This window comes from Corythoichthys intestinalis, chromosome 11 (genome assembly GCF_030265065.1).
Source record: "Corythoichthys intestinalis isolate RoL2023-P3 chromosome 11, ASM3026506v1, whole genome shotgun sequence".
Classification (NCBI taxonomy): Eukaryota; Metazoa; Chordata; class Actinopteri; order Syngnathiformes; family Syngnathidae; genus Corythoichthys; species Corythoichthys intestinalis.
The window spans coordinates 33,486,452-34,063,167 of NC_080405.1; the positions used below are offsets into that span (position 1 = coordinate 33,486,452).

The 576,716-nt window shown below is 39.1% G+C and overlaps 2 protein-coding genes across 24 annotated transcripts; one reads left to right on the top strand and one right to left on the bottom strand.

Moving 5' to 3' along the window:
* The first annotated feature begins 1,490 nt into the window (after positions 1-1,490).
* zgc:165573 (cysteine-rich and transmembrane domain-containing protein 1) lies at positions 1,491-12,522 on the top strand. 2 transcript variants are annotated; one of them, XM_057849569.1, is made up of 3 exons: positions 1,491-1,658; positions 5,653-5,961; positions 12,434-12,522. In XM_057849569.1, the coding sequence occupies exons 2-3, from the start codon at positions 5,667-5,669 to the stop codon at positions 12,505-12,507; spliced, it is 369 nt and encodes a 122-aa protein (XP_057705552.1). In that variant the 5' UTR covers positions 1,491-1,658; positions 5,653-5,666; the 3' UTR covers positions 12,508-12,522. The 2 variants fall into 2 exon arrangements, with proteins under 2 accessions (XP_057705552.1, XP_057705551.1); XM_057849568.1 differs by lacking the exon at positions 12,434-12,522 and adding an exon at positions 9,262-10,663.
* On the bottom strand, positions 11,350-354,281 carry tenm2a (teneurin transmembrane protein 2a). Of its 22 annotated transcripts, none has more exons than XM_057849549.1 (42): positions 353,882-354,281; positions 335,140-335,219; positions 269,473-269,769; positions 240,542-240,583; positions 240,385-240,417; positions 238,919-239,206; positions 218,635-218,685; positions 118,030-118,236; positions 107,723-107,954; positions 89,731-89,969; positions 61,399-61,521; positions 58,874-59,079; positions 58,528-58,723; positions 55,692-55,793; positions 55,094-55,288; positions 53,074-53,274; positions 47,590-47,775; positions 46,742-46,768; positions 41,658-41,804; positions 41,243-41,453; positions 36,965-37,084; positions 35,422-35,683; positions 34,881-35,148; positions 31,749-31,892; positions 29,070-29,319; positions 28,940-28,960; positions 28,617-28,846; positions 26,230-26,384; positions 25,828-25,929; positions 24,956-25,129; positions 24,219-24,862; positions 23,713-23,888; positions 18,239-18,474; positions 17,863-18,159; positions 17,225-17,782; positions 16,844-17,113; positions 16,303-16,713; positions 16,105-16,215; positions 14,164-14,431; positions 13,845-13,975; positions 13,016-13,749; positions 11,350-12,664 (listed from the first exon to the last, which is right to left on the bottom strand). In XM_057849549.1, exons 3-42 carry the CDS (start codon positions 269,687-269,689, stop codon positions 12,658-12,660), a joined length of 8,472 nt encoding a protein of 2,823 aa, XP_057705532.1. In that variant the 5' UTR covers positions 269,690-269,769; positions 335,140-335,219; positions 353,882-354,281; the 3' UTR covers positions 11,350-12,657. The 22 variants fall into 22 exon arrangements, with proteins under 22 accessions (XP_057705532.1, XP_057705529.1, XP_057705528.1 ...); XM_057849546.1 differs by having other exon boundaries at positions 335,135-335,219; XM_057849545.1 differs by having other exon boundaries at positions 335,140-335,233.
* Between the last annotated feature and the right edge of the window lie 222,435 nt (positions 354,282-576,716).

Sequence of the window (576,716 nt, forward strand, 5' to 3'; positions counted from 1 at the left end):
CCGGAATGAGCGAGAAAAATTGCTGAAGATGGAGATCCTGACTTCGTGTTCAAGGTGAGAGATGAACAGCCCGACACCAGGCAGCAGGATATACACAGCATCCGGGAACGAGGCCTGATGGTGGACATGGGAGCGACATCTCATATCATCACTGACGAGACCAAATGCAAAAGCTTCCAGGAGACGTTCAAACCAGAGAACCACAGCGTCAAGTTGGCAGATGGTACCCGGTGCAGTGGAGTCGCACTCAAAAGAGGAGATGCGGAGTGCTACCTGATTGACAACGGATGACATGGTGGCTAATATCATGACAAAACCTGTAACAAAGTTAAAATTGAAGAAGTGTGACAGTGTTATTTTTGGAATTTGAAATGTAAAATTTCATTTGGTTGTTAAAAAGGCATCAACATGAGAACAAGTGGGGGTGTTAAGAGAAATGGTGGAGGAAATGTTTTGTATTCATAAATGTGTCCTCATTTGATGTGGAAATAATGTTCCTATTGCTTGTTATTATTGACATATTAACTTTTCGCCACAAGATGGCAGGATGGGACTTAATTGTCTAAAGTGCTACTTTTATTACTTCTTCTTGTTTGACTTTGATTACTTTGATTTGTGGGCTTGCCTGTGAAGACAGCAATGAGAGAGGATGTATCCGCATGTCAATGGAAATTAAATCCGCCGAGTTTTGGCTAAAAGACAACGTATTCTCTGTCAATTCTTCTACGAATGCAACGTTGAGCGGCAACCACTGCAACCACCTCAACATATGGCGTATTTTATAGATGGTTTGAATTGCGATTAAGTACGATTAATTAATTTTTAAGTTGTAATTAACTCGATTAAAAAATTTAACTTGGTTAAAATATGTAAACGTTTGACAGCCCTACATTAAATATTTAGTTCTGGATTTAAATATTCAGGTACAAAACTTATTTAAACATGAATATTTAAGTTGCTAAGTAATGTTGTAAATGTGCAAAAAAAAAAAAAGTGACTCAAAAAATTTACACCTCGTTTTGAACACTGTGTAGCGCTAAATGTGAGAAAATGTTGTCGTAATTTTCAGAATGTGCTGCTTTACAAACGGCACCCCATAGTCAGAAAACTCTGAAGACGTGCCAACGTGTTACGCCTGTCTCATGCCTGATTAACTTTCACAGTTAAGACTAAACAGCTACAAAGAAGTCAGTCCTGTTTTTCCCAGTGATTGTTGCAGTTGTAAGACTCGTCTCATGACGTGTACTGTATTTGTAACGGTAAAAGGCCAAGAAAACTGGGAACAATTTGCCAAAAGGTATGACTTTTAATCAGTTTATTTTAATATTTAAAAAAAAGTTAATTCATTTGGTTACACTTAGTTTAATATTCAGCCGTTTATTGCCAGATCCGACACATCCAATATGGCGGTTGTGCAGAAGCATCGCAGCAGCGTGCCAAGTCGCTCAAAGAAGGGTCTATGTGTACAGGACGTTCGCAATCACGTGTTTTATTTCACACAAATAGACACCCACCCAATATATTGATGACGTCACGTCCCGCTAGACGCACTCGACTCTCTGGGAAAAGAACGCCCGTTCGGTGCAGTGGAAAAACAAACTTCAAGGACGGGATTTCTTCCAAATCACAAATAAAATTCAGCTTCTATTTTTCGTAAGGTAAGGCCTGGTAAATGTTCAAAGCTGACGGTTTCTTGTGTTTTTAAGCCGAGTCATCATGAAGTTCCGTGTGTTTACTGAGCGGGTTGGGCTTTGGCCTACAGGTGCACTTCAATTGTTTCCTCGACGTTTTTACAATGTCGGATAGCGACAAAATTACGGTTGTTATTGGTAACATGATTAAAATAGCTACGTGTTTAATTGATTAAAAAGAAGAGAAAATGGTAACTAACGTATTAGGGGTTGTTATACGACAAATATTAGGTTGCAGTTTTATGTTCTAACGATAATTCGTCCTCATTATAGTGCTTTGTAATGCGACGTGTTTCCATTTACATTCAGTCTTACCCGTTGGTGGATGAGTCCGGATAGAGAAACAAGAAAATAAAGGCTGACAAACTTCAGGACCTTTTAAATTGCCAACCAGAAAGTGTCATGGTTATTTTGTGAGACGATCAGATGACACGTCAAGTGTTATCAGTTGACGTCATTATTAGAACAGTATATACTTTAAATAATGAGCATACATTTTGTCAACATTTAGGTCTGACGGTTGTATTAATATTTTTTGGGATGGAAATCCCAAAATAAACTTGTTTATTCTCTGTAACGTCAAGTTTTTTAACTATATGATCTCAGTGAAAAAATAATGTAATCTACAGTTGAATATGAAAGAAACTGATATGAATATTGGTAGAAATGATATATCTATTACAATTGTGCGCATGTACTAATAACATAGTATGTAGGTATGCTGTGGATTAAAAAAAAAAAAAAACGACACACTTGACTAGAACAAAAATGACTGCAATGTTGAAATTAATTTTCCAATTTAAGTATTGATTAGCATAACAATCTTATTTCCCCCCCAGATCACGATATTGTTTTTTGTTGTCGTCATCGCTTTATATACGGAAACATTGGTCTCATGCAGGTAGTTCAGGTTTACAACAGGGCAAAACGCATGGACTTGCAGTTGCACAAGGAAATGATTAAACAGTCTTACCAAAACCTTACAGCTGTGCCGTCATTAAATCAAATGATACTGCACTAAAATAAAATATACAATCAAGAACTAAGACAACCTTACAATAATACTTGTTGTAAGATAAAATATGATGGATAGCTATTTAATCAAAATGGATATACAGAGCTTTCTTCAAATTAAACAAAGCAAATCAGTAGGCTTTTGGTCTCCTGTTGCCAGAACACTGTTACCACAGTTACAAGGTCTCACCATCTGCCACTAGCACAGAAAAGATTTGGAAGAAAAGGGTCTGTCTTTAATTTTTTAATTAATTAATTTTTTAAATGTACAAAACCACACTATCAGGAAATACAGTTGAGGAAGTGACAAAATATACCGTTATTCAACTATACATTGGCCTTAAAATAGGGTTTCGGTTTTCCATTGCAAATCATTATCTGAGAAAGACACTAATCTGCTTGCATGACATGATGTGAACCTTGGACAAATACTCAACCTGTTTTGTATTTATTTATCTATTTTTTGGTAGCTGAAAGAGTGAATATAGTTACAGAGGCAGACCTGAGGCAGTCATTGGTGTTAGCTGTTTATAGTGTACATATAGTGAGTGACAGAGGAGTCTTTCATTTTCCGTTGCTAAAAGTGTTCTGCATGAGCAATTCAAGCTGAGGATCAAGTAAAAGCAGTGCTGTTCCAGGAGCTATCAACATTTTTGGGGTGGTGGGCAGATAGGTAAATGTTTCATTGTTCCATTTGGAAATTCTGGAAATGCAGCTTTTGTGAGAGAAACATCCGACTCACAAGGTCCAGAGTGGAGCAAATAACCTTGGGACATTGCTTGGGACATGTGAAAGCGATTATTCAAATCTAACTCTACACACATAAAGCTAGGTGTCTTGTAAAGACTCAAACTGCGTGTGACCCTTTGCTAAAAATCAGTCCGTGTCTGTTTTGCATTTCTCTTTTCCATGCTGAATGTCATTAGCCTCTTGCAGCACACTGTGACACATGCTTCTCCATTTGTGAAGTATGTGTGAATAGCAAGTTGGTGGTGCTAATCTGCTGAGCTGGGATAGATAATTTGATCACAAGACATCCCTGCACTGTAAAATCTTATTTCTCTCGCGTGTAGAATATGTTGCACACATCATATAAGACTACAACAGGCATGAAACAGGATTATGGATCCGTGAAAACTGCTAATGTGGTGTTGTGGGGAAAGAGTTGCATCAGTTTAGTGGAGAGGAGCCCCGAGGAATTCATTACCTCGTGTGTCTAGAGGGAAAATTACTGCTTGAAGTCCAATGACATCCACAGCATAAAGAACACCATGCTCAGTTTGTTTTGGACATTTATCCATTTTGTTGACGACAAACTTGACCCAGATGCACTGCTGAATTTTAAGTTTTATCTCACTAGAAGCGACAGCAATTTTCACACCTGACTGTACATACTTTTTAGACTGCCATATCGGTGCCCTTTTGGTTTTACAATTTGTTGGTATGAGGTGCAAAATTTAAAATTTTACTTTCAAAATGTGATGTGTAGGCCTGAACGATATTGGAAAAAACTATTGTTGCGATTTTTGGGGGGTTTGCGATATATTGCGATATTATATTGCGATATTAATTTTTTTTTTTTTTTTTTTTTTAAAGAGATTTTCACTAGATGACTTGAATAGCTGTTTGGAAAGACTTTGGATGACTCACCATCACCACAGTGTACAGTGATCCATCGTTTTTTGCGGTTAATGCGGACCAGAACCCGCCCGATAAGTGAAAAACCGCAAAATGGGTCCCCCCATCAATTTTTTTTTTTTTTTTTTTTTTGGTATGTGTTTTTCGTGCTCAATGTATTTATTCAGATTTAGCATTGGAAAGAGATACATATAAGACATGTTTTTTTCTCACTTTTTCCCCCAAAGTGATTAAAAAAAATGTATATAAATAAATGGTTTTTAAACACTTCAAAAGTCATAATTATGATCAGTTTTAAACATAACTGTCCAACCAAATCATTTTTGAACAAGAATAAAGTACTGTAGTAGATAAATGCTTGGCTTTATTAAATGCTTCTGTTTATCTCCCTTAGCTGTGAGTGTTGGAGTGAAATGTAGAAATTTCAAACTCCTCATGATCACTTCTGGCATTTATATGTCTCCAACGTCTCTTCACGCACACACATGCATTCCAGCGCGGCTCCCTTGCAGAAACTGTTTAACAAGTTAAACGATGATTGACAGATGCCCGTGTGAAGTCTTTGGCCAGATCAAAGCCATCGTTAACTTTAATAAGCGAGTGCCAGCAGTGACTGAGAGGAACAAAGGGCTGGGAGAGGGAGTGTGTGAGGCTGTGCAGAGCAGAAAGCAAGGCGTATGTGGATTAAAAAAAAAAAAAAAAAACTATCGCACGTGCTTGCGATGGGACTATCGCGCACCGGACATCGCGATGGCGATGTTTAAACGATATATCGTTCAGGCTTAATGTGTATCCAATTATTTTGAGCCTTGTATTGGAATACGTAATGTGTGCATCAGTCATATTGCTTGTACTGCAAAATAGGAGGCAAATTTAACAAATCAACTCAATTAACTCATCAAAATTCAAGTGTGTCTTCACATCAAAACATTATCTTGTCTTCAAAGATGGCACGTTTTTCCTCCCAAGAGTAGTTGCGAGCATGCATTTACTGAACACTTAACAAGTCTCTGCATAAGAGGCAAACATTCTTACTTGAAGTGTTTGTTGCTCCCAGCTGTACTTGACTTACGAAAAACAACAAAAAAAACCCTAAAATAATGTTCGGTTTTATGAAACACAAATGTTGAAGTTTCTCATTGTACCTATGCGTGCATCAATGTTTTCTACATTTAAAAACAAAGTGCTAACATTTTGAGCGCTAACCTCATTTTACACTATTTGTGCTCTTTAGAGTGTCCAAATCATTATATATGCAAGTCGCTACTTGACCCCGTTTCATATCACATATTTTGTGTTTTCCTTTCAGGCGATTGCTGAGATATGAATCCAGACCAGCCCCCACCATACCCAGGCCCATCGGCTCCAGTCTATCCAGCCCAGGGTCAACCCCCTCAGGGCTACCCACAGCAGGGTTATCCTCCACAGGGATACCCTGTTAACATGCAACAGCCTAATCCAAATTACCCTAACTACCCCCCTGGGCCAATGGGTCCTGGAGGCCCCTATCCAGGGCCTGGACAACCACCTTATCAAGGGTATGGTGGACAACCCCAGTACGGCTGGCAGGGTGGGCCCCAACCTGGTCCCATGTATGGAGAACCTCCTAAAAACACAGGTGGGTCACAGTTCAGACAGTTAAGATTGTTTATAAGCAGCTAAAATGCTATGTTCATATACTGGTAATTGAAACCGTCCATCCATTTTCCATACAGCCTGTCATCATTGCAGGAACTTACTCGTTACGTAACATAATGAAACAACTTTTTACAGTAAATTGTAACGTAAAGACCCTATAGTAATTGTACAAGATTCACCCAAATTCTTTGTGTTAAGTGATCCAAGTGAAAAGCCTCCCCCTGCAGCGCTGTAGCACCTGAGTCTGTCATTTTACAGACATTTCTGCTGCTCCAGCGCCATCTCTGGTGTTCTCTGCTGACAGCTTTGTGCTCACATAGTAGCCTAGGACTCCACATGGCTTTTCTCACTCAGACATGAACACAGTACGTCTCAAAAGAGGTTATTGATTGGCTAACATAGCGCAGGAGGTCAGGGTAAGCCAATCAGAGACAGTCTGACAGAATAGGGCAGGTCTAACTAGTGTGGCTGTACTAAACACAGAGCCACAAACCCAGTTCACGCACATGAACAAAACTCCGACTGAACAAACACAAGCACACGCTGAAATGGCAAGTGCGCATGACACTGAGTGTAGAGGCTTTTCAAGGTGGTAATACAAAAATATTTTAGATGTTTTTTTTTATATTACATACAGTCCCCGGTAGAGGTGTGCAGAATGTCCGATTCTTAAGATTATTCGGGATTCGGCCGTGGAAGATTCGAGAACGATTCACAAACATCCAAATTCCATTTATTGCAATATGTCAAGTAAAGCGGAACTAAAACAGCGTGGTCTTCGGGACGCAGTGAGGAACGGAACGGACAGAAAGTAAACATCAAACTTGTCATTACCCGTTACCCGGGTAATGAAAATGCTCAACTCACGGCTCTGGCTCAACTCATGCCGCAAGATAAAAAAACAATAATACCTGACTGCTGCCGACAGCCGCTACAAACTACGTCCACATAATGCTACGGTAGATATCTTATGTATTTAGAACTAGATGCGAAATGACGGACTCGGCAGCGTTAGAACATGTAAACAGAACTAGATTCGAAATGACAGACTTGCTAGTGTTAGTAAACAGCCGCCATCTTAAAGCAGTAGATATCTCTGAAAGGCTGTAGCGACCCTTCCGAGCGAACCTAATTAACTTTTTATCTAAAACACTCTTAAATCGGCAAAATCTTGACTTGAATCTATCTTTAAAACAGTTTTAAAACTTCCACATGTCGAAAGTAGACAGAAGGGAAATTATGGAATAACGGGAGCAATTTTAACAATTTTAACGGTTGATTCACAACATTCAATTAATTGAATGTAGTTTAAAGCTGCTGATACAGAATGGGGACTTGAGTATTTTATTTACTGTTTTGAACTGTTAACTTGATACTGAAATAGTCGTTTAGTTAAGCTTGAGAGGATTTTTGTAGAATTTTTGTAACTAATGTATGAAACATTAAAAGTGGCTAATAGCGTGGGAGGGGGGGTGCATCAATAATCGATTTATAATCCAATTGTTGCCTCTGAATCGTAATCTAATCGTTAGGTGGCCAAAGATTCCCACCTCTTGTCCCTGGGTTATGACGAACCCGATGTACGTGATTTCGACTTAACGCCAAAGTTTCCAGTCATCTTTTTTTTTTTTTGTAAATAATGTTGACTTTTGTGATGCATTCTTTTATTTTGGTGCAGGAAGCATAGACGGGTAGTACTTCCGCACGCGACTAAGAGCGCATATATACTCACGAAGAAGTACGTATTTGCGCACACGAAGAAGAGCGAATGTACACACGAAGACTGTATTTGCGCACAAGAAGAGAACACAACAGGAAGAGCCATTTGCTCCCACAAAGAAGTCGCGCAGCCGAGTGAGAAAGGGAAAAGAGCTGCAAGCCTGCGCGGATATTTTTGCTAGTGAAGCTTCCACAGAGGCAACACCTGTATATAACACCTTTTGTAATGTTTATTGTGCGTTTTCAATTGTGGTTGAATACTTGGTGTGAGTTGATGTGATTGTTTTTGATGATGTGCGGACGCTAAATGATACATGCTAATCGTTTGTGTGGATTCTTATTGCTGTATCAGCAGCTAGTTATAAACACAAGTTTGAATTGCTGTTATTGAAGATGAAACTGATTTAATTTCATTTTTATTTTAGTTTTATTCTGCAAGTGTTGATGTCATGAGCAGCTGTATAAAGTCAGCAAACCACACTGACGTCTGACATAGTCATTTCGGAGCTTAGCTCGCTGTCTAGCTAGGACGTACTGTATCTCCAACATCTTGGCAAGGACAGTACAAGGACTTAGAATACATGTTTTTAGATAGTTATTTTGAGTTTTAGGGGGTAGTTTGGGGTACTTAAAAGGTTAATTCCGATTTATGCGGAAATTCGGGTTACGTCACCAGCGTAGGAACAGAACTCGTTTGTAACCCGGGGACTACCTGTATTATTGTTTATTAAAGTCAAGTAACTTAAGGAAGTTACTTTCGTCATTGAATAACTAGTAAAGTAAGTGGTTACTTTTTTCAGTGTAGTAATTGTAACAGTACTTTTCAAAGTAGCTTTTGCTTTTAGCAATCAGTCTATTTCAGACGAGAGTTAGGTTACATCCTGGGCAGACAAATAGGCAAATCATTAGCAATCAGAGCCACACCAAAGGAACATTTTGACCTCATAGACCTAACATGCATGTTTTTGAAATGTGGGAATCAACTAGCGAAATCCAGGCAAGCACAGGGAAAGAAAGCAAATTGTCAGAAAATCAAATGTGCTTGATTTTTCCTGTGATTGAGAGGAAAACTCAAACTGTGTCCAAGATGATCTAATGTATCTAAAGATACGTTTAGGGCCCATGGCTGATTAGAACTATTACATAACCAGTAAAGCACTCAAAGAAACGGATCATATCAGTGGTCAAATTTTGTCAAAATGAACTACATACTCGCCAGAAGCTGTTTGTTCTCCCTCCACATGAATGATTTATGCAAAAACACGAGTGAAGAGGCATCTTGTTTGTATTCCACATTGTTGGTAAGATCTGGTGGTAACCTAAACAAACACTCACAAAAGATATAACTCGTGATTGCCCAGAGCAGTGCTGGTGTCACTTGTGAAATGTTTGCCTTTACCATGGAGATATCCCTCCTTTAAATAGCTTAATTAGAGGGAAGTCATAATAGATTAATGCCTAGTTAACTCACAGCTAGAGACTTGATGTTTAATTTCTTCAAATTCTCTCTGATTTAATCAACCTTTCATTGAATAATAACTTTTCACTCTTGTTCACACAGTATATATGGTGGAGAACAGAAGGGACAACTCTTCAGACACGTGCCTGACAGCCTGCTGGACAGCCCTATGTTGCTGCTGTCTCTGGGACATGCTCACATAATATTCCTCAACATCTTGATGACACACCTGGCTCTCCTATTTCTGTGTGCCTCTAAACATTAGCATCTCTTCCCCCTTGTTGGCCTTAAATCTTGTTCCCCTCTTAGTGTTGCCTTCATTTCTTTCAACACTGTGCCTATAATACACACTTTGTTCCTGAATGGCTGCTCTCCCACTTAACGTCAATGTGAAGTCCTCAGCACTGACTGACTGAGCGACCTGCCGCCATAAGGGGCAACTTTGTTGCAGCTTGAAAATCAGATTGATGAGCTACCCCGAGCATACTTCTACAGGGGGGAAAAAATGCTTTAAGTAGTTTGTTGAATGGTTTGCGTGAAAACGACATGTCTGAGGAATCTGCCTAACTCAGACCTTTGGAAACACTACATACAGTACAACATGCATGCCACACTAGTAGTGATGCCACTTTTTGTACAAAAGTTAAAAGAAAATCACAAAGTGGCAGCAGTAGCTTTCCTTCGTCTTAACCAAAACCTCACTAATACATGTACTTTTAGTTGCATTAGAAGCACAGATCATTACAGAAGTACTCTGATCTACCTGTTTGAGTTTTAGTTATGGCATACAGATTGAATATAGCCATGGATGCACATTGTTTTATACAGACAACTTTTTAAGTTAATTTTAAAGGTTTCTGCTAGAAGGCTTTTAAAAGTAAAAGCACTGTCTTAACTGGTAGGATCGTTTCAGTGTCAAAAAACCTTCATCGCTGGGTTTTGCCGTCACCACATGGATAGGATCGTTATATTGTCAATTTCCCCTCATCGCTGGGTTTTGCCGTCACCACACAACAAAACTGAAGAAATTCACAAAGACTATAATACAGAGTGGCACAGTAATACATATATTGCGCTCAGGCTCGTCTTGAGGGTCTCAAGCACTTTGTGATAATTACCTCTGTATGTTCCCTCTCCCCAGCTGCTCGTCTAGCAAACTGTGAGCCACCTTTTTGCTTCTCAATATTGCTTTATCTCATGATCTTTTAATTTGCATCAGTTGCCCCTGACAACTGAGCTTTAAGATAGTCTACCAATGAGCAGAAGGGTGTTCTATAAGCAGCTGACAGTTGTTTTTCTTTTGAATTGCACATTTCTCATGTGAAATCAAATACTTTTTGAGAATGATATTGATTTGTTACATTACTTTTACCAGATACTAAATGGTTCTTTTCAAAATGTGATCAATGTACTTTTGTTGTTGTTGAATATGCTACATTTAAAATAAGAAACCATTCTGTGATCAATAAAACAAACGACCCATTAAATGCCTGTTTGCTTAAAATCTTAGATTAAAATTTATTTCCATCAAGTTAAAACATTTGGTTTTATTGAGTGAGTGGTCTTTTGGGTATTCAAAAGTGTGCATGTAGTGGAAATTTGCCAGACACATTCCACCTACCTTACTGAACAGAAGCACAACTGTTCATGCACGATAGTATCTGGAGGGGCCAGTCGTGAGTCTGTGGTTGAAGAGGGTCACAGTCCTTCCTACTCAAGTCATTTTAGGTTTTCGCTAGGACATCGATTTCAATCAACACACAAAACCAGAATTTCTTGCAACTCATCACAAATGAAATTGATTAAACATGATAAAAAGGAAAATATGCAGGTTTTTCAACAATGAAATTAGTACTTATAGTTAGATGAAAGACAAAGTTCTGTTGAACTTTATTACATTTAGTTATGTTTTTATTGTGTTTCAATATTGTATATAGTTGATGGCAAATTGTCCAAATAACCATTAAAATATTACGACGGCAGCGTTTCTTTGTTAGCCAGTCTATGGGCGATTTGCACCTAAGGCAGATTACCTAATAGGACCCCAGGAAGAATAGTCTCTACTGTGGTAGAGACTAATGGGATCCTGAAATAAAGAAATAAATAGGCAAAAATTTCCTTCCAAAACCTTAATGGAACAAAAATATGGGCATAAATTGATTTCCAACAAACAAAACAAAGCACACTTATCAATTGAAGTGTAAGGTACCATTTTTTCTTTATAATGAAACTTGCTTTTGGAAAGTAAGTCAACTCAGCTGAAATTAACAAGAAAGCGGGACAGCATGAATATTTACTGTGTACTGGAAAAAAAATAGATGAAAGTGAATTAGACATTGTTGGGTTGAAATAAACAATCATGTTTTATTCATAATTTCCCAGAAGAGTCTCGTTTTAGTGAACGTGTTATCCTTTGATAATACTGATTTGGTACAATTTGACATCCATCACGAGTCTCTTCACAGTGAGGAGGATCCATGACTGCTACTGCTGTTGGGATCTAGGTCAGAAATCTGACTGTTTCAAATAACAAAGAAAAAAATAACATCAAAACTGCAGACTTATGCTGTAGATATGCAATATTAGAGTGCCACAAAAGTCTAGAGTAGTAATACCAGCCAAAGATTTTGCACATTACAAGCCACTTCCTGTTAGAAATATAAAACTCGATATTCTCAACAATATTCTACTGTGCTGCATAAAGGTAGGTCTATACACTGTACATCGAAATATAGCTTGAAAAATCATTTTCACAGTTTTAAAGACTTTTATTTAGAGTATAAACCATTTTAAACACTTTATTACATAAATTATTCTTTTAGAGAGTGACTATTATTTGCTCTGGTAGCAATCTAAAATAATACAAAACGATGAACATTTAATACATAATTTACAAAAGAAAATGAACTCATACATTGAAATTCATTTTGAATTAAGCTGACTGACTCATTCATGATTGTCATATAGTACTAAGAATAAATAAATTAAAAAATGTGTAAAATAAAATAAATACAAACTTAGCATTTTTTCTGACTCTGCGAGTGGTGGGTTCTGTACAGAAGTGCCTCGGTGAACGTCTCACAATCCTACTGCGACTGAAACGTACAAAACTACAGCATCTACGGAATACGCAACATCCTGAAATTTAGTGTAGTTGGACACATATGTAGTAACATGTTTCTTCTCCTGATTTATGATCAACAATGCCGCGTACTGCCACTGTCCACAAATGTAACCATTTTTACTCAGTTTACTTTTTATATTGTACTTTCAGGTCCATTCAAAGCAGTTTATGGAGGCCTTCTGCTTATGTGTTGCTTGCTCGGATGTGCACTGCATCAGCAGTGATGGACAATGGGAGGCCTGAGACAAGGTGACGACTTGTACTTAGTGCTAGACAAACTTGAAACATTGCCTTGTATGTCTCTGGTGTCCTCCTTTGATGTGTTGTTGTCGTGGCAACACATCGGAGAGCTCTTCACTCTCGTCCTTTTGCTTTCAGCGTCTATTAGAGACAGAGAGGAGCTTCACTGAATGTTCCTGGGCGCTTTCAGTGTGACCCAAAAAATATGGGTGAAAATACCAATCAGCTTTTTTAAAAAGGGGAATCTTCTTATTAATTAAGTAGTGCCTTCTCGCTTAGTGTTTTTTTCCTTGAAAGAAACATTAATCATTATTATTTTTTGCCTATGGCAGTAAAATTGATAATAGTTGTCTGTCACTCTTTTCAAAAGTCCCTGCAGCGTTCCATGAGTAACCCCGTTTGATGATGAAATCTCCAGAGAAAAGGGTTGAGGAGGCTGGGAAGGGAAAAAGGGGTTAGGGCGAGTAGGACAGATGCATTATGGGCTGTTACCTCTTGCCCATCTCATTCTGTCTAAGGAACTGGATATTGTAGCTGCTGTCAGCCAGTTCTGGATACTGCTCCACAGGTAGTACATAGTAGCCATCATAGCCTTGTACTCTGCCTGCTGTTAGAAGTTGCTGTCGCTCTCCCTCAGTCCAGAGACGACTGCCTCCTTTTCCATCTCTGGCCCTCTGCTGTTCCTTGGACCAGGCCCCAGCTAATGCCCTCTGCCGAGCCAACTCCAACAGTCTTACTTTCTCTTCGTCCACCACGTCGGCAGAGAGCCCGTAGCGGATACTCAGCACGAAGGACGGCACTGCAAACTCGACCGTTACCCCTCTCCTGGAGCGACCGCTGACTGTCACGTTGATGCCGCTCTCCAGTGACTTGCGACCATTTGTAAGCCCCAAGGCCAACAGGTCGCTGTCAGCCGAGCCAATTTTCACAAAGTAGTGGCAGTCCTTCCCGTCCTGTGTGTAGTGGGTGCCTTCAAGGTACTGGGCGCCATTCAACACAAGAGCCACTTTGCGGCTGTCGTCGCTGGCCAAAGATGACACGCCAGCTACAACTCTACCCTCTTTGAGGGCCAGCATCACTCCACGGCCTATGATGGGTGTACTGGTGCCAAACCAGTGGCCCGGTTTGTCTTTACGTCTGCGCCGTTCCTTGTTGAGAAGACGGCCCTCTAAAGCCATAAACGCCTGGTTGTGACGCTCTGCTGCCTGCTGCACGCCAGTGATGAGCTACACAATATGACACAAAAATTGACAAGGATTGTGATGTTGAATTGATGAAAAGCAACATCTTGATCATAGCCCAGACGGATAAAATTCAGTACCTGTCCATTTTCACAGTGCTGGGTAGCCTGCAGCTCGTAAGGTGGCTCCACAAAGTAGAGCGAGTGTCGAGGGAATCCCGGGATTATGTTACTAAGCTGGAAACCAAACATCACCAGCCAGCTCTTTACATCTACAACAATGGATAAAATATACATTACATCTCAGAAGAGCAAATTTACACAGGATAGCCAATGATGTGATTTGTTTGGAATAGAATTTAAATACTGTAGATGATGTTTTATTTTGTAAGTTAAGCTTGTACAGGATGCCAATTTTGCTGCATAATGTTCCAAACAGGGAATTTTGATTGTTTCTTACCTGTGACATAATTTTTCACATCTAGCATGTCACTGAGGGGATTGTTGTTCTTAAACATGTACAGATTAAATGGCGAGGGATCTTTTCCAATCTTTGGCCAGATGCTGTAGTCGGGTGAGGTCCAACGCCCAGCCAAGACATCATAGTCACGCTGGGTGAAGTGGACTAGTTTGGTCAGGGCATCATAGAGACCGCCATGAAATCCGACCACAAGTTGAAATTCCGGGTTAGAGTCCAGATAAACCTCTCCATAAGCTGTGTACTGCACCTGAGTGAAGACGGCAAACGGTTTATTTGGCATAAGGACAATATACAAATAGTTTATAATTAGGGTTGTTCCGATCATGTTTTTTTGCTCTCGATCCGATCCCGATCGTTTTAGTTTGAGTATCTGCCGATCCCGATATTTCCCGATCCGATTGCTTTTTTTTTTTGCTCCCGATTCAATTCCAATCATTCCCGATAAATTTTCCCGATCATATACATTTTGGCAATGCATTAAGAAAAAAATGAATAAAACTCGAACGAATATATACATTCAACATACAGTACATAAGTACTGTATTTGTTTATTGTGACACTAAATCCTCAAGATGGCATTTACATTATTAACATTCTTTCTGTGAGAGGGATCCACGGATAGAAAGACTTGTAATTCTTAAAGGATAAATGTGACTTTGTATATTGTGACTAAATATTGCCATCTAGTGTATTTGTTGAGCTTTCAGTAAATGATACTGTAGCCATTTAACTGTTCTGCCCAAATGCATGATGGGAAGTGCAACCATGACTGTGCGTAGTGGCACCATTTTATGTATCTTCTCTGCGTTGGGAAATAACATAGGGTGTTAAGAAAAAGATCAACTATTGCCTTTCTTCCCCCCATTGCTTCCCACGATATTTCTAATTGTTGAGGCATTGTAGAGCTTTAGCCAATTAAAAATAGGCTCCAAAGGCTGCCAAAATTCTCTCTATTCATTTTATGTTGCCATTTAGCTCTATATATAGGTAAAACGGCACCAAAATAGATTGAACGCGACAATGCGTGAGTGGGTCGTGCAGCGCATGCGTTAATTGCGTTAAATATTTTAACATTATTACCGCGGTTAATGCGATAAATTTGATAGCCCTACTTGAAGCCAAAACTAAAGACTCTGGATGAGTGTAAGACATTTTGTCGTTTAACGTCTGTAACGTTAAATACAATTAGAAAACGATTTAATTAAAAAAAAAATATATATATATATATTTTAAAAAAGCATGTTGGATATTTTTTTGCCGATTCCGATACTTTGAAAATGACGTGATCGGATGCCGATCGATCGGGACATCTTTAGTTATAATAGTGGTTCTCCAACATTTTACCACAGGTATCGCCTCAAAAAACACTTGGATCTCTTGAGTACCACCATGAGGGCCAACATTAACTCATTGGTTGCCACTGACAGTGCTAGGCGTCCAATCCGTTTTGACTGGGAGAGACTGGCAGTGAATGGTCGCCGCTACTCCTCCCAGTCAAAATTCATTGCCATTACACTCAGTTAAAATGAATTCGATGTCTATCGCCACAAATGGCTTTGGTAGGCCATCATTGTTAGAAGAAAATGCAAAGGTTTTAGTTATTATAATGTCCCCGTTTGAAAATTAACACAGCAACAAGATTTTAGGAAAAAAGTAACATACTTAAGGATTTAGTTACACCTAGATGTTATAGATAAATATTTGGTAAAAAAAAAAAATCAAAAACAAAATGTGACTCTCTTGTAGTTTAAGTTGAATACAAATGAATTATAATTGCACTGTAGTGGATTAAAAAAAGGTTGAACAATTAATTTTCTTACCACTAGAGAGAGCCCTTGTACCATAGGAGGTAATTGTACCAGAATGTAAGAACCACTGGGCCAGAAAATACTACTTTTATAAACCTTGTATTGGCATTACCTGTTTGATCATCTGTCCATTGCTGCTAAAAACAGCCAGTGGCGTGCCAGTATTATCAGATGCAATATAATATTCCTCCCCACTGCTTACCTCCATGGCAAATACATGGCCCTGAACAAACACACAGCATCAGTAAAAGTTCAACAACTGTATAATCAGAATATTGCTAAAGAAACTTTTGTACACATGCACAGTTACCTGGAGGTCATAGTAGAGTGAGGAGATTTCTGAACTCGAATGGTTGAAAATGTGTGTCACCCTTGTTGGGTGGTTAAGGTCTGCATAGAAGAACTGCAGGTGCTGTCCAATGCTATTCCTAGTTGAGACTCTGCGACCCAAGCCATCGTAGTGATAAACAACACTCCAGCCACCAGGGCCACGATTGTAGGCCCTTAGCAGCTGACCCTTAGAATTGTAGTCGAACATGTCAGAACCCCGCTGGCTGAGGTAACCGTCCTCATCTAGGCGATATTGGACATCTCCTAGCCGTGTGATTCGATCACGGAGGTCATAGCGCAGCGGCATGATCCGAGCGCTGTTCCCGGGGTTCAGCAGATGAAGATTACCATTCAGGTCATAGCTGTAACGCCATGTTGACCAGTCGTTCACCTGAATAAAAAAAAGATAACACACGATGAAAAGGTTAGAGTCTAATGTCAGTGACTGCTGGTCAGATAACAGTGCCTGACAATAAAAGACCATAAATCTACATATCAACTTTTCCACATGGATTATTCACCTTGACGCCAGTGAGCTGTCCATCTCCATCGTAATCATAGCGATACTGAGTGGTGTTGGCGTAGGGCCCGATTTTCAGTTCCCTTTTGACCACCCTTCCCATGCTGTCATACTGCACCGTCATCCAGTACATAAGGGAACGGAAGATCTCATACTGGACCTCCTTGATGCGCCCGTGGGTGTCAAAATGCTTACTCAGCGTCATAACAGCTGTGGTGATAATCTGATTAATGTCGTAGTAAATGACCCCAAATTTTCCAAAGTGCTCCACCTAGGACAGAAAGGTCCATAGAGTATATAAGCTTTGTTCAAGCCAAGGAACATGTTTGGAATTAAAATGTAATCATAAATTGCTCATAGTAATACTGAAAGACAAGAGTACCTTGCCAGAGATTTCATCATATCTGTAGAGGTCCACAGGTAGAGGTGTTTCACTGATGACTGGCTTCATGCTTGCAATTCGGAAGCTGTTGTCATGGTAGGTATAGTCGAATCTTGCATTGACCATCCCTTCCTCACTGAAGCGATAAATTTGCTTATCGATGAGCGGGCCCATTTTCCGATAGCGGATGGTACATGAGAAGCCGCCGCTTTGTAAATTGACCATCTTCAGCACGCCCGCGGTTTCATCGTAGCCGAACGTGACGGCGGTGCTGTCATATATAATCTCGGACAACTTGGCCAGTTTGCCGTATTTGTAGAGGACGCGGCGCCCGGTGCCCAGGTAATGCGTTGCCTGAGGCCTGCCGTCTTCACTGAAGTCGTGAATGATGGAGGCGTTGCTCTCTGGTGGGTTGTAAGTGTTGCGGATGTATCCGATGGAGACATGCGTGAACATTGTGTGGCGGGCGACGCTCGGCATGGTGACAGCCGTGACCCGATTTGAAGTATCAAACTCGAAGATGTATTGCTTTTGGCTCTGCAGCAATAGAACCATGGACTGGACAAAGAAAAGTTACAAATTTTGAATCTGTGAATCAGTCTGTTCCCATTAGTAATAAATGTGATGACTGCACTTACTTTATCAAGGTAACTGTAACTCCAAATCTTTCCATCCACAAAAGAGCGCGATAGGATGCGTCCATGGGGATCAAACTCAGTCCTCTCGCTCATGCTTCCCCTCTGCAGGCCAACAAGCTGACCAGTTGCGGAATAAGAAACATTGACAACTGCCAGGCTGCTGCTAGGCAACCACATAGCTGGCCGGCCCTGAGCATCATACATGATGCGTAGCGTGAACTTGCGGTGATCATCATAAATCTTCTCTGTACGCGTGTTACGGTCAAAGTCAATGGAGAGGAGATTGCGACCATGTGCCTTGAGAGAAATATACATTTACAAAAATTACTACGATATTTGCATTTATCACTGATAAACGTAGACATGATAAACTCACCCTTAGCTTCCTGCCAAACACGGTAATTTTTCCTTTTGTCTGTTCCTTACGCAGACGCCATTCAATGGAGTTTAGACCATTGTCTGTAGGAAGCGTTATATTCCTGCGACCAATAGTAGGGCTGACATACCCTGCCAGGATGTGGGGCTCCGTGTGAAAACTTATGCCCATTCCGTTGGCATACATCACTCTCAGGGTTCCGTTGTTACACATTTGGTAGTTGTTTCTTACCTGGTCTTTAGAGGGATAATAAGGTACAAATGTCAAGACTGAGTGCAAGATAATATAACAATTAAATCAAATGAACATGACACAGCAAGAAATGTAGCACTGAATATTCACTATAAGAAACAGCTAAACAATAATAAATTTCAATGTGTTTGACGATGTCATGATTTTGTAACAACAGACACGGATTTAAAGGGAACCTGGGACTTAAAGACTTGTAGGCTCCAATAAGCCACAATTGTTATCTGTTGCTAAAATATGTTATTAGAAACACATAAAATATTGCCATTGATTTAAAAATCTATAATATTTAGTACGTTATGACCTACGGAGGGCGCCATATTTTATGGACGCTTGTGGTGATGACGTAGCTTGTCACTGTCACTCGACGTTTACTGCAATTCTTTTTATGTGGTGAGACGTCCAACACATGCGCTCATCGGTTTAAAGCAGTGAGTGCTTACTAAACGTTTTTATTGAGTCTTTTATTACCTGTTCTTTGCCTCAAAATACTTTTTACATGCTTTTCCCTCTCATATTTTTCTTGTCGTAGCTTTAAAGTAGATTGTTGAACTGTTGACCACATTAGTCACGTAGCATACTTAAACTACCCTTATTTGATATTGCTATGTTTAAGTATTTTCTTAAGGCATCTTTAGTATGGTCTGTCTGTATGCATCTATACAAAACAAGCTGAAAGTGCACGGTAGTACTTTGGGTGTCAAATTTGCCTCTTGTAGGCGATTTGCCGGTGTAGCACATTTTGGCAGAACACCGTTTTTTTTTCCTACTCTCGTCACGTCTCACCCCGTCTTTCCTGTTCATTTTGCTTTTGCTGTTCTTGTTTTGTGAAATATCAACAGTGCTGACATGCTCATTAATGTTCCTCTCGGGTTCAAATTGAAAGAGTTGAACAGATGACATGTTTATGTGGCAAGAGTCATACTCCGGAAGCCTGGCAGCGTAACCATGTGACGTCACTGCCCTGCGACGTCAACAACAATTGTGACCTATTACTTAAAATAATTTTACAAATTGTATAAAAACAATAACACCAAGAGGGGTTTCAATATCACATTATTTTAACTCATAATAACGTTTATTTTTTTTAAGAACTACACGTTTTTCTATCCGTGGATCCCTTTAATACAATGGATATACTAAGTTAATTAATGTTATGTATTTGTTTGTTTTTCGTGTAAATGCCAAAAGCTATGTCCAAATCCTTGCCTGTTAATTTTCTGCTTTTACTGGGTGACATTATTCATTGCTTAAGCAGAATCTAGTTAATAAAACAAACTGAAGTCTTAATGATCAATTGACCCACTACTACTGTATGCACATAGACATTAAATATCTTTCTTTAGTCACATCCTCCATCCACAAGCTCATACATCCCACTTTTGTTTGATAACATCTGCTACATATTTATACAGTAGCTAACCTGACTGAATCCTCTTTCGACAAGCTCTACAGTATTCCGAATAAAAACTGACATCTCTGTACATCCCTCTATAGTCCTTATCTCCACAGTGTAATGAATCACTGGCAAACACAAGAATGGAATCAGATAAGCCCAGGTCTAATGTTGAGCTTAAATTTTCTCTCCCTGGACTGACAAAACACATCTTAATCACGGTGAAGTGACTGAAGGGGAGATAAAATTGTTTTGGGCTAAGAAATATCCAGCGGATACAAAAGGGGAAGCATGGTTCTTTTTTCATTTATAAAAGGTGAGAGGGATCAGCTGGTGCCTCCCTTTGAAACCCCACCATAAATGACAGTAATCCATAAGACCAATTTGTAATAAAGCTCCAGGCACATTTTAACAATGCCTCAAACAGACAAGTGAATGTTTTTTTTCCCACTGACTTGGCAGCAACAGCCCTTAGATAAATCTTTTCTGCACCGTCTGCCTGAACAAGCTCGTAATAAAACAGAAGCAACCGAGATGGAGGAGGGGTGAAAGAGAGAAATGAGACCTTGAGGGCTAAGGAGAATTCGCTGCGCACGAGTTAATGAAGAGAACGAGAAAGAGCAGAAGAATGGGAGATGGTTAAGTGAGTACGTCACCAGAGAGCTGCACTGAAAAGCCACACAGGGTAGTGGAAACCTTAAATTACTTACACCTCTCTGAACATCTCTACGCGCTTCCTCCCACAACACAGGTGAATCACAGCACAGTGTATATCACAATCATATTCTGCCTAAGGCACACAGCCTTATGGCACACCGTTTGCTGGCACAACATTCGCACTGGTCAGAGGGGGAAGTGACAATTCCACTTCATGTTCTTTAGCCCTAACCAGACTAAATAAGCTCAGGGACAATGGGAACTGACTGCGAGCTTTATTTGTACCTTTTTGTGCGTGTCTGCTGACAAAGCTTGGCTTGGGGGATGAAGACAATCAACTGAATTCAAGTTAATGAATTTGGCGCCGTGATACCAGAATATACAGGATGATCCCAGCTGAATATTTAAAACAATTTATTCAATATTTTAAAATTTAAACTCATGAGTTCCAAGTATGAGCCGTCTTCCGGTTTCAAGGTATACCGTTTATGAAAACGTCAAGGTTTCAAAACTGCAAAAAATTTCCGTCACATTGTCCCTAAGGCAGTGCTTCTCAATTATTTTCTGTTACGCCCCCCCATAGGAAGACGCCGCCACTGTAAATATACCATAGTATCATTTGTCTACAAAATTCTTATTATTATAATATAAGAACACTTCTGGATAACATTGTGTCCTTTTTAAAGAAAAAAAAATAAAGTGTTAAAAAAAAGAACACATCCATATTGTAAAAATAGACTCAAGATACATTTTTTGACCGTTTGATACTGAAAAAAAAAAAAAAAAAAAAATATCATAAAGTCAAATCGATTAGCAACATTAACTCAAGAGGACAATATGCCAAACCATTAGACTGAAAAAACAAAAACTAATAGAACAAAAATGACAGGGTCATTGGACAGAGTTTTTATTTTTGCTGGAGGCAGTATCAGCTCCTTTGCTGTGTTGTTGTGTTATTTTGCATTATGTGATGCTGACAGTGCTTGCTGGTTTTCTGATGTAACACTGACAAAGCGGGACGATTGTTGGCAATATTCGGCACCTTTTAGCTGAAAAAAAAATTCCTGCTGTCCGCTGCGAACATTTTTAGACAAAGTAAACAGACTAGTCTTTCCTTGTCTCCCACTGCACTAAAAGTCAAAAGCCAAATGCTACATACGCTTCGTCATATTTCTTTGTCTAAGCTTTTCATATCTCCAGTGCTCTTTGCTGTGTGCTCTTGTTTGGTTCAAAATACTGCGCACATGCTGAAAATGAGGGCGCCACTGCCACCCACTCAGCAGATGTGCAATTACACTTTATTCTAGTTCGGCAAAAAAGTATGTTCCCCCGGGTCACATGCGCCACCCCCAGCATCACTCTGTGCCCCCCTGGGGGGACCCGCCCCACTATTTGAGAAGTACTGCCCTAAGGTATTAGCTATTTTTCATGTCCCAAAAATGCATGGACAAATCCCTCGCTCAACCCTCCCGCCCCGGTTCTTGCTCAGCGTCAGTGAGTCAGCTGTGCTACACATTGGCTGGAGGAGGTGAAACTCCTGAACTTTTTCCTGAAGAAAACGAAATTGCTGTTATGGGAATATTTCTGCTACGGAAAAGTTCCAGACGGCCGCAGCTTAGAGGAGGAGGAAAAACCGACATATAAAACATGTTTGCGGAGGCTGGCTGCTGAGGCGGCAATACGATATGCTTTTGCATTTCTACAGAATTAAAGGTTAGTAAATACTGTCATGAACATTTCCCACCAGCTACTAAAGTTAACTCCAGCGTGTTTAGTGTGTCTCGTGGTGGTAAAACGTGTTTTTTTTCTCTCTGGCAACTGTCTGTATTGAGATAGCGTGTGTGTATAATGTAAACATGGTAAGAGTCGTACACACGTGCTTTTTATGGAAGATAATTCTCGTTATTTATTTTTTTTGTAGTGATGGCAGGGGTCGCATTAACCGAATATTTTCCGTCGTTGACCGATTTTTAAAAAACGGTGACGGAAAAAACAAGTCCATCTGTCATTTTTACAGGTTGCAATTCACACCCCAGACCACAGGGTGGCGACTGAGCATATTAATTAGCTATTGTCTCTCTTGATGCATGACGTCGTTGGCCTTACTCTGAAAAATGTCAAGGCAACTGAGTGTCCGAAGTTTCTTCAAAAAGCCCCAAAACGACGATGGTGTTGATAAAAGAGGTGAAAAAACAGGGACTGCACAAGCGGGCACGCAATTCAAGTCCATGCGCACCAGGAGGAAAGTGTAAGACTCCGTTCAGGCCACAGCAGGTGAACCGTTAATTTCATTGTTCCTTAATATAGCCTACCTACTGGGGCCACAGTCAGCTGTTTTTGTCACTGCGGAGAAAAAGTTACATATTCATCTGCTTGATGTGTGATGGCACGATGTGGATTCTCTGTTAAGCTTGTTCGGACAGAATATTAATTTAAAATGAATGAAAACTAAATACTATTGAATATGTTGAAGCGGTATGCAATGTTAAGAGTCTTGTTAGCTCGAATTGCTGTGTCCAGCCGCTGTAGCTCTGCTGCTCTCTGTGAACTCTCTATTCAAGCCGGAATGCGCGCGGCTCTTAAGTGTCTCTGTCACGTGACTGTGTCGTAGCCGGTAACGCGCTCGGCCTCTCGGCCAAATGGACACACAAGTACAGAAGGTGAATTATGCCAAACAAAGGGTCATTACAATGTCATTATCATCATTTAAAAAATTTAAGTGACGGGTAAAAATAGATGATGACCGGATTTTTATGACCCTGTCAATCAAAATGACAGACAACGAAAAAGTCTAGCGCAACCTCTGAGTGATGGTAATAATGTTGAGCTGTGGCTGTGGATTTAGGCTCACCTAAAGGACTGCATTTATTCTGATTTTGTTAGGAATATCTTTTTATTTTTCTATTTTATTTTAACTTAACATTATTCTTATGTTCCAATTTGCTAAAATGTTTTGAAAAGTAAAAATCTTGTTCAATGGAAAAAAGTTCTGTTTTTTTTTAAAACCAGATATCGCGAAGTAACACATTTTAGAGCTGTAATTGCAATACAGTGAAACCATGATATTTTGGCTTAAGGTTATCATACCGTCAGAATATCATAGCGGCACATGCCTAGTTCCAAGTCACTGCTGATATGACATTATTTCACTTGTGTGTCTACATTGTCTTACCTTGAACTACAGTATATGAAGCTTCGACAGAGGACAGGTTAGTGATAACAGTCACATCGTCATCTCTGCTGGAGCTCTCGATATCGATGGTGATAGAACGTTCAATCTCACGATGGAGACTTGTGACCATACCGGTAGGATATGTCACATTGGTCAAGCGACCCTCGCTGTCATACCTGAGAGGAAAGAGGTTTAATGGTGGTCAGTACATGTGGTGAAACACACATGGCTGCATTACTACAGCAAGTTTAAAAAAAAAAAAAAAAAAAAAAAAAAAATATATATATATATATATATATATATATAGATATAGAATCTTTGTCAAACCATGCGATAATGTTTTATTGACCTTTCAATTTTTGACTGCAATTTAAAACCTGCCACTAGGGAGCAGTATAGTACTATCTAAGCAGCGACAGAATTTCATGAGGTTTTTTTCTATTGCAAGGAAAAAAATAAAGCAAAAATACATACATCAAAACAACACCTGGCCCACACACACTCACTGGTAAAATGTAGTCCATCCAGTCTCGTCAGCTTTCGTGGCGAGCAGACCCGTGTTACCGCTGTAGCCCATTAGAGCCAATTCTTGGCCCACGGCTGACACACTCCGCAGGCCTCCGCTTGGGTCCATTCCCAAGGTCACCACTTGATTCTCTGGCAGGAGGACCAGTCGAAGCAGGCCTGCACCTCCACCCTGGCCCAAGCCTTCTCTCCTTATTTTGACTGTATTGTTGCAGTTGTCTACCAGACTCACCAGTTCGCCATCAGGACCGTAGGTGAAGTTATAGAGTGGTTCTCCGGTGACAAGACTAATAGTTTGGATATGTTGTCCCTCTCTATTGAAGATGTACTGCTCCTGTTCTCTGGGTGATGCCACCTCGTACCGCGCCCCACCAGATCCCCCGTACACCGGGCTTGACAAGGCAGGGCCGGGCCGATTGGCTCGCACCGCTCTGATTCGTATGTTGTTGAGGTCTGCAATGAAGAGAGTCCCATCGGGGGACACTGCCAAGGAGGTAGGAGAGTTCAAGCCGGCATCCGGGGCATAGCCGTCATCGCCGTAGAAGCAGTTGCAGTTGACGTCATTCTTGCAGTCACAGTCGGAGGCGGCACCCGCCAGAAGGGAGATTTCTCCATTAGTGCTTACCTAAAAGAAATGCATGGAAGACGATATACTGTAGTTTCATAAGGAAACAAATGTTACGTTTGAGAGTAGACTACAAGGATAATCGTGAAGTACCTGTCGAACGCGGTTAATCTTTTTCTCGTCTGTCTCAGCGATGTACAGGATGCCAGTGTGGGAAAGGGCAATTGCTGTGGCGCTTTCAAGTGCAGCGTGGATAGCTAGTTTGCTGAGGCTGTAGTCAATACCAGGCACCTGACAGTGCATAGGGCGACCTGCTATGATGCTCACCTGTAATGACAGTAAAAACATGTTTGTCACCAGAAAAGAATTAATTGCAGAGAGGCATCAAATTATTTCTAACAAATGTGCAAGCGCAACTGAAACTCATTACATTTTCGTTGTTTTGTTTTGCAACACATTTTATTGTAAAGGAAATAATGAGCAGATTAAGTGTAAAATGAGATGTTTTTCATTCATGTGTTCTAATTTAGTGATGGCAGATTTATATTTAAAGTACTATGAAAGTTGAGAAGAGGAAATTACATTTTTCCCACAAAATCTTTCCACCAAATCTATTCTGATTACATACATGAAATGTGTTCGTGAAGTAAAAATGAAAACAGATTAATTCATCAATTTTCAGGACCTGTCATGTCAATATCCCCCATTGCTATTGTCCAAATTAAAGTCACAACTTGCTTCTAGTGTTGTGTCAACTTTTGGTGTGACGTCACCCAAGAACAGATTATTTCCATTAATCCTGTAGGAATGTTTAATTTAGTCAGTGAATTAAAAAATATTTCCAGATTGTGTTTGACGTTCTAGTTTTTGATGCAGTAGAAAAAAAAAAATCTCAATTTAAACAATTGTAACGACCACAGTGAATTGCATAGCAAAATTAAAATTGTGATTAAGAAAATTAGGAAGAAAAAATTATATTCCTATCAAAACATTTATGTGGCGTGCGTATAGGTTGTGGTACAAACCTGATGATTCTCAGTAATGCGCAGAATGACATTGTTCTCTAGGACATAAAGAGAATTGTCCATGGGGTTCACTGCTAAGTCTGTGGGCCACTCCAGGCGTACCTAGCATGCAGATACAGAAGTTAAACATCAGATAATCTACAGTACAGTATATGCTAATGGTGACAATTTGAAAAGAAGCCAAGGTGTCCACTCCATTTTTTAAAGTAAGTGCAGTCCTCACTCTCTTTTGATCCATTCATTTATCCATGGACTTTTTAAAAGGTGCCTAAATCAGGACGTCCCTCAACTACTGGCTGCGATCCACACAATTGTCATAGCTCAGCACTCACAAAGCTGTTAGATCATCATCCATCATGCCATCACTTCCACATCTTTCCCACTTCTGAGTAACTCTTTTACCTGGCTCACGTCCATGCTAGTGTCACAGCTCAGTGGTCGCACGGCAGTCAAATCGTTGGCCCCCAATAAAGTGGAGATGATGCCATTTTGGTCCACCTTACGGATCATTGTTGCGTCCACAAAGTACATGAGCCCATTTTTATCCACGGCAATACCTGCAAATGCCAGAGGAGCGCTGTGAATGATGACCCATAACTCCTACTTCACAACATTGACATCTCAAGTCAATTAAAGCTCAGTCTTTTCACCTGCAAAAAAATGAAGAGCAACCTAGACTGCTGATTCACACATTTTCCCATTGGATAAGGAACAAAGTGATGTAGTGATGGCGAGGCTGCTGAACTTTTCAATCAGTGTTAGTTTTGGGATGAGTCATCAACTGAAAAAGTGAGCTGATGCCATTTCCAGTGGAAAATTCTAGACGGCAGGAGGGTTTTTTTAAGTTACTGATTTTTTTGTACACATTATATTACATTTTCTTGTAGGCACCATCTAACTGTTTGCATTACTCTAACACACTTGATATAATTAATCCGGGAATAGTATTGTTTCTCGTATTTACTGTTTGTAATACTCTAACACACCCAATATAAAATAACTATTACTTATACCATAGTTTAAGGAAAACAAGCAGAATATAGGGCATAAAAGATACATGATGCTTTGTTATCACAGAAGCCCAACCACCAACTCTCGCAATCAGTTCTCCCGGAAAGTGGCGGGACGCTCTGTCCCAACACAAGGAGCACTGGAGAACGCCCAATATCCAACTGATAACACAACTGACAAGACTCCAAGAGCCCCTTTAATGCTGAGGTGGCAAAATCCACAACCCGGACAACAGTAACTCCCTAATTCTCCTGTCCAATCCACAAACAGATAATAATCTCAAACACACCCTACTTCTTGCCCACAGCCCGCCCCACGAGAGCCTTCAAAAGATTTAATGTTTAATTAATCGTTGTCATTTTTCTCGGGAACCTTTTGTTGACTTCTGATATGGTGACCTTGGAAAGAGTTTGCCTCCTTGCCTGAGTCTGTGTCTGTTTCGCCTTTCTGTTTGATCACTGTCGATCCGAATAAATTGTCAACTTGTTCCTCGGTGAGCCCTCTTTGAACCCTTCAAAATGGAGTCAGTACAAAGGGTTAGGACTAAGGTGAACGCGTGGAGTTTGCCCTTCTGGACGGATTGCTGGGGTCCCGCCGGCCCGGCTCGTTGGATCTGTGCCAGCGCGTGTCCGGCGGTTCGGCTGGTGTGATTCCGGCGGTCTGGCTAGAATGGCGGATTCCTTCACCAGTACACACTTATTCGCCCTGATTCCCAGGTTTTTTTCCCCCTCCATTTCTTACATTTTCTCATAACCAAAAGCTGCTGTGTCAGCCTTTCGGATCGGAGAGCAAGCATTCAGACAGGTGGGTTTTCTTTGTAGCAAGCTGACTTCAAAAATATCTTCTAGGCACACTGATATAGTATGTAAGAGCAGATGGGGGCACAGCAAAGGGCACACAGCAAATGAGAAACAGACAGTGGGAGAATGAGAACAAATATAATAGGCAGAGGGAGTATATACAGCCTGTAGTGACAGGTAACAGTGACTCCTTATCATTTTAGGGGGTCTAGCTATACTGTATCAGTGTCACTGTATTGAATCTTGATGGTGCGACACCCTTGACAGTTTTGTGTCACTGTTCCTAAATCCAATAATCTTCTAAAATAATTCAATTACCATATTACAATTTTCATTAACCTGATTTATGGCCTACTTTTGTCTTTGTCCTCCTTAGTTAAGGGCAAATTGTATGTCAAAAAAAAAAAAACAATACAAAAAAACAAGACTCGATCTCGAGAGCATCAGAGATCGTCCTCCATGCTTAAAACATTAGTTTTTTTTATTGAAACTGAAGACTAAATGACTACTAAAAGGGATTTTACTGTTTTAAATTAAATGTGGCAAAACCTACCATATTTTACATATTTTCTGATCCCATCCTTCTTGTGAGCATGAAAATGTTAAATGGTAAATCTACATTCTAGGAAAAATACCGATCCATCTTAAGAAAACATGTTAAATCAAACGCAAAAGGATAAACGGAAACCAAATCAAAAATGTCTTTCATAGCTTCGGTAAGAAAAAACTGCAATCATCGGCATGCATTGTGTAGTAAAATGATCGACGTCACAGCTTACATGAATAAGCGCCTTTGCTAAAGTGAAAATAATGAAAACCATTATCTGCAGTTATCCTCATTCATCATTTGATTACATACAAATCTGAAGAATGAGATCAATCAGAATAAATGAATGTAATAGCGGCTCTGTAATCATGACTAAATATACAGTTTGCCCGCGCCACATGGGCTCATTGCGCTTCCTCTGAGCCGCTCACCTTTTGGACTCATAAGTGTAGCTTCAGTAGCTTTGCCGCCATCGCCGCAGCGTTCATCAAAGGGCAAGCACTGCTCTCCAGTCCCAGCTACGACCTCAGCATTGTCAGACAGCAGGCGGCCACCCGTTAATGAGCGGACACGGAAAATTCGTCGGGTGTTGGTGTCTGAGATAAACAACGCTCCAGATAATGGATCAACTGCCAGGAAGTACTTATTGGTTGGATTATTGCTGTCCGGACAAAAAAAAAAAAACAATGAACATGTTTCAGTCATGCCTTAAAGTATGTTCATTATTGTATACATGTTAAATAAAATGTCTGACCTGTGTCTAAAATCTTTGTTCCTGCATGAAAAAGAGTGAGAAAAAAACACAACAAACAAAAAAATTAATGATAAACTATAAAACAGCTGAAGTTATCAGTCTCTAACATTTTAGATAATTTTTTAAAAACCTTAATTCAAGGATTCCAGTGGTGTTCATGGAAGGGAAAACCCTGCGTACGAAATTAAGGTCCCCTACGTAGAGGCTACCATCAATGCCCATTGCCAAGGCAACTGGTGCGAGCAGCTTGTTGCCGTCTGCGAGGCCATTACAACTCGGACAGGAGATGCTTCTTCTGCGGCCGTTGCCCATAACGCTACTTATGACTGGAGGCTGCTCTGTCACAAAGATGTTTTCTCCACTACCCTTGTGAAGAATGCCTGCACATAAATAATAAAAATACTAAGATATACAGTACAAGTACATACAGAACATGTTAATAAATATATATGCAGTATAGTCAGTACTGTATACAGTGGGGCAAATAAGTATTTAGTCAACCACTAACTGTGCAAGTTCTCCCACTTGAAAATATTAGAGACCTGTAATTGTCAACATGGGTAAACCTCAACCATGATAGACAGAATGTGGAAAAAATAAACAACAGAAAACGACATTGTTTGATTTTTAAAGAATTTTTTTGCAAATCATGGTGGAAAATAAGTATTTGGTCAATACCAAAAGTTAATCTCAATACTTTGTTATGTACCCTTTGTTGGCAATAACGGAGGCCAAACGTTTTCTGTAACTCTTCACAAGCTTTTCACACACTGTTGCTGGTATTTTGGCCCATTACTTCATGCAGATCTCCTCTAGAGCAGTGATGTTTTGGGGCTGTCGTTGGGCAACACGGACTTTCAACTCCCTCCACCGATTTTCTATGGGGTTGAGATCTGGAGACTGGCTAGGCCACTCCAGGACCTTGAAATGCTTCTTATGAAGCCACTCCTTTTTTGCCCTGGCTGTGTGTTTGAGATTATTGTCATGCTGAAAGACCCAGCCACGTCTCATCTTCAATGCCCTTGCTGATGGAAGGAGATTTTCACTCAAAATCTCTCGATACATGGCCCCATTCATTCTTTCCTTCACACAGATCAGTCGTCCTGGTCCCTTTGCAGAAAAACAGCCCCAAAGCATGATGTTTCCAACCCCATGCTTCACAGTGGGTATGGTGTTCTTTGGATGCAATCCAGTATTCTTTCTCCTCCAAACACGAGAACCTGTGTTTCTACCAAAAAGTTCTATTTTGGTTTCATCTGACCATGAAACATTCTCCCAGTCCTCTTCTGGATCATCCAAATGCTCTCTAGCGAACCGCAGACAGGCCTGGACGTGTACTTTCTTCAGCAGGGGGACACGTCTGGAAGTGCAGGATTTGAGTCCCTGGCGGCGCATCGTGTTACTGATTACTATGTTACTGCCTTTGTTACTGTGGTCCCAGCTCATTGTAGGTCGTTCACTAGGTCCCCCCGTGGGGTTCTGGGATTTTTGCTCACCATTCTTGTTATCATTTTGACGCCACGGGGTGAGATCTTGCATGGAGCCCCAGATCGAGGGAGATTATCAGTGGTCTTGTATGTCTTCCATTTTCTAATAATTGCTCCCACAATTGATTTCTTTACACCAAGCCTTTTACCTATTGCAGATTCAGTCTTCCCAGCCTGGTGCAGGTTTACAATTTTGTCTCTGGTGTCCTTCGACAGCTCTTTGGTCTTGGCCATAGTGGAGTTTGGAGTGTGACTGACTGAGGTTGTGAACAGGTGTCTTTTATACTAATAATGAGTTAAAACAGGTGTCGTTAATACAGGTAACGAGTGGAGCCTCATTAGACCTCGTTAGAAGAAGTTAGACCTCTTTGACAGCCAGAAATCTTGCTTGTTTGTAGGTGACCAAATACTTATTTTCCACTCTAATTTGGAAATATATTCTTTAAAAATCAAACAATGTGATCTTCTTTTTTTTTTTTTTTCACATTCTGTCTCATGGTTGAGGTTTACCCATGTTGACAATTACAGGCCTCTAATCTTTTCAAGTAGGAGAACTTGCACAATTGGTGGTTGACTAAGTACTTATTAAAGACAGACAGATATGGTATATACAGATATATATACATTATAAGTCTCATTAGATAAATTAAGTATGAAATGTATCATGATTAATGCACGAGTCAGGAATAATTGTATGATTTTTTTTTCTTCTCCAGGGCTTCGCCTGCAGCCATATGAATATAAAGATGAAGGTTGGTGAAGTAGAAATACCTTATTAGCTACCAAAGACATACTTGAGAGCTAAAGAGGCAAAGTTAATTAGAGATATAGAGTGAACACTAACAAAACCCAATGTGTTTCAATGTTTTTTACATTTGACAAGTTATTTGAAATTTGTGTGACAAGAAAGACAATGAAAATATCTGCAATTAAATACTAATTTTTCATCTTTTTAGATTCAGGGTAAGTTTTTTTCAGGCTGTGCATCCTATTACTGATTATGTCCTTATTGCACACCAGTGTGCCAGCAAAATGACTGTAGCTAATACATTAAAGGATAAATATAGCACATTTAATTAAAAATAAATGAGTCTGCCTGCCTACTTTGATGTCATATAGCATGGGTGGATTTGGAACCAAACACTAAAAAGAATTACCCGACAGATAGAAAGAGGTGCCTGAAATTCACTTTTTTTTTCCCTAGACAGAGTAGGTTCAAAGCCTGTCTGACTGCCACGTCTTAGAAAATAAAGCTAAAGGTTTCACACAAACTAAAAGCAATCTGAAGACAATCTTTTAAATTAGTATGCTTGCCAACTCACTGCTTCGTGTGTTAAGTATATGGTGCTTGTCCAATGACCAGCCACCCAGATTGGTTGGATCCAGTTCATAGCCTTGCAGGGTGGCGGTCCTTTTCTCCCACAGAATAAGACTGGCACATGACTCGTACTCATAACCCACAGACACTGCATGTTGAAAGTGAAAGAAACAAACAGAAGAAATTAAATGAGACAAAGGTGCAGGATCCCCCACTTCCTTTTCTTATTTATCTTGTGAATCTACAATACAATTCAAAGCTAGTTAGCACCTCAACTTAACTCTGCATTAACACCTTACTCGCATGCCAAAAAGCTGCTAAATCAATCAGAAATTGTGTTAATTGGACCAGTTACCCGGAACACCTTCAGTACTTCAATATAGGCCACATGAAGTGTATAAAAAATATTGATGATAATTAATGAAGGATAACTACCTGTAGTACAATGGAGAAATAGTACACTGGGCAGTTGAAACGATGTAGTTATGGCAAGATTAGCCTACTGCATAAGTGGGAGCATACATGATTAAAGTTGTTAAACGGAAACGTGTTCACAGGCCAACTCCCATTTGAGACTCTGTGAGTGTTGTTTCCATCACCTTTGCAAATACTGCTAACAACAAGGGTTGGGGATTAGTGATGACAATTTTAAGGGCTTGGTTATCAGGGGGCCACGAAATCGGTATTGGCGACAAATAAGTGCTAAAACCCCGTCTAACAACATACTGTTACTATTGCTCCTCAAATTTACTCAACTACAAAGATACTTGATTGGAATTTGGCATTCGTGGAAAATTAAGCATCCTGAGGTGGCGCAACACATGAAGACTGATATTATGCTACAACTCAGAGGCATATCGTTGCCCCGATGGAAGCTCAGTGGTCTGAGCGCCCTGGTGCCATTGGTGAAATCAAACGAATTAAATTCCCGCTTGTGGGTTTCGTCAGGATGGGCATCTGACGTAAAGACCTGTGTGCCATCTATCAAGTGATATAACTGTTTCACTGTGGCGACCCCTGTGGGGAATGGAATTGATGGATAGACAAAGACAAATTGGCGCCTTCTTAAAATAATCAGTATGGAACTTATTTAAATTTTTTCTTTGCTTTCTGGAAACAAAAAAAAAAAAACCCTCAACCATTTGTTAATTTTTAAAGAAACACTACGTAACGTTTCACCCTTTATAAAATATTTACTAGGGCTGTCAAATGATTAACATTTTTAATCGAGGTAATTACATCTTAAAAATTAATGAATCGTAATTAATCACAATTCAAACCATCTATAAAATATGCCATAGTTTTCTGTAAATTATTGTTGGAATGGAAAGATAAGACACAAGATGGATATATACATTCAACATACGGTACATAAGTACTGTATTTGTTAATTATAACAATAAATCAACAAGATGGCATTAACATTATTAACATTCTGTTAAAGCGATTCATGGATAGAAAGACTTGTAGTTCTTAAAAGATAAATGTAAGTACAAGTTATAGAAATTTTATATTAAAACCGCTCTTAATGTTTTCGTTTTAATAAAATTTGTAAAATTTTCAATCAAAAAATAAACTAGTAGCCCGCCATTGTTGATGTCAATAATTACACAATACTCATGGGTGCAGAAGCCCATAAAATCAGTCACACCCAAGCGCCAGCACAGGACGACAAAACTCCAAAAAACACAAGTAACAAGTGGACATTGCACTGTGCTGTCATTTTCAAGCGCCAGCACAGGGTGCCAAAACTCCAAAAAACATAAGTAACAAGTGGACATTGCACCGTGCTGTCATTTTTATCTGTTTGAGCGGGGCATGTGTGTTAATTGCGTCAAATATTCTAACGTGATTAATTAGGAAAATTAATTACCGCCCGTTAATGCAATAATTTTGACAGCCCTAATATTTACATAACATTTGCGATGATATGTCGACTGACAACTAGTTGAATGACACATCTTTTATATCTTGAGTGGGTCTGTATCCCTTTCACCTGCACTAATTAACTTTGAGGAGGGTGGCAGGAACGCTGTCAAAAAACATAAAAAACTACAAATGTGCTGACAGCTTTATGGCATACGTCACTTCATTATAAAGATGGAAGTCGATGCGAACGCTTTCACGTGAATTCTGCAAAGATGGCAGAGCAACAAAAGGGCCAAAAAGTTTTGTCCGAGGCGGAAAAAAAGGAGGCTACCAGGGATAAAAGGATACTCAGCAATAAACATTGGCCCAGGTTTCACTAGCTGGTGTGATGCCACATTAAGCCACATGGTTGCTAACCGTCATATGCTATTGTTTAGCCACAACTGGATTCATTAACCACATTACTATTCATTCTTCACACAGCTGCTGGAAACAGAAATGTTGTTTAATCCATCTGCATGCGACTGGAAGATCAAGATTTTATGACACTGTGCGGGTGTGCGCTGGTCCTCCTGGGAAACACAGTCTTCCTTAAGATAAAACACTTTTGTCCACAGGCGTTGCTAAAAAACTGAACCAAAATCGACCAAAACTGATGTTACCTCGTGTTGCTTTAAATATTTACTAACAATTTAATTATGTTTGCAAAATAATATCTTAAAAAGGTGAAGATTTTTCTTCTATGCAGAACCTATCCAATTTTAATTTCTTGACATTTTATTTTTTCAAACTGGTAGCCTTCCCAATTCAATTGGTTGGACGCCTATTGCTGTAAATGGCAGCGAATGAGTTGCTAATTACAGTGCACGGTGATGCTTTATGTACTTTCTTGGTCTGACAAGCGATTGTGACAGCAGAAAGTAATATCACCGAGGGCTACTTCAATAGTTAACTGCTAACTCACCCTGATGGCTAATAACCCTTCTCTAAAGTTCCGGTTGACTGGCTGAACCAAATGCGGTCTCAGTGAAAAATAGACATATGAAAAATACCCATTTAACTGCTGCTATACTGCAGAGTGGATTGCGGCTGAGTTACTGTTGTATAATCTCTCCTTCAGGCTCCCTAATTAGAACTCGCTCACCCTGTCATACTCGGAACGTTATAACTGGCAAAGTTTCTAATCTTCTCAGTAAGTGCAAGGTTTGAAAGAATAAAAAACCTTAGTCTCGTTGCAACTAAAATTCCTTTTGTCTCCCATACTCACCAACAGCCTCAGAAAGCCCGTAGACCCTCTGTCCATATGCATCAGTCTTATCCCAGATGTAAGTATAGGCTAAATTTGGTGAGGCATGGAACCACTTCTGAAAGAGGTGGCCTTCCACTGCCACCATCAGATGAACTTTCAGCAGACCCATGGACACCACGGCTGGGGTCATGGTCACCTTGAGCAGGGAGCGGTAGCCCTGCGTCCTAGAACTTAGGTAGCAGAGCTTCAGACTTGTGCCGGGCACCTCGATCTGCTCGTGCAGCACCTGGAAGACAGAGAAACGAGATGACAAAAGAAAAGGATTAGGGGGGGATTAGAGAGAAAGGGGAATAATGAAGGTCACGGTTCCACTGACGGCTGAAGGACAGAAGCAGGGAAAATATAAGGAAATAGAGAAGGAGGGAACGAGGGAAAGAGGGAATCTATTGAAGCGAAAGCAGGAAGAGAGCCATAAAAGACGGGCATAAAGAGGAGCGGGAAGAGAGCGATGGAACCAGAAGGAGGATTAGCCGGCTGCCAGGGGTCAGTGGTACTGCACCTGTGTCTCCGGTATGATGGGTTTCTCCCCTGGTTTGGAGCTGAAGAAGGAGGAGAGAGGGGATGCAATCACAAGAGGATCAGGCCTGATGAAGCCACTCAGGTCACAGCCGGGGATTGTGTTCTCTTCTGTCTTAAGCACCACAGTGTCCATAGCATAAAACTGGCTCCAGGGCAGCCACACGGTGCGCTCCTGGCTCAGGAAGGGGGCACGTTCGAATCGCAGAGTCATTGATGCCCCACCATTAGCTATCAGGTCAAACCTGGAGAGGTTTGCAAGGAGAGGACGGGAATGAGGTACAGATGGGGAGTGCTGCAGAGGATGAAATGTTACACGGACTCATACACCACAGTCATTCTCTTCTTCCGACACAATAATTACACTGCAGCTTTAAGAATACTTCAACAAAAAACCTGAAATAAAGGTGTGTTCATAAATCATTGAGTCAAGTCTAAAATATCTGAAGGCAATATGAAAGAATCTTGTTTTTTTGTGTTTTTTTCTTAAATACTGTATATCTTATTGTTGTATATGTATATCATATATCACATTTTGTCAAATTTTCTTGCTTTGGGTTCATAATAAATGTTGTGTTCAAAAATAGAGGTTCCTATTCATATAATAAACAGTGGGAGGTGTGTGTCTGGAAGTGTTGTGAACAGGGGTGACTCCTCTTGAGCTCCAGCAACTGTAAGAAAATGGCATTATTTCTATGACACAATTGATGAAGTCTCCTATGAAACCGCCCCTGAAAGCCAATGTCAACTTTGATGTTAGCTAACAGATATTCGGAGGTTCCAGCATTGGTTTGATCAAACTGAAAAAGAAAAGCACTGGTAAAAACTGCAGAGAGAAGCAACAGTTCTTAACGGACCTAAGATGAAAAAGAGGAATTATCACAATTAATGAGTGGAGATGAATTTGAAGAACCATTGGATCTGAATTTGATTCAACTGCCCAACAGACTTAAATCCAATTTGTAGAAAATTGGACAACCAATGTGATCCTGAAACCAAGCTGGAAAATGTAATTCTGGAAAAGAAAGGTTATAGTTTTGCTAGGGGTTAGTTAATAAATGAATTACAATTTCAACAGATACAAAATAAGCCGAAGCCTAAACTATTAAAGTTATACTGGAGAACTGTGGATAAAGCAGAGCTTAGATGGAACCGTTTTAGGGGAACTATTATATAAATATTGATAGGCTTCAGTCCTAATTGAAAATCTCATAAATTCAGAATTTTGTCAATTTCTTTTTATGTTACAATTGAACCACAACATGTGGTTTCTCAATTTTGTGCAAAATAAGGATGCTTCATTTTGTCGTTTTTGTTAATGCTGATTGAAATGTTCAATCAATAGGCATTCTTATATTAAAATAAATTTTGCATTTGCATTTTGCAAATCAAAATCTGTCAGATTTGGCGATTGAAAATACTGTATGATCTGAAGCAATTTAACTTCGCTTAATCCAATCCTATCTAATAAATTGAGGTAGTTTCGGATGTTCAACAATGATTTCTAGTTAACTATATTTACATACATTCCATCCTGTCTTGTCAGCGTGTATCCATAGTGGGGGTAGTTGACAAAAGACACGTTCACCCCCACCAGAGGCGTTCCATCTGTCGTCAACACCTGACCCCGGATGAGGGATGCCAAACTGAAAAAAGACAAAAGAGAAAAAATAGTGAGGGAGGTCGTTAATCTATTAGGAAAACCATCTATCATTGGGCTTGATTAATTGCTCCAGCTTTCAATTATTTCATTTGCCCTTTCGTTTATTCCACTTGTTTCCGACCATTTGTAAATTAGTCAAAATCAACAGCCCCTGCCATCTAGATTATTTCCTGTCAATCTCGTAAACACACCATGACAATGATGATGAATATGCATGCATTGATATCAACTTTGTTACCAGCTTTATGTTATTATGGTCTACATATTCGCATAATATTTGCATATGGTTCTGTGTGGGTGTACTGTATATTTTAGGGATGTCCCGATCCCATATTTGTGCATATTTTGGAGTTCAACTCCAAGTCACCTGATTTTGAGGATCTGCCAATCCGATACCTCGGCAATGTAAAATACAATAAAACATTTCCATATTAGGCAAATTATCACTCTTGCACGATGCTAGCTTGCCCTTAGCTTCCCACAACAGCTAGCGTAACATTCTCCTACAGGCGGTGTTAACTTCCAATTCTGCTGTGTTGTGATGTTGTGTAGTACAAAACACACACATTCTATATATACGTATATTTGTTTCTGTTGACAATATATTTGTACATCTAAATTATTGTGTTGTTTTGTAGCCCTTAAAAATAGAAAAAAGTAAAATCCTGATCACTTTCACCTGCTTTCAAGTTCAGGAATGCATAACATGGAAATACTAAAACACCTGGTGTAGACTATATCTATTAACCTTCTGTGCTTATTCGGAAAATAAATTAAAATCTAAGCAAGTCAAAGTTAACCACCTTCCTGAATCACCTGAAATGATCACAAATGAAATCCAGTGATCCACTGTATGTGGCCATTTAGTATAGAAGATGACTGTGATCAAGCTCCTTGTGAAGGTGACTGCACCTGGTCAAATAATGTTGAAATCTAGAAAGATCTGTGAGTTGCACCTCAGCCACTTGGCAACAAGAGGAAACATTTGCAGTTGTACTGGCTGCTGATTAGAATCCCAAGGTAAAAAAAAATACATAGCTTAACTGGCTCGGGAGATCCCCAAGGAGAATGTATTGTTACTGAACCGATTTATCTTATCCCGTCTGCTGTCACTGTGACCAGAGTCCAGATAATTGTGGATGGATTTCTTATACTGTGACACTAAAGTGCTTCAGTAACACTAGCTCTAGGTTTGACTACCGCATTTTTCGGGCTATAAGTCGCAGTTTTTTTCATTGTTTGGCTGAGAGTGCGACTTATACTCAGACTTATGTGTGAAATTATTAACACATTATGATATAATTGCACAAGTTATTTTGGTGTTTTGGAGTGACACTGATAGTTTGGTAAACTTGTTAGCATGTTCTTTATGCTATAGTTATCTGAATAACTCTTAATAGCTATGGCCAAGTTCGCGTTTGGCAATGTGTGTTCAATTGTATCATTGACCTTTCTTGTGGCGCTTTCATGCCCACGTGGAGGCGCACTCGCACTTGTTTAGAAGAACACGCCAGAAGAAGAAGGACAGCTACGCAGCGTCTCTGTCTGAGCGAGTGGGCGAGAGAGAGAGAGACACGGCTGCAAACCTACGTTTATTGTTTATGCTTGTAAAATATCTCTAGAGGCAATGCCTGTGTGGATAATCGTTTCTGTTGTTGTTGTGTGTTTTCCACCCGCGATCGGACACTTAGAGCCAGTTGTGTGGTTGTTTGAACGATGTGCTAATGCTAGCGAACGCATGCTAACCGTTTGTGTCATTGCTGTAATAGCACCTAATCATCATTTATTTACGTTGATGCGAACCTGTTTGGTATCGTGGACGAAATTGATTCAGCAAATTATACGGACATCCAGCATCGTCATTTGGGAGTTTAGCTCGCTGTATAGCCGGGACCGAGCCGTAGCGTCCTGGTGAGAACAGTATGTTCGCATTTCGTTGTACATGCACTGTACACTTATTCAGCATATTGTTCTCTATTGTATTTTTATATTAAATTCCCTTTCGAGATGACATATCTGTTCTATGTGTTGGATATTATCAAGTAAATTTCCCCCAAAAATGCGACTTATACTCTGGTGCGACTTGTAGTCTGAAAAATACAGTAGTTTTTTTTTTCTTAACGCAAAAGCTCATTTCGTTTCAATGAAATACATCTTTAGCTAGCCAGCACTGACGTCACTGAGATAACATCACCAAGCACAACTCAAACAATGACCAGCATGCAGTAATGCGGTATTATCATGAATGAATTTATCGAAAACTATTTTTTTAAACATTCTCAAAGTGTTTGGTTTTAGTGAGTCGTTGAAAACTTCATCAATAATATATAAAAGAAAAGCTAGTGGTTCGAATATAATCTATTAATCTCAAGATTGGTTTTTATCAGTGTTATTTTTGCCAGCCCTTTCAATTTTTGTCTTAGGATTTTGGACGATAATACTTAGTCTTAGTCCTATTTTAGTCATTTCAAAATGTGTTTGTCTTCGTCTAGTTTTTGTTGACGAAAACTCAAGACTAATTTCGTTTAGTTTTAGTCCATGTTTACGCAATATTTTTGTCTGATAAATCTGAAAGTTTCACTTCAAAAATAAATAAATAAAAAGGTTTCCAATGATTTGGAATGAACATTGACAGTCGAGCACATATTGTAGCATCTACACATCTATCACGTGATGATACACACTCAGCAGCAAAACAGTACATTATTTTCAATTACCATATTTTTCGGACTATAAATCACCGTTTTTTTCATAGTTTGGCTGGGAGTGCGAATGTAAAGTTACGCTAATGTGTATGGATACAAAATCCAACATGGCGCAATTCTTGTAGATAAAAGCGTGCACGTCTATATATATATATATATATATATATATATATATATATATATATATATATATATATATATATATATATATATATATATATATATATATATATATATATATATATATGAATGTAAAACAGTCTAGATTCTTGGTTAAAAAACCCCAAAAACAAACGGGCAGTTATCATTCATTTTTCGTAAATATTTCAAGCAAGTTACTCAAATTTTTTTCCATCCATTTAATTTTTTTCCACAACGTTTCAAAGTGCATGCATGGTACAATTTTATATACCGTATTGTTTGGACTATAAGTCGCAGTTTTTTTCATAGACTTATACTCTGGAGGGACTTTTGTGTGAAATTATTAACACAATATTGTATCATTTCACATGTTATTTTGGTGTTTTGGAGTGACACTGATGGTTTGGTAAACTTGTTAGCATGTTCTTTATGATATAATTATCTGAATAACTCTTAATAGCTATGTTAACATACCGGCCTCGTTCGCATTCGTTGTTCATGCATCATGTAACATCATACTGTACACTTATTTAGCATGTTGTACTCTATTTATTTTTGTTTTAAATTGCCTTTCAAGATGACATATCTGTTCTATGTGTTGGATTTTTACCAAGTAAATTTCCCCCAAAAATGTGACTTATACTCCGGTGCAACTTATGTTTTTTTCCTCTTCGTTGGGCATTTTATGGCTGGTGCGACTTATACTGAGGTGCGACTTATTGTCCGAAAAATACGGTAGTTATATGTATGTAAAAAAAAAGTTGTCCATGAGTTTAAGAGGATGCTGGCCGTTAGCAATCGCCTAATTCTAACGCAAACGTGAATGCTATGCTAACGCTAAAAGTTACATTGAATGTGTGATGATCACTCAGCACAGACCTGTAAAGGCTACATCAACATTGCATATACTCTCTTTCCATGAAAAGAAGACAAATCATACCATGTGTGTTTCAACACAAATAATGGAGAGACTGGAGAGGACACTAGTCGGTAAGTTGGGGGTGTCGCAGCACGTCACATGAGTGACACAACCTGCCACTGCTACGATGCAGGTTAACTAGTAACTACACATACAGTGACATACAGTCACAAGTGACGATAACTATGGCGCATTTTTGTCTCGTCAGACGAAAACTGGCGTTTGTCTCTTTATGTTTTAGTCTCCCAAGACACATTTTTAACTCGTTATCATCTCGTCATCGTCGTGAAAAAAATGTTCGGCGACGAAATATTTTCGTTATAGTCATCGTTGACGAAAACAACACTGGTGTTTATACTCATCAATTCTTCCTTACCTGGAGTTGAATGGGTTTTCTCCAGGAATGACATGAGTGCCGTCCCGTGACACAAGCATCTTGACGCGGTCATAAAATGAGTGGACACGAGTCTGGGATAAGGGGATCTGTTGAATGACTTGCAGAGGGTCCCGGGAGCCTCGACAAAGGGGACTGTTTTGACAGGGACTCTGGATACAGCAATCTGGGTCCATGCAGTCTGTTAGTCCATCTGAGAAATAGGCAAAAGCAAAAATGAGCCTTCTGTGGTCAAAATGAAAACAAATTCAATTATTTAAATTGCCTTTAATGGGTTAAAGTTGATATTTATTTACACATACTGAAATACAATTTACCAATTTTCCCAAACATTTTTTTTCTTTTTCTAAATGCTAATCTCCATCCCCGCCTGGTTTTCCCGCTTGCCCCTGTTCACCTCCTTCGTTGTCCTTGTTGTCGGCGCAAGAGGTCTCCATGGCAACACTGCACCCAGGGCCCCTCCAACCAGTTTGACATTCACAATGCCAACTCTGTTGTCCCATGGTGCACTGCCCATTCCCATTACACAGGTTAGGACAGCCATCTGGGTAGGGAAGGGGGCAAGATGAGAGAGGTCCGGGGAGGTGGAACAATAGAAGGTGGTGCTTTTTAATTAAAAAATTATAACAATCCTATACATTCATATACTGTACTGTATAGTGTATGCAAACCTAATAATAATGGACTAATATGTTTCATGTATAACTAAATGTCAGCATGGAGTAAATACCGTTTGTCTAATAATCAATTACATTCAACAGATCAATTTTTAACATAAATTTTGTAACACTTCTGTAACTGCCCATTAGTCTGTCCATCCCTGTATTTATGAATCAGTTCATGTAGTAGAATTTTTATGGCCTGGGATTAATGCTTTCATATGAGACAATATGTGTATCCAATTGAATGTGAGTATCCGCATGCATGTTTACCCATAAATTGTTGTATTTTGCAACCCCCCCGTTCATTCATACTTCTCTAACCTAAGTCCTTTGAATTTTGTGTATTGGCACCACTGGTGCAATGCAATCATTAATTTAACAATGCGAAATGATGAAATTAAAAATCTGATGTTCAAAGCAATAAGTACTTTGCATGATTTGATACCAGTTGTCAAAGTGTGGATAAGGGAAATAAAATGGAAACAACAACAAAGGATGACAGCAATAAAAAATCCTACATTTACAGATTACGTGTAAATATATTACCAAGAAAAAAAAAAAAAAAAAAAAAAAAAGATAATTATGACACTCTATTTAATTACCACATATCAAATTAAATTATTATCCTATAATCACGATTATAAATAACAACATTTTAGACAAAATAAAAGCGTTGCATCACATTTTCTTTTGAAAGCCAAAATCATGAAAATTCTTCTTTCGAACATTACACATTGTAGAAAAGCATGCACCCAAGCACTTTATTCAGGCACTATCCATTCCTGCTTGAGGCTGCATACTGAACTGTCTGACGCTCAAGGGATACCTGAGACTTCAACTGTTTAATCACGTAAACTTTTTAATCTTAATATAATACATAAAGTATATTTAGATTAAAAGAGAAAGTCCAAAACAAAGGGTAATAAAGTATTTACAAAAAATTTTTTGTTTTTTTTGCATCTTAGTTAATATTGCCATTTACTGTCTTTCTAAAACAGTCGGAAAACTTAAAAAAAAAAAAGTGATTTCCTCCTTGTTCTGAATGTATGTGCCACATTTTAATCTTTGAGGGAGGAAGACACCATCACACTCAATGACAATGTTTCCTTCGGCAGCAAAAAGACTCACAAATAAACTTATCGCAACTCACAAATAAACTTATCGCAGTGATTTCCTTAATAAATAAGAAGCATGACTAGCATTTTCAAGAAGGGCAAAACAGGGGTTGACTGATAAAAGAATATAAGCAAGCATAACGCTCCACTCCCTCACAAAAACACACACACACCGTGGGAAACACACTTTAGATATGAGCTTGACTAGTGTGACGGCACAAAGTGCGAAGGACAGACTATCTGAATGAGAGATTATGAAAATGAAATGCTTTTCATTGCGTCCTGCTATGTAGATTAATGAACACATTTTCACTCAAGTTGCACTGTAGGGTTTTGCCCCCTAACAAATCGCCACATCAATAAAGCCATGCATTATGAATACAAATAGTGCAATCTAACCCATGGCAGCAGCTAAATTAACAAGCATTTCTCCTAGATTGGCATTCTATCACATGCCTAAACCAGCAGCAGTAGGAAAAAAAGTGAACAAAGGACTTTCAGAAAGACAATATGCCATCTTGTATGTACAAGAAATAATTTTGTTGACTGATAGGGCGGGGAATGGTTAATGACTGTTTAAAAAAAAAAAACAAACAAACAAAAAAAGTATATATAAACAATTTCTGCATGAGCAGACCGCTCATGATTAGAACTATTAGAATGAAACAAATTGTTTCTCAGCATTGAACTCAAAGAACAAAGGCAGTTAGCAGTGATTGCCTATTAAATGCTCTTGCCATTTAAAGCAGTGATACTTATGAAACAACTAGACAGGACAATCTATAGCTGGCATTGATCGGCTTGTCTGGACAGGCCAACATTGGGATCTTCGCTCTTTAAAGCCAGGCCTCACTCAATACACCCTCATACTAACAAGAATAAAGTGGGATTTTTAGAAACTATTAACTCTCCCCTCCCCACTAATGTAGCAGTACTCTGAAATCTCTTCAAAAGAAAGTGAAATTGCCTCTGCTTATGGGTCGGCACACCCACACTTGTGTGTGTGTGTCTGAGTGTATGGACACAGAAAGATAATTCGTAAGAAGGAGTAGGGGAGGAGATGAGACATCCTGGTATAAAGAATGAGAACCAAGAGCATGTAGAAAGCTAAACTTGACATTAAAAGAAAACCTTCTACTAGAGCATTCACTTTGTTCGGCTTCACCTTTTCTAAAGGTCGTACGCTAAAGGTCATAAGTATAACTTCAAGACTGCTGCATAAAGGTAGCAAAGATAACGCGACACTGTCATTTTGATTAAGGTACCACGATGCTTCATTTGTTTCAATAATCATTCCAGCTTCTACTTTTAACCTGACCTGGAACTTGTCTTTCCTGTTCTTGCTTTTCATAAGAGCTTTTGGATTAAGTGTCGATTGTTGGATGATGCTCCTAACAGTGCACTGAGGACCATACAGTCTGTACTGAATATGGCATGGATTCAAATGTCAGGCGTTTGGTCAAGAAAATATTTCTGTGGCCCCCTATGTGGTATCAAGGTGTAGTCATAGTCCAATGTTTGTTCTAGCCATAGACTTCATAATTGTATTGACGGGTCACATCCGTCAGCCACTGCCACACCTTCAAGTAGGGGGCTGTACTACAGTCTGCCTTAGTTATTTGCAGGCGGTCGCAGTTAGTCAACACGTGCAGGGATCAGACGCCGGATTTAGGTTGAAAAGGTATGAAAGCTGTGATTTGTTCGAGGTTTCAAGGTAATTATTATATTTTTCGTACCATGCATGCATTTCGTAAGGTTGTGAAAAAATCAATGGGAGAAATTAGCCGCTACAGTATTAGCATTAAACTTAGCAATATTTACGTAAAATAACTGCTAACTGAACTTTTTTTTTTTTTTTTTGCTTTTAACCAAGAATGTAGACTGTTTCACATCCATATCTATAAAGAATTCAGGGATTTAAGCATTTAGTCACAAGAATTTTCAACAGAAAAAGCTCTTTGTTTACATATGGCGGCCGCTAATTTCCTTACTGACTAGCCTCATAGTTCGCAGTATTTACGTAAAATAAATGCTACCTCCATGTTTTTTTTTGCTTTTAATCAAGAATCAAGACTGTTTTACGTCCATATCAATAAAGAATTCAGGGATTTAAGCATTTATTCACAAGGAGTTTCACTGGAAAAGTTGTGTTTAATATGGCGGCCTCCACATTGACTGACAGACTAGCATCGTACTTTGACATATTTACACAAAATAAATGCTAAGTGCACATTTTTTTTCTCTTTTAACCAAGAATTGAGACTGTTTTACATCCATATCAATAAAGAATTCGGGGATTTAACCATTTATTCACAAGAATTTTCACCGGAAAAGCTCTGTTTACATATGGCGGCCGCCACATTGACTGACAAACTAGCATCGTACTTCGACATATCTACGTAAAATAACATAACAATAATTGTGCTAACAGCACAATTTTTTTGTGCTTTTAACCAAGAATCGAGACTGTTTTACGTCCATATCTATAAAGTATTCAGGGATTTAAGCATTTATTACAGGAATTTCCAACGAAAAAGCTCTTTGTCTGTGATTCCACTCGGTTAGCTTTGAGGGCCACACCAACAATGAAGTCCCCCTATTAATCGGCCCCGCGCCATCATGAAGTCTATGTTGTAGCAGTCAGTGCTAAATTAAAAAAAAAAACAACAAAAAAAAAACATTTAGAGTATAAGCTACCACAGGCCAATAGCAATGTTAATCAGATGGTTAAAACGTATGACCAAGTGGAAGAAAATACATCATTCTTTTTTCTCAAAATCTGACATGGCGAGAAAGGTTGGGGACTAGTACAGCCAATTTCAGAAAAAGTAGGAGACAGAATGTATATTGCTTGAGTACAAGGGCACCCTGACATGTCTTTTATACACAGAGAATGTTTCAATGCTCAAGAATTACAACGTCATTAATCAAGTAGACATGGTAAGGAGTATGCAAGGCAATAGAGCTGAGGAGAGGATAAGGTCACCAATCTTGTTCAGGTTCTGAAAAACTGTATTCGTTGTACTATTTGAGTACTTGAAACATTTTTGTGAAACACTTAATGACACCCATACTCCCTCAGATGAAATTTTCCCAGATTAATTGATTAGCTGTTATGATTCATCACTATTTTTCTTTCATATGCTTTTTTCTTTCAACACCATATGCTCACAAAATGCATTTATTATTGCTTTAGCCAGACCATAAAAAAGGGCCAAAAACATCCAAATAAAAAGGAGAGACGCAGAGACACTTCATCATTCTGAAATTTTTACATCTGCGGCCTATGAAATTTTCAATTTACTTCAAATTTCCTTTCCGGTTCTCATCTTTTTCTCATTTTGTGAAGTAGCATCGTTAATACATGTCTAGAATACCACTTCTACAGTTGAATCTTGTGTTTGTGTGTTAAATGGGAACACTCTTACATGCATGCATTCACAGCACAGCGCCTCAACACTGCTGATACCACGCTTGGCTCTACGGCACCCCGCAACTGGGCTCAATGACACAAGGCTCCTGCAGTAGTGCACTGCTACAACTGGGAGTGCACTACATGTAGGAAGTTATCATTGAGGCTGGCACCCTAATCTACATACATGGAGCACCACAGATTCTATGGAGCCAAGCCAGCCCACAAATGTAGCAGCTAGCTTCTACCACCACAGGCTAATGAACAAAACACCAGAGTCAAGATACGGTACCTGCTTTGTCAACCATGCTCCCATGGTCTGCAGTGGGAGAAAACGTGCAAAAAGGTAAGAGATGGGGATAATTGAAAAATAAATGAATAAATAAATGCAAGTAAATAAATGCCAGAAACATCATGCGGAGCTGAAATGAACAACAGGCAAACTGAGATAAGCTGTGAGTGTGTGCTGCTGGTGAAGTTGCACGGCACCAAGCTGAAGCCTGACAATTCTTTCATCTCAGGCTGATGCCGCAGTCAAAGCTGCCCTACTTTCTGATGGGGGAAATGAGGAGATCATAAACTTCTATTCCCCTGCGTTTCCGTATGTGTCAGAGTTAGTTGTGCCCGAGTGTATGTAAGTGTTAGTCTTATGTGTGTGTATCAGATTGCAATCACAGCTCTTGTGGTGACAGGAAAATGAGACATTACGACTAAAAGCTCTGTGGGTGAATCCAAAGAATCTGGCACTCATCCATCTGGAGTGACATTGATGTCAGTATGAGACAGTGATTGATCGACATGGGGGAAACACACAAACACACAAACCATTCACATTTTTTGACATCAGTGAGGTGAAAATTTTCACCTTTTATCAAATAACCCTGGTGTAGAAAGGCTTTCTAGTCTCATAAAACTGCTAAATCCTCCTCCTGATTTTGTGAAACACCTTCTTTCTGTCCCGGTTGCCCGCATTCTCTATGACCCTTCTTAATCTTTGTCAACTTTGTATTGGCTAATCTGTTGAGCAAAGTGGAAAGGAGCTGACAGTTTAATTTGACTGGGTGCTGCTGGAGCACATTAGACAGCCCCCATATACACTCACGCAAACACCCCTACGTACACACATCAAAGTGCTCTCACCGATAGTGCAGTGCTCTCCATTCCAGCCCTGGTGACACTGACACTTGCCATCCTTGCAGGTTCCATGTTTGATGCAAAGCGGGTTGCACACACGCTGGTCACAGCCTGCACCCGTCCAGCCATCCTCGCAGCGACATGCCCCACCCATACACACTCCGTGTGTTCCACAGTCAACAGAGCACACCTCTGCAGGAGCAAAAGGAGATGCAGAGTTTCACTGATATCAAATACGTGCTTGGAAATGTAATTTATCTTGGCATATGCTATACCGATGCCCACTTACGTAGATACATTGTGTTATTTGTATTTGACACTGTAATTCTGCATAGCTACGTTTCACAATTATTGACTGTTCAAAGTATAGTGTGGTATAATGTTATAAAGTCAATTGTAATTTTTAGTCTTTAAGTTAACCGCTTATCTAATGTTATAGTTGAATAAAGTTTGTTATTCAAAAGTGAAAAAATGTATATGGCGGAAAACACAGACAAGACTGAAAAAACAGTTTCTGCTCTTGCACTCCTCTTTAAAAGAAACTGCTGTATTTTAAGCCAAAACAACTGTTGTGTTTGATAGAACTATATGTCTATGTGCTGCTATAGCAGATTCATGGCACATTAAGCCCCCGAGCTATTTTTAATTTGTCCGTTTTACCCCGGAAACCGTCATTTACAGATGTCGCGCAATCGCTTTTGTTTCAACCCAGCCATTAAACGAAGATAATTATATTTATAATTCAAAATGTCTGTCATTTTTAGCTTAGAAACATTAGTTGATGTCTAATATTTCATAAAAAAAAAAAAACGACTTTAAGAAATTATTCACTCGCATATTTTAAACTTTTAAACAAATTACGTTACAATGAAAAAATGGTTTCTGTAAAAACGTCACGGATATCTATCTCATAACTGTCGCTGAATTGTATTTTTTTTGTTACTGTCGCATTTTCACTGATATGTTAGATTATAAGTAATCGATCCAAACAAAGAAAATTTGGAAAAAAAAAAAAAAAAAAAAAACTTTTAAAAGGGTAAATATATGAAAAAGAACATTTCGACCACTCCTTGATGTCTGCGATTTCTGCATCGCGACCCTTGTTATATTACCATGTTTCACCCATAAAAACTAAAAAAAAAATCCAGCTTTGGCCATTCACAGCTGTGTCGTGACACCCAGTGATGCCTGCTACATGGAGTTTTTGGCTCGAAACGAGGTAAGTATGCGATAATATCTCGTTAAAGTCATGGCGTCTGTAATCCTGCTCACGCGTGCGCTCACCTCCAGATAGGGTTTTGCCATTTTTTTTTTTTTTTTAAATGCCCTCCTGTTCAAAATTTTTCTTCCCCCAGAAAATTGAGATTTTAAGCTTTCCAATGATGAATCACACATGCATATCAGACAATTTAAAAATTTGGCTAAAATGGGGGTCTAAGAGCGGAACTTCAAGTCACCTGAGTGTTTTCCACCATATGGCGGGGAGAGCACGCAAGAGCAGAATTAAAGACGCCATGATTTTAACGAGATATTATCGCGTAATCACCTTGTTTCGATCCAAAAACTCCATGTAGCATGTATCACCGAGTGTCAAGACACAGCTGTGAATGGCCACAGCCGGATTTTTGGGGGATTTTGTGGGTGAAACATGGTAATATAACAAGGGTCGCAATGCAGAAATCGCAGACAACGAGGAGTGGTCGAGATTTTCTTTTTCATATGTACCATATACCTGTTTGAACGTTTTTTTCAATTTTTCTTTGTTTGGATCAATTATTTATCATCTAACATATCGGGGAAAATGCGACAGTAATACAAAAAAAAAAAAAAATACAATTAAGTGATAGTTTTGAGGTAGATATCCATGACCTATTTACAGATGCCAAATTTTTCATTGTGACATAATTTGCTTAAAAGTTTAATATACAGGTATGTGAGGGAAATTTTTTTAAAGTCGTTTTTTTTAGACATCAATTAATGATTCTAAGCTAAAAATGACAGACATTTTGAATAATAAATATAATTACTTACTTTCGTTTTATCGGGTAGAAACAAAAGCGGTTGCGCGACGTCTGTAAACGGGTTTTCAAGGTAAAACGGACACATTGAAAATAGTTTGGGGGGTTCATGCGCCATGAATCTGCTATAGCAGCATATAGACATCTTGTTCTATCAAACACAACAGTTCTTTTGGCTTAAAATACAGCAGTTTACTTTAAAGAGGGGTGCAAAAGCAGAAACTGCTTTTTCAGTCTTGTCTGTGTTTTCCGCCATATATTTTTTCCCCATATATTTACGATAAATTTTTTAAAAATATATTTATCCCCTAATGGTCATCCATTATGCATGCTAGCCGGCTGGATTGGCTTAAAAATTGGAAAAATAGGAAAAAATATCCACAGCAAATCAGCATATGATTACAAGCACTCACTGAAAATACAATCATCAAGTGAGTGGTTTCTTAGCAATGACTGCTCAGAGGTTTAGTTAGCCATAGATTGGCATACGCAGATGTCGACTTGATATGCAGCACTTTAGGGAGCAAGCAAAAAAAAAAAAAAAAAAAAAAAAAAGACTAGAGACGTACGCATAGCCATTGAGGTGGATTATGATTTACTGATCGGCTTTACTATTATTGGCTAAAATTTTAAATCATCACTTTTTTTTTGGGAAAGAAGACTTCAAGCATGGCTGGTTCACTATTTGAGACATTTTCCCTTTTACCAATTGCTAAGGCCGTTTTCATTTTATTATTGCAGTGTATGAAAACCTATAATTTACAGACGAATAGATACTGTATGCGTATTTTGTGCATTTTCTTTATAGTGGCTACTTGTAGGCAGATACATGTTATGAGATGTAATAACTTTGCTTATGTGCCTGAGACCCCTTTGTGCTAGGGATGCAATATGCACAGATGTTTCGATACATATTGTGCTGGCTGAGGGCTACTGCGGAGTGGAACATTGTTGTTTATATTAAAGTCAAGCATTGCTGCACTTTTAATGAATGCTGAAGTCGTGCTGAAAATTGCTGCTAGCTTTATTTTATTAAGATACAGAACGTAAAATGGATCCTGATATGTATGCACAGGAGGATTGATTTTACACTTCATGATTTGAATTTATTATAAGTGTCACCATATATTGGAATTTTCAGCATTCTAATTTTGTTAGAGAGCTTGTTTGTCCTCATGTATTATGGCCATTAATGACTGAATTGATAATGCTAAAAGGGTGCTAAATCCTCCGGAAGGTGAATGACAAAAATATGGTCGTAATTCATTTCACTCTTTTGCAGTACGTTTTCCTAAATAATACAACAATGCAGCTTTTCTACAACAGCAGCAGGGTGTATTAATATTTTTTATTACTCTATCAGACAATCAATTTCTTTAGTAGGATATTATATATGATACAGTGTATTTCACCTATTATGACATTAGCTACTAATGTGTTTGGTGTGTTACTTCAAAGACCATCACTAAATAATTCATGCACGTACAGTGGGGCAAATAAGTATTTAGTCAACCACCAACTGTGCAAGTTCTCCTACTTGAAAAGATTAGAGAGGCCTGTAATTGTAAACATGGGTAAACCTCAACCATGAGAGACAGAATGTGGAAAAAGAATAAACAGAAAATCACATTGTTTGATTTTTAAAGAATTTATTTCCACATGAGTGGAAAATCAATATTTGGTCACCTACCAACAAGCAAGATTTCTGGCTGTCAAAGATGTCTAACTTCTTCTAACGAGGTCTAACGAGGCTCCACTCGTTACCTGTATTAATGGCACCTGGTTTAACTCATTATCAGGATAAAAGACACCTGTCCACAATGTCAGTCAGTCACACTCCAAACTCCACTATGGCGAAGACCAAAGAGCTGTCAAAGGACACCAGAGACAAAATTGTAGACCTGCACCTGGCTGGGAAGACTGAATCTGCAATAGGTAAAACGCTTGGTGTAAAGAAATTAACTGTGGAAGCAATTTTTAAAAAATGGAAGACATACAAGACCACTGATAATCTTCCTTAATCTGGGGCTCCATGCAAGCTCTCACCCCGTGGCATCAAAATGATAAGAAGAACGGTGAGCAAAAATCCCAGAACCACACGGGGGGACCTAGTGAATGACCTACAGAGCTGGGACCACAGTAACAAAGGCTACTATACGTAACACAATGCGCCGCCAGGGACTCAAATCCCGCACTGCTAGACATGTCCCCCTGCTAAAGAATGTACACGTCCAGGCCCGTCTGCGGTTCGCTAGAGAGCATTTGGATGATCCAGAAGAGGACTGGGAGACTGTGTTATGGTCAGATGAAACCAAAATAGAATTTTTTGGTAGAAACACATGTTCTCATGTTTGGAGGAGAAAGAATACTGAATTGCATCCGAAGAACACCATACCCACTGTGAAGCATGGGGGTGGAAACATGATGCTTTGCGGCTGTTTTTCTGCAAAGGGACCAGGACGACTGATCTGTGTAAAGGAACGAATGAATGGGGCCATGTATCGAGAGATTTTGAGAGAAAATCTCCTTACATCAGCAGGGGCATTGAAGATGAGACGTGGCTGGGTCTTTCAGCATGACAATGATCCCAAACACACAGCCAGGGCAACAAAGGAGTGGCTTCGTAAGAAGCATTTCAAGGTCTTGGAGTGGCCTAGCCAGTCTCCAGATCTCAACCCCATAGAAAATCTGTGGAGGGAGTTGAAAGTCCGTGTTGCCCAACGATAGCCCCAAAACATCACTGCTCTAGATGAGATCTGCACGGAGGAATGGGCCAAAATACCAGCAACAGTGTGTGAAAACCTTGTGAAGAGTTACAGAAAACGTTTGGCCTCCGTGATTGCCAACAAAGGGTACATAACAAAGTATTGAGATGACCTTTTGGTATTGACCAAATACTTATTTTCCACCATGATTTACAAATAAATTCTTTAAAAATCAAGCAATGTGATTTTCTGTTTTTTTTTCACATTCTGTCTCTCATGGTTGAGGTTTACCCATGTTAACAATTACTGGCCTCTCTAATATTTTCAAGTGGGAGAACTTGCACAATTAGTGGTTGACTAAATACGTATTTGCCCCACCGTATATATACTCAGAAATATGTTATTGTACCATGTTCTATCAGGTTCATGGATTATTATGAATATATGTACAGTATATTGCTAAGAAAAGACAGCTGGTAAATTAATTTTTGCCCAAAAATTATTTGCATTTCACCCCAACCCTTAATATTGTGGATTTTCTGTAGATTTTTAAAAGAACCTGATCTGATTCATTATACTAAAAACAAAAATCCAAGACGTTGCTATAATACTTCAGTGCTACTGAAGAACGTCACAAGGGAAATTCTGGTTTTTGTATGAATAACTGAATTAGCTTTGTCTCATTAATCCCCAAAATATATTATTATAGTTGTGTAAAGCTGACTGTTAAGTGTAAACTGCATTTGAAGCTTTTTGGCTGTACCTACCCATAGAGCAGTCAGGTCCCATCCAGTTAGGGTCACAGCTGCACAGCCCAGTGTCAGGGATGAAAGCTCCGTGGCCATGGCACTGGTCTGGACACTGAGCCCGGGGCAGCTCACAGTGGAGCCCTCCCCAACCTGGTTTGCAGTGGCACTCCCCATTCACACAGATGCCATTGTTGGAACATGTCGGGTCCAGGCAATCCACTATAATGAGCCAGAAAAAAAATCAGTCAAAAAAGCCCAACTACACAAACAGGAATATGTCACATCACAGCATATACCGAGAGACAAAGAATTGTTATGAGTAGGTGTTTAAAGAAAGAAAAATGACAAGAGCCTTGTTTTCATCCTTTGTGTACACCAAAAGATAATGGAATAAAAGACAGCATTAGCAGACATTACCGAGGCAACTAAAGCAAAAAATAATGAATGGCGGCATCTTTTAATTGTGTGTCACAATAAAAGAGCAACAAGCCATACTAACAAATTGACATTCTGTGCAGGTTTATTATGTGCATGTGATATACACAAAGTAGATTCTGCCCAACAGCCCGCTCTCGGAAAAAATACAACAATTGCCACAACAAAAGAAAAATAATTTGACAAATTACCTCTTCTCAAGACCCCCCAACCTCACCTACCCTTACTGTCTAGCTCTCTTTGATGTGTCCTGCTCAGTCAGCCTCACCTTGTCCACTTTCCACTCCTCAGCTACTGCTGAGCACCCCATCCCTGTGCACACATGCTCACACATTGCAACCTCTGCCCTCCATTTGTGTTTGCCTGGCAAAAAAGGCGAATCACAGCTATTGATTTTCATGTCAGCGGCACTCCAGGTAAATTGTTCGAGGGACTCTGCGGGGATGAATCTCAGATATGAAACCAGGAGAGAAAAGATTGAATTGAGGATGAGAGCAGGTGCTAATGCTGACCTGTTTCTGTGGCCTTTGGTCTTGACCTCCCTGGCATGTCACTCTCCTAAACACTCAACTACTCAACTCCTAATCATGTTCATTTTTCCCACAGGGACACATTTTTCTTTCTCATTCGAACCATCCCATTCTGATCAGTATGCATTTTGACATTTTACTGCAGCTTTGACTACCCCCCTTTACAAATTTTATGCCGTTTTTTCCAATTTTGCTCATCCATCTTCCTGACGACCAAGAGTGTGGCAGGCTAGTACTTCTTAACAGAGATCAATAGATGCGATTTAATCCCTTAATAAAATTCTGTGATGTGTTTGGCTGCAGTATCATCCGTCAACGTTGTGTATATATGGAGGGATAGGACGCTTGCTCAATGCGAAATTCTGCAATGATGAGCTGTCACACTGGCGCTCGCTGGAGTGTTGCTGTGGATGGACGATGTGCTTGTTTGGCTGCAAACAACCATGTTTCTTATAAAATAATCACCATATGTGGAGATGCAACGGTGTGCTCTTTATCAAGCCGTTGCTTGCAAGTAGTATGTCACATGGGACCATAGTGCACTATATTAAGTTCATTCTTAATTCAGTTTGATTTTAAAGTATATGGGAAATGTATTTGCACTCAAAGTGAGGATATAAACAGCTTAATTATTAACGCTAAAGGCCACATAATACACTTTTCACCCTATTTAACCTAAATATCAACAAAGGGGAACCTTTTAGAAGCCAAAAGACACGAAGAAAAATGGTCCAGTAATTTTGTTTGACCCTTTTCACAAAACCAGGATTCAAAACAAGCGGTTGCGAAATTCCTTGGTTTTCTTTGTCACAGATTTTTCGACAAAAAACCCGCGTAATTTACTGGGATATGTTTGTGAAAGGGGAAAGATTGCTAGTTAAAGGTACAAAGGTTAATGAGTGTAACGCATCTTACTTCAATGAATGCATTATAATGGGAAGACAAAATTTGAATTGATGCTATTGACCATTTATCAAAAATATTTCTAACAAAATTCTCCCAAACTCATGTTGCTTTACTTTGACATTCTTGATTATACCTCCTTTATTGCAGTATACATGTAGACCTCTCACCTTCTGCACAGCTCTGCCCTTTGTATCCAATGGAGCACACACAGTTGCCATTGGTGCAGCTGCCGTGGCCGCTGCAAAGAGGATCAAGGCATTGTGTGACAGGGACATCACACTCAGGTCCTTTCCAGCCACTGTAACATGCACAGGAACCTTTGTCGTACTGGCCGTTACCACTGCATAGCACCGGGCATGCCGCTGGCAGGAAATAGGAGAGCAGGAGAAAAGAAAGCCTAATTTTAAAGAGCTTTTTGTAAGTCACATTGCTAACTTGAATACACCATTTTTATCCTGCCTTCATTTTACCGTGTGGAGGCTAAATAGAGTGGTTAGGGGGCTGGAGAGTGGCGTTGACACAAAGAGTAATTAAAGATAAAAGGTAACTAAACTATTAATCAAAGCTGTCTATCTCAGGTGAGAACAGAGCAAGGGATACATTAGCTTGACGAGCTGCCATTCATCATCAGTCATTTTGTCACCGCTCAACACGACATCTTTACGACATTTAATCGTCCCAAGCCTACTCTCGTCCGGATGCTTTCTTTTATTAGACAGCATCATTATGGTAAAATTGAAGAATACCACTGTGAGATGTCAATACCTTTGGAGCAGTCCATGCCGTGGAATCCCGGGAAGCAATGGCATACGCCAGAATTGCACTCTCCGTTACCATGGCAATTGCGCGGGCACTCTTGCACGGAATCTGTGAGCAACACAAAGTGTGATGGAGGAAGAGAAAGAAGAGAATGCATCAAAGCGTTCATTAAACCATTGGCACTATCCTCATTTTGTGATACTGCGGTACAAGTTGAGCAAAAAGAGTCTCACATATCAAAAGGAAAATAATTTATTCCTGTAGACGGTCTTGTTCCACAAGGTAGAAATTTTGGTACTCTATTAATTTTTCTGCCACCAAATCCACCGGGAAGAGTGTCAAGTAGAGTTTTTGGAAGCTGAAACTCTCACCTTCCGTGCTCTCGTCCTCATCTTTTCCTCCAAATCTCTAGCCCCTTCTCTGCCTGCCTCTTGTCCTAATGCCACCTCTCTTCCACTCCTCACATCCTTCCCGCCACTTCACCCCATAGTGGCTTGCCCCCACCATAATGGCTTTCCATCTCTTTACTCACTCCACTGTGCCCTTGCCACCTCTGCTCCTCTTACAATGCTCCTTGTGTAAAAGTGGTGACATGAGACGGCAACACTGAATGATTCTCTGCTCTGCTTGACTCATTCTGCCATGTTCTCGTAAGTGTGCCCTAAACACACTAGAAATTAATTGCCGCCCTTCGAGTCCCGAAAACAATTAATTTATATGATTAAAGCAGCATTCAGTTTTTGACAAACTAGGTTATGACTTTTGCTCATGACTATTTGAAGTAACTGACTAGTTACCTTTTGCCCATGTGTAATTTGCTTATAGTACTAAGAAGATACACATGCAAAAGTGATTTCTCAATAAAAAATGCTCACTTTTTTATTGACACTATTATATAGTTATTCAATTAATTACTAATGTCCCCATTATTGCATTTTTTTTGTTTTAAACTGTATTAAATTTGATAAAAATAGGACCAAACATTAATTACCGTCATACCGATTCCACTCTTGTCTGTAGTCTAGTCACTTCCCGGCTCGGTTACTGTAACTCACTGCTCTTTGGTCTCCCAAATAAGTCCCTCCAGAAACTGCAGCTCCTCCAAAACTCAGCAGCACGCCTCATCACTCAGACCCCTACCAAACATCACATCCTCCCCATTCATCTGTCAACTCCACTGGCTCCCAGTAAAACAAAGAATCAACTACAAGATCCTTGTCATTACCTTCAAAGCACTCTATGGCCTTTTCCCTCCCTACCTATTCACTTCGCTCCTCCTCTGTCCTCCACCTGTGTCTGTCTCGCCACCTTCGGTTCTGGAGCTTTTAGTCACTGTGCCCCCCAGCTCTGGAACTCCCTACCCCCTTGATCTTCACAATATATCTGCCCTCTCTCTCTTTTCAAATCCAGACCGAAAACACACCTTTTTACTCTTTCTTACCCACCATGATCCTTCTCTCATTTTTATCTTGACCTCTTAAATTTTAATTTATTTGTATCCTTTTAATCTACTGGACTGTCTCAGAAAATTAGAATACACAATATTCTAATTTTTTGAGACAGTCCTGTGTATATATACAGGACTGTCTCAGGAAATTAGAATACACAATATTCTAATTTCCTGAGACAGTCAGGAAATTAGAATATTCTAATTTCCTGAGACAGTCAGGAAATTAGAATATTGTGTATTCTAATTTCCTGAGACAGTCCTGTATATATACACAGGACTGTCTCAAAAAATTAGAATATTGTGTATTCTAATTTTCTGAGACAGTCCAGTATATTTATGATTGTTTTGTTGTTATTGTTGTTAAGCTATTGTGTTCCCATCTCTTACGAAGCATCTCTGCGTGTCATGAAAAGCGCTCTAGAAATAAAATGTATTATTATTGTTATAATTAGGGCTTTTGGTAAAGACTACATAACATTTTTACGATAATTCCTTTCAATGTATTTATACTTTTTTTCTTTATCATGGTGCAAACCACTTAAACAAGTAGGGTATAGCGATAACAGCAAATACCCTCAACACCAAAAGGATAAAAAATGAGTTCTTCCAAGTAGCAGAGTTAATCAAACATTTACTGTACATACCGTATTGGTCCGAATATAAGACGGCCCTGATTATAAGACGACCCCCTCTTTTTCAAGACTGAAGTTTGAAAAAAGACTTTTTGAAAACCAAATGACTTTTTATACAGAAAATAATTACAGTTCATCCGAAATAAAATGATTATAGCAATATTTTCTAGAAAAAAACCCCCATTTTATTTGGCCTCATTCAAATCTTAATATCTGAACATTTAAATATGTAAACTAAAGTGCAATCACATTCGTGAATTAATGGCTTCTGGTTTTTTAAATGTAAATAAACCAATCTATTGTGATAAAACAACAAAATTGCAATAACTGCATTAACCATCAAAGTGAAGTCTAACTGTAACTGTAGTCTTGAAACAAATCTGAATAAGGAAAATTGTCGCAATAAAATAATGCAAACTGGTTAAACTTTAGAGTAGCTGAAATCTGTCATGACAGAAAATCGCTTCAATGATATCTGGCGCCATCTAGTGTCGTGAATGGGTAGAGTAGCTGAGATCTGTCATGACAGAACATCGCTTCAATGATATCTGGCGCCATCTAGCGTCGTGAATTGGAATAATGTCTAGACCGCGAATATAAGACAACCCCCTCTTTTTCAGTCTTATTTCAATGCAAAAAACACTGTCTTATATTCGGGCCAAAACGGTATATGAATTTATCTGTATTCATTACATGTTGAAAGCCTCCATTAAAGTGGCTGGGTGAGACATCCACCTACAACTTTACTATGCTGACTCACCCATAATGTTTGTGCTGAAGGAAACTGTCTCCCTCTCACGACCATCATTGTAAAAAGCCAGATGCCAGGCCCCAGAATCCAAGTACTGGACGAACACTGCCTCATTAAGAACCACAGTCTGGATGCTCCTCCTTTCTCGTGGAGACTCAACCACGCTCCACTTCTCCTTCCCATCCAAGCGTTCCATGTAATCATACTGCAGGAGAACATGGGAGAGAAAGTAAATTTAGATTTTCAGAGATAAAGTACTACTGTTTTTGTCTTTTTTAAAAGTCAAACTTAGTTGTATACACGTATGAATATACAGTATATGTATATATTTACCATTCCTATTAATGCTATTTACCTGTGCATGTGAGGGGGGAAGGCCCTTACGAATATAGACCCCGAACAGGGCATCCTTGCCCAAAGAAATGTTGAATTTGAGGAACTGGGCTTGACTGAGGTACAGCAAGGACCTCCAAAATACACCTGGTGGGACTTCTTGAGTGGCTCTCCTCCCTACGTCAATGTTGCCCGTGTCTATACTACTGTTACGTCCAACCCACGGACCTGGAACGAGGGGGGAAGAAACTGTGTAGTATGTGATTAAAGGCATCGTTAACTGTTCACAATTTTATAGCAAAATCTACCAGTATAATTCAGAGTATTTGAATCTCATACAATGAGAACCTTTAATCATAGATGTTTTAAGAACTAAATGTGGTTCACTGTGACATTGGAATGGAGTATGAAATCGTTGAATGAAAGCATTTATTATCAGTCTTTTAAAAAGATTGTTGATAGAACAGATAAGCAGACAGTGTTACAGGAGAAAACTCATAGCAATCTGCAATCAGTTCAGCCGTCTAATTGTGGTAGGTTTGCAGCCTAGAGGTGAAAATAGAAGACAGACATGCAGAATAGAAATGAAAGGGACATGGCGGTTCTTTCAGTAATACCGAGCTAAGGCACAAAGTGGCTTCCCAAAGTGAAACAAGAAAAATACATGGGAGTTCTTAAAAGGGTGAGAGACAATGCAGTGGGGGTGTTGGTGAGCCTGCCGATATTTTATTTGGCTGATAAACTGCCGATTGCACTCCATAACTCAGCAGAGTGGTTAAAAAGCTCTTAGTGATGGCACAGCTAGTATGGTGCCATCATTTATGGACATCTTTGAGATGGCGTGAGCCCATTTGGGTAAAAAAAAACTCTATTAGTGGCTGACAATGTTATTTAAAAGCCTCAAAGGCAGTGCCGGTGTACTGTAAATTGCTTTAGTCTTTCATTTTTGTAAGCTCAAAGGATAACGACAGAGTTACTTGTTGGTCCATCTCCAGCAAATGCAATTGCACCCTTGTGTAGTGGTTTTAGGAAATATGTTTAAGTAAAAATAATTGGTTGTGGTACGCAAGATTTTATAGGTGTCTATATTTTAATTATTCTATGATCGATACTTCATACTAATTCTTTAAAATAGACTACCTTTTCAATTTCCGCAAATGATGTCAGGACAAGAGTGGTGAAGTCAACTCAGGTTTAGATCGTGATGACTAAATATTAAGGGTGTAACGGTACATGTATTTGTTTTGAACCATTTCGGTACATGGTGCTAGGTTGGGAACAGAGGCGTACCGAACTAGTTTCTGACGTAATGTAACCCTTACTTTTTGAGGCTGTGAGTCGATCGGGTTGCAGTTTCTTTGTGTAGATTATATTTACTCCGTCTTCTCTACTATAATGAGGACCAACATGGTAGGACAGTATAACCCAGAAACTTCAACGGCACGACAACGTGGCCGCCGCGAGAACGCAGTGAAACGCGGGCGTTAAAGTCAATCAGCCAATGCACCCCAGTCGCAGTGCTGCCGCTAGACGCGTCCCAGAAGCGGCTCAACATGACGCAAGCGAAAAGAACGGCAGAGTTTATTATATGACACGAGACGCGACCCTCCTGTGTCAATACTACTACCGGTAGCTAGGATCAGGCAGACCAGAAGTCACTCGTGTAAAAATACGGTGGATCAGGTCGATTTTCAAACTAATATGCAATCGTAACCCACTTTTTGAGTCCATCAGATCTCTTGAGCGGTAGATCGGGGCACAGTTGACTTGTCTTTGCTGATTTACTGCTGTCTTCTCTGCTATAATAATAACCAACACGGCCCCGTGTTCAATACAAAACCCTCCTACCACAACAAAACAAGTAGGAACTAATATTCACATAGGAACTAAAGTTATACAACAAAAAAAATACAATATAAATGAATACTACATCACATCTGTAAAATATAAACACATAATAAAATAAATAATAGCCCATTTAAATAAAATAAATTGAAATGAGCTAAAACACCTGTAATTAAATAATAATAATAATAATACACATATCCTTCTTACACAATTAAAATCCACCAATAAAGCTTTTGAAAACCGTTCATTAAAAAAAAAAAAAAAAAAAAAAAAAAAAAAAAAAGATTCATTGAGGCATTTCATTTGTAAAATACATGTGAAAATCTTTGTCATTGGGATTGCTTTTCTCTTTAGCACAGGACTTCTTTTTTCTTCTTTCTTTCGGAAAGAAAGCTGACCAATGCGCGGGGTCGGAAATGGCAAATCGTTGTTAAATACCGCTACTTTTTTAGCAGAATTCTAGCTTTGTATAGGCTAATGTTCCTATTGTTGAAAGCACAAAGGTGTGTAATAAACAACTAGCACATTTAGATTTTGCATTTTGTTTTGTTACTGTACCGAAAATGAACCGAACCGCAAAACCGATGTACGTACCGAACCAAGATTTTTGTGTACCGTTACACCCCTACTAAATATATTTATTCATTTCTGCAGCCATGGAGTTCAGCTGTTTCTGAGTGTGTGCACTGTAGTTCATACCTCTGCCTCCAGAAGGCAGCGTGGCCACATCACTGTTCACAGGCACAGCAGCCCCCAGCCCGTTGTTTAAGACCGGACCATCCGATGGCTTCAGTTGCCATGTCAAACCCAATAGGTTGATTGCTGCACACAAAGGGATAGCGACAGAAAGGAGGGGAGTGAGGGAGTGTGTAAGGACATATGACATGAACAATACAGTGTCTAGAAAGTCTGGTATGATAACAGACATGTTTGAAAGCTAATCACGCCATCGAGATACTCAGGGCCAACCCTCTAAGTATAGTCTGTCATTTACCCGACAACCAGGGCAGCTTTTGAAGAATGCTGTTTTTATTCTGTGTCAGTGAGTATCAATTAAAAAAGAAGCTGTTGGCTCAGTGGGAGATAACTTAAAGCAAAAACTGAAGGAAATCTGGCAAAACAGACAGCAAACCTATGAAAAGTTTTCTTTTTTTTTACATTTCCTTCCTCTATACCTCAGCACCTCGCAATCGTCTTTCAAGCTGACAGCGTCTCCTGCTTTTATTTGGGAGCCTTTACACCGTCTCTCAGAGAGCAGGTGACAGATTGCTCTCTGAAGAGATCACTCTGTGACTCCTTCTCTTGTCCTCCTCTTCTCCTTCCATGTTCTATTATTGTCTGCTGCTGGAAAAGGGACAGCGTTTGTGTCTCGAGCTTTTAAAGTCCTTTCTGTCTTCTTATTCAGAAGTTTATTTGAGGGATGAACTCCCTGAGACAAACCATCTCATTTTCAAGAGGTTTCTCATTATGCGTACCCTGAATAATAGTTCTCTTATTGCCATATCATTGAAGATCTATCATAGTCATAGAATGAGAATTCCTGGATACCTGCTATACTGTGGTAGATGATGGACAATACATTTTCAGATAGATGGAGAATGAATGAAAATGTAGCATCTCCAGCAGGCCTGGAGCTAGCGAATATTTTAGTAATCGAGTAGTTGACTGAAAATTCTATCGATTAATCGAGTAATCGGATAAAACATTTTTTTTTTTTTTTTTTTTAAAGGTAAGGAGCAATTATAAATATACATGGGAAAACAAGACATTTCACCTAATATTGAAACATTTTCAGACAATCAATGTATTTTTGATGTACATTATTTAAAACAGCCAACAATTCACATCTCAGATGTGACTAGACAAAAAAAAAAAAAAAAAAAAAAAAAAAAAAATCACGGCTTTCACTCAAAAAACTTCTAGATCTTAAAAAATCTTATTTCCTACCTAAAAATGTCATTCCGCTTACACACATCACTTAAGAGTTAGGTGTTTTCCCCACGTGTTACAATTGAATTTCTATTTGTGTCAAGCAATTTTTAAGTTCTAGTTAGGTTTTAAGTTAGTCTAAATTGTAAATACTGATAGGATTTTGTGTTTTTGAGGTGTTAAAAAAAATGTATGATACCTGCTGTATTGGAGCATATTAGGCACCAGTTCTGTTTCATCCAGCAATGACTACTGAGCTAAAATTGACAGTTAGTTTCATTATGTTTTTATTTTACACCCTTATCACTCTACAGCACTGCGTTTTTACAGATTAAATAAAGCATGCATCTACGACACGTTAGCCACGCATCGACAGTAGTCATACTTAATAGAAACCTAGCCCTCCGCCGGGCTAACGTTACGTTAGCAAGGTACAGTAACGTTAATCTTATTTATTAGCGCTGAGAAGTCGCCTGCTTTAGATGGCGGCTGTTTACAAACACCGCCGTGTTTATCATTTCACATCTAGTTCCATATACATGTGATATCTATGAGACGCATCAGACGCTATCTGCTACCACCGTGGCATCATGCGGGTATAGTTTGTAGCAACTTTGGCATAGTTTGTAGCGGCTGTTGGCTGCAATCAGGTATTATTGCTTCTTCCTCTACATACGTGACGTCAGCGCGTTGTCCCGCATTAAAAGTAGTCTGGGCAAAACGTGATGCTTAGAGCTGGCATAATTAAATGATTCCTCGAGGCAAATAAATTTACTAGTATCCATTTTTGAACTCGAGTTATTTGAGTTACTTGAGTATTTGTTTCAGCACTTAATCTCCAGTAACTATTTCACGGGGATACATTTTCCAACCTAGCACTAAAAATGTGCCAGTTTCAAGGTATACCATGGTATGAAAACGTCAAGGTTTCAAAACCGCAAAAATTTTCCGTCATACTGTCGCTAAAAATGTGCCAGTTTCAAGGTATACCGTGGTATGAAAACGTCAAGGTTTCAAAACCGCAAAAATTTTCCGTCATACTGTCGATGCGGTATTAGCTATTTTTTATGTCCCAAAAATGCAGGGAGAAATCCCTCGCTTGCAACTGCAAGGCTCAACCCTCCCCCACCGGTTGTTGCTCAGTGTTAATGAGTAAACTGTGCTACACGATGGCTGGAGGAGGGGAAACTCCTGAACACCCCCCCCCCCCAATCGAAAAAAACAAACTTGCTTGTTTGGTAATAGTTCAGCTACAGAAAAGTTATAGATGGTCGCGGCTTAGAAGAGGAGGGCCAAACGACATGTAAAACATGTGCAAGCAAACTTGCGGAGGGTGGCTGCCGAGGAAGCAATACCTCCAATATGATTTCGCATTAATACAAAATTAAAGGTTAGTAAACACTGTCATGAACGTTTCCCACCAGCTACGAGAGTTAACTTCAGCGTTTTTAGAGATTCTAGTAGTGGTAAAACGTGGTGTTTTTTCTCTCTGGCAACTGTCTTTGTTGAGAAAGAGTGTGTGTGTAATGTAAACATGATACGAGTCATACACACATGCTTTTTATGGAAAATAAATGGTTTTGTTCTGATGGTAATAATGTTGAGCTGTGACTTTAATTTTATTTAGAATTTATGTATTTTAACTTAACATTATACTTATGTTCAACTTTGCTATTATTTTTTTGAAAAATAAAAATCCTGTTCAATGGAAAAAAGTACCCAGATATCTCTAAGTAACACATTCTAGAGCTGTTATTGCAATACCGTGAAACCGTGATATTTTGTCTCAAGGTTATCATACTGTTAGAATCTCATACCGGCACATTCCTATTGCCACACAACTTTGAGAAATAAAGTGTAGAGGTAATAATTATGTTTTATTTAGAATTAAGCTTCTTCATACCTTTTTAAAATATGGAGCTTGAAATCATACTGTAAACATTATTACTGTAAATATTCAAAAAAGTTATTTAAGAAGCGAATTGATAACTCATAACTTAAGTCATGATCATGTGACATTATCTTTAATGTCACTTGAAGTTAATATATCGAAACACAATATAAAAAAAAAAAAAAGAAAGTAGAAATTGAAATGGGATTGAATTGCTTTTTATTTATTCATTATTAATTATTTCTGGGGAGTTTAGGCTTGAATTATCCTCTAGTTGGAAGCGTATGAGCTGCTCCATCTGGTGCAATAGATACAGCGGGGCAAATAAGTATTTATTCAACCACCAATTGTGCAAGTTCTCCTACTTGAAAAGATTAGAGAGGCCTGTAATTGTCAACATGGGTAAACCTCAACCATGAGAGACAAAATGTGGAAAACCCCCCCCAGAAAATCACATTGTTTGATTTTTAAAGTATTTCCAAATTAGAGTGGAAAATAAGTATTTGGTTACCTAAAAACAAGCAAGATTTCTGGCTGTCAAAGAGGTCTAACTTCTTCTAACGAGGACTAACGAGGCTCCACTCGTTACCTGTATTAATGGCACCTGTTTTAACTCATTATCGGTATAAAAGACACCTGTCCACAATCTCAGTCAGTCACACTCCAAACTCCACTATGGCCAAGACCAAAGAGCTGTCGAAGGACACCAGAGACAAAATTGTAGACCTGCACTAGGCTGGGAAGAATGAATCTGCAGTAGGTGAAACACTTGGTGTAAAGAAATCAACTGTGGGAGCAATTATTAGAAAATGGAAGACATACTAGACCACTAATAATCTCCCTCGATCTGGGGCTCCATGCAAGATCTCACCCCGTGGCGTCAAAATGATAACAAGAACGGTGAGCAAAAATCCCAGAACCACACGGGGGACCTAATGAATGACCTACAGAGAGCTGGGACCAAAGTAACAAAGGCTACTATCAGTAACACAATGCGCCGCCAGGGACTCAAATCCTTCACTGCCAGACATGTCCCCCTGCTGAAGAAAGTACACGTCCAGGCCCGTCTGCGGTTCGCTAGAGAGCATTTGGATGATTCAGAAGAAGACTGGGAGTATGTGTTATGGTCAGATGAAACCAAAATAGAACTTTTTGGTAGAAACACAGGTTTTCTTGTTTGGAGGAGAAAGAATACTGAATTGCATCCGAAGAATACCATACCCACTGTGAAGCATGGTGGTGGAAACATCATGCTTTGGGGCTGTTTTTCTGCAAAGGGACCAGGTCGACTGATCTGTGTAAAGGAAAGAATGAATGGGGCCATGTATCGAGAGATTTTGAGTGAAAATCTCCTTCCATCAGCAAGGGCATTGAAGATGTGACGTGGCTGGGTCTTTCAGCATGACAATGATCCCAAACACACAGCCAGGGCAACAAAGGAGTAGCTTCGTAAGAAGCATTTCAAGGTCCTGAGATGGCTTAGCCAGTCTCCAGAGCTCAACTCCATAGAAAATCTGTGGAGGGAGTTTGAAAGTCCGTGTTGCCCAACGACAGCCCCAAAACATCACTGCTCTAGAGGAGATCTGCATGGAGGAATGGGCCAAAATACCAGCAACAGTGTGTGAAAAGCTTGTGAAGACTTACAGCCAACAAAAGGTACATAAGATAGTATTGAGATGAACTTTTGATATTGACCAAATACTTATTTTCCACCATAATTTGCTAATAAATTCTTTAAAAATCAAACTGTGATTTTTTTTCCCACAATGTGTCTCTCATGGTTGAGGTTTGCCCATGTTGACAATTACAGGTCTCTCGAATATTTTCAAGTGGGAGAACTTGCACAATTAGTGGTTGACAAAATACTTGTTGGCCCCACTGTATATACAAGATAGTATCCTTTACAATTTGTCAGCCAATTGCAGTGCAGTACATCTAAAATTAGTGATACATGGCACCCAAGAGTGCCAAGAACTCACCAGAATTCTAAGTTTTTTTTGCATTTTTGTCTCAAGATGTGCTGTGAGATTGGCCTTGGCTCAGTAAATGTTGGAAAACTCTGCACAAAGCTTAGATACATGAGTAAATGGTTTATTATGTATAATGCAGGCATTATGTATGACTCCCAGCCTTCGGCGGTTTTAAGCTATGGGAGTCTGTAACACCTGCATCAGAAACATAGGAATCAATTTTACTCTTGTCAAATTCTTTTCTCCACTTGTCAAGGCTTTGCACACACTAGGAAGTGTGTAAACGTTGCTGAAAAAGTGGATGTAGCTTGAGGATTCGCTCCCGGGGCACACTCATTCTCACTCCAGTCGTCCCATCGCTACTTGTCTGTTTTTGGTGTCTTTTTTATTATTCATTCTACCCTCTCTCCCTTTCTCCCAGGCGATGGAAGGTGCTGACACCTAGGCGATATGCCCAGCCTCCACCACCGTCAGCTCTTTTTTATTCTTCATGGGGGAGGAGGTGTGAAAAAGAGGAAGTGTGACTGGGGAGACGGCAGGGGGAGGACAGTGTCCTTTCTTGTCTCTCGTAGCCACCTCTTGCCCTCTTCTCTCATCGTGTCGACCTTCATTTGTGTCCCTTGTTTCCATTTTGAGTCTCCTATTTTTCTTATCTTTTGTCTGTCCTACCAATAGATAACACAATCATGTAACTCCACGCACACACACGCACGCAAGCACACACATACGTATAGATGGTATCACAGGGCAGAAGTCGATGGAAAGATTACCTATTGAATCAGATGAGGTGTATTCAACACTATGTCCTTTGTGATGGCGCTTTCAATTTAGGTTATCCCCAAGAACACAACTAACCTCTGTGCATTTTGCTGAGTTGTGTGTGTGGGTGAATGTGTGTGTTGGTGCAAAAGTGACCCATAAGCAACACTTTTTCCTCTTTGGTGATAGGGATGCAAAGCAACAGGTTTATTTATTTATTTATTATTTATAAATAATTTTTTTCTCAGTATGTGATTAAATGAATTGTACACGTTTAGCATTGTTGCCATAATTTTAACCATTTATATTTCAAGACATAATACCTGTATTTATTGTTTTTAAGCCACACTAGGGCGACCACTTCCATAAGGTCAAAATGGAGGACATATTTAAGACTAAAAAGACATATAAAAGACTTGCGGTGTATTTTCATCAAAAATAATGTTTTGCACGGTTTATAGATCATATTGGTGAGGCTAAATAGTGCTAATACCATGTTTTCAAATTGCAATGTGCCCAAGAACAAATCTTATTTTGAAATGGTGTTCTGGAAAAATAGCCTACCTGAGAAACATCTACCAATATCCAGTGCGCTTGCGCATGCATGCGCACATCAGTTAAAAACAGTGAGTACTTATTATTTTCGTTTTTATTGATTCATAGATTTCACTATAGGTTGACGAGACAGCTGCTACAGACATTGCGACACGGCTCCCCGTAGGGGGCCAGGCAGAGCGTCGTGGGAAGCTTTTACTGCGATAAACTCAAACACGGTGCGTTCTAACGCCGGATACAGGACGAAAGTTTTAGTGCATACAAGCAGGCAGGAGTGTCTCAAGAGTGATTTGTTCGAGGATTCAAGGCAATTGTGATATAAAATAGCACCATGCATGCACCTTGAATCGTAGTGAAAAAACATGAAATGGATGGAAAAAAATTTGCTCAAATTTAGCTTGAAATATTTATGTAAAATGAATGATAACTGCCTGTTTTTTTTTTCTTTTTTCTTTTGAACCAAAAAGACTGTTTCACGCAAATACCAATTTAGGATTAAGGCATTTAGGGTTTTCAATTTAAAAATGTTTTTTTGTGATGGCCGCCATGTTGGATTTTGTATCCATACACAATAGTGTAACTTTGTGTTCAAATAATCAGGTAATTTTCGGCCAACTGCCCCTTTTTGGCACAAAACTAGTAATTTAGACATTTCTGCGTTCATACAAAAAAAATCGGCTTTTATGTTTGTTTTTTTTTTTTTTGAAGTAACATTTCAGTCTACAAACAATGAGGGTCAGATAGCCGGCAAGATGTGCTGAGGCAATAGTGACATCAGAATTTAACCTAAATAAGTTGTGATTGTATTCTGAAAAATGCAAAATTTGCTTTTGTTGAGAAAAAAGTAAGATGGTTCTGCATGCTATCCTAGGTGTTAAGTTCCTGATGTGAAAATCGCTCTTATTAGCTGTTGAAAACAAAATTGCACTAAAATAAATATATAAGTCACTATTTCAGGCAAAAACTTATATAATATGTTAAATATTGCTATTGATCCTGAAAATATAGGTCATTATCTCTGGATTTGGTGATTTTTGTGCATCTAGTGTAAAATCTGAGAATTGTATTGCTATTTTAAGTTTTGTTATACTTATGTAAAAAAAAAAAAAAAAAAAAAAAATCTGGATTTTATTATGGAACGCCTGAATTTTTTGTGCCGCTGCTCATGGAGACTCATATATGCCACAGAGGGTGTCTATTTGGGTTTTAGGTCACTAGCAGCTTTGGGTTAGAAAATATTTGAATTTTAAGTTTTTGAAAATGGGCCCCGTATGGAGTGGCCCCGCGACCCGTTTCCCGTCAACTGATAGTGAAGTTTGTCATTGAGTCTTTTTTTTAACTTTCCATTGCCTCAAAATACTTTTGCCGTGTTTTCCTCTGATAGCTTTTAAGCATTGTGTTTTTTCTTGTAGTAGCTTTAAAGCAGAGTGCTTCTCTGTTGACCACATTAGTCACATTGTGTATTTAAACCACCCTTATTTGATATTATTACGTTTAAGTATTTTCTAAAGACATTTTTGTGTACGTTCTTCCTGTATGCATCCAAACAAAACAAGTTGAAAGCACACGGTAGTACTTATGCTGTCAAATTCGCCATTTGTAGAGGACGTTTCACCGGTGTAGGATTCTTTGGCAGAACAACTTTACTAACAAGGAACATTTGTAACACAAAATTTTTCAGAACAGGATTTTTTTGTGAAGTAGTAGAGAACTGTAAAAGAAGTGTAAAGAAGTAATTGCTTTATAAGAGGAACAACTTGCCAAAGTTATTTTGTTAACCAGAAGCGATGATAGTTCTCGAAAAAATGTTTTCAATGTCGACGCACCTGCTGCTCGACACAATCTTTTATGTTTCGCGCTCTCCGCGTCATGTTCTACAGCTTTTTTGCCCCTGCTGCTTATATCCACGTCACACCGGCTAAGCGTTCAGAAACCGTGGAACACGTCTCGGCTGCTTTTGGCAAGGAAATCATGCTCTTTCGTCCATTCAATGTTTCGTCCGCCGTTTTCACATGTTTGGTTGCAATGTTGAAAAATCTTGGCGAGGAAATGATGTCAGATAGCCACATGTGAAGCTTTGCTTACATTTTATTGAACCAATGATATTGGACGTTTTAAGTGTAGCCTCTCTTGGCCGATCACAGACCAGTTGTGACAACCGTGGGGCTGAGTTGCGTCACATAAACTGAACCGTGGCCCATTTTCTAAAAAGCCGGAGAAATAGTGTCCGGCTAATGGGTTGTGCCGGACGCCGGACACGTCACTGAAGAGGTTGAGTGTCCGTTCTAAAACCGAACAGGTGGTTACTGTAAGTCACACATATGGCTAGCTAAAATGCAACATAGCAAGACGAATAAATTGAAGTAAATTAAAGTGACACACTCAAGGAAAAGTACTGTCTGGTTTAGGATGTGGCTGTTATTTCTATCATCTTTTCACTCATGTTCATTTTGTCACGAGCACACATGCACTCCCCATCCCCCAACACACACACCAGATCACAGAGAAACGGGTTTAACAAGCAAACGAGTTGGATTAAAAATAGATCAGATGCTTCATGTGGTTTTTATGTAATCTCAATGCATAATTCAGAGAGGCAAAGTGCTTGCCGGTATCATCTGCAAAAGACAGCATCTGACGCAGCAGTGCACGTGATACAGTGACAAAAAAGAAAGAGTGAGGGCCGGTGGACAGTGGAACGCAGAATGAGGATAAAAAGAAGGAGGTGCCCGTTAAGCTCAGAGAAGGCCAACGGTCAGGGGCTTCAGGAGGAAATCGTGCTACGCTTTCCAAATGTCTGCAGTGAGGAGAAGAGGATAGAGGAACAGAGAGAATATGGAAAGACAGCAAGAACTGAGAGAATATTAATGCCCAAATCCCCCGAGGATGAAAAAGAGCAGGAAAACAGGCTGCAGATGATGTTGCAGGAAAAGAGAAGATGAATAAGGGCCATGCAGATGAAAAGAGGGAAAGGGAGAAGCGGAAAGGGAAGATTTAAGCGACAAATGGCTTCGTACTCATTGACTGGTTGGGGAAGAAAATGGTCATGATTCATTGTCTGACAGTAAGTGGTTCACAACATGGGCGATCAGACAGAAATACAATGCCTTTATGGCATCATTGTGTGTTTGGGAAGTATTTATACGTCCTGGGTAAAAGGACGTAAATTGATTTCTGCATTAGAGGACAATACATAGTAGGAGTGATAGAAGAAGGTGACTTTTGGTAAGACGATGTGCCAAATGTCCCACTGCTGGGAAATACTGTCTCGCTATCATTAGTCAATTCTCTGAAATACATTCAAATTGTCATTTCTCTCTCTCTCTCTCTCTCTGTGTCTCTTTCTTTCTCTCTCTCTCTCTCTCTCTCTCTCTCTCTCTCTCTCTCTCTCTCTCTCTCTCTCCTTATGTGTCTCAAGTAAGCCGTTATCATTACTAATGCAAATAGTTAACCTATTAAACAAACAGTATTAGAAATGAACAAATGCAATTGTCAGTCAGTCAATGGTGAGAGATGTTGTCACCAAGCTGAAATACCAAAGTCATGAATAAATGGAGGAGCCTAGAGCTGGTTAATATATCACCACATAAATATGTCCCCTAGTGGCTGCGAGCATTATATGGATGACACAACAGCAATATGATTGTATGCCTGGTAGGGGCTTTGTGGCAATGGCATGACATCATGCTCACCCTAACAATCCTTTTCTTTCCATGGATCCACTTTAATCTAATGCCATTTGTGTGAAAACTTTTTTTTTTTATCATTTGGTTATCACTATCAGGGTTTCCCCATGCCGATCGATCGGGTCCGATCACGTCATTTTCAAAGTATCGGAATCGGCAAAAAAATATCGGCCATGCCTTTTTTTAATATATATATATTTTATTTAAATCGTTTTCTAATTGTATTTAACGTTACAGAAATAATATGTTACACTCATCCAGAGTCTTTAGTTTAGGTTTAAGGTAGGGTTATCAAAAATATCCCGATAACGGCGGCAATTAATTTATTAAAAAATGTGTCACGTTAAAATATTTAACGCTATTAATATATACGCTGCACGACCCTCTCACTCATTGTCGCGCTCTATCTGTAATGGTGCCGTTTTACCCATATAGAGAGATGAAAGGCAGCACAAAATGAATAGAGTGAATTTCGGCAGCCTTTGAAGCCTTTCTTCAATTGGCTAGAACCTTGCCAACCCTCTCCCTATGATTAGAAATATCATGGGAAGCAATGTGGGGAAGCAAGGTGGCAATAGATCTTTGTCTTAACACCTTAAGTTATTTCCCAAAGCAGAGAAGATATATCCATTGGTAGCACGACCCACAGTCATGGTTTTACTTCCCATCATGGTTCCACTTCCCATCATGCATTGGGGCATGGCTGCAGTATCATTTACTGAAAGCTCAACAAATACACTAGATGGCAATATTTAGTCACAATACACAAAGTCACAAGTCTTTCTATCCGTGGATCCCTCTCACAGAAAGAATGTTAATAATGTAAATGCCATCTTGAGGATTTATTGTCATAATAAACAAATACAGTACTTATGTACTGTATGTTTAATGTATATATTCGTCCGAGTTTTATTCATTTTTTTCTTAATGCATTGCCAAAATGTATATGATCGGGAAAAATTATCGGGATTGATTGGAATTTAAACGGGAGCAAAAAAAAGCAATCGGATCGGGAAATATCGGGATCTGCAGATACTCAAACTGAAACGATCGGGATCGGATCAGGAGCAAAAAACATGATCGGAACAACCCTACCCTACATATTAATTATTGTGGCGCACCACCACACCCAAATAAAAGCCGCCACGCCGTGCAAAAGAGATGTTTAAAAAAACAAAAAAAATGTTTAAGGCCGTTTCAAACTAGCGGCAGCCTAGTGTGAAGTGTTCAGCAGCAACCTATTCATTGTGTATTGTAATGTCCGTAACTCCGCGAGGCGCCCTTAAGAGAAGATCGGACGAGGAGCTGTGACGTAGAGGGAAGCGAGATAGCGGTCGCATTTCACAGAAGCCCGCTGTTATTTTGTTATTGTTTCTCTTTATTATTGGTGCCACAATAAAGTGGGTAAGCCAATACAGACTTCTCTTCTTCTTCCCCCCATCCGGTGCATTACAGTATTTTGGATATGACTTTTCTGCGAAAGTAAGCGGTGGACGGCCGTCTTGGACGGAACGGCAAGTTTGAATGAAATTACGCCAAGAGGCGGGGAGAGCGCCGCCGCACTAATATCAACAACACGTTCAATAGCAGAGGGGCAGGCGTACTTATTATATCTGCTACCAGGCTGTTTCGGCGGACGGATAAACGCAATCACGGCTGACGAAACCTTGATAAATGCGCTCTTTTTATCCAAGTTTCGTGAGCTCTGGGACACTCGAAAAATGACTCTCATATTTCTCCTTGCTGAGCTAATTGGTACCTCAATGTGCATTTGTGTGGAAGTATAGTTCACGAACAACAACAAAAAAATATTCACCTTCTCACCGAAACTAGTAAATCTCTTTACACGGCAATTAGAATTTCCCCCTACTCCTTGAAATGGATCCATTACAATATTGGTAAGGATGACATAACAGCATAACCTAACCTCCATGTACACTTTTGCTGGGGACGGACATTACCGTAATAAGACCCAACAGATTGGGTGAACGGGGGTCAAGGCTACATTTCTCACCACCAAACCTAACCCTAGGTAAATATTACCAATTGTTCTTATTAAGCCCATACATCTATAGGTTGGTCATTTTTCACCAAAATCAAGGGGAAAATGCTTTCAAATAATGTTTTGAACAATATCACTTGTTGATTTTTTTTTTTTTTTTGCTTAAAATAAGTGTGTTAAAAATAGCTTTTTGAAAATAATCTTATTTCAACAAATCTGAGTAAAATTTACTTAAAGCACTGGCAGATAATTTCACTTATTTCTAGTAGATTGAAAGCAAGGGAATTTAGTCAGCTGCCAATCAAACGTGCGTTTGAGGGGGGAAAAATGGTGTCAGGGTAAGTCTGAACATAATGAAAGTAATTCACTTAATAACGGTAGGGTCAATTCTATCCTTACAAAATATGTGAAGACAATCTAAATGACCTCTGTAACTGAACTCATTATATAATGCAAAAAGCTTGCTTAAAATTTGGTGGGGACAATTTGAGCATCCCGAAAAGTTGCTAGTGTTATGTCCCTAACGTCCCTATGCAAACCTAAGCTATTGGTCCATTAACAGAAGTACTATTATTGTTGTGTAAATGTAGTACATATTAGGGCCAAATAAAAGGAAAAAGAAGGACTACGAAATGTAAGTCATACTATTGCTACGAGAAAAAAACAATCGTATTATTACGTAAGGTAATGTAACTGTAATCAGCTACGCATTTTAAGTACATGAACCATAGCTGAGAGCTACGACATTAGCCTGGCTCATGAAATATTTCAAATAGATCTTTATTATGGTTTTTTTGGGAAACAAAATGTGAAGAAAAAAAATGTCATGATATGACGCAATTTTGCCGTGGCACGACATGGTGAGGAAGTCCGACTCCGATGCAGCCCACCACCGCAGCTTCAAAAAATCCTGAGGGAAACACTGACTATGGATCTGATCTTAATCCAACAATGACAAAAAAATGGTGTGGGTTTGCCTGCCTGCTTTGTACACACAGAGGCAGCTCAATTCTCTTTGCCATCTCCCATGGCCATCCAATAAATGCATATTAACTGTTTTAATTTGCCACTAAATGAACAACTCTGACCTCTATTAGGATGGTAATTGTAGCCGAGACCAGCCCTCTATCGTTTTAATTAGTTTAGGAAGTCTTTCGCCTGCATTTCTACCAGACGTCCTCATCGCCAAGACCGTCATCCGTTAGTAATACTAATGCTGTATTTTGAGTGGCACTTTCAGAGATGTGTTAATTTAGCAAGATAGTTTTCTGTTTTCGTAGCATTAGTTTGTAGTGGTCTACAAGTGAGTTGCAGCATCAAACTTCAAAACTACAAAAGGTGTTTCGAGTGTTTCTGTCCCCTAAATGGGAGGCCAACAATACCAAAAACCCATGTGATAAATGTAGTAAAGATTGACAATCATTTTTATGAGCCTTCAATATTGCTGTTCTTTCAGCACTACTCATAATAGAGACAGTAATAAGAGAAAATTGACTTCATTTTGTCAATTTTCTTAGCCATTAAGAACATTTACAAAATTGTCATCCATTCACCTCCAGCAAATCTGCTTTCTTTTCATTGCTGATTTTCTAGAGATGGTTTATCTCAGTGCAGTGACGTTTGACTCCTGAAGCTCAAATAATCAAGGGATTATAATTTGTCTGCATCTTTTGGTGTATTCATCTGCACATGCGTGCTCAATAGGATCGTTGCAGATCCATGACGACATATCTGTTGAAGATATTTTCTTCTCAGCTAAAAAGCTAAGTACGTGCCAATTTTTCTATTTTTCATTCCGTAACAGACACAAACAACACAGTGAACATATGGTTCCAATGTGCCCATTCTAGTGAACATTTTGTTCCAATGTACACGTTGTAATTCAAATTTATGGTTTTCATGCAAACATGGAATTTCTAGCTATGTTAAACTCACTCATTATTACAGTGCTGGCCAAAAGTATTAGCGCCTCTGCAATTCTGTCAGATATTGCTCAATTTCTCCCAGAAAATGGTTGCAATTACAAATGCTTTGGTAGTAATATCTTCATTTATTTTACTTGCAATGACAAAACACGAAAGACAATGAAAAAAAAAAATTAAATCATTATCATTGTACACTAAACTCCATAAATGGGCCGGACAAAAGTACTGTCGCCCTCAGCCTAATACTTGGTAGCACAACCTTTAGACAAAATAACTGCAAACATCTGCTTCCGGTATCCATCAATGAGTTTCTTACAATGCACTGCTGGAATTTTAGACGACTCCTCTTTGGCCAACTGCTCCAGGTCTCTGAGATTTGAAGGGTGCCTTCTCCAAACTGCCATTTTCAGATCTCTCCACAGGTGTTATATGGGATTCAGGTCTGGACTCATTGCTGGCCACTTTAGAAGTCTCCAGTGCTTTCTCTCAAACCATTTTCTAGTGCTCTTTGAAGTCATTGTCCTGCCGGAAGATCCATGACTTCTGAGGGAGACCCAGCTTTCTCACACTGGGCCCTATATTATGCTGCAAAATTTGTTGGTAGTGTTCAGACTTCATAATGCCATGCACACGGTCAAGCACTCCAGTGCCAGAGGCAGCAAAACAATCCCAAAACATCAGGGAACCTCTATCATGTTTGACTGTGGGGACCGTTTTCTTTTCTTTGAAGGCCTCGCTTTTTTCTGGTAAACTCTATAATGATGCCTTTTCCCAAAAAAGCTCTACTTTTGTCTGATCTGACCAGAGAACATTCTTCCAAAACGTTTTTTGGCTTTCTCATGTAAGTTTTAGCAAACTCCAGCCTGGCTTTTTTATGTCTCTGGGCCAGAAGTGGGTTCTTCCTGGGTATCCTACCATACAGTCCCTTTTCATTTAGTTGCAGACGGATGGTACGGGTTGACACTGTTGTACCCTCGGACTGTAGGACAGCTTGAACTTCTTTGGATGTTAGTTGAGGTTCTTTATCCACCATCTGCACAATCTTTCGTTGAAATCTCTCGTCAATTTTTCTTTTCCGTCCACATCTAGGGAGGTTAGCCACAGTGCCATGGGCTTTACACTTATTGATGACACAGCGCACGGTAGACACAGGAATATTCAGGTCTTTGGAGATGGACTTGTAGCCTTGAGATTGTCTATGCTTCTTCACAATTTTGTTTCTCAAGTCCTCGGAGAGTTTGTTGGTCTTCTTTCTTTTCTCCATGCTCAATGTGGTGCAAACAAGGACACAGGACAGAGCAACTTTAATCCATTTTAACTGGCTGCAAGTGTGATTTAGTTATTGCCACCACCTGTTAGGTAAGTAACATGTGCTGTTAATTACACAAATTAGAGAAGCATCATATGATTTTCCAAAGGGTGCCAGTACTTTTGTCAAGCCCATTTTTGGAGTTTGGTGTAAAATGATAATGATATTTTTTTCATTGTCTTTTGTGTTTATTCTTTGCAAGCAAAATAAATGAAGATATTACAACCAAAGCATTTGTAATTTAAATAATTTTCTGAGAGAAATTGAGCATTATCTGACAGAATTGCAGGGTTGCCAATACTTTTGGCCAGCAGTGTACATGTGTCCCAGAAATAGCTTTTTCGGACACCGTGGTACATGATTACATTTAATCAAAAAGAGAAATAGACTTGTTAAAGAAAAGACCCCAGAACTGAGAGTTAACTACATATTCATATTATGTTTACAACGGTAGCTTCTATTAAGGCATGGCTCGGATAAATTTATTGTATTGTAACATTAACCTGTCGGCTTTTTTGTGCTTCTTTAAGCAAATAACCTCTCAGCTCTCCATATGTCTGCCTTTATTTGACAAAAATGCCAAAACCTAATCAAAAAAATCGAATACACGTGACCCAAGCTTATATATTTCATGCTTCAATAAATGGAAATGTTCATAATATTTAAATCACTACAATACAACCCGCATATTCTATCACTAACCATGATATCCAATTGACACACACTCACGCACACACAGTGCAACCCCAATGGGACCTTCTCACCCAGCTGATGCAACCTAACTGAAATTGACTGCAACATAAAAAAGTTGCTCATCACGCCTACACCTGTATCACACGTTAGAAGCGGGAAGTCACTCAATCTAGTGCATATTGGCACTAAGATACTGAGATGGCTCCATGCAAATATAGCAGTGCATGCACAAGACTCTTGTACGAATGTTTGTGTGCACGTTCGGCTAAATGAAGAGATGTGAATCTGAGCGATGTCCTCCTTTCTGAATCCTCATTTCCTTCTCGGATATCTCTACCTTATCCTCCCCACCCGCCTCTGCTTTACCCATCCTCCACTTTCTCTGTTCCAAATCAACCCATTCTGCCACTTCTCATCCATCCTACCGGTCCTCTCCCTCTCATCGATCTGTATTAGAAACAGGATATGAGGAACTATGCTATCTTATCATAGATCAGAGAACGAGAGAGAATGAGTGAGGGGGAATCAAGGACGGAGAAAGGGAGAACATGTTTTGGAGGCCAAGATACAAAATGGGAGAAAGCAAGAGAAGAGAGAAAAATAGATTCTCTCATCCCTCTCCTGTTTCCAACACAGGACTAGTGGGACCTAATTGGACTGACAATTGAGCTCTGATAAGACCCACACTAATGAATAAATGAATGAGAAAATAAATGAATCAAACAAGCTCTTGCACGCTAATGCAATGCAATATGAACACTGCCCGGCCATGACGTTACTGAAGCTGCTAATTAAACGTGTTGTGGGTTAAATGCAATAATCAGAGCATATGATCTTATCCAACCTAAATACCTATGAGTAGTTCAAGGATAAACACTAATGTAACAAAACCTTATGCAAGCTGTGCCCTTGTATGAATTGGACAATGGAGATGACCATTTATCCCTCAGGTGCAGATGGTGTGGCACCTTGTGTGCGGCCCTGGCTCTGCCCTTTTTCCTGGACTGGCAGAATGTGGTAAGAGTCAAACCTTGATATGACAGACCCTGCTGTTATGGACACAAGCTCCATGGTTGATCCTTGCAGCCAGGTTCCTGCATATCACCATATGCCCAACTGTGTCTTTACCTTTGCACAAACTCATACTAAATGGATGAGGACACACACACTCACCTACTCACTTGCGCTGGCATGAGCAACACATCCTGACCTCTAGCTGTTCTGCCTTGGATAAGCAGAAGGGAAGCCACATGTACTGAAGATGGATAAGGGACTTTGGGGTCAAGAAGTGAGGCTTGAATAGCAGCCACATTCCTATAAATCAATGGCTTTACAAATCTTGCCTACTACTAAACACAGCTAAAACTGATTTTTTATGATGTTCACAAAACGACCTTTGGACAGCAAACATTCAAGTGTATTTTTGGGAGGGCAGGAACTTCAAATTGTCTCTGAATTCAAGTACCTTGGAGTGACACTTGATTCCACACTGTGTTTTAAGAGCCACATTAAAACTATGATACAGTGCAATTCAATCTGAACAATTTTAAACAAATACGACCATTTATAACACCTGGGGCTGCGCGAATGTTTCTGCATTTAATTATTTTATCACACATTGAATACTGCATTACATGTTGGCAACTGGCTAATACATGAAATACCATAGAATCGCTCTATAAAAAATTGTTAAAGGTCTTTGCCAGAAAACCAATGTCATTCCATGTTTGTAACGTTTTAAAAAGCACAATTTATTGAGCCTTGAGATTTAAATTTTTTTTTAATAGCTTGTCTGATGTACAAGGTATTCCATGGACTTGACCCACCTCCCATGATGGGAAAAAAAGGCTTCACAGTGGTCTCAGGACCAGAGCCTCCTCTAGAGGGAACTATGAGGTCATAACTCTATCCCTGTAAAGGCCAGTAAGATCTGGAACAGTCTACCACTCGCCATCAGGGAGTGTCCTTCATTATAAACCTTCAGAACTCAACTCTAGGAGTGGTTGAAAGTAAACATGTAAACACATTTAACTTCTTAGTAATTTATTGTCCTGTGTTGTGTTTTATTGTAACCTCTTGTTCTCTCTCATCCTTCTTGTGTCTTTCTGTACCTGCCAATAGGGACTGGGGATGTAAATTAGCATTTTTGCTGTACAGTGATCCCTCGCTACTTCGCGCTTTAAACTTCACACCCTCAGTCCATAACGCATTATTTTTTCCAATTTAAAAAAATAAATAATAAATGCAGTATTTTATAGAGCTGTCTCGATCCAATCACGTAATCTCTCATGGATGTGCAATGGAGTTGCATAATAAAAGTTAATGATGATGATGGCAGATGTTAAGGTTTGAGCTTGCCAGAGACGCTGGGGAAGCTGAAACTTCAAAACGTTGCATGCGCCAATCACCGTTTAACTTGTTAAACAATTGTGTGTAAATGAGCAGCTTGAGCAGATTTGAGTGGACTCTCTCAATGAAGCGTATAATAAAGACAAGATTTTTCTACTTTATTCTTGTTTAAAAATTGTTCGGTGGGACCGTAACATGTTTAAAACTTATCATAATTATTACATTTGAAGTGATGAAAAAACATTTATTGAAATATATACAGTATATATACATTAACTTTTTTTTTTTTTAATTATACTTTGGGGAAAAAAAGTGAAAAAACATGTCTTAGATTTAGATTTTTTTTAAGGGGGGGGCACTACATCGCGGTTTTTTCACTTATCGCGGTGGGTTCTGGTTCCCATTAACGGAGAAATATGAGGGATCACTGCAATCCGTCATATCTACATCTTTTAGATGTGGCTAAATAGATGTTCATAAATGTGCACTGTTCCTATCAAATAAGTAAATAAACATAGTGAAAAATGTGAAATCCCAATTATTTAAACAGGATTAAGAGGCCAATTGACAGTACTTTACCATCCTTAAAATAATGCATTGTAATAATGTGGTAACTACCTTACCACAGGACATTGTTATTCACAGAGACCCCTTTTGTGTTCCTCAAACATAACCGTTTCAAAATGAGATGGCCTCTTTCAAGAAATCTGATTTTCATCATTGCAGTCTCGTCTGTGAATGTTGTATGCTCACGCAATGGCAAAGTGATTGTCTTTTCAAAATAAATGTTATTCAACATTCTGCACACAGCAGTCAGTCTACAAATATTGTAAGTAGGGAGAGTGTTGTGTAATTGTGATCAGGTTTAAATTGTAGTCAAAGTGCACCTGAGTCTCTGTGTGGGTGTGTAACAGGGTAACATCTGACATGACCTCCATCTTTCATGTGTGAAGGATCAAGCAAATTTCCTTCTTTTCTTCCCTGTGTTCATTTTCAAACTTCAAATCGTTCCTCACTTCTTTTTTCCATCGTGGCACTATTGTGTCCTTCACAGTCGCTCCGTCCTTTCTCTGACTCTGTCACACTCCCTCTGTTCTCTGCTTGCTGTGATCAATTAAGAAACATTAGTCCCACTGATATTCTCGGCGACATAACCTCAGGAGGCTTCTTTCCCCTTCATCTCTCCTCTCCTCAGTTTCTCCTATCTGCACCTGGTAGACTTGTCACTCCTAAAACTAGCTTCCATTACTTCACTGTCTTCCTCTGGAAGCAAGCAACAAACCATTTTTTGAGTACATCACCTTCCCCCCACCACAGAGTATTTTGCCCTCACCTCTTAAGGTGCAGACAGTGACATAGCGGTCCCAACCTCACTCCTCTCAGTGTCTTCAGTCATCAATCCTCCTTTCCTTTCCCGCTTAAGTTTTGGCAACATGATGACATTGACACATCTCCCTTCTTCCCATCTGCCCTCTTTGCTCCAAACTCCATTACACCCATTTCTCGTTTTTTTGCCCTTTTGCCTTACTCTGTCGGCATTTTGCCCTGCACAATGACGGACCCACATCTGCTCTTGTATACTGGTGGCTCACCTGTATCCTAGCAACCACCTCTCCTTTTCCTCTGGTGCTTGGAACAAGTTACGCAGACGATGGGAAGCAAGCTCTCCCATTTTGTCATTTACTTAAGTCCTGTCTTTACATGCAACACGCTAAAGCTGTACATTTGTCTTCCACAGCTTTTTGTGAGAACTCAAAAGACAATATCGTGTACACGTATTCCAATTTCTCAAAGAATGTCTGAGAGGTTCTGAAGCTCTACTTGTGTTCTAGGAAAATAACCAGAAGCAAAACATGTTTGAGGGCCAATACACTCACACAGTTTTACAATGAGAACCAAGTTAACACGTGACCATTGTGTCGCTTGTGCTCACACAAAAGCGCACATACACCAACAAAGAAGAAAAGTGCTGTTCAGGCACATGTGTCCTGGTGTAATTTATGAGGGGGGCTCCTGGGCGAGCGCCTCAGAGACGTCCTCTTCACGCTGCATGGCTTTGGGCACTCTGTTCAATCCTGCCTGTAAGCACCATGCTCTAGATACATGCACACATGCGCGGCACAAAAACAATGTAGAAAATCCCTTTATGAGCAATGAACTCTTTCGACTGAAACTCACTGCACAAAAAGCTAGGTAAACACAAGGGTTTCAGGCTTGGCAGCTCTGCTAGAGCTCTGTTTAGCTCAGACAAAACATCAAAACCATCCTTTTACAACAGCTGAAAATAGCTTTGGAGTTTTCCAAATGAAAAGAAAAACAAAAAAGCAATTTTACATTACATGATGAATTATAGCCAGCATGACAATTGCTATTGTTTGAAATAGTATCAAATAATAACTCTCAAAAACGGAATGTATGTATTCTTCTAATTTGTATCAGCAAATTAAAGTAGTTACATTATTTCAGGCAGGTATCTCAGGTTAGATACATACCGCAGGTCTTAATGCACAAATCCGATTTTTTCACGTTTTTCCAACTCGAGCGAGGCATTAACTAGATGGTCTGAACAGGACAAGTCGCATATAAGTGGACCATTTCATATTCGATCTGGGCTACTTTCGTATGTGGTTTAAATCCAATCTGACCCACATTTTTCAAAATGTGTCGGCGGTCTGTACTCTAAAGTCTCCCAAATTGGAATTCATGCAGCAATTACATCAGCAAAGAGTGAGAGATGTCGTAAGTGATGGAGTTGTACATTACCGTTAGCACCTAGCTTGAGCTAGGCTTTTAGGGAGGAGAAAGGCAGACTTGACCACCGTCATAAAAAAAAAAAAAAAAAATACAAAAAGGATAAGTCTGAGAATTAGGGCTGCAACTAACAATTATTTTCACCATTAATGATTAATCGGATAAATGTCACTTTTTTCTATTTCCTTCACAATTTACCTTGAAGTTGTTTTAGGCATGTTGTATGTAACAAGGAAGACAAAATGGATGACAATTTCCTACAAAAATAATATTTTATTACAGTTTCCTGACCTAACTGTAGTCTACAATGGAACCATTTATCAAATCCTCCCTCTCCACTGTCTTAGTGGAGAGAGGCATATCTTTCTTTCTTTTTTTTTTTTAATATCTCAGTTTTTTTTTATGTCTGCAAATAAGTGTTCTGATATGTTGAATAATGACTCTTTCATTTATTAGTCACCATCTGTGAACGGTTTTCCACGCTTTATCATCTTCCAGGTTGCAAGTTGCCCTGCTGACAGAAAAGTGTGTCGCAGGCTATGACGCAAATCGTTGACAGAAATGTTGAAATGTAATGTTTATTTTACACATTTTTACAGCATTGGTAAACATTAAGAATGTTTGTGTCATGTTTGTCTTCCTACAGAAACCATATTAAAACAAAAATATATTTCCCTCTCTTATTTTTTTCCATTTTCAAACATTTTTGAAAAAGCTCCAGGGAGCCACTAGGGTAGCCCTAAAGAGCCAAATGCGGCTCTCAAAACATGGGTTGCCGACCACCGTCCTAAACATTTGTTTATCAAAATACTAGTATCTGTAACTTAATTAGCTAATTGATTAGTTGTCAATTAATCAATTAATTGTTGCAACTCTATTGAGAATGCTCGGCTATCTGTGTGCCAAACGAGGAATATTTCAATATTGCTACCATGGCCGAGTGTTGGGACGTGTGTGTGTGTATGTGTTCTATCTTAACCCTTTAACACCAAACCTGTCGGCGGCGACAAAATTATGCATATCATCTCTGAAGCTTCATCACGCTGGAATTACCGTAATTTCCCGAATATAAGGCGCACCCGTGTATAATGCGCACCCCAAATTTACTTGTACAATCTAGGGAAATTTAATGTTCCCATGTATAACGCGCACCCTAATTTTAGCATCAATGAATAGAAGAATACAAGAAAACAGAGCTTGTGTACTGATACAGAAATGTCATTTTACTGACTGGTGAAACACAGCACAAGCATAGCACATTGGTAGTTCAAAACATTACCGTAAGCTGACCATATGTACGGTAATAATATGATTTGACAACTTCTCCAACTTAACCAGAATCCAGGACAAAACAAAAAAGATGTGGCTTTTCTTTTAAAGGCTGCTGTATAACTTGCTTGTTTCATCATGATGAATAAATGTTTCTTCCATGGATAGATATGGTAAAATAAAAGTGAGGCTAGAAGTCGGAAAACCGAAAGTGCGCATCGCTGTAGACTAACAAGAGGAACTATTGTTATTTGGGTTTGAATTTCCCGAGCGACAGATATAGCTGACGGACACAGAAAGTCTGTGTTGTGTTACATTTGTTGTCGAGCTGCAATAAACGTAGACTCAAAAGAGTTCAAGAAACTAAATTCTGTGCTTTATGAAGAGTGAAAAAGCAGAATTTAACACAGACGAAATCATTCGATCAATCAGAGTGAAGTATTACCGTGTAACGATTTATAACAGAATTCACCAGCGGAACTTATGTTGGCACGTTGTATAGTTCCCGGGGGGAGGTATTTTGTTGAGGGAACAGCTGGAAAGATAGTTATATTCCGCGGGTTGCATGTGAGACAGACATTGCTACCGTATTTTGTTGCAGCCTAAATGTCAAAGCAACGCCGATTAGCTCCGTTGTTTGATACTCCGCCTCCGACTCCTTCCCTAGCTCTCCACGACTGAAACAAAATGGTGACGTCACGTATCGTAATGGTTGGCAACGGATCACCGCATACGTTTCTTCAACACAACATGGCCGGTCTTCATATATATATATATATATATATATATATATATATATACACGTATATATATATATTTATATATCCCGGTGCCCGTTTATAATGTGCACCATGATTTTACAAGTTGATTTTGGGGAAAAAAAGTGCGCGTTATATTCGGGAAATTACGGTACGTCACCCACGCGCCACTGGTTGGTCTCATTTGAAAGTGCGGAATCGACGAAGTAAAAAGAGAGATAATTTCATTTGAGTTTTATAGTTTTATTGCCCTCATAAATAAGCATCAAAACAATGCATGGATGTCCATATTTCCATCATTTCTTGTCCTTTTTCAAAACCGAAAGCACCACAAAAGACTACATATCCCAGGAGCCATTGTGAGGTCAAGAAGGACAGAAGTAATTTGAACATTTTTAATAAATTCCTGAGCGAGGCACCACCTAAGGAGAAGGAGGGGAGGTAGCGAGCGATGGCTGGTTGGATTGAGCGAGCGGTTTTGAAACATGCGGAATGAATCGAAAACTAAATTTAGCGCAAGCTTCAATCAACTCGAAGAAGAGGATGAGCCAGATTTGTCGTTGATTTCTTCGGATAAGTCGGCAAGAGAAGCGACAGCAGCTCGCAAATGGCGGAAGGGTTGGCTGTGTGACTAGTGGGTGATGTAAGCTCTGTGCCCTGTTCAAGGGGAAACTGAGTGGCATTCCTGAAAAAAAATGAACTGAACTAGTTTATTGTCAATATTTTGAATACTTTTTTTCAATGTTATATTTGATTTTTTTTTCACTATCAATCTTTTCAATTTGTATATAGATGTGTGTGTTTGAGAAGCGTCAGTGTATGTATATACTTTTGATAAGGTGATGGGTACAATACCTAACCTCAAAGAAATATCATCCAAACTCTTTTTTTTGTGTTGGATGATATAATATACAGTATATATATGTTCACTATTTAGCATTGAAAGTCTACTGTAAATAACCTGTTTTTAACTATAGTAAGTGTGAAAACCAAAAACGCCAATGAACGTACCTGCTGTTGAAAGTCTACTGTAAATAACCTGTTTTTAACTATAGTAAGTGTAAAGGCCAAAAACGACAATGACCATACCTGCTGTTTGTGTTGTCAAACTCTTCCGTATTATTTCTTTCTGTTGAATGTTCATCCTGACAAGTTGAATAAATATTACCAAGCTTCAAAACGGTTCGTCGAGCATGATTGGTTGACAATGAGACATCAATATTACAAATTTTAACAAAAGATATGGGTATCTTTTTTTTTTATGTTGATTATGATTGGTCAGTGACGAAAACAACAGTTTGGACATGAAGGTTATGGTGTCCTGAAAAATGGGACCCCACCAGGCCATTGTGAAGATTTTCTTTCTTTGAAATACAGTGGGGAGAACAAGTATTTGATACACTGCCAATAGGTCAAAGGCATGCAAATTCAGCGAAAAAAGGCTTAGGTGTTAAAGGGTTAAACTTTCAATATAAGATTGAAGAGGGATTATCTATGTCTTATTTGTGTCCTCTTTTTGGAAATCAAAATATGGTCACCCAGAATAAAATCGTGCCAGCATGTGTAGTCACTTGTTTTGATGCTTCTGCGCATGCAGGTCAGTTTGCCCAAGGCGTGTTGAATGCAATTTAATGCACATACGTAATACTTGAACGGACTCAATGGAAAAAGGAAGTCTGAATGGGCACGCCAAGAACACATATGACGAAAAATCATAATTGTGCAATAAGACCTGTTGTCTGAACCTAGCCTAAATGACCTGAACCCCTATTAATTTAAAAATTGAAACACACACAAACTCACGAAACTTCACCATTGGATTTTAGCTATCACAGCAGTGAACAAAGAGAGCACTAGTCAGCCTTGCTTGAGGGCACATTTAGGCATGACAGCTAGCTACCTTTAGATAAATAGATTCTAGGAGGGATACTAGGAGAAGGGGGCATTGGTCAATCAATTCTCTACATTCATGCAGACCTGCATGCCTACTGCCTGACAGGAGAACTAGGAGTGGCATATTTACTACTCAGGACTGCAATGGTTGCCCATTTTATTCCTTTTAGTTAATGAAAATATGCGTGCGTTGTAGCTTGTTAAGATTACCTTACACGAAAAAGGTGTGTCTAAAAATGATAAATGATTTGCATTTACAGTATGTGCTAGTTAAGCATACTGGGGGAGGAATTTGAAGAGGACAGATCCCCCTGGCAACCCCAGCTGCATAGCTCCATATGTGGTTGTCCACTGTAGTGTGACCGTGAAAGCCCAGGAGAGAAAGGATCTGTCTTAATGCCAGGGGCAAGGGGCCTTGATCTGCTCAGGAGGACTCTCAAGGGCACTATGTGGGGAGAGGTGAAGTGTGCCCACACACACAGAAGGACACACACCTATATTAGACGCACACACACACTGGAACAAATACAGAATGTGGACATTGTGCGCACCCATTTGCACAGTTACAGTGGTCAAATCAAGGAAAGGCAGCTGGGGACCTATAGAGGGTTGGTAATGTACTGTATATACATGAATATCAATAATGTAAGACATTCTAAATAAATTATGTGAAGACGATAAGGGGTGAGGCAGGGGCGTGCTGTTTCTGCTGATGTGACTTTTGCAATGGCTTCACCACCCCTCTCAGTGATGATTCTTGTCTCTGGGGTTAGAGGCCAAACAAGGGCTTGGTAACACATCTGCCTATACCATATATCATGGACACATCTGATTGTTTCACTCTCCCGCATTCCAGTGAATCACATCAACAAACATTATTTTAATCTATAATAGATTAGAATTAAGAATTCCTCAACTATCACGACAAAACAGGTGCACAGTTGTGCACATGTGGTAAATAAATAACGCGCTTCAAAGCAAACAGTGAAGTGTGTTTGTTCAAATAAAATACAGTAGAATGTCACAGATTCAACCCTATCCTGGCGTCGTTGATTGGCGGTCAAGTAAAAGACCAGATTGGATTCAGTGTGCAGGGACCGACTGAGCAGGTGTTGGCATATGGATTTACAAGGGCTTGTTCCCAAGGTGCTGGACATGAGGGATTCCCATGCTTATTATACCGTGGAGCAAACAAGTATTTAGTCAACCACCAATTGTGCAAGTTCTCCTACTTGAAAAGTTTAGAGAGGCCTGTAATTGTCAACATGGGTAAACCTCAACCATGAGAGACAGAATGTGGGAAAAAAAAAAGAAAATCACAATTTTTGATTTTTAAAGAATTTATTTCCAAATTAGAGTGGAAAATAAGTATTTGATCACCTACAAACAAGCAAAATGTCTGGCTGTCAAAGAGGTCTAACTTCTAACGAGGCTCCACTCATTACCTGTATTAATGGCACCTGTTTAAAAAAAAATTTTTTTAATGTATTTATTTTCCCTTCAGGCATGACAAATCCAAACAAACATACAGCATTTATATGTGTTTACAATTAACTTTTTATTATATTTATATGTGTTAACAATTAACTTTTAACTCATTATCGGTATAAAAGACACCTTTCCACAACTTCAGTCAGTCACACTCCAAACTCCAGTATGGCCAAGACCAAAGAGCTGTCGAAAGACACCAGAGACAAAATTGTAGACCTGCACCTGGCTGGGAAGACTGAATCTGCAATAGGTAAAACGCTTGGTGTAAAGAAATAAACTGTGGGAGCGATTATTAGAAAATGGAAGACATACAAGACCACTGATAATCTCCTTCGATCTGGGGCCCCATGCAAGAGCTCACCCCATGGCGTCAAAATGATAACGAGAACGGTGAGCATAAATCCCAGAACCCCACAGGGGGACCTAGTGAATGACCTACAGAGAGCTGGGACCACAGTAACAAAGGCTACTTACTACTACTATCAGTAACAAAATGCGCTGCCAGGGACTCAAATCCTGCACTGCCAGACGTGTCCCCCTGCTGAAGAAAGTACACGTCCAGGCCTGTCTGTGGTTTGCTAGAGAGCATTTGGATGATCCAGAAGAGGACTGGGAGAATGTGTTATGGTCAGATGAAACCAAAATAGAACTTTTGGTAGAAACACAAGTTCTCGTGTTTGGAGGAGAAAGAATACTGAATTGCATCCGAAGAACACCATACCCACTGTGAAGCATGGAGGTGGAGACATCATGCTTTGGGGCTGTTTTTCTGCAAAGGGACCAGGACGACTGATCTGTGTAAAGGAAAGAATGAATGGGGCCATGTATCGAGAGATTTTGAGTGAAAATCTCCTTCCATCAGCAAGGGCATTGAAGATGAGACGTGGCTGGGTCTTTCAGCATGACAATGATCCCAAACACGCAGCCAGGGCAACAAAGGAGTGGCTTCGTAAGAAGCATTTCAAGGTCCTGGAGTGGCCTAGCCAGTCTCCAGATCTCAACCCCATAGAAAATCTGTGGAGGGAGTTGCAAGTCCGTGTTGCCCAACGACAGCCCCGAAACAAATGGAAGAATGGGCCAAAATACCAGCAACAGTGTGTGAAAAGCTTGTGAAGAGTTAAAGAAAACGTTTGGCCTCCGTTATTGCCAACAAAGGGTACATAACAAAGTATTGAGATGAACTTTTGGTATTGACCAAATACTTATTTTCCACCATGATTTGCAAATAAAATTCTTTAAAAATCAAACAATGTGATTTTCTGTTTTTTTTCCCACATTCTGTCTCTCATGGTTGAGGTTTACCCATGTTGACAATTACAGGCCTCTCTAATATTTTCAAGTGGGAAAACTTGCACAATTAGTGGTTGACTAAATACTTATTTGCCCCACTGTATGTGCAATATTATACCATAAAGAACAGTCGCAAGTCAGCTCACATATGTGCACTACAGTAAGTTCACTGTCAAATTGATAGGCTTTTATTAACAAGAACTGAGTATATTAAAAAAATAATGAAGTTATACAATAACAAATAAATTGTGTTTCATTACATTATCATTTCCATTTTATTTGGATTTGAGGACTTCAGGATTTCTTGAGAAAGTTACACTATTCTGCCTTTAAGGTTTTATTAGGTTTTATTTAAAATGTATACATGGAATTATTTCTGTTTCTAATAGAGTATATTAAGTCTGGTCCTCATAAATTGTATCCATCCCCACTAGAAACCTTATCATTCCTAGTATGCAAGAAACTCGATGTTTTTAGTTTATTTTTTAAATGGTGGTCAATAAACTCTTACCGATGAAGTAGGACAATAAAACGGCCAGCAGAGCAGCTGCAGCAATGGCCGTCACCGCTGCACATTTCCAGCTGCAGTACTTGGACGGTTTCTTTAGCTTGAACGCCGAGCGGGAAAAGGTGTTTCTGGGTAGCAAACGTGGGGGCGGAGAATACACTGTCCCAGAAGTGAGAGGGTAGCCGGGGGAGGAGCTACTGAACAATGGGGTGGTCCCTGATGATGTCTTGAATAAGAAGTGCCTGAGGACAAGAGAACAAGACATGCTATATGTTAGTTACCCCTGCCGATGATGTGCATAGTGTCACAAAAACAAGGTGATTTCTTTTTAAAATTAATAAAGCATATTTATGTGTATGAAAATCCAATTGCTCCCACATCAGAAGGCCTGGTGAATGCAGTGGCTTTAGCTAAATAGCACGTTATTATAAAAAAAGAAAAACATTTTTTAATGTGAGCCGAGGCTTTTTTTTTTTTCTTTTTTCAGGTCGTTGGGAATTGATAATGGATGAATGAGAATATTTTCACATTATGATATTGTGGGAAACAATAAGGTGTGGACAAAGCCTTGTAAGCAAAATATAGATTGAGATTTTAAAACTGGGTCACACATGTGCAGTTCTTGGCCCGATTCATCCCTTCCATACTTGTATGAAACAGCCTGTTCCAAGTCCTAGGTCACTTTTCAACCTTCATCTATTCTTTTGTTTTACTCCAATTTCTTTGCTTTGCTTCACTTCCATACACAGAATTTACAGTATATTCCTGAGCCTTCATACTCTTTGTATGACAGCTGTGGACAATCTTTCCTCTTCCTTTCTTCCGTTCTCATTGCCCTAGTGGGGTCAAGGAACCGAGAGAGGATAAAAGAGGTATCTAAACCATCATCCCTTCGCTCATATTACCCATTATCCTCTGCTATTGCTGCACCTGCTCACACAACAAATTCTGCAATCACACTTTTCATTCTGTTCTTTGCTCATTTCCAATGCTATTATTTTTCTGAAAGCCTAAAGCATCTTACATTATGCATCCCTTCATTCTCCTATAAAAGCATTTTCTTCAAACTCCTTCTTTTCAGATTACATTTCTCTGAGTGACAAGGAACATTGTAGAAATAGAAAAAAGAAACATTGGACTTGAAGAAACTTTTTAATGGAGACTGGCAAAAGATAGTAAGGAGAAACCAGAACTTCCACCCACAGGACTCCTTCAGGACTGGACTACTCAGAGGATGATGGTGCCCTTTATAAAGCTTTAAAAATGACTCAAGATAGTCTACCTGACATGTCAGAGGAAACAACAATTACAATTGACTTTAAATGTTATTTAACTATGTTAACAATCTACATTCAGCAACATCACAAGGCTCGTCATAGACGCTTTCCTCGATCAAACTATTGTTACTGTGTTCAACACAAATAGTGTTGAAGAAAATTGCAAAAGACTACTTAAGTGTAGTCGGCAGCATGGTGGGTGATTAGCATGTCTGCCCCACAGGTCTTAGATCAACGGTTCAGTCCCGGACTCCGGCCTTTCTGTGTGGCGTTTGCATTAGAGCTGTCCCGACTAGTCGACGTAGTCAACGTCATCGACTCTGTCGACGGTTGGTAAAGGGTTAAAAAAATATATGCGTGGAAAGTTGACAATGGCGGATGCTCGGGATTCAAGCAGGGAAAGCGCCACAAAGCCAAAAAAAGCACATCAGAGTGACCAGAGCATGGACTTTTTTCAACGAACAAAGGAGGGTAGACTATCGTGTGCTGTCTCCTTAGTGCCAAGCTTGCATACCACGGCAGCACGTCGGCTTGTGTTTTAGAATCGGTTTGACAAATAAGGAAATTCTTATTATTTTGCTTCATCTACATCAAATTATAATCAATATAAGAATTTATACTAATTAGAGCTGAAACGAATACTCGAGCAACTCGAGTAACTCGAGTTTAAAAACTGATCCGAGTAATTTTATTCACCTCGAGTAATCGTTTATTTTGACAGCTCTAAGCATCACGTTTCGCTCGGACTACTTTTAATGCGGGACAACGCACTGACGTCACGTGCGTCGAGGAAGAAGCAATAAAAAAATATAAAAAACATTTCCGCAGCCGACAGCCGCTCCAAACTACGCCGACGTTGCTAAAAACTAGCCCGCGTGATGTTAAGTTGGTAGCAGGTAGCATCTGAGGAGTCTCATAGAGATCACATGTATGTTGAACTAGATGCATTATGATAGACTCGGCCGCGTCTGGGCAGCGTTAATAAACAGCGGCCATCTTAAAGCAGTAGAGCGCTAAGCGCTAATAAAGAGCTCTAAGCGCTAATAAATAAGATTAACGTTACTGTCCGAGTCACTAGCTCACGTAACGTTAGCCCTGCGGAGGGCTAGGTTTCTATTAATTATGACCACTTTTGATGTGTGGCTAACGTGTCTTACATACAGGCTTTAACATAACATAGCTTTGTGGAGTGATAAGGGTGTAAAATAAAAACTCAATAATGCTAACTATCAATTTTAGCTTAGTAGTCATTGCTGGATAAAACACCAAGTAGCACTGGTCCCTAATGTGCTCCAATACAGCCTGTATCATACATTTATCTTGAACACTGCAAAAACACAAAATCCTATCAGGACTTACAGTTTAGAGTAGCGTAAAACTTAACTAGAACTTAAAAATGGCTTGACACAAATAGAAATTCAATTGAAACAGGTGGGAAAAAAATCCTAACTTTTAAGTGATGTGTGTTATCAAGCGTAATGGCATTTTTAGGTATAAATATATATATATTTTAATAAGATCTAAAGGTTTTTTGAGTGAAAGCAGTGAATTTGTCTTTTTTTTTTAAAATTCTAGTTACATCTGAGATGCAATTGTTGGCTGTTTTCAACAATATACATCGAAAATAAAGACATTGATTGACTGAAAATGGTTCAAGATTAGATGAAATGTCTTGTTTTCTCATGTATATTTATAATTGCTCTTCAGCTAAAAATATATTTGTTTTATCCGATTACTCGATTAATCGATAGAATTTTCAGTCGATAACTCGATTACTAAAATATTCGATAGCTGCAGCCCTAATACTAATGCTTCGTTGTAGCTCCCAGCGATGGTACATTTATTTAAAGTGCGTAGCGGCTCACAGCTACATTACCACTATGTAATAATACTTTTTGTCATCTTTTTGTTTCTCGTAGCAATATTACAACTTAAATCTTGTTCTTTAAAAAAAAAAAAATATATATATATATATATATATAATTTATTTGGCCCTAATACACAGTGGTAACGTCGTATCAATGTGCATAATTAAGCTATTTTCACGTACTTCACTCCAGTGATACGTGACATTTATTTATCTACTCTGCTGGTGCTCGCTCTAATGCTGAGAACAATATAGACATACCACAAACTGAGAAAGTAAGAATTGTTTTAAAACTTGTTGAAAAAGTGACGTCATAGTGTTCTGAGTCCGTTTACATTCCATCTTGCTCTAGTTAATGCCATTAGCATTTGACCTCATTGTTTATTTGTGATCTATTATTGTTATACTTGTGTTTATTTGTACTTTAATAAATAATTTAAAGTGTTCTAAATAGGGGTGTGTCAAAATATTGAAATGGTGATATATCGTGATACTTTATATCCTAAAAGGTTATCGATATGCTCCTGCCAAAAATCGAGATATCGTTTTAAAACGGTGTCAATGTCTGAAAAAATAAAAATAAACCGACAAGTTGCTACCAAAATCTTTCACTATAATAGTGTCTCAATTAACTCTAAGGTAACATTGACGGGGCTCGACGCCCAAGCCATTTAGACTGGGAACGTTCGTTCTTTCGAAATCAGCATTCAGTCATTCTGTCCGATTTTCAGGGCATTTACAGGTCACTTGCTGTTCATTTTAGGGCATTTACAGGTCATTTCCTATTGCGTTTGAGTCACTGCCTATTCATTTGGGTGATTCCCAGGTCACTTCCTGTTCTGTAACTCAAACTAAACAGGAAGTGACCCATAAAATACCCCCAAATGAACAGGAAGTAACTGAAAATCAACAGGTAAATGACCTTAAATGGCCCAAAATTATCTCACTGCCTGGCATTGGCTGTCACTGACGGCCATAGACGTTCAATCCATTTGAAGTGGGAGGGATGGAAGTGGGAGCGATGGAAGCTGCCACCGTCCTAGTTCAAATGGATCTACTAGTGATAAACTCATTCCAATTCACAGCATAAGTTTTTCTGTTTATTAGTTGTTTGTAGAATATCCTAGAATGATTTCCCGACCAATGTATCGATAATCTTTGTATCACCATATTGTCAGATCATCGTTGTCGTGAGCTTTGTATCGCAAATCGTATCGTGAGGTACCAAGAGTTTCCCACTCCTAATATACAGTACAAAAGTTTACTTTTTGATGATAAGTGGCTAGCATATACCAGCGAGGGTAGATACCAAGCACGAACAGGTAGAGGCTTAAGCTCGTCATTCAATATTCCTTTTGTCAAACAACCATGGCAAATGTGATCCGAGTGCTCAGGGAATAACCGATTAAATAAAGTCCTTAAACCTACTAAAATAAAATTAGTAGTGCTAATTAAAGTAGCCAACACTCTAGTTTAGTCATCCTCATGGCTACAGGCTAATATTTCTTGGCTGGCATGGCATAAAAAATTCTGGATAAAAGTCAGGAAAAACATTTTTTTAAGTATGTTAAGTGGGTCACAGATTATTCTTAACAAGTGTGGCTTCAATAAAAAAACCCAAAGTTCTGGAGACAAAAAGCAACATATTCCGTATTAAGTTTATGATGTGAAAAATCAAAGACATCTGTTCCTGTCACAGCTGCAACCTGTTTTCATGTACTCTGTTTGTTTAAATATGAAACTGATTTTTTACACATCTTCTCATCATCTGTCCATTTTTTTTTTTTTTTTACAGCTTGTTTTATTCTATTCATAATGACAGGGACCTCGAACGTGTTCCAACTGCCTGCAGACAAAGGGTGGACTACACTGGTTTCCAGTCAGTCAATCAGAGACCATTTTTGAAAACAGAAATATACAGCATACACAACTCGCATTCACTGGGTGGAAACCAAATTTCATAAATAAAAATTAAAGCATATTTTCTTGGGGATGGTATTAGTATTCAAGTGGGTGCTTTAGCAACCTTAAAGCAGTTCATTTTTGACATTAGGCTTAATCTTCGAGTTAGCAGGGGTTAAATTAGTCTGTAGAGTTGATTTCAACAAATTCTGTGTAGTGTTTTAGTTATTTATTAATTTCAGGGCTCCGGAGTGGCTAAGCTAGCGCGAGTCAATGGTCCCTTCCTAGCATGCCAATAAAAAACAATATTAACAGATCTAAGATAGTCAAATAAATTCAAAATGCAGATCCTTGTTCAAAATACCCATGCGGCCAAAACAATGTAACACCAAACTGCCTTAATTCATTTATTTCTGCAGGATTTTTTTTTTTTTTTAGATGTGTAATGCGACCACAATAGAGAGGAGTGCTTCAGCCACTCGTGCTATGCTGCATTCAAGGTAGATGGGAAGTCACACTTATGCCACTCAGATGGTACCAGTTGTGACCTGAAAGCGTTCCAAGCATTTTTTTTTTTAATTTTGGCCATCAAAAGACATGATGACCTCCAGCAAACCTGCCTTCTCGTAAGCAATCAAATAGTGGAGGGAAAATGATGGCTAAGGTAAATAGACCACACTGTAAACTGCTTTCTTTAGTTATACTATTGACGGTCTGCTTTTCGATGGGCAACACAATTTGTCGACTGACGTCTGATTAAAGCAACTCGAGAGGTTGTGGTACTTTTTTTCCGACTTCGCAACTATGGCCTCCCAGTTTGAGTGGCGTTCCAATATTTTTCTTGGTCGGAGGTTGGTAAACGCCGATTTCCCACCTTCCTCGAAAGCAGCATCAGTCTACGGAGTCTTGACTGATGAACGGCAGCATAATGAAATGTGCATTTAGAGGCTATGGAAACAGACAGAAAAAATGGGCAAATTAAGGTTTTCACAAATTCTCTATGAAGAACGAGGAATAATTAAACTGTGGATACTTGCTGCTGACTACAACATAAACACACCATTGGAAAAAGAACAGTTACCGTAATTTCCCGAATATAAGGCGCACCCGTGTATAACGCACACCCCAAATTTACTTGTAAAATCTAGGGAAAATTATTGTACCCGTTTATAATCCGCACCCTAATTTTAGCACCAATGAATAGAAGAATACAAGAAAACAGAGCTCGTGTACAGATACAGAAATGTCATTTTACTGACTGGTGAAACACAGCACAAGCATAGCACATTGGTAGTTCAAAACATTACCGTAAACTGACAATATGTACGTAATAATATGATTTGACAACTTCTCCAACTTACCAGAATCCAGGAGAAAACAAAACAGATGTGGCTTTTCTTTTAAAGGCTGATGTATAACTTGCTCATTTTATCATAATGAATAAATGTTTCTTCCATGGATAGATACGGTAAAATAAAAGTGAGGCTAGAAGTCGGAAAACCAAAAGCGCGCATCGCTGTAGACTAACAAGAGGAACTATTGTTATTTGGGTTTGAGTTTCCCGAGGGACATATATTGTTGACGGACACAGAAAGTCTGTGTTGTGTTACATTTGTTACAGTCCGAGTTGCGGAGCTGCAATAAACGTTGACTCAAATGAGTTGAAGAAACTAAATTATGTGCTTCATGAAGAGTGAAAAAAGCAGAATTTAACACAGATGAAATCATTTGACCAATTAGAGTGAAGTATTACCGTGTAACGAGTTATAACAGAATTCACCGGCAGAACTTATGTTGGCATGTTGTATAGTTCCCAGGGGGAGGTATTTTGTTGAGGGAATGACAGTTATATTCCGCGGGTTGCATGTGAGACAGACATTGCTACCGTATTTTGTTGCAGCCTAAATGTCAATAAAGCAACGCGGATTAGCTCCGTTGTTTGATACTCCGCCTCCGACTCCTTCCCTAGCTCGCCACGACCGAAACAAAATGGTGACGTCACGTACCGTAATGGTCAGCAACAGATCGCTGCATACGTTTCTTCAACACAACATGGCCGTGTCAATTAAAAAAATCGGTCTTTATATATATATATATATATCTATATATAAATATAAAAAATATATTTATATTTTTGTCTCCATCCCTGTACCCGTTTATAATGCGCACCATGATTTTACAAGTTCATTTTGGGGAAAAAAGTGCACGTTATATTCGGGAAATTACGGTAAACCCCTGCTAACGTGAAAATTAAGCCTAATGTGAAAAATTCTAAACTTCCTCTTTAAGTGCCCCCTTGTTTTACCCAAGCTTGTCTGTTATGTATGAAACAATACGGTCAGAATTGTGCTTCTTATTTCATGGAGACAATTGTATTCTATCGGTTGGGGGGGTAATTCTTATAGCCTGATTTTTGTGATGTGTGTCAGTGTAGCATTTTCCCCTTGCTTTGCGTTATGTTTGACTCAGACTAGGCAAGTAGGATCAGCCATAATCCAACACTGTTTTTATGACTGCTATTTAAAAATATGCTTAGCTACACTCTACTGTGTGATCCCCTTCATCCTTTTGATGTCCTTAATAACTGCTGTTTCATAACAGCATGTCTACCCATCGAAGAACAGTCAGTGAAAACAGGTGATGTGCTCAGAGCATGACGATATAGTGTGGGAACAGCATTCCACTCGCTATCAATTATTCAAGCCAGCCTATACCGTCTCTCACCCTCTCATCATCACATGCCACTGATCGCTGGATTGCCATCCTGCTGGATTCCTCTTTTTTTTTACAGTACCTCCATGGTCCCTTTTTTACCTGTCAAGTGAGTTTCAAGACAACAAGGGAAACAGGCTCTAGACCAGAGGAAAGAAAACGCAACAGATAGAAGCTGAAAGAAGGCGCGCACAAAGAAACATAGTTATTCTCTAGAAATAACTGCCTCTCAGTGACAAAGCCATAAATATTAATATGCATGCAAAGGCTTACACAAACCCAAATGTATGAGCCCCTGTGTGCACACGCACACATGTATCAAGGTCAACCATGGTGTGCCTTTGCTTCTACTCATTTTCACCACCCATGATACTCCTGGCAGTGATTAAACACATTGCAACTGATTTGGGCAGCAAAAGGCAAATTACTTGAATTCTACGCGAGACAATCCGCAGAATATGACAGAAATGAATTTTAGTCGTTCTTTAGTTTTACTGCATGCAGAGGGGCTGCTGTGAGCTTGGTGCTAGATGAAAATATGTCTACAAGCCATACTAATTACTACTAGGAATGGGAAGTGTCTAATGTACTCTAGGGAGGTAATTGACATTGATTTATGTTGCAGAGGACCACGGAGGATTTCTATCATAGCAGGCAGCTGGCAATCATAGCTCAGTATCATTAAGCTTGGTTATACGTGTGTGTGTGTATGCGTGTGCTTGGATGTGTGTGAGCTATGTGGAATTGTCCTCGGTGGTCTAGCATGGAAACGTCACACATAATTAGAGAGTGCTGACAGAGACCCCTCAGCTACACCCTTTTCCTCCCGCATGGCTAGAAGCAGCAAGTAAGGACTGCAATCCCGCTGTCATATAACGCACATAACACTCACGCACACACATGGGGTAGGCACGCACGCATACACACAGGGACTCCTGCCCACGCACAAACAATCACAACTGATGTGGGTTTTCTTTTATGAGATTGCCCTGCATGCGCTTGAAAACACTTAATTTGCATCTGCATGGAAGCAAAATGAGAAGAACAGAGGACGGACAGGGGGCTGAAGATTAGAAGAACGGATGATGTATTTTCACTCCTTTGCAACCCCATTGAGAGAAAAAAAGGACCTGGACAATTAACCACAGTACAGAGAGCGTGCTGGGTAATTAGCAGGAAGTCAACGCAAGCATTTCCCTTGAGTGCAGACGTTTTTGCAATCATGCACGTGTCTTTATTTGCTCAGTTCACAAACATGTGGTTGCTCTCAGGGAATCGCCATTATCAAAAGACAATTCATCAGAAGTCCACTCTTGATGGAGCCAGATCTGGGTGTAAAAAAAAAGAGCTAGCTAAAGGATGTCACCTAGAAAATTGTTTCCAACTATGATTGTGGGAATCCGTACAAAGCGGAAGGACAGATGGATGACGAACAGTGACCATCCATTAGATACATGTTCTTCTAAAGGAAGACATGATTGTTTTTGAAAGATCAAATGTATCAAAGTCACCTCATATGGTGTTCCGGTAACCTGCATATCATGGTTGTTCATGCTACAATAAGATAACACTCAATTGACACAGCTTAAAACTATGTTAGTTAGAGATGTCCCGATTGATCGGGATCGATCGGGTCCGATCACGGCATTTTCAAAGTATTGGAATCGGCAAAAAAATATCGGCCATGCCTTTTTTTAATATATATACTGTATATTTTTAAATTAAATCGTTTTCTAATTGTATTTAACGTTACAGACATAATATGTTACACTCATCCAGAGTATTTAGTTTAGGCTTAAGGTAGGGTTATCAAATTTATCCCGATAACGGCGGTAATTAATTTTTAAAAAAATGTATCACGTTAAAATATTTAACGCAGTTAATGCATGTGCTGCATGACCCACTCACGCATTGTCGCGCTCAATCTGTAATGGCGCCGTTTTACCTATATAGAGAGCTAAAAGGCAGCGTACAATGAGTAGAGTGAATTTTGGAAACCTTTGGAGCCTTTTTCAATTGGCTAAAGCCTTACAATTCCTCTCCCTACGATTAGAAATATCATGGGAAGCAATGTGGGGAGTCATGGTTCCACTTCCCTTCATGCATTTGGGCATGGCTACAGTATCATTTACTGAATGCTCAACAAATACACTAGATGGCAATATTTAGTCACAATATACAAAGTCACAAGTCGTTCTATCCGTGGATCCCTCTCACAGAAAGAATGTTAATAATGTAAGTCATCTTGAGGATTTATTCTCATAATAAACAAATACAGTACTTATGTACTGTATGTTGAATGTATATATTCGTCCGAGTTTTATTCATTTTTTTCTTAATGCATTGCCAAAATGTATATCATCGGGAAAAATTATCGGGAATGATTGGAATTGAATCGGGAGCAAAAAAAAGCAATCGGATTGGGAAATATCGGGATCGGCAGATACTCAAACTAAAACGATCGGGATCGGATCGGGAGCAAAAAAACATGATCGGAACAACCCTAATGTTAGTTTTTACTTGGATACCAATATGATGAAATTAGAAAAGAGAGTAAACAATGTTTAAAACTGATACAGTGAGGAGCAGAAGTATTTGCACTCCTTATGATTTTGTGGGTACACCCACTTCGAAAATAGGTAGAGGTCTTGAAATTTCAATCATAGATGCATTTCCACTTATCGAGACATAATCTAAAAAAAAAAAAAAAAATCCGGAGTTTACATTGTATGATTTTTCAATAATTTGTTTGTAATTTACTGGGCTTCATAAGTATTTGCACCCCTGGGAATCAGCAATAATTATGACACTCAAAGAGTTTTCAGCCTACCTTAAAAAAAGTCCACCTTTACCCCATGAGTAACCACCCACCTGTTTGAGCTCTTTACTGTCACCTGTGCATCCCCCATTCAGTCATAATCCAACTACTACCATGGACAAGACCAGAGGGCTTTCAAAAGACACCAAAGAAAAAAATGTTGAGCTCCACAAAGCTGGAAAAGGCTATGGGACAATTGGAAAGCAGCTTGGCTAGAATAATTCAACAGTTGCAGCAATTTTTAGAAAATGGAAAAGGATAAATATAACTGAAAATCTACCTCGGATTGGGGCACCATGTAAAATTTCTCCTCATGGGGCTTCACTCAAAGTGAAGGCTTAGCCTAGAACTTCACGGCAGGAGCTGGTCAATGACCTGAAGAGAGCTGGATGCACAGTTTAAAAGGCTACTGTCAGTAGAACACTAAGGTGCAATGGTTTAAAATCCTGCATTGCTCAGAAGGTTCACCTGTTGAAGCCAGTACATGTGAAGGCCTGTCTGAAGTTTGCCAGGGACCATCTGAATGTTGCAAAGGGATTATGGGAGAAAGTCATGTGGTCAGATTAGACCCTTTACTCGTTGTGTGTGGAGGAAAAAGAAGGATGACTACAATACCAAGAACACCATCCGCACTGTGAAGTATGGGGGTGAAAACCTCCTGCTTTGGGGCTGCTTTTCGGCAAAGGGGACAGGGCAATAGTATTGTATAAAGCAGAGGATGAATGGTGAAATGTATCGTGAGATTTTGAGCCACAACCTCGTTCCCTCAGTCGGAGACTTGAAGATGAGTCGTGGCTGGATCTTCCAACATTAAAATGATCCAAAGCAAACAGCCAAGCTGACCAAGGAGTGGCTGCATAAATAGCTTCTGCGGTGGCCTAGCCAGTCTCCAGACCTCAATCCAAAAGAAAATTTTTGGATGGAGCTGAAACTTCGTGTTCTTCAACGACAGCCCTGAAACCTGACAGATCTAGAGAAGATTTTTGTGGAGGAATGGGCCAAAATCCCTGTTTCCATATGTGAAAACATGGTGAAGAACTACAGAAAGCGTCTGACCTCTGTAATTGCAAACAAAGGCTTCTGCACGAATTTTCTCAGGGGTACAAATACTTATTAACCCCAGTAGATTACAAATAAATTATTGAAAAATCATACAATGTGAGTTTCGGATTATTTATTTTTTTAGATTATGTCTCTATAAGTGGAAATGCATACAGTGGGGAGAACAAGTATTTGATACACTGCCATTGGGTTTTCCCATTGACTGTGTATCAAATACTTGTTCTGCCCACTGTATATGATTGAAATTTTAGACCTCTACCTAGTTTCTAAGTGGGTGAATTTGCAAAATCACAAGGTGTGCAAATACTTCTGCTTCTCATTGTATTAGTGGCAATGTATATTGCTAAATGTAATGTTATGAAAATAAAAGTTGAAGTCCTCTTTCAAGAAAGAAAAAAGGTAGAAGGAAAGAAGCCTGCTGTGGCGCTAAAGTCAATGTATTGTTCAAAGGTGTTTGTGAAATAACAGCAGGAAAAGTGTGAGTGTTGAACCCTTTCATCTGGAAAAGCGTGGGAGTCAAAACACCTTCTGCACCTTATTCGCCTCCAGTCATTTCAAAGCTATTATTTTTCTCTTCCATTGTTCGTGTTGTTTTAGGCAAATGACTCTGATGAACTAGAATCATGACCTTATATTTAAGGAATAAAGTGACACATTGTTTGAAGATGCACTTAACAGCCTTTTATTTATTTATGTATGTATTTATTTCTTTACTTTCCCCTCTCAGGCACACTGATTGTCAATTTTCATATCCCCAGGCAATTCCTAAAGGTAATGTTGCCAAATAATTTCCACATTGACCCATTTGATAGTTACCCAGCTGATCAACCTCCTTCCTGACAAACTGAGATTCTGCCAACATAACACTGGTCATGGGAACCATTGTACTGAAACCATGTGTTTCTTGCAGTGTGTCAAAATTATATACGACTCACTTATATTTATGTATTAAAAATATAGTTTTGGAACCGTTTTTGAGTGACTTTCCCCATGTTACAGACAGCAGTTACTAAATAAAATACCCTGCACAAAGGGATTTTAGCCTAAGGTCAAATAAAAGCTAAAAATGAAGGTCAGACATTCATTGGTTTGGGTTGTTTCTTCTCAAAAACATTTGTATGGTATTCCTATTGTCACTCCGGTCTGTTTCTAAGTTGTCAGCTCATTACTTGGTGCACATTTTAAATGAAAACAAAGCTGGAATTTTGGAAACAAACCCACACTAGCCACTGTACTGTCCAGACATTATGTATAATGCTCCTGTGCAAATTGTCAGCCGTCTGTAGTAAAGCATGGTTGCTAAGGACTTTTGAAGATAAAATATGTCTCGTCTTCTTTGAACATTTTGTCAGATGTTAGATCTTGAATTACCCTCAAATTTCAAGGGTAAAAAATGCATTTCTTTGCCAATTTTAATCAGATTAAAATGGCACAATTAGGACAGACTGACTGAATTTCGTCAATTGGTTCACATACTTCATTTCTATGCAGGCACATGGAGGAGTGAGCAGACATATACCCTGACTATACAGCTCTAGACTAAAAACCCATATCAATTTCCCAATGGAGGGACAGACTGCAAATCTGGTGTTTTATCACAAAACACCAATAATATGAATGTGCTTACTTTCAAAGCAAGGTTTCCGCAGTCTTGTTTAGAAAGATACAAAATTCCACATAAACTCAATAGCCTTGTCTCACACCAGAAGAAAAAACACATTTTAGTATCTACCTAGTTTTCTTTATCTTCTCTCACATTCCCCAAACAATCTCCTTCTCTTGCCACATTTCTTTATTCATCTCCCTATCTATTTCTCTCTCCCACCTCACCCAAAAACTACTGTTACTCCTTCCAATTTCCTTGGCTCTTACATTCCCAGGTTATATTTCTTTGCTAGATCACTTCCCCCTAGTCTGTTTTCATCCTTTCCTTCCACTGCCAGTCATCCAGACCCTGGGGTGTTCTGAGGTGATCAATCTTCCTCCTCCCAGTGCTGTCACACTATAGGGTCCAGCAAAAACACCCACACACACACGCATGCATACCATTGCAACAACGAGTGGATGACAAATGCCAAAATTTACATACAATTCAAATGAGCAAAGTTTGCATTCAGGGAAGCACACAGGAGCACATGGATACCGATAAACACACAATATAATACGTGTCAATGATAATTTATAGTTCTGTGATCTTACAACCCTATTTTTCAATTTCCATGCCCTGATAGGAGGTTGAATTTTTGCCAACAATGTACATGTTTGTAGCTACTCGTTACTTCTCATGAAAACTTTGAACCTATCCAGACCCATAAGATTACCAAAAATTGACACTGCAGAGTGAGCAGAGGCCTCGCATGTTTTTATCACATCGATAAAACAGCTAGCACCAGATTTTGCATCGAGCACATGTTGCTCCCAGTTGTCTCTCTAAAAATCTCCTGAATGTAAGACAGAAATTGGTGATCTTACACAATACTATTGGTCCTGTATTGAAATACCGAAATATTAGAGTGAAATCCTGTTTGAAATACAGAAAATTCTAATAAGGCAGCTTGATTTCAACACCAATTTCCCTTCTCTTGGCTTTTACAAATGACTGTATTAATGATAAAAATCAGAAGAGATTCTTTAATAGTCTGACTTTTTGGATAGGTTCATACCGCAGGTCCTAATGCGCAAATCCAATTATTTGTCATATCTGTTTTTTTTTTTTTTTTTTTTTTTTTGAAGGGCTGTTCAGTCCCTGTACGACCGGTGTCAGAGTTTGGTCCTCATTGCCGGCAGTATGTCGAATTTGTTCCCAGTGAGGGTTGGACTCCGCCAAGGCTACCCGTTGTCACCTATTCTGTTCATAATTTTTATGGACAGAATTTCTAAGCGCAGCCGAAGCGTTGAGGGGTTCCGGTTCGGAGACCTTAGCATGGCATCTCTGTTTTTTGCAAATGTTGTGGTGCTGTTGGCTTCATCAGGCCATGACCTCTAACTCTCAATGGAGCGGTTCGCAGCTGAGTGTGAAGTGGTTGGGATGAAGATTAGCATCTCCAAATCCGATATCATGGTCCTCAGTCGAAAAAGGGTAGAGTGCCCTCTCCGGGTCGGGGTTTAGATCCTGTCCCAAGTGGAGGAGTTCAAGTATCTTGGGGTCTTGTTCACGAGTGAGGGTAGGAGGGAGCGGGGATCGACAGGCGGATCGGTGCAGCGTCTGCAGTAATGCTGACTCTGCACCGGTCCGTAGTGGTGAAGAAGGAGCTGAGCCGAAAGGTGAAGCTCGCGATTTACAAGACGATCTACGTTCCTACCCTCACCTATGGTCACGGGCTGTGGGTCGTGATCGAAATAACAAGATCGCGGATACAAGCGGACAAAATGAGTTTTCTCCGCAGGGTGTCCGGACTCTCCCTTAGAAATAGGGTGAGAAGCTCGGTCATCCGGGAGGGACTCGGCATCGAGCCGCTACTCCTCCGCGTTGAGAGGAGCCAGCTGAGGTGGCTCAGGCATCTGGTTCAGATGCCTCCTGGACGCCTCCCCGGCGAGGTGTTCCAGGCATGGCCCACCAGCGGGAGGCCTCGGGGACGACCAAGGACACGCTGGAGAGACTATGTCTCTCGGCTGGCCTGGGAACGCCTTGGGATCTCGACGGAGGAGCTGGTTGAGGTGGCTGGGGTGAGGAAAGGCTGGGCTTCCCTGCTAAAGCTACTGCCCCCGTGATCCGAGCGCGGAGCAAGCAGAAGATGACGGTATGGTATGGTCTTTTTTTTTTTTTTTTGCGTGCCCGTTCAGACTGCCTTTGTCCATTGAGCCTGTTCACGTATCACGCATGCGCACTAATTCGCAGTCCGAGATGCGCTGACGAAATTGACCCGCATGCGTAGGAGCATCAAAACAAATGACCCCACATACTGGCTCAACGTCATTCAAAGGTGATCATCTTTTGATTTCCAAAAAGAGGACACAAATAACAGACATAAATAATCCCCGTTTAATCTTATATTCAAAGTTTATATGGATCTATAGCATGCACGCAATGTCCATGCATGACACACAGACACAAAGGGATAGTTTACCCCGACTCACGGCCGTGTAAGCACTCTTAAAATATTGCTCATCTAGAGCAGAGAGAAAACCGAACATTCTCATGCTTATCCTCAACCCATTTTATTTTTTTATGACTGTTATCAAGCCCTACTCTTCCCCAAAAGCCGTGTTCAAGGCAAGCTAGGCACTAACGCACAGCTGCACCGCTACTGTAGCGCCCAGTCTCTCTCGCTCTTTGATGACGTAATTGCTGCATGAATTCCGATTTGGGAGACTTGACAGTTCAGACTGCCGCGACATTCTGGAAAAATGTGGCCCAGAACGGATTTAAACCACATACGAAAGTGACCTAGATTGGATTTGGGTCAACTTCTATGTGACTTGTCCCGTTCAGACCGTCAAGTTAATGCCTCACTTGAGTCGGAAAAATACGAAAAAATCGGATTCGTGCATTAAGACCTGCAGTATGAACCTAGCCTTAGTGCCCGGAAAAATCATGGATGAGGCCCCCTCACTATCGGGATGGCACAGGATAATAATGGAATATGTTCCATTGGACTGTCTAACTTGTCTTTTGCACTCCAAAACGGATGTTTTTGAACAATAATGGAAACCATTCCACGTCTACACTCACAACAACGTTTCTGCCATTCTGATGAGAGCATTTGTGTGATAAAGTACTTTCCCCTTGTATAGCTTTCATTCAATTGCACTCCTTTTCATGCTGTACCTGTTTACTATTCCCAGGTTGTGGTTTCTGTTGTTGTATCTGACTGTCTCTTTGTTTTCATTTGTTCTGTCTGTCCTTGTCTTTTGTATGGCTGCATATGAAAAAAAAATCAATTTAAAAAAACAAAAACAAAACAAAAAACAGCCAGCAACAAGAGTGGAGTCTGGAAATCAAATTTCTAACTACGCTTTACCAAAAATTTAGAACTATGTTATTTATGTTATCAAGAGAAATACACCTAATTATGTACATTTTCTATCCCAGAACCAATACAAGTGTTGACAAAAGTTTTGCCTTTTGTTTATCATTGTTGTTATAGTCCTACTGCATCATACCAAAACCAGTATTTCACACATGTAGCTACAGAGACAATTCTACCTTCTGGCATAATGCAGTACAGTACAAACAGATGGTCAAAATTTAAGCGTTTAATTCGGGTTTTCCGATTGAATAAATGTACCTTATGTTTTAATAATATTTTGTAATTATGACAGTAACGATGACTGCAAATAACTAATGTGACTGCAAATTGCTCGTAGTGAAAGCCGTAGCTACACCGGGTTTCCACATGCATCAGTACAGACCGAGCTTAAAGCTGCGATCAGTGAAGCTGAATTAAACATAGCCAGGCCTCATTAATGTTGCAAAGGGCCGGTACACTGGGGAAAACATCCAAAACCATCAGTGCTGGAAGCCCCTCTGCCCAGCAGGAGAAACACAACTACAGCTTACGGAGTAAATGCTCAAAAACGTGCATGCACGTGAGCATATATGCAGTGTCACTCTCACCACATGCCTTATGAACTGCAACGGCCTGAAGGAAGGCCCCACCTCATAAGTGCTCTTGCACACGGGGAAGAGAACATTTGTCAGGCTGAGTGAACTGTTTGCAACTCCTCCTTCTTCTCTGCAGGTAGCACGGAGGCAGAGTGCAGAGAAACGGTAGTGTGCTTCAAAGTGTTATACCCCATAAAGAGTAGGATATATTGGAGTATAAGGCATTTGTTAATCAGTCGCAAATGTAATTATTTTTAATCTATATGGTCACAGATTTTTTTGTGGCCCACTTCATTAACAAAATGTGATTATTCTCTAAGTGTGTGTTTGATGGACACTGTACACGCAATTCAAATGAGCCTGAATGTCGCTGTTTGAATATAATGCGATAAACTGCTTACTAATTGTGACTAAGTACGTAATTCCTGGAATGGCCTGGCAGGATGTCTATCACCGTCAATGGCAGCCAACGTGTTCGGAAGAGCTCTTTCATTAGAGTGTGACAAGCAACTCATTTTAGTTGTAGCTCCGGTCGACTGTTTTTTTTTTTTCTTTTGCAGTATTCCTGCCAATTATCTAAAACATTCTGGACCAGTGCTACTTCCTCCACAGCTCCTATTATTTCTCCTAACAGTTCCTTCTAACACCATCACCCTGTGCTGACAGCAATGTTATTTAGCAGCATGTCTCTGGCCTTTCATTCCACACTATCGATTACTGAGCTGCACTTACTGCCAATAGCTTTGGATATCACCATCAGGTGAACAGCTTGACTGTAAAAATGGAGTCAAAGGAAAAAAAAAATCTCTGACCTGGTTTCTAGTGGGACATTGCTGTTGAGCACCCAGCTGTCTTGGAGCTGCACAGACTCAGGGGTGGTGGGTCCGTCGCCGGATCCTGGAGCTGGGGCGTGAATAGGGTTACGTCCCCCTCTCAGGGTGTTTCTGTTTAAGCTGTTTGCAGACTGGTGCGACAAGGTGTGATGGTTGTGTGGTGGGGGCAGTGGAGGCCGTAGTTTGGACTGGGTGTGGTGATTCGCCACCCCTGGAAAAAGACAAGACAAATCGATAGAAAGCACATAAATCAAACAGCTTACACAAATAAGAACTTGTGCATCTATTTGTGAGTTAAAACTCAGCATAAAAAAAAAAAAAAAAAAAAAAAAAAACCCATTTGGCCTCACCGGGTGATCAAATTGCTGATGCAGGTGTCATATTTTAAATAGTCTGAATTCATTCAAACAGAAGTTCCAGGAAGACAGATATGTATATAATCCTCCTTGCGCTTTCATCTTTATATATTTTCAGCACTTTAAGTTTACTGCAGAGGTAATGTCTATCTATGCTTGTGTGCGTGCGTTTGTGCAGGCAATATTATAGCACTCAGCATAGAATGCTCTTCCCTCATCCTTGCTCTCAGACTTGGGCGAAACATGTCAGCTAGAATCTAATACTGGCCCTTCCAGCACTGAGCTAATGGACTGTTGAGTGAGAGAGCTGAAAAACAAACCCAGATGACCCAGACAACAAGACCCATTCACACATCTCATATCTGTCTGAGGCTATATGTGTGCATCATAACCATGAGCTTGTATTTATGTGCATTTGTGCATAGAAATCAATAAACCATATACTGTACAGTAAGAGCAAGCTACACAAAGTTGAAGTGCACCTTATGCATTTGACATCCTTTTTGTGCCACACAAGCAGAAGCATATTTACATCTGATTAAAAAAAAACATACCAACGGTAAAACTCACTGCATGCTAAAGCAGATACTCATTTATTATCAAGTCAACATAAAGATGATGGGATTGTTGCATCAATTCCAAGGCAAATGACTTTGAACCATACAAACATTTTTGTTCTCATGATTGAACATATTTAATTGGAAAACATTATAATGGCTCTGTTTGCATGTCACTTTACTAGTAGACATAAAAAAATCAATACCGATCATACAGTAGATGCACCTTGAAGCGGTATCAAAGAAATCTCAAGAAACACAGTCACATATGGTATCCTTTACTGATCATCTCCTTGAATTTGATTTAAAAGACAAAAGAAGATGAGATTTAAACTGGCTGCTTCTCTCCTTCAATATTTGTTATTAATAAGCATTCAGGGCAGATACGGGGCAGTGGGATCTCTTGTAATTCCAGCTGCTTGGAAGGTGACCTGCTTCTAAAACCACGGTGATGGGTACCACCCATATGGCGCTGTGCAACATATGCTTGTGAAAGAAAAGAAAGGTGGAGGTGGTCTGACCTATTCTTAACAAAATAGACACAAAACATCTGTTTGAGCATGCAGAAATTCTCTTCGGAGAACAAACACACATATCTAGTTGCATACGCTCACTTATGCAAAATACAAACACTTCGGCATTGAAAGAACATTTATAAAAACACTTGCGTCATACTTGTACACACAGAGAATGTAAGATTATGCAAAAGTAGGTAGACATTTCCTGTCTTCTGCTTCTATTTCGTCCTGCTTCGACTTATAAAGGACAACAACAAAGAAGAAAATAATAAAAAAATATCGGTGTATGACTGAATTTGGTGCAGTACCACTATCTAGAACAGGGGTTCCCAACCTATTCCACTAAGGCACACTGTGGGTGCAGGATTTCATTCTTACCAAACAAGATGACAACACTTTTTCCCCAATCTGGTGTTTTACAAGTGCAATCAGTTGATTGCAGTCAGGTGTGGCTTGTTTTAGCAGAAGCCTCATTGGTTCAACTGTCTCTGCTGGATCGGCTGGAACAAAAACCAGGACCCACAGTGTGCCTTGAGGACTGGGTTGAAAACCCCTGATCTAGAATGTGGCCTTTTGCACTCTACATGCACAAATACACAAAAAAATGTGTAGGCATAGAGAAAAAGCCCAGACAACAAAACAGAGAAAAAAAAAGTTACTGAACACCAACATGTCTTGTTTTCTATTAAACCTTTAGCCATTAATATTGTGCATACCTTTTTAATATAAATTTTAAATGTACAGAAATATTGTAGCAATATATTAAAACACTGGTTAGCACAACAGCTCAACAGTCGATCAGTCCCAGGGTCGAATCTTGGTACAGCCTTCCTTTACAGCGATTCTCATGCACGTGAATGTCTATTTGTGAGAAACCTTGTCGATCAGTCCATAGTATACTCTGCCTCTTGGCCAAAGTCAACTTCAATATGCTCTATCTCAGTGATCCCCAACCATCGGTCCGGGGACTGGTACCGTCTGTGGCGCATTTGCTTCCGGGCCGCAGAGAAATAATAAATAATTTGTTAACAACACACAATATGGCCTGTTTCTCTTGACACATAAATATGCCTGCTTTCTCTACTGACTAATCCGAGTAGAGCTTTGTGTACAGCACCCTCAAGTAGTTGGGCGCCATTACTGGGGTGTTTGCACACCTATAGCAGCTTAGCGTCAGTCAAAGAAAACGGTAATGTTAGCTGTTGTTGGCTGTGTGCTGCAGGTGGTGATCTCTTTGGACAGTTTTTTTTTTTTTTACGTGGAAAAAAGCCACCTGCTGAGCCAAAACAGGAGGAGTCCATTCTGCATAATATGTGGCTAAAAGCTAGCAAACGAGGCAACAAAAGCGAATGCACAGAGAGCATCATACTTCGTGGCGAACCGTAGTGCTCAATGCAAGAACCCTTTCACGATTGGAGGAGAACTCATTATGCCTGCAACCAAGGATAGGAGAGACCGCTGTTAATACATTTACGTACAGCGAGTTACATTGTCCCTGCCCTTAATGTTCATTTTTAGCCCTGTTGTGTTATTACATATTTACTGTAATTTTCTGCCACACATTGCCGGTTTGTGGAAAAAAAAGGCCTATATCACAACAGTCCGTGGTGCAAAAAAAGGTTGGGGACAACTGCTCTATCCGACCAACGGCCAGAATGAGGACAAGCAGTTTTGAAAATTGATGGTGGCTACAATACTGTATGGCACATCCAGTTTGGAAACACATTAAGATTTCACAATGAGAGAGCAATACTACGTTTATGACTAACAATTGACAGTATTTATGGTTTGTATAAAAAAAAAAAAAAATCTGTGCGGGAGCCAGAGTTTTATACAAGCATCATAAAACTCACAAAGCTTTTATTTATTCATTTATTTTTAAATAAAAATTAGGCAGGCCATAATACATTGCTTGATTATTCTTTTCAATTTGGCCCACTAATTTCTCGTGTAAAAGACTCACTGTCTATAAAACACAGCAAAAAAGAAGGGAAATCCACCAAATTGTTACGTCATTAATCTCATGAAAGCGATAAGACATTTTCTACAGTTGAATATACTGAGGATGAATTATGTGTGATTGTTTTTACTAAATGAGTAGTGAAGGAATAAGATACATGAATTGACTCATTGACTCATTAAATGCCTGGCAGCCTTCACCCTAGTTTAACAATCAAAGGCAAATTGCCTTGTTTATCTCATTTGTTTTAATTTTACTTTTGACAATTGCATGGGAATTTGTTGAAAGAAATTCATGCTCCCCCATTCTAAACGTATAGCGATCTCCGATACAATTAGATTGCCTGTAAGAGTGGAAAGGCCAACATAAGCTCATTTTCATGGCTTTTTCTTCACCCGTACAGAATCGCAAAAGAGAACACATATCCGATAAGCCACCCGAGCAGAGAGACGCACTGAACAGAAAGGCTACGCTTGGAGCAAATGACTCCAATAAGATAAAAATAACAGACTGATCCATTTGAATCGTCCACTTACTTAAGTACAGGCTGCAGGTAAGCTAATAGGTTGTTCTACCAGGAATCCCGTTTGACAGAAGACAAAACTTGGTGGGTAAACAGAGCAATTAGGGAGCAGCCAGATCTCATTTTATTCCTCTGCCTTATCTCTATTTCCTCTCTTTCACTCACTGGGTAAACAGCAATTGTGGCAATATTTTCTCAACGATCTCTGTTGGGTTTTCAATCTCAACAAAAGCTCAGAGACCGTCTGACTGCTGTGTGGACTGACCCAGTTTATTCCCGCCACGTCCCTGGCGCCCAACGAAGAGGACAGTCGCTGTAAACCGCAGGGTTCGTCTCCGGCTAATCCCTGGAAGTTCATTATATCCCCCAATTCAAAAGACACTCATTCAGCAGAGGGACATTAGCCTGCTAACCTGCCTCACTTCTAAATATCACTGTCCTGCATGTGGCTGCGTGTAGGGGTGACTGTGTGCGTGTGTTTGTGTGTGGGTTGCCAGCTGGCAGAAGCAACCAGCTGAGGCAGTTTGTTTTTCAGCCCTGGATAGGCAAAGTGTTTATTGACATTTTCTGTGGATAACAGAGAAAAGTTGCTGGGTTGTGCATGTGTGTGCGCGTGTGAGGGGGTGTGTTATGTGTGTTTCGGACAGAAATGCCTATTCAGCAGTTAAGCGGGGTCATTGCTACTCTGCTGGCCCTTCTCTACGCTTTTTACTCCATTTTCAATCTCTTTACCTCAATCGTTACATCCCCTGTTCCAATCCTTCCTTTGACAAATAAGTAAAGTTTTTCAATGCCATCCTTTGCTGAGGAATTAGCTATTCTCTCCATACTGTACATCTTATTCCCATGTGCTCTTAGCTCATGCACTTTATTTGAGCTAATTCTCACCGCATTTGATTTTCATTCTTATAAGTCAATAGGGAGGGACACTAGGTGACACAAACACAATGTTTTCATAATAGACACCAAAGATAACGTTGCAGAATGACAACGTTAAATCTCTCAAGATATGTACAGTATAAATATGGACCAATAATCTTAGTCACAGATAACTTTATGTAGTGAGTCGTTGCTGACGAGATAAAAATTAGATGCATTTATTGTGGGCCACCAACCTCTGCCGTTATTTAATCTTTTTTACTGTTTTAATGGTCAATGTCGCAATCTTAAAGCATTTATGCCTTTCTCATGAATAAAGTTTTAATGATTGGTTGACTCTCGCAATTATTTCCAATGGCAAATACCGTAATTTCCCGAATATAAGGCACACCCGTGTATAACGCGCAACTCCAACTTTACCTGTAAAATCTAAGGAAAATTCTTGTACCTGTGTATAAAGCGCACCCTAATTTTAGCACCAATAAATATGAGTCCCGTGTCTCGAACTTTAATAAAGTAAGCAGTTGCAGCATTTTTTAATCCTTTTGTCAAATATACGTATATATTTTTAAAAAATAGAATATTAATTTTCTGTGGTAAAATTGCTCACAGTATACGATAATAATTTTCACAAAGTAAGGAGTTGTAGCGAGTTTTAACAGAATTCACCAGCGGAACTAATTTTGGCAAGTTGTGTAGTTCCCGGGGGGAAGAGTTTAGTTAAGGGAACAGCCGAAAGTAAACAAATGTCCCACGATTTGCGTGCAAGACGTACTTTGTTACTTTGTGAGTTTCAATGTAAATAAAACAACGCGGCTTGGCTCAGTGGTTCGAAATTCTTCCAGACAACACTTTTTATGCCGGCATGTTCCAAAACAAAGTTTAGAAAAATGTACAGGTAGATAATAAACGAATAGTACAAAAAAACATTTTAATTTTATTAGATGTGAAAAATATCATGAAAGCAATTATTTACCACATGAAACTTGATTATTATATCACTGTCGTTCGGATTAGGTAATATTGTGCTGGTCCATGCTTACAATGGAACATGAATCATGACGAATTTTTTCTGTCTCCGTCCCTGTACCCGTGAATAACGCGCACCCATGATTAAGCCATGAAAAAGTGCGCGTTATATTCGGGAAATTACGGTAGTCACTTTGTAATTTGAACCGTCCACCATTAACAGATTTGGTTTGATCTTAGACATTCCTTTGTATGATGAACAAGCGTGCACAATGACACACTGAAACACATGCACACGCACACCGCCTCTGCCTTGGCTAGTCATCTCTGTCTAATTAGGAGGTAATAATCCGCTAGAGAAGAGTCATCACGATCAGCCAAAAACAAACCATGAGCACAAATGCAAGTGTGTATTTCACCCACACTCACACATTTGCATATAAATGCACACATGCTGTTACGCGAATGTTAGCTTATATAAGCATTATTAGAAAAGACAACATTGGTACACAGTAAGAGAACATGTCTTTGGTTTTCCGTTGTTTTTGTAGATTTGTTTTAACAAAGGCATTAAACATTTATAGCATTAGCAGTGACTTGAGGTGACTTCCCTGGCAGCAGCAAGCTAGTCACTTTGAGTCTAAAAATAGCGTAGCTTTTCCCCATGCATAATGAATGGCTAGAGACAGCGCTAACGTTAGCTCTTTCCAGGAGTGCTCGGCTATGCTCCGTTTGGCCGTCTCAGCTCTCCTGACGTTCTGGGGAAATGTTCCCAGACAGGTGCTCTGAGCCAGATATTATTCCCATATAAACATTCGCAAACCCAATTCCCAGCCAATCCACAGCAACAGTGTTCCGTTGCATTCGCTGTCATGCTTGACTAAAAACACAAGTCATGTCTGTCCACCTGTTAGGTTTGGTAATGGCAGACTACTTTGCCAACCTACACACACACACACAGACAGAATGCCACTTCCTGCAGGATTATCTCACCGTGGTCAGTTTCTGCTTGGCCAGTCTCATTTCCTTCACAGCATCCAGTCCCTACACAACTATCCAACACATATGGTCACACAGGCCCTTCTTCATGCAGACAGGCAGGCAATAACATGTGGGGTGTTTTATTTAATTGCAGCCATTTACATGTCCTCCAATATGCCAGGGAAGTGCCAAGCTGCCACTCTGTTTTAATCCTTTGACTGCTGCACAGACATTGAGTTCTGGTAACTTTCCAAATTATTATTATTTTCCTTTTTTTAATTTAGTCTTAATACTTTCATGGAAAATGTCTCATTAAACAACTTAAAAAGTTTGTCGCCCTTGCTCGCCGCCTCTATGTTTATAAGCTCAGCAGAGATTTGAGAGAGGCCCCCAGAACAAAAAGTGTGGGTGTACATGAACTAGAGCAAGAGATTGAGAGAGTGTGCCTTTGAGCCTCACTTTCCTTCTTTGCCAGAGTCTGCCATTAGGGTGTCAGTGGCAGAGTGAATTTATTTGCTGTGCGGTTACTGGGCTAATGATTGATGTTGCCCCAGCAAACAGTAAACCAATTAGAAAGCTGATGTAACGTCATTTTAAAAGCCTCCTAATCACGTTCTTCTTGAACCTGGGACCCGGGCCTTCCCTAATGAAGATTTATACTGGATCAAAGGAGAGCCTAACGCCATTAACAATAGATTGTATTCCACCAAAAATCACATTAGGACTTTCCCTTTCCCTCCCATCAGACCTTGGCTAAATATATCTGCTGATTACAAGTGCAGAGGCACAAAAGAAATGAGAAACAGGGGTAGGGAGACAGAGAGGGACACAACGATAGATATAGTTGGCCCACAGTAACTAATTGTTAAGATAAATGTGTATGCTGATGCGCATCATTGCAGTTGCGTGTGCTCGGAGGAGGGAAATAAATGGCTGCAAGGTGCTGATACCAACACACAGGGCCTGTAACTACCACCAAGAGGCTTTCGAGTGATGACAGAGAGAGCTCACAGTTAGCAAAACTAATTTACTATTGTTTTGGAACACACAGTCACCTGCTTTGTAAATTTATACCCCTCTACATTTTACTCTTTGTAGATGATTAAAAACACACTGTATATATGTACTTAAATAAATACCGTGCAGACATAGTTTATCAACTGCAGAAAATGTAGTTGTTTTCATTTGGATCCCTGCTTTCAAGAAACAAGTGGAAATTTTACCTTTATTTGGAATGAAAAAGATATACCGAATTGGGCCGGTGTTTTTTGCTTTGAAATAACACTGAAAAAGAGGGGGCCGTCTTCTATTCGCGGTCTAGACATTATACCCATTCACGACGCTAGATGGCGCTAGATATCATTGAAGCGATGTCCTGTCATGACAGATCTCAGCTACTCTTTTTAGTTGAACCAGTTTGCATTATTTTATTGCAACATTTTTCCTTATTCAGATTTGTTTCAAGACTACAGTTACAGTTACACTTCAATTTGATGGTTAATGCAGTTATTGCAAGTTTGTTGTTTTATCACAATAGATTATGGTTTATTTACATTTCAAAAACCAGAAGCCATTCATTTACGAATGTGATTGCACTTTAGTTTACATATTTAAATGTTCAGATATTAAGATTTGAATGAAGCAAAATATCATGCTTTTTCTCTCAAATATATTGTTATAATCATTTGTTTCGGATATACTGTAATTATTTTCTGTATAAAAACTGATTTGGTGTTCAAAAAGTCTTTTTTCAAACTTGAGTCTTGAAAAAGAGGGGTCATCTTATAATCAGGGCCGTCTTATATTCGGGCCAATACGGTATAAATGTACTACAAATTACATTAAAGTACATTGCTGAAATTTTGGTAAAATTTTCAGAAACACACCTTCAAGATCGTACAATCCTTCATTCAAATGACTTTATTTCATTCCATTTTTAAAAATGAAACAACATGCACAAGTTTACTTAAAAAAAAATTAAAATGAAAAGGAGCAGAAGGAAGAATTAACCCTTTTTTCCCTGCCCCTTTTCACAATTATAAAAACACATTCATTACACAATCAAATTTCCCTTTGGTCTCACTTCTTGATTTTTTTTTTTCCATCGCTCCTGCTAATTACTTTCTTAACATTTTCATAATTATTTGATACCGTTGATTTAAATAGCTTTTCAAACAATAATGGAGCTTGACTCTTTTTCACAATATTAGTGTTTTTACTAATTTACAGTACATCTTTCCATAACTTTTGTTCTAAGTCTTGGTGTTTTAAAAATATTGGCTAATCAATCACACCTGAAATTTGACTGATAATACAATAAACTAATTTCACGCCTTCGTCCATCAGCTGATAAATGACACGTCACACCATCATCAGTGACACTCTGATGAAGGCGGAAGTAGTCGCCGAAACATGTCAGGTAAACAAAACATCCAAAAAGGGGCTGTCAAAATTATCGTGTTAACGGGCGGTAATTTATTTTTTAAAATTAATCACGTTAAAATATTTGACGCAATTAACGCACATGCCCCGCTCAAACAGATTAAAATGACAGCTCAGGGTCATATGCACTTGTGTTTTTTGGAGTTTTGTCGCTCTATGCTGGCGCTTGGGTGCGACTGATTTTATGGGTTCAGCACCATGAGAAATGTGTAATTATTGACATCAATAATGGCGAGCTACTAATTTATTTTTTGATTGAAAATGTTACGAAAACATTAAGAGGGGTTTTAATATAAAATTTCTATAACTTGTACTAACATTTATCTTTTAAGAACTACAAGTCTTTCTATCCATGGTTCGCTTTAACAGAATGTTAATGTTAATGCCGTCTTGTTGATTTATTGTTATAATAAACAAATACAGTACTTATGTACAGTATGTTGAATGTATATATCCGTCTTGTGTCCTATCTTTACATTTCAACAATAATTTACAGAGAAATACGGCATATTTTATAGAAGGTTTGAATTGCGATTAATTACGATTAATTAATTTTTAAGCTGTGATTAACTCGATTAAAATTTTTAATCGTTTGACAGCCCTACCAAAAACACATTGTCTGGAATAAAAGAAAAAATAAACTAATAAATTAATTTGTTTGTAAATAAATAAATTTGCTTACATTATTATGGGCAGTAAAATTTTAGGTGTAATTGATAATACAATGTAAATAAATGAATTTGTTTGTAAATAAATTCATTTGTTTACATTGGCAGTGAAATTTTAGGTGTGATTGATTAGCCAATATTTTTTAAATTGAGTGAATGTTTACTTTTTCAGTTCAGTTCACTAAACAAAAACAGATTAGAAGCATTTATTCACCATTGCTCAATAAATAACACTGTAAATTCCAACTGCATTTATTCTCCTGCCTAGAGAAAACACATGACAAAAGCACAATGTAAAGGTATTGATCACACAGCATCGAAATAAGATCAGCAAATGGACACATAATGACATAATGCATGGCTGTGACGAATGACGTGAATGTATTTATAAAATTAAAGAGTGATGTAGTGAATGAATGGGTAGCTTTCTTACCCGTGGAGGATGTCTGGGCACGGAGCAAGTATGAGTCATCTGGGTGGGGCTCCAGGTGAGAATGGGTGGAGTTTTTCTCCAGGAGGGGAACCTGACACTCCCTGATGGGTGGAGACGGGCCAGGAGAGGGGTGGTGTGGGACGGACGAAGAGGACGGATGGGACGGAGGGAGCAGGGAAGAGGAAGAGGTTGGAGGCAGTGGGCGACCTGGAGGATGGAAGGAGACAAAGATGAATGGTGAAAGTTAGACAAAACAGATGGTGATGACTGATAGTGATGTCATCTAGTTTTGAGTGTAAAAATACATGTTTGCTTGTGGGCAATTGAAAGGTCACAATTTTACAATCTGTGTGACTAAGCCATTGAATAAATCTTAGTCCCTTCATTTGCATGCATGGAAAATCACGCCAGTCCATATGTTTAAGTTAGATCAATTTTCCCTAACTTTAATACATGACAAATGGATTCTTTGGACTTGTTCTTTCAACTTTTAATTTAACAAAGGAAGAATGGGCTCTCCATCTCACTGGAATACGATGATGGGATTTGGGTTTTCATTAGGACCTACATCAATTGTACAGCCTACATGGGTAAGACACAAGAACAGTCACTCTTTAAATAGCCAGAGCCATGGGACATGTGGACACAATCAGGCTGTCCCGTACACCACAGAGACAAAAGACGGATGGAGGGAAATCGCTCGTCTCTCCAAAGGTTTGGAAATCAAGGACAAAGGCAAATCTAATAAATTCTATTTGGAGAAAGCTTAAAATATAGAATAATTATATCTGCCATATTTGTAGCTCAATCAATCAACAACACTGTAATAATTAGGACACTGAGGTCAACTAATCCACTAAAGAACTCAGGTTATTAGAACCACTAATTAAATAGTCAGACACAGTGTCACAATGATAATCATTTATTTTCTCTTGATTGTAAAATCTAAATTATAGCCTTTAGCTATGTTTTCTTTTGCAGCTTTATAGGGGGAAAAAAAAAAAAAAAAAAACGAACACTTAGTAATGTGGTGTTCTTTACCTTTGCAATCTTAAAAGTGCGTGGGTGTTATAAAGAAACAAGAAACCTTTTGTGAGCTTGTTTATAGCTCACGCATTTCATTCATTCGGTTCAGACATTTCACAAAGAACATTGAGGTTAAAATTGATGACCTTAGTTGTGACTTTTTTTCATCCTCTGTTCAATGCTGAAAACTGCTAGAATCTATATAAGGAGTGCTAGTGATGTGATTGTTTTTTTTGTTTTTTTTTAAGTGAGAATGGAGTCAGTATATTCTATAAAGGGATGGCACACGGAAAAACTGATGCAATTCGCTTTATCTGAAGGTTACAACACTTCTGTTCGACCAGAATGTTTGCGGCAACAGATTTACTAACAAGCCCGTCAACAAATATGATGGAGCTCATTTCAAAGCAATATTACAACAAACGAGACAAACCAAAGCAAAATCCAGTGTAGGTGCCCTATCTGCTTGGGTGGGGGGCTGCGCCTGCTGATGGCGTTACAACAACGCTCGTGTTGCATTCAAAGAATGTGGGAAGTAAGACTTTTCCAACCGCCGACCAGGAAAAATATAATTGGAATGCCACTTGAACTGGGAGATACAAGTCACGACGTCGGTTGAAAAACGTACCACTTCACGAGTTGCTTTAATCTGACGTCACTCGACAAAATGGTGCTCAAGACAACGTATTAATGAGACAATAATGAAGTTAAATTAAGTTTGTTTGAGGCACCCATGTATTTTTTTCTCATACATTAAATTAGCATAATGAATCGATATTTTTATATAACCTTTCAGCAAGGATGTAACTAAAGAAGGCAGTTACAATGTGTGCAACTTATCTCAACCGTCATTTTTCCACCACTTTTCATTTGCTTATGAAAAGGCAGGTTTGCTGGAGGTCAAAATGTCTTTAAATGGTCAAAATAAAAAACAACTAATTGTTGCTATCAACCATCTGTTTTGTTTACATTCGCTTGGAATGCTTTGAAGTCGCATTGGGACCATTCGAGCGGGATAAGTGCGATTTCCCACCTTCCTCAAGTGGAGCAAAAGGGTTGGTTTTTCTATTGTGTCAATTATGCACGATTTATATGAAGAACGTCTTGATTATTTAATGAAAGAGACATACAACATCAATACTGATGCTACTGATGACTACAAGCTAGCCAGCAAAAAAAAAAACAAAAAACAACAAACACATAAAATAACAATCCATAAAAAGGGTTGAATCTGACGCAGGGTTAAAAACAAGGGAATGACACTGTTTTTTTTTTTAAACTAGTTATAGAGATGGACAGTGATGGGTCCTGATATTTAATGTCTAAGTGACAGGAGTGGGCAGACGTTTGCTTTTTTTTTTTTTTTAACTTTCCCATTTAATTTTTAATAACCATCTCTGTGTGTGATATATCAATCGCTTTACATACACATTTTTTAAACTGGCACTTTTAATCGCTTTACATACACATTTTTTAAACTGGCACTTTTAAGCGATGCATTACTATGACTCTCAAGAACAATTGTCACTTTTTTAAACAGGCCTTTTACCGGAGAGCATGGCTCTGGGCGTGCATTTCGACTCTTCGGCCAATCATATCCCGAGAATAACCGAACATCACTGTCGAGCGCAGGCCCCTCCAAGCAGATTGTGCACCCGTGCGAATAGTGCACCTACACCGGGATCCCTGTAATGCAGGGAACTGAATGCACATTTTGTTACACCCTAGCTCAAAATTTGGTGAGCCAACTTGATTTTTACAATTGATGGGTCTTTTATCCGTTTTTGTCCTCCCAAATGAATAAATCCAATCCAAAACCAATGTTGTATGGCCTTTTAGGAATAAAAAAAGGTAGAAACATTTTTTTTCCAAAACAAGTAAAAGGGAATGAAATTTCATTCAACTTTCTCAACGTTTACATGGTTATAAAGTATAATAATAATCTGTGGGCCTTGAAAGGTCAGCCATAATGCCTGAAAGCTGCCTTTTTAGAAACTAGCTGGCACTGTAGGAGATAAGGGGGAAAAAAAGTGGCAGATATTTTGTAACCCTATAGAAAGGCACAAATATAAAGGTATATACTGTACTCGTAATTAAATAAAAAAATGTACCTTCTAATTATCATCGATTGAATTTACTTTAATCAATTGATATTTCATTTCTCCCTGTGCAATATGGTTTCATGAGCCAGTATAAAGTGTCATCAAACTGAGTATTTGCCCAAAGTCTCATTAATGTGAGAAGCATTCATCAAAATAGGTGCCATCATGGCTTTATAGAGATCTATATGATAGAAGAGGAGCCAGAGGTCTGTCCTATTGCCCAAACTGCCCCAGCTTAGAGCAGTGTGTCATGGAAACCAGAGCTGGCATCGATCCTTGGCAAGGCATTAACTACACCCCAGGGAGAGACCACATTTATCTTCTATATAGGTATGTGTCTGCACGTGTGTGTGTGTCTGTGCATGCACGCATTCACATGTATATGTGTGCGTGCAGGCTAGCGTGTGGTTACAAGTGCGCGCTTCCGGTCAATCTCATCAGCGCAAACTGAGAATAAATATATAAACAATGGCAAAGCAAACATTGGACTGTACATGAGGGAATAGATGGCAAGGGAACATGACAGGCGGCTGTAAGGGCAGAAGCAGTGGGTGGTGTTTATGTAGAGGTCAACTAGAAGAAAGGACAGACGAATAATAGGAGATTGAACTGAAATAAATAAAACTTTCCAGTCTTATTTTCAAAGACAAATAAAGCAGATTGAGACAGATTAGTTGAGCAATATAAATGGATGAAAAAAGACAGGAAAACAAATGAAGAGGTAAAGAGGGAGTAAGCAACCTTTACTTATGTAAAAAAGCAATTGATCCGCTGAAAATCAATCACGCCCTCCTATTGATGTTTGAAAAAGGATATAGCTATTTGCATATCTTACAAGGCCTTTAATGAGGATGTTGGTGACAGCGTGCAGCGGTAAACATCTGCGTGTGTGCATGCGGATAGCAGCACAAATCCAAGCTTTCTTCACTTTCACATTGCACATTATTGTGTATGCACGCAAATAAATGAGCCTGAACTGTGTAGGCTTATGTATTTTCTGGGGTAGTTATTAATATTTTAAATCATTATAATTACAAAAGAGACAAAAAAATTACTATAGTTGGCCAAAAGCAATTAAGCGGACTTTAATCTCTTTAGCAATTATGCTGTAGGACATCCTTAACTCAGCCAGTTCTGCCCGCTAAATTTCTGAGAAAGGTCAGTGAAAATTGGTTTGTGTTATTAGAACAAAAGCTTGGCAATGAGCTCACATGGTTCTCTTGACAATCTGATTGTTGCCATCTTTCAGCCGCCTCTCCGGCCATATGTATGTATTTCTCCATGGCACTGTTTTGAAGGGATCCACGGATAGAAAGACTTCTAGTTCTTAAAAGATAAACGTTATTATGAGTTAAAATGGTTTGATTTTGAAACCCCTCTTGATGTTTTCGTTTTTGAACAATTTGTACAATTAGTTTAACATGTAGGTCGCCATTGTTGTTGACGTGGCTGGGCCGTGACGTCACATAGTTATGTTGCCGGGCTTCCAGAGTATAACTCTAGTGACATAAACATTTAATGTGTTCAACCCTTACAATTTGAACCCGAGAGGAACATTAATGAGCTTGACAGCACTGTCGATATTTCACAAAACTATCATCAAAAGCAAAATGAACAGGAAAGACAGGATGAGACGAGAGTAGGGGGGAAAAAAAAAACGGTGTTCTGCCAAAATGTGCTACACCGGCGAAAAGTTCTACAAGAGGCGAATTTGACACCCAAAGTACTACCGTGCACTTACAGCTTGTTTTGTTTAGATGCATACAGATAGAACATACTAAAGATGCCTTAAGAAAATACTTAAACGTTGTAATATCAAATAAGAATGGTTTAAATATGCTACATGACTAATGTGGTCAACAGATCAACGATGTGCTTTAAAGCTACAACAAGAAAACACAGAGCTTAAAAGTATGAGAGAGAAACACATGTAAAAATGTGGCGGGGCTCTTGCTCACAATAAATGGCAACCGAAGCAGTATGATGGTTTTTCAGTGTTTTTATGAACAACGATCACAACAACTAAACTAGCAGTGTTCTGTGACAAAGTGCAAAAGTGATTATTTACAAAACTTAAACCAAAATTCACCATATTTACAAAAACGTTCATTGCATGACAAATAAAATAAAAAGGTCTGTTACCTGATCTGCAACACTGCGTTACTCCAAATGACTGAGGTAAGAAAGGTAGCTCTGTCCTTATATTTCTCCTGGCCCCTCCCCTCAAACCAATTAACTCAAAAAAAAGTATTTTGAGGCAATAAAAAGCTAATAAAAGACTCAATAAAACAAATAGTAAGTACTCGCCGCTTTTAACTGATGAACGCATGTGTTGGACGTCTCGTTGTAGAAGGAATTGCAGTCACCCGGAAGTATTCGTCGAGAGACAGTGACAATCTATGTCATCAACCTGAGCGTCCATTACAGGTATAAAAACATGGCGCCCTCCTTAGGTCAAAACATTTACTAAATATTATAGATTTTTAAATCAATGGCAATATTTTATGTTTCTAATAACATATAAGAGAACAATTGTGGCTTATTAGAGCCAACAAGTCTTTAAATCTGCGGTTCCCTTTGAATCAAATATGCTGATTAGCGTGATGACAAAGTGCAGTCCTCAGGAATGCAACACTGAAGCATGATAAACTTTGACTTTTGGATATAACATTACTTCTCAACTCTGCTGTGGCATTACAACGGGCTTAGTTCCGCTCGTTGGCTTTACAATGTTGCCTCTCCTCCCTGTCCTTGTCGCTATTTCTGTCCCTCTGTTACCTCCTCCCACCCACCTCGCTCCGTCCATCCGTCCACCCATCTGGTTGAGGTGAGCATTGGTCGGCTGAGGAGGGTGTGGAGAGAGTGGAGGGATGGAACGACAGCTGGAGCCCCGTCAGGAAAGGATAGACAAATTACCTTTCTAACGAGATCCGTTTATCATCTCTTCATCTACCCCATATTTCCTCCCAGCCTTGGTTTCACACGACTACACACCTGGATGACAACACCGAAAAAAATAATCCCATCACTCGACTTTTGATGCTGCTCTAATTTCACTGCTTCTGGTGCGCAGTTTAGTCAATCTGTTTGCGCTTCAATTAGGGAAATAATGACGAGGAGATAAGATGAAGATGGGAAATGGTCCAATGACTTGTGCACAGGAAGATGGATAAAAAAAGAACTGGGCACTCCCATGCTGGCTCATGTGGAGAGCCATTACCACAGCTGCTGTCATCCCAGATGTTAGATTGAGGAGGAGCTGTCAGTCAGTGTGTGCAAATACTGTATATAAGTATGCAGAACATATCACATACATGGTATGTCATCTGAGGGCCCTTTTACTAGTTCTCTGACTCTTCCATCTCATCTTCATCACTTCCTTTCCCCTCTATGCCTTTGTTCACACTCTAATAGTGTGGTGAGATGCACACCTGTTGTGTGATTGAGCGCAACAAATGGATGCCACACATCGAAGCTATCAATAAGTGTTTCCTGTTTGCTTTTCGAATCTTGAATGTGTGCCGTCACATCCTCAGCATTTTTCTGTAATCAGTGCGACTGCAGAGAAGGAGGGATAAGACATGTAAGGAGTGGAGCGAGAGATAAGGGTGTGATTCAACAGACTTGTGCAACAGACAGAGCTTTAATTAATAAAGTTGGGCTTTTGCAGCCTAAAGAGACGATTGTATCACCGTCTCTGTCTTTGATGTGTAACACAGTCTGGGTCCGTCTCTGGCCTCGAGCTCTACTCTTTCTCTCTTTCATCTTACTTGCATTTCTCCGTCAACCCCAAAAGATGTAGCCCCATTTAAAAAAAAAAAAAAACATAATAGTGAAGTTTTCTTGATAGAAAGCCTCCGGAAGAAGCAGCAGCACAGGAGAATGCAACACAAATGCAAAACACCATTTTTGTACATTACAAAAAATATTTTTGTCAGTAGTAAATATAACCAATAAAAATTGTCTAAATTATACTTTGCATGTAGTCAAGCAGGTGACACACATTACCAGTTTGCCTCATCGGCTTAGCCATTACTTGTACTAAACACATTTCAAATGTTCACTTGACAAGCAAATGGTCAATAAAGATAAATAAAGAGTTGGCAATCAATTGTGTCTACAATAACTTTTCAGGCAAATAAACTTTCTTTAAGATAATATTTTAAAACATTAGGCAAATTAAATATAAACTACAATCATGCATCAATATTACTCATTTTTAATCAGTATTAAGTTATAAAAAATATTTTAGGGGTTAAGTAGATTTAAACCAAATAATTTGAACATATTGTTGACACATTAGATATTTGCTCAGTAAAATAGTAATAATTGAGTGCAAATTGTTACCTCAATTTTATTGAGTAGATTGTATGTGTGCACTGCTGGCCAAAAGTATTGGCACCCCTGCAATTCTGTCAGATAATGCTCAATTTCTCCCAGAAAATGATTGCAATTACAAATGCTTTGGTAGTGACATCTTCATTTTGCTCGCAATGAAAAAACATAATAGAGAATAGGGGAAAAAATATAAAAAAATTTACACAATCCATCCATCCATCCATTATCTTCCGCTTGTTCCGGGGTCGGGTCGCGGGGGCAGCAGCTTTAACAGGGAAGCCCAGACTTCCCTCTCCCCAGCCACTTCAACCAGCTCCTCCGGCGGGATCCCAAGGCGTTCCCAGGCCAGCCGAGAGACATAGTCTCTCCAGCGTGTCCTGGGTCGTCCCCGGGGCCTCCCGCCGGTGGGACATGCCCGGAACACCTCTCCAGGGAGGCGTCCGGGAGGCATCCGAACCAGATGCCCGAGCCACCTCAGCTGGCTCCTCTCTACGCGGAGGAGTAGCGGCTCGACGCCGAGTCCCTCCCGGATGACCGAGCTTCTCACCCTATCTCTAAGGGAGAGCCCGGACACCCTGCGGAGGAAACTCATTTCGGCCGCTTGTATCCGGGATCTTGTTCTTTCGGTCACGACCCAAAGCTCGTGACCATAGGTGAGGGTAGGAACGTAGATCGACTGGTAAATCGAGAGCTTTGCCTTTCGGCTCATCTCCTTCTTCACCACTACGGACCGGTGCAGCGTCCGCATTACTGCAGACGCCGCACCGATTCGCCTGTCGATCTCCCGCTCCCTCCTACCGTCACTCGTGAACAAGACCCCAAGATACTTGAACTCCTCCACTTGGGGCAGGATCTCATCCCCGACCCGGAGAGGGCACTCCACCCTTTTCCGACTGAGGACCATGGTCTCGGATTTGGAGGTGCTGATCTTCATCCCAACCGCTTCACACTCAGCTGCGAACCGCTCCAGTGAGAGTTGGAGGTCACGGCTTGATGAAGCCAACAGCACTAAATCATCTGCAAAAAGCAGAGATTCAATGCTGAGGTCACCAAACCGGACCCCCTCAACGCTTCGGCTGCGCCTAGAAATTCTGTCCATAAAAGTTATGAACAAAATCGGTGACAAAGGGCAGCCTTGGCGGAGTCCAACCCTCACTGGGAACGAATTCGACTTACTGCCGGCAATGCGGACCAGACTCTGACACCGGTCGTACAGGGACCGAAATTTACACAAAAACTCCAAAAATGGGCCGAACAAAAGTATTGGCACCCTCAGCCTAATACTTGGTAGCACAACCTTTAGACAAAATAACTGCGAACAACCTCTTCTGGTATACTGAGTTTCTTACAATGCTCTGCTGGAACTATAGACCATTCTTCTTTAGCCAACTGCTCCAAGTCTCTGACATTTGACATTTGAAGGGTGCCTTCTCCAAGCTGCCATTTTCAGATCTCTCCACATGTGTTCCATGGGATTCAGGTCTGGACTCATTGCTGGCCACTTTAAAAGTCTCCAGTGCTTTCTCTCAAATCATTTTCTAGTGCTTTTTGAAGTGTGTTTTGGGTCATTGTCCTGCTAGAAGACCCATGACCTTAGAGCAGTGGTCTCAAACCGGTCCTCAAAGGGCCGCAGGGGGTACTGGATTTCATTCCAACCAAACGAGACAAATACCTTTTCACCAATCTGGTTTCTTACAAGTGTAATCAGTTGATTGCAATCAGGTGCTGCTTATGTTAGTAGAAACCTCATTGGTTGAACTGTTTGTGCTGGATCTGTTGGAACAAAAACCAGGACCCACTGCGGCCCTTTGTGGAGTCGGTTTGAGACCGCTGCCTTAGAGGGAGACCCAGCTTTCTCACACTGGGCTCTAAATTATGCAGCAAAATTTGTTGGTAGTCTTCAGACTTCATAATGCAGTACACACAGTGAAGCAGTCCAGTGCCAAAGGCAGCAAAGCAACCCCAAAACATCAGGGAACCCCAGGGAACCATGTTTGACTGTGGTGACCGTGCTCTTTTGTTTGAAGGCCTCGTTTTTTTCCCTGTAAACTCTATATTGATGCCTTTTCCCAAAAATCTCTACTTTTGTCTCATCTGACCAGAGAACATTCTTCCGAAACGTTTTGGCTTTCTCAAGTAAGGTTTGGCAAACTCCAGCCTGTCTATTTTTATGTCTCTGGGTCAGAAGTGGGGTCTTCCTGGGTATCCTACCATAGAGTCGCTTTTTATTCAGACGCAGACGGATAGTACGGGTTGATACTGTTGTACCCCCGGACTGCTGGACAGCTTGAACTTCTTTGGATATTAGTCGAGGTTCTTTATCCACCGTCCGCACAATCTTTCGTTGAAATCTCTCGTCAATTTTTCTTTTCTGTCCACATTTAGGGAGGTTAGCCACAGTGCCATGGGCTTTACACTGATTGATGACACTGCGCATGGTAGAGACAGGAACAGTAAGGTCTTTGGAGATGGACGTGTAGCCTTGAGATTGCCCATGCTTCCTCACAATTTTGCTTCTCAAGCCCTCAGACAGTTCTTTGGTCTTCTTTCTTTTAAATGTGGTACACACAAGGACACAGAACAGAGGTAGAGTCAACCTTAATCCATTTTAACTGGCTGCAAGTGTGATTTAGTTATTGCCACCATCTGTTATGTGCCACAGGTAAGTAACAGGTGCTGTTAATTACACAAATTAGAGAAGCCTCACATGATTTTTTCAAGGGGTGCCAATACTTTTGTCTGGCCCATTTTTGGAGTTTTGTGTAAAATGATAATGAATTAATTTTTTGTTCCATTCTCTTTTGTGTTTTTTTATTGCAAGCAAAATAAATGAAAATACTGTTGGCCAGCAGTGTGTATATATATATATATATATATATATATATATATATATATATATATATATATATATATATATATATATATATATATATATATATATATATACGTATACTGATTGTGTTTTATAGTGTATATAGTGTTTTTTCTGCCCCCCCGTTCCCACTTGACGTCATGCTCAAGAATCATTAGTCAGGTCCAATTATTTGTCGGCACCTCACCAGTTTCATTCCAATTGCACTTGCAAACTGGTAAACTCACTGCAATTTATTATTTCTGCCGAAATCAGTCATCCATCTCCTATAGTTCTGAAACCTTTCAGCTACCTGACTCTGGTCAAAAGGTGGACTGAACAATGAACTGGTCGCCAGTCAGTTACAGGGCAAATACTGACAGCCATTCAGACTCATTAACTGAATGAAACCGGAACCCATGCAGGGTTAATAGCAGTATGACATCATTGTGCAACCTACACTGGCTGCCAGCAATAAGTATTTTTGTTAAGACGCTCACCGAAAATGAGGACAAGCTTTAAGTGATTTTTAAGAGAAGAAAAACATGAAAGGAGGAGAAGAAAAATGTTGAGCAGTGCGGCATGACGCAAAATATGTCTGAGCCAAAGGAGTACAATTTTTGTCTTTGAAGTAGCGTATTTTCCACATGACAAGGCGCACCTAAAAGCCTTCAATTTTCTCAAAAGCCAATAGTGCGCCTTATATATGGATATGTAGCGTAAAGCGCTTTGAGGGCCTTGAAAGGTCGAAAAGCGCTATACAAGTATACCACCATTTACCATATATATATAAAAATACATATACCGTAATTTCCGGATTATGATGCGGCCAATTTATCAAATTTTCTAACGACCGCCAGGAGTGCTCGAGCATAAAATGCAAGCATAAGACACGTGGAATATATGTGTCGAGGAAGACGCTAGTTGGCACTCTTACCCGTATTTTAACTTTGTGCTTTGTGCACGAATAAAAGTAGCAGACCCTCATCTTTGTGCATTAGTAGAATTAGCATAACCTGGTACTCCAGACTCACCGCTGTTACAGCTATTGAGTCTGGCCACCATTAAGCGGATAAAATTTTCAGGGAGGAGCAAGCCACAGCAAACAGACAGTGGAGTGGACCAATCAGCGACGGGCGGGACGAGCGACTTGCGCGCGGAAGTAAACATACGAGGAGAGCGGAGTTTATTCAACATGGCTAGCGCGAGACAGACTGTTGTCACTGATTTGTGTTAATGTGTTTTTGGTAATTTAAAACTGATTTTACCGTGGATTGGAACATATTCTCGGCTCTCCTGTTCGTCATCAGTGTTGTGGAGACGACTTCCGACGCTGAAGAGTGACGCCGCTCGTTAAGAGCACGTCATGCAAATAAACGAATCTGATTTATCGATTGATTTTGTACTTGCTTGAGAGGGCGTTAATGGGCTGGTTCCCAGACTATTCTCTCAGTGTTTGAAAAACACAGGAAGAACAGTCTGGCCGTGCCAGGCAAGAATTAGCATACGCGCATCATGCTAGAAGAAATGGATATGACGTGCTGAGTTGAATTGAAGGCTTGGATGGCCAGCGGCGTCAGATCGTTTACAAAAGTGGCCGTATGCGAAGAGCAACTTTTGCAAAAGTCTGAAAGCGTGGAGCAGCGTTAAAAAAAATCCACCATCACCAACGGGTTTCGAAAAGCCGGTCTGCTGCGTGACGAAGAGGACGACACGCTAAGGAGTGAGCTTGAGGAGTCAGCTAAGTGCCGTGTTGCTGGCGCTGTTTGGAAAGAAAAGTTAAGGTATTGTAACGATGACAAATAGTAACTCGTTAAGTTAGGTTGCAATTCTTTATTTTGGAAACTCGTCGAACAACACACGACTGCTGCAGCCGATGCACACACACAGACACACCCGCAACAACAACGACAGCACGTCTCTTGCTCTTCCGCACCTCCCTTACCTGTAAGTCACGCGCTGTATCATCACCCGATTCGTTAAAATATGGTATTTAAACTTGGAAAACTGTGTATTTCTTTATAAATATTTAAGTTTACTATGTGGGCACACGCGGCTTACAGGCAGGAGAGGCTTATGTATGTACAAAATGCTTTTTCCTTTAAAAATGTACTGGGTGAGGCTTGTAATCCGGGGCGCTCAATGGTCCAGAAATTACGGTATATATACTGTATATATATCTCAAATCATATCTCTTAGTTAATCATGGCATGACATTCCTTTTAAGGCAGCGTTATCTAGTGGATGCATAATGTAACCCCAACAACTACTACTACTGCGCCTTAAAATGCAGTGCGCCTTATATATGAAAAGTTTTAAAATAGGCCATTCATTGAACGTGTGCCTCATATGCGCCTTACAGTGCAGAAAATACAGTACTTGAATAAGTCTGAAACTTCATTTGCAGTAAATGACTGTTGTATGGTGGCAACAGATGGTAATAAAAATAAGTACTGTTAATGATTGTATCATGTGATTTAAAAGATCCATGGTGTAAACCGGACTGTATCTTCATTGTTCTCCAACTGCTGGCAACTGTTAGCTGTTCGATGATATTGCTTTCATACCACCCCACACAATCTCCCACACTTTAACCTCAGTGGTGTTGGTGTCATTGCTGTTTATTTAATGTGGCTTTGCTTTGATTGTATTGGTCTCATGGATTTCAAATGCCGTAACTTAAAATAATATTTATTGAAATGTGATTGTGATGCTATTCAAAGTGAAATATTTTGTATTTTTAAGCCAAAGATATATTGATTGTGGTTCATCTTGATTTAATGAATGTTTTTTTAAATTATTCATAATCTTATGAATAACAACACAGTGTATCAAATTTATAAAATCAAAGGCTGAAAGATAAAAATGGATTATTATTTCTCATGAAAGCTGTTATATGAAGAAATGCCAATGCTATTCATTAAAAAATATTTAAGACATACTAAACTGTATATAATTTTTTTTCTTAAGCTTTCTTAAGTTTGAAAAGAAAAAAAAAAAGCCATGTTCAATATCACAGCACTGCAGATGACTATCAATTCATGTGTAAGGTTTCCATGAACATTCTACACTCAAAGCAAAGCACGAGAGATTAATTCTACAAGTGTTATATCTATTCAAGTAGCATTGCTTTTATCTTTAGAAGAGCACAGGCACACACTTAAAAAAAAATCAAAACACTTCACATTTTGACCTAGCCACACAAACAACTCATCTCACCTCTCTGCATTTGCTAATTGAAAATGCCTTGTTGTTGCTATGATGTGTGTGTGTTTGTCTATGTGTCTTTACAGCTACACATTAGAATGCTACACTCACGTTGTCCATTGTCAGATGTCCACTGTGTAACTCGAGGCAACCATGAAAACTGAATTACCATATAAATTACATACATGCTTTTGCTGCTGTTGTGGATTGATGGTATTGTTATAGATTCTTGCTTTGAAACCTTTCTGAAAGCAGTCAAAATAAATAGGCTCCTCTTCCCACATAAATGCAGCCGCACGCACATGTGCATGTTATACACACACAAAAGTGAGCATGCCCAGGTGCAAAGAGACAGTTATTCTCTCAGCCTTCCATTACCAATAAACATGCTTTTTAGAGTCAAAGAATCTGCAAGAGTAATCATCTTGGTGTGTGTTTATGTGTGTGTGTATGTGTGTATTTGCGCACACAGTGACAATTCATATGCAATAAACCTGCTGTCTTTAACCACTCAATAAGAAAAAATGTGTATCAAATAACATCGATTAAGTAAATTAACTTACTGTAAACTTTAATACTTTTTCTGTACTTTTCTTATTTAAGCAAGACCAGTTTACTTTATTCTTTTCAGTGTTTAAAAAAATAGCAAAGAAGCAATCTAATAAGTTGAAAACAATAGATTTAAAAATCAATAATGAATGTTGCGTGAATAATGTAATTAGTGTATCATCATGCTTTATTGAGCTTTTATAGCTGGACTTTCCGCCATGAATGTGGATCGTGTTATTGTTCTTACATTTACTGATATTTATTTTTTATTTCTTTTAACTAAAATGATCTCACGAGGGTCAATAAAATGTCATCATGTATAACTTTGCATGGAGTTTATTTCAATTTCTTATTCATCATGGAAGCTTCTAAGGTTTCTCATGAGAGGAGATGAAAGTGACACATGCAAAAGCGGTTTAGCTACATGGAGGTAGTTATTTTTACTGGCACTTTATAGTGACACAAACAAAACACCAGAAATATGCCTGAAGGCTGCGGCTGTCAGACTTAGACTGTTGGGAACGTGCTAGAATATTTTCCTTTTTTGTCAGACAAAAATTTTTGTATGTTGCAGAATAAAAGTGCTTAGAGAAAAAAAAAATGCTGCTGCTGAATTTAGCAACGCAAAGAAGGATGGACCATTTGCGAAAAGCTCACATTTTAAACCCATTTAGAACACCAGTCAGTTTCAAAATATGCAGTGATAAACCATTGTTTGTTACAGATAATGGATACTTAATGCATGTGCACAAGCAACAACTATATATACAGTGAAATTAAAACGGTTTCTGGATGTACAAGGATAAAAATAATCATGTAGAAAGTGTGATGGCTTCCATTTGGGAATTATTTAACACTATATTTATTAGTGTTGACTAGGCATGTGCCGGTATGAGATGCTGATGGTATGATAACCTTAAGCAAAAATATCATGGTTTCACTGTATTATGGTATTGCAATTACAGCTCTGAAATGTGTTACGTTTTACCACCGCTAGACACACTAAACACACTGGAGTTAACTCTCATAGCTGGTGAGAAACGTTCATGACAGTATTTATTAACCTCTAATTTTGCATGATCGTGAAATCATGTTAGAGGTATTGCCTCCTCGGCAGCCACCCTCCACAAACATATTTTACATGTCGGTTGGCCCTCCTTCTTACCAGCTGCGGGCGTCTGTAACTTTTCTGTAGCTGAAGTATTCCCATACCAACGATTTCGTTTTCTTCGATGGGGGGAAAAAGTTCAGGAGTTTCACCTCCTTCAGCCATCGTGTAGCACAGCTGACTCACTGACACTGTGCAACAACCGGGGAGGGTTGCAGCTGCAAGCAAGGGGATTTCTCCCTGCATTTTTTGAGACATACAAAATAGCTAATACCTTAGGGATGTATGATGGAAAATTTTTGCTGTATTGAAACCGTGAAGTTTTTATACCACGGTATACCTTGAAACCGGGAATTGGCACATGTCTAGTGTTGACCAAGTTTTCATAATGATCAAACTTTTTTTTTTTTTTGGGGGGGGGGGGCATTTTATGGAGGCAAATAAGTTAAATACTGGATACAACATTACATATAATACCAACTACATGAAGAACTCCTATAGTATAAAGTCAATTTAAAACAACAACAACAACAACAAAATCTCTTATGCCCCATGCGACACAAATTTAGAGCCCAACAATGGAATTGCAAGCACATCTTTAAGACACATGGTAATGTTGGAAAGAGACCAGATATCATACCTTCTGCCCATTCAACCTGGAACATGAGGCCATTAAAAATAAAATACACAAGAAAGAAATCTCACAAGTTAACATATATAAACAGAAATCATCTCATGATTTACCTTTTGTAGATGTTAGACTGACAAACCGGTACATACCTTTACCACGTTTTTCTAACTACAAAAACAATAGAAATGTTTTTTTTTTTCCTTTTCATCTTTTAGTACTGTTACACATTTGCTTTTAATTAGACACAAGCCTACACATCTAAATCCTCAACATTGACAGCCTATAATGTATACTGTTACTATGACAATGCTTACAATGAAAAGAGAAAACAGAAAATGGGGGCAGGCGGCGATGGGGGGAGTAAAGGAAACTGAGAAAATGAAGGATGGAGCATTGAACGGAATTGCAAGCAATTATTTGTTTTCCTACACACACACACACACACACCAGGGACTCCTTGTCCTTGAGCAGGTAAAATGAGTATTGTACGTTGCTGTAATCTCATGAATGAATTCCATTTCAGTGAATATTGAATGTGATATCACGTGAAGTAGGTATTGTATGTGTGTGGCTCTGTCAGCAGTATTTTCCTTGACAATTAAAAAGAATGCAGCTAAAAGTGCAGTGACTGTGATCAGTATGCACAAATTGTATTAGAGGCTCACGATGAATGTTGTTCTGTGGCCCTGCCGCTCTTTGATGTTTACGCCTATTTTTGGTAACTACCACCTAATAAGAGATACAGAGAAAAGGAAAAAAAGACGGTATACTCAGTTTGAGTTGAACAGTGTCACTTGAAGTAAGCAGATGGGGGGAAACGAGTCAGGCTTTTGCATTCCAGATGTGTATACGCCTTGGAGTAAACTGTGTTATTTATTAAATAGAGACACCTGTGTGTTTGCAACCTGAGACACACCTTGCATAGCGCATATTTAAGATCTCTTAGATCTCAAATTGAATCAAAACAGGATGGCACAAATGATCAAGTACAAAAAATGGAAGCTACAGTGATAAGATTAATTAATTCGGGAACTATTCTAGTTACTTTTTAATTATATTCCTGATAAATATGTATATTTTCTGAAGCAAATTAGGGTGAACTAACTAAACAAACATGATGAAACTCAAATTGTGTTACAGTTTTGACTTTTGACTAACTACAAATGGGTTAATTCTGTTTAATAGCTTTCCTGATTACTTCCACAGACCTCAATTATCACAACTTTATTATGTTAGACTCACAATTTATTTCCCAGTTAGTTGCACAGTGGATTTAGAGGATTAGATTTTCTGGAATGTCATCTCATTGCATATGTTATGTTTTTTTTTTTTTGGCCCCAGAAAAAAGCTTGTACCTCGAGGTCTTCATTACTTACGAGGTGTCCTCATCGTTGATTGTATTATTAGCTGCTGCCTCGGTGAATCAGATGTTAATTACATGCAGATTACCAGCTTGAACAGAGTGATTCTGGAATGTATCACAAACTTGTGCTGCATGTTCCAGGTTGTAACTAAACTGGGCCTGCTAGCCTCCATCCTTGTGTGTTTGTGAGCATGATGAGAAGGGAGTGACATTTACTATTCATGTGGATGCCTTCTGAGGTAAGAGCTTCTCTGGTCATGGATGGCTGAGTGGAAATATGCATGTTTGTGATGGGGGAGCACTGAGTGACAAGCCTCTGAGAGCCATGTCAGCAAGAGATGTCTGTCTGTCTTTTTGTTGATGTAGCAAACAGAGATTGGACAACTATCTGTCCATCAGTTTATCCATCCATCCATACTTCCAACATCTTCCCTTGCATGCATTTTCTATACTGATAAACTATTATCTGGGTCACTGCAGGAAACAGAGCATGTTCTAGTTAATGATGGGGAGTGAATGTCAGTTATGTTAACTATATAAATTCCATCAAATAATAAGATATGTTTTTGGATTAAAATTGCCAGATCTATATTTTTTTTCAATTTGATTGTTAGAGTTCTTGTTTATTTTGGAGAAAAACAAACTTGAGAAGGAAAATGATCACCTGGCCACTGAGAGTACATACTAGCCTGCTAAATCAGGTATGATGCACTTGCTAATAAAAAAAAAAGTATATATATATATATACACACACATATACACACACACACACACACACACACACACACACACACACATATATATATATATATATATACAGTATGTATACAGTGGTACTCTACATACGAAGTTAATTTGTTCCAGGACCTTGTTTGTAAGTCGAAATGGTCGTATGTCGAGCAGGATTTTCCCATTAGAATACATTATAATTCCATTAATTTGTTCCATAGCTCAAAAACCTACACTAAATCCTTAATAAATACTGCTGTTACTATTGCAACTAACAATTAGAAAGAGCAAAATAAACACATTATAAATAAAAATCGGAATAATTCATAATCATAGTAATAATAATAACAATAATAATACCTGTAATAATGTAACAAATCGGGTTCTAATGTGGCAGTCGTATTTTGTGTGGTGTACCTGAACACACCGCGGGGCTGGCGGCTGAGTGAGAGAGTGCAGTTGAGATAGTATTCCTTTCTTTTTTAACGTCCTATTGTTGCTGGCTGTTGGCGTGTTTTTTTGCACAAGTTCTGAAATAAAATGATTAAAAACCTGATGAAGCTGGGGTTCTCTTTTACTTATAAATACTGGCAAACTGAGTTCGGAGGAGTATTGTCAAGCAGTTCACGGTCACGCACCCCACGCTCATATTTTTCCATTGGTAAGCCTCACCTTTTTTTTTTTTTCTCACCACCTGAATTAAACATTCTTGGAACCCATGCTGATTTCTCTCACAAGAAAAATCCGCTGTGTGTGCGTCTTGCGGGAAGACAATGAAATTGCAACGCTGTCATAAATCGTCGTATTTCGAGCATTTCGTCGGATGTAGAAACAAATGGCGAGTCCACTTTTACGTCGGATGTTGAAAAGATCGTGTGTCGAAGTGATCGTATGTCGAGGTACCACTGTGTGTGTGTGTGTGTATATATATATATATATTATTTACATATGCATGCATACATACAAATACTGTATATACACTTCTTGTTCAGATTTTGCAACACACTGTAGCATGAGCCCATCACCAGTGAGCATGTGCATCTTTATTAAATGTCTGTGTGGAAACATAGACTGTGCAGGAAACATGAAACCATTTGAGCTTTGAGGCGCAGATTTTCTGTCGACCTACTTTTGGAGTTGACTTAGCTAAGTGTCTTTTTTTCCCAGCCCTCCGTACATATATGGTGAAAAACACAGACAAGGCTAAAAAAGCAGTTTCTGCTCTTGCACCCCTCTTTAAATTAACCTGCTGTATTTTAAGCTAAAAGAACTGTTGTGTTTAATGGAACAATATGTTAATATGCTGCCATAGCAGTTTCATGGCGCATTAAGCCCCCAAACTATTTTTAATCTGTCCGTTTTACCCTGGAAACCCCCATTTACAGATGTTGCGCAACCGCTTTTGTTACAACCAAGCCATAAAAAAAAGGTAGGTAATTATATTTATTATTTGAAATACAGTGGGGAGAACAAGTATTTGATACACTGTTTCCCATTAGCAGTGTATCAAATACTTGTTCTCCCCACTGTATGTCATTTTTAGCTTAGAATCACTAATTGATGTCTAATATTTAGTTAAAAAAAAAAAAACGACTTTGAAAAATTATTCGCTCACATATTTTAAACTTTTAAACAAAATTATGTCACAATGAAAAAAAATAGTGTCTGTGAATAAGTCACGGATTTTTACCTCATATCCATCGCTTACTTGTAAATGGTGTAAATGGTAAATGGTGTTACTATTTTGTTTTTTGTTACTGTCGCATTTTCCCCAATATTTTAGATGATAAATAATCGATACAAATAAAGAAAAATAATAGGGTAAATATATGAAAAACAAAATCTTGACCACTCCTTGATGTCTGCGATTTCTGCATCGCGTCCCTTGTTATATTACCATATTTCACCCATAAAATTCCCCCAAAATCCGGCTGTGGCCATTCACAGCTGTGTCTTGACACTCGGTGATACATGCTACATGGAGTTTTTGGATCGAAAAGAGGTAAGTACGCGATAATATCTCGTTAAAATTATGGCGTCTTTAATTATGCTCTTGCTCTCACCTCCAGTTAGGGTTTCGCTGTTTAATTTTTTTTTTCTTCTTTAAAATGTCCTCCTGTTCAAATTTTTTTCTTCCTCCAGAAAATTGAGATTTTAAGCTTTTCAATGATGCATCACACATGCATAGAGGACAATTTTGAAATTTGGCCAAATTAGGGGTCTCAGAACGGAACTTCAAGTCACCTGAGTGTTTTCTGCCATATACTCTACACTAACATCTGCTGATCTTCTGCAATTTTTCAATCAATTTCTACTTATTTAATCAAGGTAATGGAATCCCAACCATTCATTAGGTATATTTTATCATTATTGATAAAACTAGATTGAATCCTTAAACACTGTAATTTTCTTTCAATACATCATCCATTTCTGCCAATTTTATTGGCAATCCAACTTCCATCCATGCCTCCAATTTCTGTCCTCCCTTCACTTAGCCATGCTATTTTCATTTAGTTTTCTTAATCTTTACCTATCAAGTGCCTATCCATTCTACTGAAATAATCATTCAGCCTTACAATTAGCTCAGCTTGCATCAGCAGACATCAGGACCCGAGGGAGTACGTAGGTTCCCATGCTGACAGACTTCATGTGCCATTGTGCAACTACATGTAAACCAGAGTGTGTATTTGTATGCCACTTTTACACAAACACTCTCTCGCAAATGTGATGCAACTCTCCAAGGCACAACCTGCAAAACCTATTGTGCCCAGTCAAGCAGAGGCAAAAGACTAAGGTAGAGAGAGACAGCCCAGTCAAAATGTTCAACATTTGGCATCAGGCTACCACAGCACTTGAAACTGCTGCACCCAGTCCTGTTCTTACGAAGTATATACAGTAGCTGGGATACAACAAGAAATGCTAGTTTTTTTTTTTTTTTTGTAGGACAAAGACTAAGTCAATTTAATATGAGAGCGTTGAATTAGATTTTTAATTATGACATGACCTGGGGTATATTAGTGTATATTAATGAGGATCATTAACCTAGAAGTAACTAAGACCACTCCTCCTTAACTACAACAGATAACACCTCTGCTGCCACTCGCGATGTGGAGGCATCTTCACGTTAGATTTAATCTAAGGGATTTTTCTTTTTTTTGTTTGTTTGAACAAAGAACGAAATTTATTAACATTCCTAAATAACATAAGTCAAAGTGCTGCGCGGTTCTGTGAAGCCGTGGAACAACAAGAATAATACAATAAAAAGATTTATGAGATGAAAAAAGATCACATGAAATATGGTCAAGGTGTTTTTGACATTGACAGTGCTGTGACATTGAACAAATTGAAGTGTCCATACCCTGTCTGATGACAAGTGTATTATCTACCAACTGTAAAACACTGTGGCTAGACAAAGTAAGCATGGATGAGTACATACACACAACCTTAAGCAGGCACGGATACTGTATGTGTGCAAAGACATCCTTATGTACACAGAGTGTTTCTTCATTTCTTCTTCTGTCCACGTCGCTCTACTTTCCCATCTCAACAGTTTATCCTGTCATCTTTACATAACTGTTTTGTCCCTCAGCGACCTGCTTTTAAAAGTACCTCTTCCACAGCATATGAATGCAACTTCACTTGGCTCCAACCAATCCACAGTGGAGGAGCACACCTGACTGAGCCTTACAGCATATTCCTCTTGCGTCCTCAATATATTCTCTCAATGCCACGAATGGAATCCAACATACCAATAGCATAACAAATACAAACTGGTGTGACTAACACAAAGAGTACACAGAAGAGCTCCAGACCAACAAAGTCGAAAGGAGCAGATTTTCAATGTGTTGTAAAGCTATGGAGGGAGAAAATATAGCTGTATTGCTGAGAATTTGGGTAGTAACATGCAAAATAGAGGCAATCACTTGGACCCTGCGCTATTACCCATAGTGAATAATAGGATATGATACTACTCCCTGGTACCCATGTACATTAAACTCTATTATTGTATGTGCAGTATGGCTGAATGCACCATGCACTTTCTTTTAATCCGGTCATGGGAAAAGGGACTGTTGTACATGCTCTTTAAATGGAATTCCTAAATGTGTGCCGCTACCCGTATGTGTGTATGTATCCTTCTTCAACACATTAATTGCCATTCCCAGTGGTGTCAGAACTCCAGTGGGACATCTGCACCTTCATTAGAATCTACTGATCATCGTGCTGCAGTACCAAGAGAGGGCCTGTTTCCCTCTTTCATCACTCTTTCTTTGCATCTCAGCGCCTCCCACCCATTCTGCCACCCCTCATTGTTTTTTATACCTTGCTATATTCTCAGGCAGCCTCCGCAGTGTTGTTTTCTTTAAACATCATCTGAGGCATTTCTTAGTTTATCATTCGACTGCAGAAAAGAAAACGGTGGGGAAGAGCAAAAAGCTCTTGGACAAAGTTATGGAGGAGATGAACTTTGAAGGTGGTCATGTGCTTAATCCGGAACTGGCTGCTGTAACGTATATTCATTTCATGATTTCACCACCCGCCTGCTCATCCTTCAACATTTCTGTCACTTTTCCATCTTCACCCCCTCTGCACATCCTCCACGCCCACATCTTTGCGCATTCTTTTGCATTTTCGTTCCCATCAGCCTTCCTTTCGTCATTATCTTGTGTTAATACCTCTCTGTCTCAATCCTCAGCTCAAGTTGTTTTTACCTCCAGGGGGTAGGTTCACTAGCACTCTACAGACCCCTACAGACATGTAATGTACCCCCGCCTCCCCCATTGCCCTTCTCCCAGGCTACTCCTCCTCTTTTTTTCTCCACGGTGGATGGGAGATGCCAGCTGGAGGAACCAGAGAGAAATGGGCCCAATTAAAGCATTGGGAACTGAAAGTTGGCTAATTAACTGTAATTTGTTAACAAACTGGCTTTTCAACAAGAACCATCTATCTGTCTGTCGCATGGCAAAAGTTAGAGTGGAGCTTCACAGGCCCCTTCCCCCTCTGCCCCCAAATAATGCAGACAACTGCAGGTACATGCAGTACACGCACACATGCAGGCACATCAATATATAGCCCTACAGCCTTCACATCTAGCAAGCCAAGCTCACATACCCATACAAATGTGAGCTGATCCACTTGCTCAGCTGTATTTACTGCAAGGGCAATATGTTGATTACGTTAGAGCGGCTGATTATTGCCGTGTGACAGTAAAGGAAACAAATATCTTTCATAGGCAGGCATCTATCTCAGCGAGAGGGCTCCTAGCTATAGACTATAGCACAAATGAGTGTGTCGTGTGCAGCTTTGACAGTCACAAAGAGAGGGCAGGAAGATGAGGAAGAGGGGGAGAATGAAAAGAAGTGAGTGATGACACAAATGAGAACAAAAAAGTTAGAGAGGCGCCAGATGGAGAGGGGGGAAACAGCTGAATAAAGAATGAGATGAAAATGTGGATGGATGGAAAGAGGAGATGAATTAGGAGCAATTCTCTCGGTTTTGTGAGGCGGTTTCCCCCCCAACAAAGGGATAATGATGGTTAGAGGCAAGAACAAAAGAGAAAAGATGCTATCCGGGATAGAACACATCAGACACAACCGCACACATGTGCACGCAGTCTGTAGGGTGTCATTGGCTGTCACAGGTTTCAGAAAGACCGTGTATAATACGTATAATATAGGTAGCAGTTAGAAAAAGGATTGTCAGTGTTAAATCATCATAACAGGTGTGAGGAGGAAATAATTCCTTTGAAATAACTGGTTGAATCCCCAGGCACTTCCAAAAACACAAGTTGACTGTTTTATAAATAAAATGAGCTTAGGATATACTGTACATCCACCGCACTCCAAATACACACAGTTGTTTGTGCTGATACATGTATCGTCATGTATGTGGACAGAAAGAAACACTTACACCTGATATACTGTAGGTGTCACATGTGAATGGTCGGGCATGTATTCATTATGTGTAATTAAATCTACAGGCATGACCAGACATGAGACAGGTTGGCAGCAAACGATCTCAAGCACCTCTCCCAATCAAAATAGATTGGACGTCTATCCCCATCAATGGAAGTCAATGAGTTAATCAGTTACAATCAGGGGTGAAAGTGGGCCAGAACGGTCAGGAACGCAGTTCCGGTATAAGATTCAGGGCCAGAACGCAGTTCCGGTACAATATTCAGAGCCGGAATGCTGTTCCGGTGTAAGATTCAGGGCTGGAATGCTGTTCCAGTACACGATGCTTTGATTCCGAAAATATGACGGCAACTGTCAAAACGCGATGTAAAAAAAAAAATAATAATGCTAAGGTGCCACACATGCATTTAGTCTCCAAGAAGAAAACAATCTACCAAAATCAGATTTACATACACAAGTGTTAACAACAAGCATAATGAAGTGCTTGTGTAGTGTAATCCGTTTCCACCAATATTTATTATTTATTTTATTCCACGGACGGCATGGAGGTTTCCGCATCTGCTGCAATTATCAGAGTCTGACGATGATGAGTCACGTCAATGTGCGAATGCACGCAGCAAAGTAAAATGCCTGGACTCATTTATCTGTTCAATTGGGTGACATACTGACATGTGACATATTTAATTTTATTTGCTCTGATGGGGAGGTTCAGAACATCTTAGCTGTCAATGTGTACTTTGAACTTATATTTTTTCATTTATGTTAGGCTACTTTTTCATTTCCTTATGATTTAAAAAAGTCATTGTTTGCCTGATCTTTAAAATATATTCCATCACTCTGCATAATATAAGTCATTTGTACTTATTTTTCTGAATGTATGTTACTTATATCTTTATTATTAAAAAATTAAGTAAATGTTTACATTAACTTCAATTTTTTATATACAAACTATCATCTTAAGTAGTTAAAATTGAGATTTGGCATTTAATATGTGAGGAAATGAGGGAAAATAAAAATTAGAAGATGGCGGTTTGGGATATTGCTGTTTTTGTTAACTTTTATTTTGCAAATCATTGAAAAAATACAATTTTGAACGAAAAATAAATATATAAAATTTCTGGCTCCGTGGCGACCTTCACGTTGGGGAGTTCTGGCAAGAAATTCTAGTCACTTTCACCCCTGGTTACAATCATGTTATTGTACTTGGATTGTTGCACTTCTGAAGCTGAGACAGTGATCCCTCGTTTTTTGCGGTTATTGGGGACAAGAACCCACCGCGATACTTGAAAAACCGCGAAGCAGTGCCCAAAAAAAAAAAAAAAAAATATATATATATATATATATATATATTCATTCATTCATTCATTTTCCATGCCGCTTCTTCCTCACGAGGGTCGCGGAGGTGCTGGAGCCTATCCCAGCGAACTATGGGCAGTAGGCAGGGGACACCCTGAACTGGTTGCCAGCCAATCACAGGGCACAAGGAGACATACAACCATTCACGCACACACTCATACCTACGGACAATTTAGAGTGTTCAATCAGCCTACCATGCATGTTTTTGGGATGTGGGAGGAAACCGGAGTCCCCGGAGGAAACCCACGCAGGCACAGGGAGAACATGCAAACTCCACACAGGAAGGCCGAAGCCCGGGATTGAACCCTTGATCTCAGAACTGTGAGGCAGACGTGCTAACCACTCAGCCACCGTGCCGCCAAAAAAAAAAAAAAAAAAAATATATATATATATATATATATATATATATATATATGGTAAATGGTGATATACTTATATAGCGCTTTTCCACCTTTCAAGGCGCTCAAAGCGCTTTACACTATATATATATACATACATATACATATATATATATATATATATATATATATATATATATATATATTTTTTTTTTTTTTTTTTGTTTTGTTTTGTTTTTGTGTGTGTTCAATGTATTTAGTCAGATTTAGCATTGGAAAGAGATGCATTTAAGAAATGTTTTTTCACTTTTTTCCCCCCAAAGTATAATTAAAAAAAAAAAAAAAAAAAAAGAAAACTTTTATGTATATTTTAATAAATGTTTTTTTAATCACTTCAAATGTAATAATTATAAGTTTTAAACATGTTACTGTCCCACCAAATTATTTTTAAACAAAAATAAAGTATAAAAATGCTTGTCTTAATTAAATGCTTAATCAAGTGAGTCCACTCAAATCCGCTCCATCTCTTCACCTACACACAATGAGTTGCCACAGCAACTGTTTAACAATGACTGACGCAAGTTAAACAATGATTGACGCATGCAGCGCTTTGATGCTGAGGTTTCCAGGGATCTGTGGCAAGATCAAAAAGAAGACATCTATCAATCATCGTTACCTTTAATAAGCAACTCCAATGCATTGCCTGAACAACAAAGACCAGGGAGAGGGAGGTAGGGAGGGAGAGTGAGACTACGTGATCTGCTTGGGATAGCTCATCTGTATATATATATATATATATATATATATATATATATATATATATATATATATATATATATATATATATATATATATATATATATATATATATATATATATACATACACATATACATAAATGACGAAAAACACAGACAAGACTGACAAAGCAGTTTCTGCTCTTGCACCCCTCTTTAAAATAAACTGCTGTATTTTAAGCCAAAAGAACCGTTGTGTTTGATAGAACAATATGTCTATATGCTGTCATAGCACATTCATGGCGCACTAAGCCTCCGAACTATTTTTAATTAGTCCGTTTTACCCTGAAAATCCCCGTTTACAGACGTCGCACAACCACTTTTGTTTCCACCGAGCCATAAAAGGAAGGTAAGTAATTGTATTTATTATTCAAAATGTCTGTCATTTTTAGCTTAGAATCATTAATTGATGTCTAATATTTAGTTTAAAAAAAACAAAAAGACTTTAAAAAAAATATTCACTCCCATATTTTAAACTTTTAAACAAATTATGTCACAATGAAAAATTTGCCATCTGTAAAAAAGTCACGGATATCTACCTCATAACTATCACTTAATTGTATTTTTTTATATGTTATATGTGTCAGATGATAAACAATCGATCCAAACAAAGAAAAATTAAAATATATCATTTAAAAGGGTAACTATATGAAAAAGAATCTCAACTACTCCTTGTTGTCTGCGGTTTCTGCATCGCGACCCTTAATATATCACCATGTTTCACCCATAAAATCCACCAAAAGTCCGGCTGTGGCCATTCACAGCTGTGTCTTGACACTCGGTTGATACATGCTCCATGGAGTTTTTAATAGAAACAAGGTAAGTACGCGATAATATCTTGTTAAAATGGTGGCGTCTTTAATTCTGCTCTCGCATGCTCTTGCCTCCAGTTAGGGTTTGGCTGTTTAAATTTTTTTTTTTTTTTTTAAATGCCCTCATGTTCAAATATTTTCTTCCCCCAGAAAATTGAGATTTTAAGCTTTCCAATGATGTATCACACATGCAAATAGGACAATTTTGAAATTTGGCCAAATTGGGGGTCTCAGAGCGGAACTTCAAGTCACCTTAGTGTTTTCCGCCATATACAGTATTTTTTTAACTGGAAAAAAAAATCTGCATCTTATGGACTGAGGGCGTGAAGTTTGAAGCGCAAAGTAGCGAGGGATCTTAGTAGATGGAAATAAGCGCCGACCGCCCAAGACATTTATCTGATCCAAAACTCAGATCGGGTCCACACCACTCAAGAGTCCAGACCAAAAAACTCCACAATTTTTTTAAAAAATAGAGTCAGGAGTTAAAAGAAGAACACAGGTGCGTTATCATGCATCACTTCAGCTGTCCTGAAATGGTTTAATTTAGAAATGAAATGTGTTGTCATACAGGCTGTTTTTGTGGACGAGTTACGCTTGATTCTTACTATGAATTATCAAGTCATATTCATACCAAATTTGGGATGTATGTAAGTTTTTTGTAAAAACTAATGTACCTAAAGCCCAATTCAGTTTCAAGGGAAAGAAAACAATCTCTTTACCTCCGGACCCGCCGTCATTTTACTTCCAATTCAAATACTCTGTCCTCTTGCAGCAAACTTTTGATCAATCCTCAGTTCTCATCACTAATTCTGCTAGAATGAGTTTGATTTTCTCCAGTTCTGTGATTTCACATACTTTTCAGTTTCCACTAGCTCCATCTTTGTCCATCTCTCACACTTCATTAGTAATGCTAATACCCTGAGTAATGGAGGATACCATTCACATTATTTGTTTCTGTGTGTGATTGTATGTGTGTGCCAGAAATGGAATGTGTCTGGGAAGGGGAGACGAGTTTCCTCCTTCCCTTGATCCCATTTTTTACCGTCTAGGTTATGCTCACCTGCCAGAGAAAATATCCAATGGAAATGCATTCACAATCAGTTTATGTCCAGACATAAATGGACAGATGGACACACTATCATACACACATACACACAGAGAAACATGTTCTCCATACTACTTCCAGAAACCAGTCATGCAGAAAATAGTTTTGGACATGGTGAAGAGGAGAGGTTAGTCCGTGTGTGGTGAAGGGGGACTTTTTTAATTTACATTTTTAATGTGAAATATCAGTCAAAGAGGAAAAGTTAGGGATCTCATTATATTGTTCTTTTATTACGCACAAGGTACATCAGTCTCTGTAATATGTGCTTAAGAATATGCACAATGTACATAAACACATGTGTAATAAACCTGCTGGTCCCTCCAGCCATTATAACTAGAGGAGAAACAGACACTTTTTTCAACATCATAAATACAAGGAGGAATAATCTGCTGTCAACCAGATATCATATACATACATTAACACTATCCTCCCAATTCCGAAATCCTCACGGCGACCCCGTTGATAAGGGCTAATTTCTTTAAAGCATTGATAGAGAATAAGCACATCTAGAACTATATGTAGCAATGAAACAGTTGAAAAAATAGGTTAGAGTTGTGATCAAGTTCCTTTCTTTAAGGTTTGAATAATTACAACAACAACAAAAAAAAAAAAATCAATCATGAAGTGAACCAACGTTTTAAACAAAATGTCAAAACTGGGAACTTGTAGTAAAACATAACCAATTGTATAAAGACATTAATTGCAAATCATCTTGTCTCGCTGGACTCAGTCAAATTAAATACTTCCTGCTGTCGGGGATGTCCCCGCTCCAGGGTCAGAGCAAGTCAGTGATGTCACCCACAGGGAGTGTGGGTGGCCCTCGAGGGGCCCCTGGGGAACTTTGTGGCCTGCCTCTGTCAAGAACAATCATCAACGGGCCATCAGACTGACATAAGGGGTGAGGATCAACCACCTGCAGGAATAGAAGTGCTAAAGCCACTGATGTAAAGTGTGTAAGAGTTTGCCTTTGAAAATCAGTGAGCACATGGAATGCTAGCAAACTTGTGAAATAGTCCAAATAATTTTTACAAGCATTAATTTAGTAGGGTGAAATATTTTAAAAGAAAATGTTATACTATATGTGGGGTGATTGCTCTGCAAATTAGTATTACATTCAATCTTTTGTATGGCTGATTGCTAAAAAAAAGGTTTATTCTGAAAATACAAATAATTTCAAAGCATCATTTTACTTTGGCATAGTCTTTTAAAGGCATAGGGATTTTTTTCTGAACTCTTAAAATCATCTTACCAAGACCCAAATGTCAAAAAAAAAAAAAAAAAATGAAAGCACACAGATGGAGAATAAACCCAAAGCTGACCTTCCAGTCCTTTCATTCAATTTTCCCTTTTTTTCTACCTCCTTTCATGCTGTTTTTGTCCTCTATGAGGTTCCTGTAGTTCTGAAAGGCTGGGACAGCACTGTGGGAGCTTGATCACTACTGTGCCTGGTCACTAAACATCCGCGTGTACACATCATCTTTTCTTCATGCTGTTGAAAAATATAACACAGACTGAAATTTCTACTAGTTTATTCAGTGTTCCTTTCTTCCATTGTCGTTATCATTATCAGACTTAGTTTGTTGCTGAGTGACTTTATTCCTTACCCCCAAGATTTATGGCAACTTTTTTGTGATTATGCTCAAATAATGCTTACCTCTCATTTCCTTTCAAACTTACAAAGTCATTTCTCCTCAAGACCCCCCACTGGGATGGAAAAAAAAACTAACTTTCAAAGTCTGCTAAACAATGAGTCATCCATACACACATGGCTTTATGAAAATGCACCAAGACATACTCCCACTGTGGCACGGAAGTAACATAAAGCCTCTCTGCTAATTATTCATAATGTGCCTTTTGCTATTGCTCCAGCTAAAGGATCACAGAGTGAGTCACAACACATCCAAATTGCAGACATTTTTAGGATAAAACAGACGGACTCGTACCAAAACAGTGGAGCGCGCATATGCCTGCTGCATGACTCGGGGTTCATCATAGGGTATCAATAGCTTCGGAGGACAGTCTGGCCAAACGCTGATGGCATTGCCTTCCATATGGGTTTAGTGCAGTCACACAGGCATACGGATGTCTGGAATTGCTGATGGCTCCACACTGATTAATTTGGATACATGATGAGGGAGGGGTGAAATCAGAACACAGTGATGAGACTAATCAGAGGCAGTGAGCTGTACTTTACCCATCATTTAAATATGGTGACCAGAAGCTATTATAGTTGTTCTCTCTCTTCAAACTCTCTCAGCATTGCAGTTCAGCCACAGCAGAAGTTATATCACCCCCTCCCCACTCCTCTCTCTTTGAAAACACTTTTTCACCTTATATTCCCCTTTGAAACTTTGCACGCACATTCAGCTTGAACCCATTTTGTTTGTAGCTACTGGGATAGAAGCACCAAGTATATAGCCCCGGCAACTTCAACAACAACAACAACACTAACAACTATCCTAGTGGTGCCGTAAGGGAGGTGGGATGCCTCATCCCTCCATGGTTTTTCCCCGGGGAACATTCCCTCTTCCACTTATTTCTATTCCCAGTGTTTTCTCCGAGAGTAATGGACTAATCTGCCCATATGGAAGTGAGTATTGGTTATAGAAATAAAATAGAGAAATCAATAAACAAAGGCAATGACAAACTAGGTTTTTGCCTTTGTTTATCCTTCTCACCTCATCCTACTCATTCCTCTCTCATCTTCCCTCCATCCGTTTCCCTCCATCACCCTCTCTCTGGTGGAGCATAGTAATCCCATTAGGATCAATATTCCAGGCGAGTGAGCATCCTTTCACTGCAGCAATTACAAACCTTTAGAGACATAAAGGAGAGCATTTCTTCACAGCTTAGACCATCAATCAACTGTTTAGCTTCAGAGGCATAGACTGTGTGTATAGTTTGTGTGAGAGTGTGTGTAACCATATCTATTCTCTATTGTTTTGTGTGTTATTTACATGACGTTTGGGATTTTTTTTCCTGGAGATCATATAATGAGGGACTCTGAATCCATGAGAGAGTTCCTGCACATCTGTCGCTGGAACAAGGGCAAATAACCTCCCTCGAGAAAGGATGTATTAGAAATGTCCACGGTGGGAATTCACTGTTTAGCCAGGGGTTAATATTTCATGCCTTTATGCTATGTTCCTTACTTCCACTGTTTTCCAAACTAAAATGAGCTTACACAGAAAATCTACCGCCATTGCAGCAACACTGTTTGACATGTGCGGCAAACACAGTTAATGCTATTTTAAACAATTCGTTAACTAGTTTCTTTTGGCAGATGTAGAGACTTCTTGTGATTGTAATTTTTCATAAAAGCAGTTTCTTGCCGAGACGAATCGCACGGCTAAAATCATCTCAGCCTCCCTCTAAATAGCCTCGGTTCCTTCGTCTCTGTCTCTAATGAGGTGGCGTGACTGACAGAAATGGCGAGGGCATATCAGTTCTCATCTTGTCAGCTCTGTGGCCACTTGTGCCCCTCAATGTCACAGGGCTGCTCTTTGCCCGAAGGCCTCTGCCTTCCATCTAGCTAACTGCTCCACAACCCCCATCTGGCACGTCTCGCCTTGAGACAAAGTCAGCCTCAGTTGGTGTCACTCTGGAGGCACAATTGATGGCCGACGGTGGATACGACTGTGGTCACCATAATACTAAGGTAATTGGAAAATGTACATCGTCAAATGAACTCAATGTAAGTAGTTACTCTACAGAGAAAATGTGAGCCAAGTGTAGGTCAGACGTTTAAGAGAGTATAACATTTTAATCAGTTGTTGACTGGAGCATAAAATGGAAAATGCTCCACTTCAGGATGGCTGCCGCTGTGTGTGTTACAGTGGAAGTCCTCTTTAAACAACCACTCAGTGACAACATTCATAACGTTCAAGCAAATGACAGTTCCAAATGGGATGCTATTTTTATTGAAAATGCAAAACTTCATTGTAGCCTGTGGCTCACACTGTCATTCAGATTCTTTGCTACGAAAAAAATCAATTAGACTATCATTAGACCAGGCTGATGATGAGGTTCTGTTTATCGTTAACTGCACATTATTTGATTCTTCATTTAACAGGCAGCGCCTCATTTACTGATGATCCATTTAACAAATGTTGTTCTAAAAGTTTCTAAATGTTTTGAGTTGTGAATATATTTGTCTTGTGTGAAGCAGTTTCCATGGTAATTTCATTTTTAGAAAGACAATAAAAAGTGAAAAACAAATGGAGGGTCTGGGGGGGCTTTCTATTAAGTTTTGTTCACATGAGATAAGATTGTAAATGAATGCGTGAAAACAGAAGGGAGGGGAAAAATGACTTGATGGCACCCGGGCTAGTGGATTAACTGCAAAATTAATGACAGGAAGCACAAGCAAGGCAAGGCCAAGTCTAATGCCAAGCCATCATTCAACAAGGCTGTTCTCCTGCGGAAAACAGCCAGGAACAGATTGAATCCTATACAGCCAGCACTGTCTGTTCTTTGCCTTCATCCCATTTCTATAAATCTCAAAGTACTAACACTCACAAAATGTAGACCCGAGTAGCGTGAGCATCACTTCACAGCCTTTCGGGGCCAAATTTGGCTTTTTGTCCGCTCCATCCATTCCCCTGTTTGTGAATCTCCCAATGCCTCTAATGCATACCCCATTCCATCATATTATCTCACTTTCCGCATGTTGAAATTCCAACAGTTGTCGATATGACACACAGATACATACAGTATAAATCGCCATTCCAAGTTGTCTGTCTAAACCCCGAGAGATAGATGGAGAAGACAAACAAGGGATCAGGGGATAAAAACAGAGCAGAGGAGGAAGCAGGGTGCAGGACATTTTTGCAATGAATCCGTTTGAGCGCATTTTCACCCTGCGAGATTGAGAAACTCCCGCAAGACACCAGTACGCCAAACCAACTGTCTACTACTTCCTCCTAATCTGAGCTACAATACAGCAAACAGAGTAAAACCTGTTGAAGCACAGTAAGGACAAAATATGTTTTTTTTTCCCTTTCAGACAAATTCACAATCAAAAAACAATGAAAACCTCTGAATAGCCAAACACAGATTTTACAGTTGATTAAAAATACAGTGGGGCAAATAAGTGTTTAGTCAACCACCAATTGTGCAAGTTCTCCTACTTGAAAAGATTAGAGAGGCCTGTAATTGTCAACATGGGTAAACCTCAACCATGAGAGACAATGTGGGAAAAAAACTGAAAATCACATTGTTTGATTTTTAAAGAATTTATTTCCAAATTAGAGTGGAAAATAAGTATTTGGTTACCTACAAACAAGCAAGCTTTCTGGCTGTCAAAGAGGTCTTACTTCTTCTAACGAGGTCTAACAAGGCTCCACTCGTTACCTGTATTAATGGCACCTGTTTTAACTCATTATCGGTATAAAAGACACCTGTCCACAATCTCAGTCAGTCACACTCCAAACTCCACTATGGCCAAGACCAAAGAGCTCTCGAAGGAGACCAGAAACAAAATTGTAGACCTGTACCAGGCTGGGAAGACTGAATCTGCAAATAAAATCTGCTTAATATGCTTGGGGCAAAGAAATCAACTGTAAGAGCAATTATTAGAAAATGGAAGACATACAAGACAACTGATAATCTCCCTCGATCTGGGGCTCCATGCAAGATCTCACCCCGTGGCGTCAAAATGATAAGAATGGTGAGCAAAAATCCCAGAACCACACGAGGGGACCTAGTGAATGACCTAAAGAGAGTTGGGACCAGAGTCACAAAGGCTACTATCAGTAACACAATGCAGCGCCAGGGACTCAAATCCTGCACTGCCAGACGTGTCCCCCTGCTGAAGCCAGTAAACGTCCAGGCCCTTCTGCGCTTCGCTAGAGAGCATTTTGATGATCCAGAAGAGAACTGGGAGAATGTGTTATGGTCAGATGAAACCAAAATAGAACTTTTTGGTAGAAACACAGGTTTTCGTGTTTGGCGGAGAAAGAATACTGAATTGCATTTGAAGAACACCATACCCACTGTGAAGCATGAGGGTGGAAACATCATGCTTTGGGGCTGTTTTTCTGCAAAGGAACCAGAAACACTGATCTGTGTAAAGGAAGGAATGAATGGGGCCACATATCGAGATTTTGAGTGAAAATCTCCTTCCATCAGCAAGGGCATTGACGATGAGACGTGGCTGGGTCTTTCAGCATGACAATGAGTCCAAACACACAGCCAGGGCAACAAAGGAGTGGCTTCGTAAGAAGCATTTCAAGGTCCTGGAGTGGCCTAGCCAGTCTCCAGATCTCAACCCCATAGAAAATCTGTGGAGGGAGTTGAAAGTCCGTGTTGCCCAACGACAGCCCAAAACATCACTGCTCAAGAGGAGATCTGCATGGAGGAATGGGCCAAAATACCAGCAACAGTGTGTAAAAAGCTTGTGAAGAGTTACAGAAAACGTTTGGCCTCCGTTATTGCCAACAAAGGGTACATAACAAAGTATTGAGATGAACTTTTGGCATTGACCAAATACTTATTTTCCACCATGATTTGCAAATAAATTTTTTAAAAATCAAACAATGTGATTTTATGAGGTTTTTTTCACATTCTGTCTCTCATGGTTGAGGTTTACCCATGTTGACCATTACAGGCCTCTCTAATATTTTCAAGTGGGAGAACTTGCACAATTAGTGGTTGACTAAATACTTATTTGCCCCACTGTATCTCATATTCAGGAGGTATTCTGACAGGGAGAGTTGGTTTGAGCTCAGTAAAAATGACAGTCTTTGAGTTCTTTTTCGATGCTCATGTGGATGCTGGTAAATAAATATGGGTTGACAGTCTGAATGCCTGAATCAGAGATCCGCCTGTCCGTCAGCCTGCCAACTCGGTTGACCGATGAGGATGAAGCCGCAAAAAAAGGAAGAAATTAACGGATGCATGAGACAAAAAAAAGAGCAGAATGTTGCATGGGTTTGTTTCGTGCCACGATGGGTGAGGAGATTCTAGCCCTCCAAAGATAAATGGAGGTGACAAAAATTGCGACCAAAGAAAAACAAAAGAATAGATCCTGTAGGTGTGGTGTGTGCGTGTTGTTTTGAAGTGTGTGCATACCAGCAGGGAATTGTGTAGGTGAATGGCAGGGTGTAATAAGAAATGTGACCTATTGATTGGTTGAAGAATGATGTCTCAGCTTTCAAGAGCAGCGGTGGAGCTGAGACAACACAGCAAAACAAAATGTTTTGTTTCAATTTATGTTAGCTTTGATGTGTCTACTTATAAGCATGCCATATTTAACAGCCTATAATCAGAGCATCTATAATCGGTCAAATCCGATTTTTATATGATATTATGTAGTTAAAGTACCATAATTTCCAAAATATAAGGCGCACCCGTGTATAACGCGCACCCCAAATTTACTTGTAAAATCTAGGGGAAATTATTGTACCTGTGTATAACGTGAACCCTAATTTTAGCACCAATAAATAGAAGAATACAAGAAAACAGAGCTCGTGTACAGATACAGAAATGTCATTTTACTGACTGGTGAAACACAGCACAAGCATAGCACATTGGTAGTTTAAAACATTACCGTAAACTGACAATATGTACGGTAATAATATGGTCTGACAATTTCTTCAACTTACCAGAATCCAGGCGAAAACAAAACAGATGTGACTTTTCTTTTAAAGGCTGCTGTATAACTTGCTCGTTTCATCATGATGAATAAATGTTTCTTCCATGGATCGATACGGTAAAATAAAAGTGGTGATTTAGGTCGGAAATCAGAAGAGAGCATCTCTGTTGACTAGAATGTAACAATAGGAACTATTGTTATTTGGATTTGAGTTTCCCGAGGGACAGATATGGTTGACGGACACAGAAAGTCCGTGTTGTGTTACGTTTGTTACGGTCCGAGTTGCGGAGTTGCAATAAACATTGACTCAAATGAGTTCAAGAAACTAAATTCTGTGCTTTATGAAGAGTGAAAAAGCCAGAATGTAACACAGACGAAATTATTCGACCAATCAGAGTGAAGTATTACCGTGTAGCGAATTATAACAGAATTCACCGGCGGAACTTATGTATGCACGTTGTATAGTTCCCGGGGGGAGGTATTTTGTTGAGGGAACAGCCGGAAAGATAGTTCTTTTTTTTTTTTGGGAAAGATAGTTATATTCCACGGGTTGCATGTGAGACAGACATTGCTACAGTATTTTGTTGTAGCCTAAATGTCAATAAAGCAACGCGGATTAGCTCCATTGTTTGATACTGCGCCTCCGACTCCTTCCCTAGCTCGCCACGACTGAAATAAAATGGTGAAGTCACATACCGTAATGGTCGGCAACGGATCGCTGCATACGTTTCTTCAACACAACATGGCCGTGTCAATAAAAAAAAAAAATTCGGTCTTTATATATGGTGGAAAACAGTAAGATGACTTGAAGTGCCGCTCTGAGACCCTCAATTTGGCCAATTTTCAAAATTGGCCGGAATGCATGTGTGATACATCTTTGGAAAGCTTAAAATCTCAATTTTCTAGGGGAACAAAAATTTTGAACAGGAAGGCATTTAAAAAGATTTTTTTTTTTTAAAACAGCAAAACCCTAATTGGAGGCGAGAGCACGCGTGAGCAGAATTAAAGACTCCACAATTTTAACGAGATATTATCGCTTACTTACCTTGTTTCGATCCAAAACCTCAATGTAGCATGTATCACCGAGTGTCACGACACAGCTGTGAATGGCCACAGCCGGATTTTATTAGGATTTTATGGGTGAAACATGGTCTTATAACAAGGGCCGCGATGCAGAAATCGCAGACAACAAGGAGTGGTCGAGATTTTCTTTTTCATATAGTTACCCTTTTAAACGTTATTTTTCAATTTTTTTTTTTTGTTTGGATCAATTATTTATCATCTAACATATTTGGGAAAATGCGACAGTAACAAAAAAAATACAATCAAGCAATAGTTATGAGGTAGATATCCGGGACTTTTTTACAGACGCCAAATTTTTCATTGTGACATAATTTGTTTAAAAGTTTAGAATAAGCAAGTGAATAATTTTTTTAAGACGTTTTTTTTTTTTTTTTAAACTAAAATTTATACATCAATTAATGATTCTAAGCTAAAAATGACAAACATTTTGAAGAATAAATATAATTACTTAACTTCTTTTCATGGCTAGGTTGAAACAAAAGCGGTTGCGCGACGTCTGTAAACGGGGGTTTTCAGGGTAAAACGGACAAATGAAAAATAGTTCGGAGGCTTAGTGCGACATGAATCTGCTATGGCAGCATATAGACATATTGCTTGATCAAACGCAACAGTTCTTTTGGCTTAAAATACAGCAGTTTCTTTTCAAGAGGGGTGCAAGAGCAGAAACTGCTTTTTCGGTCTTGTCTGTGTTTTCCGCCATATATATAATATATTTATAATTTTGTCTCCATCCCTGTACCCGTTTATAATGTGCACCATGATTTTACAAGTTGATTTTGGGGAGAAAAAGTGTGCGTTATATTTGGGAAATTACGGTAGTCTGAGAGCTGTTGTGTATGATTGCGAGTCCTGAACAGAAGAAAAAGTGGGTTTTGCCAGATCGACAGCCCAATTAAATGACTCTGGTGTTAAGAGGATCAGCAGACCATCCAGGGGAACAACAAATATAGGAAAATTCTGCTCTACTTGTAAAATTAAAACTATGTGATTTATAGGGGCTTTGAAGCCTGTTCAGTCTTAGTTATGGGAATATGAGCACACACCTTACTAAAAATCTTCAATAATCTTCTTTGCCTTTGATCTTGCAGGGTATCCTCGATGAAAGGTGGGAGTTACTGCAAACAGCCAGGGAGGATAAAAGAACAAAACTTGACCTTGATGGTCTGGCTTGACTTTCAGGATTACTCATAACAGCAAATGACAGGAGAGCCTGCCATGCAATAGCCTACTGATAACACTTGCTCCCTGTCTCGTGACCCATGGTGTAAGCGTTTCCATGTTAGCAGAGATCACAGGAATAAAGACACCGGAGGCCTATGAACAGACCAAACAATTCAAATGCCATGGACGTGATTGACTAGTTGACCTGACCCACACTGATATGTCAATGAAATGGCTCATGAAAGAACATCAAACGTAGTTGAGTGAGTGTGCCTGTGTAGATGTATCTGTGCGTGCATGATCAATTTCCAAGCTCTTGGTCAATTATTGACGATGACGTTTGATGCCTTGAAAAGAGAAAAGGACAAGGGAATATGGAAGGGTGGGTGTACAGTACTTGTTCAGGCGAACAAAAACGACTGTCTCTAAGCAGGCCATTATTGTACTAAATCCAACTACATTGATCATGCTTTAGTCAAACACTTTCAGTGGTAAATGCTGTAAGATAAGGATAGATGGGTTGCAGTTTTTCAACAATTAGACGTTTTAGAAAACGTGCCAACAGGAGTCGTTCCAAATGCCCTGTTTCTAGACATACTTAACCATAATGAATTGTGTAATATAATTTAACATAATCCTCTAAAATGATTTTTTCCATTTGTTCCTTTTTTTTTCAGAGGAGCACACATAGAAGCAGACGAGCTCATGTTTGCATGCAAGGACAGATGTCAGACTGACGGGTCACACATGTGAAATGACAAACGACTGCACCCCTGAGCTAAGTTCTGTAGGTTGAAATGACTGTGTGTTTCGGTCAACATAGCCCTTCTTGGCCGTCCAAGTCAACCTTCTCTTCCGGGAAAATTTGAGTACAATCACTGAAGACAACACATTCTTTTTCATATTTGTCATATTTCGTTGTAAGTTTTGTAAAACTGCAACTGCATTTAACTTTATGGGTCGCAATGTAGATAAAATATTTTTCTGAGACTTTTCCTTCCAATGTCTACATGCCTGCCATTAGGTTAGACAACATATTTATGCAGGGACTGTCCTTTCCAGAGCCCATCTTGACAATCAGGCAATCTGATGAGATCCAGTGGGAGATAGAGGGATGCAGGAAATGCATATACAGTACAAGGAGAAAGATGGGAAAGATGAAGGTGAGGGTGGAGAGCAGGCTCCAAACAACAATGAAGCAAAAACCAGAAGATAAACGAGGTGCTATTTCAGTGGCAGGATTTATGTACTGTCAACATTACCCCCGCTATTAGGGGGAATCCAATTACTCGGTGCCTATCCTCTCCATTTTCTCGTGGAGTAAGGATAACTGAGCAAAAGAGTGAAGGATGAATCTGAAACAAATACAGTGTGAGGGGCTACAGAAACACCTCAGCATATTTTCTAAAAAAAATCCAATACATTTCGATTTTAAAGCGATTGGAAGGTGGAGTATACGCATGCCAAACTTAGTGACGGGAGCAAAAAGAAGAGCATAAAAGGACATTAAACTCCTGAGTATGGACGAGCTGGAAGAAATTATAAGATGGAGACAGGAAGAGGCAATTTGAAAGGATGGAAGCTCCCTCTAGATTTATTTGCATGTACCTCCGCTTTGTCGCCTGATAAATTATACATGAAGGATGCAAAGACAATAATTATGGGGCGTTTTAGTGCGGAACAACGAGATGAGGACAGACGTAGCGGTGGAGGAGTGCAAAACGGCCGAGAAACTCTCCACGGAAAGATCTCTAGAGGGTGCAAAGAGAGGAGGAATCAGAGTGCATTATGATAATACAATGAAGACTACTTAAGTTTTCGTGGTAGGAGGTTCAAGTTAGCCTCCATACTGAGCAATGCATGTTCTTTTCATAAAAGTGCCCTCAGATAATGACGGCTTTTGTCTCATTTGAATGTTTTTATGACCTTGCCTGCAGCTAACCAACAAACACATGATGTATTGTGGATACTTGCATGCTGAGTGGTGAAACTCGTCTGTATTGTCTACTCTTTTTGCCCCATGTGTTTGTATTTTTTTCATTCTGAGTGCCTATGAACAGTTTTTATTTTTCATAAATATCTATTAAACCCTCATCTTCTGGATAGTGACAGGATATGTCGTTCACTTGAGGAAACGAATCAATTCCAGTTCGTTCAGTAAAAAGACTCGTTCAAACAAATCGTTCACCAAATCGTTCGCCACCCTCACCCCCCCCACCCCCACCCACCCAAATGGATCGTTCGGTGAGTGAACGGGAAGTGACGTTGCCAAACGAATCGTCAAAGACCGAACTGAACGGGAAGTGACATTACTTGGTCCCTCCCCCTCTTGCACAAAGGCTCCTCATTGGCCGCTCATCGTAGATTCAGAAGTGAGTGACAGACTATATCATTTGCGCTGCCTGGTCTCTACCCTGCCGTTGCAATAGCGAGGGAGAACGTTTGTCGTATTTCTATGGGATCAAAGTCATGGCTCGTGCTTGCATTTTGATTTAGGACACGGTTAAAGATTTTCCTTTTGTGGATTGGGGGTCGGGGGTGCACGGACTTTCTCTAGCATGATCTTGATCACATATACAATATTGCCGCTACCAGCCTACGCTTACTGTCACACAAAATAAAAAGAGAAATTGAAAGTTTAATTTCTAAATATGGAACGATCAGCACATTATATTTACCTCACGCTCTGTTGTGTTTTTGTTTTAATGCTCATCACTATTATTTTTGGTAACTATCGTTAAAACTAAAGTGTAAATAGCTGGTTGTCAAATGTATTGCTCTGAAATGAAAATAATACTACATTTTGATATAAAACAGTTTCACTGCAAATCATTATTAAGATGATCGTGTTGAAATATCATTGTTTGCACTGGTATTAATAAATAAATAATCCAGTCAGCTCCCCTGTCGTCCCCTCATCTCAGATCGTCAAATGCTGACGAGAAATAATTGTTTGCTCTTTCCAATGTCACCTTTCCACTCTCATTAGTCTGTTAAGAAAAATGGAGACATATTGCTACATCTCCCGTGCCCGTGTGTGTTGTTTTTGGGCGCTTGTGTAGCATATGATGGACGGATGGACATTAATTTGTCAAACCAACCAACACTCGTCACGCTCTGACACGAAAAAAATAAATTAAACACTCGGAAAAAAATGACATGTATATGAATGAATGAATGAATGAATGAATGAATGGATTTATTGTCATTGTCATCATCATCAGAATCATTGACAGTTACAGAGTGTGGGATAGTTTGGCCAGAAAGGAGAAACATTGACACAGACTATGGAATAATTTGCCCGAAAAAGACGATGAAAGACAAAGGAAGACGGGAAAAAAGCAAATGCTTATCGATACCCGTCCCCCAACGGGTGAAATATACTGTTTCATTGCAAATCAGTATTATGGTGATCATACTAAATATTCATTTTCCTGTGCACATATGAGGTAAATATCGCTGCCATGAAGCCTCCATTCAGTGACAGTTCTCTACCCCCTGCACTGTCGTCACGCGACCGCAGCTCAGCTCATAGCTACCCGCGAAAGAATTTTAAACTACTGTAAATTTGATAGTATGTCGTCATATGTAGTCCCGAGTCTGTTGAGAAAAGTAGTACACTAAACCATGCTCGCTAGGTTTGTGTGGTGTTTTTGTCTGTTTGAGCAGCATTTGATAGGCTCCACATTAACAAATATGTGACAAAGTAATTTCCTTTCATTTTTTGACTCGTTCACTGCGTGACTGGAAAGTCAAGTTAGCAGCAAGCTCGGTCAGGAGCCGGAGGACCGAGTAAGTGAACGGGAAGTGACATAGCTCAGTCTTGCCCCTGCCTGCACGCTGGCTGTCTATTGGCCACACGTGGAAGTGAGTGACAGATGCTCTGATACTGTTTCCGCTCCCTCCCCTGCCCGCGATGAGGCTGGCGTCTGATTGGTCGTGCACGATTTCAGAAGACTCTGCCGCTTGCTCAACGCCCTTCCATGCAACAAGCAAGCCCCATCTTCCTAGAACTAATCAGTGCAGAAGGTGATTAGTTCGGTCTCGTTCACCCAAACAATTCGTTCAAAAAGAACCAATCGTTCATGACCGATACAACACTACTTCTGGATGGATAGGGAATGTCAGGACTCATTTAGCATGCTGTATGTGTGTGCTCATATTCATACATGCTAGAGAGCCACAAGTCAAAGCAATTGAAAGAGAGAGAAGGGCTGTACAATCTATAAATAAGGGGGAAAAAATGGAGAAAAAAATGGGAGCAATGCAAATTGACAATCTAACAAAAAACAAAGGGATGACATCAAATCAAACAGAACCTTCTCATGCAATGTCCCCTGCTCAGCTGTAGCAGCATGTGTGTGTCTGCTCATGAGTCTTTCATCTTCTGTTCCACGGGGCTCGTCGCAAAGCTGGGACACGAGCAGCAAGCGATCACAGCAGTGCTGTTGTACCCATACGCATAGCCACTTAACCCAGGCTGACTCTCTTACTCAATGCACTCAATAGCTGGTCTGGCAAAATGGAAAGCTCGAAACGGCATGCTGTTTACCATATAAGCTATAAAAAGATGCAGAGCCTTGTTAATGGTGTGTACTGTCCGTGTACTTATCCTCTATGGCTAAGCGTGGAAAGCTCTGCTTGTGTGTGCCTTCATTTTGTGTGTTTATATGATCCTTAGTGGCTAGCTGGAGGCAATGCCTTAGTGCATAGCTCCATCAGCTCTAAGGCAAATAGCGTTGCAGCTCTAACTGCTTCCCTCTCCTAACATGCACATACACACACTCACATTGTAATAAAAGGTCAATTTCTTACCACACCACTGCTCTGGCCAAGAAACCTAAATTGATTGATTTGACTGCATTCTACTGCAGGCTGAGTGAGAGGACTTGAGGAAAATGGAAAAAGAAGACTGACAGTCAGAAAACGGGCTGACAGAACATGTCAAATTGAGTCTGAGGTGGTGAGATGGACGGGAAAGAAAGAGGCAGCTCATGCTGATCAAAATAGGCAATACCTGAAAATGTGAATTAGTCTACAACAATGCCATTATCTGTTATTATCTTTTCTACGCACACATAATTCTCCGTGAGCTTGGCACGGTTGATATGTGAGAGGAGAGGTGTGATTGGATCACTCTATTCTGGTCATGGTGTCGGAAGGGGGAGATTTGTGTGAACAGATGGTGTTTACCTAGTAGCAGGTTGGTTGGATCACCTAACCACCCCCGCTCTGCCGACCATACCATTTTAACACCGCCAACCATATAAAACACACTCTCCGACACCAAATACCAACACACAGACAGGCAGTCACCAAGTGATGTGAAGAACAAAAATGGACCATTATGCATGCCACTCCTCTCATCTGAATGAGCGGTGATAATTCACCAAGCCGCTGTCGGGGAAAGGATGGAGATAAACGAGGGGTGACAAAACCAGAGAGAAAGCGACAGCAAAGATAGAAAGATAAGTGGAAGAGAGCAAAATTGGGCCATTGGTCTTTTTTTCCTGGTCTATAGTTATGTAGGTCATGTTTTCCTTCGACTGGAATGTATAGGAATTTGTAAATCTAAAATAATAAGGCATTTCGCCTGTAGTGACGCCTCCGAAGATGGTCTCTTCTGTTCATTTGCCGTGGCCCATTGCACAGCCAGCCAGACTTCACCAGGTGATCCAAGAAGTGAAAATGGAACAAGGGTGGATGAATAGAATACGTCTGGTTGATTGATTTACATGTCAGAGGAGGAAATTTGAGGAATAATGTTATATATATATTCATATTTCTAAGGAGACTACAACTACATAAAGAGCTTGTAATCTTCAAAGGACACATTTGTGGCTCCTGAATTTGAGAGAACACCAGGAATGTTTGGTATTTCATGCCCTCCTTCACAGACTTTCTTGCTTTTTTTCACCTCTTTTATGTAGGAGGCGGGTGAGAGAGCTGAGGCAGAATGACAATGCCCTTTCGCATTAATAATTTACCTAGCCCTTTGACCAAAACAGACAAAAGGAAGAAAGGAGGAAAACCAAAAGTGACCACTTCTACATTATTTGGGAATATTTTTATGATGATTGCGCACTCCCTAACCTGCGCATGCACACAAGCAGACAAAGATGGCCTTATGGCACTGTGAGGTCTGTCAGCGCTCTCCACAGACCAGCTTGTGTTGCTAAAATAAGGCAGTCTGGAAAGAGGTGAATTCCCCTAGAGTGGGGCGCAGTGGAGCACTAAAAGCTAAGTGGAGATGGAAAAAAGCCTCTAGAACTATGCTACGGAGTGGGAGATAAAAGAGTAGTAGAGAAGGAGAGGAGTTGAGGTGGAGAAAAATGTGTGTGTGTGTGAAGAGGGTTGTTTGGGGATAATGCAGAAGTAGAGTGGGATAGAAGTAAAATGCATTTTAGACAAAAACAAACATATAACTATGTCGAATGTTAATGTCACTACATAAAATTTCATATACCATAAAAAGATCCACAGCAAATTGGTCTGCCACACTTTTTTGATTTCAAAACTATTGTCAATTTCTAAATAATTTTAATAGATTCCAATAAATCAAATACTGATGAGATAGTAAAAATACCATTTCACTGACTGATTGCTAATTGATTGAACACATTATACTGTAAATGAAACTGTGTCCACTTTTTGATTCCTGCTTTGCCAGTATGAAGTAAATCATGATAAATATAATAATGTTGTCAATGCTAAAGAGATATTAATGCAAACATACATTTGTTTTGCCTAAAAAATATATACTAGGGGTGTCAAAAGATTAAATGTTTTAATCGAGTTAATTACAGCTTAAAAATTAATTAATCGTAATTAATCACAATTCAAACCAACTATAAAATATGCCATATTTTTCTGTAAATTATTGTTGGAATGAAAAGATAAGACACAAGATGGATATATACATTCAACATACGGTACATAAGTACTGTATTTCTTTATTATAACAATAAATCAACAAGATGGCATTAACATTATTAACATTCTGTTAAAGCGATCCATGGATAGAAAGACTTGTAGATCTTAAAAGATAAACGTTAGTACAAGTTATAGAAATTTTATATTAAAACCCCTCTTCATGTTTTCATTTTAATAAAATTTGTAAAATTTTCAATCAAAAACTAAACTGGTAGCCCGCCATTGTTGATGTCAATAATTACTTACACAATGCTCATGGGTGCTGAGGCCTATAAAATCAGTCGCACCCAAGCGCCAGCAAAGGGCGGCAAAACTCCGAAAAACGCAACAAGTACACCTTTCACTGTGCTGTCATTTTAATCTGTTTGAGCGGGGCATTTGTGCGTTAATTGCGTCAAATATATTAACGGGATTAATTAAAAAAATTAATTACCGCTCGTTAACGCGATAATTCTGACAGCCCTAATATATACTACAGTGATCATTCATTTTTCACAGTTAATGGGGACCACCGATAAGTGAAAAACCGCGAGGTAGCGTCACTAAATTCACAAAAAAAAAAAAAAAAAAATGAGTTCAATTTATTCATTCATATTTGGCATTGGAAAGAGATAACACATGTTTTTCACTTTTTCCCAAAAGTATAATAAAGTATAGCTTTTATGTATATGGCGGAAAACACATACAAGGCTGTAAAAGCAGTTTCTGCTCTTGCATCTCTCTTTAAAATAAACTGCAGAATTTTAAGCCAAAAGAACTGTTGTGTTAGAAAGAACACTATGTCTACATGCTGCCATAGCAGTTTCATGGCGCATTAAGCCCCCGAACTATTTTAATTTGTCCGTTTTACCCTGGTGACCCCCGTTTACAGACACCGTGCAACTGCTTGTGTTTTAACCGAGTATAAAAAGAAGGTAAGTAATTATTTGAAATGTCTATCATTTTAGCTTAGAATCATTAATTGATGTCTAATATGTAGTTAAAAAAAAAAAAAAAAACGACTTTAAAAAAATTATTCACTCGCATAGTTTAAACTTTTAAACAAATTAAATCACATTGAAAAAAGTAGTGTCATAAATAGGTCACGGATATCTACCTCATAACTATCGCTTAATTGTACCCTTGTTTCACCCATAAAATTCCCAAAAAGTCCGGTTGTGGCCATTCACAGCTGTGTCTTGACACCCGGTGATACATGCTACACAGAGTTTTTGGATTGAAAAAAGGTAAGAACGTGATAATATCTCGTTAAAATCATGGTGTCTTTAATTATGCTCTCTCATGCGCTCACTTCCAATTAGGGTTTAGGGGTATAATAATAAAAAAAAATAATAATAATAATAATAAATAAATAAATGCCCTCCTGTTCAAAATATTTCTTCCCCCAGAAAATTGAAATTTTAAGTTTTCCAATGATGTATAACACATGCACTTAGGACAATTTTGAAATTTGGCCAAATTGGGGGTCTCAGAGCGGAACGTCAAGTCACCTGAGTGTTTTCCGCCATATACAGTATATATTTTAATAAATGGTTTTTAAACACTTCAAATGTAATAATTATGATAAGTTTTAAATATGTTATTGTCCCACTAAATTATTTTTGAACAAGAATAAAGTACAAAAATGCTTGTCTTTATTAAATAGTTTATTACATAATTTGTTCCTTTTTATTTTTCTCTCTTTTCCAGTGTCTGTTTCTTCTTGTGTTTTCTTGTCATTTTTCTGTTAGTTTGTGTGCTACGGACACGCTGTGTGATTCCTGTAGAAAGATCATATATGAATGCTTCATTGATTGAGTCCACTCAAATCCGCTCAAGCTGCTCACTTACACACAATGGGTTGCCACAAAACTGCTTAACAAGCTAAACGATGATTGACGCAAGCAGCGCTTTGAAGTTTCGGCTTCCAAGCATCTCTGGCAAGATTAAAACTGAACATCGGTCAATCGTTGTTAACTTTAATAAGAAACTCCCGTGCACTGCCTGATGAAGAAAAGCAGCAGGAGGAAGAGTGAAGGGAAGTTTACATGGCGACTCTGCGACACGAAGACGCAATGAGTTGCCTCGCGTGCATATGTTGTCGGCGAAGACGAAAAATTCTGAATCCTGCCTCCAAAGTGGAAGAATTCGATTGCGGGGGATTGAGGGGGACTATCTCCGCATGCATATCAAAGCCTCCTGCGGCGCGACACCACGCCGATAACGTCAGCACTCGTACACGTCACATTGGGCATGCGCGGCGGTGCTTCTAAACATTAAAAACAGCAAATATGGCGAAATGTCGGCTTTAATTTACTGTTTTAATAATATTTTTAAATTAAATATGTTGAATGTTTCCATTTTTGTGCCTTTTTGAACAAACGAAAAATGTCATCGCTTCGAGTGGGCGGGCATATTTTTTTCCGGGCTGAGGAACTTTTGTAGGGTCAAAGTGCATCATTCGCTGTCACCTTGTAAATCTGCACTGCCCCCTAGGGCCTGGCATGAATACTACATCGTTTTCATGTGGAATTGCAACATTGTTCGAATGGAGACGGGCCCATATAAATGCAAGCATGACATTTTTCGTCTTCTCGGAGTGTCACCATGTAAACGGCCCCTGAGACTACGTGATAGGCTCCGGACGGCTTATCTGTATCAATTAATTAATTTTTTATTTGAAAAAATCCGCGATGGACTGAGAGCTCGAAGTTTGAAGCACGAAATAGCGAGGGATCACTGTATATCTAACATCTTTTAGAGGAATTGAAGGGCCCATAAGTCCAGTATCTTGCTTAACAGATTTGGCCCGTATGGTGTGTTAGGTTGTGGTACAGTTTATGACTTTGAAAAGCATTAGAAGCAAGTGTGTTAGTTAATAGAGGGCTTTTGACTCTACTCAGCTCACTGCATCAGGCCTCCCTACATACTTGAACTTCAGTGTCAGTGCGGACTCCCTCTAATCTCAGTGCCCTCACTTTCACTGTACATCCCTTTCCCATTAGCTGTGTTTGTATAACTGCTGGAAGACCTGAAAAAAAGCAAGGAGCAGTAACACCTTGTCTGCATGACTTGGAAGTATTTTGTATGCAACGCAAAGAGCAATTGTTTGGGGGGGGGGGGGGGGGGGAATACAAACATATGGCAGACAAACATGAATTGAGAAGCATTTATGTATTGCTTTTGAATGTTAACAGAAACAAGCCGGATATGTGGATTTTTGCAAGGATGGATATTCACTAAGAATCTAATATTAAATTTAATCTGACGGAAGCAACGTCCTCCTGTGATTATTCATCTTCTTTCTACTGTTGTATCAGTTTTTTTTTTTTTTTAATGAAAATGCCTTTGAACTGACAATTGATGTTTTGAATCTGTGTGTATTTTCAAGATTGGGTCACGCAGCAAAAACAAACAATGTGTTTTAAAAACATTCTTTTTCAAGGAGGCTTTTTTCAGTAGATTTTTGCCTGCACACTTGCAGCCAAAGCAGTCTTTTTTTCCCCGGCCTGGCTATTCTAATGAAACGACAAGTCAGATGTTGACACGCCAGGGATGATATCCTCGCTGTGTTGCAGTACTCCTGTTTCAATCTCACAGTCGGTGTGAAAATGATAGGAGAGAGAGATGGGTGCATAAGCACAAGAGGGAAAAGAGTCTGTAAACAACTTTTTCCTGATCTCAGAGTCACATCGTGGTTGCTCTGGGAGCAGTAAGAGACCAAAGATAAGGGATAAGACAAGTTAGAGTGTGTCTGACGGGAAACACTCCTCATACTGTTGTTTTTCTGTTTTCCATCTGCAAACTTTTTTTTTCTTCCCCTTCAAGCCACTGTGTGTGTTTTAGTGGGTGAACGACTGCCACAGTCCTATAGCCTCCCGAGAGAGCTTACTTCAAACAGACTTGAGAAGCACTGCCAAGGGTTCACTCACTGGTTGGGTATATGTGTGCACAGTGCACACATTTGCATCCATACCGTGCCTCCCTGTAATGTACCTTTTAGTTCTCTCATCTGCTCTGCTATCTCTCTTTTCATTTCACTACACACAGATTCTGATCAAAGTGTTGCAGCAAAATGTCACATCGCATTTATTCATCCGCTTTATGTCAGATATAATTATACAATGGTCCTGGTTAAGTAGGGGATATTGTGCCCCCTCCTGAAAAGAAAAAAAAGTTAGCACTGATAGTAAACAAACAACACTCCATTTGCTGCCAGGCCTGTGTATGTGGTGTCACCTCACGTCAGAGCTTTTCAATATAACTACAGTCTCTTTTGCTCACATTGCTCACTGATGTTTGCTTAACGCAACTGTTGGTGAGCAAAGCCAGTGTAGGCCTTGAAGCAGTGTGTTGCAAAGTATTAAATAAATATATAGAAAATACTTTGAACAGTGAAATGGCATTGACTCAACTCTAATTACATTTGAATAAGTGTTGCTGTACTTGAACAGTCAAGCAAATAGCGACGTTAAAGGCAAATACCTTTCTGACACAAACAAATGAAAAAAGGTGCAGGGGGGATTCATTGCCATTAGCACATCAAAAATAGGTTGCAGCACAGAGGAAAAAACTATTATCCTTTACCAGCCCTTCTCCCTACCCACTTTAGTTCCTCCTCTCTTTATCTGCCCTGTCCTAAGAAAAAGCAACACTTTGTGCCACTTGAAGATCTTTTTTTTGTGTGTTTACCTTTCGTCACACTCTATAATTCAAACATTGTTCAAACAATAATGCTCATAAAATAACAACAATGAAAAAGGAAAAAATGTTCATACAAGAGATGATTTGTTTACAGTTGTTTGCAGTAGTGTAGTAATCTGTACCATTAATATTTGGATAAATGATGTAATGGATAGATATACTAAACAAAAGCCAGTAAGTTGCCGAGATTCTTGTTACAGTATTTGCGTTACAGTCCAGAATTTTTTTTTTTTTTTTAAACCTGTCCTGTTCAGCTGTTTGACACAGAGAATGGAAGTCTAAGTGCCCGGATTCTGAACAGTTTTAATGTTTCACATTGAGAGTCTGACATACTCCCATTGTGATCATTCAAAGTACCTTTTTATTATGACAAAGCAGCGAACAGGAAGGGATTATGGGGGGACAGAAGAAAAGAAATACAAGAGAAGAAAGAAAAGAAACACATACACAAACAACAACAAGAAATACATTGAACATCTAAACTAGTTACTAATATGCTGGTGCTATCGTCAGCCAGATGTATTTCCGGTTTACACCATGTGGGGGCCTATTGGCCAGTGAAAGAGGAGAATGGGGGTGGGGGTTTCTATAAGACTATAAGCTAAGTGATTGAAAGGGGTAGAGTGTACACAAATCAGTTCTGTGATCTAGAACCCAGTAATCGTGTGAATCTCTTATGAGTGTAAGCCCGTTGGCGACCAACCCTACGCCGCCGCATCGCCAATCCCGGCACCGGAACCCCCAACCCGAGCATGCCCTACCACATCCAGCAGCACGCAAGCCCCACCGGGCACGCGACAGCCACGCAGACGGGCGGAGAAACCGCGCGGGCGCCAACCCAGGGCCACGGCCCCCACCCAGCCAGCCCGGGGAGGGAGGGCGGGCGGGGGGATGGGGGGGCCATGCGCAGCCCATCCCTCCTCCCACCGCCCAGCAAAGGAGCCACCGTCCCCCCCCCGGGACCCAGGGTGGTCCCCCGGGCCACCCGCGTGCCCATCAACCGGCCTTCAGGGATGGCAGGAGGGGACGCATCACCAACCCCACGCCTACACCCACCCCCGCCCGCCCACCCGGGCCAAGAGCCACAGCCACAGCCCCCCAACTGGCACGGCACGCCACGGGACCCCCAGCGGCCCACCAAGCCCCAGGCAAGGCAGGGTCCCCCGCCGGTGCAGGCGACACCCCGCTGATACACCGGCGCCCAGCCAGCGACCCGCGACGGAGCGCAGGGTGGATGCCCAGCCAGAGAAGAGAGGGGAAGGCGGAGGCAGGAGAACGCCCAGGAACTGCCACGGGGCGATGCAAGATCGGAGACCCGACCCCCCCAACCCACTCCCGCGGCCGGCAGCCGAGGCAGAGGGGAGGCCACACCCCGGGAGCCACGCCATATAGAAAAAGTGTGGGACCCACCTACCACCCTATTACTGTGGCTGCCAGCTTCCCGACTGGCAGCCATCACCCAGCACCGTGATGGGGGTGTGAGGGGAGGGTAGTGCAATGTATGCATTAAAATAGGAGAGCTTGGCTTGGGGCAGTGGGACCGCAGCATGGAGTTTCTGTCCAGCCGCCAGTCCAGAAAAATTGATAGCAATGTAACCGTAGTTTATTTAAAATACCTCAGCTTATATATACAGTGGAGCAAATAAGTATTTAGTCAACCACCAATTGTGCAAGTTCGCCTACTTGAAAAGATTAGAGAGGCCTGTAATTTTCAACATGGATAAACCTCAACCATGAGAGACAGAATGTGGAAGAAAAAAAAACTGAAAATTACATCACATAATTTATTTCCAAATTAGAGTGGAAAATAGGTATTTGGTCACCTACAAAGAATCAAGATTTCTGGCTGTCAAAGAGGTCGAACTTCTTCTTACGAGGTCTAACCAGATCTAACGAGGCCCCACTTGTTACCTGTATTAATGGCACCTGTTTTAACTCTTTTTAACAGTATAAAAGACACCTGTCCACAACATCAGTCAGTCATACTCCAAACTCCACTATGGCCAAGACCAAAGAGCTGTCGAAGGACACCGGAGACAAAATTGTAGACCTGCACCAGGCTGGGAAGACCGAATCTGCAATAGTTAAAACACTTGGTGTAAAGAAATCAACTGTGGGAGCAATTATTAGAAAAGGGAATACATACAAGACCACTGATAATCTCCCTCGATCTGGGGCTCCATGCAAGATCTCACCCTGTGGCATCAAAATGATAACAAAAACGGTGAGCAAAAATCCCAGAACCACACAGGGGGACCTAGTGAATGACCTACAGAGAGCTGGGACCACAGTAACAAAGGCTACTATCAGTAACACAATGCGCAATGTGTTATGGTCAGATGAAACCAAAATATAACTTTTTGGCAGAAACACAGGTTCCCGTGTTTGGAGAAGAAAGAATACTGAATTGCATCCGAAGAACACCATAACCACTGTGAAGCATGGGAGTGGAAACATCATGCTTTGAGGCTGTTTTTCTGTAAAGGGACCAGGACGACTGAGCTGTGTGAAGGAAAGAATGAAAGGGGCCATGTATTGAGAGATTTTGAATGAAAATCTCCTTCAATCAGCAAGGGCATTGAAGATGAGACGTGGCTGGGTCTTTCAGCATGACAGTGATCCCAACACACAGTCTGGGCAACAAAGGAGTGGCTTCGTAAGAAGCATTTCAAGGTCCTGGAGTGGCCTAGCCAGCCTCCAAATCTCAACCCCATAGAAAATCTGTGGAGGGAGTTGAAAGTCCGTGTTGCCCAACTACAGCCCCAAGACATCACTGCTCTAGAGGAGATCTGCATGGAGGAATGGGCCAAAATACCAGCAACAGTGTGTAAATTTTTTTTGAAGAGTTACAGAAAACGTTTGGCCTCTGTTATTGCCAACAAAGGGTACATAACAAAGTATTGAGATGAACTTTTGGTATTGACAAAATACTTATTTTCCACCATGATTTGCAAATATATTCTTTAAAAATCAAACAATGTGATTTTCTGAGTTTTTTTTTCACAGTCTGTCTCTCATGGTTGACAATTACAGGCCTCTCTAATATTTTCAAGTGGGAGAACTTGCACAATTAGTGGTTGACTAAATACATATTTGCCCCACTGTATTTGGTTAATTAAAGTAGGGGTGAGTATTAGTGTGCAGAGTTGTTTGTATATATGTACCCTGTGATCAGCCGGCATTCATTTAGTTTTCTAGGTTACAGACTCCAGCTCACCTGCAACACTAATGAGGATGTGTCGAAATAAAAACTGAACTAATGGAAGAGTCTGGTTTCAACAAAGACTAGTTTTTGTGAGAATATCTTTTGCGTTGCTTATCCCTGTTCGAATTATGTTATCCAGCCTTGTTACCTCTATCAACCTGTCATCTCAGTTCTCCCCTTCTGTCTTTTTTTTCCGCTGCATGAAAAGTGAGAGGTCTACCTGCTGGATAATCCAGAATTACATCCCTAATCCTCTCATCATGTTGACACCCCTACACGAACACACCTACACACAACTGGTGCAGATGTCATAGACAACCGCATGAGAGTATCATACATTCATTTATTTCATTTTATTTCATTTTTATTAAAAAAAATTTTTTTTTTTTGGGGGGGTAAAAACTTAAAATACATACATTAAAATAAAACATAAAATATATACACTGATACTTCTACAAACGAAGTTAATTCGTTCCAGGACCTTGTTTGTAAATGGAAATGGTCGTATATCGAGCAGAATTTTCCGATGAGATTACATTATAATTCCATTAATTCGTTCCACAGCCCGAAAAACGACACTAAATTCTTAATAAATACTGATGTTACTATTGCAAATATCAATTAAAAAGAGCAAAACAAGTAAATTATGAATACATATCTGAATAATAATATTATAATAGCAATAATTACAATAATACCTGTAATAATGTAACAAACTGTTCTAATGTGGCAAATCTAGCCTGGTACACCAGACTCACCGCTGTTCCAGCTATAGAGTCTGGCGACCAATGAGCGGATCAAATTTCCAGGGCGGAACAAGCCACAGCAAACAGACAGCGGAGTGGACCAATCAGCGATGGGCAGACGTGATGTTGGTAAAGCGACAACTCTCGCGCGAGCGGAGAACGGAGAAGTTTATTTAACATGGTTAGCGCGAGACAGCGTGTTGTCAATGACTTGTGTCTATGTGTTTTTGTTCATTTAAAACTGATTTTACCATGGATAGGAACATATTCTCTGTTCTCCTGTTCGCCGTCTGTGTTGTTGTGGAGACGACTTCTGACGCGGAAGAGTGACGTTGCTCGGTAAAAACACGTCACGCAAATAAACAAATCTGACTGGACTGATCATTTCGTACTGGCTCGAGAGGCCATTAAGGAGGTGGGTCCCAGACTATTCTCACAGCGTTTGAAAAATATAGGGAGAACAGTCTGGCCTTGCCAGGCAATGGCAAATCTTTTTGCGTGGTGTACCCGAACGCATCGCGTGGCTGACTTGACAGAGTGAGCGTTTTTACTTTCACTTTTTGTCTACTTGCAGCGGGGCACACTGGGCGTGTTGTGTTGCACAAGTTGATGGAATAAATGATTAGAAACCTTACGAAGCTGGCAATTTCTTTGGCGATGTTACCACAATAATAATTGCCACCTTAACTTATAAAGACCGGCGAATGGAGGAGGACCGCTGAGATAGACCGTCTATGGCTGTATTGTTGAGCCATATCATGGATAGGCACCCTACGCTCATATTTTATTATATCCATCATATCCATCTTCATGTCAATGGTAAGCATCATCTTTCACCTTTTTTTCACCACTTGCACTAACATTGTTGGAACCCCTGTTGATTTCTCACACAAGAAATTTTCCCGTACGTCCGTCTTGCGGGTAAACAAAGAAACTGCGGTGCTGTTATAGATCGTTGTATTTAGAGCATGTCGTCGGATGTAGAAACAAATGGTGAGTCAAATTTTACGTCGGATGTCAAGAAAATCGTGTGTTGAAGCGATCGTATGTTGAGGAACCACTGTACTGTACGTATATTATACATATGTAAATACATATTAGATTAGACTTCCCTTAGGTAAACCAAATGAGGTAAAGTACGAGAAAAAAAATGTGAATAATGCAAGGAGTGAGCACTGTATTATTGACATATTTTCTTGAAAATGTTTTCTGATTCCATTTTTTTTTTTTTTAATTACCTGTCCTCCTTAGACACGGAACATAGGAATCAGAGTGTCCTTATGGTATGAACAGTTTTAATGTATCACACGGGAGCTCCGATATACTCCCATTGTGGTTGTTCACTACGTTTTATTTATTAGGACAAATCAGCAAATAGGAAGCTGTTTAGGGGGGACCAGAAAGGAAGGAAGCACACAAAAGAGGAGGAGCACAAACGACAACAAAAAATACATTATTAAACACCTACAGTATGCTACCTATGAACATAGTGGTGCTATCGTTATTTAATTAAATTACCCGTTGACACCATGTGGGGGCCTGATAACCAAGGAGAAAAAGGAGAGCGGTAAGTCAAAAGGAGACACTATGAGGTGGGGTGGAGCATACACACCAGCAAAATGAGGTTGGGAACCCAGTATTACTTTATGTAAATAAGTGTGGATTTGTTGACATCCTATTCTATGCTAACCTGATTGCTAATCCTGGCACCGACAATTTCATCTACCACAGTGTTTCTAATAGCGTACCGCACGAATGCTATTTTTAGACCATGATGTCGCATCAATAAGCGGAAGTGGGACAATATAGACACACCCTCCCACACAAACCATTATATTTCTGCTAGTTATCGCCGGTAATCTTTCAAAAATGAATATGCCGATAAAGCACTGCTAATATGGAACTTGTAGAAACGACTCTAGACTTTACGACACATGAAGGATGTTTTCTTCATACGTTTGCCGAAACCAAATACTCAGAGGAAAAAATGCGAAGAATGGATCAAGTTGCGCGGACGTTTAACGCCAGCAAGGTGAAGCCATTCACATTTCATATGCAGTAAACATTTTGTTGGGCAGCGTGGTCCTTCAGAGGACGAAGAGGTAAGCCATTTTGCTATTTTTGTACTTATTTTTTAGCGTGGCGTTTTGCCGTGCTGCTTCTGTCTGACAATGAATGACCTGAAAAAATTTTAAATAGTATCTGACTGCCACTGTTACCTTTTCTGTTGTATAAACAGCTTTAGTATAGGGGGAAGTTTAAATGAATTATACAATTAAGATTAATTATTAATGAAAAAGTTAAAAGTGTTACTTGGCTGTCAATGCATAGCATTTGCGATTGCTACTCAAAAATAGCAATGTAAATTGGCCAAAAGAATGGTCAGAGAAGTAAAACAACCAGAGGATATAATATATAAGAAAGACAGGGCATATGGTGTTAAAGGATAGATTATGGAAACAGGAGAATGTCATTGTCAGTGGCGTAAGAAAAAAGTGTCTACAAAAAAGCTAAGGCTAAGCTTAGGTCGGCTCGTTTCTTTTTTCCATCTTTTTCGGCCCTCAACACGCAAGCCATCTCTTTAACTGAACATTTGTATGTTCTTCCACATCTTTACCAGTGAATTTTGCACCTGGGACATCATTTTCGGACAGAATTGGTAGGTTTAGCTCTGTAAACATCTCCTTCGTACACTATTTCCATTCATTCACTATTGAGGACAAACAGATGCATATCTCTCCCTTAGCAACATTTGCTAACGTCTGCTTACGGTACGCCATTGTACCCACTCATGCGCGAACCCCCTCAGACGTGTGATAGTTCTGCAGAAAAGTGGAAATATTGCAAAGGGGGCCGCACTGGGGTCGAGCAAGCAGGGCACACCCTTCCTCCCGCAGCTACGGCAATGGGGCCACCGTCATTCCCCCGGGACCCAGGGCGGTCCCCCGGACCATCTGTGCCACCATTAAACAGCCCTCAGTGAAAGGATGAGGGGATGCGCCATCCCATTCCTGTCCCCACCACTGCCTGCCCACCCAGACCTCAGCCAGCGCCGCAACCTCTCAACTGAGGCAGCATACCGCGGGAACCCCATGGCCCACAAGGCCCGGGACAGGAAAGGATCGCCATCCGTGGGGGTGTCAGTACACTGCCGGTGCCCAGTCGGCGATCCGCACCGGAGCCCGAGGAGGACACCTAGGTAGGAAGGAGGGAGGGAGGCAGGAGGAGAAGGGAGAACGCTGAGAGGCCGCTGCGGGACACACACACACACAAGCGACAGCCCAGACGAAGAAGAGCCCCCCGGGAACCCCGCCATACAGAAAAGCGTGGGACCCACCTACTACCCTACCACCCTGTGGCTGCCAGCCACTACCCAGCACCATAATGGGGGTTCTGTGGGGAGGGTAGTGCAGTTTATACATTAAAATAGAAGAGCCCGTTTGAGAGGGCAGTGGGACCGCTGTGCGGGACTTCTTCCTGGCCGCACATCCCACACCCCTCGTCATAGCTCCCCCATGGAGTATAATGTATGTGGTGCATTAAAAGAAGTGCGGGAATGGCGGGGTCGGCAGCGGGAGGGCAACTGTCACATCTAGTATGATGCATTAAAATTAAGGGGGAGCCAGACCAGGACTATATGGCCCCGTTTTATTATTCTTAATGGATATATTGTATTAGGCAGGATGAATACAGAGGGAACACCTTTATTCAGATTTAAAATTTAAGACAAGTAAACTCATAATTTATTGGATCTAAAATCTATTCACTGAAAAATTAAACTATTCATGCCCACACCTGTATTTTTGTTCTCTTTCTGTAGCTAAGATGACTCCCAAATGCCTTCTCGAACATGTTCAAATGCAAAAATTTCCCACCTGCTGATAGGTAACTGGCTTGACAGCAAACAGCAGCATGATGAAAGATTCAAGTGAAAGGTCAACTGTCAGGTGAAGCTTCTTGTAGGGTTAAAGCCCAACAAAGCAGAATGGTCAACTTCTCGTGGAGACAGTTAAAGCTGTGGATTGTCTTTGGAAGTGGCAAAATTTATCACAGCCAGGTGTTCATTTTAAGGTATAGAGCCTACCCACCAACGTCATAAAACCACGTGCTCGCTGTATGGTTCCGCCCACTTGTCCGTCATTTTGACTCTGTATTAGCATTGTTTTCAGTTGATGGCGGAATTTAAAATGCATTTCATGGAAGACCCGGTGCTTTCTGATGCCGCAAACTCACTGGATCTGTTGCATAAAAGGCGTTATGTGGAAAAGCTTCGTTCTATACAGTCGCCAGATCCATATTTGATGCCTAAATCGATGATTTTTGACCGGCTGCCTTCGCCGTCTCTGCCTGACCCTGATATTTACAACTATCTTGTCCACACAAAATCAGCCTATTCTCACGAAAGTTTGAAAAACTTTAAGAGCTTGGAGGCTTATAAATGCTACGTTGCTGGTTGGGTGAAAACCTCGTACACGAAAATTCGGCAGGAATCTTGTGCTCGGAAGGTGAGTTACGAAATTTTCAATTCAAAATCTTTTGTTCTTGCTAACATCCACTGTCAAGTCTAATGTATTTCATGTCATTTGTCAATGGAGCTAGGGCTTTTAATGTTTATATGGTTTAGCGATAGCACTCTCACGACATACATACGTGTATGTTGTCGGCGATTAGCCTAGCAATGATGTTAATTGTGGTTATTTGTCAGCCCCGTAGACGAGGCCAGTTTCTTTCACTTGGTACCAGCTAAATATTATTCAAAAAATAACGATGGTGGATGAAAGGGAAGTCACAAACATCTTGAATTTGAAACTATGTCGTACTACGTCGTATGTTGTCGGCGATTAGCCTCGCAATGATCTTAATTGTGGTTATTTGTCAGCTCCGTAGACGAGGCCAGTTTCTTTCACTTGGTACCAACTAAATATTATTCAAAAAATAACGATGGTGGAAGAAAGGGAAGTCACAAACATCTTGAATTTGAAACTATGTCGTACTACGTCGTATGCTGTCGGCGATTAGCCTCGCAATGATCTTAATTGTGGTTATTTGTCAGCCCAAAACCCCCTAAGTATATCTTAAATGTATCTTACCGGATATAAAATGACTACTACATAGTCTGTGGTGATTTTTTGGTGCCCAGTTTTCACGTCGAATTGCAGCCGTCCATTTCGCTCTCCTCTTTGGATCCCTCGGAATACGGTAAAACTTCAAGTCTCTCCTTCCATCTTCTCTGTTAGTGCAACCAACAGCCACACACGCCTTCACCATTTTGATTATTAATGTTAAGGAGCAGAAAAACACGCCGTAAATAGGAGAAATGTACGTAGCCGTAACAGGTTAACACTATGTTTTGACGGACAAGTGGGCGGTACCATTCAGGAGAGCGGAGCTGTGACGTCACGTGGGTAGGGTCTATAGTATGACCCGGACCAAAGAGTCATTTTTAATAATATTTTTAAAAATAATAATAATAATAATGGGAGAGTCCGTCTGATCAGATCAGATCATCTGTCTCAACATTTTTAGGTTAATGACTTCCAATACTCACAAATGTGCTTCATCTGTATCCTCAGTAAAGAGTGAGGGTTCACGGTAAATCTGATTAGATAATAGTTAAAAAATAAAATGTCAAACGACATAAAATTCACACCTTTATGTGTCACTTTTTATTATCAGTTATATTATCCTGTGTGTGTGTATGTGTGTGTTCCTAAATAGCCTATGAATAGAAGGCATAGTTGATCAATAACAATCTACGGCTCGCCTTCACAACGCAAATGGAACCGCGCCTGAGCTGGCATTTGGCCAATGCCATCAGTGCTGGATCAGACTGAAAGCAAGTGTGTACACATGAGAATGCACGCACCAATATGCACTTTCAGACATCCATCAGGATGCATTAATGGAACAAAGGTTAAGAGTCACAAATTGTGTTGATACGAGAGACTGAGAAACAAGCAGAGAAGACAGCATGAGTCCAACAGATACATAGTGTCAACTAAATGTGCCGTGTGGCGTTTTTCTATTTTTTTAGTTTGTACTTAATTTTTGTTTGTACAATACAAAGCCTACTGTATTTCCAGTATTACTTTGCAACTTCTTATGAGTATGCTCTTCTTAATATGTTATTTTATGGAAGACCTATTTTTAGCATTAAAAGTAAAGCAGAAAAAACAAGCCTATTGTACGCTTCCGTGATGCAGTTCTATACTGTCTGGGCTGCTGTCTTCAGCCTGTCCGAAAGAGTTGGTCTCACATGAACGAGGTAGTGACAGCCACTGAGGGGAAGACTAGCCAGTGGCATGGAGTGACTCAGTCTTGGCTGGAGACAGGAAAGCTTTCCTCATTTTTAGTTATTCACAAAGACCAGAGGAGAATGTTTGTGAGAATAAGAAAGGGAGGGGGAGGGGGATACCTTAGAGACAACAAAAGGGATATGCGAGCGTCTTTGAGTCAGCAATTTGGAGAGAAGAATATCCAAAATTAAGGAAAGTGTCAAGAAAGTGCGACAATAGCAGCAGCAGTGAGGTAACAACGGCAGTGACTGGAACATGCAATGGTTAGTTAGGTTCCAAGTTTACAAACAGCATTGAGATGAGTCAATGACTCACTGCTGTCATCTCTAAACCCACAAGGTATAATAAGTCTACATAGATGAACGATGGCACTTCTAAGACAAAAACTCCTATCCAACGCAACGACTGGGATCAATTTTTCACTTGGCCATGACTGTAACTGTGACACTTTCATCTGTCACACAGTTAGCCGTAGCATAGATCGATTACTTGCGGTGTTAGTGTTGCATGGCTAACAAATGGGATAATGCCGCATGTTATTCTAGTTGCGATTGAAGATTTAATGGTTGCTTGCTTTGAGGGAAATTAAAAGTAGAATGAATATGATGGATGAAGGTGTAAAAGAGATCTTTTAATGTGTAATTGCACTTTAGTTCAAAAGATTTAAAATATCTACTGGTAGGCTTCTTATTTAATAGTCATGCACGCACACCATGCATTACTAAAATTGACAAAAAATTCTGCAATTTGTGGACATTGATTGACAATCATCGTGTTTGGCAAAAACTAATTGGCTCCTATTATACTTGTGAGCCCATGGTGTGCAAGACAGAAAAGACATGAAAATGGAGGCGCATGTGAGAATTTTCAGTCCAAAGAATGAGAAATTTACATTTTAAAAACACCTCAATCAAACACCTACATATCAATCATCTGATATGTCACAATAATGTCATGACTTTAAATAAAAAATAACCTCAAGATGAGGGCACTTTTCATTGCAATATTTCAGTGACATTTTTAATTGTTATTTTTAAAGAGATTAAGTCATTACTGATCTTTTTTTTTTTTTGTTTTGTTTTGTTTTACTATTCCATCTGTTCTTTATCTTTTCCCCCCAAAACCGCCTCATTCCCCAAATGAACGACCCAGTAGAACAATGGGATTCTAGAGAAAGCACAAATATAATATCAAAGCAATATGATTGGATGCTTAGTTTCTGCTGCTGATGTGGCATCAAGGAAACATCTTCTATGCATGTGATATTACCTTTGATCATTATGAGTGATAACATCTAATATGTTTGAACCACAGCAAATGAATCTCACCATTAACGAGTCGCCATTTTTTGACTAAGTGTGAATTCATTGAGAAATGGCTATGCTGTTACCTACTGTTAAAACATTTAGCTTCTCTATGTGACAGAAAGATAGTGTGAATTTTAGAGGCTCAGCATTCACACATGGAGTGCAGAAGATGATTAGATGCTGTCAGCCGAGGATGGAGGGGTGCTTCGAGACACGGGACGAGTAGGATGTGTTATGGGATAGTTGACACACATGGCAGCGCCACATGCAGATGGCACACATGGATGAACAGCCAGCGTGGTGAAGCATAAAATCGGCCACCTCGCCGGACCCCCCTCTATCCCCTTTACCCACGATTCATTGACATGCACGTACCGAGAGAAGCAGTCAGCCTGCCAATGCTTTTACTCACCCAAACCACCACTGTGAAAATTAAAACCAACACCCGCTCATACAAAAACAACTCCTTAACCTTAACATACACACATATGGTGATGGAAAATGCATCAGTCGAGTTATGAGGAGACACATTTTAAGGATTTGAAGGAAAACTTTTTCAGGTCAACAATATTTATCCTGGCAATTTCCTCATTATTATGCTGCAAACATTAGATTGACTAACTGGCTGACTGTATTACCATTAGAGTGATGTAAAACCTCCCACTTGCGCACCCGGTAAGAGACCGGACAGATTGGACATGCAAAAATGATGACGATTTCCAAAACGCTCTCTCACACACAGATATACACACATAACTGCTAGTCTGCATGTTTAATAGACAAACTCACAGGTGCTGATGGGCCTACACACAATAAAGTGAGGTGTGTCTAGGAAGGACACAAGGGGCTGAAAGCAATCTTCCAGTTGACCTTGAGTGGGGAGGAGAAAATGTGTGATGGAAGGGGCGAAAAAAGCCAACACGGGGGAAAGGAGTGAAATACATAATCTATCTCCAGTGGTGGAGGGAACAAATGCTTTTACTGTGATTGAGGACGAAACAACCTCACAAGCCGGTTGTACTGAAAGCATAGGGAAGCTAATTTTCCCCATGCAAAGCTCAATAAGATATTAAAATAAAAAAGAAGATAAGGTGCAAACCTGGAAGAAGCGGGAGATGAGCAGTGGGTGGAGCGGAAAGCATATTCGGTAAAGAGGCCGAAGTAGGTGGAAACACAGACGGAGAGGGAGTGAAGCAGACAGAGACAGATGGACGGAGTAAAGAGAGGCAAAGAGAGAGAATACATGAGAGTGGCCTTTGTAGATGACTGTCACTGCTCACTTTGGAGTCAGCATTGCCTTTTAATGACTCACGGCCAAATTATCACACTCTGCATGTGGGTGTGCGTGTGTGCGCGTGTGTGTATGTATGACCCACTAGTCTTATATCAAAGATTTTTTTCAACCATCTGGTCCCACACATGCTAATTTGTTTAGCCGTGACACGCACGTATTAATCGGTTTGCTACCACCCCCACCCACCCCCCCACCCCCCCCCGCACACGGTGCTTTTTAAACTCTATTTTCCCTTTCATCTCCATTTTTAATCCACTATCCATCTATACAGGTATTCCCTCATAAAATGGATAAATTATACGAATGAATAATATTTAAATATATATATAATACCTTTCAGCTCTTCAGATGGGTAATTTTGTGCTTTAGTGCACTCTGACACATTTGTGAAATGCAAGTGCCAAATACGTCCACTAGTAATTGTAAGCTTCCTGGTTATTACTATGTATGTTGGCATATATCAATCAATGAAACCTTTATTTATAGTGCAGCGCAAAGTGCTTTATATAAAAACATGGGCAAAAGCAGAATATGAGCGGTATGTATACACGCACGCACGAACAAACACTTTTTACACTTTCAAATTTATTTTATTAATTAACACACATGCATACATGCATTGGAATAAATAAATAAAAAACTACTGTGGACCGAAAAAGAATCACTGAATGAATAAACATCACCCAAAGTGTCTATTCTATTCTATTCTATTCTATTCTATTCTATTCTATTCTATTCTATTCTATTCTATTCTATTCTATTCTATTCTATTCTATTCTATTGTGTGGCGCCCACCTGTTGTGTATCAAAATTTAGATATAGTTTAAAGTATGGTTGTTGCTATGGTCGTAATTTAAAAAAAAAAAAAATTTTTTTAACAACCATCTGATGCATTTTAATACAGAAATAGGTGGTGGCCACACTTTTTCCAAATGCAAACCCGTGTTTGCCACACAGTGATAGTGCACAACTACACTTATAAGAATAGCAGTATGCTACTCTGACGAAGTATGCTAACATGACAGAATGCAGGCTGAATGCTGTGGATAATGACAGGTTTGTGAGGCTCCCATTGTTCATGATAAATTAGACTATTTATTTGTCATTTGAAAATATTAAAAATGATAATAATAATAATAAAAATTGCCTAGTATGCAATCCACTTTCAGTACAATGACAGCTTTATGCTTCACAGAAGAAATTGGCCCAGCTTTCCTTAAATTAAAATATCTGTTGGACTTTGAATTAATTTTGTCGCCAATACATATTCTAAGGTTCCCTCTAAACATTTGCTGGTCTGCAAATCTTAAAGTGTTTATACATATCAGATATTTCGCCCGCGAGTTGTTTGTCACATCTTCACTGCCTGCCATCATGTATGTGACTTCTGAAAATACATCAACAAAAGATCCTACTATTAGAATTTGTAATATGCTTGTTGTGCTAGAACTTATTTAGTGTGCTGTTCATGCTGTACACGCCTTTGCCTCTTAGAACTGTTTGAATTAAAAAAAAACACACACACACACACACACAAATATTCATTAATGAATAGGTGAATAGGTAGGCGCCATCAATTATGCTTAGTCGAGAACAGTTCTGTCTCTCTTTTTTAATTATTAATATATTTGAAAAAGTTAAGCATTACATTCATGTGTTAATATGAGCATTAATTATTATTATTTTTTAAAATATATATTATAATAATATATATAATATACATTTAGTACAATGTAATTAATTTGTAATTACCACATATTTCAATAAACTATTGAAATCATGTGAGTAGCGACAATTACAAAATATAATCAATCAAAAAGAAAGCCGATAGTATATATACACACTGCTTTTCTACCCTGCTCGTGATAATGAGGGTTATTAGTAAAACGGGTTCACCTTAAACTGGTCAGCAACCAATCACGCAGCACACTATAGATCATAAAAATAAAAAAAGTCACAAGTTCAACAATTTAAAGTCTTTCATCAACCAACATGCATGTTTTTGGAAGATGGGAGAAAAACCCACACAAGCACAGGCATAACATGCGGACCCTAGACAGTCGGAGCCTGTATTCAAACAAGTGTCTGACAGTGGGGAAGAAAATCTGTGCAATCTCAGTACCTTGAGAGGCCATTAGGTGGAGCTAGTGCCTGACAGAGGGAGGAAAGGGCACGGTGGACAACTGTATGGAAGACACTCCTTTTTCCTCAATTGTTATCCGTGTATCTTTACTTATCTGAATCTGAATTTACACGTTTAGGATTGAAATAACCTTGAAGATAGTATTGTAATGTACAACATTATCAGATGTTGAAGTAAAGGCATATCAAACTTCCGTGAAATTCCATGCAAAAGCAATGCCCCTTTCAACAAAGCTGCTTTAGACGTTTCCCTGCATTGTGAGGACACACACAGACACACCTAGGTGGCATTTGTTGGCACTGTGTATAAAAGGGGGCCTTCGCCTGGAGGAACTGCAGGTGTCCACAGATGGCACACTGTCTGTGTCACACTCTTTTTTTTTTTGTATCGGTTTTGTGTCACAGATGGAGTCAGTCACACCTACTGTATTTCTCTCTCAAATGGCCCTTGGACACTTTCTCATTCAGCATCTATGCATGTCTATTTTATTTTATGAACAGGGAATGTTGATCCAGCTTCCATGATTTACTCAAGTAAAATGGGACCACAAGTATTTAATACATGAGAGATTTGGAGGAAAAAAACAGTGGCTGGGGTCTTTTGCAAGTCAAGAGATCCACCCACTCTGCAAATCAGGAAGTGAACCACTAAACTGTCATCACAGAGGACTAAGTCAGAGGCCTCCTAATTTGTTACCATGGATACCACAGGAACTCCTTGGTCTAACATGCCAATCATCTCTCGTCCGTGGTAGCAATCAGAAAAGGACACTACTACTGGGCTGCGTGAGTGTGTTTGTCAGTATGTGAGTGTTACTGTGCATAATTTATGCGTGTGCAAGCGAGAGAGGTTTTTATTAATAATGTTTGTCAGATAGTAGGCACGTGTGTCAGAGCTGCTAAGATGGTTTATGTCAAAGCTGGAAGAGCCTGAAGGTATGGTTTGATTGGCTAGTGCAGGTTTTTACCCCACATTCACACCACAATTCATCAAGTGTACAGCACACTGTAGACTGTAGTGAAATAAAAAATCTCTTTCCATACCCTAAACATCAATGTCAACACTACACAGAACAATTAAATAAATAATCTACAGGCGCAAACAAAAGTTCAAAACAAGTTGGTAGAAACTGAGTAACAAGTTATTGTCCTAAAATTTGAGCACACTCTTCTTTAAAATGGAAATAACAAAGTAACCTTGCATAAATATTGAGGTGCTCAAATGTTTAAATTATATCAAGCGAAAGGGTAACCAGAGCTCCTTGTATTGCCATCAGCTACCTGCCACTCACTATAATTAACATCAACTCAAACAGTAATCTGGGGGGTACACAAAGTGCACTTAAACACACAGTTCAGTCTGACTTCTAATTAATGACAAAACTGTACACACACATGCACATCTGCAGACTAATGCTCACTGCCATTCTCAGACGCCAATTACAACTTAAAGTGCACGTCCAAATGATGTATGCACACACACATTAACATATACAAATGGACCTACACAAAGTTCAACAACAACAACAACAACAACAACAAAAAATTAGGAAACCAAAGCAACACATTAGTCGAGTAAAAGCAAGACTATTGTTAAAGACAATATGTCCGGAGACACCCCAGCACAAAAGCATGTGCCTGCTATAAAGTGACAAGTGTCTGGGGGTCTTACCTGTCTCATGAGAGAGGGTCTTTGTTCTTCCTGTGTTGCCTGAGTGATGCATCGCTCTGCACTTCTATCGCTTTCTGATTAACCCTCTCTACCCTAATGTCCTCTCCTCCACTTCGCTCTTGTCAAAGAGCACTTGTCTTGTTTCTCAATGTTTGTTGCGCCCCGTTTCTGTCTGTCCTTTCGCAGTTCTTCTATTTTCTCTCCTCTCCGACTGTTTTGAGGCACGCTTTGAGAAGCCCAGTCCACTTGCTAAGTGCCAGAAGCGCTATATAAATACACTCAAGCAGTGTGGGACTAGACACTAAAACACACGTGGAGCTGTTGCACTGCAGAGACGAACCCTGCACACCAACATGCTTCAGGCAAAAAAAGATGAGCACGGAGCTTTGTGCTGCTATACCCTTTGCCAGGAGACTGTACGTCTTTTTGTCCCCCTTCAATTCTTGTCCTTACTCCTTTTTAAGCTCAATCCGTCACACATCAAGGTCAATGCGGGCACAGGGGGACTGGATGGATGAGGAGACAGAGGAAAAGAGAGAGCCTTTCAGCCTGTGGCAGGCAGAGCAGAAGAGAAGGAGAGATGTTGTTGCAGCTCCATCCTCCATCTGGTCACGGCTGAGACTGAGAGCAGACTCATCGCACACACACTCCCCCATCACTCGCTCTCCCTTACCCTCTCTCTCTCTCCCATTCTCGCCAATCTAGTGAGATACAGAGGGAGAACGAGCGACTGTGAGAGCTAATGAGTGAGCCGAAGGGATGGAGAAAAGGATGGGAGACAAAAACAAAGAAGGTTAGCTTTGCAAGAAGGGTGAGTATGTGACAATGCGTGTAATGGACCGCAGGAGTGTCTGCGAGAGGAAAACAGAAATGTGGACATCACGGGCTCTGGAATAAGAATACATTGACAAGACCAGGAGAGGGAAGATTACAGAGAGCAGAATCTGGAAAAAATAGAAACGAGGGCAGAGGTAGCTGCAAAGAAAAAGCTAATATTATGTCAGACCTCCCAGGGGATATACATACATTCTCAAAATGACCGAACATAAAAGAATAGAGAATATCACTCAATGCAACCTCTAGAGACATTGTAAATACTGCAATAAAGGGTGAACTAATCAGCCAGTCATCGCTTTTGTACATCCCACGACCTTTAGGAGGGGATCTTTTCTTCACTTATCAAATTAAAAATCTATTTATTCAAAGACAACAGAATGAATGAATTAAGATTAACATCAACACCTTCCCAAGTGACATTAAGTCCCCATATTAACCAGCAGAGGGCATACATCTGGTCCTAGTTCACCGGGGAGGATGATGCAAATAAGCTTATTATAATTGTAAGCTTCACGGAAACATAATATAACTTACATATTTAACAACTCAAGTCCGGAACTATGCATTCACAAAACTTTACATAATCACCTAAAAACATGTGCGCCAATTTTTCAGTGTTTCTGACACTGATGTGCATAATGAACCATGCACAGTAGAAGAAGAATGACAACGACCTTTAGGTGGACAGTGATTGAAAACGGAGAGAACAATAGTCAACCTACTTTGATTAGCTTGTCTAGATCTGAAGAATCTATTGAAATAAAACGGAGGGTGCATCTGCAATGCTAGAGTTGGAACTGTTGAAAAAAGGCCAACCTCCGTGCCACGGCTGAAAAGCGCCATTGTTAGCCTCATTTTCAACCTCTTCATGTGACATTGTCAGATAACATCATCTGCAGCCCTCCCGCGTGTACATAGGTGGTTTGTATGTGTCAGCACGTACGTGCGTGTTCACACATACAGATGTGGGGATCAAGACTGCTGTGCGCACATAGCCTACAGTTCTGCTTGCTTGATATACACACTTTCATACACAGGTGTCAAGACCAGATTTACAGCAGAGGCGGGGCCAAGTAAAGGGGTGCGGAGGGTGTGGTGGGGGATTGCAGCTATGACTTCATCCCAATAAAGCTGTGAGTGGCGCCCAGGTAGGCTCAGTGGGGGCACAAGGGGAGACGGTGGATTTTTAGATGAGGTTTACATCAATTTGTCATGATGAAAAACTCATCCGAGACAGAAACAAATTGCTTTCTTGACAACACCTTGTAATACTCTATCATACACACATGCCCACATTCACTGCACTGAACATGTGCATGCACATGCATGTCAACAAGTGATCGATTTTCTTCAGCAGGTGATTCATCATTCCCATCCTGTATCATTATACCTGTGCATATACTCTGTGTATACCGTAAATATATAGGCATGAAAATGAAGGCGCAGATACAATTACTATCATTATGATTGTACATTATTATCATATTAGTACACAATTCTGGTTAAAAAGTCATCTGTGTGGTTGAGTTGGAAAAAAGCATTTGCAACTTGGATGTAATATACATTTCTACGCAACTTCTGAATAAATTTTCAACAATTCATCCAGGGGCAATACAAACTCTAGGCTGATCCAAAACCTGGCTAAGATTAGAGCGTTGCATTAAGAAGGGCATTTGTCTTAAACGCAGGGTTTCCCCTATCCATATAAGATTGTGGCACACTGACACACTAAAATGAAAGCCACCACGCCTTGCAAATGAGATGTACATATTTTTTTAAGATTCAAAGATACATTGTAATTTACAATATGTATAATTTAACAATATGTCTAAATGAATACATGTAGCTCATTATTTACGCACTATTTGCCAGAAGTCATCTGAATTAGCACGTCAAATGCAAATTGTTCCTTTGCACACTTTATTTTGATCACATCGGTTCTCCTATTGCAAGCTTGTGCCTGACTACGTTGGCACGATGTTGATTACATTGGAACAATGTTGGAAATCGGGAGAAAAATCCACAGAAAGGTATTTCAAGTTAATAAATGTAATTCTGGTTTAAGCCTGTGAAAACAACCTTAATATTGACATAACGTTGAAGTTCTTCATGGAGTGTGTTTTACCAAAATCGCCGCGTCCTAGCATAGTATTTGTTCGTTGCTGATGTCACTGGTTGTAATTTCAGATATGTGTTTTAAAGTATTTAGAAAAGATTTAAGTTGTCAACGTACGGGGGTCCGTTAACAGAAGGTCTGTTATTGTTATGGTAATGTAGTACGTATTAGGGTCAAATAAAGAAAAAAAAGGGACTACTTGATGTAAGTCATACTATTGCTACGAGAAAAAAAGTCGTATTATTACGTAGGGGTAATGTAAGTATAATCTAGGTGTAATTAGTAGTGGTAGTATAAATCCTTCTATTGATTAGAATTTGATGTAGATGGGGCAAACTATTAAGGATTTCCTTATTTGTTAAACCAGTTCTAAAACACAAGATGCTTTCAATACTGTTGATTTTAACAGAGGCGGCAGCGCACTACATAAAGTTCGTAGCGTAGCTGCTTATTCAGCTACATTAGCCCTACGTAAAAACTTGATTTTTATTCTCATACTATTAATTTGTCATTCATTCTCTTAGTAATAGTTTAACTTTTTCTCCTCGTATTACTACGAGAATAAAAGTCGTATTATTACATATGGCTAATGTAGGTGAATAAGCTGCTACATTACGTAACAATGTTGCCACCTCCGTTAAAATGTAAATTAATATAATAACAATATTTTTCCTCATATATGTCAAATTATTATCCATTGAATGATTTATTCTAATTGGTTCGTTGTAGCTCCCAGCTAAGGTACATGTACGTAAAGTGCATAGTGGCTTACAGCTACATTACACCTACGTAATAATAGGACTTTTTTTCTCGTAGCAATAGTACGACTTTAATTTCATAATCCTTTTATTTATTTATTTTTTATTTGGCCCTAATACTCCATCCTAAATGTAGACCGTCACGTTCCGAAATATTTCATTAGCCTGGCTAATGAAATATTCCAAATAGATCTTTCTTATTGTTTTTCTTGGGAAATATAAATGTTAAAACCAAAAAATGTCATTCGTCATGATATGAAGCAACTTCGCGGCGGCATGAGATGGGGGGTCTGTCCGACTCTGATGCAGCCCACCACCACGACAGCTTCAAAAACTCATAGTGGAAACCCTGCTTAAACCTGTGGCAATATACAGGGTGACACAAAAAAAAAAAAACAGTCATCACCTAAACTTGAATAAGTTGAAAAAGTTAATCAATTCTTTTTATTTTTCAGATTCACAAAGAAGAATTAATGTTCTCGGAATCTAACAAATTTGACCTTCAAGATGCTATGGACTTAGGAAAACACATTTGTAGTTGAGGCATATTTTCTGCTAAAGTCTATCCACGCAGCTCAATTGGAATTCAAAGAACGGTTCAGATGTTGTGAATTTCCTGTCCACTCAATGATCTTCTGATGGGTCAAGTTCAGAACCCATTGGACTGTGCATAACCTCAAAGGTAAAGACACTGATAGACAATCACACTTTGGACGACTCTCACCAAGAACTTTGCCCGCTGGATCCAAATGTGCCTGCAGTGCCGGGGAGCTAATTTGTAGCACATTTTTTGAGCGCTAGTTAAACAAAGAATTTTTGTAGTACAGACTTGAAACTTTGGAGATGTCTGCTACATAGGCTTGAGCTAATCTATGCGAGGTTTTGTGTCAATCTAAATGCAATTTTGGAAATTATTCGATTTTTGTTGATGACTGTAAATTTGTTACCAAACAAAGAAACATGGAGGGCAGGTGGTGGACTTTACCAAAAGGTGGAATTGCTGTGGCAAGAAAGAAAGCATAGGTAGATGCACACAGAAGGATTTTATCTTTTGCAGACAACGTAATCTGAAAGTGATTACTGACTTTAAGTAGAGTGTGAGTTGAGCTAGGATGTTGGTGTGTAAAAAAATAGTATTGTGGGTGAGGAAGATTAGGAAAACAGAGGTAGAGCAGAGAAGCATATGGTGGAAAGGAGATCAAAAGAAAGAGTTTTGCGTGGCTTTTCAAGAAGAGATGATACTTGCTCTTAGTGGGCACGAAAAGAAGCTTTGGGGAAGACCTAAGAAAAGATTGATAAATGTAGTGAGAGCTGTCAGTAGTAGAGAGAGGATTATGTAGAAGATAGGGCTAGATCAAAAAAAAAAAATAAAATAAAATAATAACATTAATAATGCCAGTGATAATAGGAGAAACCAGAATATTTTTTCATGTCAACATTTTAATGTACTTTTCAATCATGTCCTTATTACAGCTAGGAATATTTTCAATAATCAAGGACTGTAAAAGTACAGTGGTACATTAGCTCACCCAACAGCAAAAGATTCACTGTGCGCACATTTTGCGTTTTATTTGGCCTTGTTGTTTTTTAACAACATTAAAAGAAGGAAGAAATTCCACAAAGAGTTATTTGATAATAGAGAACATTAGAAATAATATACAGCAATTACATCAAATAAACAGTCTCACATTGAACAGAGTTTCTCAATGGAGTGCCAGGCTATCCCAAATTTCAGTGCCCTGCCATCTGAAGATGATGCAACAATGAGCTAGCAGTTGAGCATCAGTAGCCGCGGGAATCAGTGAATGAGAGAAGTGTGGCTGACAAGATAGTGGGGACTTTACTCCAGATAATTGAGTCTCTAGCTGCCTATGAGGTTTTTACTTGACGACTGGTATACATGTTGTTAATTGCAATCAAAGTTAACATTTTGTGTTTTTATGTATTTGTTTTTACATCCATTATTTTACAGTTACGTTGTTTAAAGCTTCATATGTTAAGTGAATCAACGCTTTAATGTCCACCTTCATTTTAAAGTATTTAATGTATTTATATTACAGGAGTCGACTTCTAAATTTGTTCATGGGAAAATGTTACCTTCGATATCAACGATAGTTAATAAGGTTTTATGACAACGGCACATGAATATTAAATTGGAAATATACCGTAATTTCCTGAATATAAGCGCACCCATGTATAACGCGCACCCCAACTTTACCTGTAAAATCTAGGGAAAATTCTTGTAACCAAGTATAAAGCGCACTAATTTTAGCACCAATAAATATGAGTCTGATGTCTCGAACTTTTATAAAGTACGCGGTTGCAGCATTTTTTAATCCTTTTGTCAAATATATATTTTTTAAAAATAGAATATTAATATTCTGTGGTAAAATTGCTCACAGTATGCGATAATAATTTTCACAAAGTAAGGAGTTGTAGCGAGTTTTAACATAATTCACCAGCGGAACTAATGTTGGCAAGTTGTGTAGTTCCTGGGGGGAAGAGTTCTGTTAAGGGAACAGCCGGAAGTAAACAAATGTCCCGCAATGGCGTACCGCAAGCAACACGTCACTTCCGCTCATTAATATTCATGGCATTAGCTACGGTTGCTATGCAAGGACAAGCCACCATTTGTCCCTAATAGGAAATGAATGGAAATCGTGTACGAAGGAGATGTTTACAGCGTTAAACCTACCAATTCTCCCCGAAAATGATGTGCCCGGTGCCAAATTGACTGGCATAGATGTGGAAGAACATAAAAATGTTCAGTTAAAGAGATGGCTTTAGCGTCGAAGGCTGAAAAAGACGAAAAAAACGAGCCGACCTAAGCATAGCTTTAGCTTTTTTTTAATCGACGCGACTGACAATGGCATTCTCCGGTTTCAACAAGCTATCCTTTACCATCAGCCCTGTCTTTCTTATATATCCTCTGGTTGTCCTACGTCTCTTACCGTTCTTGGGGGTAATTTAGTTAGCTTTGTGGAGCGGTCGCAAATGCTACTCAGTGACAGCCAACGAACACTTTAAATTTTTTCATTGATAACACATCTTAATCCTATAATTTATTTACACTTCCCCCTTACTAAAGTTTATATATATATATATACTGGACTGTCTCAGAAAATTAGAATACACAATATTCTAATTTTCTGAGACAGTCCTGTATATTGTTCTATGTAAAGGACGTCAGCCAAGGTCGGCCCCCCACATTTTTACCACGCCAAATCTGGTCCCCTTTGCAAAAAGTTTGGACACCCCTGCTTTAAATGGTGGATTAATGTACAGGACTGTCTCAGAAAATTAGAATATTGTGTATTCTAATTTTCTGAGACAGTCCAGTATATATATATATATATATATATATATATATATATATATATATATATATATATATATATATATATATATATATATATATATATATATATATATATATATATATATATATATATATATATATATATATAAAACAGAAACGGTAACAGTGGCAGTCAGATACCATTGTAGTTTTTTCAGGTCATTCATTGTCAGACAGAAGCAGTACGGCACAACGTTACGCTAAAAAAAATAAAGTAAAAATATAAAAATGGCTTACCTCTTTGTCCTCTGAAAGACCATGCCAACCCAACATAATGTTTACTGCATATGAAACGTGAATGGATTCGCCGAGCTGGTGTTAAAGTCCGCGCATGTTGATTCGGTTTTCACATTTTTTCCTCCCGAGTTTTTGGTTTCCGGGAACGTATGAAGAAAACATCCTTCATGGTCATAATGTCTAGAGTCGTTTCTACAAGTTCCAAAAAAGCAATGCGTGATCGCTATGTTCGTTTTTGAAAGATTACCGGCGAAAAGTAGCACTTTTTACGTGGGGTCTATGCGAGGGCGGGTCTATAATGTCCCACTTCGGCTTTACTTCCGCTTTACGATGCGACGTCACGGTCTAAAAATAGCCTGCGTGCGGTACGCCATTTGCGTGCAAGACATACGTTGTTACTTTTGAGTTTCAATGTAAATAAAACAACGCGGCTTGGCTCAGTGGTTCGACACTCTTCCTCACACTCCTGTCCTAGCTCGCCACACGGTCAACATTTATACGAAACGGATAGCCGTATACGTTCTCTTCAAAACAACATCGCCGTGTGCCGCCATGTTGCAACGCAAAGGTTAGAAAACGTACCGGTGAATAATAAACGAATAGTACAAAAAAACATTTTAATTTTATTAGATGTGAAAAATATCATGAAAACAATTATTTACCACATGAAACTTGATTATTATATCACTGTCGTTCGGATTAGGTAATATTGTGCTGGTCCATGCTTACAATGGAACATGAATCATGATGAATTTTTTTCTGTCTCCGTCCCTGTACCCGTGAATAACGCGCACCCATGATTTTACGAGTAAATTTTGGGAAAAAAAGTACGCGTTATATTCGGCAAATTACGATACTCATGACAATTTGAAAATGGACACAAAAAATGCAGTCCCCCCCCCCCCCCCCCCCAAAAAACGTGAAAACGTAGAAAAGCATTGTTTTCAGAATAATAATTCCAATATACTTGGTGATTCTTTTACTACTTTTCAATGTTTTCATGCCCACATCAACCAGATAATGTCCTCAAAAATACTTTTTTCCCCTTCATCCCTTTTTCAACTTTCCAATCTCTACTTGTTCCTCCCGTTCACCTGCCTCCTGAACTGCAACCTTGGGGAAAAGTGATCGAAAGAAGGATGGTGGAAGGAAGAGAGAATGGAATAGACGGAGGAGGAAGGTGTGCTGGAAGGTGCCCCCTCGGGTTGAACATGGTCATTTGTCATGAAGCTGAAAGCTTAAGAAAAGACTAGTTAACCTTTACGGTTGATCCCCGTGAGACACTGGAATAAACACACCAAAGCAAAATGCCTCCTCACGCCAATGTATCAGAAGACACACACACACACTTGCAAGAGGATTTAAAATGCATGATCAATAGTGGTGAAAGCATTGCAGAAGAAGCCACCAGCACCCTTCACAACTCCTCTACCTCAAGAAAGCTCGGTTGTCTCCAAGGTCTTTTTCCTTCCCTACGTCATCCTCCCCCATCCTCATGAACCCCAGCCAGAGTAATTAATCACCTAGTGTTAATGAGCTATTAACTAATAACAGACTGACATGCCTCTGCCTGCATGTGCACATGTGTCTACGCAAGCATGTGTGAGTGTCACCGGGGCCACCCTCAACACACTCATGTGATTAATAAGGTTAAGCTCTTATTAGGCAGGGAGCACAGCAGTACACCCACAAGCCCCTTGTGCATGCATTAAAAATAACACAAAAATCTTTCCTTTCTTTCATCAGCATAACCGATGTTGGCTTCATATAAAACCAGAGTTCAGGGAAAACAAACTAGGGCATGAGAAAAGAAAACTTCAATTGTTTTATACATTTCACCATACATTCTCATTAAGGCACCTGCAAGTTGACACCGTATAATAATCACATTTCAGCGACAAGAAAGAAACACTGAATTAATTCAGACTACTTTGTCAGCTCAACACAAATGAACTTATTAAGCACTATGAAGTGCAAGGATTCTGCACCCGTAGCGCTTTTGTCGACATTTTTCACTTGAATGCAGTTGTCAGAGATTGATTATATTGAAAGAATTCTTACAATTAAAACCTGTGACTATCAACTGAGGTACCTATTTTTAAGGAGGGAAAAAAGTACATCAACAGTGGCCTCTACATACACTTTTTGTCCTCACCTCACCCTTATGCCTGAGTGCAGCACCATGGACAGCAACAAAAGGACCTTTTTTCCTCTCAAGAAGAAGTGCTCTTAGCCTGGCGTCCTTGCTTTGAATATACCCTCACATGCACACACATAGAAAGGATCAGCAACTTAAGAACTTGAAATTACAGCGCTGAAACATGCAAACACAGTATGCGCAATGCATGTGCCATTATCAATATTCACTTCTCCATGTCTCTGGCCCAAACAGTTTGTCCCTCTGGAGAAGTTTTGCACATATCGAGAGTCATTTGCATTCTTCCATTCCCCTCATTTGTGTGTGCATGTGCGTGTGTGCAGTTTTAGAAGTGAACAGCTGCTTAATGGTCATAGCTCTTCAGAGACAGGACTTTGGGAGGCACATTGGGAGCTGGGGGCAAGCAGACATTTGTGAATAAACACATGCATGCACTTGCATGTGCACACACGCACACGCTTCCACACACAACAGGTATAGCCTTAATCAGCTCTGTAAGCAAATTGTGACCATTGACCAGATGTTTTACTCCCCAAAAGTGACATTGGGACTTTTTCAGAAGGTTTAATTTTACTACTGTGGAAAACCAAGATTGGCACGAGCAGTCTATAAAACACCAAAAAAGCAAGTTTAACTAAAATATACTGATAATAGAATTTTATAGGTGTCAAATACTGCATATTGATGTAGCTGCATGTTCCAAGCAGCTGATTGTGGGCTTAATTCTGTGCCAGGCTGGTATCATTGACATCTTTGGGCTCTCTGAGCTAAATACATGGATGGCTGCACAGAAGAAGCAGTGGAGTGTGTGTGTAATACCTCATTTACAAAGCAAAAAGGGGCATTGAAGTTGGATTTTGTGGAGTACTGCTGGCTGAAGATGCTCTGCAATGATAGATACGGCTAAAATTGTCAACTTTTTGCTTATTTTTACTAAATTACATATGTAGGTGTACAATTCCAAGTATAAAGAAAAACAACTTTTCATTGTTACAGCATTTTGACTACTCGACTAGAGGGAACAGCACACACGCACACACACGCATACACTAAAGAGGGGATCTGGCCAAGTCACGAAGAGTAAGAAGGGGTTTTAGCCCCGAAGTGTGACGCGTGGAGAGCCGCCACGGCACTGATTTTTTACAAGAATGAATTGCATGTTTCGTTATTTACATCTCTCTCTCTCTCTCTCTCTCTCTCTCTCTCTCTCTCTCTCTCTCTCTCTCTATATATATATATATATATATATATATATACTGGACTGTCTCAGAAAATTAGAATACACAATATTCTAATTTTCTGAGACAGTCCTGTATATTGTTCTATGTAAAGGACGTCAGCCAAGGTCGGCCCCCCACATTTTTACCACGCCAAATCTGGTCCCCTTTGCAAAAAGTTTGGACACCCCTGCTTTAAATGGTGGATTAATGTACAGGACTGTCTCAGAAAATTAGAATATTGTGTATTCTAATTTTCTGAGACAGTCCAGTATATGGCGGAAAACACAGACAAGACTGAAAAAGCAGTTTCTGCTCTTGCACTCCTCTTTAAAAGAAACTGCTGTATTTTAAGCCAAAACAACTGTTGTGTTTGATAGAACAATATGTCTATATGCTGCCATAGCAGATTCATCGCGCAACTGTTTTTGTTTTAACCCAGTCATGAAAACAAGGTTACCGGTAGTAATTATATTTATTATTCAAAATGTCATTTTTAGCTTAGAATCATTAATTAATGTCTCATATTTTGTTAAAAAAAAAAAAAAAACGACTTTAAAAATATATTCACTAGCGTATTTTAAACTTTTAAACAAATTACTGTTTTGGCCGGAATATAAGACGACCCTGATTATAAGACCCCCTCTTTTTCAAGACTCAAGTTTGAAAAAAGACTTTTTGAACACCAAATTAATTTTTATACAGAAAATAATTACAGTAAATCTGAAACAAATGATTATAACACTATATTTGAGAGAAAAAGCATGGTATTTAGCCTCATTCAAATCTTAATATCTGAACATCTAAATATGTAAACTAAAGTGCAATCACATTCACAAAAGAATGGCTTTTGGTTTTTGAAATGTAAATAAACCAATCTATTGTGATAAAACAACAAAATTGCAATAACTGCATTAAACATCAAAGTGAAGTGTAACTGTAACTGTAGTCTTGAAACAAATCTGAGTAAGGAAAAACATTGCAATTAAATAATGCAAACTGGTTAAACTTGAGCGTAGCTGAGATCTGTCATGACAGAACATCGCTTCAATGATATCTGGCGCCATCTAGCGTCGTGAATGGATATAATGTCTAGACCCCAAATATAAGATGACCCACACTTTTCCAGTCTTATTTCAATGCAAAAAACACCGTATTGTATTCGGGCAAATACGGTGTATATAAACTAGGCCTGAATTATGTTGAAAAAAATTAACATTGCAATATACGGTATTTTGCCATTAAGTGAGTCTGCTCAAAATCACTCACGCTGCCGAGAAAAGCCTCTCACTTGAATTTGTTGCCACAGACTAACAAACTAAACGATGATTGACACACTTGTGCCTGTGATCGTAGAGCTACAGAGCCTTTTCTCGCTAGATCAAAGCTACAAACCTGTCAATCATCGTTAACTTTAAGTACCAAACACCAGCTGCTGAAAAAAAAGGTTGGTCGCACTGCTTAGCTAGCAGGAGGAAGGTGATAGGCTGTACGAGCATTAGGCAGAAAAACAAATATACCAATCATATCTAGATCAAAGCTACAAACCTGTCAATCATCGTTAACTTTAAGTACCAAACACCAGCTGCTGAAAAAAAAGTTTGGTCGCACTGCTTAGCTAGCAGGAGGCTGTACGAGCATGAATCATAAAACAAATTTATTTTCTAACTGAAAAACCCAACCCTTTTCACCTGATTCCAATCCTCTGAAAAATAGCATGATCAGCCAGTATATATGGTCTCCACAAAACAGAATACATCCCAAGACTTTACAGCATCCAAAAAACATTGTTAAATCATTTGGAAATTATATGATTTAAAATCAAATCATACTGGCTCTTACTATCGTTTTCTTTCATTCCATCATCATTCATTGAACTTTCAGCTATATTTTGCTAGTCACCGTGCGAGTAACATCGATTAAGACAAAAAAAAAAAAAACCACACACACACACATATATATACAGTATTTACAACACATGACGGCTGAATAGTGTAAGCCAAAGGTTGGATCAGCCAAATTGCCAACTGAGCCTCTTCAAACTTTTAAATGATGATTTTATTCTGCCAAAAACAAAAAAAGATACTACAACAGGTAGTCCCCAGGTTACGAACGAGTTCCGTTCCTGCGCTGGCGACGTAACCTGAATTTCCGCGCAAGTCGGAAGAATCAACCCTTTAAGTATCTCTAAAAAGTAAAAAGAATAACAAAAACAAAAAAATAATAGGCTACCCCGAAATCTCAGAGTACCAATCCAAAAACATGCGTTACATGTCATATTAATAAAGTGAAGAAAAAAATAGATACTGTGAGGTACGTTGTGTTAAATCCTGTTATATTCAATGACTATTCAGGCTGTGCTAGCGAGTGAGTCGCCGTGCTGAGAGAAAAGGGCACTGTAGGAAGAAGGGGAGGTGAAGGAGGGGGTATATCATGGCCGCTCAGGTCACCAGCATCGCCTTTCTAAACGCGAGCCCGCTGTCCGAACTCAAAAAACGGATACGGACTCGCAAGAGGAGTCCGCACCGGGGGGAAAGCAGCAGCAGCCGTAGGAGAGCAAGGAAACGGGATCTGAAGATGGACCTCCCGGTTGAAAGGAACTGCAGGATGAAGGCGACACTGTTTGGGGGAGGAGAGGATTTTGACGTGAAGAACGGCAATGGGAACTAGGTATTGTTTACGCGCCTGAAAAAAAAAAAAATGACAGGAGACAAAATGCCGGAATCTCAGGCGTCGTAAGTCAAAATCACATAAGTTGGGTATGTCACAACCCGGGGACTGCCTGTACAGTGGTATTGACTGAGCCTTGAAACAAGATGAAGGTGGAAGTCTTAAAATGTTTTTCAGTTTCAGAGGGTCTATATTTGCCAAAGCAAGATCCAGTCTGATTAAGAGTCCTAACAATAACAATATGGGGGAGGGTGCATTTCTTTAGTCAAATGCAGTATTAGGAAATTTTAAATCTATGTTGTCTACAACTGGCCATTTCCATGACCTTGGCAATAGATACAAATAAGTTGAGGTCTCTGGCAAACTAAATTTAATTGATGCTTATTTCTGCCACCATTTAGTTTAAATATAATTAAATCCAAGCAAATGATTAATTTCATTTGTATTCACTTTTTGGTGATGTGACCATTTTTAAGTAACTTTTTGTCCCTATTTTGTCACTTTATTATTTCCTGGAGACAACACATGTTTGACTCCATCCAGTTAGACAGAAAATACTACAAACTGTGTACGCTATAGTTTTTGGTGCTGATAATGCGAAGCAAAGTTTGAAGGAATCAATAGGACAAGCAGGGGACATGGGAGCTCTAACATGGAGACAAATGACCTCCCAACATCATAGAATGGTTGAGCCTGGGGAGAGGCGAGAAAATAAAGGTCTGGATTCTCAGAATAAAGAAGGCCTGAGACATGAAGAATAAGATCAAATAGAAGAATTGATGGACTTGTTATTTAGTTTTTTTCTTCCCTCTAAAGATGATAAATCTCTCTATAGGGATTTTAATCAGAGTCCAACAAAGAGCGTACACACACGCATCACTGCAACAAACCTGTCATGGCTAAGTAAACAGCACAGCGCAAACAAAGAAAAAGACTATGTGAATCGGTTTTCAACATGAAAGATACACAAATTCAAAGAAGGACAGAAAACTTTTCTGTCATGGCGGAACATTATTTTTTTTCCCCATTAATTGGGAGGGACAAACCCAGAGACACATTCAAAAAGTGATATCTGAGATTTTTTTTCTCCCACCAAAAAGGATAAAGTAACTGCTTTACACACAAGAAAAAAATTACAAACAAACTATAAGAAGTGAATTCAGCCGTGGAGAGGAAGGCTGCGCGCACTGGGGGTGCAAATTTGTGTGAGTTCATTGTCTGGATGAATTGTGCATGCTCCAAATAGTTATCTTAGGTCGATAAGTAATTTCAATGTGCGAGCCTTGTAGATCACACAACATTAATTCATTCCAATTAGACACGCTTGAATTCTCAATACAACATGAAATTCACAAAACATAACACAGTATGGGTTGAACTAGAACAATGGGGATGGATGTAATGCGAGACGGGTGGAAAAGGGGCCATAGATGAGTTTGGGGGTTTCTGTCATTATGATACATGAGGAGAGTAGGGTCTCCCGAAAGGAGATGTGTAAAAATAGGATTGCACCGATCCCTTGACACTTTTCCTGTCTGCCCATTTATCCAATCACAGGACTCTTCTACCGCTCATTCCTCCCTCCTTTCACCTCTGACTCTCGTGCTGTTCTCTCTTGGCTGTTGCCCTCTGATATTTTTCTCCCAGCGTCCTTCCTTGCTCCTCTTGCTCAACCCAGCAGGTTCCATTTGTCTTGACTTTATGATTCTGTATTTACCAGATTGATCTAAAATCAGAGAAACATATAAATGACATTCACAAGATTTTTATCCATCCATCCATCCATCCATCCATCCATCCATCCATCCATCCATCCATCCATCCATCCATCCATCCATCCATCCATCCATCCATCCATCCATCCATCCATCCATCCATCCATCCATCCATCATCTGCCGCTCAATTCAGGATCAGGTCGCGGAGGCAGGGATCTCAAGGCGTTCCCAGGCCAGCCGAGAGACATGGTCTCTCCAGCGTGTCCTGGGTCGTCTACGGGGCCTCCTACCAGTGGGAGGCATTCGAATCAGATTTTCGAGCCTCCTCAACTGGCTCCTCTCAATGCAGAGGAATACCGGCTCGACACAGAGTCCCTCACGGATGACTGAGGTTCTTTAAGGGAAAGCCCGGACACACTGTGGAGGAAACTCATTTTGGCCGCTTGTATCTAGGATCTTGTTCTTTCGGTCACGACCCACAGCTCATGACCATAGGTGAGGGTATGAACGTAGATCGATTGGTAAATCGAGTGCTTTGCTTTTCGGCTCAGCTCCTTCTTCACCACTACGGACCAATGCGGAGTCTGCCTCACTGCAGATGCTGCACCGATCTGCCTGTCGATCTCCTGCTCCCTCCGACCCTCACTCCTGAACAAGACCCCAAGATACTTGAACTCCTCCACTTGGGGCAGGATCTCATCCCCGACCCGGAGAGGGCACGCCACCCTTTTCCAGCTGAGGAACATGGTCTCGGATTTGGAGGTGCTGATCATCATCCGAACCGCTTCTCACTCGGCTGCAAACCACTCCAGTGAAAGTTGGAGGTCACAGCTTAATGAAGCAAGCAGCACCACATCATCTGCAAAAAGCAGTGATGCAATGCTGAGAACACCAAACCTGATCCCCTCAACGCTTCGGCTGTGCCTAGAAATTCTTTCCATAAAAATTATAAACAGAATCAGTGACAGAGGGCAGCCTTGGCGGAGTCCAACCCTCACTGGGAATGATTTCGACTTACTGCCGGCAAAGCGGACCAAACTATTTAAACTAGGGCTGCAGCTATCGAATATTTTAGTAATCGAGTAATCGACAGAAAATTCTATCGGTTAATCGAGTAAACGGATAAAAAAAAATTTTTAGGTAAAGAGCAATTATAAATTTACATGAAAAAAAAAAGATATTTCATCTAATATTTAGCCATTTTCAGTCAATCAATGTCTATATATTCGATGTACATTGTTGAAAACAGCAAACAATTGCATCCCAGATGTACTCTCGGATCATAGAAACACTGTCTTGAATCGAAGTCATCCGCCTTCGGTGCGGTATTTTCGGCCTCGAGCTGAGTCCAATGGCAGGCTTCATGCTTCATCATGCTTTTATGCCATTGCCGTAATCACCTGTCACTCAAACAGGTTGGAAGTAGCTGCAAAGTTGGATCTTTGTGTCAAAATGATTCAATCAAAACTTTTTCTACTTAAAAAAAACAGTGCGTTCAAAACATTTAGTACTTCAAATTAAAAATGAGTTCAAAACTTTTTGCTGTCCACAAAATGTGACACTTCAATAAAAAAATTAAAAAAAAAAAAAAAAAAAAAAGTATATATATATATATATATATATATATATATATATATATTTATTTTATGGAAGGGTAATTTTATTTTTGCAAATGATTTTTTTCTTTGATTAAAAATAGTTTTTTTGATTGAAGCAACTTTTTCTGGGATTGAATGATTTTGACACAAATGTCCTACCCATACTATGGCCCAAATAAAAAAAGGATTCCTTCAATCAAAGATAAAAGTTTAAATGAAAAATTAAGTCTCAAATATTTTTATATTTTTCGCATTCAAAAACTATTTTTGATTGAAGTGATTTTTCTACTGAATTTTTTTTTGTTTGTTTGTTTGAAACAACTTATTTATTGTTAAATACTGAAGACACAAATGTCCTAGCCAAAATGTGGCCCAAATGCAGAACTACATTACTTCAATCAAAAAAGTTGTTTCAATCACAAAAAAACTTGACTTCAATCAAAAGAAAAAAATTCAAAGAAAGTTTTCAAATGCATTTTTTTTTTAGTTTCACATTTATTTTTGCATTCAAACACATTTTTTTTAAATTATTGAAGTAACTTTTTTTATTGAAAATATAAGCGACAGTGAGCGACATCTTATTTATTAGCGCTGAAGTCTACTGATTAAAGATGGCGGCTGTTTACAAACGCCGCCCAGTCTGTCATTTCGCATCTAGTTATACATAGATGTGATGTCTATGAGATGCATCAGACGATACCTACTACTACCGTAGCATCATGCGGGCGTTGTTTTTAGCAACATCGGAGTAGTTTGTAGCGGCTGCCGGCTGCAGCAAGGTTTTTTTTTTTTTAATTGCTTCTTCCTCTGTGCACGTGATGTCAGCACGTTGTCCTGCATTAAAAGTAGTCCGGGCAAAAGGTGATGCTTAGAGCTGGCAAAATTAAACGATTCCTCGAGATGAATAAAATTACTCGGACCAGTTTTTAAACTCGAGTTACTCGAGTATTCGTTTCAGCCCTAATTTAAAGTACCGTCATTTCCGGACTCAAAGCCGCTACTTTTTTTTCCCATCATTTTGAATCTTGCGGCGTATGAAATGATGTGGCCAAGTTATCAATTTTTCTAATGACCGCCAGGAGTGCTCGAGAATAAAATGTCAGAGTAGGACACGTGAAATATATGTGTTGAGGAAGGTGCTAGTTTGCACTCTCACCCGTATTTTAACTTTGTGCTTTGTGCACGAATAAAAGTAGCAGACCCTTATTTTTGTGCATGAGTAAAATTAGCAGACCCGCATCATGAAAAATGCTAGAAGAAATGGATATGACGTGCCAAGTTGAATTGAAGGCCTGGATGACCAGCCGCGAGAGATCGTTTACCAAACTAAGTCTGACAGCGTGGAGCAGTGTGAAAAAAATCCACCATTACCAACTACTTTTTGAAAAGCCGGTCTGCTGCGTGACGAAGACGACGACAAACGCTCAGGAGTGAGCTTGAGGAGTCAGCTAAGTGCCGTGTTGCTGCCGCTGTTTGGAAAGAAAAGTTAAGGTATTGTAAAGTTGACAAAGAGTCACCCGCTTAGTTAGGTTTAATTTCTTAATTTTGGAAACTTGTGGAACAACACAAGACTGCTGTCTGCAGCAGCCGACACACACACAGACACACCCGCAACAACAACTGGAAGGCACGTCTCTCGATCTTCCGCACCACCCTAACGCCCATAAGTCACGCGCTATATTATAACCCGATTCGTTAAAGTATCTTATCAAAACTTAGAAAACTGTGTATTTCTTGATAAATATCTCATGTTACTGTGTGGGCACACAGATTATTAGATTATAGATAGGAGAGGCTTATATATGTACAAAATGTTTTTTCCTTGAAAAATGTACTGGGTAAGGCTTGTAATCAGGGGCGCCCAATAGTCCGGAAATTACGGTACTTTATTTTGAAACTCACCATATAATAAAAGTGTAGTACAAGTTTTGATTTACATAATTGATGGAAAATCAATAAAACTTAATGAGGATGACAACAACAATAACAGGTAAAATTTGCAAACTAGAAAAGAAACCTTTGCCGTTATAAAAGCAGAATTTATCCAAAGCTCTAGCTGTGATTTCTTATTAACAATGAATATTTACTGTTTAAGGTTTTTATATGGTTACACGCTCATTTTTTTACATTTGTTACAAAACAAATGTATTTAAAGAGGAACATATTGTGGAAAGTACATTTTATTGGCTCGTCTCTGAAGTGTCTGTCTAGACCATGAAGTGTGAAATTAAACAACCGAGTACATCATTCATCTGCCTATAATTTTTAATTTTTTTCTAACATATCTGAATTAGTTGTTCTGTACTTTTGTACCACTGTTATGTGACTGAGGGCTGATTTGAATAATAACCATACCCCCTCACCAAGATTCATAGCCCATGACAAAAATGAATGAAAACATAAATAATAATAATAAAAGCAACCCCTTTAGAATCAAGAGGAGCCGGAGCAATTTTTTAGGACAGCCAGATTTGATTGTCGTACAAAGACAGTATGATGCAGAAGCACACACATTCCCAACAGGTGTCAGGCACCAGCTATCATGTCAAAACCAAAAGGTGACAGGTTACAAATTTGCTAAAATTACCATCTTATTAGCAGCACATAATTAATTGCTAGTTGCTGACATAGTAGCAGGAGTACTATTTGTGTCTCACGATGTGTCTGTACGCCACACATACTGTGGAGTGGAGTGTATGATGCACTGCCTCCCCCAGTAAAAAATGCTTTCATTGGCTACGGGGCTTGCTATTTTACCTCACACTCCCAGCACTGTTCCCGCAGGTACAGACCACTTAATTAACAACTCTCAGGCTAAGTCCTAGGTTGTCATAGTAACCCAAGCAAGTCTCCCACTGACCCAGTACTACTGTGCTGTATACGGGGTGGGGTACACAATCCTTCCCTTGCAAGTCACCTAAACACTGTCACTGCTATACAAATAAAGCATAAGTCTCCTTTAAATTGTGTTTTATGATATATACAATATTAAGGCCCATTCTGATCCTGATTGTTTTATTTCTCTGATTCTAGCTCGGGGGTGGACAAACTATTTCACAGAGGGCCACATTGGGTTCGGGTTTTTCGTTACAACCCATCAAGAGGACACCTTCTCACCAATTTGGCGTCTTACAAGTCAGTTGATTGCAGTCAGGTGCTTCTTGTTTTCCCAGACCCTTCATTGGTTAAACTGCATGTGCTGGATCAGTTGTAACAAAGACCTGGACCCACTGCAGCCCTTGAGGACCTGTTTGCCCACACCTGCTCTAGATGAATTACCAATGACTTTGGCTTTCTCAAAAAAATGTTTTCCATCATACACACACTAATACGAAATCCAGCACGCAGGCAACATTACAAGCAGCATTACATTAAAGTTGCCCACTTGATGACCCCCACATAGAGACAAGCTACAGTGTAAATCAATACTGAATTTTAAGTCAGGTGACTTGCAAGGTGAACAAGTGCAAAGTACATGTGCACAAATCTGGATAGACATATATTATGCTGCGGCAGCCATGTGATGACACCGATGCTTTAAATCTCAGTCAATAGGTTTGAACAGTGAAAACAGCTCCAAAGAAACTTTCTCAAAAATAAAAACACATTTATCTCCCCAACCATGGCTCAATTTGCACCTTGAGGTTCAAGATGTGTAAATCAATCATTTTTCATCATATCAATCATTTTTATGAACCACTGTCTGTCAACATAGTCAACTCGGGATCTGCCTCTATTCATCCATCACAGGCAAAAGAGAGCTATACTTTATTGAGCGAAGGTTAAAGTTGTTCCAGTATGTTTTATATTTGTAATGCATACCACAACAGTATAGCTGTGTGTAATTTATGATTTGTTTAATGTGTTTTTCAACAACTACCACATGATGTATGGTGTATGGGTGTTAGATCCGTCTCACGCCAAATGATGCAGCCCAGAATGACTAAATTGGACAATCGTAATAAAAGTGAATGGGGGGGAAATAGATTGTTGGCAACTCATGCAATTGACCCATGGAAAAAAAAAAAAGACAACTTGCTGAACTGGAAAAATTTTGACACCAATACACAATATTAAAGGTCGAACGATATATCGGTCAGCTGATATGTTGGGCCCATATATGGACTTTTTTCATGATCCCCCATCGGCCAATATATAGTCGATAAAATAGAAGACCTTATGCTGTTTGGATTCGGAGGTTTCTTGTAAAGCTTGACAAATATATGCGCCAACAGATATATCGGGATGATGGATGGACTTTTTTTAAGATCAGCTAATATCAGCCGGTATATAGCCTATATGATATAGTAACTGTTATGTTCTCAATTTGAGTGATGATTTTTGTCAGTTGCGATTTTGCATCACCTAGTGGCCAGTGTTGGATAAGGAAATGGCAGATGAAAGTACTTCATCTACTTGATGGATGACGATGAATAGATGGATGGAAATATAGCGAGAGATGGCGAGGTAGTTACTGTTTGTAGGTAGGTAGATACAGTAGGTAGGTATGTAAGTTGGTAGGTAGGTAGAGGACAATAAAATTCCTCATTTGTCATGGCTGTAAAGCAAAATTACACTAACTCAGGCAGTAAAGTGCCTGTGACATGATTAAAAAAAAGTCTTAAATAGCATTATTATGTGAATTGGAATCATATTTTTTAGACAATTCGACTATATACAAGAATTTGGCGAAGCGCAAATGACTAGAAATTAATCTTTTAATCTGACGTTCAGCCCCTGCTGTCATTATAGTGCTCTAGCGTCCCCAACAGGAGGATGACGTCGGCAGGGTCACGGTTTCATCTGATTTAGAATTCAGCCCTTTGAGGGGGAATTATTCAGAACGAGGAAAATGTGATGAAGAGAGCCGCAAAATGTCATTGTTTCAATATCTCTACTCCAATATTTTTACAGGGTATTCTTTTTATCGAAGTATTTTTCCCCAATTGCTAAATAAATGGTATGGTCATGACAAATAACAGTCTTGTGCTAAATGGAATATGAAATATTAAAATTGCATTTATTCAGTATGACATGGCAAAATACTCCATAATGGTCAAAACTGTCACTTGTCACACAACTTGTTGGGACAAGCCACCGGTCGTCAGCTGAGTGGCATTCTTGGTGGACAAGGAGCCTTGTCAGCCACCTCAGTTTTACCATTATTAGAAAATGTGTGCCATGATCCCAGTATTTGACATAATACTAAATACGATGTTTACTCACTTCCTTGTAAGTCCAATGGTCCCACAGCTGTCGCACACTTGTTTTGGCCGATCTTTTCTTTTCTTTCTGAAACCAAAAATGGCTCACATTCCTCTCCCTGGTGCAGCCACAAAAACCTGCAGTCGTTTGACTGGCGTGATGTGAAACGAATTAATCCGCAAAATCAGCTGAATCCGCAGTCCATCTACATGCTATAAAGCAACGCGTTATTGTGAGATGCGCACCCGGGTGACGTCACTTCGCATTTGTCCTCAACCCGAGACTGGAGTCAGAAGTCACTCATTTTCAAGGTGCAGGATTCAAAAATTGAATAAATAAAACGATCACTTCCACACACATCCAAGTGGTCAATTTCATTCAGGAGCATAAAATACTGCGTGAAATATGAAATAAGAATGCTTTTTGGTGTCATAGGCACTTTAAAACCAAGTAAAACACATAAGATGACTAAAAACTCAAACCACAGATTTATGTTATTGAGGCAAGCTATTGCAGAGGGGATGCAAATTGTTTTGTTAAATGTTTTTCATTGCCAGTGGGGCTCTATAGCATCTGCCTGAAGGAATGTCAGCGATAAGGTTGGGTTTCCTTTATCACTGCTGAGCATTTTAGGTATTTTTACAGACCTGATTTAGTGTTAGGGTGGTTTTGTTTTCATTTTGATTGTGAGAAAATTATTGCACTAAAATCGGTTTGCTCATTGAAAGGTTGACATGCTTGGTATAAGAAACTAAAAGCAGACCTCACAAGCAGACAATGTGATCAGGACTGTCAAATGGGCATTTAGAGACCTTCCACATCGATTACTTACTACCATATGTGACCCTCCGCCACTCTCACTGACAGTAGGAAGATTTTAAAAATATGATAAAGATGATAATAACAATGATACATTCAAATAATTGATGTATTCAATGATTCAGAGGGTTTGATGAGCTCTGTTCTTATAATTATGGATTGAAATATGATATCCATCTTACAGGTACATGTTTTTTTAGCATCGCTATGACACTTATAGGCAATAAAAGTGTTGGATTGCAGCAAACCTAGGGCTGTCAAACGATTAAAAATTTTTAATCGAGTTAATCACAGCTTAAAAATTAATTAATCGTAATTAATTGCAATTCAAAACATCTATGAAATATGCCATATTTTTCAGTAAATTATTGTTGGAATGGAAAGATAAGACAAGACAGATATATACATTCAACATACTGTACATAAGTCCTGTATATGTTTATTATAACAATAAATCCACAAGATGGAATTAACATTATTATCATTCTTTCGGTTAAAGGGATCCACGGATAGAAAGACTTGTAGTTCTTATAAGATAAAGGTTCGTACAAGCTATAGTAATTTTGTATCAAAAGTCCTCTTAATGTTTTCATTTAATAAAATTTGTAAAATTTTCAATCAAAAAATAAACTAGTAACTCACCATTGTTGACGTCGCCGAGCGGTGGCTCCCTGCCGTTCTGCCACAGTGTCTTTAACTACGTAAGGTAGTGATTGAAATACACCACAAGGTGTCAATGGCGAGTTTTAAATTACTTAGAAATCAAGCCAATGAGTGTTCCTTGACTGACGCCGTAGTTCCCTGTTTACTGGTCCATACATTGTATACGGTCATTTGAGTGCTAGCTTCACACTGTACGACACCTCTGATAGTTTGTATATTGTGACTAAATATTGCCATCTAGTGTATTTGTTGAGCTAAACGAAATGTTTGAATAGAGCTTGACCAAAGTCTGAGTATGTTCTATGTGTATTTTGCATAGCTATTTTGATTGGGAATGTACATTATTTTTTTTGAGCGATAGGAACAATATTTTTGTTGTGCTTTCACTAAATGATACTTATGCTTGTTGTGAAGGAGTTGCCGAAGCTTATGCCAATAAACGGCGCGGTCCAATGAACGCCTGTGTCCACTCGCCTTTCTCTGCCTCTTAGCTCGCAATGTGCAAAAAACGGCGTCATTGTAGTCTGTTTGAGGCAATGCATGAGCGGGTCATTCCGTGCATACGTTAACTACGTCAAATATTTTAACATGATTAATTAATTACCGCCCGTCAACGCGATAAATTTGACAGCACTAAGCAAAACCAGTGTCCACTCATGAAAACTGGCAGCTAAACCCCAGACATTGTGACAGTTCAGTCAGTTTCAGCCATGTTCAGTATGTGGCAACCCTTAATCATTTTCAACTCTGAATTTTCCAGCCAAATCAGAAGAAATATATGCATTTGGTATGTGTCCGTGTCCATATGTGTGCAGCCTGTGTGTTTGTGTAAATGAGAGAAAGATGTTTCATCAAAGAAATTTGCTGTATAGGATAAGCCTCTGCTATGTGTTTGTGAACTAGCAACCCTCTATCATTCTGCTAACCCTCTGTGAAGTGTGTTGGTGTGTATTTCACTGTACACACATGCATGTGGATGTGTGTGTGTATTGTTAGAGGTACTGACTTATGAGACACAGCTATAGATCAAGTTCCACTCTCAACTTGTAGCTCAATGTGTGGGCCTGAGAACACAAAATGGGATTTTGTTGTTTTTTTTAAATCACATGACACAGATGAGAGAAAGGGGTCGACATGGACACAGGTGCGTGGGTGGACTGGGAAGAGTGAGTAATCTCTCAATTTTCATACATCTCTCATCTCACAGCACCTACCTTTGAATAGTTTCTGAACACACAGGCAAGGAGACCCAGGGCTAATTGTGAACTGATGTTTGTGTGTGTGCGTGTGCCTGTGCTAGTGTTTGTTGTTTGTTTTTGATCAGGCGATGACATTAGGATTCCTTTTCACGGTCATCAATCTATTTAGAGCAATCTATAAATAATGTCTTGTTCCCAAAAGCCCACTTATTCTCCACAAAATGGACACAACCTCGATACACTATACATGAGAGGTCATATAAATCCAGTGATGTATTGACCAAAAAAAAAAAATTTTTTTTAAATCACTGCCCAAGGATGCGTTTCTCTATTGTATTCACTATCAGACGTCTCGAGGAACAGCATCGCAATGACAACAGCTCAACTGGTGCTGCGCTGCCCAACTACACTCTGTCACCACACACATGCTGCACATGTTGGTAAAATCATAAAAATGTGAAGCACTTGTTGCTAGGCAGTGTTCCGAAGCAACCTTGTACTATTGTACTGCACCATCACCCACAATCACTTACGTTTTTACTCATTTTTGTGATCAGAATGTAGAATTTGATGTTTTACATTGATTTGATAATTCTTGGTCCAGGATTTCATCACATTATGAAGGTGCGTCGACTATTACATCTGGTGGGTGTGTGCCACCCACATTTTTGACAGAAAGAGTATTTTCTCTGATCAGTTTAGCCATACCTTATCTGTCTTCTCAGATGTCTTTTAAAAACATACAACACAGAGGAAAAACTGTCACCATGGTAATGGGCATCTCCCGTGTCAGCAGCCTTAAAAAAGTGCTCAAAAATATAATGCAAATAAATAAATAGATATGTAAAGAAAAATGCTGTCACCGGAATGAATCTCACACTTAATGTTAGTAAGAAAAGCTACAGTTCATCACTGAAAAATTCAAAGGACGGTGAAGATAAAGGGGGAAAAGGTGACTACAGAGAAAAATCAATCTGCAACTTTTCAAACTGAAACTGAAATGAAATCGACAGAACACTTAGGCATGCTGCGACAATGCTGGTGCTTTTTTGGTGGCAGTGCCTTTGTTTTTGCTCTTACATGTCTGACCTTATGCAATAAGCTTTTGAACTATTTGCTTTGAATCAGCTCACATCACCAGCATTTCAAGCAGTAACATAACTAGTTTTAATTACGTATATAGAAAAAGTGTGATGAATACAAACTGTCTGATATTACAATGGAGTGAGGTGAAAAGTGCCAAGATGGAGCAGAGGAGGGGGCACAAACTTCCCATCTATGTAATGCCCTGGCAAAAATTATGACAATTCACCAAATCATCATAACACTGTTAAATGTTCTGGTCCTCACTGAGCAACCTGGCTGTTCATATCAACATCCAAAATGTACAGTAGAAAACACATTCAAGGAAAGAAATGTTGCTATTGCAAGAAAATCATCATCTAATATAGTTATTTTAACGCAAACCGCAAACAATGCATCCAGCTTTTTTTTTTTGGCGATTGTGGAATAAAATGGTGTGAATGGGGTGTGGATGTTTGAGTACTGTAGGTGTAAAACTACCTTGATCTTTTTAAATAAGCAGCTTTAATATAATATATGCATGTAAATAACAGAATCTGAGACTTAAATGCTCAATTGATGTGGCTATTCCTCTCTTTTTTTTTTTTGTAGGGAGGAATATAATATTTCCACATCAATTTCCTGATAGCCCACCCTCCAAAAAACACCGCAAATGTTTGTAATTATGGTTATTCATCATAAAATGTAGATTTTTTTGATGTGTTTTCAATTGTTGGAAAATGTGTGTCGGTGAAAGAATTGAGTGTTATCAAGAGAATCACATTTCGATACTATGCAACTACTTATATACAGTGGTATGAAAAAGTATCTGAACCTTTTGGAATTTTTTGACATTTCTGCATAAAATCACCATCAAATGTGAGCTGATCTTTGTCAAAATCACACAGATGTAAAAACAGTGTCTGCTTTAGCTAAAACCACCCAAACATTTATAGGTTTTCATATTTTAAAGCATGCAAAGAATGACAGAAGGGGGAAAAATTAGTAAGTGAACCCTCTGCCTAAGGAGACTTAAAGAGCAATTGAAACCAATTTTACCAAACAATTTAAGTCAGGTGTGTGCCAAATCACTGATGAGTAGTTTAAAGCTGCTCTGCCCACTATAAAACACACACCTGGTAAGAATTGTCTTGATGAGATGCATTGTCTGATGTTCATCATGGCTTGGTCAAAAGAGCTGTCTGAAGACCTGCGATCAAGGATTGTTGATTTGTATAAATCTGGGAAGGGATACAAAACCATCTTTAAAAGTCTAGATCAGGGGTTTCCAAACTTTTTGCAAAGGGGGCCAGATTTGGTGTGGTAAAAATGTGGGGGGCCGACCTTGGCTGACGTCCTTTACATAGAACAATATGCTTAAGCAAATTTTAGCAAGTCATTCTGTGTGTCACATTTGCTTTATTATTTTTTGTAATTAATAATTTCAACAATCTCGCAACTAGCCTTTGTGGCCTTCTTTCGACTCTCGGGCTCTTGCGAATACTGCTGCTGTGAAATTAAACTAGCTTCAAGTTGCTTCAATTTCTCGCTGCGTATCTTCCCTGTAATCTTGTCGTGCATGTCAGTGTGTCTTTTTTGGTAATATCGCCTCACATTGAACTCTTTAAAAACAGCGACTGTCTCTTTGCAAATGAGGCAAACACAGTTGTTGCGTATTTTAGTGAAGAAATAGTCCAATTTCCACCTATCCTCGAAGTGTCGGCCGGCACGGTCAACTTTCTTTTTATTATGTCGATTATCGCCATTTTAGAAAATTGGAAGTAAAAGGTCCCATGGGGTAATGTTGCTTAGAGTGAAGCTGCCTCTTAGTGGGTAAATAAGGAGCAGCATTTAGTGTGTAAGCTACTTCATATGCTGGTAGCAGTACTGCTGACCAATTTATTAAGTCTGTGTGCGGGCCAAATGTTATTGATTTATGACAGAGACTGGGGGCCGGATGAAATTTGACCACGGGCCGCATTTGGCCCCCGGGCCGGACTTTGGACATGTCTGGTCTAGATGTTCATCAATCGACAGTCAGAGAAGTTGTCTACTAATGGAAAGAGTTTGGCACTGTTGCGTCTCTCCCAAGGAGTGGCCATCCACCAAAGATGACGCCAAGAGTTCAGTGCAGAATACTCAGAGAGGTAAAAAAGAACCGTAGAGTGTCTGTTAAAAACTTACAGAAATCACTGGCACAGTCCAATATCTCTGTGTACACATCAACTAAATCTAAAACTATTGCCAAGAATGGTGTTCATGGGAGGACTCCATGGAGGAAGCCACTACTGTCTAAAAAAAACATTGTTGCTCATTTAATGGTCGCAAAAAGGCACTTGGACACTCAACAAAAGTTTTGGCAGAATATTTTGGGGACTGATGAAACCAAAGTTGAATTGTTTGGGAGTAACATACAACATCATGTGTGGAGGAAAAATGGAACAGCTCACCAACATCAACACCTCTTCCCTACTGTGAAGTATGGTGGAGGGAGCATGATGATTTGGGGCTGTTTTGCTGCCTCAGGGCCGGGACAACTTGCAATCATTAATAGAAGAATGAATTCAAAAGTTAATCAGGATGTTTTGCAGGAAAACCTGAGGTCGTCTGTCAAGACAGTTGAAGCTAAAAACAAGATGGATGCTGCGAAAAGACAATGATCGAAAAACTGAAATAAATCAACTTCTGAATGGTATCAGAAGAACAAAATACACTTTCTGGAGTGGCCAAGTCAAAGTCCAGACATGAACCTCATTGAGATGCTGTGGCGTGACCAAAAGACAACGATTCATGCCAGACATCCCAGGAATCCGACTGAACTACAGCAGTTTTGTAGAGAAGAACTGGCCAAGATTAGTCCTGATCGATGTGCCAGATGGATCTGCAGCTACAGGAAGCATTTGCTGCCAAAGGGGAGGGGGGGGGGGGGCAACAAAATATCAAACGTGATGGTTCACTTAATTATTTTTTTCCCCCCTTCTGTCATTGGTTTTAGTTAAACCATAAACTGTTTTTTCATCTGTGTGATTTTGATAAAGATCAGATCACATTTAATAGTGATTTTATGCAGGAATGTGAGAAATTCCAAAAGATTCAGATACTTTTTCCACACCACTGTACTTTGTTCCAGTTTGTTTTTTCCCCCTTTGTCTTGAAGTGTATCGAGAAGTCAAGTAAAGAGAGCATTCCTGTTTGGGGGGAATTACTTTTGGTAATAATAACTGTAATAATAATGGAATAGTATACATTATTAAAAATCAAATCAGCTAGTAATACTCTGCATCTTCAATTTCCATACCTATTGAGACACCCTTAATGTATTCATCACAAAGATTAGATAGTGACTTATTGCATGCATTATTATTGATTTTGGTGATTTATTGCTGTCTGCCTAAAAAATAGATACATGGCTATGACATTGCAGATGCCATAGGATATCATGGGATACCCTAGAAATGGACTTCGCTATACATAGACTGACCTATTGATCAGACTTAAAGGTGATTCAGTTGTGCTATTGATTGCAACGGCCTGAACAGGTTTGCCACTGTACAGTTGACAAAGTTTTAGTACAGTGAGAGGAAAGATGAAACAGGCATCAAACAATTTTCAGCAGCTTTCTTCAAAAAAATGACATGATGTACATTTCAGAATATCATTTCCAATAACATTTCAGAAAAGATTTGAAAACTGCCGAAATATCAATTTTAATCATGAAAGTAAAATACACTGTGATCATTAGTTAGCTCTGAGCATTAACCGTCTAATATGACAGTTTTCACAATCAGGGGTTAAAGACTACAATATGGATTTACACGTCTATTCACTCCCCTTCTATCTGACTGGCTGCAAAACAAAGTCAAGCTATTAAAGTGAGTATTGAGTGGAGACAAAATGGTTTGAAGAGAAATATTGACATGAGCATGGCCATTTTTCTTTGGTTTTCCCCTGCTGTTTTTAAATTAGAAATCATTTCTTTGTTTGGCATCCACGCTGTGACTGAACAGCAAGCATGACTTCATGGATTTACATGAGTGAAATGCCACCGGTCACCCAAGGACTGTTTGGGGGGACTATCTCATTTTGTCAGTTTTTCTAATATGCAAGGGTGACACAAGAGTGAACCATGCTGATAGTGTTCCAGTCAGGAAAATGACCAGCTGGGTATTCCATGAGAGACAGCTTGCAGATGTTGATAGAAACAAGGCTCTTAGTCAATTTATGCAGCTTTCACATCATGTAGATTAAGAATGTACATCTTAGAGATGACAGGACTCTACAGAAACTGTACACTTCCAAGTGTGAAAATGGTACCCATTGTTTTGGTTTTGGGTTTTATTTTTTCAGTAGTAGATCATACACCTTTCCAGTGTATTACATATCAAAAAGAAGACACAGAAGAGAAGCATTTAGAAGACCAATAGCAGTGCTTGTGTAACTTAAAACTGAGTAGGCAAATGATTTGCAAGCATTAGTTATATGTTTAAAAAATCGTAAAGCAGAGAACTAAATATCTGGGTATATCTGTCAACAGACAAATTCACAACATAACATATGGAATATCAAAAGCTAGTGAAGCATTTATAGGTTTTTATGAGTGGAAATGATGCTTTTCTGAGAGGACAATGTTTGGGAGTTTTGTGCATGTTCTGGCAGCAGTGGCACAGTTGGTAGCTCGAATTGTCGTGGGACCATAGGGTCAGTGGTTCGATTCCTGGCTACAACTACCAACTGTCGATGTGCCCTTGGGCAAGGCACTAAACCCTAACTTACCCCCAATGGGTTGGCAGCCTTGCATGGTAGCAGCACCATTTGTGTGTGAAAGTGTAAATGTGTGCTAATGTAAAGCGCTTTGGGCATGATAAAAATATGTACCGTATTTTTCGGACTATAAGTCGCACCTGAGTATAAGTCGCACCAGCCATAAAATGCCTAACGAAGAGGAAAACAAACATATATAAGTCGCACCGGAGTATAAGTCACATTTTTGGGGGAAATTTACCTGATAAAATCCAACACATAGAACAGATATGTCATCTTGAAAGGCAATTTAAAATAAAAATACAATAAAGAATAACATGCTGAATAGATGTACAGTATGATAATATTACATGATGCATGAACAACGAAATGCGAATGTGGTCGGTATGTTAACGTGACATACAGTGGCTATTAAAAGCTATTCAGATAACTATATCATAAAGAACATGCTAACAAGTTTACCAAACCATCAGTGTCACTCCAAAACACCAAAATAACATGTGAAATGATATAATAATGTGTTAATAATTTCACACTTAAATCGCTCCTGAGTATAAGTCGCACCCCCAGCCAAACTATGAAAAAAACTGCGACTTATAGTCGGAAAAATACGGTAGATAAGTGTGCTACGTATATTCGTACTCTCTTTTTATCATTTATTCATCAAACATGCTTTATCAAAAACAAAGTGTCTTGCTAGGTTAAAGAATTATTATTATAATTATTATTTGAAGAAAAATTAGGATTAAGAGAGCTAGAGGGACCTAATCAAACATGTATTGATTAAATTAGAGTTTGTCTCAAAACCTTTATCACTATAGTGGTGTATGGCTGAATGTTTTTATTTTTTTTTATTTTTGGGGTGTGGGGTGGGGATCGAGTTGTGATTGTTGTTGTGATGTTGGGGAGATTTCGATCAGATTCACAATTTTCTTCAACCAACCATCAGTGAAAAAAATCACAATTTAGTCACATTAACAAACATGACATAAAAGGACATCATAACATCAAAATATTATAAGCTTTGACTGTGGCTTATAGCCTTGCGATCGGATGACAACCATTCAGGGTGTATCCTGCCTACTGCCCATAGTTAGCTGCGCTAGGCTTCAGTAACCCCGTGTCCCTCATGAGGATAAGCAGCTCGGAAGGTGAATGAATTTATTACTCTAATAATGCAAACTGTGGCAGTGTGAGTCAGTCATTTTTTTGTTTTTTCAAGAAAACACAAACAACATAGCTAATGATATATTGAAAAAACTAATTTAACATTGTTTCTGATGTAGTGGTGTTTTGCATCGAGCAATTCCTCACTGAATGCCTCTTAAAAATAAACAGGGGAGAGGAAAGTAGAACTCACAAGGCGATGCCAGGCTCACAACACTATGGTGCCCCACAGCACTGGGCTCCATTCGATGAGACTGCATGTGGTACAGATCGATATGGATTAAAACGCTGCGTGGAGCTACTTATTGACTCCTCTCCTATGCTGTCTGAAGTAAATGTGTTGAACTATTATCATTGATTGCAGAATTTTAACCTTTTATAACATAAAGGAAACGTGGAGTCCAAGTGGTAAACCAGTGTGAATTGAAGGCCATTAAAAAAATAATAATAAAAATAAAAAAATGAATAAATAAATAACATCATCATCAGACAATTCATGTGTAATGTGTGGGGTAGATGTATGAAGTTGCATCGCTGCATTCCATGGAAGCTGGATTTGTGGTCATGTTCAACCTGCATTACCTTAGCTCAAGCATCCACATACTCGCATGCAGTTTGCACACGCACAGGCAAACGAACAGACAGCGACAGGTCTGACGGTATAGGTCTCAATCCCCCTGGCGGTACTGGACTCCCCATAGCGCTCTGCAGGATTTCAGAGATTATCCAGGCGCTCACAGACAGACACTGAATGTTAATCTGCAGCCATCTATTTAACTGTACTGTTAAATCTCAATCGTCCTCTCAATCATTCCTCCTCCTTATACCAGCCCACCCCCACCCCTTTATCCATTACTCTAATTCTTCTGGCTGAGTCTCCTAAAAACTTGCCCACACCACTTGATCCGCTTTCTATCATCTGATTTTAACTCTATCTTTTCTTTTCATGTCTGCTTTTCTTGGAAGGTATAATTTCTAATCCTTACTTTCTCTTCTGATTCATTTTACGGCTTAGTCCATCATAAAATGTGCAGTGATCCTTTCATTAAAATAAAATAAAATAAAATAAAATAAAATAAAATAAAATAAAATAAAATAAAATAAAATAAAATAAAATAAAATAAAATAAAAAATAAAATAAAACCAGTCTTTCATAATCAATGCAGGAAGAAAAATTGAAAAACCAGCCAATAGTCCTTTATGTGCAGAATGATACTATTTTCAACACAACAACAGTAATTGATTATCTTGTGTAATGATGACAGAGATTTAATTTCTTTTTGTTTGTACTTTAGAATTATTTTTACTTTTCAATTAAATTACAACACTGGAACAATTGCTTCTCAAAATTACAAAAACAAAAAAAAACAAACCTCACGTGATGAAGATAAAATTATAATGAAGAAATAGTTGGTGATGTGGGAAAATCTTACGTGATTGTTTTATTCCCATAGCTAGAAGGTATATTGTTTTATTCCCATAGCTAGAAGGTATTCACACGAAATAACTTGTTTTGAAGGGATTCACACGAGATAACTTGTTTTGCACCATGCTATTGTTTTGCTTACACGCCTGGGTCCCATAGACTCTCACGAGATAACTTGTTTGGTTTTGACTTTAACCGCTGGGAGCCTCGACTGGGGTGATTCTCATACCCTTGCGGGGGGGACTGTCACGATCTCAGGTGGTGCGTTTTCGTGGGAGCGGGGAGTGGCCGCCCACGCTCTCACGTCAGATGCACCTATAAGAATCGGGAGATTCCTCTGCCTCCCGGAAGTCTGCTGGCGGATCATGGTACCCATCGCGCAGCGTGTCCCTTTTTTTTTTCGCCTTACTGGAGTGTTGCTGGCTTCCCACTCATTTTGTCATGGTAAGCGATTTGCATTTCTAAGGGACAACTTGGTTGAGCTGTAACGGTAACGCAGGGATCTGAGACTGACAAACCCAAATCTAGCGACCCATTACTACTTGTTTGCATGTCTGACCTGTTTTGATTGTGCAGGTTTGACCTGTTGATGCTTGCTTTTGTGGGATTGTAATCAATAAATCTCATTTATTCATTTATTCTGAATTTTCTAATCAATAAACATCGTCTATTGAGCAAAAGTGTTTGCCTGTTGCTGACTCACCCCGATCCTAGAAATTTCGGAAAACAGTTGGTAATTTCAGTGTATCTGACTGAGTATGGTTGGGAGCTGGAGCCTCTCCAGCGAAAGGCGGACTACACCCCTAATGGGCCATCAGTCAGATGCAGGGTACACATAGTGGCAGACAACCATTCTGCTCTTCACTGTACAGGTATATTCATATTTGTCTAATATATTATAAATGTACAATTTATATAGTCTTAATTATTTGTGTATTTGTTTTAGGGAAAGGGATTTTGTTGGGAGATAAACATGAATGATGCATCTGAAAACAAATGTAACCACATAGTGGCAAGAGTGGTTTCATAAATGTGAATGTTCTAACAATAAATGCAATTATCATTTCCAAAAAAGCTTTTCAACAGACTGGAAGATTATGTTATATTCACATTTAGAGCCGAACTAAAAGCTATGACACAGTGTGCAAAAGCCTCGATTATCCAAGTATCAACTACATAGACATACAAAAGTCAATTACAGAGGCGGAACAACACAGGGAACACAACCACCTAATAAACATAGATAAATCTGGGGCGGGTTTAGTATATTAAGAGAGGCTATAAGCAGTCATGACTTACTGATCACATAGTCTCCAAATGGATCCTCATTCTCCTCATCATCTAGATAAGCTGAAAATGAAGGAATTGTGCGGGAGGGGAGAAAAACAAATGGAAAAACATAAGGAATCACGAAAAAGGATGAAAAAGTACAGCAAGAATATTCATAAAGAAATTGCAAATGGGCAACATAAAGAATGCTCTTGATCTGTCCCACAACGAAAGTAAATCTCTGACCATTAAACTTTACAAAATGTATTTTAAGAACCATGCAAAGGAAATTATGATCATTCATTATTGGCTGAAGAATTCCCATTTTGCTTCACATGTTCTTCCACCAATCCTCTGGCTTTCTCTGCTATAACTGACGATGACATGCGAGACCATTAAAGCCCACTAAATGTTCCATTACAGGGGCATAGTTAAAAATGTGCTGACAATGATATATCTCTAGACTGGGAACTGTACTCACCTGATGATTATACTGCTTCATCCTGCCAATTAGATGCAATAAACTATTATACTGTTTGACAGCAGTCATCTTGTCTACCTGTTAAATTTGTCTCTCATCCAACTGCCCTTTCCTCTTTGTTAAATGTTTATAAACTGTATATCGCCCAAATCTCATTTATATTGCTCCTCACTATAATGTAAACAACCACCAAGCTATAAATTCCCTTTTAGACATTCCATGGTCAGCTGTCAGTGTCATTTTTGCAAGGCGTTTATAAAAGCACCAACTCAGAGTGAGATCAGTGAGCACTGAGGGACTTACAGTGGAGCGTAAAAGTCACCACCATTTTGCTGACTCAATAAATTAGAAGTTCTTTATTTCCTCTAGCAATAACTTGGGTAGGTGGGGGTGTGGGGGTAAAAAAAAAAAAGCGCAGCGACAGCTTCATGGCAAATGTTTCTAAAGTTGAGCTGCCGTATGAAAGCTGTACATGTCCAAGCACAATGTCGAGGGTTTGGAGTGCTGGGAAGCACATTGGTACTGGACTCAGGGAGCAGTCTAAACATGTGTGCAATTACTACTTGTCGTGACTTGTTGGACACTAGGAACATTTTTCTTCCTGATTCTAATTGGAACTCTAATGATGTGTGGAGTTATGATGCTATGGCACTGTTGTTTTTTAAAGACAGTCCTCAAAAATGCTTGTGAATACAGATAGTGGAAAATAACAATACTTTTTGGACAAACTACCATTTAGAATATGAATATGAAAAAATCCTCTTCTGGTTAATTGGATTTTTTAAATCAAAATAAAAATTGGAATAGTAGATGCCATGAAATCAGCAGCTGTCCCTTCTACTCATTTTGCGTTTGTTATGATTGTTGAATATTTACACCGATTTTGGAAGTAAGGATAATTAGTAGTTTTCCGATAATGACCTATTAACTATAACCGATATTCCGATATTGTCCAACTCCAAAAATCCTATATATGCGATTGTAGACTTATGGCTAATTGTATAATTGTATTGTGATGCCCTACTGGATGCTTTAACAATGAAAACTGTAACAACTTTAATGTTTTCCAAATAAACATTCTGTGAAAAATAAGAACAACTTAAAGTGCAGTTATGGAAAAAGTGCCTATATTACCGTATTTTTCGGACTATAAGTTGCGCTTGAGTATAAGTTGCGCCAGTCATAAAATGCCCAACGAAGAGGAAAAAATATATATAAGTCGCATCGGAGTATAAGTCGCATTTTGGGGGTGAAATTCACTTGATAAAATCCAACACACAGAACAGATATGTCATCTTGAAAGGCAATTTAAAATAAAAATACAATAGAGAACAACTTGCTGAAAAGGTGTACAGTATGATAATGTTACATGATGCATAAACAATAAAATTCGAACATGGCCGGAATGTTAACATAAAATAGCTATTAAGAGTTATTCAGATAACTATAGCATAAAGAACATGCTAACAAGTTTACCAAACCATCAGTGTCACTCCAAAACACCAAAATAACATGTGAAATGATATAATAATGTGTTAATAATTTCACACTTAAGTCACTCCTGAGTATAAGTCGCACCCCCAGCTAAACTATGAAAAAAACTGCGACTTATAGTCCAAAAAATACGGTAGATAAGTGCGCTACGTATATTCGTACTCTTTTTTTTATCATTTATTCATCAAACATGCTTTATCAAAAACAAAGTGTCTTGCTAGGTTAAAGAATTATGATAATTATTATTTGAAGAAAAATTAGGATTAAGAGACCTAGAGGGACCTAATCAAACATGTATTGATTAAATTAGAGTTTGTCTCAAGACCTTTATCACTATAGTGGTGTATGGCTGAATGTTTTTTATTTTTTATATTTGGGGTGTGGGTTGGGGATCGAGTTGTGATTGTGTTGTGATGTTGGGGATATTTCGATCAGATTCACGATTTTCTTCAAACCAACCATCAGTGAAAAATCCACAATATAGTCACATTTACAAACATGACATAAAATTACATCATACCATCAAAATATTATAAGCTTTGACTCTAGCTTATAGCCTTGCGATCAGATGACAACCATCCAGGGTGTATCCTGCCTACTGCCCATAGTTAGCTGCGCTAGGCTTCAGTAAACCCGTGTCCCTCATGAGGATAAGCGGCTTGGAAACATGTGATAACATGTGAAATGATATAATAATTTGTTAATAATTTCATACACAAGTCGCTCCAGAGTATAAGTCACACCCCCAGCCAAACTAAGAAAAAAACTGCGACTTATAGTCCGAAAAATACGCTACACCACAATATTTATTGTTAAAGTCAAAATAGTGCAAACATCAGTTTGTTTGATCAAGTGCAAGTGCAAAGAGCAAACAAGGCACGTATTCTGTCCTCAATATGTATGTGGGTACACAAAATAAACAGATAATGAACACATCAGGCTCTAAAAAGAAGTCGGACGCTCGAGTAAAGGAATTGACTTTACTGTGGTCATCTTTCTTGTAAGAAAAATGTGTCACTGCTCTTGTCAAAACTAAAAACAACAAAACATTGGGTCGATAATATGAAGTAAAGTTACAAATAAAGTAAAGTATAGCCCTTGTGTCAATTTGGAAGCAACTGGTACTACAGCTTACAAGCAACGAAATCACGTCACCATATTTTACCACAAATGCAAACAAAACGTAATATACACATCTTCGTTCCTCTGCAAAAAGTCATTAATATAAAACAAAGGAAGAATATAATTTACAAGCGATGCTTGTACAAGGCACAAACAATGTGGTGAGATGGCAAGAACTGCTGCAGTACAAATGCTGCAGACGTTAGCTCATCCATTTAGCTCTCTCTATTACATGATTTCGTCAGCAGAAAGTGCTGGAAGTTTTCACAATTAATTACACTAAATCACCAGCAGGGGGCGTCAAAACACCAGAAACACATCGGGCAAGAAGTGGATATGAGAGCACTGACATATGCATATTTGCCCAAAACTGATAAGCAAAAACTGATGTCGATATTATCCTATATGATTTTATGCTGCTTTTATCGGCTTATATTATCGACTATCCGATAATATCAGACAACTCTAGCAAATACTGTTAATACTGGTATGCCACATGTTTCTTTGAGGAGTATTTCTGAGTTTCTAGTGAAATTAAGCAGATATGACTTAATCAAATGTTGAATAATACCAACATTAATACTGCATCAACACAATAATGACATGACGTATTCTAAAATGAGCTATTGCAGTGCATATCTGAAGTTGGACATGTCAGATTGCGCATGGTTAATGTATTTATTTGCATATGCAGTAAAAGTCCCAGAAGGCACAAAATTAACCGTGCTGCAGTTACTTGATCAGCTTTCGCATCTGTCAAAATGTGCAATCAGCTTTGCACCCATTTTTGCACAGACACCATTAATAAGCAACCATGAAGCAATTAAAGTTGAATGTTTTCCAATAGTAGAACTAATATTTTTTTTAAATAAACAATTCTTTACTCACTCAAAAATTTTAAACAGCTGTACTCACCAGAAATGATTAGCAATAAAAACCTTGCCTGAGGCTTCTGAATAAATAATTAAAATCTATTACTATTCTACTATTAATCTATTACAGCACAATTGGACTTGACACTTCATGGTGAAGTTTGGTCATTTACAGGACTGATGAGAAAATGAGGGGGGAAAAACATCCTATAATAACAATCCATGCATAGGGTTTGTTATCGTTAAGATTTTAGCGATATTTATTGCTACTCCTAAACCTACTTTCAATCTGGTACTTTAATAGGTATTGTGTCTCACGCTTAGTTTTGGAGTTGGGCGAAATGGCTCATCTTTGATCATTGCGTACTTGAAATGAAGTTAAAATCAAGATTGCAATAAAAAAAAAAAATTAAAAAAATTTAAGTCTATTTCGGCCATTTCTCCATTACTGTTAACGAACTCTTAAGGGTTGAGCACCTCGATACACAACTCTTGAATAATTTAGCCTCTGGGTAGGTTTACTATCAGTACTTCATACTCAAACACCATCTCTGTACGCACCTATTAGGAGCATGGGTAAAACTTGAAATCAGTATGCTGAGTACTGATCTGAACTGCAGGAAATATACAGACCCTTGACTTCACCGAAAGATCGACACGCACACTGGCTTGCTGCATTCGTGTGTGTTTCTGTTTTCCTCACTTCTCGCAGCACGTGAGAAGAAGTCCTTGAAACATTTGTAGTTCAGAGGTGCATAAACACACACCAGCATGCACACACAGCCATTTGTGTATTTGTGAAAGCAGGCTGTCAGTGCTGTTCTTACACACCATTCATCACAAGCTACTAATTCTGTTAGACCATTGTCGAGGCCTTCGCACCCCGCGTTGTTCTCTGAAAACTCATTCAGACTCTAATGCTGCCAACCTTTCCAACACACAAAAGCATATGCTGTCTCAAACTCAGTACCTTCATGCACAGACACACACACATGCACCCTCACACGCTTACACACGGGAGAGGACAGTGTTTGTCTTGAGGGACCCCATCAGTACAAATATATCAGTGTTGCTTAAATTTATTGGACAGACACCCTGTAATTGAGGTCAAGCTATCCATTACTCACATTTTGAAAACCCTATTTAAAAAAATGTAGAGCGCTAACAATAATAAGATAATGTCTAAACCTTTATGGCAGGGGTTCCCAAACTACGGCCCGCGGTCCGGATACGGCCCGCCTCCACATTTGGTCCGGCCCCCTGAACTATACCAGAGAGCATGTTGAATTTTTTTTTTTTTTTTTTAAATCTCAATTGTGTTATTTATTTCCTGGCCTTTTTCTGTGAAGAACTCAGAGAAGGTTATTTGGTTATTATCTATTTAATTTATAGTGTTATTATTATTTATTATTATTATTATTATTATTATTATTAGGACTGTTAAAATTATCGCGTTAACGGGCGGTAATTTATTTTTTAAATTAATCACGTTTAAATATTTGACGCAATTAACGCAAATGCCCCGCTCAAACAGATTAAAATGACAGCACAGTGTCATGGCCACTTGTTACTTGTGTTTTTTGTCTCCCTCTGGTGGCGCTTTGGTGCACACCATGAGAATTGTGTAATTATTGACATCAACAATGGCGAGCTACTAGTTTATTTTTTGATTGAAAATTTTACAAATTTTATTAAAACAAAAACATTAAGAGGGGTTTTAATATAAAATGTCTATAACTTGTACTAAGTAAGTCTTTCTATCCATGGATTGCTTTAACAGAATGTTAATGTTAATGCCATCTTGTTGATTTATTGTTATGATAAACAAATACAGTACTTATGTACAGTATGTTGAACGTATATATCCGTCTTGTGTCTTATCTTTCCATTCCAACAATAATTTCCAGAAAAATATGGCATATTTTATAGATGGTTTGAATTGTGATTAGTTACGATTAATTAATTTTTAAGCTGTGATTAACTCGATTAAAAATTTTAATCGTTTGACAGTCCTAATTATTATATTAAATTATAATATTATTTTTATTTTATTTTATTTTGTTCCGTGAAGAATCCAGAAAGGGTTATTTGATTGTGGCTTTCTAAAAAACAATATTTTTTTACATTTAGGCACTCCTGCAATCGTCACACTTTTTCTGTTACAAACTAACCCCAGCCCCTCATCAGAGAAGGGAAAAGTTATGTGGCCCTCACAGGAAAAAGTTTGGGGACCCCTGCTTTATGGTCTTTTGATTGACTCTTGCTTAGCAGTACATTGAAATGTATGTTTCGCTTTAGTTAATAATTAAGATGGAACTTCTCCCTAACTTCAGCAAGATAAACTATGCACTGATCGTGCGTGTATCTGTAGACAAAACACAAGGCCCAATTATCAAAGACTGCACTCATGCATTTTTGCCGCAAAAAGTGCCACCAGTGTTTTGGAATTTGGTAGAATGGTCTGCAAACCTGTAAACCTCGGCCCAAGTTTTCTCTTATAAAACACCGCTAATTACCTTAATACTTAAACAAAATCATTACACATCTAAAATTGAACTGTGTTGGGATGTGTGTGTGTGTGTGTGTGTGTGGGGGTGTGTGTGTGTTTAAACACATTAATAAATTATAATAATAAATTTCACCACAAAATTGAATGCGATTGCAACACATTGTTAGTAATATGGTGAAATAAAGTTTAATTAGATTTCATATGTATCTACGAAATTTAATACTCTCTATCTACTAAAATGGTTTTGAAAACAAAAAAAACATATTGTTGCAATTATTGAGTCTGGAATCATAATTAATGTGTGGATTGGAGTTTTACATGCTGTCCCTAAACGCACCGCGTGATGACTGACTGGCGAGAGAGTGGGAAGAGTGGACGAGTTTTCGGGAGCGCGACGACCGTTGTTATTGGTGTCGGCTATGGCCTAGTCATGTTCGTGCTCAGTGTTGCAAATAAACCATTTAAAACACAAACAAATACATGATATACAGTGGGGCAAATAAGTATTTAGTCAACCACCAATTGTGCAAGTTCTCCTACTTGAAAAAATTAGAGAGGCCTGTAATTGTCAACATGGGTAAACCTCAACCATGAGAGACAGAATGTGAAAAAAATCCCAGAAAATCACATTGTTTGATTTTTAAAGAATTTATTTACAAATCATGGTGGAAAATAAGTATTTGGTCAAAACCAAAAGTTCATCTCAATACTTTGTTATGTACCCTTTGTAGGCAATAACGGAGGCCGAACATTTTCCATAACTCTTCACTCTTCGCTTGGTGTAAATAAATCAAGTGTGGGAGCAATTATTAGAAAATGGAAAACATACACTGATAATCTCCCTCGATCTGGGGCTCCATGCAAGATCTCATCCCGTGGCGTCAAAATAATAACAAGAACGGTGAGCAAAGATCTCAGAACCACACAGGAGGACCTAGCGAATGACCTGCAGAGAGCTGGGACCACAGTAACAAAGGCTACTATCAGTAACACAATGCGCCGCCAGGGACTAAAATCCTGCACTGCCAGACGTGTCCCCCTGCTGAAGAAAGTACATGTCCAGGCCCATCTGCGGTTCGCTAGAGAGCATTTGGATGATCCATAAGAGGACTGGGAGAATGTGTTATGGTCAGATGAAACCAAAATAGAACTTTTTGGTAGAAACACAGGTTCTCGTGTTTGGAGGAGAAAGAATACTGAATTGCATCCAAAGAACACCATACCCACTGTGAAGAATGGGGGTGGAAACATCATGCTTTGGGGCTGTTTTTCTGCAAAGGGACCAGGATGACTGATCTGTGTAAAGGAAAGAATGAATGGGGCCATGTATCGAGAAATTTTGAGTGAAAATCTCCTTCCATCAGCAAGGCCATTGAAGGTGAGACGTGGCTAGGTCTTTCAGCATGACAATGATCCCAAACACACAGCCAGGACAACAAAGGAGTGGCTTCGTAAGAAGCATTTCAAGGTCTTGGAGTGGCCTAGCCAGTCTCCAGATCTCAACCCCATAGAAAATCTGTGGAGGGAGTTAAAAGTCCGTGTTGCCCAATGACAGCCCCAAAACATCACTGCTCTAGAGGAGATCTGCATGGAGGAATGGGCCAAAATACCAGAGTTACAGAAAACGTTTGGCCTCCGTTATTGCCAACAAAGGGTACATAACAAAGTATTGAGATGAACTTTTGGTATTGACCAAATACTTATTTTCCACCATGATTTGCAAATAAATTCTTTAAAAATCAAACAATGTGATTTTCTGTTTTTTTTTTTCCACATTCTGTCTCTCATGGTTGAGGTTTACCCATGCTGACAATTACAGGCCTCTCTAATATTTTCAAGTGGGAAAACTTGCACAATTAGTGGTTGACTAAATACTTATTTGCCCCACTGTATATGTTGATTTTTATTTTTTTGGTTTAGTTTTGTATTTTCGTTAAAATGATTGTAAATCCTGTTCAAAATGTGGGCAAACCGAACGAGTAGACAGGTATGGGTATGCACCAATAAAGAATTACAGGCACCGCAAGGGTGTGTCTTTGCAAAGTTTCTGGGCAAAAGACATAGTTTTGGGATGCCTCCTTAGAAGAGGTCTACGTTTTGGCAGGAGAGGCATCTGATCTTGCAGACGCAGACAGACGGATACGCAGCTCAGCCACCATGTGATATGTCGATGTATTTCATTTGCATCTAACCCTCTGAAACATTGTGTAATTGTAGGTGTGTGGGGGGGTTTGTGTGTGTTTGGTGTGGTGCCACATAAGCACATGAGTTATTCGGTGGAATGCAATCTCCTAGTCCACATTTCATTTTGCAAATATCCCTTGTCCGGTAGTTCAGCTGTACTTCCTCATATCAAGAACGTGACAACAAGTTTCTCCTACTTTCAAGGAGTGGATGAGCTGTGCCAGCAAAAGCTTTGCTGTTAAAGGGAATGCAAACAAGCATGTTTATTGGTTCGAATTAGAGTGACCACAGGTGACTCATACCCAGCACATCTAATCATTTTGCCAAAGTGCAAAAGCAAGCCTGTCAACGAAATTACCAACATATTTTTTTCCTTGATATAGACTGACACAAGTGTAGATTTAGGCAGGTTACCTCTCTCAGTACACTGCAAAAAGAAATTTGAGAATACTTGAAAATAAGCAACATTGAGGAGTAAGCTAACTGAGCATATCCATATAAATGCAGAATTCGACAGAAAGGCCAGACTAAATTTAGTGCCACCTTTTCATTCTCTAATTATGAGATTAATACATCCTGTCACACACGTCACAATGGTGGCCTGTGATTTATTATCAGGTTGAGACGATGGAAAGATTGAGCCAGAAAAGGAAGACAGAGAGAAATATTGTCTGAAGGCAGTTAATTAGCATGGCAGCGTGATTAGACAAGCCTAGACCAAAGCGTACGCAGCCATAACGGGTGTCTTTGTTTGTAAACCCAGCTAGTAATAACCAAGATTTATTAGGGGCAAGCAACTGTGTAGTGTTGTAAAGAAGCTGGAAACCTGACTTTGAGTTTGGACAATTAAATTAAAAGATTCTATGGTAGGGATTGAAGTAAAAATGAAATGTGTTTTTCTTTCCAGCACAAAGGGTAATTAACACAATCATGGGAATATATAAGGTTTGGGAAGTGGTGTAGAGGGTTAAAATACATTACTGTAATAGTAAAATATAGCTAAATGCAACATCATTATTGTTTTTTATATACACTTGCTCCAAGTGTGAAACAAAAGCCACAGATTGTATTTTAGCATCTGCCTAGTTTTTTCTTCAATTAAAGAACAGGGATTGCTCTAGTTAATTAGCAATATTATGCTTAAAAAAAATACATAATAAAAAAAAAAAAAAAAAAAAAAAAAAAAATCGAATGGAAACATTGGCAGGCCATCAGAGGATATAAGAAGTCAACACACCCCTGTTAAAACAAACAAACTAACTTAACTAACTAAAAATATATAGATCAAGAAAATGATTTTAAAGTTTCTCTTGACTCTGATGTACTTATTTGTGGTTACATACCATAGCTGGAAAAAACAAACAACCAAACATTTTTTTATATTAAAAATTTAGAAAAAATAGCAACACTTATGTAAGCATGGGAGTTTGACTGTTCAGTGGGAAAATTGTTTAATCATCTAACCCACAGTAAAGATGTTTTTTTTTTTCAGTCATTTTGTATGGATGTGAATAACAATCTTTGCTGACAAAAAAACAATGTTGAACTTGATTTTTAATGAAAGCCAAATGCAAAGGCATATGGACCCTGGCACAAAAGCACAAAGCAGTGGACTGTGGAGCACAGCTGTAAACTCTGCCCTGGGCTTTAGGTGTAAATCAACGTCAAAGCTGGGCCTTATTTCATCTATTGCATGTTTTAATCATTTTTCCTCCTGATCAATGCGATTTGAATAGGGCCATCAAGCACAACTGTGGTAATTTACAAGCTCTCCTTTCTCTTGCCTGTGTTTCCAGACGGACATTTTATGAGGCAGTGCAGAGTACGACGATAAATCTCTTCCTCCACTTTGGTAAAATGGAATCTCCTGATGCTGCTCTTCACACCCATATTTGTTTGTCTCACTGTGGTGCTTGCACAAATTGAACTTCAATCAGCTCTGCCAAGTCAACTTTTTACTCGCTTTATTTTAATAGTGTCTGGAAGGTGCATTAAAAGTCAGTGACTAGATTGACAGGAAAGTGAAATGTGGAAAAACTATTAGGTGAATTTCCAAAAAATGTTTTGAAATCCAATATATAGGGAAGTACTAGTATATATATGCAATAAAGACTTAAAACATGATGGAATTTTTTAGTATAAGTAGTAGCTGTGGTACTACTGCATATTCCTAATTGTCATCATTGCTGATCCGTCTCCCATGCAATGAAAAATAAGAGAAAAACATTCAATGACTATAGTTACAGGTATATACTAGGGCTGTCAAACAATTAAAATTTTTAATCAAGTTAATTACAGCTTAAAAATTAATTAATCGTAATTAATCGCAATTAATCGCAACTCAAACCATCTATAAAATATGCCATATTTTTCTGTAAATTATACATATATTCTGTAAAATAAATTGTTGGAATGGAAAGACAAGACACAAGATGGATATATACATTCAACATACGGTACATAAGGACTGTAGTGGGCATTTCACTCTACTGTCATTTAAATCTGTCTATGCTGTCCTCACTCCGAAGCGTCTACTTTTTCCAAAGCTAGACAGCTAGTGAACAACGCCTTAATAATCAGACTTCTTCCTTTTTCATCTGATTTATTAATAAAATGGCCTCAAACCATTGTCCTCTTTAGACCGTCGTAAAACTACAAAAAAAAAGTACACAAGCACTGCATTAGCAACGACGTTAGCTTAGCACGCTATACAGGTTCACTAAACATAAACAAAAAGCGTCTCATACAAAAAATATAACATTTCGCTTACTAACATAATATGCACATTCTTTACAACAACCATACTTACGGACAAATCTTGTCCAAGGATCATATAAGCACAACATTACAACGTGGGCGTCAGTCCGAGACGTCGTGCAGCCATATTGAACTGTCAAGAAAGCAATAAACCATGTCGCAAAGCGACCACAAGAGTTCGCTGTTGGACAGCACAAAAAGCCTTACTGTAAAACTTACCAAAAGGCAGAATACTGTCTGAGCGGGACATGTGCGTTAATTGCGTCAAATATTTTAACGTGATTAATTTAAAAAATTAATTACCGCGCGTTAACGCGATAATTTTGACAGCCCTAGTATATACATAACGCAAGGCATAAAAATGTGTCTAAAATGTGTCTAAAGCAATTTCAATTGGTATATAGTGGACACGTACAGAGTATAGTATGTAAAAGCTGTGTACCAACTGTCAACTGGCTCAAACTGAAACAACCAAAATTTAAAGCACATCACCTATTTATTTGTTGTTTCATTTATCAGTCATGCACTCACAATTTTTTTTATCTATTGATTATTGACTTATCCAATTTGTCTGTTTGTACAGTCATTGAGATCAGGTGCATATGTTAATTGTGTTGTGCTTCTTGTCCAACGACAATAAACATATTCTAATTCTGCAGACTCATCCATCTATCTATTGCTTCTATCATTCCTATTCATGTATTTTTTGTTTCCTTTCTTCCTCATATTTTATTTTTAGTCATTAGTACACAGTGGATGTCATTATGCGCATGCCTTGTTACTGTCGAGTACTACTGATAGTATTTAAAGTGCTTATGACACCAAAAAAGTGTTTATTTCATATTTCACACTGTGTTTTATGCTCCTGAATGAAATGGACCGCTTGGATGTGTGTGGAAGCGATCGTTCTATATATTCAAGTTTTGAATCCTGTGCCATGAAAATGAGTTACTTCTGGCACCAGTCTTGGGTTTCGGACGAATGCGAATGTGACGTCACCCGGGTCAGCATCTACCCGGGTCAGCATCTCACAATACAGCATTGCTTTATAGCATGCAGATGGACTGCGGATTCAGCTAATTTCGCAGATTAATTGGTTTATTTTCGCATCACGCCAGCCAAACGGGCTCCAGGCTTTTGTAGCTGCACCAGGGAGAGGCGTGTGAGGCTTTTTAGGTTTCAGAAAGTTCCCGTTCACCCCGAGATCGGCCAAAACAAGTGTGCCACAACTGTGGGACCATTGGACTTAAGAGGAAGAGAGTAAACATCTTGTTTTGTATTATGTCAAATACTGGGATGATGGCACACGTTTTAATACGTAGGTGGCGTGCATTTTGTGGCTGACATGCTCCTTGTCCACCGAGAATGCCACTCTGCCGACGACCGGCGGCTTGTCGCATATCCCACCGCCAGGAAAGCGCTATACTCGGCTCATTGCCCTCTTCGTGTCAAATTTCCAGCCGAAGAGAAATTGCAACTTTGTGTTAAAAATGGGCATGAATACAGCGACTACAAAGTAAACACTACAAACTATCTTTGAATAAAGGACTATTTACTTATGCTTGGTCATGGACGGACATGTCCATGTAAAGTTCTCCTCAGACACATCCTGCCATGTTAGCTGCGCAACAACTGCACGCCGCTCTCACTGTTGTTCGCCGTGTAGTTAAGCATTAATTTACGCCATATTTGTGTTGACCATGTGGCAGCTACGCACTTCTCCGACGTCGGCCAGTTTGTTCGGCGGAAATTCTCCAGCTTTTTCCCCGGAAAACGTGCTCTCCTCCCGCAGCAGGGGACGAGCTGTAACGGGTTGCCGATCGGTGAAGACAATCGACAACCCAGCCGTAGTCCCGGGTAGTTTTGAGTGATTTTTCGCTTCGAAAGCCGAGAATACACTTTGAAACATCACTCGGTTCAGGTTAGCATGTTGGCTAGCTGTCACGCCTCCTGGTTTGTTTACGCTCTCCGAAGTCGGGGCAGGGAAATGACAAAAGCTGGACTAATTCCGGTGGCATGAAATATCGTTCAGGAGGTATAACAGTAAAGGTGAAGTCGACAGTTTTGACCATTATGGAGTAATTTTACCATGTCGTATTGAATAAATGCATTTTTAATATTTCATATTCCATTTAGCACAAGACTGTTATTTGTCATGACAATACCATTTATTTAGCAATTGGGGGAAAAAAAAAAATACTTCGATAAAAAGAACATCCTTTAAAAATATTGGAGTAGAGAGACTCAAACAGTGACATTTTGCGGCCATCTTCGTCGCATTTTCCTCATTCTGAATAATTCCCCCTCAATGGGCTGAATTCTAAATCAGATGAAACCACGACCCTGCTGACGTCATCCTCCTTTTGGGGACACTAGAGCCCCATAATGATAGGCGTGGCTAAACGTCAGATTAAAAGACTAATTTCTCGTCATCTGCGCTTTGCGAAATTGTTGTATACAGTCGAATTGTCTCAAAATATGGTCATAATAATGCTATTTAAGACTTTTTTTTTCTCCTGTCGTAGGCACTTTTTAAAGCTACTCAAAGTTCCAGATAGCTAATTTGGCTCTTCCTCTTTATAAAAGGTGTGCTACTCGTGCTAATTGTGTTGAGACTGGCAAAGGCACCCAACATTTGTGTGACATCTTTCTTTTATCTTCTGGAGCAGACTGTTAATATTTTATCGTCATATTTGTTTTTGGTGGATTTTTCCTTTGTTTTTGAGGCTTCTTTTTTTCTTGATTCATAGATGTAGAAATCCAACCACTAAAAATTAGAACACTTTATCACAATATATGAACTAAGGGAAGAAGGTCTCTGTTTCTAATGAAAAGGATGTAGCTCAAGTTGAGTGGAATATAAACTTGTAAATGAGGACATGCTAGATATCTGTGCTCAAGGCACAGGGTGCTGGTGTAGCCTATTTGTTGAATAGCTTTGTTTCTATCACATTTATGAGATCACTCATTCATCTTCCGTGGCGCTTATCCTCACGATGGCTATGAGGCATTTATGAGATCAACATTTGGTAAAAACTGTATGATTATTGAAGAAACAAATCTGTGCAGTGATTTGACTCTGTTGTTGCATTAAGAAATAGATTGAATGTTAAGCTCTTATAGAGATTCTGTGTGTATACTGCATCTGTGGCTGTTTAAGACTGATAGTGCTTTATTTATATCTTCAATAACAACAAATTGAAAATATTTGTTGTTTTGTAATCACATAATACATGTCAATAATCCATAATCTCAAAGAAAATATGGGACAACATCCATGATATAATCTACGGTCAGGTGTCCTAACAAACAATACTGGCAACAGAATACACAAAAATAGATATTTACCTGATATCTGCCATGTTTCTATTTTAGGACTGGGAGCTACAAAAGTGCACACATGCACATTTTCCCACATGAAGACGACTGCCTTGAGGGGAAACCTAGACCTTTAAAGTGACACCTGTCAGTCATGCAAGCACTCTGCACTGACAGTAGCTGGTGATACATGGATGCATGAAACAAAAGCAGACAGACGAAGATACTTTGAACATGAAAAAGGAGGTGGGGAGGTGATGAAGAAGAGGAGAGGAAGAAGACTTTGGAAGCTTATTAGAGACGCTGAGAGATGAGAGAAGTGCAGCTTGGCATTTTGGCACATCACCATCTTTTTGATTTGTTAGCATGTGTTTATGATGTTTCTCTGTCTGCCTCAGTCAATATCTATTATTAGATCCTCAGATCCTACCCTCGCTATTTTGACACTCTTGTTGCTGCTGCTCCGCTCTCATACTCATACAGGATTTATACCCACACATACCTGTAAAACCACAAGAAAGAAACACACAGGCATATTATTTAGGCCCGCGGGAGTCAAATTGTACTTCTGGGTGCTTTGAGGTGCCATCAGTGTCAGATGTTATGTCTGGACCAAGATGCAGGAGCAGAGGTGGGTGTTTCTCATTTCTCAAGGCGACAAAGTAGCTTAGCAAGTGGCTTTATCAGGCAAACTCAAACACACAACCCACTTTTATCTGGCTTCCCCTCTGCCTCTGATCCTTCTAGCCCTCTGGCCTAAAGCTGGGAGTCACTGGACCCTAAACATCTAAGGATGTTACAATTTTTCGTCCTCAATCAGACAGTCAAGATGCATTAAAAAAAGTGGAACTCTTTTGATCCAACAGGCTGTCATTTCCAGAGTAAGATGAAACAATGTAATATATTTTAAATGTTTCTTAAATACCTACCATTCTCATATCAGAACTGACATTTGGCGTTTTTCGATTTGATTCAATTTTAGGATAAACGTATTACTGAATTCAGTCATATGGTATTTCCTCTTTTTCAGTCTGGTGTTGCATCTGTGTATCACGCCAGTCAAGTACAAACTTTGAAGTAATAATGCCTGCTTTTATGTGCATATGACAATACATATAGAACTATATGTAATTCTCATGTTTTTTTTTCTTTTTATATATTCACTCAGCCAACATTGACATTATTTCATATTTGTTTATAGAAAGGTTCCACCCCTACATTTAAAGTACAAGAAAGAAAATCTTTCTTCAAAACAATAAAACACACTTACTCACTTCATATGGCTGGCAAATGATAATCATAATTTACTGCCATATTAAAAGACTAATTCTAAAAGCCTCAAAAGGCTTAGACTAAGAGCGTGGGCAGCGTCTGCAGCAGATATTGTGGTTGCGACATTAGTTTGTTAATTAACCACAAGCCAATTATCTGACATTCGGATGAGAGGTGCATCTCAGGTAAGGCGTTTCATGATGAGTTTAATGGATGTGGAGCAGTTTGATCAGTTGACACAAGTCTCAGATTTAGAGGCCCAACAGTCAGACAGAGGTTTAAGCACATCTGTTCAGGCGTCTGATGAAAATGTAATTAATTAGGCTGTTGTTTGTTTCTTCTATCCACTTTTCATTAACCTCTATTGACACATCTGAGAATCTCATGTGGCGGTTTACGACTACCTCAGGATTAACAAGGAAATTGGATCGTTGCAATAAACAAAGTTGCTGAAAGAAAACGATTCCCCCTGGGAACCTTCGAAACTCTCTGCTGCGAAGCAACACTTGGAAAAAAACGCTCAAAATTAGTTTGCTTCTAGATATACAAAAATAGGTTTTGAATGGCTAAAATGACAGTGGCGAGCTCTCAGAAATTATCGAGGTAAGAAGAAAGTTAATGCAAAAGAAATAGACTCAATCAGCAAATCTGTGAATTGGTGAGACGCAATAAAAAGATTGGTGAGAAGGTAAACAGTTTGTTTTAACAATCATTCACACTTCAATCATACGCGGAAATTAAGGGGGGCAGCCAACGTGGGCTAAAAGTGTCATTGCATGTAAATGACTTTATCATATATCCGGTAAAATATTGTCTAAAAAAGTTGTAAAGCAATAAAACAAACAACAAAAATAAATGAAATGATCAAAAAAAGATGGTTTTCATAACGTGTCACAATTGTTTTTATTTTTTTTGTAACAGATCACGTGACAAGCACCTTGGACGGTCATTTACTTTGATTAGCCAAAACCTCTTGAGGACTGAAGAGGCAGGATGGATTTACGTAATTTTTTCAAACCTAAGCTTTCAAAAGTGACAACAACTTCTGAGCAAGAACCAAGGATTGAAAATGTGGACCATGAAACGCCAGAGAGCACCGCCAAAATGGTGAGCGGAGTTTCAATTTGCCCCAATAAAGACGCTAATTGTACAAAAGAGCCACCGTCCGTGTCTTGCCAATGTAGTTACCCCCGTCAATTTTTTTTCGTTGATGGATGGGCCATGTTTTAAAACCTTGTAGATAACTACATCACCAAAACACGGAAATCAAGCAAATCAGTGCAGCGCAGTGGCTCCGCCCTGAGGATACAATTTTTGACGGGGGTAAATTGGCACGACACCGCCGGGCGTACCATATTCAATGGATAACAATCTTGGCGAAAAGTATAGCTGTCCTAAGCAGCCTGATTTAGAATTCCCCTTAAGAATGATGGGGAAAAAACGCTCATTTTCAACATATTATTATAAATATTCTTGTAAGTTAATTTTATTGCTGACACTACGTTTCGGGGTCATCAACATCAAAAGTCAAACTCAACCTATGACTTGAATGAGCAAATAACGCAGCACACATAGGACCCCACCCTAACATGACTTCACTTGAAAATCTGAGCATGCAAACCTATGGTCTGATATCAGATTTGAGCGTTATGACAATTCAACACAAAAGACAATAATGACTTACATAGGCGGATCTACTTATCAGGCGAAGTAAGTGATTGCCTTAGGCCCCCAACCAGTAGGGGGCCCCCAACCAGCTGCCCTTGCCCCAACAAGCAAGAGCTTGGGCCACCGGAGCCAGCAGCACCCCCAAATATTCATCATGTACAATTATGTCAGCATACAAAACAAACAAATAACAAAACAAAAAAGAAAGTCATTTGAATGCTGCATTTATATTATCTCTCCCCGACACACACACACTACAATGGACTGTTCCACAAAGACGGACTGAGTATCAGTAGCTTAGCTTCATTTAGCACCGTTTAGCTTCGCGTAGCTCCGTTTAGCATGGCTTAGCTCCACTTAGCTGTTCGTTAGCTTCACTTAGCTCTCCCGCGTTTTTCACGCCACTAAGCTCGCTATTTTTACAGCTCACTTGCTACTTTGCACGTCGGCTATCGTTTATTTCGAACACATGAGCGAACGTGCTCTCCATGAGAGCCAAAGTGCAGTGAGGGAGAAGAACAGGCCGTTCTTTTTATTATAATTATTTTTAATTATTAATTTATATTACCGTAATTTCCCGAATATAAGGCGCACCCGTGTATAATGCGCACCCCAAATTTACTTGTAAAATCTAGGGAAAATTATTGTACCCGTTTATAACGCGCACCCTAATTTTAGAAGAAAACAGAGCTTGTGTACAGATACAGAAATGTCATTTTACTGACTGGTGAAACACAGCACAAGCATAGCACATTGGTAGTTCAAAACATTACCGTAAACTGACAATATTTACGGTAATAATATGATTTGACAACTTCTCCAACTTACCAGAATCTAGGAGAAAACAAAACAGATGTGACTTTTCTTTTAAAGGCTGCTGTATAACTTGCTCGTTTCCTCATGATGAATAAATGTTTCTTCCATGGATTGATACGGTAAAATGAAAGTGAGAACGTAAGTCGGAAATTCGTGAGAGCTCATAGCTGTCAACACGACAGTAACAAAAGGAACTATTGTTATTTGGGTTTGAGTTTCCCGAGGGACCGATATAGTTGACGGACACAGGAAGTGTGTGTCCTTACATTTGTTATGGTCGGAATTGCGGAGCTGCAATAAACGTCGACTCAAATGAGTTCAAGAAACTAAATTCTGTGCTTTATGAAGAGTGAAAAAAGCAGAATTTAACAGACGAAATCATTCGGCCGATTAGAGTGAAGTATTACCGAAACAAAACGGTGACGTCACGTACCGTAATGGTCGGCAACGGGTCGCCGCATACGTTTCTTCAACACAACGTGGCCGTGTCAATGAAAAAAAATCGGTTTATATATATTATATATATATATATATATATATATATATATATATATATATATATATATATATATATATATATATATATGTAATACATATATATTTCTGTCTCCATCCATGTACCCGTTTATAATGCGCACCATGAGTTTACAAGTTGATTTTGGGGGAAAAAAGTGCGCGTTATATTCGGGAAATTACAGTACTTTTAATTATAATTATTATACTACTATTATATATAGTAGTATACTATAATAATAATGCTAGATTTTTTTAAAGAATTGTTTTGAATAATGTTGGAAAGGCAAAGTCAGTGTTCTCAATCTGTTTTCTTTCCATTCTTTTGCACTAGTAAATGCTACCAGCGTTTAACCTCATTGTTTATTTTGATTAATTATTGTTATTTACATGATTATTTGTACTTTAATAAAGAATTTAAGTGTTCCAAAATGGTTTTGTGAATTGATAAGCGTCAACAAAAATTTAATTGCTAAATTCGTAAAAAAGAAAATTATCAGATTAGTCGCCTAATCGTAAAACTAGTCGGCTGACTAATCAGGAGAAAATTTGTCATTTAGGACAGCCCTAGTGTACCGGAACATATTTCCTCCACACCCTTCTCACCTTTTTAACCCCTGATCCATGAAGGGGCCCCTGGATTTGTTTGCCTTAGGCCCCAAAATTGCCAAGTCCGCCACTGATTACTTATTGAAGTGTGACAGATCAGAGCCTGAAAGGCATAGGTGAAATGCTGGAATAGGTATTATCATGTGTTACAGTACAGATGGTTCATGTCTTACATCTGTGTGCTAACCTGTAATGTAAAATCACACCATGTGGTAATATGATGCCTGTGTGTAAAATAGAAATATTCTGCTGCAGGTATGGCGGACCTGTGAAATTGAATTAGATTAAAGCTGAGGCTTGATAAATAAATAAATAAATAAATAAATAAATAATACAAACTCATGCCCAAGAATCTTATGTACAGTAATGCATTAGAGTTCTACATCATACAAAGAAACAATAAACGCTGTGATAGCACCTCCTTCTACTTTAGTAGATATATAGAGCTGTTTATTAGACTTGTTTTACCAGTACCTGTATTGAATCATATCAGATCACTTCTAATTGAATATTTAAGTGTGTTTGATGAAAAATTACTTCTTAGATCATATATTGTTTTGTTCTGTGAGTGTCTACTGGGAAAGTCTATTTAAAGTGTCTTGCATATTTTTTTGTTTGTTTGTTTGTCGGTGTTCTCTGATCTGTTCCTCATATGGTCGTGTCTGTATGTTATCTTGTAAACCCATTCAGGAGTCCTACCTGATTCGTCGTCAGACTTGTTGTCATTCTCGGAGTCGGTGAGGGTCAAAGCGGAGTTCTCATGACTGGACACTCCGGAACTGCGACGAGACTTTACCCCTCCGGCCCAAAGCTGGATGGCTCGGTCCGGTGACAAGGGGCCGTCTGGATCAGAATCTGCATCGGATCCAGCGCTGAGGGAATAGCCCCTTTGAAGGAGCCCCAGTTCAGGACAATAGGGGACAGCAGCGGGATGAGGAGCAGGTGTTTGATCACATACTCCCAGTTCAGACAGAGTAAAGTTCCCACCTACAAGTAAGACACAGCAGTTACACAGGTGGAGTGAAAGGCTGAGGTTGGTAACAGCAGTAAAAGTGGTAAATGGAGCCATTCACATAAGTGCTTACACAAACAAACACGCCAACCAAGCAGACAAATCTACAATCACACGCAGCGAGGCAAACTAATTATAAAACTACGGAGGAGGTGGCTGAGAATTGCTTTTGTTGATGCACTCAGGAGACAAACGATGACACAGCATGAATCAGCCACAAACTACAAAGAGCTGCTGGAAGGAATACTGTATGTGCTAGTTATCAAGCCTGTTACGAAAAACTTTTAAAGTGTCCATCCCTGACTTTATTTACAGCTCCTCATTTGAACTGCAAATATGTTGATAAAAATCTTGTATTAATGCAGCTGCAAAGCTGCTTACTGGTCAGAAAATTTCACCCTAGTATTTCCTTGTAGGACCCGAATGTTGACTGAATTAAACATAGTCGACAGCATTACCAGCCATGTTGCCGAAACTATCCTTTCCTCATCCCCCCATTTAAGACAAACTGACTTGTCTCGCCCAAAATAAATATATAAAATTACCCAAATTAAAGCACATCAAAGGAGATCAATAACAAAGTACTGCAGCCCAATTAAATCCAAACTGAAGAAAAAGCAATTAAGGGAAAAGGCATGCTCAACCAATTTATTCTTTATACTAATTAAAAGAGTATTGTGGATGCAATCTCTCACTATCAGCTGTTGGGGTAGAGGGTTCAGAGGGAAAAACAGTTGTGTTTCACTTCATTAGCAGTTTGTAAGGAAGGCGAAAGGGAATGGGGATGAGAGTGGCGACGAGAAGTTGTCATGGTGGTGGCATACTATATGAATGAGCGCGCCGAGAATCACACAGCTGCGTGACTCGGTCAACTGTGACTCATCAGGAGCAATCAGGAGGAAAAGAATTAAAGTGATGAAATCCATCTGCTTGATCTCCTCGTCTGCTCTTAAAAAGCTTGGGGAAAAAAAACTCGAGAAGTGAGCAGACACATGGATGGAAGGGCCTCTCAAGAACTTTGAGTGGTAAAATGAGCTTATCTATTTCTATACACAGCCACACCAAACAAATCACGCTACATCAACTAGCCTGAGATCACAACTTAGGATTTAACTGACTGCAGAGAACAATGCACTAAATCACTGAATGTTACCAGTTGCCTTCGTCTTTAGTTGTGTTCCTCCCACTTTAAAAAAAAAAAAAAAAAAAAAAGATCATTTATTTACAACAAAGATAAAACTTTCAAATTGATTCCAACTACACTTCTATTCACTAAACACAAGTCTATATCCTAGTTTTTGTTTCCATACCTGAGATGAAGTATCGAAGGACGGGAGAAAATTCCAGGAGGCCTGAGAGAGTAAAAGCAGATGAAGCCAGCATAAGGAATGTAACATTCTAGCTCAAATAACTACTCTACAGTGTATATTTTAAACCAATCTACAACCGCTACATCACACAAGCTGTCAATCCACGCAATTAACATCCCACAAACAGTGATTACATATGAAACATCCAATCACTTTGTAATCCCAGGAGTGGTAGACCTAGTCCCATGCTAGAGCAATCTACATGAAGTCAAAGAAAGATGGATTGGTTTGTGAGGGTGTAGCAGACATGAAATCTATCTCAGTTAGTTCATAACTAGAAACTCAATAAGATGTTTGTTACTTGATATTATGACAAATATGGAGGGGCAATGCTGCGCCATATCTTAATTAGATCAATGTCCTTCTCATTCACACCATATTGCAATTTCATATACTGTGTATCGTATTGTTCTGCACTCATGGGCACCAGCTTTAGGTGCCACTGTATAAATGGAAAGCAGCTCTCAAGAAAAACTTTTTTTTTAATAAAAAGAATGCAAATGCAATGGAGTCAGGTCATTAAAATATTACAAACACCTTCACCTAAGATCAATGACATGTATAATGTGGACACTGTGTGCTAAAGAGTTTATGCTATTCAAAAAATTTATTGACTGTCCAATTGTGTTAGTGTTGCTGCTGTGACTTGTCTGTACTGTACATTTAACACCAGTGTTTCTCTTTTAGGTGAAGCTACTATTACAGTAAATTAGTGTTAAACTATAGGGGTAAATGTAAGGATGATTGGGTGAACGCTAATGATTACACCCAATCTCAACAAGGTCCACAATTTGTTACACCATGCAAAACATTATAATGGGTTACTGATTAGAGCGAGAACATGGATACTAAAAGACTCTGAAGAAAAAAAAATGGTTTGATCGCTGTGCAAAATGTAAATAAGCCAATCTATTTACAGTATATTCAAACAGATAGTCAGCAAAGACAAAAACTGTTTCTCATCTTCAAAAATGCTGCAAGATTAATCTGTATTTTATGGTGATCACAATTTCAATAAAAAAACATTTACAATTTAATTAACCTGAGGGTTAAGCACCTTCTCAACCCCTAGGGGCAGAGTGTATGTTTAAGGCATCATTAAATTAAAAAGTGAGCTACCCTGCTGAGTAATGTTGGAAGAAAAAAAACTATTGCTTATTCAATGCGATGTTTCTGTATTCACGTTTTTTTGACGCAATTTATTGGGGTATTTGCAAAATCTATATCCCTCGTCCTTTTGGGTTCATTCCTTACCAATATTAAAACTAAGACAAATAAGTCGCGCATCCGTTTGATACTATGCAGTAGTTTGCAGTCATCCATTACAGCAAATGTACTTCCCCTGATAAAAGTCATTATGGAAGTGTGCGGTCTCAAATGTTAGTAATTTCCTGTGTCTGTGTGTCTCTACATGTGTAATTGTTTGTGAGTAGACCGTTTTGTGGGATGGTACTGCCTCTCATTAAAAATAATTTGCGCTTGTTAGCAGTTTGACAGGCAGTCTGTCTGCAGTTACTTTCTGCAGGTTGATGTCCTCTCACCCCACATGCTGTAATTCTTCAACAAATGCAAATCAGGTTTAGCAAAGTGAAACTCAAAGCCTGTAATTATGAGTTATATTTATTATTTCGCCAGAACCAATCGTTAACACAATGTGAACCAACCAATGACAAATCAATTTAAACTTTGACATCAGCACCGATTCATAGCACATTATCATTTTATTTATATACATACAGTATATATATTTTTTTAATTTGCAGAAGTTCACAAATGATTACCTCATTGTTAGAAGTTTCAACAAGTGGTTGGCATCGGTCATAAAAGGTGCCTCAACAACCTAATCATGAGAACAGCTGAAATTATGTTGCTGCTTTTGTTTTTGTGGTCAATATTAGTTCAGTTGCCATTTTTCAGAAAAAGACTCCGTTTTTAAGCCACCGTACAATTGGTATGTAAAAAAATTTTTTTTAAAAAAAATGGTGTAACGGTACATGTATTTGTATTGAACTGTTTCAGCGTACCAAACGAGTTTCTGACGTAATGTAACCCTTGGGGCCCAAGTACACCAGATGCATGATCGTTGCGGTTCCGGTCCGGTTCAGTGTTGACTGCGTGCCACGCAGTACGTCAATAACAGGCAAATCATACCGGCTGCGCACGGCTGCGGTCAGCCAACTCCGTCCCCTCGTGAGCTCTCGCGTGATCGCACGCTATAATGTGCCATTTAAAACAACGACAACAAAAACACACGGAGTCTATACACATCAGAGAAGCAGAGAGAGAGCACATTTTTTCTTTGCATATTGATATTTTAGTTATGTCTGTCTTAATTCCAGATTGACTGCAACATGTTGAGATCAGGGCTCCGTGTGTGGGGGGAAGGGGGCGGGGCCCTATTATGCCCTTGGTTGTGTCGGTGGGTTTATATCTTTGTGCACATTTAAAATTTATGGCACATAACATCTCATAGAGCTGTTATAAACAACTGTTAAATAATCTGCAATATTTATAAAATGGATGGAGAATTATATACTACACGAGCTAAAAAACAGCGTATACTGTTACGTATACTGGTGTACTTGGGCCCTTACTTTTCGAGGCTGTGAGTCGATCGGGTTACAGTTTCTTTGTGTAGATTATATTTACTCCCTCTTCACTATTATAATCACGACCAACACGGTAGGACAGAAGGAAACGTCAAAGGCGCGACAACGTGGCCGCTGCAAGAAGGCAGTGAAACGCAGCCGTTAAAGTCAATCAGCCAATGCACACCAGTCGCAGTGCGGCTGCATGATAGACGCGTCCCAGAAGCGGCTCAAGACGATTTACGCGAAAAGAACGGCAGAGTTTATTATTTGACGCGAGACGTGGCCCTCCTGCGTCAATACTACTAGCTAGCAGACCGGGCAGACCGGAAGTCAGTCGTGTAAAAATACGGTGGATCCGGTCGATTTTCAAACTAATATGCAATCGTAACCCACGTTTCGAGTCCATCAGATCTCTTAAGTGGTAGATCGGGGTACAGTTGACTTGTCTTTGTTGATTTACAGTTGTCTTCTCTGCTATAATAATAACCAACATGGCCCCGTGTTCAATACAAAACCTTCCTACCACAACAAAACAAGTAGGAACTAATATTGACATAGGAACTAAAGTTATACAACATAAAATATACAATATAAATGAATACTACATCACATTTGTAAAATACAAACACATAATAAAATAAATAATAGCCCATTTAAATAAAATAAATTGAAATGACCTAAAACACTTGTAATTAAATAATAAGAATAATACACAGATCCTGCTTACACAATTACATTTATTACTTTCTGTGTAGCGCTTTAACTTGAGAAAATCCACCAATAAAGCTTTTGAAAACTGTTCATAAGAAGAAAAAAAAATTCATTGAGGCATTTCATTTGTAAAATACATGTTAGAATCTTTGTCATTGAGATTGGTTTTCTCTTTAGCACAGGACTTCGTTTTTCTTCTTTCTTTCAGAAAGAAAGCTGACCAATACGCGGGGTCTGAAAGGCAAATTGTTGTTGGATTATTATCTTTAAAAACCCGCTACTTTTTGAGCAGAATTCTAGCTTTGTATAGGCTACTGTTCCTATTGTTGAAAGCACAAAAGTGTGTAATAAACAACTAGCACAGTTATATTTTGCATTTTGTTTTCTTACTGTACCGTAAATGAACCGAACCGTGACCTCAAAACCGAGGTATGTACTGAACCGAGATTTTTGTGTACCGTTATACCCCTAATATATATATATATATACATATGACTGAAAACACTGACAAAACTGAAAAAGCAATTTCTGCTCTTGCACTCCTCTTTAAAAGAAACTTCTGTATTTTAAGCCAAAACAACTGTTGTGCTTCATAGAACAATATGTCTATATGCTGCCATAGCAGATTCATGGAGTATTAAGCCCCCGAACTATTTTTAATTTGTCCCTTTAACCCTGAAAACCCCATTTACAGACGTCACGAAACCGCTTTTGTTTCAACCTAGCCATAAAACGAAGGTAATTAATTATATTTATTATTGGAAATGTCTGTCGTTTTTAGCTTAGAATCATTTATTGATGTCTCATATTTTGTTTAAAAAAAAACAACTTTAAAAAATTATTCACTCACATATTTTAAACTTTTAAACAAATTATGTCACAGTGAAAAAAAATGGCATCTGTAAAAAAGTCACAGATATCTACCTCATAACTATCGCTTAATTGTATTTTTTTTCTTACTGTCGCATTTTCTCCGATATGTTAGATGATATATAATCGATCCAAACAAAAAAAATTGAAAAAACAAAAAACGTTTGAAAGGGTAAATATATGAAAAAGAAAATCTCGACCACTCCTTAATGTCTGCGATTTCTGCATCGCGACCCTTGTTATATTACCATGTTTCACCCATAAAATCCCCAAATAATCCAGCCATGGCCATTCACAGCTGCGCCTTGACACTCAGTGATACATGCTACATGGAGTTTTTCGATCGAAACAAGGTAAGTACGCATTAATATCTCGTGAAAGTCATGGCGTCTGTAATTCTGCTCTCTGATAGGGTTTTGCTGTTTAAAAAACATAAAAAAAAAAAAAAAAAAATTGCCCTCCTGTTCAAAATTTTTCTTCCCCCAGATAATTGAGATTTTAAGCTTTCCAATGATGTATCACACATGCATGTCGGACAATTGTGAAAGTTGGATAAATTGGGGGTCTCCGAGCGGAACTTCAAGTCACCTGATAGTTTTCCGCCGTGTTATCGTCTTTCATTCATTTAACTTACGTTATTCTTATCCTCACGAGGTTCACGGGATGTTACATTCACTTATGAGCTAAATCCATCACGGGTAATTATTGGTGAATCAATTCATCTTGCAGGTTATTTATTACGTTATACAGTATTGTTCAAAATGCAAAAAGTAAACAAGCAATGATTTCAGTGCAAGCCTGTCTCAAACACACCACAGTTCTTAAAGGGATCCGCGGATAGAAAGACTTGTAGTTCTTAAAAGATGAATGTTAGTTCAAGTTATAGTAATTTTAATATAAAACCCCTCTTAATGTTTTTGTTTTAATAACATTTGTAAAATTTTCAATTAAAAAAATAAACTAGTAGCTCGTTGTTGATGTCGCCGAGCGGTGACATCAACCGTGTCTTTAATTCTATAAAATAATGATTGAAATACACCATAAGGTGTCAGTGGTGAGTTTTAAATGAATTAGAAATCAAGCCAATGAGTGTACTTTGTTCCTCGACTGACGCTGTATTTCCCTGTTTACTGGGTCCATCCATTGTACTTCACGGTCATTTGAGTGCTGGCTTCACAGTGGACGAGACCTCTGATAGTTTGTATATTGTGACTAAATATTGCCATCCAGTGTATTTGTTGAGCTAAACGAGAGCTAAACGAAATATTTGAATAGAGTTTGACCAAAGTCTGAGTAAGTTTTATGTGTATTTTTATATCTATTTTGATTGGGAATGCCAGTTCTCTTTGCATTGTTGTTTAACTGTGTGAGAATAGGGCCTAATTAATACAGATTGAAGTGCTTTTCTTCTTGTGAACATTATTTTTTTGAGGGATAGGAATGTTATTTTGTTGTGCTCTCACTAAATGATACTTGTGTTTGTTGTGAAGGAGTTCCCGAATTATATGCCAATAAACGGCACGGTCCAATGAACGCCTGTGTCCACTCGGCTTTCTCTGCCTCTTAGCTCTCAATGTGCAAAAAACTGCGTCTTTGTAATCTGTTTGGCATTTATACTGTACATTTATTTGTTCTTCGTGTAAGCAACCGGCAGGATGATCAACAATCTGGACATCTGCTTTTAAGTGAGAAAAATAAGGAGATGTGTCGGTAGAGGCAAACATTTTCGTGTGTTGCGATGCACAGCTACGGGCTATCAGCAAAAATAATCAAACTGCTGTGTTTCACTGTATACCCAAATCATATGTAAAGCACAAGGCAGCTCTGGATGCTAACTATCTCCATAATAATATTGGAATAGGTTGGAACACAATAGTTTACTGTGAAGATCTGCAAACAGTTTTTGACATCAAACACTCTCCCTGCTCTCGTCACTAGACCAGGAGACTGCTGTCACTAGCTTACTTTACACATGAACGCAACTCGACTCATCCTGTTTTTTCGGGTCATTTTGCTGTTCTTCACATTAACGTTCCACTCGGGTTCAAATTGGAAGGGCAGAACCAAGAACATATTAATGCCGTTAAAGAGTGACTTTTTAAAAACTTTATTATCAACAAATCCTAATATACAAAACATGATTAATTCAATTCGTGATTAATTCAAATATTATAGTGACATTGTGGAAGTCCAGCAGCGTGGTCTTGTGACGTAACCGCACTGCGACATCAACAATGGCAACCTACTAGTTAAATAATTTTGCACATTTTATTTTAACAAACACATTAAGAGGGGTTATAATATCACTTTATTATAACTCGTAGTAACATTTATCTTTTAAGACCCACATGTCTTTCTATCCGTGGATCTCTTTAAGGTGAAGATGAGGGCACTGTCTGTGATCCAAAAGAGACTAGATATCTTCTAATGTGCCTGCTTCTAATGCCGTCAGCCCCTTACTTCCATGCTGAAATTGTGAGTTAGCTCTCTAGATGGATCCAGTCGATCACAGCTCTTCGCTCATTAAGACTGCAGATAGCACTCACATGCACACGCATACGCACAAATCCTATGAGCACTATTCAGCCTCCATCAGACGGTGGTCTGTCTCAAGCAAATGTTTATGTAAATTGCCACTTCTAAAGTGCACCCTCTTTGTGCCCATCATAATAGAATTAGAAAAAAAGAAAATGATTATGTAAACATATGCAAAAAAGGACTCTAGAGACAATTGCAGGAGTTTGAGAATTCATGAATTTTCATAGATGTGGTCATTGAATCACATTGTGAAAATGATCTTAGTTCAACCCATGCCATATTTTATGACATGCTGGAAGGAAAAATATATATATACATGTATATACTTTATGCACAGTGGTACCTTGACATACGATCGCTTCGACACACAATCTTTTCGACATCTGACGACATGCTTGAAATACCACAATTTATGACAGCGCTGCACTTTCTTTGTTTTCCCGCAAGATGGACGCACAGCTGATTTTCTTGTGAGAGAAATCAACATGGGTTCCAAAAATGCGAGTGCAGGTTGTGAAAAAAGGGAAAAAAAGGTAAGGCTTACCATTGAAATGAAGAGGGAAATGATAGAAAAATATGAGCGTGGTGCGGGCGTCCGTGAACTGGCGTGACATTACGGCTGTCGAATGTGTACGATCTCAACGGTCCTCATACGACTTTCGCTCGCCAGTATTTATAAGTAAAGGTGACAGTTATTATTGTGGTAACATTGCCAAAAAAATCGCCAGCTTCGTCAGGTTTTTTATCATTTATTTCTGAACTTGTGCAACACAACATGCCTACTGTCCGCTGCAGCTGAACAAAGTGAAAGTAAAATGTCTCTGTCTCACTCTGTCAAGTCAGCCACGCGGTGCGTTCAGGTACACCACGTAAAACATATCCGCCACATTATTATAATTATTATATATATTATTATAACCCGGTTTGCTACATTATTACAGGTATTATTATTATTATTATTGCTATTATTATATTATTATTCCTTTTTTTTTTTTTTCATAATTTATTTGTTTTGCTCGGTGTAATTGCTATTTGCAATAGTACCAGCAGCATTTATTAAGGATTTAGTGGATTTAGGTTTTCGGGCTGTGGAACGAATTAATTGAATTATAATGTATTCTTATGGGAAAATCCTGCTCGACAGGTCATTCTTAGCTATGCAAAAAAATTCTCTACCTTGCAATGTTTTTCTTTATCATCTCACATACTCACCCAACATAATTATGTCCATACTTTAGTTAGGTTGAGGTTGTGATAGAATTTAATGTAAAGCCCCTTATATCGCGCTAGCTTCCCGTGTAATGTGACGGTTAGGGTTTACTCATGTCATTGCTTTCAGACATGGAGAGATGTACTAGGAATTAACCGGGATGGACACTTTCAGACTTGCCCCGCCATGTTGGCGACTTGCCGCTCGATTTTATAACCCGGACGTCATTTGTCATATTTGTGAGCAGCCAAACAACTCACTATTCCAAAGATGGACCCCAAATTTGCAACAGACGTACTTCGACTGATCACTGTGGTCTTGGTTTCCATTAGACGCTCAAGGAAATGCATACAAGCGATAGATTAGGAATTGGAACGCAATATCGAATTTGTTTGCCGCAAAAATGAGGAAATGATGTAGTGAACACCAGTCTGCACTGTAGTCCCAAGATATTTATGTCATCATCCATTGCGCTGTGATCCGGGACTTAACTGTCTGCTTTCACACATTACACTACCCGGTTAAGTCCCAGACACTACACTAGGATGCGACCCGGTTAATGTCCGTATCATCTCCGTGGCAGTCGACCCAGGAAATTGCTTTCAGATTTGACAAGTTTACGAGATACTTCCGTATTTCTGCTCGCGACTTCCGTTTTACACTTTTTCTAACCAAAACAACAGTGGACCTGAAGTGGCATTACTCATCAAAATCCCTCCAAAAGAAAAATAAAAAAAAGCACAATTTGTAAACGCTGCATCTATCTGCCATCATCACGACATGGGAGGGGAACATGAAAAATGGCTAAGAGTCGCCACAACCAAAATAGTTTTGTATTTTATTGATTTAAAGGGTATGACAACACCTGGGGAAATGCTAATATTCCATCATTTATCCATCAACGCATGCCTTTTGAATTCATATCATGCCACTTCGTGTAATTACGCACATCGCAACACCAAGAAAATGATAGCAATTAGGTCGATTGTCAAGCTAAAAGGACCCGCCCCCGAGATGCCGGAAATCTAGCATGTTGTGTGCGTGACGTCACTATAGGGAAACAACCGGCTCAGTGCTTAGTACTGAATGGTGGCGATGATGGCGGACAATTTTGTTTCTATTTGCAGCGACGAATCCGACGTAACGGACATTCTTCTAATGGTGACGAGGAGAGTTATGAACCTTTCTTTGGTGTTTATGGTTATTAATTTGAGCCCAAACGAAAGCCAATGCAGCCTAATGAAAGGATCATTGAGGGGAGCAATCACACTGATGAAACACCGGCGGCAACAGAATCACCGAATGGTTTGTTTTGCATTTCTTTTTGTGAAGCTGATACACCATGACCGCAAAATAAAGTAATGTACAGTGATACCTCTACATACGATCACTTCGACACACGATCTTTTCGACATCCGACGTAAAATTTGAGCCGCCATTTGTTTCTACATCCGACGAGTTGCTCGAAATACGACGACATGACAGCACTGCAAACGAACGCACGGTGGATTTTCTTGTGTGAGAAATCAACACAGTTTTCAAAAAAAGTTGATACAGTTGGAGAAACAAGGAAAAAAGTGATGCTTACCTTTGAAATGAAGATGCAAGTTATAGAAAAATATGAGCTTGGGGTGCGCGTCCCTGAACTGGCTCAACAATACAGCTCCATGGTCCTCTTCCGACCACCGTTCGCCGCTATTTATAAGTTAAGGTGACAATTATTATTGTGGTAACATTGCCAAGGAAATCGCCAGCTTCGTCACGTTTTTATCATTTATTTAAGAACTTATCCAACACAAAACGCCCATTGTCTTAAGCAGTTGACCGCTCTCAAGAAAACGAAAGTATTATCTCTACCGCACCGACCTATCTCACTGAGACGTCACCTTCGCGGTGCGTTCAGGGACAGTAAAAAGTGTCCGCCATATTAGAATCCGATTCGTTACATTATTTACAGGAATAATTATTAATTATTCTTCTTATTATTATATTATTCTGAATTATTTATTTATAACTTATTTGTTTTTCTATGTTTAATTGCCATTTGTAACAGTGCCAGCAGTATTTATTAAGAATTTAGTGTATGTTTTCAGGCTTTGGAACGAATTAATGGAATTATAATGTATTCCTATGGGAAAATCCTGCTCGACATACGACCATTTCGACTTACAAACAAGGTCCTGGAACGAATTAAATTCATATGTAGAGGTACCACTGTATAGAATAATTTAATATGCTATCATCGGTTTCGCTCTGCCAACCGACACAAATATGAATGGGATTAGAGGATTTGTTCTATATTTTACGAGCGATAATTTATACATGTGTCCAGTCCTATATCCAATGCGTGATATGTTTTTTATTATAAAAGAGTGCTCACTCTGGCAATTTCCCTCCTTTGCTTTGCCTGGGGTGGTGAGGTGGTTTCATCAGAGCCAGTCATCGTCCTCTTTCACCGGGCACCGCATCTGCTTTCAGCAGCAATTTCTTAGCAAAACCTGATTTCATTTGCCCATAGTTCGTATAGCTTTCAGGTGTAAAATGTGTATCAAACAAAACCGTGCTGGAGGCTGGGTCTGCAAAATTAGCCCTCTTAGCACTGACGAACTTTACCATTGTCTGCGTAGTCCAGCTCTTTTTCTCACGTTCGGGAACTCATGGGTACTACATTGCGACAAATGGCTATTTGTAAACCACATAGCATGACGGGTTTGAACCATTTTAGCGATTTTTTGACAAAACACGAACGCAACTCTCTCGTCGATAAACAACGATGGCACCTGCGTCGACCTTTTGTTTCCTTGTTATGACGTCTCCGCACCATTCGGCTGTTTCCGGAACACTTTCGGAAATGTTCGTCATTTTCGATCTATTTTCGATAATTGCTCATTAATGTGATTGATTTTTTTGTTAACTTTATCAATATTTGTTATCTTGGCACATACCGGTTCTATTGATGTCTCACACCCCCTTTGCGTTTTCATACCCTTTAATGGCAGTGGATGGAAACACAATCAGGGACCTGGAAAGCTCAGAAGCATCCAGTTGAATGTGTTCTAATACATGAATATGGGAATTTTGTATTCGCGAAGGCAGATGTGGCATCAAGACAGTGCCACCACAAAGCAATAACAGCTACAATTATATTCAATTTGACTACAATTCTGTGCTGCGTCACAGCTGAGACATCATTAGCTTTGAATTAGCTTCAACGAAAAAGAATGGAAAAAAAAACATTCATCTACTACAATTAATACACGGGCTTTTTACCCTTAATGCATAAATTCAAGTGTTACTTTTTTTTTTGTTTTTTTTTTTTGTTCGTTTGTTTAAAGGTGGAAAAGGCTGTTAGGCAAGGGAAGACAACTTGATGTGCCTCACAACACTTACATTGATGGACATATTACAAGACTACATGCGTTCTACCTTTATGATGGAAGGTTCGATTTATGCTCCATCTTTCTTAATATTTTTTCTAACAAGTTTATAAATTGTCATTGACCTGTTTTGCACTTTCACCAATTATTTAAAAAAAACAAGAAATGGAATCATGTCCAAACGTTTCATTGCGATCAGTCTCTGCAATAAAAAAAGAATGACAAACTATTTGTGTTTATATATATACATGTGTGATGACCTAATAATAACATAACTATAACCTAAATAGATGAAAACTACCTTACAGTATTTCCTTGTAACAACATAATCCGTGTCTGCCCTTTTGCATTTGGCAACTGTAATATTTGTAATTACGCCTCATTTTGGTCTCTCTCGTGGCCGGCGCATCAATCTACACACCATGTTAACACAGTCTGCACAGAATGTTAGAATTTTGTCCACAAACAATCAATGAAGTGATAAGAACAAACATGCAATATTTTACAAAGATCCTTTAGGGTTAAAACTGCGAGCCAAATCCTTAATCTGCTGCTGGTTTCGATTTAGGGCGTATGTCGAGGTACGAGGGGCATTCAAAAAGTAATGCACTCAAGTGCAGTGCTCGTACAGGATTTTACCAATCTTGTTTATATTTGGCACAAACATGATAGGACACACCTTTTTGCGATTGTTGTACGTGTTTTTCTTATTTTCAGATTTTTAAAGCTTAAACTAGCTTCCAAAATGGCTGCCCGTCTTGAAGCTCGTCAGAAACAAAGAGCTGTAATTGAATTCCTTGTTGCAGAGGGAGAAACCCCTCTGATCCCTGATCCCTCATTACTGGAGATGAAACATGGGTATACCATTTTGAACCTGAATCTAAAAGGAGATCAGTGGAATGGTGTCACCCAAATTCACCAAGGACCAAAAAGTTCAAGGCCCAAAAGTCAGATGGAAAAATTATGGCCACCATTTTTTGGGATTCTCAAGGTGTAATCCTTGTGGATTTTTTGCCGAACGGGCAAACCATTAACTCTGAGGTATACATTAAGACTCTTAGGAAGCTCAAAGCAAGAATTCGACGTATTCGGCCCAACTTGGACATGGCAAATGTGCTCCTCCAGCATGACAATGCACGTCCTCACACAAGCATCTGGACCATGGAGGTCATCACTTCATTTGGATGGACTGTGATACCACATCCACCATATTCTCCTGATTTGGCACCGTCAGACTACCTCCTCTTTGGTTCAATGAAAGAAGGACTCCGGGGCAATCGATATGGCAATGACGATGAAGTGAAAACTGCTGTCAAGAACTGTCTTAGAGATCAACTGGCTGAGTTCTACAACACTGGTATACATGCCCTCGTTCATAGGTGGACTGTAGCTCTTGAGAGAGGTGGAGACTGTGGAGAAGTAAAAATGTAATCCTCACACTTGTACCTTTCTTTTGATGTATAATACATGTTGCTATTATAATTTGTTTGTACATAATAAAGTTGGATGCATTACTTTTTGAATACCCCTCGTATATCCACACTGTTCCTTTGAAGCTGGACACTGTTCAAAACATTCCACCTTCAAGCATATATCATGTATACAATAAGCGCTTCCAGGAGCTCACATAACCAAGCACAGCACAAAAGGTCTCAGAGTCTCTTCTACGTCATGCTGAATCCATTTTTAGAGATTCAGGGCGTTCCTCTGGTTTGATTTGGCAGTTTAAAACGTTGTCTACTTCAACCGCAATTCAGGGTGTTCTGTCTAAACCGGAAGACCATAGCAGAAAATGTCAAAGATGGCACCACACGTTTCACTCAGGAAACTTGTCTATAAGGGCTTCCCATTAAAATACTGAAACTTAATCAAAGTTCAAAGTATGTCTGAAAAGGGCTTAAGATTACGAGCTGCTCTTGCAGAACTGTTAACAATCTCTTGCATTCTTAACAAAAAAACGATGTAAGAACTATTTTCAAGTGGCATCATTTACAAAAATAAAGATGATTATCAATTCTAAAGACTCAACTCTCTATGGTCTTGTTTGTTTTAATATGATGAGGTTTGACAATTTACAGTGCCTTGCAAAAGTATTCGGCCCCCTTCAGCCTTGCAACCTTTCGCCACATTTCAGGCTTCAAACATAAAGATATAAAATTGTAATTTTTTGTCAAGAATCAACAACAAGTGGGACACAATCGTGAAGTGGAACAACATTTATTGGATAATTTAAACTTTTTTAACAAATAAAAGACTGAAAAGTGGGGCGTGCAATATTATTCGGCCCCCTTGCGTTAGTTAATACTTTGTAGCGCCACCTTTTGCTCCAATTACAGCTGCAAGTCGCTTGGGGTATGTTTCTATCAGTTTTGCACATCGAGAGAGTGACATTCTTGCCCATTCTTCCTTGCAAAACAGCTCGAGCTCAGTGAGGTTGGATGGAGAGTGTTTGTGAACAGCAGTCTTCAGCTCTTTCCACAGATTCTCGATTGGATTCAGGTCTGGACTTTGACTTGGCCATTCTAACACCTGGATATGTTTATTTTTGAACCATTCCATTGTAGATTTGGCTTTATGTTTTGGATCATTGTCCTGTTGGAAGATAAATCTCCGTCCCAGTCTCAGGTCTTGTGCAGATACCAACAGGTTTTCTTCCAGAATGTTCCTGTATTTGGCTGCATCCATCTTGTCCATCCTGTCAATTTTAACCATCTTCCCTGTCCCTGCTGAAGAAAAGCAGGCCCAAACCATGATGCTGCCACCACCATATTTGACAGTGGGGATGGTGTGTTTAGGGTGATGAGTTGTGTTGCTTTTAAGCCAAACATATCGTTTTGCATTGTGGCCAAAAAGTTCAATTTTGGTTTCATCTGACCAGAGGACCTTCTTCCACATGTTTGGTGTGTCTCCCAGGTGACTTGTGGCAAACTTTAAACGAGACTTTTTATGGATATCTTTGAGAAATGGCTTTCTTCTTGCCACTCTTCCATAAAGGCCAGATTTGTGCAGTGTATGACTGATTGTTGTCCTATGGACAGACTCTCCAACCTCAGCTGTAGATCTCTGCAGTTCATCCAGAGTGATCATGGGCCTCTTGGCTGCATCTCTGATCAGTTTTCTCCTTGTTTGAGAAGAAAGTTTGGAAGGACGGCCGGGTCTTGGTAGATTTGCAGTGGTCTGATGCTCCTTCCATTTCAATATGATGGCTTGCACAGTGCTCCTTGAGATGTTTAAAGCTTGGGAAATCTTTTTGTATCCAAATCCGGCTTTAAACTTCTCCACAACAGTATCTCGGACCTGCCTGGTGTGTTCCTTGGTTTTCATAATGCTCTCTGCACTTTAAACAGAACCCTGAGACTATCACAGAGCAGGTGCATTTATACGGAGACTTGATTACACACAGGTGGATTCTATTTATCATCATCGGTCATTTAGGACAACATTGGATCATTCAGAGATCCTCACTGAACTTCTGGAGTGAGTTTGCTTCACTGAAAGTAAAGGGGCCGAATAATATTGCACGCCCCACTTTTCAGTTTTTTATTTGTTAAAAAAGTTTAAAATATCCAATAAATGTTGTTCCACTTCACCATTGTGTCCCACTTGTTGTTGATTCTTGACAAAAAAATTAAATTTCATATCTTTATGTTTGAAGCCTGAAATGTGGCGAAAGGTTGCAAGATTCAAGGGGCCGAATATTTTTGCAAAGCACTGTAGTAAACAATGAGAGCACTTTTTTCATTCGCTGACTAAATATAGACCAGACCAAGTCCACCTGTGAGGTACCAACTTATGAGGATCATATGAATTAGAATTGAATCATGAAAATGATATCAGTTCTCTATTGAATAATTATTTGAATAAGACTGTTTTAGTTTTACTTTGATGTTCTGTGTTTATGTACATGAGATACAGGGAAAAAAGTAACTATGTTTTCTGCCCATCACCCAAAAGCATCTCAAACAGTTAGCTGTAACTGCAGTTAACTCTAGGAGACTGCAGCACTTAGCAACTTGACAGCTATTAGATGTGTTTCCCTTCAGAGCTTGAGATGAGCAAAATAAAGTGAGGCTATTACAGTGATTACTGGATTTGTCATGTGACCAGACAATGAATGCTAATTTGTTTGTGCTCCCTTGATAAAACAATGGTATGTTTGCTGACTTTACATTGTGATGATGTGGAGGTAAGAGCTTGTTTCGCCTCGACTAATTGGACCAAATCAGGAAATGCAGATTTAACCAATAGTTTTACCATAGACACAACTCATTTAAATGACTTTAAAACTGTCTTGGCACACAGCCCGCTATAGAGCTGTCATGTGCAGATATAGTAGTTTTGAATGTGGATGCTCTTTATCATGGCTCTGCTGACTCATCAATATGAATGGCAATATCTGACGTAGGGGCAGGGAATATGCCTTTCTATCAACTTAATTAGGTCATTTAGATACCTCATAATACAATTATATGATTTACGGGGTCCATTGAATCAATTTATAGCACAGTTTCTTATAGTATCAATGCCCAAATATGTCCAAAAGAGAACATTAGATGGTTTTACAGTATCTGGGCCATCATCATGTTCAGATAGACAGTCACATCCATCACAATTGGAGATTACTTTCTTCCTCATAATGTACCAGATAACAGTGTCTTATTCAACATATGAAAAATTTCCTTTTTAACAAACAGATTTTAGTCAAACACTTTGTTTGTTTTTCCCTAGAGTTACATTAAATCATGTAGCGGTAGTGAAGTATCTCATTAATGACAAAATTTTGAAACTTTGCAACATCCCCCTAATGGTGCCTCATGGTCACTCTTCCTACACCTACCAAGTGACGTCTGATCTTTTTCCAGGCATAAAACCCACAGGGGCTATTGCACCTACTAACGAGGTGCCTAATATAGGAGCGAGAAATGTCACCATTCCTTGATTTGTTCTGCCCCTGCCCAGAGGACAGCAGTCTGGTTGGTACAAGACACGGCAGGACATGACAATGTAATATGATTCTGTAGGAGGGCTTTTTACAGAAGAATGTATTGTTGAGTGAAACACCTCTAATCTCTGAGCAGGAGGCTTTCCCACTATTAGTATTCCTATTATTTTTATTAAGAAATATATTTGGAATAATATATTATGAATTTTCCGGGATGGGGATGGATAAGGTTTGCAGACGTATTCAAGTCACCGGCGGTCATCACCTTCTTTTTTAATGAGCGTACTCTATAAGTAGTCTTTTGCTGTAGTGACAATGCTCCTGTCACGCACTGATCTTTGCATGCTTTTCTACACTGAAATGTCAAGGTGTGACACAATTAAAGGAAATGATAGGAGCACTTTTGATTGGCAGTAAATTGAGTTGGCAGCGCTCACGGCCACAACACCACAAAGCGCCCTTTTTCCAAGTGTGCCAGCTTTCGAAATTGGAAACTCTTAGTCTCACCCACCTCCGCACAGATTTAGACAGCTAGCCATGTTGGATTTGGCTGGTAACGAAAATAGAACCCTAAACTTCACATGCAAATACACGATAGAATGTGCCATTAAAGGAGATTGTTATGTGATTTTATTTTCTTACATTCTAAAGACAGCTTTTTTTCAATTTGTAGAGCAGACAGATGCCAATGATTATACAACATAGTTGTAAGAACAATATGTTTACCCTATTTTTCCGACTATAAGTAGCACTTGAGTAGAAGTCGCACCAGCCATAAAATGCCCAACAAAGAGGTAAAAAACATAAATAAGTCGCACCAGAGTATAAGTAGCATTTTTGGGGGAAATTTACTGGATAAAAAGGCAGTTTAATATAAAAATACAATAGAGAACAAGATGCTGAATAAGTGTACAGCATGAGAATGTTACATGAAGCATGAACAACGAAATGCGAATATACTGTCCTCACCAGGACGCTACGGCTTGGTCCTGGCTATACAGCGAGCTAAACTGCCAAATGACGATGCTGGACATCCGTATAATTTGCTGACTTTATTTTGGCCGTCGTTATGACACCATCATTTGAAGAGTTAAACTAAACACAGAAATAATACTAATTAATTTTGTACTGATACTACACAGGTTCGCATCAATGTAAATAAATGATAATTAGCTGCTATTACAGCAATGACATAAACGGTTAGCATGCGTTCGCTAGCATTAGCACATTGTTCAAACAACCACACAACTGGCTCTAAGTCTCCGATCGCGGGTGGTAAACACACAACAACAACAAAAAAGATGATACACACAGGCGTTGCTTCTGTAGAGATATTTTACAAGCATAAAAAAATGAACGTAGGTTCGCAGTCGTGTTTCTCTCTCTCTCTCTCTCTCTCTCTCTCTCTCTCTCCCTCCCTCTCTCGCCCACTCGCTTAGACGCTGCGTAGCTGTCTGTCTTTTTTCTGCCGTGTGAGCGCTCTTCTTCGCGTAAACAAGTGCGCGAAAGTGCCACAAACTAAAAAACATGCATTTCAATATAAAAAAGTCAATAATACAATGGAACGCACATTGCCAAAGGCAGAACGCGAACGTGACCATAGCTATTAAGAGTTATTCAGATAACTATAGCATAAAGAACATGCTAACAAGTTTACCAAACCATCAGTGTCACTCCAAAACACAAAAATAACATGTAAAATGATATCATAATGTGTTAATAATTTCACACTTAAGTTGCTCCTGAATATAAGTCCCACCCCCAGCCAAACTATGAAAAAAATTGCGTCTTATAGTCTGACAAATTTGGTACTTTTTGTAAGAAAGTCTCGTTTTCTTGATTCGAACTTTGTGATTTTACAAAATAGCAATTATGCTATCAGGTTAAAATACCATGGGAGTCAGTTACTGCCAGACTTAAACAATAATGTCGTTATAATTCATGTGGTGTGAACATTTCTGACAATCACAGCTCAAGAGCAGATCTAAAAGGTTTTCATTTCAATTTCATTTTCTAATTTGACTAAATGATGTGTTTGTGATAGTCATGTCACGGAGACATGTATAAAAAGGACATTAAAAGTGTCTAATGAATTGCATGTGCACTTAGGAGAACATTCTTGCGTGTCCTTGTGTTACATGAAGACTTGCAGCTACACAATTCTCTTGCTGTACCCTCTCTCTGGCAGTTCAAATTTGTCATTTGTGGTTTTGTTTTGTGGAAGAAAAGAGCCTGTTTTTTTCTCCTTTAAAAGAAAGGAAAAAAAAAACAACATTAAATAAAGATTAAATATAACCTTGTTTGTCAAAACGGCCTTGACAAACACAGTTCCAACTGATATACCAAACAGTCAAGAGCTGGGCTGATCTTAGGTAATCCTGGATGTAATGTAGCATATTTCTCCCTCAATCAATAGCATCCACTAGCAGCACGATTACGGTGAAATGTGACAAATGGCAACATCAGGCGGGCAGCAAATCACTGACATAGGTATAATTTGTGTGAGCGAGGCTAGGCATAACCAGTATCAAAAGTGACTTATGTATAAGAAATGTGACATGTATCTAAACACATACACATACACACATTCTGTGGCAGGGGAACAACTTTAATTATAGCCTTGGAGACAAGTGACTCAGATGAGGGAGGGGGGAGCACTTGATAACAGTGACATTTACAATCTGCCTCATTTATCAAAGGCTGCCAAAGCAGAGTCAAAAGGGTCATTACACAGTAAACATAGATTAACTCAATCACACATCCAGCATAGACTGTTGATAATTTAGTTTTATTTCAACATAAATAACACATTACTAAGCCTTTCATCAGGTGTTTTATTTGTTAGCCAATGCATGTATGTTTCTTTGCTTGCAGTCTTCCAAGTTGATGTCATTGAACATTTTGTTTTACTCCTTAATAATTGTGTTTATCTTGAAATGTGCCATTGACATCAGCTGTCAAGTATCATCAAGGGAGCTGATTGCTGTTTAGCTGATTATACCTTAACTGCTGTCGTTTGAATTAAAGACTACACCTGAAAATGTTCTATCAATGCATACTGTATAAACTAAATTCCTCATGCATCCAGACGGGATCGATACAAATAAGTGAATGCAAACATTATGGGATGTTTCTCTTTTGTCACTTGCATTAAGTCAACAGTAAGGCTTTGTCTTGTACACAAAATACTGATTCGTTATCTTTGTTGACATGCGAATGGAATTAAAAAGTAAAAAACAAATACCAATTTAATCAAAATAGTAAATAGTGAAATAGTGCTCTTTAATATAGAATGTATGTTAGGTTTTGTGTTTGTTTTCTCCTAGTGTGACTTGTCCCTGTGATTGCCCATTGATTTCACCTGTTTTGCCAGCCCCTAGTGTATCCTCCAATTTGCATCCTCCTGTGCTCACCTGTTCCTCGTTGTCTCGTTACCCCTTGTCTGCGTGTGCGTGTTTATACAAGCTCCCATTTTCTTTTCACTCCTTGTTGCGTCATCGTCAATGTCTACGTCAATGTCAAAGTCGATGTCTATCCAAGCCCTCGTGTTCCAAGTTTTTTGAAAACCAGTCTTTTGTTACTGACAATTTTCTTTGCCTCTTTGCTTTCTTGGGATCACCCCAGCCTTTGTTTTGTACTTTGTTTTTTGTTGGATTTAATTAAATCATTTTTGCACCATTCATCTGCCTCGCCTCCCTTTTCCTGCATTTGGGTCCACCTGCATGCCCGCGAACCCTGACAATGTATTGATGGAATCTACAAAGCCTAACATAGAAAGGTACATTTTGTCAGCTGCTTTGACCTATGGAAAAGTATATTTTCTTTTTTGCAAAACCTGAAATTGCTTATTTTAACCAGCAAAGTTAGGAAGCAATTTAGTGTATAGAAATTTTGATTATGTATATACCGTATTGGCCCGAATATAAGACGGTCCTGGTTACATCTGAAACAAATGATTATAACACTATATTTGAAAGAAAAAGCATGTTATTTTGCCTCATTCAAATATTAATATCTGAACATTTAAATATGTAAACTAAAGTGCAATCACATTCATAAATGAATGGCTTCTGGTTTTTGAAATGTAAATAAACCAATCTATTGTGATAAAACAACAAAATTGCAATAACTGCATTAACCATCAAAGTGAGGTCTAACTGTAACTGTAGTCTTGAAACAAATCTGAATAAGGAAAAACATTGCAATAACATAATGCAAACTGGTTAAACTTGAGAGTAGCTGAGATCTGTCATGACAGAACATTACTCTTCAAGTTCAGCATTCGCTTCAATGATATCTGGCAGCATCTAGCGTCGTGAATGGGTATCATGTCTAGACCGCGAATATAAGACAAGCCCCACTTTTTCAGTCTTATTTCAATGCAAAAACCACCGTCTTATATTCGGGCCAATACGGTATAGCCTCCGTAGCTCAGAGCTTAATTGACACTAGCTATAGCTAAGCTAGCTGGGGATACGTCTCTCTGTGGCCCAAGTTGGTAAATGTGCATGGTTTGTTGCCTTTTTGTTTGATGCTCTCTTTCAGAGACAAAAAGTATATACAGTACTTTATTTTGTTCTGATTCCAAAAATGGACTCAATGGTTATCTATATCTACTCAAATATAAACTTGCATCACAACTCTTCACGTTCCCAACCATCCATACATGATTAGGAATGATATAAACAGGAAAAATAGAGACAAGAAAATCTGACCTCCAAACAATATGTGTTTTCTTGCAAAACACAGTCACATATTAAGAAGAAAAAACAACATGAACTAATGTTTGGTGACATGTAGTAGGTTACTGTGTTAATTTTAAATTTAGATGCAGGTGATACTGACACTTTTTGTGGTATTTACTAGGATACTTATTAGGGATGACCCAATCTCATATTTTTGCACCCAAGTCTCAGTCACATGATTCTGAGAATGTGCCGATACCGAGTCCCGATCCAATACCAAAATGATTATTTTGACCAAAAGTTCCAAACATATTACAGTACTGTACTTTTTACAGTATTTCTTCCACTTTTTACGGGAGTGTTGTGGAGTATAAAACAGATATTTTTTGGCAATGTCGTTGTGTTTCTGGATTATTTTGTTACTTTTTAGCCCTTAAAAAGAAAAACAAGTTATATATGTATATATGTACAGTGCCTTGCAAAAGTATTCGGCCCCCTTGAACCTTGCAACCTTTCGCCACATTTCAGGCTTCAAACATAAAGATATAAAATTTTAATTTTTTGTCAAGAATCAACAACAAGTGGGACACAATTGTGAAGTGGAACAACATTTATTGGATAATTTAAACTTTTTTAACAAATAAAAAACTGAAAAGTGGGGCATGCAATATTATTCGGCCCCCTTGCGTTAATACTTTGTAGCGCCACCTTTTGCTCCAATTACAGCTGCAAGTCGCTTGGGGTATGTTTCTATCAGTTTTGCACATTGAGAGACTGACATTCTTGCCCATTCTTCCTTGCAAAACAGCTCGAGCTCAGTGAGGTTGGATGGAGAGTGTTTGTGAACAGCAGTCTTCAGCTCTTTCCACAGATTCTCGATTGGATTCAGGTCTGGACTTTGACTTGGCCATTGTAACACCTGGATACGTTTATTTTTGAACCATTCCACTGTAGATTTGGCTTTATGTTTTGGATCATTGTCCTGTTGGAAGATAAATCTCCGTCCCAGTCTCAGGTCTTGTGCAGATACCAACAGGTTTTCTTCCAGAATGTTCCTGTATTTGGCTGCATCCATCTTCCCGTCAATTTTAACCATCTTCCCTGTCCCTGCTGGAGAAAAGCAGGCCCAAACCATGATGCTGCTACCACCATGTTTGACAGTGGGGATGGTGTGTTCAGGGTGATGAGCTGTGTTGCTTTTACACCAAACATATCGTTTTGCATTGTGGCCAAAAAGTTCAATTTGGTTTCATCTGACCAGAGCACCTTCTTCCACATGTTTGGTGTGTCTCCCAGGTGGCTTGTGGCAAACTTTAAATGAGACTTTTTATGGATATTTTTGAGAAATGGCTTTCGTCTTGCCACTCTTCTATAAAGGCCAGGTTTGTGCAGTGTACGACTGATTGTTGTCCTATGGACAGACTCTCCCACCTCAGCTGTAGATCTCTGCAGTTCATCCAGAGTGATCATTGGCCTATTGGCTGCATCTCTGATCAGTTTTCTCCTTGTTTGAGAAGAAAGTTTGGAAGGACGGCCGGGTCTTGGTAGATTTGCAGTGGTCTGATGCTCCTTCCATTTCAATATGATGGCTAGCACAGTGCTCCTTGAGATGTTTAAAGCTTGGGAAATCTTTTTGTATCCAAATCCGGCTTTAAACTTCTCCACAACAGTATTTCGGACCTGCCTGGTGTGTTCCTTGGTTTTCATAATGCTCTCTGCACTTTAAACAGAACCCTGAGACTATCACAGAGCAGGTGCATTTATACGGAGACTTGATTACACATAGGTGGATTCTATTTATCATCATCGGTCATTTAGGACAACACTGGATCATTCAGAAATCCTCACTGAACTTGTGGAGTGAGTTTGCTGCACTGAAAGTAAAGGGGCCGAATAATATTGCACGCCCCACTTTTCAGTTTTTTATTTGTTAAAAAAGTTTAAATTATCCAATAAATGTTGTTCCACTTCACGAATATTAGAATATTAGAATATTGTGTATTCTAATTTCCTGAGACAGTCCTGTATATATACACAGGACTGTCTCAAAAAATTAGAATATTTTGTATTCTAATTTCCTGAGACAGTCCAGTATATATATATATATATATATATATATATATATATATATATATATATATATATATATATATATATATATATATATATATATATATATATATATATATATATATATATACATATAAATTAGACCTGAATAATACTGGAAAAAAAAAAAAAACATTGCGATATACTGTATATTGTCAAGGCTCCACACTTTTTGCATTGGTTGCACTGGTGTGCCAAACGTTTTTCTTAAGGTGCACCAGCACAAAATGTAGGCGCACCCTCATTTTTCATTGTATCACCTTTAACACCCTTCTTTTAATCACTCTCCATAACATTCATATAATTCATTCATCTTCAGAACCGGTTATCCTCGAGGGTCGCGGGGGTGCTGGAGCCTGCCACAGCTAACTCCAGGCAGAAGGTGGATACACCCTGAACAGGTTGCCAGCCAGTCACAGGGCACATATAGAAACACATCCCTCATACTTATTGCTGTCTAACCTACCAACAGTTGGAAAGCGTAGTAGGAGTATGTTACACCATGGAGGAGTAGAATAAGACCTATGACACTTTTCAGGTAGTCCTTTACTCAATTGAAATAGCTACGAGATGCATACGCAGCTGGCAAAGGGACCAAATACCAGCGAGAAAACAAGGAGAGAAAAGGAGGATGAATTGTAGCTAATGTCTTTTCCATTTATTTTTAATAGTGTGCAGCTGCGTTGTTCTCTATTTGATCATCAGTTGCCCGGGTGGACTTGACTGCATGGTCTTGCAGAAACATCAACTTGAGTGAATGCACACTATTTATTCATTTCAAAATCTATATGCACTACTTCTTCATGAAGATTTCCTTTGAGCTACCAGAAAATATGGCTATAAGGTGTCAGCAAACAGCCCTAAAATACATCAGTGGCTTTGAAAAAATTTTCATTAAACAACTATAAAGATGCAAATAAGCAGTCTTTGTAGTGGTAGACCTGTCAAGTAAAGTATGTACCACATTAGTGGCCAAAAAACTATAGCTTTTAAGAATACGATTTTTATATTTCGTAAAGATGCGTGATGATATCGGTTACCGATAACTATCGGCCGATAATGGGAATTATGACGTCACACAGATAATCCAGATTTTTAAAAAATTCAACCGATAATGCAATCCGATAATTATATACTTGATTTAGCCTCCAAATGTGCGCAATCAAAACAGTTTTGTCCAATTCTGCACCGCTGCCTCGTCAACCCCTCCTCCCTCTGAAGCCCCTGTCGCATGAGTGACACATTACCAATTCTGCACCGCTGCCTCAACCCCTCCTCCCTTCAGAAGCCCATGCCGCATGAGTGACGCGTTACACCACATAGTTGAGGAAGTTGGATATCATGGCGGCTCTGTCACCAGTGTGGGTTGATTTTTCCGTTTTTGAAACAAAGGACGCTCCCGCCATCTGCAAAACATGCAATGCAGAAGTTCCACGAGGCGGAAAGAAACCGTCCTCATCCAACATCACTAAACTGATCAGCCATTTAAAGCTGCATCACAAAGATTTTTGGAATGAACACGAGGCTGCTGCTTGCACGTAGGCTGAAGGTAATGTACACAAACAGAAACTAAGCTAAGTTTCGAGGCTTGTGACGATCGGAGACGCTTTTGACGGCAGCGCCGCTGCCACTCATCTCCGGTTCAACTCATTAAGCACCACGGCCAGACTTAGGCCTGGCACGTGTGCTCACTTTGTGGCCGGACGGACACATGCCAGGCTCGTTCGGACGAGAGACTTTTTACTGAAGTGACCCGAGAGCCAAAGCCCCGGATGAAAAAATAATGCAGTTTATACGACAACCATTCTTCGTGATAATTTTATTTTCAGCTCGCTATTTTTATTTAAAAAAATGTGGGAAATGTGAAAATGAGTGAAATATACTTGAAGCACTGGCAGATCATTTCACTTATTTCCAATAGAATAGATTAGAATAATAGAATTTTAACCCTTTAACACCGAACGTGTTGGCGGCGACGTGTTTACGCATATAATCTTTGAAGCCTCGTCATGCTGTAATTACGACACCCACGTGCCACTGGTTGCTCTCATTTGAAAGTGCGGAAGTTGTATGTCCACACCAGTTTTTATTTGAAGTCAATCGACCAAGTAAAACGGGAGATAATGTCATTTGAGTTTTATAGATTTATTGCACTCATAAATAAGCATTAAAACGCTCCATAGACGATATGTTTATCTCCATATTTCCATCATTTATTGTCCTTTTTCAAAACCGAAAGCAGCTCGGAAGACTACGTATCCCAAGAGCGGTTGTGAGGTCAAGAAGGACGAACCTAATGTGAACATTTTTTATTAATTTGCCGAGCGAGGCGGCACCTAAGCAAAAGGAGGCATACGAAGCGAGCACCGGCCGGTTGGATTGAGCGAGCGACTTTGAAACGTGTGGAATGTATCAAACTTTATTGAGTAGCTTGCCTGAAAAAATTTCAACTGAACTACTTGTCATTATTTTTTAAAATACTCTTGTTTAAGTTTATATTTGATTTTTTTTTCTTCATTATCAATCTTTTCAATTTGTATATAGATGTGTGTGTGTTCGAAAAGCTTGATTGCATGTACTGTATATACTTTTGATAAGGTGATGGGTACAATACCTAACCTCACAAAGAGATATCCGCTTAACCCTTTTTGTCTTAGATGATGTATATATACACTGTATATACTATATATATATATATATATATATATATATATATATATATATATATATATATATATATATATATATATATATATATATATATATACTGGACTGTCTCAGGAAATTAGAATACACAATATTCTAATTTTTTGAGACAGTCCTGTGTATATATACAGGACTGTCTCAGGAAATTAGAATACACAATATTCTAATTTCCTGAGTATATATATATATATATATATATATATATATATATATAATTTTTTTATTTTTTTTTAATGTCTCACTATTTTGCCCTATATATAACCTATTTCAGTGTTCACCAAATCTAGACCTCGATGCCATCTATCCTGTCCTGTTTTCCACGTCTCTCTCCGCTAACACACTTGAATCAAATGATTATGTCATCAGTACCTTCTCCAGAAGCCTGATAATGATCCTGATTATTTGATTCAGGTGTGTTAGAGGAGGGAGAAATGGAAAACACGACAGGAAAAGTGGCTTTGAGGTCCGGATTTAGTGAACCCTGACCTATTTTGACCATAGTGTGTGTAAAGGCCAAAAACACCTATGACCATACCTGCTGTTTGTGTTAAATTGTCAAACTCAAAACTATTCAGTCTTATCTTTTTCTATTGAATGTTCATGCTAACAAGCTGAATAAATATTATCAAGCTTCAAAACGGTTGGTCGAGCATGATTGGTTTTCAATGGGACATCACCATGACAACATCTGAAAAAAGATTTTGGGATTTTTTTTGTCTTTTTGGGTCCAAAATCTTGATTATAATTGATCAGTGAAGAAAACAACAATTTGGACATGGAGGTTATGGTGTCCTGAAAAAAGGGACCCAACCTGGCCATTGTGAACAATTTTTTTCTTTGAAATATAAAGACAACATCAAAGGCATGCAAATTCGGCCAAAATAGGCTTAAGTGTTAAAGGGTTAAGGAGGTGTGTTTTTCCAGTGTAGGAATGTTATATATAGTATGCTAGGAATTGCTTACTTTTAAAGGCATTTTTGTGCAATTTAGGTATTTACTCTGTAAGTAATTGTTGCCAAAAGTTTACCATTTCACAATGTCAGGCAATCTGTCATTATTTAGATGTTGGAATTTACTACTTGTTTGATGTTGAAAAAAAAGAGCAATACATTCTATCTTTGCACTGTAATATTTGCTCTTGTGTATACTTTAAAATGTTACATATATCTTTTATTAGAATTATTGGCTTGACATTATCGGTTATCGGCTGGAACGAGGAGGAAATGATTGGTTATTGGTATCGGTTGAAAAATGTATTATCGTGCATCACTAATATTTTCCTTTGGCTCTTGCATAGAAGTGCTTCTATGTTGTTACTGTCTTAATCTCAAATTAAGAATTTAAGTGATGATTGTCAGGTGGTGTTGCTGGCAGAAGACGGATAGAAGTTGAGAGGTTGACAGAAATCCACCAGATGTGAAATGTCATGAGACCAAACCCGGAAAATGCTACTTTAAGCAAAATATGTTCAAAGTAGCTATTATCATGATAGAAATGCAAATTCCGACTACATTTAAGTTGTCTAATTCTTAAATTATTCATCTGCTGATTTTCTCACTTTGTTTCTCCCACCAGTCCTCATTTTCTGTCTACTGAGCTCTCCTCCTCCTGTGGTGTCACAGTCCTTATGGTGCAGCAACACTGTTGGTCTCCTGTGGCCACACTTCCCACGATGCATCTGTGGCTGTGGGCTTTTGACAGTGTTGATCGGCTGAGAAGACTTTGGTATTGACCAGACTGGTGCGTCAGCTTGGTGCAGCACTGAAGTTTGTCCGGATGATACACATGACTGATTTTCAGACTTCCTTGATACCAATCAATCTTTGTTTCCCCTTCTGTACTGTTCCATTCAACGAACAAAATATATATTTTTTCTAAATATTCACCTTTGTATGCAAGTGCCTATTAAAAAAAGAGATTTCAGTCCTCGCATGGTCTTCTGTGGTCATAGAAATCAGAGCTTTGCAAAAATCAATTCCATTGAGTGAAACTCCTTTCACCAGGCAGGGATCAATGCAAATGCTGCCTGCCTGTTTCATGGGCCTTGGCAGTATACATGTGTGTACATGTACAGGTTTAAGGACAAGTGGAAGGGAACAGGCATGCCCTTCAGCATTGGCCTCTCGGCTATCTTACTTTGGTGGACACTAAGAGTTCATTATGACAAGGACGCAATTGACAAAGGTCTGCTTCGGCACTTGACAGAGTTAAGAGACCAATTACAATGATCTCCACAGAATACAAACTAAGGGGCAGTTTACATGGCGACTCTGCGACACGAAGACGCAATAACTGTGTTGCGGAGTGGCCTCGCGTGCATATGGTGTCGGCGAAGACGAAAAATTCTGAATCCTGCCCCCAAAGTGGAAGAATCCAATTGCGGGGGATTGAGGGGGGCTTCCTCGGCATGCATATCAAAGGCTCCCGCGGTGCGAGACCGCGCCGATAACGTCAGCACTCGTACACGTCACATTGGGTGTGAGCAGCGGTGCTACTAAACATTAAAAACAGCAAATATGGTGGAATGTCGTCTTTAATTTACTGTTTTAATAATATTTTTAAATTAAATATGTTGAATGTTTCCATTTTTTGTGCCTTTTTGAACAAAAGAAAAATGCCATTGCTTCGAGTGGGCGGGCATATTTTTTTTCCGGGCTGATGGAGCTTGGTGGGGTCAAAGTGCATCATTCTCTGTCGCCCTGTAAATCTGCACTGCCCCTTGGCCCTGGCATAAATACTACATCGTTTTCATGTGGAATTGCGACATTGTTCGAATGGAGACGCAAATGCAAATGCAAATTTGAAATTTTTCGTATTCTCGGAGAGTCGCCATGTAAACGGTCCTTAATAAACATATATTGAAGGGGTTAAATTCACGATTGCTCAAATTTGTGGGAATTGTGTAAAAAAAAAAAAAAGAGCCCTCACCTTGAAGCCAAACCATGTATGCAGATCAAATAAAGCCATAATTCTCCACACCTATTGAGGTTTTTTGACAACCATCCAAATCAATATAATTTGACTGGTGAAGTTCTGTGCCCGACTGTGTTACACGCATTTTACATGAACTGCGTTACAGTATATCCAGCAGGGTATGGATAATTTCTATTACGCATTTGTTCAAAAACCCACCTTGTCTTGAGTACTCATCAGCCTCATGGTGAACAAGGTCGGTCACACAGCCACTGTAGTGAAGTCTCTGCTCGTGCTCGAAAGCCTTGAGCGTCTCACTGGAGCTATATGACTTCTGGGTTGGCACACGACACTCATCTGCCTCTAGGGAAGAGGTGTTGTAAGGGGACTCCTTGGAGCAGGTCAGAGAGTGCTGCCTTCGATCTTTTAGATCCATTATGGTGTGAGCGTGAGGGACGGTTTCTAAAGCAGGTTAGAGGTGTTGGGTGGATCAGCCTCCAATGTATATCTCCACTCCTGGAAAACAGAAATAAAAGGATGGTATTAATTCAATTTCCGTTTTTTTTTTTTTCCCCCTCCCAGGAGATAATACAGGATTATTTCACAAAAATTTATAGTGTGGTAAATTAACATACAGTGTATTCAACCACTGAAACATGCTACATATTTGATGGCAGTTTACTGTGACTACGTGAGTCTAGTATAAAATTTTCAGCCAAAATTTATAACCTGACAGTCACTCAGCGGGTGTCAGCACTGCATGAATACAAGCATATAAAAGGGAAAATAATAATGACAACAGAGGTCAGAGAATAAAGGAAAACTGTAGGAGGACATTGTTAGAATTAAAAATGAATAAAGAATATGATTGTTAGAAACAAGTAAAAGTGTAAGGAGGACTGAAAAGTAGACTAATGCTACAGGAAGGATGTAAGAATGGGAGAAATGACTTTAGGGCATTGCTAGTCTCTCCCTCATTATCACAGTGAGAATGAATCCCACTCCCTCTGAGGCTGTGAGGGATAATCAAACAAACCCAGACAACACTTCACAAACACCCATACATCCACAAACAGGATGGATGCACCTATATGTCCACACAAAGATTAGTTTCATTAACTTGAAACATACAAAAATAACTTTCAACAGATATTAACATGTACATGGGGACCGTGCTGCCTTTAGTGCCTCTTTGTCTAATGTTATTGCATCACAAGCAGCCAGCCCACTTTAAATGCATTCACATTTTATACATTTAGACACAGATTGTACATTATGATACTAAGACAGCATGATGCAAGTGCAAGAGCCTGGAGCAACGTAGTACATTAGCAGCCAAGGATCAAAGTGCAACAATACAACAACCAGCAGTAATTGACAGCAATGCCCCCAGCAGCTGCCAGTATGGGGTATTTAAGGTAATAAATAGACTAGCTGGGTTTCGCTTGCTTGAGGTTAAAGGAAGTCTGGTCCACCCACTGCACTGCAGCAGCACATTATATTTTCACAATTCCCAGTCTGGAGTGTATTTGTCAATAACAGGGCATGCAAGAGCTTTCCAAAAACGAGGTGTAATTGGATTCTGAAAGTGTGATGTAACTAATTGCATGCAGGAACAGCTTTGAGAAGGAGACAGAGAGGGGAAAAAAGAGAGAGTCCAGAATGGGAGTCAATCCTTTCAATGAGGCCTCATTTTAAAATGCTTAGGAAGTAGTATTGAAAAGTGCCCTGCTATGTGCATTGATTAACAGTAGGATTTAAGTCTCATAAAGAGCTCATTATGCACCGGTATCCATCACATAAGCTATTAGGAGTTCAACCTTAATGTGTTTGTACCTTGAATGGAGAGTGAGGAAATCGAGAGGGATATAGCGGGGACACTGACTGGTATTATACACATATCCGGGCCCACAAGCTTTGTGTGTATTTGTGTGCACAATAATGATAAGAATCATACTGTACGTCCAGAAGTTGCTAAAAGCAGATCACAGTGGTCTGCCAATGTTCCACACATTCAGCGGCCACCCACCTAACTTTGCAACTGATACCTTTTTTCCCTCCCACTGTTGGCGAGCCTATTGGAAGGCAGACCCACCATGCCCCTTTGGGTTATGCCCAGCTGGGCTCCATAAGTGAAGGTCCATGAAGCCATTTATGGCAACATTGCCCTATTTAATAACCCATGACTCTTTCATAGAAATGAGAAATCACAACTATGCGGTTAATTTTAAAAACAAATGTTTTTGTTAACTCAATTGTCATTTTGATGCATGAAAACACTGAAAAGCAGAATGAGAAAAACAATATGGAATAGAAAATGAAAAGATGTTCCGTACAAATTTGACCCTCAAAGTGCCTTGAAATGCAAAGATATCCAAGATGAAGAAGGAAACAAAAAAATAAAATAAATAAAAACTAAAAGAAACTAGGCCTGCAAGCAGGACTGAACGGGCCGTCACAGTTTGGCGAAACTCGAAAGGCACGCAGCTCAGGATGGTAACAGATCGTCCCCCATTTATCATCTCATGAGAAGTTAGCCTGTGCTCGAAACTCCCCTCTTTTTTTGTGTTGAGCCTTGTTTTGTGTTGTGGGCATGGCTGACAGAGATGTTTTAATTTAGATGTTAGATCTTGATATACAGGGATGAGAAATACATTTACACCCCTAGGTGAAAAAAACCTGTTGAAGAGGGTGCTACAAAAAGGATGCACTACTGAGCTGCGCAGCCACACCTTTATTCAAAGCAAAAATTAATCTCCTAATTGGGCCAATTCAAGTACGTGTGCCAAATTTTGTGACTCTATGAGCTGCCTAAGTCCCTGAAGAAATCTAATTCCTTTTAATGGCGAACAAAGGGTCATTATGGCAACAGACAGAGACATGTGGACATAAAATACAGTATTACTAAGTGTCTTGTAACTACACCGACCAACCTGAGTTAGTCCACTCAAATCCGCTTAAGCTGCTCACTTTGACACAATGAGTTGCCACAGCAACAGTTTAACAGGTTAAAGGATGATTGACACATGTGTCACTTTGAAGTTTCTGCTTCCAAGCCTCTCTGGCAAGATCAAACCTTAACATCTGTCAATCAACGTTTAACTTCAATAAGCAACTCCAAAGAGTGGGACTACGTAAACGGATCGGGACAGCTCATCTGTATTTATTTATTTTTCAATTGAAAAAATATCCGCGATGGACTGAAGGCATGAAGTTTGAAGCGTGAAGTAGCGAGGGATCACTGTATTCTTCAGAACCATTCCCAATTAATATGATTTTGCACTAACGTGCACAAAATGGTCATATCTTTTTAAAAATTAAAAAAAAATTTTTTTTATTATGAAATACTTTTAAAAGGGGTACTGTTACATTTAAGGAATATTCACACCTAAAGAACACATACTGTACATGTGAATATAGTAGAATTTCATAAGAAACAGCTGTTTTGCAAGTGTGTGAAGCAGCCACACAAAAAGGACTTTGGAGTTAATAGGTCATTTGAAAGTGTAAGTAGGTTTAAGTGCTAGATAAGCAGGAGGAGAAAGGTCATTGAATGAGAGATAGACGGATAAAGTGAAAAAAAGCCGTGGGGGTAATTCACAAGATTTGGATCGCATATCAATCACATTCCACCCACCTGTGTCTTCTTCAAGGTCACTGAGACAGCCATTTCAAGAAAGTAGCAAGCACCTAACTTGAGCTCGTCAATTACTCAGGTGACAGCAGTCTGACCTCCCATGAAACATCAGACAAAAGTGGATTACCCTCTTTATAAGAAGTACACTATCTTATTAACTGATTTCCATCATAGTATCTAGTGGCATATTTCCAGCCAAGACAACACATATTGGTATTTTTATGCACATACATTCAGAAAGCGCAGACACACAAATGTCATACATGCAAGCACATGTACAAGGCCACCTTCAAATATGAGAGGGTGTTTGAATGACAGGGGTAATAGACACACCCGCGACCATGAAGTGACCATCAAATCCAGGCTGAATAAGAAATGTAATTAGGCGAATACAGAAACTTGGGAAGTAAAGTTTTCAAATTACATCAGTAAGTTTTGTTTCAGAGATATCCTTTTTAAGTTATTTACTTGGTGTAGAGTTGATTATATTGAAAAAATGACAGTTGCTATTTTAGGTTTGATTGGATAGTACTAAGTGAAACAGTAATGAGCCAACCAGACTAAGTGAAATCATGGTACCCTTCCTCTGAAAATGATTTACCACTAATTTTGTTCCTACAAAGCCTGCTTTGTTTGATTTTCTTCCCCCTCACTCAACGTCATTTTAACAGCAAAAGACGCACATTCAAAAACACATCCATTGCACCTGTTTTTTTTTTTTCTGCACAACTTGATTTGGTGGTTGTGATTTTTCTGGGAAGATGGAATGATTGAAATCTACAAAATATGGCGAACGATAACAAGATCAGGGGCGTCACTAGACCTAATACGATACTGGGTCTAGGGATGGGAAATCGAAATCCGATTCAAATTCCGAACCGGTTCCTAGTGTTTCGAGGCCTCGACATCACAATGAAAAAGCCTTAACGATCCCTTTGCCGATTCCTAAAAGCGCGTATTATGTCATCACGTGACGTGACGTCTCTTGTTGTCCAGACACATCAAACTAGCATGACGGCAAGTACCACTCGCTCCAAAGTTTGGCTACACTTCACCAGGAAACGATGGTTTAACACGAGCACTGCAGTCGTAAACATAACAATGACAGCACGTAGGTTCAAAAGCTCGAAAGTGTGTCTTCACTTCATGAGGAAAATTTACAACAAAGCGACTTGCAGTCATTGAAAGGTGGAGATAACTGCATCGGGAGGGAATACGACTGTACTGCCCTCACCGAGACGCTAAGGCTCAGTCCTGGCTATACAGCTAGCTTAACTCCCAAATGATGATGCAGAAGACGTTGGTATAATTCGCTGACTTTATTCAACCATCACTTAAAGAGTGAAACTAAAAATAGATAAATGAAACAAAATTGATGTTTCATTTTTCACATCGTTCAAACCACTACATAACTGGATTTAAGTGTCGGATCGCGAGTGGAAACACACAACAACAACACAAAAGATGATGCATACGGGCGTTGCCTCCGTATAGATATTTTACAACCATTAACAAAGAACGTAGGCTCGTAGGAGTGTTTCCCTCTCTCACTAACTCACTTGAATGCTTTGTAGCTGCACTTCTTCGCGTGTAAGTGCGCTCTTCTTCACGTGAGCGCGTTCTTCTTCGCGTGAGGAAGCGCAAGGGCGCCCCCACTTGAGCGTGAAAGCACCATAAAAACTAAAAGGCATGCATTTCAATATAATGGTAAATAATACTTTAACACATATTGCCAAAGGCAGAACAACGACCTATATGCCAATATATACCAATATTTTTTATTTCTATTAAGAAAAATGTTTCAGTAAAATATTACACATTCTTGTGTATTTGCCACTTACTGCCACAGTTAACATTGAGGCTTTGGGCCTCTTTTGACCTCGTTGTGAATTTGTAAGGTTGTGACATCTGATTAAACAAACTCGATGCAAATCAAAAGTTTTGTTCTTCTTTTTCCCCAAATTAATATCGATAAGAGAATTGATAAAGAATCGAATCGTTAAGCAATATCGATAATGAAATCGGAATCGTAAAAAATCGTATCAATTCCAATACCTAACTGGGGCACAGTGGGGCACTGGCAAGCGAGCAGTTTTTTTTTATTAGCACAAAAAGTCAGAAATTGTACTTTAAACCATGTATAATTCAATGTATTCCCACCCTTCCTTTGAACCAAAGTCACTCCTGCACTCTGCTGCTCTACGTTGTCTTGTAATATGCATTTCTCAACTGGTAGGTTGTGACCTATAAGTGGTTTATGTTGACTAGGTGGGTTACCTAGCTTACCTCTCATTCCTCCTTGCTGATTTATCCTTGCTGCGAGCAAATAACTTTCTGATATCCATTTGCAAATGTAATGATGTTTGAGTCAAATACAAAGTAAGACATCTGGTTACAAATTACAGGGACTTCAGTATCAAATAAAATGCTTGTAAAAAAGCTGGAAATTATGATGAGCCCACATACAATAATGGTAAATGGTGTTATACTTATATAGCGCTTCTGTATCTTGCTCAAGGACACTTAGGTGCGTTCATCAGGGCGGAGAATTGAACCCACAACCTCTGTGTTGGGGGACAACTACTCTCCCACTGAGCCACGCCACCCCACTAATATAAGAGGTTAAAACCCAAGGATAGGCAATTAATTAATACAGGTTAATTCATTTTGGTTATATGAACAAAGAGCAATCAATAGCATCAATACAGTTCAATATGCTGAATCAATTTCTTCCTCGATACCAAACAGGTTCGCATCAACGTAAATAAATGATAATTAGGTGCTATTACATTAATGACACAAACGGTTAGCATGCGTTCGCTAGCATTAGCACATCGTTCAAACAACCACACAACTGCCTCTAAGTGTCCGATCGTGGGTGGAAAACACACAACAACAACAGTAAAGATGATACACACAGGCGTAGAGCTATAGAGATGTTTTACAAGCATAAACAATGAACGTAGGTTCGCAGCCGAGTTTCTCTCTTTCGCCCACTCGCTCAGAGACGCTGCGTAGCTGTCCATCTTCTTCTGGAGTGTGAACGCTCTTCTTCACGGAAACAAGTGCGAGTGCTCCCCCACTTGGGCGTGAAAGCTCCACAAACTAAAAGCATGCATTTAAATATAAAAAAGTCAATAATACAATTGAACACACATTGCCAAAGACAGAACGCGCACGTGACGATAGCTATTAGTAGTTATTCAGATAACTATGGCATAAAGAATATGCTAACAAGTTTACCAAACCATCAGTGTCACTCCAAAACACCAAAATAACATGTGAAATGGTATCATAATGTGTTAATAATTTCACACATAAGTCGCTCCTGAGTATAAGTCGCACCCCCGGCCAAACAATGAAAAAAAACTGTGACTTATAGTCAGAAAAATACAGTATATATGTGGTGTGAATAAAGTAATATGACCATATTAAATAGGTGCTTCTGTAGATTATGCTATGTAGACTTAAACTCCAAATTAAAAAAAATAAAAAAATAAAAACATTTAAATCGTCGTCTCGGCCACCCGGGCGGACATTTTCTCCAACTCTTCCTTCAACCCTTGCTATTTCTCCACATGTTCATGTTTTTTTTTCCTGATGTTGCTATCGCTCAGGATTGCTACATCTATCACTACTGCTGTCTTCTGATGTTTATCCACCACCACCATGTCAGGCTGGTTGGCCAACACCAGTTTATCTGTCTGGATCTGGAAGTCCCACAGGATCTTGGCTCGGTTGTTCTCGACCACCTTTGGAGGTGTCGCCCACCTTGACTCCGGGGTCTCCAGTCCGTACTCGGCACAGATGTTCCTGTAAAGTATGCCTGCTACCTGGTTATGTCGTTCCATGTATGCCTTGCCTGCCAGCATCTTACACCCTGCTGTGATGTGCTGGACTGTCTCAGGGGCCTCTTTGCATAGCCTATACCTGGGGTCCTGTCTGGTGTGATAGACCCCGGCCCCTATTGACCTTGTGTTTAGGGCCTGTTCTTGTGCTGCCATGATTAGTGCCTCCGTGCTGTCTTTCAGTCTGGCTTTTTCCAGCCACTGGTATGTTTTCCCCATGTCAGCTACCCTCTCAATTTGTCGGTGGTACATACCATGCTTGGGCTTATCCTTTCATGATAGCTCCTCAGGGTCCTCCTCCTTACTGGGCTTCTGTTGCCTGGGGCATTCACCGAGCAGGGCATCACTGGGGGCAATTTTTATGATGTACTCTTCGAGGGATGTAGGGACATATATGTGTACATTGCGGAAAACACAGACGACTGAAAAAGCTGTTTCTGCTCTTGCACTGCTCTTTAAAGGAAATTGCTGGATTTTAAGCCAAAACAACTGTTGTGTTTGATAGAACAATATGTCTATATGCTGGCATAGCAGATTCATGGCGCATTAAGCCCCCAAACTATTTTTAATTTGCCCGTTTTACCCCGTTTACAGACGTCGCACAACCCTTTTGTTTCAAGCCAGCCATAAAATGAAGGTGATTAATTACATTCATTATTCAAAATGTCTGTCGTTTTTAACTTAGACTCAATAATTGATGTCTAATATTTTGTTTAAAAAAAAGAAACGACTTTAAAAAAATTATTCACTCGCATATTTTAAACTTTTAAACAAATTACGTCACAATGAAAAAAATGGCGTCTGTAAAAAAGTCACAGATATTTACCTCATAACTATTTTCCGATATGTTAGATGATAAATAATTGATCCGTACAAAGAAAAATTGGAAAAAAATGTTTAAAAAGTTAAATGTATGAAAAAGAAAATCTCGACCACTCCTTGATGTCTGCGATTTCTGCATCATGACCCTTGTTATATTACCATGTTTCACCCATAAAAATCCCCAGAAAATCCAGCTGTGGCCATTCACAGCTGTGTCTTGACACTCAGTGATACATGCTACATTGAGTTTTTGGATCGAAACAAGGTAAGTACGTGATAATAACTCGTTAAAATCACGGTGCCTGTAATTCTGCTCTCGCGTGCGCTCACCTCCAAATAGGGTTTTGCTGTTAAAAAAGAAAAAAAAAAAAAAAATTAAATGCCCTCCTCTTCAAAAATTTTTTCCCCCAGAAAATTGAGATTTTAAGCTTTCCAATAATGTATCACACGTGCATGTCGGACAACTTTGAAAGTTGGCTAAATTGGGGGTCTCAGAGCGGAACTTCAAGTCACCTGAGTGTTTTCTTTCTTTCTTTCTTTATTTATTTTTTTTTTACTAGTGAAATTTATATTGGTGCACGAAATATGTCTGCCGATGTCCATGAACAAATTTATCAAAGGTTAAATAAAACCAGACATATACAGTACTGCAAGTTTATACTGCAAGATTACGATAATTTTATTTAATAACACTCAAGAGTAAGTGGTTAAAGTCACTTTATCCTATAAAGACAGACATGGAGTCAGGCTAACTTTATCTTTAACTTGATGAACACAAACATGTGTTACATCATTTTCCCAAACTCATTTTCAAAGTCAAAGGCACACAATGAGCTTGCTAAATTCGGTGTCGATAGGTGGAAAATAATCGGTAAGCACTTACCTTTGTCATCATCATTCTCACCATCCACACAGAACAAGGGCACAGCCGTCTTTACTCATTTGTGTCTTTTGAGCATTCAGAAGCAGCAATATATTTGTTCACAAGCTATTTAAATGGATTAATATTGCTTAACAATAAAAGAAAAACAAGGTAAAGATGAATACATTCTATGAAGAAAGGAACCAGTATTGGTCTCAGACATCATCAGATTGAAGGATACTAAAATTTAATCTTAGTGTTCTCCAATCTGCAAACACCATCAGAAAATAAGCCTGAAATTATTAATGATTGTTTTTGTTTTTTCCATTACACAGCATTTTTACGTCATTACAGTACAAAATAAGCAGCAATTTGCATCTGATTAAATGTTTAAGGAGCTAATTTAATAAAGGTGAAAAACGCCAGTAAAAGTTTATAACTGTAGTCCACCAATTGGGTGATATTGTAACTTCAGTAACCATCTCATATTTTGTGATTTTTGTGTCATTGACGCAAATGTTTGTGCAGTAACCCAGCATAATAAAACAGGTTTACATCAGGAGTTGGAAATTGTTGCCTCAGAAATCCCTAAATAGGTGAATTCCAAATTTTATATCCATAATCTCTAAATTGATTGGACTTTTTTCAACAATTTCAAGATTTTAATACTAAGCAGTTATTCAATGCACTCCCAAGAGCTCAGAGTTTGGCACCATAAACAAAATGCAGACTCTACAAATGAGGTCGCTTCTCATCTGCTCTGCCACATAACAATAAGGTCACTTACAAAAATAAAACATGATTTATCCTGTGTAACAGAACCTCATTCTATCAGGTTTCAAATATGTGCGTGCTTCTATACTGTTTTGAAATTAAACTCAAGTACTTCCAGAACATTTACTTTTTGTGTACTTCTATGTTGGAGTCAAATTTATGAAACCATCCAACAAGGGGGACAAAAGGACAATTTTAAAATAAGATCTGAATACACTTTGAGTGTCAGTTCTTCCTTTCTCAGTAATACATGGCACAGGTGAAAGACAAATCAGCAAGTGTGAAGGTACATCTTTCACCTTCCATGTTCTTCTGTATGTCCTCCCATTTTGTCATTTGTTTGAATATGAATAAAAGGGTGTGCAACAATCTGCCAGAGTGCCACAGAGCCTCTGTTTATTAGACTAATCCTTAAATCCACATTCTGCAGGCCTTGCAAACGCCTCACAAAGCTCTAATCTGAATCAAAACAAAGGGATTGGAGATGACATGGTCCCCGTCTCCATCTCTCCGTGGCTGCCAGTGTGGGTTTGGGGTGATGTGCGCATGTAGAGAAACCCACTGGCTCTGTTGCGTGATCTTGCTCATCACACCCATATTTGCTAAAGACTGATTTGTGCAACGCAAACCAACATTTTGTGTCCTGTGAATGCAGGCTGGCTGCAACGAGTCAGGCAGTTGGAGCCAAGATGCAAATAAACTGGGTAATTACACATAGCTCAAAAACTCACAGGAGACATGAAAGGGAAGATGAGAATGAGCTGTGCTAAGGAGACAAAGCAACAGCGTGGAGGATATAGCCAGAATAACTAAACAAAACAAGTTTATAATATAGACACAACATGATGGGGAAAACAGTCAATTTGATTTGCAGTAAAAGTCAGAGCACACATTCAAAGCTCCAACAGTTTCTATTGGAAAAACAAATAACTAATCAGCCAGCTACTGTATGTGGCAAAAACTCAGTGAGCATATAGACACATACAGTTGCTGAGATCAGATGGCGTCCAAACCGAGCAATACAAAAGAAAAGCAAAAAAGACTTTGGCAATGGTTGTTGGTGCCAGACGGGTTAAATTTGAAACACTTGATCCACTGGGATTTGTATCACAAACAGCAGAATGGCGCAACAGAAACAATAACTATATATTTGTTTGTTTTATTTAGTGGATGTACTTGTATTGTTTTAGAATGCTGTGCTTAGGGCAAAGTAGAGTTAAAAGAAAAAACCCTGAGTCAATAAAATGGCTTTGACAATTTAAAAAATAGCCACATTATGGCTGTTTTTTCATAAAAAAAAAAAAAAACAGTTTCATACAGTGGTTACTCAATTAAGTAGAAACGTGTGTTATTATTAGGTTTCCGATACGATAAACATATTTCGGCTATGGTATTATATTTTTCTGAATGTAGTGTACCAGGGGTCTCCAAACCGGTCCTCGAGGACCACTGTGGGTCCTGGTTTTTGTTCATACCGATCAAGCACAGACCTTTTAACCAATGTGGTTTCTATTAAAACAAGCAGCACCTGACTGCAACCAACTGATTACACTTATAAAACACCAGATTGGTGAAAAGGTGTGGTCTTGTTTTGTTGGAGTGAATTCCTGCCCCCACTGTGGCCCTATGTGGAATAGTTTGGAGACCACTGCCGTATCCGTTAAATTCAGATTACAATCTTAATCTATCTTTATCTAATCTTTATCACAATCTAGTTTTTCAATTGTGCCCACTTGTAGATACAAACAGGTATACTGTTCACATTAAAGTACACTAACTAGTGACTGCTTGTCATTTTCCCTCCAAAATGTCATGTGACTCGTTACAGGAGTGCTGTCAGCATTGCTGCAGAGATTGAAGAGCTGTGTGTGTGTGGAGGGGGCGTCATTCCCACCGCCATGCTTGACTTTAGCCATGGCACACTTATCTTTGTACTCCTCACCTGGTCGTCACAACACATGCTTGAGACCACCGGAACCAAACAAATGAATCTTCATCTCATCAGACCATAGGACATGGTTCCAGTAATACATGTGCTTTGTTGACATATCTTCAGCAAACTGTTTGCGTGCTTTCTAGTGTAATGTCTTCATAAGAGGCTTCCCCCTTGGGTGACAGCCATGCACACCAATTTGATGTAGAGTACAGCGTATGGTGTGAGCGCTAACAGGCTGACCCCCCACCTCTTCAATCTCTGCAGCAATGCTGACAGCACTCCTGTAACGAGTCACATGACATTTTGGAAGGAAAATGACAAGCAGTACTCAATTTGGACATTTAGGGATGTACGTAGTTTCCATGCGGTGCACTCACTTTTGTTGCCAGGGATTTAGATATTAATGGCTATATTTTGAGTTATTTTGAGGGGGAAATACATTAACTCTATTATTTAAGCTGCACACAGACTAATTTTCATTGTGTCAAAGTCTCATTTTGTCAGTGTTGTCCCATGAAAAGATATACTTAAATATCTGCAGAAATGCGAGGGTTGTACTCACTTTTGTGATACACTGTACTCAATAATAATTTAGAGGAAAAAAAAAAAAAACTTTACAAAACTTTCTATTATAAGCTAAACTATATTTGAATATTTTCTGGTAAACCAACTCTTTTTTATGAATTCACTCTTGTGCCTAGTAATTATTATTATTAATGAGAAAATAATAGTTCGCTCGTTTCAATTAATGATATTTCCCAGAAAGTTCAGGGGGAAAAAAGCCCTGGGCTAAATATCCATCCATCGCCCATTCTCATTAATGTTGACAGAAAAGATTATATATTAGTTTTTATTTTGTGTGCACACATAAGGTACGAAGATCCAATCATACTGTGTTGTGTAAGTGTATTCGCTCAAGTGGAAATGCAAATTTGACGCATAAATGTTTAAGCAACAGTGAGTACATTGAGCAACTGTAGCATGTAATAATGTTTACTGGTGGGTTCAGTTCATTTTACGGCAATGTTCACAATTACCAAGTTTAGTGGCCTGTATCTATATGAAAGAACTCCTCAAAGATGTGTGCCTTGTTACAGTGTATGGTGTAAAAATGCACCACCTTTCATCGAATCCTCTATCAGCAAAATTGTTTCCAGAACTTCAGTCACACAATCTATTCTTCAATTGTAGTTTATAAAAACACAGGATTACAGCGGTAACAGCTCATATTTGCCCTTGCTGCTTCATGTATGCAGCAACAAAATATAACCACCATAAATCATACGTTACAGATTTTTTCGCTGATAAACCAGTGAGGGTAATACTTTTACATACTGAGTTGTATCATAATTCCTGTTTGACTTAAAGTGCCTGTGACACAAAAAAGCATGTTTATTTCATAATACACGCGGTATTTTGTGCTTCTGAATGAAATGGACCGCTTGGATGTGTGTGGAAGTAATCACTATATTTATTTAGTTTTTTGAATCACGGGCCATAAAAAGGAGTGAATTCCGGCAAGAGTCTCCAGTTGAGAAAAAGGGCGCCATGGCGTGTACGGAGGAAGGAGTCTTCACTATACAGCCGTACTGTTTGTATGAGAAGGACTAAGGATTCAGCTGTTTTTGTGGATTAATACATTTATTTTTTGCATCACGCCAGCCAAACGGCTGCAGAGAAATCTTGCTGTATGAGGGAGAGGCGTGTGCGCCTTTTTGGGGTTTCAAAAGGTTCCCATTCACCGGTGGATATTGGCCAAAACAAGCCCTACTACTGTGGGACCATGGGACTTACGAGGAAGTGAGTAAACATCGTCTTTTATATTATGTCAAATACTGGGATAATTTTAAAATGTAGGTGGCTTGCATTTTGTGGCTGACATGCTCCTTGTCCCCTCGACAAACTACCGGCGGCTTGTCGCACATCCCCCCGCCGGGAGAGCACTATACTCGGCTTATAGCCCTCTTCATGTGCCCGGTGTTCTGTCATATTTTCTGACCGATCAGAAATTGCAACTTTGTGATAAAAATAGCCGTGAATACAGCGAGTACAAAGTTAACACTACAAACTTTCTTTAAATAAAGGGCTACTTACGTTTGATCATGGATAGGCATGTAAAAAGCTCTCCTCATACACATTAGCTGCACGTTAGCCGCATAACAACTGCAGCCGCCCTCCTTCACTGAGTATCTCGCTGTTTACGACTTCGCCGTGTAGCAAAGCATTATTTTGCCATATTCGTGTTGACCATTTGGCAGCTACACGCTGCTCCGATGTCGGCCGGTTTGTTAAGCGGTCATTGTCCAGCTGCCTCCCCGGCGAGCTCTCCTGTCAGTAGTAGCAGGGGAACGAGCTGTAAATTGCTCTCCGCCGGGCGGTTTGCCAATCGGCAAAAACAATCGACAACCCAGTCGTCACGTGAAATGTTCCGGGCTAGTTATGTGTTATTTTCCGCTTCGAAGACTTTGAAACATCACTCGATTCGGGTGAGCATGTCGGCTAGCTGTCAAGCCTCTTGGGTTGTTTACATTCTCCGAAGCCGGGGAAGGCAAACGACATAAGCCCGATTTAGGTGGCATAAAATATCGCTCGGGAGGTGCGACAGCAAAGGTGAAGTCGACAGTTTTGACCATTATGGATTAATTTTGCCATGTCGTCTTGAATAAATGCATTTTTATTATTTCATATTCCATTTAGCACAAGACTGTTATTTGTCATGACCATGCCATTTATTTAGCTATTGGGAAAAAATACTTGGATAAAAAGAATATCCTGTAAAAATATTGGAGTAGAGAGACTGAAACAATGACATTTTGCGGCTCTGTTCGTCACATTTTCCTCGTTCTGAATAATTCCCCCTCAATGGGCTGCATACTAAATCAGATGAAATCGTGACTCCGCTAACGCCATCCACCTGTTGGGGATGCTAGAGCCCTATAATGGTAGGCGTGGCTAACTGGCAGATTAAAAACTAATTTCTCGTCATCTGCGCTTTGCTAAATTGTTGTACATAGTCGAATCGTCACAAAATATGATTCTAATTCACAAAATAATGCTATTTAAGACTTTTTTTCTCTTGTTGTACGCACTTTAAAGAGGACCAAGTCAAATCCAATGTGCTCCTTTGAGAGTTACACTTACTGAATATACACATTTGTAAATCTTTGAGGTTGCACCCACCACTCAATCTCCTTAATTATTTTGAACATGCAGGTTTACAGTGCATGACTTTTTATGCAACTGACCAAAGAGCACAGGTGAAGGTCTTGTGTAGTAGAAAAGCCTGACGGTCAGGCTGCGGTCGGACACTGTTACCAGAAGTCTGTCAGAGCAGAATCACACTACTTGTTCAGTGAGGGCATTCCCTTTGAGTTTAAATTCTGTGCAATCTCACATGCACAGGCTCTTTCACTGCTGCCCTAGGACAGAGCTGCAATGCAGAGACTCAGGGCTAACTTTGAAGTGCAGCTAACAGTGAGTTATTAAAACAAGTGAGTGCTGACAAGCTCTGCATTCTGTAGGCAAGGGAAAGGGCCAGGGTTTAATAACTCAGTATCACGCCTTGACATTCTTACCATCTGTCCGGGTAAAATATTCATATGCAATAAATGTCGCTGGGGACAGACGGTGACACCGTCTAATTAACACTATGACAGAGGTGACACTCGAAAGGCTTTGGCTGATTTTAACTGTACAACATGTTTCGCTATGTGCTTGTCACCCAAGACTTGTACTGTATATACAGAGGTGTACCACAAAGGAGCACGGATGTACGTTCAACTTCCAGACTATCTCTCACAGAAAAGTTACTGATTGTTCAACAAAACTGCATGTTAGAGCACTTAGACACACATCAAAAAGTGTAAGTGACAGCCAGCTGTATAGAACCCAAGCGTGAAAAACCCTGCAGTGAGGAAATGCCACAGTATAGTCATTTCCTTGGGCTGAAATGTCAAAAAGCTCCAGAACAAGAAGGGGAGATGATTTTCTGACTTACATAAGGTGTCTCACTTCAACCCAGGTAGACACATCTGGGTCACAATAAGCCACTGTGATTCATACCTGAACATGAGTGAAGCTATTTTCTCCTTCATTTATTGTCATTGCCTGTGAGGTACGAACCATCAAAAATGGGAAAATGCTTATGAAGTGTGTTCAGAAATCTAAAAAAATAAATACAACAAGAATAGAGGTGCCTAACAGGAAACTTTTAAAAAGTGTCTCTATTGCATTAAATCTTGTCTACATGTAACCACATTTAAAATGTGCAATTATTTTATACACATGACATTTAGACGTGGACATACTGTACCATATCCATTTGAGTTGATTGTAAGGAATTAACTAATACACATATGATTGTGATGTTGCACAAATGATAGACTCTTGGTTGGTTTGGAGGTATGTCTGCTCTACTTACAGCAAAAAGACAATTTGTGAGCTATGTAGAAAAACACTCAATTATTGCATCAGAATAACAAAAAATTATGAAACAGTACCTCGAAATACGATCGCTTAGACACATGATCTTTTCGACATTTGGCGTAAAATTTGACTCGCCATTTGTTTCTACATCCGACGACATGCTTGAAATACAATGACATGACAGCACCGCAGATGGACGCATGGCTGATTTTCTTGTCAGAGAAATCAACACAAGTTTCAAAAAGGTTGGTACAGGTGCTGAAACGAAGAAGGTGACACCTACCATTGAAATGAAGATGCAAATGATAGAAAAATATGAGCGTGGGGTGTGCATCTGTGAACTGGCTCAACAATACAGCCGTACAATGTCTACGATCTCCACGGTCCTCCTCCGACCTCAGTTCTTCAGTCTTTATAAGTTAAGGTGACAATTATTATTGCGGTAACATTGCCAAATAAATCGCCAGCTTCCTCAGTTTTTTATCATTTATTTCAGAACTTGTCCAAAACAACACGCCTATTGTCCACCGTAGTTGACGGTGTTCTCAACAATACATTAAAAGTGAAAGTAAACTCTCAACCGCACCGCTCCCTCTCTCTGTCATGTCACTTCCGCCACATTACAACCCGATTCATTACATTATTACAGGAATTATAATTTTATTATTCCAGTTTTTATTGATCATTTATTTGTTTTGCTATGTGTAATTGCCATTTGTAATAATACCAGCAGTATTAAGGATTTACTGTTGTTTTTTTGGCTGTGGAACGAATTAATGGAATTACAATGTATTCTTATGGAAAAATCCTGCTTGACATACGACCATTTCGACTTACAAACATTGTCCTGGAACGAATAACTTCATATGTAGAGGTACCACTGTATGAGACTAGTCATTTATGATGAAGCAGGCAAAAGAGAAGCGCACAGTGTCAGGTGTTGCTGAACGCACAAACAGATGTCTATGACATTGTCTATGTATCAAGGGATAAAATGCAAATTAAAAACAACGTTGCTGTTAAAATTTGTTGAAATGAATAGATACAGCTATGAATTAAATAATAAAATTACTGAATGCATGAAATAGCTGCTTGAGATCACCTAGGAGTTATACTGTATGTGAATCATTTGGCATAAAATCTTTAAAATACATAAAAAAAAAAATAAAAAAAAAATCATTCAAGTGGATTACATATAGTTGTGGTCAAAAGTTTACATACACTTGAGAAGAACATAATGTCATGGCTCTCTTGAGTTTCCAGTTATTTCTACAACTCTGATTTTTCTTTGATAGAGTGATTGGAACAGATACTTCTTTGTCACAAAAAACATTCATGAAATTTGGTTCTTTTATGACTTTATTATGGGTGAACAGAAAAAAGTGACAAATCCCAAATCTGCTGGGTCAAAAATATACATACAGCAGCGCTAATATTTGGTAATATGTCCCTTGGCCATTTTCACTTCAATTAGGTGCTTTTGGTAGCCATCCACAAGCTTCTGGCAAGCTTCTGGTTGAATCTTTGACCACTCCTCTTGACAGAATTGGTGCAGTTCAGTTAAATTTTAAGGCTTTCTGACATGGACTTGTTTCTTCAGCATTGTCCACAAGTTCTCAATGGGGTTTAAGTCAGGACTTTGGAAAGGCCATTCGAAAACCTTAATTCTAGCCTGATTTAGCCATTCCATTACCACTTTTGATATGTGTTTTGGGTCATTGTCCTGTTGGAACACCCAACTGCGCCCAAGACCCAATCTTCGGGCTGATGACGTTAGGTTATCTTGAAGAATTTGAAGGTAATCCTCCTTCTTCATTATCCCATTTACGCTCTGTAAAGCACCAGTTCCATTGGCAGCAAAACAGCCCCACGGTATAGCACTACCACCACCGTGCTTGACGGTAGGCATGGTGTACTTGGGGTTAAAGGCCTCACCTTTTCTCCTCCAAACATATTGCTGGGCATTGTGGCCAAACAGCTCGATTTTTGTTTCGTCTGACCACAGAACTTTCCTTCAGAAGGTCTTTGTTCATGTGATCAGCAGCAAACTTCAGTCGAGCCTTAAGGTGCCGCTTTTGGAGCAAGGGCTTCCTTCTTGCATGGCAGCCTCTCAGTCCATGGAGATGCAAAACACGCTTGACTGTGGACACTGACACATGTGTACCAGCAGCTTCTAATTCTTGGCAGATCTGCTTTTTGGTGATTCTCGGTTGAATCTTCACCCTCCTGACCAATTTTCTCTCAGCAGCAGGTGATAGCTTGCGTTTTCTTCCTGATCGTGGCAGTGACAGAACAGTGCCATGCAGTTTATACTTACAAACAATTGTTTGCACTGTTGCTCTTGGAACCTGAAGCTGCTTTGAAATGGCTCCAAGTGACTTTCCTGACTTGTTCAAGTCAATGATTCACTTTTTCAGATCCATGTATGTATATTTTTGACCCAGCAGATATGATCACTTTTTCTGTTAACCCATAATAAAGTCATAAAAGAACTAAACTTCATGAATGTTTTTTGTGACAAAGAAGTATCTGTTCCAGTCACTCTATCGGAGAAAAATCAGAGTTGTAGAAATAACTGGAAACTCAAGAGAGCCATGACATTATGTTCTTCATAAGTGTATGTAAACTTTTGACGACAACTGTAGGTCGGGTACAGAGAGATAGTGAAAGTATGTGCCTGATATGACAAACAAACAAACAAACAAACAAACAAACAAACAAACAAACAAACAAACAAACAAACAAACAAACGAAACCTTTTTTTTCTTTTTTTCAGAATAAAAAAAAACTGCTGTCAAATGAAATTTTAATATATTTAGATGTATCTGCATAGGCGTCTGCATCAGACTGATATCACCTATATGAATACTAAATTATACTCAGTAAACACAAGATCAGAAAGGAAATCAGTGTGGGGGGGGGGGGTACCTCATATTAGGGAGCAACCATTTCAAAACAGACCAATTTTTGGGAAAAAAAATAAAAAATAAGCAAAGACATTGCATTTTGTGCTGGACTGAAAAAAGTGCCTTTGGGGAAAAAAAGGACAAGAGCCCCCTTCTTATTGTAATGTCCATGCATACACAACATCTGCCTTCAGATTTAACCCAACAGTTGTGAAAACAGCAAGAAAACACAATCAGTAACACACTGAAGAAGTGGGCACCTCTCCAGCGCCCAAGGCAACAATCAAGGGAGTTGGGCATCTTGCAGTGCTCTAAATGCAATTTATCATATTATGTCAATGCATCCACTGGAGGCAAGATGGTTCAATGTATACGAGTATCATTGCTAAAACGAATTATATTCAACAGTAATAAAATTTTAAATATAGCTATTCAGTAAGGCACCGTTTCATTGTCCATTAAAAAACAATGAATATGAACTTGCTTGTCTCAAGAATATTAAATTCCACAGCTATTCAAGAGATTATATACGAAAAATGATAGAATCATACATTTGTATATTAACCCAATGAAAGGAGCAAACATATGTCAATAATGTGCACAAAATGTCCACTTTTACTTTGAGTGATTTAAAACATAATTCACCCACATTTAGCCCTGTCTGTGCACTCACTACCATCGCTGGATCATGAGAGGCTTTTGTATGAAGCACCGTTAATGGGTTTGGGAGGGATATATTGGACTTCAAGATGAGATTTGAGGCACAGTGTGTCGATCCTGTGTGTACATCCTGAAGTGTGTATGCTTTTGTGATTGTCATGTAGGGTGCTCCATAATGCCACTTTCCCACTTGTGTTACTGTGTGCTCTCACACTCCAAAGCCATTAGATTCTATACAAAATCCCAACGCTGAGAACTTTAAAGCTGACAGCAGAGCAATCAGTAAACTAGTCCCCTGCAGAGTGCATCTCTGTACTCTTGATCTGTTACAGGACATTTCCTGATTGAAGGTTCTGTTGCACTTTATGCGTACCTTCAAAATGTATGGTTTTATCTGATCTTTCGAGCCCCCACACAGCTGCTCTTTTTTTAGATTAATATTAAGTGGCGAGATATTTTACACCTACTGCAGATATACAGTACACTGTCCTGATTGGGTGGCTGTACTGTAAATGTCTCCAAATGCATTAGCTCAGTGTCTTGAAATGGTGTTTCTGCCTTCGGGGGCCAGCAGAAGACAGCTACAGCCACTCCAGCACCAATGACATAGCTGACTGGTTCCATTTAGCATGCTAGATTTAGCTTCATTAGAGAAGACGTGGCTGGGAAGGCGCACTGAAGAAATTAAATGAGGGGTAAGATGGGGTGCTGACAGATACTGGAGGCTTATGGTATGGCCACTTTTCGGTGTGGCTGAACAAAAACCAAAAACAATCTTATAAAACCTTCTAAAGCAGGGGTGTTCAAACTTTTTGCAAAGGGGGCCAGATTTGGTGTGGTAAAAATGTGGGGGGCCAACATTGGCTGACGTCCTTTACGTAGAACAATATATTTAAGCAAATTTTAGCAAGCCATTCTGTGTGTCATTATTTTTTTATTTAATAATTTCTCGGGCTCTTGCGATATACTGCTACTGTGAAATTAAACTAGCTTCAAGTTGCTTCAATTTCTCGCTGCGTATCTTCCCTGTAATCTTGTGGTACATGTCAGCGTGTCTTGTTTGGTAATATCGCCTCACATTGAACTTTTTAAAAACAGCGACTCAGTACAGCTGACCAATTTATTAAGTTTGTGTGCGGGCCAGACATTATTGATTTTATGACAGAGACTGGGGGCCGGACAAAATTTGACCACGGGCCGCATTTGGCCCCCGGGCCGGACTTTGAACATGTCTGTTCTAAAGTCATAGATATGTAATAACTGGGCATAAGATGGACGTGTATAGATGTACCTGTTTAGGGGTGTGAAAAAATATCGAAATGGTGATATATCGTGATACTTTGTATTCCAAAAGGTTATCGATGTGCTCCTGCCGAGAATCGAGATAATGTTTTAACAAGGTGTCAATGTCCAAAAAAAATAAAAAAATAAAAAGGAACCAACAAGTTGCTACCAAAATCTTCCACCATAATAGTGTCTCAGTTAACTCTAAGGCTGCATTGACGGTGCTCGACGCCCAATCCATTTAGACTGGGAACGTTTGTTCATTCGAAACCAGAGCATTCACAGTCATTCTGTCCGGTTTTCAGGGCATTTACAGGTCACTTGCGGTTCATTTTAGAGCATTTACAGGTCATTTCCTGTTGAGTTTGAGTCACTGCCTATTCATTTGGGTGATTCCCAGGTTCTGTAACTCAAAATAAACAGGAAGTGACACATAAAATACCCCCAAATCAACAGGAAGTAACCGAACATCAACAGGTAAATGACCTTAAATGGCCCAAAATTACCTCATTGCCCTACATTGGCTGCCACTGACAGCCATAGACGTTCAATCCGTTTGAAGTGGGAGGGATGGCAGCAAATGAACGAATGTTCATTCGCTGCCACCCTCCCATCTCAAATGGATTGGACGTCTACTAGTGATGTACTCATTCCAATTCACAGCAGAAGCTTGTTTTTTTGTTTATTAGTTGTTTGTAGAATATCCTCGAATGATTTCCTGACCAGTGTATCGATAATTGTTGTGTCGCCATATCGTCAGATCATCGTTATCGTGAGCTTTGTATTGCAAATCGCATCGTATCATGAGGTACCAAGAGGTTCCCACTCCTATACCTGGTGGTAGTAAAATAGAAAAATCAGTCATCACAGTCAAAAATGTATGCTTGGTAAATTGAGATGAATTATGGTACACAGCAAGATTATAGGACATTTTTTTCACTAGCTAAAAGATGGCCAAATGAAGGCCGTTTCAGGCATGAAGCTGAGAGGGTCACATTAGTGAATGTGTGGCTCTTTGAGAGATTATCTGTGCGACTACTGGCAGCACCAGGAGCGTAGGTCTGATGGTATCTGCACAAAGATGAATGGATTGAACAGCGTACCTCAAGGTCATTAATCAAAAGAGACACATTACCTATAACCTTGTCACTTACTGTAGCTCATGTTTACATACAAAAACTCCAGAATGAAAAGGGCGCAAAAAACACACAATAAGCTAAGAATTTTGTCTGTGTGCCATGAAGCATCAGCATGTAGCCTTATTGAGTACATCCCCTTCAGAGGGAGAAGAATACAACACACGTCGTCAAAAGGCACCCTGGGACAAATGGTGCGAGGTCAACACACTCAGACCCAGCACTTGCTTTGGGTCAATGTCACAATAACAGCTGGTGACAAATAGGTTTCTATGGTAACCACAGTGTTCCAGCGAATCAGAGAGAAGAGGCAAATATATTGGTGTTCATCTTAAAGTGCATACAAGCCTGGAGGGTTGACAAATGATATATTGTGAAAAAAAACCTAGCTAGTCCACTAAATGTTTGAAATACAGCGGTACCTCTGTATATTAGGTATTAGGTACAAGGTAATTCGTTCCAGGACCTTGTTTGTAAGTCATAATGGTCGTATGTTGAGCATTTTTCCATAAGAATACATTATAATCCCATTAATTCAGTTCACAGTCCGAAAACCTACACAAAATCCTTAATAAATACCGCTATTACTATTGCAAATAGCAATTACAAAGAGCAAAACAAATACATTATGTATAAAAATCGAAATAATAATCTAATAATAGTAATAATATTAATAATGTCTGTAATAATGTAACAAATCGGGTTCTAATGTGGCGGTTATATTTTGCATGATGTACCTGAACACACGGCGAGGTTGATGTAAGGCTGGGCGATATGGCCTAAAGTATGTATCACAGTAAATTGAGCAGATTTACCTCGATAACGATAAATGACCCAAGCGGACTGTTATATAAGTTGAAAATCTGAATCAATGCGTGAAATACAAATGAACTGTTTCTCGTTGATTTATTTACCATATTTCAATTTAACATATTTAAACAATTGTACATGCAGTCTTAAACATTAAGTATATCAAATTTTCTTGTAAACCATAGGAATTCAAGTATGTACTTTTATAACAGCTTGTATGACTTCAACAATGTACCACATTATAAAAATCAATAGGACTGTGCAAACATGTCATTGTAACACAAATGACTTACAGTTTAAACAAAACACTTCAAACAGACAGCTTATCGTTAATGGCTGCTGTGACATAATTACTCAACACAAGTGATTACTTCAAGGTTTCAGGTTTTTTTCCCCACAGCATTTTTTAATACATGAACGCACACATGCACCCCCCACACAGACACACACACACATTAAAGCTATATTGCTCTTTTGCCAATGAAACATTTAAGATTTTATCATGGCAGTAATGATACAGAATGAAGCAAGCACATACAGAGAAATAGCAGTGGCCATTAAACAGTGATATTATAGGCTTCAATGTTGCATTTTAATTTATGCTGAATGCTTTATAAAAGATATTAAAAAAAAAATAACACAAACACACTGATACAAAATAACGCGACATACTAATTGCTAGATGCAGTCCGTACCCAATCCATTCATTAAGTTCAGCTGTTTTGACAAGGTTAGAGCCGCTATCCGACTCCATAAAGTTCATTTTATAGCGTTAGCTGCTAGCTTTAGCCTGTGGGCTTGTTACCAGTAGAAAACACCCTCTCCTGAAATTGTGAGAACCAGGGAGGAAAATGGGTGAAAGCCCGTTTGGAGGCTACCAAGAGTCTACTTAATTTCGGGTGAAAGTTTGGCAAAGCTCCCTTAAGCCTGACTCCATCACCTTTGCTTGTAGCGATAGCCGCTAGCGTTAGCAGCTAGCATTAGCCTACCCGGTTTCTGTTTGTTTGAGTTCCTGATAACCACATGACTTCAAACGTAAGCACACTGACTGCTTTCTTAAAGGGGAATGAACATAGCCAAACAACACAGAGTCAAAGCGGGACGAAAAGACTATATTTTCTTGCTTTATTAAATAACTGAATTTACCGAAATTGTCAAAATTATGATGGTCATCGGGAAGAATTTCGGTAACGGTAAATTTTCGGTATACCGGCCGGCTCTAGGTTGACGGCAGAGTGAGAGAGAGTGTAGTTGTGATATTACTTTCTCTTTTAGTGTTCTGTTGTTGCTGGGAGTTGGCGTGTTGTCCAGCACAAGTTCTGAAATAAATGATTAAAAACCTGACGAAGCTGACGATCTCTTTGGCGATAGTACAACAATAATAATTGCCACCTTATCTTATAAAGACTGGCGATCGGAGGTCGAAGGAGTATTGTCAAGCAGTTCACGGGCGCGCACCCCACGCTCATATTTTTCCGTCATTCCATCTTCATTTCAATGGTAAGCCTCACCTTTTTTCTTTTTTCACCACCTGCTTTAACATTCTTGGTCCCATGTTGATTTCTCTCACAATAAAATCCGGCATGCATCTGTCTTGCGGGAAAACAATGAAATTGCGACACTGTCATAAATCATCTTATTTCGAGCATTTTGTCGGATGTAGAAACAAATGGCGAGTCAAATTTTACGTCGGATGTCGAAAAGATTGAGTCGAAGCGATCGTATGTCGAGGTACCACTGTACATAATGTGGGTCCTGTAGAACGATACTTTAGAGCAGGGGTGTCAAATTGATTTCACAAAGAGCCGCAGCGGGTCCTGGTCTTTATTCCAACATATGCAGCACGGACAGGTCAACCAATGAGGTTTCTGCTAAAACAAGCAGAACCTGACTGCAACCAAATGATTACACATGTAAGACACCAGATTGGTGAAAAGGTATTCATCTCGTTTGGTTGGAGTGAAATACAGCACCCACTGCGGCCCTTTAAGAACCAGTTTGACACCCCTGCTTTAGAGTATATTTATTTCTGCAGTAAGAAAAATAAGAAAACTAATTGCTTCTTGTGTTTTTGTTTGTTTCTTTTACACAGTTGTAAAACAGTATGTACATATTTGTCATTACAGTGTCATTTTTTTTTTTTTTCAAGTTATAGACAAGTTTCCCGAGCAAAAATTGGGCGGCGCCATCTTTGACATTTTCTGCTCCGGACTTCCGGTTTAGACAGAACAACATGAATTGCGGTTGAAGTAGACAAGTTTTAAACTGCCAAATCAAACCAGAGGAACACACTGAATCTCCAAAAATGGATTCAGCATGACGTAGAAGAGACTCGGAGACCTTCTGTGCTGTGCTTGGTTATGTGAGCTCATGGAAGCGCCTATTGTATACATTATACGTATATGCTTGGAGGTGGAATGTTTTGAACAGCATCCAGCTTCAAAATGCCAGTGTGGATCTACCTCGCCATACGCCTTAAATTGAGCAGACAATAAGTTAAGGATGTGCTTTAAAGCTAAAGTATCCACCTAAAGGATTGCATCTTTGTTCTTATCACTTCGTTGTTTGTTCGTGGACAAAATTATAAAAATCTGTGCAGCCTGTGTTAACACGAGGTGTAGACTGATACGCCGGGCCCCTGAGTGACCAAAATAAGGCGAAATTACAAACAATGTTACAGTTGCCGAGTGCAGAAGGGCTGACACGGATTTTGTTGTTACAAGGAAATAATATCAGGTAATTTCATCTAGTTAGGTTTACAAACAATGTTACAGTTGCCGAGTGCAGAAGGGCTGACACGGATTTTGTTGTTACAAGGAAATAATATCAGGTAATTTTCATTTAGTTAGGTTTACAAACAATGTTACAGTTGCCGAGTGCAGAAGGGCTGACACGGATTTTGTTGCTACAAGGAAATAATATCAGGTAATTTTCATTTAGTTATGTTATAGTTATGGTACTGTATTATATGAACAAGTACTGTACATATAAACACAAATAGTATGTCATTCTTTTTTATTGCAGAAACTGATCCCAATAAAACCTTTGGACAACGTGATTGCATTTTTGTTTTATTTAAAACAATTGGCGCATGTGCAAAACAGGTCAATAAATCACAATTCATAACATTATTAGAACAATATTTACGAAGGTGGAGCATAAATCGAGCCTCCCATCATCGAATAAGAATGCACGTAGTCTCGATATATGTCCATCAACGTAAGTGTTGTTGTGAAGCACGTCAAGTTGTCTTCCGTTGTTTATCAGTTTTTTCCCCCTCTAAACAAATGAACAAAAACTGTGTAACACTTGAATTTATGCATATAGGGTTAAAAGCCCGTGTATGGTTTGTAGTAGATGAGTGTTTTTCATTTCTTTATTGTTGATGCTAATGCAAAGCTAATGATGTCTCAGCTGTGACACAATACATAATAGTAATCAAATTGAACATATTTGTACCTGTTATTGCTTTGTGGTGGCACTGTCTTGGTTCTATAACTGCCTTCATGAACAAAAAATTCCCATATTCATGTATTAGAACACATTCCAGTGGATGCTTCAGAGCTTTTCAGGTCCCAGATTGTGTTTCCATCCACTGCCATTAAAACAATAAAATACAAAAGTATTTTGGTTGCGATGCTGGCAGATGGATGTGGATTTCCAAATTGTCTTTTTTTAAAGGAATTTTGATGAGTAATTCCACGCTAGCTCCACTGTTGCTTTGGTTAGAGAAAGTGTAAAACGAAAGTCGCGAGCAGAAATGCGGAAGGAACTACTACGGAAACTTGTCTATAGTTACAAATACAGTGGTACCTCTACATACAAAGTTAATTCATTCCAGGACCTAGTTTGTAAATCGAAATGGTCGTATGTGGAGCAAGATTTTCTAATCAGAATATATTATAATTCCATTAATTTGTTCCACTGCCTGAAAACCTACACTAAACCCTTAATAAACCCTTAATAAATACAGCTGGTACTATTGCAGATAGTAATTACACTGAACAAAACAAGTAAATTGTGAATTGGAATAATTATATTAATAGTAATAATGGTAACACTTTACAATAAGGGTCCCTTAATTAACATTAGTTAATGCATTTTTAGACAATAACTCATGTTAAAGTAACATGACAATAATTCATTTAATACCTTATTTAACATTTATTAATATATTGACATGAATTAATGCATTAGTTAATGCATTTTAAGACAATAACTAATGTTTAAGTAACATTGCAATAATTAATATAATTGCTTATCTAACATTTATTAATATATTAATTAACATTAGTTAATGCATTAGTTAATGCATAACCAGACAGTAACTAATAGTTTGGTAAAATTGAAAATATATATAGGCCTATATAGGGTTAGGGTTTGTTAACCTAAGCATTTATAGTTTCTTAGTTAAGGGACACATGTGCTACACTTTACAATAAGGGTCCAAAAAACATTCAGTAATGGTTAATTAAGGTTAAGTAATACTTATGAGGTACGTTTGCGTGAAATAATACCATACTTAAGGTCAGATTATATACTTCACATAATTCAGATATACATTAGTGCATTAATAAATAGTTATTAATATATACTGGTACTAGTAAGTGACTGTTATTTTAAAATGAGAAACCTTGGGTGCTGCTAACCTAACCTTAACCATGGTATTATTTCACATGAATGTACCTCATACGTATTACTTTACCTTAATTAACCATTACTGAATGTTTTTTTGACCCATATTGTAAAGTGTAGCACATGTGTCCCTTAACTAAGAAATTATAATTGCTAAGTTAACAAACCCTAACCCTATATAGGCCAATATATATTTTTAATTTTACCAAACCATTAGTTAATGTCTGGTTATGCATTAACTAATGCATTAACTCATGTTAATTAATATATTAATAAATGTTAGATAAGCAATTATATTAATCATTGTAATGTTACTTAAACATTAGTTACTGTCTATAAATGCATTAACTAATGTTAATTAAAGGACCCTTATTGTAAAGTGTTACCGTAATAATAATAATAACACCTGTAATTATGTAACAAATCGGGTTCCAATGTGACAGATATATTTTTGCGTGTTGTACCTGAACACATCACGTGGTTGAAGTGCCAGAGTGAGGGAGGACTTTTCACTTTCACTTTACATTGTCAGCTGCGGGGGACTGTAGGTGTGTTGTGTTACACAAGTTGATGGAATAAATGACTAGAAAGCTGACGAAGCTGGCGATTTCTTTGGCGATGTTGCCACAATAATAATTTTCACCTTAACTTATAACGACTGGCAAACGGGGGAGGACCGTCGAGGGTAGACATTTCACGGCCATATTGTCGAACCAGTTCAGGGATGCGCACACGACACTCATATTTTATATTATTTCCAACTTCATTTCAATGGATAGCATCACCTATTTCCTTTTTTTCACGACCTGCACTAACATTACTGGAACCCATGTTGATTGCTCTCACGAGAATATCCGCTGTGCGTCTGTTTTTGGGAAAAAAAAAGAAGCTGCGGCGCCGACATAGATCGTCATATTTCGAGCATGTCGTCAAATGTGGAAACAAAGGGCGAGTCACATTTTACGTCAGATGTCGAAGAGATCGGGTGTCGAAGCGATAGGGTGTCGAGGTAACACTGTACTAGCATTTTCATTATAAAACAACAAATACGTTTTTACTTGATATACTGACAGAGAACATGCGTCATAGATGAATATTGTGTTTTTTGAAGACATTTCTTTACCTAATCCACCCTGGCAGTTGTTAACCAGGTCATAATACTGGCTCGAAAGAATATTTGACCTTTTGTCACCATTAACATCAGTTTGAATTTGTGGTTTATCTGTTTCAGGCATCACTTAACTAAAGTACCTGCAATACAATTAACACTGACCCAATAACAATAGAGTTAGTTCTGTAAAAAATGTGGTATGAAGTAGTGAACAGTGGTCATCTTTATTCGTACACTGATCATACTATGAGGGATTCAAGCTGACTGTTCTCGTACCTCAATGCACAGGCAAATATTGAATTTCATGCTCACTGCCCATTCACCACTGCAGTACATTCCCACCTAAGGAGCTTGAGCTAATGCAGCATTGTAATTCATTTATAATGTTTAGGCTTCCACAAATAGCATGTGATGCACTTCCAATAACGGAGAACATTTGCATTTAGGCAATAGACCGGGCTCATTTTGTCATGAGAGCCACAGCTCAATTCATTTGGAATAAAATAAAATTGCAATAGGAGTGTTTTAAGTGGAAAGAGGAACAGAGAGGCTGAGAAATAAAGGAAATGGTTAGAGAGGAAAGAAGACTGTCGTGGGGGGGTTTGCTGATTCTGTAATTCTACATGGATAACTTGCTTCTAGTATACTTGAATAAATGTAAAGACTGAATCTTGTGCCATCACTCCATTCCCATCTACTCCACTTAAATATGAATGACGAATAAAATATAGATGCTCCGCCACTTCCGTCAGTTACTAAACCCCTCTCCATGTTTCCTCTGTCTCTTACTGTGTCTCCAACTCAACCTTTTGTACCCCTCTAGCTACAGCATAAACGCGATGAAGAGCAAACATTCAATGCTCACTTTCATTACGCGATATGATGCCATCTGATACAAATTCCCTGGAAAAGCTGCAGCAATAATGTGCTGGGGAAATTTGGGTAGGAGAGTTGCGAGAGGTTGCCTCAGAAATGACACACAAATGACAGTGTCTGATAAGTGACTCGGTGTGAGTCATGGCACCTCATGTGTCATGTGAATAATCATTGCATGTGTGAATCTTCTTCACGACCCCACACTCCTTGTCCTCTGCAAGCTGCTGAGCTTCTCACTCCATTTGTTCCAGACTTCATACACATCTGCCCACGAAAATCATTCTCCCCCACTCGCTCGCTCCTAAAACACACAACACTGAGACATGCAGTTCTTAAGCATTTATTTGCAGTCTCACTTGAACAACAGCGGTCACCGCAAAACAACTCCCTCACCTCTGTTTAATTACATGTGCTTCTTTCACAGTGGGTTCACAGACCACTTTCTGTGTGAGTGTGGGAATAAAACCATGTGCGGGACTGAGACAGAAAGAATGCGAGTGAGTCAGAATTTGTTTGAAAAATGTAACGCCCTTGCAAACTTTAGGCAACTCCTTTCTCTGAAGCCAAAGACAGAGCACATAAGAAAAAAATCTGAAGCCTCCAAAAAGCTCTTGTGAAGTGGAGGATAAAAGCCACCAAGCAGGAGAGTGGGTAGAAAGCTGGGAGGGGGGATTGATACACCCTCCTGTGTAAGGAAGTGAGAAAATGCAGTGGGGGGAAGTGTCTCTCAAGGGAAAATAATACTTCATTGATGTAACAATTTCCCCTTAACCTCAAACAATACATTTCTGAGCAAAGAGGGACAGAAACCTGTGAGTTTTCTTGAAAAGAGAAGAAAAAAAAGGTGCATTCCAATCCCTTTTCGGATCCCTATTTGTCCCTATAGACTGCTTGAGCAGGAGACAGATCAACTTTCAGTGGAATGACACATCTTATGCAAGAATTTGGCTCTATAATTAACCTGCTCATTTGCTAATTTAACTGTAATCAAGCCTCTCATCTTCCCCAGTGGGGTTCCACAGCTCTTGAAAGAGACAACGTAGGTTAGTGATGAGCTGCACTCCGAGCCATCTCCTCATTTCCTCACCTTGACATGATATAACAAACAAGTTTAATACATACATGATGAATAAGCCTGTGACCATAGTGAAATGTAAAGCTTTCTTCCATTGTTGTAGCTACGACACCCTCGTTTTGACAGAAATAAAAAATTATTTCTCTCTAATACAGACTTATTTCAAACTGAGCAGCATTTTGCATCTTTTAATTTTACCTCTGCCAGGACTCAGCATGTGGCCTCGAGTGTGTGCGCTTCACTCAATGTTTGCATTCCAGTATTTTAGTATTAGGCTAAGATCTCTGTCCATCCCCTTTCTTTCACACATTTTAACAGGACAAATAGTGTTCAGTACAGAGTAAGCCTTTATTTGTTGCTAGCGGCAACTGATGCGAAGGGCTATTGGATCAAATTGTCTATTAGTTTTTATGAACTTCATACTGCAGTTCAGAGCTCCAGACTGCCCCTAAATGTCAACATTTTGTCCCCAAATTCATGACAATGCAAATAATTTTTCATCTCCTCTTGCATGTCGCCCACTAAAATTGTGTTTTTTCTTTTGTGTTATCCTTGAATAGTTTTTTTTTCTTAAACCTCTGCTCGATAATTAAACACAGTAGTAGTACGGGTATCTAAAATCACCTAAAATAATGCATTAAAGAAACCTTTTGGAATTTCTCACATTTCTCCATAAAATCACCATCAAATGTGAGCTGATCTTTGTCAAAATCACACAGATGTAAAAACTGTCTGCTCTAACTAAAACCACCCAAACATTTAAAGGTTTTCATATTTTAATGAGGATAGTATGCAAACAATGACAGAAGGGGGAAAAATAAGTACCGTCATTTTCGGACTATAAACCGCTACTTTTTTCCCCCTCATTTTGAAGCCTGCGGCTAATAGTCCAGTGCAGCTTATTTGTTGATTTATTTGGGTTAAAAGGTAACATTTGACAGCGGCATCATAAGATCGTCATAATTATGACACTATCATGTGCATTACTGAATGCTTGTGACAGCTGTCATTTAGTATCATCTGGATTTATGTCTCTAACTCCCTTTAAGTCCAGTTCAGAGCTTTTACATCCATTCAAAAGTGAGATAATTTGCCGGATGACACTGAGAGACATCTGTTATAAGCATTCTTTAATGCTCATGACAGTTTCATGATTATGATTGTCATATGACAGTCTTATGGCGCCACTGTCAAATAAAGTGTTACCAAATACCATAACTAGCGATTATTGAAACAACTGGAACAGTAACTGAAGAAATAATTAGCACAGAACATGAGTTTTGATATTTACATCTGTAGCTCTACAATGCATGCTAGGAGGCATATTGGACGACAACAGTGTTGACAGCAGTTGGCAGCAGAGGTTGAATGTCTCCCCTAAATTAAGCTTCTTGAAGCAATGAAGCTTTAAACCAATTGGATGCAAAGCGTCAGTTGGTCTTATGACAGTCTTATGATGCCACTGTCAAATAACGTGTTATCCCATAATACAGTGAGGAGAGGTGCAGTTAATAGTCCAGTGCGGCTTATTTATGAACAAATTCTGTTTTCGTGTCAAATTTGGTGGGTGGCGGCTTATAGTCAGGTGCGCCTTATAGTCCAGAAAATACGGTAAGTGAAACATCACATTTAATATTTTGGCAGTAATTACTTCAACCAGACTCTTCCTGTAGATGCAGATCAGTCTGGCCCATTGATCAGGACTAATCTTGGCCCATTCTTTGCAACAAAACTGTTGTAGTTCAGTCAGATTCCTGGGGTGTCTGGCATGAATCACTCTTTAAGTCATGCAACACCATAATAGGGTTCAAGTCTGGACTTTGACTTGGCCACTCCAGAATACTCTCCATACTCTTTTTAGCTTCAATTGTCTGAAAGAGGGCCTCAGGTTTTCCTGAAAAACATCCTGATAAACATTAAATGAGCAACATTTTTTTTTTTTTTAGATATATATACAGCAGTTGCTTCCTCAGTGGAGTCCTCCCATGAAAACCATTGTTGGCCATAGTTTTACATATAGTTGATGTGTGCATAGAGATACTGAACTGTGCCAGTGATTTCTGTAAGTCTTTAGCAGACACTCTAGAGTTCTTTTTTACCTCTCTGAGTATTCTGTGCTGAACTCTTGGCATCATCTTTGGTGGTCGGCCACTCTTTGGGAGAGAAGCAACAGTGCCAAACTCTCTTCATTTGTAGACAACTTCTCTGATTGTCAATTGATGAACATCCAGACTTTTAGAGATGGTTTTGTATCCTTTCCCAGATTTATACAAATCAACAATCCTTGATTGGTCTTCAGACAACTCTTTTGACCGAGCCATGATGCACATCAGACAATGCTTCTCATCAAGACAATTCTTACCAGGTGTGTGTTTTATAATGAGCAGGGCAGCTTAAAACCACTCATCAGTGATTGGGCACACACCTGACTTGAATTGTTTGGTAAAAACTGGTTTAAAATGCTCTTTAAGTCTTTTTAGGTAATAAAATATAAAAATCTATACATGTTTGGGTAGATTTAGTTAAAGCAGACACTATTTTTACATACGTGTGATATTGACAAAGATCAGATCACATTTGATGGTGATTTTATGCAGAAATGTGAGGAATTCCAAAAGGTTCAGATACTTTTTCATAGCATTGTAGCTAGTCTGGATAGGGCAACGCTTGCAACGCTCAAAAGGATAAACGGAAAGGAAAATGAATGAACTATAAAATAATGAACAAAATACCTTTAAGTTTAATCAAATGCCAAACTATTATTTCATTATTATTCATTTTCTTTTTATTATTCTTTTTAAAATGTTGAAAATACATATTATTGGAACTGATCATTAATTTTAATAAATAATCTTTTTAAAACGATTAGACTGTTGTTAAAATGCAAATTAACACAATTTAGGGGTTGCCTTTTTATGATATGTATTATAAGGGGTCCAATCACCTGTTCGTAAATCGGGCGAAAAGGATCGGGTTTTTTATTAAAAAATAAATTATTTATCTTTTTCTACTTCATGCTCGTACAGCGCCACAGCCTCTCACCCTCTCTCCTGCTATGCAGTGCGGCCAAACTGTCTACCTTGCATTTGGTACTTAAAGTTACCGATAATTGACAGGTTTGTAGCTTTGACCCTGTCAGAGAAGCTTGGTAGTTCTACGATCAAATGCACAAATGCGTCAATCATCGTTAAACTTGCATTATTGTGCTTTGGCAACTCATTTTGTTATGTGAGAGTGTTCCCAGCAGCGTGAGCGTCAAAGCCTGAGTGGATTTCAGTGGACTCAATGAAGCATTAAATAAAAACAAGCATTTTTCTATGTTATTCTTGTGTAACAATAATTCACATTATGAAGGTGGCACGGTGGGACAGTTACATGTTTGGAACGTTTGTTAAAAAAAACAACAACAAAATAAACACTTTTTCGGTATCGGATTGGGACTCTGTATTGGCAGATTCTCAAAATCAGGTGATTTAGACTCGGGTGCAAAATATGCGATCGGGACATCCTTTATAGATGTTGTTATAGATGTTCCTATGATAACATATCAATTTATCCAATAAATAAATGTGCTATACGTTTCTGTATATTAGTAGAGCTGCATATTGCATTGCAGCAGTAATGATAAGCATTGACTAAAAGCCAGCAAATGATGGTACATTCGGTCCCCGCAGAAAGTTGTTAGATAAACAAAATCCCATACCACACTAGTAATAAAATCCATACCCTGCTGACCAATGTATGGCACAGATCTAGAGCAATACGCTTGTAATGTATGTATTGCGTTGCTACTTGCCTATTTTAAAAGGTATAGCTCCATGTGAAGGAAAAAAAAAAAAAAAAAAAAAAAAAACCTGAAGAGGCAAGTGCCAAATGAGCAAAGTGCGGCAAGGAAATCTAACCAATAAATGTCAACACTATAACATTAGGAGCGTTATTTAATGGAGCGACTATGCTTGTGGGTTGTCTTTTTCAATACAGACAAGCTTTTCCGCACTTTGCATTTAGAGGTTTCACAATCAAATTAACGGCAATCCTGTGCTTTGGGAATAACTATATACTGTATAAGTCCAAGCTCATTTGTACAATTTAGGTTAAAGCAAAACACCAAGGCAAGAAATGTTCCACTACTTCAGGCATCCCTGGAAGGCAGACAAGATAAAAGACAGCAATGACATTCCAAATTGGATTAGGGTAATATTCAGAAGCAACGATTGCAGTGCAGAAGCTATGTACCTGTGACAAATCTATAACACATACAGTAGCAAGATACAAAGAGTCACACTTAAATAAATGGATGCTACATACTTGCCAGAAGGTATACATCCACATGAAGAATGAGGACAAATTTATCATTCATTTCAGTAACACATAAAAGCGATTACATATTTGAGGAGTGAAGATTTATGAGCCATGCCTCTTATTGTATTACATAAAACAAACTTCTTCAGTAGCAATGTCACTTAAAACCCACCCCCTGTTCTGCCAGATAGAAACAGCCCATCTAAGTTTCAAAGTCTGTGAAAAATTCATAAGTACCTAAAAGACAAAACTTTTAATACAGCTGTAACAAGACCCCCCTGCCTTTGTTGCCGCACCGTATCTGATGCTCACTCTCATTTTGTTCTTCCTTTCCAACTCTCTCCTGCCTGGTCCCTCTTTTTGTGGTTCTCATGAATTATGGACACTTGTAGAAGCTGGTATCTCTGCTTGTCCTGGCATGTGTATACAGCACTGCTGTACTGATCAAAACAGTCTTCTTAATTAACCATGAAAGTCTTTGTCATGCAAATGAATGGCCACACAACAGCGACTAAGTTGCAGTTGGGAGTTCAAAGTAAAGGCTGTTGCTGAACACCTGCAAACAAGTTTCAACTCAAGAACAAACCAATGTGAAGGCATTTTAGTGCTACCCACCTTTTGCCCCCCCCACCCCCAAAATGCTATATTGACCTACAAGTTTTGTTAAGTTGTAAATTCAAAATTCAATTCACTCTCAAATGACTATTGGACTTTAAAATAAATTGAAATTCCATAATATAAAATACCAACGACAGTGGTACCTCGACATACGATCGCTTCTACACACGATCTTTTCGACATCCTACGTAATATTTGACTCGCCATTTGTTTCTACATCCGACGACATGCTCGAAATATGACAATTTATGACAGCGCCGCAGTTTCGTTTTCCCGCAAGACGGACGCACGGTGGATTTTCTTGTGAAAGAAATCAACATGGATTCCAAGAATATAAGTGCAGGTGGTGAAAAAAGGAAAATGGGTGGCTTACCAATTAAATATATGAGCATTGTAATTTGTGTGCGCATCCGTAAACTGGCTTGACAATACAGCCGTAGAATGTCTACAATTTCGACGGTCCTCCTCCAACCTCCGTTCGCCAGTCTTTATGAATTAAAGTCCCTCCATCCATCCATCCATCTATCCATCCATCCATCCATCATCTACCGCTTAATCCAGGATCGGGTGACAATTATTATTATTGTAACATCGCCAAAAAATCGCCAGCTTTCGTCAGGTTTTTAATCATTTATTTCAGAACTTGTGCAACACAACATGCCAATTGTCCGATGCAGCTGAACAAAGTGAAAGTAAAAACTCCTCCCTCACTCTCTGGTACATCAGCCAAGCGGTGCGTTGGGTACACCACGCAAAACAAATCCGCCACATTAAAACCCAATTTGTTACATTATTGGTATTATTATTATTTACTTTTATTAGGTCATTATTCCGATTTTTATTCAGAATTTATTTGTCTTGTTATGTGTAATAGCTTTTTGCAATAATACCAGCAGTATTTATTAGGGATTTAGTGTAGGTTTTCGGGCTGTGGAACGAATTCATGGAATTATAATGTAATCTTATGGGAAAATCCTGCTCGACATACGACCATTTCGACTTACAAACAAGGTCCTGGAACGAATAAATTTCGTATGAAGAGGTACCACTGAATTTCTTATTACGTATTTTGATAACATACAGTATATTACAAAAGCGAGTACACCCCTCGCATTTCAGCAGATATTTAAGTATATCTTTTCATGGGATAGCACAGACAAAATGACACTTTGACACAATGAAAAGTAGTCTGTGTGCAGCTAATATGATAGAGTTAATTTATTTTCCCCTCAAAATAACTCAAAATATAGCCAATAATATCTAAACCCCTGGCAACAAAAGTGAGTACACCGCATGGGAACTACTTACATCCCTAAATGTCCAAATTGAGTATTGCTTGTCATTTTCCCCTTTCAAAATGTCATGTGAGTCGTTACGGGAGTGGTGTCAGCATTGCTGCAGAGATTGAAGAGGTGTGGGGGGGTCATTCCCACCACCATGCTTGACTGTAGGCATGACACACTTATCTTTGTACTCCTCACCTAGTCGACGCCACACATGCATGAGACCATCGGAACCAAACAAATGAATCTTCGTCTCATCAGACCGTAGGACATGGTTCCAGTAATCCATGTGCTTTGTGGACATGTCTTCAGCAAACTGTTTGCAGGCTTTCTTGTGTACCGTCTTCAGAAGAGGCTTCCTACTGGGGTAACAGCCATGCACACCAATTTGATGTAGAGTGTGGCGTATGGTCTGAGCACTAAAAGGCTGACCCCCCACCTCCTAAATCTCTGCAGCAATGCTGACAGCACTTATGTAACAAGCAGTACTCAATTTGGACATTTCAGGATGTACGTGGTTCCCATGCGGTATACTCACTTTTGTTGCCAGGGGTTGAGATATTAATGGCTATATTTTGAGTTATTTTGAGGGGGGAAAAATAACTATTTTATAAGCTGCACACAGACTACTTTTCATTGTGTCAAAGTGTCATTATGTCAGTGTTGTCCCATGAAAAGATATACTTAAATATCTGCAGAAATGCAAGGGGTGTACTCACTTTTGTGATACACTGTATACATTCGTTTTACTAAAATCAATAACATTGTCATTTAGTTTTAAATGTACACTTTAAGGATCTGCACTCCTTTTTGGTGGATTGAAAAAGACCAGTGCCAGAAAACCATGTGCAGACAAGTGTGATTGCTTTCACTGACTTCACAAATTGATGGAAAATTTCAAGCTGCAATTCATTCAACCCGCTTGTGCAGTAAGCATTGAACTCGTTGACTGGTCCGCATTTCCACCTCACCGCTCTACAATGTTGGTTAAAACTTATTATGGATAAAACTTATTAATCACCAATCACATTTTTTTTAATTAATTTTTTTTAAGCAGTAATACCACATTGCAGCAATTTCATCAACGAATTCAATAAAAAGCTCAGTCACAGTGAAAAAAAATGAAATGTCAAAAAATGTCAATGATGTCATAGATGATGAATCTAACGTTAAGTTAAAGCCAAAGTGTGAATTCCATAATGTCTGATTGAATGTATAAAGCTTTGAATTTCTTTGCTGACAGGAAAAAAACATCTTTTTTAAGTTAATTAGAATGCTGAGGGTTTTGTGACGTGCTTCTCCTGCTGACCTCCAGAAGAGACCGACTTGACCACAATTCTCCTGGGAAAGTGAGGACATGCAAATTGCTGATTTTCTACATGTTTAAAACACACAGTTCAGATCTGCTAGTAGAGTTTATGTGAGGTCATAAACTGTATATTAACAGTTTCTGAAATTTAAAGCAGTAACTCAACCAGTAGCCCAGCTATAACTGTTATCATTTTAACTCATTTTTATTTATTTCCATGGCAACTGTACTCTTTCATGGCAGTGTGTGCTTCTCTGTTAATCCTCGTGTCTCTTCATTATGCTAATTAGGCCCAAACCCATAAAGATCACACTAATAAGTGCTCTTTTCTCTATTTTTTTTCCTATCTGGCTCGTCTTTCCCTTAGTGGTGTACTCTGCTCATTTATTCCTAAAGGCTCAGAGACTTATGAGCATAAAAACAGTTTTAACCCTCCTGTCATTGATGTACTGTTCACTTAATGGTGTTAAACACCGATTTCACAGCAAATTTAGAATTAATTTTGCCCTGAAAGCATACAGTCAAGCACTGTGTCTGTGTTGTACCTGTGAAAGCGAATATAAATATGCTGTGTTCATGCTTCAGTGCCTGTTAGAATTGCTATGCACTACCACTAGTATTTTATGTTCTTGCGGACAGGAAGCGAACACAAACTCTTGTCGACTAACACATCAACATTCTGCTGTACTTTTGATCATTTGAGTGAGAACTAAAGCTGCTTTATTAATTCCATGACTATTCAAAATTGCTATACATTTTATTTAAGTTACACACTGAATAGCGAAACAGTATAGAAACCGTCTATAACTAAACAAAAGAAAAATGCATCGAACATATTGATAGCTATCTGCAGGCCAAACAAGTCTCCTGTGGCTCTTTCTCTCTTTCACTTAGTAGCCGGAGGAGAGTTATCCCTCTAGCTGTGAAAATCAGAGTGTGTCTCAAAAAGGGAAAGCGGAGAGCTGAGGCTGCTTTTGGGGAACACCGATGCTAGACTTCAGAACAGACATTAGATTTTCCTAAAATACTTTTTTTGCTACAAGCACTGCTTTTCTCTCCACTGCTTTCCTTTTGACCAGAGGACCATAGGCGGAGTTTGACTTTTGGGGCAGGGGGCACAACATGTTGATGACCCCAAAACAAGCAATAAAATTAACTTACAAGAATATTCATAATAATAAGTTGAAAATTAGCATTTTTTTTTTGTTTCCCATCATTCTTGAGGGGGATTCTAAATCAGGCTGCTTAGGACAGCTTCGTACACTTTTCGCTAAGATTGTCATCCATTGAGTATGGTACGCCCGCTGGTGTCGTGCCAATGTAGTTACCCCAGTTAAAATTGTATCCCCTGGGCGAAGCCGTATGGAGGTAGATTTGTGTTTTCATTATTCGATCTAAAAAAAAAACTTGCTTCAATCAAAAAAAAAAAAAAAAAAAAAAAAAATTGCTTCAATCAAAATATATATTTTCAATAAAAAAAGTCACTTCAATCAAAAAAGATGTTTTTGAATGCCAAAATAAATTTGAAACTCAAAATAAATGCATTTGAAAGCTATTTTTCTTTCTCTTTTTTTGACTGAAGTCAATTTTTTTGTTTGAAGCAACTTTTTTGATTGAAGTAATATTGTTTTGCGTTTGGGCCACATTTTGGCTAGACAATTTGTATCTTTATTGTTCAATCAAAAAATATGTTTCTTCAAAAATATATATATATATTTTCAAAAGAAAAATCAGTCAAAAAAAGACATTTCAATCATAGAAAAGAAGTTTTTGAATGCGAAAAAATATTTGAGACTTAAATATTTGCATTTGAACACTTACTTTTTCATTAAAAAGTTTTGATTTTAGCAATCCTTTTTATGTGTCTAAATCATTCAATCCCCCAAAAAGTTGCTTCAATCAAAAAAAAAAAAAAAAAAAAAAAAAAAATCAAACAAAGAAAAATCATTTGAAAAATAAAATTGCCCTCCCCTATTTTTTTTTGTTGAAAATAATATGCAAAGCAAATGACCGTTTAAGGTGCTCGTCACATTATCTGTTCGAAAAATCATTTTGACCATTATAAAAATATAGTTTTTTGTTCATTTAATTCATTTCTGTTGTTTGTTTTATTGCTTTACAACTTTTATATACTGTACGTATATAGGAAAGTCAATAACATGCAATGACACTTTTCGGCCACCAGCCCCTGGCCCCTCCTTAAAATCCGCTTATGCAGAGGACCTGTGTAGTTGATTACATCTTTGCATGCTCGACATGTAAAGTGAAAAGATGAACATTTGCTTTTTTATTTATTTTTGTCAATAAGCTTTAGCATGTCTGCTGTCAACATACTAAAGAGTGGAAGTGCTTTAGGGCTGCAGCTATCGATTATTTTAGTAGTCGATTAATCGATGAACTAGTTAGTTGGAATAATCGAGTAATCGGACAAAACATGAACAATTAAAATACCTGGGATGGGCCTCAAACGGTATAAAAAAAAAAAAAGTAAATACATGGAAAATGAATGAATGAATGAAAATGAGGATCTATGTACAACAAAAGAACAATTGGCTAACTTACATAGCAAAAGTCCGCTAGCTTTTAGCTAGCTTTAACTTTTTTTTTTACAATGCTCTTAACAAATGGTTCAGCCTCATATTCCCACAAAAAACGGCTAACTATACCTATAAACTAAATTACGAATGCATTAAAAAACATTAGCCCAAACAAAAACTTACGTTGGTCTTAACAGGGAGCAATTAGATTCAGCCATGTGAAATGAGGCAGACCAGAGGGCATTGTATCCACCCTAATCAATAAAACTAAATGTAAACACTTTCAAAATAAACCATTACAACGCCACTTTAATTAACCGAATACTTTTTCTTATCGAATACTCGAGTTAATCGATTAATCGTTGCAGCACTAAAGTGCTTGCTTTCATTGCTACTCAAGATCTACAACTCTAAAGTCATTCATGGCTTGCCACAAATGTCAAAGTGCCAGTTTGGAGCACGATTGGAAGACATTTTGTTTTGTTATTTTTGTTGTCTTTTCATTTTATATTTTACCATTTGAAAAACTACTACCAGTACTAAAATGTAGAAATTTAGCCTATTAAATCTGCAATGTGTTATGTGATTATACATATTTAAAGTCAATACTCCACCTCAAATTTTCATAATGTTGAAATGTTACTTATGCAATTTCTGTAACATTAATAAAAAGTTCATTTTGGAAACAATACCATCCTATTTTTTTCTTCCATGTTTTCCTATCATGTGGAGAAAATCGTTCAAAATCTGAAATATGACATTACACTGTATTTGCATAATATAATTAAAAATGTGCCTATCAATATTAAATGTCATTACATTTGAACCATGCAGCTTCATAATAATGTGATTTATTTCAAATGGTCCAAATTAACACTGAAATTAGCATGTACCCCCAAAGCCATCAATCAGCTCACTGTCTCAGACCACCTTTTTTTTCTCCGCCTACGATTCATTTATACATGTTGAAACGAATCATTACCCTCAGCTACTTAAATGCTCACTGGCAGTATTTAGTGTACACAGTGTATGGATTGAATCTAGGCTTCACCAGTGGAATCCAGGCAAATGAAAAGGGATTTTGTGTTAATATGAAAGCAAACAAAAAATGTATACTGCTATTGTGTCACTTGAGAAGAGGTACAGTACACTGGATACTGTATGTGAAAGCAGCCTCAGGGCTACAGCTTCCTATGAAAATAATCTCCGAATGACAGAATTAAGAGAACTAGCAGCAAGGAACTCTACCAATGCAGAACAGAGTGATGACATATTATCGGGAATTAGATTCATACAGTGTCAGGGGGTGATGGACACAAACGAGAATGCATCATCAAAATGGGAAAACATCAAAAGAAAGAAAAATTAAACCAATCACTTTAAGATGATATTCAAAAGAGGTACACGAGGAGTGTAAACTGATGTTAACTGTCAGAGGTCACACTAATGAGGTAGGGCAGGGAAAAGTTTAGTTATTAATTATGTCAAATGAAAGCAACATAAAAAGCTGCAAAAAAAAAAAAAAAAAAATGAGACGGAGAAATAGAGTAGATATAAAAATAAAAAAAATAAATGTATATTCAAAAAAGGGTGCAAGACTGTTGAACTTAGCCTGCTCCCATAGTTTAAAATGTCAGCGACAGTACACAGCATAAAGATATGCTGTAAAGAACACTTAACATTTAAGCTTTTTTGTTGCTGTTCACAACTACAAAGACATTGATGTAAAGTCATTCACATGAAAGAACTACAACATTATCTTATTAGTCACTTAGTCATTTTTGTTTTGTTTGCAGTAAACTCTACTTGAAACATTCTTTCAGTGAGCCTCTGATTGATCAGCAACGTGACAAGTTGTCAGCTTGAACCTGGATTTCTGCAAAGGTACCAAAGACATCACCAGCACAAGTCTAATATCACACAGGCTTAAAGATTTAAGTGAGTCAGAGCAATTGTGGGGGCTTATGTCAAATTCTAAAGGTAAGGCAAAATAATATGGAATAGGATCTCCAAACAACTTACAATGAGATCAACTAAACATTTCAATTTGGAGATATTGTCTTACAATAACTTTCTCTCAAATTTGGTAAATCTGCAGTGTGGGAAATCTACACAAAAGGTGTTGCTGGGAACCAGAGCTGCCTTTTTTCAGAGCAAATGTCCATGCTTGTTTTACATTGCATTTTAAACATTTAAACAATCACGAGCTGGTTACATTTAAAGGTTGGAATTAGTTTTAATTATTTCCTTGCATATCTGAGCATGAACAAATTAAGCAAGTCTTTAGTCTTATTTGGTGTCGCTAATGCCAACAAATCATCAGAGGTTTCTGTGTGTGACAACCTAAGTTAGGGGTCAGCAACCTGTGGCTCCGGAGCAACATGCGGCTCTTTGAACCCTTAAATAAATGATTATTTGATATTATTATCTTCCCCATTATAGGTAGGTCAGGTTAGGCTCACTTTTTTCTGTGATTGTTCACAGAACACTCACACAGGTCATACTATTCACAGGCGAAAAGACTTGTAGGTACATCTTCTGAGTGGCAACCGTGACTTTACATATTTGGTGAATTCATGACCTGCGAGAGTGTTCTGTGAATAAGTGTGTAAAAAGTGAGCACTTTTTCTGTTTATTAAAGTTTGTTAAGCTAAATATGGTTCACATTATATATATATATATATATATATATATATATATATATATATATATATATATATATATATATATATATATATATATATATATATATATATGTATGTATGTATGTATAAGGCGGAAAACACAAACAAGACTGAAAAAGAAGTTTCTGCTCTTGCACCCCTCTGTAAAAGAAACTGCTGTATTTTAAGCCAAAACAACTGTTGTGTTTGATAGAACAATATGTCTATATGCTGCAATAGCAGATTCATGGCGCATGGAGCCCCCGAACTATTTTTTAATTTTTCTGTTTTACCCTGAAAACCCCTGTTTACAGACGTCAAACAACCGCTTTTGTTTAAATCTAGCCACAAAAAGAATGTAAGTAATTATATTTATTAATAAAAATGTGTCATTTTTAGCTTACAATCATTAATTGATGTCTAAATTTTAGTTAAAAAAAAAAATGACTTAAAAAAATTATTCACTCGCATATTTTAAACTTTTAAACGAATTACGTCACAATCAAAAATTTGGGGTCTGTAAAAAAAGTCACGGATATCTACCTCATTACTATCGCTTAATTGTATTTTTTTTGTTACTGTCGCATTTCCCCCGATATGTTAGATGATAAATAATGGATCCAAACAAAAAAAAAAATTGAAAAATAACGTTTAAAAGGGTAACTATATGAAAAAGAAAATCTAAACCACTCCTTGTTGTCTGCGATTTCTGCATCGCGACCCTTGTTATATCACCATGTTTCACCCATAAAATTAAAAAAAAAATCCGGCTGTGGCCATTCACAGCTGTGTCTTGACTCTCAGTGATACATGCTACATGGAGTTTTTGGATCGAAACAAGGTAAGTACGCGCTAATATCTCCTTAAAATCGTGGCGTCTTTAATTCTGCTCTCGCGTGTTCTCGCCTCCAATTAGGGTTTTGCTGTTTGAAAAAAATAAAATAAAAAAATAAATGCCTTCCTGTTCAAAATTTTTGTTCCCCCAGAACACTGAGATTTTAAGCTTTCCAATGATGCATCATACATGCATTTCGGACAATTTTGAGAGTTGGCCAAATTGAGGGTCTCAGAGCGGAACTTCAAGTCACCTGAGTGTTTTCCGCCATATACTGTATATACTGTATATACATACAGTCAAGCTGATGCAATCATTTCAAGTGTAAATACATGCGTCTCCCGGCGAAACATGGTCGAAATGGCTCTTTGAGCTTTAATGCTTGCCGACCCCTGACCTAAGCAGTTCTGAGTATCCTGGGTATTATCAGAGAAACCAGTTTGTTGCCGTAAACCAGAAAGGGGGGACCAAACAAAAAAGCATTTAATATGGGCCTCAGTGACAATTCAGTAGTGATAACTCTGTTGTAACGATTAATTTTATTAATTAATTAATTTATTTATTTTTGCCAATTTATCAACTGATTAATCAATTGCCAGAATTGTTTTATTTCAAATATCAGATTTGGTATCAGCCTCAAAAAACCCAATCTATATAGTATTTTTGGTTGGTAGTGAAAACTGAATAAGATCATTATGAGCTTCAACAATAATTCTACATGGTGTGTCTATACATATCACATCTTCGCATTTGTCTTGCTTAGGTTCTTCAGCTCTTTTGCTTTTGACATTTGATGGCAGTTTGCAGTTATTAGTTCGAGACAAAACTCATATGGAAAAGATTACACAACACTCTACAATGTTATATCATGTATACAATACTCTACTCTCTTTATACGCTAGGAGGAAAAGAATAGACAAGAAAATAGAGCAATCCCCTAGCTATAACAGCTTCCACTCTACGGCAGACACTTTCTGAAAGATGATAAATTCCCTCAGAAGATGAGGTCTTCTAGGTCAGCAGGGGGTGCCTTATATGCTGCTTATACTGTATGTTGAAGTGGAAACAAAACTGTTTGATGCAAATGATGCCGATAAAAAAAAAAAAAAAAAACAATAATATTAGCTTTTACATACACTGGTGCTTGGAAATATGAGAGCCTTGGCTTCCAGGTGTCACAAGATACGAGCAGTCACTTGATAAAGTTTTGTCTCGATATACGTACAGTAGCAACAAAATTCGAGATACGAGTGCACCCAGCCCCCACTGCTGCAGGATAGCAGCTTACGTCACAACATACAGCCATCGTCATTGTACATTGGTTTCCTGGTAGTGAAAGGACAATAGCAGCCGGTGAGAGTATTGTGGCAGTAGGCTTGCTTTCCTGATCTCAATTATAGTGGCCCTGAAGTGGAAAACACATCGCTGTTTTTGAATTTGCCATTTTGTTTTTTGATTTGCTGTGTAGTTTTTGAATTTGCCCTTGTGTTTTTTGATTTGCCGTTGGGTCTTGCATTTCAGTGCCACCGTGTTCAATAAACTTCACATAAGAAGACCGCGGAGAAACAATACGTTAGGTGCAGTGGTGTTTAGTTCTCACATTTTCCGTGTATTCCAATTTTGTAGAGAGCAAATGTTATTACTGCATGTTCTTATACTGTACATAAAAAATAAGTATGATTTAGCTGTAAGAAATGCAAGTTAAAAACAATTACAGTGTTTTTGGGAGTACTGGAATGTTTTACGTGGGTTTGGACCGCAGTTAGTAATATGACTGCAGATCAGCTGGTAACGGCTTCCTGCTGAACATGAGGTAAAATAAGTGCTGAGTGAAAGAAAAAGAAAATTTGCAACATTCATATTTGAGCAATGAAAAATCACTGAGTCAAAAATATTGATTTTCAATATTTTCTGGTTTGGGTCTGTTGAGGTCACTGGTAAAGGGTTAAACCCTAAACCTAAACTTACACAATCATGCAGCTAAGTTTACTAACATGCTAATTCTTCAAAATTTTCCCCAAAAAATGAGGATAACATTGTCCAAGAATACTTTAGGGAAAGTTAATTAATTCTCCTTTAATTGCTTTATATTTGAGGAAGAGTTGTATCCCACTTCTAGTCTTAAATAATGTAATATGAACACAACTTTTGTTTGTATGATGTATTGAGCAGCACATAACCAAAATAAGAAGTGGCCCACTTGCTTTACCGGCGTTTAATGATTATTGATGAAGTTGCTCAGTTAAACACAGAGCAACAATTAAGAGCTTGGCAGTACAGAGTCCACGCTACTAATGAGCTGGAGCGTGCCCAGGCCTGTGGACCTTGTGCTGAGGTGTGTGTCAAACCTAATGGAAGCGCTTGTTTTAATCACACCTGAATCTTAAAGGCTTTACCGTTGCTGTCACTGTCAATGTCTGTACAGGCTTTATCTCATGGGGCTGAAGTACGACAGATGGGCCAAAGGTTCAGGAGGAAAAAAACGAGTCCTTGACTAGGCCTAGGGTGGTGGTTTGTGCATTTAGCTTTTTATATCTGCTATTTACATCTGCTATTTGCACATGGGCAACTCGACCTTACCTCCCATGGGGCACTGAAGAAGCCAATCATATCATCAGCCTCGCCACAATTACAACACCGTTGGCATTTCCAACCTTATCTTATTCTTTAATAAGATCTCTTTTATCACAGCATCTGATTTTGTGATTGTTCCTCATTTCCTGCTTCTGCTCTAATCTAATTGTCTACCTTGTCCCATTATTGTTTCTTTTTACAAGCCCAGCTGATTTTATACATCTTTTTAATTTAAAGCATAACCACTGAATTGCTGACCTTTTCGACTACAGCTGTTCTGCCCTTTTTGGGAACCACTGATGTCTTCTGCTTTAATTTTCCTTCTGTCAATCATCTTTTTAAACTCTATTTACATACAGAGATGAGGCACTTTCATTGCATGCCTAAAGTTGGAAAAAAGTGAGCAATAGAGAAAAAACTGACATCCTCCAAAGTATCTGCGTCTATGAAATATTATCTCGTCATCCTGTGTATACGTAGGTACAGTGTATCACAAAAGTGAGTACACCCCTCGTTTTTTTGCAGATATTTAAGTATATCTTTTCATGGGACAACACTGACAAAATGACACTTTGACAAAATGAAAAGTAGTCCGTGTGCAGCTTATATAATTGAATTAATTTATTTCCCCCTCAAAATAACTAAAAAATGTCAACAGAAGTGAGTACACCCCATAGAAACTACGTACTACCCTAAATGTCCAAATTGAGTACTGCTTGTCATTTTCCCTCCAAAATGTCATGTGACTCATTACAGGAGTGTTGTAAGCATTGCTGCAGAGATTGAAGAGGTGGGGGGTCAGCCTGTTAGTACTCAGACCATACGCCGCACTCGACATCAAATTGGTGTGCATGGCTGTCACCCAGGAGGAAGCCTCTTCTGAAGACGGTACACATAAAGCCCGCCCGTCTCATCAGACCACAGGACATGGTTCCAGTCATCCATGTGCTTTGTTGACATGTCTTCAGCAAACTGTTTGTGGGCTTTCTTTTGTTTCCAGGAGTTTAGATATTAATGGCTATATTTTGAGTTATTTTGAGGGAAAAATAAATTCACTATTATATAAGCTGCACACAGACTACTTTTCATTGTGTCAAAGTGTTATTTTGTCAGTGTTGTCCCATGAAAAGACAAACTTAAATATCTGCAGAAATACGAGGGGTGTACTCACTTTTGTGATACACTGTAAGTGTGTGTCACACTGACAGTACCAGGACTGACTGGTAGATTAATAAAGCTCATGTGAGCGACACTAATGCACACACACTGCCACAACAAAACCCTCAGCTGGATTTCGGCACATTGTTCAGTCTTTGTTACTGTCTGCTCATTCCCACTTTTTGAACCCCAATCTCATCTAGGAGAGGATTTATGAGGGGGCACACTTCATCCCTCCAGCACAACACAATCTCAATTGCACTGAGTGCAACCTTATTCCCAACCAGACATCCATTAAATCGAGGCATTACTGTAATACAACAATTGGACATCTCTATCTCTCTCCATCAGTTTTTTTCAGGCTGACATCAATGTGAGTGATCGCATTAATGTAGTTTTCTCCATTTCATGTATAGAGGTTAAACTTCCTTAACTAAGTATGTATATACTATATGCATTTGTGTGACTTGAAAATCTTGCAGCAAATATGTTCAAATAGAATCAACTTCCTGATCATGATCAAAGCATGGATCATTATTAGGTTTTGTTAAATTGTATACTAGACTACATTAGGCAGTGTACACATGCACTATTAGACACAAGTATTGAGACAATACCAAGAATAGAAATATGACCGTTTCCACTATTTTGGGATGTCTTTTCCCAAGGTTTTGGAGTGTAGTTGTCGACAATGGTGTCTGATTAACCAAAAGAGCAATTGTAAGGTCAGTGGTCTTTTCCCAAAGGTGTTTAGAGAACATGGCAAATGTCAGGGCATTCCATTTCTTCCTCGCTATACTCATCCAACCATGTCTTTAAGGTCGTTTTTTTTTTTTTTTTGTGGACTGGGGATACAGTTTATAGATTCCAAGAAACTGGCAGCTAAGAATATTTACGGGTAGCTAAGGTGGTACCTTACCTCTTACCTCTTGATCCTAATTATTTAAAAATATGTGTTCAAGACTGTGGGCCAAATAATGCATCTCGTGCTGGATATGCTATTTAGATTCTTTTTTTCATCAGTACAGTATTTCCCTGTGTTTCTACCTTTCTCTTGAGTTATGTTCATCCAATTACCACCCTGGAAGCTTCTGCCAACTAAGTTGTACTGCAGCATCTCTCCTCTGTCTCTCTTCTTTCTCTTAATTATGCTCCGACGCCTTCATATTATGTTTGCTCCTACTCTGTCAGCCTGAAGCAGACTTTATTTCTCCTTTTTGCATCCTGGTATTGTGTGTCTGTGTATCAGCTGTGCGCTGAGAGCGAGTTTCAGGCTGATTAAAGAGATGATTTATCGGGGCAAGATGTTGAAGAAATTCCCTGATCGCTCCTCAATTCAAGTCCCTTCAAATGAGCTGGATCAACTCAACCAACCTCAGAAACTACTCAGCCCCAAGACCTAGGCTTTTACATTCATGCATGTAAACGTAAACAGACAAATAAAGCTTATCATTATTAAATTATTTTGCACTTACACACATTGAATTGAGCGGTTAATAAAATGTGACGTAAACATTAGAAATTAAAGCCCTTTTGTCTCAAACCGAATGAAAATAGTAAATGTAAACTTTACAGTGAATCCACATTTAAATATTCCAGACCCACATTTAATTGGCACTATAAAGACAATTGCAACATGACCAATCTGTTGGGTTGTAAAGCGTGAAATAATTCCGAGTTTTCATTTTAAGGAATTTTAGACTCGCTTCTAAAATAATCATTGAAAGATAATTCTTTTTATTTTATTTAGCGGTACACATTTTATTGACAGAAGTCACACTTTGTAAAGTAAGTGCTGTTTTCATTGGGATTATTGGTAACACTTCATAATACCTATCTGTTGTAACTAGTTAATAGATAGTTAACTTTTAATGAATGATTTATTGTTAATTTCTTTAAGTATTTGTTAACATTTTCTTAATAATTTATAATGATGCCTTATAGACAGGTAAGATATCACGAATAAACTAATGGTAACTGTGTAATAAATTACCTGTAAGCTGTATATAAATAATTTACCCCTACTACATTTACACTTATAAATTAGCAATATACCATAAACAAGATATTAGTAATTTACTAATTAAATACTTATTAAGTATCAGTGCATAATTTATTTATGTTATTGGGACGTTATTCTTGAGTTGTAACTAGTCCTCATTTCTTAATTGTTAGTAAATGTGGAAAAAGTGCTATTTTAGAATAACGTCCCAATAACATACATAAGCTTATAACTAATACTTAAATATATTAACTCACACTTTACAGATCAGTTGTCAATAGATTGCTAACCATCTACTAAACTTTGAAGAACAGCAAATAGATTGAAAAAGTTCAAGGTACAGAAATTTGACGTGATATTTTAAATATTACATGTTGTATCTTAAGACTGTTCTACCAATAGGCCTTTCTGTGTGCTCTACTTTACCTAAGAAACACCCCTTAATTAGGATTAGTTAATGCATTTTTAGACGATAACTCATGTTTAAGTAACATGACAATAATTAATTTAATCCCTTATCTAACATGTATTAATATATTAATTAACATGAGTTAATGCATTAGTTAATGCATTTTAAGACAATAACTAATGTTTAAGTACAATTACAATAAGTGATATAATTGCTTATCTAACATTTATTAATATATTAATTAACATGAGTTAATGCATTAGTTTATGCATAACCAGACAGTGACTAATAGTTTGGTAAAATTAAAAAAATATATAGGCCTATATAGGGTTAGGGTTTAGGGTTTGTTAACTTAAGCATTTATAATTTCTTAGTTAAAGGACACATGTGCTGCACGTTACAATAAGGGTCCAAAAAGTATTCAGTAATGGTTAATAAAGGTTAAGGGGGGGTAACTTAAGCATTTATAATTTCTTAGTTAAGGGACACATGTGCTACACTTTACAATAAAGGTCCAAAAAGCATTCAAGTAATGGTTAATAAAGGTTAAGAGGGGGGAACTTAAGCATTTATAATTTCGTTGTTAAGGGATACGTGTGCTACACTTTACAATAAGGGTCCAAAAAAACATTCAGTAATGGTTAATTAAGGTTAAGTAATACTTATGAGGTATGTTCACGTGAAATAATACCATACTTAAGGTTAGGTGATAATATATAACATATATAATACATTACTTAACATTAATTGAAATATACATTATTGCATTAATAAATAGTAGAGCTGTCAAACGATTACAATTTTAATCGAGTTAATCACAAGCTTAAAAATTAATTAATCGTAATTAATCGCATTTCAAACCATCTATAAAATATGCCATATTTTTCTTTAAATTATTGTTGGAATGGAAAAATAAGACACAAGACGGATATATACATCCAACATACTGTACATAAGTACCGTATTTGTTTATTTAACAATAAATCAACAACATAACATTAACATTAGTAACATTCTGTTAAAGCGATCCATGGATAGAAAGACTTGTAGTTCTTAAAAGATAAATGTTAGTACAAGTTATAGACATTTTATATTACAACCCCTCTTAATGTTTTCATTTTAATAAAATTTGTAAAAATTTTTAATCAAAAAAATAAACTAGTAGCTCGCCATTGTTGATGTCAATAATAATTATGGGGCTGAAACCCATAAAATCAGTCGCACCCAAGCTCCAGCAGAGGGCGACCAAACAAAAAACACAAATAACAAGTGGAAATGACACTTTGCTGTCATTTTAATCTATTTGAGCGGGGCATGTGCGTTAAATGCGTCAAATATTTTAACGTGACTAATTAAAAAAATTAATTAACGCCCGTTAACGCGAAAATTTTGCCAGCTCTAATGTCTGGTTACGCATTAACTAATGCATTACCTAATGCATTAACTAATGCTTGAGCTAATGTATTAACTTATGTTAATATATTAATAAATGTTAGATAAGCAATTATATTAATTATTGTAATGTTACTTAAACATTAGTTATTGTCTAAAAATGCATTAACTAATGTTAATTAAGGTACCCTTATTGTAAAGTGTTACCTTTATTGTTATTATTTATTATTTATTATTTATTTATTTATTATTACGTTCTGTGTACCCGTTACACTCTCCCCCCGAAACCTTCGCTTGCCTGCCGACTAGAATTTTCGCGGCGCGTGGGTTCGCGTCCCAGCCTAGTCAGAGGTGGGAGCGGAACGCGGGGCGGCACAGAACAGACTCGGGTTACAAATGGGGGCTCGTCCGGGATCGGCAGCGAAGGTTTCGGGGGGAGAGTGTAACGGGTACACAGAAAGTGTATCCGTTGTAGCACGTGGAAACCTCCCCGCCGATTCCTTCATGTAAGGTCGCTAACGGCTGCGCTGTTGGCTCGAGCTTTATTGGCGCAGTGGTTACCGAGCTTGCCTGCCAACTAGAATTGTCGCGGCGCGCGGGTTCGCGTCCCAGCCTAGTCAGAGGTGGGAGCGGAACGCGGGGCGGCACAGAACAGACTCGGGTTACAAATGAATCGGCGGGGAGGTGGTTACGCATTTTTTCAAAATTTCAAAAACGGTCAAAAAATACTTTTGGGCCAAGAAGCGCCAAGAAACGTTCCAAAAACACATCAGGACTCTCAGCACCACCCAAAGATGCCATAAAAATTGACTTTCCCCATGTGTAACCCGAGTCTGTTCTGTGCCGCCCCGCGTTCCGCTCCCACCTCTGACTAGGCTGGGACGCGAACCCGCGCGCCGCGACAATTCTAGTCGGCAGGCAAGCTCGGTAACCACTGCGCCAATAAAGCTCGAGCCAACGGCGCAGCCGTTAGCGACCTTACATGAAGGAATCGGCAGGGAGGTTTCCACGTGCTACAACGGATACACTTTCTGTGTACCCGTTACACTCTCCCCCCGAAACCTTCGCTGCCGATCCCGGACCAGTCATTTGTAACCCGAGTCTGTTCTGTGCCGCCCCGCGTTCCGCTCCCACCTCTGACTAGGCTGGGACGCGAACCCGCGCGCCGCGACAATTCTAGTCGGCAGGCAAGCTCGGTAACCACTGCGCCAATAAAGCTCGAGCCAACGGCGCAGCCGTTAGCGACCTTACATGAAGGAATCGGCGGGGAGGTTTCCACGTGCTACAACGGATACACTTTCTGTGTACCCGTTACACTCTCCCCCCGAAACCTTCGCTGCCGATCCAGGACGAGCCCCCATTTGTAACCCGAGTCTGATCTGTGCCGCCCCGCGTTCCGCTCCCACCTCTGACTAGGCTGGGACGCGAACCCGCGCGCCGCGACGAATTCTAGTCGGCAGGCAAGCTCGGTAACCACTGCGCCAATAAAGCTCGAGCCAACGGCGCAGCCGTTAGCGACCTTACATGAAGGAATCGGCGGGGAGGTTTCCACGTGCTACAACGGATACACTTTCTGTGTACCCGTTACACTCTCCCCCCGAAACCTTCGCTGCCGATCCCGGACGAGCCCCCATTTGTAACCCGAGTCTGTTCTGTGCCGCCCCGCGGTCCGCTCCCACCTCTGACTAGGCTGGGACGCGAACCCGCGCGCCGCGACGATTCTAGTCGGCAGGCAAGCTCGGTAACCACTGCGCCAATAAAGCTCGAGCCAACGGCGCAGCCGTTAGCGACCTTACATGAAGGAATCGGCGGGGAGGTTTCCACGTGCTACAACGGATACACTTTCTGTGTACCCGTTACATATACAATAAAGGAATGATATAACGTTACATATAGAAACACACATACTGAGCCATTCCATGGCAGAACAACAAAATACAACAGTATCGTACAAACCCATGAATTTGGGAAAGTTTTTGTATCAAACACAGGATAAACTGAATTTATGTGGGTCATTTAATGTCCATACACCACAGCAAACTGTTAACAAACAGTTAACAAGTTAACAATATATCAATTATTAACAGTTTAATAATGATGTATAAACTACTTATGACAGATAGTTATTGTAAAGTGTTACAGGATACTTCAACTAATGAAAATAAGCAAAGAACAATGCATACAACCTTACACTTGAATGGCTGCAAGTGTCCATTTGCACGTAGACTTGAGTAAAATTAATTACCTGCACCTTTTCTGTACAAACAAAAGAATAAAACTGATTTGTGTCATTTTTAATTACCTTTAAACTGTCTCTTTTATTGCACGTGCTTTGCATGGTATTTGTCTTAGTCGCAACCTGTAAAATCTTTGTTGTTTGCTATTTAAAGTTGTTTTGTCCTATTAGATCAACATTGATTGGGAACCATTCTAAATTATATTGTAACATAGACAGTATGAGGTTGTTATATTGCAATTTTGCACAATATATTGTAAAATTGCAATGTGATAGTGCTTGTTTTAAGGATTGGATTAGGCCACTTAAATCCCCACTGAAAGCCCATGTCACAAATGTGCCGCCCGCCACTGATATATTCTCTCCGTCCTGTGGGAACAATGACTATTATTTTAGCTCACAGCCATTGGAGACCTTCTTTGAGTCTTCCTCTTGCTCTTTCTTACGCCACACCTTTTCCAGTAGACCTCATTCCAACTCTGTGCAACGTAATACTGCGCTAAAAGAGTGCCACTCTAAATTCTGACCGTAACGTGTATCTTAAAGCAGCAAATATTTCCAATCCATCTGAACTGATAGGGCAGAAAATGAATGACAATCCAACTCAAATAGATTCAACGTCAAGCGCAGTCAATGGCAGTCAAATAGTTAAAACATCTTGCTGGGGTAGTAATTTTCTGTCAGATATCTTGAAAACAATCTCTCTTTGTTACGTTGAAAACAAGCATTGACACAAAAGTAGAAACAGTCCACAACCCTCAGTGGTTTATAAAAATATGATAGTCTCAAAGACGCTGGTCTTCATTAAGAATGCATGTCTCCTAAAAGATTAAATCAGAAAGCCACTTTTACCAGGCTGTAACTTTCACTTCCCCCTTTTTTTTTTGTGATTAAATGGCGACTAACTCACCTTTCTGTTCTATCCATTTTCTGTCTCCCATCTTTAATCTACTTCTGCCTCAGTTAGCGATTTCCTATATTTCTCAAGAAGCCTTTCACATGCTCCAGAAAATGTGCCTCGTTTCTATGAAAAGCCAAAGCTACTGCGAATTGCAGCCTCTTGTGAGCCAGAACGCAATCTTTGCTCATTGTGCATTGGAAACCTTAACACATGTATATCTCCTTTTCTAAGCTGCACGGCGAATTACAGCTATGTAATGAGGCATATTATGTTCAGATCGGTAGATGATTGGGAAGAAGAAAAAAAAAAACAACTCAAAACAATGCTTTTGAGTGAGCCTGAAATCAAAGGTATTTTAAAAAAGTTCAGGAGAAAAAAAACAATCCAGGCAAGGCTCAAACCTCATGACCATAACATGTAATTTTATGAATATCAATCAAACATTGCAGGCGTTACTGTTACAACGTTGGGTTACAGTATTTTTTTGTTTAAAATAAATCATGTTAGAAATAAAGTATTGTGCGTAGGTAGATCATTTTGGGGCGGCTTTTCAAAAGTAGCTGGCAAATAGATACTGAATCCTATTATTGAGCTATTACAGCATCAGGTAGAGTGATGTGCTGCAGTGGTGACTGTGACATTTGGCAACAATAAAAAGCCGTTTAGACACAGCACTACTTTTGTACTGTGAGCACTTCGGGGCTGGGGTACAGAACTACACGGTGGCGATGGCAGCCACCACAAAGTTGAACATACTGTATTTAAGGCTGGTTGCTAAGTGACTGAAGTACCTTGACGCCGTATCCCGCTGGTCTGGACGTAACAAAAGCCACCGCTCTGCAACATGTATTTTCACCATTACGTCTTTGCTTAAAATGATGCTGTAGATGAGACTAAAAGAAGGCTTATGGTCATCCAATTTTAATGTCAAGAAGGTTTGATCCCTCTGCTGGCTGCAGTCTTTGTGCACCATGCTAAATTTAACTTAACCCTATTTTTTTTTTTTTTTTTTAATTAATTCATTCATTCATTTTTGTACTGTTAAAGTCACTGATTGCTTAGTAGTTTAGTTGCCAGTGTAGACAGTGTGAGTTCAGTTCCCACTCTGTAACTCTATGTGTCATGTGACTGAATGGTATCCAGTCCAAAATAAAGTCTGCCTTTTGCTCAAGACCAGCTGGGATAGGCTCCAGAAGAAAATGGAATGACTTTTCATTCATTTACCGTATTTTTCGGACTATAAGTCGCACCCGAGTATAAGTCGCACCAGCCCAAAAATGTGCAATGAAGAGGGAAAAAAAAACATAAGTCGCACCGGAGTATAAGTCGCATTTTTGGGGGAAATTTACTTGATAAAATCCAACACATAGAACAGATATGTCATCTTGAAAGGCAATTTAAAATAAAAATACAATAGAGAACAACATGATGAATAAGTGTACAGTATGATTATGTTTTATGATGCATGAACAACGAAAAGCGAACGTGGTCGGTATGTTAACATAAGATAGCTAATAAGAGTTATTCAGATACCTATAGCATAACAAACATGCTAACAAGTTTACCAAACCATCAGTGTCACTCCAAAAAAAACCAAAATAACATGTGAAATGAAATAATATTTGTGGTAATAATTTCACACATAAATCGCTCCAGAGAATAAGTTGCACCCTCAGCCATATAGACTTATAGTCTGAAAAATACGGTAATCCTGTTTCGTTCAATTTTTGTGTTAAAGTCAACAAATTCTAACACTTTGGGATAGAACCTTGTACATCGAAACTAGTTTATATTTCCGTTCATTCCTCTGCTTTCCAGGAGGGTTCTGCTAGATTTGTTGTGTTTTGGTACTAATTTTGCAGCTACAGAAACCAGCATGTGATGGATTTCTTAGCAGAGCAGTGCTTTAAGACTATTATGTGGCATGCAGTGTCGCTATTCTGTGTGGATGGTATGTAAAGCAAACTTAGAGGGAGGAAAAAAACATAAGCACGTTTACATGTACAATGATTCTTGCCATCATTCATGAGAAAGCGCCACCCACCAGATGAGTTCTCTTTGAGAAGACAGACCTTGCAGAAAGTGCAGGGCTGATTATAATTCCGTTGCAATGAATAGGAATAGTCGCACTATTATTATAGGCTATAACTAATATCGACAAATTTGTGTTCAATGGGAAACAGAGGTTATGCACGATTTCTTCAATGTCCATTTTCGCTTCAGTTATTTCAATAAAATTAGGAAGTGATTTTAACCACATCAGGATTGGTTATTTTCTTTTTTTGTTCCTTTTTGCAGCCTTTTTCACGGCTCTGCTGAAGCAAGGACAGGGTGTCAGCCATGGATTGTGCAGTATGTGCAGCAATACAACCCCTGACAGGTGAGATTTTTTTTGGATTTTTTTTTTATCAATAACACTGTCTTTTGAAATCCAATGACTCTGAGTCAGCAAGGGTCCATTTCTCATTATGTTTATAAATGCAATTTTTCTTTAAGGCATATACTTTCTCCATGGTTCTGCTAATTTTTCAGCATTCTGCACAATGGTTGCATTAAAGCAATGTGACTCATTAGCTCATTCCTGCGGTCAGCATGTGGCCTAAATGGAACTGTGTCAAGAGGCTGACTGCCCTCATGGTACATTGCGTGGGAGGACAACAGAGGGTTTAATGACAACAGACATGAATTCTGTGCCAGGTTTAGTTTCTGTTCAGCTGTCTTTACAACACATGTTCAAACATGTGAAAAATGGTGTATTACTGTTTTGTCTATTTAGTCATAAAATTGCCATAGGAGTTTTAGTTGAAACAAATAACCAAAAAAGTTGATCAAAGTATTTACATATGAAAACTTAATTTCTTAGGCCTCTGATAATGGAGAAAATGGAGATGGTCTTTTTCTACACTTATTAAACATACCTCATAAAATGTCCCTAATTTGTGAACTTTATTGATTTTTATGTATTCTTGCATTGTTGAAGAATGTATTTAATTACAGTTTTTCATATTTATTTTATTTTATTTTATTTCTTTCATTCATCATTAACTTGTATATTTGTTAGTGTTGCACCAATACCATTTTTGGCCACGGTACCGATACCTGGCTGTGCAGTATCAGCCAATACCTATACCATACCAATACCAGTTTGTTTGAAATTATACATATATATCCAAAAGCGAATCCAGTACAACTTTTTATTGCATACCTGGTATGGGTGACAATAGTTACATAAACCTTTGGCTCTAAAAGGCCAAAATAGTGCTTAATTCACGAAATTCAAACATGTATAATACTAGCTCAACAGTAAGAAAGTAAAAATACAATGAATGAATAATTAATTAACTTTTTTAAACCCTGATTTTTGGCTCTAAAAGACCAAACAGTCCAACTTTCATGAAATTATAAGTAATAATAATTGACCACAGCATCCGGTCTCTCTATTAGCCTCCCTCTCTGTGTACCAGCAGCAACACACACTTAGCCACTTAGTTTGGCTTACTTTGCTTACTTCTACAGCACTTTTGAATAGGCTTGGCACTCGTCCTTTGAAATAACGAATCGTTCCAAATTGGGAATTTAAAGTTGTGTTCCGTATTAAACCAATACGGTATAAATAGATACATTTCTATGCATTTTAGGAGTTTTGGGGATGTCCCTTTTTTTTCGTCTCCTGTACGTCTTTGGACGGGAAGGGGGCGTCCCTTATTTCTATTTCTGAAAGGTGGCAACCTTACTTTTGAAACAGGTCTCAAATTGATGCAGCATTTCTTTCAGTAAAAGGCAATAAAAGTAAAGTAGACAAACTGAACTGACCATGGATTGTTGCTCCAGTCCAGCCCCCTTCCTCTGGAAAGCAGTCCTGCTGTTGCAGCCTCAAACTATTTTGTGTGGGTTCAAATGTTTCGTCTTCAAATGTTTTATCAGGTTCGAGGTATTGAAACTGGCCAATTTAACTCGACCTCTCCAAACCTTCAGGCCGCATATCTTGCATGCAGTGGCAGCCATTGTACATGATGGAGATTATAAAATGAAATATTTCCAGACCGCTGACATTTTCCTCTCGTAGTTTGTTTTTCCTACGTATAAAAATGCTGCCACGGTATTGGTTAAGAGTGGCTATTGGCCCGCTCTCATTGGTCTGGAGCAGCCAAATAGCAATAGCTGCTTGGCATGCAAAGTGATCACGTGTCATAACACAACAGAGAGTGTAGTGAGCGTCAGGGAAAAAAAAGGCTGCGATTAAGTGTTATAATACTGGACCGGTAAATGGTATTGGCGCCCTTTTTGTTGGTACTCGCCCATACCGATACCACCATTTCAGGCCGGATTGGCCCCCCTTGCCGATACTGGTATCATCTCTAATTTTTGTAATACGGGCTCTACTGTTTCAAATACTGCCCTTGAGAAGTGTAGTTTTCTAGAGGCAGAGTATTCATGTCTGCTAAATTTATCTGGAATCTAAATAAAATGCTCAACTATGCTCTAGTTTTTTCATTGGTGATTCTTAAAAACCACCTGTTAAAAAAACAATACAAAAACAAGTTTAAAAAATGTGAAAATAATTTATATTGAACAATATGAGAAAAGTATTTTATTATTATTATTATTTTATTTATTTATTTTTGGCCAAGTTGCCCAGTCCTAACACACACCCACAGACATATAAACTGCCTTTTTAAAAGCTGCAGAGAAACCAGGCTGAATTTGTCCTGGTACTGTGGAGTGGAGTTGATGTTAGTGAGGTTGGCAGCCATGGATGACTGGGAGCACTAAGGCTTTGGTCCGTTGACATTATCCAGCCCCTCAAATATTACACAACCCTGCAGTCGTGGCTGTGTGGTTGTGTTTTTCTGCTTTACTTTGTATTCAATGTCCAAACAAAGTATTCATTCATTGCTCCAAAGACCGGGAAGGGAACACTAGTGTTGTTGCTTTCTGTGAGAGAACGTGGTAATCTGAGTAGATCAAACACTGATCCTCTTTGACTATCCAAGTGTCAGAGGTCACACAAAGCTTGAGCTGGGGGCAGAAATCAGAGCAGATAAAATATTTGGGAGCCAAATTCACTCACAGCAGATTGGAAAGGATCAACTTAGGGAAATATGGATTGAAAGAAAAAATCCCAATTAGCAGTGGGCATGTATATGTGTGTTAGAATGAGGTAAGGAAAAACATATGCCAGCGGATTACTGTGACACACACACATACACGAAACACCCAAAAGGTATGGTATATTTGGTCAGTGCCTGTCTATTAAAATATTGTGACAGCTGCAGTGCCAAATCTGAAGGCTGTGGAGATAAGCTTTCAGGCTCACACTATAGTCCAAGGATGAGGCAGAACTCCAGCAAACAATCCAGATGAGGTCAGCAGCACATGAGCCAAAGCCATCTTTAACCTACAGGATCAGGAAACCCTACTTCACAACTTAAAGGGCAATTCATTCATACATATTGCATTCATAAGTAAGTACTATGTTCTGTATGTGTGTGTACAATAGCTAGGTTAATGGTGGTGGGGGTGGGGGGGGGGGGGGGGACTCAAAACCTCTACACTCACCGACAAGAAGACACACATTATATTGAAAAAATTTACAAACCCGTATCTGCGCACAGACACAATTTAACCTTCGTATTGTCTTTGAAATATGTCCACATTTTTGCTCTTAGATCAAATTTTAGCTGTTATTCAACTTAGCCTGAAATTTCTAAACCTTTTTTTTTTTTTTTTTTTTTTTTTTAAGAATGGCAAGTTTGGGTTTGCAAAAAGTATCATTAATTTTTACATACTCAAACATGAAACTGTTTAAATTTGACCCGAACACAATTAAGATCTCAGATATAGGGCCTACTTCACTCATTAGGGTAACTGCCACAATAGAGCTTTATAGACTACATTCCATTAAAAATGTCTCATGTTTTGCATTTTCTATAATCAGTGTTGTCAGTAACGTGGCTTTACTGTAATCTGATTACTTTCTTTCAGTAACGAGTGAGCTAAGCATTCATTTTTCAACACCAGCAAGCTGATTAAAGTTAGTTTCCTTAGTGTCTGTGCATTACTGTTTTGTCATTGCCTCATAATGTATGTAGAATGAAGAATATCGTTGTCATGTTCAAAGAGCATTTTGAATAGAAAATGCTAAAATAAAAGGTTCCCGGTACGTGTTTCCATGACAACTGCTCAGCTACTTCCTATTTTGGTCTCGAGTCACACGTGTTGTGGAAGTGAGAAAGGCGTGGACATTCGAACCAAATGTTGAGACGTGCGAGGGAATTGATCTGTGGATATCCATGAATAAAGGCAAGCATTTTTCCTTCAATCTGGAGGGTATCAGCAAAAGGTTGGACCCCCTACACGCGCAGCTGTTTCGTAGCTTTGCCGTTGCAACGACGGGCAGTCATCGCTCCAAGTTGGCAAGCTTTGTTTACATCATATGCGTGTTGCACATTTATGCCGTGAGGTGATATGTTCGTTTAGCATCTTTGGGATGTGTTGTAACTTAGTCCGATTGAGTGTAAAGTGCTTAGTTGCCGACACGTTTTGTGGCTAAATTGACCGCGTGTGTGTACGGCGTACTTCCGGCGTAATTCCCCCACCTTTGTGTTTATTGCACTGTACAATTTACTTGTGTGTTGTTGATTGTTTTGCAGTCAGTTTGCATTGTTTTACATTGGCACTGATATGCTGTTAACCATAGCCCGAAATTTAGAAGTTTTGACATTAAGCTTAATCTTTGAGTTAGCTGGGTTTGATTAGTCGGTGGGGTTTATTTCAACAAGTTCCATGCAGTTTGTCAGTTATTTGTTAGTTTCAGGTCTCCGGAGTGGCTAAGCTAGTGCGAGTCAACGGTGCTTATGTGGAAAATTATGATATTCCCCATTAAATTCATTTATCGGAAAGTCAATTACATGTGATGACGTTTCTGTTGTCATTCTTGTGTTGAGGCGGCAAAGGGAAAAAAATTGGTGAAATGTAACTGATAGATTGCTTTTAAAGTACCTTAGTTACTTTGATAATGAAATAATCAGTAAAGTAACTAGATTATTTTTTTGAGACGTAATCAGTAATCACTAATTACATTACTTTTTAAAGTAATCTATGACAACACTGTCTATAATACAGTGCATTTAATTTTTTTTTTTTTTTTAATTGGACTTGGTGCTTATTTTATGAACTTCACATATACTACCAATAAACCTAATTGTAATGTAATTTTTTAATCTTTCTACCAGAGGTTGCACTAGACTTTTTCGTTGTCTGTCATTTTGACTGACAGGGTCATAAAAATCATCTATTTTTACCCGTCACTTAAATTTTTAAAATGATGATAATGACATTGTGGTGACCCTTTGTTTGGCATAATTCACCTTCTGTACTTGTGTGTCCATTTGGCCGAGAGGCCGAGCGCGTTACCGGCTACGACACAGTCACGTTTCGGCTTGAATAGAGAGTTCACAGAGAGCAGCACAGCTACAGCGGCTGGACACAGCAATTTGAGCTAACAAGACTCTTAACATTGCATACCGCTTCAACATATTCAATAGTATTTAGTTTTCATTCATTTTAAATTAATATTCTGTCCGAACAAGCTTAACAGAGAATCCACACCGTGCCATCACACATCAAGCAGATGAATATGTAACTTTTTGTCCGCAGTGACAAAAACAGCTGACTGTGGCCCCAGTAGGTAGGCTACATTAAGGAACAATGAAATTAACAGTTCACCTGCTGTGGCCTGAACGGAGTCTTACACCTTCCTCCTGGTGCGCATGGACTTGAATTGCGTGCCCGCTTGTGCAGTCCCTGTTTTTTCACCTCTTTTATCAACACCATTGTCGTTTTGGGGCTTTTTGAAGAAACTTCGGCCTTGACATTTTTCAGAGTAAGGCCAGCGACGTCATGCATCAAGAGAGACAATGGCTAATTAATATGCTCAGTCGCCACCCTGTGGTCTGGGGTGTGAATTGCAACCTGTCAAAATGACAGATGGACTTCAGTTTTTTCCGTCACCGTTTTAAAAAAATCGGTCAACGACGGAAAATATTCGGTTAACGCGACCCCTGCTCTCTACTAACATCTTACAATGCCTTGGACTGCTGAGTTCATGGTGTTATTTAGTAACTTATTATATATTTGACTGATTGTCATGAAAAGGTTCTGATTTTTCAGTGAAGAGGTTGAGAAAATAATTGTCACTCCATCGTCTTGAAATGATTACGGTATTTAAATCAGCTTCAGCGTCTTTTGTACTGTGCACGGAAAAAGCTTAGTCTTTATACAGGAAATACCAACAATTGCAATTACATTTTGTAAGTGTATTCATCAGGCAACAGTGGGAAACATTTAAAGATGAGAAGGGGGAAAACTGAGCATGAACTATGTTTGGGGCACATTGTTATCACAGATGTTCCAGTGCTGTGACTGCAATGAAGAACCCAGTTTCTCCACTCTCAAAAGGACTCTCACCCACTGGGCTTCTATTTCTTTAGTTCAGCCTACCCGGTGTGAGATCCACTTTACACTGGTACAAAATGCTCTTTTATTGCTTTCACTGGCAACGCTAAAACAGTACACGCTACTAAATAAGTGCACTTTCATTGTCGAGATTTCCACAGAAATATTTGTAATGTGGCTGAACAGATACATTTATGTGACCTCAGGGTGACAAAATCCCAATGGAATGACTTTTTTATCGAGAAAATATAATAACTAATCCATTATACCAGCACCAGGCCCCCTTTGTTCCCCTGATTCCTCACAGCTATTAGCAGCTTAGGACACAAACAGATCACCCAAGATATCAAAGAGCTGTGGGATAGATTCAAACAATTTAGTTGGCCAACATAATCCTCACTGTGAAGGAAAAAAACAAATCTCAATACAGTAATATTAGATTGACTGATCCTTTGTGATCCTGGTTATTGTTTTGCTCTGCCAAATTATTAAGAACTGGAAATACAGATCAGACAATGAAGTCAGTAAAGTCAGACAAATTTAATTTGAATTTTATGTTTTTCCCCCTGTAAACACAAGCATGTTCTTTACTTCTAATATCTAATGAAATTAACTGAACTGTACTTAAAAAATGGGGATCACATTAACTCAAGGGCATAGGTGTGGTCTTTATATTGGTAGGGACGATATAACAGCAAAACCTGCATGTACACTTTTTGCTGGGGACGGGACATTAATAGGACCAAACATATTTGGTGAATGGGGGTCAGGGCTACATTTCTCATGAATATGAACCAAATTAATTGATAGGCTAAATGATGAATGCAAAATAAATCTGTATTGACCTATACTAACTTTCACACTGCAAATTTATAACGTTATAATTGATAATTTTTGAAAAATCTAGTCAAATAATTTTCTCCATCTTTTTTTGAGTGCTAAAGGCTAGTTAACAGATTTATGCGTCCGATTCTTCCACTTACTTTAAGTAAATATTGCTATTTGTTCAGATTGAGCCTATACATCTAAATGATTTTTCACATAAATCAAGAAAAAAATTCTTTCAAATAATGTTTTGAACAATATTCTTGAATTAAGAACATTTCTGACAAACACGTTTTTCTTTTAAGATTAAATATACAAACTTTTTGATCATAATAAATATGTTAAGCTTATTTTCAAATAGCCGTTTATCTTATTTCAAGAAATCTCAGTAAAATCGACTTAAAGCACTGTAGCAGTAGCAAACTTAGTGGAGTGTTCCCCAGCTCCACAACATTGACGTCTTTTTACATTACTTACAGTGGCTGATGCTGGCGGGAAAAAAACTTCTAATATCCCTCGCCTTTGAAGGGGGCGGGGGAGGCGGCATGTTGTATTTCTGTCGGGCTGTGAATGGGTGTGTGTGTGTATGTGGTGGGGGGGGTTCAAGTCATCAGCCAATCAAACGTGCGTTTGAGGGGGAAAAATGGACTAGCACATTCTGCGAGTGAAAAGGGTTCAGTGTAAGTCTGAAGATAATGAAAGTACTGTTATTCGCTTAATAATGGGAGGGTCATTAACAACATATGGATGGACAATCTAAATGACCTATACAACTGAAGTCACTATATAATGTTAAATAAGGTTGCTTAAAAGTTGGTGGGGATAATTTGAGCATCCTGAAAAGTTGGGAGTGTTATGTCCCTACCGTCCCTGTGCAAACCTACGCCCTTGCTTTAATTTGTATTGCACTTTTTTAATTTTCATCTTCAAGGTACTCAGTTTGACAGTGTCCTGATTCACCTACTGACTGAACAGTACCAGAAGCAACTTGGGATTCAGTATCTTGCTCGAGGATAATTCAACAGTCAATTGATTGAATACACATCCTCAGCGATGGGAGAAACCTACTCAACCATTTGTGCCTCGTTGCCCTCCTGGCCATTCTTTCTTGAAATTCTATAACTCTCCAAGTAAACACAGTGTAATTGCAATCAAAACCAAAAAAAATCCCACTCTTTAACACAATGAACCATAAGGCTAAACCCCTCAAACAATTAATCAGTGTGGCGCTAGATCCCTCTGCTCAGTCGGAATCTTCATTGTTCACCTTACCAAGTTCATTTTAAAGCATTTTATTACTCAATCTTCGAGGTGAAAGACTTGTATTTGGCATGATGTACCAGTACTTCAGCGTCAATTGCATAGACTTGACCTTTCTAATCACAAACTGTGAGTCATCTCACAATATATAAAAGTATGACCGCCACGAGTCTTGTGAGACAAAGAAATACAGATAACAGACATGTGGATTTGTTCTATGTGTATATAGTGCATATTTTTCTGATTTGTCCACCTTAGGGCATAGACAGAGCAAATAAACATTACCACTAGCATTCATACCAACGGACAATTAAGAGACTTACCTAACCTGCAATTGGCAACACGTTCAGGCTCTAGCCCGCCACCTGCCCATAGTCAGCGAGGATTGGCTCCAGCAGCCTCTTGACCCTTGTGAGGATAAACTGTATAAATAAATAGAAAGAATGAAACTAACCTAAGATATGAATAAGTACAGTATGTAAAGATTCTGTAAATCCCCAATGAATTTAGAATTTTTCACCATTTGCCCTCAATGAACCCTGTTCCCATTTTGCTTCAAGCCTCCGCTGGATTTAAACATAATAAACACAGACTCACAGAGGCAGTTAAGTGATTTTGTTGATGCGGCCTCACGTGCTAAATCCATGAAAATCCTCAAACAAAATCCATAAAAATAGCATATGGCTTCAGCCTTCTCTGTATGATAAAAACTAAACAAACAGGGATAAACGGGCACTACTTTTTGCAGCCAGTATTTTTCTAATTCTGATCTTATAGTTAATGTGAGCTTATTATTGTTTTGACAAAGACATGGAGGGCACATGACTTCACTCACGCATGCTGGTACACACAACATGTTTCGTTTGTGATTGCAAAGTAAGTTATTATTAGCCTGATTGTATTTTCAGTGTTTTACCAATTAATCAGCAACATATTTCCTCAATTCTTTAGATAATTTGTGTCAGTGTTTTAAATAGTTCTCATTTACAGCAGTACTGCTAATTGTCCTGAAACCAAATAAATTGAGCATGGTGATTAGTCAGTATAATAAGTCGTGTTGGTAATCTTAAAAAAAGTGAATAGTTACAGTTACAAATTACTTCCCCCAATTACCGGTAAGTTACTATCTTAGTTACTTCATTGTAAGAGTAATTAATTACTCAACAAAGTAACTGATGTTACTTTTCATGTTCCACACCTTATTACATTATACATTCTCTAACATCTTTCATATCAAATACATTTATATTAAATGATTGATGCAAAAAAACACTACATATAGTATTTTAGAACATTTGGTATTTACGGTACTTGGATCAAGTATATTACAGTCTGTTAAGAAAACACCAATGTAAACTTCTGACCATTAACCAGTGCAAACCTCAAACTATGTTAGGAATACTGCATAATAAGCAGAATACTATCCTTAAATATTCAGTAAAGTAACAATATTAAATATTGAAAATAATTCAAGTCCAAAAACCAATACCCCAAAATGAAAACTTGGATAAAAGGACTCAAAGGAAAACTTTGCAGTAGTATTATTCTCTGTACCTGTATAACATAAACATTCTTGCCCTTAATTTCAATGAGCAAGAAGTAGTGCCAGTAATTCATGTTTGATAACACTAACTTTGAAATTCCCTGGCCTGTCGCCATTATCTCTGTCTTGTTGTGTTTGTGAAAGCAGAGCGTGCAGTGAAGTAGGGCATGATCCGCCCACCTAGCCCATCATCACATTTGCAACGGCGTCACCACCCCCTTCACCCCTCCCCTCTCAACAGACTCTCTCCAGGCAGCTGGTGTATGACAAAATCAAACAACTCGCGCTTCATTCAACCAGATTGTAATAACATGCCCCTTCACATCCTCAGTAACGGTAACGGCATTAAAGTTATTAATTAGATTACTCACTACTGGAAAAAAAAGAACACCGTTCAAAACGCCGTTAAACTCTAACGCCGTTATTACTAGCACTGATAATATAGTGGGGCAAATAAGTATTTAGTCAACCACCAATTGTGCAAGTTCTCCTACTTGAAAATATTAGAGAGGCCTGTAATTGTCAACATGGGTAAACCCCAATCATGAGAGACAGAATGTGGAAAAAAAAAAAAAAACAGAAAATCACATTGTTTGATGTTTAAAGAATTTATTTCCAAATTACAGTGGAAAATAAGTATTTGGTCACCTACAAACAAGCAAGATTTCTGGCTGTCAAAGAGGTCTAACTTCTTCGAACAAGGTCTAACGAGGCTCCATTCATTACCTGTATTAATGGCAACTGTTTTAACCCATTATCAGTATAAAAGACACCTGTCCACAATCTCAGTCAGTCACACTCCAAACTCCACTATGGCCAAGACCAAAGAGCTGTGGAAGGACACCAGAGACAAAATTGTAGACCTGCACCAGGCTGGGAAGACTGAATCTGCAATAGGTAAAACACTTGGGTTAAAGAAATCAACTGTTGGAGCAATTATTAGAAAATGGAATACATACAAGACCACTGATAATCTCCCTCGATCTGGGGCTCCATGCAAGATCTCACCCCGTGGTGGCAAAATGATAACAAGAACGGTGAGCAAAAATCCCAGAACCACACGGGGGGACCTAGTGAATGACCTGCAGAGAGCTGGGACCACAGTAACAAAGGCTATTATCAGTAACACAATGCGCCGGCAGGGACTCAAATCCTGCACTGCCAGACGTGTCCCCCTGCTAAAGCCAGTACACGTCAAGGCACTTCTGCGGTTCGCTAGAGAGCATTTGGATGATCCAGAAGAGGACTGGGAGAATATGTTATGGTCAAATGAAACCAAAATAGAACTTTTTGGTAGAAACACAGGTTCTCGTGTTTGGAGGAGAAAGAATACTGAATTGCATCCGAAGAACACAATACCCACTGCGAAGCATGGGGGTGGAAACATCATACTTTGGGGCTGTTTTTCTGCAAAGGGACCAGGATGACTGATCTGTGTAAAGGGAAAAAAATGAATGGGGCCATGTATCGAGAGATTTTGAGTGAAAATTTCTTTCCATCAGCAAGGACAATGAAGATGACACGTGGCTGGGTCTTTCAGCATGACAATGATCCCAAACACTCAGCCAGGGCAACAAAGGAGTGGCTTCGTATGAAGCATTTCAAGGTCCTGGAGTGGCCTAGCCAGTTTCCAGATCTCAACCCAATAGAAAATCTGTGGAGGGAGTTGAAAGTCCGTGTTGCCCAACGACACCCCCCCCCCCAAAAAAAAAAAAAAATCACTGCGCTAGAGGAGATCTGCATGAAGGAATGGGCCAAAATACCAGCAACAGTATGTGAAAAGCTTGTGAAGAGTTACAGAAAACGTTTGGCCTCAGTTATTGCCAACAAAGGGTGCATAACAAAGTATTGAGATGAACTTTTGGTAATGACCAAATACTTATTTTCCACCATGATTTGCAAATAAATTATTTAAAAATCAAACAATGTGATTTTCTGGGTTTTTATTTCCACATTCTGTCTCTCATGGTTGAGGTTTACCCATGTTGACAAATACAGGCCTCTCTAATATTTTTAAGTTGGAGAACTTGCACAATTAGTGGTTGACTAAATACTTATTTGCACCACTGTATGTGCAACGTCGCTGAAGAAAACTTGCATACATGAAAATGCAGAATATATTTAACCTGAATTGTGCTTTAGTGTACATCAGACAAAACTAGGATGTAAGTACAACACAGGACCGTCACATGTCCTCAAAGTCAACATCAATAACAACCAAAAAAAGGACCACTTCAAACCTTTATGTTGTAGATCTTCACAACTATAATCAAACACTTGAAACCCTTTCCCACAATAATAATCAGTAGAAGTTGGTGACGTTACAAAGGCCATAGAGTAGACGAACAGAATTGCACACTCCACTGAGATAAACAAATGCACACACTGCAGTGATGTAAGCTTTTTTATCGTCTGTGCCAAAAACACCAATAAAAACAAATCTTAAAGCGGGATGACACCTAGTTGCAACTGGAAGCTGGGGATTTAATTTTTTAAGCGTGGTCGGTCAAAACATGAGGTCCCTCACTGTGAAGTTTTGTTTGTTGTTTGTGTGTGTGATGTGAGATTAGAGTGATTCACTATGATTTGTGGACATTTACCTCTTCTGCAGTTAGGCTAGGAGGAAAGTGTATAGGGTTGCCTGACTAGACTGTGCTTCTCCAAAGGATTATATTATGGCTTTTCACATGGCTTTTCTCCCAGCTACACAGCTCTTCCGTCATATAAGAAATAAACACGAGTGGAATATCAGAAAATATTCTTTTTGTATTTAGTGTATGGATTTATCATGACTACAAACCATTATTAATGCTAAATATTACAATAAAGGTAAGTATTTAATTTAGACATATCCTAAAGGAAGCGTGTGTAAAATTCCTATATGCCACTAGACAGATGAACGCACAAACATAGCTGTAACAAACATATGGAACGAGTCCCTGTTTTTCTTGTGCTTATTAAGACATTACAGTTCCTTACACCTAGCTGCACTAATCCTACAGCCTTATGCTCATTGGTACCACAGCCAAGTGGCCTTATAGAGAGGCTTTTCGCCTCATCCCTCCCATACTATTGTACCTCTCCTCATGTGAGCATCTGTGACTATGATGAATGGACAAAGCAAAAGAGGAGAGGCTGAATGTGAGACATTGCACAACTAAGGTCACTCTGTGGATAGAAAAAGCAGAGAGTATGGACAACAAAGGCAGAGAAAAAAAAAGCATGTTGAGAAGGGATTGCTCACAAATACACAAATTCCATTTAAAAGCAACTCCAGTACATGCACTCTGCCCCTGTGTTTATGTCCTTCTTAGGCATGCATGTGTTTGTGTGTAAGTGTGTGCATGTGCAAGGCCGGGGTAGGTTAAACTTGTACTCCTGAAGTGTTCCCAGAAGAGATTAATCATCCTGTGCTAGAATGCAGCATCTTGGTCATAAATCATCACCTGACCCCCCTTGCGCTATTGCTGCCACACGTCGCGGTAAAGTCAGGGTAAAAGGAGTGTCATTCTACAGACATGGTGAACACACAAATTCGTTGATAAAGCTATAAAAGGCAGGAAATCAAGCTTATTAGCAAATAGCAAAATATATATCAAACATGTAGTTTTAGGTCTGTGAAAGAGGGAAACAAAACATATAAAGGACGGTTCGTTTTCAAGAAATTCTAAGAGTAATATGTGATTAGTGCTTTAATTGGTACAGTATAAGGCACTGGCTACAAGGACTTGTAAGAAGAGAAAGGAAGTGCCTTATTCTTCTACAGTGCATGGGATAAAGAAAAGAAAGTCTGAGCAGGAATGGAACGACTGCAGTTTTCATGATTATTTTAGTCTCTGAATTACAAAGAACACCAGTAAAGAAAAAAAAGGTCTTCTAAAAATGCAGAGCAAAGTCAATGAATTGTTCATCTAAAAGACTATTTCAATGGATTTTATATAAGTACTGTCAAGGAAAGAACATTTGTTTTATGTGTTTGGTCAATTTGTATGAACAAAATAACAGTGCAATTTATGGGCATCACTGACAAGATGAATAAAAGTTGAATACCGTGATCAAGTTACCATTTGATTAGTCTTAGCTTCTGGCTTTTCCGATTGTTCCTGGCACACTTATGTTGTTTTGCAAGCCAAGAGGCGCCATAGTTGTGAGAAAGACATGCTTTTGAGCGTGTACAGCTCTATCGTATTTTCAATTTTTTTTTTTTTTTTTTAATCTTCATTATTTTAATAGTGTATCTCATTATCAGTGAAACTGACAAACACAAATTGACTGTTTTGGGTGGTCGCTAACAATGCTGTCGCTCTTGAATACCATGTCTCCAAAATCATTAGACCTTGTTTATTTCATAATATGGGTTTTGTTGGTGTATTCTATTTACAGATTTTAATACTGAGATCCATTTTATACATATATATATATACACGTATATATACACGTATGTATATATATATATATATATATATATATATATATATATACACACACGTATATATCTACGTTCCATTTGAAATTTAAGTTCTACATTCGTGATGCATTTTTTTCCATGTATCACTATTTCAATTATCGACCAATAACTGTGATACTGGATTGCTAGACAACTGTTTGAGGTACTGGAGACTCCCTAACCATGAATGAAGCTTTTACACATTTACCATTGAGTGATGTAGTACATGCTGCAATTCAGCAAGAAATAAAATCTCTATGTAATGTTCAAGTGCAGAAAATTGATTCTTTAATAAAAAATCAACAGCCGAGTTTCATTATGTTTCTGAGCTTATTCTCTTTCCCTTGCGGAGGAGAAAAATATCCTAGTTTATTAAATTACTTCTCTGAAAAGTCTCGGGGGACGCCATCTTAACTCCCGTCCCCTTTCACAAGGCCATTCTAGACTGTAGCTAGGTATGTCTGCTTAGAAGGGCAGGCAGAGAGAGGAGGAGAAGGCAAAAAACCCCGAAGAATTGGAAGTACACTACATTTTCTAAATGCAATGGCTGTCAAAGCGTATCTGGTAATTCCACTGAATGCAGCTGAGAACAGAATGATCCCATAAAACAAATTTAAGGGAGTTTGTGTACGATAAATAGTGAAGCTGCTGTAATTTGAAATTTGAAATGGAGAATTTGTATACACATGCATGCAGTACATACTCAAATGTGTCCTTGGCTAAAACATGATTCCTCAACAGATATGCCCTAAGGTTGTATTATACACAGTAGGCCTGCACAATATATCGTTTGAACATTGCCGTCGCAATGTGCACATGCGCAATATTCCCATCGCAAGACATGCTATTTTGTTGTTGTTGTTTGTTTTGCTTCATAAAAGCAGCAAGTGTGCAGAGACGTCATCCTGGATCCCTTTTATATATATATCAATCGTCATCATTCACAGATGAACCCACTTAGTATGGATTAAACGTTATTGTATGAATACAATATGATAATGGCGAGTCAAACAAAATTTTCCCAAACAGGGCTATTCAAGTCATCTGGTGAAAATTCTTCTAGTTTTAATATCACAATGTATATCGCAAATCCATTGTTCAACTATACTGCACAGGGTTTAAGGAACCTGTACAAGTGTTTCTAAAACTGCTTAAATCATTTAAACATCAACCACAATTATATATACTGTAGCATGATCCAAATTTTTAATGTATTTTCTTTTAGTACTCACTTATGAATTCTTTGAATTTTTCCCTCTATACCAATCCAGTTTTGAAACACTGAAACACTCAGGTGATTTAGGGCTATATAAATAAACTTAATTTGGCATAATTTCCTTTTTTATCTGAAATTAACACAGGAACGAAAGCACAGTGAGAGATTAGCAAACGGAGGGATGGAGAGACACACACATTTTATGAATAGTCCTTCTCTCTGCAACTAAGACCAATGAATCCAGCTCTGTGCCCACCACTGATCAGCCCACCTGACCAACATGTCCAGTTACACAGCATCCTTCTTTTTAATGTGGCCTCCCCAGCGCACCAGCGTTTAGTAATGCAGTGAGACCATGGTGGCAAATGGCTGTGCATGCATATTATGCAGTAATGTAGGACAAAATGGAAAAAATCTTTTTATACAGTAAAATGAAAAATGAATGTTGAGTGAGGTTTCCAAATGATAAAAAAATATAAACAATGAAATAAGATTTTATTTTTTACACGGTCATTTGTTTATTAGACATATAGCAGGTCACAAGAAGTTGATGCATATTATAAATAGCATTCGAATAAGGATGCCTGACTGGTTCCCATAGCTTTTGTACTTTTCATATTAATTCACGGATGATTGACATTTCTCTTTATTTCCGAGCCATTAACATCAACAACGTAGATACCTAGCAGTAATCCGAGACATTATTCATGAGTTCATAGGCTAGAAAGCACATGGGTTGGAGATGTTAGGCTACTTAAATTCAACAGAGGTAGTCAGTCCACAAACTGCCAAAGACATATGAGGAGGTTGACATAAAACCAGTCAGTCAGTTGACAGACAGATGTAAAATAGTAACTATCATACCTAATATCATCCTACCCATGCCCTTATTTGCCTTTCAAAATCACCTAGAAGCCGGAAGCATAATTATCCAGGAAAGCTTTACTTTTTGTAAAGCTTGGCTAATGTTGGGTGTCACAAACCACACATTTGAATACATACACACAAGCACACAGACTATACCAAGCATTTTCTGAACCACGTGATGATTCAGAGTAAAGAAATCATATGCAGTATTTACAGTTAGCTGTTCATAAAGGTCAAAAGGAAGCACAGATGGGAGGGTGGCACTCATGACCTTCAGAATTCAATATAAAGTCAGAGAAAAGCATAGTAAATACCAGAACTATTATTCTATCTTTCCAGTCCTCAATATAAAATAGCATGGAAGAAAATATCTCCCATCGTTTAATATTTCAAGTATATTCTCTGACTTTGCTTATTTATTATGTGACTCTGAGGGTTATATAATTTATCTTGAATTTCTCTGTAAAAATCAACATTCAATTTTCTGGCAGTATGGTTCACAATAAGTATGGAGGGACTTATTGTGAAAGTTAATCAGCAGTGAATTAAATGTGCTCCAAAAACAAGTGCAAGCATACATACGTGTGGCTACACATCCGCACAAATACAGTGAAACAAATTAGGTAGAGGAAATTAATTACATACAATTTGCCCTTTAAAAAAACAAAACAAAAACAAAAAAACTTGTATGTAATACATTGGATGAACATGAGTTGTTTGGAAAATGTTTACTTTAGTAGTTGATGTTTATACTGGGGCTGTAACTTACGGTATATATACTGTATATTAAATGTAGCTCATCAAGGTCCTTGGAGATCACACCATTGGTGTTAAACGCTCAAGTGTAGCAAGAAAGGATTAAAAAATGAACAATTTAAAGCATTCAACAGGGGGGAAAGATGAAAATCCGCACAACACTAAATTGAAATATCCCAAAATATCAACATTAGGGCTGTAACATTAACAATAGCAATAAGGCACATTTGTTTTCACACATAAATCAGTGACACACTGCAACAATCTGGCTTGCTTTTATACATAAATCCAGGATTCAAAATCAAATAGATGCAAAGATGTCACTGCGTTTTCAGGCTTCCCAAAACCATATACAAAATGCTAGACAATGTTACACATTATACCCCAAAGGCCACCCTTTCTAAACAAAACATATCAAGGCAAACAGTTGTAAAATGGTATGTGCAAAGGACTATAAACAATACTTACACTCACCGCACTCTTAGGTAAAGAGCTCCTGTCTTATCACTAAACCTCTGAGTTTTTAGTTAATCAGTTGTGACACAAGGTTATTTCTCCTTCCATTACCACAATAGTGTGTTCTAAATAATAAGATGCTTTGGGGGTAATGTAGCGTGCCGCACAAGACTTAACTGTTACTCAAAATTTATCTGACGAAATAGCATCCGTGCCATCAACTCCATTTACCAATGAAGCACCAAACACCTGCCGGGGGCTATAATTGGATCAAAATCCACAACAACAAAACAGAGGCTTTGGGCCGCAAGTGATGAAGAGTGCAGAAACCAAAAATGAAACAAAATATACATACTTCCACTAGATGTAGAAGAAATACACTAGAGATTACATAATGGGTTCTTCGATTAAGTTGCAGTCTAATGAACAGTTACATCCAGGAAAACCTGTTCCATAGAAATGCACTTCAAGGCTACGTTCATACTACAGTTCTTAATGCATGAATCCGATTTTTTTCGCGTTTTTCCAACTCGAGTGAGGCATTAACTTGACGGTCTGAACATGACAAGTCACATAGAAGTGGACCATTTCAAATCCGATCTGGGCCACATTTCTCCACAATGTCGCAGCGGTCTGTAATGTCAAGTCTCCCAAATCGGAATTCATGCAGCAATTACGTTATCAAAGAGCGAGAGAGATGCTACGGTAGCGGTGCAGCTGTGCGTTTTCAGCGCCTAGCTTGCATTGAACACGGCTTTTGGGGAAGGGCCGGGCTTGACAACAGTCAAAAAAAAAAAAAAAAATTGGTTGAGGATAAGCCTGAGAATGACCGGTTTTCTCTCTGCTCTATATGAGCAATATTTCAACATTGCTTACACGGCCGAGAGTCGGGGCAAACTGCCCGTATGTGTGTGTGACATGCACGGACAGTGCGTGTATGCTATCGATCCATATAAACTATGAATATAAGCCTAAACGGGGATTATTTATGTCTTTTATTTGTGTCCTCTTTTTGAAAAGCAAAATATGATACCCCTGGAATGACGAATGACAGCCAGCATGTGTGGTCATTTGTTTTGATGCTTCTGCGCATCTGGGTCCCCTTGCTCAGCGCGTGTCGGACTGCGAATCAGTGCGCATGTGTAATACTTGAATGGTCTCAATGAACAAAGGCAGTCCGAACTGGCACGCCAAAAAAAAAAAAAAACAGATATGACAAAAAATCGGATTTGTGCATTTGTGCATTTGTGTAGTATGAACCTAGCCCAAGAAACCAAACTGCTAAGTTAGCAGATAAAACCCCAGTATTCGGCCGAATCAACGATGGTGACAAGTCTGCAAATCGACAGGAAGTAAAGTGGTTGGAACCCTGGTACGGCTGACAACCTGCAGCTGAACATTCACATGATCATAGAGATGATTGTGGACTTACTATATCCGTGTCATAGATGCCCCTCACACTGACCAGCTAAACTGTATCAGTTGTTGGGACCTTCGAGTTATTGCTTCATAATTAAAGTGGGAACTTGAAGGCTCTCTCAACCTCTTACAGATTGGTCACTGAATCAGTATTACCACACTACTGGCCATTTAAAATTATTCCATGACCATGCGTCATTAGCACAACTGTCCTTGTATCAACATTGCTGTACTTCTGCTTCCTATGCATTACTCAGTGGCTCTCTGTATCTGTGTGTCTGTGTCCTAAATACATATTTTATCCTAGTGATTTGTTTCCTGTAATACTAAAGAGAGTGAAATTGTGAGAGACAAATTGATTGTATGTTTTGAACATAATTGGCCACTTGATTCCAATTCTAACGCCTTTTTTGGCACCATTTCTCTACAGTCACTACTGAAACTGTTAAGGTTTCTGTTTGTTTCCTCCTAGTGTGACTTGTCCTTGTTATTGCCATCTGATTTCACCTGTTGTACCTGCTCCATGTGCATCCACCAATCTACTTCCTCTCATGTCACCCACCTGTGCCTCATTGTCTCATTACCACTTGTCTGTGTATGTAAGCTACCGGTTTTCGTTCAGTTCTTGTTGCGACATTGTTCATGTCAGCGTTTGAGCCCCGCATGTTCCTGTGCCCCTGTGCTGCCATGTTTGAGTTCCATGGTAAGTTGTTTGATGCCAGTGTTTTGTTTGCCTTAGAGTTTTCTGATCCCGCAGTCTTTTATTTGTACTTTATTGGTAACCTATTAAACCATTGTTTCAACTGCGCCTGTCTGCCTCGCCTTCGCGCTTTCACTGCATTTGGGTCCACCTCACCTGCCTGCTTGAGAAACGTACCAAACAGATGTTTAGAATATATAATATTAAAAAAAACAACAACAACAACAATGTAATAGTTATCCTCAAGACAAATTTATTCGAGTATATTGCACTCTTGATTTTTTTTTTAGGACATTTTATTTTTAATCCCAAAGACTTTTAGCCTGGAGCTCCACACTCACCGCTGTTCCAGCTATCGAGTCTGGGACCCAACTCCTTATTGGCCTCTCGAGCATAAACAAAATCGTCCGCGCAATCAGATTTATTTATTTGCGTGATGTGTTCTTAACGAGCAACGTCACTCTTGTGCGTCGGAAGTCGTCTCCACAACAACAAAGATAGCGAACGGGAGAGCCAGGAATATGTTCCTAACTGTGGTAAATTCAGTTTTAAATGACCAAAAACACATTGGGTTGCTAAACCAACAGTCTGTCTCGCGCTAGCCATGTTGAATTAACTTTTCCGTTCTCATCTTATGTTTACGTCCTCGCGCTAGAGTTTCTAGTCGCTTTACCAACGTCACCTCTGCCCGTCACTGATTGGTCCACTCAGCTGTATGTTTGCTGTGGCTTGCTCCGCCCTGGGAATTTAATCCGCTGAACAGTCGCCAGACTCTATAGCTGGAACAGCGCTGTGTCTGAAAGTCTTTTAGCCTGGAACTCCGGAGTTCAAAACTTTAATGTGGAATGTCGCTAAATATCATATGCCTCAGTGGACTTATCCCTTTGGGGTGTCGTCATAATGTGACTGTTGTTGTTGCCCGGACCATCCTGCATTCAAATCAGTCATTTACTTATTTTGTAGCAAGAAACATCTTGTTAGGGCAACCTTTGGGGGGGCATTATAAGCATTATGTTTATAGATATTAAGAGCACCCTTTGCTATTTACAATTTTTATCCAACCGCTTTCTTACGCAGTACGTCAGGGTACTAAATTACCTGTTTTTCGTTGGTAGAACACAAAATCAATATATTCCGATTACTTTTTTTTTTTTTTTTTTACCAAAATTCGAGTCATCACTTCAAACTGCCTTTAATCTCATGACGACACATTCACATATTCATATTATCAGACTAATCAATCAAAATCGACAAAAAAATCCTATTCCAATTACATTGAGTATATAAGAAATAACGTAATTATTAATATACAATAATATATGTCTAAATTCAGAGTTTAGCTATTTCATTTATACACTTCTGCATAAAAAGTTTGATTATTTCAATTACGAGCATCAACCTTAGCTAAAACTGGAACAAATACACTGCAAAAGCATCAAAGGGCATAACTATTGTGAGGACTAACCAATAAACAAATCTGTTTTACCTGCCTCGAGGAATAGTCTAGAATCCCAATTAGCACCCAGTGGGTTCTCTCCAATCTGTCATAATCCTGATTTTGTGATTAGCAACTTTTTTTTTTTTTTAGCACATGGCAACTAAACGGAGCTGACCGGATGCATTCATTATTTTTAAATACATACCAATTATGTGAAAAATTGCTGCAAGAATTTCATATACAATGTGTAAATGTCATTCAATAAAACTAATTTTCATTTCATTATAATTTAAGACGCAGGACATATAAATCAACAAGCTAAGGTGCACATCATTGTAGTTTCGGTAATTACGACTGCTTGTAATGTCTTAATTGATGCAATTGTGCCTTTTTTCCAAATCTAAAAGATGCATTTGACTGTAATTTGGCAGTAGCACAACACTGGCTGCGCTACAAACATTCAACCACCATGCCGGTTTATTATCTAACTCTGAGTGGGCTTTGAATTGGCTTGGAAGGACAAACTGTATTAACTGGGCCCTCAGTACCAACACGGGTCATTCCTAGTGTGAAAACGGCATTAGTGAAATTGGACCCTTGAGGTTTTCTAATGCTCTTTTCCATCTGTTTGCCTGTGTGAATGTTAAGTGTCGTATCAATGCAACAAAGTACAAGCAACATCACGAGGGTAAGACTGGACATAACAACTAAAAGAAGGAATACTGTCCCAAGAGTCTGTTTACATGATGCTTGTGTCTACTTATGAGCACACAGTGTAGACGGACTTGCTTATGCATTAGGGTTATTGTGTGAAGCTTCAGTCTGTAATCCCCTAATCTGCTGAACCCTGGAAATCACTGCAGTCATCTGTCAGCCAGGTCAGAGAAGGGCTCAACACTAAAACACATGCACACGCACACCCACACAGTGAGAGTAATTTAGTCAACAGGGTCAGCCTCATTCAGTCTAATAAAGATTGATGCTCCTCTGCCCAAACCTCACAGGTGTTGTAGTAAAATGTAGACATACATAACCGAAATAGAGGCAGTGAGGGCAGAAATAGAGAGGTAGAATTCACTACAATTGATTTCACCAGTAAATAAGAAAATAATAATAATAATAATAATAACATTCCTGTGTTGTCAGGAATAGTGTTTGTATAAAAAAATAATCTGCAAAATCTGTTCTTAAATTATTGAAAGGGAGATTTATCGAGGTGTTAAATTCACAAATATTTCCTCCGCAGTTGCTTCATTTAAATTGTCTTCACAGGCCGAATGTGCTTCATCAGTCTGACTATATATCCAATAGGTTAGACATGTACGGCGTCAAAGTTTCAAAATCGCAAAAGAATTCCGTCATACCGTCCCTAAGGTATTAGCTATTTTTTATGTCCCAAAAATGTATGGAGAAATCCCTCGCTTGCAGCTGTAAGGCTCAAACCTCCTCCACCGGTTGTTGCTCAGTGTTAGTGAGTCAGCTGTGCTACACGATGGCTGGAGGAGGTGAAACCTCTGAACTTTTTTCCCCTATCGAAGAAAAAGCTGGTATGGGAATACTCCGGCTACACAAAAGCTACAGGCGGCCGAGGTTTAGAGGAGGATAGCCAGCTGAGAGGCAATACCTCCAATATGATTCCGCATTCATAAACAATTAAAGATTAATAAACACTGTCATGAACGTTTCCCATTAGCTACGAGAGTTAACTCCGGCGTGTTTAGTGTGTCTAGCGGTGGTAAAGTATGTGGTGTTTTTTTTCTCTCTGGCAACTGTCTGTGTTGAGAAAGAGATTGTGTGTATAGTATAAACACAATACGAGTCATACACACATGCTTTTTATGGAAAATAATTCAATTATTTTTGTTATGATGGCAGTAATGTTGAGCTGTGGCTGTGGGTCGAGGCTCACCTAAATGACTGCATTTATTTTAATTTTTAGAATTTTTTGTTATTTAAAAAAATATATTTTAACTTAATATTATACTTATGTTCCAATTTGCTAATGTTTTTATTTTTTATTTTTAACCCAGATATCGCAAAGTAACACATTTTAAAGCTGTAATTGCAATACCGTGATGCCGTGAAACTATGATATTTAGGCTTAAGGTTATCATACCATCAGAATATCATACCGGCACATGCCTACTATAGGTATGCTGTATATGTCATCTTCAATTTACACATGCGTGTTATTTGGTTGCAGTTTTACAACTCAAATATCTTAATTGATATGTCCCATTGTTAATAACCAAATCTTGGATGTTTGTCATTTTTAGGAATTAGGTCTCCATAAAGGAAATATAGGAGATTCGCTATGGTGATGGCATGCAGCTAATCTTACGGAACATAAGGTCCAGCAAGGACACAGACTCTGAGAAGCTCTAATGCTCTGACGCTTGTGTCGGTTGTAAAGCTCCAAGGTCCGTCTGTTTATATGTATTTATATACATGTCTTTGTGTGTGGCTGTGTTTGTGAGTGGGGGTGGCTTGATGGGTATGTGCCAAATAGGACACCCTGAGGGTTTGTCTGGAGATTGCGGTTGACACGGCCTGCTGATGTCCAGAGTGTGCTCCTATTAGTGCTCGTTCGTTTGCAAACATACACATACTGGCACAAACACGTAATGAGCTCCAACACAAAGGTCACAAGGGTTTATATAAGTACATTCTTCCGTGATAAACAATTTATTATAATAGTACATCAATGAAACTAGTGAGTGAATACTGCAATCTGAAGACTGCTTTCTTTTGAATTGTAGACCATGTCAAAAGCTCAAGATGGAGTAAAAGGAAGAAAGACTACAGAGACTGATAGATAACACAGACTCATGACTACTTGACGAGAGCAAAAAGTGGAGGAGGAGAAGGTACTGAAAGAAACTGCGAGTTTGATGGAAGTGTGATCTCAGCAGGGCAGCTAATCATCTCTACGTGCTGCCATGTCAGAAATTAATAGTGAATAGTGGACTATGGCACTGCTGAGTTGGACTTTTCCCCTTCATGCCATCTCACCAAAAAGTAAAGTCATTGCATTTAAGATGCAATATTAACTTGCAAATGCATTACCTGTTCAAGTGTGCACAATTAATTTTCATTTCCAACTGAATCGCTTCCTTATGTGTACTGGAGACTGGAGACAGGCTGTAGCTCTCAGACTAGATGAAGTTCTTGAATATCCAGTTTGTGCATGTTATCATCTTTAGAAGATGTCTATATCTGTAAACTTTCAAATGACTGTAAAAGCACATAACATTAGTTTTATTTGTTGCAGATTAAGAACAAAAATATTTTGAATAGTAGGATTTGCTCACTGTATCCATCATGCAAACTCGCTTCAGCAAATTTTTTATGTGTCTTTGTCATAATGGAATCGAGAAGTTTGTGTGAGTGAAGTGAAACTAGTTTACGTGTTTTGCATGGGGTAAGATTCATTGTTGGTGAGGAAAATTACAGCCAAACAGTGATGTTTTTTCCTAGCACTTTTTCACAGGCTTACTTATAATATACAGCGGTACCCACACTTCAACATTGATTCTGGAAGTAGTCTCACAAACCAAAAAATCCGTAAGTAGAAATATGTTTTCCATGTAAATGCCCTAATCTATTCCCAGCACTACTGAAACGCCACATTCAATTTTATAATTGGGGTGAAACAGGAATAAAACAACAGCCAAACACCATACAGCAAAGGAAAAAATAAAAAAATATATATCTTACCTTTCGAGTGAGGAATTGTCCTCTTCCACAAGATCAGTGGTGCCTATCGCCTGTCTCACTGTTCGTGACACATAAACGTGAGGAGACCTGCGCTCTAATATGCTACTAATGTAGTGAACCGTGTGTGGGCTTAAAAAAACTCGTGAGACAAAAACGCGAGGACACTTGTACTCTTTTGGCTCAGGCGTCAACCCAAATTGAAACATCATCAACTATAGGCCAATAGGAGAGCAGAATCCCATTACTGAAGCATGATAGGAAAGATTATGACCACTAGTGCAGCAGGATCTTATGGCGCGATATTTATAAGCCGAAAGCAGGACGTACATATGTATCTTTTTCAGTATTGTATAGTATTTTTGCCTCTTGTAACCTGAAATTTCATTCTTATTAAGAGGCAATATTTTCCCGTTTTGGCGTGTCGTAACTTGAAAATTCCATTTGTAGAGACATTTGTACATAGAGGTATCACTGTACTGTAATTTCCAGACTACAAGATACTACTTTTACCTCACCTTTTGAATCCCGCAATATTCTTTATAGCGAAGTCGCCTATTTGTGGATTTTTTATTTCCACCGAAATCAATACGTTTTCTGAATCTGAATTTTTACGGCTGAGTGCGCACTAGAGGGCATTCGAGCAGCACAAGAGCAAGACATACAGGTTGAAGAGCTACAGTAATGAGCTGAGGACGAAGCTACTTTGTGTTGTGTAATATAATCAGTCAAATCTAAAATGTTTTCTATACTTGTAAATGAAGTGCGTTACTTTCTGGTAAAATTCCTTTTTCTTCAACCAATGATATTGACCTTAAAAATCATCAGTCAAAATTGATCAGATCCGTCATAATTGATCAGATCAATCAAAAAAAAAAAAAAAAACTTTTTGAATCTTTTTAATAGGACGATAACAATTTCACAGCCACTGTTGTTGCTGGCACATTGAGCACAAGTTAAAGATTACTATACCCTCAGGTACAGTCAACTAGATCAATTTTCAGCCAAAATGATTGTATTAGTGCCCCAGCTATACTGTCTAATGAGAACAACCTTTAGTCTTACAAAATTAAAGAACCTTTACTGTAGACTAAATAGTTTGGGGAATCATAAATGAATGACACTGATTTCAATCGGTCAGGCAGAATTTTGTGTCCCTCCCCTCACAGAATATATGGTTTTATGCACAGCACACACAAAAACTAAATATGTAACACACATATTAACTACAATAGCCTGACTGTGGAAATTATATATATCCATATTTCATCTAAAATTATTGGAGATATGAAGAAAGACTCTCCAGTCACTTGAGAGTTGCCTCCTCTTTGGAGGTTTTATCAAACAGATGCTGTTCTACTGTCTTATTTCTGCATTTAATTAGAAGTTAAATCATTTTACGTGAATCTGGCTACTTGCTGCCATCCTTCCCAGCTCACCAACTGTATGTATTTCAATCAGAAATCTGCAAAATAGGGATATTTTGTCAATTAAATTATGAGAATTATTGAACTAATAAAGAAAATCAAAAGAGCACAAATCCCTCATTTAAAATGGAAATTATCATCTTCAAATGTGTGTTTTGTCACTCTGAACCTCCCCTGACTGTACATCCTTGGTGTTTTATTCCATATGTGGCTTTTCGAAGCATGTTTTCATTGGTTGATGTTGTTAGACACGTTACAGAAAACATGCGGGTCAGCATTTTTATTTTTCATCTTGTTAAAACTAAGCTTGCTCAAAGTATTCTACAATGAACAAACCAAATATCTTAGAGCAGAGACATATTTACGTATGATCACGTACAAAGGCTGCTTAGGGTTGACAATACTTATACTACTAATGCTTAATTCCTTCACACCATGAGAAGGTCTGAGCTGTTTCAGAATAAAGAGTTATAAATAAACGTGGAAATATCAGAAAGCAGATCTGACCATGCTGTAGTCTTATGCAGGGTGGGGGAGGATAGTGAGGGGTCCCAGTAATGACAGGTCAAGCATCAAATTAAACCCCACTGGTCACTCAGTCAATGTCATGGTGACAACAGCATATTTGAGAGAGATTGAAATGGCATGCCTTGTCCAATATGATAGGTATTTGTAATAAACCTTGACCTTTAATTACAATCACCATAAAGTCAAGACCGTGTGGTTCAAAACAATACCATCAGACACCTGGGATTTATTTATTTATTTATCTTAACTGCATGGCGTGTGTCTCCACTGAGGCATGCGTGCAGCTTTCCAGATTACCTACCCAAAGAAATACCTACACTCAAACCACGCAGAAGCGCATACAAGCAAAAGAAGCAGGGTTGAGGCAATTGTCGTTTCTCCCCTATTCATGACCGTGAATATTATTCAATGTATGATATTTCAATGTCATGGCACCACGCCGCTCCCACGCTCTTTGACACAAGATTGCATCCACACATCGTATGAGCTGCAGCATCCATAGTAACAGAACAGTCATCATAAGCGTCTCTGCAGCTGGAATTTTTTAAGCATAGCGTACCTGTTTTCCAGAAATGTGCACCGTTCAGCGCATAATCCTCCCTCGTCGACTTGCAACTTTCTTTCTTCCCAGCGAACAAATCAGTTAAACACGTGTATTTTAGTGCATAGTTTTCTTCTTCATTAAAAAAAAAAAAAAAAAAACGCTACAATATGCGGACAAGCTGCAGGACAGGGTGGCCAAAAAACCTCCCGCGCAACATCTCAGCAGACGCGGGACTCAAACGGAGCAATCCATCCAAAGCAGGTAGCAGGGAAAAAAAAGAGAGCTAACTTTATAAGCAGGTCACTGAGCCCAGACACGCAGCAGTGCGCAAACGTCGAGCCTTCACTAGAGAAAAAGAGTCAGACAAGCTGTCGGACATGCTGTGGAGACATCAACAAACGGCAATGACCGAGGCTCGGGAGCGCGCGTTCACGGTCGAGCCAGCGGTCATTATTATCTGTGCATGCAGGCTTTAAATCCACTGTGCACTGCTCGATGCAGTAGCATCCATGCAAGAAGCTGATCACCCGACTGGACTATTTCATCCAAATTATAATTCCATTTTCCTTCAATTAACCACCGTTAGTGTCCTTTTTTTTTCTCAAGTTTAATTTATATATTTATTATCAATAAAAAAAAATGAAATAGTAAAATAAAAGGATTAAGGTGGATTATATGGATGTAGACTTTGAAAGCAAGTTTAAATGAAGCAAGATAATGATGAAAAAATAAGAAGGCTGAACACTAGCTGGTCCCTTACTTTTTGTACACCCGGCACAATTTAATGATATTCCCATACAAGATTAATCTCCTCTGGTATTCATTTTAAAACTAATGTATGGATGGGTATTTTTTTTGTTTCTGGCCTTTCAGCGAATATGGTTTACGGGACGATGGGGAGTGAAGAGGGAGAGATATATCTTAAATAGCGATACAGTTCTTACACATACAGTGGCGGCCCTAGCCTACATGGTGCCCTGGGCGAATAGATGCGCTGCCCCCCCCCCCCCCCCCCCAAAAAAAAAAACTAATGCAAAAAAAAAAAAAACCCAACATCCAAAACACAGTAATAGTTAACACTGTTACATTTATTAACATTATCAAACCAATGGCGTACCGCAAGCAAGCTATTTTTAGACCGTGACGTCGCATTGTAAAGTGGAATTAAATCCGAAGTGGGACATTATAGACCCACCCTCGCATAGAAACAATGTTATTTGTGCTACTTTTCTCCGGTAATCTTTCAAAAATGAACATGCAGATCACACATTGCTTTTTTGGAACTTGTAGAAACGACTCTAGACATTACGACTATGTAGGATGTTTTCTTCTTATGTTTCCCGAAACCAAAAACTCGGGAGGAAAAAATGTGAAGACTGAATCAACTTGCGCAGACTTTAACACCAGCTCGGCAAATCCATATAGCGCTGTTATGTAACTGCGTTATTTATAACGGCATTATTCCCAACACTGGCCACGACACACCGATTGAATAACACTGCATTGTACAACTAGGTCAAATATTCAAGTTAAAAAAAAGATTCTTTGCACATTAAAATCAAAGTCAACCCTAGGTGAGTGAGACTGTTAACCCGGTCCGACCTCCTTCTCCTTGTGGCGTGTGCACGCAGACAGTAACCGTGGTCTGCAGGGGGTGTCGTTGCAATGCTAAGGATGCCAGTTATACTAGTAGACATAATAGTAGACAATCCCTGGCGTGCACGTTGCCTGCCTGCGCTCCTAGCAAATGCCGCCCTGCCCGGAGCGGGAACCACAACTATACACATAGTTACAGTGCCCAAAGCGCTTTCCATTGGCTCATTCATTCATGCCACACACCTGCAGTGCTGCTGCCATGTAAGGTGCTGTGATCACCTGACCGGATGATCTCTTTTACCTTGCATGTCAAAACTGACAAGCAATGCATCAGCTTTCTCTGGTGTTCTGACGCATCCTGTCATGGCTTAAGTTATGTCCAGTTTGTGCCCTGGTCTTGTCCTTGTGATTACCCATTGATTTCACCTGTTGCGGCCTGATCCTTGTGTCTTAACCAATCCGCTGCATCTTGTATCAACCACCTGGGTCTCATTGTCTCTTTACCCCTTGTCTGTATATTTAAGCTCCCAGTTTCTTCTAGCTCCTTGTTGCGTCATTGTTGCTTTCTTGTTTATCCTAACATTTGGTGTTGTTCATGTCATTTCTGCTGTCCACAGCCCTCATGTCCCTGCATCCTCTCTTTATGTAGGTTTTGGTGGTTTTGTTTGTAATTTGTGTTTTTGTAGTAATCATTAAATAATTTTTTTTGAGTTCACCGCCATCCTGCCTCGCCTCCCTGTCCTTGTTTCCCTGCTTTTTGGTCCACCTCACTTCCACGTTCTGACACATCCTGGCTGGAAGTCACTAAGATATTGACAGCACGAAGGATCATGGGTATAACCATACCTGTCAACCCGAGGCCGTTAGCAATGTTACAAATAGTGACATATGACCTTACAAAATGGTGACTAATCTTACAATGTTTTATATAGTGTGCAATATAAAACAAAAATAAAATTCAATTTTTAAAATCATTTTATGAGTAATATTGTCACGTATAACCATATTTTTCTGTAGAAAAAAAAATAAAACTATTGAGAGAAATCCAAGAAACTATATTCATGCCTTTTTCATACGCTTTCATAAGCTTGAGTAAAATTACAGTGCATAACAATATTTTGGGGCGGCACGGTGGCTGAGTGGTTAGCACGTCTGCCTCACAGTTCTGAGATCAAGGGTTCAATCCCAGGCTTCGGCCTTCCTGCGTGGAGTTAGCATGTTCTCCCCGTGCCTGCGTGGGTTTCCTCCGGGAACTCCGGTTTCCTCCCACATGCCAAAAAAATGCATGGTAGGCTGATTGAACACTCCAAATTGTCCGTAGGTATGAGTGTGTGCGTGAATGGTTGTATGTCTCCTTGTGCCCTGCGACTGGCTGGCAACCAGTTCAGGGTGTCCCCTGCCTACTGCCCGTAGTTAGCTGGGATAGGCTCCAGCACCTCCGCGACCCTCATGAGGAAAAGCGGCATGGAAAATGAATGAATGAACAATATTTTGGTAAAAAATTAAAACGTTCAATGGATAAAATGAACTTACCGATGCAATCTTTGAGTCAGGGAAAATTTCTTTTTCTAATTCTGAGAAGTGATCAGTAATAGTTGCAGGCAAATTGTGTTCGGCAACAAATTGGCAGAATAAAATCTCCGCTTTCGTCACAGCATCCGGTGAGTGCGTGGTTTTGTTTTGCAGTAAAAATTGTTCATTGATAGGCTTGCTGTTTTTCATTCTGCAGACTGCATCTTTATGACCTTTTGTCTCGAAGTGCTTTCTGAGATCGTAAAATCCTGATGCCAAGACTTTATTGTTCAATCCACACGACACACAAAATGAATACTGAGGTCCTTTCGATGACGCTTTTATCCATCCAGCGTATTGACCAGTTTGTGTCTTCCATTCTGGTAGATGGCGTCCGTGGGCAACAGTTTTTCTTTTCTGACGAGCTGGTTCATCCATGTTTGTATCTACTTTGTCAACTGCGAGTCACGAAATGGTGGCGGAAGTGCAAGTGTAGTCACGTGATCGGAAGAAGCAGACGCTGAGCTCAACGCGCAATTATCGCGAGCAAACTGCTACGGACTAATTCGGTGCATTGTCTCGTTGCCGAAACAGTGAGAAAATCAAAACGGAGGGAAAAAAAACGTAATGCACTAAAAACGTACAGATTTTGAACGTACGGCGTACAGTGCTCACTTGTACAAATTATTCCGAAACCGTACAACTTGACAGGTATGCTATAACTGACGTCACAGTTGCTACAATATTTCAGCACCTATTAGCTGTGTCTTTGTATCAATATTATTTCTCCGTTATCAATAATCCTATAAAAATTGTGATATGCAGATTTAGATGATTTGAGCATCCATCTTTCACATGAAGGTGATTTATCCCAGGTCTTGTCTATTCATTTAAGTGAAACACATGGCAACTCAGCTCACTGTTATTTATTTAATAACTTGGGAACAACTGCAGCGGCAAAATACATACACTAAATACAATTCAAACATAAGAAAATTAACATTGCGTATTCTAGAATCTAAAGTATGTTGATAAAAATTAATGAATGAACAACTGACCAATGTGATAAATCTTACTAATTAAAAAATAACTAAATGAAAACACAAGAGACATGAAAAGGGAACATAAAGTCAAGCTGTGCTCAAAGCCAAGGAATAAGGAAAATTCTTGTTGAAATTGGTGTTGAACATTTTTAAAATAGATTGCACGACTATAGAACAGGGGTTCCGGAACTATTCCACATTGGGCCGCTGTGGGTGCTGGATTTCTTTCCAACAAAACAGGACGACACATGTGTACCAATTTGGTGTTTTACAAGTGTAATCAGTTGATTGTAGTGGTGGTGGTGGTGGTGGTATTATACTTATATAGCGCTTTTCCACCTTAAAACGGTCTGTGCTCGATCGGTAGGAACAAAAACCAGGACCCAGAGGAGTCCTTGGGGACGGTTTGGGAACCACTGCTATACAACCATGAAATTGGATGTTAACATGTCAGTAATTGCAAGTTGTTACTCTTAAAAGTTTCATTTTTGAGTAAAACACTTCCATGCAATGTTTGTTTGTGGTCTCAATTTAAATAATATTTCATTTAAATAAAGCACACTTTAATCACAATTTCATGGATTATCAATCATTTGCGAGTACTCAAATATAAGTACTTGTACTACTTTGAAAAAAGTGGTGTCGGTGCATGCAAGATGCAGGTGTTCTACCATATAAGGTGTATCATATATGGGACCTCATAGCTCAGTGGTGAAGTGTGCTTGAGAAAGATACTGAACCCCATGTTCCTTCAAATGCTGCATCATCAGTAGGTGAATGAGGAAATAGAGTCGAAGGGCTTTGAAAACCTTGAAGGTAAAAAAGTGCTATACGAGTGTTAACCTCTTTACCATTTATCTAATGTCATGGCTAGTGCATGCATTTTTAGAGCTAAATTCAATGTCGTTGAACATGCCAGCTTGGTACAGTCCCCACTTTCTATGTCCCAGTGCTCATTACAGTGGTCTTCATGCATCTCCATTTAAACAGCGTACCCAATACACTGCAAGCTACTGTTCACATTACTGCACTGCCTAATGGGATTTTGCTATATTAGCAGCAATAGAAAGGTGTAATAACAGGAGCATGCAATCATGCACCATAACAAGGAAAGCATAGTTAACAGTTACACTATTGCTGCTCCCTCTACGAGCAAGCTGTAAATACATATTTCCCAGTAGAGGTATGATAATAACTTCTGCTTATTTGAAAATATCCTGTAAAGAGAACCTTGTGGCTCTTTTGATAAAGACTTCATTTCAGAGGCATTTTTAATGCAGAACTGGGGATTGACATGGAACGGGATCCATCATTGTGGGTCTTGTTTTTTTCTTTCCAAATTAATTTTCTATGTTGGTTTTCTAACTCAGCTCCGTGACTGACTGGCAACTACTTCAGGGTGCAGTTCGCCACACGAACATGGTTTCAAAAGGCTCGAGCACACTACGATCCATCAACAAATAATGGAGAAGTAGCAATATTCATCAGTACCCTCAACAACATACAAAACAATGTGATCGACTTTTTGAGTTCATTCATAGATGGTCTAAAAAAAAAAAAAAAAAAAAAAAATTAGAGGTGGCAGCCACTTTACTTGCATTTATCCCTGCAGCTGTTGGACTCTCCTCGCAAGTTGGGGGACAGCTTTGTTGTTAATCAAGCATTGGACATTTGTTTCTTGATTTTTTTTTTTAAGGGTGAGGTGATATTTTTCCAAGGAAGTAAAAAAAAAAAAATAACAACGTTATTTATTTTCAATGGTATGACAGAGCTTGTGTAAAACATTGAAATAAAATGAAATAAAAAGCATCACTTAAAGCCAAAATCTTGTGGTGAAAAAGCTACTGTTTCCTAAGTACAAATTATGAGTCTCCCTTGTTCTATACTAGTACATCATAGTTCAAGTTCCACAAAGGCATATTATGAGGAGTGGCTTATACTTGGCTAAAGAAGCACTTTCACTGCCTTCTGCTGCTAAAACCATCACCATTTTCCAAAAGTGACAAAAGAATATTTTTAACCTGCCTTGCAAGTCCTGCAATATCATATAATACACTTGATGTAAATAATTTATTTGGTCATACATATTTTTGTATTTCATATTCATTTTCAAGAGCTAAAACAAATGCAAAAAAAAAAACTGCATCACACATAATGTGGTTAAGATTGAGCAGCCTGTAATTATACACCTGTCCAGCAGGTGATTTTGTGTACATTTGAAGCTTTGAGAAAGCAGGCCTGTCTAAAACTAATTGGCTCAAGTGGTTTTATTGCACCATCACTAGTTATGAGGACACACCATCTAAAAGAGTTCTAAAATACAGTGGTAGGAAAAAGTATTTGAGCCTTTTGGAATTTCTCACATTTCTACATAAAATCACCATCAAATGTGATCTAATTGTAGTAAAAATCACACAGATGAAAAAACTGTCTGCTTTGACTGAAACCACACAAATTTTTAATATTTTGTACCCCCCGCCTTTTTTTTATTTTTTATTTTTATCCAGCAATAACTTCAACCAGACGCTTCCTTTAGCTGCAGATCAGTCTGACACATCGATCAGGACTAACCTTGGCCCATGCCTCTCAACAAAACTCCTGTGGTTCGGTCAGATTCCAGGGATATCTGGCATGAATCGCTGTCTTTAGGTCATGCCACAGCATCCCAATAGGGTTCAAGTCTGGACTTTGACTTGGCTACTCCAGAACGTGTATTTTGTTCTTCTGAAACCATTCTGAAGTTGATGTACTTCTTTGTTTTGGATCATTGTCTTGTTGCAGCGCCCATCCTCTTTTTAGCTTTAACTGTCTGACAGTCGGCCTTGGGTTTTCCTGCAAAACATCCTGATAAACTTTTGATTTTTCCATTAATGATTGCAAGGTGTCCAGGCACTGAGGCAGCACAACAGCCCCAAATCATGATGCTCCCTCCACCATGCTTCACGGTGGGGATGAGGTGTTGATGTTGGTGAGCTGTTCCGTTTTTCCAACACACATGACTTTGTTTGTTTCTCCCAAACAATTCAACATTGGTTTCATCAGTCCGCAAAATACTTTGCCAAAACTTCTGTGGAGAGTCCAAGTGCCTTTTTGCGAACATCAAACGACCAAGAATGTTTTTTTAGACAGCAGTGGCTTTCTCCATGGAGTCGTCCCATGAACACCATTCTTGGCCATAGTTTTACATACACACAGATATATTGGACTATGCCAGTGCCAGTGATTTCTGTAAGTCTTTAGCAGACACTCTAGGGTCCTTTTCTTTCCTCTCTGAGTATTCTGCGCTGAACTACTGGTGTCATTTTTGGTGGACGGTCGCTCCATGGGAAAGAAGCAACAGTGTCAAACTCTCCCCATTTGTGGACAACTTCTCTGACTGTTGACTGATGAATTCTAGGAAGCTGGAACTAAAAGGAAACTCATTCTTAAGCAGCTCAGTAAAATCAATAATGTAAAAGCTACAGAAAGTACAGGGTTCCCTTGTTTTTTGCGGTTAACGGGGACTAGAACGCGCCGCGATAAGTGAAAAACCATGAAGTCGCAATAAAAAAACCCAATATTTTTAAAAACATTTTTGTTTGTATGTGTTCATTGTATTCAGATTTAGCATTGGAAAGAGATACATATAAGACGTTTTTTCACTTTTTTTCCCACAAAGTATAACAAAAAAACATATGTGTACATATACATATATACACACACACACACATATATATATATATATATATATATATATATATATATATATATATATATATACTGTATATACAGTGGGGAGAACAAGTATTTGATACACTGCCGATTTTGCTGGTTTTCCCACTTGCAAGCCATGTAGAGGTCTGTAATTTGTATCATAAGTTCTCTTCAACTATGAGGGACGGAATCTAATACAAAAATCCAGAAAATCACATTGTATAATTTTTAAATAATAAATTTGTATTGAACTACATGAAATAAGTATTTGACCAACTAGTGAATATTCCGGCTCTTAGTTCTTTTTTAAGAACCCCTCCTGTTCTCCACCCATTACCGGAAGTAACTGCACCTGTTTGAACTTGTTACCTGTATAAAAGACACCTGTTCACATGCTCAAACAAACAAACTCCAACCTCTCCACAATGGCAAGACCAAAGAGCTGTGTAAGGACATCAGGGATAAAATAATAGACCTGCATAAGGCTGGGATGGGCTACAGGAAAATAAGCAAGCAACTTGGTGAGAAGGGAACAACTGTTGGAGCGATTATTAGAAAATGGAAGAAGTTGACGGTCAATCTGCCTCGTTCTGGGGCTCCATGCAAGATCTCATCTCGTGGGGCATCACTGATCATGAGGAAGGTGAGGGATCAGCCCAGAACTACACGGCAGGACCTGGTCAATGACCTGAAGAGAGCTGGAACCACAGTCTCGAAGAAAACCATCAGAAACACATTATGCCGTCATGGATTAAAATCCTACAGCGCACGCAAGGTCCCACTGCTGAAGCCAGTGCATGTCCAGACACGTCTGAAGTTTGCCACTGACCATCTGGATGATCCAGAGGAGCAATGGGAGAAGGTCATGTGGTCGGATGAGACCAAAATTGAACTTTTTGTTCTAAACTCGGCTTGTCGTGTTTGGAGGAAAAAGAAGGATGGTACAACCCCAAGAACACCATCCCAACCGTGAAACATGGAGGAGGAAACAACATTTTTTGAGACTGCTTCTTTGCCAAGGGTACAGGACGACTGCACCTTATTGAGGGGAGGATGGATGGGGCTATGTATCGCCAGATCTTGGCTGACAAGATGGGTCGTGGCTGGGTCTTCCAGCATGACAAAGACCCAAAGCACACAGCCAAGGCAACTAAAGAGTGGCTCCGTAAGAAGCATCTTAAGGTCCTGGAGTGGCCTAGGCAGTCACCAGATCTGAACCCGATAGAAAATCTATGCAGGGAGCTGAAAGTCCGTGTTGCCCGGCAGCAGCCCCGAAACGTGAAGGCTCGGGAGAAGATCTGCATGGAGGAGTGGGCCAAAACCCCTGCTGCAGTGTGTGCAAACCTTGTCAAGGACAACAGGAAACGTTTGGTATCTGTAATAGCAAACAAAGGTTTCTGTACAAAATATTAAGTTTGATTTTTGTGATGTATCAAATACTTATTTTGTGCAATTAAATGCATATTTATTATTTAAAAATCATACAACGTGATTTTCTGTTTTTTTGTATTAGATTCCGTCCCTCACAGTTGAAGAGAACTTATGATACAAATTACAGACCTCTTCATGCTTTGCAAGTGGGGAAACCAGCAAAATTGGCAGTGTATCAAATACTTGTTCTCCCCATTGTACATATAAATAAATGTTTTTAATCACTTCAGATGTAATAATTATGATGAGTTTTAAACATGTTACTGTCCCAATAATGTAGAAAAATGATTGTCCCCATTAAATGCTTCATTGAGTGAGTCCACTCAAATCCGCCCAAGCTTCTGCAACTGTTTAACAAACAATGATTGACATATGCAGCGCTTTGAAGCTTCGGCTTCCAAGCATCTGTGGCAAGATCAAACATTAAACGTCTATCAATCATCGTTAACTTTAATAAGCAACTCCAGCGCACTGCCTGACCAACAAAGAGTGAGACTATGTGATAGGCTCGGGATGGCTCATCTGTATTTATTTAGTTATTTTTATTTATTATTATTTTTTTTTTAATTGAAAAAAAACATCTGCAATGGACTGAGGGCACGAAGTTTGAAGCGCGAAGTAGCGAGGGCTCTCTGTACACCAGAGGTTGTCTGTCATTTTGACTGACAGTGTCATAAAAATCAGGTCATAATCTATTTTTACCCGTCACTTACATTTTTAAAATGATAATAATCACATATTCAATAGTATTTAGTTTTCATTCATTTTTAATTAATATTTTGTCCGAACAAGCTTAACAAGAGGCAAACAGACAGCGGAGTGCACCAATCAGCGACGGACAGACACGGAAGTAAACATACAAGGAGAGCGGAGTTTATTCAACATGGCTAGCGCGAGACAGACTGTTGTCAATGACTCGTGTCGATGTGTTTTAGCTCATTTAAAACTGAATTTACCGCGGATTGGAACATATTCTCGGCTCTCCCGTTCGCCATCCGTGTTGTTGTAGAGACGACTTTCGGCGCGCAAGAGTGACGTTGCTCGTGAAGAACATGTCACGCAAATAAACAAATCTGATTTGTCGATTGATTTTGTACCTACTCGAGAGGCCGTTAATGGGATGGGTCCCAGACTTTTCTCTCAGTGTTTGAAAAATACAGGGAGAACAGTCTGGCCATGCCAGGCAAACACTCAGTTGCCTTGACATTTTTCCGAGTAAGACCAACGACGTCATACATCAAGAGAGACAATAGCTAATTAATATGCTCACTCGCCACCCTGTGGTCTGGGGTGTGAATTGCAACCTGTCAAAATGACAGATGGACTTCAATTTTTCCCGTCACCGTTTTAAAAAAACGGTCAAAGATGGAAAATATTCGGTTAGCGCGACCCCTGCTGTACACCTTCAAAAAAAAATTCAGAATATCCATGAACTGTAATGTTTCAAACTATTAAGAAGCAAATCTGAATAACCATATGTTAAACAGGCATTTACCATATGTATATAACTATGGTTCCACAGTAGTTTGGATCTCTGTTCCCCATGTTTTCTGCATTTTCAATAAACATCACAGTATAAACAATCATGTACATAGTGTACTGTACATGTATCTCAATGTAAGCACATTAACTGGTGCTAAGGTATATGGTATATGAAACAACTGTTAAAACTGCAACACATACAATTTAATATTCAGAATGCACTCTTTAATATTGTATTTCTTAACAAAAAATTATAAGTAGGCTACAAAATACAATAAAATAATAGTGAAATAAGTCATCCAATGATAACACTCTACTACGAAATCCCAGAGTGTCCAAATATGGAGTTTGTGAGGATTTAAAACTAATGATTTACTGTCTTTTCTATCCATCTGTACTTAATTTTGTGCCTCTGGACACACCTAGAGATTAGCCTTAATATGTCCTTTAACACATACTGAGTAAGCATAGATCTGGAGGAGCGCCAGTCCAGATTTGATCACCCAGAAGCTGGCTGACATTTTGTCATTTTGTTCATCACTTTCAAATCTGACTGTGAGCAAACAGCCGCCAGCAAATTTTGCCTACAGGGTGCCTGTGGCCTTCTATGTACCATAATGCAGAAACACCATCCTAATCCTACAGCCTCACTTTTACCGTTGTCGGTCAATTCCAGGTAGGTCAGGACACATTGACAAATCGTGATTTTTTTTTTTTTTTTTTTTGTAATTTATTATTAAAAACGCAGACGCCAATCTCCAATTACTATATTATATATACATACGTAGATTAGAAAAAATATTTAGTCGCTTACATATTCTCACTTTCAACACACCTCTCACATTGTAATTAGAAACTGCTAATTTAAAAAGTGATGGATCATCTTGAAATCTGACCCTTGAAAGATGTGTTGCATGAGCCTTGTTTAAATGAGCAAAAAATAATCCCCAGGCAAATTGTCAGATGCGATATGTGTAGATGAGTTTGCTGACCTTTCTCACTTATGAGCCAATATTAGCACAAGCCATTATAACCTATCAAAGCCTAATGCTTAATAGCCGATGCCCAGGGGTTCTTGAACCTTGAAGCACTCAAGTTGTGAATTGCATTATCTCTACCATTAGAGGAACAAAGTGTCAGGGGTTCTCTTTAACCTTGTGTAGGGGGTTCTCCCCCAGACATCTATCACTCGCAATAATATCCTCATCGTCAAGGGTTAATGTAAAAACTACCGAAGAGAACAGTCAAACTTCTGTCAGTTGCTTGTGCGGTAATTGTCTGGCTAACAATAGAAACATTCGGTGCACTGCTAATCATACAATCAATTTGATCAAATGTTTTAAACATATACAGTCAATATAGTGGCCCTCCGAGTTCTGTTGCTGCTTTTAGGGCAGAACTACCAGAGTAGGACATCCTCTACTTATGAAGAGCAAAACCAGCATAATAGAAATGCGGTTTAATATCCCCGCAACTTGTTTTGTGAAGTGTTTACAACTGTGCATTTACTTTTTGAAGGTTTTCTCTGTGTTGTCAAATTACTCAATAAAATGTGAATTCAGATGTCTTCTAATTTTCAGATCCCTCCTGTGCTTTAATTGCGACCACCATCGTGAGAGCTACCTGATGTGTGTCATTAATAGGTAAAGCACAGATAGCGACAGAGTGGAGGATGAAGGCTAGCCGAGTTGCAGCCGTCTGCCAAAACTGCATCAAGCAGCGGGGGGCAAATGAGCATTTACAGTATTTGAGGGGTAGGTTGTATGTGTGTGTGGGTGTGTGTGAATGTGTGTGTGTTAGGTGGGGGTTACATGTGTGCAGTGTGCCTTCAGAAGAGCATTAGAACTGTCAGCATGTGTCTAGAAGCTTCAGGCCGCTTACAGAGCAGCAGGAGGGTTGAGGTAGGTGGGAAGTAAAGGAGTAGGCGATAGGGCTCAGTTATAAAAGTAGGGAGGAGGTGAGAAATGCTGGAGGGCTTACTGAGCGATAGGCCACAGCTGGTTTTTAATTGAGTCTCCCCCATCACATGCTTTGTAGAGACACTTTTACTCAGCAATATTGCAGATCATGAGTCAGTCAGAGAAGCTTGGATCCTGAGTCACCCAGATTAATGATTTGAATATTAGTACTAAACAACAAGGTCTGATGCTGATGCAAAGAGATAAGTGCTCAAGACGAGTTAGGGGACTCAGAAATACCGCAGACTCAAATGATTCAGTTTGGTTCACTGACTTGAGGAAGGTGACTCACCAGAAATACTACTGACTCAGATGATGTGGCTCACTGACTGCCGTAAAGTTGGTGAACCAAATCTTCTGAGTTGGCATTGTGTCCAATAGGTCTGCTAACTCAGGACATACTGAACAATGCAACTCAAAATTTACATTTTGTCAGTATTCTAGGGTGTGGTTGGTTTAAGTACCGCATTAGCTAGATTTGGGGCAAAATAAGTGAATAAATACAAGGGAAGCTGTTACAGTATATGCCTGATAACTTGCAGATTCTAGAAGGACTATGACAAATACAGTCGAAGAGGGGGACAAAAACATTGATTCATATGAGTCAAGTTGAACTAGATCGCTTTAATAAATTTACCACTACTACTAAATACTCTTAATATGGCAGTTGACTTTGAACTGAAGACCTAGATGGATTAAAAAAAAAACAAAAATAGATTGCAATGATTTGCTATGTCACAGCAATAACAGCAAGCCATGTAGTGGTCAATCACACTGTGACAACTTCAATAGAGCTGCTCTGTGTAATATATATTTATTTATTTTAAACAATGTGGCTTTAGTGTACTGTATATGAACCAATATGTCATTAAGACAAAAACTGCTGAGTAAATGGAAGCTAGAGTGATAAAAAGGCCATGGTTCAAATGTCTAGTACAGCAACAAGGGCAATAAGAACGAGTTGTTATTGATAGAACATTAAAAACCTGACAAGTATTAACTCAGGCTCAGCTAAACTTTGTATTAAAGTGATGAAACACTCACTCAAACAGTTAAATACTTTACAGTATTAGTTGGGAAAAACAACAAAAAGTGCCTAATGAATGAATGTCTAAGTAATATGGAGTGTCTGTAGTTTTAGGAAAAGTTGATATTTTGTTATATACATTATTGCTTATTTTTTATTTTTATATTCTTATATGCCACATTGAAAATTCCAGGCCCTATGGAAAGTTTTATGTACATAGACAATATGCATTTTGTCTGTTTATTTTTGTTTGGCTGTAAAATACCGATTGCATCTGCCATGCATGTGACAATGTGACCAACCAATTTTACTAATATATCCTGATTATTTACAGATTTATCTTTTAAACATTCAAGAATACAGTACGTCTTTTCATATCGTGTATAATGCAAACGTCTGGTTTTCATCTATTTTTTCTGCATCCATATGACAAACTGAATAACTGACATCGCATAACAATGGACCACTTGCTTTTGAGTGGAAGCCATCTGTACATGAAAATACTGTTGATGTAAGTGACAATAGATGCTAACACCGGTAGCTGATTGTTGATATCACCGTAGTTACTCTATTCAGATGGAATGCTGAATGCACCATAACAAGACCCTGGTTTACAAATACATTTTTGTAAGAGCAATGAGAAGACAGGAACAATACACAAATGTTTCTGTAAAAAAAATCTGCCGCTGTCTGTCAGATTGCTTTTTGTATTCTTCCAACTCCCTATCAGATCAGAGTTCAGCTTCTCCTATTTTATGTCATTATGCATGGAATAGGTATCAGTTGTCAACAGGTGTCTTCAACACAAATACAATGTGAATTCTAAATCTGTATATCAGCATAAAAACATACTCCCACTCATACTCAGATTGTATTTTCAATGTATTCATGTGTTATACAGTATCTCATCAGACAATGTATAATTCATGTTGCTATGTCTCAAGCGACATCACTTTTTACCTGCATATGCATACTGAAAAGGCTATTCACACTCAACTGGGGTAATATTTCTAAACAACAGCAGTAACCCCGAGAGCAAATACTGTAGCTGTACTGTATATTAAATATCAAGGAAGCACTAAACAGTAATATCACAATTATGAAAACACATTAAAGTTGGAATCTCAGCTTAGTAATTAATTTTTATAAACAATTATTCTAAGCATTTTTCGTATATGTTGCAGGCATCTGATTCCAAAGGTTTTCAGTTTGAATATGAACTATTTTGTCATTTTTACTTTTGTCGTGTACTCAAAGAAAATAGATGGATTGCAGATCATTTGTTGTTGTTGTTGTTTTTATGTACTTTTTACACAATGTCCCAACTTAATTGGATTTGGGGTTTACATTTCATGTGCAATTATGTCAAAACCATTATGTCTGTGCAATAGTATTGTTTAACAAGCACAATGACCTTGAGTATTTATTTTAGTGCCATTATGCACAAACCTCCTACAATATATAGTATATATTTGTATGCTTGTATGCACAAGTACTTTGTGTGCTTGTTTATATGTCAGTGTGACTGGGACTGAATTTAACGGTTCTTCCCCCTTGGCCATAGACCAATTTTCCCTGTGAGGTGTCTTGTGACTGCTTCCAAAGAGAAGATGGAGATTCCTTTTTGCTTCAGCTTGGCCAGTAAATGGTGCATGCCTCCTCCCATCAATCACATAGCTACAGCAACAGACAGCTTGCTGCCCAATATACACCTCCATTAGGGTTTTCAGGGAAAATCACTTGAATTGCAAACGATATTCCAAGTAGCCCCAGCTATATATCAGTAAAAGCAATTGTAGATACAAGTTTTAATAAGGCAACACGGTTGGCCAATTGTTGGTACTGAATGTCTGTTTCAAAGTTCAAATTTTTGTTCTTATTCCTATATCCTCAAAATACTGTGTGTATATTCGTTAAATGTAGACATTTAGTTGATTCAGTGAATACATAGTATGTCATGATTAGTGTTTTTCTATATGCGTCCCGGAATTGGGTGGTATAAATTTTCCTAATGGAATTACTGTATGTAGTAAACTTTATTGCTTCGGACTTCTGTAGGCTACATTCTTTGACCCCACACAGACCCTACATTTAGCATTAAGACCTGCACAAACAAATAACTATAAAACAAACAAACAAACGAAAAAACACATATTACTAGTTATTAGGGCTGTCAAATTTATTGAGTTAACGGGCGGTAATTAATCTTTTAAATTAATCACGTTAAAATATTTGACGTAATTAACACATGCGTTGCCTCAAACAGTTTACAATGACGTTTTTTTAGCACATTGAGAGCGAAAAGGCAAAGAAACGCGAGTGGACACAGGGCCATTGGACCTTGCCTTTTATTGGCTTAAGCTCTGGCAGCCACTATTAACAGTCATGGTTGCCCAACTTCCCATCATGCATTTGGACGGAGCAAGAGACAATCTTTTTCTTAACTCGCTTAATTGAACACAACACAGAACCTATTGTATTCCATTTGCAGGCACCACTGACAGACATGGTTGCCCAACTTCCCATCATGCATTTGGGGGGAGCTGGAGACGTTCTTTTTTCTTAACACGCCTAATTGAACACCACGCAGAACATACTCTATATCATTCGCAGCCACCACTTACAGCCATAATTGCCCATTTTCCCATCATGCATTTGGGCGGAGCAGGAGACGTTCTTTTTTCTTAACACGCCTAATTGAACACAATGCAGAACATACTGTATACCACAGGTGTCAAACCGATTCCAGAGAGGGCCAAGTGGGTGCTGGATTTTGTTCCAACAGATAGCGCACAGAGAGTGTAACCAATGAACTTCCTGCTGAAACAAGCAGCACCTGACAAAGTTTAACTGATTACACATGTAAAAGATCTGATTGGTGAAAACGTTTCCTATTCATTGATTGGAAAGCAAACCTGCACCCACTTGGCCCTTTCTGGAATCGGTTTGACACCTGTGCTGTATACCATTTGCAGCCACCACTGACAGTCATGGTTGCCCAACTTCCCATCATGCATTTGGGTGGAGCAGGAGACTTTTTTTGGGGTTATAATAAACAAATACAGTACTTATGCACAGTATGTTGAATGTTTATGTCCATCTTGTGTCTTATCTACGGTTATTTGCAGTTGTGTTTTTTAATTTGGCGTTGTGTTTTTTGATTTGCCGTTGTGTTTTGCACTTCAGGGCCACCGTACTTATCTTTACATTCCAACAATAATTTACAGAAAAATATGTCATATTTTAGAGATAGTTTGAATTGCAATTAATTAGTTTTTAAGCTGTGATTCACTTGATTAAAAAAAAAATTATCGTTTGACAGCCCTACAAATGATTAGTCTATTTACATACATGAGTAAGGAAAAAAAGTCCATCAGGAAAAGAAAAAAACAAAACATTAATGCTAAATATTTTAAGCGTGAAGTTTATATTGAAAAAGGTAAATAAATGTGTTCACACTGAACTATTATTTTCCAACCATGATTTAATAAGCTTTATGATCAGGGGCTTTTTCAGACTTCTCTGATATTTTTGTTTTTTTTATTTGATATCTTTTTTTCTCCTCATTACCATACTGTGTTATTTTTCTACTTCTTCTTAAGGCTTTTATGAGAAGCACGCTAAAATGTCTTCTAAAATGTTATCCAAATAAATTTTCTGTGCCTTCAAAATGTCTTTAAACTCTGCTTCTGGAGACAGTCTTAAAGCTTCCTTCAGGCAAAGTAAGGTTTAAAGAGACAATCATGACAGCAACTGTTGCCGTATTTCATTAAAGGTTTCATAATACTGGCTGTATCTGCTATACATAGTAAGTATAACTTAGTGATAATAATGACAATGCTCTGTTGAAGAGGTTGTTTTACTGCCATTGGCATTGTTCCAGGTAATACATTCAACAATTACAATACATACATACAAACAAGCATACAAAACAATAGATAATATATAACGCATAATCATTAGCTTCACAGTCCACACTTAAAAAGAAAAAATAAATACTACACGCTGTTTGTCATTCTTCTATACCGCTTTTGCTACAGTCTCCTATGGACGCTTCAACCTTGGATACAGCCTTCCTTTGGGGAGTTTCTGTGCTTTAATTGTTCTTGCAAGGGTCCTCTCAGATACTCATAAAACTGAATGAATGGACATACAAATTCTAAAATATTCTTCTCATGAGAATGGCACTATTATTTGGACCGGTTTGATATGTTTGAAGTCTTAATACATCAAATCTTTTTGAAAGAAAGCTTTAATGTGCTAAAAATGATGGAAAATAAACGCCTTACTGTATTCAAATGGTAAAAAATAAAAAATAAAGGTACGACACATGTTGCTGAAGAAAACAGTTTTAACTTGCTGTACAGTTAAATTTGATATTGTGAACTCCTTTGGGAAATGTATAACTCTAAACTTCTTTGCGTATATATGTAGTATGGTCATAATTAACAGATGGGTAAACACTTTGTTTTTACTGATTTGATGACTTGAAATAAGAATAAGGAAATGTTTCCTAGCATACATGCAAATATGGAACACTGAAACCTATAAACGACCTAAAGCTAGTCTGACAATGCAAATATATTATGGATGTAATTCTTTACTATATATACACATAATACTTTATTGAATAGCAAAATGCAATTTTCTGATTTCTAAGCACTAAAACCATAGAATTATATTTCTCAGAATTATGCTTCCAGCATCATGCTTTCCTGCAGAAAAGAAATAATAATTTTAGGCATGGGGTCCTCTTTCTTCCTCCATCAAACAAAAGCTCCAAACTTATGCCCTTTGGTTTCATCAGACCAAAGTACTCCCTTTCAAATATCATTCCTGTATTTCAGGTTTTCTCTGGCTAAGTTCAATCCAGCTTTGATGTGCCTTTGGGAGAGCGATGCTTTTCATTTTTTTCCCCCTCTATGACAATGATGTCCATGAAATCCACCAAAATGAAAATTCCACACAACACTTTTACATGAAACATCAAGTCCAGATTAACAACAATGAATTTAGTGCTTTTTGACAGCTCGTGTTAAAATGTTCTTTGCAATAGCGCAACACGGATGTCCTTAGAAATTATGAAAGGCTTGGAAATTTCAGCAATTACCTTTTCTGTAGAATGGGCATCCACTGTATTCTGTCTGAGGTCAATACTGGTTAAATTTTTTCCCCTTTTCTCATAATACACCCCTTTTAGGCACTCTTGAACTCAGTGTGTTTGCTGGTGCTTCTTTTGTGGGTGACACCATAGACTTCATAATATATTGACATGACACTTACAGCAGAACCTGCGCCACGCCTTCAGGTAGGGGACTGGCCACCCCACACTTGCCCAGGCACCTGGCAGGGAGAGCAATTCTCAAACACACTCTGCGTTCTGACGCCGTATTTAGGTTGAAACAGGACGAAACTTAAGCCTACAAGCAGGCACGAGTCTCTCAACAGTGATTTGGTCGAGCATTCAAGGTAATTATTAGATTTTTCGCACCATGCATGCGTTTTGAAACGTGAATACAATGGTAAAAATTAGCTGCTACGGCTGCCATATTGGTTTTCCCACTAGCGTTATACTTCGAAATATTTATGTAAAACAAATGATAAACAAATGATAACTGCCTGTTTTATTTATTTATTTTTTTTGCTTTTAACCAAAAACCTTGTGGCAAAGTCCATTGTGTGTGTGTGTGTGTGGTTTAGTTAATTGTTGCAATGCTGGCCCTTTAAGAAGAGCAAAGCTCGCTAGAGTAACTCTCTCTTCACTTCACAGCAGTGTTGTTCGTTCCCCAAGCTACCGTCATGTTTACTTACCATCCGAAAGTTGTGGATAAATGAGAGAAGTCTAGTGTTGAAGTGTGCTTTAACAATGCATAAACACGTTTGGTTGATGACAGTTCCTCAGCTAGTAAGCCGTTGCATCCGCTAGCCGCCACGAGCTAACCACTAGCTGGCCAGTGTTCATTGCTAATGCTAATCGTTGGCCCCTTTGATTACATTGGTGAGGCTAAAAGTTTGTTATGTTTCCAATTCACTTGTCAGTCTAGGCTGTTATTCTAATTTCCTGCTTAATGTGCTGATTATTATCCATGATGAGCATTATATGCATTATGTGAGTGGTATATTTCATTTATATTTAATGTTGATCATGTTAATTTACTGTAGGTAGATATGTTTATACAGTATATGCGCATGTGTATTATATAACTGACGTGTTGCATATGGTTATACTGTATTGCAGAAAACCACACACACCCATCCTCATCATTCTCTTAAGCAAACCAAAAATAAATCCTGAACAGCCTCTTTGAATCTCTGATCGTATTCATAACATTATAGCGTCACCAGCTTTATTCCACGCACCCATAGAGAGATCCCAACCTGAATTAGCTCTCTTTTTCAATCTAGACTGTTTTACGTTCATTTTTATTTTAAAAAATTCAGGGATTTACGCATTTATTGACAAGATTTTTCAACTTAAAAACGTCTTTGTTTTCCTACTTCAAAATATTTATGTAAAATGAATGATAACTGCCCGATTTGTTTTTGTTTTAAACCACCATGGGGACGGAGCTGCAAAATTACTGGACCAGCGTAAAGAACTTCATGGTCAGCAATAGGTCGGCCCAGCACCTGCACTTGCTAAAGGTCGTCAGGTTCTTCCCTGGGGACGTGCAGGCCGACCTGTTCTGCGCCAAGTTAGACGAAAAAAAGGAAAAGGAGGAGATCTTGGCCGAGCTTGCCAGGGAGCTGGCTGACGATCTGCCGGACCTGCCGACGAACGACTGCTACCTGGCCAGGAAGGTCCAGGCCAAGCAGGAGACTGCCCAGCAGGAGAACACCGAGATTGCCGTGGAGCTCGAGAGGGTGACCCGCCCTCTGCGATGTTTGACGTCCTGGTCAAGCTGGTGGACAAGGGAAAGCTGGGCTGTCCTCAAGCGGCCATCTCTCCCCATGACCCATAGTGACATCGGAATTCAACAAATAATAAGCTGTGATTGTATATCGAATTTATAATCGATTTGAATATTATTTATAGTTGATTCTGCATGCTTTCCTCAAGTATTACGTCTCTGATGTGAAAATTGAGTAATTTATTAGCGCTTAGAAAACGTATGTCAAATTTGCACTAAATTAAGAAAAAAAATACAGTTGCTATTTTGGGCAAAAACTTAATATGTTAAATATTGCAATTGATCCTGAAAATATAGGTGATTATCTCGGCATTTGGTGATTTTTGTGCGTTTAGTGTCAAATCTGAGAATGTTATAGCCATTTTAAGTTTTGTTATACTTACATAAAAAATGCTATATTTTTCGGACTATAGGTCAGTCCCCCCCCCCATAGTTTGGCTGTGGGTGGGTGTGACTTAAACTCTGGAGCGACTTATGTGTGAAATTATTAACACATTATTGGATCATTTTACATTTTATTTTGGTACTTTGGAGTAACAGTGATGGTTTTGTTAAACTTGTTAGCATGTTCTTTATGCTATTATCTGAATAACTCTTAATAGCTATTTTATGTTAACATACAGGCCACGTTGGCACTTCCTTGTTCATGCATCATGTAACATTATCATACTGTACGCTTATTCAGAATGTTGTTCTCTATTGTATTTTTATTTTAAAATGCTTTTCAAGATGACATATCTGTTCTATGTGTTGGATTTTATCAAGTAAATTTCCCCAAAAAATGCTACTTATACTCCGGTGAGACTTATATATGTTTTTTTTTCCTCTTCGTTGGGCATTTTATGGCTGGTGCGACTTATACTCAGGTGTGATTTATAGTCCGAAAAATATGGTAATCAGGATTGTATTAGGGAAAAACTTTTTTATGGCGCTGCTCATGGAGACTCGTATATGGCTAAGGTAGGTGCCTGTTTTGGTTTTAGGTCGGTAGCAGCTTTGGTTTTGAAAATATTTTATGTTTTTTTTTTTAAATAGGCCCCCCTATGAATCGGCCCGCGCCCCACGTCCCGTCAATATATTATGAAGTCTATGATGACACATACCATTCCTGTCTAATTATATGAATAGAATACACCTTGACACCCTTGTTAACAATGTTGATGCACAATGAACAAGAACAGTGCTTTACATCTAAATCTCAAAGAGTAAATTATGGGAGACAAGCATGTAAATTAAAGCCATTTTGGGACAAAAATCTTAATGGTTTGAAGGCCCCAAGCACATGGTATTTTCTAACCATCGTTTCTTCAACATTGGAAGGATTCTGGGGACATTACTTCTGCATTAGCAGACCTGAATTGTGTTTTTTTTTTTCCCTTTTCGATAACAGGTACTGAAGGGCGACAATGTTCAGCCAAACTGATATCCGAGTCCTTTAGAGAAATAATTTTCTTATCTCAGTTATCAGAGCATAATTCAAAGTGTTACAAATCGCTATACTCGAGTCCTGTCAGAGGAAAACTGGTGTAATGAATTGTAAATGTATATCATTTGTATTTTTGTTTTAATGACATCAATGAATTTGGATAATTTTGGTGTTTTTTTGTTTGGTTTTTTTTTGCACCGAAGCTTGAATTGCAGTGTTGTGCAATTACTTATTTCATGTTATCAGACTGATTTCAATAAATGTTTTAGGGACCTGAGTGTGAACTCAAAACAACATCAGTAGACAGGAACATTTTGTTCCAGGAACTAATTTAACTAGAACCAACTGTTCCTTCCTTGTAACTTAAGTGTGAAAGGGCCAGTTTTTCATGTATTCATTTTTTTGACCGGTCATTGTGTTTTGCATTCACATAGCAGTCAGGGTTAAACATGTACAGTATGTATCATGATATGTATACATAAAATATCGACAAAATCTTAAATGCCAGCAAAAGTCCAGCATTTCAGAGCAGTTTCCCTGCGGGATGAAAAGGTCTTTTGTGTCCAAAACAACGATGTTGGGGCTACAAGCATCAAGGATAAGTTTACTCCGAAATTCATCCTTGGGGGAAGCATTGTGGGCATGCCCAGTTGGGATGCTGCTGTGACCTCTTGGTAGAGAAATAGGTTACAGCAAAGAAGTCCGGTACTCTTAGCATGAACTGCCTCAGTGACCTGGACAAGGATTTGCAGATTTATGAATTATGGATGGATTAAAATTATATCTATATTCAATGAGAATAGCAAGATGTTTATCTGAAAATGAAAATTATTGTAATGCCAACTCTGACAACGCCTGCTTTACTAGCTCTATCATACCTTAGGAAGTCCGAGCCACACTGAAGACACTCAGCAGCAAAAAAAAAAAAAAAAAACCCGGCATCTGTTCCATAACTGCCGAGATGCTAAAGTTAAGCGGGGACAGTATAGTGGAATGGCTACCCACATCATCAACGTGTGGGAGACTGAGCGGCTTCAGGGTGACTGGGGTCATCCTGCCCTTCTGCTCCACAACTGACCACATCTCCGCCGTTCGACTGTTGATAGAAAAGACCGACGAATTTCGTAAAGGTCGCTATCTCTTTTGCATATTTGTCGATCTTAATGCTGCCTTTGACACAGTCTTCCACTCTTTGCTGTGGAGTATCCTGCAGTCCCTCTGAGCACCACCTAAAATCGCTTAAAGATCTCTTTAAGATGCATTATTGCGATGCAAAGATCTGTGTTGGTTTGAACGGCGATGACTCTGACTGGTTTTCCATCTCCACTGGCTTACGTCAGGGCTGTGTGGCTGCTCCTGATTATTTCAGCTGCATCATCGACCACTTGATGTCCAGGGTCTGAGAACGGATCCCTGGAGTGTCTCTTGGCAGCTACCAACCAACTGACCAGGAGTACGCAGACGACACCATCTTGCTCAGCACATGGTGTTGGTGTTATACTTGTATAGTGCTTTCCCACCTTTTAAGGTGCTCAAAGCGCTTTAAAGTGCATTTCCATCTACCTACTGGTGACGCAGCACCAAGAGAAATGTGGGGTTCAGTATCTTACTCAAGGATACTTAGGCGAGTTCATCAGGGCAGAGAATCACACCCACAACCTCTGAGTTGGGGGACAACTACTCTACCACTGAGTCACGCCACCCCATTCTGCTGAGAGATGCTCTGGACATATACAGTGAAGAGGCAGAGAAGCTTGGCCTCCAGGTGAACTGGAAAAATCTTAATTCCTGTATGACGGTGATGGATCAGATCCACCTCCCATTTGGCTTGGCAATGACTTTGTAGAACATGTAAAGAACTTTGTGTATCTGGGGTCCACAGTAACCTACAAACGGCGACCTAAAACCAGATATTACCCGCAAAAGGCTGCCTCATCTATGCAGCGTCCCTGGAAACCACTCTGGTGGCATCAGACCATTTCCCATAAGACGAAGCTCAGGATTTACAACTCTGCTGTCTATTCCGCTATATGGCTCGGAAACATGGCCCCCTGGTAGACTAGATGGCAAGACCTTCAGGACCATCCAAAACATCAGGTGGTCCCAGTGGACTTCCAACGAAGCGCACAGAGCCCACACATGCCAGGCGAGAGCATCATGCCTGGCTGTACAGCGCTGCATCCGCTGGTTTAGTCAGGTCTCCCGCCTTCCTCCCGACCATTCCACAAAGGCCATTCTGCATTTCGACCCAAAGGTTGCTAGCTTGAAATAACCACAAGGCGAGCCTCGTGTTCGATGGGTCGATGTCATCGCGGATGACCTCCAACACCATGGAGTTACTTTGGAGAATGCAAAACTCCTGGCTCAATATCGCCAACAGTGGGGAAAAAAATGATTTATCTGGTCGGCCCGACGCACAGGAACGGGATGCAGCCCCAACCGCAAGAGTTAATGATTTATCTATAATGCCAATTGCAACTGCTAATGTACTGTATATCTTGTGTTTGGCATTTAATAGCCAGATGTCTTTACTACACTTTGTATGAGGACAGCAGAAACAAGTGATCATATACAGACAGGAACGCTATTTTTGTTAAATTCTTCATTTCATTGTGGACAAAAACAAATAAAATGGGGTTCTATTTTAGTACGGCGTGACAACATCTAAATCTAAACCAGTGTTTGGCATTCAATAGCCAGATGTCTTTACTGCACTTTGTATGAGGACAGCAGAAACAAGTGATCATATACAGACAAGAACTGTATTTTTATTAAATTCTTCATTTCATTGTGGACACAAACAAATAAAATTGGGTTCTATTTTAGTACGGCGTGACAACATCTAAATCTAAACCAGCATGACTTTGCACCAGGTGATAGTTGTAGACCAGGTTTTGGTCATTTAACGCAAAATATATCACGACATGTTTCATTTAATTTTAAAATGAATTCAACTAAGTGTCAAATATGCATAATACCCATGCATTCAAAAGCAGGAGATTGTCACTCTGTTACAGTTGACATTTGGAAAAATTCTCTCTCAAGCCTTCCAATACATAATTCTTTTTGCAGACACTTTCATCTGGTTTAGCACTTTAACATTTTCCAGGTGGATTCACTCTGACTAATCCGCTTCCTGTGATCTTGGCAAGCCTTCAACAAGAACCCAACATCTTGCTGAGCAAAAAGTGAATGTTTATCTTTATTAGAGCTTTCAGTTTTATGTTTTAACATGCAGGTATTCTCTTCATAATCCGTAGTGTAAAGTGACATTCAAATAATCACAGAGAAACAGTCTCCTGCAACTGATGCATACAGGAATGTCAGCCCTGCACATCTCTACGAGTCTCACATTTGCAAACAGTTAAGAAAATGGACCTGAGGCTCATGTTTCAAATTTAGCCTCTCATTTATCAAAAGAAGATGGTGATACTTCACATACTGTATGATAAATCAGCTGTCTGATTTTCAGTTGAATCTATTTAATCTTGGGGGTATTTTACATCTAATGATAATGAAAAAAATACTATATAATAATACAGTAGCTTGTCTTGAATTTGAAATGGCACAGTCATACACTATATGGGCAGGCTATTTACTTGTTCAAACATTCATTCATTTTCAATCGCATAAAGCTGGAGCCTCTCCGAAGGTATTTTGAGCATGAGGCAGGGCGCACCTCAGGCTGCTCTGCAGTCAATCGCAGTATGGTGGACATGCACTTTTAACTGTGACAAACCTCCACATCTGCAAGGATGTAAGAGTGCTTTTAACTGTAGTGGGGACATGGAGGAAATCATAGCGAGTGAGACGAGGGGTCTCTGGTCAAGTCCGATGCACCTGCTGGGGGACCAGTGGTGGGGAAAAAGGGAGGTTCAGAGAGATGTTCCACATGGGTGCCCTTTTTAGGACTGCAATGAGGAGGTAGAGAAAAAGGGTATTGAACATCCAAATACTCCCATCTTACGCTGCAATCCCCTATTGAGCCCCCAGTGATATTGAAGAGAAAAATGAAGAAACATGAATGTGTGGTGCAACACAGGGTGCTTTATTTGCTAATATGGTCCAGTTGAGCAGAGGACAAATACCAATCTTATGGGGCTGCTTCTCATTCGTTCCCCCCTGAAGGTTTGGACACGCCACCACCAGCCTCTAACAAGCTCTTAACTCTTTGTCATTTATTCTCCCTATTTTATGGAGAAGAATGGGATGGGATATGCTAGTAGCGGTGGGGAGAATGTGCTTACCTTCTAATATGTCTGCGAAGCAGGACAAATAAATGTGTTATTCTAAGTTTAGACCACCCTGATATTCTTTTGCAGCCCCACAGGCTGGCTGCAATGTAAAGTTGACACATATATCTTACACTGACTTTATACTTCCTCCCTGCGGCGTACACAGCAGAAAAGCATACACATATTTTACTTACTGTGTTGCTGTGTTTGAGAGCTCTCCTCTAGTTATCAAATTAATCATCTGTTAGATGCAAATTACTGCCCTACATGGAAGCATCAGGAGGCAGCTCAAACTCACACAGCACCATGGACAGATGGCCTCCAGGACCACACCGGTACTCACGTACCGCTCTCTCATTACACTCTTCTCCTAACGTGTCGGCAACTCTGCATCATCGCACACATCCCCACTTATAACTACTAACTACATCAGTTCCAAGTTCATTTAATTCTAGTATGAGGTCTAGCCCACCTACTTCCACTTCTTTATTCTCTCTTGCTTTTACTTTTCCCTCTTAACTTCTTATTTGCTGACTTTCTCCCTCGCTCACTCGCTCGCTAAGTGTGTGCACCTGCAGACAACAAGCATCAGCATTAAACCAATCCATCTACCCTTTTAAGTTATATGAGGGGATGTAAAGCTGATTTATTTTCTAAAATTGCCTGCCCTTTATGATACTTTCTAGCAGACTGCGGCACCAATAGCTCAGTGCAGAAGGCAGAGTAGCAGAGTCTCTGACCTATTTAGGAAACTGGCAAGAGAGCAGCCAGGGAACATCAAAATACTTCAAAGGCTCCCTTTGAATCCATCGTTACGGCCAACTTAGTGTGAACGTGCGCGCGCACAAGTACACCCACACAAGCACATCCACATCCAAATAAGCCACATCTGAGCGTGCACAATTTTCATCAGCTTGCAGTCTCATTCCCATGCGCGCGCTCTCTCTCGCTCTCTCTGTCTCTCTCTCTTTCATATACACACACACACATTGCTCTTCCAATATAGTCTGTCTGAGCTCTTCGTTTGAACTGTGTCCCACATTGCTAAGTACGGAGAAGTCAGAGAAATCACATTTAACGCTGTGTCTGCCACCAGCATCATGACTCAGCCTGCACCATGAAAATTTTCTTCCTGGCCTAGATGTATATACACCCATACACATGGACTACAAGCTTACTTTTTTACATGGAAACATCTATATTTCTTACATGTCACCTGCCAATTTTTTAAGTTTAAAACCTGCATGTAAATCGTGTATTTCTATTTATTATTTTTTTTTTTTAATGCAATTTGAATTTTGGTGCGTAGACTTTTTATTCCCACTGTAGTATATTTACTTCATTTAACACAGGTAAAACTGACTTTTGGACTTTTGTACTACCAGCTGGTGGTACCTCGACATTCGATCGCTTCGACACGCGATCTTTTCGACATCCGACGTAAAATTAGACTCGCCATTTGTTTCTACATCCGACGACGTGCTCGAAATACTATGCTTTATGACAGCGCTGCAGTTACATTGTTTTCCCGCAAGACTGACGCACAGCGGATTTTCTAGTGAGAGAAATCAACATGGGTTCCAAGAATTTTTGTGCAGGTTGAAAAAAGGAAAAAGGTGAGACTTACCATTGAAATGAAAATGGAAATTATATAAAAATATGAGCACGGTGGGCGAGTCCGTGAACCGACTTGACAATAAGGCCGAAGAATGTCTAGAATCACGACGGTCCTGCTCGGACCTCCGTTCGCCAGTATAAGTTAAGGTGACAATTATTATTATTGTGGTGAAATTGCCAAAAAATTGACAGCTTTGTCAGGTTTCTAATCATTTATTTCAGAACTTGTGCAACACAACATGCCTATTGTCCGCCCCAGCTGAACAAAGTGAAAGGAAAAAGTCCTCACTCTGTCAAGTCAGCCATGCAGTGCATTCAGGTACACCACGCAATGCACATTGGTCACATTAGAACCAAGTTCGTTACATTATTACAGGTAATGTTATTATTATTACTATTATTCTGATGTTTATTCATAATTTAATTATTTCTTGCTCTGTGTAATTGCTATTTGCAATAGCACCAGCAGCATTTATTAAGGATTTAGTGTAGATTTTCAGGCTGTGGACCATTTCGACTTACAAACAAGGTCCTGGAACTAATTAACTTTGTATTTAGAGGTACGACTGTATTTGAACATAACCACTAAAAAGTAACAAATTCTGGGGCTCCTCTCTGCAGGAGCTTTGACAGGCCTTCACTGGAGTCACCTTTAGCTGCTTCCTACCCAGGGGGCCTTGCTTAGTTTGGCCTAAAATGTGGCCTTTAGTGACCTCAAAGTATTGTGATTTTTGCCCGTAACATATCTTGAGGAAACACCACTATGTTCGAGACAAGATGTGGTATACTTTGTATGAACTGATTTTTTTTATTCTTGAATGCTACAGAATGTTCATTTATTTATTTCTTGTTATAGATGAAAAAAACAAAAAAAAACAAACAACTAATAACTAGAGATGTCCCGGACCCGATCTATCGGGTCCGATCACATCATTTTCAAAGTATCGGAATCGGCAAAAAAATATCGGACATGCCTTTTTTTAATATATATATTTTTTAATTAAATCGTTTTCTAATTGTATTTAACGTTACAGACATAATATGTTACACCCATCCAGAGTCTTTAGCTTAGGCTTAAGGTAGGGTTATCAAATTTATCCCGTTAACGGCGATAATTCTTTTTTAAATTTTTTTTATTTATCACGTTAAAATATTTAACGCAATTAATGCATGCGCTGCACGACCCACTCACGCATTGCTGCGTTCAATCTGTAATGGCGCCGTTTTACCTATATATAGAGCTAAAAGGCAGAGTAAAATGAGGAGTGAATTTTGGCAGCCTTTGGAGCCTTTTTTTAATTGACTAAAGCCTTACAATCCCTCTCCCTACGATTAGAAATATCGTGGGGAGCAATGTGGGGAAGAAAGTGGTAATTGATCTTTTTCTTAGCACCCTATGTTATTTCCCAACGCAGATAGATATTTATTAACTGGTACCACTATGCACAGTCATGGTTGCACTTCCCATCATGCATTTGGGCAGAACAGTTAAATGGCTACAGTATCATTTACTGAAAGCTCAACAAATACACTAGATGGCAATATTTAGTCACAATATACAAAGTCATATTTATCCTTTAAGAATTACAAGTCTTTCTATCCGTGGATCCCTCTCACAGAAAGAATGTTAGTAATGTAAATGCCATCTTGAGGATTTATAGTCATAATAAACAAATACAGTACTTATGTACTGTATGTTGAATGTATATATTCGTCCGAGTTTTATTCATTTTTTTCTTAATGCATTGCCAAAATGTATATGATCGGGAAAAATTAGCGGGAATGATTGGAATTGAATCGGGAGCAAAAAAAAAAAAAAAAAAAAGCCATCGGATCGGGAAATATTGGGATCGGCAGATACCCAAACTAAAACGATCGGGATTGGATCGGGAGCAAAAAAACATGATCGGAACAACCCTACTAATAACCCTTTCAAATGTTGGGAGTCAAAAAAATAATTAGAAAACAACTACTGTTCTCCAATATCTTTCACAACATGGTTTACTTCAGGACCACGGATAGCTCTCACTACTGTGTCAGAACTTTGGAGAGAGTCATGCCTACTAAAAGACTGTGGAATCACTTTATAGCTCTTGTGTGGCCAATTTTATGGCTATCAGTTAATTGATAGTGATTCAAATTAGGTTGCAACTGGGCTAAAAAATGCGGTCAGCGAATTAAAATTTTCATACCTCAAGAACCATCTTTGATTAGTTGCGCAAATTGTCCGACTTGAATCCAAGTATAATGTATGTATGATAGGAATGTGCACAGTAGTTAGTCCTCTAATCACTATTAACTTAAACTATTGAGTATTCAGGAACTAAAGCACTCAGCTATGTGGCCACTGTTGGTCTCTATCATAGTTAGTCTCCAGAGTGTTTTCAGTTTGATTTTTCCAGAGTACTTGTATGTATAGTAAATTATGTATCTATACATATGAAATATTATCATGACTTATGTGACTTCATAAAAACCTGTGCAGATGTCCATATGTTTTGTGTACATGCAAGTCACATGAGTGATTATTTTGGGTCACAAATTTGCAATGCTGCTGTTTCTTGTGTATATTTGTGGGGCTGTGTGTACTGCATTGCACAGGGGGGGCATTTCTTTGTGAAGCATTCCTGTGCCTTGAAGCATTAAATAAATGGATGAAAGTGCAAAAAAGCATTAGCGGGACTTTTAGTGTATTGAAATAACCAACAGGACAATATAACCACTGTGGTACTCACTAGTCTTGTTGCATGCAAGAGAGAAAGATAGGTTTAGGTGATGTTTTGTTACAGGAATATTATCAATGTATGTGTGTACCAAGAGAAAATAATACATTCGAGCATGTCCGCAGCATTACTATTTTAGTCCTAAGATATTTTGTGTATTTGAATGTGTGTGGCGGAGCTTGTCCTAATGGACACCATAGTTTCTTAAGGAGAGGGATCTGCGACAATGACTTTGGCTACTTGCCTTAGGCAGTGAGACTGAGGGGTAACGTCGTGTTATGTGCAAGATAAGTGGGTTCTCTAGGGGTAGAATGCTATATTCATGAATACATTCAGGGCACTGGAAATAAAGAGTCTGTTGGAAGTGCCACAGCTGGGGGCCGCTGAAGAAATGTTTGGGCCGTAGTGGACAACTCGGAAAAAAGGAAGGAGCTTGTTGACAGTAACACTGTGTACCTCCCCACCATATATCTAACTTTAAATGGGTTTTTGGGAAGGAAAACAACAACACATAACACTAAACTGTAACATAACATTCTAGCTATTACAGTTTGTTAGATCAGCTGGGGAAATCTGCCAGATGGCATAAGATTGTTGTTTGAACAAACATTCAGGCTCACATCAATTGAACAATTATTATAATCTGGTTTAATGGTGAATTCTTCCACATGTGGCATTTTAATTTCTGGAGGCTCATCACAAAATATAGATCGAATTCCCTCAGAAATAATCTGAGGAATATGTTTCACATCATTGCATTATATGTGATTTTTAGGCGACACAGTTACTTATTGTAACCAGTTAGACTCACATTAATTGTGGGTACAAATTTGGGCTGAGAGGAGTTTGACTGTTCTCCTTTTACAGTGAGAGTTTTTGTCAGGTAAACTTGTTTTGTTCCTGATTCCAAAAACCTACAATTTAATTTGAATAGGGGCACAAAATTGCCCATCATTGAAAATTTCATTGTGAATGGCTCAGTGTCTATTTGTGCCCTGAGACGAAGCACCAAGTAATCGGATGGGGTGGGGGTTGGATGATCTTGGGACATCCCTAACTATGGCTAAAGGGGGACTTGTGGTTATATCAGGGAATGTTTTATTCCTCCAGGACTATGATTAAATTTTGGGTCTGAAATCATTTTCTTTCATTCAATTACTTTCATTACATTGATGAAGTAAGAGAGTAAAAAAGGTTGTATCCTCAAAGTCCATGGAGAGCATCTGAAATAAATGTATGTTAAACATTGGACTACCACTGCTGGCCGCTTGGATAAGGGCAGACCAGGTAGCCCAACCGGGTTCAGTGCCAAGGCTCTCCACTCCAGGGCAGCAGTGTCTCTCACAACATAAAAGACTGGGGAGCAGACATGAGAGCCAAAGTTACAATATATTCCCAGGCTTTGTGACATGGCAACCATGGCACTAACCCTGACATAAGCCATGTCTGATGATAATGGCGTGATGCCACCACTACAGGCTTCTCACTTAGCTATTCAAAAAGCCGAAAACCTTTATCTACCGTATTTGAATTGTGTACTGTATTCAACAATTTATCCACTTTCTAGCAATAAAAAATACACCCTTGTAAAACTGCTGGGTTTGGCGAGTTGTGTCATTTTGAACATTTTATCCTGGTGGATGTTGGTTTTCCAAGCCCCTATCTTGCTTTAAGATGGGAATAGAATATTCTTACACCATCAATGTGTGTAGGTCATTTACACTCAGACCCGGTGGCATGGGCGGGCATTAGGGGGCCGGGCCCGCCCTGACAGACTGCTGTGCCCACCCTAGCTTGATTAGACTTTACTGTGTAATTTTTTTTTTTGTAATCTTCCACAAAAACACACACACACACACACACACACGCAGAGAGGACAAACCCTTTATTCATCCTATCTTGATCTTTCGTCATTCAATTCAACCAATCAGAGCAGCGAATGAAGGCAATTTCTAGCCAATCACAGATAAGGGGGACGGGCAAGGTAGCCGGCCATTGGGTGCTCATGTTTATCAGTGCATAGGTTATGTTTACGCTGAAGCCCTTTTGTTGTCTAAATGCACACAGAAATGCACCATTGTTTTTCGCCTACCTGCCAAGTTGTACACTTTCGGCGTAATTTGTACAAGTTTAGCACTGATTTTTGAATGTGTACACCGTACGTTCCAAATCTGTACATTTTTCGTGCATTACGTTTTTTTTCTCCGTTCGGATTTTGTCACCATTTCGGCAACGAGACAATGTGCTTTACGATGCGTTACTACGTTGGTTGAATGACAAGCAACGTCAGAGACACAGAGAGTGTTGTGACGCTGTAGCAAACGCGATGCTTGGCGGCTCCAATATTTCCTGACTTTAGCCGACAGCCTACAATCTACGCCTGGCTATCAAATGCTTATAGAACCACATGCGAAATGACAGACGGCGGCGTTAATAAACAGCCGCCATTTTGAAGCAGTAGACTTCTCAGAAACTTCTCTGTTGTAGTGAATCTTCCTAGCAAACTTAACTTTTTATCTAAAATACTCCTAAAGCGGCAAAATCTTGACTTGAATCAATCTTTAAATGATGAAACAGTTTTAAAACTTTAACACGTCGAAAGTAGACCGAAGGGAACTAATGCAAAAACGGTACCAATTTTAACAACAACTGTTGATTCACAACAATAAAAGATTTCCAAACATGCCAATTTGTTGCTGGACATAATTTGCCTGCAACTACTGCTGATCACTTCTCAGAATTAGCAAAAGAAATGTTCCCTAACGCAAAGATTGCATCGGTAAGTTAATTTTATCAATTGACCTTTTTAATTTATATTTGGACACACTAATGAACTACCTTCAGTCAAACTGAATTGCGAGCTGAAGTGCCATGAAGACATGCCATCAAGACATGATAGATCATGTTAAATTTAAGTAATCATGATGTCGCTGAAGATATTGATTGTTCTTTGTTAATATGTTTAACATGTTACAATATTACCAATAAATTCATATTATTTTAAAAATTGAGTTTTATTTTTGTTTCATATTGCACGCTATATACAACGTTGTAAGATTAATCACCAATTTGTAGGGGCATAAATCACTATTTGTAAGATTGCCAACGGCCTCGGGTTGACTGGTATGTTTTCGTTTGCCGTATAGATTTTACGATGAACTACCACTTTTGACTTCAGTGACAGAAAATATTTCAGTGCACTGGCACTGATTTAGTAATGTACGGGTAATAAAGCCACTGTTCAGGCTAAATTTACATTGAAGAAGTGTGTCCCCCCAAAAAATGTAATGCCCCCCCCTGTAATTTCTTTCTGCAGCCGGGTCTGTTTACATTATACAGTGGCGTAAATATTTGAGGTTATAAATATTGAAGTATCAAAAAGAAAATGCCATTCAGGAAGAACAAGCACACTTTAAGGAAGGATTGGACGAAGTTTGGTAAAAGAAGGGGTGTAGCAAGGATAGTTCTTAAGCTTCAGATGATTGAGAGTAGGCTGAAATGGTAGAAAATGTCAGCTCTGCGTGCCAGAGTGTAGCTGAGCCAGAGACAGAAGTCAGGAGGTATTTACATCACACATACAGAAACACATGGACTTGTTTCCCCAAAGCAAATTAATTGTCTTTTTCTTTCGTCCGTAAAAAACAGATTCACTGTGTATACAATATCATATATATATATATATATATATATATATATATATATATATATATATATATATATCCAATAAGACAGAGCAGCATTTTCTGTTTTCAGCATACATTGGTACACACCAAAGTTGCAAAACTCAACTGACCTTAAAACAGCCATTTCTAATTATAGGGGGGAAAAAACCCTAAAAAAAAAAACACCGCCATTACCCACTTCTTTCAGTTAGATGTTTTTAACAGAAGAGCTATAATAATGTTGTTGTTGTGGTAATTTTCTTGTTCTGGGGTCATTTTTTCAAAAGAGAGTCTCTGTCCCATTAGGTTTTCTCTAATTTAGTATTCAATGTCCCACCAACAAAGCTTGCTATCGCAAGAATATATTTCTTTGTTATGATTGTGGTGTCAGAGAATGCACAGCCAAATGCAAAGTAGCAGCAATAGGCATAGAGCTGAGAGGAGAAAGGGTTTATTAAGTAAACAATAACTGTATGTATGGAACTCTAGATAAGGCAAACAATTTAAAAGACAAAAAAATGAAATAAAAGTTGAGCTCACTCAGCTTAAGTGGTGCATGAAACACTGGACCAAAAACATTAAAAGTAAAGTAGAAAACAGTACAAGTGGACAAGGAACCCAAACATTCCATGGCAAAATATAATTTATTTTAAAAGCCTTTTTTTCTTGTGATGGATGTGGGGTTTTAGTAGTGGATCTGCAAGAGCCGCTGCCTTATTCGCCCCCAAAAAGTGTTGCCTTCCTATTTCTTCTACGTGGTGTCTGTATTAAATAACAAACATGAAGCACCATCTGGTGGCATAACCGTCACGTTGGTTAGGAAAACCACAAAGTCCAACAAAAAGTAGACAAATCCAGAGTTCCAAATGTGACTCTTTAAAAGTTTAAAGCAAGAATGGGTTTGGGAAAAAAATTACGCAATGACAATGTTTGAATCGAATTTTTACAAACATAGTTTTCCATCCTTCCCATATGATCCCATCTGAGAAACTGTAGTTCAGAAGGAATTCAAGGACTTTTATTGTCAGGTCCTTTGATAGCCCAGTAAAACTAGAGAAAATAAGAATGGAACCAAAAAAATAAATACATAGAATAAATGTAATTAAAAGTGGATCAAATTAAATCCAGTCCTATACAAAGGTGAAAGAGGCTCTAATTTCATTTAAAAAAATGAATGTGTTCTACATGTCTTCTAAACAAACTCTATTTCTATGTCCATGAACCAGTTCTCAATAGGAATTCCATCAACTTGCAACCTGCGTTCGTTGGAAATTCTCCCACAAGTTTGCCATTTCCTGAATCTTAAATGCACAATTTTCTAATTGACATCAACAACTTCCTGCTTTCTGAACCAAAGTTAAGTCAAACCTTTCATTTAAGCTTTTAAAAATAGATTTGACCAGTTTACTGTTATCATTTTATGACCCCTTTCAAAATATTTCAAAGATAAAACACTCGTTCAAAACAAAAAACAGTGGCTTACCAATACAGCAGAATGCGTACAATTGGACAAAAATAAATAAATAAATGAATAAATAAAAAAAAAAAATTAAAAAAAAGCAGTTATAGCTAAGTTTGCCAACCAAGTTAATATATATTTTTTGAGTTTATCCAAGAGTAAACATCCACTGATAAGAAGTACTTCAAACTAAAGCGTTTAACTCAAACTCCCCCTTGATGCTGAAGCTGTTGACACTCAAGTCTGCGTGGGAAAGAATAGGTCCAGATTTTACACGGAACACTGTCACTGGTGGCCTCTCCCCAGTGACCTCCTGTGGTTTCCCAATGAGTTGTTTTTCAGAAGAAAACTAATAGCTCCATGCCCTTTTTGTCCACTGTGAGTGCAGTTTTCATTTCCTTGGCTAACACACTCCTGACATTGTGCTTTGAGTGGCTTTGGTGAATGTGTTGGACCCGATAGAGTGGTGTGTATATTTTCTCTGCGTGTACAGGTATTTACTACAGGAGTAAAAGCTCTCTCGACTTTTTTTTTTTCCAAGAAAAGACTTGAGCTTTGAGTTCAAGTACAGTTTTGCATTGCGATTAACATTAACTTCAGTCTCGTTAATGTTGTACTGCAATCACACTTATATTTTTTTCTGTTTATGAGCAGCGTTCTGCTGTACCAGTTCAAGGAAAAAAAAAAACAAAAAAAAAACATTATTTAAATGCGTCTAATGACAGTGCCATAAGACTGTCATAATCACAACATGACACCATTCATGAACATTAATCGATGCTTATGACAAATTTAATTAAGTGTCTTAACTCTAACCCTATACCCTAACCCGAGAGTCGGCGACCCATGTTATGAGAGCCACATGCGGCTCTTTAGTGCTGCCCTAGTGAGTCCCTGGAGCATTTTCAAAAATGTTTGAAAATGGAAAAAGATGGTTAAGGGGAAATATATATTTTGTTTCAATATGGTTTCTGTAGGAGGAGAAAAATGACACCAACATTCTTAACATTTGCAATGCTGTAAAAATGTGTAGAATAAATATTAAATCTCAACAGAACTCAGTGACTCCCTGGAGCATTTTCAAAAATGTTTGAAAATGGAAAAAGATGGCTAAGGGGAAATATATTTTTTGTTTCAATATGGTTTCTGTAGGAGGAGAAAAATGACACAAACATTCTTAACGTTTTGCAATGCTGTAAAATGTGTAGAATAAATATTAAATCTCAACATTTCTGTCAACGAAGATTTGCGTCATAGCCTGCGACACGTTTCTATCAGCAGGGCGGGATGCCAGGCAGGTGGCTATTGTAAACAAACCAGCAGCCGAGTACCCAGTTGGGAGTGAGAGAAAAAGTGCGATTCCATTACTTCTGAAGAACCTAAAGGAGTGCAAAAATAGATTTAGGAAGTGGATTGTATCGCCAAACTCAACTACTGCTGCATGTTTTGTTGCAACACAGGAGTTAATAAAGCGTGGAAAACTGTTCACAGATGGTGAGTACATAAGGGGGACATTCATCAACATATCAGAACACCTATTTGCAGACTTCAGAAACAAAACCGAGATAAGAAAATCAAAGATATGCCCAGATAAGGGGCATGTTATGCACATTCCTTTTTGTTGTTTTTCAAAACCTCAAAATAAAAATGGCATGAAAAAAATCGTATTTCTTTATTGCATTTCTACAATTTCATAAAAGCAATGAAACAATTCATTAATGTTGTAATGAAGTTAAACTTAAGGTGACATCATACAACAGAGTAGTCACGTGGTGCTTGGATGCACTGCAGCGAAAATAAACATTCAATTATGAAGGCTCATTTTGTGTTTTCAGCCAACTTGGTCATTTTAATCGTAGGCTAATATAGCTAATACAGATACATACAGCATGTGTTGCCTTCATTATTAGGCTTATTTATGGCTTTTACTTTTTTTGCGGCTCCAGACATTTTTTTTTTGGTCCAATATGGCTCTTTCAACATTTGGGTTGCTGACCTCTGCCATAACCTAAAGACATATATGAAAAAAGATGTAATTTCCTTGAGCGAGATAAAAAGTAAAAATATGAAGTTATGTTTTCTAAAAAGTATACGGGTCACAGAGGCACTACTTTTTGTGGATGGGTGGTCCTAGCTTCCATGAGATGAACAGAATATGAGAACTTATTGTGCTCATAATTCACTCTGAAATTCTAAATCTGTTGGTCTCTAAATGGGTCTGGAAGAAAAAAAACAAATACTTAAATTTAAAAAACAATTGAATCCTTACAATATTTTTTTCGGTGCTGAAAATTAAACTAATTACAGTAAGATCCTGTGAAATTGAACGCTGACCTTGACTTTGGACTAAACTGCATGCTTGTCAGACCATCCTTCACTCCCTTGAGTCTTCCACTCCCTCCAATTAATTTAACCTGTCTTCAGTAGCCCAATCCCAACTGCCCAGGTTCTGTTGTACATGCACAACATCCGGCAATAACGCAGCCAATGGAGCACAGGCACAGAAAGACAAGATGTCAGTCAACACTGTCCTGACCCTGTGCTGAATGCAGGTTTCTAACATGTTGTCACGGCAACACTGTGGGGCCTCTTTCAGGTGTCATAGACGATGGAATAGGTTACCCACCACAGTCACGTCACTGCATTACTGAATATGGATTATTCTGCACAGTTACACTCCCACTGTTGTGGGACACCTCCCTTCCTCTCACCAACATTCCCCAAGTGACAGAAACAAGAAATGTGCCTTTGGCTTGCTGGTGGGTCATCTGATCGATAAATTCTCTTACCTGGAAAATATAGGCTTTTCCTGCACTAATAACTGCAATCGACTCCATGTGGACTAAAGGAATGGAGAGTCAAAGACCCAAAGTTGACAAGCCTGAAAAATTGCATCAGGAGTCTGACCAGCCATCTCCACCCTTTTTTGTCTGTTTGGCAGTAGTTGTGTTTGCTTGCTTCTCCAGGAGTCAAACGTCAAGACAGACAGCTTGGAGCGTAAAGCTTGATAAAAGCCTCATTAGACGGGTAATTGCCTCGTTATTCCTTTAAATCTTAATTACATGACAAGCCTACATTTCAACAGTGATGCCATCTTGTGACACAAAAACAGATGCTTGAATGTATAGGTTCCGTTTGCTTGTCGAACTGACAAATTATTCGAAACAAATATATTTGCCCTCAATTTCCCACAAGACATGGAAATATCAACCATATGGCTAAATTAACACCTTTTTAGAGTAACACGGGTACTCGAGCACAAATGGTAAATAACGACAAATATGTTTCTTGATGAGTCAAGTGAAAGCACAAGTTAATAATGTGTTGATAATGACCACCTGCTCGAAACTGCTACACACAAGTGTCCAAGTGCAGCCTACATTTGCATTCATAAAAATCCAATACCACCCCAAAGAGTGCAAATAAGACACATTTTACCTAGACTGTGATGAAGCAGACACATAATGTTCATATGTGCACTTTAGTGTGGCAATAGCATGGTTTCGAAAGGCAAAGCAATAGATTAACATTCATTTAAATAGATTTTTTTTTTTAAAAATTGGGTTGGGAAAGCAATGTCCTTAAAAAATCTAATTAAATTATGGAATTGGTTTCAGCAGAGCAGAACATAGTCAAAGCCTAAAAAACTAATTCAAAGACCTGCGTTGAATAGTCAGAGGTTAAACTATTGACCTGCTACTATGATTAGACAACTTTGAACCAATGAATAAGTCCAACATTTCTATCTACTTTTTTTGTTGTTTCTGAGATTGGAGTTTGCTTCAACTCATCTAAACTCAACTTTATTCATGTAGCACTTTGACAAAAGCCAAAGTAACAAAACACTTCAGGTTTCAACTGTATGATAAAAGCAGTAGCCTGAATAATAATAAGAGAAAGATGCCATGTGAGCGTGGAAATGGGTAAATATGTGTGAGAAGCAAAATTCACTTCCTGGGAGATGACGTTTGGAGGACCTGACCTTCATTTTGACAGATCCTGCTTCAGGGGTAATGACATCAAGTGATGTTAGTCAGTCTAGCATTTCTGCATCTCCACCCAATGACATTCTAAGGAGGAAATTGAAGTTTTTCACGACAATTCATGGGGAAACTAGTATAAACTTGGTTTCTTTCCTCTTGTTGCTCATGCTCACACATGAAACTTTATGAGACATAGAGCTGGGTGACAAGAAGATGAGAGACGGAGACCCATCCTGTGATGGATGCCTTTGGATGGTCCCAGGAGTGCAAAGAGGGTCAGGGCTGGTGGTCCAGGCCAACCAGTAGCTGGAGCATGCCTGACAAGCTGCATCGAAGCCAATGACACATTTCTGTGTCTGAGCACTGACTCAAGTGGACATCACAGGCTGTAACGTGGCTTGAATCTCAAACGTGGGCACTCAGGCAGGGCGCTTTGAATGGCATGACTACATATTCTCCAAAGTGTCATAAATAAATTCAAGAAGTACATCTGATCCTCGAAGATATACTGTACTGTAAGCAAAAAAAGTCAGAAGAATTGTCATATCTCTAAAATGTGACAAAAATGATCATAAATGTGCACTTAGTTGAGGAAAAGTTAATGACTATTGGTAAGTCTGTATACTCTTTATTATCATTAGGTGCTAACTCATATATTTCTTCAAACCAGTTTAAACTGCACAAATTGCTTTCACTTGCTGTCATGCCACTACTCTTCCACCTGGTATCCCTCTTCTTCAATCTTCTGGCAACATCTTTTCTAAGATGGACTAGCACTGGGAGATTCATTTGGACCTGGAATTGCACACATCACAGTAATATTGAATCTAACCAAGCCAGACTGCAGCAAAAGGACATTTGGGCGAGTGAAATTGGATATTCGAGTAGTTCAATACATTTGAGGTCAAGACTGGATAGAAGCAATGGCAATTATTCATGTTTGTTATAGAACCGTGCCAAATTGTGAAATAGAACAGCACATATTAATGGTATGATAATTGGAATCAGTAGAACCTACAAATGGTTGAATTGTGAAACTCTTAGAACAAACAAGCTGGACGGCTACTCAATGTCACGTCCTTGGTGAGATTTTATTTTACACCACACCCTAATTTTTAATGTACCTATGCTTACAACAGAAATCAAATAGTGTGGTATTGTTTTTTTAATGTTTTCTTGAGTTTAAAAAATACATTAAATAACATTTCAAAGTTATATATGAATATACTGTATATCAGCGATTGGCTTGCGGCCGATTCAGGGTGTTGTACCCTGCCTGCCACCCATAGTTAGCTCGGATAGGGTGCAGCACCCCCGCGAACCTTGTCAGGATAAGAGTTGGAAAATGAATGAATATACTGTATATATATATTTATATTAGGGCTGTCAAACGATTAGATTTTTTTTAATAAAGTTAATCACAGCTTAAAAATTTATTAATCGCAAATAATTGCAATTCAAACCATCTCTAAAATATACCATATTTTTCTGTAAATTATTGTTGGAATGGAAAGACAAGATGTATACATTTAACATACAGTACATAAGTACTGCATTTGATAATTATAACAAATCCACAAGATGGAACTAACACTATTGACATTCTTTCTGTTAAAGGGATCCACGGATAGAAAGACTTGTAGTTCTTAAAAGATAAATGTTAGTACAAGTTATGGTAATTTTATATTAAAACCCCTCTTAATGTTTTCGTTTTAATAAAAATTGTAAAATTTTGAATCAAAAAATAAACTACCTGTAGTAACTCGCCATTGTTGACGTCGCCGAGCGGTGACGTCACATCGGGATCCCTGCAGTTTCTTCCACATTGTCTTTAACTACGTAAGGTAGTGATTGAAATACACCACAAGGTGTCAATGGCGAGTTTTAAATTACTTAGAAATCAAGCCAATGAGTGTGTTTTGTCCTTCGACTGACGCCGTAGTTCATTACAGCGCTGGCTTCACAACGTACAAGACCTCTGATAGTATATTTATTGTTAATAAATATTGCCATCCAGTGTATTTGTTGAGCTAAACGAAATGTTTGAATAGAGTTTGACCAAAGTCTGAGTAAGTTTTATGGGTATTTTGCATAGCTATTTTGAGTTCTCTTTGCATTGTTGTTTAACTGTGTGAGAATAGGGGGTTACATACAGCCTCTGGATGCTTCACAAGCAACATATGTGCGAGCAGGCTGTCACCTCTGTTACTCGCTGTGTGTGTATGGTGGGAGCGTCAGTATATGCGCACTTGTTCTATGCTTCCTGCGCCAAAATAAAAGCATGCATCACAAAACAAAAGTCGACATAAAAAAAAAAATAAAAAAAAAAAAAAAGACGAGACTCAGGCGTCGCAAAGTCGAAATCGCGTAAGTTGGGTCCGTCGTAACCCGGGGACTAACCGTACATATACTGTATATACAGGGGTTGGACAAAATAATGGAAACACCTAAAAAAAATCAACAAAAAACAAACTTAATATGGTGTAGGTCCACCTTTTGCTGCAATTACAGCCTCAATTATCCAAGGTATTGATTCACAAAACTCAGAAATGGTTTCCAAAGGAATTTTAAGCCATTCTTCAGTTAGATTACCCTCTGACTCTTTTAGAGATGATAGCGGTGGAATTCGACATCCTAATTGAATCGCTAAAACTGACCATAACTGTTCAATAATGTTGAGGTCTGGGAATTAAACCGGCCGTACGAGATGCTCAACTTCATTAGAATGTTCCTCATGCCATTCTTTAACAATTATGTTCAATGATTATGAATCCAAAATGCTAGGTTTTTCCATTATTTTGTGCAACCTCTGAATGTATAAACCCCTTGAAGACACGTCGTTCTTTGCATTGTGTTGGACCTACTGGACAGCAACACTACAGTAACATTAGTAATACCATTAACATGAGTTATCCAATCTTTTTATTCTCAGCCTAAATTGTATGTTTTCCGAGTGAAGCGAGGACCGGTTTTCACCCTGGAGGGTTTTTCAAATGGAAGATGTAAATGTAAAAGGCCAACACCCTTAATCATATATGTACCTCAAAAGGATATAAAATTCCTGTGTTATTAAAGGTGGTACTGTTAAAGATTTGACAGTACCACTTTGTCTTTGCAGCATGCTAGTAATTTGTAATGTCATTCAACAAATTGACATGGAGAAGCAAAAAAAAAAAAAAAGTAATACAATTTTCTTTTTTACATGCCACATGTGCCTTTACCATTGCATTTGTTCAGTAATAAAAAAAAACATTAAAAAAACAGTCCTATGTTTGCCATACCCGTCATATTTACTGTGTAGATTATAACCTCACTGTGATAATAAATCTGAGTCCAGCTCATTTAAGAACACGTTTTCAGCCCTGATTTTTCTTAAAATGTCTAAACCATCTAAGATTCATTAGGTTTTGAACACACAGAAGAAGAATCATTAGCATTAGTGAAAAGAGCAGAGACACTCCGTTCACTTTGATGAGCTATGTACAAAGTCTTGATGTTGATTATTTCAGATTGGATCTCGTCTTCTGAACGCCAGATTGCATTACGATCATGCCTGGTGGGTCTGGTGGTGTCCACGATAGAAAAATGAGGCCTGATTTATGGGTACTGCAACAGGATAACAGAAAGAGATCTTACCAATCTCTGCATGCACGTAATGCAATTTTATTACATCGAATATGATTTAATGCAAAGAAAACAAAACAGAATCACAGTGATATATTGAGCTGCACACTAATGGTAGTGTAAGTGAAAGCTCAAATGTTGACCAGCAGCTCTGGTGGTTATACCTGACAGAAGGTATGCTGATTGAGAGAGGAAGAGGGAAAAATCAAAACAAATTGGCACAAACAAAATAAATGATAAAGACGCGCACAAGTTCAACAATATAAATCAGGTGCTATTTAGTTATTCTTGGCCAATATAATTCTTTTGAAATGGCTGTAATATGTACCATTGTTGTTAAACTGTGCATTTTGAAGCACCGTAAAACAGAAGTAAACTAGAAGTGTTTTTTTGCGCTGAAAAAGTATCATCTGTTCTTTTAAGATTTATAGTTTTTTTTTTTTTTTTTTTTTTTTCCGGGTCTTCTAATGCAATGTATTCATTCAACTGGATAATATGCTCTTTTAGTTTTAAAGATATATCATTTTGATTCATTGAGTTTTTTTTTTTGGTCAGATTTTTCTAACGCATTTTTATCTATTTTGTTCAATTCGTATACTGTTTTGTAGAAGGTTAAACTTCATGGAAGTCATTGGTTATGTTATTCTTATTCCTGCTGTTGCAATTTTATAATGTCCTTTTCGATTCTATTCATTTTCGACACCACTTATCTTTATTAGGGCTGTCAAACGATTAAAATTTTTAATCGAGTTAATTACACCTTAAAAATTAATTAATCGTAATTAATCACAATTCAAACCATTTATAAAATATGCCATATTTTTCTGTAAATTATTGTTGGAATGGAAAGATAGGACACAAGATGGATATATACATTCAACATACGGTTCATAAGTACTGTATTTGTTTATTATAACAAAAAATCAACAAGATGGCCTTAACATTGTTAACATTCCATTAAAGCGATCCATGGATAGAAAGACTTGTAGTTCTTAAAAGATAAATGTTAGTTTGACAAGTTATAAAAAAATTTATATGAAAACTAGGGGTGTCAAAATTATCGCGTTAACGGGCGGTAATATATATATTTTTTAATTAATCACGTTAAAATATTTGACGCAATTAACGCACATGCCCCGATCAGATTAAAATGAGAGAAGTGTAATGTACGCTTGTTACTTGTTTTTTGTTATTTGGCGCCCTCTGCTGGCCTTTGGGTCCAAATGATTTTATGGGTTTGGGGAGGGAGTTTGGTGTAATGACATCAACAATGGCGAGCTACTAGTTTATTTTTTGATTGAAAATTTTACAAATTTTAATAAAACGAAAACATTAAGAGGGGTTTTCATATAAAATTTCTATAACTTGTACTAACATTTATCTTTTAAGAACTACACGTTTTTCTATCCATGGATCACCTTAAGATAATGTTAATAATGTTAATGCCATCTTGTTGATTTATTGTTATAAAAAACAAATACAGTACTTATGTACCGTATGTTGAATGTATATATCCGTCTTGTGTCTTTTCATTCCAACAATAATTTACAGAAAAATATGGCATATATTATAGATGGTTTGAATTGCGATTAATTACGATTAATTTTTAAGCTGTAATTAAATCGATTAAACATTTTAATCGTTTGACAGCCCTAATTAAAACCCCTGTTAATGTTTTCGTTTTAATAAAATGTATAAAATTTTCAATCAAAAAATAAACTAGTAGCATGCCATTGTTGATGTCAATAATTACACAATGTTCATGGGTGCTGAAGCCCATAAAATCAGTCACACCCAAGCGCCAGCAGAGGGCGGCAAAACACCAAAAAACATAAGTAACAAGTGGACACAAGTGGAGTTGCACTGTGCTGTCATTTTAATCTGTTTGAGCGGGGCATGTGCGTTAATTGCGTCAAATATTTTAACGCGATTAATTTAAAAAATTAATTACCGCCCGTTAACGCGATAATTTTGACAGCCCTAATCTTTATATATATATATATATATATATATATATTTTTTTTTAAACACCCAATACTACAAAATAATAAAGTAAGTAGGGTTGGAGATGATATTGCATGAGAGCCATATCAGCGGGTTTTAAAGGCTGTAATATCAGTATCTTATTGGATATGGCAAAAGTTGTATTGAGGCAACCATAGACGGTTATTTTGGCCCACTAGGTATTGGCAATGTTCTCCTCCCTACTGAAGTTTAAATGGTGTAACTCAATGAAATTTTATTAGCCATTACTATTTTTTATCTGTTTGTTTCTGATTATCCTGTTGGACAATTCTCTGTAAGTGTAATTTGTTCAATTTCTGAATTATATAAGGCTGCATTATGGTAGAGTGGCGATGCTGCTTGATGTACATTGGAGAAAAGCTTGCTGTGGCCCACAGTAGTGGCTGATGTCTACGATCAATAGCAGCTAATTACAACCCACATTGATCGAGAAGGCCCACTAATTTAGAGTCAAGCCCAGACCCGCTTCGTACAGAACCATTGAAGCAACTCCAATCCCACCCTGTGGCCCTGTAAACATCTCTCTCAGCAGTCAGCAGCTCATTATCTCTGAAGAGCAACTGGTTGGGCATTTGTCTGTCTCATGGGATTAACTTCATCACTGAAGGATTGGACACCTGGAGTGGAAATGATAGATTCTCAAATTCTCGCTTCACTTGTTCTCTTCCTTCCCTGAGAATGATTAGTGATACTTTTAATATGACCAGTTGTATATGATGTATACAGTTGTCGATGCAATGGCAATAGTATACATTAAGCATTCTGGGGGTTTAAAATGTTCAAGAAAATTAGCCATCTGAAATGTAAGGAAATTTATAAATTAATTATATGTATCTGGCCCAAGTTTGCATTGAGTCTAATGTTTTGTTACAAAGAACTTTACTTTATGTGAGTCATCAGTCGCTCAATGTTTCACCTCTTCTTTATGGTTTCATTCATCTCGGTCTTACTTAGTTCAGCCAATTTACTGTATCTTACAATCAGTCAATCTCTCAGCACTACACAACTCTGCAACATTGCCTCACTTTGCAACTCATTGGCACTTTTCCAAATTGAGGGTTTTCACTCACACACCTATTCCTTTCGTCTCCTGTTTCTCATCAGTCTCACCTCATTTCCGCCTCTTGCTCCAATTGCCGGATCACCCCAGGCTCTCCTTAAAGTCCACATTCATTGCTGCTGAATTTAACCGAAGGAGAGCTGAGAGTGTAATTGCTTTTTGGACTATGGCATGGTCCTTTAATGGCATCTCTGAGAACAAGCACATAGACATTCAAAAATGACGTGCTTGACCTAAAATGTCATGTATTTCATGTCTTGTCTAACACATCTTAATGTAAGGCAACCCACAATGCATGTCAGCATAAAAAAACTATTGAAAAGTTTATACCAATAGGCGGTAAAGCATTGAGTGTCCCTGAACTCACGTGTTAAGCATAAGCAGAAATGGTGTATAGCAATAGCACGATGAAAGGCCATTTACATACTTTTTATTCAGATCTCAATGTCTTTAATAAAAGTGTAGTTATTTCTATATTGGATTTTGCAAAAATGTTTTAGACATTTGATAATGAAATGTATGGCAAACTCCAGACTGAAAGAGACAAATTGTGTATTTTTTCCATCCATCATCTGCGGATGTACTGAGTCAGTCTTAATGAAAACTTATTGTTTTATTCCCCTAGTATCCCATTGTAGAGTCCTCCCCGAACCCTTCTGGATGCTCTAATAGTCTCTGCTTGTATGGCAGATTTGGTCTGTATTTGCCCCAAATGCTTACACTGTGACAATGCTGTTGGAGCTGTGACTGAGTTTTGTTCAAAAAAGGCATTTATACATGAACAATTTTTTCCCCCTGATAGTGTAGTGATTGTTTGTTATGGATCTCCACTGGACAGTAATGCATGATTTAGTATTCACACTGAGTCAAACACCAAAGCCACACACAAGAATACAATTTGTCATCATATTTACATCACATTCACGGACAGTCTGATTGAAACACTTCAGTTTATTTTTACCTTATTTTGCACTTTCCGCATGTTGGAACTATTTGCACGATTGCAGCATTTTTTTAATGTTGAACATAGAATATTGGTGCTCTTGAACTTTCACAGTTGTTGTATACTGCTAATAGGGAGCCCACCCGAAATCTATTTAGCGAATAATAAAAGACAAAAAAGTAAAACCAATCATTATGAATGTGTGTTGCTCACATAGTTCACTCTTTCAAATGTGCCTACCTGGATATCGCCAACAAATTGCCAACATTTGGTCTAAAATGCCTCCTTATCCCATGCATGATGGTCTAGATTTGCGCTAGGCATAAACATAGAGCCCAATGTGTGTAACAATAGGAAATAGAATTTCTGCACTTTCTGAATGCAAAATTGTCAAGGGAGCTTTTCTATATACGTGCATATTGTACATTTTCTGTACCACTTATCCTCACAAGGGTCAGAGGGATGCCGAAGCCTATCCCAGCTAGCATTTGGCTAAAGGCGGACTACACCCTAAACTAGTCGCCAGTCAGTCACAGGGCACATACATTGACGGACAACCTTTTGCACTGTGACACCGTCTCCGAGCGTGAATCGACCCTGCCTGCTCTGAAGTCAGGCAAATGTACCACTACACCATCAGTGACTCCTCTATTTTAATCAGAAAATATTTTATATAATTATTTCATTTGCACTTTGTTACAGCTGTGGATGTTGTTAAATTGCTGTAGAAAAATAAAGTGGAGGCAGGTCCAGTAATAAACGTAACATTTCAGGATTAACTGTAGCACAACATGAAGGGACAAGCTACTGATGTATATTAAAAAAATGACAAAGAAGATAAGGAAATAATGTCCTGCAAGACAAAAACAGACAATAACATGAATTGTCTACATAATTAATTTCATCACTGACAGTACAGAAAATCCAAATACGCTTAATGAGACATCTCAGACATAACAAACAACATTAACGCGACTGAAATCCTTTAGACAATGCATTTCAGTAATCCAATGTTTTTTTTTTTTTAGTTTGAGCTCTGTTACAAATCTATGTGTATCTTTAATTAAGAGTTACCTTGAAATAATGCATTGAAAAGTCATCTTAAACACTTCCGACAGACTGTGCTCATTTCCTCTGCATTTAACACAGTGGAGTGAGGTAAAAATTAAACGTTAAATGCATGTCTCTTCAGATAAAGTTTGTGTTTTATATGGCGGAAAACACACACAAGGCTAAAAAAAAAAACTGTTTGCTCTTGCTCCCTCTTTTAAATAAACTGCTGTAGTTTAAGCCAAAGGAAGTGTTGTGTTTGATAGAATAATATGTTTATATGCTGCCAAAGCAGTATGCCCAATGTGCCCCAGGACTATTTTTATTTTGTCTGTTTTATCCAGGAGACTCCTGTTTACGAACACATCACAACCCAGTCATAAAAAGAAGCTAAGTAATCATATTTATTATTCGAACTCTCTATCGTTTTTAGCTTAGAATCATTAATTGACGTCTAATATTTAGTTTTAAAAAGAAAAACTACTTTAAAAAGTTATTCATTCGAGAATTTTATGCTTTTAAACAAATAACATCACAATTAAAAAAAGTGTATGTACAGTGCCTTGCAAAAGTATTCAGCCCCCTTGAACCTTGCAACCTTTCGCCACATTTCAGGCTTCAAACATAAAGATATAAAGTTTTAATTTTTTGTCAAGAATCAACAACAAGTGGGACACAATCGTGAAGTGGAACAAAATTTATTGGATAATTTAAACTTTTTTAACAAATAAAAAACTGAAAAGTGGGGCGTGCAATATTATTCGGCCCCCTTGCGTTAATACTTTGTAGCGCCACCTTTTGCTCCAATTACAGCTGCAAGTCGCTTGGGGTATGTTTCTATCAGTTTTGCACATGGAGAGACTGACATTCTTGCCCATTCTTCCTTGCAAAACAGCTCGAGCTCAGTGAGGTTGGATGGAGAGTGTTTGTGAACAGCAGTCTTCAGCTCTTTCCACAGATTCTCGATTGGATTCAGGTCTGGACTTTGACTTGGCCATTCTAACACCTGGATACGTTTATTTTTAAACCATTCCATTGTAGATTTGGCTTTATGTTTTGGATCATTGTCCTGTTGGAAGATAAATCTCCATCCCAGTCTCAGGTCTTGTGCAGATACCAACAGGTTTTCTTCCAGAATGTTCCTGTATTTGGCTGCATCCATCTTCCCGTCAATTTTAACCATCTTCCCTGTCCCTGCTGAAGAAAAGCAGGCCCAAACCATGATGCTGCCACCACCATGTTTGACAGTGGGGATGGTGTGTTCAGGGTGATGAGCTGTGTTGCTTTTACGCCAAACATATCGTTTTGCATTGTGGCCAAAAAGTTCAATTTTGGTTTCATCTGACCAGAGCACCTTCTTCCACATGTTTGGTGTGTCTCCCAGGTGGCTTGTGGCAAACTTTAAACGAGACTTTTTATGGATATCTTTGAGAAATGGCTTTCTTCTTGCCACTCTTCCATAAAGGCCAGATTTGTGCAGTGTACGACTGATTGTTGTCCTATGGACAGACTCTCCCACCTCAGCTGTAGATCTCTGCAGTTCATCCAGAGTGATCATGGGCCTCTTGGCTGCTTCTCTGATCAGTTTTCTCCTTGTTTGAGAAGAAAGTTTGGAAGGACGGCCGGGTCTTGGTAGATTTGCAGTGGTCTGATGCTCCTTCTATTTCAATATGATGGCTTGCACAGTGCTCCTTGAGATGTTTGAAGTTTGGGAAATGTTTTTGTATCCAAATCCGGCTTTAAACTTCTCCACAACAGTATCTCGGACCTGCCTGGTGTGTTCCTTGGTTTTCATAATGCTCTCTGCACTTTAAACAGAACCCTGAGACTATCACAGAGCAGGTGCATTTATACGTAGACTTGATTACACACAGGTGGATTCTATTTATCATCATCGGTCATTTAGGACAACATTGGATCATTCAGAGATCCTCACTGAACTTCTGGAGTGAGTTTGCTGCACTGAAAGTAAAGGGGCCGAATAATATTGCACGCCCCACTTTTCAGTTTTTTATTTGTTAAAAAAGTTTAAATTATCCAATAAATGTTGTTCCACTTCAAGATTGTGTCCCACTTGTTGTTGATTCTTGACAAAAAAATTAAATTTCATATCTTTATGTTTGAAGCCTGAAATGTGGCGAAAGGTTGCAAGATTCAAGGGGACCGAATACTTTTGCAAGGCACTGTAAGTAGGTCACTGATATTACCTCATGGCTTAATTGTACTTTTTTTGTTGATCTCACATTTCCCCCGATATTTTAGATGATGAGTAATCGATCCAGACAAACAAAAATTGAGGAGAAAAAAAAAGTTTAAAAGGGTAAATATTTGAAAAACAAAACTTTGACCACTCATTTTTGTCTAACTTTCGCGTTGCGCCTCTTGCTAAATGACAATGTTTTAGCCGTAAACGCCAAACAAAGCCCAGGTGTGGCCATTCACACCTGTGTCTTTAAGCAGTGCAAATATGGACAAAGCAGGCTAACTGAATAGTGTGCCATCCATTATCTTTTCGACCCGTGTTGCCGTTTGGACTGCTTATTTTGGGATGATATCGATGTATTAGTTACATTAGATGCTTAAATCATAAAACCTAGGTCCTAGCCTTCGAGGCTAAACACAATAGATATACTGTATACTCACATTTACTGAATAGGCTATGTTCCCTTGATGCATATGGGGCCTTTTATTCTCAGTCAAAGCAGTCATGTAATCACATTCTTTAATTCATTATTAAAAAAAATATTTTAAAAGCCTACTTGCAAAAATTAAAATATTATGGTATTGGAATTTAACCCCTGAATTTCCACTGGAAATGTTACTTTTTTTTGCACATCTTAAAATCTAGCCAAATCAAAAAAGAAAAATGTTGTAAAGTTATCATTAACTATATAGCTAACTCCCCGATTATCCATGTTTATTTACAAAATAAAACACAGGGCTAATTTAAATCTACATTTACTCACTCACCAATTTCCTTTATTATTGTACATCCACCCACATGTCTGAGTACATGCATATTGATTGTCAAAGACTTGAGTAGACTAAGGGGGATCATCTTTAAGTGTTAATTATATATCACCATGGGTGTCCAAAACTTTGTTAAATGAGAAACTTAAAGAAAGCTCTCAAAAATGTCTATTTTTCCCTCACCTGATTTGACCTACCGTATTGGCCCGAATATAAGACTGTTTTTTTTTTTGCATTGAAATAAGACTGAAAAAGTGTGGGTCGTCTTGTATTCGCCGTCTAGAAATTATACCCATTCCCGACGCTACATGGCGCCAGATATCATTGAAGCGGCGTTTTGTCATGACAGATCTCAGCTACTCTCAAGTTTAACCAGTTTGCATTATTTTATTGCAATGTTTTTCCATATTCAGATTTTTTTCAAAACTACAGTTACAGTTAGACTTCACTGTGATGGTTAATGCAGTTATTGCAATTTTGTTGTTTTATCACAATAGATGGGTTTATTTGCATTTTAAATAAACAGAAGCTATTCATTTACGAATGTGATTGCACTTTAGTTTACATATTTAAATGTTCAGATATTAAGATTTGAATGAGGCAAAATAATGTTTTTATCTCTCAAATATGTTGTTATAATCATTTGTTTCAGATGTACTGTAATTATTTTCTGTACAAAAATTAATTTGGTGTTTAAAAAGTCTTTTTTCAAACTTGAGTCTTGAAAAACAGGGGGTTGTCTTATAATCAGGGCCATCTTATATTCGGGCCAATACGGTATTTTTAAGGTGTCAAAAAGGCCTTCCTGTTCAAAATGCCCCCCCCAGAAAGAGATTTTAGGCTTTCCGAAGATGTAACACATATGCTTATAGGACAATTTTGAAATTTGGTCTCAGAGCGGAATTTCAAGTCACCTGAGTGTTTTCCGCCATATAGATTGTTAGAATTGTGCTAAACACTTCTAATCTTATTGACAGGTGTCACTTGTTGATGGTGATGAGGTTGCATTATTGGCTTCCAGTGAAAAGACTGAATTTATTATGAGTCCCTTTAATGTTCATGATATATCATGGTGCTTTGAAAAACAAAATGCAAATGCAAAATTATTTACAGTCTTTATGTCACACAACATGAATCTTTGAAGAGCAACACAACTTGAGTATTTAACCATTAAATTATTTAATCAAATAAGGCATAGGACAGCAGTTTACAAAATGGCAGTGATGATAAAATCCATTCCTTTTATACTTTTTTTATTTTCATCAAGAACACATTCGTGCATACACATGCATGCACTGCTTTTCATTCTTGAAGTTATATTCACAAAAGGTTATTTCAACAAATCCGCACACATAGCCCTTTCTATTATCAAGATGAACTGCTGATGTGTCTCAGTGCGCAAGACAAATCTGCCAAGTCAGACACCACTCTGCCCCTCTCCAAAAGAATGCCCGCTGCATGGATGAATGTGCTTTTCTCTGACATATTCTCTCACCTTGCAGTTCCCTGCTGACAAAGAGTTACAGCTCCAACTGGACTTCTGCAAACAATTTATTTCTAAATCATAGCTAGATAAAGAACAACTATGCAACACAAAAATGAAGAGCCAAACTTTAATCAGTCCAATTATGCTTTGTTACCCAGAAACTGATGGATTTCCCCAATTTGGCATCCGTAACAACCCAAATGACTTTGTGACTCACTCACATTTTCATTTGTGCAACCAACAGTTAACCATATTCATTTCGGAGAAATTACTAGATGTTTATTGAATGGAATGGCAGTGAGTTTTGAATAAATAATGCAAAGGAGTGATTAGCGCGTGTCAACAGATGCTTTTCTAGCACCCTAAAGCTCTACTCTTGCAACATAATAACATACATTACGTACACTAACCATCGTCCGTGACATTTTCCTTGAGAGCACATTGAAATAATGACATTAACATTTAGGGAGGCACGAAGCTGTGCCAAAAACGCACTGTCAAATATAGTCTGGCTTTTTGCTAGCTGTTTTCAGTGTACTGCATTTTCATTTATTTTAACTATGGCAGAAGAGTGTAAAATGATCTTTACTTCAACTATTGCATCAAAACGAGCAAATTAGGAAATAATAACATTGAGCTATGATCATGTCTCACTTGCCACGTTTACATGGAGCCAAATATTCCAATTACAATCGGAATAATTGTTCAAACCGAATAAATGTGTTCCATATAAACACCTCATTCGGAATGAACAGGCCCAAACCGAATGGAATTTCATTCCGATTCACAGGGGTGGAATATTCCTTTTCCCAAACCGATTAGAAGTAAAATTATATCATGTAAACAGGGAAGCGGAATGGTGTCTGGTTGCGTTCTTTCTGCACATGCTCCGTACTGACGTGGTGACGTCACTTGGTGATGTAAGTAACGTCACTTGCAACATGGCTTCCAAGCACACGCACAGCGCACCCACACAACTTTTTAAATGAATGGCATATCATTCTGAAGCTTTGTTTCCACTCGAAAAGTTAAAACAGCAGCTGATCTGACGATCGATCTCCATGTTTTGCAACGTGACGCTTTGTTTTGATTAATCTGCGCATGTCAGACGGCAGTTGTCAAACGTCCTTTCGGAATAAAGGCAGACACATGTAAACGCTGGATCGGAATAGATGAAGTGACATGTAAACAGCTGATGTGAAATTTCCATTCGGAATGATTTGAATCGGTATGAATAAAAGTCAGCATGTAAACGTGGCTTATGAGTATGTTCTAAAAAAAAAAAAAAAAATCTGACTATGGCACACACCACTATATCACACAATTGATGAATGAAAAGGCTCTAAATGCAAATTTATGTAATCTTAAAGGAAATGTGTCATGGAGTTACAAAGTATACAGAGATATACAGTACATTATATACTCTATTTCTAGTCTTGCAGGAAGCAGCTCATTTCGAGGGGACGGCCATCTTTCATGTAACTGAGCCAACCCGCATCTTATTTCGTGATGGCCATCATGTCTTCCTGTCAATCGCCAGACTAACTTCCATCATTGTGTGTGAGCCAGGGCTACGTACTCACTTCTACACTATTTGTGGATAGTGTGGTAAAGAAGTAAAATAAGCATGCACTCATGAAGACAATTAAAGCCTTTTAACTTGATGAGTCAGACACTATACTGTTTGCATGCTTCACATGGACACATTACCAAACAAAAATACAGTACCTGCCACCGTGTCAACAACTTCACAGAACAATCAAGTAAGTGCCGCTTATCAGAAGCGAATGCTGTTAGCTAAGTGCCTCTGCATGATAGTGTATGAGAGAATAGTCTGGCAACCAGATCTCAGTTATTGATTGAAAGCTGCTCTGGATCTTTTGCCGAGTCCAGCTTAACATGTCATGGGCGGAGAAACTTTGTGTGCGGGGTGGTTATTTGTTATTAAGATCCCGCTGCTACATAGAGAAGACCAAGTGATGCACAAAACCCACATTTTTCAAAAATATTCAAACAACCAAATAATTGTCAAGTAAAGATTAAACACTGTTAGATCTTTAACATGATTTTTGTTTCTCAATATAAAAAATGTTCAGTCTTCTTGTACATATTTACACTTCAAAGAGCATGGATGTTAGGTGTCCTGAACTGGTACTTAATTGTTAATATTTTAGAAATAATTAGGCCCTTTTCTCCTAGACTACAAACTGACCGACTGAGTGAGTTCAGTTATTGTTCTGGCATCAGCAACCTCTTGTGGAATGGAACTCCCTGGCACAGCGGAGAAAGCCAGTACTAATGAAGATGCCAAAGTCACTCCTAAGCTCCTGGATGTAATGGAATAACACACAATGTGACTGCAGTGAACAGCAAACACCATATGGCATCACTGGCTCCTTTCTGCGACACTCAAGATATTTAAGATTATATAAACAGATTTTTACATATCAATTATTATTCCATATATAACAATACAATGTTAAATTATGTATGTATATAGCGTTAAAATTAATTAAATTAATTAAAAAATTATAAACGACCTCCTCATAGCTTCTGACTCTGGTTTATTGTTAATCCTTGTCCTTCTCGATTGCACTGCTGCCTTCGACACCATTTCTCACGCAATCCTTCTCGACCATCTCTTCTCCCTTGGTATCACCCACACACCCCATTCTTGGTTTACTTCCTACCTGTCTGACCACACAAAGTCTGTCAAATTCGGCCCCCATAAATCCAAATCCCTCCCTGTCTTTGCTGGCGTGCCCCAGGGTTCCGTCCTGGGGTTGCTCCACTTCATTATTTGCATTCTCCCCATCGGTTCCATTCACCGCAAACACAACATTCACTTCCACTGCTACGCAGATGACACCCAGCTCTACATTTCTCAGAACCAACCTCTTCCCTTCCACCCTCCTCCCTTACCTTTTGTTTAGGAGAAATTAACTCTTGATTCCCCTCCAACTTTCTCCTCCTCAATAGCTCAAAATCAGAAGTCTTCCTTGTAGGCAATAATGCCATGCTCTCTAATGATGATAGCTTTTCTATTACTATCAACAATGTACCAATCTCTCCCTCTTCTCAGGTTAAGAGTCTGGCTTTCATCCTCGACAGCACGCTCTCTTTCCGCTCCCATATCAACGACATCACCAGATCAGCCTAATTCCACCTTCGCAATATTTCTCGCCTCCTCCCTTCTCTCACCCACCATACCGCTTTTGTAGTCTGGTCACTTCCCAGCTCGATTACTGTTACTCACTGCTCTTCGGTCTCCCAAATAAGTCCCTCCAGAAACTGCAGCTCCTCAAAAACTCAGTAGCTCGTCTCATCACTAGGACCCCCATCACACACCACATCACCCCCATCCTCCGTCAACTTCACTGGCTCCAAGTCAAACAAAGAATCAACTACAAGATCCTTGTCATTACCTTTAAAGCACTCCATGGCCTTGCCCCTCTGTACCAATGCAATCTCCTCTTTATCTCCAATCTCCACCTGTTTACTCTTTCTTACCCACCATGATTCGTATTTCGGTTTTATCTTGACCTCTTAAATTGGTATTTACGCATTCTGCTTTTAATCTAATTTTGTGATTGTTTGTTATTGTTGTTGAGCTATTGTGTTCCCATCTTTCTTTTGAAGCATCTTGCGCCTCTTGAAAAGTGCTCTAGAAATAAAATAAATAAATGTATTTTTATTATTATTAATGTTTTACCACCTTCTCAAATCCTTGTTTTGGCATAGTTATTTAGTAAGGTGTGAATAATCGGCCCAGTGTGAAAAAGTAATTGAAGGTCAAGATTTTTTTCTATTACTGGCATAGTCCATATTTTCCGCCCAATTTTCCAGGCAGAGTTGTGGTAATTTATAAACATTGGTGGGTTCAAGATCACGAGCGCCCTTTGTAAGCATTTCAATTGGATTTAAGTCTTGGCTTTGACAAGGCCAGTTCATAACTATTACAACTGCAAACTAAAAATGCTTCACTTTCAGGTCACAAACTGATGGTGCCAAGAAGGTCCGTTTTTCACTTACAAGCTTTATGTATTTGCAGGGAAATGAAACTGACAGTTTTTCAATAAAATCAATACATATTAGAGTGATCTGTTGATATTTAACTCTTCCCATTTTCTCTCTTACTGATTCTTAAACTGTATTTGCCTGGTTGGGCTTGTTTGAAACATCAATTTTTCCTTCTCTTTTAATCACACTGCTATAACCTCATTGTGTGCACAGAGAAACAGTCATTCAAGTGCCTGGATCTAGTACTGATAATAGACATACTGTATATACCAGTACTGACTGTATTTTCTACTTTGGTGCATCTATCAAAATATTATTAAAATAATATCACACTGGTCCTCCATCTTATTCAACTTTCAGTTTCCTCCAGTGGTTATTCATCCAGCCACAAAGGCCCTTGCGACTCCTTTTTCTAGATCCCACTGTCAAGCGTGCATCCTTAAAGGACCAATTACTACCAATGTAGTTTCCACATTTTATATGAGAATGACATGTATTTGAACGAGTTTTTTTGCCTGAAAAAAAAAAACAATTAAGGTGACTGATCAGGTTATTAACAGTGTTGTAAATAACGGCGTTAGAGTATAACAGCGTTACTTACGGCATTTTTTTCTATGGTGAGTAATGTAATTACTTTTTTCATCTTGGCAATGCCGTTACCATTACTGAGGATGTAAAGGTGTGCGTTACAAGGCATTACTATGTTGTGACGCTGTTGCAAACGCGATGCTAAGCTAGGTGGCTCCACTATTTCCTGACTGTAGCCGACAGCCTACAAGCTACGCCCACTTGATGCTACAATATCACATGCATATGGAACTGGATGGGAGATGACAGATTCGGTGGCGTTAGTAAACAGCCGCCATCTTAAAGCAGTAGACTTCTCAGAAAGGCTCTGTTGTTGTGAACCTTCCGAGCGAACCTAAGTAACTTTTTATCTAAATTACTCCAAAATCGGCAAAATCTTGACTTTAATCTATCTTTAAATGATGAAACAGCTTTAAAACTTTCACATGTCGAAAGTAAACAAATGGGAACTATTGCAATAATGCAATTTTAACAACTTTAACGGTTGATTCACAACATAAAATGACTTCCAAAAATAGTAAAGGTTACTGTTTTTTTTTTTTTTTTTTTTTTTTTGGGGGGGTGGTGAAAAAAAAAAAAACATGAAAGGTAACACCAGTTACTTTGCCGAATGACTAATTACTCTTACATTCAGGTAACTGAGTTACTAACTCAATTCCTTTTTGGGAGAAGTAATTTGTAACTAATTAATTACTTTTTTAAAGTAAGATTAACAACACTGGCTATTAATAACTAATCAAATTAGAAGGCAAGTATATACAGGATTGTTTATTGGGTCGAAATGAGGATGGCGTTTCAGGATAACAAGGATCAGTTTAGTGGACCAAATCAGTCAAATATTTGCATTTCATTGTGCCTAAGCGTGATGCAAAGTAATTTGGGTAATTGCTATACATTGTCAGTTGTGTGAACTATGAAACAGAATGGATGAACATGTAGGGGAAATGTGAAGTAGTTTTAACATGCAGTACCAATTGTATTGACAAAGAACCTTTAATACAGCCTAGTCTTTGCAGCCATAGGTTAGTTATTGTAAACATTTCTTTACCGCATATTTTCAAAGTGGTACACTGAAGAAATTAAAATATATGCTTTATGTTACAAAACTAGGACCATCATCTGAAGTAGAGCCTTGCTTCCAGATGAGTAGACATTTATTGTCAACATTGTTTCCTTCTAGACTCATTCTTTCAAATTAAATGCCCTGAATTTATTGTTAAAATTACACAAGGTCCTGAATTGGAAGCAATTAAATCCCAAAGTGTAATATCACACATTTATTATGTGATGGAAAATGCTTCCTGTTTTTATCTTCATGTTGATGATGACAATAGTGCTGCACTCATCCTGCCCTCATCATTCTCCCTCCACTTTTGAAAGGCTTCTAGTAGTTCCATTCTTTCCACAGCACGGCCTCACATACTCATTTCATTTCTCATTTACTGACTGATAATCAGAATGTCATTACTGTGTTCACACTGGGCCACAGTAGGGGTAATTGAGCAGCATAAAAAGGCATTTGAAAGAAGGATGAATAATAGGACTGGAGATGTGGGTGGCTGAGTGGCGAGGTGGACCTGGTCCTGCTCCCCTCAGGTGTTTGGCTTCAATGGAGTGGCATCCACCTTGGCATTAATGGTTTACCACGGTTGCTTCAAGCTTATTTTCTAGCCACATCACATCTGAAGCTGAAAAGGCTTCAACACTCATTTGGAAGAAAGGGAGAAAATCAATAGAAGGGTTTTTAAGAAGGTCAAAGTCAGGCATCAACAATCACTTTGCTTCATGCAACACCTGTAGATTAAGATGCAATGGCAGGTCATTTTGTCCTTGATGTGGGTGCTTTTATGACAAGTCCCTCTCACTACATCTGTACACTGAGCACGTCCACCCAGGTGGAGGTTAAGCCCATTTCTCACTGGGATGCTACAAAGACTTTATCTCTCATAACGACTCCATTAGAGCTGTCTATGTTTCTCTCCTCCAAAGTGACTGCTTAATTAATCAATGGGTCAATGGGTTTTAACTGTTGTCTGCCTTGTTGTGTCATAAACAATACATTATATCACAGCCTGAAAAATGCCAAACTGACTCCGTAAGTCGTAGTGACAAAACACAATAGCTGCTTTCAAAGTGGCTTCCCAGTAAATCGGTCCATCAGCTGTAACAGTAGAGTTGAGATTTAATTATCAGTCTATTTCAGACAGAACTAACTACAGAAGGATATTGACCTATCTGAATTGTTGATTTACATGCAGTCACTGATGTCGCTGGTGCAATGACCCAACAGCGACAATAGCTTTGAACACATTAGATACGCCTTGGAATAGCCTTGAACACATTAGATACGCCTTCGGAATACCTCCAATTCAAGAGTAGACATTGGATGGATTGGATGGTTGGAATAATACGTGAAAATTCCTGTTCAGATGTCCACCGTGTAAAAGGCTAATGGGAGCTCTCGTACTATCTAATGTTATTTGTTTTGTTGTTCATTCCTCTCCACCATCCGCTGATTGTAGCGTGGCAACTTGGCACAGGGCCAGGTCTGTTTGGCTGTGGTGGTACATTTCCATCTCATTCATCACATAAAGACAGATAATCAGAAAGTCATTACAGTAGCTTGACACCAGTGCTTGCCCCAGGAAGACAGAGTAATTGAGTACCACAGAAGGGGACAGGGTAGACTGAGCCAAGGCAATGTGGTAATGAATGTGAGATGTATACATAACGAGGATGGGGGTGGAATAACACAAATATGGATATTCAGAAAGTTAGACTGACAGTTGAGGAGGCCATGGACTATTTGGGTGTGTGGACTAAGACAATAATTAAAATAAATAAATAATTTTTTAAAAAATTGAGGTCTTTTCTCAGTTTTTTAATTAACACAGTTTAAGTGTGAGAATGAGTCGCTTGTGTTACATTTAAAATGTATATACTAGTGCTGTCAAATTTATCGCGTTAACGGGCAGTAATTATTTTTTTAAAATTAATCACTTTAAAATATTTGACGCATTTAACGAATGACCTGCTCATGCATTGCCTCAAACAGATTACAATGACGCACTTGAGAGCCAAGAGGCAGAGTAAGGTGGCTTGTTTTGTGCTTTTTCTTAACAAAAGGTTCACCACACGCGACATGCTAGCACTTTGTTTTTTTTATTAGCACATTCAGCTTCAACATTAACACAGTTTACGGCAGGCTGTAACTAACTCACTCCTGCATCATGTGAGTAAACAACATTGGCGCCGTGTGCACTTCAGGGTACTTCGGATAATTCTATATCAGAATATTACAAAAGGCGAGTGGGCACAGGCGTTCATTGGATCGCGCAGTTTATTGGCATAAGCTTCGGCAAATCCTTCACAACAAACATAGGTATCATTTAGTGAAAGCACGACAAAAATAATATTTCTCATAAAAAATAATGTTCAAAAAAGAAAAGCGCTTCAATCTGTATTAATAAGGCCCTATTGCAAAGGGTGGCCAACCCTGGTCCTCGAGAGCCGCAACCAAGCTTGTTTTCCATGTCTCTCCTCCAACACACCTGAATTAAATTTTTTAGGATTGTTATCAGGCAACTGCAGAGCTTGCTGATGAGCTGATCATTTGATTCAGATGTGTTAAAGGAGGGAGACATGGAAAACAAGCTGGATTACGACTCTTGAAGAACAGGGTTGGCCACTCCTGCCCTATTCTCACATAGTTAAACAACAGTGCAAAGAGAACTGGCATTCCTTAATCAAAATAGCTATGCAAAATACACATAAAACTTACTCAGACTTTGGTCAAACTCTATTCAAACATTTCGTTTAGTTCAACAAATACACTGAATGGCAATATTTAGTCACAATATACTGTACAAGTACAAACTGTCAGAGGTCTCGTACGTTGTGAAGCCAGCACTCAAATGACCGTGTACAATGCATGGACCAGTAAACAGGGAACTACGGTGTCAGTCGAGGGACAAAACACACTATTTGGCTTGATTTCTAAGTTAATTTAAAACTCGCCATTGACACCTTGTGGTGTTTTTCAATCACTACTTTACGTAGTTAAAGACACTGTGGAAGAACGTCAGGGAGACCATGTGATGTCCCGCTCGGCGATGTCAACAATGGCGAGCTACTAGTTTATTTTTTGATTGAAAATTTTACAAATTTTATTAAAACGAAAACATTAAGAAGGGTTTTAATATAAAAAAGAAAAATAGTATAACTTGTACTAACAATTATCTTTTAAGAACTACAAGTCTTTCTATCCGTGGACCCCTTTAACAGAAATAATGTTAATAAAGTTAATGCCATCTTGTGGATGTATTGTTATAATAAACAAATTCAGTAAGGACAGTATGTTGAATGTATATATCCATCTTGTGTCTTATCTTTCCATTCCAACAATAATTTACAGAAAAATATGGCATATTTTAGAGATGGTTTGAATTGTGATTCATTACGATTAATTTTTAAGCTGTGATTAACTCGATTAAAAAAATTTTGATCGTTTGACAGACCTAATACATACACTACCGTTCAAACGTTTGGGGTTTAAGCACCCCAAACTCTTGAGCCGTAGTGAACTTTCAAAGATAGAAAAAACATAAAACACACGTAGAACTGTAATTGGTATTCCTAATGTGAGGGCTACATTGAAACTAGACTTGCACGGCTTAATCTTTGAGACACACGACTCCACTTTGTTTACATAGCACCATGAAAAACAACCACATCTGTAGCTTGTATTTAAGTGCTGAACAAAAAGCTTTAAATAGAATGGGTTCTAGCTGTGGGTATTGACCCTTTGACAAGGGCCCCTCCCCCCTGTGTGTTTGTGTTTGTGTGTGTGGTGCGAGCTGCCACAGCTCCCCTAGCGAGTGTACAGAGTTGGGGCAAGTAATAAACCTAGCATTACTAAAAATGTAGCAGTCTTCATCTTCATGCTGTGCTCCACCTTATCAGTCATGACTAATTGAACGGAAAAATCTACTCGATGCATGCAACGTGAGCTGTCAATCAGGCCCAAGGAACAAAACAGAACAAGCGGTTTACAAAAATAAAAATGAGAAAAAAATTCAGAAACCAAAATATTTTAAAAGTAATTCACTACCATATTGATTTCAAACATGAGAAAGCTAGAGATGAATTTATTTCAGTCACCATAATACAAACTCAGTAAGTGTATACACTTTTTACCAAGGGTGCCTTTTCTGCTATAGTTTTAAATTGTGCTAGTGAAAGAGGAACATTTGATGATGATGATGAAGATTTTTTATTTCGAGCATGCTCCCACAAAAAAAAAAAAAAAAAAAAAAAAAATACATACAGTATAATTCAACTAAAATAATTGCACTCAAAAGGGAGTGGGAAGAAGAAAAAAATTAGCACCCCTAATCTCATTGTCCAGCATCCTTACTTTTTGGTATACTCCTGTCCACACAATGAAAACAAAGAAAAAGGGAAAACAGACAAAAACAACTAAACCAACAGACAACCAACTATAGTTGGCTCATTAACAATAATTTCAATATTTACACCAACTGACAAAAACAGCAACACAAATTGTCAACAAATGTCATTATACTGTACCAGACCCTATTTTTATACAACGATTTAAATTTTTGGATATTTTGACACTGCTTGAAATGATTGTCTAAATTGTTCCAGAGTTTCACTCCACATACAGACACACGAAAACGTTTGCAAGTAGTTCGAAATCTTGGTAATATAAAATCTTCAGAGCCTCGCAGACTATGGATATTCTCACGAACCTTAAATGGGTTTTGTATATTATGTGGCAGTAATTTATTTTTTGCTTTAAATAACATTATAGCTGTATGATAGTTGACAAGATGTTTGATTTTAAATAGTTTTGAGAGAGCAAATAAACGATGGGTGTGATCGAGAAATCCGACCTAATGTATGATTCGTACCGCACCTTTCTGCAATGTGACTAATGAATTGATGGTAGATTTGGAAGTGTTTCCCCACACTTCAATACAATACGTGAAATATTGGAGCACTAGGGAACAGTACAAAGTGCGGAGTGCACTGTCATCAAGATATGATTTCACTTTGTTTATTAGTGACAGGCTTTTGGAGATCTTGGTTTTGATGTGTCTGATGTGGGGTTTCCATGATAATTTACCATCTATAATAACTCCTAGAAATTTGAATTCATTTACATTACTGATTGGGACCCCATCAATCTATATTTGTAGTTCTGAGTTATATTTTAGGTTACTAAATATCATTACCTTTGTATTATTTAAGTTAAGTGATTATTTATATCCATCCACATCTATAATTTACTTAATTCATCATTTACGGTAGTTAACAGTTCATTTTGGTTTTCACTACTATAGAATATGTTTGTGTCATCTGCAAATAGTATGAATTTTAATAACAGATACAGTATATATATATCGTTGACATAAATATTAAATAATTTTGGTCCCAAAACTGACCCCTGAGGGACATTTGCTATTTTTGTCCAAGTTGCGTCAAGCAAAGATAAACACAAATGTCTATTGTACTATAGGAGGCGGGATCAGTTCTTTGGTATTAAAAACACCATATACAGTGGGGCAAATAAGTTTTTAGTCAACCACAAATTGTGGAAGTTCTATTTGAAAAGATTAGAGAGCCCTGTAATTGTCAACATGGGTAAACCTCAACCATGAGAGACATAATGTGGGAAAAAAAAAAAAAAAAAAAACTGAAAATCACATTGTTGATTTTTAAAGAATATATTTCCAAATTAGAGTGCAAAATAAGTATTTGGTCACCTACAAACAAGCAAGATTTCTGGCTCTCAAAGAGGTCTAACTTCTTCTAACGAGGTCTAACGAGGGTCCACTTGTTACATGTATTAATGGCACCTGTTTTAACTCATTATTGTTATAAAAGACACCTGTCCACTACCTCAGTCAGTCACACTCCAAACTCCACTATGGCCAAGACCAAAGAGCTGTCGAAGGACACCAGAGACAAAATGTAAAGAAATCAACTGTGGAAGTAATTATTAGAAAATGGAAGACTTACAAGACCACTGATAATCTCCCTCGATCTGGGGCTCAATGCAAGATCTCACCCCGTGGTGTCAAAATGATAACAAGAACGGTGAACAAAAATCTCAGAACCACAATGGGGGACCTAGTGAATGACCTACAGAGAGCTGGGACCACAGTAACAAAGGCTACTATCAGTAACACAATGCGCCGCCAGGGACTCGAATCCTGCACTGCCAGACGTGTCCCCTGCTGAAGAAAGTACACGTCCAGGCCCATCTGCGGTTCGCTAGAAAGCATTTGGATGATCCAGAAAAGGACTGGTAGAATGTGTTATGGTCAGATGAAACCAAAATAGAACTTTTTAGTTGAAACACAGCTTCTCGTGTTTGGAGGAGAAAGACTACTGAATTGCATCCGAAGAACACCATACCCACTGTGAAGCATGGGGGTGGAAACATTATGCTTTGGGGCTTTTTTTCTGCAAAGGGACCAGGACGACTGATCTGTGTAAAGGAAAGAATGAATGGGGCCATGTATCGAGATAATTTGAGTGAAAATCTCTTTCCATCAGCGAGGGCATTGAAGATGAGACGTGGTTGGGTCTTTCAGCATGGCAATGATCCCACACACACAGCCATGGCAAGAAAGGAGTGGCTTCGTAAGAAGCATTTCAAGGTCCTGGAGTGGCCTAGCCAGTCACCAGATCTCAACTCTATAGAAAATCTGTGGAGGGAGTCCGTGTTGCCGAACGACAGCCCCAAAGCATCACTGCTCTAGAGGAGATCTGCATGGCGGAATGGGCCAAAATACCAGCAACAGTGTGTGAAAAGCTTGCGAAGAGTTACAGAAAACGTTTGGCCTCATTTATTGCCAACAAAGGGTACATATTAAATTATTGAGATGAACTTTTGGTATTGACCAAATACTTATTTTCCACCATGATTTGCAAATAAATTCTTTAAAAATCAAACAATGTGATTTTCTGTTTTTTTCCACATTCTGTCTCTCATGGTTGTGGTTTACCCATGTTGACAATTACAGGCCTCTCTAATATTTTCAAGTGGGAGAACTTGCACATTTAGTGGTTGACTAAATACTTATTTGCTCCACTGTAAGCAAATGCTGTCTGAACAGACATGTGTTTTCTTGATCCTTGATAACCGTTTCCTTCATACATGATCATACTTTTTTTCTTTCGGACCATCCGTGTCTTTTTTTAATTCCAATGTGCTTTGTTTCAATGTAGTTAGACATTTCTCTGTGTTGTATAGATACATTAACTAACCGGTCGGCACATATTAAAACGATTAGGTATGGTAGTGGTCGAGTGTGAGATCTTTGAGTCTTGTGCTGTAATGGGTCGGTGGGTTCTTGTGCATTTGTTTTTATGTGTGGCCTCACGCTTGCCTAAGTAAGCACATTCTTTCCAATCCCAGTAAAATGCTCCATTAATTTTAAACATCCCAAACCATTTAATGATAAGACTGCATTTTCAATGTGGATAAGTGAACCTCAGCCTAAGACAAACACGGCCACTCAGATTGTAGACTTTGTACAAAAATGTAAACTCTGTTGGTGATAAACTAACAAAAAATTATAAGTTCCAATGCCCATGTAATGATTATGATGAAAACAAAACAAAAACAATTCTACATTTTAGTTACAGACCTTCTAGCTTTCTCTGGCATTTAAGAGAAAACACACGGTTCCCTGACCTTTTCTTTTTACTTATTTTCACTGAATCTTTTTGTGTCCTGTTTTGTTTCTGGTTTGGTCAACATCTCTGAGTCACGTGTAATCTAAGTGTCACAGTTCATTTTAACAAACCGCTTTTACCACATTAAAGTACCTCTGAATTAAAACAAACACATAAAGCGATGATAAATAAACAGGGAAATGTTGCTGTGTTTCAAATGAAGAATGACTTTGAAATTTACAAGTTCTGAAAACATTTTAATGTGGCCTCACTTCCCAAACATGAATCTGTCAAAACATTCATGAGCCTTTTCTCAAATTCGTAAAATATGCATGGGTCTACAATATTTTATAAATTAACAAGCAATTTAACAAATTTGAGATGCTGCTGTGCCACAATTGATAAAATTACCATGAAATTAAAATGACCATATCTTCGGTTCTCCGTGGTCAATTGTTGCCAAATCAAAACTTTAAGAGAGGCTGAAATTAACGCTTTCAAGCAATAGTTTATATTTTCACACTGCTTTAAAGAAGGCCACATGATTGAACAGGCCAGTGCCTTTGTGGTCATGTGACTGTATTGTCAAGTCTGATTGGTATAATGGAGTTATGTGATTGTTGTTGGGAGGTCTTATTGGTGAAACTGGTTGAGCCACTGTTGGCTTCTCTGAAAACAAAGTAAAATCTAATGTAGAATTAAGAGGAAAATTGTAAAGACTCTAGTGTAGCCGGAAGTAGTGGAGTAAAAGTAGCATTTCTTCTTCAAAAATCTACTTGAGTAAAAGTAACAAGTATGGCGTTGTAAAACTACTCTTAGAAGTACATTTTTTCTCAAAAGGTTACTCAGGTAAGTGTAATGAACTATATGTAATGTATTATGACTCACCTCCATGTTCAACACATGTCCAAGCTAGAGTTATGTACAGTTTTTTAATTTTTGGCTTATTGTGTGATGATTTTGGCAGAGCCTTTTTGAATTACACTGTATGTTTAACCTCTGCAGTGCACTGCAAAAACACAACTCCTTAAATCTAGATAAATTCCCCAGTTTTCAGTGTAAATCTACTAGAAATAGTGAAATTATCTGCCAGTGCTTCAAATAAATTATATTCATTTAGATTTCTTGAAATAAAAAATAGCAAACTGAAAATAAGTTTAACAGACTTATTTTAAGCAATAAATTAGTATATTCAAACTTTAAAAAAGCTAGTCAGAAACTGTCTTAATTCAAGAATAGTTATTGTTCAAAATATTATTTGAAAGTATTTTTTTCTTGATCTAGGTGAAAAATCACCAATTTATAGATGCATGGGCATGATAAGAACAAAGAGTAAGATTTACTTAGAGTGGAATAATCTGGCACCTTAATTTGTTAACTTGTCTTTAACACTCAAAACAAGATGGAGTAAACTATTTGACTAAATTAAGGAAATTTAATCTGATTAAGAAATTATAAATTTGTGTGCCCCACAATCATAACTTTCTGAGGAAAATTCAAATTGACCTCACATCTGCCAAATGAGTTGTGATGCCTGCGTTTAACCAGCTTTGTGTCAGTCAAACATCCAGCCATGGACATTTACTTCTCAAAGAACAACCACTTATGATTTGGCAAAAACAATGGCCACCTGGACTCATTTTGAACAAGAGTGGCTATGATCGCAGGGAAAAACATTGTATGAATAGATGCCATAGTCTTCCTTTTCCAGCTGATTTGGCTTGGGCCAGATAAAAATTAACAATTTATTTGTCAGAACAAAATCCATCACTTATCCGTCCATCCCTTGCGTGTACAGGTTAGCCTTGTGAAGGTGACCGGCAACCTGGAGCCAATCCCAGCTAATTTAGGATAAGAGGCAGAATACACTGTGCTGTATTCATTGCTTGTCAATCAAAGGGAGACATTCAATCATTCACAGCCCCACAACACCTACGATCCCAAACAACAAATTTTTTTGGCATATAATATCTGGTTAGATGAATTTGCACATCAATTAACCATTGTCCTAAGCTCAAAAAATATCCTAAAAAATTAAAAGATGTCAGTGATAGTTTTATTCAAACAACACTAATATAACATCTCTAGAACATTAGTCAATCAATGAAAAACCTCTATAAAATGTTGCCACAGTTCATACAAATTACAGTAAATACAATTAAAAAAAAAAGTTAGGGACTATGTGACTCTTCTATGCAATTATTATTTATTGTTAGTGTTCAATTTTTTTTGTAAACAGCTTGAGCCTATGAGCAGTAAAAGTATAAATCACTTTTTATGAAGTGAATTTTTGGCAGTAAGTCCTTTTTTTTATCTAGAAACCAATGATTTAGTCTAAGAATTTATTTCTCAACCTGAGTTGTTGTTTAATCAAACTCTATGCTTCATTGTATTTCAACCACCTTGTGCCGGCTTTCGATTACCAGGTAGGGTATCGGGGTATAAAATTTCAGACGCACCTTCTGATGATAATCCAGTTGTTGTTTATTGCGATCCAGGCGTTTCCACGCTTGTTCACAATCCAAATAATGGTGAGGGATTTCTTATTGCAAGCGACCTGAGTTTTGTAAATGGTCAGTGGTCATGGGTCGTGGTCGTATATCTTGTAAGTGTATAAAAATGTTCAGATGGTTTAGGTGGTCAAAAAGTGTGTGGCTACTCCATCTGTGTCCAAAACAAAACTAGCTTCTCACTTCCATTTAAACACACCTGAAAGGTGTCAGTTGATTAGTGCACCATCTTCAGCTACCGCACCCTCAACTACACAAAGGGGCGGGGGGGTTTGGGGGGGGGGCATCTTTCCAAAATACAACAAACCAATACAATGGGTGACCAATATTGAAATATGAACACAACTCTGCTAATGAATAATGTGGCTCCAACACACCATACTTTGGTTTGAAAAAAGTTAGCATCTAGCTCGAAACCTAAAAAGGAACTATGCACTAAGCTGCCAAAAAAAAAGAGAAAAAAGTTGTAGGCCTGTTGTAATTTAGTACCTGTAATTTAGTACCTGTAATGAAGTACCGTAATTTCCCGAATATAATCCACACTTTTTTTCCCCAAAATCAACTTGTAAAATCATGGTGCGCATTATAAACAGGTACATAGATGGAGACAGAAATATATATACTGTATATTATATATATATATATATATATATATATATATATATATATATATATATATATGTATGTATATGTATACCGATTTTTTTTCATTCACACGGCCACGTTCTGTTGAAGAAACGTATGCGGCGATCCGTTGCCGACCATTGCGGTACGTGAAGTCACCATTTTGTTTCGGTAATACTTCACTCTGATGATGAATGATTTTGTCTGTGTTAAATTCTGCTTTTTTCAGTCTTCATAAAGCACAGAATTTTCTTCTTTTCTTTTCTTCTGTCCCCCCATAATCCCTTCCTGTTCGCTGCTTTGTCATAATAAAAAGGTATTTTGAATGATCACAATGGGAGTATGTCAGACTCTCAATGTGAAACATTAAAACTGTTCAGAATCCGGGCACTTAGACTTCCATTCTCTGTGTCAAACAGCTGAACAGGACAGGTTTAAAAAAAATAAATAAATAAATAAAAAAATAAAGCACAGAATTTAGTTTCTTGAACTCATTTGAGTCAACGTTTATTGCAGCTCTGCAACTCGGACCATAACAAACGTAACAACACAGACTTCCTGAGTGTGTCCCTGAACTATATCTGTCCCTCGGGAAACTCAAACCCAAATAACAATAGTTCCTGTTGTTACTGTCGTGTCGACGGTGATGAGCTCTCTCGGATTTCCGACTTAACGTTCTCACTTTCATTTTACCGTATCAATCCATGGAAGAAACATTTATTCATCATGATGAAATGAGCAAGTTATACAGCAGCCTTTAAAAGAAAAGTCACATCTGTTTTGTTTTCTCCTAGATTCTGGTAAGTTGGAGAAGTTGTCAAATCATATTATATCCGTAAATATTGTCAGTTTATGGTAATATTTTGAACTACCGATATGCTATGCTTGTGCTATGTTTCACCAGTCAGTAAAATGACATTTCTGTATCCGTACATGAACTCTGTTTTCTTGTATTCTTCTATTTATTGGTGCTAAAATTAGGGTGCGCGTTATAAACGGGTACAATAATTTCCCCTAGATTTTACAAGTAAATTTGGGGTGTCCATTATACACGGGTGCGCCTTATATTCGGGAAATTACGGTAGTCATTTCTGCAAAAGGATTCCCGACTAAGTATTGAGTGCATAGCTGATATAATTAATTGAAGGTTGACTTTTTATGTATTAAAAAAAAAAAAACAAGCACTTTTTTGTATTGTCGGATGAAATATGCTAATATTTTGAGATAGGGATTTTTTGTTTTTCTTGACTATTTTGCCAAAATCATCAATATTAGAACAATAAAAGACTTGAACTACTTCAGTTGTGTGTAACGAATCTAAAATATATTAAAGTCTAATATTTACAGAAAATAATGAACTTTATCACAATATGTTAATTTTTTGAGAAGGACTAGTATTTTGCTATCTGGGTATCCATACATTTTCTGGAGTATAATCGTAGCAGTGGTGCAAGCACTTTGTCCAGGTGAAATCAGCTTTTTTACAAATTCACTGAAATAGGTGAATAATGTCATATTCTCTTGTAAGGGTAATTACCAAAATAACACAGTAGCAGAATGTGCTATAACAGGAACAAAAGTCCAGCTTGAATGACCTTCCTGATGTAGATCGTCTTTGTTGGACAAGAGGTGTTGCAGAATAGAAGTAACACAGAAAGAAAGACAAAGTATGTGTAAGACAAAGGGAATGAAGTCAAGAGATATATTGTAGAGGCAAATCGAGAGGTGTAATGGCGAAGCTGTCTCTCTCAGCTCTGGGACCGGGTCATGTCAGTCTGATCTCATTATCCAGCACTTAGTCCTTCGAACAAACAGCCACTGGCCTTCTTACTTCCCTTCATCTCTCTATCTCTCCCTCACTTCATCCTTTCCTAACAACTAGCACTGCTCATGTCCTAACAACTCGTTTGGCTCACTTACTGTCTAATGACTGCCACTCCTTATAGCATGCGTTTCAAATCCCATTTATCACCGCTATTGTAGGCTCACATTCAGACCATTCTCTTTCTAATGCCCTCGGAGAGCACAGTGGAAGGAAGAGTGAGAGAGTAAAGTAAGAGAAGTTGGCAAGCTGAAGGAAGATGCTGTGATGCCAACAAGAAACCTCGATCTTATGAGTTACAGAAGTAATATCACTCTCAGGTGAATCAATTAATGTGTATCCTCAGAATAGCTCATTTCCGTCCTTACTTTAGGTAATGCTTGATCACATGAAACAGGATGTATTCCTCCATTCTTTGCTTTATGTCCTCTACTTTCACAGTCCTCCTTCGTTCCCTGTCCCCGTTTACTCCATCTTTGTCCTGAGTGTTAATGCGTTCGATGGAGGTCTTTCACCCAGCAAGCACCATTACAGTCATTTCCTCTGTAATGTGAATGAAGGCAATCCATTATTTATCTGTCTTGCTAATTACCCCCAAGTCCATACCCTTATAAACTTTCACAGACACTTCTACAAATGATTTTATTCTTGAGCTATACAAGGTATTATAATAGAAATGAACAAATACTGTACATCTGATAATATGAAAATCACGGGGGCTTAACAACCCTATCAAGCGTAACAAAATATTCTCTCATTTATCTAAATTACAATGTCATATTGTTTACCTACAAGAAACCAAATTACTTAATAAAGATCATGCAAGATTGCTAAGAGGCGGTTTCACGCAATGTTTCCATTCAGATTTTAATAGCAAATGCAGAGGGGTTGCAATTCTGATACATCGAGATGTTCAATTTATAGAGACTAAAACAATCAGGGACAAAAATGGTCGCTTTGTAATTACGCAAGGTCAATTATTTAACCGACCAGTCTTCTTAGCAAATGTCTATGGCCCTAACTGGGATGATGCCACATTTTTCTCGTCTCTTTTCTCTCTGCTACCAGATCTTGACTGCTATGATTTAATATTGGCTGGTGATTTGAATTGCACTTTGAATCCTGCTCTTGACCGGTCTAGCTCTAAATCCACGGCATTTAGTAAATCTGCCATTTGCATTAATGAATTTCTTGATGCATATGGAGTAGTGGACCCTTGGAGATTCAGGTATCCTACATCTAAGCAATTTTCATTCTTCTCCCCGGTACACCAAAGCTACTCCAGAATTGATTATTTTTTGATCGATCAAAAACTATTACATTTGGTGACTCAAGTGGAATACGCCAGCATTGTGATATCGGATCATGCACCAGTCATATTGCAGCTGAACTTTCCAGAAAATGCCCAAAATTATTTTTGGCGTCTAAATTGCAGATATTTGTCAGATGACAAGTTTGTTGAATTCATCAACACACAAATTGACCTCTTCTTGGATCTAAACGAAACACCAGGGATTACTTATTCCTTAATTTGGGAGACCTTAAAAGCTTATTTAAGGGGACAAGTGATATCCTATATTGCCACAGAAAATAAATTAAAGACAAAAAGAGCCTCACAGCTAATGGATCGTATTAAAGAAGTAGACCAATTACACGCAATAAGACCCACAAATCGCTTATATAAGGAAAGAATCTTGCTCCAAACAGAATTTGACTCCATTACCAACAATAGGGCCATTGACCAGTATCTACGATCCCGTCTTACTTTTTACGAACATAGCGATCGCGCTGGCAAGCTGTTATCTCACCAGCTAAAACAGTCATCTACTGCAGGCTTTATAGCAGCAATTAAAGATGAACAAGGGCGTATATTAACAGACCAAAAAGCCATCAATACAGAATTTAAATCATTTTATGAAAAGCTCTACTCCTCCACAGTATTTGACCAAACTTCAACTGAATCATTTTTTAATGACATTAACTTACCCACGCTACAGGAGGTGGATAAAAAATCACTTGAATCTGATATTACACAGTCCGAAATTAGTGATGCCATCAGAAAAATGAAACCTGGGACTGCTCCTGGCCCGGATGGTTTTCCTATAAGCTTCTTTAAAAAATTTAAAACCAAACTAGTTCCACTCTTGTTTAAGGTTTGCGAAGAGATTCTTGATAAAAAAGTCCTTCCGGAAACTATGACACAAGCAACAATTTCTCTCCTGTTAAAAAAGGACAGAGACCCTTTGCTCTGCGAATCATACCGCCCAATTAGCCTCCTGAACTGTGATTACAAAATAATATCAAAAGTGTTAGCAAGTAGGTTAGAAAAAGTATTATCAAAACTAATACACCCCGATCAGACAGGATTTATGACTGGTAGGCAAATTTCTGACAATCTGCGTCGTGTCTTGAATGTAACTTATCAACGAAACGACGCCTCACCACAAGTTGTGATCTCTCTAGATGCACAAAAAGCATTTGACAGAATTGAATACAATTTCCTATTTGCTGCACTTAAGGAATTTGGATTTGGCCCAGTATTTCGGTCTTGGATTTGTATTTTATATGCGACACCGCAGGCTTCAATACGAACAAACAAAACCGCGTCAGATTTCTTCCCTCTTTTCCGTGGGACAAGGCAGGGCTGCCCATTAAGTCCCTTGCTTTTTAATATCGCTATTGAACCTTTGGCAATTATGCTTAGAGAAACTGCCCCGTTGACTGGAATACAAAGAGGAGGACAAATCAACAAATTATCTTTATATGCAGATGATCTTCTTCTCTTTCTTTCTAATCCACTCAACACTATCCCTTTAGCTCTTGCTGTTATTACTAAATATGGACTAGTGTCCGGCTATAAGTTAAATCTGTCCAAAAGCGTACTATTTCCAATTAACGAAAAAGCCCAACAATTGAATTTCCAAGGCTTCCCATTTAAGGTAAATAAAGACCACTTTACTTACCTAGGTGTGGAGGTTACTTATAACTATAAAAGATTATTTGAGAATAATTTCACTAAAGCACTTAATAAGGTCAAACAAGATTTAAAGAGATGGTCAAATCTGCCTCTGTCCCTGGTGGGAAGGATTAATTCGGTAAAAATGTATATATTGCCCAAATTTCTTTATCTGTTTAAAATGATTCCAGTTTTCATCCCTAAAGCCTATTTTAAAGAATTGGATAAACACCTGTCAATGTTCATTTGGAATAAAACTACACCTCGAATTAGGAGAGAGTTCCTGGAAAGAAAAAAAGAACATGGTGGCCTTGCGTTACCAAATTTCCTCTACTACTACTGGGCTGCAAACATTCAAATGCTATTATTCTGGCTTGAAGATGGCTCAGAGCCTGATTCCCCACCATGGGTCATGATGGAAAAACATTCCAGCGAGCCAGTCTCTCTTGGTTCCCTAATATGTAGCTCTTTGCCACTGAGTAAAAATAATTGGACAAACAATGAAATTGTACGTGGCTCCTTAAAAATCTGGTTTCAGTTTAGAAGACATTTTCAATTCAGGTGCACTTTAACTGCAACACCCATTACTTCCAATGTCCACTTCGCACCATCACTTATTGATCCATCTTTTCAGCGATGGAAAAAGGGAGGTCTATCGTGCATAAAAGATCTCTTTAGAAATGACAAATTTGTTGCTTTTAACCAACTAAGAGAAGATTTCGGCCTGTCACAATCAGATTTCTTTAGATATGTACAAGTTCGTAGTTATGTGAAAGAAACATTCTCACTTACTTTACCACCGAAAACCTGGCTTGACGACTGTTTAGAATTGGACCCCTCCATTAAAGGTGTCGTCTCAGCTCTTTACGACAGGATTCAGAGTGCGGCATCTCCATCATTAAATCATTTGAAACTCAAATGGGAGGAAGAGTTGGGCGAGCAGCTTACTGATAACACCTGGCAAGCTGCTATTAGTTCAATCCATTCATCATCTATATGTATAAGACATGGTTTAATCCAGTTCAAGATTCTTCATAGGTTACACTGGCCACCAAGTAAAATTTCAAAACTGCATACAGGTGCCGATCCAGCATGTCCAAGATGTGGCCTTACCCCAGCTAATTTGAGCCATATGTTTTGGTTGTGTCCCAAGCTTTATGCATTCTGGAGAGAGATTTTCAATGCACTGTCCTCCTTATGCAACAAGGATATTGCGCCAAACTGCACAACAGCGTTGTTTGGGATTGTCCCATCAAAGATGTTAGTTTCATTTCACCAGGCCAGTGCAATAGCTTTTATTACTTTACTCGCTAGGCGCATGATTTTATTTAATTGGAAAAAAACTGAGCCTCCATATTTTAAGAGCTTGATTGAAGACGTCATGGCCAACCTAAAATTGGAACACTTGAGACATGTTTCTAATGGCTCTCTCCAGACCTATGAAAAAACATGGCATCCATTTATAACCTTTTTTCAGACTGAATTTAAAACCTAGCTTTAGCGACCATCCAATGTGTAACAACCTTGCTTCCCCTTTATTTATTTATTTACTCATTCTATAATGAGTTCTCTGCTTTATATTCCAAGGTATTCAGATTCCCATATATTGTTTTGAAAATAATGCTGAACTTATGTGCCCCTCATGAAATACTCTTGGGTGCTGCCCAGTTCTTCCTACCTACCCATAGAGCCTGTGCTCCCCCTGAATCTTTGGAGTGGAATCATCAAATTAAGTAGCCGTATCTGATATCCCAGACTATGTACTTGTGTATGGTTAGTCTATGTTGTTTGAGTGTGTGCACTGATTGCTGCTTCAGTGTCAGTTTTTGGATAGCATTAATAGTCTGTTTTTGTTTATTCTATGTTGTTCTATATTGTTTATTATATGTTGCTTTGTTATGGAAAAACCATTAAAAAGATTTGAAACAACAATATGAAAATCATACCACGGTCAACCATTCCATAATGCTATTTATATTCAGGACTTGTTAATATAGGAGACATTTATTTTACTTATGCTATCTAAACTTCCTTGGTTCTCTGGTGTACAATGACATTCACTCTGAAAGAGCACATGAACCTGCTTTGAACTGATTTAAAGACGACTTTGAACTGCAATGCAACAGGAAATTTGTCCTAAATTCCATACATCATGGAGTAGTCACTGCAACTTTAGACAAAATTTTGTTCAGTGTATGTGCATAATGAGATGAGTGAATTTATGGAGGAACTTAATAGCACTTTTCAGTCAGTTTCATTTCAATACATTTTCAAATTCCACGTTAGACCTACGATTGAATTGTTCCATCTCAAGTAAAATAAGTTCCTTACTGCATTACACATGTTCTGGCTTCATGAAAAGTCTCAAAACTTCTCATTGTAATGTTGTGACATGTTTCACAATATGAGTACATGAAATTTTCAGCTTAGCTGCAGCAGTTGGTACTCACGCAACTTTGTACAAGGATCCATCACCTTCAACCGACAGTATCATTACAGCTACCGAGCACATGATACATCCCAAACTCCAGCCAACATACACATCTGTCTCTTCAATGCTTACAAGGCTACAACCACACCTGATCCTCCTTGTTACTTGTATGTGACAAGTGCAGCAGCGGACACACGCTCACAGGCACAACCCCACGCACCCCGTACAAACAAAATCTCTGCTGTCAGGCAAGCCTCAGTCACAGTCTCTAGCCCTGTCTGTGCTGAGGTGCACGCACACAGCAAATTAATCCCTATGCCCTGTCTACAGCACATAGTGCTCATGTCAAAAGTAGTATGCAGTGTAGAGACCGCCGGTGACATTTTAGAAAGACAGACACTATTGGAAGCTATATTAGTTAGAAACAACATGCCGTGAGAAAATAATGGAGATAGGCAGACCTAATGAATGGAGAGATTTAGGAAAAAAGAGAAAGGGGGATAAACATGCAGGCTAATGAAGGGTAAACGAAAAGACACAAATAGAGCAGCTAATGAGACAGATGCATCAACCTGCTATGACCTTTCCTTCTTTATCTAATCATCCATGCCTTAATTTTTTTCAAACACTTTCTACCATTAATATTAGTTTTTCTGTCATTTAAGGACCCTTTACCATACCCCAATGCACTTACACATACAGTATTACAAATTCAAATAATAAACCTGTTTTGTAAACTCATTTATTTTTGCTCCAACTGATAACTAAATTTCAACCGTACAGTAACAACACAAAAGGTCATCAGAAGGTGTTATATGTGTTAGAATAAAATAAATAATGAACTACCGTAATTTCCCCGAATAGAAGGCGCACCCGTGTATAAAGCGCACCCCACATTTACTTGTAAAATCTAGGGAAAATTATTGTACCTGTTTATAACGCGCGCCCTAATTTTAGCACCAATAAATAGAAGAATACAAGAAAACAGAGCTAGAGTACAGATACAGAAATGTCATTTTAGTGACTGGTGAAACACAGCACAAGCATAGCACATTGGTAGTACAAAACATTACCATAAACTGACAATATTTACAGTAATAATATGATTTGACAACTTCTCCAACTTACCAGAATCTAGGAGAAAAGAAAACATGTGACTTTTCGTGTAAAGGCTGCTGTATAACTTGCCCGTTTAATCATGATGAATAAATGGTGATACGTTAAAATGAAACTGAGAACGTAAGTCAGAAGTCCAAGAGAGCTCATCGCTGTCGACACGACAGTAACAATAGGAACTATTGTTATTTGGGTTTGAGTTTCCCGAGGGACAGATATAGTTGACGGACACAGGAAGTCTGTGTTGTTACGTTTGTTATGGTCCGAGTTACAGAGCTGCAATAAACGTTGACTCAAAACAGTTCAAGAAACTAAATTCTGTGCTGTATGAAGAGTGAAAAAAGCAGAATTTAACACAGACGAACTCATTCAGCCGATCAGAGTGAAGTATTACCAAAACAAAATGGTGACGTCACGTACCGTAATGGTCGGCAACGGATCGCCGCATACGTTTCTTCAACACAACGTGGCCGTGTCAATAAAAAAAAAAAAATATATATATATATATATATATACATACATATATATATATATATATATATATCCATCCATGTACCTGTTTATAATGCGCACCATGATTTTACAATGATTTTGATTTTGGGGGAAAAAAGTGCGCGTTATATTCGGGAAATTACGGTAGTTTGCATGTACAACCTTTGTCATAAAAGTTCCAACAACAAGATCCCAACACTACAAGCTACCACATTTCCCCCTTCATTGCAGGCCAGATGATAAACCAACACAACTACAGATGTGTTTAGTTCATTCTGCGCAAGGTGAGAGTCATTTGTGGCTGTTTAGCATGACAACACTCTAGCTCACAACACCCTGAGCATTTGACAATTTGTGGCCAAGAAAAACTTCACAGCGCTGGGGCAACCTCCCTATTCACTCAAACCGTGTGATGGTTTTCCTCTTCCAAAGCTCAAGGGGATCATCAAACGGACCTTTTTTTAAAAATGTGGAACAACATCAAACTGGCTGTGATGATAGAGCTGCAGAGGAGAAATCTTTTAGGGAGTGCATGAAGGCATTATAAGTGTGTTAGTTTCCAAGGAAATTCCTTAAAAGAAAAAAAAAAAATGGAGTTTGCCAGTTAGTTACCTCTTCTGTGACACCAGTCCTGAATTTTTTTTCCTGACATGCACGCCATACCATCAAAAAGAAAAAAATAAAACGTGAACTCAACGTGCCAATTTCCCTATGTATTTTGTCATTTTTTTTTTTTTTTTTTAAATTCCTGCATACCTAGATTGTGTGGGATCTCCCTTGAGATTACGGACAAGGCACAGAACATGTTGCTGCTATTTCTACTGCATTCTGCTTCTGAATCAAAGAAGGGCTCAACCAAAATGACTGATGGCATTTTTACTGTTGCAAACTGTTGTCTTTAATCACAGCAGGAGAGGAGTCTTTTCTATTTTGTTTTTGAGGAAAACATGTAGTTTTGCCCAATTTCCTTTCCTTTTACATGTGGTATTTTGAAAAAAAAATAAATAAAATCTGAGTGCTTTCTTTTTTCATAATAATAACTGCTAATGCTGTTGCATTGTGCAGTATGCAATGCTTCCATTGACAGTGATTGAAGCATATTGCAGTAGAAAGATGCCATTAGTCCTTTACTGCCAAATGTATCATATGTGATACACCTAAAATTTCATGATTTTGAGAGTAATTCAGAATTTTAACATTTCTTTTTGGAAAAAAAAAAAAGATGGATGCAAGTCAACACATGCATCTGCAGGTTCCGTGAGAAAAAAAAAAACAGGATTTAGTTAGGGTTATAGATATTAGAGCGCTTATTACACATATTCATTTTGACATTTCTTTTTACAAATTTGAAAACAAGGTTTCATTAGGACCTTATTTTTCAAATTTTGGGATTCTCTGATAATTGCTTCATGTTGCAGGTCTTTGAGGGTTAGGCTTTTGGTTCATTGTAAAAAATGTAGAGGATATTAGAATTATAAAGATGTTAAATGTGTCATGTAAGATATACTGGTTTACAGAGAATAAAATGTAAAGAGATGATTTAGGTGTATTTTAGTCTAAATTCAACTTTTTTTTTGTTTAGTCGTGTTAAAACGAGTAATGCAGCAACATGGCTTTAGTCTTACCATTGTGGAATAAAACTTTCAGTTTTAAATGTTCGCTTATGATGAATAATATCAAGAAAAAAGAAGTACCGGTAGTAGGCTAAAGGTCACACACTGATACACACATCGGTTGTCAGCAGCAAAATATGTCTACTCAAAAATAGTTTATGGTGCAAAATCATTGTCACATGATCAAAACGTCATAGAGGTCAATGCATACAGTGTGACAATGATTAGCCAAATGCCTACCAAGGTAACCCAAACAAAAAGGGAGTTTTAAAAAATGAATGAATGACTGGGAGAGGGGAAAACAACAGTTATTTAATATTGAGTAAAATGGACGGAGTGATTCAAAGAGAACGATTTATATGAGAATCCCAGGATTGGCATTGGCCTTAATTACTCTAGTATGGCTCCATGTTGGCCTATGGTTTCCATGTCATCTATCCTGATGAATGGAAATTATACATTGCAACAGTGTTTGTCTAAAGAATTAGTCTGACAGATTAACAGCAGAATATTCACAGAACACATCGGCATCCCACAGGGACCTAGATATAGTGACTACCTAGGGTATCATGCCCCAACCAGCAGAGAATTTGATGTAGTGAGAAGCAGAGTGAGGAGACAATGAAAAGTATTTGCATTTAGCTTGATTCCCATTTGTAGCCTGTGGACAGACATGTTCTTGGTTTATTATTTTCTAATATTCTTTCAGCCCAAATGGTTACATGAATTTTTGTTTAAATACAGAGGTAAGAAGAAGGAGTTAAGATAGGAGGAAATAGAGGTAATGAGAAAAGATGGGATAATGTAAAAGGGCGAAGAGAAGGGTTGAAGAGAGGCAAGCAAGTCATGCAGGGACTTGCTAATTGGAACAACAGCAGTAGCGCTCTATTCCTAGGTGACTAATTCGATGCCAGGAAGTATTGTTGGTGACATCCTGCACTAAATGTAGTTCTTCCCAGCTACAGATGTTAAGAATGCTGTCAAAAACCCAGGAGAGGAAGCACTTTGTGATTTTATCATGACTCTGTGGAATATGCTCTTGATCGAGAGAGTAAAAAAAAAAGTAATGGTGGACTATTGAGTATTAATGAAACAATTACTATCTTGTTATTGTTGATACAAGCTGACAAACCTATAAAGAACAAATAAGGTAAATCCACTTTTGCACATTGCATTTTGAAAGTACTTGTAAGTATTTCCCACACTTCTCATTGTTCCCCAAATATCATAGTCATTTTCTACATGGATTTCTATTTTTGTATTACTGTATGTTATACTGAAAAGATGAGAAATAACCTGCACATGCAGTGAATATTTTCTGTCCTTGCTATTTTCCACCATTTTCACAAACCATCTTTGGGCAGTTTCATCCATTCCTCTTTTTAGCAACTCTTAAGCTACATCAGGTGGGCTGGTGAGTGTTGGTGCACAGTCATTTTCAAATTTTTCCAGAGATCCTCAATTAGATTCAAAGTCTGGATTCTGGCTGGGCCTCTCAAGGACATTCACTGAGTTGTAAAGCAACAACTCCTTTGATTCCTTGGCTGTGTGCCTTGGGTCATTGTTCTGCTGAAAGATTATCCGTTTTTCAGGTTTGAGGTCAAGAGAATTCTTCACCCACATAAATACATGCTTGGTGGGCTAGCTGTCGGTCAGCCTTCACGGAAGCCCTCACTCTCCAATTCGAATGCACCGAAACATACTAAGGTTGGGTTCATACTGCAGGTTTTAATGCATGAATCCGTTTTTTTTGTTGTTTTTCCGACTCGAGTGAGGCATTAACTTGACGGTCTGAACGGGACAAGTCGCATAGAAGTGGACCAATTCAAATCCAATCTGGGTCACTTTCGTATGTGGTTTAAATCTGATCTGGGCCACATTTTTCCAGAATTTGGCGGCGGTCTGAACTGTCAAGTCTTCCAAATCGGAATTCATGCAACAATTACGTCAGCAAAAAGAGAGAGCAGAACGCAAGGCGGCAGCGATGTAGCTGTTCATTAGCGTTTGTCAAGTTCAAACAATGATCCTTAGGTAGAAATGTATAATATTACCCAAAATAAGGACGGAAGGCACTTAGTTTTTGTGAACTTGTGCAAGGAGAGCGTGAGGGACTAAACAGTGGAATTCTAAATTACACTATTCAGTCACCAAAAATGCTCCAACCTACCCCTCACGCGCGCTTTGTTTTTATTTGGGGATTGGCCCTAGCAACAGATGGGTGTCTTGCCCTAAAAGGGAAAGGGGAAGCAAGCTGGCGACACACCTTGTATTTGTTTGACTATGTGTGTGCATGTAGGTGGAATTATATACAGTGGGGCAAATAAGTATTTAGTCAACCACTAATTGTGCAAGTTCTCTCACTTGAAAATATTAGAGAGGCCTGTAATTGTCAACATGGGTAAACCTCAACCATGAGAAACAGAATGTGGGGAAAAAAAAACAGAAAATCACATTGTTTGATTTTTAAAGAATTTATTTGCAAATCATGGTGGAAAATAAGTATTTGGTCAATTCCAAAACTTCATCTGAATACTTTGTTATGTACCCTTTGTTGGCAATAAATGAGGCCAAACGTTTTCTGTAACTCTTCACAAGCTTTTCACACACTGTTGCTGGTACTTTGGCCCATTCCTCCACGCAGATCTCCTCTAGAGCAATCAACTACCTCCACAGATTTTCTATGGGGTTGAGATCTGGAGACTAGCTAGGCCACTCCAGGACCTTGAAATCCTTCTTACGAAGCCACTCCTTTGTTGCCCTGGCTGTGTGTTTGGGATTATTGTCATGCTGAAAGACCCAGCGACGTCTCATCTTCAATGCCTTTGCTGATGGAAGGAGATTTTCACTCAAAATCTCTCGATACATGGCCCCATTCATTCTTTACTTTACACAGATCAGTCGTCCTGGTTCCTTTGCAGAAGGACCATGTTTCACAGTGGGTATGGTGTTCTTCGGATGCAATTCAGTATTCTTTCTCCTCCAAACACGAGAGCCTGTGTTTCTACCAAAAAGTTCTATTTTGGTTTCGTCTGACCATAACACATTCTCCAAGTCATCTTCTGGATCACCCAAATGCTCTCTAGCAAACCGCAGACGGCCCTGGACGTGTACTTTCTTCAGCAGGGGACAAGTCTGGCAGTGCAGGATTTGAGTCCCTGGCGGCGCATTGTATTACTGATAGTAGCCTTTGTTACTGTGGTCCCAGCTCTCTGTAGGTCATTCACTAGGTCGCCTCGTGTTGTTCTGGGATTTTTTGCTCACCGTTCTTGTTATCATCTTGGCACCACGAGGTGAGATCTTCCATGGAGCTCCAGATCGAAGGAGATTATCAGTGGTCTTGTATGTCTTCCATTTTCTAATAATTGCTCCCACAGTTGATTTCTTTACACCAAGCGTTTTACCAATATCAGATTCAATCTTCCCAGCCTGGTGTAGGTCTACAATTTTGTCTCTGGTGTCCTTCGACAGCTCTTTGGTCTTGGCCATAGTGGAGTTTGGAGTGTGACTGACTGAGCCTGTGGACACGTGTCTTTTTTTACCGATAATGAGTTAAAACAGGTGCTATTAATACAGGTAATCAGTGGAGTCTCGTTAGACCTCGTTAGAAGAAGTTAAACCTCTTTGACAGCCAAACATCTTGCTTGTTTGTAGGTGACCAAATACTTATTTTCCACTCTAATTTGGAAACAAATTCTTTAAAAATCAAACAATGTAATTTTCTGTTTTTTCTTTCCACATTCTGTCTCTCATGGTTGAGGTTTACCCATGTTGACAATTACAGGCCTGTCTAATCTTTTCAAGTAGGAGAACTTGCACAATTGATGGTTGACTAAATACTTATTTGCCCCACTGTACTTGTGTGCTAATACATTTCATGAAGCAATGGCATTTGGCGAAAAATAATAAAATGAAACAACAATATGATTTCTTAAATGTCCCAGACATTCTAGTTTCTTAATGTCTGCGGGTTGTCCTGGAAGTTGACCCATGGAACCTAGGGTGGTTTAAACCGGCCGAAGTGACAACGCAGTTTCATCATGAATTAAACATGTCTAAGGTAATCAAACACAATAGTATCTTTTTATTGCAGTCAATCATGAAGCATCCTATTCTACACTTATATTTGATTGTAAGCATTCATTGGCAAAAGCAAATATTTAATAAACCTTTAATGATTTTCTTAACAGTGTTAGCGCCTAGCTTTTACTACGCAGGAGGCGGGCTTGAACACAGTCATAAAAAAATAAAATGAAGAGAAGGATAAGCCTGATAATGCTCGTTTTCATACCGTGTGCCAAATGAGCAATATTTCAGTATTGCTCACATAGCCGAGTTTGGGCAAACTGACACACACATATAAGGCTTATGTGTGTGCGTCATGCATGCACAGTGCGTAGTTATTTGTTTTGATGCTTCCGCGCATGCGGGTCAGTTTGCCCACCGCGTGTCAGACTGCGGATTAGTGCGCATGCATAATACTTGAACGGGCTCAACGGACAAAGGCAGTCCGAAAGGGCACGCCAAAAAAACAGATATCACAAAAAAATTGGAATTGTGCATTAAGAACTGCGGTATAAACCTAGCCTCAGTGTCACATAGAAAATATGCATTGATGATGGTTGTCAGTTGGGGATGTGGTGACAATAGTAATACGTGAGTATTACAAAGTTTACTTATGACCATGACATGGTACTTTGGATAGCATTAGCTGGAAGGATAGTATGTCCGTCCCATGGTGGCCCCCTTCTTCCTCTGCTCCCTCAGACACTCCCATCCATCCTATTTTTCAGATTGCATTTACTATAATGACCAGACAAACTTCTCAAATATTTAAAATGAGACAAACGTGAATACCTAATTCCTGGTCCACTGGGACATCACATAAGGAAATGAAACTGGATCCTCTGTTATATAGGGTGACCAAATGTCCTCTTGCCCAAAGAAGTCCTCTTATTACGTGCCCTCCGGAGCGCCCGGCTGGGTTTCATAAATTCATGAAAATGTCCAGTTTTTATGATTTTTCACGGGACCAATTTGAAGAGAATCCCTCCGGCCGCTAGGGGGCAGCGCCTGCCTGCGGTGACATGGCTCAGACTAGTATCGGCGGGAGAAAGAGTAGATCTTATTTTTCGTTGGCAGTTTACCCTTTGTTTCGTGGGGAATTACCACCATTTACTGACGGTTTGGCGAGAGATCAGACTACAGTAAGAGTTCAATAAGGAGTTCTAAAAGAGGTGGCTCCATACACCTTGCTGTAAGTCTATCTCCTGTTAATGTCGATTGCGTGTCTTCTGTTGTATATAGCGTTATATGTGTACACAGAGATGCAGTATATTGTATGAGTCTTGTAATTGTTCTACGTTACTTTATTTGGTTGAATGCTAGTATTCTAAATAGGTGTGTTTCTTTAGAGTTTTTTTTTAACGATAAATACGTATGTAATGGTAACTGCTGAGTTCTGTTGGAGATTTGTACTGGTGTAATCTGTAGAATCCCGTCTGGTGTCGCATTATAGCAAAGTCTGATTTTGCCTCGGCTCCCGTACTCACTAATAGGGTAGCAATCAGTGAGCTCAGCCGCGCTAGGCATTATGGGCAATGTAGTTTTAAACTCCTGTGTTTGCAAACATGCTGGTTGAATAGTTTGTCAGTTTATTTGGGTTATTGTTTGCGTACAATCTAGAACAGGGGTTTTCAACCCAGTCCTCAAGGCACACTGTGGGTCCTGGTTTTTGTTCCAGCCGATCCAGCAGAGACAGTTGAACCAATGAGGCTTCTGCTAAAACAAGCCACACCTGACTGCAATCAACTGATTGCACTTGTAAAACACCAGATTGGGGAAAAAGTGTTGTCATCTTGTTTGGTAAGAATGAAATCCTGCACCCACAGTGTGCCTTAGTGGAATAGGTTGGGGACCCCTGATCTAGAACATTGAATGAGAGTAAAAATTGAGTGGGAATAACAATTTGTCAACGACAATTGTTGTGATAGTAATTTAAAAAAATATTGAGTTGGCACATAGCCCACTGTGTGTGTGTATTGACTGGACTACATTTCCATGGGTCTGCATTATATTCTTTTTTAAATCACTATTCGTTTTTTTTATTTTTTTGTTATTTTTTTTTTTATTGTTTCATTTTTTTAGGAAGAATAAAGCCTGTTGAGTAACCAGTTGAGTAAAAAAAAAAAGTGGGCGATATAGGCATCTTTGGGTGATCCTCGAGTAAAATTCAAGTATCTCGAGGCCGGGCCGAGTGTCCTCTTTTTGGGAATCAAAATATGGTCACTCTACTGTTATAGCTTTGGGGCCCCAAAAAAAGTAAAAAAGATGTATCCTTTTTGTGTTTAGCTTATCTATATTACAAGCATTCAACTGAGCTTCAACATTAATCTCTTGGATCAATTCCTTGCTTTGAGATTATTTTCATATCAGTTAGACTGACAAATGCAAAGAGCTTGCAGTAAAAGGTTACCGGTAATTGTATCTCTTACAAAACATCAGTGCATTTGCCTGCCAGCCATACCTGTCTTCCTGACAAAGGCCAACTTTATATTAGGTGTCAAAGGTGTTGATATGAGAGAGAACTGATCTCAGTACAGTAAGTATTAATGAATGTGATGATCTGGGGGATGGGAAGAGAGGTTATGTCTGATCATTCAGGGTCTCTGAGGTGTAGAAAGCTTGTGTCTCTGTGCTTTAGAGGATTTGGTTATGTATTATGTATGGAGGATTAGGCTCCTTCTCCTTCCATTGGTGAATATATCAGATGTTTGATAGCCTCGACTGCCCTCCTTCACATTTGTTTTAGGTTTATAGCTGCTCTCCTTTTCTCACCCTGCTCCCAGAGTCCTGTTTAACCTTGAAGGCAGAGGTCTTGCTAGCGATCAGTGGTGAACACTGCTTGTGGTCTGATACATAGCTGTTGGCTCAGGTTGCCAGGGACAGTGTTGGTCTATGCACAGAGACACATGAGCACATAATAAAACAAACAAACCTAATATTATGCAGTGCACTCATGATGAATCTACTGGTTACTTTACATGCAGAAAAACAATTACATTCATAGTAAATATACATACTTTATTTACATTGGGTCTATAAGATACATATTCTAACCGACGGCTCAGAACTGCCATTTTTCAAACTCATATGAGCAGTAATAATGAAAGATCCTCAATGGTGCCCAATCTGGCTTTGCTCCTCTAAACTCAAACAATTAATAAAAAAGGCTCATGAGAAGAGAAGGAGTGGGGAGGAGAGATAGGAAAAATAAAAAGGCATAAGAGAGAGTGTGAAAAGAAAAAGAAAACAATCACAAGTGTAAAAGGCATTTGTGATATGTCATACTAAAAATGTCTCAGATGTGAAGGCCTACAAGCCATCAAGATCTGTTTTCTTATTAAATTTTCAGGAAACACTCAACTCACAAAATATGGCTCACTGTCCTCTTTGATTTGATGCACAAACAGATATGAGAGCAGAAACTAAATGAACGCAAAGTCGGGTTATGGAATTACATACACAACTGTAGGGGATGTGGAATTAGGACTGTAACAGTCTCTGCTAATGTACCACTGACAAGTTAAGATCTAATGGCCTAGCGTGTGAGTATTTCAAAATATGTTATTTGACTATTATTACAAATAAATAAAGGAATAACTAAAGGCCAACATCTATTATTAATTGGATCAGACAATGAATCAAAGGGTGTCGAATGCATTTTCAATGTGAAAATACCCCTCGATGTTCCATTCATATAATCCATCCCTTTGACTCAGGCCAATCTGTTTTACATCATTTAAAATATCAGGCACAGAAAAGTAACAAGGGCCATACACAACAGTCCTCATAATTACTGTAAGTTGTTGTTTGGGATCTCCTGGTTTCTTTCATATGTACCAGGGGTTGGCAACTTAGTTTGGCCCTGGACATTTTTTTTCTCCTCTGACAATTCAATCACTGGGTGAAATTACATTTTCATCAAGCAAACCCTGCTTCTCTTCCTTTTCTCATTTATACTACTGTATTGTATCCAAAAATGTAATTTAATCAACTTGTATATATGAAACATGAATTTGCTAACATTATTGTTCCTGCTTACGCTCTTCGCGTTGTAAAGACATTTATAGTCACCTGCTAATAATGACGCAGTGTCACTTAGACTGGCATTTCAGCATAGGCGGAGTTTGTCGATGACCCCGAAACACAGTGTCGGTAATAAGATTAACTTACAAGAATATTTATAATAATAAGCTGAAAATGGGCATTTTTTGTTTCCCTTCATTCTTGAGGGGAACTCTAAATCAGGCGTCTTGGGCTATACTTTTCGCCAAGATCGTCATCCATTGAATATGGTACACCCGCCGGTGTTGTGCCATTATAGCTACGCCAGTCAAAAATCGTATCTCCTGGGCGGAGCCACTGCGCTGCACTGATTTGCTTGATTTCCGTGTTTTGGTGATGTCGATATCTATGAGGTTTTAAAACATTATCCATCCATAAAAAAAAAACACAAACAAAAAAAAAAAAAAAAAACTTTTTTTCTGTTGTATAACGTAACATATGTACTGAATGAAAAAAAGGCAATATTTCATTGTTTTACTCGTAGGATGACCTATAACTGTCATTTCTGTAATTCAAGTCCTGTATGGAGTTTCATTAGTTTAATAAATATCGACGTCAAAAATATATAACTGTGGTTCTTCTCTGGTTTCAATTAATTTCTATCTCATTAATTAAAAGTCAACATAACTAATGTGTGTGTGTGCGTGCGTACCTGCGGCCAGGGGCACACAATTTTTGACAAGTGCCTCTGTTGTAAAATTAGTTTATTAGTTTATTAAATTCTTTAGTGGGGCAAATTGAAACTCCGCCCACCATTTTGACGGCGGTCTCTAGCGTTTCATGGTCCACATTTTAAATCCTTGGTTCTTGCTCAGTAGTTTTTGACGCTTTTGAAAGCTTAGGTCTAAAAAAAAATTATGTATATCCATCTTGCCTCTTCGGTCCGTGGTTTTAGCTCAGTAAAGGAAATGACCGTAAAGTGCTAGTCACATGATCTGTCCGAAAAATTATTGACCCATTATAAAATTATCTTTTTATTTTCATTTAATTTATTTTTGTTGTTTTATTGCTATACAACTTTCATAGACAATATTTTACCGGAAAATTCTTAATTTTACAATCATATATAGGAAAGTCAATTACATTCCGCCCACCACGGGCCCCCTCCCCCTAAACTCTGCTTATGCATTTCAGTCTTTACCAGTTGTATCGTTGTTTGACATTATTGAAAGTATAAAGAAATGTAAAGAGCTTTAACCGATATCCTGATATTGTCCAACTACAAAAATCTGACACCGATATAAAACCGATATCCATATATGCGGTCGTGGACTTAACATATTATGGCTAATTGTATTGTGATGCCCCACTGGATACATTAATAATGATAAATGTAACAACTTCCAAGTTTTTCTAATACACATTTTGCTTAAAAGTAAGAGAACAACTTCAGCTGAAGTTATGGAAAAAGTGCCTGTACTGCACCACTATATTGTTAATATAAAAATAATGCAAACATAGTTTTTTTTTTTTTTTTTTTTTTTTTTTTTCCTTGGATCAAATGGAAGTGCACAGTGCCAATAAGGCACTGCCATACCACATATGGCCCACACAGTGCTTCTGGCTCAAAATAACCAAGGCACACAGATTCAGTACAGTGAAGAAGGTATGAAATGAGTATATAATTCAATTTTTTTCAATCATTAATTTTTTTAATGTAATTTTTGCACCATGAAACCAAATGGTCTGCTCACATAACAAATCCCAAGCATCCTAGTCTGGAGAAATCTAATGGTCAATAAGCATAGCTGCTCTGCAAAAAGGCAGAAGACTTCTACATTCACTTTGAAGGCAACACACATATTGGCTCTAAACCAATAATGAAAAACTGATGTTGATATCATATGATATCATTTTAAAATGCTTTAATCATCCAATATTACCGGCTACTCTAATATTATTAATAATTCAAAGAAACAAAAGTCCAGATTTTTTTTTAGCATGTCATAGAAAATCACAAGTAAGTGGATTTTGCTGTAAATGCCGTTTTATGTTGTAACAAAATAATACTTCATGAGGCTGTGAGTGAAATTGCTGAACCAGGACTGTATGATCAGTGACTGGAAAAGTTAAGTGTGGATTTGCAGAGTTCAGAAGCTTCACTTGTATTGGTCATTTTTTTTTCTTTTTATTTGTCATACAGTTTATCTTATCAGGTTCAATGCAAAGAAACACTTTCTGAAGTGCAGACCCAACAACATTATCGTTTTAATCATTATTTATTGTTGTTTGATAATCGCTAACTATCTTAGAAAAAAAAAAAAAAAAAGAAAAAAAAAAACTACAAGGGGAAAAAAGTGTAAGGGCAACAGATATCACAGTTACCTTTTAATGAGATTGTAGTTTCCATGGTGACAAGGTTTTATGAGACTTGAGCAAAGAGTGTGTGTGTGTTGTGTGTGTGTGTGAGAGAGAGAGAGAATGAGAGAGACAGAGCATGCATGTCCTTAGGCATGCTTGAAGGCTATGAATCAGACAGAAGGAACCAGGCTCTGAAAAGATTTCACCATGAGCTTTCAGTCCAGATCAGTGCCCTTTCTCCAAGGCTGAGCAGTCTTGGCTATCACTCTGTGCCCAATCTGGATCTGATATGCAGTGTTGGCCATCACTCTGTGCCCAATCTGGATCTGATATACCGTGGGCATGGTTCGTCCAATTAAAGTTCTCGGCCTGACATTTTATTCATGAACCAGGGTCCCTGTCCTGGCTTTCCTTTGCTCAACTAAGCCAAGCCGGTCCAACTCTTTGCATCACTTTAAGCCCAAATGCTTGATATAAGTTGTTTAATTAAGTAATGAACTTCCTTGAAATTCTTAAACAGTCTTACTTGCTCGACATGTTGAACACAGACCTGTGCTGCCCATAAGGCGTCCAAAAAGGCGTCAAGAAAAATATTCAAATAATATTTGATGATAGCAGTATTCAAAAAAATTATACAAAACAATAAAACAAAAAAACAAAAAAACTGTTCATAATAAGTCTTTAAATAATAATGATGAAATCATTTTTCTAGTGTGCCTTATGTTGTTCCGTTTCACTTATTCCAGTGATGCGATAATTTCACCACAGTCCCTAGTCTCACCACCCAGCAGACCAGCGAACTACCTGAAGGTGCTAGAAAAAGAGAGAAGACAGCAAAGACGTGAAGAAAAACAGAGGTTTGTTGTGATGATTTTTTTTCAACAGCGTAAGCACTTAGATTTAGCGCAACTGCAAGCTAGCGGTTATTTACATAGAGCTTATATGACTTAGTGCTAAAGCCAAATTATACTGTATCATTAGCTAGGCTGTTGTTTTAGAAATATTTTCAGTATTCAGCCAGCTGTGGATTAGTTTCGGTTAAATTTACTCCCTCTGTGGTATGGGGGACTAAAAGTGCCACATATTTAAATGCAAACATTTGTTATTAAATGTGTCATTAATTCATTAAAATGTCGATCACGTTCATGTATTCAATCAATCAATCATCAATTTATTATATTTTTTTGCCATCATATATTATTTAATTCGTTATTATTGGATAGTCCTGTGTAGTTAACGTTCTTCAAGAATTTATTTTCTTTTAACTATGCCCATCAAAGATAGTGGCCGGATCCAATAGACCCCACTCACCAACGTCACACAATGACGCGTCGCTGTATCCGGCCACCATATTGTCCGTCATTGTTTATACGTATTCTCAATGGTTTCAATTTGTCGGGCAATTTATAGTGCAATTCATGGAAGCCCCGGTGCTTTCAGACGCTGTAAACTCATTGGATGCGTTGCATAAAAGGCATTATGTGGAAAAGCTTTTGCCTCGCTCTGCCAGACTGTTCTCCCTGTATTTTTCAAACACTGAGAATATAGTCTGGGAACCAGCCCATTAACGGCCTCTCGAGCAGGTACAAAATCAATCGACAAATCAGATTCGTTTATTTGCGTGACGTGTTCTTAACGAGCAACATCACTCTTGCGCGTCGAAAGTCGTCTCCACAACAACACAGATGGTGAACGGGAGAGCCGAGAATATGTTCCAATCCACGGAAAAATCAGTTTTAAATTACCAAAAACACATCGACACGAGTCATTGAAAACAGTCTGTCTCGCGCTAGCCATGTTGAATAAACTCCGCTCTCTTCGTATGTTTACTTCTGCGCGCAAGTCCCTCGTTCTACCCTCGTCATTTTACTAACGTCACGTCTGCCCGTCACAGATTGGTCCACTCCGCTGTCTGTTTGCTATGGCTTGCTCCACCCTGAAAATTGTATCCGCGTGAATAGTGGCCAGACTCAATAGCTAGAACAGCGGTGAGTCTGGTGTACCAGGCAAGAAAAGCTTCAATCTATCCATTCGCCAGATCCATATTTGATGCCTAAATCGATATTTTTCGACCCTCTGTCTTCGCCGTCTCTGCCTGACATCTGCTACCCTGATATCTACAACTATCTTTTCCACAGAAACTCAGCCTATTCTCACGAAACTTTGAAAAACATTAAGAGCAGCACTCTAAGCAACATTACCCCGTGTGATTTCTAAACTGGCGACAATCAAAAAAAAAAAAAAAAAGTTGACTGCGATGGCCGACGCTTCAAGGATAGGTGGATATTGGACTATTTCTTCAATAAAACACGCAACAACTGTGTCTGCCTCATTTGCAAAGAGACAGTCGCTGATTTCAAAGAGTTCGATGTGATGCGATAATGATATTACCGAACAAGACACGCTGACATGTACGACAACGTTACAGGGAAGATACGCAGCGAGAAATTATAGCAACTTGAAGCTAGTTTAATTTCACAGCAGCAGTATTTCGCAAGAGCCCGAGTGTCGAAAGAGAACGCCACAAAGACGAGATTGTTGAAATTATTAATTTAAAAATAATAATAATAAAGCAAATGTGACACTCAGAAGGGCTTGCTAAAATTTGTTTAAATATATTGTTCTATGTAAATCAGCCAATGTACCATGGGGCCCGGCCGGGCTCAGCCCGAAAAGGCAACGTGGGTTCCCCTTCCCATGGGCTCACCACCTGTGGGAGGGGCCAAAGGGGTCGGGTGCGTAGGGAGTTGGGCGGCAGCCAAAGGCGGGGGCCTTGGCGGTCCGACCCCCAGCTGCTGAAGCTAACTCTTGGGACATGGAATGTCACCTCTCTGGCAGGGAAGGAGCCTGAGCTGGTGTGTGAGGCAGAGAAGTTCCGACTAGATATAGTCGGACTCTCCTCCACACACAGCTTGGGTTCTGGTACCAATCCTCTCGAGAGGGGTTGGACTCTCTTCCACTCTGGAGCCGGGCAGGTGTGGGCATACTTATTGCCCCCCGGCTTGGCGCCTGTACGTTGGGGTTTACCCCGGTAGACGAGAGGGTAGCCTCCCTCCGCCTTCGGGTGGGGGGACGGGTTCTAACTGTTGTTTGCGCTTATGCACCGAACAGCAGTTCAGAATACCCACCCTTTTTGGAGTCCTTGGAGGGTGTGCTAGAGAGCGCCCCCTCTGGGGACTCCCTCGTACTACTGGGGGACTTCAACGCTCACGTGGGCAATGACAGTGAGACCTGGAGGGGCGTGATTGGGAGGAACGGCCCCCCCGATCAGAACCCGAGTGGTGTTCTGTTATTGGACTTCTGTGCTCGTCACGGTTTGTCTATAACGAACACCATGTTCAAACATAGGGGTGTCCATATGTGCACTTGGCACCAGGACACCCTAGGCCGCAGTTCGATGATCGACTTCGTACTCGTGTCATCGGACTTGCGGCCGCATGTTTTGGACACTCGGGTGAAGAGAGGGGCGGAGCTGTCAACTGATCACCACCTGGTGGTGTGTTGGCTCCGATGGCGGGGGAAGATGCTGGCCAGACCTGGCAGGCCCAAACGTATTGTGAGGGTCTGCTGGGAACGTCTGGCAGAATCCCCTGTCAGAAAGAGTTTCAACACCGACCTCCGGCAGAACCTCTCCCTTGTCCCGGGGGAGGTGGGGGACATTGAGTCCGAGTGGGCCATGTTCCGCACCTCCATTGTTGAGGCGGCCGATCAGAGCTGTGGCCGTAAGGTGGTTGGTGCCTGTCGTGGCGGCAATCCCCGAACCCACTGGTGGACACCAGCGGTAAGGGATGCCGTCAAGCTGAAGAAGGAGGCCTATCGGGATTTTTTGGCCTGTGGGACTCCGGAGGCAGCTGACAGGTACCGGCTGTCCAAGCGGACTGCGGCCTCGGCGGTCGCCGAGGCAAAAACTCGGACATGGGAGGAGTTCGGTGAGGCCATGGAAAACGACTTCCGGACGGCTTCGAGGAAATTCTGGTCCACCATCCGGCGTCTGAGGAGAGGAAAGCAGTGCACTATTAACACTATGTATAGTGAAGATGGTGTACTGCTGACCTCGACTCGGGACGTCGTGAGTCGGTGGGGAGAATACTTCGAAGCCCTCCTCAATTCCACCGACACGCCTTCCTTTGAGGAAGCAGAGTCTGGGGACTCTGAGGTGGGCTCTTCGATCTCTGGGGTTGAAGTCACTGAGGCGGTTGGCAAGCTCCTCGGTGGCAAGGCCCCGGGGGTGGATGAGATCCGCCCGGAGTTCCTAAAGGCTCTGGATGTTGTAGGGCTGTCATGGCTGACACGCCTCTACAACATCGCGTGGACATCGGGGACAGTGCCTTTGGATTGGCAGACCGGGGTGGTGGTCCCCCTTTTTAAAAAGGGGGACCGGAGGGTGTGTTCCAATTATAGAGGAATCACACTCCTCAGCCTCCCCGGTAAAGTCTATTCAGGGGTGCTGGAGAGGAGGGTCCGTCGGGAGGTCGAATCTCGGATTCAGGAGGAGCAGTGTGGTTTTCGTCCCGGCCGTGGAACAGTGGACCAGCTCTACACCCTCGGCAGGGTCCTCGAGGGTGCATGGGAGTTCGCCCAACCAGTCTACATGTGTTTTGTGGATTTGGAGAAGGCGTTCGACCGTGTGCCTAGGGGAATCCTGTGGAGGGTGCTCCGGGAGTACGGAGTACCGAGCCCCTTGGTAAGGGTTGTTCGGTCCCTGTAGGACCGGTGTCAGAGTCTGGTCCGCATTGCCGGCAGTAAGTCGAATTCGTTCCCAGTGAGGGTTGGACTCGGCCAAGGCTGCCCTTTGTCACCGATTTTGTTCATAATTTTTATGGACAGAATTTCTAGGCGCAGCCGAAGCGTTGAGGGGGTCCGGTTTGGTGACCTCAGCATTGAATCTCTGCTTTTTGCAGATGATTTAGTGCTGTTGGCTTCATCAAGCCGTGACCTCCAACTCTCACTGGAGCGGTTCGCAGCTGAGTGTGAAGCGGTTGGGATGAAGATCAGCACCTCCAAATCCGAGACCATGGTCCTCAGTCGGAAAAGGGTGGAGTGCCCTCTCCGGGTCGGGGATGAGATCCTGCCCCAAGTGGAGGAGTTCAAGTATCTTGGGGTCTTGTTCACGAGTGACGGTAGGAGGGAGCGGGAGATCGACAGGCGAATCGGTGCGGCGTCTGCAGTAATGCCGACTCTGCACCGGTCCGTAGTGGTGAAGAAGGAGCTGAGCCGAAACGCAAAGCTCTCGATTTACCAGTCGATCTACGTTCCTACCCTCACCTATGGTCACGAGCTTTGGGTCGTGACCGAAAGAACAAGATCCCGGATACAAGCGGCCGAAATGAGTTTCCTCCGCAGGGTGTCTGGGCTCTCCCTTAGAGATAGGGTGAGAGGCTCGGTCATCCGGGAGGGACTCGGCGTCGAGCCGCTACTCCTCCGCGTGGAGAGGAGCCAGCTGAGGTGGCTCGGGCATCTGGTTCGGATGCCTCCCGGACGCCTCCCTGGAGAGGTGTTCCGGGCATGTCCCACTGGCGGGAGGCCCCGGGGACGACCCAGGACACGCTGGAGAGACTATGTCTCTCGGCTGGCCTGGGAACGCCTTGGGATCCCGCCGGAGGAGCTGGTTGAAGTGGCTGGGGAGAGGGAAGTCTGGGCTTCCCTGTTAAAGCTGCTGCCCCCGCGACCCGACCCCAGAACAAGCGGAAGATAATGGATGGATGGATGGATGGAAGAATCAGCCAATGTAGCCCCCCGCATTTTTACCACACCAAATCTGGCCCCCTTTGCAAAAGGTTTGGACACACCTGTTGAAATGATGATCCGTAGACGAGGCCAGCTTCTTTCACTTGGTACCAGCAAAATATTATTCAAAAAAATAATGATAGTGGAAGAAATAAGCATATTGAATTTGAAACTGTGTGTTGTCGGCGATTAGCCTAAAAATGATCTTAATTGTGGTTGTCAGCCCCAAACCCTTTAAATATATATTAAATGCATCTTACCAGATATAAAATGACTACTACATAATCTGTGGTAATCATTTGGAGCCCAGTTTTCTCGTCGAATTGCAGCAGCCCATCTCGCTTTCCTCTCCGGGTCTCTCGGAATACAATAGACTTCAAGTCTCTCCGTCTATCTTCTCTGTTATTGCAACCAACCGCCACACACGCCTTCACCATTTTGATTGTTAATGTTAAGGAGCAGAAAAACATGCCATAATAGGAGGGATTTACGTAGCGGTAATGCGTCAACATGACGACTTGACGGACAACATTGCGCGGAGGTGTGGTTGTGACGTCATGTGAGTAGGGTCTATAGACTGGTACAGTCGGCTGCAAGACTTTAGGCGCTATTATGGTTATGTCATGCTGGTTTCACAATCAACAGCTATTTGACTAATATAATGTAACATTCCACTTTCTACTCTTTGTAAATGCTCTTTTGAAATATTTTCCTTCTACCTCTGTACATCCTGGGCCATCTTATCCACATCAGCACCAAGTCCAAGCCCACCAAGTCCAGGAAAGAAATGCACCTTCCAAAACAATTGTCATATGAAAGTGCAATAGATACTTTTGCATCAGTGAAGCCAAGGTGAGCAAGGTTATAGGTCAAGGTGATAAAAAGTTTCCTTTTAAAGTGTTCTGTGTGTCTTTATATAGGTTTGTGTGGGTGTTAATCATATTGTAATAATTGTAATTTATTTAATGCATTTGTTTTTGGAGTATTTTTTATTGGTGCTTTTGAATAGTTATTACAGCATTTTTCTTTTAATTTATGCACTTGTTCGTCGGCTTTTTTTTAATATAATAAATTACAAAGAGATAATGTGCTTTTTCAGTGTGAGTGTTTAAATATATATAGTGAAAAAAAAAGGGGGGGGACAAATGTGTTTCCTAGGGCACCAAATTGGTCTGGAACGGCCCTGGTTGAACATGTTGATTTCCAAGAGAATTTACTTCTAAATTTCTTACACTTGTGATTTGGATTCTATCAACTCCATGAAAAACCACCCGCTTCTGTGTGACTGAGGTCATCTGATTTGGACTTACATACAGTACAAACGTGTGCTGTGGTATGACCAGTCTACATTTCAAATTGGTTTTGGAAAGCTTGGCCATAAGAACCATCCAAATGTTTTTTAGCACAACTTTCAAAAGCAGACATCTGAGGTGTTATTGGAGTATGTGCGTGAAGTCACCATTCATTCTGAAAGGTACACACAAGTTTAGAACAGCTTCAGAGTAAAGAGTGCAAGCAGAAGACTGTTCTTGTTGATGCATTTCTAGGATATGTTGCAGGTGTCAATTTCAAACAGATGGACTTAGAATAAATTTAAGTTTTGGAAATAAATTTCAAAAATAGCTTATGACTTTGAAAAATAAACATCTGGTCCTTGTAATGTATTTTATAACACATAAACTTGAAAAACAGCTTTATGGCCCTTTAAAGTTCTGATAACAATACCCGATTTTCTTTCTGTATTGTTATTGTAAAAAAATATTACAAAATATTTTGGCAATGAGTGTAAAACTACTAGGACTTTTTTAGAACTATTTTACTTCGTCAGAATTGTTTAAAATAATTGTAAACTTTTCCAGATTATGTATTGTACAGTATCTACTGAATTCTTTTAGTTGGCTTAATGGAACAATTTACAATTTAATTATACCTACTTAAAAGTACAATATTTGCTGTTGTTTTCCTTACTTATTCTGTTTTACAGTGTCTGTATTTTTTCAAATGCTATAAGCTTGAGTGAAATTCAAGCAGAGGACCTCAAACCAAGTCTACTGTTAAACTAACAGCGCGTGGTAATGGGTGTTTTTATGACTAGGCTAAACAAACACACACAAAACAAACCATCTATAGCCTATAGAAGTTTTGTTTTCCTTTCTTACAAAAACACACACACCGTATAGAGCCATTTTGCTGGACTTTTTAACAGGTAAGGAGGGTCCAACAGGTCCTATTAGTAGCGGAACAAATCGGATCGGCCCGGGGCAAAGAATATGACCGGGGACCCTCAACCCAAATACTAAAGATTAATCAAAACAAATTTACTGTACATACACATGCCCACAACACGAGACTTACACAACAGAGATCCATTCCAATCCAAGTAACTGGACAATTTTGCCAATAATGCAATTGAAGTAATTATATAGCAAGTGATGCGGGGCAAAAAAGTAGTGCGACACTTTCACATGCTGTTTTTGTGCCTCTTAGGGGCAGTTTACATGGCGACTCTGTGACACGATGACGCAATGACTGTGTTGCGGAGTGGCCTTGCGTACATATGGTGTCGGCGAAGACAGAAGGCAAAGACGCAAACCTTGGAATCCTGCCTCCAAAGTGGAAGAATTCGATTGCGGGGGCTTGAGGTGGGCTTGGTCCGCATGCATATCAAAAGCTCCCGTGGCGCAGGACCGCGCCGATAACATCAGCACTCGTCACATTAGGCGTGCGCAGCGGTGCTACTAAAAATTAAAAACAGCAAATATGGTGGAACGTCGGCTTTAATTTACTGTTTTTATAATATTTTTAATTTAAATAGGTTGAATGTTTCCATTTTTGTGCATTTTGAACAAAAGAAAATGCCATTGCTTGGAGTGGGCGGGCATGTTGTCTTCCAGGCTGAGGAGGTCAAAGTGCATCAATCGCTGTCGCCTTGTAAATCTGCACTGCCCCCTAGGGCCTGGCATGACATGAAATTTTTCGTCTTCTCGGAGAGTCACCATGTAAACAGCACCTTACACTGCCAAGAAGCAGCTTGCTAAATAGAACGCACCACACAAGCAGCTCAATACTTAACAATACTACTCTCAGTAATGGTTCTCTAACAAATAACGCAATCAACATTTGTGGGCAGAACACACCAATAATAAAAGTCATTCCAAACAGCTGCTAAAATATAAACGTTTAATTATCGTACATTCTGCTCTATAAGGCGCATCGGAGTATAAGGCGCAACCTCAATGATTGGTTTATTTCAAAACTGTTTTCATATATAGGGCACATCGCATTATAAGGCGCAGTAGTAGTAGTAGTAGTGGTTGCGTTAGGCATCCACTAGATCAGTGGTCTCCAAACTCTTCCACATAGGGCCGCAGTGGTTACAGGATTTCACTCCAACAAAACAAGACCACACCTTTTCACCAATCTGGTGTTTTATAAGTGTAATCAGTTGATTGCAGTCGGGTGCTGCTTGTTTTAGTAGAAACCACATTGGTTAAAACCCATAGCAGGGCAAAATTGAAGAGGAGATCTTGTTCATGTCTCATTTACATCTCTGAGAAGTGAATCAGCAATAATCGAGACCAGAGTGATTTTCTCTGTTTTCTTAAATTTGTCTCATGAGAAATAAGTCTCATAGTGAGCATTACATGAGAAGGTATTGAGAATAGTTCTACTGGCACGATTTTTCAATGAAGTCTCCCAGTTGTCTCCTTTCAAGATCTCACCTAGAGACAACTATGAATATTTGTGTTGATCTCAAATGCGGCTCAATTTTATCTCCTTACTTGGAGTCATGATCTCAGCAATGTGTCAGTGAAAGATATGGACAACATCTGATTCATTTGGTTAATCTTTTTCAATGTAAAAATTAGAGATATGACCGAAAATTTGGCGCAAGAACTATCGGCCGCTACAAAAGTATTATCGTTTTTTGGATTCGGAGACCGAAAGTTTACCCCAAAATAGTGTGAAGAACCTTAGTCTTCTTCTTTGATGACGTAATCAAACAGTCATCACGCTGGCTGATGCTGTCTTGCTAAAACTACTGGCTCACAGGCAACATGTCTGTGATTTGGAAGTTTTTTTTTAAGTATCAAAGAAATATCTGAATTATTAAATGAAGCAAAATAAAATAAATTAACTTCATCGCTGCTACAAGCACTTTCTGAAGTTGCTTTCCATTTATGTCACATTGAGTGCACTGCATCTGAGGCTGTGCGTGGCTCAGTGGTAGAGAAGTTGTTTCCCAACCCAGAAGTTGTGAGTTCAATTCTCCCTCCAGATGAATTCATCTGAGTGAATTCATATTGCTTTGTCACCAGCAGGTAGATGAGGCTATAGTCTCAAAGCACTTTGAGTGCCTGAAAGGTCCTATACATGTACAGCTCCGTTTTCAATTAAGAAAATTTCTCTTTTCAATTATTGCTCCAATATGGTTTTCTCAAATCAATCTCCTTTGTCTCAATTATGTCTTTGCTCATTTTGACTCATCACTTGCTCCTAAGGGTACCCTTAAGAGCACAAACTCAGAAACAAACAAGCAGAGAATGAGATCAATTTGAGATTATCAAATTCGTCTCACGAGACGAGATTAAGCAACAGATGAGGAGCAAATTTTTGCTATGGGAAGGTCTGTGCTTGATCGGTATGAACAAAAACCAGGACCCATAGCGGACCTCGAGGACCGGCTTGGAGAGCCCTGCACTAGATGGAGCTGCAATAATGGCAATGTCATATGATGATTAACGATTAACCAATATTGAAAGCTTTTAAGTGCGCCGTATATTGTGGAAAATACGGTAATAATTTTTCACCTTGTAAAGTTAAATGTGAACCATTCATACAGAAGGTATTGTTCAAATAGATTACTTCCACGACATCACTCTCAGTCAAATTAATAAACAATATTAGTAAAACCGTGATTGAGCCTAACTTGATTTATTATATTATTTACAAAGTGGCCAATCACCAATCATTGATTGATGGACAATCAAACTGTCACTAAACTGCAGGTGAAAAACCTAATATTTTTCCACTTCTAGTTATTGAACCCACTGTTATTGTTAACTTGGGGCACGGCATGACTGATCCGTTGGGAAAATCTTTGGATGAATTATGATTGTTTGACCTTGTGTAGGTTGTAGTAGGCATTACAAACTGAGTCTGGTGCAGTGAACATTGTACAACACAGTATAGAGCGGGGAAATTGTAGTTTTTTTCCTGACAAAATTGTTTGAATAAATGAAATTCAATTATGGAGGTAACCTTGCAATTACAGGCATTAATTTGTTTCTATACTTACGTCAACCGTGGCTCGGACAAGCAGGCGTACGTCCATTCAAATACTGCGTGCCTTTTAATTTACACAGCAGGTTCAATTTTATACATATTCGATTTTCAAGATTCGTTTATAAAACATGAATGAAATAGCCGTGATTATGAAATACAGAATTAATCAATGTTGATATTATTAATGGTTACATTCTGCTCAAGACAGCTTCGAAAAAGAACGAGTTATGTAAATAAAACCTGCAGTCTAAGAGCATATTTAGAGTGTCATAGAGAAAGTAAAAAAACAGGTGTTGTGAATTTTCTCACTGTTATTGAGGGTTCTCAAGAAAAAAACTCCCTCAAGCTGCGTATATGTGAAGCGAATACTGAGTTGGAGCTTCACTAGGCGCGGGGCGGGAAGTGGGCAAGTCTTCAAAAGGATCCATTTGACATGACAGACCTTAACCCCCGAGGGCCGACTTAATTCACAACCACAATAATTGACTGTGGCAAATGGTAAAGTACCAAAGAAAGCATATAACATTCTTTTCAGTATAGATAAATGACAGAATCAGAATAAAAGTGAATTCATGCCGTGTTTATTAAATTTATTTATTTATTTATTTATTTATTTGAGAACGCCGTTGGGCTGGTGGACTATGATGTGCATTCCTCAGATCATTACCTTGAATCTGTTAGGTTTCATCTAGAAGCACAACTTTTAGAGCAATTCTCAGAGCAAGTGAGCTAGATTTCACTGTCTCACTTTTATCTCTTCTTGCGTCTCTAGCAGGTACATAGGAGAGTGTATCCCACTTCTGGGATAAAGATGGAGATAAAGTTGACTTCTTGATATGTAATCATTGTCCTTGTGAAAGGATCTCGTACCACAAAACAAAAACATGCTTGGATGCACCCAGAAGCCGCACGCAAGGCAAACAGGCAACCTTCTGCGAACAATTTTCAGCCATTCACCTCAACGTAACCTCTGTGTTTACTCCTATCAACAACATTTTCACGTGCTCTCACCCTGGCTGAGGATTAATTTACCGGATAAAGTGTGATAGTGCAGACCTGCCGAAGTCTGGGGCTCCTCCTTTTACAAATGTCAGATAAAGTCATCATCATTTTATTACACAAAGCCGATTACTCCTCCAGCTAGCCGCATGTCGGCATGAAAGAGGGGATCTGGTGGAGAACCGTGACACAAATTGGATTTGCGCTCTTTTATATTCTTTAATATAGATTTAATATCCATTAACACACAAGTATCCCTTGCCAGTTGCACCATTTCCTAAGACTAAAAAACAGTTTCTAATAACCAGGTTTAATAAAGTCTAAAAAGTAACGTAGCTAAATTACAGTGTTTACAATTTACAGAATAGTAATGTAAAAATGTACATTGTGAGGTCATTTTTAAAATTTTGATTATGTCTTAACTAGGGCTGTCAAAATTATCGCGTTAACGGGCGGTAATTAATTTTTTAAATTGATTACGTTAAAATATTTGACGCAATTAACACACATGCCCCGCTTAGATTTAAATGACAGCAGAGTGCAACTAATTTTATGGGCTTCAGCACCCATGAGCATTGTGTAATTATTGACATCAACAATGGCTGGCTATTAGTTTATTTTTTGATTGAACATTTTACAAATTTTATTAAAATGAAAACATTAAGAGGGGTTTTAATATAAAATTTCTATTACTTGTACCAACATTTATCTTTTAAGAACTACAAGTCTTTCGATCCATGGATCGCTTTAACAGAATGTTAATAATGTTAATGCCATCTTGTTGATTTATTGTCATAATAAACAAATACAGTTGTCAGACCGGGATGACGAGGCGGACTCAGCTGCGGAGGTTCAGGCAAAAACTTTTATTTTGAAAACAGGTTCTTCCGCTGACGTGCGGGAATGAGAAAAATGTACAAACAAAAAGCTCTCCAATGGAGGAATAAGTCAGAGCAACCACGATCAGGGTTCAAACAAAAATGCACTCCATAAGGGACGAAAGGCAAAAACACAAAACACTCCTAATGGAGGAAAAAGTCAAGATAGCGAAGATAAAAAAAGTTCAAACACAAAGCGCTCCAATGGAGGATAACATTCAGTAAAACTATGATAGGCTATGACGGTAGGCAATGACGAGAGGCTGACGTGACTGACCTTGGACGAAAGACACTTCTGCACAAGACAAGGGGAACTAGGGCATTATATACACACAAGGTAATGGGGAACAGGTGGAAACAATAGGTGATTAGATGACAAGAGGAAGGGCAAGTACGAGACTATGAAGAGGGTGAAGCCTTCAAAATAAAACAGGAAGCGACGAGGCATGACAGAACCCCCCCCCCTAGGACCGGCTGCCAGACGGTCCAGGCAGGTCGGGGTGGTCCCTATGAAAGTCCTTGATCAAGGAGGGGTCCAGGATGAACCGTGAGGGAACCCATTGTCTCTCCTCCGGGCCGTAACCCTCCCAGTCTACCAGGTATTGGTGGCCACGACCTCGGGGTCGCACCGCCAGCAGCCTCTTGACCTGGTAGGCAGGGCCACCGTCGAGCTCCAGAGGAGGTGGAGGGGCTGGCGTAGGTACCATGGAGCTCTCAACAACAGGCTTGACTTGGCTAACGTGGAAGGTGGGGTGGACCCTCAGGTAGCGTGGAAGACGTAGACGCACTGCTGCCGGGCCTACGACCTTCTAGATGGGATATGGACCCACGAAGCGGGGGGCCAACTTCCGGCAGGTGGCCCGGAGGGGAAGGTTTCTGGCACTTAGCCACACTCGCTGTCCCTCCTGGTAGGTGGGTGCTGGGCGTCGGTGGCGGTCTGCGGCCTTCTTCACTCGATCCCCTTGGCGGACGAGGACTTGGCGAGCTGCTTCCCAGATGCGTCTGCTACGGCGGACCAAAGCATGTGCGGACGGGACAGAGACCTCCCGCTCCTGTGCAGCAAACAAAGGCGGATCGTAGCCATGGACGCATTTGAAGGGTGACATACCTGTGGCGGAGATGGGAAGAGTGTTGTGGGCAAATTCGACCCAGACCAGGTGGTTGCTCCATGTGGATGGGTTCTGGGATACCAGACACCGGAGGCCGGTCTCCAACTGTTGGTTGAGGCGCTCGGTCTGGCCGTTGGACTCCGGATGGTATCCTGACGTGAGGCTGGCCTTGGCTCTGATGAGACGGCAGAACTCCTTCCAAAAGCGTGACACAAACCGTGGCCCCCGGTCAAAGACAATGTCCCGGGGGAAGCCATGAATGCGGAAGATCTGTCTCATCATGATCCCAGCATTGTCCTTAACAGAGGGCAAGGCTGGCAGGGCTATGAAGTGGGCCATTTTCGAGAACCGGTCGACTACTGTCAGGATTGTGGTGTTTCCCTGAGAGACAGGGAGGCCCGTGACGAAGTCCAAAGATATCTCAGCCCATGGTCTGGAGGGAATCGGGAGAGGTTGAAGGAGGCCCATTCGTGTTCTGGTTGACGTCTTGTGTTGGGCGCAGACCGAGCAAGCCCCGACGTACTCCCAGACCTCCGCCTCCATGCCTGGCCACCAGAACCTCCGGGAGATGGCGTGCATGGTGCGCCTGACTCCCGGGTGACAGGAAAGCGGCGTGGAGTGGGCCCATTGGATCACCCGGGGGCGTAGGTCAGCCGGGACAAATAGTCGGTTCTCAGGGCACCCCCGAGGAGTCCGGGCCCCCCCTAATGCCTGCTTAACCTCCGTTTCTATTTGCCAAGTTACCGCCCCTACCACACAATTCAGTGGCAGGATGGGTTCAGGTTCCTTGGCTACAGGCTCGGGGTCGTAGAGGAGTGAGAGGGCGTCTGCTTTGATGTTCTGGGACCCCGGCCTGTAAGAGATAGAGAAGGAAAAACGGTCAAAAAATAGCGCCCACCTGGCCTGGCGAGAATTGAGTCGCTTAGCCGTCTTGAGATACTGTAGATTTCGATGATCTGTCCAAATTATGAAGGGTTGCTCCGCCCCCTCGAGCCAATGCCGCCACTCCTCCAGAGCGGTCTTGATGGAGAGTAGTTCACGGTCGCCCACGTTGTAGTTCCGCTCAGCTGGAGATAGGCGGCGGGAAAGGAAAGCGCAGGGATGCATCTTTCCATCATGCTCCGCTCGCTGGGACAGTATAGCCCCAATGCCCTCACAGGAGGCCTCGACCTCCACCACGAATTGACGACAGGGATCAGGCATGGTCAGGATGGGGGCAGTGGTGAAGCGGGTCTTCAAGGCCAGGAACGCTGCTTCAGCCGCAGGGGTCCAATCGAAACGCACCTTGGTGGAGGTGAGAGCGTGGAGAGGGCCTGCAATTGTACTAAAACCGCGGATAAAACGCCTGTAAAAGTTGGCGAACCCGAGGAACTGCTGAAGCTTCTTACGACTGCTCGGAGTGGGCCAGTTAACTACAGTGTTTACTTTGGCAGGGTCCATCTGAACACCCCCAGGAGTCACAATAAAACCCAAAAAGGAAATCGTGTCGACATGGAATTCACTTTTCTCAGCTTTAACAAAAAGGTCATTGGCAAGAAGACGCTTTAAAACCAATTCAACATGTTGTACGTGGGTGGTAATGTCCGGGGAGTAAATAAGGATATCATCAAGATAAACAAAAACGAAACGGTCAAGAAAATCTCGGAGAACGTCATTGATCAAGGCCTGGAAAAACGCGGTGGCATTAGTGAGACCGAAGGGCATGACCAGGTATTTGTAGTGGCCGTCTGGGGTGTTAAAAGCAGTCTTCCACTCATCTCCCTCCCGAATGCGGACTAGATGGTAGGCGTTGCGCAGGTCTAACTTTGTGAATACCTTGGCCCACTGCAATTGGTCGAAAACCGAAGACATGAGGGGGAGGGGATAGCGGTTCTTGACGGTGATGTCGTTAAGCTGGCGGTAATCTATACAGGGACAGAGCGACCCGTCCTTCTCTCCAACAAAAAAGAAACCTGCCCCAGCCGCGGACGAGGAAGGACAGATGAGCCCCGCTTTCAAGGAGGCCTGGATATATTCGCGCATAGCGGCCTTTTCAGGACCAGAGATGGGATAGAGGCGCCCCCTGGGGATGGAGGAGCCCGGGACAAGATCAATAGCGCAGTCATAGGGGCGGTGGGGTGGCAGAGCCTGGGCTCGAGCCTTGTCAAAAACCTGGCGCAAATGGTGGTAGCACTTTGGAATGGTGCTCAAGTTGATTTCTGGTTCTGGAGTGACAGAGAGAGAAAACTTGTTAATTGCAGTCTCACCAATAACAGGACTTTTGACCCCAGGGTACTCCTCTTCAAGACAACGTCCCTTACAGTCCGCACCCCACCCCAGTACGGACCCAGAGTTCCAATCTATATGAGGTTGGTGCTTGCGGAGCCATGAAAGACCTAAAACCAGTGTCTGGGCTTGGGCAGAAAACAAATGGAAAGACATTGTCTCAGTGTGTCCTTGGACAGTGACTTCTAAAGGTTCGCATGAGTGGGTGATAGAAAACAGTCTCTCACCATTGAGAGATCTGGCCACCAGGGGTCGTTCTAGAGGGATAGCACGAAGGCCCATTAGATGGCAAACCCCCCAAGGCATCAGACAGTCATCCGCGCCGGAGTCTATCAGGGCAGCGAGTGTACATGACAAAGCTCTGTGCTTTACCTGGACGGTGGTCGTAGAGCGGTGGGCGGGGTTTGCTGGTTGACTGGTATGGCTTTGTCTGGGCCTGCGGGCGGCGCAACCTGCCACAAGGTGTCCCAAACTCCTGCAGTAGAAGCATAGCCCCTCTAGTTGTCGGCGCTTTCGTTCCTCAGGGGAGGTGCGTGTGGGACCAAGCTGCATGGGTATGGCATCGTCAGGATCCCTAGTAGGCGAGGCCGGTAGGATGTGGGTGCGGCGAGGTCCTGACTGCTCCAGCGACTGGGGAGGTGGTCTCACAGCTTGGATTGGCCGGCTCCTGCTCAACTCCTCAAGGCGATGGTCGGTGCGTATGGCGAGGGCAATGAGGTCGTCCAACCCCTCCGGGAGGTCGACTGGTACAAGGCGGTCCCGGATAGTGGGGGAGAGCCCCTTAAAAAAGGTGTCATAGAGTGCGGTGTGGCACCAGCCGCAACCTGCGGCCAGGGTACGGAACCGAATGGCATAGTCATTGACCGAGGCTTTACCCTGACACAGGCTGCTGAGCTCTCTTGCTCGGTCTCTTTCGGAGCACACTGGGTCGAAAGTGGTCTTCAGGGCATCTATGAATGAGGACAAGTTGTGGCACGAACACGAATCACGCTCCCACTCAGCCATGGCCCAGGCTCGGGCCCGTCCCGACATGTGGGACACCATGAAGGCAATACGAGAACGGTCAGTCGTGAACTCATGGGGGGAACAGTCAAAGTGCATACTGCATTCCGTGACGAAAGCTTGGCAAGTACCTGGGTCCCCGCAGAATTGCTCTGGCGGCGCCGATCTTGGTCCTCTTCCAGGAACCAGGGAGGAAGAAGCAGGAGGGGGGCAGGCAGGGGTATTGGAAACTGAAGCCGGTTGTGCTGGGAGCAGCCGGGCTGTGAGCTCCATCAGCTGATTGTTCATTTGGACCAGCTGTGCAGCCATTGTGGCTTGAAAGTCCTCCTGGTGGGTGAGACGAGCCGATTGCTCTCTGATCGTGGCAAACAAATTGGGAGTCTCCGCTGGGTCCATTTCTGGCAGAAGTGTTCTGTCAGACCGGGATGACGAGGCGGACTCAGCTGCGGAGGTTCAGGCAAAAACTTTTATTTTGAAAACAGGTTCTTCTGCTGACATGCGGGAATGAGAAAAATGTACAGACAAAAAGCTCTCCAATAGAGGAATAAGTCAGAGCAACCACGATCAGGGATCAAACAAAAATGCACTCCATAAGGGAGGAAAGGCAAAAACACAAAACACTCCTAATGGAGGAAAAAGTCAAGATAGCGAAGATAAAAAAAGTTCAAACACAAAGCGCTCCAATGGAGGATAACATTCAGTAAAACTATGATAGGCTATGACGGTAGGCAATGACGAGAGGCTGACGTGACTGACCTTGGACGAAAGACACTTCTGCACAAGACAAGGGGAACTAGGGCATTATATACACACAAGGTAATGGGGAACAGGTGGAAACAATAGGTGATTAGATGACAAGAGGAAGGGCAAGTACGAGACTATGAAGAGGGTGAAGCCTTCAAAATAAAACAGGAAGCGACGAGGCATGACAACAGTACTTATGTACCGTATGTTGAAAGTTTATATCCATCTGGTGTCTTATCTTTCCATTCCAACAATAATTTACAGAAAAATATGGCATATTTTATAGATGGTTTCAATTGCGATTAATTACGATTAATTATTTTTTAAGCGGTAATTAACTCGTTTAAAAATTTTAATCGTTTGACAGACATAGTCTTAACTTCTTATTCCCATTTTGGTTTGCATGGACTAAGGGTAACATTTTGTTTTCCTCCCAGGCCAGTGGCTGGATTAGCGACAGAACAATATGTCACGTAAAAGTCTTCTGCTGGGCATGCCAAAAACGGCACCAAGCGCCTTTTAGAGCATGTCATGATTTACTCCAACATGTATTACCTGTAGGCCTGTTTTGGATACCTGACTTTACAATGTATTTCTGTAGCTGGACCATTTTTGTATGAATGCCCTTGAGCTTATTGGCTAAAATGTGTTTTTGCTTTACCTATGTTTCTGTTGGTTTTGTTGTTGTTGTTTTTTTTTTTTTATGAAAAGAAAAAGCTTAACCTGACTTTTGCCATTCTCTGTCTGTCTGTCTCTCTGTCTCTCTCACTGTCTCTCCCTATTTCCAAACCATCTCTTTATTGACTCCTACAGTACTTGTCCTTCCACCCATCCTATCCATCTCCCCAGGCTTTTAGAGTGAAGGATACAGATAGATGCTCTCGGCACCCTTTCTCAAAGCTCTCATACACAATCAACAACATCTGTACTCAGCAGTTCATGGTACCTCTCAGCAACCTCATTCAGTCCTTTCCCCTCTCTCTTGCTTGCAAAGACACACGCACACACCCCAACACACACCTCCATGCACACCCAAACGCTTGCACCAGCTCCTTCCCAGATTTGATAAAACATGCTGATTCACTCAATGGTAGAATAACACTTTCTCTAATCATCATTTGGTAATAACTTCACTTTCCCTGTTTTTCGTTGAATTAAATGTTGAAGAACAAAATTGTCAACTTTGACTATTTCCCCCTTGTACTAAAAAAAAAATTGTGTTTATACATGAAACATGAAGCGTATCATCTTCTACAACAGGAGGCAACATCTTCACAGAGGTAAATACATATTTAGTTATGCTGACAAGAGGCTAATGGACTTTATGCTTGTAGTACCCACTCATCTGATAGACTGTCAAACAGGGTGCTTTTCTACAATGCCGTAGAGTTTTTCCCATATTGTCTAATTGCCTATGAATTAAGATTCAGCTGTAACCAAACTATCATGAGGCATGCCAATAGAGGATATTTCATTGGTAATTCTTGACTTACACATTCATAAATGTGCATTACAATTACAGACAGTAAACATGTGAATTAGATATAATTCACAAGTGCTGGTTTTTCTCCTTACCTGTGCATTTTAATAGTTTATCCACTATATATTCTTTCTGAATGTCATCATTTCTTCACTTGTCACCTGTTCAGTGTCTCTTCTGGCGTTTTTAGACCTCTATTATATTCCTATATGCCTCAATCTACATCCAGTGATGCGCTGATCTCCTGGGGGAGAGTTTTAATAAGGTAAGCAAAACTAACATAGCTCCTGGAAACATTGAGACACTCCAAGACCAGGATGATCGGGGTAGAACTTCATTTTACCCGTTTCCTTATGGCAATTGTACTGTGGATACGGATCCATGTCTGTTTTTGTTTTAAATTTATTATTTATTAGACAGTTATCTGCAGCACGGGCAGTCAAGTAGTGTGCACTACCTCTCCAAGTGATTGTTAAAAACTGTGAAGTGAGATAAGTGATTAATTTATTACTACATTAACTATGTTTTGCTGAAAATGTGTGCAACATCTAAGGACAATGTAATACAATTTTGGAGATAATGGTCCACTTCAGAAAATCCAATCTCTTAACCTTTATGGCACAATTTCTCAATCTCTGTTGGAATATGTAGTGGCATCGAGAAGAGATGAAAATATGCTTCGATTGAAACATAGAAACAACACTGTTTCACCTTATCAATGTCATCACGTGACAAAAGATACTGAATTGCAAAAAGCAGCAATAGACAACAGAAGAAAAAGTGCCCTTTGTTGGAGATAAAATAGAACATTATAAGATCGACATGAAAAGAATACAGAAATTGCTCAAACTAGCAAAGTTAAATGGACAGAAAGACATGGAAAAAACACAAATTAACAAAACACTAAACTAAAATAGGCTACATACAAAAGGCAGAGCAAAAATGATAATCACAGTAGTACTTACAAGAAAAAAACACTGTGATGTGTTGAATTTATTAGACATGGTATTTTCATTATGATACATTCAAGTTTGCCTATGTGGTTCAATTTTGATGTTTATTTTGTTATTTCATGTATTCATTTTTAACTGCATGACTTTCATTCAATTCAAAAAGTACGAGACTAATATGCTGTCATCCTTTGGGTTATATTTAATAATCAGTATCAGTGGTATCTTGGCCTTGGGCAACCCCGTTTGCTCTATTTTAGATATCTTAAAGATAGTCAGGGACCACATGCACTGTAACTTGCAGGACTGTTTTATTGGACTGGCTCTTTTATTAGCGTTGGAATATGGCTGCACTTATCAGTCATAGAAAATATCAGCCTTGTGCCTTGTAGGCTAGTGGAATGACAATGCATTGTCTGCACAAAGTAATTTGGACACACGGCATGAATTCAATCCATCAGGTTTGCAAGTTAGGCTTTCATGTCCACTGAAACCTAAATCTTACACTCCCAAATTTTTTGAACAAGTCCGTTTTTTGCTCCATCTTCGAAGTTCCCTACCGCACAAAGTTTCATTGGCACGGTTGGATGAAAGTAGTATGGAACTTGACTGCTCCACAGTGCTGAACAATACAAAAAAAAACATTCCTCAATGTTATTTTAGTTGCTTTAGAGCAGGGGTTTTCAACCCAGTCCTCAAGGCACACTGTGGGTCCTGGTTTTTGTTCCAGCCGATCCAGCAGAGACACTTGAACCAATGAGGCTTCTGCTAAAACAAGCCACACCTGACTGCAATCAACTGATTGCACTTGTAAAACACCAGATTGGGGAAAAAGTGTTGTCATCTTGTTTGGTAAGAATGAAATCCTGCACCCACAGTGTGCCTTAGTGGAATAGGTTGGGGACCCCTGCTTTAGAGAATGTTTGGACATTAGAAGTGTCACAAAAAATAAACAATTTTTAAAAGTGTTAATGCCCTGTTTGATATGCTTAGTATAAAGCAGCAAGAACAACAGCAAAAAGTATCTATTGTTTTAGAGACGACCCTAAAATTGGTGAACTTCTCTATTGAATAAAAAAATACCCAGGTGAAAGAAGGAAGTCCTTTTGTTCAGGAGGTACAGTGTCCTATATGTAGTAAGTATATAATCACAGAGCACAATATTCTGCCATTAAAAAATGTCTGGTGTTATGGAGTGGGCTGAAGATGGCTGGCAGGGAATGAGTTTACTCAATGAATATGTTTTATAATCTTGGATGAAACCCGAATACGTTTTTCTAACTATTACGGTAAATGTTTAGCCTTCTCAAAACAAACACCATTTGGAAAAACTTTGACGAACAATGGGGAGATCACTGATAGAAAAGCAACGATGTGGCAATGTCAAGGCACCACCTCAAAGCACTTATTAAGCAGTTAATTTGATTGCTCTGATGTACTTTTTTCCCTACCGTCAATGTGCTGCAATCATGAAAACTGCTACAGTGGTATGAAAAAGTATATAAACATTTTGGATTTTCTCACATTTCTGCATAAAATCACCATCAAAGATGATCTGATCTTTGTCAAGATCACATGGATGTAAAACAGTGTCTGCTTTAACTACCCCCCCCCCCCCTTAAATTTTTAGGTTTTCATATGTTAATTGAGGATAGCATGCACACAATGACAGAATGGGGAAAAATATGTAAAGGAACCCTCTGCCTAATGAGACGTAAAGAGCAATTGAAAACAATTTTTACCAAACAGGTTGAGGGCCCAAGTACACCGCATGCGTGATCGTTGCGTTTCCGGTCCGACTCCGGTAAAAAATAGCGCCGGAGCCAATCCGTTCCCATTATATCCTATTGTTCAACGTATACCGGCCGCGTCAGTGCTCCGGCTTGACTGCGAACCACCTCCGGCGTGCCGCATGCCCGCCGGATGGTATAGGCTATTTTCTATTTTTGCCGGACACGCATCCGGCAAAATGGGCGGAGCTGGGCCTGACGTCAAAAGCCCAGGTGCCTAATCACGGTTTAAACACGAGCGAAAATGGATGATGAGCGCTTCATCATGGAGGTGGAAAGCCACAAAGTGATATACATGCAGCAGATATTACTATAAGGACACCATTAAAAGCGAAACTGCAAAGTGTCCTATTATGTGTGTTTTTCTGGCAATGATATCAAACACGACGTGCTAAGCAAAAAAAAAAAAAAAAAAAAAAAAAAAGACAGCGTATCTGGAAGTGGTTCCACTGCAGAAATTCTCGTGCCCCGCGTACAAACAATCTCGGTTTGTATACAGAGTCGAGGGGGGAAAGTACGAAAGAGAAAAAAGAGACGAAAGAGAAAAAAGAGACACCCACAAGTTTCGACCTGGTGGTCTATTCAAGACGTTTCTCTTTCTTTCCTACATTTCACTTGACTCTTCATAGAAAAAACAACAGTTTGCGCTGGCCACATGAATCTGCAGTGTTGAGACACCAATTCCAAGTACGCTGTTTTTTTAGTTCATGTCGAATATAATTCGCTATCCATTTTATAAATATGACAGATTATTTATCAGTTGTTTATAACAGCTCTATGAGATGTTATGTGCCATAAATTTTAAATGTGCACAAAGATATAAACGCACCGACACAACCAAGGGCATAATAGCCCCCCTTCCCTCCACACACGGAGCCCTGATCTCAACATGATGCAGTCAATCTGGAATTAAGAGACAGACACAAATAAAATATTGTAGTGTCGCCGGGGCTGTCATCGGTGGGTTAATTTATGCACCAACGCGGGGCTGTCATTGGTGTGCTGGTGCACCAGCGCGACGCTCCGATTGGTGGACTAGATAGCGTCAGTGTAAATACAGTGGGGAGAACAAGTATTTGATACACTGACAATGGGAAAACCCATTGGCAGTGTATCAAATACTTGTTCTCCCCACTGTAGTTGTTGTTTTTGCATTGGTGAGGTGGCGGGAAGTTAATAAAGAAAAAGAGGAAAAAGGCGTTGAAGCTTGTGTGTTGTTTTCGCGGCCAAACTTCCGCTTAGCAAACGTTACATTATCAATATGCAAGAAAAAAAATGTGCTCTCTCTCTGCTTCTCTGATGAGTACATACTACAGACTCTGTGTGTTTGTCGTTGATTTAAATGGCACATGATCGCGCGCGATCACGCGAGAGCTCACGAGGGGACGGAGTTGGCGGACCGCAGCCGTGCAGCAGCCGGTATGATTTGCCTGTTTTTGACGGACTGCGTGGCACGCAGGCAACACTGAACCGGACCGGAACCGCAACGATCACGCATGCAGTGTACTTGGGCCTTAAGTCAGATGTGTGCCCAATCACTGATGAGTAGTTTGTAAACACACACCTGGTAAGAATTGTCTTGATGAGAAGCATTGTCTGATGTGCATCATGGCTTGGTCAAAAGAGCTGTCTGAAGACCTGCGATCAAGGATTGTTGATTTGTATAAAGCTGGGAAAGGATAAAAAAACATCTCTAAAAGTCTGGATGTTCATCAATCGACAGTCAGAGAAGTTGTCTACAAATGGAGAGAGTTTGGCACTGTTGCTTCTATCCCAATGAGTGGCTGTCCATCAAAGAAGACACTAAGAGTTCAGCGCAGAATACTCAGAGAGGTAAAAAAAGAACTGTAGAGTGCTAAAGACTTACAGAAATCACTAGCACAGTCCAATAACTCTGTGCACAAATCAACTGTATGTAAAACTATGGTCAAGAATGGTGTTCATGGGAGGACTCCACGTAGGAAGCCACTGTTGTCTAAAAAAAAAAAACGTTGTTGCTCATTTAATGTTCGCAAAAAGGCACTTGGACAATCCACAGAAGTTTTGGCAAAATATTTTGAGGACTAATGAAACCAAAGTGGAATTGTTTGGGAGTAGCACACGTCATGTGTGGAGGATAAATGTAACAGCTCACCAACATCAATACCTTATCCCCACCGTGAAGCATGGTGGAGGGAGCATCATGATTTGGGGCTGTTTTGCTACCTCAGGGGCTGGACAACCTGCAATCATTAATGGAAGAATGAATTCAAAACTTTATCAGGATGTTTTGCAGGAAAACCTGAGGCCATCTGTCAGACAGCTGAAGTTAAAAAGAGGATGGATGCCACAACAAGACAATGATCTAAAAAAAACAAAGAAGTAAATCAACTTCAGAATGGTTTCAGAAGAACAAAATACACGTTCTGAAGTGGCCAAGTCGAAGTCCAGACTTGAACCCCATTGAGATGCTTTGGCATGACCTAAAGACAGCGATTCATGCCAGACATCCCAGGAATCTGACTGAACTACCGCAGTTTTGTACAGAAGAATGGGCAAAGATGATTCCTGATCGATGTGCCAGACTGATCTGCAGCTACAGGAAGCGTCTGATTGAAGTTACTGCTGCCAAAGGGGGGGGGGGGGGGGGGGGGGGGCACAAAATATTAAATGTGATGGTAAACTTACTGATTTTTTCCCCCTTCTGTCATTGTTTCATACTATCATCATTAAAATATAAAAAGTAGGGCTGTCAAACGATTAAAATTTTTAATCAAGTTAATTACAGCTTAAAAATTAATTAATCGTAATTAATCGCAATTAATCGCAATTCAAACCATCTATGAAATATGCAATAATTTTCTGTAAATTATATATATATTCTGTAAAATAAATTGTTGGAATGGAAAGATAAGACACAAGATGGATATATACATTCAACATACGGTACATAAGGACTGTAGTGGGCATTTCACTCTACTGTCATTTAAATCTGTCTATGCTGTCCTCACTCCAAAGCGTCTACTTTTTCCAAAGCGAGACAGCTAGTGAATGACACTTTAATAATTAGACTTCTTCCTTTTTCATCTGATTTATTAATAAAATGGCCTCAAACCATTGTCCTCTTTAGACCGTCGTAAAACTACAAAATAAAAGTACACAAGCATTGCATTAGCAACAACGTTAGCTTAGCACGCTATACAGGTTCACTAAACATAAACAAAAAGCGTCTCATACAAAAAATATAACATTTCGCTTACTAACATAATATGTACATTCTTTACAACAACCATACCATACAGCCCGAGACGTCGTGCGGCCATAATGAACTGGCAAGAAAACAATAAACCATGTCGCAAAGCGACCACAAGAGTTCGCTGTTGGACAGCACAAAAAGCCTTGCTGTAAAACTTAACAAAAGGCAGAATACTTTCTGAGCGGGACATGTGCGTTAATTGCGTCAAATATTTTAACGTGATTAATTTAAAAAAATAATTACCGCGCGTTAACGCGATAATTTTGACAGCCCTAATAAAAAGAAATACATGTTTGGGTGGTTTTAATTAAAGCAGACAATGTTTTTTCATCTGTGTGATTTTGACAAAGTTCAGATCACATTTGATGGTGATTTTATGCAGAAATGTGAGAAATTCTAAAAGGTTCAAATACTTTTTCATATCACTGTATGTATGACATATCCCCAAAATGTTTACCTCCGAAAGCCTTGATAACACACATAACCTTTCAGTGAAAGCCTAAATTGTTTAATATATTTGTTTGTATATTTTACTTCACATAGAGGCATGTAACAATGGACAGCAGCATTGTAGTGTAACATCAAACTACACTAGCCTGGTGTATAACAATACAGTACTACAGTACAGTCCCAATACAGTGTATGTTCTGACACCATCTGCTGCAATCCCAAGCAAAAGAATAACTGCAAAGTTTACAAACAGCAGATAATTGTGTAATAGAGAACCAGAAGGATTCAAAAGTGGACACATGGCTTGATTCATGCATGGCTTGCACTAACAATCACATTATCAGACTAGATACATCGCAGGTTGTACAAAGCACAAGGCGGGTTTGAATCCCACATGTGCGTGTATGTGTAGCTGTGTGTAAAGGAGATTGATTGTCGTGAGCCATGACAATTGACCTAAATCATTTGTTGATTGACGGATGCTGTCAACTAATGCCATTATCTTTATTTCCACATACCTTTCCAGTTGTTAATTTAATCTCATCTCAGACAGAATGTTATTTTTAATAAAAATGGGCCTCTTATTAATTTCAGAATCGTTTTCATCCACTGATGAGACAAATTTTCATTACAGAAAGAAATTGCAGCAGTAAAACGGCTTTGAAATGGGAGACAATGGATGTGATTTGACAAAGATGTATGGGAGCATGGATACAATAAAAAGACGTCATCAGCTTCAAGCACCTGAGTAGCACACATACTGTGTATACAGTGCCTTGCAAAAGTATTCGGCCCCCTTGAACCTTGCAACCTTTCGCCACATTTCAGGCTTCAAAAATAAAGATATAAAATTTTAATTTTTTGTCAAGAATCAACAACAAGTGGGACACAATCGTGAAGTGGAACAACATTTATTGGATAATTTAAACTTTTTTAACAAATAAAAAACTGAAAAGTGGGGCGTGCAATATTATTCGGCCCCCTTGCGTTAATACTTTGTAGCGCCACCTTTTGCTCCAATTACAGCTGCAAGTCGCTTGGGGTATGTTTCTATCAGTTTTGCACATCGAGAGACTGACATTCTTGCCCATTCTTCCTTGCAAAACAGCTCGAGCTCAGTGAGGTTGGATGGAGAGTGTTTGTGAACAGCAGTCTTCAGCTCTTTCCACAGATTCTCGATTGGATTCAGGTCTGGACTTTGACTTGGCCATTCTAACACCTGGATACGTTTATTTTTTAACCATTCCATTGTAGTTTTGGCTTTATGTTTTGGATCATTGTCCTGTTGGAAGATAAATCTCCGTCCCAGTCTCAGGTCTTGTGCAGATACCAACAGGTTTTCTTCCAGAATGTTCCTGTATTTGGCTGCATCCATCTTCCCGTCAATTTTAACCATCTTCCCTGTCCCTGCTGAAGAAAAGCAGGCCCAAACCATGATGCTGCCACCACCATGTTTGACAGTGGGGATGGTGTGTTCAGGGTGATGAGCTGTGTTGCTTTTACGCCAAACATATCGTTTTGCATTGTGGCCAAAAAGTTCCATTTTGGTTTCATCTGACCAGAGCACCTTCTTCCACATGTTTGGTGTGTCTCCCAGGTGGCTTGTGGCAAACTTTAAACAAGACTTTTTATGGATATCTTTGAGAAATGGCTTTCTTCTTGCCACTCTTCCATAAAGGCCAGATTTGTGCAGTGTACGACTGATTGTTGTCCTATGGACAGACTCTCCCACCTCAGCTGTAGATCTCTGCAGTTCATCCAGAGTGATCATGGGCCTCTTGGCTGCATCTCTGATCAGTTTTCTCCTTGTTTGAGAAGAAAGTTTGGAAGGACGGCCGGGTCTTGGTAGATTTGCAGTGGTCTGATGCTCCTTCCATTTCAATATGATGGCTTGCACAGTGCTCCTTGAGATGTTTAAAGCTTGGGAAATCTTTTTGTATCCAAATCCGGCTTTACACTTCTCCACAACAGTATCTCGGACCTGCCTGGTGTGTTCCTTGGTTTTCATAATGCTCTCTGCACTTTAAACAGAACCCTGAGACTATCACAGAGCAGGTGCATTTATACGGAGACTTGATTACACACACGTGGATTCTATTTATCATCATCGGTCATTTAGGACAACATTGGATCATTCAGAGATCCTCACTGAACTTCTGGAGTGAGTTTGCTGCACTGAAAGTAAAGGGGCCGAATAATATTGCACGCCCCACTTTTCAGTTTTTTATTTGTTAAAAAAGTTTAAATTATCCAATAAATGTTGTTCCACTTCATGATTGTGTCCCACTTGTTGTTGATTCTTGACAAAAAAATTCAATTTCATATCTTTATGTTTGAAGCCTGAAATGTGGCGAAAGGTTGCAAGATTCAAGGGGGCTGAATACTTTTGCAAGGCACTGTATATAGGTGAGCGCACAGTAATGTGTATGTTTTGTTGAACTCATCCATTCAGTATACAGTCCCTGTCAAAAGTCTTGTCGCTTATCCATTTTGTAGAAACAATTGCTAATAAATTGACTTTTAATTATTCAATTGGTTTCAGAAATGGCTCTATGAAAGCTAAGACCCTGCCAAATGATGTTGAATGATGTTGTTTCACTGAAAAAAGATTTATCATTTAATGAAGGCATAAAGATCAAAATTTGGCAAGACAAAAGTTTTGTCGCCTACAGAAAGTAGTGTGAAAATTGAACAAAAAAAATGTACTTCAAATTAAAAAAATATGTTAAATAACATAAGAGAATTAAGTAGTGCTGCTGTGAGATCCAATTTCAATATTTTGTATGACCTCCATGGGCTTCGGCGAGGATTCATACAATTTATTAATAAAGTCATCAGGAACATCAATGAAAGCAGTCTTGCATGCCTCCCAGAGTTCATCAACACTCTTAGGTTTCGTCTTCCATGCTTCCTCTTTCATCCTACCCCACACATGCTCAATGATGTTCATGTCTGGTGACTGGGCTGGCCAGTCCTGGAGAATCTTGATCCTCTTTGCCTTGAGGAACTTTGAGGTAGAGAATGAAGTATGCGATGGAGCACCATCCTGCTGCAGAATGTGTCCCTTTTTATGGTTAGGAATGTAAGAGGCAGCTAAGATTTGTTGATATTTCAGACTATTTATGTTGCCTTCCACCCTGCAGATCTCTCGCACACCCCCATACCGGATGTAACCCCAGACCATAATTTTGCCACTACCAAAGTTCAGTTTTCTGAGTGAATCTTGGATCCATATGGGCTCCAGTAGGTCTCCTGCAATATTTGTGACGACTGTGGTGTAATTCAATGGAAGATTCATCTGAAAAATGCACCTTTTCCCACTTTTCCAGCGTCCATCCTTTTGACAGGCTTTGGGCCTTGGCAAAGGTCACACGGTTTTTTAATTGTCTGCCCCCTGAGAGATAAATAGTCTGAAATATCAACAAATCTTAGCTGCCTCTTACATTCCTAACCATAAAAAGGGACAAATTCTGCAGCAGGATGGTGCTCCATCGCATACTTAAATCTCTACCTCAAAGTTCCTCAAGGCAAAGAAGATCAAGATCCTCCAGGACTGGCAAGCCCAGTCACCAGACATTAACAACATTGAGCATGTCTGGGGTAGGATGAAAGAGGACGCATGGAAGACGAAACCCAAGAATGTTGATGAACTCTGGGAGGCATGCATGACTGCTTTCTTTGATGTTCCTGATGACTTCATCAATAAATTGTATGAATCCTTGCAAAGCCCATGGAAGTCATACAAAATATTAAATTTGGATCTCACAGCACCACTATTTAAATCGCTTATGTTATGTAACATGTTTTTGTATTTGAAGTACATTTTTTGTTCAATTTTCACACTACTTTCTGTAGGTGACAAAACTTTTGTCTTGCCAAAATGTGACCTTTTTGTCTTCATTAAATGATCAATCCTTTTTTTCAGTGAAACAAATTTATTTTTGTACATTCAACATCATTTGGGAGGGTCTTAGCTTCCATATGAGCCATTACTGAAACCAATTGAAGAATTATAAGTCAAGTTATTAGCAATTGTTTCTACAAAATGGATAAGCGACAATACTTTTGTCAGGGACTGTATGTTGCATTGACAAGATATAATAAGGTGCAAAATACAAACATACACAAGAATACTTTACAACAATGGATAAAGCTTGAAACAACAAGTTAGCGCAACAAAAAAAAAAAAAAAAAAAAAAAAAAAAAAAAAAGAAAACAACAACAACAACGAAACATTACAAATCCAAAAAGGACTACATGTATCTAAGATGTAAATATCACAATTCTTGAGAGTTAAATTATTTTTCATCTGACCCCAGCAGGCGGATTTTATAGGCCTTGGCCATTGGACCTTCTTCTGGCCCCACTGCCAATCTTGCCTTCTCTTCTTTACAGCTTCATAGCTGCATTTAGAAAGCAGCCTTCTCAGTAAAATGCCAACACGTGCATAACAAAGTATTACACTTCCTTGCTTCAATGACAATATTAGTTTTATATATTTATGAGCTATCATATAAAAACAAGGGTGAATGAATACATGACTTCTTAATTAGAGCCCAACAAGTGTTCTCACTTCTGATTACAGAAAATCAGTGCACTGACAGACTGACGTCTTGCCGCAAAATACACAGTATGAATCTTCTCCCCACCTTGACTTCTTCACGTAAGATCACGTAAAAGAATGAATTCACATGCATTACGTAACGATTCCATAAATTGATCAAACTTTGACATTCTACATTAGCTTTCTAATACGACACGTTGGAGCTACTACTTTTGATCTAAAGTCCCATGTTCTTGTTAAACAGCATTAGAACTATTTTTATTTGTATTCCAAGAAATGATAGATTAGATTAGATTTGATGGGATTATCGTAATTTCCCGAATATAACGCACACTTTTTTTCCCAAAATCAACTTGTAAAATCATGGGTGCGCATTATACACGGGTACATAGATGGAGACAGAAATATATATATATTATATGTACAGTATATATCTAAAGACAGATTTTTTTTATTGACACGGCCATGTTGTGTTACAGAAAACGTATGCGGCGATCCGTTGCCGACCATTACGGTACATGACGTCACCATTTTGTTTCGGTAATACATGTTTCGATAATACCACTCTGATTGGTCGAATGATTTCGTCTGTGTTAAATTCTGCTTTTTTCGCTCTTCATAAAGCACATAATTTAGTTTCTTGACCTCATTTGAGTCAACGTTTATTGCAACTCGGCAACTCCGACCATAACATACATAACACAACAGACTTCCTGTGTCCGTCAACTATATCTGTCCCTCGGGAAACTCAAACCAGAATAACAATAGTTCCTATTATTACACACAGAGATGCGCTCTTTCCGTTTTCCAACTTCGGTCCCTACTTTTATTTTACCATATCAATCCATGGAAGAAACATTTATTCATCATGATGAAATTACGGTAGATTAGATTCATATTTACTGTTGAATAGCACGTCTGAACCTGGTTTTCTTCCGCACACTTTAATTTCGTCATTCAAAAACCCTTCCATAACTCTCCATGAACTATCTAACCTCAGTTGTGCACCAGGACACCTGTCTTATTTAGTTTTATCCAGCCTTACAGAAAAGCAGATCAGTTCTTCTATTTGACCTTTGGAGGTGGCCTTTATTCTAAAGGTTTGACAGGCGATGCAGAGTTTAGAGAGATTTACTGGGGTCACCCACCGTAGTGATGAGATATTTCTCCTATGTATTGTGTGTACGTGTGTGTGTGGTGGTGGTGGGGGGGGCAAACCAAATTAATGTGAGAAAGACTTCTTTTGAAACAGTGGTTAGTGGACTACTCAAGTAGATGAGATGTACGTACATGAATGAAAGGAAAATAATTGCAAGAAGACAAGGAGAGGAAAAACCTGCTGATTACAGTTCTACTTTCAGTTGAAACCAAAATGTCACTCAATAAATTGCAGCATTTTGCAAACGGATGTTTACCTGCAGTTGTAAGCAAGCTTTTTTTTTCCACTAATGCGACACTTCACACAATGCAAAATTGAAAAGAAGTTTTGAGATCTCATTTTTCTCTGGCAACACAATTTGTAGGGTATTTCTTAGCACTTGCACAGTGCTGCTACAAAATAACAAATTGTAGGAAGTAGTAATGTAAACTTCATCACCCTGTCATAATGTTTTACATTCAGTCCACATGTTGTTATTTACCCTATAGGTGAAAGGACATACCATAATAGCTAGCAAGTGATGTAGTTTTTCATTGGGTATAAAGGCATTTATTACTTTGAGGTTACGAGTATTTATGAGATTTTGGGGAAACTGTGTTAATGTGCAATATTTAATGTGTGCGTGTGTGTATCCTGTTCAATGTGGGGTCCCCTTGCAGGTGTCTTTTAATTTTGGTGCAATTTGCATATATGCAATCAGGTAGAGTAATTGGGAGTATGTGCGTTAGCATGGGGAGGCATTCACACTGTGGCTGTTAGTCTGTCCCAGGTTGCAACAAAATCTGCAGCTGATGAGCTTGATAATTGTGACACTGAGTGATGGCTCTAATCAGCAAAGGAATCTTCCTAATCAATCGACTTTAACCACCCCCCACCCATGTCTCCATCTCCCAGGCTTCAAAACAACTTTGTCCCCACATGAAAGACATCCACATGCAAAGTGAGCATGGATAGCTTGAATCATTGACCTTGACAGGCTGCTGTTTAAAGCATGGTGATAAGAACCACAAGGGAAGAAACGGATTGTCAGCATAAAACTAGATAAATATCGGATGCCTGTCAACTGAGGTGAGCTTTCAAAATAATAGAATACGGCAGGTTATTTGTAATATTATAACGTTGTTTTCGTACTGCATAACTATTTTCACTGGTCTATTTATGAATGCTATTGCCTTATCATGGTGGAGGTTTTCACTTCGTCTGTGATCCTTGGAGGTCATTTGTTGGCAGCTTGGTACCTCCAGTAGGGTTACCGATGGCCTTATGCCCAAAAAGGACCAGAATAGGAATTGTTTAAGAACTTTCATAATGATGATGATGACTCCCAACGAACCCAATACCTCCTCCTAACGATCCGGACCATAGCAGGGCCCTGGAACCAGGTGTGGAGACTCAGCATGACTGTTTAGGTGATGAAGGGGTGTCGGAAAATTGTCACTGAGAGACTCCATATCCGAGCCGTACCCGGCACAAAATTTGCAGTGGAAATCCTCTGGAATGTGTAACGACCATACACATCCCACTCGGTGGAGTAGATGGCCCATTCGGAAGTCAAACCTCAGATTGAGGAGAAGCAGACTTTTGATTTTATTTTTTCATGATAATGGGACAAAGTCCATCTTTACACTAACAGCCCAGTTTGTTTTCTGTACGCGTTATTTGCCGTACATATTCTTTCGTCCAAATCCAGTAACTGTTATATCCAGTGTCGTAGTGATTTATGGTTTATTGATTTCATTAAAACAGTGCTCTCAGGACTGGTTACAAACTTGGGACTTGGGAACAAAAGTGTGGCCAAAATGTGCCATTATATCTCTTAACGTATGTAGCTGTAGTTTATTGTGAAATCATGATTAAAAAAGAATGTGCTTAGAATGACATCTTATTTTGGAGAGAGTGACGAGGTTTTTGAATTGTAATACTTTGGAGGAATCCAATCAAAAGGAGCGGGATTTGAGAGGAGGAATGCTGAAGAAACCTATAATTACCAACAACGAAGCAAATGGGCCATCTAAGCTCACAGCCACTTAATCGGCAGTTAGCATTTACCATGGAAAGGCACAAAAGCACTGACGATAATTTCTTAATGGGGACCATTAAGTCTGAGAACCTGGCATTTCGGCCTCTCATACAGACAAACACATGCATATACAGCACACATACACAAAGCAGACCAAATGATGACTAGAACGTTAGGTTGTGGGTAAGATACTTAAATTTAATTTGCCTTAATTTATATTCTGAAACAGCGATACTACGTTCAAGAGATACACAACTTCTGTTTAGAATTATTCAAAATGCATTTTAAGATAGTGTGTGTATTTCTTCAACACCTACAGTATTTATACGTATTTGCTAATGGATAAATTCACATGTCAAGGGGTTGAACAGTTTACACATATGTATTAGGGGCTGTTTGCATGGTGTCTCTCCGAGAAGACGAAAAATTTCATGTTTACATTTATATGGGCCCGTCTCCATTCGAACAATGTTGCAATTCCACATGAAAACAATGTAGTATTCATGCCAGGCCCTAGGGGGCAGTGCAGATTTACAAGGCGACAGCGAATGATGCACTTTGACCCCACCAAAGTTCCTCAGCCCGGAAAAAAATATGCCCGGCCACTTGAAGCGATGGCAATATTTCTTTAGTTCAAAAAGGCACAAAAATGGAAACTCTTAACATATTTAATTCAAAAATTTTATTAAAACCGTAAATTAAAACTTTTTGCCATATTTGCCGTTTTTAATGTTTAGTAGCACCGCTGCGCACGCCCAATGTGACGTGTACGAGTGCTGACGTTATCTGCGCGGTGTCGCGCTGCGGGAGCCTTTTATATGCATGTGGAGATAGCCCCCCTCAATCCCCTGCAATCGAATTCTTCCACTTTGGAGGCAGGCTTCAGAATTTATCGTCTTCGCCGACACCATATGCACGCGGGGCAACTCCGCAACACAGTCATTGTGTCTTCGTGTCGAAGAGTCGCCATGTAAACTGCCCCTTAGTTTAACTAAATGCCAGAATGTACTAGTATAGGTATACTTCAGTACTTCTCAAATAGTGGGGCGCGCCCTCCTGGGGGGGCACAGAGCGATGCCAGGGGGGGCGCATGTGTCCTCGGGGAACATGCTTTTTTTTATTTTTTTTTTTTTTGCTGTACTGGAATAAAGTGTACTTGCACATCCACCCAGTGGGTGGCAGTGGCGCTCTCTTTTTCAGAGTGCGTGCAGTATTTTGGAACTAAGGAAGAGCACTCAGCACACGGAAAACAGATATGAAGAGCAGTGCGCCGCTGCCGTTTTCGAAAGCCGTTTTCCGACCGGACTCCCTCACGCAGCACCCACTGTCTTGTCCGGTTCTCATGTCGCCGCCGGAGAAGTGCCATTTTCGGCTTGGGATCGTCACGACTACCGCCCTCACCTACGGTTCTACCTCGGCCGCCGAGAATGCGCTTTTTTCGTGCCGTTTGCCTTTTAGCTTTGACTTTTAATACAGTTGGTGATGAGGAAAGACCACTGTTTACTGTGTCTAAAAATAATTATAGCGGACAGCAAGAAGCCAAATCAATTAAGACGCCACTTAAAGACATTCGACCCCAATCTCATTGATAAGCCGCTTGATTGTTTTTCAGCGAAAACGTGACGAATATTGCCAACAATCGTCCTGTTTTGTCAGTGTTATATCAGTAAACCAGTGAGCATTGTTAGCATGCTCATTGCAAAATAACTCCACACCATTGCAAAGGAGGTGATACTGAGTGTGAGCAGCAAAAATAAAAACTGTCCTTCTGTCCAAGGACACTCTTTTTTTCTTTTATTCAGTTTTGTTTTTTCGGTCAAATTTTTTGGCATATTGTCCTCATGAGTGAAATGTTTCTAATCAATTTGAATTTGTTATAATTTACTGATTTTATTACATTTTATTTTTCTGTATCAAATGGTCAAAAATGTACAGGGTGACCCAAAAAAAAGTTTACACTGCCATAATACAACTTAAATGCCATGTTTATTCAGCTTAGAATTAGAATTGAATCACAAATTATACATTATTGTAAAGAACATGTACAGTACACTCTATTTTTCAATGTGTCCTCCCTTAAGTGTCACAACAGCCTCCAGGCGCCTGCAGAACGCTTGACAGGTCTTCTTTATGTAGGATGCTGTCATCTTTTCCCAAGATCTAACAATGGACCTCTCCAAGGCTGCCACAGAAGTTTGTGGCTTCTTACAGGCACTGTCCTCCACAGTTGCCCATATGCTATAATCCAGGGGATTGAGATCTGGACTCTGGGGTGGCCACATATCACCTTGTCAATCAACTTTTTGGTCCGCACAGATCGTCACTTCCAGACCCAGGTTTTCGTGAGGCTGTTCCAGTATCTTTCAGCTTCTTTTTAACTTTGTAGACTGCACATCTGGATATTCTCAGATTTGCTGCAATCTCAGTAGGTGTCAGACCGGCACGCAGCAATTCAGGTACAGCTAAAGTTTTCTTCATTTTCAGCAGAAGCACAGGAATTGTAGAGACGAGAGATTACCAGCTGCATTGAGTGACCTTAATGTATCACTTAACCATGACAACCTATTTAGATATGTTTCAATGGCTTTTAAACAAGCAGTCAACTGAGTGTAAACTTTTTTTTGGGTCACCCTGTACCTTGAGTGTATTTTTACAGTTTGGTTGTGACTTTTTTTTTTAAATTCAGGCAAATTGATGCGCGTCAAGTCTTCTCTGTTACAAACAAAACAATGTTAATAAAACTATACTTTATTTTAAATTGATCTATGTTACTTTTTTTCTTTATTAGAAAAAAAAAGGACACAGTGTTAGGCAGATACGTATTTATAATAGTAATTTTATAGACAAATGATACTATTTACAGTGGCGGCAGAGAGTTTGGGGGTGGGGCAAAACATTTACGTCTTCCTTGGGGGGGCGTAACAGAAAATAATTGAGAAGCACTGGTATACCTTAAAGCGGAAATGTGAACTAAGGTTGGCCAACCATGTTTTTGAATAATATCAATGGCTAAACAATTATAAGCATATTTTCGTTATTTTTTTTAACGCAACTCTTCCAGATTCTTTGTTTAACCCATAGCAACGCCCTTGACAACGACAATGCTTTTCTTCGGAATCTTCAGAAATCTTCGGAAATTACGTCACACTGAGAAGTGCGAGGGAAGTCCACCATAGAACAGTATTTTTTGTTGCATTGCTTCTCGGTAAGATGCCACGGCGGTGTGTGGCGATGTTTTGTTCTCACTCAAACGGAAAGTTGTATGAGTGGCCAATGGATAGCAGGGCACGTAAATGGACATCTTTCATTTGCACGAAGCGAATGAATTTCACACCATCATCATGTAGTGTTCTTTACTACAAACACTTCGAAGATGCCTGCTTCCTTAACCAGTCTGCTTATGATCAAGGATTTGCCAAAAAGTAAGTGTGATTTTTGGATAGATGACTGATGACTTTGTCAAAGCAGAGCTGTTGTGGAATGAACAGTATAAGCTAGCGATGTTAGCCAAAAGCTAACTCGTGGCAATCCCCGATCATAGTTGTTGTTGCGTTCGCTAGGTTAAGCATGTTTAAATTGTGCTTCATCTACGATCTTGTCCGAAATGGTTCATCCACTGTAAATCGGGAAAGGGGTGTGGATGTGCATATAAGCGGGTCGGTGTCGCGGTAATTCACGGTCACGTTGCTGTAAGAGACACACACCGCCGGTGAGTTTGTGCACAATTATTTGTATTTGTATTATGTATTTCCACCTTCATGCTTCAAGCATTGCATTGCGTTTGTACAGTTCAACGTTTCTTTCACGGTGATCGCTTGATAGCCTTCTAGCTTGTGTTTTACGAGAGCCACTGACAGGTGACGGTTGACCACAAGCGTGTTGGTTTTAATGTCTCGCAGCGAATCAGCGAGCGTGCAGGTCACGCAGTGAATCATGGGAAATGTAGTCTCTGGACAACACTGAAGTGGTGCTTTGTAATCTGTTCGCTTGTGTGAAAAAAACTACATTTCCTCACACCATTGGACGCCACTTCCTGCCGAGAGCCCCAAGCTGTGTTCGTACTGTTAGCTCCATTTGTTAATAAAGAAACAAAGTTGTCAGCACGTTGTGTGTTCGATACCTTTGTTAACAAAAAGCTCACAACAAGACACTATGCACGATCCGTTTGAGAGACGCTGGGACTGGAGAGCTGTGAGTAGTAGGAGGCAAGGGGAAGATGAGCGAGAAGCAAAACTTCGCGTTCGAATGTGGCGGCAGTCCGCTATTATTTTGTTTTCTTATTGTTGCCACAATAATGTGGAGAAAGCCATTAACGACTCATCTCCTTCTTTACCCCCAACGTTTTTATATTATTATTTTATATGCACGAGAGCTGCCGGATCTGCCAAAATGAACAAGAAGTCCGATTATTATTTTTTTAAACAATGTCATCAGATAGACAAAAACATAAAATTATGTGCAAATGCCTGCATGTTCAAATCATGAAAATAATAACAGCCTATATCTTACCAATCTTGTAATCTCGATGGGTCTTGTCTCCATTCCATGTCAAGTAGTCTAGGCACATTGTTTGCATCCTGATTAGCGTCTGGCTAATACATGTTAGGTCCAACATGAAATTCCAACCTCCTCTTCTTCCTCCAACTCTTCAAAAACTTGGTTCTCCTCCCTTGCGCTCGATCCATCGCTTATATCGCTGTTTGAATCATTGTTTGAAGGGCTTTGTATGGCGGCCGTATGTATGGAGTGCTGCCATCGCTGTTCTCGGTGTGATGGGTTCGTCCCCTTTCAGGCTCAAACTTCAGAAACGCGATTATTTTGTCAAATATACAACATATAAATGATTTTTTTCATGCTTTATTTGTTGGACAATGTTTAATTACTTTAATTGTGACCCTATTGGGCATGTTATGAAATTCCTTCACATTTCTGCTTTAAGGTGGGTTTTAGACATTTCTGCAGCTGTAATTTCCATAGGTAAACTGTTCCAGAGTACTGGAGCCAATATAGAAAATGCTCCCGAATTTGAGAACTTACATAGTATAAAATATAGCATCTGCTGAGTTACTCAAGTAGGACGAAAGAGTCCTGTGGGCATTCAGAGATGTCACAGGACAAAGCGGGCAGAGGAATGTATAGATGATGATCAACAAGATTATATCATTCATGACTATTGGTAAACAGTTCCTTGTCGGGAGCTTGATGTATTAGCAAAATAATCAATTTTTAATGGTAAAATCTGACAATTAAAGACAAACATTGGTCTGCATCTCCCCGCATTTAAATGTGGCCCATATACAGCAAAAAATAGTGCTAGATTGAAATGTTAATTTTTGCTTTTTTTTTTTTTTTTTTAAATATATTTCATGTGTTACTATACAGATCGGTTTGTGGTACAAACCTTACCTATAAAAACACCATTATGATAACTACAGCTATTCTGTGGGTTCAGCCTTTTGCTTTGTCGTGTAACGAGAAGGCTCTGTAAAATTACACCTGGGGACATAATCTGGACACTGAACTGTGTTATATCATGATGCTGATTCAGAAACAGAAACAGCAGCAAACAAGACACCGTCTGGCAGGAAATTAAGTTTGATGGCTCTCTGCTGTAATTTGGTAAACATAGAAAAGTCATTAAAAAAAACTAAAGAGAAAGAACCACTTTGACTGGCACATTAACTTATTTTGCTCTTCTTTATGTTTAACATTAATGAAGAAAAAACAAAATAGGGAATTTCTATGTATTCCTTTTTGTGATCCACACAAGGCCCAGAGTGGCTAATCGGGAGGATTGGGCTGGTCTGGGTTTTAAACATTATTAAAACTACAGTACAGTATTATAATTTTTTTGTTTGGTATTATTGATGACACTTAGTATTACTTACATGCTGTTACTGTTGTCCCTGTGGGCTGTCCTTTTGAACAAAAAAATATTATTATATTTATAGATTTTTTTTTCCAGACGCGCCTGACATGTGCAGGTTAAAAAAAAACATGCAGCTACGCCCGCTAATAAGAGTGTATCGAGGCAAATTTGCTACTAGCTGCTACTAGCTAGAAGGGTGGAGCCGGACAAATAAGAATTAAAAAGAGAAAAGCGCTTGTAAAAGAATCGGCAAAATGAGCAAAAATAGTAATTCTTTTTAATACAACGACCTCGCGGCCTCAAACGACAGAGGATTTCAATGAAAGTGGTGAGGCAAGATGGCGAATAAAATGTAACTTGCACCGTGTGAAATGATAACAACACATAACTGTAGAAATTTTGGCTTATAACACCTCACAAGAGAAATGCAGCAGCAAGCACTAACCATGATGAGCCCACCACAGGTGCAGAGCAGGCAGGTAGGATTGCGATGTTCAGTGAGTGAATATTAGAATATCATCAATTACGTGGCATCTTTAAAGTGCGATAAAACTGACTTGATTTGATCAGAATGCTTTGTAAAAAAAAAAATGTGGGGAAGAGTGTGTTGTCCGTTACGTTTCTGCCTTGGAAACTATATGTAATTATTTTTACATACTGTATATGTTAATAAGTCCTGCTGTACAGAACCTATACTAATAGCTTGTAGTTCAAGTGAAGTGTGGCGTCTACATGGTATTTGTATACTGGCGTGTATTGTGCAGTTGCGTCGAATGCATGCATGTGTCTTTGTTACTCTTTCACAAACTTAAATAACTTCATATGAAAATGAGAAAAGATCAAGCCTTGTGCTTTATTGGAGGACATTCAATGTTAGCTAGCTGTTGGGCAGTGCATAAGGTAATGCAGTTTTGGACAGTGCACTTATATATTTTTTAGGGCTGTCAAACGATTAAAAATTTTAATCGAGTTAATTACAGCTTAAAAATTAATTAATCATAATTAATCGCAATTCAAACCATCTATAAAATATGCCATATTTTTCTGTAAATTATTGTTGGAATGAAAAAATAAGGCACAAGACCGATATATACATTCAACATACGGTACATAAGTACTGTATTTGTTTATTATAACAATAAATCAACAAGATGGCATTAACATTACTAACATTCTCTTAAAGCGATCCATGGATAGAAAAAAGATAAATGTAAAGATAAATGTTAGTACAAGTTATAGAAATGTTATATTAAAACCCCTCTTAATGTTTTCGCTTTATTAAAATTTGTAAAATTTTCAATCAAAAATAAACTAGTAGCTCGCCGTTGTTGATGCCATTACACCATGCTCACTCCCCAAACCCATAAAATCATTTGGACCCATGCGCCAGCAAAGGGCGCCAAACAACAAAAAACAAATAACAAGCGGACATCACACTGCTGTCATTTTAATCTGAGCGGGGCATGTGCGTTAATTGCGTCAAATATTTTAACGTGATTAATTAAAAAAATTTATTACCGCCCGTTAACGCGATAATTTTGACAGCCCTAATATTTAAAAAAAAAAAAAATTTTAATGAGCTAAAAAGTAAATATGGTGGTACCTCCACATATGAAATTAATTCGTTCCAGGACCCTGTTGGTCAGTCGAAATGTTAGTGTATTCTTATGAGCAGGAATACCTGCTCATAAGAATACCTTATAATGCCATTAATTCGTTCCACAGCCCGAAAACCTAAACTAAATCCTTAATAAATACTGCTGGTACTATTGCAAATAGCAATTACACAGAGCAAAACAAATAAAATATTAAATAAAAATCGGAATAATAATATAGGAATAGAAAGAATAATAAAAATATATGTAATAATGTAACAAATCAGGTTCTAATGTAGCGATGTGTTATGGGTGGTGTACCTGAATGCACGTGACAGTGAGATAGGTGCATTAGAGTTTTTACTTTCACTTTTCATGTTCTGTTGTTGGCGTCAGCTGCAGTGGACAGTAGGCGTGTTGTGTTGCACAAGTTCTGAAATGATTAAAAACCTGACTAAGCTGGCGATTTCTTTGGTGATGTTACAATTATAACAACTGTAATGGTCACCTTAACTTATAAAGACTGGCGAACGGAGGTTGGAGGAGGACCGTCGAGATCATAGACATTCTACGCTCGTATCGTCGAGCCAGTTCACAGACGCGCACACCACAGTCATATTTTTCTTGGTAAGCATCACCTTTTTTCAACACCTGCACTAACATTCTTGGAACCCATGTTGAAGAAAATCCGCCGTGCGTCCGTCTTGCGGGAAAACAAAACAACTGCGGCGTTGTCATAAATCATCGTATTTCGAGCATGTTGTTGGTTGTAGAAACAAATGACGAGTCAAATTTTACATTGGATGTCGAAAGGATCGTATACCGAAGCGATCATATGTCGAGGTACCACTGTAATCCAAAAATACAACGGAATTGCCAAAAGAAACAAAAATTTATACATTTTATCCTGCCAACACAAGGAAAAAGAGGAGGAGGAAGTACTGTAAATAGTACAGTACTGCAATATGCATGGAATTTTTGTTCAAACTTAAAAAAAAAAAAAAAAAATGTTTTTTTCAGAATCGGATCAGGACTTGGTATCAGCAGATTCTCAAAATGAGGTGACTTGGACTCGGGTGCAAAAATATGAGATCAGGACGTCTGTATTTTAAATGATATAAAAAGGGCCGGTCTGATGCATGGAATTCCAGGGCTGAAAATGAGTCCCACTCCAGCCCTGATCCACACTATCGTTCACTTGTTGCAAGAGCACCTCATATTGGACTTTTTTCTGTAGCACAACCCTTTTGTGTGACACATCTTTAAAAAAAATCTTACTTAATCATCGCTATGGTGCCATGCAGCTCAGCAATGGAGGAGTTAGTTTGGATTAGACCCTCCTGCTGTGTTCAGGTCTTATCAAAGCCTCCACACTCGCAGCTATAAATCAACGGGTTTAGCCCACGCATTCCTTCTGAGAGCAGGGCCAAAGTTTAACAGTGCACATAAATTTCTTGAAGTCCAGATCTCAAGTGGAATGTTTTTCTTTTTTTTCACCCACTTATAGTCATTGTCGCCTCAGTGGTTACACTTCCAAATGAATGGTTTTCCAGGCTATAGAGAAGTTAACAGGATGCCCTACATCGTTGTTGCTGTATTGCTTGTTCTCGTCACAATTTATAGATGAGCCAAGGCACACAGAAGGAGATGAAATGGTCACCACAGGAGGCAGCATGCCATGGAGTCTTGCAGAGAGGTTAATGATACATTGGCTGTCATTCTCAAGGCAGAGGAGATAGGTCATACCCATAGACTTGTTGACCACCACAGAAAGATGGATGTCAGAGAAGTGAGTGATGCATGTTATGCTGAATGTTTCGGACAAGCCCGGGCAGGCAGCGTGATAACTAGCTGACACATGAATATGTGTGGACAAGCTGGGGAGGTGCTACCATTATAATGCTCTAGTTGTGTGATAAAACCTGACCAGTTAGGACCAAGAACATGTCCTGGCAGGCACAATGGCACATGTTCAATATGTGTTTAATATATTTTCAAACAATTTCGCTTGAATATTTCCAAAAGTGTCCCTTCATAATATTTTCCCACAGCAACACTTTCTTGGCACCTCCCTCCATTCTGTCTCCCTATAGTTAGCTTGCTGTGCATGTGTGTGCTGGTCTGCTGAAGGGATGAGGCCCAGCTGCAGGAGCTGTCAATCACTTTGCCAAGAGATGAGATCAGGATGTTCAGAGGACACAGAACCTATCTGGCACTGCAGATAAGAGTGCTGAAAAGAGATATACTGTATGTGTCTATGCTTTTTATTTTGTATAAAATAACCAAATTAACCCCAGGGAGGTTGATTATTGAGAAAAGATGATCAATTGTTGTTAAAGGGGGATATTTTATCACGTGAGAGGTTATTTTGTGATGTTCAAGCATGTATTGATTTATTTTAAATATTGTATTCATATTTTATGTGGCAGACAAAAGCAATTGGTAATTATGCTTTTGGTACTATTTGGTACTATAATTTGGCAATTGGTACTATTCTATTCATGATCTCTTATTCTCAAAAGAACAGATAAACTGCAATTGCAAAATTCTAAACAGGCCACAGAGAAAGAAGATTAAGTTAAAAAGGCAATCCTGTGACCTTCATTCAGTACACAGGGCTTAGTTTATGGAGCAAACTAGCCAATGTTTCAGTCTACATGGTGTATTACCGTCAGGGGCGGACTGGTAATCTGTGGGTTCTGGAGGATCACAGAACGGCCGGTGCCCTGGACGGCCGGCGGCCGCCATTCATTATACATCACTGTTTTTGTCCCCCCTTGCCTCTGATTATCTACAGTTCGCATCCAATCCAACAGGTGGCAGCAATGCGCCTGGCTGTTCATCGCCAGTCTGATAGAAGAACGGAAGAAGCACAAAGTTGCCTTCATTGGTTCCTTGTGGAAGCAAAATGGCGACGAGCGTTAATGCACAATATGGATGGTGGTGGCAAAAAAAGAAAAGAGAAGGGTGGCGCGAAGAAGGTTAGGAAGAAAAAAATTAAAGAAACTGGAGAGCGAAGCATCAAAATGTCATAAGTTGACAAATATTTTCGCAAGCAGCAGTCTGGCTGCAACGGCCACGTCGGGTAACAGCAGCCCACTCCCGGCGTGAGAGGGGGAGCGGCAGCCGCTCTGACGCGCAGCCGATTCAGGGAGAGAGAAAAAAAGAGGGAGGGGGTAATGATAAGCTGGTGGAAGTTCGAGAGGGAAGTTCCCCAGACAAGCGCAGAGCAAGTAAAAATGGATGAAGAGGGTCACTTGTTCGGTATACTGGCAATTGTTATCCACCAGGTAGGTACATTTTAAATGAAATAAACGACAATTAAAGGGTTAGTGCCAGCTAGTCGATGTACCCGTTGGCAATCGTGTCAAGTTACAATATGCTAGTCCTACTATCACTCTCCTAAGAAAAAATATTTTAGCTGTAAAACAACGTATGCACACGCAGCAGCAATATTAATTCAGAAGAAATATAACAAAATATTAATAAAATGAATGGTTTTACTTTACAGTTTAGGTAGTTAAATTGATATATATTTTTAATCATTTATATATCGTTTTGTTTTCTGGTTAATACTTTCCAATGAAGGTTATGTATACAGGATTTGTCTTGAAATGTTTATTGTATTTTCATTGAAATTTATTATTTGTATGGCAAGATTAATTATGGCAGGGGTCTCCAAACCGGTCCTCAAGGGCCACTGTGGGGCCTGGTTTTTCTTTCAACCGATCGAGTACCGACAGTTTAACCAATGAAGTTTCTGCTAAAACAAGCAGCAGCTGACTGCAATCAACTGATTACACTTGTAAAACACCAGATTGGTGCATAGGTGTTGTCTTGTTTTGTTGGAATGAAATCCTGTGCCCGCTGCGGCCCTATGTGGAATAGTTTGGAGACCACTGAATTATGGCATAAACAATGAAATTGTTTTATAGACAGAGATATATAGAGATATATTATAATCAATCGGATACATGAATGAATGAATTTATTGTCATTGTCATCATCATCATAATCATTGACAGTTTCAGAATGTGGAATTTGCCCGAATACTTAAAACTTGCTTTGAAAAATACATTCTTTCATTTGTTTATTTAGGTCTATCATAGAGCTAGTACAGAAAATGAACCCAACTCCAGTTCAGCCTTGCAGTACTTTGAGTGCCCCAAGTCAGACAGTGACATTCATTCATTCATTTTCCATGCCGCTTTTCCTCACGAGGGTCACGGAGGTGCTGGAGCCTATCCCAGCCAACTACGGGCAGTAGGCAGGGGACACCCTGAACTGGTTGCCAGCCAATCACAGGGCACAAGGAGACATACAACCATTCACGCACACACTCATACCTACGGACAATTTAGAGTGTTCAATCAGCCTACCATGCATGTTTTTGGGATGTGGGAGGAAACCGGAGTTCCCGGAGGAAACCCACGCAGGCACGGGGAGAACATGCAAACTCCACACAGGAAGGCCGAAGCCCGGGATTGAACCCTTGATCTCAGAACTGTGAGGCAGATGTGCTAACCACTAAGCCACCGTGCCACCCAAACAGTGACAGTCTAGACATATTTTCTTCATTTTCTCTTAAAGTGCAAGAAATTGATGCATTTTACAATAAAATGTAAAAAAAATAAATAAATAAAAATTCTCCCCGGGGTTGGGGGGTTGGGCGGTATGCCCCCGGACACCCCTAGGGGGTCTGTTTCCCTTCGTAAAGCGATTCTTGTGGGCTGGGCTGAGTCAAAGTCCAGGGCTGCTTTTTAGTCCCAGTCCGCCCCTGATTACCGTATTGGCCCGAATATAAGACAGCCCTGATTATAAGACGACCCCCTCTTTTTCAAGACTCAAGTTTGAAATAAGAATTTTTGACCACAAAATTAATTTTTATACAGAAAATAATTACAGTACATTTGAAACAAATGATTATAACAATATATTTGAGAGAGAAAGCATGTTATTTTGCCTCATTCAAATCTTAAATATTTGAACATTTTTAATATATGTAAACTAAAGTGCAATCACATTCGTAAATGAATGGCTTCTGGTTTTTGAAATGTAACTAAACCAATCTATTGTGATAAAACAACAAAATTGCAATAACTGCATTAACCATCAAAGTGAAGTCTAACTGTAACTGTAGTCTTGATACAAATCCGAATAAGGAAAAACATTGCAATAAAATAATGCAAACTGGTAAAACTTGAGAGTAGCTGAGATCTGTCATGACAGAACATCGCTTCAATGATATCTGGCGCCATCTAGCGTCGTGAATGGTATAACGTCTAGACCGCGAAAATAAGACAAACCAGTCAGTCTTATTTCAATCCAGAAAACACTGTCTTATATTCGGCCCATTACGGTAATTATTCAATTCATTTAGAGAATAGAACTTTGGTTTTTTTTGTCAAATGTAATATTATTCAATGATAATTTTGTCCTACACTGTCTCCAAAATGTTTTTAGAGCTCTTGGCAGTGTGTTTCTCTTTTTTAGTGATCACTACATCCTCTCAACATAATTCACCCACGGAACTAATATGGAGAATGTTGTGTTCCAGTGGTATGGCCAGAGTGGGACTCATTTTCAGCCCGGGAGTTTCATGCCACAGACCGGCCCACATTATATCATGACCTACCATATTGAAATATTGTAATAATAATCATGCTGTCAAGCGATTCATTTTTTTTTAAAACTGCGATTATTCGTATGCTTTCAATAGTAAACTTGCGGTTAATGGCATTTTTTTATATTTCAATTTTTAAATACACCTATTCGCACAGGAGTTGACCAATGTGCTTACCTTACATCAAATTTAAGCCTCATTAGAAACACGAAAATAGTTTTACTTACACTTACTTATTTACTTACACTAGTAAAGATTAATTAAACATGAATTTACCCGAAATAACTTGTAAAAAGGCAGGCACGGAGGAAGAGTGGTTAGCATGACAGTTCTGAGATCAAGGGCTAAAGCTCAAGCACAGGTTCTGTGTGGAGTTACCATTTTATTTTTGGGGTACAATCTATATATTTATCTTACTGTATGTATTAGACTGATTTTTTAAAGGTTCTGGAACCATTTGCAGGTGTTTTGAATTACACATGCGGCAACTGTGAACAAAACTGAGGTTTTCATGTTTTGTTGTTGTTGTTGTTGTTGTTTTTTTTTTAAGTTTGTGGTTATAATAAGCTGAAAAATCTTCAGAATCAGAAAAGTTACGAGGAACCGCTTGAGATGAGCCATTACATGCACATTGGCATGTACAATTTTGTTGGTTTAATATTTTATGCTAAATTGTCAAAATGAAACAAAATGTACTTGATATTCAAGTTTTTCGGGGCTGACTGTACAATGTTCTCTCTAATTTTTCATGTGTCTGAGCAGACACACAAGCTCTCTGTGCACACTGTGGACCACGGTGAGCAACATCAGATGTGTACCCTTGGGTACACATGCCTGTTCAAAACCCTGAATCATAGCAAGTTACAGGGCTTATTAAAAGAGTGAAACTACAGCAGCAATTTTCATTAGTTTACTTTTAATATAATTGATTTGACCCACATAAAAAGAAAAAGACAAAAATCGAATTGTTCATGAATACTATGTTATATGTAAGAGTCCTGCTTTAACCATAGGAATAATCCTGCTTTGACCTGGTTAAGGTCCAGTTTTGGCATAGATGACTTAATAAATAAAACAATGAACAACCACAATGTTCAGACAATAAGGACAATCAGGATTCCTATTGCAGCTACACTGCAAAAATGGACCTTCTTAAAACTAGTTAAATTCCCTTGTTTTCAGTGTAAATCTACTAGAAATTTATTGAAATTATCAGCCAAATTTTACTCTTAGATATCCTGAAATAAGCTTATTTTCAGCTAGCTATTTTTCTAAACAGACTTATTTTGAGCAAAAGTTAGAATATACAGTGGGGCAAATAAGTATTTAGTCAACCACTAATTGTGCAAGTTCTCCCACTTGAAAATATTAGAGAGCCCTGTAATTGTTAACATGGGTAAACCTCAACCATGAGAGACAGAATGTGAAAAAAACAACAACAGAAAATCACATTGTTAACACATCTTTAAAGAATTTATTTGTAAATCACGGTGGTAAATAAGTATTTGGTCAATACCAAAAGTTCATCTCAATACTTTGTTATGTACCCTTTGTTGGCAATAACGGAAGCCAAATGTTTCTGTAACTCTTCACAAGCTTTTCACACACTGTTGCTGGTATTTTGGCCCATTCCTCCATGCATATCTCCTCTAGAGCAGTGATGTTTTGGGGCTGTCGTTGGGCAACACGGACTTTCAACTCCCTACACTGATTTTTTATGGGGTTGAGATCTATAGACTGGCTATGCCACTCCAGGACCTTGAAATGCTTCTTATGAAGCCACTCCTTTGTTGCCTTGGCTGTGTGTTTGGGATCATTGTCATGCTGAAAGACCCAGCCACGTCTCATCTTCAATGCCCTGGCTGATTGAAGGAAAATTTCACTCAAAATCTCTCGATACATGGCCCCATTCATTCTTTCCTTTACACAGATCAGTCGTCCAGGTCCCTTTGCAGAAAAACAGCCCCAAAGCATGATGTTTTCACCCCCATGCTTCACAGTGGGTATGGTTTTCTCCGGATGCAATTCAGCATTCTTTCTCCTCCAAACACGAGAACCTGTGTTTCTACCAAAAAGTTCTATTTTGGTTTCATCTGACCATAACACATTCTCCCAGTCCTCTTCTGGATCATCCAAATGCTGTCTAGCAAACCACTGACGGGCTGGACGTGTACTGGCTTCAGCAGGGGGACACGTCTGGCAGTGCAGGATTTGAGTCCCTGGTGGCGGATTGTGTTACTGATAGTAGCCTTGGTTACTGTGGTCCCAGCTCTCTGTAGGTCATTCACTAGGTCCCCCCGTGTGGTCCTGGGATTTTTGCTCACCGTTCTTGTTATCATTTTGACGCCACGCGGTGAGATCTTGCATGGAGCCCCAGATCAAGGGAGATTATCAGTGATCTTGTATGTCTTCCATTTTCTAATAATTGCTCAGACAGTTGATTTCTTTGCACCAAGCGTTTTACTTATTGCAGATTCAGTCTTCTCAGCCTGGTGAAGGTCTACAATTTTGTCTCTGGTGTCCTTCGACAGCTCTTTGGTCTTGGCCATAGTGGATTGTGACCGACTGAGGTTGTGGACAGGTGTCTTTTATACCGATAATGAGTTAAAACAGGTGCCATTACTACAGGTAACGAATGGCGCCTCGTTAGACCTCGTTAGAAGAAGTTAGACCTCTTTGACAGCCAGAAATCTTGCTTGTTTGTAGGTGACCAAACACCTTTTTTCCACTCTAATTTGGAAATAAATTCTTTAAAAATAAAACAATGTGATTTTCTGTTTTTTTTTTTCATATTCTGTCTCTTATGGTTGAGGTTTACCCATGTTGACAATTACAGGCCTCTCTAATCTTTTCAAGTAGGAGAACTTGGACAATTGGTGGATGACTAAATACTTCTTTGCCCACTGTATATACATGTGCGATTAGCTCATAGTACCATAACTATTACCTAAGTAGATGAAAATTCCCTTATAGTATTTCCTTGTTACAACAAAATCCGTGTTAGCCCCCTCTGCATTCGGCAACTGTCATATTATTTGTAATTTCGCCTCATTTTGGTCACTAAAGTGGTCGGTGTATCAATCTACACCCCAATTTAACAAGGGGTGCACGGATTGTTCGAATTTTCTCCGCGAGGCAAAGAACATACATGCAATCTTTTAGGCTGATCCTGTAGGGTTAAAGCTGCATACTAAATCCTTAATCTGCTGCTTGTTTTGATTTAAGGCATGGCGCTTTTAAGTTGGACCCTGTTCAAAACATTCCACTTCCAAGAATATATACAGTATATATAGGCGCTACCAGGAGTTCACACAACCAAGCACAGCACAGAAAGTCCCAGAGTCTACATCGTGTGGAATCCATTTTTGGAGATTCCGTTGTCAGGGCATCTGCCCCTCCCTCCTGAGACATGGCCCACCTTGGGCAGATGTTCGTGTGTTTAACTCTGATTACAGGTTGGACGCCAGACATGTGGAGCGACCACAGGTATTGGCAATGCCAATCAACCATCTTTAAAAGCCCCTTGTCGGTTTCCACACATGCCTCCTTCCGAGCTTCCTCTTCTCACGCCAGCTCAGTTACCCAGAGCAGAGCGATCTACACTAGTCTTGTTCTCTCGTGTGGTCGCTAATGAACATTACTAGTCGCAACCCTAGTTTATCTGCTCTGGGATCCCCTCCTTCTCATGCTGCCGCAACATCTGTGGGTTCCTCATGTTTGTTTTGGCAGTTTAAACCTGTCTACTTCAACCACAATTCATGGTGTTCTGTCTGAACTGGAAGTCCGTTGCAGAAAAATGGCACAGCCCAATTTTCGCTCAGGAAACTTGTCTATAATTTGAGCAACTTTTGACAAAATGTGGTAGTTTCGGAATTAACCTTTTTGATTAGTTTGTACTTGCTACTCAGTGGCGGACTTGGCAATTTTGGGGCCTAAGGCGAACATATCCAGGGGCCCTCTTCATGGGTCAGGGGTTAAAAAGGTGAGAAGGGTGTGGAGGAAATATGTTCTGGTACTCTAGGGCTGTCCTAAACGACAAATTTTCTCCTGATTAGTCAGCCGACTAGTTTTATGATTAATCAACTAATCTAATACATTTCTTTTTTTCTTTTTTTTTTTACTAATTTAGCAATTAAATTTTTGTTGACGCTTATTAACCTGTAACCTTTTTGAGAAGAAGTATATCTCGCCTGTTACTTATCAACGAAACAGAAATGATTCCACTACAATGTTTCTTACTGTTGACTTACCTAACAATTTTTTTTTTTCTGGTTAAAACATAAAAATACAGCTAGAATTATGTAAGGGAAACCTCTTGGGGCTATTTCTTTTTTTTTTTTTTTTTATTGAACTGGGCAGGTTTTATGGTGTGATTGGGCTGGAGACTGTCTTTCCAATCTGACCTGTCCTGCACTTTTATAGTCCAGTGCATCTTATTTATAGATTTTTACAGCCTAATGAGCTGTGTTGTAAGTATCCCATAATATAATGTTGACACAGTTTGGCTTATATGTACATCATATAACAAAAAAAATTCTTGTCAAATTTGGTGGGTGCAGGTAATAGACCGGTGCGCCTTATAGTCTACAAAGTAGAGTAGGTGCTATTTAAACTTTGACCTCAGGGGCCCAACTTTTGTCGGACAAAGTTGCCGTACCACATTAAAATTTTCAAAAACGTTTTATACTAGCCCCATCAACTCATTTAAACCAGAGAGAAAGCAACACGTGTGTGCAATAACCTACGGATGATCGCTGTACATATTATCTCTGCACTTAGCAGACTGTTCTTGTTTTTACTTAATGTTAAACAGAACAAAATCCAAGTAATATAAGGGGGCAAGTGATCTCTTTTGAGGAGAAACATGACATGCACATAACTGCAGATTAGAGAGAAATATTGAAAAGAGAACATGCTAAGCCTTCCACCCTTCACTGTTCCTTTCTCCGTGTATGCATACTTATTCTTACTTATACATCAGAGGAACCTATACTCCTCTTAAGATGCTGTGATTTGCATGGATTTAAAAGTGGAGGGGCTGGATTTCCTGGACTCACATCAATGAGCTTGACTCTGGATTTAAAGGCTGTTTTGGCTCTGTTACATTTGGATTTTCATCCTAGTCATTTTCAGATTAGTAAATATTGAAAATGCTGAGTAAATGAATGAAAAAAAAATCAGGCAAAATAATACAATATTGTGACTGATTGAAGTTATATAATATCAAAGAAAACAACAGTATAAAGTGAAGCAACAGTCACCCAAAAAATCTTCATCAAAAGTTATCTTCAGATTAGTAAATATTGAAAATGCTGTGTGAATGAATGAAAGAATGTAAGGAAAAATAATACAATATTGTGACTGATTGAAGTGATATAATATCAAAGAAAACAAAAGTATAAAGTGAAGCAACAGTCACCCAAAAAAACACGGATGCCGGAGGGAAAAAAAAAAAAAAATCATACCATCTTCATGCTTACATTTCCCCATATTGGTAATGCTGCTGATTTAGCTTTTTCATAAATATAAATACAAGTGCTCAGGGTTTCTGACTCAACCATAAGGATGCGACTGGGTAAAAATGGCATACAGTACATGGCGGAGTTCCAGGGCAAAAAACACAACTGACCAAAAAGAACATAAGAGCATGTCCAATTTGGAAGAACAAGAAAAAACTAGGCCTGCAAGCAGGTCTGAACGGGCCCTCGCAATCTAGCGCAACTCGGACATCCCGCAACTCGGACAGTGTGCAGGTCAGGGTGGTGGCAGATCCTCCTCTCTAATCATCTAATTAGAACCTAACATGCTCGAAAGTCGCCTCTTTACATTCACACACCTAAGAGATAAAAAACCCTATTGGAGAGAGTACTACATAAAAGGAGCCACTACTGAGCTGTGCAGCCAAGCCCTTATTCAAAACCAAAATTAATCTTCTAACTGGGCCAATTCGACCAAGTGTGCCAAATATTGTGGCTCTGTAAGCTGTCTGAGTCTCTGAAAAAAAAAAGTCCTTTTAATGGCGAACAAAGGGTCGTCACGGCAACAGACAGAGACACGTGGACATGGGCCGTAAATAAGTATTTCAAAAGGTCTTGAAACTACAATGACGCAACCTGAAAAGAACTGGACATGTATTGGAAAAACGAGTGACTTTCTATTGCCACTAGTTTGCGCTGTAGGTTTGATGCAAATGACCCCTACAAGGCCCTTCAGGGTATGACTCTCAACAAGCACGGGAAGTTTGGCGCAGATATGTTGTATATCTGCCGAGTTATGATGGTTCAAAGTTTTTTGCGAGAAAAATTGTTGACAGTCATTTTCACTTTCCTGTTTGGACCCCTCCGCTTCAACGAAACGTCAATATTTTTCATCAGGCACCTGAAGACAAGTCTTACGGCTCCCCTTATGCAAGTTTGAGGTAGATTGATTCTTTTCCCTTTAGAGGAGGAGTGTGTCCCGTAAAAAAGGGCATTTCCTGTTCCCACTAGGAGGCGCCAGGCACAAATAGTAAATTTTCAATCCAATCCTGCTCAGGCTGGGATACCTCACACACATGCCAGATTTAAAATAGAACATTGTATGAGGGAGTTATCAGTAATTTTCAGAATTCGGTGTTTTGCCGAAAAAATGGCCGACTTTGGCACCCCGCCCAAGTCAGGCCCGTGAATGAAAACACAAAATTTTGATAACTTAAGATTTCATATGTCTCATGAACAGTCTCGCCAATTATGAGGATGATCAAACTAATTCCCTAGGTGCCAAGGTCTCAAATGTGCACACTGTAAATCGATAAAAATTTCACATTCAGTCCAAAATATCCGATTTCCTGTTGGGTTTGGAATATGCATGCAAGAGACTTTTTGGAGGAGTTTTGTACAAGGTATCGACTCTCCGAATTTCATCCCTCTACGTTGAAAAAACCTAAAAGGACAGGCCTTTTTGAAAAATTCAAGGGGGCGCCACTGAGCCATTTTGTTACATGTTTTCGTAATGTTGCAAGATTATCAAACGTTACGCAAAGCCGCATGTATGTGCAAATTTTGGTGAGTTTTCGTGCATGTTCAAGCCTCCAAATGTAAACTCCTACTGTGAACCGATAAAAATTTCACATTCGATCCAGAATACCCGATTTCCTGTTGGATTTGGAATATGGATGCAAGAGGCTTTTTGGAGCCATTAGGCATAAGGTATCTACTCCCCAAATTTCATCACTCTACGTTGAAAAAACCCAATAGGAGAGGCCTTTTTTAAAACTTCTTTCTGTCGACACTAGTTGGCACTGTAGAGCTGATGCAAATGACCCTTACAAGACCCTTCAGGGTATGACTCTCAACAAACAAGGGAAGTTTGGCACAGATATGTTGTATATCTGCCGAGTTATAACTGTTCAAAGTTTTTGGCGAGACAAATTGTTGACGGTCATTTTCACTTCCGGTTTGGACCTCTCCGCTTCAACGAAATCTCAATATTTTTCATCAGACACCTGAACACATGTCTTGAGGCCCCCCTGAAACAGGTTTGACGTCAATAGATTTTTTTCCCTTGGAGGAGGAGCCTGTCTCGTAAAGAAGGCCATTTCCTGTTCCCACTAGGGGGCGCCAGGCCTAATTTGTAATATATCAATGCAGTCGTGTTCAGGCTGGGATATGTCATATACATGCTAAAAAATGAAAAAGATTGAATGTTAAATCACGGAGTTTTTAATCATTTTCTTAATTTGGTGTTTTGCCCAAAAATGGCCAACTTTAGGACCATGCCCAGGTCAGACCCTTGAATGAAAACTCACCATTTTGAAAACTTAAGATCTCATATGTCTCCTGAATAGTCTGACCAATTTTGAAGACGATCCAACTATTTCCTTCAGCGACAAGGTCTCAAATGTAAATCGATAAAATTTCAGATTTGATCCAAAATTTCCGGCTTCCTGTTGGGTTTGAAATATGGGTGCAAGAGACTTTTTGGAGCAGTTTTGCACAATGTATTGACTCTCCAAATTTTATCGTTCTACGTTGAAAAAACCTAACAGGAGAGGCCTTTTTGAAAATTTCAAGGGGGCGCCACTGAGCCATTTTGTTAAATTTGTCCATAGATTATCAAAATGTACGCGAAGTTGCATGTATGTGCAAATTTTGGTGAGTTTTCGTGCATGTTCAGGCCTCCAAATGTAAACTCCAACTGTGAACCGATAAAAATTTCACATTCGATCCAAAATACCCGATTTCCTGTTGGATTTGGAATACTGGTGCAGAGGCTTTTTTGAGCAGTTAGACATAAGGTATCTACTCCCCAAATGTAATCGCTCTACGGTGAAAACCTGAGAGGAGAGGCCTTTTTGAAAATTTTAAGGGTCAAGGGGACGCCACTGAGCCATTTTTTGACATTTTTTCGTAACGACGCAAGATTATCGAAATTTACGCGAATCCGCATGTATGTGCAAATTTTGGTGACTTTTCGTGCATGTTCAGGCCTCCAAATTGGCCGTTTTCATTTGCCCTGAAAAAAAATAATATAAAAATAAAAAATAAAATAATAATAATAATCCTTTGCAAAACAATAGACCCTACTCACATGACGTCACAACCACGCCCCCACGCCATACTGTCCGTCAACTCGTCACTGTTGATGCATTACCGCTTCGTAAATTCCTCCTATTATGGCGTGTTTTTCTGCTCGTTAACATTAGTAATCAAAATGGTGAAGGCGTGTGTGGCGGTCGGTTGCAATAACAGAGAAGATAGACCGAGAGACTTGAAGTTCTACCGGATTCCGAGCGACCCGGAGAGCAGAGCGAGATGGGCTGCTGCAATTCGACGAGAAAACTGGGCTCCAAACGATTACCACAGATTATGTAGTAGTCATTTTATATCTGGTAAGATGCATTTAATATATATTTAGAGGGTTTTGGGCTGACAACCACAATTAAGATCATTGCTAGGCTAATCGCCGACAACATACACACAGACGTTGTGAATGAACTACCTGAAAATATATAATTATAAGGGGATAATAAGACAGTTGTCATACAATTAATTTACAATTTAGCTATTGAGGTCAAAAGCCAAAAAATAAATTCAACTAGGGACAATCTGGAGTAGTGCTATAGCACTTCATATTTATTAAATATTATATATGTATGTAGTGAGAGTGATATTGCTAAACCATATAAAAAGCCCTAGCTCCATTGACAAATGACATGAAATACATTAGACTTGACAGTGGATGTTAGCAAGAGCAAAAGATTTTGAATTGAAAATTTCGTAACTCACCTTCCCGAGCACAAGATAGATTCCTGCCAAATTTTCGTGGACGAGGACCTGTTTCACCCAACCAGCAACAAAGTATTTATAAGCCTCCAAGCTCTTAAAGTTTTTCAAACTTTCGTGAGAATAGGCTGATTTTGTGTGGACAAGATAGTTGTAAATATCAGGGTAGCAGATGTCAGGCAGAGACGGCGAAGACAGCGGGTCGAAAAACATCGATTTAGGCATCAAATATGGATCTGGCGAATGGATAAACTGAAGCTTTTCCACATAACGCCTTTTATGCAATGCATCCAATGAGTTTACAGCGTCAGATAACACCGGGGCTTCCATGAATTGCTCTATAAATTGCACGACTAATTGAAACCATTGAGAATAGGGCGAAAAAATGACAGACAATATGGCGGCCGGATACAGCGACACGTCATTTTGTGACGTAGGTGAGTAGGGTCTATAGGGCCTTCGCATGCTTAGTACTCGGGCCCTAAATAAAAAACATCACGGAAAAAAGCGCTGCAGTCATTAATGCCATAATGATTGCAGTGGCGTAGTGTTTGTGTAGGAGAGTTAAGAGTTTGCCAATACTGAAAAGAAAATATGTTATTCTATGCACAAGCAGACACACGCACACACACATATATAAACCTCTTGGGATTATTTTATTGTTTGTATTGTGCATGTTTCTGTGGTTTTGATTCTTCCCCGATAGAACACAGAAAGCAGGAGTCTGATAAAACAGCACCAGTATATAAAACCCCAGAAATGTCCTGTGTAACTTTCCTGCCTCTATTGTAATACAACCTCTAGCGAAAAGTATGGAATCACCAGTCTCAGACGAGCACTCAGACATTTTATCATGTAGAACAAACTCAGATAAAAAGCTTGAAAAAATAATGAATTAGTTCAAGAGTGCAACTTTTTAGCATTCAGAAACACTAAAAGAAATGAATAAAAAACATTGTGGTGGTCAGTAAATGTTAATTTAATCGAGCAAGTGCAGGGAAATATATATGCAATCACTCCATTCTGGGGAAAAAATATGGAATCATGAGAAACAAACAAAGAAATAATAATCAAAACACATCTCTAGTCTTTGGTAGCACCACCTCTGGCTTTTATGACAGCTTGCCGTCTCTGAGGCATGGAGTTAATGAGTATTCTGCATCAATTTGGTGCCAACTCTCTTTGATTGCAGTTGCCAGATCATCCTTGCAGGTCAGAGTCTTGCAGTGGACCATTTTTTCAATTTCCACCACAGAATATCAATAGGGTTTAGATCTGGGCTATTTGCAGGCCATGACATTGACTGGATGAGTCTTTCTCCAAGGAATGCTTTAACAGTTTTAGCTCTGTGGCATGATGCATTGTCATCTTGGAAAATGACAAACATATTTTCAATTGAAGGGATAACAAAGCTGTCTAACATGTCTATGTAAACTTGTGCATTTATTGAAGATTTAACCTCAGCCATCTTCCCAGACTTTGTCATGCCTTTGCATGTCAGCCTTTTCCTGACATGCAGCCCCATATCATCAAGAGCTGAGGGAATTTTGATGCTTCTTCAGGCAGTCATGTTTGTAAATCTCACTGGAACAGCACCAAACAAAAGTTCCAGCATCATCACCTTGTCAAGAGTCAAGAATCTGCCTTGGAAAAGGTGTCAAGAGTCAAGAATCTGCATTGGACAAGGTGATGATGCTGGTACTTTTGTTTGGTGCTGTTCCAGTGAGATTCAAATGAAAATATGCTTGTCATTTTTCAGCATGACAATCCATCATGCCACAGAGCTAAAACTGTTAAAGCATTCCTTGGAGAAAGACTCATCCAGGCAATGTCATGGCTTGCAAATAGCCCAGATCTCAACCATATTGATAACCTGTGGTGGAAATTGAAAAAAATGGTCCACAGCAAGGCTCCGACCTGCAAAGACGATCTGGCACCTGCATTCAAAGAGAGTTGGCACCAAATTGATGAAGAATACTCATCAAGTCCATGCCTCAGAGACTGGAAGCTGTCATAAAAGCCAGACGTGGTGCTAATAAATACTAGAGATGTGTTTTGATTATTATTTCTTTGTTTGTTTGACACCAAATTGATGAAGAGTACTCATCAAGTCCATGCCTCAGAAACTGCAAGCTGTCGTAATGGCCAGAGATTGTGCTACTAAATACTAGAAATGTGTTTTGATTGTTATTTCTTTGTTTGTTTCTCATGTTTCCATATTTTTTTCCTCAGAATTGAGTGATTCCATTCATATATATCCCTGCACTTGCTCTATAAAATTAACATTTACTGACCACAACAATGTTTTCATTCATTTCTTTTAGTGTTTCTGAATGCTAAAGACTTGCACTATTGAACTAATCCATTATTTTTTCAAAATTTTTATCTGAGTTTGTTCTACATGATAAAATGTCTGACTGAGTGGTCGTCCGAGATTGGTGATTCAATACTTTTTGTTAGGGGTTGTAGATGCATTTAAATTGGTTTCTTGCTTTCATGGAAGCGAAATATTCAAACATCATCCCCCCTCAATCAATGTTTTTTTTGTTTTAAATATCAACGTACTTCTTATGAATTTCATCTTCAAACTTTTTATAAGATCCTTGTCTGTGTTATTTTTCTGAGATTTAGGTAATTTCAGTGTGAGAAGATACAACAGTGAATTGTAAGGATAGAAAAGGTAGAATACACCTTTCCATTTTAATAAGTAACCTTGCTCACAGTGTCCTTGCAAAGTTGCTTACTAATGAGACAGAAAAACACTTTCAAGATCTGGGCATAAAAGAGTGGAGGGATAAAATAGATGGAGCAATTTTCAGCTCAGAATCTGTAACTGAAATCCTACATTTATTTTTAACCTCTGTATTTTATTTTATTTTATCTCCATATTTGTATATCTCATTTGCTAACAGTAAACATAATATGTTAGGCTAATTGCCACAGGCAGCGGAGACAGCTGTCAGGTTCAAATATGAATCAACACTTTGCAACTTTTCAGTTTAGTCTATTTTAGCAACGCCGGTGGACAAAAGCAAGAGTGCTTTGCCTTAAAGGGATCTTCTATTTTTAAGACAAGTAATTCTTAAAAGATAAATGTTAGTATGAGTTATAATAATTTGATATTAAAACCCCTCTTAATGTTTTTGTTTTAATAAAGTTTGTAAAATTATTTTAAGTGATAGGTCGCCATTCTTGTTACGTCGCAGTGCGTGACGTCACCGGTCCCGTTGCCGAAATTCAAGCGCGTCACTCGTTAGCTGTCCCAACATGTCGTCAGTTCTATCCTTCCTATTTGAACCAGATCTGAAAAGTGCAAAGCAGGACAGCACTGTCGGTCATTCACAAGACGAGCTTCAGGGAAAAATGTGTGCAGCAAATACCTGATAAGACAAAAGTTGGGCAAAACTGGTGATGCGAGAGAGTGCTGTTGGAAGCGAGAGTGTTTGCTGTCCGGTTTTATTAGCAGATATTCAAGGTAAGCATATTGCGTTTTCAAACTTATCCCAATTATGTAGATTGTTAGCATCCAGAGCTGTCGTGTGCTTTACAAACAGTACAGACGACAGAGCACACCTTGTGTAATCCATGTCTTGTACATGTAACGCGTGGTAGCTAGGATACGTGTATAAAAGTACCAAAAAGGGGAGAAGCTTCCACTTATGCAAATTTACTGACAAAAAAATAATATTTCCACCTTGACCACTCTTCACTTGGGAGCTCAGCAGTACGCAAACACGCCTTCCCTGACGAACTCCAACATTGTTGTAAGGTCCACGTCAGAGTCACTGTCGTCACTGTAGCGTGCCATAGTGCTTTAATTATTTAGTATGATTTAGGGAAAACTCCCACCAAGAATAGTCAACAAAAAAGATAGCAATAGTAATCCAAATCCGCGTTTTTTACTCACTTGAAGATCCAGGAATTAGACCGATCCCATGGCAATGTCGCAGCCGCTATCAGGCAGTCAATTCCACAAAATAGACTGATCCGAAAAGCCGCTGTGGAACCGACGAATAAAAAAAAAAAAAGGACAGATCCGAAACCAAGATTGCAGACGCGCTGGGACCGTCGGATCCAGAAAATAGATGGATCCCTTACTTGACTGAGGATCCAGGAAAAATGTTCGGGCGCCAGTTGTAACGCGTGGTGTGTAGGATGTGTGCAAACAGGGCCCATAAAGGGGGAGAAGCTTCCACTTATGCACATTTATTCAAAAAAAATAATAATTCCACCTTGACCACTCCACTCCCCTTGTTTCCATTTGACTGGAAATTGCATCCAAAAGCAGCACATCGTGGCATTTTACTTCGCAAGTTTAGGCAACAATAAGATATTGTTGAACACGCTACACATTTGGAAAGATCCCAATGACGTCATCACTGCGAGCCCGCAAACCAAGGCGCCAACTAACGGTCATAATATGGACTAAATATTATACAATATTGCCGTTGATTTAACATTTTATGTGTTTCTAACAACATATTTTAGTACAAGAGAACAATTGTGGTTTATTAGAGCCTACATGTATTTAAGTTAGAGGATCACTTTAAGGAAGACTGCGTTTCCCATGAGGACCAGCGAACACCCGAACAGTGTCATAAAATCATCAATATTTCAAAAATCAATCTCCCGGTCGCCTGTGAATGGATTAAACAACATTTCTGTTTCCAGTGGCTGTGTGAAGAATGAATAGTCATAAGGCAATGAATCCAGTTTTGGCTAAACAATAGCAAATGACGGTTAGCAACCGTGTGGCTCAGTGTGCGTCACGCAAGCGAGTGAAAGCCGGGCCAATTTCTATTCTCTATATCCTGTTGCCTCTGTTTTTTCCTCCTCAGAGAAAACTTTTTGTCTCTTGTTGCCCTGCCATCTTTGCAGCAGTCGAGTGAAAGCGTTCACATCGATTTCTGTCTTTATAATGGATGGGAAAAGGGGGAAGTGACGTATGCCGTAAAGCAGTCAGCACATTTGTAGTTTTTTTTGTTTTTTGTCTTGTCTTTGGCAGGAACCCTGCCACCCTCCTCAAAGTTAATGAGTTCCGGTGAAAGCGATACAGACCCCCTCAAGATATTAAAGAGGTGTCATTCAACCAGTTGTCAGTTGACATATTATCACAAATGTTATGAAAATATTTTATAAAGGTTGAAAAGTTACCTAGTATTGCTTTAAGTGAGTCATTCTGAAAGTTGTTGCTTTCTTTCTCCAGGAATTTTACTACTTTAGAAGAGATTAACATGGTCAACGCTGCTAATCCCACCATGATACTTTCAGTTAAATATGACTCTAAACGACAGGAATATGCTGACCACAAAACATTTCAGCCATGTTTTATGCTTTTCATGCCATTGCGGACTATCAATCAATGTGTATAAAATTAATGAAAGTCATGGCACGTTCCCATTTCTTTGGAGCTGGAACCATGCATGACACAGCTGGGCTTTTTGGAAGCCTGGAGGCTAGTGCTTGCCGCTGTGGTGCCCTGGAGGAAGGACACACCCTGCCAGTTGCCCTACAGGCTACAAGACGTCTGGCAACATTGGCCGCAGATGGAGATGTATGCATGCGTGTAAGTATGTGTGTAGGGTATATATTTAGAGAAATTTGCTGACCTCTGCGTCAATACTCAATTCAGGTGTAGTAAACACCATGAAGAGATGTTTTTCATGTAAAATGTATTGAGTTGGAGCAGAGGTTGCGCTAGACTTTTTCGTTGTCTGTCATTTTGACTGACAGTGTCATAAAAATCCGGTCATAATTTATTTTTACCCGTCACTTACATTTTTAAAATAATAATAATGACATTCAATAGTATTTAGTTTTCATTCATTTTTAATTAATATTCCGTCCGAACAAGCTTAACAAGAGGCAAACAGACAGCGGAGTGCACCAATCAGCGACGGGCAGACGTGCCGTTAGCAAAGCGACGAGGACAGGACGAGGGACTTGCGCGCGGAAGTAAACATACGAGGAGAAAGGAGTTTATTCAACATGGCTAGCGCGAGACAGACTGTTGTCAATGACTCGTGTCGATGTGTTTTAGCTCATTTAAAACTGAATTTAACCGCGGATTGGAACATATTCTCGGCTCTCCCGTCGCCATCCGTGTTGATGTAGAGACGACTTTCGGCGCTCAAGAGTGACGTTGCTCGTGAAGAACACGTCACGCTAATAAACAAATCTGATTTGTCGATTGATTTTGTACCTACTCGAGAGGCTGTGTCCCAGACTTTTCTTTCAGTGTTTGAAAAATACAGGGAGAACAGTCTTGTGCCAGGCAAACACTCAGTTGCCTTGACATTTTTCCGAGTAAGGCCAACGACGTCATGCATCAAGAGAGACAATAGCTAATTAATATGCTCACTCGCCACCCTGTGGTCTGGGGTGTGAATTGCAACCTGTCAAAATGACGGATGGACTTCAGTTTTTTCCATCACCGTTTTAAAAAACCGGTCAACGACGGAAAATATTCGGTTAACGCGACCCCAGAGTTGGAGTTTTTTTTCTTCTTCTTAATTTTGGGCCATGTCTACACATAGCAGGGTAATTGACAAAAATAACTTTTTCTACGGTTTTGCCGATCATCTACACGCACATTTAAACGAGGGTTCTTAAAAACTGCATCCAAAGTGAAGATGTGCGAATTCTGCATGTGTGGCGCCACCATGTGGACACTGATAACCGAACATTTAATTGTGGAAACGTCACTGACTGTGACAAACTTTGTCCCTACGTCACACGTGAGACCAATGTTTACATTTGGAGTAAATTAGACAGGTGTTTTTTTGCTCCCATTTATTTACAAACTCTTGCAGTGCTTCATATTGAAGAACACATGCAAAGGATGGGGGTATTATGGATCAGGGCAGGATCCTCTGTTTTAAAAAACACTGCTAGGTGTAGATATGGCCTTAAACCATTAGTGGATTCACAAATGTGTGAGTGTTTAAACCCACGATCAGCGGTCTGATTGTAAACATAAGCAGGAATATATCTATTTACGTATGTATTTTGCCTGCATCCTGCCATGTTCACTGAACAAGGATAGGACACTTTAAGAAAGAAGATTAATTTTTGACTTTATCTAGAGCACAAGAAAAGTATGATTCTTCAGAAACATTTTTTAAAGTGACACCATGCATCCGTTAATTCAAATAAACAATTTATGCAAGCAAGCTGCTCAGGCCCTATGCAAAATTTCAACTTAGTCTGAAGCCACATCAAACCAGTCCAGAACTTCACAAACTTTTAAGAGTTCTCCAATTCCAGGTCTTTGAAAGAAATTATTTAGATCTCTTGCCCCATCCAAGTCATGGTTGAGGCAATCTGCTTCTTTAAGAGTTGTGTTCATAATCCTTTTCATTGAGTCCCTTTTTTTTTTTATTATCCATTTTACAGAAACTGCTCAATTACAGGCTGGGGTTTTTTTCTCCAGCCTTCTTCAGCATTATATCTACTTTCTCAATCTAGTCCTTGTGTTTAATGGCCTGCTTCTTTTTATTGATGCAGGCTTTAACCTCCTTTATAATGTGTGGCTTATTGTTTGGGCAGTGGACAAAGAACCTTTTAGGAGCAATGCTGGATAGACAATATTTTATGTAGTTTGTAAGAGTCTCTGTTGCCTCATTTATTGTTATTTTAGAAGTGATGAAAGATATAACAGTATGTGGATGAGAGTCAAGAACTCAGCACTTTAATGCTTCACTTTTACCACTTAAACGTCTTTCGATTAAGATTTTGTGTAATAGGAAACTGTATAAAATTAAACCAAGAAAAAAACGTAAACAAAAAAAAAAAAAATTTAAAAGACAATCCTTCCTGTTTGTATGCGGTAAAGCTTTCGTACTTTTTGAACATAAATCCGGCGTTGGAGCACTGCATGTGTTGCTGAGACTGACTTCAAATAACTGAAGCGGATCGTGGGATGGCTTCCTACTTGAAGGCGTGGCGCATTCAAGGTCGAATCTGACCCCTCAATATTATTATGAAGTCTATTAGTCATTTAAAGAGCACTTTAATGCTTTTAAAATTGATTCCGGGCATGGTCAGTTGGTTTCTCAAATAAACAATTTAAACATTTTTTGTTTTGATGCAATTGCAATACTGATAACAACTTTTTAAATGGGGATTCACACTTTTTATCTTTATCTCTCGAATCCCGTTCATAGGCCTACCTAAGAAACTTATATTCCCTGCATGCAAGTGTGATGTTACATACATTAAGCTGCATTATTAGCAGATCTCGACCATGTTATTACATTTGGGTACTGAAATCTTTCACTCACAGATGAGCTGTGTTTCTATGCTCAATACTACTGAAACCAGGGCAATAAAGAAACCATTGTCCAAAACACTGCTATCTTTAAGGTGAGGCCAAAGTCTTGCCCATACAAACACTGCTTGCAGCTGTTTTTAAAAGGCTAGAGCCTATTATTCTTAAAATAACATTCGGTACCTTCTGCTTCAAACTGGAATTTGTCCGCATGACATTTCTTAGTTTTGATCATAGACTTCATACTTGACAGGACACGGGGAACAGGGCCGATCCGTAGGGGGCCTGTTTTGAAAAACTTCAAGTATTTTCAAAACCAACGCTGCTACCGACCTAAAACCAAAACAGGCACCTACCTTAGCCTTATATGAGTCTCTATGAGCAGCAGCATCAAAAAATTCAAAGTCGTTCCCTTATAAAATCCCGATTATTTTTAATATAAGTATAACAAAACTTAAAATGGCTATAAAATAATCAGATTTTACACTAGATGCACAAAAATCACCAAATGCAGAGATAATCACCTATATTTTCAGGATCGATAGCAATATTGAACATATATAGGTTTTTGACCAAAATAGCAACTCTTTTTTTTTTTTTTTTAATTTTAATTTACTGCAAGTTTTTAACAGCTAATAAATCGCTCAATTTAACATCAGAAACTTAATTCTTGAGGAAAACATGCAGAATCAATTACAAATAATAAAGAGATGGCCGCTTGAGGACAGCCCAGCTCTCCAGTCGCCAGCTCTCCCCTGTCCACCAGCTCGACCAGGACGTCCAACATCATGGAGGCCGGGTGTTATATTTGTGATGCCGAAGAAACACACACGTTTGCTTCCAACAACAACTTTACTTTGACTAACTTGCTTCCGCATTCCCAATAACCACAACAAATCCGATTGCTCCCCCCAAAGGCACCGGAACCCAACTACATTAACATACATGCAATAACTACATTGTGAACATCACACCGGGTCACACCTCTTGAACTCCACGGCAATCTCCATGTTCTCCTGCTGGGCAAGCTCCTGCATGGCCTGGACCTTCCTGGCCAGGTAGCCGTCATACGTCAGCGGGTCCGGCTAGCTCCTTGGAAAGTTCGGGCAAGATCTCCTCCTCATCCTCTTTCTCCTCTAACTTGGCGTGGTCCAGGTCGGCCTGCACGTCCCCGGGGAAGAACTCGACAAGCTTTAGCAAGTGCAGCAGGCCCTGGGGCGGCCTATTGCTGACCAAAAGCAAAAAAAATAAATAAATAAATAAAAATAAATAAATTTTAAAAAAGGGCAGTTATAATTCATTTTACGTAAATATTTCGAAGTAACAAAACAAATAGCTTTTTAAATTGAAAAATCTTTGGAATAAATGCGTAAATCCCAGATTTTTTTTTTTTTTTTTTTTTTTTTTTTTAATAGATATGAACATAAAACAGTCTCGATTGAAAAAGAGCTAATTCAGATTGGGATCCCTGTATGGGTGTGTGGAATAAAGACAGTGACGCTATGATGTTTTGAATCCGATCAGAGTTTCAAAGAGGCTGTTCAGGATTTATTTTTGGTTTACTTCAGAGAATGACGACGATGTGTGTGTATGGTGTTCTGCAATACAGTATAACCATATGCAACATGTCAGTTATATAATACACACACGCATATGCTGTATAAAGGGCGTAGGTTTGGTCTCAACATTGGTAGGAACGATAAACTGCATAACCTGCATGTACACTTTTTGCTGGGGACGGGACATTAATAAGGCCAAACAGATTGGGTAAGCGGGGCAAAGGGCCACATTTCTCATGAATATGAACCTAACTAATTGATAGGCTAAATAAATCAGTATTGACTGATAGTAACTTTTACGTATATTGGTTCAGGTGATTCAAACCTTTGTTTTCAAAACCTACAAAAGAAACATTTTGAAAACTTCCAGAATAAATGTAGTAATAATAATATTTTTTATTAGCGAACATAAACAATGAAAATAATTCAATTAATAATGGTAGTATCAGTTTTATCCTTACAATTTATGGGAAGACAATCTAAATTCCCTATATAACTGAACTCATTATGTAATACAAATAAGGTTGCTTAAAAGTTGGTGGGGTCAATTTTAGCATCCTGAAAAGTTGGTAGTGTTATGTCCCTACCGTCCCTAGGCAAACCTACGCCCTTGATATGACCATATCTACCAAGATTAACACGATCAATATTAAATATAAATGAAATATACCGCTCACATAATGCATATAATTGCTCATCATGGACAATAATCAGCAAACACATTAAGCAGGAAATTAGAATAACTACCTAGATTGATAAATGAATTGGAAACATAACATACTGTAAGCCTCATCAATGTTGTCAAAATTGCGTTGGAAATTAGCACAGGGCGGCTAGCGGTTAGCTCGCGGCGGCTAGCTAATGCAGTAGATTATTAGCTGAGGAACTGTCATCAACCAAACGTGTTTATACATTGTTAAGGCACACTTCAACACTATACTTACTTCTCCCATTTACACACAACTTTTGGATGGTAAGTAAACATGACGATAGCTTGGGGAAGAGCTACACTGTTGTTAAGGAAGAGAGAGAGAGCTTCGCACTTCTTAAAGAGCCAGTTCACGTTTCAAAATGCATGTATTCTCGCAGTCGGCGTGATGTCACGATGACTTCATCTCGCATAGCAACCTGTCGCCATTTTGAGATGGGGGCATGCACAGGTAAACATCCATAGACAAACGCTGTCTGAAATTCATATATTTCAGCTGTGTTTTGAGTCTTTTTTCATAAAAAAAACGTCTTAAACATGTCTTATTATCACAAGTCACTGCCGACAGACGCGAGGAGGCGATACAACTTAAAATTAGCGTGTATTGGCCGGCAAATCTGCCCATACAAAGTCGCAGCAGATAGCTGGATAAACAATCCAAAGGAATTGCCTGCAGTGGAGTTCAGAAACATCTACAACTACCTCATAAAGTCACCCAGCAAGTTTAGCTTTATCAATTACGTGGAATATGTACTGTGCGGAACTAAGAAAACTGGTAGTATGTAGCCTACGGAGTGATTATTTCTGCCGTAACCGGTAATTCGCATCCAAGCGTTATTTAGCCGTGAACACGTCACAGCAAAATAACCAATTCCCACCATGCCAATAATATACCGATTGACCGATCAGAGCAGTTCACGGCAAAAGAAAAATAACGCTTTGCGAGTTGTCGGTTCCGGTAATAATAACCACTGCCTAGTCTATTAAATCCTAGCAGCTAATTGGGGCAAAAAAAATTGATTAAAGTTTACTCACCAGTAATAAAATATCGGCTGCAAACGTAAATGTGCCTGGTCCACGGAACCGTCTTCTTTTACTGTTCCTCGATTGATTGCCTTCAGCCAATTGCTTGTCCTTTTCTTCTCACGAGGAAGAATGAAGAACTTCAAATGCGGCTTCGAACTCTTCCTTGTGTTACAACCCACAAGACGGCAACTTTTAGTCATTTCGACGGAAAAAAAGACCGCAAATAAGACAAAAGTTCAACGCGTTTGTACTACAATGCATGACAGAGCAACTGTTTGTGACTCGTGTTTTGCCCCCATTTCAGTATGGCGACGCTTTGTTGTGGCTGGTGACGCCATGAATGCCCGGATGTCGGACTGCGAGAATGGTGCGAAAAGTATAATAATTAACTTGAATCCTCGACCAAATCACTCGAGACTTCCGTGCCTGCTCGTAGGCTTAAGTTTCGTCCTGTTTCAAACTAAATCCGAACGCAGAGTATGAGAATTGCTCTCCATGCCTGTGGCCCGGGCCGGTGTTGGATAGGACAGCCCCCTACCGTCAGGCTTTGCGCGGAGTAAGGGAGAAGTTAGCCGTCAAGTATTATGAAGTCTATGTTTTGACATTGGGAGGAACCATTCAAATATGTGCATTGTAGCACTACTGTGGAGTGGAAAAAAATAATGTTTCTGTTGCAACGGGGAAAAAAAAAATCCCTGAAATCAAAAAGAGTTGTCACTGTTTAATAGACCCTACTCACCAACGTCACAGAATGACGTGTCGCTGTATCCAGCCGCCATATTGTCCGTCATTGTTTATCCGTATTCTCAATGGTTTCAATTTGTCGTGCAATTTATAGTGCAATTCATGGAAGCACAGGTGCTTTCAGACGCTGTAAACTCATTGGATGCGTTGCATAAAAGGCGTTATGTGGAAAAGCTTCAGTCTATCCATTCGCCAGATCCATATTTGATGCCTAAATCGATATTTTTCGACCCGATGTCTTCGCCCTCTCGGCCTGACATCTGCTACCCTGATATCTACAACTATCTTGTCCACACAAAATCAGCCTATTCTCACGAAAGTTTGAAAAACTTTAAGAGCAGCACTCTAAGCAACATTACCCTGTGTGACCCTTTACTTCCAATTTTCTAAAATGGCGACAATAAAAAAAAAAAAAAGTTGACTGTGATGGCCGACGCTTCAAGGATAGGTGGATATTGGACTATTTCTTCAATAAAACAAGCAACAACTGTGTCTGCCTCATTTGCAAAGAGACAGTCGCTGTTTTCAAAGAGTTCGATGTGACACGATAATGATATTACCGAACAAGACACGCTGACATGTACGACAACATTACAGGGAAGATATGCAGCGAGAAATTATAGCAACTTGAAGCTACTGTAGTTTAATTTCACAGCAGCAGTATTTCGCAAGAGCCCGAGTGTCGAAAGAGAACGCCACAAAGACGAGACTGTTGAAATTATGAATTAAAAAAAAATAATAAAGCAAATGTGACACACAGGAGGGCTTGCTAAAATTTTTCTATGTAAATCAGCCAAGGTAGCCCCCCGCATTTTTACCACACCAAATCTGGCCCCCTTTGCAAAAGGTTTGGACACCCCTGTTTAACTGATGATCCGTAGACGAGGCCAGCTTCTTTCACTTGGTACCAGCTAAATATTATTCAAAATGTAATGATGGTGGAAGAAAGAAGCATCTTGAATTTGAAACTGTATGTTGTTGGCGATTAGCCTCGCAATGATCTTAATTGTGGTTGTCAGCCTAAAACCCTCTAAATATATATTAAATGCATCTTAAACCAAATATAAAATGACTACTACATAATCTGTGGTAATCGTTTGGAGCCCAGTTTTCTCGTCGAATTGCAGCAGTCCATCTCGCTCTCCTCTCTGGGTCTCTCGGAATACGGTAGGACTTCAAGTCTCTCCGTCTATCTTCTCTGTTATTTCAACCAACCGCCACACACGCCTTCACCATTTTGATTATTAATGTTAACGAGCAGAAAAACACGCCATAATAGGAGGAATTTACGTAGCGGTAATGCGTCAACACGACGAGTTGACGGACAACATGGCGCAGAGGCGTGGTTGTGACGTCATGTGAGTAGGGTCTATATGCAAGCCCACTAAAGACACAATGAAGACAAACAGAAGAGTATGTGTGTTGGGGACAGCAGAAGGTGACAGAAGTTGATCACTTTCCTGAAAGCTCAACTTCATTTTGCCTGTGCCAAAAAAAAATAAACAATGGCCAGCCAACACTGTTCATTCCCTCAGTGTAGATAAATATTTCTCCTTTTTCTGACTAATTTAATATAAATTTGACGTAAATAAGTATGTAATCAGTATCTAAATAGTAAAAAAAAATAATGTGATTATCTACCAATTAATTTGTCATTGACACTCTAATTTTGTGAATTATCGATAGTGAAATGCAAAAAATAAGATAGAACAAATCTGTTAAAAAATATCCTATATCATTCCTTCTTCTAAATGGTTCTCAGTTCTCCGTGAGGGGAAAAAAAAAAAACATCTCTTTGGCAGGACCGTAAGAGATGGTTAAAGTCGAGATAAAAAGGCTCAGGAAGGAGAAAGGGAGCAAGAGAAAAGAAGACAAAGTGAGAGTTCTTTTGATGTTCTCTACAGCACATCACAAAGTCAACTCAAAGGGTTTGTTAAAAATGCATGACATGCACACAAGTAGAAAATAAGCAATGAACTTTAAGAAATAAAGATCAAGTGATTTCATGCATGCTCAGACTTCAAAGAATCGATGTGACTGGAGCAGTAGAGAATAGAGGAAGAAAAATACATATCATTATTACTCCTCTCCGAGATTGTGGACTAATTATCCTCTCGCTGGCACAGGGTGGGCTGGACAGAGTTAGAATATAACCAATAAAGAGATTAAAATGAGTGCTATGGGTTATTTTAACTTGTTAAGGAAAGTGTAATCATACACCGTGTCTGGGTTATAGACAAAGCCTCCAAACCATTGGAAGTGTACTAGACAAAATCTGACTTTGCAATTCTTCAATCGAATAGAGGCAGTCGGACATCCGGGCATTAATGATGTCACCAGCCACAACAAAGCGTCGCCATATTGAAATAGGGACAAACGTGAGAAGAAAAGGAGAAACAAATGGCTAAAAGCAATTAATCGAGGAACAGTAAAAGAAAACGGTTCCACGGACTATTCTCGCCTGTGGGAACCTAAATTCAATCACATTTACGTTTGCAGCCGACATTTTATTACTGGTGAGTAAACTTTAATCGATTTTTTTTGCCCCAATTAGCTGCTACGATTCATCAATAGACAAGGCAAGGGTTATTATTACCGTAACCGGCAACTCGCAAAGCGTCATTTTTCTTTTGCTGTGAACTGTTCTGATTAGTCAATCGGTATATTATTGGCCTGGTTGGAACTGGTTATTTTGCCGTGATGTCTTCACGGCTAAATAACGCTTGGAGGCGAATTACCGATTACAGCAAAATAATAACTCTGTATATACTACCAGTTTTCTTAGTTCCACACAGTACATATTCCATGTAATTGATAATGGTCAACTTACTGGGTGACTTTATGAGGTAGTTGTAGATGTTTCCGAACTCCACTGCAGGCCATTCCTTTGAATTGTTCATCCAGCTATTAGCTGCGACTTTGTATGGGCAGATTTGCAAGCCAGTACACGGTAATTTTAAATTGTATCGCCTCCTCGCGTCTGTCGGCAGTGACTCGTGATAACAGTAAGCCATGTTTAAGACGTTTTTATGAAAAAGGACGCAAAACACCCCTGAAATATATTTTGTCTATGGAAAGTTTAGCTGTGCGTGCCCCCTTCGCAAAATGGCGACACGTTGCTAAGCGAGGTGACGTCATCGTGACATCACGCCGACTTCCTCTATGCTGCTTCAATAGCCTTGCAGAGCAAGACAGCCTTGCCTGATTCATATCGTCTTGACAACCTCAAGTCGTCCAAACAGCTCTTGCTCTTCAGACGTCCACGTGACTTCGCCAGGAAGCGATAACCTCATTGAATAAAATGTTGTAGTGCCGAGTGCCTCTTGTCAATTTCCAAAGTTTTGTCAGAAATACACTCAATTTTCTCATTAATAGAGGAGAAAACAATGTCACTAAAAGCTTTCTTGACAGGAAACCATGTTTTTCCTCTTCTCCCGACTGGCACACATCCAATATGTGGTACTATGGCATAATGTGGATTGGTCGGAGATGAGTGTGACGATAAGAGCCACCGTCCAATCAGAAGCTGTATAATTTTTTTAAAGTTCTTCCCAAGAAAACTGTCTCAATCGGATATTTTCCCAGACGAACTTGTGAAATATTTCCGTAAGGGATCTAAGGAACAATCCGTCTGGTGTGCCAGGTTATCACTTCAAGGGGTGATAATAGTTATTTTTTGTAGTTTGAAACAGCACCTATTACAGCAGGTTTGGGGTGGTATGGAGTCAAAAAGAAAAAAAAACAAAAAGGAACAATTATGTAAGGGTGGTAATGAGGAGTCAATCGACAGGGACAATGTTGCCACCACCAGGGAGACCCCTTAACTCCCACAGTGAGTCACGCATAGGCTGATTCACATTCTGCCATCTGGCAATGGAAATGAGCATAAACCACACACTGTACAATAAGCAAGGTAGGTCTGAATATTTTTTTGTCCATGATAGAAATAAAAAAAAAAAAAACAGTACAAACTGCCTTTTATTTTAGTTTTTATTTTTGTTCAGTTTTTTTTCCGGTAAGAGTGACGTACTCTCACCTAGCTTATGGTTTTCGCAATAACTCAGTTGTCAAAGCCGTGACATTAGGAAACCTTCAAAATAAAGTTCCCAACCCGATCGAGTCTGTACTCATCACTTAACCACAGTTGAGGGATGTTGTTGTATGCTCCTTTGTACTTGTTCAATGCGTTGTTCTTACACTTTCTTATTTCTATGGCCTCTTTCATCCAACTGTTGAATGCATTGGTGTCTGTTGTGATTACTTGCACCAGTCCATCATATGATACTGTATATACTGTAGTGGTGAGTTATGGCTTTTTTGTGTTTTCGTGTGTAGTCTGGTGAATGGTCTTGTAGTTTACTTCCTTTTTATTGTCTATCTTTTTATTTATTTATTTATTTTATATTTATTTTTGGAGGGTGTGCTATAGGTACGTCCAAGCTTTCCAATGTGCATTTTTATCACAAAATATAAAGGGGATTTGGAGGAGGATGTTATTTTATTTGGGTCCGGCGTTATTGTGTCCCTGGGGTGCAGGAGTTGTTTGAGTTTTGTATTGTTTTGTTCGGTGTTTATTTGATGTTTTCATGATGCATTGTTGGAGTTCAGCTTTTCTGCTGATAGACGGTAGTTTTACAATGCCCTTGCATTTGTTATCACTTTTTCATTTTTGTTTTTTTTGGGTTTTTTTTTTGTTTTTGTTTTTTTGCATGTCACACCTGGAGGCAGTAACAGCATTGATGGAAACAGAAGTCACAGCTAAAATTGTCAGTAAGATAAGAGGATTTTTTTCTGATTGTGAGCAATACATGCTTAGGCTGAACAAAATGCAATCAAAAACTCGTAGAAGACAATATAGATGGTGATCCAAAATGTTTGACCCCATTTCGTAGGCCAATAATTTTGACAATTTTCATTGGAATGACCACAAATATACACAGCTTGTGTATAAACGATTCAGGTTTTTGTGTGTAACGTTTGGCATTTCTATCTTTTCAGGTTAAGAAATGTCGTTCACTTCAAAAGAAAAGGCATTTTGCGTGTTAGAGTATGTACTCAGTCACTGAAGACAGTGCAGCGTGCCTTCTTTACAAATTTTACAAAGAAGGAACCAACTACAAAACAAATTAGGACTTGGCACCAAAAATTTCAAGTTTGAGTTTCGAGTTTGGCACGAGGTCGAATACCGACTCGACGTGTGCGGAGGCACAGGCGGCGCTCATATTGAACATTTATGAAAATCTGTCATTAAACCAACAAATATTTGTGGCGGAAAACAGACAAGACTGAAAAAGCAGTTTCTTCTCTTGCACTCCTCTTTAAAAGAAACTGCTGTATTTAAAGCCAAAAGAACTGTTGTGTTTGATAGAACAAAATGTCTATATGCTGCCATAGCAGATTCATGGCGCACTAAGCCTCCGAACTATTTTGAATTTGTCCATTTTACCCTGAAAACCCCCGTTTACAGACGTCGCGTAACCGCTTTTGTTTCAACCTAACCATAAAAAGAAGGTAAGCAATTAAATTTATTATTCAAAATGGTTGTCATTTTTTAGCTTAGAATCATTTATTGATGTCTAAGATTTAGTTAAAAAAAAAAAAAAAACTTTGAAAAGTATTCACTCGCATGTTTTCAACTTTTAAACGAGTTACGTCACAATTAAAAGTAAAAAAATCTCAACCACTCCTTGTTGTCTGCGATTTCTGCATCGCTACCCTTGTTCTATCACGTTTCACCCATAAAATAAAAAAAAAATCTGACTGTGGCCATTCACAGGTGTGTCTTGACACTCGGTGATACATGCTACATTGAGTTTTTGGATTGAAACAAGGTAAGTACGCGATAATATCTTGTTAAAATCGTGGCGTCTTTAATTCTGCTCTCACGTGCTCTCGCCTCCAATTAGGGCTTTGCTGTTTATTTATTTATTTTTCTTTTAAATGCCCTCCTGTTCAAAAAAAAATTTTCCCCCTTGAAAATTGAGATTTTAAGCTTTCCAATGATGTATCACACATGTATATCGGAAAATTTTGAAATTTGGCCAAATTGGGGGTCTGAGAGCGGAACTTCAAGTCACCTGAGTGTTTTCCGCCTTGTACTTTTCTTTGTAAATTTAACCAATGAAACTTATGACCTTCAACATAAAGTGTATTCAGTTTCATTAAGATCCATCAAGTACTTTCCGAGAAATGGGCATTTAGAATGGGGTCAACCATTTTGGAACACACTGTAAATACTATGGCGCTGCAACTGTTTTTTTATGTTCACTTTTGTTATCGTTATCTGATATATGAAGTTTGGACTTTTAGGAAAAAGCCATATTTTGAGAAACCTACAAATACTTTTCCATGGTACTGAATACTAATCTTTAAATTCTGATAAATATTTTAAGATTTCTATATTTTAACTATTTTCCACTGTGAATGGAAGAGCTCAATTTCAGTGTCAAATTGTATGACGACAATTAATTTATTCATTCATTCAATCTAGACCAAATCTGGATAATGTCGACAATTACCATTATAGAAAACAATTTTACCCACAAATACCCCCTCTTCTTTTTTTCAACTTGTTAAATATTCAAAAATGTAATCCAGTGAATTTGAAATAATTTTCAGCTCAGGTCAAAACAATATGGTTTTAAGCCTGTGGTGGATAAACCTCAGGAGCACATGAATAAATCAAAACAGAGGGGGAGAAAAAAAAAGGGAAACGGGGCGAGGTGGAACGGTTGAAGAAAGGAGTGGAACAAACTTAAGTTCTTTTCACCCTCAGGTCTCTGTGCTCCCCAAAAATTGTAATCGGCTTAACCCGTAGTGCTGCTGCGAATTTTCTCGGATGAGTCCAACTGTAGCCATCCAGATCCTACTACCAACAGCACATACAACTGAAAATCAAAGCCATACACCCTCTGACTAATGAGGTTTCCGCCATTGTGTTGTGTGTGAAGTGGGTCTGGACGTGTGTAATTGCGTCCTTGAGCATGCGTGTGTGTGCATTTACTTTATGCCCTTGTGCCTTGTGAGTCTGCATATTTGGTAAGGAGGGTAGTGGTGGGTGGTAATCGTATGACATTTCCTCACAGCTGGGGGCATCTTGGGTATGCTTGGGGGTGCAATTAATGCGTACGTGCAGAGGGGATGGGATAGGAGAGAGAGAGAAAAGGATAGGAGTGGGGCGGGAAAAGACAAAAAAACCCTGAGGCTTGTAACCATGGTGGTATTGCAGGTGCTATTAGAAGTACTCTCACAGCTCTCTTTATGTTCTCTTTAATAAAAATATGTCTTAGATTATCAAGGTGAGTGCATTTTCGAGATAGGTAATGAGAGGGCCAAGGATAATCTTCACAAAGAACCTAAAGTCTCCATATACTGTAGGTGGAGGTATCAATGTTCAGACATAATTTTAGGAACAAAATGTATAAATATCAAGGACTAGTGTGCTACTACAGGCTGAAGGCTGCCCTCTGCTGGCTAGCTCCTATCCTACAGGCAAAATAAGTCCGCAATTAATTATTTAACCTTGTTAAAAAAAAAAAAAAAAAATTAATAAATCAATAAATCAGGCTCAATAAATCAGGCTACAGAATCTGAAGATACTGACCCTTGCTATATTGCTATCAAGTTTCAAGACAATCGGTTCACAAATAATGTAACTGTAGGAGTAGGACTTTCTAGAAGAAGAAGAACACAACAACAACAAAAGGAACAACTACTACTTGAGTGGCAACTTGTCAAACATTGTAGTGTGGTATAATGAACAACTCTGAAACTGTTCAAAGTTTCCTTCATCTAATCATTTTTGATACGAACTCTGGTCGATGCAAAATTTGTGCAAAACTTTTTTGTTCTATGAATAGGAACATTTCCTCAAACCTACAAGCGCAAGAATCGAGTGATGTCATGAATTTACAGTACTACCCGAAAAAATAGAATCTCAAGTAAAAAATATATATATATCAGAGACTGAGTCCTTACACATACAAGGAAACTGGACCGCATTACACTGGTTTTGAAATCGTTACACTGGCTTCCAATGAGTCAAAGGAACAAAATACATGCTTGATTTGTTGGATCCCTATGAAGCATCTAGACTCTAAAGTTGCCTGGAACCAGTCTCCTGTATGTTCAAAGAACAAGAACTAAGCAGGGTGAGGCAGCATTTAGTTATTATTGCATTATTAATGCATCGTAAAGCGCAAGTGGGACATTATAGACACGACCTTGCATACAAAACAATATATTTCTGCTAGTTTTCTCCGGTAATCTTTCAAAAACGAACACACCGATCAAACTAGAAACGACTTCAGATATTGTGACGTCCACATATGAAAGATGTTTTCTTCATACGTTTCCCGAAACCAAAGACTCAAAGGAAAAAATGTGAACAATGGATCAGCTGGTGCGGACATCCGAAAGACAGTTTAACGCCAGCAAGGTGAAGTCATTCACCTACAAATGACAATCCCGACTAAAGATGTCCTGATCGATCGGCCCATCCCGATCGATCGGGTCCGATCATGTCATTTTCAAAGTATCGGAATCGGCAAAAAAATATCGGACATGCCTTTTTTTAATATATATATATATATTTTAATTAAATCGTTTTCTAATTGTATTTAACGTTACAGACAAAATGTCTTGCACTCATCCAGAGTCTTTGGTTTTAGCTTAAAATAGAGCTATCAAATTTATCGCGTTAACCGCAGTAATTACATTTTTTAAAATTAATCACGTTAAAATATTTAACGTAATTAACGCATGCGCTGCACGACCTACTCACGCATTGTCACGTTCAATCTATATTGGGGCCATTTTACCTATATATAGAGGTAAAAGGCAGCATAAAAATGAGTAGAGTGAATTTTGGCAGTCTTTAGAGCCTTTTTTTAACTGGCTAAAGCCTTGCAATCCCTCTCTCAACAATTAGAAATATTGTGGGACGCAATGTGGGGAAGCAAGGTAGTAGTTGATCTTTTTCTTAAAACCCTATGTTATTTCCCAACGCAGAGAAGATATATCAATTGGTGCCACTACGCACAGTCATGGTTGCACTTCCCATCATGCATTTGGGCAGAACAGTTAAATGGCTACAGTATCATTTACTGAAAGTGAAACAAATACACTAGATGGCAATATTTAGTCACAATATACAAAGTCACATTTATCCTTTAAGAATTACAAGTCTTTCTATCCGTGGATCCCTCTCACAGAAAGAATGTTAATAATGTAAATGCCATCTTGAGGATTTATAGTCATAATAAACAAATACAGTACTTATGTACTGTATGTTGAATGTATATATTCGTCCGAGTTTTATTCATTTTTTTCTTAATGCATTGCCAAAATGTATATGATCGGGAAAAATTATCGGGAATGATTGGAATTGAATCAGGAGCAAAAAAAAAAAAAAAGCAATTGGATCGGGACATATTGGGATCGGCAGATACTCAAACTAAAAACGATCGGGAGCAAAAAAACATGATCGGAACAACCCTAATCCCGACCCATTGCTTGCCACAGCATCCCCCGAAGAAGTAAGCCATTTTGATATTTTTACTTATTTTTTAGCGTGTTGTTTTGCCGTGCTACTTCTGTCTGACAATGAATGACCTGAAAAAAATTAAAGTGGTATCTGACTGCCGCCGTTGTTACCTTTTCTGTTGTAAAGAAACAACATTAGGAAGTGGGAAGTGCAAATAAATTAATAGAATTAAGATTTGTTATTGATGAAAAAAATTAAAAGTCTTCATCTGTTGTCACTGAGTAGAATTTGCGATCGCAACACAAAACTAACGATATAACTTACCCCCAAGAACGGTCAGAGACGTAAGACAACCAGAGGATATAATATATAAAAAAGACAGGGCATATGGGGGGCAAAGGATAGCTTGTTGAAACAAGAGAACATTTATTGTTAGTGGCGTAAGGAAAAAGGTTTGGATCAGCTCGGCTCTTTTTTCAGCCCTAGACACTCAAGCCATCTCTTTAACTGGAGATTTATATGTTCTTCCACATCTTTACCAGTTAATTTGACACTAGGGACATCATTTTCGGACAGAATTGGTAGGTTTAGCACTGTAAACATCTCCTCCATACACTATTTCCATTAATTTACTGCTGGGAACAAACGGTAGTGTGTCCCCCCCTTAGCAGCAGTTGCTAACGTCATGAATATTAATGAGCAGAAGTGACGTGTAGCGTGTGGTACGCCAATGCCTTGTTTTGAATTGTGCTATACAAATAAATTTGCCTTGCCCTTGCCTTGCCTTGGCAATTTAACATAAAAGATGAAAGCAACAAATATGATTAAGCCATTACATCCAAATTTACATATCTCAAGCAGTTTCCTGTTGTAACTTTGCTGATTAATTAAGATATTCAGCTTATTAAAACAACAACCTTTTCAGGGTATTATAATATTAGTTGTAGTACTGTAGATAAACATCCCTAATAGTTTCTAAGAAAATAAACAAGATTGTGTTAAGGGCCTCTGCCCCTCCCTCCTGAGACATGGCCCACCTTGGGCAGGTGTGCATGTTTTTATCTAATTACAGGTAAGGACGACTGATGGGTAAAGCGGCCACAGATGCCAGCAATAACAATCAGCCATCTTTAAAAGCCACTGGACTTCGCTACCTCGTCACCCGATCAACTTGTCTGGTTCATCCGTCGGTTGCAGCTCGCATTCTTTGATAATTCGATCTGATTACCGGTTAACGACTTGTGTTTGTTCTCGCCCCAAGACCTGTTTTATGCATGTCACTTGTCTGATTCTACGCCTGCCTCCTTCTCAGCCTCATCGTCTCACGCCAGCTCAACTACACCGAGCCGAATGAGCCACACCCGCCCTCTGTCTTTCTTGTGGTCCCCAATAAGTTAATATTACTCATCAAGACCTTGCTTGCCTGCTCTGGGCTCCCCTCTTTCTCGCACACCCTAACACATTTGTAGACAATGAGTAAAGCGTGGAGAAGAATGGTGTAAAATGGAGATTAAAATGGAATTAATTACAGTTACAAATTACTTCTCCCAAAAAGTAATTGCGTTAGTAACTCAGTTACCTGAATGTAAGAGTAATGAGTTACTTGGCAAAGTAACTGGTGATCATTTTTCTCAAAAAAAAAACAAAAAAAAAAAAAAAAAAAAAAAAAAAAAAAAAAAAAAAAAAACAGGTCACACAATGTGAAGTTTAAAATGTTGTCCATAAAAGTTGTAAAGTAATAAAACAAACAACAAAAATGAATGAAATGAACAAGAATTCAACAAAGTATTTCACAAAGGGTCAAAATTATTTCTCAAACAGATGATATCACTAGCAGCTTAGAGACTGTCCTTTGCTTTGCTTAGCCAAAACTACTCCTGAGAAGTCAAACTGGATATAAATTGGAGTTTTTCGGAACAATTGGCCCTAGCCCAATTCTTTACCCTAAACTTAACTAGACACAGGGGTATTGCGGATATTGTGACAACTAGATAGTAACCTTTGCTATGTGTGGAAGTCATTTAATGTTGTGAATATACCGTTAAAGTTGTTAAAATTGCTCCCATTATTGCATTCGTTCCCTTTTGTCTACCTTCGACATTTGTAAGTTTTAAAACAGTTTCATCATTTCAAGATAGAGTTAAGTCGAGATTTTGCCGATTTAGCAGCATTTTAGATAAAAACACTTAGGTTCGCTAGGAAGTTTCTACAACAAAGCCTTCCTGAGAGGTCTGCTGCTTTAAGATGGCGGCTGTTTACTCACGTATCTAGTTCTTTATACATGTTGCTAATGCCACCGTGTCTGTCATTTGCATCTAGTTCTATATTATATGATATAGCATCATGATGATAGCATCATGTGGGCATAGTTTGTAAGCTATCGGCTACAGTCAGGTATTATTGGAGCCACCTAGCATCGTGTTTGCAAAGCCGTCACAACTCCCTTGCCTCCTCCCCACTCCTGCGCTGCTCTCTCGTCTCAGTGAGTCCGTCTCTCTCTGACTTTTTTCGCGTCATTCAACCAACATAGTAACGCATAGTAACGCACGCATTTCCCACCTCAGTAACGGTAAAGGCGTTGCCAACACGAGAAAAATAATTAATTACATTACTCACTATGGAAAAAAATAACGCCGTTAGTAACGCCGTTATATTCTAACGCCGTTATTAACAAAACTGCTTGTAATTGTGTAGCTTTGCTCAATGGTGAGATGTCCCATCAAGCATCATTCTTCTCAGAAATCCTGCAATTGCGTACTGCAAGCAATACGTCACTTTTGCTCAGTAATATTCATGACGTTAGCAATTGTGGCTAGGCGGGTCAACCTCCTGTTTGTCTCCAATAGTAAATGAATGCAAATAGTGTACTGTACGAGTGAGATGTTTACTGAGCTAAATTCACTAGTAAAGATGTGGAAGAACCTACAAATGCTCAGCTAAAGAGATGGCTTGAGTGTCGAGGGCTGAAAAAGAGCCAAGCCGACATCATTCAGCTTTTTTGTCGACACCTTTTTCTTGTGTGCATTGCCTTACGAGACTTACAAAATTGACAATGTCATTCTCCTGTTTCAAAAATCTATCCTTTACCGCTATATGCCCTGTCTTTCTTATATACAGTATTATATCCTCTGGTTGTTTTAAGTCTCTGACTGTTCTTGAGGCAATTTACATTGGTTATTTTTGTGTAGCGATCGCAAATGCTACTCGGCGACAGCCAACGAACACTTTTAATTTTTCATTAATAACAAATCTTAATTCTATAATGTATTTACACTTCCCGCTTACTAATTTTTTTACAACAGAAAAGGTAACAGTGGCAGTCAGATACCATTTTAAATTTTTTTTAGGTCATTCATTGTCAGACAGAAGCAGCGCGGCGAAACGCCACGCTAAAACATAAGTAAAAATGTTTAAAATGGCTTACCTCTTTGTCCTCTGACAGACCCCCCCAAAAAAAGGTTTACTGCATATGAAATTTGAATGGCTTCACCTTGCTGGCGTTAAACTGGTCTTTTGAATGTCTGCGCAAGTTGATCCATTCTTCACATTTTTTTCCTTTTTGGTTTCGGGAAACGTTTGATGAAAACATCCTTTATATGTCGTAATGTCTAGAGTCGTTTTTACAAGTTCCATAACAGCAGTGTTTGATCGGCATGTTTAATTTTGAAAGATTACCGGAGAAACCAAGCAGAAATATAATGGATTGTATGCGAGGGCCTGTGTATTATGTCCCACTTCCACATTACGATGGCGACGTCACAGTCTAAAAATAGCATTCGTGCGGTATGCTATTCAACAAACGTGCACACAACTGCAGAAGTCTCTTAAATATAAGAATAAGTCTTTGAGCCTCATGTACTGTCTCTGATAGTGTTTCTCACTCTGCGGCAAAATGAAATTCTGTACTTTGCCTAAATGCAACAAACAGGTGTTTATATGTGTGTGTGTGTGTGTGTGTGTGTATTCCTGTTTTATGCTTTGCAAGCATGCATTTATGCCCACTTAAATGGAGCTCTGAGTTTACTTATAAATGACAGTCTTTAAGGGCAATTGGGGACATTGGAAGGTATTTCCGTGTAAACGAAACAAGAATAATGATGATACTAAAAGGTATTTTTGTTTTGTGTTGTGTGTGCATGTGTGTGTTTGTGTCTCAGTGCAGAGGTGCCTTGCACATTCTTCAATCCCCTACTGGGCTGACTGCAGCTTTCAAAGTAACATTGGGGATGACAGGAGGAAAGTGTCATGCCAATTAGATTGCAGTGAGTGAAAGAGGTAGCTGCGATAGAGAGAAATTTAAAGAAAAGGGTGTTGAAACAAGGTAACAGTAAGAAAGGGAAAAAATAATAATAATGGCCTTACACTGTCAAGGTGGATGCTGGGCCAAACAGACGGAAAGGAAGAGGCAAACACTACTGGGACAAACAAGTCAGCAAGGACGAGGAAAAGAATTCAAATTGGTCTCTCCCCTCAGGCGCACTGGCACCTTATTGAGAAAAAAGGTATCGCAGCAAAGAGGCGCCACATGTGGCAAAAGGGGTGTGTGTGAGTGTGTATGGATATTTACGTACTATGTATGTTTTCCTAAGGGGGAAAAAATGGTTGAAAAAAAAAAAAAAACAGCTTTTGCTGCCATCAGGTATTGGATGAACTGTGCCAAATGACTTGTTGCCTTTAGAGGAAACGCAAAAACAATGCTCTTAATTGGTTCTGAAGCAGTCGGCAGCATTCATTTCCATATTCAATACTGATTCACAAAATTACCAAAATCCGTTCTGAAACGTCCTTTTGTTTGGCGTAGCCTTACACTGGTCTGTATTTCAACAGAGTATAAAAATAGAGCTTCAGTAATTGTCTCCTGGTAAACAAGGTTTGCTGCAATGTCCTTAAAGCTATGGTGCCCAAAAGGCAAACGTCGGCTGGGTGGTTTTGCATGAGGGGTTGGTGCGTGGAAGAGTTTTACTGTCTTTTTTGTAAAATATTTGCACAGCAACACAGGTGCGGAGATAAATGTGCCTCAAGTGGACACTGTATTTAAATTCACTTTCTGTTCCCTGTTTATTATGAATCTGGGTCCTCCTGTGTTCTGTTTAACACATATTACATAGACCTAACAGAGATAAGGTAATTTAAAATTACATTGAATTCTGAAGCTTTGAATCATATTTTAAAAACAACTTTAGAAATTGAAGCGCGGTTCTTTTTTGAAGGATATATTAGCTGAACAATTTCACATGCAAAACAATAGATTGCTAGCCTGGCAGTTGGTTTAACCAGACAGCTGGACTATCAGCATGCCAGCCTCTAGTCAGTGAGGCTTCATCCAGCTGATCATCAGCCAGTACGCCTTCAATGCTTAATTACATACAGTCTACATTATACCCAACGCTTCAAATGAATAGTTAACAAATTGTACCAACTCAGGATAAATTACAGTCGTATTAGTAGTAGTATGGAAAAGCCTATATTTAAATGTGTCCTTATTGTAGAATAAGTAGAATAGATAAAGAGAATGTAATAGAACAATGTATGTGTTAATTAATTATTAAAAAATATTATCATTCATAAAAATGGTTAGTGGTTAGGAAACGGGTGTGCATTGTATACAATATTGTTTTATTTGTCATCACAATAGTTGCTCCCACCTGGAATCCGCAAATCCTTGATCGCACAATTTATTACAACTCTCATGTCTAGTGTAGAACTCAAAACAGTCCGCGGAAGACATGGGGAGGTGCAAAATATTATGTTTTACCTGCCATCACGGCCACTGTCAGTGCTAAATAGCACCCACCAAAACACACACACGCACACACACACACACAAGACACTGCATTCAATTGCTGGACTGAATGTATAGATTTTTTTTTCCAGCAGTAATGTTTTTAAACAAGTGGATACAATTTATAGTTTTAATTGTTTGGTTTAGTGGACTGCTCTGCACGTTGTTATTATTTTCTGTTCCATGCTGCAGACCAATATTTACAACATCCAGTGGAAAGCTTTGTGATTGTGATATTATCTGCCTTACACCCATTTGATTAATGCTCTGCACTTTCTAAATAATGCAAATAAAATTAGCCCAAGAGTGACAAAGATAATATTGATGATTTTTAATTAATAACCACAATGTTTTTGTATTGCATACCATTTCATAGGAAATTTTTTACCTCATTATATCATCATTTTTGCTTTAGACTTCGTCATTTTTGGTTTAATATTTTTATCACTTGTGGAAAAGCAACTTTTAAGTCAAATCAAGAATCTCTCTCTGCAAAATCGTACATCACAATAGTATATGTATTGTTAAGGTATTGTTGATATATTAACAATATAATGGACAATAAATGGGTAAGATATATTTATACTACATACTTTTCTTTTTTCTTTTTTTTTTTAATGTGTAAATTGGTAATTTATTACCAGTTATAAGTTTGAGTACAGAATACCATTATATTTTTGAGCGGTTTATTATAAAACCAATAACAAGAATGAGTGTTAAGGAAAAACAATGAGACCGATTGCATTTCATTAAAATGTGTACATTGACCTCATTCTTTCACAGATGCACATCCCATATCCTCACAGTTGAGTGGTTTGGCTGGACGACAACAGTAGCAACGGTGTGAAGCTTTGTGCTGCTCTCTGTTCACTCACCTTTCACCTCCTGCCATTTGAGCCTCAGTGATTCTTTTACCTCAGTCCCCTGCTTTGTTCTCACTTGGCACGCAAGGACAGTGCAACACAGCAGGCACTGAAGAAGCGCTGGCGTGAGAGGGGGTATAAACAAATATAAATAAATATAAACAGAAAAAGGCCATAAGCTTAGTTTCTTAATTGTTATACCCTTCTTATATTGATCATTTTTGACATGGTAAAATATTAAATTTTTATGTAAGAATAATATAATAAACTTGGTGTAATATAGAATAAGTAAGCAATATTTGTGACCAAATAACAGCCAGAATTTTGAGAAAGTTACATAACATTGCCTTTTACGAGTTTATTTCTTCTGTATGTCACGTGAATCTTAGGGATAAAAAGGGGGGAAAAGATTAGTATTCCATTTCTTTCTCACCAACAGCTTATGCAGTTCTCATCTGAGATCTTTGATCGGGTCTTCAAAGGAACGTGTCATCAAAGTCTATCAAGTCAGAGATGAACTGGAAAAGGAGAGTGAGTGGGAGAGAGATTGATGGAAAAGCCTCTGGGATACAGCACAACTCCAAACAGTAATGGGTCACTAATTACTAATTAAGACTATGGTCAACACCAACGCAGAAATTGTTTTTTTCTTTTTTTTTCTTTTTTTTTTTGATGGCTTGCCTGGAAAGCAGAGGCGGGGAACTCGATTCATGTGACACGAGTTCCCACATTTAGCAATTGGGACTTTCTTGGCAAAAACGTACAACCTCAAACTTCATCATTAACTTCAGAACAGGATATGATACAAACATTTCCTCTTACTGTATGATGTCTTGACATAGGGCACAGGTGTCAAACCGATTCCAGAAAGGGCCAAGTGGGTGCAGGTTTGCTTTCCAACCAATGAAGAGGACACCTTTTCACCAATCAGATCTTTTACATGTGTAATCAGTTAAACTTTGTCAGGTGCTGCTTGTTTCAGCAGGAAGTTCATTGCTTAAACTCTCTTCACGGAATCGGTTGGAACAAAATCCAGCACCCACTTCGCCCTTTCTGGAATCGGTTTGACACCTGTGACATAGAGCATTTGCATATTGACTAAAACTCTGCCTATGCCACCATTATTTGGGGCCACACATCAAAAAACATTACTTGTTGAGATGTGCATCTCTCTAATAAAAGTTACTCATATACACTTCACTATTAGTTGATGGGAAACGTAGGGGGCCTATTTTAAAAAACCTAAACCCTAAAAATTTCAAATAATTTTAAAACCAAAGCCGCTAGCTTCTAAAACCAAAACAGGCAACTCCTTTAGACATATATGAGTCTCAAGGAGCAGTGGCATCAAAAAGTTTGTAGTCGTTCCCTAATAAAATCCAAATTAATTATTTTTTATATAAGTATAATGAAGCTTAAAATGGATATAAAATTCTTAGATTTTACGCTAGATGCACAAAAATCACCAAACGCAGAGATAATCACATTTTCAGGATCAATAGCAATATTTAACATATCATATAATCTTTTGCCCAAAAGAGCGACTTAATTTTTTGTGTATGTTGTGCAATTTTGACACAAATTTTCAACAGCTAATCAATCACTCAATTTTCACATCAGAAACTTAATACTTGATGAAAACATGCAGAATCAACTTAAATTTACTCCAAAAAAAAAAAAGCTAAATTTGCATTTTTCTATTTACAATCATAACTTATTTAAGTTGAATTCTGATGTCACTATTGGAGGCACGTCTTGCTGGCTATCTGGCCCTCGTCTTTCAACATTCACTTTCACAATCACAACCCTGTTGGCCTATGACTTGTGTTTTGAGATTGAAATGTAACATAAAATATTATGGACGCAGAAATGTCTGAATTACTATTTTTTTGCCCAAATCGAGCAGTTGGCTGAAAATTAACTGATTATTTGAATGTAAAGTTACGCTATTGTGTATATATACAAAATCCAACATGGCAGAAACAAAAACAAAACAAAGAGCTTCTTAAATTGAAAACTCTTGTAAATAAATGTGTGAATCCCAGAATTTCTATGGATATGTGTGTAAAACTGTCTAGATTCTTAGTAGAAAGCAAAAAAAAAAAGCGGGCAGTTATCATACATTTTGACGCAATTTTTTTTCCATTCATTTTTTTCACAACGTTTCAAAGTGCATGCATGGTGCTTGTGATGGCCCTGGCCATTTAATTGTTATTTTTTTTAGACTCTTCCAGTCAGCTGATCGTCGCCTCCACCAGCTGGCTGCTTCCCCTCCCACTATGACGAAAGCTGATCGACGCTGGATGGACCAACGACGTCGCCACTGCTGATTGGCCATTAAAAAAGGCGCCAAGCTTCCTGCCACTGTCAACGCTCTGGGAGGTCGCATTTGACAGCATTCCGCCGCGGTCCTCCTCGCCAGCTGTTTGCTCGCCATTCACTCTCGTGTGCGTTTGATCGCTAGCTTGATACACTCCCGCTTTTTCGGTGAGGTCTTTTGTGTTTATTCGTTATTTGATCGTTTTTGTTCACCACTGTAAATAAGAGCACTGAAGCAAGTAGGGGTAAGTCGCCATTTCTGTTCAACCCGTTTTCTCCTGTTTTGTATAGCATAGGAAGTTAGGTTAGTGGCTGTCTTTTCTTTGTTCCTTTTACATGATCAGGGTTTAGTTAGTGGGTGGGGTTTAAGTGTAGTTCCTTTTGTTTGTTGTTTTGGCCTGGGCTTACCCTGAAGTCACGCTTCTTCGGCATTCTGTATATATTCATTGTGAGTTTGATTGTTGTAAATACATTGTGTCCACTCGTACCTTGTGTGGCTCGTTTTATGTTATGCCTTTCGCGGCCGTCCATGGGACGTAACAGTGCTATTTATAGAATAATTACCTTTAATCCTGGACCAAATCACTCTCGAGACACTCCTGCCTGCGTGTATGTACTAAAACTTTTGTCCTGTTCCCGCATAAATTCAGCGTTAGAGCGCAATGTGTGTTCCAGTGTATCGCAGTGAAAGCCGCCAGTCCCGCCACTATGCTCTGCCTGGCCCGGCCCCCTACGGAAAGCCGTGGCACAATGTCTGTGGGAGCTTTCTCGTCAACTGATTTTGAAGTCTATGGCTTATTCCATACATATCTTGATATGTGGGGTGCGGCACATTTCAAGAATAGTTAATTTTGTAAGTGGAGGGATTTGAATCTGTTTGATTTAGTGGGGTAAAGATTTGGTTTGATTCTTTGCGATAATGATACAAAAATATCGGATAGAGAAATTGTCTTTGACAAATGCTCACATCATTCAGTGAAACCATGTCTGTCGTTGCACACTTTAAGAAAGACAAATTTGCATGTCCATACAGTAGCAGCACATTGCATTATTCCTGTTCCCCATGCTGATATATGAGTGTCATGTCACCTCAGGCTTCCGAGCTAATCGTTGGCTTAATATAGGAGAGAGCAACAGTGAAAACGAAATGGGTCCATCTGCATGTGAATAAATGTCACCCTGGGAGATCTCTTTTGGTGAAATGAATGATCTCAGGGAAGTAGACGGGAGTGTGCGCTCCATTAAAAAAGGAACAACTCCCTCATAAGCTTGATCTCTTTCTACTTCTTTTTTCCATACTAAGAATGTTATCGAATTTTACGTGCTTGCGTTTTGCAAATGTCATGTTGAACAGACGATTTTGGTTGAATATTCCAGGAAGTTCTAAATAGTTTCTTGTAACTTAACCAGAAGTATCAAAAAGTGTTGAAATTACTGGTCGAAATATGTTCATTTGACTCAAAGAGAACCTGTCTTTCATAATAAAAGGTTTTCAGTATATTCACTTTTGTTATTGGTTTTCTGGCAGACGGGGGCATCCTCCCTGACAGTAGTGCTTACAGTTTAGCTCTCACATTTGGCTGTTTACAAAGTCTAATAAGCACATCCCTGAGGCAGCCATTTCAGCTGCAGAGGAGGAGATTGCATTTAGCTCCATTGTGAGGCTTGTGGCCCCGTCATCATATCTGACAGGCACTATGACAAGTCATATCTGCCAGTTGACTGATAAGTGCAGCCCAAGTTGTGTGCAGGTCTGCCTCAATCCACTCATACACAGTGGACTCTGTGAGTGGGAACGTGGCTGTCCTTGTATTTATATATAACCTTGTATTGTACTGTATATTTTTATTATTGCTGTGCATGAATCGGTAATGACTCGACTTTGACTTGCTGTGGAAAAATAATATGTAAATCAGATTTTTTTTTTGAATCAGAACACATCTTTTACTATTGTGTGCAAGATTGTCATCTGTCCTGTATACTCAGTAGTGCGTGTGCATCTTGTAGTCCTGTTTTCGTTTGAGCCAAACACAAGGACGTTTTTGCGCTGTGCCATTTTTTTGAGAATAGTTCGCCAACATCTAGCCAAATAAGTGAGTTTGATCCCTTGGAAATGTAGTGTAAAAATGATATGGTTTCGAGACACACTCAATTTACTATTTAAATTGTTAAAAAAAAAAAAATCTAAGGCAAGTATAAAAAAAAAAAAAAAAAAAAAATCAGTTTATGAAGTAGCAACAATTGAAATTTTCAAGAACTTTCCATTTGTCATTCAGAGTTTTGTATAGGTATTTTCACCAACTCTTATTATTGTTTTAATTATAAAGCACTGGAGGTTTTTCTAGCATGAATATCAGATGTAAGGTCTTGCCACAGCATTTAAATTCATATCTGAACTTTAACCTTCAAATCCTTAATTTAGTTTTTCATTCATAAATTGACTTGCTGTTAAGTCTTAGAAATCGAGTATGATAATTGTGCTTAAAATATCACTCAGTTGACAGCCCTGATATAATTTTCCTTGTGTCTTTGTAGTAAACACTCTAACTCCATGGTTGGCAGCCAGTTGTTTTAAGAACACACACATATTTTGCTTGATCAGAGTTACACACACATAGGTCTTACATATTGTCGTTGTAACTTACTGCGTGTTTTTAAAGTGGAATCTATAATAATGAAAAACATTTGCCTAACATGCTGTGATTTGTTGATACAGCTCTCCAATAATAAGCACCGTGCAATTATGGCCGGAAATTCTCAGGCAGCTGACAATGAGGCTTCATGGATAACCAAGCCAAGTCCAATTAACAAGGTCTGTTACCATCTTTTGTTGTAAGTAGCCAAATACTGAGCTTTGACTGGGACTACAACAGCAACTCAACTTGTACAGTGAGCACCAAGAAACCACCCCCCACGCCCACTGTTATGAGCAGAAAGGGGAGAAAACAGTCGTGCAAATTTGCACATTTGACATGCAGTATTGTCTAAATATTTTAGTTTTTATCTAGGAGCTCTTTGAATCACAAATTAACATTTACACAAGCAGAATAAACAACCGTATTTTTCGGACTATAAGTCGCAGTTTTTTCATAGTTTGGCTGGGGGTGCGACTTATACTCAGGAGTGACTTATGTGTGAAATTATTAGAACATTATGATATCATTTCACATGGTATTTTGGTGTTTTGGAGTGACACCGAAGGTTTGGTAAACTTGTTAGCATGTTCCATTATGCTATAGTTATCTGAATAACTCTTAATAGCTATGGCCATGTTCGCCTTCTGCCTTTGGCAATGTATGTTCAATTGTATTCTTGACTTTTTTATATTGAAATGCATATTTTTAGTTTGTGGCGCTTTCACGCCCACGTCGGGCGCACTCGGAATTGTTTACGCGAAGAAGAGCGCTCACACGCCAGAAGAAGACGGACAGCTATGCAGCGTCTCTGAGCGAGCAGGCGAGCGAGAGAGAGAAACATGGCTGCGAACCTACGTTCATTGTTTATGCTTGTAAAATATCTCTACAGAGGCAACACCTGTGTGTATCATCTTTTCTGCTGTTGTTGTATGTTTTCCACCCGTGATCGGACACTTAGAGCCAGTTGTGTGGTTATTTGAATGATGTGCTAATGCTAGCGAATGCATGCTAACCGTTTGTGTCATTGCTGTAATAGCACCTAATTATCATTTATTTATGTTGATGCGAACCTGTCTGGTATCGAGGACGAAATTGATTCAGCAAATTATACGGACGTCTAGCATCGTCATTTGGGAGTTTAGCTCGCTGTATAGCCAGGACCGAGCCGTAGCGTCCTGGTGAGGACAGTATATTCGCATTCCGTTGTTCATGCATCATCTAACATCATACTGTACACTTATTCAGCATGTTGTTCTATATTGTATTTTTATATTAAATTTCTTTTCAAGATGACATATCTGTTCTATGTGTTGGATTTTATCAAGTAAATTTCGCCCAAAAATGTGACTTATACTCCGGTGCGACTTATATTTGTTTATCTCCTCTTCGTTGGGCATTTTATGACTGGTGCGACTTATACTAAGGTGCGACTTATAGTCCGAAAAATACGGTAATAGTGATTGTAGAGGTACTAATAGTACAATTGTAAACACAGTAATGTGCATGAAAATATAAATGGAAAAGAGAGGATTTGTCAAATAATACCAATGACTGACATTGAAGAAATATTCATATTCATATTATTTCATCGCCATCACTATCAACACTGTTTCACTGTTTACTTTCCCTAAAAATAAAGAGCCACATTAGTGTTGTTGGTTCATACATACTGTATGTTTGGGGACCACATCTCGGTTGAACCAGGATAACAGCTGAATGTGAGAAATGATCAAACAATTTGTTATTCTTGGGCTAGGGAAATGTTTTTTCAGTCAGAAAAAATAAAATACAAAGGATCGTACAATTTCACGGGCTCGGAAAAATGTTGTAGTTCAGAAAACAAGGCAGATTGGTCCCATTGTGACTGTGTGAAAAGAAAACACAAAACCTTTATCAAGCTTGTACTAGTATATAGGTCTGCACATTTTAATGTGTTCTTTCTTTACATTAATTTTGCCAACCAACAAGTAGCATTCACAATAATATGTATTTAATGTGTTTTGGTTATTTGTTTCTCTTTACTTTATATAGTTCCATGCTTAGTTACCCAATATGAATAGAGACGAATGTGGATTTTCTGTCCCTGTCCTGTGTTTTGGCAGCCATTTATTTATATGCCTCCTCAGAGTTTAGCAGTTTAACTCCAGTGCTATTAAAATGTCCCAGCAGCTGTCCAACTGGCTGCTATCCGGCCTTGTTAGATGGCACATAGTTTGTGGAGAGGATCACAGCTTCTGATGATGCGCCACATGCTATAGACTACCAGACTGTGTGAAATGCATTTGTGCAAACACAACTGTAGAGCCAGACAGACAAATGAAACCAATAGCAACTGGTCAAAGGGTTAGCAGTGGTCAAATAAAAGAAGATGGCTGTCGATACATTTTTTAGCATTCATTTCAGGGAACCAAAAAACAGAAGACTTGGGGCAAAACACTAGGCTTTTGGTGGGAGGTTGAGATTTCTCTAACAAACACATGGGCCTGTGGAGTCAAATTGCCATTTGGATCAATGAAAGGCACATGCAAGGTGCTACAAACAAGGGAACACTACATGTAAACACTGCAGATATGAGGGCTTCTAAGAAATTCTCCTTTCGACCCAGCAACACCAAACAGTAGGATCTATGCCTGAAATGCAAGACGGACAGTTATCTCACTAGGGGTAAGCTTCCCACTACCTGCCATTAGAGCAAGAAAATCCACAGAAAAAGATATTTGTCAAACCAAGAGGTACTCCGTCTTGGGCTCACAAATTCAATGTTGCCCAGAGCGGAGCTGACTTTCCACACTGATGCTTATGTATTTATGTCCTGAAAATCATGCTGAGAGGTATCATAAAGTATGTGCTGGTCGCACACTGCTAAAATGATACGCTCCTCCATGTTGTCAAAGCATATGGATGTCAGTTTCCACATTGGCCAGTGTCCTCGCAGGTGACTTGTCAATCAATAAATCTGTTGCTGATGTAGTATACTGTATTTTTTGGACTGTACGTCACGTTTTTTTTTCATATTTTGGCTGGGGGTGCGACTTATACTCAGGAGCGACTTATGTGTGAAATTATTAACACATTATGATATCATTTCACATGTTATTTTGGTGTTTTGGAGTGACACTGATGGTTTGGTAAACTTGTTAGCATGTTCTTTATGCTATAGTTATCTGAATAACTCTTAATAGCTATGGCCACGCTCACGTTCTGCCTTTGGCAATGTGTGTTCAATTGTAATTTTGACTTTTTTATATTGAAATGCATGCTTTTAGTTTGTGGCGCTTTCACGCCCACGTGGGGGCGCACTCGCACTTGTTTACGTGAAGAGCGCTCACATGCCAGAAGAAGACGGACAGCTACGTAGCTCTGAGTGAGTGTGTGAATTAGTGAGAGAGAAACACGGCTGCGAACCTACGTTCATTGTATATGCTTTTAAAATATCTCTACAGAGGCAACGCCTGTGTGTATCATCTTTTCTGTTGTTGTTGTGTGTTTTCCACCCGCGATCGAAATCTTAGACCCAGTTGTGTGGTTGTTTGAACGATGTGCTAATGCTAACGAACGCATGCAAACCGTTTATTTCATTGCTGTAAAACAACCTAATTATCATTTATTTACATTGATGCGAACCTGTTTGGTATCGAGGACCAAATTGATTCAGCAAATTATACAGATGTCCAGCATCGTCATTTGGGAGTTCGCTGTATAGCCAGGACCGAGCCGTAGTGTCCTGGTGAGGAAAGTATATTCACATTTCGTTGTTCATGCACTGTACACTACATTTATTCAACATGTTGTTCTCTATTGTATTTTTAGATTAAATTGCCTTTCAAGATGACATATCTGTTCCATGTGTTGGATTTTATCCCCCAAAAATGCGACTTATACTTCGATGCGACCTGTATATGTTTTTTTTCTCTTCGTTGGGCATTTTATGGCTGGTGCGACTTATACTCAGGTGCGACTTGTAGTGCGAAAAATACGGTACTGGTGGACTGATAGAGAATTAAATGTAAATTCATAAGTTTTTAGTTTTATGCATTTATTATAGGGCTGTCAAACGAGTAAAAATTTTAATTGAGTTAATTACAGCTTAAAAATTAATTAATCGTAATTAATCACAATTAATCGCAATACAAACCATCTATAAAATATTTCATATTTTTCTGTAAATTATTGTTGGAATGGAAAGATAAGACACAAGATGGATATATACATTCAACATATGGTACATAAGGACTGTATTTGTTTATTATAACAATAAATCAACAAGATGGCATTAACATTATTAACATTCTGTTAAAGCGATCCATGGATAGAAAGACTTGTAGTTCTTAAAAGATAAATGTTAGTACAAGTTATAGAAATTTTATGTTAAAACCCCTCTTAATGTTTTCGTTTTAATAAAATTTGTAACATTTTCAATCAAAAAATAAACTAGTAGCCCGCCATTGTTGATGTCAATAATTACTTACACAATGCTCATGGGTGCTGAAGCCTATAAAATCAGTCGCGCCCAAGCGCCAGCAGAGGGCGGCAAAACTCCATAAAACACAATTAACAAGTGGGCATTTCACTTTACTGTCATTTAAATCTGTCTGAGCGGGGCATGTGCGTTAATTGCGTCAAATATTTTAACGTGATTGATTTAAAAAATTAATTACTGCCTGTTAACGCGATAATTTTGACAGCCCTAATTTATTATGATTTTTTAAAATCAGTTAAATAGTGAAAACTAAAGGAAAACTTTGCATGTCGATTTACAGTGTTCGCCCCTTAATCTTTTGCTTGCGTCCTTAAAATTTTAAGTTAGGGGCCAATGCACTCCTCGTAAATATTAGTCTGGTTCAGGTTTTAACTTTCAGTGTAAAAGCTGTGTGGGTTAAAAAATGTGTGCAAATGCAAATTGCAAACACTGTGTTCTTTTTAAATTATTTGACTTTCCATAATCCATTGAACACTCAACTGCCACATTAATACAACATATACGGACACATTGTTGTAACATTTTAATTCATGAGATATACAAAAATAATCTGTTTATTAGTAAAAATACAAACATTGAATGTAAGTTATAATAAACCGAGTCCCTAACATGTCTACACTGATTAGGGTAGCAGAGTGTTTGGAGGCGTTCGAGCAGTAATTACTTTAACATCAGCTTTAAAATCACATGGTTTTGGTTAAATGCAATACAATGATAGCAACAAAAGCATCCTCTACAAGTTCCTTAAAATCCTGGGTGAACTTGATGAATGAACGTCTACAGATGCCACATCAGGCAATATTTTGTTGTCATGTTTTTCTATTTATATTTCTGTGTAAAATTACGTGCAGCTACAAGCTTAACTTAGTCTCCTTAAACACAGGACAATATGCTGTATTTTTCTTGGCTTCTAATGCCATTTACGTCTGTATGGAGAAGAAATGGACCATATGCATTGTGGTTTTATGTTTCTGGAGTATTTGTGTAGCAGTATGGAGAAAGCTAGTACCTAATAGGACCCTGTTTGACAGATTTATTTATTCATTCATTCATTTTCCATGCCGCTTTTCCTCACGAGGGTTGCAGAGGTGCTGGAGCCAACCCAGCTACAGTGCCTTGCAAAAGTATTCGGCCCCCTTGAATCTTGCAACCTTTTGCCACATTTCAGGCTTCAAACATAAAGATATGAAATTTAATTTTTTTGTCAAGAATCAACAACAAGTGGGACACAATCGTGAAGTGGAACAACATTTATTGGATAATTTAAACTTTTTTAACAAATAAAAAACTGAAAAGTGGGGCGTGCAATATTATTCGGCCCCTTTACTTTCAGTGCAGCAAACTCACTCCAGAAGTTCAGTGAAGATCTCTGAATGATCCAATGTTGTCCTAAATGACCGATGATGATAAATAGAGTCCACCTGTGTGTAATCAAGTCTCCGTATAAATGCACCCGCTCTGTGATAGTCTCAGGGTTCTGTTTAAAGTGCAGAGAGCATTATGAAAACCAAGGAACACGCCAGGCAGGTCCGAGATACTGTTGTGGAGAAGTTTAAAGCCGGATTTGGATACAAAAAGATTTCCCAAGCTTTAAACATCTCAAGGAGCACTGTGCAAGCCATCATATTGAAATGGAAGGAGCATCAGACCACTGCAAATCTACCAAGACCCGGCCGTCCTTTCCAACTTTCTTCTCAAACAAGGAGAAAACTGATTAGAGATGCAGCCAAGAGGCCCATGATCACTCTGGATGAACTGCAGAGATCTACAGCTGAGGTGGGAGAGTCTGTCCATAGGACAACAATCAGTCGTACACTGCACAAATCTGGCCTTTATGGAAGAGTGGCAAGAAGAAAGCCATTTCTCAAAGATATCCATAAAAAGTCTCGTTTAAAGTTTGCCACAAGCCACCTGGGAGACACACCAAACATGTGGAAGAAGGTGCTCTGGTCAGATGAAACCAAAATGGAACTTTTTGGCCACAATGCAAAACGATATGTTTGGCGTAAAAGCAACACAGCTCATCACCCTGAACACACCATCCCCACTGTCAAACATGGTGGTGGCAGCATCATGGTTTGGGCCTGCTTTTCTTCAGCAGGGACAGGGAAGATGGTTAAAACTGACGGGAAGATGGATGCAGCCAAATACAGGAACATTCTGGAAGAAAACCTGTTGGTATCTGCACAAGACCTGAGACTGGGACGGAGATTTATCTTCCAACAGGACAATGATCCAAAACATAAAGCCAAATCTACAATGGAATGGTTAAAAAATAAACGTATCCAGGTGTTAGAATGGCCAAGTCAAAGTCCAGACCTGAATCCAATGGAGAATCTGTGGAAAGAGCTGAAGACTGCTGTTCACAAACACTCTCCATCCAACCTCACTGAGCTCGAGCTGTTTTGCAAGGAAGAATGGGCAAGAATGTCAGTCTCTCGATGTGCAAAACTGATAGAAACATACCCCAAGCGACTTGCAGCTGTAATTGGAGCAAAAGGTGGCGCTACAAAGTATTAACGCAAGGGGGCCGAATAATATTGCACGCCCCACTTTTCAGTTTTTTATTTGTTAAAAAAGTTTAAATGATCCAATAAATTTAGTTCCACTTCACGATTGTGTCCCACTTGTTGTTGATTCTTGACAAAAAATTAAAATTTTATATCTTTATGTTTGAAGCCTGAAATGTGGCGAAAGGTTGCAAGGTTCAAGGGGGCCGAATACTTTTGCAAGGCACTGTAACTATGGGCAGTAGGCAGGGGACACCCTGAACTGGTTGCCAGCCAATCGCAGCAGATTTATTTACATACTGCAAAATTAAATAAATTGATTTAGAATACAGTTCCACAAATGTGTTAGCCTGTTATTGCTCTAACCTTTTTGAGGATACTGTTTTTTTTTTTTTTTTTTTTTTTTTGGGGGTGTAGTATTATTTTATTTAATATTTTACCATCATTCAGTGTTTGCTCAGAGGTCAAGCTCTGCGCTGAGAGAACAGAGCTGTGATGAACTGTGGCCGTGGTCCTGCCTGATAGGTTCACTAGTCCATGAAAGAGGCTTCGTACTGGTGTCCTGTTGCTGTGGTCTTTGATATACTCCTGGTGTAGAGCTCATGAGATGACATATGTTCATCTGGATCTTTTGAACCCAGCCATACGCCATCGGTCTTTCAGACAATGTGTGAATATGTGTGTCTGTGTATTTCTATCGTTGTGTGTGGAGGAGAGGTGCGATGGTGTTGATTTTAACCAGGGGTCTCCAAACCGGTCCTCGAGGGCCGCGGTGGGTCCTAGTTTTTGTTCATACCTATCAAGCACAGACCTTTTAACCAATGTGGTTTCGACTAAAACAAGCAGCACCTGACTGCCATCAACTGATTACACTTCTAAAACACAAGATTGGTGAAAAGGTGTGGTCTTGTTTTGTTGGAGTGAAATCCTGCGCCCAGTGCGGCCCTATGTGGAATAGTTTGGAGACCACTGATTTTAACCATTTGAAACAGTATGTGTTTTGATTTGATTTAAATGTGCTTTATGATTACAGTTTGATTTTAATTTGAACTCAATTACGGAAGGTGAGGCCACATATCGTGTTGCAGCCGTATATGACTTAAAGCAACACTTGGTAACTTTTCGGGAAAGTGAGGCCACATATCGTTTTGCAGCCGTGTATGACTTAAAGCAACACTTGGTAACTTATCGGTTTTGGTCGATTTTAGCGACGCCAGTGGACAAAAGCAGATGTGTTTTGCCTTAAAGAAGACTCCACTTCCCATGAGGACCAGCGCCCACCCGCATTGTGTCGTATTATCATTGATGAATCAAAAATCTATTTCCTGGTCGCCTGCAGATGTATTAAATAACATTTTGTTTCCAGTGGCTGTATGAAGGATGAATAGAAATAAAGTATTGAATCCAGTTGTGGCTAAACAATAGCATACCACGGTTAGGAACCATGTGGCTAAACCCCCCCACCCCACCCCACCCCACCTGAACTCGTTAGCGCTGATGATTTCGGTTGAGGGGGGGCATCATGCCAGCAAGTGAAAGCCAGGCCAATGTTTATTCTGTATATCCTGGTAGCCTTTTTTTCCCTCCTCGGAAAAAACTTTTTGTCTCTTTTGTTGCTCTGCCATCTTTGCAGAATTTGTGCAAAAACATTCGCATCAACTTCTGTCTTTATAATGAATGGGGAAAGGGGGAAACAACGTATGCCGTAAAGCAGTCAGCAAGTTTGTAGTTTTTTATGTGTGGCAGGGATCCTGCCACCCTCCTTAAAGCTAATTAGTGCCAGTGAGATATAAAAGTGGGGTCATTCAACTAGTTGTCACCCGACATATTATCACAAATGTTATTAAAGTATTTTATAAAGGTTGAAAAGTTACCTAGTGTTGCATTAACTCACACTATTGTGAGCAGCACAGAGATTTAGAGAAAGTCCGAATAAGGGCTTTCAGTAATCAGTGTCACATTGTCAGTAAGGCAGCTGTTGACTAATGAGAGGTGCTGACAGCCAGGCCGCACACTCCCTTGGCTCTGCTGAGTGGGAGAGATCTGTTTCAGGGCCTTTGTCAGGTTCATTTTCTCTCCATTCCGCGCTCCTACTCCCTCTGCCTGACACTGCTTCCTTCGGTTTTGCTTTCTGTGTGTCAAGGAGAGCAATGACCAGTGGTCAACCCAAAGGACACCTCCTGCCATTCTACATTGACAAATTGAACATGAGGGACAATGTGTATTAAATTTCCCCCGATATGAAGAGGACAGTGTTTTACTGTAAATTGCAGATCTCATCTGAATGTTGGGAATAATGGGCAAATGGAAAGCTGTAGGGCCAGTCAGGAATCTGAAACAAGGATTGATCTTTCGATTGACTTGATCTTTGAGCAACAGCGCTGTGAGAAAGGCAGCCTATTTCTGCAGCTCAGCTCCCTGTTGGTTTTCTCATCTTTATGCCTTGTTTATTTTTGAACAACAGTGTTTCTTTTGTTTTCTGGACATGGATGCACAGTATGAAGCTACTAGGTTCGAGCCATATGCCTCTTTGTTTACAAGCACGGCAGATTTCAGGAGCCACCGTTGTTCTATTAGAGTTGTATGCTTACGCTATATACTGTATACAATGGTTCCCAAAGTGTGTTATGGCTTAACTGCCAAAGGAAGGACTTCCAAGAGGAAACCTGCTGTTCTTCATGGAAATGTGAGTAACAGCGCGAACAACAAACATAATGCTAGAGTTGATTTAAGAGGCAGTGTGCAAACCTGTTTTACCTTTACACTATGTACTTGGAGGGTCATGTACTGTATATTGACCTAAAGAGCATATAAACAGGATGCATGTGTGTGTGTGCGTGTATATATCTATTGAATTTCCGTATCCACTACTGCTACTAATATTATGAAAATGCCACCATTGTAGAAGAAAAAAGATTATTTAATAAAATCAAATCTAATTGCTATGCGAAACATCTAAGGTGAAAAAGTTTAATATTCAGCATGTTTTGGAGCAGTGACTACAGGATTAAGCGAAAACATTCGAAACAATTTAAAGCAAAACAGAGGCTGTTGCACGTATGCTAAAGGATTACCATGATTTCATGAAATACCGCTCTATTATGCATTAGACTATCATGTGCACTTCTTTGAAAGAATAGCTTTCTGAAGTGACAAAAATAATATGGTGATGAAACTTATACATACAGGATCGAAACACAAACCCATCTACCTTAACATCAGCACCGCCTGTTGAGAGAGTTTCTAAGAGAAGTTGAGGCAAGAGCAGAAGCGTCAAAACAATGTCACATAGCTGAGCAAAGGAAACACTTTGCAAAACTTGGTTAATTCACATTGAGATTTGCAGCATTGCAGCATCTTTTTTAAAATATAAAACAACACATCCTATTTATGTAACCAGTAATAAATCTTATGAAAGAAAAATATACCATTTTATTCAGGCTTCACAGGTCGGCCACACAAATCTAAACTTGGGTGTGTGTCATAGGTGAGGTTGTGGGGGTTGATTATCATGTCTTATTTGTCATAGTTTTGTTTGAAGAAATTTGTGTTCAGCCATGATTTTATTTAAGTCAGTCAGTCAGTCTCCGCAACAACACATATGGCAAACGGGAGAGCAAAGAATATGTTCCAATCTGCGGTAAATTCAGTTTTAATTGACCAAAAACACATCGACACAAGTCATTGACAACAGTCTGTCTCACGCTAGCCATGTTGAATAAACTTCTCCGTTCTCCGCTCATGCTAGAATTTCTTGTCCACTCCACTGTCTGTTTGCTGTGGCTTGCTCCGCTTTGGGAATTTGTTTCACGGAATGGTCGCCAGACTCTATCGCTGGGACAGTTCCAGGCTAGCAGTTGACCAGGGTGGAGTGACTAGCTGTTGTAACTTGGATCAGTCCGTCATTGGGATCACAGTGAAAACGAAGTTCATTACAGCTCTAATGTTATCAAGAGAGAGGTGATAAAAGATGAAAAGAATGAGGATGCCTTTGAACTGATGACCATTGGGGGAGGTGTAGTAGCTTATATGGATGAACTGGTGTTGGTTGATCAAACTGGATTGTAGGCAGGTAACAGCATAGCTAACAATGCTGTCACCTCATTTTCTTGTCTTAATTTATTTTTCTTCTTCTTCCACTAACTTGTAAAACACATTTACAGATGTGTGTTGCTTTACAAATGTGCTACCAATTAAACCACCTTGACACCAATTAACCGCATTCAAAATGGCCCTCAGTTGAGTAATGTGGGAGTAAGACTGACTTGAGTTGTCTTAGCTGGCTTCATCGTCTTCTGTCAGGCCTACCTTTGAGCTAATCAGGCTGTCTCCTCCCAGCATCCCTGGGGACAGCCCAGCCACCAACACACTTAATTGGTTCATTTGTTCAGTCATGTTTTGCTGAGCAGAGACAGAACGAGGGGATATGCTGCAGTGGACCCATTGTCTTCACGCCCATCTCTGAGGATAAAAGAAAGTGACACATGAACGCTCTCCTAAATAGATAAAGAATGGAAATTAGATAAAGCGTTTAATAAGAGGATAAACTCAATGCATTCATGCTGCTCAATGAAAGCTTAAGTTCAATATAAAGTTCAGACAACTGTAAATCAATAAAAAGTACTGTATTTTCTGCATTGTAAGGCGCACCTGAAATCCTTCAATTTTCTCGAAAGCCGACAATGCGCCTTTTATGTGGAACAATATTGGTTAATCTTGGCATGAAATTCCCTTTAGCGCAGCACCATCTAGTGGATGTATAATGCATTCCCAAACACTACTACTACAACTACTGCACCTTATAATTTCGTATGGCAATTCATTGAAGGTGCACCTTATAATGTGTATGTCATCTCAGAAACCCGACAAATGGCTATTGTATAGTTCCGGTATTTAGAGTAATGATAATGTAGCTTGTTACCCGTTAGCGCTGACGAGTTCGGGTGGCCTGGGGGATTTAGCCACACTGAGCCACACGGTTGCTAACCATCATATGCTATTGTTTAGCAACAACTAGATTTATTACCTCATTACTTTTCATCCTTCACACAGATGTTGCTGGAAACAGAAATGTTGTTTATCCCATCTGCAGGCGACCGGGAGATTGATTGATTGATTGATTGATTGATTGATTGATTGATTGATTGATTGATTGATTGATTGATTGATTGATTGATTGATTGATTGATTGATTGATTTACTCATTCACTCCCAGCCATTTTCACCGGTGCAACCCCCCTTCGCTCCTGGCTGTTTAAAGAAAGATTAGACTCTTTTCTTTCAAAAGGAAAAAAAGCTAGTTCATATCTTTTTCCATTCTTTAGAAATCAGCATTGGAAAATAACTTAGTTTGAGCAATTTTCCAATTTCTGATAAAAAAACAGAGAAATTGAGCTTTTTGTAAAAGCATAAATTTCAAACATAACTTTAACTTTAACACAGCTATTTTTTTCTTTTGTGACATCCCAAAAATCTGAATAATGTTTTCCTTCTACAAATTAACATAAACAACAAGACAAATAGAGCTTTTGATAGCAAAGTAACAATTTATTTACACATAACTAAACTATTGAACTGAGAGATGACGCTGTTGTGGACGCAACAGCCGGGGTAAACTTTTCCCTCATCGCCGCCTGTCTCATAAAGATGGAGTTTTTTGAGTCTTTCTTTTGTGGTGACCACTGCCTCGCGGCGGAGTTCACCTGGGGAACTTGTGTTCTTAGGGGGGTTTGGCCATGCGCGTTTCCGGCTGAGTCGCGGGAAACTGGAGGGTGCGGGGGACGCGAGTAGCCGAGCACGGCGGCGCGGGCTCTGCTCGGCGAGCAGCACAGACTCAACGGGATCGTCCGCTGCACTAGTGGTCCCGGTCGTTCTGCTCGGATGCCCAACGCATGGCATCCAGGGCATCCTCCCGGTTGTTCTGCTCGGTCGTCTGCCGCCTGGCATCCTGGACATACATTCGGTCATCTTCCGCCGGCGCCCCGGCCATGCGGCCCGGCCGTTCGTTCCTTTGAATCGGGTTGCGGGTCTTACCGAATGCGCTCCTGCCCTCCAGTGGCCAGTTTTATTGCTTTAAAATGGATTTTCAGCATTGTGCTTTGGAGCTAAGTTGAATCAGAATCTAGAGATGTCTCCTGTTAAAAAAAATTTAAAAGATGTATAAATACATCATTGGGACACTGAAACAATTAAAAATAGAACATATTTATACGTTTTTGGGAGCAAATGAGTTGATGATTTTACGCCACTTTGCGGGTGTGCGCCGGTCCTCATGGGAAACGCAGCGCTGGTCCTCATGGGAAGCGCAGTCTTCCTCAAGGCAAAACATATATCACTTCTGTCCACCAGCGTCGCTAAAACTGACCAAAAATGAAACCTGCCAAGTGTTGCTTTAAATTGAAAGCAATCAAAAGAAAAATGGAACCACACTTTTTTTTTTCCTGCACCATATATTGATTGTAAAAAGTCTGCTGCAATACCAGAAAACTTCCTCCTGACCATGAAATGGATGAGTAAGGTATACCATATTTAAAAATCTAAGTATTAATATTACATTAGATAAGTAGTATTAGATTAAAATAGTATTAGATTGCTGTTTTTACCAGATCATGAAATCAGCAGTAATAAACTTAATCAAGTCATCCATACTACAGGCCCCATTGTCGAAAAATAAGCAAAACATAGTTTTCCTGGTGTATTCATTTTGTAATAATACATTTAAAGATTGATAGAATATTAAAGAGGTGAGCTTGTTAGTAAGAAAATGTATTCTCTGCGAGAAACACACGCTGCAATGAAACAAAGTCTGGGGATAATAGATGCCATACACAGCGTGAGCTGCTTTGCATTACTTTTATTTTCTCCCTAGCCGGTTCATTAATAAATGTGGAAAATATGTGAAACCTGCTGGTTCCATTAAATGGCTTTCACAATGTGAATTTTGTTTCCGGGCAAATCCTTATTCCTGTATGTATTCCTATTTAAATGCAACAGGAATCACTCCAAAATTACCTGTCAAGGTGGAATCATAGTGTCCCAATAATCTAATTTAACAAAATGTACATTTTTTAAGTATAATATTTCAAAGTTTGTATGTGTTGAGTTGTGTTGTAAGAGAGTGTGACTGAATTGATACAAGGATGAAACTATTGATACATTTAATGGACTCTGAATGGTTAAATTGGCTGATTCAGTCTGTTCTTGGCCAATCTGCTCAAGATGGTTAAATAGTCGACATGTTGCAGCAGATGGCCAATTTGAAGGATAAAATGGAATTAAATCTTTGAATTCAAGTGCATCACAATCATATGGATAGCAGCACTTTCAATGACATGACACCATACCCTACCCCTTAGCGAAAGGGATAAACTGCATCCCATTTTTTTCAAGTGGTTAGGAAAGAAAGGATGAAGATAATGAAAAATTAGATGGTGGAAATGAATTCAATTAGAGTCCTATATACACGCGAACACTAATGACATTGACTTAATCCAATAAGTTTTAAAAAGCTCCAGCAGGCTACAATGTGAACATTTATGGTCAATTTATTCATATAGTGACACTTTGAAGTTCGATTTGAATTCCTAATGCCTCAATTTTTAATGCATTCAGCAATGCAAATGCATAAATTAGGTTTAATATGCTAACAGTCATAAACCTGAAAATATTTGAAAAGTGTTCAGGATCTGCATCTGTATCTAACATATAGTACATTAAAAGTAAGACTGAATACACGTGGAATAATAAAGTTAACTTTTTGAATCTCACCCATAGTCCCTAGCCTGCGGAACATATTGATAAACAACTTATCCATACATATATATATATAAATGGAACTTTGTTTGTCTGCGTGTGGGTGGGTGGGTGGATATGTGTTCGTTCCCTATGGACTTCGAAACTGCTGGGCGGATTTTGATAAAATTTTACACAGCTGTACTTGTGTGTCTGGGAGTGTTCATAGATGGGTTTGATGTCTGTAGGCCTCCATTTAGTGCAGAAAATTAATTTGAAACGCCCAAAATTAGCAAAGAAAATCCCTGATTGTAGACTAGACAGCGCCATCTTTTGGGCAAAAGACGCATCTCTTGCGATTGCAATGTCACACGTAGTTTATAAACTCTACTGCTCAATGATACATTGTGGCTTTGAGTACTCCACAACAAGATGCTCAATTGAAAAAAAAAAATCTTAATATCTTGTCTTAATCGCTATAAAGAGTTTATCTGTGTGTCTATGTTTTATGAACGCCGAAATGGCTGCGTGAATTTTGATGAAATTTCACACAGTTTTACTTTATGTGTCTGCGAGTTTTCTTAGATGGGTTTGATTAGGTAGGCCTCCATTTAGTGCAGAAAATTAATTAGAAACTCCCAAAATTTGCATAGGAAATGCCAAATTTCACTTTTTCACCTGAGCAATTCCGGGCCATCCTGCTCGATAAATCCATCCAGCATAAATTAAAAAAAAATTATGGGGAAGTCCTGATTTCAAGGTTTCTTCAATGTCGATTTAACAAACTTTGACTCCAACAACCCAGCACAAGTAGTATGCCTGGCAGAGCTGGGCCATACTACCAGTCCTATCTAAATTCACTTAAGACAGCACTGACTATCGTTATACAGTAAATAAGTAACACTGTCACATAAAATGCAACAATGGACTTCTGTCACATCAGTAAATTCTCTTCACTGTAAACCTCTTGCATCCACAGAAATTGATCATTGTAATTGGACAGACATGGACATGGTTTGTGTGCAGGGTGTGTCGAAATCAGGTTCTATGTGCTGTACCTGAACGCATCACGTGGCTGACGTGACGATAGAGAGTGCGGTAGAGATTTTACTTTCTCTTTCAGTGTTTTGTTGCGTCAACTGCGGCGGGCAGTAGGCGTGTTGTGTTGCACAAGTTAATGGAAATAAATGATTACAAACCTGACGAAGCTGGCGATTTCTTTGGCGATGTTACCAAAATTATAATTGTCACCCTAACTTATGAAAACTGCCGAACGGAGGCCGGTTCATCAAATTGGTGTGCATGCCTGTCACCCCAGGAGGAAGCCTCTTCTGAAGATGGTACACAAGAAAGCCCGCAAACAGTTTGCTGAAGACATGTCAACAAAGCACATGGATTACTGGAACCATGTCCTATGGTTTGATGAGACGGGCGGGCTTTCTCGTGTACCGTCTTCAGACGAGGCTTCCTCCTGGGGTGACAGCCATGCACACCCATTTGATGTAGAGTGTGGCGTATGGTCTAAGCCAGGGGTTCCCAAGTCCGGTCCTCGAGAGTCCCTATCCAGCTTGTTTTCCATGTCTACCTCCTTGAACACACCTAAAACAAATAATCAGCTCATTAGCAAGCTCTGCAGGAGCCTAACAATGATCCTGATTATTGGAGTCAGGTGTGTTGGAGGAGGGAGAAATGCAAAACAAGCTGGACAGGGGCTCTCGAGGACTGGACTTGAGCACCCCTGGTCTAAGCACTAACAGGCTGACCCCCCCACCTCTGCAATCTCTGCAGCAATGCTGACAGCACTCCTGTAACGAGTCACATGACATTTTGGAGGGAAAATGACAAGCAGTACTCAATTTGGACATTTAGGGGTGTACGTAGTTTCTGTGCTTTGTACTCACTTTTGTTGCCAGGGGTTTAGATATTAATGGCTATAATTTGAGTTATTTTGAGGGGAAAATAAATTAACTCTATTATATAAGCTGCACACAGACTACTTTTCTTTGTGTCAAAGTGTCATTTTTTTTCAGTGTTGTTCCATGAAAAGATATACTTAAATATCTGCAGAAATGCGAGGGGTGTACTCACTTTTGTGATACACTGTATATATAATTGCAGTCATACTGCTTCTAGGTTAAAGTGAAACAAGTGGGTGTGTGTGTTTTTGATATACTATATATTTTGCTGTTTTACTAAGACACACAACCCTGTGTCTCGAGTGCACACTTTCAAGTAACCAGTCAATTAAAGTGAGTGTTATGCAGTACGACATGACGCTCTCGACTCCGAAATAAGAATGCAGTGCCCTCAATTTTCCCACTTTTACAGGTACACACACTTGCTACATTTTGTCGGCCACCAACAACACGAACCAGTGCCAGTGTGAAGTATTCTGCAGCCACAATAAAGAGAAAGGTAGGCTTTTCATCTTCAGAATACTCATGCTGGCAATCCTTCTACACTATGTAGGGCAGGGATCTTCAAACAAAATTTAGAAGGGTCTTGTTGCCAAGGATTTCTGGGGATGTGTAAAGCATAAACCAAGCTTAAAGCTGAGCGCCAGGGTAGCCTCTTCATATGGCTTTAATTATGGTTTTATTTTTTAATTTTTTTTTCTATATACTGCTGCTCGTCTCTTGTTCTGCATTATTCACTCCAGTGATCATTTCAGTGCAACATTCACTTTTCCCAGGTGCGTAGGAAATCCTACTTTTACCCACAGAACAGCATAAACAAATAACACAACAAGCACAACACATCAACAGAGCACATTTCACTACCCAGTATGATAATTTTAAAAGTATATAATGTTTAACAACAGAAAGTGGTTTGGTGCACCAAATCAAATTGAATCAAATTTATTTATACATCCCTTTACAAAACCTTAGAGGTCCTCAAAGTGTTTTACAACAAAACAAAATATAGTGCATGGCATGTAAAGGTTGGAAAGTACAACATATTAAAATTGGAAAAATATAATTCATCACACTAAAATTCATTACAACAAATTAAGCAAAATAAAACATAAAATCAGAACACATAAAAACTCCAAAAATGGTGAGAATAGTAGAAAAAGCTTGTCTAATAAAGTGGGGTCTTCAATCTATATTTGCCTATATATGCAGGGGGCAGGCAATACCACAACCTGGGGAGTAAAATTGGTAAACATAGTGTTGATTATTTTTAGTTTCAATTTACTCCCACCTGAAACTTACCTAAATTGGGCACGTGGTAATGATGTTATGAGATGTGCCATGACTTAGAAGCGTGTATCTAGGAATGATGGGGCGTTTCCGCAAAGTGTGTACAGAGGCTTGCTTTAGGGTGGGATTCAAACTACCACCCCTCTCTACAAACTGAGTCACATCTGCCCCATATGCTGTCTCAATCACTGTGTCCAATGAATTAGTGACGATCAGGAGTTCAAGAGCCTGCTAGAAGGGTCTTAACTGAGATTACCTCAGGATCAACATGTCACCTAACTCTTTTGTGTTCTTTTGTGCATCTCTTCCTTTATCTTGGCTAATCAGGTCAAAGAGACGGCAACATCTCAAACCAATCTATAGGAGGGTAAGAATTGAGTAGGGTACCTATACTTGTCAGGAGTTTACATTTACTCATAGTCAACATTAATGGCATGGCAATAATGTGATTTTAGTTGTTTTTTAACTGCTTTTTTCCCTGAAGAAGACATTCTTGTATATAATTGAAAACAATAATTATTAATACAGAAAAAAACATATATATAAAAATAAAGGGAACATTTGAAAACTTCACTTTTCCCAAAGTGAAAAGCTCATTATCTGCAAACATTTATTACAAGTTTATTCAATAAAAGATGTTAATTATTTGATTGTATTACACATTATTTTATATGCGTGGTGTCATGTATATTGGAGGCACCGGCTAAATTGACCAACAGTGTAGGAATTTTAGCTACAGCACTTACACAATGTCAAAGTGGCAGCCCATATTCTTCTCTAAACCAGATCTGGAACCGGGTTATGTCAAAGTGCTCACATTACTCTCAAAATCTAGCTATGCTGCGGCAGCAATGTGTGAGATGCAGCTCAATGACTCAACCAACCTTTAACACCAAACCAAGCTTGCATCTCGTTGACACAGTGCTGATCTTGGCAAATATTGAAGAGCTGATCACAAGGTCCCGCATAACCTATTTGTATGCCACAGACGACTCTAAATCTGTCAAAGAGAGTATATCCTTTATATTTGAAGCTCAACCTATGCATAATTTGCATTACGCGTGATGTGGCAATGATTGCAAATGGTGGCAGCCCAAGTTGGATTACTACTGCAATTTAACAATAATTTGGAACCTGTAATTCACTGTATAAATAAGCATGGGTGAGTTACTCCTCTCAGGGAAATTAAACATAATCAATAGCTCGTAAAACAAATAAGGCTGTTATCAACACTTTATTCAGTAGATTAATCCTCTTTCGGAATGTGTCTTTTATGTATCACACACGCACACTCCACACACACCCACGCACACACAGGATTTTTTTTAGTTAAATAACCACTTGTCAGGCAGACCTCTGCAAGAAATTTGTCAGCTCTTCTCTGAAATTTTTACACCAACATCTTTTTCCTCATAATTATTCTGTTAATGTAATCTCGCTCTCTATTTGAGACATTTCTAAACCATCTATATCTTTGTCCTCAAAATATCTTAACCTTGGCTGCTTACTTGATGAGATCATTTCTAATCATATCCAAATTGACACTGCTAAAAATTAACTAAACATTTTCATCGCTGCAACTGAAGCTCATCATCTTCTCTCTAATCTGTATATACGGCCTCATATACTGTTTCACCATTGTTTTTATAGAGTTTCCCCTTCATCCTAGCTGTGACTTTTCCCCATTCATTCCAACCTGTTTGGATCTGTATCTTCACCTCTTCATCACTTTATTAATTAATTATTATCTTCTCCCTATAACCTCACTCTCCTTCCTCATTTTCACTCAAGCATATTTATAATGTCTTTGTCTAGATAATCGTCATTTCAGTTCTTTCCTATGCTGCTTTCGCTGCAGATCAATGTCATCTGTGAACATCCTTGTCCGTGGGGATTCCTGTGTAATCCTATCACTATTGAAAAGATGAAGAGGCTATGCGCTGATCCATGATTCAGTTCCACCCCCACCTTTCAATTCCTCTGCCAAACATTTCCACTGTTCCACTGGCGTCGTACAAGTCATTTACTATCATAGCATAAGTCTGTGTCACTGCAAGATCATTTTCTCTTTTGGTACACTGCCTTAGGCGTTCTCGTCTAGATCTACAAAGACAAAATGCAGCTACTTCTGACATTCCACCTGTTGCCATTCATACATAGTGTAAGTAGCGAATGGTGCTCAAGCAGTAACATGATAAGCTTGCCGCGTTCGCTCTTGCCATCCTACTGAGGTGCATTTATCCTATTACGCTGTCTTCATGTGCTGCTGTTGAGCCTAACTCGCTTCCGCACCAAAACACCTTCAAACCGGACAGAACACAAGCTGACTGAAATGAAGCAGTTGAACCAAATGGTGAGGAAACCCAAATGACATTTTACTAGACATTTATACTTTAGCACAACTTTCCTTCAATTTTAAATAATAAATGCCAGAAAATGAATCATTGAATAATATTTTTACTGTGTGCACACCTTGCAGAATAGATATAAAGTACCGTCATAGATGTTTAGGACACGTTAGTGGTGAGTACACCCCAATGGGGACAGTGAATAGAACTCATAGACTCTGGGCTCAAAATCCAATTTATTATAAAACCAGCTAAATTTATCCTTCAGAAGATTTCTACAAGGAAAGACCCTGCAGGGCTAAACACATTTTAAATGGAAAAGCTCTTCTTTGACAAAAAAATTCATCACAAATCTGCTTTTCTTTGAGGATGATATACTTTGCATTGTTTCACTATGCAAACTAACTTCATATATTTTTTTCACAATATATTGGCTATACACATTATTTTTCACATTCACATTACTGATTATACACACATGACGTGACAACAAAAACAACAACATACCTGTCAAGTTGTACGGTTTCGGCGTAATTTGTACAAGTGAGCACTAATTTTTAAATGTGTACGCCGTACGTTCAAAATCTGTACGTTTTTTGGTGCATTCCGTTTTTTATTCTCCTTTCGGATTTTGTCACCGTTTCGGCAACGAGACAATGTGCCTTACTATGCTTACGCTGGTTGAATGACGCGAGAAAAGTAAGAGACACGGGGAGAGAAGAGTGTTTGTTGTGACGCTTTAGCAAACGCGATGCTAGGCTACGTGGCTCCAATATTTCCTGACTGTAGCCGACAGCCTACAATCTACGCCTAGATATCACATGCATATAGAACTACATGCGAAATGACAGACTCGGCGGCGTTGGTAAACAGCCGCCATTTTAAAGCAGTAGATTTCTCAGAAAGGCTCTGTTGTAGTGAACCTTCCTAGCTAACCAAAGTAACTTTTTATCTATAATACTCCTAAATCGGCAAAATCTTGACTTGAATCTATCTTTAAATGATGAAACAGTCGAAAGCGAACAGAAGGTAACTAATGCAAAAACGGGAGCAATTTGAAAAACTTTAACGGTTGATCAACAACATTAAATGACTTTTTTTCTTTTTTTTTTTTTTTTTTTGAGCAAAGGAAAAAAAAAAAAAAACATGAAAGGTAACACCAGTTACTTTCCCAAGTAACTAATTACTCTTACATTCAGGTAACTGAGTTACTAACTCTAACTATTTGGTAGAAGTAATTTGTAACTGTCATTAATTACTTTTTTAAAGTAAGATTAACAACACTGGTCTTAAAGATGAAGTCTGCAGAATGAAAAGTGACGAAAGCGGAGATTTAATTCTGCCAATTTGTTGCCGAACACAATTTGCCTGCAACTATTGCTGATCACTTCTCAGAATTAGCAAAAAAAATGTTCCCTGACTCAAAGATTGCATCGGTAAGTTAATTTTATCAATTTATCTATTTAATTTATAATTGGACACACTAACAAACTACCTTCAAATCAAACTGAATTGCGAGCTGAAGTGCCATGAAGTGCAGCCATCAAAAGACATGATAGAAATTTCCAAAAGTGCTTATAACAAAAGTCACTGTTAAATTTTAGAAATCATGATGTAGCTGAAGATATTGATTGTTCTTTGATTGCACCAGGTTATATGTTACAATGTTACCAATACATTCATATTATTTTAAAAATTGAGTTTAATTTTTGTTTCATATTGCATGCTATATACTGTACGTGTTGTAAGATTAGTCACCAATTTGTAAGGGCATAAGTCACTATTTGTAAGATTGCCAATGGCTTCGGGTTGACAGGTATGCAACAAAATAAAAGACAAAACATTCCACAAGTCAAATAGTTTCACATATTAGGATACCATAGGTAGTTGTGCACCCCACTTGTCAATAAAGTCCAGTTAAGGTTTCCACATTATTCAAAATCCTCTGCCTTCCCCCTCATCAAATAAGTTAGTTTTTCCAGGATCACAGAGTTAATAATTTCCTTAATCCATTGACCTAGTGGAGATGTGTTCATTTCCTTCCAAAATAGCGCAATGAGCCTCCTGGCCCGTAGTAGTCCAAAGTCAATCAGTCTTTTTTTTTTCAGATCAAAAAGTCTGTTGGGTAAATGCCCAGTATAAAAAGTGTTGCATTGTAAGGTACATCCCAGCAATATATGACCTACTAGTAATACGCCCCACTTCTGTCCAATACCCCTGCAATTTAGGGCACTCCCAAATACAATGTAAAAGAGATCATCTAAAGAGTCCTTCTAAACTTATATACAGTGCCTTGCAAAAGTATTCGGCCCCCTTGAATCTTGCAACCTTTTGCCACATTTCAGGCTTCAAACATAAAGATATGAAATTAAATTTTTTTGTCAAGAATCAACAACAAATGGGACACAATTGTGAAGTGGAACAACATTTATTGGATAATTTAAACTTTTTTAACAAATAAAAAACTGAAAAGTGGGGCGTGCAATATTATTCGGCCCCTTTACTTTCAGTGCAGCAAACTCACTCCAGAAGTTCAGTGAGGATCTCTGAATGATCCAATGTTGTCCTAAATGACCGATGATGATAAATAGAATCCACCGGTGTGTAATCAAGTCTCCGTATAAATGCACCTGCTCTGTGATAGTCTCAGGGTTCTGTTTAAAGTGCAGAGAGCATTATGAAAATCAAGAAACACACCAGGCAGATCCGAGATACTGTTGTGGAGAAGTGTAAAGCCGGATTTGGATACAAAAAGATTTCCCAAGCTTTAAACATCTCAAGGAGCACTGTGCAAGCCATCATATTGAAATGGAAGGAGCATCAGACCAATGCAAATCTACCAAGACCCGGCCGTCCTTCCAAACTTTCTTCTCAAACAAGGAGAAAACTGATCAGAGATGCAGCCAAGAGGCCCATGATCACTCTGGATGAACTGCAGAGATCTACAGCTGATGTGGGAGAGTCTGTCCATAGGACAACAATCAGTCGTACACTGCACAAATCTGGCCTTTATGGAAGAGTGGCAAGAACAAAATCATTTCTCAAAGATATCCATAAAAAGTCATGTTTAAAGTTTGCCACAAGCCACCTGGGAGACACACCAAACATGTGGAAGAAGGTGCTCTGGTCAGATGAAACCAAAATTGAACTTTTTGGCCACAATGCAAAACGATATGTTTGGCGTAAAAGCAACACAGCTCATCACCCTGAACACACCATCCCCACTGTCAAACATGGTGGTGGCAGCATCATGGTTTGGGCCTGCTTTTCTTCAGCAGGGACAGGGAAGATGGTTAAAATTGAAGGGAAGATGGATGCAGCCAAATACAGGAACATTCTGGAAGAAAACCTGTTGGTATGTGCACAAGATCTGAGACTGGGACAGAGATTTATCTTCCAACAGGACAATGATCCAAAACATAAAGCCAAATCTACAATGGAATGGTTCAAAAATAAACGTCTCCAGGTGTTAGAATGGCCAAGTCAAAGTCCAGACCTGAATCCAATCGAGAATCTGTGGAAAGAGCTGAAGACTGCTGTTTACAAACACTCTCCATCCAACCTCACTTAGCTCGAGCTGTTTTGCAAGGAAGAATGGGCAAGAATGTCAGTCTCTCGATGTGCAAAACTGATAGAAACATACCTCAAGCGACTTGCAGCTGTAATTGGAGCAAAAGGTGGCGCTACAAAGTATTAACGCAAGGGGGCCGAATAATATTGCACGCCCCACTTTTCAGTTTTTTATTTGTTAAAAAAGTTTAAATTATCCAATAAATTTTGTTCCACTTCACGATTGTGTCCCACTTGTTGTTGATTCTTGACAAAAAATTAAAATGTTATATCTTTATGTTTGAAGCCTGAAATGTGGGGAAAGGTTACAAGGTTCAAGGGGGCCGAATACTTTTGCAAGGCACTGTATATACTTTATGGTGTTACACTTATATAGTGCTTTTCCAACTTTCAAGGCGCTCAAAGCGCTTTACACTATCTCACCATCCACCTACTGGTGACGCAGCACCAGGAGCAACGTGGGGTTCAGTATCTTGCTCAAGGACACTTAGGCGTGTTCATCAGGGCGGAGAATTGAACCCACAACCTCGGGGTTTGGGGGACAACTACTCTACCACTGAGCCACGCCACCCCCTTTACAGGTGTAATGTATACCCTCATCAACTATTTGTATTGCAATGACCTCATTCCTGTTTTAATAATTTGCTTTTGGGCTTACAAACTTCATATTTAATGTCATTCAACATGTAGGGAGGGGAAATGTGGTTGCAAAACGTCATGCAGACAAAATAAAATTCTGATTGTACTGATCTTTCGGTTGTGACGTTCATTGAGGATGTACACAAATAAGTCTTCTGGGAGGGTAATTGGTTGGGGATTGCTATAGCAAGAGTTCCCACTGAGGAACGAATGTACAATGGAGCCCGAAGGAGACAGTCGGTGAAGGACATTTAGCCTTCAAGTTGCCCCCTGTGGTAACTCTATCTCAGGGTTAGTGGGGGGCCCACAGCTGGGGCTAAGTGAAGGTATGTAAGTGAGAGTTACACCCCTCTGGCTATACTGTACCACCCCCACAAGCTGGGAAATGGAATAGGTGACTGATGGTTTTAGTTCTGTCTTCAGATTCAATACTTACAAAGTTGTATATTAAGACACATTCTGCAAAAATTACACATTCATCATTGTCATTTTCTCATTGTAGTGTTTGATCACAAAAACAAAGCAGTCATGAAGTCAGTGTTAAGCCTCCGTACAGGTGCATAAATGATAGTTGCTTCTCTGAAAGCCTACTTATCAATAAGTTGTGTTTGCTACATGTCTAATCTTATGAAGAATAAAAAAAAGAAGTCATATGTGCCTTAGCAAGCATGTAAGAAGCTATGTCAAAATTAAGAAGTGAATCCTCAGTGCTTCACTTCTTGAACAGAGGTTGTGTTTGGTGCATTACTGTTAAAAAGAACACAGGGAGGCAAGGCAGACAGCCGTAGGTGCAGATTGTTTAAGTAACAAAGAGACCAAAACAAAGTGCAAACAAAAGGAAGGAGATAAAAAAATACAGAGGCAGACAAAAAAACAGCATAACAAACCAACTTACTATAGACGATAGCCGACCAAGTCTTGGACAGGGGCACGGAACACTACGTGACATGGACAAAGGCACAGTCATCAAAATTAACGCAACCAGGCTAAACAGAACAGGGGAGCTTAAATGGACAACGAGACAATGAGGAACGGGTGTGTAACATGAAAAGTAGCTAATTGATAGACACAGAAAGAGCAAGTAAAAATAGATGGAATTAAAAGGTGATCGCAAAGGACAAGACACACTAAAGCTTCTTTCACACACATATCCCGGTAAATTCCCATGTAAGATGATGCAGGATTTACTCGCGTCATTGCTTTCACGCATGGAGAGATATCCCGGGAATGACGCGGGTGGGATACTTTCACAGACTTGTCCCGTGTTGCCCACTCAGCGCTCTCTGTGTGGGGAGGGCTGCTGGTGCGATTTTATAACCCGTACATTACTTCATTTTTGATCGGCATCGACTGTCACATTCTGTTGGTCAGATTGTGTTTTTTTACAGTTGTGGGAGCGTTCCTGAGGTCATACCTGCAGCCAATTCAAGCTTATCGAGAATGTTGAAGCCCAGCCGATCCATGTGAAAGGTGCCGAGATATTAACTTTGCTGGGCGCCATTCGACACCTTGAACTTTCAAATTTCGTGCATTTGCTAGCTTGTTTGTCAGCCGCCCTTGTTTTGAAATCCCCTACGTTGTGCTGGTATTTGAGTGTGCTTGTTTTGTTTTCTTGTTGGCTCTCTGCCTACCGCTTAGGTTAGTATTATTGATCCCCGTCGACCTACTGTCACAGACCCATTGTGTTGTCCCCCCTTTTCTGTGATCGCATGTATTTTTGTTTGTATTTAATAAACCCTTGAACCGATCCCTCCGTTGTATTCTGCTATGACGTATAACCTTATTTCTGCAGTTGTGGACCGTAACATCGGCAACAAAATAAACCACACATTTCCATGGAGATGGACGATGGACTCTCTTCCTCGGCTCCACGATCCTGTAGCAATTTACTTTTGCTATATTTTCAGTTTAATATACCTATTTCCACTTCCTATGTTGATAATTGCGATGTCTGTTTATCGCTTTTCGTCTTACTGCGAAGAAAGAGGAAGTGACGATTGACTCGCCATTATATTTAAATCATCAGCCATCGTGCTGTGACCCATGAATTTAACGCCTGCTTTCACACATACACATTCTTGGGAAATTCGCGGACGTTATACTAAGGAGCGACTCGGTAAATGTCCGCGTCATCTCTGTGTCAGTCAACCCGGGAAATTGCTTTCACATATAAGGACTGCCTGTTAAAATCCCGGGATTTAAACGGTGTTCAGGTGTATGTGAAAAGGGCTTAAGGTACAAACTTGAACGAAACTCACAAACCATGACAAAGATACATGATAGACAAGAGAATGATCCATCTGGTTAAGCTTACAGCTAATATTATGATGCCTTTTCAAACTTTTGGTGCTGTGTTGCATGAATATAAAATAACCAAACCTTCTGTGATTTTCTATAGCGTACTGCACGGATGCTATTTTTAGATCGTGATGTCGACATCGTAACGCGGAAGAGGGTTGTTATAGACATGCCCTCGCATACAATCCATGTTATTTCTGCTTGTTTTCTCTGTCTATCGTTCAATAAAAGAACATGCTGATCAAACACTTCTACTATGGAACTTGCAGAAACGATTCTAGACAGTACGACATATGAAGGATGTTTCTTCATACGTTTCCTGAAACCAAAAACTCGGAGGAAAAAACGTGAAGAATGGATCAACTTGCGCGGACATCCAAAAGACCAGTTTAACGCCAGCAAGGTGAAGCCATTCATTTTTCATATGCAGTAAACATTTTGCTGGGGGCCATGGTCATACAGAGGACAAAGAGGTAAGCCATTTTGATATTTTTATTATTTTTTAGCGTGGCATTTTGCCGTGCTGCTTCTGTCTGACACTGAATGACCTGAAAACAATTAAAATGCTATCTGAATGCCACTTTTACCTTTTCTGTTGTAAAAAACAACTTCAGTAAGGGGGAAATGTAAATAATTTATAGAATCTAGATTTGTAATTGATGAAAAAAAATAAAAGTCCGTTGAATGTCACTGAGTAGCATTTGCAATCGCTACACAAAAAAATTGCCTTGTAATTGCATCGTAAATTGTCCCCAAGAATGGTCAGAGACGTAAGACAACCAGAGGATATAATATATAAGAAAGAAAGGGCATATGGTGGTAAAGGATTAAGTGGATTTAAGTGGTCTCATGAATAATGACATGGCCTGTAAAAGTCAATGTAAATTCACTCGGCAACAACTCTCTCCAGATTACACTTGATGAGAAGTCTCTCTGTTGGTAAATATGTTGGCGTGCTTGACGATTCGTAAGTGTGTGACATGCACAACTTTTAAGACGTAAATTGTGCTGGTTGGAACCGATAAGAGAGCCGTTAGAAAAATTGCCAAACGATTCCATGGATTTGGAACACTCAAAACAATTTCGCTATTCCCATCACTAATGATATGTATTGTAAACTCAGCAATTCAGCAATAAATTATCAGTCTTTGTACATTATCAGCACTTGTCTTCAAACATATTTCCTGTATTTAGAAACGAATAATGAAAAAAGTATTAAAATGACACTCTTTCAGTACAATTAACAATGATAGGGGTCCAATTATCTGGCTTTTTTCCTCCTTAATGTGACAATTCACTCCACCACAAAATCCTGAGCTATCAGCTATTCATAATATTGTTGAATTATGATTAACATTAAATAATTATTGTGCATGTAACATACATGCATGTGTGGATTTGTGCGTGTTGGATGTAGAGTGGGAAGTAAGCTTTCATTGAGGGTTTTTTGGCTGTGACCTTGCTGGTACCTTGTTTGTCTGAAATTTAGGCACTTTGAGAAAAGCAATTTTGAAGCCTACACCTTACAGCACATAGGGGTTTGAGGAGAAACAAGTCATTGTAATGATGAATAGAAGATGTGAGATGTAAACGCTCTGCCTTTTAGTCACAACTGACCACTAGCTTCCATATTGGTGGAATTTTATTTAATAAAAGCATGGAATGTGAAGTTCCCCCAAATCCTCCACAACTGTACATTCGTGAAAGTAGTACATGACCGGGATTTTGATCTGTGCTGCCCACATTGCCATTCTCAATAACACAGTTCCATTTGTGCTTTTTCCATATGTGTAACTCAAGTTTATAGGGCAAGTGGCACAGTTTAAACGTCATGGTAATGTGGAGGAGTAATTTAGAGAACATACTTGTCGGAATGTTGGCTCCAATAAGCTTAAAAGTGCAGTTTTCCATCTAAAAAAAAATAAGATTAAAAAAAAAAAAAAAACACGTTTTGTTTCATGTTTTAAAACTATTATCCTGTGATTGGCTGTAAAACATGTACTTTGCTTGCTGCCCATAGTCAGCAACCCTATGAACTTTGTGAGGAACACCAGTGCAGACAATGAATGGATGTTAAAACTGTCTGTACGACATAACACTGACATTTTTTTACTCATTTGCTCTGGCTTCAACTTACACATTTAATTTCGTTATTAAATTTCTAAAAGTCAAATAGAGTGCTGACATTTGCTAATTATAGAATGTAAGACTGAGTCAAGCAATTGCTGTGAACATGCTCGCAATCAAGCAGTAACCCTGCGTGGGAACAATGACGGCGTATGAGCAGCTCCCAAATGTCCAAGCTCTTTTTTGTCAACTAAACAGAGAAAGAAGATAATCAAAAAACATCTAGGGAATCAAACTAATAAGAGGTGTTGTGATTTCAGGGACCTGACGTAGACAAAGCACCATTCCTATGTGGCAGGTAAGTGTAAAGTAATATCGATGTAACACTATAAAGAACATCTTTATCTGAGATCATTTGCAGACTGTGAGCTACAAATGATGGATGGATGTTAAAGGACATTATGGAGAGTCTGACAGTCAAAATGTACAGTTATTGACGTATTCACAAATCACACGATCTGTAATTCACTGCTACCAGACCAGTCGCGCTCTACTCCTGAAGCGGTGTTGCATTTCGCGGTGAGGGCGGATTTTAATTCCTCATAACTCCGCATGATTATCGCGCATTCCTCCTCCGTGAAGTAAGGTGCCCGTGCCATTGTCACAAGTAGTGTTTGACCCTGGTCTCCGTCCCCTTTTATGTGAACGCGAAGTAACTCTGGCTGGGTTGACTCAGGTTCGACTAATCAATTACTTCTAAGGAGGTTGAGCTCTGTTCATAGTATAGGCCACAGTTTGGTGAAAAGGTTTCCTTTTGACTGGTTGGAACGGAAACCTGCACTGAAATAGTTTGCCCGCCCCTGCTCTAGTAAGTGTTTATGGATTTTAAAAAATAGACAAATTCAGGTTCCAAACATTCCAGATTTGTTTTGGATGTGGTACTTGTAAATAATGGTAGCATAACCTCATAGCCTTAACCTCATATTTAAGAGAAACCTTTTTCATGAAGAGCTTTTTGGCCATACTTTTGAATTCAGCTTTTTCCAACCTGCACAAGCGACTGTGGTTAATGTAGAGGCCCTTTTATAAAATGTTAAAACACGCTGGGGTCTCGATCTGTGCATGCTGAGTTGTAATGAACACGGGGCTCAGGAGAGGTCACCACTGTATACAAGCATCAGCGGTGATGACTTTATTGAAACATACACAGGATATTCTCCCTTTTTTATAGCTCTCTGTGTTCCACTATCACACACACACTTGCACACAAGGCAACCGCCCCAACCTGAAAGGAGACTAAGATTGGAAATAAAGTCCATCCTCTGTGTCTGAGAAATGTGAATGGGAGTAGTAATGTTTTCAATTTGAGCCCAGAGAGTAATAATGGGGCTCATTCTACACCACCTAGACACTGTTGCACTGTTCGCCTTAAAGCTTTAGGATTCTATCATCTTTCACCCTCTGAATTCCTTTCGCTTTTGCCCTCTGTGGGCTTTTCATGAAGAGATTAATTTGCTGGATAATACGACAGGGTCTTGCAAAGAAATTTAAAAAAAAAAAAAAAAAAAAAAGAAAAGTTGAAAGAAAAAAAGATAAACGAATGAAAAGGTGAGAAGCGGACGACTAAACATGCTGTAGATTCCAGGTGTTATTTCTAATTCTGTTCTCTCACATGTGAGCTTGAAGCTATTTCATTTATTAACAGCGTTTAAAAAATGTAATACAGTCGAAGGACAAAAGCACTAAAAGAGATCAATGGAGTGTTTCTTTTTAATCAAGAGCAGCATTTGTGTCGTGTTAAGCGCTAGAGTGACAAATTTCATGTTCATCTCATATATAGTTCATAATTATCTACAAATCCTAGTTGACCATATCACACTGTTAGTGACAAAATCAAGTAAAACAGCACAGTTACCAAGTGTGACAAACAATTTCTCACTAAAGAATTGGGAAGGACGTTAATCGTTCATAGATGACACCTTGACACCTTTTGAAAAGCATCTCAAAATGAAAACAATGAAACAAAAATACTGATATGTACTCTATATAGAGTATATACAGGGTTTGGCCAAAATAATGGAAACACCTAACATTTTGGCATCATAATCATTGAACCTAATTGTTTATGAATGGCATGAAGAACATTCTAATGAAGTTCAGCATCTCGTATGGCCGCCACAATCCCCAGACCTCAACATTATTGAGCATTTATGGTAAGTTTTAGAGATACAATTAAGACGTTTATTTCCACCAGATTTCCAGAAGGTATTCTAACTGACAAATGGCTTAAAATTCCTTTGTAAACCATTCACAAGTTGTATGAATCAATACCTCGGAGAAATGTGGCCATAATTGCCGCAAAAGGCGAACTTACACCATATAAAATTAGTTTTTATTTGGAAAATGGAGGGAGGGTGAGGGAAATTGTTTTATTTATTCATCTTCCAAGTCGCTTATCCCCACGAGTGTGTATATATAATTTTTAGTTTTTGTCCTTTGTCAGATTTTGAGTTGTGCTTGATATATGCAGGTTCCTGTTTTGTGTTGCAGACTCCTTGAGCAAGTGATGAGCGGATATTGCCATACATGACGTCGATCATTCATCCGTGGTGCAGGGGTTAATTTGTGCCGGAACACGCCGGAACAGGTTCGGCCACCTCTTTATTTTGGCGTCCCGGTGTTCCGGGACTTATTTGGGCGGATCCGGTACCTCTCGTCTGTAGAAAATAATAATGATATAAAAACTTTTTTTAAAAAATGTATTGTATTGTAATGTTGACAAAGAATCAAACGCTTAGCTACAGTCCCTTTCACATACTCCAAAACACCGGGAATGTCGCGGGATTAACCCGTGTAGCAGTTGTGTGTGAAAACAATTTCCCGTGTCGACTGACAAGGAGATTACGCAGACATTTCACGAGTCGCGTCCTAGTGTCATGCCCGGGACGGTAAGCGGTGTGCGTGAAAGCAGGTGTTAAATTCCAGGATCACAGCACGATGGCTGATAAAGGTAAATATCATAGCGGGCCGATCGTCACTTCCTCCCTCTTCGCAGTAAAACGCAAAGCGGTAAACAAATATCGCAATTATAAACATAGCAAGGGGGAAATAGCTAAATTAAATTGAAAACATAACGAAATTAAAATGTCCAAATATTACGTTCGGGTCGGGCCGGGCCGGGGTTCTCACTCGCTAACTTATTAAAATATATATTTATATATGTATACTCAAACGATTTATGGATGTTAAACTAAGAAATACTTGTTATAAGTAAATAATTTGGATAAAAAAGCGAAGGCGCTTTATGGTCATTGCAAACAGTATAAGTGCAGAGCCAGGGCTTTTTAATCTTCCCCTCTGTGTGTCCGTAAAACCGCATGTTTATTTATATTTAACAGACTTTTCCAGCCTTATTTAATTGTGTAAATGCATTTAAATTATGATCATAAAAATATGTAGAATATTTAAACATTGACAAAAAAATTTTTTCATTACCAAAGACAGTCTTTTACGCACATTGTCACAAATGTGATCCTTTTTAATCTTTGTTAGGGTGTGCGACGAAAGGGGATCCAAATGCAGACAAGCAGGGGTTGTGGCGAATAATATTTTATTGGCGAGCACAAACAATAACGTGGCGGGCGTAAGTTGTTCTGCTCGGTGTAGCTGAGCCGACGCGGGGTGTGGAAGCTCGGAAGGAAGGCAGGCGTGGGATCCGATAGGGGCGCGCAAAGTCAGGACCTGGGGCGAGAAGAGAAAAGTCGTGAGCCGGGGATCAGATAAATAATTAAGTACGCGAGACGCAACTGACGTGGTAAAACAGACTAGTTGATCGAGCGACGAGGTGGTGGCGTCCACTGGCTTATGAAGATGGCTGATTGTCATTGCCAGCAGCTGTGGCCGCTCCACCCGTCTGGCGTCCAACCTGCAAATCAAAAACACTCACACCTGCCCAAGGTGGGCCAGGGTTCAGGAGGGAGGGGCTGAGGCCCTAACAATCTTCCCCTTTGATTGTCCGCAAAACCGCAGCTCTTTATATTTAACAAACCTTTCATTGTTTAAATGCATTTATAATTATCATAAAAATATGCAGACTTTTTAAAGATTAAGAAAGTTTTTTTTGTCAACCAACTGAGAATTCGTTTCAAAAGACAAACGCATCGTCACAAATCTGATCACACAAAACGCAACCAGTCCGTTTTCCCAAGCAGCAAGCAGTGCTATTCAGGTCTGACTGGCACATCCCATCCTTTTCATCCTTGTCCTGAGTCCTCACAAATAAAACATAAGATTTCAGGGGGTTGGGGGTTCGTGCTGGAGCCTACAAATAAAAGATACATTTCGGGTTTTTTTCGGGCTCGGGCTTGCAAATCAAGTTAATTGACCGGGCTTGGGCCGGGTCGGGCTTAAATGCCTGCGGACCGGCTCGGGTCGGGCTGGATTTTTTTAGGCCCCAATATACCACTTGCCGCCACTTACAGTCTTAATGAGCTTAAAATGGCTGGAGTTACGACGTTGGGAACACTCCCTCCGGAACGAAACATGATTTGACCAACGTTGTGACAGCCGATGCCGACCAAAAATTACGTATATGTCCGGTTTATAAAATCTTGCCAGCAGCCCTCCCTGCACAGAGAGCGCAAGCGGGCAACACGGGACAAGTCTGTGAAAGCGTCCAACCCGCTTCATTTTCGGGACATCTTTTCATGCGTGAAAGCAATGACCCGAGCAAATCCCGCTTCACCTTACACGGGAATTTCCCTGGATATGTGTGTGAAAAGGGCTTAGTGATACATTTGGTGATGAGTCCCTAGCCATGGATTAATCATCTAAAGCCATGTTATATCGCTGACTGTTTACTGTAAGTCCCACCTGTGTTTATATGGGCAATTGCCCGTGCTGTGCAGAGTATATCCTAAATAATTGTAAATTGTTGTCATAACATTTATACCATGGATATTTTTTTAAATTGATGCTTGTAAGTCCCACAGCATGGCAAGTGGGCATTTGCGTGTTGTTTCAGCACAATTTTCTGTGCATATTCCGGGACCTGTACCCATTTCGTCATCCCTGCGCTGTCATATGTACTTTGCGTTCCGGCACCATATGATTTACAAATTAAGCACCGCCGTGGTGTATTTAGGTGTGGAAGCCACAGGCGAAGAACACCAAATTCAAGTGCTTTGCTAGGCATGTAATACCTACTAACTTGTTATTTTAGCGTTTCTCATATTCTAATGTCACCTTTAATTCCTTGCCGTTTGCAGTTGTTTTGTATAATTTATTAAATGAATTTTTTTTTGTAGTTGTTATGCTTGCTTTTGCATCAACCAGTCACCAAACAATACTGAGACAGTTGTTTGACTGCATTGAATTTTTTTCTAAAGAGAAAAACCTGTATTTGAATAGGAAGCACATATTTTTTCTTTCTTTTGTATTAGTCCTAGATGTTTTGCATTTGATGGTGAAATGGTTGTTTAAGGGTGGATCAATCTCATGAAGTACGTCAGCCTTAATCCCGCCTCATATACTATTGGGCCATTAAAATGACAAACAGTGGCTACAACTTGCTGACACATTCCTGACAGCTTTGCCATTTTGTCTTTTGCCTCACTCAGTGGAGTGCTGCTTGCTTCATAAGAAGAGCAGAGAGTATGGAAAACCAGCAAGTGCCCCTAATGTAGGGACAGTAAAAGCTTTTTCACATGCTTTTGCAGCATTTTCAAAAATAGGGAGATTTACTTGGTTGATTAATTTCACACACATTCCACAGGTGAACACATGTGCACAGTCTGTGACAAAATAACTATTACCTTGTGACAATGTGGGGTCCGCCATAGGAATCTGTTTTATAGGAAATATGGCTGTTAAAAAAATTCTGGACCAGGTCAGCCTGGAATGAACTGTTGGCTCAAATTCCCAAAGGCTACCTTGTTCTTGTCGCTGTTTCATAAAGGCTAGATTTGTGGCGTACACAAGTAGTACTTGTCATGTGGATAGATTCCTCCATCTGAGCCGTGTATCTTGGCATCTCTTCCAGGGTTACCAAGGGCCCTTTGGTTCTCTGATCAATGCTCCCCTTGCCATGAATGCTCTATTCATTTTCAGATAATAGATTGACTAGATTGACTAATGCTGAAATCTTCTATGTCATCCTTGTCATTAGCGGTGCTACTCTAATGACACCTTTGAAAAACACACAAAAAAGCTGTATTAAAAAGTTGTTTAATTATAGAGTGACAAACTTTATTTACGCGTTAGCTAAATTCTTGAAAGTACTGGCTGCACCGAATAAATTTTGGTCTAAATTTCCTACAATACAATGTGGACATCTACAGTTTTAGTCCAATGCGGGTTATATATGAACAAATATAATTTTCTTGTGAAATTCAATGAAATTTGTTGGATGTCGTTTATAGTCAGGTGTTATATAAAGCTCCAAAATTACCCTATTTTTGTAGTTCACCAAAACAAGACTATGGCCAAATTCAAATTGCATTATACAGCTACCGTCCTTGTGTGTGTCCTTACACATTTAGTGCACTTCATCTTCACATTGAACCGTGTGCCAATATTTGAAAGATATTTGGGCATTCATTTTCAAAGGATGGCTGCTCTTAAGCAGCAATCTTTCACTAGACTGTGACTGACACATAGGGTGCACTTTGATTGGACCACAAGGACACAAAGAGCACTGAACCAAACTCTCTGAACGGTTATATTTTGTGCGATCAAACTGGCAGTATAATACTTTTACTGTGTTAATTTATAGCATTTAGAACAAATGTTAAAATGGTTTTCATCTGATCATTAGGAAAGAGCTAAGCATTAATTTGCCATTTAGATTACAGGCCAGATCACACTGGAAATCGTAGATTACTCAAACTGCTCAGTGTTGCCCCTTTGCAATGTTTACGTTTGAGTCAGGAACTGAGATTTGCTGCTGCGGGCAGGAGAGCTCTTTTGCCAGGGAAGCAGCTGGGAAATGACCGCCGGACAAACTGGGAGCGTGTAGCTGCCACATGGTCAACACAAATATGGCGTAAATTAATGCTTAAAAACACGGCGAAGATGTAAACAGTGAAAGAGCGGTGTACAGTTGTAGTGCGCAGCTAACAAGGCAGAATGTGTCTGAGGAGAACTTTTCTACATGTCCATCCATGATCAAACGTAAGTAAATATTCCTTTATTTAAACAAAAGTTTGTAGTAATTATTTTGTAATCGCTGTATTCGCGGCCATTTTTAAGACAAAGTTGCAATTTCTGGTGGGGTGGAAAATTTGACAGAACACCGGCACACAAAGAGGGCAATAAGCCAACTATCGCGCTCTCCCGGCGGGGATGTGCAACAAGCCGCCGGTTGTCGGCCGAGTGTCATTCTCGTCGGACATGGAACATGTCAGCCACAAAATGCAAGCCACCTCCGTATTAAAATGTGTGCCTTGATCCCAGTATTTGACGTAATATAAAATACGATGTTTACTCACTTCCTCATAAAGGCCGAGTTATACTTCCGCGTCAGACCTGCGCCGTCAAGGAATACCTGATTTACGACTATGCGCCGTAGCCTCTCTGGGTCCTTCTTTTTTTTTCTGACTTCGCGTCGCGTCAACGCGTGTGACGTGGTGGAACTGGACTATGATTGGTCCGCTCAGACTGTTGTTTCCGGTTCAGCTCGAAATCACCGGCATTGTCAAACATGAGGTTTCTACACACAAAAATGGACCAAGCTGACGAGAGTGTCAACGAAGAGCAAGTACGACAACTTCTACAATGTCTTGTCAAGACATTATGAAGATTGCCAAATGGCAAATTCGTGGGAGGAGATTGCTAAAAATACGGGGCTGGAGGTCAGCCAGCGATTAATTAAAAAAAAAAAAAAAATGGAAGAACCACCGAGACAAGTACAGTATGTGTGTGTTCGGAATCGGAATCGAATGGCCACACGAAGCGGTGACCCAGTCAGCCAAAAACTTCCAGCTGTTTATCACTTTATGTCGTATTTTTAGTTGAGGCACTTAATCATTTATTGCGTACATATGTTTGCTGTGAGTCTGTGACTTATTTACGTGTCACGCTTCAAGTATATAAAGAATAAAGCACAGGTTTGGTGTCAAAAGAGTTGTTTTGATGTTTAATTTTCAACAACAGACAGTTCCCACACGATACATCATCACTGATTGAGGTGTCTCGCTGCTTTTATGATAACGTTAACATCAAGGCTTCCAACGCAGTTTGGGAAGTTCCATAGACACCAGAAATCTGCTATGGCTTCCCACTGGCTGGTTGTAGGACACGGCAAACAAATCGGGCTGGATGGCTTTGCAGACTTCGGATAAAACGCTGGACGCAGTGCTCGACGCCAGTTTGAAGCTAGCCGCTACAACTAGCTGCATTTCACCCGAGACTAGAACTCTCAATGTGGCATCAAAAGTTGGACAGACAGCCTCGAAACCGGCGCCTGCGCCTAAACATTTGTATGATCAACATTTATTCAATGTTGATTAGCTTAAGATTTACATTCAAGTGTTCCATTGGCATTGTTTATTTTTTCTCCGTCAGACTAACGGAAGTCAACAAACATGCGCCAAAACCGTACAAACATAACGCCACACCCCTCTGGTGGCTTGGCGGTGAATTACAGAGCAACGCGTTCCCTCACCGCAGAACTAAGGAATGTTCATTGATGCCGTAGTCACTTCACCGTCACCGCAAAGCAGGAGGATAACTCAGGCTTAAGTCCAATGGTCCCACAGTTGTCGCACACTTGTTTTGGCTGATCTCGGGGTGAACGTGAACTTTCTTAAAACCAAAAAGGCTCACACGCCTCTCCCTGGTGCAGCTATAAAAGCCTGCAGCCATTCTGCTGGCGTGATGCGAAAAATAAACTAATGAACCCGCAAAAATAGGCTGAATCCGCAGTTCATCTGCATTCTATAAAGCAATGCTGTATTGTGAGATGGTGAACTGGGTGACATCACATTTGCATTCGTCCTAAATCCGAGACTAGAGCCGGAAGTCATTCATTTTCATGGCGCGTGATTCAAAAATTGAATATATAAAACTATCGCTTCCAAACACATCCAAGTGGTCCATTTCATTCAGGAGCATAAAACACCACGAAATATGAAATAAACACGCTTTTTGGTGCCATACACACTTTTTAAAGTAAGATCTAAATTCAAATGGAGTTGAGATTTGTCATGTTTGGAAATATTGTTTTCATTTGAAAAATGACACAATGTCGACACTACAATACGTACAGTATATGATTGAAGAGAGACCAAAAGAGAGATTTAGTCGCATTGTATGACTGTACATATCAACTGGTGTTTATTCAGATTCCAGTCCTTTCCCAAAGAACAAAAAACAGGATGGCTTCATCACACTGAAAATGTGTGCCAAAGCTGTGATGGCCAGCAGGTTTATCTAAGCTGACAGAGATGAATCTCCCAGCAGAGGGTTGGCTCTGTTCAGCTGTCCTGCTGAGGGGATCCCATACTGGGGCTGACATTAAATTATTTCAGGAGGTAATTAGTCTTCTGTTTTTCACCCCCCCCCCCCCCCACACACACACACACACACACACTTCTCTCTCCGCCCAACTATTTCCATCGCATGCTCTCATGCACACATTAGTGTCACCAGAGTGAGACATTGCTGGAGCTTGAGGGACGGAGCTAAAGAAAGCCACAAAGTGGACACTTAGCAAATACTGAACATGTTAGTGGTGAGCTGGGAGGGGGAGTGGATTGCTTTAGCTTTTGCAGGCTTTTTGGTGCTCATGTTCTCCTCCATGGGCTTGGTTGAGTTGCCCTGCTTGGGGTTGGGAACTACTCTGGGTTTCTCAAACGTAGGTAGTGTCCTCTTGACTAGGTGCCCGCAGCGTGGTCACCCTGGTCCTTGATCTGTCTTGAATTGGTGAGGCTGAGTCCACCGTTTCTCAACTTTGGAGACGAGATCACTGACACACTTGTGTCAACATTAATCAATCTTCAAATACGTATGTGCTGAAAGGATTTTCTATAGGGGCAACCCACATTGATATGGTCCTTTTGATTACATCACATCCCTGGACTGTCCTCTCGCTAGCACCCTACAATGTCTTCCCTATAGACCGCATAGCCACTACCACCACAACATCCATAACATTGCCTTGATCATTGTGCCTGTCCTGTCCTGACCAGAACTGTCATATTTACTCACAGCTGTGATCCTTTCTCAAAGGTGGTGGCACTAGCTTTCTTCCAAGAACCAACTTCCTATTTAACACTGAAGTCATAGCGTATATTGTGTTGTTCTGCCATTGTTCTCACTTTTTTTCTTCCATTCTTATGCAGTTCTTTCTTGTTTTGCTGTCCGTCCCATCACAAACATTGTTCCGTCTGATTACATTAACAATTCAAACTGTCAGACACAGTACTGTATTTCAAACTCCCCGGTTGGAAAGAAAAACTGTTCCAGCATTTGTAAGCATACAGATCCACCATGAACAGGTAAATAAATAAATACTTGAAGTGCATATGACACAAGAAAGCATGTTTTTTTTTTTTAATATTACACACAGTATTTCATGCTCCTGAATGAAATGGACCGCTTGGATGTATGTGGAAGCGATCGACATATTTATAACTTTTTGAATCCCGCGCCATGAAAATGAGTAAATTTCTGCTAGAGTCTAGGGTTGAGGAAGAAGGCGGTGGGACGTCAGAAAATGAGATCATCTTCAGTATACAGCCATACTATTGTATGGAGAAGGACTGCGGATTCAGCTGATTTTGCGGATTAATTCGTTTGCCGCAGCAGGGGAATGAAGAGCTGTAATAGTCCGCTGAAAGTTACTCGCCGCCGGAGGCTGGCCGATCGGTGAAGAAAGTCACTCCTGCCGCCGTGTGTGAAATGAGTTGGGGATTTTTTTTTATTTTTATTTTTTTCATGTTCGAAAGGCGAGGAAGAGAACTGGAAGAGCTGCTCAGTTCAGGTTAGCATGTAGCCTAGATCTCACGCTTCCTATTTTGTTTACGCTCTTTCCTCCGTCTCCGAGTCCGGCAGGGAATTGACATGAGGCATAAAATACCGTTCGGGAGGTTTAAGAAGTTGGCAGTTTTGACCATTATACATTAATTTAGCCCTGTCGTAATGAATAAATGCATTTTTAATATTTCATATTCCATTTAGCACAAGACAGTTATTTGTCATGACCATACAATATATATAGCAATCAGCGAAACACACTTACAGTAGATACAAAGAATATCCTGTAAAAAATATTGGAGAACAGAGACAAAAACAATGATGACATTTTATGTTTCCCAGGTAGTCTGCTCGAGTCATCAGCCTCGTGTTTGTTGTCTCTGTCGCCTCTTTCGTGTTCTGAATCTTCGTCCTCCTCCAAATACGACTCAAACATAAATTGCAGTTTGTCACATACTTCCACTGGATTGACAATATCGTTCGGAAAAAAAACACACTTAAACCAGAATCGCTGAAAAACGCTTCCTCCTCCATTGGGGTCAATGCTAGATCTCCTGAAATCGCTCATTGTCTGTCATCATCACCAAGATGGAGGCCCCAGAGCATTATAATGACAGGAGGAGCTAAACGGCAGATTTGAAGACGCATTTCTCGTCATCTGCGCTTTGCCAAATTGTTGTATATAGTTGAATCTTCTCAAAATATGACTTTAATTCCCAATACTTTTTTGTCATATCATATGCACTTTAAATACGCAAATATATCGAGGCAGTCATTTCCAAATTGTCTTCATAGAGCAGTAGCGTGCAAATCGATCTCAAATCTGTATAATAAGTGTGACAGACAAGTCCTTAAAGTTTGTTGGAGTGACCTTTATGAGATATTCTCTGTTTTAGTACACCCATTTTGCAGTAAGTCTCGTAGTGAAATATAGTAGTTTTCAGTTCATGGGTTTCACAAAAGCTCAGTACAAAAATGTCCTGACTTGTTTTTAAGGAACGCCAGTTTGCTTACAGTATGTTTAATACTGTGTATAGGGCGTGTTTAAATAGAAAAAAATAACCATTCTTGGAGCAGACACCAATTTTGTAGGGTCCATGCTCACAGGTTGAATGGCAGCACCTGCGAAGGTTAAATTCACTTGCAATATCAGAGTTTGGCATAGGCATTGTTGGTTTGACATATTTTACAAGAAAATATTCATACTGTTTTTGTGTTATGCATGTAAAAAGTGACAGAATAAAAGTTCATGTCACCCTCTTTGTCCCCTTTTTGCAAGTGCATCAGTGGTATTAAATTTTAATATGACACATGTTGACTTGATGGAAACAAAAAATATTGTTAATGAAGCAAAATGTCTTGATAAAAATGTGAATTCCAAAGACTTTTGTTACTCCCCTCTTTGCAAAGTGTGATTTGTTTTTTTCACCTGGCTTCTGAGATCAAATTATTGTTGATGCCCTATCAAGGCAATATGATTTGGCAGTGACATTATGAATAGTGGTGCTTTTATGGACTATATTATGCAAATTAGATACACAACTATCAAAGAAAACAACCCTTAAGTTTGTCCTTTTGCTTTTCTTCCATTTAGCGTGTAATCTGGTTATGTGTGCTTCCAGCAAATGAGAAGTCACTTTCATGGCAAATTATTTTTCTCACCTTGCTCATCTAGCGTCACATCTTTTTACCACCACCTCACTACACCCAGACAAACTTGATGCCTAAACTTTATGGTGTATTGGGTAGTGTGAACTAAAGTATGAACTACAAAAATGTATGCATACAAAATCTATGTTAATAACAATAATATTGACTCAAAAGTCAGGATCATTTTGCTCATCTTTGACTATAAATACAAAACACAATTGGTAATGCGCAATTGCTTGAATGAGTACATTTATCTCACTTTATTTCAGAAAAAAATCGTATTATGTTTATCTAATTTCCTTATTGATGTAATTGACAATTGGCTTATGGGTTTAAATGGCTTATAATGTGTCTGGTCTACAGTATTTAAATAAATAAATGAATAAACAGACATCCTTTGCCATTGAATACATCAGACACAGAAAAAGACAAAAGTCACTCATTGCATTACAAGACTCGTCATATTATGGTTTATAATTCATGTTCTTAAAGTTCACTCATCCTCCAGACATTGAAATATTGAACCAAGATCACCCTAAGCATTCAAAATATGGCATTACCGTATTTTTCGGACTATAAGTCGCAGTTTTTTTCATAGTTTGGCTGGGGGTGCGACTTATACTCCGGAGCGAATTATGTGTGAAATTATTTACACATTATGATATCATTACACGTGTTATTTTGGTGTTTTGGAGTGACACTGATGGTTTGGTAAACTTGTTAGCATGTTCTTTATGCTATGGTTATCTGAATAACTTAATAGCTATGGCCACGTTTGCGTTCTGCATTTTGCAATGTGTGTTCAATTGTATTATTGACTTTTTTATATTGAAATACATGCTTTTAGTTTGTGGCGCTTTCACACCCAAGTGGGGGCGCACTCGCACTTGTTTACACGAAGAAGAGCGCTCACACACCAGAAGAAGACGGACAGCTGCACAGCGTCTCTGAGCGTTCATTGTTTATGCTTGTAAAATATCTCTACAGAGGCAACGCCTGTGTGTATCATCTTTTCTGTTGTTTTTGTGTGTTTTCCACCCGCGATCGGACACTTAGAGCCAGTTGTGTGGTTGTTTGAATGATGTGCTAATGCTAGGAACGCATGCTAACCGTTTGTGTCATTGCAGTAATAGCACCTAATTATGATCTATTTACGTTGATGTGAACCTGTTTGGTATCGAGGACGATATTGATTCAGCAAATTATACGGACGTCCAGCATTGTCATTTGGTAGTTTAGCTCGCTGTATAGCCAGGACCGAGCCGTAGCATCCTTGTGAGGACAGTATATTCACATTTCGTGGATCATGCATCATGTAACATCCATACTGGACACTTATTCAGCATGTTGTTCTCTATTAATATTTTTATATTAAATTGCCTTTCAAGATGACATATCTGTTCTATGTGTTGGATTTTATCAAGTAAATTTCCCCCAAAAATGCGACTTATACTCCGGTGCAACTTATATATGTTTTTTTCCTCTTTGTTGGGCATTTTATGGCTGGTGCGACTTATACTCAGGTGCGACTTATAGTCCGAAAAATACGTTAAATACCCAAATGTAATAGGAACAATTACATTTGGAGGACAGTTTTTGAAAAAAGATGGCTCATAACTGCAAAGTATAATCATTGTAGAGGAATTTTGGGATTGATTTCCTTCTTGTGTGGCAATCTTATTTCAGATCAGTGCCAGCTCAAATGGCAACGCGTCATTACCATAGCAATGTGTCTTTCAAACAGCCGAGAAGCTGGCTT

Excerpts from the sequence above, each read along its gene's own strand:
- zgc:165573 (XM_057849568.1), top strand. The coding sequence starts at position 5,667 with ATGAATCCAGACCAGCCCCCACCATACCCAGGCCCATCGGCTCCAGTC. Across the intron at positions 5,962-9,261 it reads AGAACCTCCTAAAAACACAG|TATATATGGTGGAGAACAGA; the intron begins GTGGGTCACAGT and ends TTGTTCACACAG.
- tenm2a (XM_057849548.1), bottom strand. The coding sequence starts at position 269,689 with ATGGATCTAAAAGATCGAAGGCAGCACTCTCTGACCTGCTCCAAGGAG. Across the intron at positions 89,970-107,722 it reads AATGTCCCACTAGAAACCAG|GCACTTCTTATTCAAGACAT; the intron begins GTCAGAGATTTT and ends TCTTGTCCTCAG. Across the intron at positions 14,432-16,104 it reads ATGGACAGATGATCAAACAG|GTGCAGTACACAGCTTATGG; the intron begins GTAATGCCAATA and ends GTCTTCACTCAG.